This window comes from Tympanuchus pallidicinctus, unplaced genomic scaffold (genome assembly GCF_026119805.1).
Source record: "Tympanuchus pallidicinctus isolate F22 unplaced genomic scaffold, pur_lepc_1.0 scaffold6, whole genome shotgun sequence".
Classification (NCBI taxonomy): Eukaryota; Metazoa; Chordata; class Aves; order Galliformes; family Phasianidae; genus Tympanuchus; species Tympanuchus pallidicinctus.
Window position 1 is genome coordinate 7,648,163 of NW_026294780.1, and position 576,716 is coordinate 8,224,878.

Below are 576,716 nucleotides of genomic sequence, written 5' to 3' on the forward strand. Positions count from 1 at the left end.
AGAGTGCTGAGAAGTGTTTACTGGCAGAAGACCTGTCCTGTGACAAAAACTCCAGCTTGGAGAGTTTGGGGAGACTGGGGAATGATACCATCATATCCTGTGAAAAACAGGATGCAGGTGGGCACCTCTTTGCTCCCTCTTATCTGCTGGCAAGACCCAGAAGATTGGAACAAAGGAATTTCTTCTGAGATCCCAAAGCCAGAAGCTGCCACTCCAAAGAGAGGTGCCTCAACCATTTTGCACTTATTATAAATAAGTTTGTAAGGTTTTCAACAGCACAACAACCCCTGACAGCTCATCACTACTGAAGATCATTGCCTGAATTATGAACCACTCTGGACCCATGGTGGTGACTATCTCCTTGCTTCCCACAGAGACTCCTTGCTTTTATTTCCTATCTCTTTTCTCTCCCCATCTCCTTAAGCAACTAGGATTTGTAATAAAGTGGTTGAGCTAACATTTGACACTTTGTGTCTTAATCTTACTGTTGGGTATACATATATTAAAAGAATGTCCTCTCCTTCCTATGAACTGGAACAAGACACCCCATTAACTTGACTTCTATGCATTAGATATTTATGAACAGTGATGAGGTCACTTCTCAACTTTCTCTTCTCCAGGCTGAACAGTTTCAGGCCTTGAGCCTTTCCTCAAATTGGAGATATTTGAGGCCCCGATTACCTTTGTGGCCTTCTGCTGGACTCTTTCTAGGACATCCCTGTCTTTTTTGAACTAGGGAGTCCAGAACTGAACACAGCTGTGTCCACAGCTGTGTGGACATAGTACTCCAGCTGTGACCTAACGAGAGCAGAGTAGAAGGGAAGGATTACCTTACTTGGCTGTTGGCCTTCTTGGCTACAAGGGCACACTGCTGGCTCATGGCCAACCTGTTGCCCACCAGGACATCCAGGTCCTTCTCCAAAGAGCTCCTCACCAGCAGGTTGACCCCTAACCTCTACTGATCATGTGGTAAATATAATAAAGGAAATCTTATGTAAACAGAAGATAAGAAAACTATCAGGAAATATTTTTTGAAGGCAAGTTAGAAGAATGTTTAAAACAAATAGATGAGTGGACCTACGAAAGTAAGATCAGACCTCCAGATATTCCAGGCCAGTTGGCCAGTTGAAGAAATAGTGCACCTCGCATAGCATCTCCACAAGAACAAGGACCAAGTGCAACCTGAAGGCAAAAGCTGTGGTTTACACAAAAGCAGAGTGGAGAACAATCGGCCAGGCATCAACACTGAATGAAGGTATGCCCTTGCATGTGTAAACAAGGCTGTTATATGCAAGAAACTTGAAGTAACTCTTCCTGTTTGTTCCTGATAATATGTGAGTGGATCTTGGAGGACTGTTTATTACATAGTTTAAAAAAAAGCACACATTTAGAGAAGTGAATTGCAAGTATAATTTAGAAAATATTATGAATGAGGAAAAGGTAAAAAAAGGCTTGGTGTCCTTTATATTAGAACAGAAATATCTTAGAACAAAGATGATGTGGTGTTTCAAAAAGTTAAGTATAAAGACAAAAGGAATATAATTTCACTTTTTAGGTGAAAATGAAAAATGAAATTGAAAGTCTTCAGTAAACATATGCCAAGACTGACGTAATTATGGCTGAGCCTGCCTTGGAAGGGGCAAGGGTTGGGTAATCTTAGCAGTTTCCAGTCCCATCGTTCACAAACTCTATCCCTGCATGTATATTAAGTAATGATGAGATATTAATTTACTATTGATGGTGCAATTTTTAAATTGTTTTGTTTAAAAGCAAGATTTTCCAGCATAAATAATCTGCAGCATGCATACCTTTTTAGAGCTAACTTAGGGAATAACTATATAAATTGAATAAGTCATCATTTCCATGTCTGATCTCAGCAGGACATGACCAGAATCAATGTAAGAACCTGACTCAGATCTTTAGAAAAGCTTCAATTATTTTGGATTGATTTCATTTTAAGGCGTTACAGTCACACTGTGATTAATGGCTCTAATAATGGTACGGTTTTTCAGTAGAACTGTCACAGTCAGTCCATTTTTAAAGAGGCCCTTTGGGCTTTATTTCTGAGAACAAATGGGCAGCACTGACCCACCAAGAAAGAAATTAGTAGTAACTCTTAACATTTCCACATGTATTTCCCTCCCAAAGCTTCCCACTGACACATATCTGTATTATCATCCATTTTGAGTGCTTTTGTCTAGATTCTCACCACTACACAGTGTCCCAGCTTGAGGGTGCAAAATTTCTCTATTTTTTGAGTCAAAGTGGGAACACAAATTCACAGTGCTTCTATGTTTGGGTATTGAATATTTGGAGTGGGGCTTTTTCAGGAGCTGCTATTTTAGGAATGCAACTCTCCGCATCAGGAATGCAACATTTGCTTGGTCATGAAGAGAGAGGTGTACCTGTGCAGGAACACGAAGCCTTTCCACTGAGTCAAAAAAGCAAAGTTTTGAATGGATTGAACTAATTTTGAAGCCTCTCACGACGTAGAGAAGAGATATATTTATTTTATCTATCTGCTAACTTATCAGTTAGGCATTTATTTTTCTTTTCTGCTCTTTGCATGGACAGAGCTGTCTTTCTCACTGTGGGTAGAATATCCCTGACTGAGGCATGCTCTGAGCATTCTCTGCAATACAGGCTGAGGAAGGTTTAATAATATTTCCAAAGAATTTAGGAGCTGTGACTGTGCTTTGTTTCCAAAAACTTTGTGTATTTAAGTCTTGGCCAGTGTTTGCTTTCTGGCAGCTCTGTACATGCCACATGGCAGTAACTGAAGAATTTGCTGTGTAAGATAACTGCCAAACATTGTTCTTAGATGCATAGCAATGGTTTGAGATGATTAGTTATGGCTTGTTCCGCTGGTGAAGCAGGGAATTTGAGTCCTTAGGCATTCCAGGCATTCCTGGTGTCTCTCTGAAATTGTCTGTGCATCACCAAAGCAGGGGACTGGGAGGTTGGCAGCCCTTGGAGGACTTGGGCTTGGGTTGTTCATTTATGATGTTACTGGTAGTGGTTCCAGCTGTGACTGTCCTGGTCCTCCCATTTGGGGTCTATGGGAGAAGAAAAGGGCAACAGAGCAGGTGTATTATTGGTGCATGGTTTCTGAACATTCAAGAAAGCCTTTGCTAGAAATTGGATATGATCTACATCTTTGCTCTTTCCATTTTGAGTTAGTTTGAGTGGGGTTTCATGTGCTGTACTTTTGACTCCTGAAAATGTAACTAGTTGCTGAGACTCACTTAATTGCAGAAAGAGACAAAAAGGGTATCTCAAGAGGGCATCTTTTTCTTACTTATTCTGGACTCCTGTCATGAGGTTGCAATAATTCTCTCCGTAAAGATTAATATAGTGAGACCCCCAGTGACTGCCTTTGTTGGCTAAAGCGCTGCACATACTCCACCTGTTCATTTACACCTTTTTTGTCTTTTTTTAGATAATACCCTTCACCTTCACAGGTCACTACTTTCCACCTTTTTTTTTCTTCTCATGCTTTCACGTATTTCCTATTCTAGGGATCTCCCAAGATCTGCAGTATTCTAAAATATCAGTTGGTTAAGTGCTGTGTGATAGAAGTGGCATCCAAGATGAATCATTTTTGACATACATTAAAATTATACAGGAATGTATAAGTAAATCGTGACTAATACAGGAATGACACACTGTCAGCTGCTCCTCATATGATCTGTGCTCCAGACCCACCCCAGTTTCATTGCTCTTCTCTGGACACATTCCAGGGTCTCAATGCCTTTTTTGCAGTGAGAGGTCCAAAACTGAACACAGTACTTCAGGTGTGGCCTCATCAATGCTGAATACAGGGGGATGATCACCTCCCTGCTCCTGCTGGCCACACTATTTCTAATGCAGGCCAGGATGCCGTTGGCCCTCTTGGCCACCTGGGCACACTGTCGGCTCATGTTCAGCTGAGCATCAGCCAACACCCCCCCTGTCCCTTTCCTCTTCAAAGTCATCCAGCCTCTCATTCCCAAGCCTACAGCACTGCATGGGGTTATTGTGGCCAAAGTGCAGGACCCAGTACTTGGCCTTGTTGAACCTCATCCTGTTCACCTCAGCCCTGTGATCCAGCTTATCTACATCCCTCTGAAGGATCTCCCTACCCTCAGGCAGATCAGCACCACCTCCCAACTTTGTGTCATCTGCAAACTTACTGGGGGTACACTCAGCCCCTCATCTAGGTCATCAATAAAGATACTAAGCAAGATGGGCCCCAGTACCAATCCCTGGGGGACAACACTTGTAATGGGTCGCCAGCTGGACTTAACTGCATTAACAGTGGTACCTATTGGGCACAGCCCTCTAGCCAGTTCCTTACCCAAAGAAGGGTACACCTGTCCAGGCCACGGGCAGCCCAGGAAAATATTGCGGGACCCCGTGTCAAAGTCTTTGCTGAAGTCTAGGTAGACTACATCGACAGCTTTCCCTCATCTACTAGGCTGGTCACCCAATCATAGAAGGAGATGAGGTTGGTCAAGCACGACCTGTCTTTCATGAACCTGTGCTGGCTGGGCCTGATCCCTTGGGTGCCACGCACATGCCATGTGATCTCACCCAAGATGATTTGCTCCATAACTTTCCTTGGTAGCAAGGTCAGGCTGACAGGCCTGTAGTTCCCCGGATCCTCCTTATGGCCCTTCTTGTAGATGGGAGTCACATTGGCAAGCCTCCAATCTCTCCAGATAACCAGGAGCACTGGTAGATGGTGGAGAGCAGCTTGGCAACCACTCCCTCCAACTCCCTCAGCACCCTAGGATGAAGCCTGTCTGGTTCCATGGACTTGTGATAGTCCAGATGGAGGAGGAGTTCTCTAACCATCTCCACCTGAATCACTGGGGGTGTATTCTGTGTAGCATCCCAGACTTCTGGATCAGCGTGTAAAATGCCCTGAGGATTTGCTTATTAAAAGCAGATGTAAAAAATGCATTGAGGACATCAGCCTTCTCCTTATCCTCCTCAGTGGTCACATTCCCCACTGCATCAAGTAAAGGATGGAAATTCTTGGTTCTTCTCTTACTGTTGATATATTTGTAAAAGGATTGTTCAAGTTGGGCTTTTACCTTCCTAGCTTCCTCCCTGCATACCTTAGCAAATTCCTTGTAGACTCCCCAAGTAGCCTGTCCCTTTTTCCAGAGGGCGTAGACTCTCCTTTTCTTCCAGAGTCTCAACAAAAATTCCCAGTTCATCCACACTGGTCTTATTCCCCTTCAGCTCACCTTACAGCACTCAGGAACAGCCTTTTCCTGTACCCCTTTACCCTTCAGAAGCGACTCCCAAGGGACCCCTGCAACAAGTATCCTGAACAGGTCAAAGTCCATCCTCTGGAAGTTCAAGATAGCAGTTTTGCTAGTCACCCTTCTGACATAACCAAGTATAGAGAATTCTACAATTTCATGGTTGCAAGAGGCAAGCTGGATGTAACATACATTGGATGTGTCTGAAGTGGATACAGGAAAGGGTCTCAGTGGCCTCTGCCAAGCAGGGAAAGAACTTCAAGCTTCACTGTGGAGCTCTAGTGTGAGAGTACCATGGGGTTTGAGGCTGAAAAAAACCAAAACTTACAGGCACTGCAATGGCATGGCCATAGCAGTGTCGTGCTGTTCTGATTAGCCTCATGTGAGTTAATTAACAAAACTATAAACTGGATGCTAGACAGGTGGTGCCTCCAGTCCTGGTAGAAACTTATTCAGAGACTGTTTGGGGGTTATCTGCATCAAGCACCATTATATCCTTCAAAAGATAGTAACCTAGTGCCTTTCTCTGACCTTCTTCAGTGCCACCAGATCAATGAGGACTCAGTCAGCATGGTCCTACAGAGCAGCAAGGTCATGGGCAGCGGTGTATGGAAGTCATCAGTGTATGAAGAAAAGTCAGGGAGCACGACCCTGTGCTGAGCTGGTGTTGGTGTAGGGGCAGCACTACTATGGGAGCAGGGACTGGGGAGCTGCTCAGAGGATGGGCTGTCTCCAGCAATAGCTTTTATACAGCAGGCTTCACTGCGGATGGAACTGGTGCCCTCACTAGAGGCAAGTTCTACAGCTCTGCTGTTCTCTCTTATGCCCTGTATTGATCTTGCGTGTCTCCAAAGAACATAGGATTAGCAGCAGCAACTGGAGCCCTGCTCTGTCTCGGATACTTTTTCCCCTGGAAGAATGGAATTGGTCTTTTCAGTATAGTCTAAAATACAGTCATATGGGAGTTTTTCTTATAAAACTTTTTAGTGAAAAAGAAAAAGGTTGAAGACATCATTAAAGTAAAAGCCTTCCTTAATACCTTATATCAACATGGCCTTTATGGTTTTCATTTTCTTCCTTCCCTGCTTATACAACTTCTCAAGAATTTTTAATGGCAGTCGTTACTGTGGAACAAAGACCAAAACCACAGTTCAAAACCCTGAACCATTTTTACCTGCTGCTGCTACGTCTAGTTATCTTGTAAACTTTATTACGATGCTGGTTCCAATAGGTTCTGCTGAAAGTAAAATACTATAACACAAACAATTCCAATTGCTGGAGCTGAGCCTTTGCCTGCAGCTGTCAAAGTGCTCCGCAGTTGCACACAACAAAGCTTGCTGAAGCCAGGGGCAGAGCATCATAAGCACATGGTGGATTTTCCCAGTGTTACTCAACATATCCATCACAGAAACAAGGACAGACTTCCACATTTCCCCAGTGCCAGTTCAGAATCTTAATTCTGGATCATGATGCCTACTTATGAATTGCTTGCAGACATTCACAGAAATTTTTAAACGGATGTAAATGTAATATATGTATTTAGCATATTTATAGTATTATTGTTCCTATTTCTATGTTTTGCAAAGTTTTGACTGTGGTCCAGACGCTGTTGAGATTATTCTATATTGTTTCTGGTCAAAACATAAGAGAGGACAAGTTTGGGTCCAATTTTATGAAATCAGAGAGCGCTTATTTAGACATATGAACAGTTGTCAGCCAGCTTACTTCAGTTATCACCAAACTTTGAAATATGATAGCTGAAGCACCACTGTGGTTCAACAGTGCATGTGACCTCTGAAATTTACCCTTCCTCTTTTTATTTTATTTTATAAAAAAAAAAAAAAAAGCAACAAAAAACCTAGGACAAAATATGAAGTTTCTTTGGCCAGTGATTTTCTTTGTTTTCTGAAAATCAATGTTCATATCACCTCTCAGGGGGCACATTTTCACAGGGCAAGGATAGATTATGTTTTTAATGGGTTCTGTGCAGCAAGTGTGGCAGAGCTTATTATTATTCTCTCATAGGGTGCATTGAAAAGTAACACTTAATAAAAAGGACCACAGGAAGCCAACATCAAGTGGTACCTTTTATTAAATGCAAAGCATCTGTGGCTTACACAATTTGGGAAAAGTGAAACTCAGTCTCATCTTTTGTCTATTCTTTTAAATACATCAGGGAAGGAATTACAAAGCTACATAGAGCCCTAAAAGCATAAAGACATTCAAAACCACCATAGGCACTGGAGCATCATTGTAGAGCCCTTTTCAGATGCCAGTTATCCTAGAACCAGCCACATCCTTCTGGAGTATCCAAGACCGTGCAAGATAGGAGGACCGAGTGTCCCTGGACAAAACAGCCCTATTTTAGATTATAGGAGAAAGAGATATTAGGTTCAGCAGATGTGACTTTAACTTTAGAATAGGTTGGACAGATCTCTACACTCCAGTGAATTCAGATTTACTTCCCAGTTCAAACCGGGTGGTTGGTTCCAGGTGCACAGAGCCATTTGGACTACTCTGAGGCATCTGGCCTGGTATTCAGAAGTCCTTGCAGGGGTCCTGTGTGATACCAGCTCCTTGCCTTGCAAGAGTCTCAAGTCTCCACATTTTTCACTCCAGAGCGCCTCGGGTGGCACCAAATGTGGGCAAATGACTCAAATTCTCCATTGACCATAACAGAAGCTTAAACAATCAGGCTGTAAATCAGTTGTCTAATACTGGAAAGTTCATGGAACTTCTTTTTACAAACAAAGAAATCTCACTGAGCCTCCAATCTGCCACAAAGGTTTGAGCCCTTCGTCACACTTACCACCCGCATACAGATATTTCCAGTGCTCCAAGGCATGCCATATAGCTCTAGGTGCCTATGTTTTAGCAGCTGAACTGTGATCCTTGTTCATATGCTGTAGGCTAATATGACTGAAACTTAAATGTAGTGGTCTGAATTTTAACTTCATTCCATATTTTTATCTAATGATGAGAGCACTGGTGTTGATAATTTCTCAGGGAGGGTGATCCTCCCTGTGTGGGTTATTGGTATGGAAGCCAAGTGCTGTTTTCTCTATTTCTCTGTTCTCTGTCCTCCACAGACACAGAGGGTTAACTGCAGAGTGCAGCAAGAAGCAAGAGGTAGTTTTCATTGCTTTGGATTTGGGTGGGTAGATTGCAACATATACTGAGCCTTCACACAGGAAGTAGTATCTGGAAGTGTGCTTTTTTCCCAAGGTACCAAGACGGCTACAACCAAAGGGTCAAGTTGGTCCTGCTGCTTTTTTTTTTTTTTTTTTTTCTATTCTTGCAGGAAGTTCTCTACTGAAATTATGAGGGGGTACATTGAACACTTGGCTTGGTGAACATCATTCTCTTCCAGTCAACCCTGTTAAAAAGACTAGAAGGGTAACTTCAGTTCCAAAATCTCTAATTCCAGTGTCTTCACAAGCTTGAATGGAGAAAAGTAAAAGATCTTTGAAGGAATTTAGGGAACATTTAAAAACTTTTTCTGAATGAAGGATAGGCTGCAATGCAATCAGGTGATCCCAGGGGTGAGATATGCAACTGAGAATTATTAAAAACGGTGCTGCTTCAGTTCATTGCAAGACAGATCAGGACATTTTAGCAACTCAAAACTGTTTTCAGGAGTTTCAGGAATTTTGTGAAAAAAAAAAAACTTCTGCTTGTAAAATCTACATCAGCGAGCCTGAAACACTTCATTCAATCATTTCAGATTTAGCATAGTTCCTTGGAAGGATTTGTGCCTATCTCAGAGCTATAGATCTTACAAGCCTTGGCATCCCACGATCTGATCAGATGTGGGCAGGAGAATATTGAAACCCCCTGAAACTCCTTTGATAAATCAGTGTAACTGCTATTTTTAGTCAAACTGACAAGAATGTCATATTCACAGAGCCATTACTGGTTCTGGTGAGTCTCTGCTTCATTGGATATTTTTATAAAAGTTGGGCTTAATCTGATTTGAATTAAGATCATGTGTCAAAAACTTCTTTGTTCACTGGAACTTTAGTTTTATTAGCCACTCTGAGATAGAAAATCATGCTGGAAAAAGAAGGTCTGATTGTAATTGAAATTAATAATCTCTCTGCTTTTACTAAGCTGTATCTGCAGTCATCAAGCACTTAGGAGCAGTATGCATTCACTTGTCGGTAAAACCCTCCTGTTCATCTTATTAAATCACCCAAAGCCAGCCTAAGGTATATGAAAATAATTGGTTCAGTCTTAGTATCTCATGTAAAGCCACATATCGAAGGAAGAGTGACTGAATATGCTTCACATTTATTTCATTAGAAGTAGTAAATAAACAGGAATCAACTCAAAAAGGATACAACAATTAACTAATCCTACTACAAAGTCTTCCACATCAGTTAGGATTTAATCCATGCAAATATCAAATTACAGTTGAAATAAAATCATGTAACAATTTATCAGCATCACTAGCAGTAAATCCTCAGATTAGTCAAAACCATCAAATGAATGCTGCAAATAATCACTCCTAAGTCCTAAAGTTCAAGGAGGCAAACACTCATTTAGTTCCAAAGCACAGTCGACAACAGCCATGGCTTAAATCTTTTTCTAGGTAAATATTTCAGTATAAAAAGCAAATGAGCATGACTCTACTACAATTTCAGAAGCTAATTAATATTTTCTTCTTGGAAGTTCACCATCAAGTACAGATGCTGATCAGCCTGTTTTTTCTCCCTTCCCTCTCAGGGAATATTGCAAGGTATTTTGATGAGCAAATATATTAGCAGTTCTCTCACTGATCCACCACTTACAAAAATCTAGGAAAATGACAGTATTTGACTGTAAAGAAACACATTTGCATTTATTGAAGAAATGTTCTCTGGTGACTTCATATATAATTATAATTCTATTTTAGACAATGCTATAATGATTTCAAAGATCATCCTGATTTCCCTCCTTCTCCCTTCCTCCCTTCCCCCCCATTAAAAAAAAAAAAAAAAAAAAAAAAAGTTAAATAGATATTATAGATAGATATTCAAACATTTCAGCTCATCTTTGTTTAGTCTTTGGCACAGGGAACTGCCACTACAGATGAACTTCATTGGTGGTGGATGGGTGGATCATCCTTTCACCATCTTGTAATAACTTCCTTGGTCTTCTTTGCAATAGGGATGTCACGTATATTAGACAGCAGGATCTGATGTCAATATAGTGACTGCATTGCACTCTGTTGCTAGTTGCAAAACTCTCCTTTGAAACCATCCCATCTCTTTCACATCTCCTGACTTTCTTTCACAAACAAAATAAAAATGTCAGGTACATTTTGGAGAAAGGAATCAAGTTTCACTTCAGCAGACTCTTCACGTGGTTGTCCAGCATAGCACTTAAGGAGCCCTCCAGAGAGCAGTCCAATAAACCCATTCACTAACTTCACCTCTGTCAAACATCTGCATACACATCAGAATAAATCTGAATACACCTATTGACAGCTGTCAAAAATATCTTCCTTCATAAGAAAAAATTAGAGCAGACTGACTAGATGTTAAGAAAACGTCTCTTACTTTAAAGGGCACAACCTTTTCTGCCCTCTAGAATCAGAACAATTTTAAAATGATAATTAAACTAAAGTCATTGAAAATTATGTCTACATTTGTCTAAGGACCATTATTTTCATTTATCCTAAACAGTTTGTTACATGCTATCATAGAATCACAGAATCATGAAACGGCCTGAGTTGTATTCCTTTCTCTTTCTTCTTTTGTCTCTCTTATTTTTTTTATACAATATGTTTCATCATGTCCTGAAGGGAGTCTTGGGTATTCAAAATTCATTTGGTTTTTATATTTAAAATCTATATGCTTAGTGCTTGCTTTGTGAAATTCCACAGCTTTGAAGCTGTGCTACTGTGGCCTGCAAAGAAATTGCAGTGCTATAAATAAGTGTTGCTAACAGAATTGAAATGATGTGCCAGAAGCAGGAATTCATGTCCAGATTCATACTTTTCACTGATATTGCATAATTTCTGAAAGCACAGCTGGTCTGGATTGGGTTTAGCTACCCTGACTTTACAGTACATAATTTCTAATTAAGGAATGAATAATACAGGAATACAAGCAAGCTTTGCAGTTAGAGTTCAGCATTTTCTGTTCTCTTTCCATTGCTGTGTGCCCTATCCACAGCTCCTTTGTGTTTACTATCCTCTAAGTTCTATCATTGTTAGGGAATCCCACTATAAGTAGGGAATCTTAATATTTTTAATTGTATGAAGGCCATCTAACATCAAATGAGGTCAGCGTGGTTTCTTCATCAAACCTTCTTTAACTCTTTCCATTTTGATAGTGGAGGTGAGTGGATGTGGGTCCCTTTGCAGGTGAAAGGTGTGGAAATATTAGACTTTAAAGGTGAACTACTACGGACAAGGGGGAAAAAACACCTGCTCATCCTGCCCAATAACATTCAGGAGTGGGTTCTCAGTTCTGGGCTTTGAAAGACACAAAGAGAGTGCCTAGCAAACCCAATTCTCATATCTAAGCTCCAGAGATGAGGTCAGAAATCTTACTCTACTTACTTACTTACTTTTCTTCTTTACCAGAATTTAACACTAGGTATTTTCCTGATTGCCACAAAAATCTTTGGATCACATCTACCCTACTGTACTCTTCAAGCACTTACTAGGAGCTCTAGAGACTTTGTGCAACAGCTCAGACTCAGACATGTGAAAACATAAATGCCATAATGCAAAAGCACCAAAATTTTCTACTGGATCTGGTCCAAGGTATCAACTGGAATAAAATTTTACCAAAGTATCACTACTGAAAAGACCACTCACACAATATAGGAAACTCAGTTGTATTCAGACATTTGCATGAGAATATATTTTACATTTTAAAGGAACTAAGTCAAAATTAAAGTGAAATTTTCTCTCTGTAACATTTCAGTCAAGCTTTCCCTCACCAAGTTTCAGCTGAAACTGCCAAGAGTCTCAGTCCTGGACAGAAATTACTTGAACTGAGAACAGAATGAATGGGTTCAGGTGCAAAATTTATACTGCAGTGCAGTAAAGAAAATAGAGTGCTATAAATTCAATGTCTCCCATCCCTGTGAATAACACAGACAAAGGAAAAAATGTAGCTCTGTCATATCGGCCTGCATGAATGATGGGACAGTTGCACTGATCAGATGTTCAATTAAACATGATTGTTTGTTCCTGACTTTTTAAAAATCACCAGTAGCCGTAAGGTAAAGAAAAACACCTATCATTTACTTTAAAGGTTAAGATTTGTCTTAACCATGAACAGTGAGTACTTACCTAGAAAAGATTACTAGTGGAAACTGACAAGAAAAATAAACGGTTCTGGTAGTGATAGGCAGATCTTTTGGACCATAAAGACTTCTCTGTTTATCTGGATCTTCATTAGAGGCCTGACTTCTTCTACTTATCCAATCACAACTATCGGTCCTCAATGACAGAGTGCTACTCTCAAATAACAGTGATTTGAAACAGAAGAAAAAAAAGACAGATATCTCTGCTGCACTGACAGAAAAAATGGAAATGCTCTGATGCAGATAAGACGCTTCACCATCACATGAGCTTAAGAATGTGCTTGCACAGATGGGCAGAGGCAACTGCATTGCTTTTGGCTTTCCAAGTAAATGCTCTTCAGCTATAGGTGTTGTTTAACAGCTTCTAGTTTTTGGCTCACAGAGCGGTGTGCCAGGAGCTGGCACAACCCCACACCTGTGCTGCTGCAAGTTACCTTTCCTCTGTACACACAAATCCTTGGTCTGCTGTCAAGGTGAAGCCCCAGCCTGGGACATTTATGAGTCACCAGAGGAGCTGCAGTGTTCACTGGCAGACACTTGCCAAGGTACTACTCTTTATTCTTCAGCCAAATTGGGCCACATCAAGGTATTCCTGCTGTTTGGATAGCCCTAAATGACAAAGAAGTGCAATATATCCTTGTGAGTCACATTTGATGCTTATGAGGCAAGTCTCCCAAAGGCTAATGGCCTTTGCATTTACCAGCTGAACCAAGAAGGTGATTCAAAAGTTCTCAAACGATTACCACAATCTTGAAAATAAACATTTATTTTTTGCCAACTATGGCAAAGCAATTTACATTTGTCAGATTTAATAGAGAGACTAGGAAAACTTAGCACAGTGATTACAGGTATGGTCTGAATAGAAGGCATGCATTCTGATCAGTTTTACTTCCATGTTTAATGAACTGATTGTCCTAGGATTTAAAATTTTATTAATTAAAAACTACAATTACTGGTAAGCAATTTTTTTCTTGTTATTATAACCATTGCCCCTAAATGGAGTCATTGCTGAGAGTCATGTTCCGTGCTGTACTCGGTCACAGGATTTGGGTATGCAAATAAAACTAAATAGTGCTATCTTTATCCTAGGTTAGAAAGAAAACACAGTTACTGCATCAATGACAGCAATAAGTAAGGACTACCAGTTCAGTTCATTTTGAAAGTATTACTCCTACAGGACAAGATATTATAATATGGAGGAATGAATAGCTTCTATAAGCTGCCATTGATATTTCAATCAGCATTAAAGAAACACTTGGACATAGTTTTCTGCAGAAAGGTAGAAAATGTTCAGTTAGTATTGCTCAGTCATTTTAAGGCATAGTTCTCTTTCAACAGTATATAGCTCTCAGCTACAGAAGTATAAGGAAGCCTCTAGCCTTTAAATTGTCTTTAAGTGAGTTTCCTGTGGAGATAAAACAGAAAAGTAGCTATAAAATCCAATCTTGATAATGGATTGCTGGATTAGTAGCTCCCCAATGAATTTTGCAGCCACCATGATGGTTGGTTATCATTTTGACAGTTACTATCCAATTGCTATTTAGAGATATAAGTATTATAACATATTGATACAGAAATTAATGACTGAGCTAGATTAGCCCTTAACCTTTGTACTGAAGTGGGAAACCTTTAAAATTTAGGAACATATTCTGAGTTGACATACGTACCTGTATATCTGTCAAAGACAAGAATAGGTTTTGATATAATTGAGGAAGTAGGTTTTAGCTACTGTGGAAACCAAAGTATTTATATTTTATTTGTACTGTATGGAGATTCATATTAAAAAATATCTGTTGGCCAGGAGGCACATGTAGACTACATACATGTCTGGGCTGCAGACCAGGCTTCATGGAGTTCTTGTATGTCATTCTTGTGACAGTTGTTGTGCTCTCCTCATACACTTGAAAACTAATGGCTGTGACAATCAGAAGCAAAAAAAAAAAAAAAAAAAGAATTAATTTTTTATGCTTGCATTGAATTGAATTAATTTGGGAAGGCTCCTAAACCAGAACTATTTGGGAAACAAAGTGAAGGCTCTGCATAAAGCCTCGGTAGAAGAGATAAAGGAACAAGCAAAAAAATTAATTTTTATAAATTTCACAGCTTTTTCTTGCAATACATCCAATTCCTTATTGGATGGCTTTTGGCTTTAGATTACAATTGATTTTATAATACAGTACGAGCCTACTGTGGCACAATGTTTTTTTGAAAGGATTTCAGGTTAGGTTCAATTAAATACTATGCAATAGGCCTATATGAAAAAGCAGAAATACACTGATAAACACTTATTACTGAGGAAGACTCAACACAGATATTGTAAAGGGAAGAGACATCTCATAGAGTTACTACATTACATTGAAGACATCGCTATGGACAACGAGAGAATTAGATGGCCTCTAGCTGTTATTTGCTCATAGGAAAAGCATTCAAAATGGTGAAAAAGATAGAACTCTTCAGTCATTACGTGGCTAAACTAAAGATTACAGAAAAGTATTGTGGATAATAGTTTATAGGTTTTCAAAGACATCTTCAATGAAGCTATGGGAAAAGATTGCACAGTGAGGTTTGAAATGTAAAGGGGACAGCTCTTCTTTGGATCCTTCTTAGGTCAAAGACTGCTGCTGAACAAAAAGATTCATCATGCAAGTCTCTTGACTTGAGATGACTTGTCCTATGCTTGGCCAAAGTGTCCCTATGTCAGCCACTTTTTTTCTTTAGTGTGAAAAATCAAGACTGGGAGAAAAGGGCGAAGTGTCAATAAGGAGGTCTGGAGCTGGGGCTGTGCTATTCCCCCAGTCTGGTAATGACCTCCTTCTGGGCAAGGCAATGGGAAGCACAGAGGTGTAGTACCTCCCAGAGGTCTGTTGCTTAGGACAGTGATGAGCAGGCTGCAGCAAACTTTGCAGTGTCAAGCAGTAATTAATGATTTGAAGCTGTACATAATACTGATAAATCAAGATGCAGATAAGTAATGACAGCGATATATTAATATGTTAAATAATTTCAGAATTGCAAGCTATTATTCTGTTGAGACAACATTTGGCATATTAACATTTTGTTGAGCTCTGAATTTGTCATCAGTAAGTCCAATATATTAAATCTCCTTTTGTTTCTCAGACTGTTTTGCAATTAAAAATATGATGTTTTTTGTGTCTAATTGCTGGCATGAACTGAAATGAAGAGGGATATTTTCATTTGAAATGAATAGAAATCAAGATTTCTAGATAGCAACCACTTTCAGAAAGCCCTTGGTAACGGTATGGCGAAGCTTAAAAGTGTTTACTATGGAATAGTTTAAAAATTGTATTATTGTTCTAGATAATTTTAGTCTTCAAGCACAGACAAGCTGTGTCATGTGTTGGTTGTACCTCTTTTTAAATAAACATCAATCTGGAAAGTATATACTAGAGAACCTTTTTCAATTATTCCAATCTGGAAGAGAGTGGACAAGTTATTTTGATTATCTATTAAAATCTTTGGTCCTTAGTAGTTTATCTTCTACTATTTTTTCTGATTTAGTTTCCAGTTATGGCAAGAATTAAAGAATTACTTTTTCCTTATTTTTTTTATTTTTGTTTGATTGTTCGTGTGTGTGTGTAAAACCAGACTAAATAGTAAGAGATTTTAAGGGTAATACTTTCAGAGTAAGACCGAAACTTCTGACACTGCAGCTTGAAATGAAAGCAATTCTTTTCACAGACACACTTTTATACGTTCTTTCATTAAGCTTGGTAGAACCAACTCAGTAGCTGTTTCAAACATGTCTCCTGCTTCCTTCAGCATACAGTTTTTCTTGGTGTTAGCACCCAGTATTTTTTCATCTGAATTACACTAATCCTTTCTCTTAATCACTGAAGAATAGGTAAATTATGACATCCTAATAGCATAAGCCAGTGTATTGCATGTAAATACAACATTAGGACTTCAATCCTGATGTGAAATGATGCTCAACAAGAAGAAGAGGAAGTGCTAGAATTACAAATAAACATGACAGTATTTAATTAGTTAATGTACTAATCAGTTCCTTAGGATTTTGAAAAATCTAAAACAGTCTGGTACTGACAGATGTTCAATCGCTGCACCCAGGCTTTGAAAATATTACAGCTGCATGAAAAAAAAATAATAATAAAATAAAATAAAAAAAGATGTAAATGCAAATGTGTGCAGTCAGAGGCTATGTGTAAACTTCCACATGCAATATTATTTGCTGCAGTTCCAATCAGAGTGATTCTGTTGGATGAAAATCATGAACACTGGGCCATTAATCTTACAGAAAAAAGGGTCACCAGCAAATCTGACCTCCACAGTGCCAGCAAATGAAATGTGGATGCAGTAATTCTGGATGCCTCAGGACTGCTGATTGCAGAACCTTCATGCCTCATAGTAATCCTGAGATATGCCATTTATTCTATCCTATCTGATATGACCTCTGGGACCTGGTTTTGACTTGTCTCCCTTCCCCCATCTGACTTCCATCTGATCAGATTTGTTAGTGAAGATTCTCATAACAAGTAGTGATTAAATTCTACATCTATCAAAATTTCTGATTTCCCAGATTCCTACTGATTAAGGCAGCTGTTAGCTTTTTCAGCTACATTGCATAGATCTGTGATCTGCGTAATTTTGATCAAATTTGTATCAGGACATGAAATACTTCTCAAGATGTACAGATAAACTCCCATTTGGAAGGTACTTGAATTCAAACAGCACCGATAAAATGAGACTGAATGATTTGCTGTTGACTTCTTTATTGATCATTTCTGCTCTAGTGATTTAGTTATGCAGTGTATTAGAAGCTAATTATTTTCTTGTAGCACTTAAAATGCTAATGAAATATGGACCAGTTGCAAGGCAATTTCTTTCATGCACTGAAATGACAGATCGACAGGCACCAAAAAATCTATCTAAACCTCAGCCCTGCAGAACAGCAAGTGAAATTTAGTAAAAGCCTTTTTTTCTCCCTGTAAGCTGCTTTATGCTAAGAAATATGCTTGAAGTGTGACTGATATGCTGAAGGCTGACATGCTGAGTACTGATGACAGAGAAGTTGACCCTGATTTTGATTCTTGCCATGATATTCCTCTTTTTTAATGTTTCATGTCCTTGTAAAGTAGATTTTTCTGGAAGAGAAATACTCTTTGGAAAAAAAAATCCATTTTCAAATATAACCATATTGTTATTGTAATTTAACTAAAAGTTACATGGCTAAAACAGCGTACGCTCCTCTAGTTTACCTATGTCTGTTTTCTACTGAATGTTTCACTGCTTGGACTTCTCATGTCTTTTAAGGAATCATTGAGGAGATTGCTCATTGAAAATTAAATTTGTAGTAACTAAGTCACCCAAAAAGCCCAACCGAGTAGTGCATGGTCTTTTTCTTTCCTATAGCGCTTGCAGTCAATGCTAACCAGAACTGAGAAAGGAATTGGGTATCACAGCAAGTATACACTGAAGTTTGGTTTTTGCGGATATATCTTTTCAGAAGGCTTGAGGAATATGAAATTGTCTCAGTGTTAACAAGGAAGTCATTTTTTTCTCCCAAGGTATTTCTTAATTTCAGTTTCAAAACACAAGATTTTTTAAAACAACAGTCTGACAATCTTTCTGAGCCTGAAAAAGTGCCAAGCATCACCTTTCAAAAAACAGAATTCCCTGAGATTTCTCAGTCTGGGTTAAGAATTCTGGCAATCAATCCCTGCTAAGAGAAATTTGTTCTGGATGGGAACCAACAGAAAGGATGTCTGCATTGTTTCATTTTCTTCTAGATAAAAGAAATATAATTTGTCCACACTTACTCAACATGCCTGGTCTGTTGTGGCAGGAGGAGTTGATAACAATACAAGCAAGCCTCAAAAACAGAGTCAATGATTTGAGAAAGAAAACATTAACTGCACAATAACCAAAATATTGCTTTGAGCCTTTGGGCCTGAGAGGTGACTGCTCTTAATCATTTAGCCTAGAAACATCAAAAGAGAAGGCATAATATGTATTTGAAGAGAATAAAAATATCAGTGGGCAGTTTAAGATCATCTGGGCCATCGTAAGAGCATCTGTGGCACTTTGTGCAGACTTCCTTTACATGCAAAGGATATTGTACAATATTACGTAATTTTAGAAGGATTTAAATTATCTCTTGCTAAGAGGAAACGAAAAAAAAAATCTAAGATTTCTGCTGTTGGCAAAAAAAGGGATGGCAGGGAGGTCTAAAACAGGAATGGCATCACCCAAATATTCCTAGCAGCTTCAAGCAACAGAGTCAAAACAGCAAAACAATATTATTCTATCCCAAGTCCATTTGACAACAGCACATCCTAAAAATTTTATTATTCTTGGTAATGGTCTGTTCATTCTGCGTTTTTTTGGTTTTTTTTTAAGAGTTTCTTTCTAACTAGTTAACAGGGCCTCACACTTTGAATCTGTTTGCAGGTAACACCAGTGTTGATGAAATGTATGGTCCTGTACATACCACACCTGCACAAAGCAGTGGAAGTAAGTCACTAGTGGGAACTGTATAGCCCTGGCAATTTCATGGGGCAAGAGAATGAGGCAGACCTCCTGTTTTGTCTTTCTTTATGTGTGCTGAGGAAATTACCTCTTTGAACTTGTGGGTTTTTTTTGACAAATAAAGGTGTTTTTTTTGTGTTTTTTTTTTTTTTTCCCAAACATCTCATATACAGGTTCTTTAATCTGTAACATAACTTTTGGTAGAAAAAGTCAAGATTTTAAGATGGAGAGAGATTTGATTTAAGTAGATTATTTTGTTAGAAAGAAAAAATATTACATCTGGGTAGACTCTTTTTTTTCCCTGTTTCCTCATTAGGAAGGTGTTGGATTATTGTGTAACAGAAAATAGCTTTCCTCTCTTATACCTCAGACCCACAAGTTGTTAAAATACTATTTGCAATTGTGTATGATGCATTAAACGGGTTAGGAAAAAAATCTTACAGACTGAGCTATATCAGATCTCCAGCAAATCTATGTTTTTTTCCATTTGTGAAAGACAACATAGGCCTCCCATAAAGTTCATCTCTGGGAACCACAGATTTCATTACCCATGTAAGATTAGATCACTAAAGTTGTAGATATGGGCATTTAAACGAACATTTACATCTTCTATGCCTATTAGAAATTAAAAACCAGACACCTTATTTATAAGCCCTTGTATGACTTATATTAAATGACAGAGGAAAACTTATATGTTGCCTAGAGCACCTATTCTGTTGGCAAAGAGGTAAACATTGAAATCAATATTTCAGACTGCAGGCTTTTCCCAAGAAGACACTCATTTCCATTATTATTGAGTTAGAAAGCTGTACTGCCTCAAGTTTTCTTTGACTAGCAGCTTCAGTGGCTTGATCAAAAACAAAGTGATGTGAGAAATTCCGGAGGGAAAACAAAAGGATTCGTCTTCTTTTTCTTTAAGTGTTCTGATGCTTTGAAGACATTTTGCCTTGTTCTTCTCTTAAGCACAAATGTTATGAGTTGGGGACATCTACAACCTAAAACCACAGAATAAATTACATTTGCATTTTGTTGGGTCAGTGCTGAGTAGTAATGGAACTGAGAAGAACTGCATGAACTGTACTTGATGCTGGTATGTCTTGTTTTGTCCCAGCTTGGTTCCCAGCCCCAGCACACGTAGAGAGCAGCAGGGGCTCTATGCCCTGGACCAGAAAATCCATTCTGGGAATAGCTTTTCACATTTGGCTTTTTCTCTTTTTCTGCCCAACACATGCCTTTGGAAAATCAATTGGAATCAATAACAATAACGGCAACAGCAATAATAATAAGAAATGGGGAAAAAAATGCAACTAGTTTGTTGTTAACTTTGATTTTATCAAGCCCTTGATTTTTTGTTCAGTCATACCCAGTCATAACTTGCATACATTATTTGAATGGATAATTAATTAATTCTTCTATACCTCAGAGAATTTCTGCCATTGTCCTTGCATTTTTAGGAACTCACCGTTCACATCCTTCTTGGAATAAATGAATTGCCCATTGAATTCAAATTGTGCTTTGTAGCATACCTATTATTTAGTCTTAAACAAATATCAATAAATGCTTTCTTGGAAGCTTGATTGTGTTCCTCCAGCCTCTGGCAAAAGATTAGACTGCTGTAAGCTTAGACTCTTATCACTAAAATGGATTATACTATGTAAATTTCACCATCTAACCATCTGCTGGCTATTAACATTTTGCACCACTTCAGTATTAAGCAGTTAAGTGGTGAATTTCAGCAAATAATTCCCATATACACAGCAGGTAAGCATAATTTACACTAAAAACAAACTTGGAATAGAGAATCATGTTACATGCTGTCAGTTATCTATAACAAGAGAATTTCCATCTCTCTATTCTTGATTTTCAGACACTGTTATTAGCACTTACGTTTCTTGCAATAAGGACTTGACCAGAGGTGTACGTATGCACTGCATCATTTAGTGAGAAATCTGGCACAAAAAGTGTTCATTCATTCAAGCAACAAGTATAAACATTTTGTATTCAAGAGCTGCAGTTAATAAACTCTAGTAAGTATTACAGACGCAGCTCCACAAGAGTAAAAAGAAACAAATAACTTCCACTATTGTAATTGCTTTCCTTACTAAATAAAAACTTGGGTTTTTTTTATTTATTATTATTTATTTATTTTGTAGATGTGAAAGCAGCAGGCTGCTAATCATATTGCTGTTGGCAAAAGATAATTTGCATTAGTGAATTTGTTACATAGTTGATGGAATGCCAGGATAGGACAGGTCGTAATTCTCAGAAACAACAGAAGATAAGAATTACAAAGCTCCAGAGGCGTATTAGGAAATATAATGCAAGCATTAACAACTCAGTGTGGACCAGATTTTTATAGGTATATGTGCTGCATATGGAATACATAAAATCAGTATTTGCTTTCATTTCAGTATCTTAAATCAGAAGCAAGAATACTGGTTGGAATTATCAGTATTTGCATAGTATAATTAAGTGTAGAATTTAGAACAAATCTTCGGAAAAAAAAAAAGGAATATATTTTTTTCTCATTTACTACTTCATCATGTCATTACTGCTTTTTCCTTCTGTAGTACTATCATATTATATATACACTGTTAAAATGAAAGTCTCTTTATTATGAAATTCTAGCTGATATAGAATCACTTGTTTTTCCTTTGAATTAAGGGAGTACTTCATTGTGCTCAGGTGTTCATACTCATGATTTCTTTTGCCCAATAAAATACTGTTTATTTTCCCCCCCTCCTCAAAGGTGAGGAGGAAGAAGAGCTAGGGTAGGTAATGCACTTTGTCACTGAGGAGAATTCATAGAATCATAGAATCACAGAATGTCCTGGGTTGAAAAGGACCACAATGATCATCCAGTTTTAACTCCCCTGCTATGTGTGGGGTCGCCAACCAGCAGACCAGGCTGCCCAGAGCCACATCCAGCCTGGCCTTGAATGCCTCCAGGGATGGAGCATCCACAGCCTCCTTGGGCAACCTGTTCCAGTGTGTCACCACCCTTTGAGTGAAAAATTTCTTCCTAATATCTAACCTAAACCTGGATTCTGGGGCACTGACAGTACTTATGGCTCCAAATTGACAAGGGCTCTCAGTGTCAGTTACAGATATTTAAGGATACACAGTATAATTAGATCACCTAGTCTGACTTCTGAAAAACACCAGCATTATGCTTCATCTATTTGCCTCTGTTCTCAAGCTAATAGCTTGCATTTAGCTAACTGGAAATATCACCAGCCTCAATGTGAAGACTTCAAAAGATTGCTATCTCTGTTTTTTCTCCCAGTTGCTAATTCTATGAGCTTTCAAAATTTGTGCTGTATCTTGAAGTTATACGTGTTTACAGATATTTCTTTCTGTTTTAACTTATTTCGGTCCTTACCACCTGGGATTCACCAATGCATCAAACAAAGGCTCTCCCTTTTGCGGTAGGACTAGGGATCCACTAATCCCTTCTGTATGGGCAACTGTGGGACTAGATCATCACCAAGGTTCCCTTCCAAATCATACATCCTATGGTTTTGTGAAATACCTTCACGAGGTAGAGACTAGGCAAGGAGCACAAAGTAAAGTCCCCTCAGCTCAGAAACAGATGCACAGGTACAAAACCAGGTCTGTGAACCTGTAAGACATAAGAAATTGTTCAGGTGAATATTTTAGCAGATTGCGAGCCCATGAATTAAAAACTTAAAACAGCAAAACAGATGTGTGGCTGGATTGAGACTATTTGCCACCTATGTGACGTTCATTCATCATAGCTGCAGGTCTGCTGAGCAATCAGCTACCAGACAGGCAAGGGTCACGCTGCTTCTGGAAATGCAGCTGTGAATGTGAGGTCAAATGCAAAGGGCCCTAAATTTAGTTGCAGATTGTTTGCAAGCTCACAGTATGGGGTGAGGTTCTGGGAACTAAGATGTTCTTAAATCATGATGACACTGACCTGTAATTTCCTTTTTCCTAAACAGAAGAAATACAGAAAGTCAATAATAATATATTTTTAATCAAAATTTACATAGATTCAGGAAAGTGCAGAAAAAAACTAGCATGTCATCTCTTGAGCTGTAAAATTTCTTTCATTCCAAACAAACAAACAAAAAAAAACCAAACCAAACCCCACCAAGATAAAATTAAAGCATATAACAAAAAATATAAAGTGGTCTAAATGAAAATAAATAAAAATTCCATCTTCCTCCATACTGATCTATATGATAAGAGAGTAAGTGTATTTTTTCTTAATATAAATTAATGTTTCTTTTTTAAATTCCCATCAGATTATTGCCAACACACTAAGTCACCAAAATCTAGTGTGCAGAACATATTCAAGTATTAGTTGCTACTTGTTTACATTATTTCTAGTTTATTTCCTGGATTCTTTTGTCAGGAAAAATTAAAAGTTTATTAAAATTGAAGGAAGCTCCTTATAAGCTTAAAGTTGGAGTATGCTTCAAGTATGCAACAGGAAAAATGTGCATGTGAAATTAATTCAGATATACGAACAAGTTCAAAGAATTATTAGGAAAAAAACCATAATTTTCAGAGCATGTACACTCTAATTGGCTTGAAGCTTTTTCGAGAATCTGAAATTATTTCAACCTTATCAGAAACCACCTCCACAATATATTAAAATTGTCTTCCCTTTGTGATTTGCCTGCTTACAATACTTCTTTAATCAAACACTGCAAACCGCTTTAGCGAAGTGAATAGATCTGTACGATGCTTTAAATTTATGCAGGTCATGAGGGCCCATAAATTCTTTATGCATACTACTCTCCCTCTGTGCTGCTCATCCTGCTTGGGAGAGAGTCAAACTACAGATAGCTGAATCATAACTCATGCACTTTGTCTTGCTGATGTGAAAGTTTGGGGAGAAACAAACTAAATCCCAGGACCTAAATACGAAATAGCTGAATACAAGATAGCATTTGGGGCACTGCCAGTGCTTGTTGTGAAAATGTTCAAGAGTAGACCAAGGCCATGCATCACACCAAAAGACAGACAAAAATCACCATGATCCAGCTGAGTTGTTATTTCAAGTGGTTCTTGTAAATGAAATGGGGGAAAGCAAAATAGGAACCATGAGCATATAACCAATGCTTGATTGCTCTTCAGCACACACACTGTTGCCAAAGTGATAAATCTGAGCAGCGAGCAGTTGAGCAGTCAGCAGCTGAGACAAAGACAGTCTGCCCTCTAATAGGAAAGCTCCACTGTGTATGTATATGTCTGTGTGGAACAGAGCAGTGATTTGTAGCCCTCACAGACAACATCTCACCAGATAGCCTGGGGCTCCCACCTACTTGATGTACATAAAGGCTCCAGCAGATTCTGCTTCTCTAAGTTTGAAGTGTGCAAAAGTCCAGTGTGGCCATGGGCATTTTGCTCTTGACCACTCTCAGAAATTTCCCTATTCTTTCTCCGGGTCTGATCATGCATCTTTTAACCTCAGCAGTTGCTTCATCCTCATCCATCTTCAGGTTTTTCTCTTCAGTTCTATGCATTTTCAGTCTTGGGCTGGCAAACATTGCTTTCTGAGTCCACTCATGCTTATGTATGGTAACTGTTCCTTACGCCAACTACTGTTAGACAATTACAAAACCATCCTCAAATGGGAACAGAAATCAATGTTTATTAATAGGGCAACCCGAACTCTCTGCAGTGCACTTGTTGACTGGAGTCAACAGCAAGTGCAATTGCTCTGGGCTCCAGGTAGTGAGAAGGCTCCTAGGAAACACTGTGACTGCAGGGAACACCATAGGCAAATGGGAAAGAGACAGCACACTGATGAGTACAGCACCAACTCTGTTTTTCTTTCTGCTTTTCCTAGTGAAGTAAAGCAAAAAGTTAACAAGGATTACTACTTCGGATTAATGATTGCTGTGGACAGTACTGCTCTTGCAGATGTGGAATAACAAATATTCTAGTTGAGAACAGATTACTGTGAAAAATAGCGTCCAAAAATGTGATTAGAACTATCCTGAACCACTTCATTGTAAATTAATGAAACTCCACATCAGTGGAGTAGCTTAATATATATACATATATTTTTACTACAGAAAATTGGATGCAATGCAAATGGGTGATAATCAGTGACATGGGTCATCTTGGAGTCCTGGAAGCCTGCTCTTGTGTCCACATCTTTCAGAATAGATATGCCCAGTAGTGAATTGAAAAAGAGATATTAGTGGATCAAAAAATATTCCATATGCTTGATTATGCTCTCATTCACCACTCTATCTTGCTTTAAAGTGGCAGTGATCTCCAATGTGGGCTCTAATGCGCTGCTTTCCAGTCATTGGAGACACCTTCAGGAGGTATGCTTCACAGACTGAAACAGATATTTAGGATATCCTGGGGACACTCAGTCCTGAGGGAACCAGTTCTCCCCACTGATCACAAAAAGACTCTGAGAAAATGGTACAAGTGGACAACCAGCCCTTGGATGATTAATATTAGGTGAAATGAATATTCTCTGTGTAGACAAGAGGCAAGATCAGTTTTTCATATCACGTGAAAAGCATAGAAAATGACAGGATCTGCTAGCAAAAGTTTGCAGCTTTAAAGACGTGAATGATTAAAACAAATGTTCCTGGGAAGATACTAGAAAAATTTAGATTACAAAGGTCCTGATCTATTTAAGATCTTTTTAAGATTACATATTATCTTCATTATAAGTAATATGTTGAAGGTATATTTTCTTAACAGATGCATATATTTATTCTATCTGACATTTAAATCAAATGTATTCTAGTCACCAGGTGTCTGGTATCACACACTTATAGAAGCCAACTGTTCCATAACTACAAAGGCTGAAGGTAACCACATTTAATGACATCTCCTGGCTTTGCAATTTCTGCAAAATAATAATAATAATTAAAAAAATAAAAAAGAAAAAAGAAAAAAGAAAAAATAAAAAATAAAAAGAAAAGAAAACATTCAAGCAAAAAAGCCTCAACCAAACCAAAACAACTCACCCCATCAGCACTTTTTCTCATACATCCCTGTCGTATTACTGGAATACCACAGGCAGGTATGTTTTACAAACCAGCTAAAAAGGTTAGCCACTGCACTACAGATGTTCAGAAAGAATTAATGGTGTATCTAGAAAGAAATAATTATTTCTTTATTATTTTGTCATATTTTTCAGCAGATTTTTCTGTGTAGCAAAATGGGACATAGATTGACAATATGAAAATCTGACCAATTTAGATTTAAGCCAGTAACTCCTGAGGAATTCAGCTAACTCCTACATAACCAGCTACAATGGGAAGTCAGTTACCATGTCATTAAAATATTGCTTTCATTATTCTATCTTGCAAAAAGGAAATACCAATGGATACAGCACAGTTTTGTTGGTTTTTGATAAAACAGCCAGAGTTTCTGAAGTATCAAAATCTAAGTGATCAGATTGAAATACCAGTTTGCTGTTTTATGTGTTACTTTCAAAGTGGGACTTTGACTCATCCATAAAAGAAATAACTGGTAGATACTCAAATTAGCAAGAAGAGAATTACACTTTGCAAAAAACAATCTTACAGATGTGAAATGCTTAATGAGGAAACTTTAACCAGTAGTTGAGTATAAGATCAAAAATAAAATTGACGATTTCCCTGTGCAGTTTATAAGGGCTCCTCTGCACTTCTTCCTTTCGAGCATGATCATATTCCTTCAGCGAGAATTCTCTGACATAAAGGAAAGAGGTATGTTTTTCACTCATAAAATTATTTAGTTGATGTATAATGTTTTACCTTCTGGAACTTATAGATACAGGAAAGGATTTGCTCATGGCAGTTCTGCTGTGGTCTGCAAAAATACTGCTATCTGAGAAAATGGGAAAATTTAAAAATCAATCTCTGATCAGATAATATATCCACTACATTCTAAAAGGGAATGAACACTGAATATACTGTTCCAGAGAGGATATAAAATAGAAGAGGAAAGCAGAAGAAATAAAACATACGTTCTAATTTTAGTAGTTGACATACAGCATTGTTAAAGTAGTTCTGCAAGTTCTTTTTAACAAAGAGTGAATTCACACAATCACAAGTCTTGAGTCATTGCAGATTAGCAGCTTATCGTTTTTCATCTGATATGGCTGCCACTGAAAATGACTTCCCCTACACTGAATGGCATAACTCAGTTCTTTGGAGCCATGTGAGTAAACCCTAAGTGCATATTCTCTCAGGGAAAACAAAATATTGTTTTTCATCTGAGCCTCAATTTATAAATCATCAGTCATGCATTTGTATTTGTATCTGTACAAAGTATCCAGCACTGTGCAGTGAAATATGATTCATCTAATATATATGCCTCCAGGGAAGCTAGGCATCTAGGCTCATGGTAAAGGGGACCATGATACCAGAGGAGGTTTAGGTTGGACATTAGGAGAAACTTTTTCTCTCAAAGGGTGGTCAGGCACTGGAATGGCTGCTCAGGGAGGTGGTGGAGTCGCCATCCCTGGCAGTGTTCAAGAGGTGCCTGGATGAGGAGCTACGAGATATGGTTTAGTAGCTTGTGGTACTAATAGGAATAGGAGGGTGGTTGGACTAGATGATCTTGCAGGTCGTTTCCAACCTTGTGATTCTGTGATTCTGTGGGACCATGGTAAAGGGAGAATCAGGTGTTTCTGGACCACCATTCTATTCCTTTCAAAGTAGCCACGTAGAACAAGGTAGGTAAATCATGCACTGACTATAAAGGGACATGAGAGCAACCACCTCAGATGTGGGTATCACTGCAGATTGGGTATCTGTAAGCAGCTCATTCCTGACATTACAACTACAGAAAGCATGAGTACAGATAAGAAAAGAAAGTAGTTTAAAATGATGTTTTGGAAGCAGCACCTCTAAAAGAAAAAAAGTAGCAAAGATACATTGACGATGATGGTTATTTTTCCTGCGGGCCTGCATCTTCATGGGCAATTTAATTGCTTTGGCATTACGCATTACAGTGCCTCAGTGTGGATTTATTGGCACCGAGAATGAAAATTGGAGCCTAAAACAAGATGACAATAGCCTACTCACCAAGGGCGAAGTGTGCAAAAGGCATCTACCTCAAAAAGACTGAAATGCCCTCACAATGAATAACTGAGACACATTTGAACTTTCTGGAGTTCAAATGCACTTGATGGTTGAGACCTTGTACAAAAGTGCTTTGTTATATCTACTTGTAGTCAGACCTCCGTACCTTGCTTAAAACATTGCCTGCACTTCTTCTGATGCCATTGAGCTGAGATCAACCTCTATGGTATCTCCTTATCAAGAGTATTGTGCTTTTGCTTACTTATCTGTATCCTAAAACAAAACAAAACTGCTACAGACGTTTGCAAGGAAGGTGAGAAACAATCTGTGTTCAGATGGATGCAATGTGCAGCAGAGAATAGAAGATGCACAAGAGATGAGAGAATATCTGAACTTGTAGTATGAGAACCCTCACTGGACAAAGAGTTCATGGTACTCCCTTGCTTTTTCCTAATGTCACTGCAATCCGATTGTGTTAAAAAAAATTAATGAGAACAGAGCTCAGACACTGGAAAAAAATAGAAGCTCAAACTTAAGATATCATAGAGGAGTAAATTTGTGATTTCATGTATTAAATAATAGTAGAAAATGATTAACACTGGTTGGAAAATTAAGTGGCCTTGGAGGTGATGGATTTGCGATGGCTATCATAGTTGCATTAACTCTGTATTAATACTTCATCCCTTTATGAAGGTGCGCTATATAATCAAATTACGTTTAGAAAATCAATTATTCTATGTCTGTTTTACTTTATTGAATAGATTATTTTTTTTTTTTGGAGAACTGATACGATATGTTGTACATAAATCATTCAGAAATATGTATATTTCAACAATAATGGGACAAATACTGTTCAATATATTTCATGCCCTGTCTGTTAAGCTTCACGATTCATCTGCTCTACATGTAAAGTGTCTCCACCTCCACATACTGACTGAGTCAACTACAGCTTAGAAATTATGTTTTCAGAGGTAAAATCAGTGGGATGGGGTGAAGGCATGAAGTTATCTAGGGCCACTTATACCATATGCTTCTTTCTTCTTAAAGATGTCTTTCTCCAAAACGCTCAGGTTTTAGAGTGTTTGATATAGTTAATATAGCTTTTGGAAAGCCCTTTGGAGAGGATTCCACTGTCACTGCTTTCAGAGAGTAGAAAGTCTCTCACACAGGTTGTAATAGTCAAAGATGGCATCTGGCCTATTTTGAGAGAAGAAAGTTGGGAGTAGAATGACTTGAATCATTATGTGAGCACTTGAGACTAGAGAATAAAAGCATTCAAAACCTGGTGAATTAAACCTGGCACCTAAACTAAACACCTATGTTTAGTTGGATGTGGTGGATCTAGTTGTCTATGCCAATGCATAGTTTCGTTTTTTTTTTTTAAAATGAATTTGTGTTTTTCTGACATTGTCTTTTGAATGGCCCTCTCCACTAGTGTTTATAAATGTGTGAAACAGTCATGCTGATTCATGTACTGGCAGTACTACCATTCCCATATTTATGATACACAACCTGACAGAGCTCCACTGTGCACTGCATACCTCCCTCTTTCCTCTCTTCTCCCCATTCTCATTTCTTAAATTGGTGCTTCCAACGTGAGATCTTCCCTTAAAAAAGGGAGGAAAAGTAGAGTTTTCACTTTTCTCCTTCCCATGGTGATATTGTTCTTCTCCCTTTCACGTAAAACATCAGTGATGAGCAGCTGTGTGTAAAGAACCCAGGAAAAGGCCAATATTGGGGATGGCAGTACTCTTCTTCAGGGCGAAGAGGGTCTTCCTTGAAAACAAATCCCCCAAGAATAGATCCCAAACACTTCTGAAGATCAGACTGGCTAGGGAGGAAAATACAGAGAGAAGAGAGTATGAGCCCCCATGCACAGAAGTCTGCACTTTCGCTGATCCCCTTCCAAAGTCTAACAGTTTGTGACAGTCGTAGTTTTTTGATATCCATCCGAAAATATTTTTTGGCAGGACTATGCATCATGATTATAAAGAAGATTGTCAGTCCTATCTTACATCCCACACTGAAGGCATGAAATCTCAGCAGCTCACTGTCATTATCTATCTGTTTTCTGTATCATAACTGGGTAGTTGTGAAGAGTAGTATGTTTTTTGAACCACGTCTTTGATTGACTTATTCCATTCAGTTTGTCTGGACACTGAAACAGGACTGTTAGATAAAGCCTAACAATGCTAGTTTCTTGTCTGTGTTACAGGTTTTTGTGTTAAATAAGAATATAGTCTACTGGTTATGGTTGAATGTATGCAGAAAAGAAATATCCCTGTCCCTCAAAATTAGTTTGTTGCACAAAAATGAATGTCACTTTAGACAATATAAATGTCACTTAAGAAGTAGTTGCCATTCAAACAGTGTCTTTATTTTCCTGTCATATTAAGGTTATATACATGTATAAAAATATAAGTATATGACAGTAATCGCTCTTTAAAAAAACATGATAGTATCATTTGTTTATATGCTACACTCCAGGGCTTGATAAATACATAAAGTAAATCTATATTCTAAGTAGTTTTTAGTCAGAGACAGACAGCAGAATTTTGATTAGCTCTTTTGTCTTAGGAGGAATCCTTTTCACTTATTTGCAGCACAGATTGGCATTTATTTACACTGAGATGGAAATTCACTTTGAGTTCCTTTTTAATACATTTATTATAGCTCTTGGGTTTTTTTCTGTATTACTTCTTCTCTAAAAAGCAAATTCCAGTTTTCTATCTCTGCCAATTATTTTTTTTTCTTCTTAAATATACTATTTTACATTTATCTATTTTAAATTTCATTTATTTCTATCTGCCTCTGCTGTCTTGCCAACAACTTTGCAGCACTGCTATGTGTTCTTTAGGACAGACATCAGCAATTCACAGCCAATATGATTAGGCAAACTCCTTATGCCTTTTGTCTTTTTATCTTCTTTTCACCTCTTTATTCCTGTTGCATGATTTACTTGGACTATAAATCCTCATATCCATTTGGTGATTACTGACTACATGGCACTGGCCTGTTTCACTGCCAAGGCTGACAAAGGCCAACATTGTAATGCATCTGAATGCCACTGATAACAGCCCTGAAATAGACATGGATTTGGATCTCAACCTCCTCAAAGTCTAACGCTGATCAGAACTAATGCTTGATTGCAGCATCCACTTCTTTTGACAGTTTAAACGTATGAATCAAAATAAAATAAAAAGCAAGCAAAAAGGTAACCTTCCTTTCATAAAGAATCTTTGAATTGCAAGGGAAAATAGCTTTTTCCTTTATTATTTTTCACTTTCCTACGTCTTGTTATTTTGAGATCTCAAGCAGGAAACTGTTAGACAAACTGTTTTGACCCAAAAGAAAAAAAAGCACATTTAGATTCAGTCAATTTAAATCCTTTCTTGGCTGATTTTCAAGATGTGGTACTGACAGGGAAGAAATGTGCATGCCTCATATCACAGGTTGTGTACAAACTGAAAGATGATTGCACCTTTCATGAAGTATACAACATATTGTCAGTTTGGAACTGTCTTGATCCTACAGTTGTTCTTACTCTTCTCTAGCACGTGAATATCAGATCTGTCAAATCATTAAACAGTCATCACAGAAATGTTCTAGACATTCAGTGCATGATTCATTTCCAGACTTCTGCTCTGCAGTTGCCTTATCATTCCATGTGTAAGGCTTATGCTGGTCTATGCCACTTTTCCCTCCACAAGCAACAGCTCCAGCACATAGCAGAAAGCTGCACAGTAAACAAACAGAAACTGGAACATAATGCCATCTTCAGAAAAAAAGTGTACACGTCAACAGTAAGAAAAATCCCCATGCAGGGAAAACACCAGAAAACACCACATGAACCAGAAGAATTGGTTGATGGGCCCATGTATCTTATGTGCCCTTATGCTTGAGACAATGATGGTCTTCTGGAAATTTTCAAAAATCTCTGTTTGACTAAGGATGGAGAAGACAGAAAGGGTGCCAAAATCTCTTCCCATACCCAACCAGGCTTGAAGGAAGGCAAAATGAGTGCAGTGAGTACAGAAGAGTTAGAGGGAAAAAATACATCTTGTGTTCCTCCTCTCTCCGGTTGTGTCTCCTTCTGCGTCTCATCTCTGCCACTGCTTAGGATCTGAAACAGGTATGCTTTCTCCACCTGTGCAGAAAGCAAGTGTAAAAATTCTGAGAATAATTAACCACAGGATCATTAACCACAGCTGATAGTCATTCTGTTGAACTGCATAATTCATGACATTTCTAAACAAACATCTTGTGTTCATCTACTAGATAGTAATGGTATGCTGGGAATCCATCACTGTAAATGTGAAGCCAAGATTCACTTGTTCCTTTTGCAGTAATGTTAATTTGCATAGATTCAGTTTTATTTGCCTTCCTTCCTCATGCTCCCCACTGTGCATTTGGTCTCCAGGTCTTCCAGCAACTTCTTACCATCAGACTTTGACTTTACTACCCTGTAAGTATTAGTCACCGCAGTAAATTCTGTCACTCAAGTATGGACCTCCCTGGAAATCTCACAAACCAGGTTAGTCATGCATTTTGAGGAATTTAAGTATGTTTTTTTTTTTTTTCCCACAATTAAAAAAACACCACAAACAGTGTGGACATTTTTCTCTCATTTTAAATAAGAGCTTTCCTTCTTGGTGGAAATTAAATACTTGTTTAAGGAGAGAGAAAGGTGTGTTCTACATTTTGTTCTACATTTGGCTTTACAGGGAGGGATTCTGTCAATTACAGACCTCTGTGACCAGTTTCTGCTCTCTTCCCTCATTCCAGTCCCAGTTACACAAAACACTCTCTTGGCAAAAATTTGCATTTAAGTAACTTCAGTGTGTCAGCTTGGGGAGGATATTGTACTGTCATAGGATGCTTCACATCGTTCCTGATAACAAACAAAATTTACAGACACATTTTATTTGAATGACAATATGGTAATACACTTGCTACATGGCTACATGGCTACACCTTCTTACCTTTTTCAGCAGCACTAATTGTCACCAGTTTCTAGAGTTCTCCATGTCTAGAAGCATGCCTTGTACAGAGACAAGCGTTTAAGAAAATTGGATAGGAGAGGAGCTAAGAGCAAGGACTTGAAACAATGCAACATTTACGTAATGTATGCCAGAAACTTATCCTTTATTAAAAAATGCTTTCCAGATAAATAACAGGCACTCAAGACAGCCATTATTTTCCTCTGCAATCATCCTTTCATGTAATCTATACAAGCGTTCTCACAGGAATAATTACAAAGTATTTTGATGACTACTATTAACAATCAACTGAATTGCATTTCAGAATAGTTCCTCTCAGATTGTGACCACTTAAAAAGTATTGTTAACATATGCCCAGAAGTTTGGAGAGAAAATAGACTGAGTCTGCAAGGGAGGCAGAAAAAAAGGAAAGATTGAGCCAGATAATTAAAGACATAGATGCAGAAGCTACATGTATGAAAAGAGGATGAATATAATTATAGAATTTAAACTCATGAGTAAGAATTTAATTTTCCAAGTTTCACAAAAATAATCCTGTGAAATCTTCTTAGAAAGTAAAAGAAAGGGTGCTCTCTTTTGAAACCCTTCAAAATTGTGGGGAAAAAAAAGAATAGGACAATAGTTCAAATGGCCACATCTGAGGTTAACAGTAACACTTCAGTTAACATTACAAAACACAGTACTAGACAGTTTTAGACTCTGAAGAGAGTGGGCACAGGAAACAGCAATGCCAGCAACACGAGTTTTTTCCTCTCAATCTGTAATTTCAGAACTGTTTTGATACTTGGAGAACAGTAGCAAGTAGAAGTAAAACTGTAGGAATGAAGTACACTATTCAAGGAAGTATACATGTTACTTGACATCAGTATTTTATAACATCCTGGAAAACATTGAAAAAAAAAAACAGCACAGATGCAGACATGGTGTCTAATGAGCTGCTGAATAGTGGGGATGCCAAAAGGGTGGCTGTGGCAAGTTGGCACCAATAAGTAGCAACGTGTCCAGGGGGCACAGGCAACACTGTCTGTGAGAATGGAAAACTGGAAAAAAAATGCTAGCTTCAGAAAAAAATTGTGTGTGGGACAGTAAAGAAAGGCCCCAGAGAGTTTCCCAGAGAAGACTACCAGATGGACAGGCTAATGGGTCCATGAATCAGGTGAACTGGATACTGCTGCTTGTTACTAAGTATGCTGAATGGGTCTGGGAAGGACCTCTTAGCTTGATGCAGACATGCCACCACATAGGGCACACTGTTTTCTGATAGTGTGTTTTTATCTCCAAGGTCCCAGGGAAGCAACATACAAGATTTCCCTGTCCTGTACTCTCTGCACTACCTGAGGTTGGCATACTCTCAGCAGAAGGTGATGACAGAATAGTTGAGAAGGCTAGGAAATGCTGAGTCCTTTCACTGTTCTGGACAAGTCAAAGGCTGACTGCTTCCCAGGCAGCATGTGAGATCCTCTTACCACTTCACAGATCTCACCCAAAGGATCTGGATGAGGCATGGCTGTTGTCCCTCCAGGTGAGTTTTGGTGCTCTCATGCCCATCTTGGGACCATTACTGCAGGGGGAAGGCCTGACAAATGCAGGTGTTTCCTGACCTGAGTCAGGAATGCATCATAAGCTCCTCAAAGGCCAAGTACATGGGATTCTGAAGGTTTTACTGTTCATTTAGCACCTGGTTATTGTCCAGTACCCATGAAAGGGAAAAGATGGCATAAATGAGCCTTCCATGTCCTGGTTCTAGAAGGTCACTTAAAGGAGTCACTGCAGCGAAGATAACACAGGTTCCTCATCCTCTTTAACAGTACTGGAAGGAGGAGAACACTGGAAAAAGCACAGCAGCCCCCCACTTTCAGAGATATGATCAACATACCCAAGACTACTCCACATCTTCAGAAAGGAGACAGGTACCAGGGCATTTCTGGCCCAGGTGTTACAGATCCACCTCTGTGGTTGAGGATCCTGCTTATGCCGGAGCATCTTTGGAGCCTCAGAGGAAATGTTGTCTGGAGCCAGTAGAAAAACTTAGAAATTTTTTACCATTTTGGCCCACAAACACCTGTGTTTGAGTCTGGCTGGCTGGGGCAGGGGAGCAAATGTCACGACTACTCAGCATCTCTTTGGGAAAGCATCCCTCCCACGGGCTTGCTATATCTCTGTCTTGCTGGGTGAAAGGCAGGATGAGCAGGGTAGAATATACAAACTTCCATTCCTAAACCGTCCTCTCTTCATTTCTCATTGGCCCCTTAAATAGACTCTTATTATTCATCTAGTGAAACTTGAGTCTCTTTGAAATTGTTGTCCACAGGCAATCTGGACAAACAGCATCTTTTACAGTCAGTTCCACCCTGGCACTCCAAAGAATATTTCAGTTCTTTGGCTAACCACTTTTTTTCTTGCCCTGCAATTTTTATGTTTTCTCTTGAATTGTGAGTAATAGAATTTTGAACAAGCTTTGAAGTGGTCTTAAGTGGAGAGGATACTGCAAGAAAATATCCAGTTAGAGATATCCTGGAAACATCTTCCAACACTACAGAGGAAAAAATGCATATCTATTTTTTAAGAGGGATCATGGCTGGCTTCTGAGATGGATGAGAATGACATGACCGCGTGTATAAATTCAATCATGATCAAGAAGATCACTCTCTCTCTTGAGTTTTATTTCAATAACATCTTTCCTCTGACACATGTAACACTGCTTTATCTTCTCCACCCATTGCTCCCCTACTGAGACATCCCAAGATTTCATTAGCCTTCTGACCACATTTCAGTAGATAAGTAAGTAGTTTTGATCCCTGAGCCACTGAGTAAAAAGGTTGCACAATTATGCAGCAATTATGGGCAATTATGGAAAATTAAAAGAGTATGAAAAATGAAATGCATAAATAGATGAATGTTCATTAGTAAACAGATATTGTACACTAAGGATGACATTTCTAAGAACAACTACTGACACCATTACTCAAATTTACATCACAATAAATGCTCACGGTTCATTTTGTCTAAGAAGCTGGATTGATATTCTTATAGGCATTTCTCTGGTATTAATCTCCATGGTACCCAAACTCTTCAAAGGAATAAGTGCTGAGAGATTGTTTGAAGTGTGTCTCAGGATACTCAGGGTGCATTTATTCATTCCCCATACAGTATAGGACATTTTCTGTTTAAATGAATGACGGTGCAAAACCCACACAACTCCAGTCTGAAATTCATTTATGTTTAAATTGCTGTCTGCCAGTTCCCATATATAAATTGCATTTTGCAAATAACAATTTTGTGTTCACAGATTCTTCAGGTCTGAAGAAACAATGCTACATTTAACTCTTTACTCCCTTCTTTTTGTTTTTTTCCTTTTTTTTTCCTTTGATCATTAAGAGTAGTCATCAAAATACTTTGTAATTATTCTTGTGAGAATGCTTGTATGGTGGCATCGACATCTTTTGGAGCCAGAAGGAACAAAAGACAATTTCATCTGTGCTACTTAAAAGGGCCTTGCTACCATATTTCTTTGCCCCTTTTACTGCAGTTTCTTACAGTGCTCCTGAGTTAAGGGAATGTTACTATTTTCTTTTTGCAAAGAAAGAGCTAAGGCAGTTGGTTAAATAAATAAATTTACAAAGCATAGATGCAGTTGAGCAAACAATTGAATGACAGATTTAAAAGCTTGATTCTGGAAGTATTATTCACACAGTGACTTGGGTGACAGAAGTCCTTATCTAATAAATAGGAAAGGATTTTGCACCTGAACTGTTCTTTGTGATGGTATGGATTGGTCTATAAGAAATGTTAAAGAAAAGTCTTCCCTGTGTCCAAGTGCCCAACTCACTGTTTTCTCTTGCTGGTCTCAGTCAAGTGGCCTAAACAAATCTTTCACAGAATCACAGAATGTCCTGGGTTGGAAGGGATATCAAGGATCATGAATCTCCTACCCCCTGCCTCAGGCAGGGCCACCAACCTCCCCATTTAATACTAGACAAGGCTGCCCAGGTCCCCATCCAATCTGGCCTTGAACACCTCCAGGCACGGGGCATCCACAACCTCTCTGGGCAGCCTGTTCCAGCAGCTCAGCACTCTCATAGTGAAGAACTTCCCCCCCGACATCCAACCTAAATCTTCTCTCCCTCAATTTAAAATCATTTCCCCTTGTCCTGCTGTTATCTACTCTTTCAAAGACTTGATTCCCCTCCTGTTTGTAGGCTCCCTTTAGGTACTGAAAGGCTGCAATGAGGTCACCCCACAGCCTTCTTTTCTCAAAGCTGAACAAGCCCAGCTCCCTAATGCTGTCGTTGTAGGGGAGGTGCTCCAGTCCCCTGATCACCTTTGTGGCTCTCCTCTGGACCTGCTCCAACAGCTCTCTTTCAAGCAGTCTTTCTTGGACTGGAGGCTCCAGACCTGAACACAGTACTCCAGATGGGGCCTCACAAAAGCAGAGTAGAGAGGAATGAGAACAGATCTCACATTGAAGCTTTGTCATATCTACCAGAACCCAGAAGACTCTAGATAACAACTTTTGAAAATGTTTCCTGTGCCAAGAATACCAAAGAGAAAATTTACTTCACAAGTCAAGATCAGTATTTAGTACTAGGAAAAAAGAAATGCTTAAAAAGAACAGAAACCTGTAGAAGTTTGCCAATAAGCTTTACATGCATTGTTGCTGTCATTAGCTGTGATGTACTATTGGAGGTAATACACATCTTTGTTAAACATTCTTTTATTTCTTTGTTTACATATTAAAGTAACATGGTTATGAAGTATATGAATAAATCTGTAATAACGTTTATAGTATCAGAAACCTTCTGTAGTACTTGCTAATATGCAAAATGCATACATAATATAATGTTATAGGGGATTAATGTCAAGGCTAGAATAAATGTTTCTGGTTGCAATGCATCAATTAAAAATAGCCTAGTCTTAGGACAAGGCTGTTACAGTGGGAATAAGAAACAATTTTTAATACAGCAATTCATGCAAAAATTGGTCCCATACTTTACAGAATGATGAAATTACACTATTGTCTGACAAATATGAAATTATCAAAGAGAGTGGAGAAGCAGTTTCAACATATTTACAAAACATCCATGAACATTCTCCTTGAAACATGTGTGTGTTGCTTTGGAAAATGTTTCTAAGCACTTGGAATTTTTGTAAGGTTTGTGTGGAAAGTATCTACTGTGTTTTTGACTATATTCTTTCAAAATCAATTAATTAATTAATTAATCAATTAATCAATCAAGTATTGGACTGCTTACTTAACCATTAATAGGATCTGAGCTGCAGAGCAACAATGCAAATGCTCCATGTGACTCTAAGTATGTGCTTCAAGTATTTCTTGAAGCACTTAAGCTGATGGGTAGGATCCCTGGTTATCTCTGTTGACTCAGTTAAGACACAGTGCTGCTATCTGTCACCTTGCAGAAACAGGTGCTTTCCTGTCACCTTTGTCCATCAGGTAATTTCATGAAAAGAGTGGGAAAAAAACGGGTGAGGAAAAGGGTTTACAGGGAAGTTCTTGTAAGCTGTTTTCCATTTTTCTGGGAGGAATTCTACTTAAACAAACAGTGCCGCTGTTTTCCAAAAGAGAGGGACATACTATGTATATACTATGTAAATTCCCACAGATTCCTATGCTATGAACAGCAGGGGACTCTCAGGCTAACTGCTGTGGTCTCCACACATTACGAAAAGGAGGAGAACAGAAGCAAAGCACAGCCCTGCTGCAGCTGGATGGCAATAGAATAAAGGGAAGCAGTTGCATTGGAGCTGGAGAGCAGGCTCAGCAGGGCCACTCTTTTGTCAGGCAGGCTTTCATGGGATAAATTGAAACAGCCTGTGGTGAGTCAGACTGAAACAGCATTTAGTCAGCAATGCCCATTGCCTGTCTCATACAATATCTGCAGCAATTATGGCCAGTCAGAAGTGCGGCCCTACTCCCTGTTACACCGATAACAATGGCCACATCCCTGTTTGTGAACAGAGACCAATCTCTGTCAAAAGATTGTTGGATGATATATAAGAAAAGTATGAAATATTACTGCAGCCAGGATTCACATTCATGAGGTTCTGCCAGCTCTGAGCTATTCTTCACATTGTGCCAAGTACAGGATGAAATGCAAGTCAAAAAAGAGAGGACTGCTTACCTCTCGCACCAAATCATACGGATGTGAGAATCTGCATGCTCTGTAGTTGTGCATGCTGATCATTTTACTGCCATACTTCACTGGCAAGAATTTTGTTGTATACAGTGGTATACTTAAAGCAGAAAGACATATCCTGCTATCCACTGGGGCAATGTTCCTGCAAAATGTAATGTGAGGGGGAACCTGTGTACATGGATTGGAGAAATTGACAGGGAATACTGAAAACTACAAAATATCTGTGGCACGAGTAAAGAACAAAGTCAAGGGATATGTTTCTGCATAGCTGCATACCAAGTTCTCAGCTCATTTCTGCCAGCGTTCATCAGATAACACAAATAGTAAATATTTTAAATACCCCATTGCAGACTGCTGTATCTGTACTCTCAGCAGTAACTTTAACACAAGCAGGTGTTTTGCAGGTCCAGTTTCATATGACTGGATTGCTCAGGGCAGTTTTGTTGGAAGAAAGAACAGCTACGGCAGTACATAGCACACACATTGTGAAATGATTCATGATGGGCCTCCAAAATGAACACAGAAAAGTGACAGGCACTATGAAGTCATTCACCTGAGGTCTGACACATAACTCGGGAGCTATGCAACAGGCAGTCCCTCACCCCACTTGAGTCTTCCTTATACAGAAGAGTTCATTGTACATCTGATAGCTCTAACATTAAAAACATGGGACTCTGCATTTTCTCCAGAAGAAAATAATTTCCTATTTCATCATGTTTTCCTAGTTCTTACTGTCTTTTCATTCTCACACTGACTAGAAAAGCTCATTCAGAACCTAACCAGAAAGTTAGTTGGGGCACTTGGTTGCTGCGCTGCCGAGAGCTGACCATGACTTGCTGAGATTACTGTCCCATCTACTTCTTAATATAGGCACATTTGCATGAGAAATTGCTGCATATTGTGATGAAATACAGAAATGTCTGAGCTGATTTTGTTCAGATGACTTGACATGGAGATGTCCAGTTCCTTTAGCCCAGAGCTCCTGGTGCAGCAGAGTGACTGATCTCACACAGCTCCAAGTTATAACAGACTCCTCATATCTTTCTAATGAGAGCAGCCTGATACTGCAGGCACACAATGTACACAGGATAATATTGTGGGTATTGTAGGCATATTCATGTTAGTAACTTCCTTTAGTCCTACAAAGAACAGAGAAAATCTTACATCCACCCCTTTTCCTCGTGACTGCATTATTGCTTTTAGATCTTAGAGTGTTATTGTGCTGCATTCCTTAGTATAGCATCTCTGATTCAGCTCGTTATAGATAACGTGAGTGGGAATCATCTTCCATAACTGTAAATGTTTATGGTAGAACTAGACTTCCTTTAAGATTCTTTTATAGTTGCTGAAAAATAAAATAAAATAATTCTTTTAGAGTACATTTGGTTTGACTCCAATTTCAGATGTCTGCTTTAAGATCTGTATTTCAGAAGTGTCTGTGCCTCTCTGTCAGCTGTAAAGGGAATTTGGATGATTATCTCCAGTGAGAACATCTACAAGTGTCTACAAGATTGATATCTATATTTACTCAGATGAACTTTGCTTTGTGTCTATTACTGCTTTTCTTTTTTCTTTGCTTCTTTGAAATTTGATCTGACTGGACTTTTGCAGTATAGAGATTTATGCTTGTAGCCCCCTCAAGCAATAGATTCCTTGGAAGGGCCCTATTTTCATGGATCTCATGGATATGTTACTCTCACACCATGGAAATAGCTGTGGGATGTCAGTTCTGGGAGATGAGGGAAGGCAGAAGTAGTGGCAATACCTGTGATCCTATAGCTTCTGAACATGCAGATTACTTCTAGGATTATTAATGCCACAGGCATTCAACACTCTTAAAACCTGAAGGCTCCATTTTCTGTCTCAGGTGTATTTCTTTCTATCGCCCAGCATCCTGGGTCATGGGAGAATTGCACTCCGTGTTTCTTACACAGACCTGTCATAGGCAGCTCCCTGCTATGCTGCATGCTGACATGAGTAGGCTGGTAGCTTCATAAATTACCTGAGAGCCAAAAGAGTTTAAGGTCTTCCTGGCTTTTGCAATTTTTGGGGTAGTTGTCTCTATGTAAATGCTGTAATCCTCTCTGTGACCGTTCACTACATTTCAGTAGTTTTCAGAGATGCTGTGTAAATGAGCTTAAGCGGTGAACTCAGCTCACCTTAGGATATATCCTACACCAGCTAATTTTGGTAGATGCCACTTGTCACCGCGTCATCTGAGACTTAGTGCCATGTGATGAGGGCATTGACAAAAGCCTTCCACTCTGATACTTCCTGGAATACCAGGTTTTCTTTTCCCTTGAATGAACTCTAAATCACCCACTTCCTAGAAATAGCTGCTTACCAAATGCTACTTGATTTGATTTACACAAAGCTTAAATTCTGTGTTATGGTAACTTTCTCCATTGATGTGTAAAGTTAACTCCAGTACTGGAAAGATCTTAATGTTATAGTCAGTTTTAGCTTAGTTTTGTTTCACACATGCAGAACTAATGAATTCCGTGCTTCCATTAAGCAAATGGATGTTGGGACATAATACAGATACAGTAGCTACCCTTGGGCCAAAACTGCTAGATGCTTAGTTGCTTAGCCTTCCTATCCATACAGTCTCCATTTGTGAACCTGCACTGTACAAGGCCAAAAAGGTACAACTTATAAGAAGAATCTTGAAGGGAACCCATTTTTTTCACTCTTTTGGAGATAACTGTCCACTGCACAGTAGATACAAAACACAAACAGATAGAATTTATTTTATTTGTACGTGTAACAGATAAGAAGAGTAAAAAAAATATAAAAAACTGGTATCCACTCGTTATTGAAATGATTGTGGTTAGGCATTTGGAACATCTAGTACACATTAAGTTACAATAAGAGCTAGAAATGGAAATATGTTAAAAGGTTTTCTTGTGTTTGCTAATTTTTTTTTGCTTACACCGAATTGTCTTCCTATATTTACACACACAGCTGAAAGACAACATAACTGCTCTCTAATAGCAAACCTGTTACTCAATCACACACTTCATTATTCAAAATTAATACTTCTGCTTATTGCAGCCTGCATTTATGTAGAAATGTAGAATACACAGTGTCCACTAAAGCAGCTAGGGATTTTCCTTCATTTACTATAATATGTAGATGTTATAATTTACCAATCTGCAACGGGAAAATAAGATTGGGAAGGTATCAAATGGTTATTTTAAGAAGTTGTATAATAAACAAATTAATTTAAAAGAACTGGGGCAGCAATACACATTAAATAAAAAAAAAAGTTGCTGACATAAATGGCATGTTCGGATTGGGACTTTGTGTAATCTTAAAAAAATACATTTCTCCAGATGGCATTGAGAGGTCTCACCAGGAAAGCATAATGTGATTCTTGACATGGCTTATGTGCTACATAAAAACAGAAATTGCTCAGAGAATGAACAGCAGCTTGTTTGTTGGTTTTAGTTGCATCATTTTTTCACTATATATCTGGTGAAATATTTATGGCTCCAATGTTGTTTTGTTCTTCTGTGGTTTTTTTTTTTTTTTTTTTTTTTTAACTGCCATTCAAGTAGTTTTAGCTTGTGAATGCCACATCCCTTAGCCTGTTTTTTATCAGTCCAAATGAACACATTTCCTCATCTTCTTACCATTCACCCGTCTTGAGTCTCTGACCATTCTAGCAGTTACCTAACAGGTCCCTCTATTTTCTCAGTATCCCTCAGTATGTGATGGAGAAGGACATGTCAGAACTCAGTACATTATTTCATACATGGCCTCAGCACTGCTGCATACAAGGCAATGACAGATTCATTTGATCTGCCGGACACAGTCATAGTATACTCAACCTTCCAATTGAAGTAATCTGCACCAGTTTTTCATACTGCTCAGCTTGCTGGTTACAAACCGGTATTGATGCTTAGACTTTATCATCCCTGGCACAGAATATTACCCCTGCCCTTACTGAACTCCATGAACATCAGATTAAGGCCCAGGAATGGGCCATTGAACGATCCAGTGGTTTTCAAAGATGAAGTTACAGAGATATGTTGTTAATTGAAATGTCAATTTATAATGGGGACAGCATATGTGTTATGCATGCTATGAAGTTTGAGAAAATTCCGAATCAAATGCTGTGAAAAGTCATGCAAGAAGTATTACATCTTTCATTAATATTTCAACTAGCACAAATACTAGGAAGTGGGTGAGCCAATGGGAGTTTTGCTTTTAATTTCTATAGCTGTCATTGTAGAGAATTCTATTGGTCAAAACACTGGACCTGACAAGTGACACCTGTCAAGTGTCATGAAAATGCATGAGCAACTTTAAATCAATAGTATTTCATAGTCAAAAATATACGGAAACAGAGCATCTCAGAGCTTTGAAGAATTCTGAATATGATCTTTGCCAATTTAGTTTCTACTTAAAGTAGAAATGATTCTGTACTGCTCTGATCAATATCAAGATGTACAAGACCTAACCTTTTCTGATAAAATGCAACCTTTTATTAATATATTAATGGTGGCTGGAATTGAAGATGCCTTATGGATGTGATGTAACAGCTTCTATTTTTGTGTAAGATTTATTACTTCCTGAATTTCAGGTAACCATAGCATTGTAGGATCCAGCATTGTTTTCCCCGGCCATTATATCACTCTGACTGTGATGTCTGGGCTGGCACAGGCTGCGTTACCCTCACTGCTGTGGAGACACTCATCAGCAGTGCTTTGTCCTATAAGACTCAGCAGGGATACTGAGCTCTGGAGGGAAATAAAATTGATTGTAGAGGCAGAAAATCGCACAGGATAGCAAGGATTTCAGCATTTTTCTTGGAAGGGAAGTTTGTTTTTTTCTTGATTGGAGTTCTTATTTTTGTAGCATTGGAGGACCTTTGGATGACAATTATAAGACCCAAGACTGCACCTTAGTAAAGGGTACCTTTCCACCTCTACTATGATTTTTAATGCTGTTACACTTAGACTTGATCTATAAAAATAATCCGATTTCACATAATGTAGAAACTAAAGCTGACTTAGAATCTCTCCATGAGTATGTGAAAATGTGTATCTATGATGAGCATTGGTTATACAATGCCAGAGAATGGCCTACTGGCCCATATTTCACCTACATGAACTGCAGTTTGGAGGAACATACAATAAATTTTAGTAAGAATAAGCAAACATCCAAATTAATAAATAAAAGACTTCACTGGCACAAGTTGCTACTATGTGAAACTTTAGCACATGCCTCTTATTTTGCATTGCTAATGCCTTCCATTTATAATCCAACTTTAAAAATCTAAGTTATGTGACTATAACTATTAACTGACAATGGTCTCCTATGTCAGTCAGGAGGAAAATGTCTATTCTGTTTGTTTCTGACTTTCTGGATAGCTCTCTGATATTCAGCTTTGATCATTTTCCATTTAACAGACTGGGTTTACTTTAACTGAAAGTGCCAAGCAGTAATTCAGGTCTTAACTAGATTTGTGGTGGTGAGACAGAGGGTAATATAAAAAGGCAGAACTTATTGGCATGATTCATCATACTAGTTTATTGCACACTCAAGCCTACTGGGCAGGAAATGTTATTAAATTGGAAGATGTATCAGATTCTTCTGAATTTGGCATGATGAGCACCTTAAATCTTCAGAAGGGCTGATGTGTTCAACTTATGTTTTGTCAGCCTTCCTGTCTGACTGCAAGAATGCAGGTTGTGGTTCAGGTAATGCTCTGCTAAGGGTAACAGCTGGTATTATGCTCACACTCCTACCACAGTATGCTTTAAGGGCTAATGTGCAGGAGGCATATAATCGTGATAACAATTATACCTACCTGTTATTCAGGGAGTTTGGCCATAACCATATGTACTTGGTTACTGCATGTCAAACACTGTTAGAATAAGTGCTGGTCTTCATTAGAGAAGCACAGAATCTGTGTTTGTTTCTGAGTAGGTAGATCAGTTCTAGTAACTAGTCATAATGAAACACAAAACGTGATTTGCATAGCAAACTAATATCTGAAAACAGTGGAGTTACTAAAGGGAAAAGAGAGATATCTTACTGAAAGTTCAGTGAAAGATGATGGAAGAATTAAGTACACACTTTCTTTGTGAAATAAAATGTCTTGTGGAATAAACTGTCTTTGTGTTAGGACCATAAATAAAATACAAGAAGCTCTGACAGGGAAATCCCTGGTGCACTTCCACAGAAATCCAGGTAGTTTCTGCTTTATCTGTGGCTCAGCTGTTCAACTTCAGTTTTACCGTGGACTCAAGTCCTGAAAAGTGATAAGGGTTTCACAGTCTGAGTTGGTTAAGAACAGGCACTTCTGTTGCAATGGATTTTCAGAGACAGAAATTAAGCTGCATTCCAAGAGGATAAGCCACAAGCACATACATGTTTAATAAGTGCAATAAGTGACTGGGAAAGAAATTATATTTGTAAAAACACATAGTATAATTTTGTCAGTAAATTTAATTGTGTAAGCAAATCCATAGAACTCGCTTTCCACTTAATGAGAAAGTTGGATGGGAAAGTTTTGAAAACAAGTTTACTCACAACTTTTAAATAATAAAATATTTATATTTAAGCAGTCTGTGTTACAGACACAGCTTATTTCTGATTTTCTCTTTAAATTTTATAGGATATTCTTCCCACTTTACATGAGCCCCCTGAGTAGACCTTGGTTTCAAACCTTTTAGTTTACTGGCTGCTCACACTGATTGTAGAAAATATTTGTAAACAATCTTCTGATATTCATTTCAGTAAAACCCCATAAGAAGAAGTCTACAATTACTGTGTGTGTCTACTCTTACAAAGATTTTCAGATGTCTGTTTCTATTGCTTTGTGTTCTCAACTCTCATAAGAAAATACAGTCACCAATATATGCACACAATACTTGCATTTTCTGACAATGTGTATTTATTTGTATCCAGAAATACAAATATTGGGATCAAAATACGAATATAAATAGTATTCTAGACGCACAGCCCTACTCCTTAACACAAAGAAAAGTGGAATGGATGTGATAGGGCAAAGTCATTGAGAACTTGATATGAAGCACACGGGTGTTTGAGTTTTCTGGTTGAGTCAGTCTGAGGGATCAACTAGGATGGCTGTCTAACTTATAATGACAAACTGGTACTAGTGCTACCTGTATTATTCAAGGCACATTGGGCACAGAATCGTACTTTCATTTCACTATGACATCACAAGCTGCACTGCTAGCAAAGAAATCACACACCCCTAAGAAAAACTTAGGTAGGAAGATTAGAAATCTAAAATTTTATTTTTGTTCTGTAAGAAAGTTCAATTTGGCACATAGTTGGTAGAGTTTATGTGATTCGTAAAATTGAACTCACCTGAAAATGAAAAATATCCATATGTAGTCAAGTTGGAAAAAATGTTTTGAAGAATAATTGAGAGTTCGAAGTTGGACTGAATGAAGTGGTTGGTGATTACCTGTGATAGCAGCAGACTGGACTCATTCCTTCCAGTCTTGTGTTTCTACTTAGACAACCACGTTGGCTGCACATAAGCATGGATAACAATAGTATCACAGGACTCTTCAAAAACTGCAGAAAAGAGTATGGGGGACTGATACTGCAATCCCTCTGCACAAAATTTGCACTCTTGTTCAGAGGAATGTTGCTTTGTGAAAAGTTATTGTTCCCTTTGAAGCACTCTGACAGTGTCCTACTTCCCTAGTCTGCCTATGTAACTCTACTGCATGCAACTATTTTATCAGTTTTCCACGAATTTCACAGGAGCTCACATTCTAAAGATTCCATATGGTCTGTCCATATGGAATGGAAGGATCACTCTAGCATGCTCTTTCACATTCCTTTGTCAGCAATACTTTTCACATATGTTGTCAATATGAGCCTTTTTATCCATTTAAAATTTAGAAATTTTGGCCTCTCATTTTAAGTAGATATGTTAAAAATCTGCTCTCCCTAAGCTTTTATACCAATCAATGGGTTGTCAATCCATCCAAAACATGATTCAAAGCTTTTCTTGTTTGCTTCAAAGAATATTTTAACTTAAAGCCTTCTTCTGGCTTGATTGATGAGGAATTTTTTTACTTAGGCCTAGAAGCATTCTCTTTTATATTATCAATAACAAGTAGTGACCAGACTTACTGTGGGTATTTTATCCTTTTGTATTGTGTCAGTACAGCTTCATCCCTCCCAAGCAGTACCATAAGCTGCAAGGAGGTAAAGCAACATTAATAGAATATTAAGTGCCATTAGGGGAGTACATGAGTTCCCCTATAAGAAGACCTACAGGCTGGCTTAGGCCTCCAAGTAAAGTTAAGTGTTTTGATGACACCAAGGAAGCTGTTGTGGCTCATCTGGCTAGTGCTTTCGTTACTTGGATAAAAGAATATCTGGGAAATAGCTGACTGTGTCACTGCCTGGTTTGCCTGTTGCAGTCTTTGAGAAAAACTGTTCCAGATGTATGGATAAACATAAGCACAGCTCTTCTGCTGTCTTACTTTGTCCTTCAAGCAGCAAATGATTAGAAGATCAGAATACTTGCCTTGACAGAAAGTAGAGTATTCTCATGTGTCCAACTCTGAAGCACAGAGTTGGATGAATGTTACTGTCTAATTTCACATATATTCTGGGAAAACCCTTGAGGACTCCAGATGCATTCAGACACCGACTTAAGGACTCACAACAACAACAAAAAAGAAAAAAACTAAAGAAAGTAAAGTTTGTTGAAAGGAATGTATGATCACAGAACTTGAATATCTATCTTGAGGAGTGTGAACAAACACTAGCCAAGCACTGCAAGTCAGTCACAATCCAAAGCCATTTAAAGGGACAGCTGCTAGGTAAATTGGATTGATTAGAACAATGTTTATCCCTTATTTAGGTCTTAGTCTTAGAATGTATTAAAGAGAAGCATGTTTCTTTCAGTACACCAACACAGGTATAGAGTACAAAAATTCACTATTAAATTTGTCAAAGTCAAGTGGAGACTATTTTTTTCTGCTAAAGCATCATTTTGTTTTAGATAATTAAAAAAAAAAACATAAAAACATTGCTTTGTTTTTAGCATCTAAAACAGTTGCCAATAAGTAGAATCTCTACTTATCTCTAGTTTGCTCTCTAGAAAAACAGACAAACAAACATGAATCCCAAGAGAAAAGGCAAAAGTATTAAGGTCACTGAGTTTTGAAGGAAGGCCTTTATTTTTGTCTTATGTACTAGAACCCCTGAAGAAGACTAATAGGCTAAAAATCTTATAGATATAGAAATATGCCATAAGACTGATGGCACTATGCTTTTTCATTTGAAAGTAAAAGTTTCAACCCCCCCTCTCCCCCCAGAATAAGATAGAAATCAGAATGCTTCTGCAGAGATGATAGATTCTGTTGGTGAATCAGTGTCTCTATTTCCCATTGCTTTCAGCAGACCGTGTATGAAAACAAATGACAAAGGCTCTACTCAGATTGTTTTCTTTTGTGTTCCTTTGTGTTTTCTCTTGTGGTGAGCCACCACAGCAATGTGTTAAGTCATTAATGAAGGAGCATCATAGGGACAACCACTGTGCATGAATCAATGTTTCACTCTGCTGTCTCCTCCTCAAATACCTTCTAGAAATCCACAGTAAATATTTTATAGAAGTTGATAATCAATGCTTTGCGAGAACACTCTGTTCTTTGTGCCCTGCTCTGAGTAATTAGATGAGAATGCTGATAGCGGCACTACTACTAGCAGTGAAGAAAAATAAGAGTTAGATATTAAAAGAAAATAAAAGAGGATGAGAAAGTGTTGGCATTAGTCATATTTTTACAGTGTTGTCCTTGAAATTTACTAAATTTATCAGAATAAAATTCTAAATTAATACAATATCGGTCTTCTGGGAAGTGGTAATTGAATTAGCAATTAGATGTTAATTGGAGAGCTGGAGTAGGATAGTATCACCAAGTACAGTTATATGTTCTGTCCTAATAAAGAAGAGTGACCATCCAACCAGTATCATAGACCATGGCTATAGCTTCTTAAAAACACTTCAGTTTGATGATTGTTTTTCTTCAGCAGCATTAAATCTAGAAATGCATAATAATTATTTCATTAATTGGTAGAAAAGTACTGAAGTTTACAAAGAGAAGGTTAGCACTAGAATCGTGCTGAGTCTCACAGCTATTGACAAATATCACTACATTTGCATAGCAGTAGCTGGAGGAAGGTTTGTGTCTTAGGCAGCTGGTTCTCTCCTCACATCTTCCATGCCCTCCATTATTGGTACACAAGGATACCCAAAAGCAAAGTATGGAGATGCCTGAAACAGTAGCTTGCAGCTTCTGGACTCAATAGCAAAGGAATTTAGCCAATTTTGATCTTGTTGATGGTGAAGAAGGGGAGAGAAGGAGAGGGAGAGAGGAAGGAAGGAAGAATTGAAAATGAACCAATAAAGAAAAGAAACAAAGAAAGAATAAAAGAGAAAAAAAAGAGAGAGAGAAAAAAAAGCCACCAACATCCTCACCTTTAGCCAGGGAATACCTCTCCAGTAGATGCTTTGGTTTTTGCCTGTTTTAGATAGTCATCTAGAAAGTGATCAAGATGAGTTGAACATGAACCCTGAACTTATGCTCAGCACCTCTCAGGTGGATTGAAGCTGTTAAGTGAAGAATGAAGGATTCTGTTAAACTGCTGAATCCCAATGCAGTTTTCTTGCTACTTAGGAATTAAGAAACCTACAGATTGCTTAAGAAATATAAAAAAAAATATCAGCCAAATGCTTAGTGTGTAAGTTGATGGCATCTAGAACAATGGTCATACCACTTCATGAGGGTCAGGTAGAACTTCACTAAGGTCACTGGCTCTCTTTCTGTTTCACAGGCCAGGGATAGTATATACTTCAAAACTGAGAAATGCTAAAGGCACTGATGTGAGAGGCACAAAGATTACACTGTAAGCAAAGAGAACAATATACCTTGAAAAAAGCACTTGAGTAAGCAGCTATGATCATCAGACAAAGATTGCCTTTTCTGTAGGGAGATCCAGAAAGAGCAGCCAGTGGGAAAAGCACTGTGAATTATGGACAGCCTCTATGAATTGCAGTGAGTGCTTTATTTTACAGTTTAGAAGGTAAAAGCAACTGTTTATACCATGAAGCCAAAAAGTTATATTAAAACATTTATAATCTTAATTTCTCCCAGTAAGCAGTACAGCAACTACAGTATTTCCAGTGCCATCTTGCATTTGAAGAATGGGTGGAATTGGGTGTACAAAAAGGCAGTGAACAACCCTCCCTAGATCATGAAGGGATTGGGAAAGGCGAGATGCAATAAATTCTTGCAGCAAGACGAGGCTTTAGGCTTTGAGTCACATTAGAATTAGAGCTGTAGAAGTGTTCGAGATAGTTATCTTAGATGTGTGGTAACGTGCTCCACTACCATAAATATAATCAGCTAAAGGCTCAATGTGTCACTACTGTTCTAATTGATGAATATGCAATCCATCAGGTGGATGATGTGGAGTTAGTTGGTGGCAGATGGTGTAAAGGACTGAATAAGAGGAGAGGGATAGATAACTGCACAGCAATGAAAAACAATCTCTTCCTCCTGTTTTTGCTTTGCTATTTGTCACTGTCTCTGTGGACATTCCTGGACTTTTGGATTCCTGCAGCTGTAGTTTTAATCATTTTTATTGACCCAACATACAAGCGAGTGTTGATGATGGAGGGAAGAAGCATCTGAAAGAGAACAAAAGGTTGATAAAGTGCTTAATGTGTTTAATCTACAGTGTAGTTCTTGATTAGAAAGTTATGCTAAAATTGTATACAGTACTTCAGTTCCAGTAGTACTTGTGTACTGTAGTACTTGTATACTGGACAGAGATAGCATAAACTGGCTGCAAGTTGTTAGATGCTTATTCTTGTCAGAATGTCTGTAAAAGAAAGTGATTTCAGCATGATAGACTTCCTGGCCAGAAGAAATGATAAAACTGAGTTAAGCAGAACACTAATTTTATACACTCTCAATTACCTTGAAAATGCAGCTTTTAATGCAGGAAATGAACGTCCATCAACTTTTGATTGAAGGAAGAGAAATAAGAAGCTTGATTTTACTTCTACTCACCTTCCTAGGAAAAGTGGGTTTTCACCCAGTAGGACAAGATTAATCACAATCTTTTCTGTAACTTGGAAAGAATGTTGGGTAGTTTTACGTACTATCCAAACAAGTTTCCTTCGCCACTGTGGAAGTGTAAAAAGAACTAAATAACAAAAAAGAAGCATCTGAATAAATGCAAGTCTTGAATATGAAATCATCTGATAAGAAAACATTCTAAAAGGCTAAAAGGTATTTTGTATATTTCCCATGGGACAGTGCACAGAAGCATTAATCTTTTTCAATCTGCAAAGGAAGCAAAAGAATATGTGGAGGTTAATGAGGGTATTCCTTGCTATTACACAAGGGCATGACACACAGATGTATGCAGACTACATTATCTAGATGTCTAGAATAATTGTCTTTTGAATGATGCAGAACCTAGAAAACTTATCTTTTCTCAGTGGCTGCCAAAGCACAAAGCAGTGAAGCAGAGAGAGTAAATCAAGCAAGAAGAAGTAAGCAGACATATGTATTCTGGAACCTGTCAGCTTATGTCCACCAATCTTTTTTTTTTTTTTTTTTTTGTACCTAAACACAGAGGAAAATATATTGCAAAGTAGAAGATGTCCTTTGCTGCCAGTGTAGCAGTGGAAATCAAAAGTGGTTGCAGACTCTTTCTTGGGTTGGTTTATGGAAAAGGGTGGAGTGATAAGCTTCCAAGTTCCAAGTTATGAAAGCGGTCAGAGAGTGCAGGCAGTATAAATGGACTAAGTCTTACTCCTTCAAGTAAGACAGGACCGTGTGCTTTCAGCTGGTGTAGGCAGCTATGAGCAGAAGTACAAACAAAAATGAAGTAAAAAAAAAGCACAAGTACAAAAACCATTTCTGTGACTCCTGGGACAGTCACTCAGATACACAACTGCTAAATAAACTTCACTTTACCTATCCAAAACTTAATGGTAGAACCTACCTTCATGCAACTCATTCATCTAAACACTCCCACCAAAATGAAATGACTGTGGAGAGGTTTTGCAGAATCTGGCCCCCAAAGCATAACTGTTTCCAAACTCTTATTTAGGCTTCAGGTACTCCTGGTATTCTTGTAAAATACAGCCAAAGGTGGCTGTCATTGATTACATTGTAATTAAAGACCAGGATATTAAAATTCAATTTAATTTCCTCCTAGCACTACTGAAAATGGAACTCTGCTTCAATGAAAGCCACACTTACAATGCAGGACACAGAGGTTTGCAGGATAATAGGTTCACAGAGTAATTTGCTACTGACAGTTATCAAAAGCTTCAAGATGTATTTTGAAATCAGGTCATCAGAGGTTTTGTAAAGAGTAAGGTTTGGTATTGCCCACAAACATTTCTTCTCTTTGTTTCTTTTACTTTCAGTCTTTGGACAAGTGGTTTCCTTCCCCCATCTAAATGTATCCCTAGTTTCTTATATTTTGGACAAGTGAAAAACAGAAGATAAACTGCATTTATATTTCTTATTAGTGATTTTTCTCCACTAAAATTCACTGGAAACATAGGGAAACAGCATTGACATGCAGTGATGTTCCAAAGAACATGACAGCATTTCTGTTTTCCTTTCAAGTATAAAAGGAACTGCTTTTCTATCGAATCTACTTCCTTTCTTTCTTTTCTTTTGAGGTGAGAAAATAAATAATAAAGTCTTTCAGAAGAGAAAAAAATACAACGTAGTTTTTAGGTATGGTTTATCATTAACAATTTGTAACTATTCGCTATTCAAAGTCCTTTTTACTGATTTTTGAATATTTTCTTTGCTTAAATACAATTATTGAGACAGTCTGTAAAAGAAGCAATTCAGTTTGACAACAAAAATCAAATTGTTTGTAAAAAATGTGTATTTTAAGAATTTAATGGTTAAAAGTTTGAAAAATACAAAATAAGTTTCTAGACTAAAATATAGTTGGTAGTTCAGGAAAAATCCTTTCAACCTTTGCTACATGTGGCAACTACTCCACTTTTAATCCAAGGGTAACAGTTTAATTTTCAAAAATGTATTCAATCTTCAGGTCAGATCTGGGGAACGTAGATAAGGTCTGCAACATTTAACTTTATGGAAGAAATAAAAATGTCCTTTGGCAACATATTTTTTTTTTTTAAATTTGGTAAAATAACATTGAGAGAAAAAAATAAGAATGCATAAAAATGAGGGCACTTTTTAGTACACTTCAATCTGAAGAAAGTCACATGTTACGAGTGCTATTATAGTGATTTTTACTAATGGCCTGTGATCTGCTACAATGACACAAGGATCTTGTTTTGCTTCAAGTAGAAGTACTTTAGAAATCAATGACCATCCTGTGTTTAACCACTCATAAAAAAGACAGTTAAAATCTTGAAAAACTGTAGAAGTTATGCCTACAGCTGCCTGTGTGCAGAGATAGGCAAGTCATTTATTTTTATCAAAATATTAGTGTTATTTCTACCCCAAATTAAAACAAATACATGTAGGTAAGCATCAAATTCCATGATTCCCAGACCTGTGCAGAAAGTAAGTTCTCTATTTTGATCTCACCAGAGACATAGATTATCGTCTTTTGATGGTTTCTCTATAGCAGGGAGATCATCAAGAAAATATTTCCCAGAACCTATGGGACATAGCTCAAGTAAGTTTAAATACAAATGAGTAGTTTCATGGGCTTTAGCTTATTTGCTAATGCAAGTGTGTTGTGTCTTGCTCTGAGCCTCAGGGATATGGCAGCATTTTGAAGAAACTATGGGAACGAAGAACAAAATGACATACTTAACCTTTGACTGAACTGTGTATAGCTTCTATGTCAAGGGAGAATAGTAAGAATTCTAATATACAATAATTATTCATAAACATCGCTTACACTACAAATTCAGCTGAATTTTTAGGAATCTTTCCCTTAAAATGAATAGCAGTAAGGAGATAATTCTTCCATGTTTTTTTTTTTTAGGCAATTGAAATTCTTCATCACACTCAGTGACGGTGAAGGTTAATGTGGCCTTTATAATTTGAGATGAAACTGACCATGTCCTTCACTTTTGCTGCACTTTCACCATCTCTCCTCAGTGTGAAAACACAGCAGTCTTCACCACTTCAGGCAACTTTTAAAGATAGAGGTATCCAACCCAGTAGACCAGGTTAAAGAGCAGGAAGGATGTAGGAAAAAAGACCCTAGAGTAAGAGTCCAATTCTAAGATGTCTATGTGAATCCGTCCTCTCCTCCATGAGCCTGATTTACATTCTTCATAACAACAGAAAAAACTCTGGCAGTCTTTCCCATCCAGACATTCATAGACACATGCCTCTTCAAATTCTTGCCAATACATGGCATTGTTCAATGTGATGACTGTAGTTGGTGGTCTCATATCAAGTACAGAATAATTCTGAGGAGAGAAAAAGAAACAATGTGATGAACTCTTACGGATGATGCACAAGTAATAATCATATGAGAAGTCACATGAGACATGAAATCTGAGCTGGGAGTAAGAGGTCAATACCACAGGAATTCTAGATTCAGGGACCAGCTTTCAAAGGATGCCTTATCAGATGAATTTCCAGAAAGGTGGTGGAGTGCTAAGTTAAATAAGCTCCATTCACTACCTCTTAAACTTACCATACAAACAGATACAATTTTGCACCAAATAGCCATGATTTAAGTACAGGATTTTAAAACACTGTTTGACAGCTGTCTGAACACGAGCCAGCAGTATGCCCAGGTTGCCAAAAAGGCCAACAGCATTCCGGCCTGCAGCACAAATAGTCTGGTCAGCAGGATGTTCCTCTGTACTCAGCCCTGGTGAGACTGGATCCTGATATTGTATTTAGCTTTGAATTCCTCATTACCAGAAAGATATTAAGCTGCTCAAACACATACAGAGAAAAGCAGCAAAGCTGCTAAAGAAACTGAATAAAAAAAAACAAACACATGAGCAGTGGCTGAGGGAACTAAGGTTGTTAAGTCTGGCAAAGAGAAGGCTGAAGGGGAACTGCATCAGTCTCAACATGTACCTCAACGGAGGTTGTAGTGAGGTGGTGTTAGTCTCTTTTCTCAGGTGACAAAACATAAAGAAATGGCCTCAAGTTATACAGATGAGCTTTCAGTTGGATATCAGGAAAAAGAATTTATTCACAGGAAGGGTGGGTCAGACATTGGAATTGGCTGCCAAGGGAAGTGGTGGTACCTCTGTCAATTATGTTCTAAGAGATGTGTGCATGTGGCAGTTAGGGATATGGTTCAGTGTTGGATTTGATGGTGTTAGGTTGATGGTTGGATCTGATGATCTTAAGGATTTTTTCCAACCTAAATGATTCTATGATTCTATGCTCTTCTTGGTGTCCACCAGGACTCCAAGGTCCTTTTCTGCAAAGTTACTTTCTAACTGAGTGGACCCCACAGTGTACTAATGCCTGGAGTTGTTCTTCCCTGGGAGTTTGTGCTTCTCCTTGTTGAATTTCACAAGCCTTTTTCTCCAGCTTGCTGAGATGGGGCTGGGAGGAGAGCAGTACTCATACAACAGGCACCATCTCAGTACCACCTGAGAAATATGCCAAGGAAAGGCACTTCTCAGGTGCCTCGTGCAAAACATTTCAGATGCAGTGATGAAACAAGCTTAATAAAATTATTTCAGATATAGCATATGCATGTTCTCCATGAGGAAAAAAATGAGAGGTGGGATTACCTGAACATAGATTGACTAAGATTACTGAAATTTAACCTTTTAAGTTGCATCACTTCAAGGTTGACAAAAACTCAAGGTATCCTGGGAGTAATTGACTTACGTTGTTCAGCTTCCGCAGCATTTTGCATGCAAATTTGTGATGCTTTTAAAGTAAGCCCCACTTCAATATTAGGAAATGTTCTCATGTCTTAACATTAGGAAGGGTGGGTAAAAAACTTATAAAATCTGCAGGTAAACTTCCAAACAGATGAGACTGACTACCAACCTTAATATTTTAATTGTATTTATTTTTTCTTCTTCAATTGCAAAAAAGGAAATTGCCACTAAAGATTCATTGTGCCTTATTGACCAAAGCTTTCAGAAAATTCTTTCCAAGAAATGACAGCAGTAGTAAATGTATAAATGCAAATCCATTCATAAGGTTATTCATTGTCAATAGGCAGACTTTCAGTGCTATGAGCTCTTTAAATGGAACAGAAAACCTTTTAAAAAACTTATTTTAAATTAAGTTTATGATTTGTGAAAGGTAAACTAGCAACGTGAAGCTAGGAATTGTAAACAATACACTTTAGCACATAAAAATCAAGAAATATGAAAGAGGTAGTTAAGTTCAATCCTTCTTTGCGTTTGCATTGGATATCTGGAAGTGGACCATTCATCTAGCTGCTACACTGACCTTCTGTATTCTTTATATATATCTGTAAATTACAGTATGTATTACAGTTTTAGATTTCAACTGGGTGCTCAACTTAAACTTTATTGCAGCTGAACTCAACCAAACAGTTATCTGGAAATTTGAGGAATATAATTAATTCTATTTTTAGATATGTTTCTAATACACTCCTAATTATGCTAAACTCTTAAACCCAAAATATTTGAAAATCCATCTGAAAGTTTGTGAAAGATTTTACATTTGTACACAAATTATTTTCTACAAAACTCATTAACTAAAACTCCACATATATTTTTGTTGGACTTGTTCTTAATAATTTTTACTAAAATGTAATGTAGAAGTGCAGCATTACGTACAGGAGAAGAACAGAATTCTTGGCTAAGAATAGCACAAAATATTTACACTTGACCCTTCTCTCTCCCAAATCATTTGATAAGTCTTTACAGAAAGAGGCAGGTATGTTCCTCTACCACAGTCAAAAACAAACTGACCTTTCAACAACAAAGCAAAAGCAGTATTTATAGTGAAGTCAGGGTGAAGTATAACACAGCATTATGACTTTCTCATGAATTATTGCAAATAAATGTCAACCATACATTCTAGCTGCCATTGCTGTCACAGAACTAAACAGGATACTTACCATCACATGACCAAAACTGACATCAGGTAGCTTAAATAAAGATAAGAAAAGAACTATTCAGAGGAAAATATAAGTATTGCTTCATATGCTTCATACCTAATACTAAATACCATTTTTTAAAACAAATCTTTAAATGCATTTCTCCCTAAAACTCTTCATACTGAACCTTCAAATTATTTTATGTAATATTCTGCACACTTTGAAACTTCATGGAATCTGGAGAATGTGCACCCTGTTTCCATCCACTTTAAGAATTTATTCAACCTTTTTTATTTTTATTTTTAATTTAGTAAACAATAGCTAAGGATTTCCTCACAAGTTAACTTATATACTATCAATGTTGCATGTCTTCCCTCATCTTCTTTTATGTCTGGAAATACATCTTGCCCACAAGGATACTAAAGACTCTTTCATCCAATTTCTCTATAGGATAGCAATTTTAGTTTGATCATTAGGAAGTTCACTTTGATTGTCCCATAAATTTCTTTTGGTAACACTCTTCTGCCTTTCCCATGTAATGCACTTTTACAAATAGCTATTAGAGGTTTAATGGAGTTTTCATTAACCAAGTTTATTGGTTTTCAAGTTTTCTCTAATTCCGTATTATTTTAATCTTTTCCTCTGTTATTTCTTCATTGAATCACTTTCTATAGCTTGTTTCAACCCACTTCTACTTCCTGACCGATTATTCCCAGTATTTACCTTTCTTTCTTTAGTTTCTCCTTCATAATTTTCCTATTTGACTTTGTATTGCTGTTTTAAATAATTGTATGTAAAGAGCTGGTGTATTGTTATTGCAATGGTCTTTTTGTCTAAAAATGCATCTTTTTTCAAAGACTTTGCAAGTGCCCTCCTTTGTTCTTGTATGTAGGAACATTTGAACACAAGGCTAAAAATATGTGCTGGTGCCCAACATGAAAAACAAAATCACATTTTTAAAATTCATAAATATTCCTAGACCTGTTAAGACACAAGATAGCAGATGCATTTGATTATACACTGATGTACATACGATTTCATAATGAGCTGTGATATCTGTTTCAGTGAAGCCCTTTATGACTACTAGAAGAGTAATGAGGGGAAAAAGGACACATGGGCAGAATTGCTGCTTCATGGTCAGCAGGTTCCTTCTGTTAAGAACAGAACTCTAGGTAATTACTTTCCACCAGCTTTCAGGGTAAATAATACCTTGAAATGGGAAAAGGCTAGAAGGAGTGGAGTGTAATGAGATTACGGGATGTTACTAAATGATTCTCAAACCTCTGAGCAACAGTATTGAAAAGAAAACACTCCTGTCTTACCGACTTTTTCTTCTTAGTACAGTTTGGTTTCCTGCAACTGGAGTAGTAGTTGAGTGTTGCGTACTCCATCAGAGCAGCAAATACAAATAGAAAGCATACAGTCACAAACAAATCCATAGCGGTGACATAGGAGACACGGGGTAATGACTTTCTTGCAATGGTGCTCAAAGTTGTCATGGTCAATACTGTAGTAATCCCTAAAGAGAAAAACTGGATTTACTTTTATGTAATATAGTTTCTGCAGGCTTAAAAGAGTCTTTGGAAAACTCTACACACAACAGAATACCAAAGCATACACAAATTTTCAGAAGAAAGTCATTAGTTTTGTCTGGCAGTATAAAAATAATGAAAAACAACTGTAGAGGGAGAAGCATTTAGTAAACAAAACTTTCCTCAGTTGTTCATATTTGTCTTTGCAACAGAGAAGTTCCCATGCCCCTCAGTATATTTTCCTCATCTCCTTATATTTTTTTAAGAAAAGTAAAAGAAAGCCCAACAGAAACCCAGAACCATTAGTACAAAGAAACAAAGCAAAATCCTTAGAAAACATAAATGAAAACATGCTGTTTTTGTTGGTTTTTTTTTTTTTCACAGCAATACTCCTCTCGTGAAAAATCTTGTGCTCAAAATAAAAAAGTAAAAAAATAAAAGAGAGAGAGAGAAAAAAGAAAATAAAATAACTTTTGCTGCTAATTATGAATTTTGAAAATAGATTTTCACAACCCTGCTTCCTTGGGAGTGCTCCACTGCTGTTTTCTTTCTGGGTAAGGGAAAACAGATTCTCATACAAGCTTCAGATTCAACCTTAATGGAAATAGCTTTTTCAATTTGTACAAAGCATCACAGCTTAGATTGATATAGTAATAATGAATATAATCGGGATTACTTACAGTGAAATATCCTGAAACAATAAAACCAGTATTCAATGAAGTCTATGGGGTGTCAGTTATTTGGCTGTTAGGTAATTCACATCACTTGTGTTAATTCCTCAGCAGAAGATGGCTTCTCATTCCTATTTTGGACTCATGTTTTTAATCATTCATTATTAACCACAAGTCTTCATATAGGAAAAACTAAAACTCCTCTATGATTTGGAAAGAAAAATAAAGCACTCACTCAAGTAATTCCCAAAAGAGAGCCTAATCTAAAAACATAACTGTAAGGTAATCTTTCTTTTTATAGTTAAAGTGGTATTTTGCAATGGTACATAGTGTTTGAAATGGCAGGGGATAATTTAAATTACGCCTTATAGTAAAATTACTTTCCACAAATGGAACGGCAGAGACCAAAAAGTATCAGTGGATTACTTGTGACTACTTTCTCTTTGATAAAGTATGCCCACCTCTGATTTTCAGCACTTGAAACTACAGCAATTCAAAAGAATAACCTGCCTCATTCAAACCATAAAAAAGTCTCTGGAAGAGCCAAAATGACGATTAATGCATGCGCCTGGATTTTCTCTTACAAGAAATAATGAATAGAAACAGAAAAAAAAAAAAAAAAATGCTGAAAAGAAGAAAAAAACAAATAACAACCCAATAATCAAGATCAAAGCAATGCTGGTAGAAAGCGGGAAATGTGGAAAATTTTCCTTCCACGGGAAACAGCCTTATTCTGTGTATGTCATCTCAATATTTGGCACTGTCTTGCACTGGAACCCAGAGCAGCCACTTCAGTTCATTCAAACTTTAAGCTAACTGATTCATCCAATCATATATATTCAACAACACAAATAGTACAAAAGAGTTATCCCAGTATGACTGAATGCTTTGCAGATTTTTTTGTGGTTTTCACTAATTTTCTACTGCTGCTAACGTTAGTCTACACACGAATTGCAATTACATTTTTGAACCTCAGCATAGACATGCTTTTAGACTTTGTACGTATCTTCAACATCTAAAAGGTACTTCAAAAATATTTGTTTCATCTCAATTGTATCACAATGTAGGTGGCTGCCATGGTCCAGTAACACCTACAGACCCCTCAACAACAGCTCCGTAGCTAATGAACCTTTTAACAGCTCCAGACACAAACCCTATGCACTCATCAGAGCGATCAACTGCAAAAATTTCCAGTTGCAAGAAATGTTGCCTTGACTTGGTCCTTGTTAGCTATAAATACATTTTTCTTCCTGGATGACCATGTTTCAGATCTTGGGAGGAAATTTTTTTTTTTTTTTTAAAGAAACTGTTAGCATTCAACCTCAACTGTTTTGACAATGAATCATGTTTTGCTATCAAAATATAAAACCTTAGAGAACAGAAAGTTTGAGAATATCACAAACCATCAAATTTCTAGATTATATGCCACATTTCAAATTATGTCAAGGCCATGACATATGAATGCCATGTGTAGAGCTGGAAACATTCAAAGGTAGAACAATCAGATTGTTACTTCCATTATTTATATACAATATTTTCACAATATGACAACAATTATAGAAGAATCATTCCTCGTTTAAGCTGAGGATTAGACTTGGATTTCAGCTCAGACAAAGAATGAGCTTTTAAAATAACAAAAATTCACTCTCGTGTATCAACTTTACCTGACACATTGACACAAGTTTTGAAATATTAAAATGAGTCCTATGAGGACACATGCAGAGAGCAAAGAGAAAGAAGTGTACAAGATGATATTGTTTTACATTCCTATGCAATTGTAAGTCAGAATACGCCAATATGCACATAAGAATAAAATAAAAAAACCACCACTGCTGAATACAATATCTAGATTCCTTACCCTTAGTTCATTTTATCTATCATGTTAAGAAAACTCAGTTTGGTGAGTGGTTTTAAATGCAATAAACTTTGACAGATTAAATTGTTAAGTCTCTCGCCTAGGAGACATCAATACTGTGAAGTGAGCTTTGAATCTGTTATTGAAATTTGCAGTGCTTTGGAACTATTTCAGCAGAAATCTAACATCAGCCAGGAACAGCTTTGAAGTAAGTTAGCTTCAAAAATTTCTGGTAGGTAGGTGTGAGAAGAAGCACATGCTTGTGCATAAATTCCACTTTTGTGACATTTATATTCTCCGAGATACCAAAGATAGAATGAATATTTGATAAATCAAAAAGAGTTTTCCAGTACATCAGTGTAGGTATACAAAATGCATGAGAACACTTTAACCTTTAGATCATTGGCATAAATAGTTATTTAACATAACAGTTGTCAGAAAGCTGCTTACTGTGCAGTGGCATGTCAAGTGAAGTAACAGGAGTATTAGAAACTATTTGGTCAGGGAGGCTCTACTTTTCTTATTTTCCCATAGGAAAAAGTATATTGGTTTACCCAAGTTTATAAATTTATAAATTTACCCAAGTTTATTGTTTATAAACTTCATTTCTTCACCTTTCTGGTCTGGCATCTATTTTGAGCATTTGCTTTATTTTTCCATGGAAGGAACTCAAGGCAAAATGACAAGGACAGCAATGTTCACTTTTTCTTAAACATCATCTCTAACTTCTTTTATACCAAAGCATTGCTGCCCTTGATACCTACTACGTTTTTTAAGCTTCCACCTGAAGTTGCTGTACAGTAACTGTCTCTTCATATTATACATTATAGCCATTTTTTAAGAAGCAGGGGGGAGCTCAGATGAAAGCTTTGGTTTAACTTAATTCCCTTCATCCTCAAGAAAAACAGCCCTCTATTTTTCAGATCATAACTTTTCTTCAGACGCTTGCTGGCTGTTCTTGACTGTGAACATCGGGAGAAGATCATTTTGATTAGCAGAGACAGGTAAATACAGCAGAAAGCTATTTTTTCCCCTCTGAATGGAGAAGAGAAGAGTATAGCTAGAGATCACAAAACACAGTTCTCATCCAACAGCTGAATTCTATTTCCATTTTCCCACTGACTCTTCAGGTGTCCTGGAGTGAATCACACTAACACTCTTGGCCTCAGCCCCTCAAAGAGCGTGTTAAAAAGGGGCTGTGATGCCAAGTTTTTAGAAACCACTTAGATGCCTTTAGACAGTGCTGCTGAAAGCATTATTATGGTCCCATTTTTTCCCTCAGCAAAATACCCCTGACTGCATTTAGTTTTCCAGAACAAAAATTACTTATTACTTAGAGTTATTCAGAAAGGGGTAAAACCCGTCCTTCATATAACCCTGAGTAGTTGCCAATAGCTTAGAAAATTACTCATTAATTTCAGAGAGTGAAATGTTTCCCTGATGCTAGTCCTTCACATTAATGCAGTTATACTCAGGGCAGTTTTGGTGCACCGAGTATGCAATTCATTTCAACTAATTAGCAGGATAATTTCAGTGGTTTGCCTCTGGCTGTATTACTCAGATTTTACCATGTGCCACTCTCAAAATGTGGAAGTGTGTTGCTCAGATAGATTTATAGCTTCTGTTATACAGGCAGACCTACAGTAAGTTGGGAACATTTGCATCTGGCATCCCAAGAGTCAAGAGGCCATTTGCAAATTGGGAGTAATGGGTCTCTGATCATGTACAAAAAGAGGTGACCCATATACATATTATTTTCTAGTCACTTGACTTTATTTATAAGAAAGTTTTATTTTATTTTAATTTTCTATCACAGTTTTTATGAGTTAGCAATCACAGCCACTGGATACAGCCTTGGAATATCTCACTTTCAAGGTCTTACTTCAAATTCACAACCTTAATATAAAAATACATTTTTTCTCTGAACTTCATGCTGGTAACAGGGGGGAGACAAGGAGAGCCACACTGTTATGATCAGTATCCTACTTTTGATTCTAATTAATTTAAATCTGAGTTGTGTGGTGTGGAGAATTACTCTTAGAGACAGGGTATGAAGTCTGCCTCCAGAAAATTAGTAATGCAAACTGTTAGACACCTTTTATCCCTTTTTACTTTTCTGGTAAAAATAAGCATTAAGGAAGATAAGTCAAATGGATGCTCTGCACATACAGGGGCCTTTGTACTCCTAGTTGAAAACAACAGAGCACGGTCCATCTTTTCTTCTCCACTGAGCCATTCAATTTCAGAAGAAAGTTGTTCCACAGGAAAGTATGCTAAAGGCCTATTCAATTTTCTGGCCACCAGAGGAAACAGAGCCAGGAATAGATAATCACGCAGGTGCTCTGTCCTCACTGTTAGTCTATCTTCACATTCCTTGGAGGAAGAAAGGGGTCACAGATTAGACTCTTCGGGTCTTCCATATTGCCAGAGCACTCTGGCACTCAGAAAATGTTAGTTGGACACACAGGATGCTGCACGGCTACGTTTGTCAGTTTTATAAACTCCTGTAGCAAATCTTGCAGATTTCAATTTTGAGCTCACCTCATGCAAAAAGGGTTTTAATACAGAATTATCTGTAAAATATGAACTAGTGTTGTCTGCTTGTACTTGCCCTATTTAAGGTTCTTTTAGGTTTTCCTTACTATTGATCCTGCTACCATCCACTGAGCTGCTCTTGGCTTGAAAGATGTCCCTTGTCATTCACTAAGATTTAAAGCTGATACAACCTCTACCTAGAAGGATGTCTAAGGATTGAGAGTGGCACGGTTGGCATATAGGTTTTTTTGCTTAAATAGGCTAGTAAGGGACTCATTCTTAGAGTGTATTTTAGATAATATAATTCTTCTGTCATTCAGCAGAAGGTTAATGAACTATGGAAACATAGATGATTTAGAAAAATGGCTTTCCTACCAGGTGTTAGTACACCTTGAACAGATGACAATATGCTTTTCGTGTAAGTTTAGGACTTAGAAAGTGGGATTAGAATTCTGGAAGAGTTCAAGTGACTTTGCAGCTAAAATCTCATTCAAAGTCAGTGGGCTTCAAAATCTCTTTAGCACCTCCTTTTTATTTTTCCCTTCAGATCCATCAGGGGGCGTAGGCTGGAAAATAGAACACTCTTGAAACTGGTGGCTTCTCAGAATTATTAGTTCAGGAGAGGGACAGAGAGAAACAGGATAAGTCATTTTAAAGTAATATATAAAGGCAGCACCGTTGAACAAGTTGTCCTCCTGAGATCAAGTACAGCACCTGTGTTTTGGTGTTTGGAAGAGAGCAGACAGAAATGAATTTGCACAAAAATTAACAATCATTTCTGGTAAACTTATTTGGGTGGAATGGGATGACAAATACTTGATCAGAAGTTTAGGAGAGTGAAAGTTCATGCAAATGGACTTTCCTATCATGTGGTTTGAATAAAGGTCCACTGTCTCACAGAAGGCCTCGAGAATCCCATGCCTGCCATATTCATGCAGTCTCAGGGTAAACAGCCCATCTGTATCCTTTGTCCTAGCATTTCCTTGCAGCAGTGCCTCCACCTCAAACTAGGGGATTCAGTTGCTTTTACAAATGTTTTCGGTCCAAAAAATGTTTTCTGTTAAAAAATCAAGTGAGTTGGTTTTCAATAATCTGTTGTTTTGTGTTGGAATGATTTAGAAGGCACAGTTGGTTAAACAGAGATGTGAGAAGCTCCAGCAGGAGGAAGCAATGAATAGCTGAGAATGGTAACACCTACTTTTGAAAATAGATATGTAAAACAAGACACACCTCCCCTTCTTCCTATACTGGTGTAAATTTTTCCTGACTGAATAAATTAGTGATCTGCAGTGCTGGCAACCTCAGTCTGAACCAAAATGTTTTTCTTTCAGTTCTGATGTACACCTATAAGGCTGTTGTCATACGACCTTATGCCCTTGACACTTGTAAAAAGCTGCAGGTTTTCATATAGACATAAGAAAAAATGGTCAGAGTTTCTTGGTGTATCCTAAAGCACAGTGCCAAATAGCAAACAGTGGTCCTGACATAAATGACCTGCTGAAAAATCTTTTTCAGAACAACATATGAAAAATATCTACACACCTAGAATGGGGCTTAACTTCAAGCTTACAAACATAAAACATTTTGAATGAACTAATATTATTATATCCCACAGTTTTTTAGTATACGTACGACATCATATCCTGTAGGGAAAGAGTTTCAGAAGAAAAAGAAGCCAGCAGTGCAATTAATTTATTCTTTAAAAATGTCACTGAAATATCATAGTGAGAACAAGGGGAGAGCCATTAGTTCTAGAATATTATGCAAAATATGTGGCAGTGTCATTCCAAAGGGTCAGGGTAGTTTACTTTTAATTACCCTTTAAAAGGCAGAAAACAAAAGGCTTCATTGATAAATAGGCTTCATTGATAAAGAGACAGGAGTCTGCAAGACATGGTAGCATTAATATGAAGCATATATCTTGTGGTCTTTTTGAAAGGAAGCTGACATTTTCAAATGACAGTATAGAAACTACGTGAAGAGAGCAGAGAAAGAAATCATTAACATCTTACCTAATGCTGTTCTTGCTGGTGTGGCATCTTTTTTAATCCAAAAGGACACCCAGGAAAGTACAACAGTTAATATACAGGGAATGTATGTTTGAATAGTGAAGTATCCCATTCTTCTACTTAAGTCGAAGTATATAGTCATGACTACATAATCACCTGCAATAATAGCAGAGAAAATAAATTGACATTGTGGTGAGATACAGGTAGTTCTTCATTGTGCCATGTTTTTAAGCTCCATAAAATACAGCATGTAAAATGTTTCTCAATGTTTCGGGAGAATCTGAGCAATAATGTTCACATAAAGACAAGAATTGAAATAAACTTGTCCATTCTAATTTCCTATAGGTTACGTCTCTGAAAATGTTGACCTATTTGAACAGGCAGAGGCTCTTGGGAATCCTTCATGATGAGTAATCTTTTGAAAGGCATCTTGGCTTTCCAGACTTGGTATTTCTGGATGGGTGAGTGGCCACAAACATGAATCTACCTTCATTCACTAGATGTGGAAGCAGCCCCCATAAAATCTCTCCTTCAGCAGACTGTGCTGTCCTTCTTGCAGATTTGAATGACTTCTGTTGCCTTTTCCTAACATGTGAATCAGGTGGTAGGGGTCTGTATGACAAAGTGTAGCATGCACACCAGTATGCCTTTATATAATAAGTTATTTATAGACACTAGAGCCTTGATGCTGGTGAAAGAGGTCAGAATACATACTTTTAAAGGTCACATCACTATAAATCAAGAGTCTGCTTTTATCAGAATTCCTCCATCTAAAAGTAGTAATGGTCACTTGTGGTACTGTAAACTTCCAGAAGATGAGCCTGGACATAATGCTTATTATTCTGCAGGATACTAAAAATCATAAGATCAAGAGCTCAGTAAGAAGCCTGTTTTATCTCACATTATATGATTTTCTTCACACTATCTCTTCTGCTAATCTTCACAACTCCATAGGGGATAACAATCTGTCCCTCTCTCTCTACATAGTAGAGACCTTATCACCTCTATCCTCAGTAGCAGCTCCCTCAGTTTCACAGCTGTTAACTATCCTTTTCTCTCAGACAGCCACAGTGATTAACAATAATGAAATTGAACTGAGACCAATTTCTGTACTTTGCTTGGAGTATGTTGATTCAATTTTAGATGTGAAGACGAGCTTATAAGCCAGAGAACTTTTGTGGGTTTTTTTCTTTTTTTCTTTTTGTCTGACTATGTCACTTGACTAATAAATTATATTGCTTCTTGTTACAAGCCTTGCTTTTCTAGAATCAGATATTTGCAAAAGATGTAATTTACTATAGATAGGTAAATCTGTCCTGTTACAGTAAAATTCCAAAACAAATTGATAGCACAGAGGAATTAGTTCCCAACAGATTGGTAACTGAGAATGTATAAACAAAATCACTGAATATAGTGGATATTTTGACAATAGCAAAATATGACACAGAAAATAAATTAATTCAGTAAAAATAACTTCCACCCAAAGAAACTCTGAAGGCCACTATAAAATGAGTGAACTTTCATAAGTTAAAAAGTCAAAGGTAAATAAAAATCTGAGGGTGGCATTTAGGAAGAGAAACTTAGAACGAGTCAATAAGAAATGTTCTATGTGTTAGGACACTATTTTAAGATAGCTCCAAATTGGAAGAGGTTTAATATGCTCATGGGTACTTCCACCATGCCTAAGTTAGATGAATGGATGGATTTTCATGAGTGCTGTGCAAGTACAAACTTTATGACCCCAAGAACTTGGACATTCATTCCAAAATTCCTCATGCATTTAACATAGAAAAACAAAGCTTTAATACTAGAGCCCAGTGCTATTAAAAGCACAGAGCACTGTAATACATCATAATGTAGTGAGCCTTGTAGGTTTTCATAGACTGGTTACTTTCATTCAGCACTTTTCTCCCTACAGGAAATGGCAGCAGGGAAGTGACGTGGGTAAGTATCCACTGGTCCTTCTGGCTTATTATTAAACTGTATCAGCCTTCTAATCTTCAACTGAGAAGAACAAAACCATCTACCCAATGTGGCTCATCTGAATTTTACAAAGAACTGCAAATTCCCAAGTATCCAACAAAGACCCATAAAAGCACTTAAGGAATATGAAATCCTAGGATAATGATTGGTTCAATTCATTTAACCACCAACTTCTTTTCTTGCCTGAAATTCACACAAAAAATTCTCACATGAAGAAGAGAGACACAGTCATATAAGCAGCAGCTGCGCATATGAATTTATATACTGTACCCTCTGTGATGTTCTCTAACTTACATACTGGTAGGCAATATAAAAAAAACATTGGGAGAATAATTTTGATCAGTAGAATTACCGGCACACAGTGGAGTAAGATAAGAATTATCTGGTTTTCCTACAAGAATTTTGCAGAACGTGGAGAGGACACAGCTTGGAGAATAACAATATTGATGGTAATGCATAGGAAAAGGAGAAGGAAATCACCACTGCTGAAATGGTGACCAAACATAAAAATGTTGGGGGTGTTGTTAAAGAGAAACCCTTTTCTGTACTACATGTACTGAATGCATTTTTTAATAGTTTTTGTAAATTCTGGTTTACAAGTAAGTGACCACTTCAGTTCTATCTTCAGCTAGTGTTGGGACAGTTGAATAGTTTCTGCATACAGGTGAGCAGACCTGTGTGTGCTGTGGCTACTTTCCTTGATGTACTGCTTCAGGATGCATTATTGTTATCAAAGTCTAAATTACTCCTTCCAGAAACGTGCACTATTCTCTCGATATCTAAAAGCTCTTGGCTGCAGCTTAAAGAAAACTGACTGTGCAACATACATTTCAGAATTTCTCCATATGTGCAAAATAACTTGACAGGTACTTAACACTCATGACAAACTTTCAGAACAAAGAAACATTCCCCTCTTCTAAAAGACCTGACCTAAAACCCATTCTGTATGTCCTGCAGGCATGAGCAACCCAAAGGACAGAAAAAGCTTTCAAAGACACTGCATTCTTTCTCCTTGCTTCATTACCAGCCTTCACAACCCCACCAGCCATTACTGTGACTGTTTGGACAGAAGCTGGGGCTTATTATGCGACAAAACCCTGCAGACAAGACTGGAAAACGCTCCAAATTGCATATCATTAAATCAGTGTTCTTGATTTAAAAGCAATCACAGAATGATTGCCTGCCTAGGAACCACTGTGATAGCAAGTATCAGGAAACTTTGAAACTTTGAAATTCAGAGAGGAATTCTACTTTTTAACAGCTTAAGGAATTTCTCAGGAAGGCAAATTAACATTTAACCGAACTATCAGACCAATTCACTGTAATAATGAAAAGTACCTTACAGCAAAATATTCCATGACAGTTTTCTATAACAAGAACAAAAGATGCATCTTGAGGCAGGAGAAACGCAGAAAGGCTTCCCGTGAGACCAAAATGACCACTGTCTGACCCATAGAACTTGTTTAGTTGAACATTTTAGTATGAAAATAGGACACCATTTGGAACAATAATGATTTTATAAGGAATAATCACTGTGGATTTTAAAGAACAGTGCTAAACTGTAGTTTATTTCCATTTTTTTATTGAACATTAAGGACATGCTTGACAGAATTGCCAGAATTTTATCTGCATTGCACGAAGGACAGTTCCCTTTAAGGGTAGAATATTTTTATATGTATTTACTCAAACCACATTGTACTATCTTATCGCATGCTTTCAGTTATCCTCCCATTATACTCTGAAGTTAACGATTATTGCAATCCCAATTATCTCAGAAAAAAAAAATTAAACGATGAATGACTTTACAAAAACTGCAATATGAATCTACAGTGTATACATAGAACAATTTCAGCAGGTAAGTGGAAGCTCACAATCTAATTGTCCATCACTAGAATTGGAGAATAATGAGGAGTGGCAGAGTTTGCCCATGTTGTCACAAGAGTTAATTACAGGGAAAAAAAAGAAGCATAGTCACTAGAAAGACTCACACAGTATGTCACGAGTATTTCTTTAGCAGTGAAAGCACAGTCTACATTGAGGCACCTTCCCTATTATTTTAACAAATCACATTTATCTAATAGCGAGCAACTTAATTTTCTAAGATTTTGTGCTTCATCTTTTCTTCATTTTGTTTTTATTTGAAAGCAAGAGAAGACAATATTTAATCCTGTTATTTAATATGCACATCCTTCCAATTCACTTTTTGATTTTTACTTCCCCAAGCCCCCTAGTTTTGTTTCAGGAGCTAGGTTTATGTGATTTCTTAACCAGCTGGAAATTTTCTAATTGTTTGGCCACTGCCTATCATGCTTACAGTATAGCGTCCTTGAGTTACACATAAAGTTAATTTCTGTGCAATATAGGTGATTTGAAAACTATCAGCTAAAGCTAAGGAACAACTTCTGTTGTAGAACACACTGGTCAGACAGATGACAAGTAAAAGCAGTGGAAAACGAATTTTAATCTAAATCAGCAGTTAGATTTTGTCAAATGTTCACTATAGAGTTTTTGTTTTTGTAAAAGACTCATGCTCTTGTGTTAGTGCAGGTGTCAGCTGAGGCTGTGTAGATTGTAGATATGCATGTTTCAGGTTCAAGGGCTGGTTTTGGGCTGCAGACCTTGCACATTCCGGAAATAATAGTACAGAGTAAGAATGAAACAGAGACTGTCGTAAAAAATGCAGTGCTGCCTAATTCACAATTAGGCAATTCCTAATTCCTAATTCCTCCAAATCAGACAAAACAGTCATGCAAACTAGGCTTTTTAATATCCCAGGCCATCAAGCCAAACATTCAGAAGCAGACCCACTTGAAGTACAAATACCGTTGTGGTTTAACCCAAAAAGCACTGGTTTGCTCACTTCCCACCCTCCCCAGTAAGATAAAGGAGAGAACTGTAAACAAAATAGAAAATACAGTTTCAGAAAAAATCTATTTACTAAGAAGAGGAAAATAGAAAAAAAAAAAAAAAAAAAAAAAGCAATTATAGCAAGATATGAGCGCCATCCAGAAAGTAATGCTTGCTATTTTATTATGTTAAAGCATGGTGTCAGAGACAGATGTTGTATGGCAGAAATATATATCTATATCTATCTATATCTATATCTATCTATATATCCATATCCATATCTATATCTATATCTATCTATATATCTATATCTATCTGTATCAACTATATCTAACTATATCATCTATATCTACACCTACCTCTATCTCCATCCACAATGCACCTACCTCTATCACTATCCACAATGCAACTACTGGGCATCTGACACTCTGCTCACTGACTGATGAACCAAAAGCGATGAACCAAACCAACCAACACCCAGCCAATCCCTGAGCAGCAGTCTTCTTGCTAGCATTGTTCAAATGAAAAGAAATGGATCAGGATTTCTTGAAGTACACTAACACTAACAGTTCAGCAGTTGGTCTGCCTACCAGTAGGCAGAGTCAGTATCTCATTCTAAGCTGATTTTCTCAGATCTCTCAAGCCCAGGTTTGGAGTAGGTTTAAAATTTGAAGTTCCAAAGATCTAGTAAAATTGCAGAAGAAACAGGAAGACTGCCTCACCAAAAAGGATTTATATTCTTACAAGAAAAAAACACAAAAAGTGAAAATTCAATATTGCAGTTCTCTTAGAGTGAAAATGGAAAAAAAAAAAAAAAAAAAAAAAAAAAAAGAGTAATAAGAAAAGTCATGAAACTGTCATTAAAAGTGTCTATCTTTTTGAGCAACTGTGTAAGCAATTGAGAAACATTGAGGACTTCTTGTATGCTTTTTTGTGACTTCTTAAAAATGTGTCAGTCAGTGCACATCAAATGTCTCCACCATCAGGTACAATCTTTGATCCAGAGCACTCTAGAACAAATGCTTCCAAGCCTAAACGAAGAACAAAATGACCTAGGTAATTCTGTTAATTAAGGTCTTGTCTTCCTGGTGATGTAATGCACTTGGATGGGCGCATAATACAGCAAAAAAAACCCACCTTTGCATCCTAAATACTGAATGTTCTTGTAGTGGTAGCAAGCTCGCACTACACACACATTTTCTTTATAAGCTGTATAGTTAAATACACAAGAAAAGTATACAGGTCTTCACATTTGGTATTTGTTGCATTCTCATGGCTGTTATGAGATGCCCTGTCACTGCTAAAAACCTTATATAATAGCCATTGTACCAATAGAGAAAAAAAAAGCTTTATGTCCAAAGATCTTTATGAATTTATAATTGCCTTTGGCCTCATCAGTATGCGCATGTGTGCAATCGTAACTCAGAGGTGGTTTTCATCACTTATAATTGAAATGTAGACTTTCCAGAAATACATGCACGTCACAAGTGCTAATTCATTCCTTCTGTTATCATGGATGAATTACTATACCAGAAAAATAAAAAGAAACCTAACACTAACTATATTGTATCTGCTTGTAGACATCATATGCAGTTATATATAGATATATTTTTATAAGTAGGCATAATAATCAAATGTTGACAAATTATTCTTTGGTGTGAAGAGCAAAGTCCAGATCCCAGATAGTATGAAGACAGCAGGTTTTTCTAACTCAGGAAAGACTATGTCTTAAATTATCAGAACTGAAAGAAATCATGGCCTGATTTAGTTTGGTTTTGTATGTGCCTATAATATAACAATATAATATTGAGGAACATATTTCTACTTGATTCTATGTTTTTTTAATAGATATATATCACTATCAAAAATTGCATTTCTGATATTTGTTCTTCCTTACATGATGACGTTTCAGTTTCTTTGATTCAAGTAGAATTTTCAAAAGAATTTTTGCAAAATGTGCTATTAAATGAACAATTGTCTGCTTTTAAAAGTTATGCCTATATTTCCAGTTCCTTCATCCTCTAATTCTGGCATTTATTATTAAATCCGGAGAACCAATTAAATCATTTAAAGCTCTAATTCCTTCATAGTGTTATTCTTTTCATAGTTATTAGCATGGATAGGTAGTAAAATTGAACTCCTAATGAAGAACTGAACTGAAAAGTAAATGAAAGATCCTTTTATTTCTTGTGCCCTAACCAATTCATTATATGTTGTACCAGCACTTTCAAAAGCAGCCACTTCTGATTGAGCTGTTATATTTCACTGTATTTAGCTGTCGCCCATATCCTCTGTATCCTCTGTGCATGGAATGCTCTGAAGGTAAGTGGGAGATGAATTAACTTCCATTATTATAGCTGACTTCCAAAATGAATTCTGAGATTATGAACTTTGCAACAAAAAGTATGAATGATTATAGTGTTTGATTGCATGATTAATAATGTTTTGCTTATATGTAATATTTACATATTTATGTGCTTTTATACGTGTTATAACACATTCATCTATTCATTCATCTCAGTCCTACTACTGAACATAATACTCTTCAAAGAAGGTTATGTGAAGTTAAAGCAACTTATTTGTCTATGTGATATTACAACAGCATTACAAGCATCAGAATTGTGTCCAGACTGTTCATTCCTATTATCTTCGGATATAATGATATTTTTATTTTAGAACAAAAAAAATCATTTTATATGTTCTTTTAAATAGAGTATTAATAAAAACGATATATCTTTAATTTGACTAAAGTTACAAATAATATCGGAAAGCCCTTAAAAAATGTAATTACATCAAGTCATATAATGAGAATGAAAATGTACCGACACAATCATTTCATCCATGATTACAAGTCCAGTCTGATTCCTTGCTTAACAGTAGTAAAAGCTACACATATAACCTCTATTTTCATTCATGCATAAAGCTGAGAGAAAATCAGGACACAACTATGGTGTAGCATGCATGAACCCTTAATCATTATTCATAAGAAGATATTGCTGTTTACCATATATAGGTTCCCTTTTCTAAGAGACTAAAAGCAGAAAGCAGATGAAATAAAAACAATAATGAATTACCATAGCTATCCATGTCAGTAAATGTAGACATAGAATTGGAGTGAAAATGAGTATCATTTACATAGGAATCATTATTGAAGAGGGTTTACAGACCGGGAATTGTACCATTCTTTCAGATCAAAACATTTTTCATGCTTTGCAGAGTATCAAATACTGTAGGGAGTCTGAGAAAATACAACATCAAGAACTTTTGCATTCATTTGCTGTAAAAAAAAAAAAAAAATCATGACGGGAAACTAGAAGTTTTATGTCATCTATCAATGTTGACTACTTCTTTATTTTTAGGACTGAATTTCTCATGAGAGTTGTTATTTGTGGAAGGAAGCCCCTTTGTATTGAAGGTTCATGTAAAGTCCCACAAGACTGGGTTTTGTGAGCCTGTACTTCCAAGACCAGTTGCAATAGTTTTCATTTTACCAAAAAAACTAATTTCAACTTTTCCAAATAAAATTACCTATTTTTCTTCTACAGAATCTAATTTTATATTCCTTTTTTTTTAATGATGAAAATGCAACACTGCACCTGAATCACTAGAAGACTAACCCAGTTCTGCAAATGGCACTCTGGAAAAGAATACAGAATCATGGAAGCTTTGAATCTTTAAGCTTGGAAAAGATCTTTAAGACCATCCAGTCCAACCATCAACACATCACCAACATTGTATCAGGTTTCTCTGAACTAATCAATGTTGTAAACACAGTAATTATAGATGAAATAGAACAACTTCTAGAAAACCATACTGTGTCCATATAAAAAGTATCTACTAATAGGAGCTGTACTGCAGCCCTTTAAGTCCTTTCAATGCTTAGTTATTTCCACTGCAAAAACCACTTGCTTTTTTCTTTATCTGCAGTTGTTTAGCATCATTTCAGACCTTGGACTTTAATGCATCTTTGCTAGATTGAAGACTCTCTTTCATAAGCCATCTTTTCATCATGCAGGTATTTAGAGATGGTAATCAACTACCATTTATCCTTCAAGATAAATACTTATAGTCTCTTAAGACCAGGAAGGATTTCCAGTCTTTAATAAATCTGCTTGCTCTTTCACACACTCTGCAAATTCTCGAAATAACTCCTGAATTACAGCTGTCAGAGTTAGGCCTGTAATTGGCAGCTACACAATTACATAATATAGGTTATGAATCCAATATCTGTGCTCAGTATTTTCGCCATACCTTTACACAAGGGGTGTATTTTAAATTGATTTTTAATTGATGAGAAAGATCCCAGTGTCTTTAGATCCACAGGACCCAGAATGACAGCTCCAATTTCAGGAAAGCAAAACCCCTAGGCTTCACTCCCAAGTAGATCTACTGAAGTACTGAAAAGCCCATTAGACTTAAATCCAGGCTACAAAGTTATCTGAACTACTTTCCAACCTCACCTATTCTTGTCATTATTGACCGCTCCCCAAGTCTTTTTATCAAGTATAAAGTTAATGGGTTTAAATGCTATGTTCGCTCCCCCATCATTACTAAGAAGTATGAAATAACACAAACCCAGAAGACAGCATCTCAACAAAGGGTCCTGAATAATGACAATTTTTCTAGCTATGGCTTGAATCCTATCAGGTAGTCAAAATGCAATCCTTTCATATATGCCACAATGATTTTCTTATCACTGTAACACCTTAATCAAAATGTCATCTTGCATTGAGTGAGATGTCTTACAAATGTACATTGTATCAGCACAAATGTATAAACTCAGAAAATTATATTGAGTTAGTCTGACATGAGTTAGTTTCTATAAATTGATGTTTATTGTTGTTAATTATATTCTTTCTTATATTGGTGTTAATTACATTATTCTTTATGTTTGTATTAATCCATTCCTGTACCAGCTGTTGCTTTATTTTGCTTGAGATCAATGCTAGGATGAAAGGCATGTAATTAGTTTGGTAAAATTAAGCTTAGCCTGTTTTATTTCTTCTAACTCCACCAAAACTTCCATGAAGACTTACTGCAATGGGCAGCAGTGATCTCTTGTCAAACCTTTAAACAGTTGTTAACAAGTTATCAAAATATATGTTAATCAAGGGAGTTGTGCTGGAGAAGTGGCTGGTAACAAGTATTCTCTGTTTTCCACACACAAAAATAATTAAGGGATTACTTGCACTCCAAAAAAATCAATGCTTGGTTTATCACATACATCCTAGCTGTCTATTTCACACAGAATCCATGCATGCTAGGGGCAGTGATTTTTGAGTTAAGAAAATGTAAAAGATAATGTCAAGAAATTCCAGGGGACACATTTGCAGAAGAGATTTTCTGATTGATGCTGTCATATATAGCTATTTTTCACCTAACATTATAGGTAGATGCGTTATGTTTCTCTACAGAGCTATTTGGTATTCTGTAGCACATGCAAGTTTGCATTCTGTTTGCTATTTTATCAGCTAGAATAAAGAAAAGTATTGATCCATGTGCATTCCCAATTACTTGTTTCCAAGATACCTGACAGCTGGAAAAAGGTAATGCAACTTCTGTTTGAGTGTCATTTTAGCTCTTTCTTCATCAACTCAAGCATTTCTTACTAGATTACTATCAGTCTTTCTTACATTCATAACAGTGACTGTTCTGTCTCTTCAAATTTCAACAATACCACTTTTTAAATTGTATATTCATACCTTTATTAATTTCCCTGGCTTGTATCTCTGGTATTTATGTAGTATTTTCTCCTTCATATCCCCTAATGCCTTCACTGTGACATGTGCTGTTAACAAATTAATTTTGTGCTAATAGCTCTCTTTTTTTCTTGTTGCTAATAAGGTTTTGTTTAGTATACTGCCTTCCCTGATTAGTCAGTCTGTTTGCTACTTCCTAGTTCCACTGTGAAGCAGGGAAAAGCCAGCCTAAATCTATTCTAAACCCAACTACTTCTCATCTGTCTCTATTTATGAGTAATATTTTTCATGTCTGTACTCCAAATTCACAAACTTTCACTGGTTTTCATCAGAATAATTTTCTTTTTTTAATTCAATTGGCAATAAACTCACATTTAACATATCAATCATGTTAGCTTAGAATTGTTAAAGACATAAAACTAGAGATTTAGTCCATCTGTTGATATTAATTTCCTTGCTCTCTCTAGCAGACTTCTTTTACTTATCAATGAATTCTCTTTATGTGATATTCTGCAATGTGAAATATTTAACTTACAGTAGCATAACATGCACTGACTTTTTAAAGCACTCATCTTACACGTTCACACTGTCAGAAAAGCTACCAGTGCCTATCCCTATTGCAAATGAAAAACTTGGGTTGTTTTTCCTGAGTACTTTTCAGCAACACCTTATAATAATTCTCCTTACTCTTGGGCAATAGCCTACAATTCTTTCTGCATCTTCACTGTATGATCTAGAAAAGGAAGCATGACCATAAACAGCCGCAGAGAATAATGTTACTCATAACATTCTGAAGAAAGGGATGAGCAGCATAAGTGGCCCAAGGACATTAGAGTAATGTTTCATTCACAGTTGATTGTAGAGTGAAGAAACTGTACTGGAGGAACATGTCTACATCCATCAATGCCAGAAATTAATTAGTTTTTGGCAAACAAAGGAACCCAGTTCTGTGTAAGGAAGCCAGATTGAACTATGGATTTATATTTTAACTGTGACAAATTTTGAACAGCAAGAGTAACATCTTTGATTGTTGCTTCATAGATTCTGGTTTTCCTCAATCACAAATACTAATGCAATTACCTAATACTGTATGAGTTCCCGGGGAGGGGGGAAGTGGAATGGCCTGCCATGCTTTGATCCATGAATCACCATGAATTGTCCTTTCAAAGGAATCTGTGGAGAGGGTTGTATGTCAGGTATGTGAACTTAAAAACACACAAGATGAATTCTAATAGTAACATTGCAAAGTCATTGAAAATTCAGAAACTTGTCGGACAATTAGAGAATGGCTAAATATGGGATAATCCTCTTTTTCTTTTTCTTTTTTTTTTTTTTTTAACTATTTAAAGACTGTGCTGCTATTGGAGTTGGCACTCCAGTCTGTACCACAGAAATAAATAGTAGAGTATAATTCAAAGCTTTTTCCCAAATGACTGTAAAGCATTAAATTTTCATGTATAGTCAATTGAAAGGACCAAGTCTGTTTCATTCATGAAAAAAAGACTCATATATTTGAAAAGCTAAACTGGTGAAACAGAATACTGGAAAAGCCAGAAGTTGATAGCTAGTACTTGTTGTGTACCTCTGGTCGCATCGCTTGTTTCCTGCATAACAGTCTTTGTTTCTGGTCTTTACATGACTGGGAATTGTCACCATGCCCTACTTTCATTAAAAAAAAACTAGGTGCAAACTTAAGCACAGGCATGTCTTCTGCAGACTACAGACTAAAAATTAGTGGTATTGCTTTCAAAAGCATTTCACTCTATAGAAAACTGATGAGGTAGAGGCTTCTAAGTCACTAATATCAAAGAGAAATAGCTTCAAGCTCAAGGAAGGCAGATTTAGATTAAATATAGGGAAAAAATCTTTTACAGTGAGGGTGGTGAAGCATTGGAACAGGTGCCCCATTCCTGGAGACTTCCAAGACAATGCTGGATAAGGCCCTGGGCAACCTGATCTAGCTGTGGGAAGCAGATACCAAAGAGCAGGAGAGTTGGATTAGATGGCCTTCAGAGGTCCCTTCCAACTCTAAAGATTCTATGATTCTATGACTCTATGAATATCATTTCTTTACAGTGCAACTGGATGAAAATGAGAGAGGCTCTATGCACAGTACCATCTGGACCAGACCAGCTGCTTGAAGGCCTTACTGGTGTGCAACCTCTCTCAGTGGGGTCATTTGAGACCACTGCTGTTGGGCCATCACAACACACAAGGTCTCCTGTGACTACATGCACACCACTGATTGATCAAGAGGCACTTTAGAGAGTTTTCTTCTAAGCACTAGTTTTATATCTGCACATAGAATCTGTTAGAACTGGTGGTCTAATGACAAGTGTAGAGGCCCTATATGTTCCACAGTTCACTCAAATTAATCTTCCAAAGAATAAAAACTAGCACCGTTTCCATATCTGAGAAACTTAGGAACTCAAAGATTAAGTGTTTAATGAGGCACCAGTGGGACAGCCAAAAAATTTCACTGGCAATGTTAATTTAAGCCTCAAGCAATACTGTTTCTTTTTTACAGCCAGCCAGCACTCTCTTTACCCTATGCTTTGCTTCCACAGACAAATCTGCATATGCATATGCAATATGCAAACTGCATGCACAAAACAGTAAGAAGTTAGAAATAACCAGCTAGGGAAATTTGATTTAGCCCTGCAAGCAGGAAGCTTGGGAAATATATACACAGGGTTTCTTTGCAACCTGACCAAATACAGCTACCATATTTGGGTCTGGCTTTGTTTAAGAGCTACTTGAGGAAGAGTCAACTCTGAGATAGAAGCATAAGCAAGTTTTCTGTATTTCTCCCCTGTAATGGAACTATTGTTAGAAACCCTGAGGTAGACATGGAAACGAAGTATCTTATGTACATAGGTTGGTCACAGGTCTTAGAACAATTAATAGTCATGATGCTTAGTGGGCATCGATCTGCCTTGGTCTGCACTGACAGCACCTGTTAGCTGAACACTGAACACCTTGAAAATTCAATGATGAACAATTTATGCAATATTTAAGAGTGGCATTAGATTAGTCCGTAGTACATGTTGGCATTGTTTAAATAGGTATTCCAAGAATTTCTGTCAACAACAAATAAAGATTGCAGTGTACTTTTCTTTCAATAAAAAGCGCGTTAGAAAATAAGCTGGGGAAGGACCAAGGCATTGTGCCTACATTCCTTTTTTTCCCCGTTATTGCTTTTAACAAAGGAAGTAAATTATTGTGTCTGAGAATAGCTTAAAAATGAAAATTGCCTTCTGGAACTGAGTTACTGCAAATCAGTTAGTCTTGCAGTTATAGATGAGTTTGATTATGTCAAGATGCTCCCCATGAGACTCAATAATTCAAGCAAACAGTTTGAGTTCTTTGATACCAAGTTAGTTTTCCCTCATGTTTTTTTCTTTATTAGACTACATAATTAAAGCCTTGACTACCAAACATTTTGTGATTAAACAGTAATTTTATGACAGGAATAATGGGAATAAAGACACTTGTGAACTGCTTAGGTAAAAGGCAACTGTGCTAAGCAATGGTTTAGCCCCTGTCTGGTTTCTATGGCCCTATCAATGAGTTGCTGATTGAAATCATCCAAGAAAACTTTGGATGATTGTACATATATAAAATATTAATGAGATGCTAATATGAGGCGTAGCCTCCTTGCGCTCTCAGAAAATGAATAGGAGAGACTGTTAAAACTAAAATGTATGGAAGGGGCTGAAGAATTACTTGTGATGCAAGTAGGTTGCTTCTCCATTAATATTCAAGTGTATTTTTAGGACAAAGACAACTATACTGATAAATACCAAACTGAAAATGACAGATCACCTATGAGCACCTTTTGTTTTGTTTTTCCTATGCATAGCTACATTTGGTCGGCACTTCCCTGAGTTTTTAAGAATACATGGGTCACCTGTAAAAATGCATTCAGAACTGAAATTTAGTAAGTAATACTGCATTCTTGGAGCTTTTTAGTTTCAGAGCTTACAGAAAGATAACTCTAAAGAAGAATGTTAAATCTTTAGAATTCTTCGTTGAATTAGTACCATTCATAAGCTGTTTTGATTTAAACTGTTATTTTTGGCAAATGTTGTAAGTGATGATAGGATAATTGCTTTGGCTGTTCTGAAAATAGCACATTTGAATAGCCACAATGCTGAAAAAAAATGGTAGTAATAATAATAATAATAATAAAAATAAAAAACAACAATAACAAAACCCCAAACAAAATAAAACCTCTTTTTATTCTGTGAAATTTTTCCAATCAATTTCATTATGAAATTTCTAACCACTTCCTCTCTGCATTTCTTTTTGAATCAACCTTCTATCTAATTTATTTCAGCTGAAGTTACCAATCCTCAGACTGTCTTCATTTCTGTTTCACTGTTTCCTTCGTATGACTCCTTTTCTGCTTTAAGCAAAGAGATATATAACTTAACTGAATTTCAAGAGATTTTTTGTTCCCTCTAGCATAATCCCTTTGACTCTGTGAATTAGTTGGAGATTATCATTATAAGAGTTTCCTATACATTGAATTTCAATGTCAGAAAATGCAATTTTAAATGATCATTAAATAGGTTTTTGGTGAGTAACCGATGAATAATGCTATCTTCTAAATACTAGCCAAAGTGACCTGTACTCTTGCAAGATAACATACATCTCCATCAGAAACAGCAAATGTAATTAGTTCCCATGAGTACTCAGAAGTATTTTTCTATTCTTGCGGTATTTTTAATACTACTATTCATGAATTATTAATTTTAAGTGGTTTTAATCAAGACCTGGAGGACTTAATGTAGTAAACAGCATTATAAAAACTCTTCTGATAGAATTCTGTAGCTATGAAAATATACAAACATGAAAAAAACTCTTAGGACTGAAAAGAATAGGTTTTGGCTAAAGTTGATTTATATGTTGATACTTGCCATTCCACCCCATTAATATTACAATAGCAAACTTCAGCAATAACTGGTATTCCTGTTGATATTCACAGCTACATATCTATTCCATCCTTGAAATTCTACACAGATGCACAATAATTCAAATTGAAAAAGAAAACAAGAGGTGGAGGTCAAGTCAGTCGGGATTATTCCTTGCCGTGGAGAGGTTGTCCAGGATCTGAAGCTTTTAATTTGTCTACAATATTTCTAGTATCTACAATAAGACTTGGATGGATATGAACAAGAAGAATTCTAATTCTAAATCTAAATCTGTAGCTCTAAATCAGGTATGTTCTGTTTTCAGTTGTCAATTGTACATATTTTCCCTTGTCAGACTTTTCTGGAAGAGAACTGCCATTCTTTTTAGCCTGGCCTGCTAAATGAGGCTCTCTCAGTGATTGTCTAGGGTAATTCTTTAAACAAGTTCATATTGAAACCGGTAGAATGCAGTGTTAAGAGCAGAAACTTTCCTTTTTGTTCTCTGTGTTGAGTAAGGAGTCTTTCAGTACAGAGTGGTGCACTGTTAATGCAGATTGCCTTGATTTTCCCTGCAGGAGCCTATCAAGTCTCACAATGCCTGAAGCTCTGCCAACACAGAATAACACACTTTTGGCAGTTCCCTTCAGATAGCAGTGAATGACAAAAGTTGAAATGGTAAAACCTTTGTGGTTGTTGCATTTAGGAGGTTGTTTGTTTGTATGTGATAAAACAAGAATCCTCCTTTCTTGATTTTCATCCAAAGTTTTGCTAGACTCAGTGGCCTTTACTGAAGTTATCCACTTCTTGATTTAGAAAAAAGGTTCCCCAGGGCATTTTTTTTCCCTATATTTTATTTGCAGAGGATAGAATCATAGAATCATTAAGGTTGGAAAACAACACTAAGATCATCTAGTCCAACCATCAACTGCTCACCACTATGACCACTAAATCATGCCATTTAGTGCGACATCTAACCTTTTCTTGACCACCTCCAGGGATGGTAACTCCACACCTCCATGGGCAGTCTGTTCCAATATTTCACCACTTTTTCTGAGGAGAAAGTTTTCCTAATATCCAGCCTGAACCTCCCCGTGAACCACTTAAATCGATTTCCTCTTGTTCTATCTCTAGTTATACTGGAAAAGAAACTCATCCTGACTGTCAAGGTTTTGTGTTTTGTTGTTTTTCAGTATTCCACATCACAACATCATGTAGTGCACTGAGAGTTAAAGTGTTAATGCTCAATTTCCAGGTACCTATTTGTACACATCATGGAAGTCATGGTATTTGGCCCTTCTGGATGGGGAGGTCTCTTACTGCCTTGCAGTGGGTGCTGGACGGCTCTTTCCTAGCCCTACCAAGCTTTTCAGATTTGACTCAGTCTCAGGAACTCTCCCTCTCACCTATTTTATTTGATTTATTAGTCTCAATTTCAATTAGATTGTATTATCTTGTGTTATCTTGCATTCCAGTATCATAGTGGGTAAAATAAGTTTTCCTCCATAGATTGTTGCTGCTGCTGTTTTTTCCTTCCTTGAGTCCAGCTCCCCTCTCCCTATCTCTTTTCCATTTTCCTTCCCATTTTGTTGGGCTGGGGGGGGGGGGGGGGGGACAGGAGCCTACTGCCCCCCTGTCACAGGCATAGATTGATCTAGTTAACTCCGTGACACCTTACCACAATCTCCTTTCATTCCTACCATCCTACAATCCTATTGGTATTTGAGCTCAGTGATCAGTACTCAGTATGATCACTTAGTACCAAATGCTATGAAAAAATAAGAAACTTTGCCGTGGGGCTCACAGGTATTTTCTTGACAGCAGAGAATTATTGATATCCGAGTGTCTTGGACTCCCTTCTAGGCTTTCAACAGAACTGTAGTGTTTCCACCAAGCTTATTATATTTTGCGTCTTTCCAAAGCCTTTTCTCAGAGCTGACTTCCTAGTTGTTCTACACAAAGAGGTCCTACATCAGGTCACCAGCTTCTTAACCCCTCCAAGCCTCCTCATTGCGCTACACCCTAGTCATTCAAATATGGCACTGATGAAATGGCATTAGTGCCCAACTATCCACAGCTTTCTGATCTTTTAAGATTGTTTAATTAATTTATTAATGAACTATGAACAGCAATGAGGCAAAATCACCATATGAGACATTCTTTCTGGCTAATTACTGTTAGAGAAAACTGGAAAATATTCACTTCTTCCTGGACATACAGGGCATTATTATGTTTCTTTTTCTGTGATCTCTTGACACTTAACACACTTGTGGACTGGGCCCACAAATTCCTCAAACATAGAAGAAGGTAAGGGATTTTCCCTGTAAAGCCAAACCTCTGGATTTATTAACTATAAGGTACAAGCTCTTCCCTGCATGCCTCAGTTCACAGGGTGACCTCACACAGGCAGAGTGAAGACATTTAAAACTTTGCTAGCTTTCTTTCTCAAAATGGTTTATTTCAATATACATTTATTTTCACTATTTTGTAATGTTTCAATTCATTCCTTCTTCTTTAATATTTTGGAAGCATGATTTCTTTGGATGCTCATGTGATTAGAATAAGAAACTAAGCATTAAACAGAATTCCCCACCAACCAAAACTTTTAAAATCTTAGATATTTAACAGAGAGGCAGAAGATGAAACCATAGTGTTGGAAACACTGGAGTATGTCTGTTTATGATTGACATCTTTGGATTACTAGTTTCAGGAAAAAGTGAGAAGAGGTCTAAACATTTCCAGGTGCTTAAGTATTCATTGAATAAAATTATATCAGACTTTAATGATGTTTGGGTGGTTGAATATGTTTGATTAATAGCACTGCCATTTTTCATTATTAATGCTAAGGTTGTCAACTTAGCGAAAATCTGAACTGGAAAATCAAAGCTAGAAATCATCAGAGATCCTGTGATACTAATGCTTGAGGCTGCATTTACGTGGAACTGCAGAGGGAGAAAATTTTGCTCTTTCATCAATAAAAACAGTACGTGTTTCCACAGACACTGTTATAAAAAGACATTCCAGTTTTGGTTTAGCTCTGGTTGATTCTTCCATAACTTTAATTTTTTTTAATTTTCCTTAAGTATATTTAACTGCTACTAGATGCAAATCTCAAAATTTCTACATTGCAGCAGAACAAAATATTTTTTCTTTCTTCCATTTTATTCCTTCAGCCTCCGATTCTTTAAACCATTTTATATTTTTTTAGTGGAAAAAAAAGACATAAATACACCTACAGAGGAAAATAAGTACATTTTAACTACATATAGTAAAAATGCTGAGGCTGAAAATATGTTTCCATGTCTTTTTATGAAGTAGATGAACTTAAGTAAAATGTTTTTAGATACTGCATTGTGATTGACTGTTACTTTTACATTTGCCTCAGCCTGGTGCAAGTTACTGCACTGGATTCAAAGTTGAGAGAACCCAGTACCTTACTTCCTTTATTTCTCCATGTTTTCCTGATTTTAGAGGTCTTCTTATAATATATACCTACTTGTAAATCACATTCCTGAAGTGTCCCTAGAAGTAGGATGAAAATAAAAGCAAGTCTACATCTTTAAGCTTACTGAATTGATTTTGTAGCACGAAAATTTGGAGACGCCAAAAGATTAATTATTTTCTAAAGAGAGAAAGGAGTAGAGGCAGGAAAGTATTTAAAAGTTCACTTTCTCATTTAACCATTTAAAAATAAGTTTGGTTTTCTCTTAATGATAGTGATATAATTATCCAATGTTGATAACTGGACACCTGATGACATGAAGCAGTGAGTAATGGGAAAAACAATGAAGAACTGGAAAGGAGAGAAAAAAAGAAAGAAGCCTAAAGGGTAGGTGTGGAAAGCAGATTTGCCTTTGATATGTCAGAGTGGAACCAGCAGAAAACTGATCTATGCAGAGATAGCCTTGCATTTCTGATCACATCCGAACAGGCACAGTGAGGTTATTAGTGATCTCCACTATTTACGATGTGTCTTCGCTGATTTGACCCAATATCAGGAGCCATAAACTACTTTTGATGAAACACATCCCATTCCATGTTTAAAATTTTAAGATCGTAATTAAGAAATAAGATAGGCTAAATATTTCATCCCCTTTGTGGTTAGCATCTCATTCTCAAATTCACCTTGACTGTTGCCAAATGGATGTACTGTTATTTGTTTAGTATTTGCTAAATAGCTTCAATGAATAATTTAACTGCACCATTATTAAGAAGTCCTTTATGATTTGTAGACCAAAACTTCATTATCTGTGCCTTAACCGGATGACAGCTTTCCTAAATGGGAAGTAACAAATGACTTTAAGAACAAAGCAAACATGAAGCAATAACAATGGCAAACCCATGTGATAACGTGCACAAAGATTTATGAACTACATGAATCAAAATGACAAGTTCTATAAAAAATATTTAACATTATTTTTTTCTTTTTTTCTTATTCCATTCTACCCCGGAATGACTTATAGCCTTCTTTACTTAGAGAAACTCAAATTAAACAATTTCTGAAGAGCATAACTCTAAAATTACATCATTTTGTATAGCTGAGGATTACTAAAAGTGATAACAGCATCTTTCAATGATCTTCTGAGATCAGCATTGAGCTTACAATAGCCAGACAATGAATTCAATATTTTTTTGAGTCATTACCAATTATAAAAATACATTAAATACTAATTATAGGGTTTTACAGAAATCTTATTGTCAAAGACATATTGGCTCAAGAAAAGCTGAACTGTAGGTTTCAAAAATATTCTTTTTGTTTTGTTTTGTTTTGTTTTCCAGCACTGGAAAGAAGGGCTTTTGGATGCCAATGAGTTTGCAATGCCAGTATCCTTCAAGAAATTATTACTTCCATAAATTGCAGCACTTGAGAACTGGTTTATTTCTTGTCAGTTAGTTAAATACTTCAGGAAGCAGTAGAGAAAATGCACTTTTACTCATGAATTTGGAGACTCACAAAAGAGGTTCATCTTCAGGAATTCAGTTATGCAGAATTTAACTTACAATGCAATGCTTAATAAGGTATCAGCATGCTTCAAACAGTCTTAGGAAATTTTATTCTTTTAATCTCATATGAATATATAGGAGTAATTTTCTCTTTCCTCAGAAGGACTGAGAACCAGGTTTAGACTAATCACTCACATTTCAGAAATTGTTTGAGTAAAGGGCATAAAAAGGATGTTATAGAAAACAGGAGCAACGGAAAATATATTTTTTGCTATGTTTTCTGAACTTCTTAAAATTTTTCCTGTTTTAAGATGTTTGTTGTGGTTTTGTTGCTGTTTTGCACAGAAGGATTAAACCTATATGAAATGCAGTTTTATTTTAAGTTTGATGACAACAGAAAAACATTTCACAATTTCACATTTCATTATGTTATAAGAAATGCTCCATCCAGAAATGATAGAATATTTATTGGCATCATATAATCTTTTCTCTGCAAATTCCACAATGGATCTGATTTTTGAATGCATGACATTAAAGAATGGGATTAAGCCTGTGCTCTGAAGTGAGTCATGAGAATACATCTGTGCAAAAGGAGCTACTGCTTTCTCTAGTGACATGTCTGAAACCAAAAGCTACACCTATAAAGTGCAGTGTAGAGTGGCAAGACCAAATCAGCTGTCAGCTACTTTAAGTGCTGCTAGAGGAAGCTTAAGGTCAGCTCTACATCCTTGCTAAAGTTCTCTGGGGGAGATGGAGGGAAATGTCATCAACTCAGTATTGACAGCACTCTTCAGGGATACACTTCATGCAGAAAGTGTAGTCTTGCTGTACAACATAGCCTCCCTGCTTCAATGTCTCTGGTGGCTTCAAACAGAAAAATAGCTCAGAATTGCTCCTTGAAGGTTTCTGATGAGGCCTGGCCCAAGAGCAGACACAACTTGGAGGCAACCTGAATAGCAAATAATTAAATAAATTCCAAGTGTGTAAAACATGAAGTCCAGAGCCTGCTGAGGATATGCTTTAAGCACTGTGGAGAACTATTCAAGGACTCAGTTTTTCCAGAAGGGCTCTTAAAGATGTGGCTTTAAGAATTAACCTTTCTATTCACATAAATAAAAAGAAGTTACAAAAAAGTTTTTTTCACATTTGAACATGCTTTTCTTTTCATACCTTTTTGTGTTAACACAGGTAACATTTAGCAAGTTTTCATCTTTTTGAAGGAAGTAGTTAGGAAAATCAATTGACACTTTTTGTCTTAGAAGAAGAACTGAAGAATAAGGATAAAACAAAAGAACATGGGCTGGGAGTTGATAAGGTGAAATTACTTGAAATTACTACAAAAGACATTTGAACTAATGCTTTGTGCTAAGAGATGTGCCATATTAATTGATATAATATTAACAGTGTTTATTTCCTAGGAGTTATCCTCACTTTAAAAAAACATGACAAGATGGTAAGAATTTCAAATCAGAGTGGACCAAGGCAAAGATTAAAACTATGATCAACAAATTTGACTTCAGCTTTGCCTGAAGTTTTTCATAATTCTGAGAAGTGAACAACTACTATATGAAGATGGATAGGAAATTAAGAACATTTTTAACATTCTTATGTGTTTCATAGCTGCATGTAACTAGTGAATGATGCATTTTTTTTTTTCTCTTCAAGCTGCTTTATAATTCTTCTGTGATTCTCCTACTTCATTAATCTTACAAAACTTAGGTTTTGAACCAATAGTACTGAAGGAATAATTTGGCACAATGTTTACAGTATGCAAAAGACATGCCTGAAGCTGTGAACATGAGGAGCAGGAAACTCTTTGGATGCTTTTTCCACTCTAACTGCTCCTACATGTAGGAGCCTGCAATTAAGTGCAATACTGAATTGAATTAGAATGTGGGTGGTGGTTCTGTACTTCTCAGATGAAAATCTTTAACTCAACTAAAAATATGTTGTTTTCCTTTTATACAGAACTATACATGATTTTGTTCAGGGCAGGAGATCGCAAGGTCCAAGAATATACTTGAAAAAATTGAATAAGCAGTTACAGACACTTATACAACTAAAACAAACATAGCTGAGGATTGTTTCTGTTAAAGAAAGATAAGGTAGATGAGATTGCATAACATTTACTCTGCGGATGAACATAGCTGAAACCAGTTTTCCAAATGCCAGTCTTTGGACATCATATCAGAATGATAATTTTAATCTTCCCCTCAACTGGGTATAAGTGCAAGATTATAATTTTATGAAAAACAGGGAAAGATTTTCTAAGCAAGGCTGCCAAAAATCTACCCCATTATCAGGTAGAATTTTTCTAAATAAGGATATTGTCTACTATTATAGTTCCACCAATGGTTAGTATGACAAAATGTAGTGAGACCAAACAGACTTAATTGCAAGGCTCATTCAAGTAGGCAACGTATTCAGGAAGATTCATCTGCTCAGAAGCATAGGGACGCTGGCAGAACTCTGTAGAAGTCACTGGCTTTTCTGAGATCTTTGCCTACTTTCTGATACACTTGAGATCATGTGTTTCCCCCCCCCAGGAAGTAATGAAACTCTAGCCCTCACCTTCAGTTTTTTCTCAAGCTGACTATAATTACTTTCTCTGATGTAATGAGTGATAGTCTATTTTGGTATCTTCTGCCAAGTTTATTTTATAAACACCACAATGAATTATGACTGATGCCAGCCCAGATTTCTGTCACTGCCAAATGTGATGCAGGTGGCAAGGGTTCACCTCTCGTTTGGTGTGATACGCTGTGGTAGCCCTGGTTATGATAGGCTTCCTCACATTTCAGAAGGGCTTCAGGTAATCCTATATCAATATTTTGATTGTATTCGCTAGGAGGAACTTTGGAAACTTCCTAAGCACTTTTTTCCTAGTGTGTACTATTCCCTTAGTTACCTGATAGCATAGCTCTTACCTGCCAACCTGCGGCAGGTAATGTAACAATGCACATTGCCTTCAATAGATGTTAGATAAATCCAGAATTGGGCAATTAATCATTGAGGGGATTTTGGTTCTTGATGGTGTAATTAGGAAGAAAGAGGTGTTGACTGAAATGGAGTTGAAATGAATGAGACTTGAATGTTGTGAATACTACCTGCCGAAAAGGATCCTAAAAGTAAAAAAGGCATCACCATCATCATAGGGTAGGAATCAGGAAATAAGACTCCGATGTGAAAGAATAAATGCTAATTTTAGGGAAAACTTGCCAAAATGTAACCAGTATGTGCTACAGTTCTTCAAGGCATGGCAAACTAAAATCTAAAAAGTCACCTAGCATCTTTCTGCTACGTGTGAATAATCAACCCACTTTGTATCTTAAAATTCTCATTATGACTGTAGATTAAGCAGTGAATAAAACAGACAATATCCTGCGCAATACTATGGGTTCTAAATTAAATGCAATTGCTTCTGAAAGACTTTTAGATAACATTGTAGCAACCTTGGGTAAAGGCCAAACCTTCACAGTTTGTGTTAATATAAAACTTTTGATTGCGTTAATCCTAAATCATCAATACAGCACTCTAATGGCACTGAAGTAGGAATAAAAGCCAGGAGAGCCACAGATAAAACATTTTCAATGGAGGAGTGAATGAGAATATTAATTCAAGAACATTATAAAGTTAGACACATATGAAACTTCCAAAATAAGGAGCTATCAGGTAAAAAAACCCTGCTGAAGAAAAAGCTAATGGGAAAATGAAAACATTACATAATTTTCCACATAAGTGAAAATCTTTAAGAAGGACAACTTGAAATCCATATCAAGAGCAATGGGGAATTTTTTTATTTTTTAGGGAAAAATAACTTCCTACTGAAATTTTCCCTAAAAAAAATAGGTGGGCAAAGACCTGCCTCTGATGTTTCCACTGTCTACCTTTTTTCTTTTGCTTTCACCAAAAAATAAAGATCCTTTATTTCTAATCTCTCTCTCCACTTGCCTATACATGAAACACTGCAATATTGTCCCCACAAGACAAAGAATAAAAATGAAGCCAGTTATGTATGCAGTCCTGCCACTCATAAAATATGAAAAGGAATAAAACCCACTCAACCAGCTTTGATAATCATTTGCATTGTTCCTAAACAGAAGATGGAAAGTGTTTCTAGAGCATGATGTACTTACCCTGATGTCACCTTACTGTTAAGCTGAGTTTTCTTAGTGAGTGACCGAAGAATTACTTAGAGCAGTGCATTAAACACCCAATTTCAGACTTCCGCATAGCAAAGCCTGCTCTAAGGCCAACAACAGTGGAAAGTTTCATTAACTATGAATAGTTAATACATATACAAAACAATACAATAGTTAATAGTCTACAATAGGCTATGGATCAAATTATCAACCACTCTCTTCAAAATCTACCTTACTATGAGCTTTGGGAGATGTTTTTGTAATGAGACAGGCAAGTGCTGGATTTTCAGGGCAATATAAAAGTTTTGATTCTCATAAGCATCAGTTACACTTTATTAAAAGTATTATTAATAATCATCCATTTCATTACTGTATTTCCAACCTGAGAAAGTGATGGCAAACTTACAGAATTGTACACAAACAAAGTGTACAATATCAGAGCAAGATGAAGTGCTGTAAAAAAAATAGAAGTTCAAATTTCACTTAGAAAAACTACAGCTTATCCAAAATATTTGCTCTGATTTACTATCGTTTGATGTGTCAATATATTTTAAAAGTCAATACAGACACAGTTGATTTTCTCTGCTAAACTGGGATTTGATGTACCACAAATATTGTATCAGAGATAAAAAGTCAGTGAACAGATTATTGCTAAATCTTCTTATAAACAGACTAGTTTTCTGTTTTCTCACAAATAGATGTTAACTGTCAGAAAAAAAATCTTATGGCATTCAGTCATTCCAGAGAGTATGACTAAGCTGGGGGTCTACACAGTGAGCCCCTCCCTGACCAGGATAGGTGCAGTTGTGGTCCTGTGTGGCTGAGCTGAAGCACAGCCCTGGCTGCAGCTGAGCATGTGTCTCTTGCCTCCTCAACAAATCATTCAGAGTCTTATCACAAGAAATACCTCAGGAAGCAAGCTTTGAGCCAAAAAAAACTAAAGAAGGATTCTCACAGCATGGAAGGCACAGAGCAGCCTTTGCAGATGAGGCTCAGTGCTTCGTGACCTAAACTCTGCTGACTTTTTGAATGTTTTAGGCAGCCGAGCGCCAAAATTGTTTTTAAAACAGAAATTGAAATCTAAGGAACTTATGGTCTGTCCACATCATAAAATAAATGTGGCAGATTTAAGTGGGGTCTCTGAGTCAAAGCTTTGTACTTGGCTTCCAGGTGAGGTAAAGTCTGAGCTGAACCATCATCTTCACTGATGTTCTCATGCATCTAACATGGCAAATGTCTTCGTGAAAAATAGGACAGTTCAGGCCCAAATCAGTCTGTGTCATATAACTGATTCCCAGGCATGGCTCAGGAGTGAGCATGTGCCAGCGACCATCCCCACCACACATGCGGTTGGTGTGTAGGCAAACTGCTTGGAAAGTAAGATAGCTCCTTTGCGTTCAGCGTACAGTTGACATCAATGCCTAGGATAGTTGCCATGCATGTTCCATTTATAGCTGTAAACACAACATTCGAGCACAGCACATCCATTTTGCTCTCCAGGCAGGGTAGACATATTGCATATTTCTTAAAGCCTTAAAGTTTGCACATTTTTCTCACTTCATCTCTCTCTGCATTCTCAAGAAGCTATGAATCTAGACATAAATTCAGACCCCAGTATTCAAGAGCCTAAGGACAGTTACAGTAACAATCACACCTATCAGATATAAAAGAAGATCCTGCAATTGTGACAGTGGGTTATACTTGAAGCCTAAATAGGCCAAGGGAGGTAGGTATGTCAGGACCAAAGAATGAAGAGCAGAGGAACAGAGAATTCTTCCACCAAAAGCATTTTTGGTTCCATCTCTTCATAGAGTGTGAGACTAACTTGAGATTAATTCTTTCCACACACAGATGGGTGACATACAGAGGCACTGGGTGAAAGCAAGTTCTGAGCTGCTAGAATCCAGCTGTACCTACACTCACGCATTCAGATTTAAAAACAAAACCAAAAACCCCAATCATCTTTCTCTCTCCTTCAGTGCTCACATCAGTCAGGAAGGAAGGAACTCTACCTGGAATAATGCCAACACAGAGTAGATGCCTGATGAGGTCTTGAAAATATAGCCTAACAATTAAAGCATTTGAGTTTATGTGATACCCTAGCAGAAAGAGGCCAGGTCCTTGCAATGCTATGTAGGTAAAGATCTGCATTGTTTTCAAATTACTTGAGGCATCTGTCTGCTTCAGAATGTTATCTGATTAACAGCAGTCTGTGCTGAATGGCCAACTGAGACAAATCCCAATAAATTGGGTGTTTGAGAAAGAAAAAAACCAAACATTTGTCTTGAGAACACACAAATGACTCTGGGAATGTGATAGTCTTCAGAAAAACCTGGAGAGTGTCAGCTAATCTTTGTTTCCACGTAACCCATCCCTTAACCTGATGGGAGCTCCCACAGTGAAATTTGGCTTTGCTTCAGAAATGTATATATTCCTTTTCTCTCCTACCAGAAGCTGTTTATGTAGGTACTTTAATCTTCTTAAAATACAAGCAGTGTTTGCTTTCTTATTTTTATTCCAGGATAGCATTTTACTTGCCATTTAATGTCTCCTTAAACAGACTGTGCACTTTAAATTGTTTTGTTACTAGCATTTTCCCACACAGCTTCACATAAATGTGTGAAAACAGATACTGACCTTGCTTTGTGGCACTGTGACATAGGGTTGAGAAAATCATCTAAAGTGAGATCCACGCTGAAACAACTTCAAAATATTTCAAAATATACAACACAATTTAGAAGTTGTATGACAAGAAGACTCCATTCATCATCATTCATCTGCTATTTGCAAAGGTATACCTGTTTATGGCAGCAATTATGGCTATTTATTGTGCCTGGATTTTGATGGGGATTGTTCAGGAGGTGCAGTAATACTGTCTATCTGGTTCTCTGCATTTATTTTCTAATGATCTGCTACTAGCGATTTTAAATTGAGCACAGTGTTGTTTTCTATTTCTGTTGTATTAGCTTGAACATATTTATGCAAAGGCTCCTTTGGACTGCAAAAATCTCTCAGGCTACAGGCATCTGAAGAACATAAATAGAACTTGTATGGTGCAAAGAAGTTTTCAAGTAAATGAAAGTGAGATTCAGTAGCTGCAAGGTCTTTGTGTTTATCTAGGAGTGTAAAAAATTGAGTGGCTTAAAGAGAATGAATAGGCTTTCCGTGGAGGAGATTATAGCAGAAAAGCACAAGCAACACTACAGCTCACTCCATTACATTTACCTGTAGATTCCTTCACAATTATGAGAATGTTGTGGGTTTGTTTTTTTTTTTTTTTTTTTTTTTTTTTTTTGTTTTGCTTTTTGTTTGGTTTGGTTTGGTTTGCTTTCCTTCGCCCAAATTCTATGATTCTAAGATATACTGCAAATACACAGTGTGCTTTTAAGCACGATGCTCTCTTTCTGACTCCTATTTTTCTGATCACCCTTCCAATAGCTGATCAGCAATTTTAAAATTTCAGGTTTTTTTCTTTATTTACATTTCCTCCCCCTTTTTTTTTTTTTTTTCCTCTCTCTCACAGCTCAGTGCCAGGTAGCTTAATATTCCCCCTACTTTAATTATCTTTGTCAACCTTATTTGACATTGTAGTAAGAGAAGTGCTCTTGTTACTGTATTTGAGTACCTTGCCAGATGGCAACAGTGTGGGAATTCTCCAGTAACTGTGAATTAGTTTGATAGGACCTGACAGTGAGAACTTACTTAGAGTGGAGGACAAAGGTGCTTGGCCACAGCACCAGCAGAGTGAGCTCAGTTGTGTAGATTATGTTTGTACCTTAGCATGAAATGCAGTAATCATCCTCAAAAAAAAAGTTTTGAGTATCTCTTCTAGATGGCAGTGAGGACTTTCCCTGGTTGTCAGATTATTGTAAGAGAGAACAGCTCCCTTGCAAAAGCAAAACACACCACTGTGTTAATGCTTTGCCTTGCTGGCACACAGCAAGAGGTGACAGAGCTTCTTATCTTGCTCAAACATCAGAAACAGTCTTTGCTATGGCTGATTTCCTACTTGCATAATTCCTAATTTGCCCAGGTTTAACATAAAGGTTATACAGATATTTGGAGGGAAAAAAAAAAAGCTTGGAAAGACTGAAAGAACATCAATTAGCAGAACTCTGCTGAGTACAGAATCTAGTCATTTTGTGGCCAAAATGAACTGGCTTACAGAAAAAAGAAAAAAAAAAAACAACCAGAAGAAAATCAGCATGTTGCTGTGTGGTCAATGTGGTCTGTCTTCATTATCACTGTAACTGCTGAAAAGTAGCTAAAAAAGGCATATCTGAACTAGATACAGGCAGGTAACACTGTGGTAGTTCCCATACTGTAGATGAACAAACACTTTAGTGAGAAATAATAGTGTCATAAAACAGCAGAAGGGTGTAAGTTAGATGTGAAAAAAAAAAGATGTTAGGCTTTTGAATCTATCTCCTGCTACTGCAGGACCATTCCCTGCAGTACATTTTCTCATATTTTGTCTAGTCTGCTTGTTAATGTCCTGCATAATAGTAAATTTCATAATTTCCCTTAGGAGGAACAGATGACACTTTAGTACCTCTCCCTGTCAGGAAGCTGCTGTTGGTATCTTGCCTGCTTTCATTTTCCCAGCTCCATCTTGTTACTCCTAACAATTACCTGAATAACACTATAAATAATGCTGCTCTTTTTATCCCAGCTCTGCAGTGAGATGGCAGCTGGTGGAACATCTATAGGTTCCCAGAGGGTAATCCATGGGAACTAGTTATTCTGGGAAGCAGCCCAAAATCAAGGGTGTTCTATACTTGCAGTGTTGCAAGGTCAGCCCCAGTGCAGCCTCCTTTTCATACATTTACTTCTGTGCTCAGAATAGATAGTTGTAGAGTTATTTTAAATTTTGCCTCTGAGACATATTCCATAGGTCCAGGTGGACTTTGTGTCCCACCCTCCATTTTGAGAATCATGCTGTAGCACAAGGCACACTCAAGTTTTTCCAATGTACCATTTAGTTTTCCCTAGCCCTGGTTCTGGGTTGATCCTAATAGTAAATAACGGTAATATTCAGTAAATCTGGCATTGAAAATACCTTGGAAAGCAATGAAAATACCCCTGGAGAGTTTATTATAAAAAATAATTTAAAATAATCAAGTCCATGTGCAAACTCAACATCCTGTTTTTCATATATTTGTTGACTGAGAGCCCCTTTTCAGTCACCTGCTGGCCATACGAGCAAATATTTTTTCTACCTAATAGTACCAGTAGGTTATCTGACCCATGTATTTTACATAGTTTCTCTCAGCGTGCTTTCCACAGCCTCCTGACAAGTTTCATTTAGTTTTGTTTACAGTGTTTGAATAAACGCCAGTTTGCCAAAAAATTTCAGCCACAATTCTCCTGTTCTGCTCTCCTAATAACTTTAGAACAGAAGTGTCATGATGGCTCCAGTAGGTACAATTCAACACTGCACTATAAAAATGAGTGAATATAGGCAGCAATAGCAATAATAGGAGAAACACTCTGTCAGTTCATTCATCTTAAAGGAACTAGATGCATATGAAAAAGAGCGTGGGAAAAACTTTTTTTTTGTTTTTGTTCCAAGTTAACAATTTACTCTCTTGAAAGAAACCTAAAAATGCTTTTGTCCTGTGCAAATCAAGAGGTTGGTAGGTCTATTTACTTACCAAGACACTATCAACATCTTAATATGGCCAGCTGTGTAATTCTTCCTGCAAGTGAATTTAGCAGCTCTTCATTCAAACTGAAGATACATCACTCCAGATGTGAGCAAAGCAGGAATAGTAGACCTTTCCTATTCCTTCTGATGACCAGCAGTGCCTGCATACTTTGGCACCAAGTACATGCTTGACTTTGTATCACTAACGGACATAGGTTTAGTGACTCAGTCAGTCAGGTTGGTGAGTGGATTTGATAATCTTGAAAGATTTCTCCAAACTATATGCTTCTATATACAGATATTTTAATGATTCACCAACTCCCGGTCCAACTTATGGCTCATTCACCTGAATTAGCATTCCTGAGAAAAATGCAGGCTACAGAGATTTATATCAATAATAGAAGAAAATGCTTATGTTTGCTACATTTTGCTCTGCTAAATAACAAACCCCAAATACTCACTAAAGCTTTAGTGATGCTTCATTACAAAAAGTATCCAGTCCTGAGAATAAATTACTAATGTTAGTTGGTAGGACATGACCTACCATCAGTGATTTCAGAGACTAATCATTTTTTTATTGGCCTCAGTGTTTCCCAAACAGTAACAGAGTACTGCCTAAATTAGAATAGCTAATAATAATAACAATAGGATTTTAAAAAATTTGCCATCAGTTAAGCAGATGTTTACTTTCAGCAGGTTCCTCCTATGACTCAAAGAAGACTTCACCAACTGATGACTATGGAGCTTACTGCAGAGTCTGAGTAACCACAAAGCTTAATTCAATCATAGATAAAGTATACACTCTTTGAATTTTATAAGTTTTATAAGTTTTGCTATTCTTACCTGCAGAGGTGTTCACAATTTCTGAAGTATTTCTGAGACCCATAAAGTCAAACTGATAGAGTCTCCAAGATTTCTGGTCAGCAGCTTCCACTGAGTTTTTTCTCCATCTGTAAATCATTTCTTCTTTAGGATAGCCATCTGAAAATAATTAAATAAGTATCATTTCATTAAAAAAAAAAAAAGGTGACGCACAACAGTATCTGTTTGCTGATTCAGAGATATTTGAGAATAACTAAATTTCCGATCTGACACCTAGTGATTTTGTCAGCATAGTTCAACTGAAGAGTAGTAAGGCACACAAAAATAGAGATGTAATTCCAGGAAAACTATGAATTTCCACGATTATTTTTTTTATTTTCCTCAATGGAGAAAAAGTATGATTCTATCAGAAGTAGATCTCTTCAGAGATGTCACTGATTATACTAATTAGCGGTCTGGACACAGTACATTTACTGCTTTACATATACACTGAAAAAGTAGGGCAAATTATATTATTAAAAAAAAAGCTGAGGAAAGCTGAAAGTTTAAAAAGTGAAGATAGACATAATGCAGTGTGTGCTGCTATACTTTCGAAATTAACTCAAAACAGTGCAAAAAAAACCAAACCAAAACACATTTTTAATTAGCTTGAGATTTTTAAAGTGATTATGTTATCTTCTTATTCTAAAGGCCATAATAATTAATGAGGCCTCACCTGACCTACACAGCTGAAATAGCTTATAAATGTCTTTATCAATTTAGTACTCAGAAACCACAGTTAATTCTCATGCCAATATTTAATTTCCTTTTTTGTTAGACTGGCGTTTTTCAGTAGAAGTCCAAAAACAATTTGTCAACTAGTACTAATCATAATAGAAGACAATCTAGAAAACAACAGTATGCCCATGCCAGTTAAGACTAGACTGTTCTCTAATGCATAATCCAATATACTTCTATTCATCTAATAATTAATGTAGTAGATGTAGATTACAAAGCAAATTAAAAGCCTAACAATAACAAAGACAGTTAATATAAATATCATTATTTTGAATACTAATACACTTGGTTTTTGTGTTGCAAAACTGCTTCTCTGGTCATGGTGCTCTTTCTTGACATTTTCTCATATGTGTCTTCTTTGTCTTGTTTAAAATTCCACCCTGCTGGGCACTGTTGTAAGGTGTGCATGACTTCATTTATTCTTCTTTACACAGCAAGAAAAATACCCACAAGTCCCTCAATTCTAACCTGCAGAAAATAACTATGTGTTAATTCAAGTGTAATATCCACATATTTTCCATGAATGTGAATAAAGAAACAACGCATGAGGAACCTAAGTGGACAACAAAAACAAGCTCTGCCATTCTCCACAACAACTCTTGTTGCCAAGCAATTTTCACTGCCAATTTTGTTGTGCCAGGCTGTGAGACTGATTCAAAGGTTAATTTTTTTTTGGCTGGCATAAGATGCAGACGCACAGTGAAAGAACAGAAAACTTTGCAGGATCTCCAAGCTTTAACAGTGAATCCCCTAAATTTGTTTTAATCATAGAATCATAGAATGTCCTGGATTGAAAAGGACCACAACGATCATCTAGTTTCAACCCCCTGCTATGTGCAGAGTTGCCAACCAGCAGACCAGGCTGCCCAGAGCCACATCCAGCCTGGCCTTGAATGCCTCCAGGGATGGGGCATCCACAGCCTCCTTGGGCAACCTGTTCCAGTGCGTCACCACCCTCTGTGTGAAAAACTTCCTCCTGATATCTAACCTAAACCTTCCCTGCCTTAGTTTAAAACCGATCCCCCTTGCCTTATCACTGTCCACCCATATAAACAGTTGTTCCACCTCTTGTTTATACACTCCAAGTACTGGAAGGCCACAATGAGGTCTTCCAAGAGCCTTCTCTTCTTCAAGCTAAACAATCCCAGTTCCCTCAACCTTTCCTCATAGGAAAGGTGCTCCAGATCCGATCATCTTACTGGCCCTCCTTTGGACCCGCTCCAAGAGCTCCATATGCTTCTTTTGCTGGAGGCCCCAGGCCTGGACACAGCACTCCAGATGGGGCCTCACAAGAGCTGAGTAAAGGGGGACAACCACCTCTATCTTCCTGCTGGACAACTTTTTTTAATGCAGCCCATTAAGCCTGGCTGCTATTTGAGAAAGCCTCTGATCACCTGCTAAACAAACAATGTGTAACTGAAAGCCTCAGGAGCCTTCTCAAATTGGCTTTATTTGGAAACTTTTGTTTCTACATTTCAGAAAGAAAGAGGTATCAAATCCCCCCTGGTCATGTTGCGGCAGCTATGCCCTCATGCTAAGAGGCTGAGGCAGAAACCTGTAAAGCTGTTATGGAACCACAAGGGTGTATGCGCTGGGTCCTAATCCTACCTCCTAGCATGGATTTATGTCCTGATACAGAGGAAAGGAAATCACTGCTCTCTTGCAATCAATACACCAGCTTGATGCAGAACTTGTTGCCCAAATTGCGAATGTACAGATTTTGTAGTAGGCAGTTGATGGGGCCCCTTTTCTCAAATGAATTCTAAAATATTCCTTCATTAAAATCACATTGACTACATGAAAATACTAGGGTCTTTAAAACTGAGATTGCATTTGCAATACGTCAGGATAAATTTGACCAGCAATATAGAACATCAGAGAAGATGAGATTTTATTTGGCCACACACTGACTTCAGTAATATTTTGAGAGGAAAGAACAGTATAGGGAGATTTTTGACCTTTCTTTTTCATCTTATGGCCAACCCACCAAAAATCAATTACAGTAATATGGGAAACTCTGTTACATGATCCAACGCATGGCTGTTTGTTCCTGTGAGTAGCATGTAGTCAAGTGAAAGTTCCTTCGGTACTGTAGTTCTTCTAAAACTCTATTCCTACTGTAGTTCTGACTAAACAGAGACAGCTTTAACTTGGGAATGACTACTTTAAGTATTACTTATCGTCACTAAATAGTAAGGAACTGACTCCAGAAGATGAGCATGACTTTAATCCACAGATACTGACATCTGCTCTTACAATGGCTGTATTATGGCTATATTGCATCAAAAGAGAGAGTTATTACTGATGCAATGAGACTTGTTTCAGCCTGTAACTGTTATTGTGTTCTGCTCCTGCGCTCAATGACTTCATTTCTGCACTCATTTCAAGGGTAAAATATTTCCTATGGAATAATGACACATCTGCTTGGACAATATATCACAACTAAGATTCATCTAACATACAGAATGGGCTATGGAGAACAGCTGTTGGTATGGTGATGATGGTACGCAGTATTTCTTGTAGATAGCCTAATTGCTTCTAGCCCTCTAAATGCTTCATTTTACAACATTATAAGACCTGGAGACCTCAGTGCTTCTAGAAGAAAACACAACTTCTTCTATTCAGCCTGCAACACAACTAAGAGCATATTATCTATAGAAATATCTGTTTTCTTGCATTTCACCAGCTTGACAAATGACAGTAAATTACCTTAAATTTTTGACCTTATGGCATCAAGCCATCCATGCTGAACAAATTGCTACCAACTGCATTTAACCTGGGAGATTGCTTTAGGATATGCCACCACCATACTGTGGTGGAGCAATGCTTCAGGAGGGCAAGACGGCTTTTCAGTGGTTGCAGTCAGTCGGCAAGGGAAACAGCTGGGGAAGCAGATGACGCTAACAACAAATTGACACTGTTACAGCTGTTAAGCTTCTGATAATATGCAACTGTGGAACTTCTCAACCCACGACCTTCAATTTCTCAGACATTAATTTATTTGAGTGTCTCTGTTCTCTTTTTTTTTTTTTTTTGTCTGATTGTTGTTCTGTATGTTCTGTTGCAGCTATTCTTCCAAAGCTTTTAGTTTTATATGCCACTATGTAAGAATTTCAGAAAGCACCTTGACCATTTGGATTTTTTTAAGATTGGCATTACATGCATTTTGAGTAAATTGAAATGGAGTGAAGAACATATTTTTCTACAGTTAATTTTTAAGAACACTCTGGGAAGTATCCATATAATTGCTATTCATGAATACCAATGATTGGTACCTTGAAGCTTTATTTAAAGGCTTAAACATACACATTTTCAAAATGTACCACCAATTTTAACCCCAGTAAAACAAACACTGATAAGTAATAAATGCACTTTCTGCTGTTTTGGAGGTGAACCTGCAATAACAGAATGCCAAATTGTTATGACAACCTGCGAGATTCTGTGAATTTCATTTTATTTCCCTTCTGTTGTTGGAATAATTGAACAAATGTTACCATAGCTTCTCACATCACCACATCATTTATAATGGATAGGTTAAAAACAGTGGACAGTTAAAAATAGTCATTCTCCCTGCTCATATAAATTCACTTCCTATGGAGATTAGGTTTTGCAGAACTCTCGACCAAACCACCGGAGAAACGGTCAAGGCCAGAAACACATCCAGGCTGGATGCGAGGCTTATGCAGTCACAAGGTAATGGAGAAAAACGGTGTGAAGTGGCACTTGAAGCACATCTGCTGTAGGAGTCAGCTCTGATGAAAAATCAGCAACTTCCGTAATAGAAGCATTGACATATCCATGCTATTAGTAGTACACATGCCTCTAAACCTTGATTTCCTCAGTGCTGTTTCTGCTCTGGGCATCTCAGATCAGCAGATGATTTCTACATGTCACTTCTCTTTCTGTTTTAATGGTCCTATTTCAGTAAGATTGTAGAGATGGGAGGAAGGTACTGGAAAGGGGGTCGTACCGACAAGAGGCTGGGACAACTAGAAGTTTTACATACCACTTGAAACATACTACTTGACATTGTTTTTACTAAAAATAGTAAAAATGAGAGAGAAGGAGAAGAATGTCTCCCAACTTTTCAGACATAACTTTACTGCTGGTTCCTCAAACTTTGTATTCAAATATTACACAGGCAGAACATGCTTGTAGCAGGAAGAATAATGCAAAAATGAAACTCATCTCTCCTTCCTAGCCCAGAGCATGTAATGATGAGCTAATGAAAGCAGCAGCAAAGCTGAAAATATGGGGAAGCACAAAAGGAAGGATCAGTTCAGTTAAGTATCTGCCAAGAGGCTGATGCTTGTGACTGGAGTATACATCTGAAATACATAGCTGGATTCTAGGAAGGTTCTGCTTTTCCACAAATGTTTGATATATTCAAAATCAGAAAAGAGTGTGAGCTGGCAGATAAGCTGTCACCATCTGCTATTGCTCAGCTTACATCATAGACATGGAGAGAGGATGGCAGATTCAACTGCTGCTGATGAACATGCTTCAGACAGAGAGCATGTCCTGACACAATTAGAGGCAGGCCACTAGAAGCAGCCCTTTATACCTGGCAGCCAGCTGCTTCCAGTCACACTTTGCTTCCTCTGAGCTAACCAGTAAACTCTTCTTCTGGCTAACTGGGAGACCTCAGTCAGTATAGCCTCAACCAAAGAGGATTATGAAGTCCAGGAATGCACTTTTCTCTGATACCAAGGATGACAGATCAGAAGCATTCACAAAAGCTGCCTGAGCTCTCTCTCTTGCTAGCATCTTCATAAATACACCATTGGCAAGCAAAATTGCATTTTCAAATCCAAAATTCTCAGCGTTTTGGGGGAAGAGGCTTCTCAGTAATCTAATCCTGTACCTGTCTGATGTTTGTTCTTAAAAGGTGGGCATGCTTTAAACTAAGAGAATCCTGGAAGTTTCCTTAAAGGTTCTGCTCACTTAGATCTCATGACTGCATACACATAATAGATATAATCAGATGGAAGAAAGAGCAACGGTCTAGTTCAACTTGTTTAAAATAGAACAAAATAAAAAAGAGGTGATACAGAAACTTTGTTGTGCTTTTTCAGGAGGAACCCACTGGGGAAGATTGAAGCAGAAGTAATAGAAAGAGTACTGAGACATTTCACTGTGTATACTGAAGACCTATATTAAAAAAAAAAAAAGCAAAAAAACCAACAAACTCTTAATTTAATGCAGACTGTGTTTTCTCTGCTCACAAATGAAGGTGATTACCTTTTTTTCTTGCTCACTGATTTAGAAAGAAAAAAGAAAAAAGCAGCGATATTTTAAAAGACAGCTATAATAATGAAGATAGATGAGAATGCTGTGAAGATAGCTTTAAAATCTGAAGTGATTTATTTCAGCAGTTGTAGATAATTACACTTAGGTGATAACTATGGCAATCACAGATGTTATTCTTTTGCCCTGTTTGCTTGCATTAGCAACTGACACCTTATTAGCTGTACATTAGCCCATGAAAAATATCAACCCACATATCAACCAACATAACCATAACCGCAGAATAATGGAACTGCCCCAAATGTAAAGGATGCATCTTCTAATGAAGAATTTTTCTACCTAAAAGTGTATTTTAATATGATTGTAATACTACTTTGGCTATGAACAAGAGAATGCAGAACCTGTCACCAACATGGTTAATTATCTTAACTATTAATGCTTAATTATCTTTTTGACTCTGGACTAATCTTGATTTTTGAGAGGAGTGCTAGATGCAGGTACAATTTACTGGTACATTATGCGGCAGCTTAGCTTTTGAGAGGAATGGGTGACATCAATGCATTTTTTGGGCATTCAAAATAGAAGAGGAAAGGAAGAGTGCTGCTATCAGCTAGAGAGGAAGGATTTTCTGATAAGCAGATCTTGCAGGAGATAAACTTTTCCTTTCTTTTTTTTTTTTTTTTGGCTAGTCATAGACCAATTTTAATCTTGCCTCAGAGAAAACAACAAAGCTAATAAAAAGGTGCAAATTAGAAGAGAATGAAGAAAAAAGAACAAACAAGACTGGACTGAGAAGACAGACAAGCTTTTCACTGAAAACATTTAGAGATGTGGCTTTTCTGCTGGCTCACTTTCTGAAATAATCTGTTTTGTTGTATTGTTGAGACTGTTTTTAATCTAACAGCTACTTCTCATGTATGGGTGCTAAGATTTGATCACAAACAGCCCAAGTAGAGCAAAGCCCCTACTCCAAGTATAATTTCCTAAAATATAAGTGGAATGGCTTGAAATCATATTCAGAAACTAAGGCAGTTTTGTTGCACAATCACACCTTTGCACTCTGTCCTTATGCCCATCGATCAATTTTCCTTTTGATTCATTTGCAATTGGTAACAACAGTGACTTGTTTTTAGAAAGTTGTTGTTTTTATTACATACTGATATAATTACAATTTTCTATTGTATTGCAAATGACTTCACCTTTTCTGAAAAAAAAACCAAACCCAAGCCACCAAAACAACAAAAGTTTTGTCATTCATCTTATCTTAATGTTTTGCTATGCACTTTTATTAATGTACTTATTTTTACAGCTTGCTTTTATTTGGGAGACAATATTCAGAAGCCTTGCATGCAGCAATTGCTTTTGCCTATCTCCTTGCATTACTCTGGCTAGCAGACTATCCCACAAATTATTCCACTGGTAATTAGAACACCTGCTAAATGTTCAGATTTCTCTGATTTAGCTATATTGCATCCTCATTCTCAGCATCGTTAATGGCAAATAGGCTCATCTTGCTCCTAGCTTACTGGATATAAATTGTACCTTCTCTAAGGAGCATTCCTGCATAGATCAGTGTTCTAAGGGCACATATTGAAACCTTGCTTAGTCATATGCAGTCTTGTTCATGGATTTTACAGAATAGATGCTTCAACCCAACCTAATGTACTGTTGCTTACAGAACAATGTGAAGATTTTACCTTGGTTTTCTTCAGTGACACTGCCTTGCAGAGAAAAACAATAGTCTTGATTTTTATTTTTATTTTTTTTCCTAGTTCAGTTTTCCTCTGGATCTGGATGTTTCTGGAATATGTGCATTTTCTATGCTCCATGTAATTTAAATATTTCCTGCTTTTAAAAGAAGGTGCCAGCAAGAGACAGAATTTCATTTTCTAATTCCTTGCTCTGCTTTTTCTTGCTAACATGGCTATTTCATAGTCTTTGATTCTTCTACCCTCCCTCACTTAGACTTAACATGGCCTACAGTATTGACTAAGGGATGCTGAGAGCTCAAGAACTGTATGCTAACGCTGAGAGATCAGCCTCATTATCATACTGCTAAATATACACTGAGTTCCCTAACAGAAAACAAACAGTGCAAAATGAATATTTTAATAGCTAAAATTTTGAGTTTGGGTGAATACATGAACTAAAACAAGTAGAAAAGAAATCACTGATCTGTACAGTTTGTGACTATCAAAGAATATTATGCTGTATTCAGGATGTTCATATTTTTCCAGGGTAGGTTCAGACTAACTATTAGTAAATATTTATTTACTGTAACAATGGTCAAAAAATTGACCAGGCTTCCTATGTGGTTAATGTCCCATGCCTGTCAATGTTTTGAGGGGTATGTAGATAAGATGTTCTATTTTTTGGTTTGCCCTGAAGTGTTCAGGCTCTTCTACTTCTACTTCTACTTCTACTTCTACTTCTACTTCTACTTCTACTTCTACTTCCACTTCTACTTCTTACTTCTACTTCTACTCCTACTTCTACTCCTACTCCTACTTCTACTCCTACTATTTCTATCAAGTGCCTAAATTCCTTAAGACTACGATAGACAGAAGTGCCGCAGAAAGATACTTTCCAGTGAGTTCAAGTAAAGTACAATCCTCTAGATAATTTTATAAATATCTTGTTTTCTAAATTTGAGGTGTAGGATCAGAATAACAGTATAAATCAAATGGAGTAAATTCCATCAATGATTTTTAACATAAGAATTTGTGCATTACACATTGACATAAAAAGCTCATTTTCATCTTCAACTGCTTTGGGTATTATAAGGTTAATTTTACCTTCTCTTGTATTCTTTTCAGTACGGTAATACTAAGATTTCCCAAAGAATTTATCCATATGTCTGTTAGAAAAAGTGCTGAGAAAATGTATTTGGGCTCATCTGAAATCATATAATGAATAAGAAAATATTCTGATGAGGTCTCAAAGCTTCAGTAATGTAAACAGCATGGTCATAAATAGCTCATAAAATGAAAGGAAATACACTGTAAAGTTTCTCATTGCACATAAATGGGGAGGGAATAAGAGAATTTACTTACAAGTTTCTTCACTGAGAAGTAAACTACCCCAGCTTTTTAATTCAAACTATGATATAGGGATTTCTTAATGCTATGCACTCATTTCATGCTTCTCACATGGAGTGTTTAAAGATTACACAAACATGCTTTATCTTTACATTCAACTACTACTCAATAATTAGTATGTTTATGTCAAGCATGAGAGTAGCTAGAAGAGGGGTATCCATTAGCAGTACACTAATGCAATATGATTAGAAACATGCTTTATCAATGTGTAAATATAATCATCATACAAATTATACCAGGAAGAACAAGCAATATCTTATGTTTCTAAGGAAAGGCAATAAGACTGCATTGTTGTACAAAATAATAGTAATAGATGGGTACAGTTAAAAAACAGATGACATTCACTGTTTGAAGATTGCTGTTAGAATGAAATAGCAATAGTGTCCACAGTCACCTATATACCATTTAGTTTTTAAGCTAGAAATGCACTGCAACCTATGCACATTTTCCACTGTACATAATTTTTCTATCCAATTTCAATTACAAAAGTCATTGCAGTTACGTTTTAAATTTACATAGTCCATAGGTTTTTTTACTAGCCTGAACAGTATATTTTTACACCCGGGAAAACTTCCTCTGAATTGCTATTAAACAAATTTCAAGCTTCATAAGAGATATACCAGCAAAGTCTATGGGCATCCAGAAGCCTTCAAAAACATGCTCTGCTCAGTCAACATAATATTAATGGAAGAAGATTTCCAGGCAAGATTATTATGAGTTTTTTATAAGTATTCTCAGTATGCATTGTGAATGGTTAATAAAAGGTAAAACACTAGAATACTCAAAACTGAAAACACAGCGTCTTTTTCCAGTACTGTCATTTCAGAGAGCAAAATAACAATTTGCAGTATAAACTGAAAATAAAATAAAAATGCATTTAGCCTAAGATCAAGCGAGGTTATGTCTTAAAAGATTTCTGAAATACTTTTGGTGCTGTTGGAAAAAGAAAACAAAATTACAAATATTTATATAGCGCTCTCTCTCTATATATTACCATTTATATACAAGCCAACATTCATACAAAAACAGCTTTTATTGCAGTCTAAATTAAGGCAACAAAGAGATTTTTATTATTATTGTTATTACTTTGTTAGTTTTCAATTTTAACGTGGTGGGCCTTCTCTTCACCTTACTGGCACAGCACTCAAGTCTAGGCAACTGATTATGAGTGTTAACACACTTGAATCCTGAAATACTTACAAAACCAGAAATTCCTGAGAAGACTACAGTTCAGATGTAGTCTCTCTGTTCTTAATAATAATAGCTCAATAGAAATTATCTCATGAAATGAAGTTTCACACCAACAGGACAGTTTGTTGAGTCTGATATATTTATAGTCACACTCAATTAAATTAGGAAGAGCATTACACCATTATTCTTTAGACAACAGCAACAGTGTTACAATAAACTGATGAATACATGAATTGTAAAAGCACTAAATTTGGTCTATGTCTTCTCCGGAAGTATTTATGAGTGTCTTGGTTTGGAAATTTACTTTCCAAATGGCTCAGGGTTGTTGCTTCTGTATCTAATGCCTCTTCTCCCCCCAGAATTTAATATTTATATCTCATTCACTCTCAGGATAGTACTGACAGAAATTGGAGGATGTATCTACATAGCAAGCTATTCCAAGTATTCTTCATGAGCTTTTCTCACACTTAAGGTACACTTTTGATCACATGGACTTTACAGTGTCATGCCTTGTGTCTCAGTACCTTAATCTCCTGTCAGGTATGTTATTTCAAGCACATTTTTGTGTATTGAGCTTACATGACAAGGTTTTGGTAGAGAGGGCCTGCCGCGGTGTCCTCAGTGAGCAGAGCCCAGTAGAGCCCCATGTCAGAGCAGAGCAGCTCTAGCTGCTCCAAAGGGACCCACCACTACCAGAACTGAGCCTTGAGCAATGCTGAGTGTACAATGGAAGAGCGGATTTAAGGAATCATAGAATCATAGAATCACCAAGGTTAGAAAAGACCTAAAAGATCACCCAGTCCAACCGTTCACCTATTCCCAATAGCTCCTACTAAACCATGTCCCTCAACACAACATCCAGCCTTTCCTTGAACAACCCCAGACTTGGTGACTCCACCACCTCCCTGGGCAGTCCATTCCAGTGCCTGACCACCCTTTCTGAAAAGTAATACCTCCTAAAGGAAGGGACAACTGACTCCCGTAGCTCTGAATCCTTCAGATGGTGAGGTCCTCCAAGTCCTTCCAGAACATCAGACACTGAGCTCAGCTCATAAAACTCAAAATGTTGTGGCTATAAGGATGCCCTGAGAGAGTGGTGAGGTGCTGGCATGGGCTGCTCAGAGAGGACATGGATGCCCCGTTCCTGGAGGTGTTTAAGGCCAGGTTGGATGGGGCCCTGGGCAGCCCAGCCTAGTATTAAATGTGGAAGTTGGCAGCCCTGCCTGTGACAGGGGGTTGGAGCTTGATGATTCTTTAGGTCCTTTCCAACCCAAGCCTCTCTGTGATTTTATGATTCTATGCCAGAGCTCCCCACCTTGCACACTGCAGCACTGAGAACTGCCCTGTTTCAGAAAAAAATGCTTACTGACCCCGGAAAATTCACAGTGAAATTGCTCTTCTTGCAGCAGCTAAAATGGCAATTAATGCTGGTTTCACAGAGCACTGGCCAGGTTCTGTCAATCATTTGTTTTAGGAAAATATGTGCCCATGTTTCTGAAAGGAATTACCTGTACTTCCAGTTTATGGGAAACCTTTTCATGAGAAATGTAGGTTTTGTGTATTTATATTTAGGAAAAAAAGAAACAAAAATCTCATCATAGAATTGTAAATTCTATGTGTACAATTATGTATGTGAAAATTCCTTTCTTTTTGGGAATTTTCGGGATAGGCTGAATCTCAGTTTCTCTGCAAGCTCACCACTGTTCTTCATTCTTGTTAACCCTCGTATCCTGACACCAATCTGAACACCATTCTCTGGAAAAGTGCACAGCTGTCATTTCATGGCTATTTCAGACCCAATATAAATCATACTGACAACTATTAAAAGACAAAAAAAAAAAAAAACAAAAAAAAACAACCCTGTCAGAAAATCAGAACCTCAGCAGTTTTTGCTTCATGTGTCTCTGGGCCAAGTTACAGTAATTAAATCTTTTTTAGCCTGGTTTGCTTAGGAAATGAGACTTATGTAATTATATTCCTCGTATATGTTTATGTGAATGTCATCTGTCCTTGCTTCAATAACTTTGGCGCCCATTGACCAATGTTACTGAAGATGAAGGAGGTAAGCCTCAGAGTTAATATATTCTGTAAGAAGATCACAGAGGAGACATTTCTTAATAATGCCCCCAAAGGAGGAAAAGGATGCAGCCTTATTAAGGATCAAAGATAGGCCACAGGTACTCATCCTCAACCTGGAAGTCCCTGAGATAACCAGCCTTCATTTATCTTCACTGCTCCCTCAGTCTCAGTGCCGATGCTGGAACACTGTGGTACTCCAATGGGTTGAGAGGACTGTCCTGCAAAGGGGAGAGGAACAGAGTGCCTGCTCCTATAGATTCACATGTGAACTCATCCAGCCCTAATGCCACATAGATTGCAGAACTCAAAGTCTCAACACATCTCTACACACCTCTTGACAGTGTCTATAGTATATCAGTTCCTTTGTGTTGCCTCCACCACAAATTCCTCTAGCAGTTCTACATTTTTCAACATCCCCCCCACAAATCTTCCCCTATTTTTAACTCAGTGATTGGGCAAATGCTGTATTATTCAACCTTAGCTTGCTCAAATGGCTTTGCCTGAGGATACTGAATAAGTAGTAGGGGATCACAGCCTTCAGCGTATTAGCAGGACAAAATTAAGGCAGCTTCTTGGACACTGCCTTCTGCTGCTCAGCACTAGTAAGTTTTCTGCTTTAACTGTTGACTTTGCCATAAAGTATTATTGCTCCATGGCACATACAATTATTTGTGTCCTATTTGAAATGTGTCCTATTCAGATCACTGCTGACATAAAGTTTTCTTTTGCATTAACTTCACTCCTTTCACCTTCTGTCTTTATCTCAAATTTTAGTCCTGGATTTTTTTTCCCAGTCTATTGCATTGCCTTTCAAAGAATGATAGAATGGCTTGGGTTGGAAGGGACCTCAAAGATCATCAAATTCCAATCCCCCTGCCACTGGCAGCATTGCCAACCACTAGATCAAACACTGGATCATGCCTTTCCTTGAAAGTGTTCTGGAAGAAGCATATGCTTTAATTATCTCCTTTTTTTTCCCCAGCTGTCTACTATTTTTTCTGGTTATTTAAAATCCAAAGCAAGCAATCTTCATTCTGTTGGTCTGCTCACTGAGGACAGATTGCTGGAGATGCTAGAGGCAGGAATTGTTTGAAATGTTGCCAGGATGGGAAACTCAGTTCTGAATAACACAGCATGTCCTGCGGGGGAAAGGCTTCACAGAAACATGAGGTAAAGCAGTTTGGATGCAATGGGCTCAGGTGGATGGTGTAAGCCTTTAAATCTTGTACAAGCTTTCCAAGGCTCTGTCATGGGCAGAAGTCAGCAGAAATATGCACACTGCTGCCCCAGAGAGCAGACAGCTGCTGACTTTGCCTGTGCTCGTGCTGCTTCTTCTCACTTGCCAGGAACAGGCTTCTAAAGCAAGGAAATCACAATGTCAAGAATTAATGCACGAGTGGAGAGTAGTTAGAGCCCTGCAGCCCCAAATATGCTCCTTGTACTTGTGTGCCAGGAAAAAAAAAAAAAAAGAAAACAAAAGAATTTTTGATGAGACAGGCACTGGAGACAGGATTTGTTTTTTTCTCTGGAGCTGAATCCCACTGAGAAATGAAATGGATAAAGTTTAAAGTGCAGTCTGAATATCTTCAGATAATCTGTTACAAGATTCCCAGATAAAGAAAGGATAAAATTTTGTAAACATAAGAGCTCTATTTCTTGAATGATAGGCCAAAAGCTGTTATTCAGGCTCAACCCTAGTAACAACGAAAACTATATTTCTCAGTTAAAGGAAGGAGAATCACCCACTCATTACAACAGCACTGCTAGCTATACAACCCTCCCTCTCTTAATTGTCAACGATTTCCTATTTCCTTTGAAAGGGGTCACAAAAGCCCAGCGGTGCTCACAGAGTCATGCACTCCTCGCACCTTTCGCAGAAATTAGATCATCTGTAATGAAACCATCTGTCTGTACATGACAAATCCTGCTCTTTTCTGCAAAAAGTCACCCATGTCTGCAAACTTGGCAACCTAAGTAAACTCATGCACAGAATAATAAGTGTCCTGGCTTTTCAGCTGGATTGCCTCAAGAAATTTTCAAAGGGAACAGCAGTAACCATAATGTTATCACACTGCAAGGCAGTGCAGCAGCCCTCCCAGCATTCAAGGAACATAATCGATGAGTAATAACGAAAACTGTCCAGTGGATTTCCACAACCTTGTGTTAGGCAAGGAGTGAAAATGTAGTTGAACGCAGCCCATCATCTGCAGCACAATTCAGCAAATTGACCAGCATATAAAACCAGGGGCTGTACCTCAAGAGGACAGGTTTTTTTTCCTAGAGTAGACTAAGATAAAAGCTTGACCTTTAGTTCTCCACCCACATATCTGGGTGCAAAGAATCAAAGAAATGGCATAGTGACCAGCTAGACGAGAGAGAGAAATCACCTGTTACTTCTGCTTTCCAGTGGCAGAGAGATGAGCTGCTCTCTGTGCTTCATTTACCTTGGTGCTAACAGGAGATTCGCTCCCAATGTTTACTCACAACTCAGTAACACTTCAGTATCTTTCTCTCCTCCTGATGACATACACTGCCTCTTGCTCCCCAGTGCTTCCTATTGTGATACTCAACTATCTTGAGCCTCGAAGCCATTGTATTATTAAAATTATATATTTCTCTTGTTTTCAGAGGTGCTAATTTGCATGTCACATACACTAATTAGCTGAAGTGCTTCTCACTTCAGAGCACCAGAACGACATACATGAGAGGCCAGTGTGCAAACGTCCTCTATACGAAAAGTCAGGCACAGTTTTTTTCTTGGTAGTGCAGAGTCTTATGGTGCATGAAGACCCCTTTGGCCTGCTTCTCTTTAAAAAACATCATCTGGTTTCTAAGCAATTACTCTAAGATTATATTTCTCCTTACTTTTTGATGAGATTAAGATATGGGTGAAAGTTATTTATAGGAGGTTATTATGTCTGCAGATGCTTTGAAGAGATCATTTCATGAGACGTTTTCTCTACAAATGCACAGAATTCAGGAGAATTTGAGACTGAAAAGTCACTTTTTCAGACTCAGCATCTCATAATGAGATGGCATCTGCTGCTCATCTACACTATTATGAAGCCAAGCCAAACCCTTTAAAAATGGCTACATTTTGAAACCAAGTGATGTCCTATGTAGAGGTAGATGTTGATGCTGCCTAGTAGATTCCTTCCAAAAGATGCTACTGTAACACGAAATACATTTTAATGACCAAAGGGACCTCAAAGTCTAACCACTAATGCAGGGTTTGTATAAACCACAATGAGATACGGATGGAAGGGAGAAATTCCTTCTAGTCAGTCACCTACTGCCAGCTGTTGTTTTTTGTTGTTGTTGTTTGTTTTTTAATTAAAAATATACATAGCTTTTACTAAAAATATACAAAACAACAAAAGAAACATAAACAAAAGCAAACAGAAACAAAAGCAAACAAACAGAACAAAAACCTGCTAATTTAAAAGCAATGGCTGACTTTACTGCCTGTTTTTAAATATCCCAGGAAATGCATCCCTTGTGCTTTCTTGCATTCTTTTTAAACCCAAGAGTATAATCAGAACTAATTCAGTACAGTGCATCTGCAGAGCCAAAACAGTCCTGTGGCTGGAGTGCAGGGTAATTAATAGCAGAATCAGGATTCTGGCAGTGATGACTGAGTTCATCCTTCAGAGATTTTTAAGACTGACCTATGGATTTGCCGTGAGATGCAAGGAAGGAAGTACCAGGTTTTGCTATTCCAGAGCAAGAACCAAGAAACCATAATGATACTGTTCCCAGGTTGTTTTAGTTGAGGAGGCACACGTTTCTGATTGAGAGTGCTGTTTCTTCCACATTAGCTCTATTGGTGAATGAGAAGGCAAAGCCCTCACATGCTCTGTGTCCCTGGGATGAAATGCAGAAATGTGGTGGCTGTACTGAGTTTGCTTTCTCCTTTCTTTCCTGCTTGTACTGTCAACTCACCCAAGGGCATGGGGAGCCTGAATTCAATCTCATTTTGAATTACCATGCAAATCAGATGCTCAGCCTCCATTTCCAGAGGCTACAATAGGTCCCACACATACACACAGATGCTTGATGTGCAGAAAATGTGAAATTGGACCATCCTGATCCCTGCAGTTGCTGAAATATGAAATGTGCAGCTGAAGCTGGATGCTATGGTAGCTGCTATTCATAACATCCACAGCATGAGTTCAGACCTACAAGGTTTCTTCCATGGGATTTTAAGACGAACATTAGTAGAGCAGTGGCACTGAAATAAGCATGCAAGCAAATCAGTATATCAACAAGGAAGTGCAAAGACTGCACATGACAGGCTGCTTTCATATTTTTATATGTCCTTATATCCTTCCACTATGCATAATTCTTTAATCTGGATATCACTATGTGTCATTCTAGACTGCTGTGTTTTAAATAATAATAATAATAATAATAATAATAATGAAGCTCTTCTGTAAACCTCCAAAAATTTGTGCTTTTACTCAAACAGATGGGAACTTAAGGATTAATATTATGGATCAAAAAGGTCTTCTTTTCTGTATTTTTTTTTTCAATCTTTACTTTCGAGAAGAAAAAAAAATATATGAGAGGTCAGTGCAGAAGCATGGTACTAAATCCAGAAACTAAATGTGAAAGGATTATCACTGCTTGCATAACAGCTTGTTTCAATTGGATGTCGCTGTTTTAAATGCATAGCCCGGCATTACAGCAAGGTATGACTCCAAGACAAGCACATTTCGATGTAATCTTAGAGAGATTTCTTGTATTTCCCTTGCAGTATACTGCCGAGTTAACCACTTTTTAAGATGAAAGCAGGTTTCTGTAATGGAAAAGCAGATATTTTACATCAGTGTGGCTCAAGGCCTGTTTTCTCACGTTTGACAGGACATTAAGATACATCTGAACCTGGGAGTGTCATAGCAGAATGCCTTTCAAGGCAGGCTGATGACAGTTGTCCTTGGAACAGAACAGCTTTTCTGCAAAGGCACTACCAATCCCAGTCAGCTGCAGTGCATCTCTCCAAATTTTCATAAAGGTTTACATTCTTACATCCATCCCCGGAAAGACAGATCTCTCCAGTGTGAGTGGTGTTGTTTTGCCACAGGGAACTATGCAGATATTGAAGACCTTCTCCCATAGGAGATTCAGTTTGTGCAGCCGAACTACAAGGTGTTGAAATCCCTGTTGCTAGGCATCATTATTCCTTTATCCATCTCACACCTACTCTGCTACTCAAGGGCAACAACCAAAACATTTCAACATGAGTTTATTTGGTATCTGTGATTGCCTGCAACAACTCTAATAAAAGGCTTGCGAATCCCTTTCACTTCTTTGGTGTGGACTAGCACAATATACACTGGGTGGAAAACATTAAGTTGCCTAGACAGCTTCAAGAGGCCTAAAATAAAGCTGTAACAACAAACCGACCCTGGGGGTGTTCAAGGAAAGGCTGGATGTTGTGTTGAGGGACATGGTTTAGTGGGAGCTTTTGGGAATAGGTGAACGGTTGGACTGGATGATCTTTTAGGTCTTTTCCAACCTTGGTGATTCTATGATTCTATGATTCTATGAAACTCTTGGAAAAGACCAGAAAACCTTCCCAGAAAATAAACACAGATGAAATATAAAAACCAAGAAGAATAAGAAAATCAAACTGAAAATATAACAATTCCATTACAAAGTACTGTCACCTGGAACACGGTGCTTATCTCCAGCTGTCCTATTTATAAAAACTGAGAACAGATTGGCTGAGAGAATAATGTGGGAATGGCTAGATTGAGAAGCCACTTCTGTGTGAAAAGAGATTAGAAAGTTTGGGGGAATTAATTAAAATAAATTTAAAAAAAAAAAAAAAAAAGACTTAAGAAGTATTGAGAACAGCTTTCAAAATAATGGATGACATTGAGAAGGTGGCACGAGTGCTTCTAGACATTTCCCCATGGAACACAGAAAGGAGAGAGCATGCTATTAAATTCACAGTGCAGAAAATTAAAAATAAATTTATAATTATTTTCCAATGAAGTACACAATCAACCAATGAAGTTTATTGTCCATTGATGGTTATTATCAAAGCCATCATTAAAAATCTCCAAAGACTCTAAACAAGTATACAGTTAATGAAGAGATCAGGATGTATGTGTTCATATTAAAAAATGAAATGAAAGAGAGAAATCTTTTCAGGGCACATCTCAGACTGTAGAGCAGCAGGAAAACTTCCCTCTTGAGGGAGGTGATGGGTTCCCCCATGGAGAGAGGAAGGGCTAAGATAGCTTCTGCCCAAATACCTACGAGCACTGATAGATGCAATATCTTTCCTTCCTCATCTGATTGACTGCTTTGGCAGTGACTTCCAGCCTGACTTGTGTAAAATAGTATAGTAGTGGACAAAGTCCCCATCTCATCCTTTTGTCACCTGTTGCCTGTGACATGTTTCTGGCTGCTGGCTGACTGATAAATCTGTTGGAGGCACAGATATTCACTGTAGGCCTGACTCATATCTATGCAGAATCTGCCAACTTAACATGGGCAGATTCTCAAATTAACAAAATAGATTGATTTTCTTCTGCAGTTTCTCAAAAATTTCAGGTATTATCTGCAGCTAGAACACAATGTTGGAATATATGTAAATGTTTGTTTTGATGTAGCAGTTTTTCTGTTTTTAACAACAGAGCATTTATGTTAATAAAATGCTCAGATTCTGCTGTCCTTGCACACTCATGAGATGTGAGCCAAGATAATTTTCTTCCTTGCGATACTGAGCAGAGCGAAAAGGATGTCCTTTTCCAAAATAGCTTGGAGACACACTCATTATTTTAGTGTTCTTCACACTTTGCTGATAATGCATTTATTGTTTATGTCTGGGAAGCAAATATATTCCCTTTTGTCATCAGTCTTGGATCCTGATACACTTCTGCTGAGCTCTCCACCCTGGACACCATTCCAGCAGTTATGTCGTAAATCATTTCTTTGCCTCAGGACCTTATATTTGCAAGGTCAATTGCTGTTGAAATGATGATTACTATGAAGATGCAGTGTACAAAGAGGCTGACAGTCACAGTGCCCTTGAACACTGACTGTAGGAGGTGACTACCATCACATTTTCTGCACCAGACAAACAAGTATAATACTCATCCTATGTTTGGTCTCGAAGAGGAAAAACTGAACAATTGTCCTGTGATTTTGTCATTGGTATTAACATTAAACAAAAATGTATCCAGAAAAACCTTCAAAATTAAAGCTTTTACAGACATCCTGGCATACAAATTCACTTGTTCTTATACAATCTAAATAAAAGTTAACTTTCTGCACATTTTCACGTACATAGCTAAAATTCCTTATCTGCTGAAGAAGAATGGAGTCTAATTTTTACTCTGTGAATAACAACTTTTCACAAAGTAGAGGAATAAGACTTCCTCATAATAAAATGTCATAAGGTATAATCTCTTTCTCAACTGACACCTGCTCCCATTCTGGTAATGCCTACCATTATTTTAAGTTCTGGAGAGCAGGGAAGCAGAGCAGATGAGCATCAGTGAAAGTGGCATGGGAAACATGCTTATAACCGCTTCCCCACTTTGACCAGGAACCAGCAGGGAAGCAGTGCAGAGGAGAAGTGTCAGACATGGATAATTCTGGAAGACAAACAATAGACAGGAAAAGACTCTGTTGTCTCTAGCTACAATATACTTTGCACTGCTTGCGCCTGTGTGTCACTGGTTTCCCAATGTCCTGCTGCATGTTAGAGATGATCCTGAAAAATGTTCCAAAGCCCTGTTGTTAGGATGAATGTATTTTAAGATCATACACTGCACTGGTTTCTTGACTTACTAGCTCTTAGCTTTGGATTTGTTAGTTTGATTGCCTATCATCACACTTTCTAACAGTTCACTTGATTATTTAAGAAATTATCAACCAAAACTGGAAGTCCCATTCCACTAGTCCTTGAGGTGAGCATTTCACATTCTCCTCCTAGCTCGTGCTGGGAGCACAACAGGACAACAACACTGGAGCAGATACAAGCACCTCCAGCCTCCATTGAAGGTGCTGTTTCTGGACACCCAGCAAAATGGCTCAATTTACTCTGGAGCAGGTGAATATCTTAGGACACAGCCCTTAGGTTCCACCGCAGACTGCTGGTAGCACTGGTGTTTCTTACCAACTGGGAATTGGTGGTTTACAGTACATTTCCTCCTACAGTAGTTTAAGGGAACAGTCATTACTGCTGATGCCTTATTTGCAGGGTAAACAATAGATCCTTCACCCTCTGTTTTCTGGGAAAGCTAAGCAAATTCTACATTTTAGTTGAGAAGGAAGTACAGGAGTTTTGGTAAGAGCTGCTCAGAAAATTTCATGAGACTTCTGGATGCAATGGACAGTGAAAGCAAAATGGCTTCTCTCTGTGATAATTTCAGATCAAAAGAATTCTGTAATAATGAAAAAGTATTGATGGCCTTTCTTTGGTAATGAATTCAAAGTTTACAGAACACAGCAGGGACTCTGGCATAGCAATGTTGCATTTCTTAAGAAACAGGGTTATTACAAGTCTATTAAGTTATTTTTCAATAAAATATTTCATATGCACAAACACATAAAGCAGCTGGAAAGAAAAAAAATCAAATTCTATTTCTGTTTTTAAACCCTGGTGATAAATGGCTTCCTTCAGATTCCAGGAGACACATAAATTTAAAGACAGGCTTGCACACAGTCATGCTTTCTGCTTGCACACAGTCATGCTTTCTGCTAGCCTCTTGACTGGGGCTCAGAAATGCCATCTTGAAGATAAAATTTAATTTTCATAAGAGGACTGGATGACTCCGAGAGCTGATAGTGGCACGTAGAGCTTTTCGCCCTTGTAAGTTGCTGGTTCAAGTAAAGGTCAAACTGTGACCAATCTTGGCTCCCCTTTGATGGCAGTACATGAGTACTTTGATGGAGGTACATGGTCTACGACGTGAATTACTTCTCCCCATCTACTTTCTGTGTCCTCACATTTGACACAGTTTGAATTATTTTATCTTCCAATTACTGCTGGGCTATGGGGGCAGTGGTAGTGGTGTGGAGGTCAATGACTTCTTTGTCACTGCTGAATTTCTGGCCTTCTTTCTTCTGATCAAGGTGGAAATTTTTTATTTGACAGCATGATAAAGATTAACTGTTCATCTTGGACTATTTTTATTTCTGGCAGAGAATTTAATTCTCATGTGTTTTAATCCCAAGAGCTTTCAGGAAGACTTAAAATTAATTTTAAATCAATTTCCCCTTCCCCCTCACGCAATACAATGTATATTCACATAAGTGACTAAAAGAACCTCCACCTCCCTATATGTGAGCTGGTCTTTGAATGACTGTCAATCATTTCATTGTATTGTAGACTATAGAGTAACAACCACGTGTGGGTGGGGAAAAATAAATCTATTCTTTTAAAATCAAAAGGCACTTATCATTCTGGCATACAATCTGTGTGACAAAAGGAAAGAAAAGGCACTGAAATTGTGCATTTCCCAGAAATTAAATGAAACTTAGTGACAGTTCTTCCACGGAAGCTATTGCTACCTTCCCATGCTGGTATGGAACTCAAATATTATCTGGAATGATATTTATATATGCCCATGGAGAAGACAGGAGAGCAGCTAATGTCTTTCCTAAGAAGAGCAGAGTCTGTTAATGCTTTTATAGTACTTTCTGCCCGAAACCTTCAAAAGGAGGATATGATATTAAGAACACTGTCTTAGCTGTGCTGCTATCAGTATGAAACACCTGACCCTTGTGAAGGCGATAGGTTTATGTTTTTATACAGTGGAACAAAGCCACATTAAAGGCACAAGAACTGCAGAGAGGGTCTGCACATGATCTGGTATTCATGAAGGGAAAATAAAAAGGTATTTAAGTCTTTGAGTTTTTTTCTGTGCATCTCCTAAAGGAGGCAAAATGAGATTCAACTCTACAAGAAAAGGCAAAAGTAGAGGAAAGATGACTTCTCACACCTTTAGCTGAATCTGCCATCCCTCAGAGCCTGCGGCACACATCTGCCAAATCACAGAATGTATGAAAAACGTATCAGTGTGGGAGATTTTTATTATTTCATACATTTTTCTAGTCCTACCTACAAGAAAACCAAACTATAGCCTTCAGTGGTATTACAGCTTTGCATAGATCAACATGAAGTCAAAATCACATTGCTGTGATCTAAATTTACAGTTGCCAGAAACACTGGCTAAATCAATAATTAGCTTTCTGCTGCTTTTGGATCACATCAGCATTTCAGTCTGCTTTCGTTATCTTACTGGCAAGATACATCAGCTACAACAACATTAAAACTAGCTTTGGCAAGTGGAATTGCTTGAAACACAGAAACGTTACAATTTTCTACATCATTTACCATATATGAATATGAAATCTTCACTGTTTGGGCAGAAAAAGTTTCAAAGACCATTTAGTATTTCTCTGGATAAGCTCAGTTTATGTGGGAAATTATGTCACAACATTTAACAAGAATATTTGTCACCAATGTTACAGATATTGTTATACAGTTATAAAGTTCAAGTTATAGAGATCAAGTATCCTATCTAGTTCCAGTAGGAAAAGATTGGTTAATGAGGAATACTTGGAAAACTATTACAGTCTACAGATAATTGCTTATTATTTTATAGGAAATAAAGTAAAAATGAATTTCTCAGGAACTATATATAGCTTTAGGGCATTTGTCTGTCTCAATGCAAAGGGAACAGTAAAAACACCCATTAAAAGATTTCTGGAAATGAACACATTTGTCATGGTCAAAAAGCAAAATTCAAATGGAGGAGATCTGCAAACATACAGCTGTGGAATAAATAAAGCTGGAACTTTTCCTTGGACAGGGAAAGACCAGCAGGATGTTGTCTTTTCCCAACCATGCAGACCACAATGGAATCAGTGATCCCACTCGCACTGCTTCCTCCATAGCACTAACTGCAAATTCACTTATATATGAATAAATAATGATTATGCAAATCAATAGAACTCCTCAAAAATACCTTTAAATGTTTTTATGTGTTACGATTAATAAATTATTCTTGCTTATCAGCACATTTTCATTCCCTAATGACAAGAACCAGTACATTTAACTGGGACTTCAAAATAACACATAAAACAGGTTTGGAGATTTACTTTAAATTTTGCTTCTGTGATTGTTCTAACCAAATCTGTTTTGTTCCCATAGATACCAACACGAGTTACTTCTTTATATTCAAACACTGTTTATATGTAAATAAAAGCTTAATGTGGATCCACATGCAAACTGGAAGGGCTAAGACATTCAATCTCTTGCTTATTTGATTTTCAGGAATTCAGTCAGAAGTAAAAAGTAATGCTGTGACTGCTTTGCACAAATATATATATATATATAATATACGTGTGTGCAGTTAATCCTTCCCAAGCCAAAGTTTGCTTTTATGTATATTAGCACAAAGGATTAATTATATATTGCAAGTAGCATTCTGATGAAAACGAAAAAAATATGCATTAATTATTTCTAAAAGCAAAAGCTATATTTAAATGGCTTTTACATTAGTCATCATTCATGCAGTTCTTTTTTCATGCAGTCAGAAATTTTTAAAAAAATCTCACTTAATAACTTCAAAAGTTCAACAATTTAGAATTTATCTTTACCCTGTGTCTCCTATCAAATACTTTCAGATGACTTTGTTGAGGAACATCCATTTTACTGCTCTGCTGCCCAAACAGCAAACAGCACCACTGATATTTTTCCTACTATCCTATGAAAAAAGAATGAATGCAAATAGATATTCCATTACTGACCCAAGCTCTGTGGCAAATTTGCTGTGTAAATTCAAGGTACATAGACATCAGCAGAAACAGATACCAACTGATATCAGTTGTGTACCATGTGTGCTAATACTGAATTAGTCTGAATAATGTCTTTAGGTTATCACTGAATATTACTGGGTAAATATATGCCTTTCTTCACTAAATGGCTAAATTTGCTCCTGAACTCCAAACAGATTAGAATCAAGACAAATTTGGCTCCTACTACTCCAGGAACACTGACTATTTAAAATGCATTTCCAGTTTCCATAACCTAGAACTGATCCTGGTGAATTCCCCTTGATACTAAAAGTTGTTCCCTTGGTTAGGACCAAGAACACATTGAGAATATATACCCTGTAGTGTCCTGACAGTCTCAACTGAGGTATTCATTTTTCATTTTTCAGTATTGTGGGTTCATTTTTCGGTATTGGAAGGTTTGGCACTACACATTTCCTTCTTTGTGAGTTTCAACCACAGGCATTATGGAGTGACAGCAGCACTCTCCAAGAGGTCTGTTACAGCCCATAAGGGACCAGCAATTCCATCCACTACACGTAACAGATTAAAAATGTTCACTATATTTCTAGTCGGTCCTACAGTTAATTACATTGATGTATTGTTCCATGAATTGCACAAAGATCTCTTGAACTTTTAAATTAAACAACAAATAATTAATTATTCATTGTATAAATTAATGGAATAAATAATTGCATTAATTGAATTAATTAACTGAATGAATAAACTTGTGTTTAACATGTATATTTGTCTTCAGAAGTATATGGTCTCATACAAGTGCTTCTTACTGCAGAAGAGTTTAATAGAAATACATTTTGATTGAAAACACATCTATTCTTTCCTGTTTTTTGTTGGGGATTATATAACAGATTGTTGTTTTTTGACTAAAAAAGAAACCACACAACGCTAAGAAATAATTTTAAAATATAAATAATAGGGCATACTTGCCCTCCTCCCTGTTTTATTTGTTTGTCTGTCTGTTTTCTGTTTTTTTTTTTTTGTTTTTGTTTTTTGTTTTTTTTTTTAATGTGGTCAAACCCCAAAACAACCCACTTCTTCTTTTTCACCATTAGGGAGCAGGTAATAGTGTATACTCCAAATCAGAAAGAATATTTTTTTCTATTAAAAGAGAGCCTCCAAGAATATTTTGTGTTTGGAATTTTCCTAAATCAGACAGGATACAGTTAAATTTTTACCTCCCATTAATTTCTTGGCATTGTTTAGGAAGGTGTTAGCAACACTATTTATTACAGACATCCGTAAGAAAGCATCACTCAGTCCAACAAGACATTAATTATAAACATATCTTCTGCCAGATCTAAGTATTGGATGTTTATGGAATTTATTTGTGCACATAGGGCAAAGACTGTAAAGCATAAAACTAGTTACTAACGTGAAGAGTATGTGCTTTTCACATGTATATTTCCTAACATTTTTCAATTACTTAAAGTTTGATTTTGTCAGATGAATGATCTCTGTTGAAGCTCTTCCTTCAGCAATCATCTTCCTTCCCTCACTCCTCAGGGTTTACATAATTCTTTTGCAAATTAAAATCCATTTTTTTCTTCCAAATATTTATTTGCTTGTATAGACGCACCCATATAGTTATTCCATAAAATTTAAATTATATAACAGTCTGAATGAATATTATGATTTGAAAATGAGGTTTTCTACAGCAGAGCCACCTGGAAGTTTGTGTTTCAGTACAGACAAATAAAAAAAAACTGTGACTGAGATGGAGAACCAAACCAGTTGGCTACAACAAGATTCGCCATAACTACTGCTCAAAAGTTGAAATAAAATTGAACCCTCGGGGAGCAAGTAAATATGGTTATCTCTACTTTCTTCTTTTATACTTTCATGGTTTTTCCACCTTCTGGTCTCCAACCAGGATCACAAACACAAAAAATGGCAATGAAAGAGCCTATTCTAATACCACCTGCTCAGAAGCAGGAACAAACAATGCTCACAGCTGTGCTGTAGGATTTTCAGCACAGGTTCACGTGTTGATAAGCATGACGTTTTGAGGACTCTAGTTTTATTACATCTTAAAAAGTTCCAGTAAAGCTCTCCAGTTGCTCTGTCAGAGAATATAATCTATAGCTGGAGTCAGCCACATGCTGTCAAGGATAATGCATCATGTACCTAAGTTCTCAAATCAGGAATAATATGGGTCTGATTAAATCTGCTCATTAAGTAAGCTGGACATAAGTCCAAGGAACTGCCAAAGGAAGAGAGGTAACAAATATGTCCAAGTTTCAGTGCTCTTATTTATATCTATATATGTATCTCCAGCTAGGAAGAATGATTGCTTCTGTAATTCCTCTGAAGCCTGTGTCTGTCTGAATGAACTAGCATCAAGGTTGAAACTATAGGAAAAGGAAGGAAGGAAGGAAGGAAGGAAGGAAGGAAGGAAGGAAGGAAGGAAGGAAGGAAGGAAGGAAGGAAGGAAGGAAGGAAGGAAGGAAGGAAGGAAGGAAGGAAGGAAGGAAGGAAGGAAGGAAAGAAGGAAGGAAGGAAGGAAGGAAGGAAGGAAAGAACACAACGCTCAGAGATTTAGAAAGTTTTTATGCAGTAGAACTGTTGGGGATGGGAGTGCAGCAGTCACCACAGAGTCTTTCTTCTCTTCAGGAACTGCAGTGAGACAGCCTGTTCCCAGAACCTGTATCTACTGAGATCAAAGAAAATTCTAAAAGTGGCTAAGGGCAATGTGATTTGACTAAAATATAGGTGTTTGGAGGGTGTTCAAGTGGTTATGTTCCTGCAGACTTCTGTGGCATAGGATTAAATCAGGATGAACGTTTTTCACTAATGAAATGTTTCTAATGACAGAGTCACCTCATATTAACTTATCTTCTTTACCTATCCCCCACCCTAAACATATACTGGTTCACAGGTGTCCGTCCCGGCTCCCAGCTGCTCCCATACACAGACGCAAGGTGCTGGAAGTCCTTGAGTGCTACCCCAACTAGTGGCGTTGCAGGACGCTTCCCAGGCAGTGCTGCGAGGAAGTTCAGGGAGCTGTAGTGTTCCAATACAGGTATGTCCTTGCAAAGCTCTGTTTGAAAGACTACAACTCCCAGAATATTCCACTTTTTTTTCACAAACTGCTGCAGAGGCTTTTGTAAGATGACACCTGCTACAGGAGAAAAAATGTGGGGAATCAATAGTTAGCACAAAATAAGTATGAAAGGGCTCTTCCAAATTGACACTCCGGAATCCATATCAAGTAGCTTTCTAGGCGGGTTGAGAAACTCAGGTACAGAGGACATTATACCAAGAGAAAAGCATTGAAAAAAGCAGTGAGAGAAAAACAAAAATGATTACTCAAACTTCATGGAATCTCTTCTTCAAGTTTCAGCTTAGCACTGAAAAGGGGATTCTCTAGATCCCAGGTGAACTCCAAAACAAAATCAGATGGCAATATTTGGAGCAGACATAACAGTTTGAGTAGGAGAGCTGAGCAGTTGCATGTACTTAGGTACACACTTCTCAGCCTGGCAGGCTTTCGGTGATAGGACCATAACCCTATGCCATTAAGAGACATATACCATTTCTTTTTATTTAAATATGTATATAATTTGGTCTCAACAAGTCACAAAAATCAGTTATGTAGCACAATGAACAATGCAATCTAAAGGGAGCTGAGGACTTCTGTAAATTTCCAGTCCAATGTTCTGCAAATCTTCCGAGTCCTGACCCCCAAATATTCCAACAAGATTAATTTTTCAACTATAAACTTTTCTTTTTTTTAATGCAAAAACCATCTATAGAGTTTTAGATTCAAAAGTATGCTAGAAGTTTATGTATCTTTCCATTTTTCACCTAAAACCAAATGTTCCCAGGGACGTATCTAGAATATTTCTTGCTTTGAATTGCTTCAAATCATTTCCTAGGCTAAATATCCTGAAGACTGATAATAACCCATACCACAACAGAAAGAATTACCCAAGGATTTACACTCTAATACTTTTCTGACATGCAATGACATCCCTAAAAGAAGCCTGAAAACAGCAAGAAAAAAACGAGCTGTCACTCATTGTAAGGCTATGCAACCGCTTCCTTCAAACTACGAGCACCTTTAGCTTCATATTTTATTCAGTATTTAACAAAGGACAGAGGTACTTCAACAAATGCATGCCAGGCACACAAAGTTTCCAAGTTTTCTACAGCTTTTAGTTTCACCCATTCTTGGGACTGACCCCAGTTTCTATATGTGCATCTTGGACATTAGCACTCTTGTGCAGATGAAGTTCCTTTTTCATTGTTATTACAGAGCAACGGTTTCTTCCTTCCAGAATGTTGTAAGCTACAAAAACTACATCAGTGGTACTGTGATAACGATAGTGCTCAACTGATGAATTGTTTGTTGTACTGGAGTTCCAGTGACCATGAAAGATACACACACCACTAGACGGCAAGATTATCATGACTATAGACTATTTAATGTTTCATGTACTCTATTTGCATTTGCAACTTAAAAGAACAACTGAAAAGACAGGATTATAGATGAACATATACATTAACTATAGATTAACATGCTTCATATGTAAGCCTGAAGTTTATTGTATTGCAGGCTATGTACTAGGTGAGTCAATTATACCATAGATGCCTGGCCCATATTAAGGGGCCCCTCTAACTGCAGAGAGTGTCTTCCAAGCATCTGTAGATATAAGCTTTCCATATCACTGAAAGATGCAGTCTGCTTCTCTCACTAGTATCAGACAACCTCTTCTTATTCTTCAGAGTTCTGCTCTTCTCTCTTTGAGTTCAGTACTTGCACATTGTGGCATATGGCAGTTAGCCCATTGAGAAGTGAGAGCTTCTTTACCTTGCCCTGACATGGTCTGCTCTAATATAGTAGGCTATTTCACTCGCAGAAGGACTGATAAGATCTAGCCTTCAGGATCTACCGAAGCTTTCTGATCTTTCATTTGGCTATCTACAGGTTTTTTTTTTCTGGAACTCACCTGGAATTGGTCTGGGTGAAAACTGAAAAGAAATCTCAGCTTTTACTCATTAAAAGTGCTAATCTTTTAAAGCTAAGTATCAATCAAAATAAAAAGAAAGGAATATTAAATTTCATATTCAAGGATTATGGATTTCGCCTTCTAATCTCATTGGAGAGCAGGAGAAACGAGCATGTTTTAATCTAAGAAGATATGTGTTTTCATAGTATGCTGCAGAATATAATGAAAATATCATGGATGGTTCAGAGTACATGGATGCATTTCTTTTTGGGAAGCCCTAGGAAGATATTTAGAATCTCTAACTAAAAGCAAGTAACATAGCTATTTTAATGTAGATACTGAACTTTTCTATATCATAGAAAAATATTTTTTAATAACACAATGATTGTACATGTAACCTGGAACCTGCCTATGCTAAAAGTCCTCAATGATACAGAGTTTACCAAAGTGTCAATAGCCAAAGGCATCAACAGCTTCCTCAAGCCCTAAGCAGGGTAAAGTATGAGGGGCAGGTCCTTACACTGCCAGCTTTGGTCATCTCATGTAGCTGGTAGTGTCAGACAATATGGGAGTTAGTTATAACAGTCATTTGTTATAACTAGAATGTTTTTCAATTTTATTAAAATGAGATTTCAAACCAGACTTTAAAAAAATATTTTCAAGCAAAACTTCATTTTTTGCATAGTTTTACTACATTGTAGGAAAAAAAAAAGTCACCAAAAGCATTTTCTATTTTTTTGTGTTTACACAGTTTTACTAAAACTGGAGGCATCTTAGCCTCTTTGCTGGTGCCCATTCATTGCAAGCTCATCTTTTCAGAAAGAAATAGAAATGTATACTACATGTTTAAACATGTTCATGTTTAGACCATACATACATCACAGAGGAGAGAAAATAATTCCGATGTTGGTTGATGAGTCTGCTATCAGAATATGATCTTCAGAAAGAAATTTGCACTAGCTTATACTGAATTAGCTACTCCTGACTTTAAAAAAATGGGTAAGAAAACATGACAGTGCGAATTCTAGGATCACCCAATATGATATTATTTAGATTAATCTTCCCCTGTTTAGGTATTCAAAACATGAGAAATTTTTTAGCTAGTCAGCTGAGACAGTCCTTGTGTGTGTGTGTGCCTTTAGAAGATGATTCAGCACATCCTTAGTTTTCTTACGTGCATCAAGTGAATCACTTCCTCCACTTATGAGACACCATGGGAATGCCTGTGAGTAGGTGTAATGGATTCTCAGAGTCCAAAAATTCAATGATGGTAAAAAAATTGCATGTTTAAATTACATTAGTCATTTTATTTTCATGCTAGATCTAACTGTGCCTTGAACTCCTGTAATGGGACACGGCTCTGAATATGAAGCAATTCAGAACATTTACATACATCAATGCTGGTAAAAAGATCTTGTTTTGGTGTCAGGGAGTGGAGTCTGCTCTACATGTGTGAACTCGCTGATGTTCAGTATTGCTGGCAAGGATAAAAGACTCTAGAACAAATAATCACCTAGGATTTTTGTTGGATTTCTTGCACCTCTATAGCAACTTTGTCTACTCCAGACAGAATCCCAAAGGCAAGACTGATGTTTGCAAATATAGGCTGGCAGAAAAATGAGGGCTATGGAGCTAAACAAGTGAACAGTATGTATACACATACTAGTTCAGTTTTGCATTGCCAGATAGTCCAATAGCAATGGGATGAAAGACCTAAAGTCCGATCAGATGTTAACCATCATATGTATTTATTTTTTGCCTTTTCTAGTCTGAGAATTCCACATACAAGAGTGGAATTCTAATGGTACATTTAATGTTTTTCCTGTTTCTGGTTTTAATTAGCAGGAAAACAGAAGGTGCACGTTCTTTTTCACCTTTGCAGTTGATTTTCTGTTATCTCTTTGTTTTCCTGCTATCCTTATTCCCTCACTGTTTATTTTGTTAACAATCTGCCTGCAACTACTTCTTTTAGTTACCACTATGTCTGATTTTAATAGAAAAGCCAAAGAAGAACGATCTGTATGTAGCACAAATCCTTTCAGCTCTGCAATATATCATTTAATGCTCTATTTCAGTAATCCTGCTTACAATCACTCGTCTTTACATATCATAGCCATTATAAAGAGAGTAGCAGTATTACTGTGCAATGGTTAGGAAGAAATGACATTTGCAGTGTGGAGGGTATTATTTCATTTAGGTCACCCAATGAAGTCCATCCTTCTATTCTGCCATCTATCCTTCCAACCATCCATCCATCTACTACTATATAGATATAGTATTATATACAGTTTCAGTACTGCATTATATTTCTTTCTTTAAGACAATTAGCCTACCTTTTGATCAGAAATATCTGTAATTTCTCTCAAAACTAACTAACTGATGTTTGTATAATATCCAATCTGTTATGGTTAAATACTCTGTTACAGTGTGCAGAACTGGGATGTTAAACTAGAGAAACATTCATCACCTTTACTGCCAGGAAGCAGAATATCATGCTTTAGTCTGCAGAGAATAAAAAAGAGAAAGAGTTAGGAAAAGAAAAATGTGGTTGGAAGTTCACACTGATGAAAGACAATTTGATTTTAAATTAGACTTATATTACAGATAGTACAATAGAGCATTGCTTGGTGGAGTAGAGGATGGTTTCTTGTTCACTGAGTTAATTTTTTCTGCTCTATGGCGGTTCAAGCAGTCAATCTGGCTTTCATTCGTACTACAGATACACTGCATTCAGAGAAGGTAACTGTGGAGAGCCACTGATATACCTGCCTGTGGCGAATGCTACAGAATCTGTAAACCCATCTATAAGCCAGATGTAGTTTTTGACACTTCAAATTATTGAGTACTATCAGGTATCTAGAGCTTAGAAGTATCATGTATCACATTTTATTAGGACATAGCGATGAACAGACATCCAGGGAAGTTAAACTGATCAGAATAATTGCTCTTTGATCAGTATAAACATTCATCCAAATTTAGCACTGGAATCAACTGAGCTTATGCTAAGCTACTAATCAGTCACAGTTCTAAATGTCCCTATTTTGGTAAACATGCTGTCAAAGGAAGATTAAAAGTAGTAATTTCCTGCTTGCATTGCCTTTCTTTGTGAACATGACCTAGGTTGACAAAATATTAAGCAAAGTGCTACCTGATAACGTGCAATCATTTTTGTTATAAGCCCAAATGATAGAGAACAGGAAATCCACATACAAAACATAAATACATGCTAAGTTAAATGTGTTCATGCTAAATCATCTTACATCAACATCCAAGCTAAACCTGAGCTGAAATTTATGAAATCTACCAATAAGTTGCACAAAATGTCTTGTGAGATCTATGACTGCATCTATTACTTCACTAATTTAGACTGTTATACTGAGAGAAATAAAAACCTCAGATGAAGTGTCTTACAGATAACAGTTAACTACAGCCCAAACTTCCTTCACAAAATTTATAAAAGGCTTTGGGTTTTTTTGCTTCTGCGGAATTTTTGGGTCAGTCCACTCAACCAATTTTCAGCAGTTTTCTGATATTGTCTGCCATCTCTCTCTTAGCAAGTGTTTCAGGTGACAAGCCACCTCCATTAAAGACTTACATACTCGCTAAGAGTTTTCTTTAAGAACACTCAGGTATTCATTGAAAAGTGCGTGCTTTGCAAGAGAAGGGAAAGTCATGGTGCAGAAATGTTGTCATGGCAGTGTTTTTCGTAGCAGTCAGATGGAAAACATGCTCTTTCAGCTGTGCTTTGAAAAGGGAATATATGAGTTGAAAGAAAGCTTGCTCTTTCACATGAACTGAGCTTCTTCAGTGAAAATGTGAGTTCAAAATGAAAATGGAAGCTTGAACAGTCACTCCAAAGACTGTGGAGGTTTGGATGTGGGTCAGTACACTGATTTTAAGAAGCAATAGTCTTCAAAGCATCCGGACTCATTATATAACGAGCTGCAGATTCCTTTGCTTGTAAATGAACTTCATCTAAGGCTAAATCTGAATTTCCACCTGCATGGAGTATGCAGTAACCTCTGACAACACTATCATATGTTAAAAAGGGACAAGAAGCACTTTTCACTAGTTTCAGTGTCTGATGCTATTGTGTAAAAAGATCAGATGAGGAAAGCCCTGTATTGCTTTAACAGGTATGGTCCTCATGAGAATTCAAACTCATTTCTATTGGCTTTGCTGAAAAATAACTTTTTAATAATTCATGTTCTGTGCGAGCATAGAAAAGCTCACACAGAAAGAAAAGACAGAGCTGGATTTTCTACCATGAGCAGCAGAATAATGTTGCAGTTTCCAGCTCCATTTCTCAGTCATAGTGAAAAACAGAATTATTGGAGAATAAGCATTTATGAAGAGAATAGGAAAGCAGGAAAGAAATATTTTGGCTCTGATGCCAAAATGAAATTGCAAGCTCTGAAAGAGAAAGAAAATATATCTTAATTTGAAAGTTGTGTGCTATTTCCATTGTAGTACGTCTGACAGCCTCTTGCACTGTATTTATTTGAACATTTCTCAAGCCAAAATCCCGCTATAAGTCCATTACATTAATGGTATGAAGAATCCAGTAAATTGCTAATCTAGCAATCCTGCCAGAGATTGGTCAACAGTTTCAGGGCACTCATACCTGATCGTTAAGAACACTTTTAACATGAACTACAAACAAGAAGCTGGGTTTTTCTTTGAGCTTTCTACCTTAGAGAAGCTATACCATACTCCCAACATTTATTTGACAACAGAGATGTCATTTTTGTTATGGATTCCTGTATTTCTTCACATAATTGAAAGCCAAAGAGAAGGCGCACTGCTTGTAAAGAGACCTTATTTTCTCTCACACTTGTATTCAAAATGGTTGCCAAGAAAAAAAAGTAAAACTTCTTGAGATCGTAGGACTTTATTTCAGATGAAGACACGGAGAAAATGAGTATGCTACTTGCTTTTCACTTCATGAGCTCTACTTGCAACTGCTTTTCTCCTTTGTCATATCATTATAGAATACTGGAAGCCAATTAATAAAAAGCTATCACCACCACCAAATAAAAACCATACCAATGAACAAACAAACACAAAACTTTTACTAAAAGGAGTACCATATTTATATTGAAAAGTCTTCCATATTGTTGGTGCGATTCCTTACCCAGGATATCCTGAGATTTTCCCACAGCTCACATTAACTGCAGTAGGATACTTAAGTGTTAAAGATTACTTCTCTTTTATTTAACTTTAAATATTAATAGAGCAACCTGTCCGCGGGCCATACAATGATGAGAAGAAATGGTGACTTAAAAGAAGTGATATTCATAGAAACATACAAAAAATAATATTAAAGGGACCTCTGGAAGTCTTTCAGTTCAAGCTCCCATTCAAAGCTGGGACAACTTCAAATCCAGATCAGGCTACATCCAGCTGAGTTTTTAAAATCTTCAAGGATGCTGATTCCACAGCCTCTCTGGGCACTTGTTCCCAAATTTAGCTACTCTGATGTATTTTATTTTTTAACTTATGCCTACCCAGGATTTCCTCTGCTGTAACCTGTAGCCATTGCTTTCCGTCCTTCTGCTGCATTCCCCTTTACTCTTCCCTTTTCCCTGATGAATGAACACGGCTCTCACAGTCTCTTTCCAACCACTTGAATGTCCCTCAGCTGGACTGTTCCAGTTTGGTGACATCTGCCTTGTACTGAGGCACTCAGAACTGGCCTCAGCAGTAAGGGAATAATCTGTTGTCTGTGCTTTTCTTAAATAGACCAGTGTGAAGTTAACATAAGAGTGCAATGAGAACTTGTTCAATTTGCTGTCCACAAAGACACCCAGGCCCTTCTCTGCAGAGCTGTAACTGAATCAGTCTGTACCCAACCTATGGATCTAATCCCTTAAGCTTGCAGTGTAGTGTCAGATTCAGAATAGGTTTAAATAATGTGCTTCCTGCATTTGAATGTGTCTTCCCACAGCTATGGGGAAGACCAATGAAGTCTCTGTCAGGGGAAACTGTTGTCTGTGCCTACCAGTGCAAGGCACTGAACTGGAATTAAACTGCAGGCAAGTCCTGTAAGATGTGCTGTTGGGCCTTATCATGGTTTAACTCAGAAGACAGCTCAGCACTACACAGACATTCGCTCACTGCAGGACAGGGGAGAAAACTGGAAAAATGGTAGGGTACATTGGCTGAGATAAAGACAGTATAATAGGAAAGAAAAGGAAGGGATAAATAATAATTATTATTATAATAAAATAATAAAGAAAACAAATGATGCGCAATACAATTGCTGACCGATGCTCAGTCAGACCCTGAGGAGCAACTGCCACCCTCAGTTTTATAGTTCCACACAATGTCATATGCTATGGAATATCCCACTGGATAAAGTCCTTGACTTTGTTGCTGAGCAACAACTGAAACATCAATGTATTACCAAAATTATATTCTCCTAAATCCACACATGGCACCACTCCAGCCACTATCAAGAAAATTAGGTCTGTTTCAGACAAAACGGGAACAGCCCTGAATCTAACAGAGCCAGTGATTAGCAAGACCATAGGAATAGGGATATAGGTTGAGTAACATTCTTCATGAAAATCTTTTGTCAACTTGTAAATCTGATCTCCAAAGATACTAAAAGATATCTAATGGAGAATCACACCGAGGGAGCTGAAGGCATTCCTACACACGTCTGCCCATGTCTCTCTCTCCTGTTTATTACCAGACCTGAAACAGGGAAGCATAAGGAAGTAGGATTTAATAGCTTAATTATGTAGTGTATTCACTTCAACTGCAATTAGAAGGACAGACACTCAGATTGAAAAAACCTCAACAATATTCACAAGAGAATATTTGTCTAAACTGTTGTATTTCTGGATTGTCTGAATGCAGTTATCTTCAGCAGTTAACTGTCTGAGCTGTGTTACCCTTCTAATAGTTCTGTTTCAGGAAGGACCAGGGCTGCATTGCTTTTGCATCATGACTCATTTTTCCCTAAGTGATAGGTAAAGGCTCCTTTACACGTGTTGACAGAATCAAGATGCCCTTTTTCAACAGCATCTTCAAGCACTCAGTCATCAGTGAGATTCAGCAAGGTCTCAAAGTATTTTCTAAGAGCAGCTGGAGTGACTGCTGACTGTTTATCTGATTGCCATCCCACACATGGATCTTACACACATATATAAGGAGCTCTTAAATTGAACTAGTAATCAACAGTTAAAAAAAAAAAAACAAACAACGGAAGGTGGTATTTGTTCCACAAAATATAGTATAATGATGAAATCCATTGGCATGAGATGTTGCAGATTCTAAAAGGTTACATAGAGTTTAAAAAGCAACAAAAAAAAGTATGGAAGAAACATATATTGAAGCTATTAAATACAAAGATATCATTTTTAGCTCAAGATGTCCTAGTGCAGAAGACAGAGAACAGGAGAATGCACAGAGGGAGGAATATTATAAAATTTCCTTTTTTTTGGTGCTCTTTTCTGAGTATTTACACTTGGCTACTGCTAGAAGTGGGCTGCAGAGCTAGAACAGTAGACTATGTACATTCTTATGTTTGTCCACATATGAGTTGCTAAATACAGCACAGAACTGGAAACAGGGAAAACAAATCTGTAATTCTAGAGCACAAACTTTTCAGAAAGATAGTCCAAAGCCTTTGTACATTATATTTTATGGCCAATCCTATATAATATCATCTATATGTCATGAACAGTAAATCTGTGAGACTTAAGATTCTGCATGGAATATTCCGCTCTGATTCTTCTTCCACCTTCAGAGAGTCAATTGCCTACTTCAAACAGCCATTCATACTACTGGACAACAGAGTTACCAAAGAAGAGCACTGTAGTAACTTTTCTGTATTGAGCAGGGTGCAATTACCATTTATTTATTTTAGTATATGCTTATTTCTGTCATGAAGCTTATGAAGAAAAGATTCTTAAGGAAAAATTCTGACAAAAATGTACTATTACAGAGTCAGAAAAGAAATAAATACTCAGCGTTGAAAAATGAATTGATTTGTTTGGTTATAGGAAGTGCGAGCTGGAAGTAGCAAAGATTTCCTGAAAAAAAAACTTAAGTTGATTTATGTTTGCAAATGTTTAGAGGATTACGTGACAGTCCTTTCTAGTATTATACGTGCACTAAGGAATCAAAAATTCCTTAAGTCTTTGTCAATTTTACATTTAAAATTAGCCTTATTTTACAAGAATAACAGAACTTTTGTTCTGCTCCTGGGGATTATATCTTTGAAATTGTGTAACCTTTTCTCAGGTCAGATTTGTTATTTTATCTGCTTCGTTCAAAACTTCGCTTTTAAAAAGCCTCCTACTGACTTCAGAAAACCCTATTTAATACATAACTGCATTATTTATTATGTAAATCCTTATTACATACTAGCCTTAACATCCTATCTTTGTGGGTGTGTATAGATACTTCATTAAGCATTAGCATTCTCTCTGCATTTTGTTTTATTTATAACAAATAAGAGTGCTTTCTAAACAAAAATATCCCATGGTTTACTGATGTGAGCACCCAAATTATGCAGGATCAAGAATCTCAATCCAATGGATTCAACAGTAGCCTGACAAAGTTCTTCTGAACTTTTCACTCACGCTGTGATTTAACTGCTCTTTGCTTCCATTCTGTAAAGGAGGATGACATGGCTAGATGTAATTTAGGAACTTCTTGTATAAGCCAATCCTTTTGTCAGGCAATTCAGGGAAAAAAAAAAAAAAAAATAACCTGCTAGAATGTCCTACTCTATTTTTTCTGCATCTGTCTGTTCTGACAATGCAGTTTGCTGCAGATAGACGTGAAACACAGCATCTCTCTTCTGCCAGCAAATCTTGGGCATTTGTACCAGCTTCATTACTGAGGTTAAGCAAACATCTCTCTGCCTTTCATAAGTACCCAGACCACTGCCTTTTTGTTTTTAATATCTTTTTCTGCTCTTGGGAGGCATTCATTGCTTGAGTACTAAAATGACAAAAATTTTCAATGGGCAAAGCTCAGGAAAGTCACGACTTTTTAAAGAAGTATTTTTTTCTTCTCTATCCCTTGCAGTGAAACCTTTCTATCGTGAAAAAAACATCTTGGGGATAATTCCAGCTTCATAAGAGATGTGATATAATGGCAGCAAAGGCAAGGACTGCTGGTTTATGCCACTCCAGTGGCTAATTCCTGGAGGGATGTTCAGGCTGTGCCACTCAATGGAATGGCCTGGTGTGCCAGCCGCCATGCCACCAGCTGACCAGATTCTGTGTTTGCTGAAGTAACAATTCCTTATACTGCTCTCACAGTTGGGTACTGTTGCCATAGTAACAGAAAAACATGGTGGCAAAACATCAGCTACATAAACAAAAGCTCTAATAATAACTCAGGAACTATTTACCTTGTTATCTTCAGTATTTAGTGGTACAGTGGTCTCATTTGTTAAATATTTCATGTCTTGTAAACATGTTGATATTACTGTCTGTGAGGTGTCTAGCTGAGCTTTAGTGTCATTATTAAGCAGACTTAGGCTGTACAATTTCAGAGAAAAATATGTGTATGTACAGAAATTTTACTCCCAGAAATCTATTTGGGGCCACAATCATACTGCTATTCTAATGCTTCAACTTTAAGGCCAATTTACCCCTGCTAATTTTAATTACCTTTCAGCAACACAAAACTGGAATAAGACAGAGCAGAGAGGCCTCAGTTGGGTATGATCCACTAATCCAGGATTTTGCTGATTCTTATAAATAACAGTTTTAATTTACTTGTCAATTTAAGTTTGCAGGGTGGTAATCGAGATGACAAAATGCACCTTTATGCCTTGTAACTGTTTTGTTAAGTACCAGATTCATTTGTTATCTTGTGTATTTGAATTTGTGGGGTACATTTATTTTGAAACATATCTAGTACATAACATCAGGGAAGTAATTCATGGAAATGCACCCACTACAACTGCATACAATCTTTGAAGAGGAGCTTCCAACTCTGTGGACTAGCCCTACCTATGAATGACAGGTTTTCCTCCTTCCCAAGAAAGATCCTAAGTGAAAGTCTTGTGAAAATCACTGCGGTTGTCTTACAGCATTCTATAAATGCAATTGTATGATGCTGTTATGCTAAGTACTCCCTTTGAAAGTTCTTCACATACTGCACGTTCTGGTTTTATCTTCAAGAACTCTGTAACCCTTTTATTAAAAAGAGACCTCAGAGACACTCTTTAAACAGAACAGAGAATATTACTCCAGTAAATCAGGTCTGAAACTATTTTGCAAAGCAGTTAGTCATTAATGAAATTGTTCCAAAGGTCACTAAGTTTAGCTCAGTTTCCTTATAGGTAAGGATGAGAACTCAGTGAATAATTAATAGCAAATTAGTGAATGAATTTCACCTTCCCACTGTAGTTATAAGATCTTGCAGCAAGTCATCATACTCTCAAGGATGTTCTGAAAGCATTGTCATGGTTGCATTTCATAATTTCTACTCTTGCAGTGTTTGAACTGGTCTGTCTCTCTGCTCCATTCCCTCATCTCTCCAAGCTACACTCCATCAGTTCTCCTTGCAATGGAAATTCAAGACAGCAGGATTATGCATACTTTATCGATGATAAAGTGTCACTGGTGATTGAACGTATTGGAAAGATAAGAATTAACTGTAAAAAAAGGCTAACAATTCACAGGAAAGCTTTTGAAAGTTTTGAAGTCTAGGACCTACATGTGCAGAGTGCACAATGCATGCTTTTGCAAGAAAAGTTTAAAGAGTAACCCAGATATTGGAGGGGAAGTCATCTGCAGTTTGAAAGACAAAAAGAATGTTCTGTCACTGCATGCAGATGAAACTAGTAATCACTGTAATCTTTTTTTTTTTTTTTTTTAAAGCTAACAGAGCAATTAAGCTGAAAGATAAAAGTGCTTACCACAGTGATTAAACACAAAAGATGCAGCATCTTAACAGCAGCAGACCACCAAAATCAACAACTCCAGTCCTCAAAAGGGGTCACAAAAGTCATACAATAAATTGGATAACAATATATACAATAAAAAAGCTTCTTGTGAAAACAACGGGGAGCAGTCTGTCTCTAGCCACTTGCTGCAAGTCAGAAGGAACTTTTACCACAGCGAGTCTGAGAGATGACATTGCAATGCCAAAAGAGCACAGATCTTGTTGATTACACAGTTCATTTACAACTGAAACTTTGTGTACTATTTAACTGGATTTCCTCCTGTAACACTAAACTCAGAAACTGACTTTAGTGTTGAATCACACTTCTGCTGCAGGTTACCAAAAATGAACAGAATTCAGTGAGTGCCAACAGTAATACCAATATTTCTGATAAAGCTTATCATCAGAATGTATTATATGCTGTACTTCCACATTATATTGAACAAATTTATATTTAATGCTTAACAAGATACTGTGTGTTCAGCTCTCTACCCGGCCTTTTCAACTTCACTTCTATAGGCTGCTCTTTGTATTTAAAGTGTAGTCTAGAACAGATGTAGGCATATTTTAGGAAATGCTTTGGTTTCTCTACTGAACTCTAATAAGCCTCTTAACTACATCAATATCTAAATATGCCTATTTTAGTTAAAAGTAAGCCCTCAAGCTCCTCCATCTAAAAAAAAAATGTATTATTGTCTTTCTGTTTTGGATGCAAATAATATTTATAAAGCTAAGACTTTCACTGTACATAAGCAATAAAGTCTGTACGTTGATCTTTCAGACACTATGACTTCACAAGCACATTAGTATGAAGACTTTCAAATAACAATGACCTCGTGAGTTTCAAAAGGCTCCTGGATTTTCTAATAATTCTCTGCCGCAAGTCTCTAATGGCTGCATTTTGTTTTGGTTCACCTAGAGCCATGGGATAAGAGAAAATACTTTTCCTCAATGTCTCAAACTCTTTCCACTGAGAGGAAAAAAAAGGCCCTGAGTTGACAAAGAAATGTTTGTCGATGTTATAAGAATTCCATGAGGAGCTCTTGGGATTTAGCTCTAGCTCCTGTTGCAGAATGACAGAACTATCAAGTAAGAGTGAGTGGAGAATCGCAGAGCTCAAACAGTAAGAGAACCTGCAAAGAAGACAAGCATTTACATTCCAGTCCTTTTGAAACAAGGTGGCTTTCTCCAGTATAAGAAAAACTTTGTTTGAGGGCTGTGGTCTTATCAAAATGAGGAGAAGCAACCCTGTGAGCAAAGATGTTTCTCTAAACTTAGAAAGACTATGATAGTGACCTTTTCCACAAGTTTTAGGTATTTGAGAGATTAAAGAAATGCTTTTGTCCTTCAAACACAAGAATGTTAATAAATTGTACTTCCCAAACATTGACTTTGGGCAGCTTCATTCAGTATGGCAAATTCTGTATTCAGAATAAGCAGTTCACTACATCTAGCAATTTTTCTATGTTTATTTTGATGTTTAATAACTTCTGATGTGTTTTTTTTTTTCTTCTCCTCAGTGTTTAGAAGCCTGGCTAAGTATCTTTTGAACCATTTATATTTTCTGTCTCCTGAGCCCCTGTGAAAGGGACTTTAATTAAATTGCAAGTAAGGAAAAGTAAGGGTATTTGTTTATTGAAAACTTCCAATCACTTTACCTGATGTTCCTCAATTCTCATGTTATAAGAAACACAAAGAAATAATTATTTTTCTCCTCCTCTGGTAACAGATACTTTAATACACACTGCATTATCCACCCAAGACTGTTATGCTATCTTTCCAGAACTCTTCATACTATTTTTTTTTTCTTCAAGCTTAAATAATTTAGTAGCACACACAATTTTTTCACCTCATTTCATCTCCTTTTCTAGGTCATTTATGAATATGTTGAACAGTGGAGCTGCTTGTGAGACCCTGTCTCACTTGTTGTGAGGCCTCACAGAATATTTTTCTTTACTTTCTACTTCCTAGCCTTCAGTAATAGCCACATTTCTGTCTGCATCTAGCTTCTCCTCCATACTTTAACCCTGGAATAATTTCCAGAAAACACTACTGGATTCTTTTATCTAAAAATATCCGTGAAGTTTTCTTCTAACATATACTACAAATAGAAGAGAAAATGGCAATGGGAACTTGAAATAAGAGTACTATTTTATTTTTCATTTACTTAACTCTCTTTTTTTTTTCTCCTCTAATTTTAGATGTGCAAGTGTTGCAATAGGATGGTCCACAAGGACCAACATATTTGAAAGCAGTGAGATGGTTTGGGGTCCAGGTGTACTTGTGCCTTTGTTTGCATTTGGAAAATATTGAAAGGAATCAGAGCAGAAGCTGGGAGGCAGATGATTAATCACAGAGGGAGCTAAGTTTAACTCCCTTGTAGGATCAGCTTTCCCTTAATGCTCAACCTTGTTCATGCTGAGTAGTGTTTTGCTCCGTGAATCATTCCTCTGAGATTAATGTTGCTGTTAGTTTCAAAAAGGAAGACCCAGTGAATACAGCTAGGCTTTCAAGGCATTTAAACCAAAGGCAGTGGAATATACGTTTAGCAGTGAAAGTGCAATCTATCATAGTCTAAGAGTGGCAGTCATCAGTTATAAAATGGAAAATAAAACTCATAGCTCTGAATCATTCTGATGTTCCTGTTGCTGCTCCCGTCTCTGATTTACATTAATCTTAGCATATGTGGCTGAAAAGTTCAGTGGTGCATGAGCCAATTCACAAGTGGATCAGGTCTCCCTAAGTTGAGCATCAAAGGAGCAAGGTGGCTGGTGAGGGGCAAAATCAGAGTGTGGAGAGCCAGTTATAACTTTTAACTGTCATACTTTGACAAAACCCACAGAATTCATCTGAGATCAGGTAAGAAGCTAACATGCAGGTGATTATTCCCTGCCACCTTCACTCCAAAACTCCTCTTTTCATCGCAAGTCAGTCTTTTTTTCCTTTTCTATGTTTTCATTTTCTATAATTTTCAGTTCATCCCTTCTTTCACTTTGGGGAAGTACAAGGTCTTTATCCACATATTCTGAAACTTCCTCAACACGGTCCTTCTCAAAAGGCTCCTAAAGTATCTGCAACTGGAGGTGGCAGGGCTACTCAGTTGTTTAATAAAAACATACACTTAATCACCTTGATGAAGTTTCCAAATTTGTGGATAAACAATCTATATCAGGTCAGAACTTCAACTAAGCTGGAATGAGAATCAACAGAAGAACAGTGTTCATGTCTGTACTGTAACGAAAAACAGATGCACACAAAACATGACAAAATGCATTGGAGAACTCAGTTTTTCTACTTAAAAATTATGGATGAGGAGTATGGCATCACTGAGAAATAAAATATGTAAGACCTTTATGGGGCTTCTTTTAGTTTGAATTCCAAAGAAATCAGCTATTTTAATGCCTGTTTGCGTGTCATTTCCTTCTCTGCTGATAAATGAACCAATGGGCCAGTCTCAATCAAATATAAAAAAATGAGAAGAAATCTCAAAGATAGGAAGTTTTCAGGGGTTTCTTGAAGCAGCAGCAGCTACAGTTATCTGGTTGTCTGAGCCCTGTGCACACAGACAAAATAAGACTGTGTTCCCTGTTGTCTGATAAGCATGACCTAGGATTTGGAGCATCAGCTGGGGAAAAGTGAGTTGGAAATGGGATTTTATTAGCTCTATGTCTCATTGGAACAATTTGTTATCATAGCTGTCAGAACAGGCTGCACTTCAACAGCATGGGCACTTGCTTAAATATAACTAGCAACCCAAGTACATTTGTTAAGGGGAATGATAGATTGCTACTTTTTTTTTTTCTAATTTCCCCTTAACTTCAGGATAGGACTTAATGGAGCACAATACAATTTCTCTAAGAGTAGAAGCACCTTTAGGGATTTAGATACACATTTTCTGTGCCAGCTAAAAGTAACTTGGCATAAAAAAATGGCAGTCAGTCATGTTTGTCAGTGAATTAGTCATACTGAAAGACTGGCTTACAGAAGACATGCTCATTTGATACTGCAAGATCCCATTGTCCGCCTGATTAACTGTAATTCTTTCTGGAGGAAGTCTTTGCAGGACTATTATATGATCTTGTCCATGCAGGTAGTGAATCAGTGGTTTTTAATGCTTTACCTAATCTAGTAATAAATGCTCTCTGCTTCTAGTGCAGTCATCCACAGCTATTTTATATCACAAATATACATACTAAGTCAGCCTTGCTTTTCAAAAGTGCAAAATGGTACAGCTTATAGTTCTAGCTCAGAGGAAAAAGCAAGAAAATAAACAACAAACAAAAACCCTACAACGTAACAATAACATAAAACCTTAGATCAGTTTAACATAGCTGTTTGGTGAATTCTATGGCTCTTGTTACTTTGGTTGCTCAGCAGGAATATATTACTTGGAAATCACCTCTTCTGGTATTACCCTGCGGAACACTAATATCAGACATTAAAAAATATTTGCTCATTATCACACTGCAGATTAACATCCTTGAGGAATTCTATAGGGACAAACAGCAATCAAGCAATTGCCTTTCATTAAATTATACCTAAAAGATTGATGTATTATGAAGGAGACAGAGACTACATGTATTCAAAAGCTCTAGAATCAGCTAGTGGATGCCTTTACAGCTGGGGTGTGTACATAATGATATTATTTTAATTCCCATAAAAAGCCACCTAACAAGTGTATGTCCTGGGCAGATGATACCGCCCAGAACAGACACACATATAGACATATGTTATTGTATCTGTATTTAAAAATGGTCTTAGTGTTAAAAAAAAAATCCAAGATAATTGCTCTAATCTGCAAATTCTACTCCTGCACAATGTCTACATCAGATTGTGTGATTACCAAGTACTTCTAAATGAAGCAAACTCTACAGAGAAAGCTTTATTATTTATACTTTCAGTTCTATGGAATGGAAAAAATGAGGAGTTCCTTTGACAGTCCATTTAAACACTCGATATCTTGTAGGCAGCTCCTCTTGTAACTCTGAATTTGAGACCAGTCAGGCTGTCAGGGCTGTATTGAAAAATCTGTGCTAGCCAGCAGTGGCAGCCTTGCCACTGAAATTCTGGCAGTGAGAAGGCAGAACACACAGCTCCATAAAATGGAATCCAAAAGTCTAATTATGTAAAAGTTATCCATTCATAATTACCTAGCAGCCATTAGAAGAAATATGGAGAAAGTGTCAAAAAAAAGAAAGAAAAAAAAAAAAAAAAGAGGCCCCATTTAAAAGCCAGTGATCTCTTTCCTGGTAGGTTACCTTTTTATTTTTCTTTTTTTGAATAAAACATTAACACATTCAAATGCATACAGAGACGAAAGTGGTAAAAATAGAAGAAGGTGGAACTGAACAAGAAGGGAAGGGTCTCATCCACTGCAACAGCTAGGCACAGCCTGCTCTAAAGCCTTCATGTGAAATGTCATTTAAGAACAATACAAATAAGACTGCAAAATATCCCTATGCACATATATGCCATGGTGATAAATTGACGAATTGATACCTACCCTGGAAAGCAACAGTTCAGTATATAATTACATCAAACTACTGTATAAAGTACGTAAAGTCCAGGAAAATGAAAACAAACAAAAAAACACATTATGTAAATTTGCAAAAATGATGGGAATTACCTTTCTAACTTACTTTTGTCTCAAAGTGACTCAAGTACTCCATGTTTCCTTCACTATACAGATTAACCAATAAACAACAATATATTCACCAGGCTGATGCAGCTATCAAATAATATCTCATTATTTGACTGGTAGTACTTCCAATAATGAAATGTGGATGATAAAATCTTACATAAATTCAGATAACCTTTCTTACACAGCCAGTATGAGAACGAAGATTGGATTTAGTCTGATTTTTTTTAGAGCAAGAATGGGAAACAGGGTGCAGCAGGTTTTTGTGCTTTTGTTTTCTGCATTAACTTTCTATAAGAGTTGTTGCTCCCAATTTCAGGAGAAAACTGATTCCATTTTGATTTCTGCTGAATTCTGAAATAATAATAATAAAAAACCTTCTCTTCCTTACATCTGTTAAAAATAACTCAAAGTCTTCAATACAGCAGGAAGGCCAGTACATTAGTTTTCCATGGCGATCTCTACATCAAGTCAGCAAGAACCATCATCAGCCAATAAATGATCCAAGGATGGTAACCATAATCTTCAGCTGAAGGATAAATACCCAAATAGAGCTTTCCTTTGGAAGGTAACAGAAAATAATTGAAAATAGAACATCTCTACTTAAAATAAATTAAACCATAATTCTTAGCTGATTTCAAGTAACAGCACATAAATTATAACTGTACCCATTTATTCTGTCTAACAAATAAAGAACACATAGCTTTTCATACATAAGACATCACACAAAGGATGCTGATGTTGGTGCAGCAGGAGGGTAGGAGGTGCTCCAGGCCAGAGCAGCTCCCTGCAGCCCAGGAGAAACCTACAGAGGAGCAGGCCATCCCCCTGCAGCCCATGGGGATCAGATCTCCCCATGTGGCCATTGAGGAGCCCACAGGGCAGCGGTGGATGATGCCTGGAGGAGGCACAGCCCGTGTGTACCTCAGCCTGGACCTGCAGTCTTTGGAGAGGGGCTCATGGTAGGGCAGAAGGGCTGGGCGAGCCACCACCGGTGAAACATGTTTAGTTCTTATTTTTCAAATCTGTTATTAATTGGCAATAAATTGTATTAATGTCTCTACATTAAGTCTGTTTTTCTTGTGAAAGTAATTGGTGAGCAATCTCCTTCTCATTATCTCAACCACTGAGCCTTTCCCATCGTATTCTCTCCCATTTCCCTTGAAGAGGAGGAGTGAGAAAGAGTGTGGGGCGGATCAGCTGCCCAGCAGGGTGAAACCATCACAGGAAGACTGCATGCAATTTCCATGTTGCAAAAGAACATAAATAAAAGGAAATTTTAAAGGAATCCGTATCTAATTTCTGCATTGAGATTTCTAGGAAATCTTCCTGAAATCTAATTGATGAGCTCCTTAGGCACATCTCTACATGGCCTTGGTGATGAACAAAGCCTTCAGCTGAAAATTCAGAGTCGATCTAAGAAGAAGCACAAGACAAAAGTCCCAAATACACACCTGAAATTATCTGATCCTTCGTGGTGGCACTGATTGGGTGATTATGCTCTTTGCTGTCTCTGTCTCCCTCACCTCCAACAGCAAGCAAATGAGGGTGCCCCTAGAAGCCATTTCTTATCCTTTCTGTCCATGTGAAAGAGAGAAACCTTACCTATATCTTGTCCTTACATTGCAGCTGGTATCAGTGGCTGTTCACCTCATAGCACAATTGATCTTAAAGGCTGAGAGACAGAAAACATTCCCTCTGACTGTAAACACAAGGGAATAAAAAGTGTTTTCTGTGGTTTAGCTGTTTCTCTGCAAGTAAAGATATTCCTGAATCTGCATTTGTGTTTATTCTCATTGTCCATCAAGTTTGGACATGCACTGTAATGGAAAAGTTTTTGTTCTAATTTGGTTCCTGTCACTACTGTGACTCTTAATGAATGCTTTGTGCACGGGGTTCCTACAAATCCCTTTCAGAAGGAAGTTCAGCATTTGTTTGGGATGCAAATAATCCAAGAAAAGCTGAGCAGTATATCAGTGGCACTGTTCATTTATTTCCCTAAGGATTCAGGATAAGAAATCCTTTTGCTATTTAGAAAAGAAACAAAACACTATAATCAATAGTATTAACTGAAACAGTGGCTTTATGCTTACAGGGTTGTAAATATAAACTTCAAGTCATTATAAATTAAGTGAAAGACCAATTTAATTAATCTAAGTTACTAGACTTTTTCCTTTGTTCAAAAACAAGCTAGGTGTAATGAACAAACAAAGCAGGGTATTTTTAGTATTCACACCTACACTATTCAAAGCATAAAATTCCTCTGGGAGTATTCTCCCCTTGAGAGAAATTCAGGCTTTGAGCATTCAGTTTCTTCACATTATTTATTCAGCTGTATCTTTACAACAAGTAACGGAGTAAGAGAATCTACTGAGAAAACTACAGTTTTCTGAAATAACCCCCAATTCCTTCAGGCAGCTGTTTTTTCCCTCAGAAACTTCTGAAAATATATGGCAGTATTTAAAACTTTGTGAAATTCTAGAAAAAAAGATAATTTCCTCTGGAAGCTAATTATTTCTTTCTACTGGACATAATCTTTGTTTTATAGGAACAAAAGAGAAAAATAATGGCCTTGCCTTCTGAAGCCCATCAGCTGAAGAATTCATAATTGAGTCTTAGAGAAAAATGAGTCAAAGGATAGCTTATCCATTAATTACAAAAAACACAAAGATGTATGCTTTCATCTTTGCCCAAGCTCCATGTACAGATGAGTCTCATAGTGTTTCTGAAGATTCAACAGGGGAGATGAGCATTGTGACAGTACAGGAGTAGCAGTAAAGTGGCATACTTCCACAGATCCTGGAGCATGGAAGTAGCAAATATATTCACATATTTCACCGAGAAGAGGTGTTATACAGGTGGTTCTGTTTATGCACAAAGTAGATGCTGCAGTTAGATAGACTGTTCTAACAAGGCAAACACGTGAAATAGCCACCTCTAAAAATCACACCACACAGTTTTAAGAATACAAATGGTGTCACAAAAAAAGTTATCTGAGAGACAAATTAAAGAAGCAAATCTCAAGAATCAAAGTTCCCTAAGCAGTATATCCAAGCCCTCAAATTCACAATGAGTGAATGTCTTTTGTACTGCCTTCTGTACTGTGCAGCTGGATTATTTGCAAGCTGGCTGCACAGGGAGACACACTTGAGAAACTGAACACATATCCAGTAAGAAGTTGTCTGAAACTTCTGCTAATCACAGCAATTTCTGGGTGCATCTGCTGGCAGTTAACTAAGCTCTCTGGTTAGCCCCCATTCCCTGGACCCACGATTGTCCTTATCATAGAACCATGGAATCACAGAGTATTTACCTCAAAACACTCCTCTGAAGTAAAGCTACTAATATCCTCTGAGGTAAAGATGCAGGAGTCTTCTATATTTTATTCATTTCAGAGACTTCTCCTAACAGACAGTATGGATACATGTAAACCGGATCTGTTCCCTTCCACATTTCAGACTTCTAGCTCCATCCTGGCAATCCTCTGATAGTCCTATGCATAGCCAGGTAAAGGAACATAAATCCTCTACTATAATCTCTACAAATATGACTGTGATGGTCTGCAACACAGACCTATTCAGTGCTGACATGGAAGGAAAGGATCCAGGATCCTTCGGAAAATATTATTTGTACTTAAACGCACGGCAGCACATTATGGAAAAAGGAATGCAAGAGATTGTGCATTACTGAAGTGACTGAAATTTGAAGAGTACCTTTCTTGTGTACAATACCCTGCTTTCGAGTACTTAATTCTCACTCTCTACTTCTGGGAAAGGCATGTAGCTGCTTTGAATTCCAACAGTGAAATCGTCATAGCTGAGTGAAATTATAATTCACAAACAAGAGAGCCAGAGGTATGAAGCATTACAAGTCTTAAATAACAGCAGTTAAAGCCTCAGGTCACCCTCTAAGAACAACTCTGCTTCATATGGGAGGAAGAATATGGCAGTTCCATGTGTAACAGCAGATTGTCTCTGGGAGATTGGTAGGGAGAGATGGCTTTCCATCTAGAGCAATATAGCTTATTCATAACTAATGTTATCTTAATTAGACATAGTAATTAATTAAACAATGATTAGATGCAGTAATTAAACCCATTAATTAAATACTGTAGCTTACCCCCCCTTTTGGCAGTGAGTTTCATCTCTTTATGCATCCTTATAATTGAGATGATTTGTTTCACTTTTGTGATAAATAAAAAAATCCAAAGTGCTAAGAGGAAATGGAACAGCAACCAGTTCCAATTCTAAACCCAACAAAGCCTTCACTTATCCCTCTGTAATACAAGAAGCAACTGAATTCACAACGTACTTCTTGACTTGACTTTCATCTATGTTTGAGGCAGTATGTGACCAAAAGGTGGCTCAGACTGAGAAGACCTAACCCTAATTAGAGCTCAAAACCTCTACAGGGGAACACCTCCATTCTCTGAGCTCATTTCAGTGGACATTTTCAGATTGCACCTAGAAGAGACCAGCTGAAACAGTCAAATTCATACTGCACTTACGTGAGACTGCAAAGAGGTGATATTCACTAAAAATTAGCCTAAAATAAGACATTTAAAAAAATTCCTCCCTCAGTCGCCAGTGATCCAAATCTACACGATCCATTAATTTACAGGAGTGTCTCATGCTGTAGACAGGGATGGATGAAGTAGGATTTCATGCCATCTGGTAAGAGCAGGCCAAATATAATCCAAGATTCACTGGATCAATCAATATCATGACCTATTGTTAGCACAGTCTTGGTCTTCATTCCTGCATCTATTTTTGTATTTTTCCACTGTCAGCATTATATGTATGGTGTGGGGAGATTTAAAGCCCTTGCCAATGACAAAGGCACTGAACAGTTCTCTCAGGTATAGTGCAAAAGCTGTTACACAATAGGGATGAAAACAATCTTCTATACAATTTTCACAAACCCTATATTAAACACCTTAGACCCAAAAGAGACTCAAGAGCAGGTCTCAGTAACAGTTTTCTGAAGGCCTTGCTAAGATGCCTAAAGGCTGAAGAAAGAAACAGTCAATAAACAGCCCTATCCTTACTTTGTCTAGCATCTACCTCTGAACAGCTTCAATCCCTAAGTGCCAACCTTTGGGGATCCCAGCATCCTGTGCTGAACTTCCCCCTCCAAGGGGGACCAGACTCTGCTTGCCTGTGCTTTGAATTCCTCTGCAAAGATAAAGTACCTCATTTTAAACTTGTGAGCACACCACTGAATCTAATGCAGACTTCTTGATTTGAGATGAGATGTCAACTAATGGGTAGATGATCACGTAACAGAGCACAGCATCAATACCAGGACAAGGAATGATCCTTTGTCCTAAACGAAAATGTTCACAAAGCAAAGGAAAATTAATGAAACTGTCCCTGAATCTCACCCACCTTGAACTCCGCAAACATAACATCTTTGTCTTCCTTAAAGACTTCTCTTCACAGGCAGAGATTTCCTAATTACTTCCCAATGGACAAACTATGTTCCTTTTCCTTAAAATATGAAGCTAATATTTCAAAGCCACCAATCAATCTCCATCCATCAAACAAGGGCATTCCTGGCTGAATGAGGGTTACCTCCATGCAGGGAGAAATTGATGGCCAATTTATTTCTTTTTGGCTAATACATTTAAATCCATCAGAAGCAAAGTAGTAACAGAAGCTCTACATTCCATGAAACTCCACAAACTTAGTAAAATAGAGATTCTCCTTATTCTGGAATGGCTCCACGTAATACCATCATCTATGGCAAATAGGATACCAACTGCGAAACAAGAACTAGGGTGTAATTACACTGGTAATGAAGGAAAAAGGAACAACAATCAGAGAAGCAAACAGCCTTATGAAGAATATAGGAACTCCTGAGAAAAATGCAAATATCAAATGAAAGAAATACATATCACTACCTCAAAGCATCTTTTCTCCCATTGCCCACACTTCCTCAAAAAGATCCAGCAGCTATCTGGGACCATGAGATAAAGCCAAAATAAAGATACAGCATTGAGCCATATGTTCATTGCACTTAAGCATATGTATAAACACAATCAAGATCTTATCTGGTATAAGATGTTAAAAAATGTAATTATGTCTAAATAAAGTTAATGGGCTAGAAAAATGGCACAACAGTTTAAAATATCTAATGGCTTTGAGAGTAGCTTAATTGTGAGTACATTAATTCTAGTCTTAGCTCATGCGTGTTTTCATCTATCATAGCAGTCATGAAAAAAATCAAGTCTTAGCTCAGTATTTTTCTTGTTAAAAAAATTTGCACAATAGTATCCTTTGATTTCTTTCTTATCTACTTTCAATGAAAAAAATCCTGTTTCTGAACACTCTAAACAAAGAGGAGTTTGAGCTGTAGTTTAACCTGACAGGCAGCTAAGCACCACATATCTGTTCACTGACTACTCCTTGGTACCCTCCCTGCCCAGTGGAATGGGGAAGAGAATTAGGAAAAAAATGTAAAACTCATTTGTTGAGATAAAAAGAGTTTAATAGAACAAGAAAGAGGAACCAAACAACCACCACCAACAAAACTAAATGAGTGATGAACAATGTAATTACTTATAACCAGTTGACTGGGATGTATTCATGGGGACCACAAACCTCAACAGTCTTTGCTTTGGACCCTGCAGACTCCCTCCACCTCCATTTTCTATGTAACTGCGTGTTGGGATAGGTTTTCACCTTCTTATTTGGTTTCTTATCTAGAAGGAAGCGTGGCCATTGCAGATGTGGAGAAGTGGAGGCTCTTGGGAGATGGCAGTTTCCTGCTCACAGCCATGGTGTCACTTACCAGAAATGGGTTGCTCCTTTATCTGTTCTATAAGTTTAAGCAATTGAAAAAAAAGTCACAACTTTTGAAAGAAACAAAAAGAAAAGCCAAACTTGTTATAATAAAAAGGAGGAGAAGAAACTGATGGATTGTTCTTGTCATTTCTTTGCTGAAAGGCACAAGTTTAAGACAGAAACAGTAACAGAAAATGAATTGGTACTTCACACTCCAGTATACTGTGAAGCCTCCACAATGCTGTTCTTGTGATCCTTCAGATGTTACCAGTGATTCCTCAGACATCAGAGAGAAATTCCCTCCTTTCTGTGGCCTACATGTGGGCTGAGTCCTGGAGAAGGCAATGAAGACGACAACAGGATCTGAGTGTTGGATATGAGGCACACAGGTATCACCCATCTGGGAGTGCCAATCTGCTAAGGCATGACACAGTCCCAAGGCCTTGTTTTCCTTCCATCAAAACTAGGGATAAAAAAAAACTTTTTTTCTTCCCTTCTGCCTCAAAGAATGGGGTACTTCTGGGGACCATACCCAGCTCCTTCACTATTGATGACTTACTTCTAAATTTGGACTCTGCAGGGAGCAACACACAAGCATTTAAAGTATAAATACTAACACCTTATGAGCCTCATCTTCACAGCACACCCAGGAGATTTAAATGCAAAACAACCCATTTAGAGACATCAGAAGCATCCTTGAAGTCAAGACATAATACTCTTCCTACATGGTGAAAACAAGAAGTCATAAGAGCTTATACACCATTCATGATTTAGTGCTAACATCCCTTTCAGATCAATACTTGAGAGACTGAACATTGCTTTTCAAACAAATACCAAAGCTAATGACTTAAAACATAAAAAGCAAAAGTACTGAAAGCTTAAGTTTCCTTCGTTTTAATGTTTGATGATAGTATTTAAGTATAGGATAACCATCCACACTGTTTCTATGGAAATGTGATTTGTAAAGTGCCCTCATGTTCTGTGAATGAAATGCCTTATTGCTGTTTTACTCCAAAAGACTGCAGTTCAAAGATGAAGACTCTCCAGAGATTAGTAAAACCAAAAGTCAAATGAATCTCGTAAGGACAGCTTCTTTGCATCCACACCAAGAGAAGCTGTCCCTGCTGCTTACAACCAGAGGCACTACAGCTTTTACCAAAGCCATTACAGCAGTGTGCCTGGGTGGCTGAAAACAAAGCACTTCAGGCTGGCATTCTTCACCATGTAAGATGTCCAGATCTGGATGGGAGTTTTTTGTTCAGCAGACAAATAATAAAAAAAAAATCCTTCCTTATTCTGTTCTCTGCTCACTGTTTGCAGGAGCCAGTCTGAATTTGACCTAATGACTTCAAGGGTCTGAATACATTGGCAGGGATTCACTTTTGCTGTATGCTATGACTTCACGTACTAAACACAAAGCTCATGCAAACAGTTTACTAGGATCACTTCATATTTTACTTGTTGCTTGTATCAAACTGCATTTAAAGGGAAATTTAGTTCAATTGTAAGTAAACATAATTGGCATTTACAATTGTTTCAATAAAAAACTCAAATAGAAGAAAAATACTTTATCAAAACATATTCTAAATCTGAACATTTCATTGAAGAAATATTATTTGTACTTGGTTAATTGAAAATTTTGTGTCACATTACCTCCGCCAAGATTTTAGGGCAACTAATTGTGATCTGCTTGCATCTCAAAATAAAGTACTGTATTACTGTACGAAAATAAACAGTCCTCTATTTTTAATTCTCCCCCCTCCACAGCTTCTATTCAGTTTGACTAGAAAAAGAGCATGTACTGAATAGAACATGATGGATAACTGAAGAGAAGAGAATCTTCTTTCTGAAGTTACGGGAGTAATTTGACAGAGGTTCAGTTATGCACTTCTGCAAAACTTCAACAAAGTCCAAAGTAACTAGTGAATGAAACCAGTAACAGAACAATTTGGCCTTCTATCAGAGTCCTCTGCTTAACTGCCAATAATATTGCTCAACACAAATATAATTTAAATATCCTCAGAATCAGAAATAAATAGAATACTACTTCAAAACAACAACAGAAACATTTAAATCAAGCATACACTATGTTTTGAAGCTGTTTCCTTAGAATAAACTACAGTGGAATACTAGAGGTACAGACACAGAAAACATCAGTGGGCCTTCTTTGACTTCTACATCACAAAGACTGTTTCTCGCCTCCATTCTAACTTCATCTTTGCCATTTACTGCTGTGGTGCAGGAGAAAGTGACAAGCACCATACAATGAAAGATGGTGGGAATTTTTACCCTGGTTGTTTCTTCAAGGTCTTACAAAGTTTTGCCTAATTCATCAAGAAGATAGGTGTGGGCATGTGGTCTGGGTGGCAATGACATGCATCACACAGGCACCACTGTACTGTGGGAAAACTCAACACCAGAGTTGCTCTTACACACACAGGCACACACATGTACATTTCCAGCATGTGATATCCACTTCAAAGGGCTTACTGTTTGCTCTATATGAGATGAGGAATCTTCTACTGAGTTACAGACCCAGGGGATGTCCCACCCCTGGAGGTGTACAAGGCCAGGCTGCATGGGCCCTTGGGCAACTTGATCTCATGGGTCGCAGCCCTGCCTATGTCAGGAGGTTGGAACAAGGTATTCCTATATATATAGGAGGTCTATTCCAGCCCAAACCATTCTGTGATTCTATGGCTCTCTGTGATAACAGGACTTTTAGTGAGGTCAAGAAGAGCCATGCGTAAGCTGATAGGCAGAATTTGAGCCAACTGATTCTTAATTTTCTTAGGAGGCAATGAGAACAGAAATGTCATCACTGTAGAAAGAGGCTATATTCACAGAACTGTATTTTTTTAGTATCTCAGCTTTTTATTTGGTGCTCCTTCAGTCTTCCTGTAGCTTTTCTTTCAACAATGTTCTCTGAGAGAAGTACCCTAGAAACCAAGATGGAGGACAATGCCCTTTCACAATATTCCTATATAAACGCATGAATAAAGCACAAGTCAGCTAGAAGGTCATGTGCTACTTCATGGTGAAGTCATGTGTGTGCTTTTCATTATTTGCTGTGAATAAAAGCCCTTTGATGAGATGCCATCTTCCACTCTTCCTCAACCAGCAGTTAGTCATTCTGATTGCACTGTGAAAGCTGGATTCAGAAATTCTTCATTTATGTAATCTCCAAAATTCACAGTAAAAAAAATCTTAGGCTAGGATCTACACCTCTCTCATGCACTGCAGTTATTCAGAAATAATAACATTTCTGGTTGTCAAATATTTTTAATATTAATATTTTTTAACAGTTTTATTTCTCAGCCTCTGAATTGTAGTCTTTTCAAATCCATCATTTTGAGCAGATTTTGCAGAGAACATTTTCATGTAGCTTTAGGAATACAATCCCTGTCCATGAGCAAACTAACATTTAGGTAACGAACCAAACTGAAAGAGAAGGGAATTCTTGGTTACTGTTACAAAATAGCATTGTATTAGTATCATTATTGTTACTGGACACCACAAAATAAGTTGTGTAAATGTAATTATAATCATCTGAAGTACCAGGATAAAATACTGTACAGCTCTTTTTTTATACAATGATCAGCTACTTTTTTAGGAGTTCCAAACAGTCTTATATCACAAGATGATACACTAAGCAGAGTACGAACGCCCTGCAACCAATACTTACATTATTGAATTCTCAGCCCACATACAACAGAGGAGACACTTCCACTTTAGAACACATGATAAACTAAGGCAACAGAAATTAATCCAACACTTATTCTTGTTCTACCACCTTGTCACAGTGATGACATACTTTTAGACTACTGGTATTAATTCAACAATCTTACACTGAGTTTTAATTGCTTAAGGCTCAGCTTCATGAAAAGTTGATCTTTTCCATTTAATATTTACTTAAGGCTTATTTAGTTCATCTTTTTGCAAAGGAATTGAAATTAGTTGTCTAATTGTCTTTCTGCTAATTTGTATACTAAGCATGGATTGATTATTAGAATACTCAAAGATCTGATTAAAGTATTATGCAGTAACAATGTGTACTTCAGAAACTTACAGTTTGTCTAGCAATAAGATATAAATTCAAAAGTCTCCTTTTACAAGCACACATTAGAATTGATATTTGACTTTTGTGAAATCTGAGTCAGCTGATAAAATATCAAAGGATGTTTGGATTGCACCGATACTGTACTCTGTGGGAAAATTCACTAAGAAGGATATTAAATACCTATCAGATACTATTTAAAATACATTAAAAAAGACAAATGTAGAGACACATTCCATGCAATTAGGAACAAAAGAGCCTTACCCTTACAACCAGAAATGCATTTATTTAAATAAGTGCTTAACTCAACCAAGAAGTTTTTTTTTTTGCCTGTGTAAATAAAACTTCATGGGAAAATAAAAGTGACGGTCAGATTGATCTATTCTTTTTTTCCCTTCCTATTCCTTTAGTTCACTACTAAATGGAAGTGTTTGAATTGAGCTTAGACTAACATTAGCCAAAGCAACATATGGCTAAATACAAGATTCTACTCTACATGGAAAAATTATAAATAACTTTTTTTTTTTGTCTGAGACTAGATATGCTTAGAATAGTTTCACAACAGGTCTGATCACGAGCTCATTGGTGATATAATTCTGCAGCCTAAGAAATCTACTGACAGCTCTAGTTAATACTTCGTAATTACAGGATCATGTTATTGAATTAAGAACAGAAGTTTTTAAAGGTTACCTAAAAATAATTTGGCTGAAACATATTTTTGAAACTTCTGTTTGAATGAGGAACAAATAATACAGTGTCCCTTTATCAAAACTTCTAAACTGTTGCTGTGGAGAAATTAGCATTTTTTTTAAATCTATTTAAATATTGCAGAAATCCTTACCAATGCATTTCAATTGCATTTCATTGCCAGCTTAAAATAATGCTAGGAGTAACCCTGCTCATTTCTCAAATTTTATAAAATTATGCAGGAATGAAATGTTTTACACAAAACTAATATGGCCAATAGTAATATGGCTAGTGCACATTTCTTATAAGTTTTGTATTTAAGAATAACAAATGTGTTCCAAGTTACATTACCTTTGTCTGCAAAATACTCAGTTACAAATAAAGCCAGATTTATCCTTGTTTATTATATATAGTTATGCTTACAGTGCTTTTTCTAATCTTCAATATATTAGGTTGCGAGTAGGCAAGTTGCAATGAAATTTTACAATTTAGGGACTATACTTATTTGCCTATTTATAAATATGCATGCCTTAATTTCCTCTTAATTAACTTACTAGCTTGTAATATATGCTTGAATTGGTGGGCAACGTTCCAGTTTTTTTTTTTTCTTATGAAATATTTTGCTTTATTCACAAAAGAATATCTTAATCTGATTATGACAAAATTTGCCATCAGCCTTACTGTAAGAAAACATTCTGTTTTGAAGATGCTGAAAGTTTAATGCATCTAACCAGACCACCTCTAACTCCTGGCAAAAAACGTCCACAGCTCTGAAATACAGCAATGAGCATTAAAAATATCTGTACAACATAAGAACTTTCTTTTTTTTTTTTTTTTTTTTGCCATTTTATTTTAGAAAGAGCTAAAAATGATTGTATACTATCGTATACTACAAGTAATTCAGTTTAATTTCCACTGTTAATAAGTGTTGCACATACATTCAGGTAGCAGTTCAGCCAAGATGATCCAAAGTCAGAAATCAAAACTTGAAATGCAATACAGCATCTGTACCTGATTCATTTTAGCTTATCTAGTCATTCTTGTTCAGAACCTCTCAGTATAACAATTGCCTTTCACTGCAATGAAGTTAATCCAAAAGAGTAGGTACTCATAGAATCATCTCCACTGGAAAGACTTTCAAGATCATCAGACCTACCCATCAACTTGACCTATAAAGCGCCACTGCTAAACCATATCCCTTGGCACCACATCCACACACCTCTTAAATACCACTAGTGACAGACACGCTGCTATTTCCCTTGGTAAGCTTTTTCCAGTACCTGACCACTGTCTCCATGAAGAAGTTCTTCCTGAGGTTTAATGGAAACATCCCCCATTTCCTTATATTCTATCACTTGTCATCTGAGTAAAAGAGCAGCTTCTATCACTAGATATAGTTCTGTGGTTGATTTCTCAAAAACAAAAAACAAACAAACAAAAACCTATATAGACAAGTTTTGACTTTCATTTTGCTTTTAAACACTAGAAAATGTTTTCCTTGTGTGTAATCAATGAATATATGGATGTTATAATTAAGAAATATACAGGAAAGTTATGCAGGAAAGTTTGGCTAAACAGACTATTACACACAAACACACACAAAAAAAACCCACAAAAAACTACAAAACAAAACAACAAATACCCAACCTTACCCTTACCCCTACCCTGGCTCACTAAAAAGACTCCAAGAGGAACAATCTTCTCTAGTGATAGTCAGCTCTCAAATGGGGTCTAGGAGAGGTGGAGCCAGGCTCCACTCCTTCATGTAGCACAGGAGAATTGCCTTAACCTGTGCTCCCAGGGCTGACTCATTGCTCACCTCAGGTGGTCAATCAGAGGATCAAGCCATGGTTCAGCAGTTCCCATACACCTTGGTTCCTTTTTATTGACATTTAGCTTGTCAAAATAATATTTTATCACTTTTATTAGACAATTGCTTAGTATATAATGTCATTGCACGTAATTATCTTCTCTAGAACACTCAGTGAAATTTGCATCTAAATTTCCATGCATCTTCTTGCTCTGGCCTTTGTCTTTCTTTTAAACAGTGTCAGGAACACTACTTATTATACCTGAAATTTCCTCAGAAACTTTTAAGGACCCATTCTATCCTCCCTTGGATGTAATGTGTATTAAAAAAAAGCAAAAAACAACAACAAAAAAAACAACAATGTAAAACTGAAGTACAATGTCAGGCTAAAATACTGGCAATATTCCAAGCAAGATTTACTATAGATTGCTCTAAGTTAAGATCATTTAACAACAACTCCAAGATCCTCAGGGCTCTGGGGACTGGAGGATACACAGACTTTGATCCACAGCCCTATATGAGTAAAGGCTGACAAAATGAACAGAATGTTGAATTAATCCTCCATGACTTGCAAGACTACAACATTTGAGGTCTTTATAGCAACAAGGTATGCTGAAGCAATAACAATTATTACCATCTGAATTAATAATAAACTCATCAGAATGTATGAAATGTCCATAGAAGCATTTGTCTTCCAAGACAACCACTTTCTCATGTAGACAAGAACTTCAGGGAAAGATAGAATATTTACCTTTCTCATATATATATATAACAAATTATGTCCCAAATTTGATTATTATAGATTTTTTTTAATAAGCATAGTATGCTGACATTTCTGTTTTTAAAACATTTCTAATTCATTATTCAAGTAGCAAATTTTGTATCTAATTTTGTTTGTAAAACTGTGTACTTTGTTTTCTTATGAAAGTAGTATCTTGAGACTCCAGTAATTCAGAAGATTTCTCATTTTTTTCCTTTTCTTACAAAATATCATAGCAAATGAACAGAAAATAACTTTCAAATATTTAAGACTGTATATACATATTTATCCAACTTAAACTTATCTTTTGGATAAACATAGTGTAATGTATCACACACATTATGAGATGGAAGAGTGTTGCAGAAAAAATCCTTTAAGCCATGTATTTTGATGTTCAAATAAGCAGAAAAATAGAAATTTCAGGCTACCAATATACATTGAAAATTAGCAGCAATTTTGTGACCTCTCACTGCTATTATGTGTTCAAATTAGCCAAGCTAACAAGATCATCTGAACAGTATTTGAATCTCTACAATTATTTTACTCAGTGTGTTCTGTCCTTTGCTAATATTTTCGATATACCTATAGTAGCCTTATATATATTGAATGCAATATTATCTTATCTATTACGCTCCACTGCATTAGTCTAAATGAAATTATTCTGTAACAGAGACAGTCTTTGAATTCATTTAACACGGGCTTTACACTGCAAATTATTTAACAGGCAGCCCAGTACTTTCTGTTTTCTTACTGAATACTTTGAATAGAAAGAATTTCACAGCACAATTGTCTCTACAGCAACATGTACATGCTTAGTCTTCAGTTCTTCAGTTATTTGAGACTACACTGAGCAATATGAAGCTTAAACCAACAAAACCGCTCACTTAGGTTAAAGTTACAAGGTAACAAAAGTCACTTAGTTGGCCCAGAGTATTATAGAGGCACATATACTTTTGTTTGAAAACAAAGTCAAGGTCCTGATGAATGCAGAGGCACTTCTTTCTGCTTTTGCAGTGGGAGACTATTTGCCCCATCACTCTCAAGAACAGTAGAAGAGAAATGAAGTTTCTTCCTTTTCAGCACATTTTTGACTGTTCATAAAGAATTATAATGAAAAGGAGTCAAAAACAACTATCACTAAAAGTATCATGACTGAATTTTATTGAAGATTTTGCACTGAAAACATCATCAGAGTGAGAGATACAAAGCTGGAATACACAGCAGAACAGCCTAGAAATATTTTCTTAAAGAAAAAAAGCATAAAAAATTGGATGAGAAATTTTGTAGGACTAGAAATTGACATTTCTTTTTGATCTTTTCCAAAGATTCCTACAAATTAACCTCTAACTTGAGAGCATCAATTTCTATATTGCTTTTATTGTACCATTTCAGTGTCTATCATTGGAAAAAGGTCTTTTCTTCAGAGCCCTACAAATCAAGAATCTAGTCTTTAAATTAGTGCGGAAGATGACAGCACTTGTGACTGCCAAAGAATCCCTTCTTATAATTCCTCTGTTTAATCAATCTTTGCAAAGAATTCACTTTGTAAGTCTACAGTGACTGAACTTGATTGCTAACTTCCCAAAGAAGTCAAGCCACCAATGCCTTCACATATTCAGTGTCATTGCTTTAAGTACCAATTTCCACAGGCAATTTCAGCACTTCAAACATACCAGTAAATGAGATTGAAAATATCCAGCTATAAAATGTGCGTCAGAGCTCTGTTATACATAAAATAGTTTCAAATTTCAAACGTAATTCATACTTCTTCACATGATGGTTCTACTTCCAGTGAACAACGCGTTCTTTCTTTAAGAAGAAACTGAAAAAAATGGGTGCAACACCTGTCAGATTGCCAAGTTATACTTGGTAGAGGTTAAAATGCAGTAAGATCATTCAAGTACAGGTAAATCTGAAATGTTAACTAGGTAAACTAGGCACTTACACTTTTCCCTTCCCTCATGCTGCTGCACAGCCTAGCCAAGATGACAACACCTCTGTCTGTGCCTATTAGACGGAAGAAGTATGCCTGTATGCACAGAGAATGAAATAATAAGTACCCTCAGACTGGATGCAATTAGAAGTCAAATTACAGAAAGCACCTACCCTGAAATCCAGACACAGCTAAAGTATTGATTTCAGACTAAAATAAGATTTGTCTTGCTCATAAAGACATTCTCTGCGAGTGGTAACACATGAATTCACTAAAAATTTTCTACCCGAACCTTTCTCTGTCAGGAAAGACTGTGTAAGGCAACTGCAGAAACAACAATTTCCAGCTACAAAAACTGAAAATAGGTAATAAATTTCGTTCCAAGGAGAAGTTGGCTCCTGTGCAGTTCTACCAAAGGTTGCAACTGATCTGTAATATATATATATTTGGATTCAGATGGATATCATAAAATTGTATTTTCTTCATTCATTACATGGTATAGTGCATTTAGGCCTTTACAACTTCCTAATTTGAACACAACTAGCATTTTATGTTACCGAAATAATGGACAAAAGATGAAGCTACAATGTTTTTTCTTTCTCCATCATCACTGAATGTCAGAGAACTTCAGGAAAGAGAATCTTCTTTTATCCTGTTGAAGTCAAAGGGCATTTTGCCTTCAGAAAAGCAACTATTTTTCTTCAGATTCTTCATGAGTAAGAAGTCCCTTTGCTTCCTCTACTAGGGCCACGAGTACTCCTTAAAACAGTTAGTTGCTCTCTGCTTCACGGGGTGTATCTTCATATGTACTGATGTGATTCCTACACACCTGTTCTAACCACATGGTTCTCTAATTTGAGAGATGAAAAAAATTATTTTCACAGAATCACAGAATGGCCAGGGTTGGAAGGGATATCAAGGATCATGAATCTCCAACCCCCCTGCCACATGCAGGGCCACCAATCTCCACGTTTAATGCTAAACCAGGCTGCCCAGGGTCCCATCCAAACTGGCATCCACAGCCTCTGTGGGCAGCCTGTTCCAGCACCTCACCACTCTCTCTGCAAAGAACTTCTCCCTGACATCCAACCTAAATCTTCCCTCCCTCAACTTCAAACCATTTCCCCTTGTCCTGCTGTTATCTACCCTTTCAAAGAGTTGATTCCCCTCCTGTCTGTAGGCTCCCTTTAGGTACTGAAAGGCTGCAGTGAGGTCACCCTGCAGCCTTCTTTTCTCCAGGCTGAACAAGCCCAGCTCCCTTAGCCTGTCTCCACAGGGGAGGTGCTCCAGTCCCCTAATCATCTTTATGGCTCTCCTCTGGACTCTCTCCAAGAGCTCTCTGTATTTTAAACGTCTACTCTTATTAACATATACATTAGAGAGAATGGTTAATGAAGGAAGCAAATTATGTGACTGAACGTCTTCATGGATTCTGCTTCTATGTTTTATCAAACTCAGTCCTTGTTCCAAGTAAATATAGATAGGAATGAAGAGCTAAGCATGTGCGATACGTACAAGTGGTAGTCTGAGTCATGTCCATACCATAAAATGATGGACATTACATGATCTGGAAGGAGGCTTTCCTGCAACGTATTTCCTTCCTTCTCCTCAATTTGTTACTGCGTTGTTGAAATACTGAATGGTAATATCCACTTCTAAATTACTTGTGAGGCTACAAAAGCGTATTAGTTCTAAGTTTGAAAAGAGAGCACATTTGTAATAAAGGCATTCTGGAGGTACACTGGACATTCAGAGATGTTCTCCTGTAGCCTTCTGCACCCACAAAATATATCCCATTGCAATGACAGGGATCCAAAATTACAAAGGAGGATTCATTCTACTGTCAGCATCGGCTGGCCAAAGGACAACAAAGAAATCCATCTGTTTCTCTGCGTCAGTCACCGCGACGTCAGTTTATCAGGCCTTCGGATGAGTAGAGTGTACAGCTCTTGTGAAAAGTGGAAATTGCAAATTCTTGTGTCTCTCATACATGATCCTTTTGGAGGAACTACTGTATAGCAGCATAGATGAACTAATTTTGAAATTATCCTTATGACACGGATTCTAATTGGGTGAAAGAAATGACTTTGCATTAGACAAGTGGGATCTGTCATAGTTTTGCCCAGAAAAGGTAAAATCACCAGTTCCGGAAGGGGAAAAGTGAGAAGACAAATTCAGGTTCAGGAATCTCAGACTCAGTGGATGAGTAGTTATCTCTGCAGTGATGCATTTACCTTGAAGGCATTGAGACATACTGTTTCCAACCCAATGATTCAAAGAATCCCAGAATATCTGAGGTGGGCAGGGACCTCAGGGTCCCTCAGGCCCAGCCCCTGCTCCAACATGGCCATCAAGAGCAGGGTGCCCAGGGCCACGTCCAGGCATCTGCTGGAGATCCCCAAGGATGAGACCCCACAGCCTATGGGCAGCCTGTGCCACTGCTCCATCACCTGCACAGCACAGCAGTGCTCATGATGTTCAGAGGGAGCTCTTGTGTGCCAATGCTCAAGGCCCTTGTCCTGGCACTGGGCATCACTAAAAGAGCCTGGTTCCAACTTCTTTGCACCCTCCCTTCATGTATTTAAGGACATTAATTCATTTCTGTCCACACAAGCTACCAACTTTCTAACATTTTTAACTTCTAAGAAGCTGAGAAAGCTTCTGTTAATACTGCAGAAGAGAAGGTTCAGGGGAGCCTTACCATTATATTCTGAAGGGAAGAGTAAATAAAGTGTACTTTAGGCTTCACTTAGTGGTGCCTAGTGAATAGACAAGAAGTGACCAACACATGTTGAAATACAGGAAGTTCAATTTAAATTTAAGAAAGCACCTTTTTCACTGTGGGCATCATTGAGTAAGTTGTCCAGAAAAACTGTGGAGCATCCATCCATGGATATTCATGACCCAACTGGACAGAGAGTGGAGCAATTTGCTGCAGTTAACTCCCTGAGCAGGGAGTGGGACTGTACAGTCCCCAGAGGCACTTTCCAGCCTCAGCCATCCTGTGACCCTCTAGTTCTTCCTGACCATTTTGAGTGAACAGCATAATCAGAGACATAAAATGCCACAGTAGTAATTGATATGTTTGTGGATGTTGGAATGAAAGCAAATAAAACTGAAATGTCATCTTAGAGATTTGAGAACAGGAACAGTTTGGTTTCACTTCTAGTAGATGATCTTCTGTTACTGGTGGCAATACTGGTCACAAGTACTCATGCACTGCTGAATGTACTTTATTTTTCTCAGGTACATATGGTCAACGTTTTCATTGCACCACACACACTGTGGTCTATCATGCAGTGGGAATTTATTAATTCAACCTCATGTTGCCTTCACCCATTTCATTCCTCCTAATAAGTGAAAAATATTCCCTATTCATTTATTTTTTAACTTAGAAATAAACTCAGAGACTCTGAGTTGTCATTTGTACAAATAGTAAAAATGTCACACGTTGAATGAATTAGACCATCTTTAATTCAGGCAGCCAATGAGCATACCACTGTCCCCTTTCACTCTAGGTGTCACCAAATGGCTAGACACAATATTAGACACCAAACACAGCACACTGATACACAGAAAAGAAAGCTGTAATTTAATTAAAGGATTGCTGTGGGATTTTAATAGACATAAAATTGTTCCCTCACGCTTGTGATTTGAATCAGTCTGTTGACCATTGGTCTCTCTATAGCTAAGCTTTAAAAAAAGAAATAGCTAGATGCACTTACATTATTGTAATTGGTTTAATAGTAAGTATGAGAGCCACTGAAAAAAAGGAAATAATCACTGCAAAGAACTGAAACACTTATTTGAAAGTTTAGGCTTAATATAGCTTTTAATGACTTTTTCCATTCTCACTAAATTGTAACAATATTAATCTTTGCTCCTTGTTTCCAGTTGAAATCATCATTTATGCAACTAGTAAAGTAGATAGTGTAGACTCTATTTGTTTAAGACAAGCTCTGTATTGGGAAGAGGAATGAGGAAGGTGATCTATAATCCACCTCAGAGATAATGCAGGGAGGAACAATCAGTGGACCTCTATGCTAACCCATGAGTTAAGAAAGGGGAGTCTTGAACTCTAGATTTTCACGAAAATGAAACTACAGATCACTTTCCTACCTCAAATGTTTTACCTATATGCCAGGCTAGCCAAAGCTGTTCTTTCAGTTTGCGCCCAGGTAAACAATTCCCTACAAGTTTACACTACACTGCAGTCGCACTTCCACAAACTCTTTCAGTCTGAATACCTCTGAGAGTTATAATAAAAATCTTTATAAAGCTAAAAAGCTTTAGTATTGGTAGATTTGGATTAAAATGTTCTGTTGTTCAAAATCTGGAAAATACCTGTTCTTTTTTCCAGTATTCTTTGCCCATAGCCTTCATAGTTGACAACTTTTGTATCCTTCGCCCCCACCTCTCTCTCTCTCTCTTTCAAAATTAAAAAGCTTACAATATAGCAGTCTGGGAATATCCCGATGACCTGTTTTAACTAAACACTTGTTTTTTTTTCTCCTAGGAATTCAAATTGTGACTTGAGTTCAACAAAAAACTCCCTCTATTCAAAAGACAGAGGTAATGTCATCAATAGTGAAGTCATCAAAGCACATGCATGCTCTTGCCTATGGTTAAGGCACAGCATGGTATGACAGGTATCCATGAATAGCAAATGAAGAGTTGGCCTTATTTCTTTCTCATGGTTATGCATATCTTTTTGAGCTATGTGGATCATCTGAAGAATCACTACAACTGTGAACTTGCCATGGATCATTCCTGACCTGAGAACAAAGACAACATCACTACATATGCAGGACATAAACTGAGCAAAATAAAATTAGGAGGGTAGCATCATAATAAAATGCATGCCTTGCAAATAACATCAGTAGCATGCAACAACCTTAAGATACTACTTTAAAAGAAACTAAAAGCAGTAAGCAGCCTTGGAAGAGAAAAGAGAATGTTTTAGAAGATAGAGCATGACTGGAGAAAAGCTTTAAAATATTACCATCTGGCAGAGTTTGAAAATCAGGCAGTGTTCTCCCAAAGGTAGTTCACAAAATGTTGTAGGTTTTTTTATTTTTCTTCAAATTCAAAAATCCAGTCATAAATACTTAAATGACAAGTGGTCTAATCTGAATAACTGGAAGTTAAAGCACCAGCATGGGAAAAAATAATCTTAAGATTCAGATTATAAAAATCTGCTCAAGGCATATCAAATACCATTTTAATTTATCTCCAATACTAAGGTGATACCAAACAGAGCCACAGACAGAAAAACAAAACAAAAACAAAAACAAAAACCAACCCACTACACTGACAAATGGCTAAAGGGGAACAGACTGACAGTGTTTTGATTTGTAGCAGTACCACTTTTCTCCTATCTACTAGGTTTTCAAAATCCACATGCTGATGTATTGAAATTACCTTTTAAAGAAGTAAGTGACTTTGTGCCTGGCAAAGTTTGACTTTACTCAGACAGCTTCAGAAGGTTGATAGTTCACAGACACAGCACTGAGGACACAAAAGAGCTTGAAATCCCTTTCCATTCTTTTTTTTCCATTCTGAAAATTTGCCTGATCTTTGTATCAAACACAGACAGTGCCATTCAGAATACCTACGGACATTAAAAGGTGTGCAGCTCTCAGACAAAAATTGAAGTTCCCTGTCTAAAGCGTGTACATATAGTTTAGATGTGGAAGGGGAAAAATTTCCAGTTCACTCCAGAAAATTCAACAGTCAAACTGAGCAGAAGAAAGTTTTAACAGCCATGCTTGCTCCAAAGCTTTTTTCATCTTGTTTAAGAAGGTCAGGAATTCTCCAGACCTTCTATGAATGCAGAATATAGAAAATCTTACGTCTCACTGATAGAAAGGGAGGACGATGCAGTGAGAGACTAAGGAAAGGTTAAAAATAATTTAAAAGAACCCTGTTATTTAAGTTGCTAAATCTGTAAAATATAGACTTCAGAAAATAAGCAAAGCCACAGGAGAAAAAAACCCTGATGGTATATAATTTTCTGTACGTTAAGTAAAGTAGAAGCATGTTCATTACCTGATAAATTCACTTTATTTTAATTAGAACACAGCAAGACCAAAATTCTTCTGATTTCTCCCCATGCTGAAATCTTAATAGATCAGTGCTGCATAGGGTGACACTGCATAGCTTAAGAACATCCTTTGGCCACCACCATATTTTAAAAATACATTTTTTATATAAATTTCACCTGGTTTTAGGGAGTTATCCTATCCTCCATGTCCAGGATACAAGCATTTTAAGGCTACAATCAGCTAGCTGATATCTAACAAATATGTAACTGGAATCCTTATTTAATTTTAATAGAAAAAAGAAAAAAAAGAATTTTTTGAGATAGTTTTATTAATTAACGGTTGAATACTGGTCAAATACCTCTAATATAATCTACATACATCAGTTTTTGTCATTGTTTTCTTAATAAAAAGTGCTATTTTATAGGGAAAGTTTTTTCTACTACTCACCTAGATGTACAGTTTCCTGATACTCTTATAGCCTTATTAAAGTAAGACTGCCTTATTTTAGTTTATCTGCCCACAAACTGCCATAAAATGAGGTTTATGAGACTTAGACTGACTTGTCCCTCTTTGTCTCAAGTGGTTATCACCAAATCACAGCTAGATGTAGCCAAATAAATATTATCTTTCACTCCTCACAGCTTTCTGAAGAGAAAGACAGCTACTTCATACTTTCAAGTGTGTGTGGGGAAGGTGATCTTCTAAAAGCAACACCTTTACAGCAGGTGAGGACAAAGTAATCTCCAAAGTTAGCTTAGTCTACCACATATGTTTTACACAAAACATGCGCACAAAGTTCTACTGCTCAAGTCTTTCAATTACTGTCTCTCCTTAAACAAAACAAAATGACAGCAATGTGCCTGCTAAAAGCAAATTAAGTAAAACTAGTTCGAAGATTTGCTTACTAAAATAAGATCTTACAAAAAAAAAAAAAAATTAATACCTTTGGAAATTTCCACATTCTAGCATTTTAGGTGAGAATTTCTCTGAAATATTTGCAAAATTTAGTACTATTGTCATAGACGGTGACACATGAATAGAGAAAGCAACAAAACTTAAACCAGAGAAGGCTAGTTTCAGTGTTCAAAGTGGCAGAGGCACAAAAGAAATTCAACATTATTGGTGAAGAACAGATATGCCTTCTTTCCGAGAAGCTCATTTTAACAATTTTAAGGCACATAAAAAGAGCACAAGTCAGTACACGTGTGCATATTTTATGCAAATATGTAATATATAGCAATGTAACATATATTAAACAAATATAAATTGTAAGTGTACACTCAGTGAAAAAAAAATCTACATCCATGAAGAAGAAAAGCAGATTTCTGTTACTGATCTGTCTGATGATTCTGCCAGGAGAAAACAGAGATTTCTTCATCCTGCTTTTTTTTTCTCACCACAGCAAGGGTGATTTCACTCAAGTTAGGGCCATCCCATGTATGCTGCTTATCTGTTAATGGTAAAGTTAACTTTCTCAAAAAACTGCAACTAAGAAGCCAAGAAGCATATTGGTACTCCAAGATTTTCTAAATACAGTGAATGTGAAAATTACAGATTGATACTTCAGACATAGTAAGTTCAGTAAGTCTTTTTGAGCAGGGTGGACCAGAGAAGATGACCTCCAGGGGTTCCTTCCAGCTTCAACCATTCTGTGATTCAGTGACTCTGATCAAAATAGAATTTTCCTCTTCTAAATCCTCAGCCAGTGCAATGAATTGTGATTGCCCTTGGAGTTCAGAAACTACAGATACCCATGGATTGAAACTACTCTAAAATCCTAAAAAGTTTCTATGTTAAGAATGGTGTAGACACATTGAGTCCTCGTAAATATCAGGCCAATTCAGTTAATCAACTGGCTGATTAATCTTAGCAAGTCCCCTTCAGAGCAGCCATCCATTTCACTATGGGCTTGTTGACTCTAAGAATTGAAGGGTAATTGAAACACCGACATTGAACACTAGCTTAATGGCATTTGTCCAGATTGTAGTTCCTTCTAAAAGTCAAAGAAACTAACAGTTTTATTTTTTTTAACACAGTAAGCATTCATTTTGTACATTAAATAATGTATTTCATGGAAAATATTCATGGAAAATGGCAATTCTTTAGAGATAAATATAACAAAGGTGGAATTCCAGGTGTGTGCTTAGTGAAACTTCTGACTTACTTCCTTTAGGTTTGTTTAAGGAAGGAAAAGAAACTTCCTGAGCACACATGAATACACAACTCTTGTTCTGTTTTGTGTCCTCCAGCCTATATATATATATATTTTTAAGAGATTTGCCTCTAATTGCTATTCAGAAGAGCGCTCTACCAATGGGAGCATATACATGCCAAGAACTGTTCCCTATATCATCCTGTTTGAGTGAAGAGAGGCTACATCAAAGACTGTACCTGTCATTAGTTCTAACTTAGGGTTCTTCATTAAGGCAAATAGAGAAAACATAACTAAAAAAAATCAAACTAAAAATATTTTTTCCACCACTCAAGAAAGGAGACGAGTGACAGAAAGTGATACTGAGTAGTGACATATGCCAGAAGTCAAGGATTACATTAGGCAATACAGTGTTTGAGTGACTTGTATTACCTGGCCATCTGTTTTGTGATATGTTGACTTTTGGCTTAGAGAAGATTAAATAACCTTTACTGTTATTTGTCTGAAACACTGACAGAGGCCAGAACAGTACATTAGGAATTTCTGAGATCTCTTTCTAAAATTAACTCAGGCACACAATGTTTTGAAAAATGCTCTGGGAAAAACAAAACAAAACAAAACAAAACAAAACAAAACAGTGACAAGTAACTACAGTCTATGGCAAGAACCTGTGCAAGATACCTAAGAATTTTGTTATAGAAAGACAAATAGCACTGTAAGCCTGTATTTATCACACAAATAGACAGTCCTAAGTCTCCAGTGTGTGCCTTATCACAGAAAAGTTCTGACACTATATTCAGTGTGTGACACCATATTCAGTAGGAAGGCAATAGATGCTTCCCTCCATGGTAACAGGTGGCTATTACTATGGAGACCAATGAGACAATGAATCCAAATTTGCTTCCTATGCTGACTTTGATTTTGTATACAGAGGGTTTCATGGAGGGAAAAAGACCAGAGGTGGCATAGCAAAACAATATCTAGGCAGCAGCCTGAAGGCAATATCTTACAATGTGAAACTGACCATGAGGTAACTCAGAAAGTAAAAAGGAAAAGTAGAAAAGCAACATTAATAATCAAAGAGGGTGAGAAATGCATTACGAAGGAAAAATGCAAAATGAGAAAGAGGAAAAAATAGGTGTTGCTGTGGTCCTAATGAGTAAATAATAAGGCTATGACAGCAAAAGTATGTCCCCACTGACAGAACTGGGGAGAAATTTCCACCTTACTTTTCCAGAGACATCAAATTTTTGTCAAGTTTTTCTTGGGTTTTGTTTCCTAAAATTCTTTTTATCTACTTGATAATTATCTGTGTTGTATGCCATCATGGAATGCTCTTTTTAGAAAAGAGGGTAAAAAATACATTATACAAAATCTATATTAAACTCAAAGCAAAAACTTTTTTATATATTGACAATCTCCATTTGTGAGAAGCTGAAATAATTTTTGTCTCAAGGCTCGTTCAGCAGCACCCATCCAAGATAAAACATGCTCAGCAAGCTTTTGGAATTAATAGGTACCATGATCACAGCAGTAAGAGAAACATATGCTGCTGGGCAACCACAGTAAACCCTTTTGGCTTTTGCCCTTTTTGGGCATTCCAGCTGACTTATGGAGGTTGTCTCAGAGGAGAGGACCACCATGCTTTCAGTGTGCCCACTGTATGACAATCGCTTGATCAACTGACCATTACCCATCAGGAGGGGCATGTGCTATGGACGTGCTGTTGCCTCTGATGAACAAAACGTAAGTACCCCTGACAACTAAAGCAAGATCTGACGAACCAAACTGAAGTGCCCCTGACAACCAACTGCTGCTCTGGTAACCAAAACACTGTGAAGAGGATAAAAACCTGAAGAGTTTCGAGGTAGAACAGGTACCCCCCTCCACCGAACTGCAGCCATGATGGTCAACAAGACTTCACTGACCTACTTGTTGCCCCCTCTATGGACCAAAGAAACATTGCTGGATCCCTGGTGGTAATTATCCCCATTTTATAAAGCTTTTGCTAGGATTTCTCTCATTACTATCTCTAACTTCCCTATCTTCCCCACATTCTTAGCTGCTAAGAATTTATAACAAATCAACTGGACAGCATTTGGCCTCTTCTGCTACCGTAGACTCTCTCCAGGTTTACATTTGTTAAACCATCTCCTCCAATAATTGGAGTGACACACCAGTATATCTGCTAACCATGAGGTATTTTCCTCAATGTTTCTTTAGGTACTATCATCACTGAAATTGCAAAAAAATAATATTTTTTTGCTGTAGAAATCACAAAAGAACTTTTAAAGATATACTTTCCTACTTGCTCCTTTACTCTTGTTTGGTTAATGAAGTGGAAGATAACGCAACTGATGAAAACTGCATAGTTGAATGAATTTGTTGAATAGATATAGGGAATCTAATTTCAATACAGACCACACAAATAATAGTTGATGTAACCTTTTGATGTACTTTATTCAAGCTGGCCAAAGAGAAATCAAGAAGTAATTTATGGAATTAAAATCTTCTTTTGAATATAGAGTGCTTTCATGAAGAGTATTTGATTTGCAAATGAACATAAATCTGGACACTTATTTACACTTACTTTTTCCACTTAAAAAAGAATAAAATATTGCAATCTCCACTCCTTCCTGTTTCACTGGTATCACTTGTCAAACATTTCATTCATATGCTGGCACTTTCAATATCATTGCTTGATTTTAGTTTATTAATAAATTCTTCCTTAGAAGAAGATAAATCTGAGACCTACGTTCTTCCTCTCCCCACTATGTTTTGTAAATTATTTCATCTCACTGAGAAGTGCCATTTTTACAGAGCTGTTCCTCCTCTGCAAATAGCACCCTAGGACACCTAGGTACTTTACTATAAGGCTGCTTTTTAGTTAATTAAACCTGCAGATGGTAATCCCCTTCACAAGGGGTTAGTACATACGAGATAAAAAAATGTGTATTTCTCTGTATTAAACTTCATAAGGTTTCTGTCATTCAATTTCTCTAAATTGTCTAAGGTTCCTCTGTGTACTGCTATTCACTCCTCTTAGTCCCACCAGTTTGGAATGAGGAACACCAGCTTGAGGATGACCTCAGGCTTGCTGAGAGGTCATGCTGTTCTAGCTTCCAGATTATTAATAAAGTATAAATAAAGAAAGCAATACTGATTCTCGAGGATTGTCACTGGTAAATGAAAATCAGTTTTGTACAACTGACCAGTTGAGCTGGCAGTCCAGAAAGTATTCTAACTAATTTACTTCAATTTTTTTTATCCAATCCAAATTCCACTAGTTTGGCTACAAGAATACTATGGGAGACCATGCCAAGGTTTCATACAACATCCAATATTCTCTCCTTACCCATAAAGCCAATCATCTCATTGCAGCAGAAATCTATCAGTTCAGTCAGGTGTGGTTTGCCCTTGATAAATCCATGCTGAATACGGCCAATCATCTTGTCCTTCCTGAGCTTGAAACTTCTTCAAGGAGAATCTGCAACCTTCCAAGAGACTGAGGCTATGCTTAATGGCCTATAGTTACCTGGATTATTCTTCTTGAAAATATGCATGATGTTGCCTTTTAACAATCATCAGTTAATTATCATATCTTTAAAAGGTGACATAAAGTTTCTTTGCAGTTATATTGGCAAGCTCCCTCAGCTCTTTTGATCATAGAATCATAAAATGGATTGGGTTGGAAGGGACCAGGTTCCAATTCCTTTCCATGGGCAGGGTTGCCTCCCACCAGCTCAGGCTGCCCAGGACCCCATCAATCTGGTCTTGAGTGCCTCCAGGGATGGGGCACCACAGCTTTTCTGGGCAGTCTGCTCTAATGTTTCACCACCTTCTGAGTAAAGAACTTCTTCCTAACATCAAACATAAATGTCTTCTCTTTTAGTTTAAAACCATTCCCCCTTGTCCTATCTGATCATGTGAAAAGTTGGCCTCTGTCTCTTGTTTGTAAGCTTCCTTTAAGTACTAGAAGGCTGCAATTAAGTCCTCCTCACTCCACCTTCTCAAAGAATTATATATGTCCAGCAAGTGTAAGTGCTTTCTAGTGCTATCTTTCACAGTTCAGACTCTACCAATAGTCCTGGGGATCTGGAAACAGTCCTTACTAGCAACGAATGTGGAAAAAAATGCACTGAGTACCTCAATTCTTTCAACATCCTTTTATCACTAGGTAACATTGCCCTGTTGAGCAGGAGACTCGCATTTTTCTTAGCCTTTATTTTGCTACCAGTGTACTTGTAGAAACTTCTCCTATCACTGTTGTATCATTTCCTCATTTCATGTTTATTTGCTCTTTGGCTTTCCTTACTCAATTTCTGCATTCTTCAGCAATACCTCTATACTCCTTTCAGGTACCTTTTTTTAAATTTTTTTTGCGTTTTTTCTCAGTTGAGAGTTTCCTGTTCATACATAATGGCTTTCTGCCCCATTTTTTTGACTTCCTGGAGATTGTTCTTTTGCACTTATTAAGAGTCCACTATCTCTGATAAGATTCTTTTTGATACTACATATGATGAAGGTTTAACATTTAATATCAAATTTACTTATTTGTATTTGATTTTATGCAGGCTTTTTATTATTAGGATTACTACAAGAATGTACTGAAATGACAATGCAAGCACAAGATAGCAGATGCAATATACAGTTAAGTCAGTATGCAACTGTGATTCCTGTTATCAGTCTATGCTCATAATGCTCCTGAGCTTCCCCAGCCACCAAGAAAGAATGAATGGGTTAAAATCAGCTCATGCCCTTTCCTTTATTAAATGTACATTTTGTTAGTTGTTCAGTGTTTATGTTGAGCTGAGTCACATACGTACTTCTCCACCCCCTGAGCTGGTCTGGCTAACTCCAAAAAACATTGTTCTCCACTAATTATCTTTAGGAAGGCTGTCTACGAAACTACATCCCGCTGACCCAGCTGTACAGCCATGCATACAAAACAAAGGTCATTCTCTAATCCTCTTTATGTCAATATAACTTCACCTTTCTCTGAGATAATTGGTTCTCATTCCTTACATCCTAACCTGAGCTCATCACTCATCTCCTCTGAGCCTACTTCCATTCTAGGGGTATACTGACTGACGACCTCCGCAGAGGCTATCCTTGGGGGTCACTAAACTTCCTTAAGCCCATTTGACATCCACGACAGCCTCTCATGGGATCATGCCAAGCAGTTCTATGTAAAAGTTGAAATCTGCTTTCCTAAATGCCAGAGTAGTGATTTGTCTTGCCCACTTCTCTTAGGATTCTAACAGCCACTTCAACCTCGCTGTCTTTAACTCTCTCATTCCAAGCAGACTTTAATATGTTTTAATCTTTTCCTTTATATGAAGTACAACCTCTCCTCACCTTCCTAGATTCTTTCCTGAAAGACCTGTATCTATCCATTGCAGAGCTACACTCATGCAAGATGCTTCATCCTGTCCCTGTAATCCCAATAAAATTACAGTGACCAAGATCATTAGTTTTACTCTCAGAAGGTATTTATTCTGGTACTTAAATTATTCTACCTTAGCAATTCACAAATAGTTTGATCTACAGTCAGAACCCCAGATTTATTTCAAGCCACCGCCAGCCTTCAAATGTTTAATAGCAAGTTTATAAATGTTGTTCCCATTGTGGTTTAACTTGAGCAGGGAGCTCAGCATCAGACAGTTGCTCCCCAGGTGAGATGGGAGAGGGAATCAGAATGGCAAAAGTATCTCATGGGTTGAGATAAACACAATTTACCAGGTAAAGCAAAAAAGCTGCTGACACAAGCAAAGCAAATGAAGGCAGAACAAGGAATACATTTGCTACTTCCCACTAGCAGGCAGTTGTTCAGCTACTCCCAGAACAGCAGGGTCCATCACACATAATGGTTTCTTGAGAAGACAAATGTCGTTATTCCAAATGTCCCCGTTCCTCCTTCCTTCTCACCGGTTTTACTGCTGATCATGACACCATATGATATGGGATATCTTTTTGGTCAGTCTAGGTCAGCTGATTTGTGTCCCCTTCAACTGCCTGCACAATCTTATTTCCTACCGGCAGAGCAGTATAAGAAGTGGAAAAGTGCTTGACCCTGTGCAAGCACTGCTTTACGACAACTACAACATTGGTCTGTTATCACCATCACCTTCATCAAAAACCGAAAATATAGTACCATATAAGCCTCACCAAAAAAACGAGCTATATCCCAGCCAAGCCCATGATAGTTCTTTAATGAATAGGCCAGTAATTCATATGAAGTTACACAGTTATAAAAAAGCTGCTCTGAAAGTAATGCCTCCTGCTTGTTTATGTTGGCCCGTGATATCAGAGGCTGATGTTGATGATCAGATGTTGATGATCAGATGTTGATGGTACAAGCAGTAGAGTTTGAACCTTCCTGATGATATTACACTGCATTTTGTTTTTGTGTGACAGATGGCTGCAGAAGGGCAGTCTAACAGAACTGTGTCTGATATGGAAGTGTATATGAAGCAAAGATGTGTCACTGAATTCCTTCATGTGGAAAAATGGCATCCATTGACACTTTCTGAATGCTGATGGAGACCAGTCAGTGGATGTGAGCACAGTGAAGCAGTGGGTAATATGTTTCAGCAGTAGAGACAGTGACACAAAAGACACACATTCTGGGCAGCCATGCTGTCACACAATGAAATGAAGAGCATCTTGATCAGCTCATTTGTGAGAATCTGCATATTAAGACCAGGAGACTGTATAGTACGGAACATCATCTTCAATGTATTAGAAAAGATGGTGATGATGTTTCAATACCACAAAGTTTGCACAAAGTGAGTCCCCACAAATGTTCACACAGGAACAGAAAGAACATCATATGCAAGTTTGTCAGGAGCTATTGAACCGGCACAAGGCTCAAGGATACAATTTCCTGGATTGCATCATTCATTACCTGTAACGAGACGTGGTGTCATCACAATGACCTAGAATCAAAATGGCAGTCCACGGACATATGAATTCCCCATTGAAGAAAAAGTTTAAGATGCAGCCCTCAGAGGATAAAGTGATCGGCAAAGTCTTTTGGGATAGGAAAGGGGTGATCCTTCTGAATTTCCTGGAATCTAGACAAACCATCAACTCTGACTTCTATGTAGAGATGCTGACTAGCCTGAAGGCTCAAACTTCTCGAGTCAGACAAGAGAAGAAGACAACCTTTCCCTTGCAGCATGCTAATGTCAGGCCCACACCAGTTTGAAGACTATAGAGTGCATTGCCAATCTTGTCTGGACTTTCCTACACACTTACCATACAATTTGGATTTGGAGCCTTCTGATTTCCATGTTTGTACTGATGGAAGTTGGACAATCCATCAGTGGACAATATTTTCCTAGCAATAGTGCTGTTGTAGCAGCTGTGTATCAGGCACTTGTTCATCATTGGTGAAAGTACCGAATGGTGGTGACTGTGTTGAAACATAGTGTTTTGTAGTCCAGAATTTTCTCTATCAAGTAGTGTTCTTGTGTTCTTTGTATCTGTTGTAGTTTCCATGGGAATAAATAAGAGGCATTATTTTCGGAGCAACATACATACATGGGAATTACTTGATACTTTAGATATGTGGAAAGAAGAGAAAATGAGGGGAGTCCTAGGCTGGGACAACACAGAAACATTAATTGTGTGAGATGTTTTTCTTCTGACTAAATTGCAGCATTCCTTTCCTAATAAAAGAAAACTCAATATACTAAGGAAATTAAAATACCAAACTCAATGATGTAAGAAGTCCTGTCCTTTATCTTTACTATCCAGTTACATGCTATATATACAGTTGTTTGGTACATCTGCTATTCTAATTAAAGACTCCTGTAAACAACAAAAATGTACACATTTCTAGGCTAGTATTTTAAAATGAAATTTCCAAGTCTCACAGTTGCAGATAACTGAAAATAAGACTTACTGAGAACAGAAATCCTCTGGAATGTCCCCTCTCATCTGATAATTTGAGCACTCTGGTTAACTTAATTGCATTTGGTGTTGGCAATGCACAGCAAAATAATCAATCAGTGTCTACAGCATTGAGCATTATGAGCACTAGGTATTTGGTGACACTCCTGCATATATTAATGAATCAAGCAGCTTGGCATTCAGAGACCTTTAGATTTCCTATGCCATACTACTAAAATGATATCCATAGCTCTAACCTTCCTCAGATCCATCTCTACGTCATCCCAGAAGTTGGGGTTGGTTTGCAATATACTATGATATGTAAGTCTTACCTCCTCCAAGCCAATAGTCTGAAGTGTTGCTGGCATCAGTGTGTTAACAGATACTTATAGATGTTTTACACTATCAGAGCGCAACACAGCTGCCCAAGCTAAAACACTGATGTGTTGTAACACCAGCAAAGACATCAGGTGTTTATTTACTTCAGCACAAACTCTGAGAATATAAAGTCTTCATTAACACTAAATGTACCTGAGGTTAATGCTCATGTAGTTACTTTCAGTAAAAATAAAAATGCAGATAATAACATATATAAAAGCTCAATTCATTCATATGCATTTTGTTAGATTTCTGCTCAGTGTTTTTAAATAGATCTGTGCACTTTTAACACTACATGCCATTCACAGTAGTATAAGAACAGAAAACATCTAAGAAAGTAGAAAAAAAGAAAAGACTCAAAAAGTGATACCAAACTCTGGTCTATGTCAAAACATATCTCACATCACTTGAAAAATTTAATGTCTATGTGTGGAAAGTCACAACTACTGTTCAATTTCTAGTTTTACACACAAAATAAATGTCTCTCTTTACACTAAAATTAAATACAATAATTTGTGAGAAACAACTTGATTGCGACATATCAGCTATACTCATTTCATATGTTACTGCACAAATATGACAGCAGTATATCCTATGGACTCAATGATGCAGCTATGGTATAAATTTGTTCTTGCAACTGTACAAAGTTTGACTGTTGCAAAATTGCTGTAAGTATGATATTGACTGCCTTAAGATCCACCAGGGCTGGAAATGAAAGTCAGACTTTAAGGAGAGAATGCTTCTTGAAAAAAAAACAACAAAAAAACAAACAAAAAAAAAACAACAACAAAAACCCTTGCAAATAATGGTACTTAATGGATTAAACAAATACTTTAAGAGGAAAATGATACAACTGATTTGGAAATATAGTCATTCCTGTATTTTGTCATCTGTATTATGAGTTCTTTCCAGAATTTCAAAAGGTTTTGTCTTGATAATCACTGAGAAGTGTATGTCTATCTGAACAATATTTCTGTCTTACATTCAGTTATCACCATTGTCCAGAAATCGTATAGGTGTAAAAGTGTCACTGATAAATTTCTGATGTCCTCTGTCTTCTTTATCTAAGTAATACCAGGAGAATGCTTTTAGTGTATTTTAGACTTCCTCTCCAAATTCCAATGAAAATGAAGAAAAAAAAGTCAAAAGTATATGATAAGAAAATAACAGGGAAGATCAGTGCTGAGGTTCTTTACTGAACTGCAAAAGCTTGTCAGTTTGTTTCAGTAACTGTTTTGAACTGTTTCTTATGAAATAGAATTTAGAAAAAAGTTTAAACAAAATATGAATTCTGTGATAGATGCTTTTTCTGTTTATGTTTAATCCCTGAACAGTAATGTAATTATACATTTCATTTCTCCTTTTATTTCCTTTGTTTTGGTTTGAATCTTCTTTCTACTTTCTCTCCATACTTCCCAATTCCAGGCTTCTTGTTATTGTGAAATTCTTATCCAGAAATTCATTCATAACTACTTTCTGCTTTTCTCCAGGTTTTCTATTTTCTGGACTTGTTTGTTCAAACACGTGATAGTTTTCCATTTCCCCATCTGTCAATATCTGTGTTATGAAAAGTTTCCAAAGTCCTTAAAACTTTTCTTTCTGATTTCTTTCAGCTCTTTCATTCCCCCTCTCCTATTGTAATTGCCATGTTAAGCGTCACTTGAGATTTGCTGCTCCTATGTAGAGGCCATCCTGATCTTCCAAACAGCAGACTCTCTGAGGTTAACCCATATGATACAGATGGATCTCAGACTCTCAGTGCCTTTCTGTTCCTTGCCGAAGAAGGAAAAAACTGGAAGCAACATTTTTCCTTGCCAGCCCTGACGATGGGAATTCTAGCCAAAGCCAGTCAGTGCAAAAGTGCTCAGAAAGTTTGGGAAAGAGGAGAGAGAGAATAGTAATGGGTAAAAGGTTATGAGATGGAGGTAAAAAAGCAGAGAGGGAGAGGAACAAGGGTAAAAAAAAAAAGAAAGAACGAACTGGGGGGAGGGAATAAGGAAAAATGGGAGAAAAAAAAATGAAAAATAATGTAGAAGGTAGAGACATCTAGAAGACGTACAAAGTGATGAAAGGTGGGAAGTGATTCTGTGGGGACTGGCTAGGCACCAAAAAAGAGCTCAAACATATCTCATACAGCCAACACATGCAAAAAAATCTGAATTAGTGTCTAATTTGAGCAGAGAGGAAACAGCTGCTGGATTTGGTGTCAGTTGTTGGATATTGTTGAGGTGTGAATGCTAATAGACAATGGATGGAAAAATGAACAGTATGAGCAGGATGCTAAAATCAATTCCAAGAATCTGTACAGAATGGATAGAGCCTTTGAAATTTGAAAGAAATTCTATAACCTGCTTGACTTTTAACATTATTTGATTATATTAAGTCTATGGAAGAATCCCTGTCTCTGATCAACAAAAGTTTGCCATTTACAAATAATATACCAGTGATTGCTGGTGGTGATAACCATCACACAGTTAAAATATACAGAAACAACCTTACCAAATCTAAAAGGACACACACTCCATCATCCAGAAAAACTGATTATAGCAAGTTGCAACAATTTGCAATTTGCAATTTTTTTTCCCCTCTTATTTGATTCCCTAAGAAAGCCAACACTGAAAATTGTTCTGTTTAAAATTTGACAGGGAAAGATGGTTTTCACAAATGTAGATTTATAACTTTGAATATGAAAAAAAAAATGCTTTATAAAGAAGATTTAATATTTTAAAATAAATCTAGTTCTGAACATGAAAAAGATGTATCATAAAGGATCACAGGTTGGACACGTTGGGAAGTCTCTTGTTCAATCTCCTGCTCAAGACAGGGTTGACACTGAATTCAGATCCGGTGTTGTTTAGGTGTATGCATTAAGGAAGACACACATTTGTGAGTGTAATGAATCACAGTGAAGAGGATTATAAATAAACGTGCAACTGTCATTTGAATCACAGAAACACCTGAGTTTTCCTTCTGAAACTCCTATAAAGTAATGAATAGTCTTAGCTTGCTTAACTTCTTAAATCTGATAGTGCCACAGACCAGGATTTTGGCTGCCAATTCTGCTGAGCCTTGACATAATAGATACTGCTGTATTTTGCACATAAATCAATGTAAAACTACAGTATAAATCCCTCAAACAACTTGCAGGTTTGCAAGTTGCTGGGAACAGCCTTTTATCTTCCTTTCCACTGTTTTGTATAGGTTGGACAAGCAAAGCTTTAAAGATTTCAAGTCCGGATGCTGGGGGAATGTGCTGAGAACAAAAATAAAGGAAAAAACTATGTTATGAAATTGTTGGGTATCTCCTTTTCCTTTTAGTCATAACACTTTTATCCAAGAGTCTGTGGTTGCCTTCTCCAGCTGCCAGAGGCAAGTAACGTTGTTTTATTGTAATGTTGATTTTTAGACAACTGCTGTGAACAAATACACCGTTCAGATCACAAAGTTATCTAATGTTTAAAATCACTGCTATCAGACTAACTTCTCCATGCTCATGTGGTCCAGCAGCTTCACTTGAAGTCAATCAATACATGCATTTCTTGCTACTTTCTTTTCTTTTTAACTTGAAAAGGTCAAGCTTACTGAATCAAAAAGTGGATGACATTGACTATTTGCCCCTAAATGGTTCCCATTCTTTTTTTCCTAAATGAGGTGGCATTTCTGTTTCATTTCAGACCAATACATAGGAAGTACTGTAAGTGCAAAGTAGCTACTATATTACTCTTAGTTCTTATATTTTGAAACAAGTCACACATATATATTTTACATAAAACATCCTGCAGTGAAAAAAATCAGAATTAGAGATGATTAAAAAAATGTAAAATAGCCAGTATGTGATCAGGTCACTTACAAGCAAAATTTAAAAAGTAAATTGAGAATCTTTCCACTGTTCTTTCCAGAAAAGATCCAAAACTAAGCATCACTCATTCAGGTGTTAGGGTGCCCCAGGATGTCACAGAGTAGATATTTCCTTCTGCTGAGGACTGAGAGTTCCTAAAATAATTCAAAAAGGTAAAACATAGTGTCCTTAAAAAGAGAAGTTTGTATTTCACAATAACAACTTTTTCCCAAAGGAAAAAAAAACATACTCTTCTACGAAAATTCCTCCTAAGCTCTGACATTCAGTCTTCATCAATTCAAATGGCAGTAAGAATTCAGATTATACCATGGCAACCCATCAAAACTGCATTCCCAGATTTTTTTTTTAAGGTTTCGTTATATGAAATGTGCTTTCAAATGTTACATCAGTTAATATAAAGGAAGGAACATCTAAGTGTCTCAAGTCCACAAGTGAATATTTACTTTATATTACCTTAAGAAAAGCTAAAGTGCTGTCAGTTTCTGTGCCAAAAGATTTGCAATAGGATTTTTTCCTTATTTTGCTACATTCCATTTTATTCTAAGCAGAGTAGCTGAGTACCTGCCAGTAATGAAAAGATTGAAAGCTATCATATATCTGTTTTCTCATCCTCTCTCATTCATACCTGTGAGAGAAATTAAGAGATTCTTTCTGTAAGTTCTTGTTCTTATGTTGCTTACTTTTTAGTGAAGACTAAGCTGAAGCAGACAGTGAGATCAGGATGAATGTTCTTTTATAAGATGTTCATCCACAAATCAAGGACTACTTTCACACATATATGATTTTCTTCTGTTTCAGTGAAGTCATACCCTTAATTGGGAACTTAGAAGACTTCAATGTATCATGAGACATGGTGTAAAATGCCTCAACTAATGGAGTCAGGCAGAAACTTTGCTCAACTTTTCTTTGTATGAAAGGTGTATAAGGTGAAGAACAGCTCTGATGTAGTTTTGTAGTAATCTGTATTGCTAACAGTGGAAAAAGAAAGATATTAATGAGGGCACCTAAATACTGTGAATTTCAATTCATTCCACTTTTTGATAATCACATTTATTTTAATGAGGCTCTTGGTTTTTTCCTGACAGTGTATTTCCATAGAAAAGAATCAGAAATGTCCCATCAGGCTGCCAGAGTGAAAAGAACAGACATTAACTGGAATGTTCCCAAACTGATGCTCTCTGAAATGAGTAGGAAGAGCTGCAGCTAACCCAGATCACCTGTGCTCATCAAAAGACAATGATGCAAGTGCAACAAAAGCAAAAGTTTGCTTGCAGTTACATAGCAGCTGGTAGAGCTGGGAGAATTTCTGAGCTCCTAGATGTAAATGCACACCCTAGACACCTCTTAACTCCCATCAGACCTTAAAAAATGTCTGCAAACAAACCAGCCTTCTCCACAAATACTTGGTTTCCCTAGGAAAGAAAATAATGTTGAAGACAATGGAATGGAGCTTCAGTGCTTTCTGCAAACTCTCTGATCTGGCCAGTTGGCTCAGGAACTTTTAGTTCCACCAATATGCCTCCATATGCATTCTTTCTTATGACTAGAGCAAATGTTTTGTAGAGAAAGTTAACAGTTCCTGAGCTATAACAGACTACTGGTAAAACTGCCAAATCTCAGTATGAAAAAATAATAATTTTATACTATTCATGGCAAATTCACAAATTAAATCATAACAATTCCCATTACACAGAAGTAATCTCTGCACTTAGACATACAAAAGTACAGTATTTCATGAAAAATTAGAAGAATCAATCAAAAATCTAAATCATATGGGAGAACATAAAAATATTTTAAAATGAAGTTAACATTAAATGTGATGTCTCAAGTGGTGTTACTTCCTCCTCCCATCTAAATCTTATTTATTGTTTTCCCATCTGCAGAGTTCTTTCTTGGTAAGAAACATAATCCCAGTGTATTACCCAACTTATGAAAAAAGACTGAAGTTTTATTATCTGGTCTGTAGCATGCCCATTACATAAAGTTAATTACTTTCTAAGGAGACAGACCTGCCCCCCATAGCATCCAGACAGATAGACCTCAGCATCCTTCTGATGGGAGCAGATACAAATGACATTTCCCATTTTGTCCTCTAGCACTAATAACAAAACCACTTTCAAAGCTGCACTATTGCATTAATTCCTCCTCTTTCTTAGCTCTGTGAATCCCGGTGATAGATTTTTCTTTTTCTGTTAATTTTGAAGAAGTCGAAGCAGTAAACTAGAAAAGGGGGGGGGGGGGGGGGTGTTAATACTTTGATGTTTCCAGGCTGCTTTGTTTGGCCAGGCTGTGTTAAAGGTAAACAACCGACAAGAACTACTGCAATGAGGACTTGATGTTTTCATTCTGTTTACTGAATCCACTATAGACTCTATAACCCCATTATCATTAGTTCATCAAACTTAGCAAAAGTAAAACCACTGACTGGATTCTGGCTAAGCGAATCTAATCAGAGAGTCAATAGTCCCCACTTTTTTTTAAACCACAGTGATGTAGGTGAAAGTTATCTGGCTGAGCCCATTCTGTTCTCTCCTTGTTCTTTCTCACCTCCTCAATGATTTTGCTAGGTATCTGTCCTTCTTCTGACACTTGTGCAGTACTTCTTGCCTCTCAAAGTGCCAAATGGCTTCCGCTGGAAATAATTCTGTGATAGTTCTTTATTTCCCTTAAGATACCAGTGAACTCAAGCAGACAGTTCTCACCGTTTGGGGATGCATCACTAAGACCTTCAGTATGGACCCTGAAGCGCCCCCAGAAGATAACAATGCAACTAATTAACAAAAAATCCATTCATTACAATAATTAAATAGAAAATTTATGCTATATGTTCTTTCACTTCTTCAAAAATACACTGTGCATTCTAGTGGAGACCCCAGATAACTTCAGCTTTCTGGGTGTGCTTCTAAGCCCATCTCTTGCCTTCGGAAATGCGCAAGAGAGGGGAGAAGGGAAATGTTGCAGACAGGTATGATTTGGGTTTTTATTAAGTTGCCTTTTGGCGGGTTACCTTCATCTGTATTTTCATGTTTTATTTTTTAAAATATTTTTCACCACATGTGGCTGTATCAGCATTTGTAAAAGTCTAACACTACAGAATGAAAGAATTTCAAATAAGCATATAAGGTAATACCTGTGCATACAGAAAGGTGCATGCGTCTTGGAAGGTGCCTTGGGAAGTTTCTTCAAGGAACAAGTTAAACACTAATGATCAAAATTTGTCCGTAACCCAAACAAGAAGGAACTAGGCACAGCATTGTTGGGAGTTTGGGCTCTTTTCACTGTTGATCCAATTCCGAATATTGCCTATACAAGCAAATCCACACTAGCCATTCAGTCTGCATCCTCATGTTGAAACAAAACCCCCCACAAAGGGGGAATTCTATCTTGCTTGCAGAATTTTTTTTTTATTTACAGAATGCATTGTTATGACTTTGTAACTGAGACAGATCAGACCGCTGTTCCAGAATGTTCCCACATTGTTCTCACTGTCCTGTGATGCAACTGTTTCTTACAAACTGCCCAAAACAGTCATTCTTTCTTATGTAAAAAATGTGATGCAAGAAAGTGTGACTGTTTCCTGATGCTGTATATATTACAGAGGTGATCTCTCTGTGACTAAAGTTACAAATGTAGGATTGCTAAGAGTTTACAAATGGTGGATCAGCCTCTCCCTACAGATCAGATTCATTCAGACTACATACCACAATCCTAAACAAGTAAATAACAATAATATAAACATGTAGAATGTAATAGGTGCTGTATTACATTTCCAGATGAAACATATTTTCTTCATTCTTGTGAAACTTTTTCTGCATTTGTATCACACTATTTGTATCACTTGTTTTGTGCATTTGTATCACACTATCAAATTTTTCCTGAAACAGAAAGGAAGAAAGATCACACTGGCACATAAAAAGATGCCTAAAAGGATTTTGGCTTCAAGTAAATAATGAATATAATAACAAAAATCATTGGAATTAATAATGTCTCTCACATGACAGAGACTCCAGTGCCTCAGTTGATGCATTCAGCTGTCAGACATGCAAACAGCCACCTGGCCTTGCTTCAGATTTTTTATCTTATTTTCTCCTGACACTGTAAACATGACATAAATCAGCTATCTCTATTTTGCAAAAATTGCTCATTGGCAGTTGTTTTTTTTTGTTTTTTTTTTCTTTTATAAAATTGCTTCAGTACTGATTTAAAATAAAAACAAACAAAACACACACACACACACACACAAAAGACCAATAATGAAAACAAGCAAAACAAAACAAAAAAATCCACTATTTCTTATTCATAAAAAAAATTAGAGAAAGAAGATTGGATGCTTTGGAAAGATACACTGCAACTGGGATTTTTGGGACTTGCAGTTTCCTTTTTTAAAGGTGACTCAGAGCTGGGCATCCCAGAAGAGCAAGGGACAAAATATATGAATTACCACTTGCCACCAACTCTCCCTCATCTATGAGGCATTGTCATCCCTCAAGTTCAGAGAAGTTGCACTGCCTTTCCAGTTAAGTAGAAGTTGTGTGTATTGGTGACTAAATACAGAGTTAATATCAGATTGTTTTAAGTCCGATACATTTGTGCTAAAATGTTTTGTATAAATTTGGAGTCAGAAGCATGCAGATGTAAATGTGAAACAGAAAGCTAAAAGAAAGATTAGCGTCACTGATATTTATGATACACACTACACACTAGACATGAATATACCATAAATTAGATTTAGAAAGTGTAACTTTACAGTGGATATACTTATAACAAGAATAATTTTGCCAATTTCATTGACATAGAGTACAACCAATTGGAGTAATCAGATGCAAATTAGCAGAACCTCCAATTCAAATATCATGCAAACTTTTATGAGTCTTGGCTTGACTAGGAAATAGGCTCATAAAAAGCAAGAAGATTCTAGTTTAGTGTCTATTATGCCTTAAGAAATGTACTGAGTTGTCCTAGAAGATAAAAAACTGCAACAGCTAAAATGTGCTTGTCACAGAACCTGAATCAAGAATTCCATTGATTCCCCACGACCTGGTTTAGCCCATTTTAGAGAGCACAGATGGGAAGTTTACATTTGGATTAAAGCTCCTTCTGCACATCGCAAGTCCTTCCCAGCATCTTTAATGCTACTACCCCTGAGACGTGAACATTAAGCAGTGTTCCTTCTGGCCTGTTCTTCATCAGGAAGAAAATTCTGCCTTCAGACTGTATTAATTATTCTATTGATGATACACGAGATGAAACAAAGCACAGCTTATACCACAAAAACAGCATTTGATTTTCTAGGCTAGGAGGAATAATAAAGAAACATATTAAAAGCAGTGATGACAGCCAGTTCTTCTGGCAGATTAATAACATGAGGTTCAAAGTACTTCCTGATCATCTAAATTGCATATCCATAAGAGGTTTCATGTTCAAAGGGGTAACATTTGATTGAACCATGTTTATATTTAGAAAATAAGGACCATTTTTTTCGTGTTAGATTTTTTTTGTAATACTTTTCATATTTTCCTACCTTTTTGCTGCAATATTTTACATGCTTTTGTAAGTCACTTAAAAAAATTCTTGAACTTTCAGGACACTGAAGGTACTGAAGGCTTTAAGGCATGACTGAGCACGCAACCCATCTGCAGCTGGCAAATTTGCTTCCCTGTATTTTCAACTGAACTGAAAACATTTGGATTGTTCACGAACAATTGTGTGCATGTTCAAGTGTTCATAGTAGAAATGGCCTTCCAGGGATGCCCACATTTTTCTGCCTGGCCCCAATCCTTCAATAATGTCAACTTAGGAGCTGTGGATCTTCTCACTTAGGAAAAGATAAAATTTGCTACAATGGTTCCAATTCTACTGCCTAAATAAGAGGTGCTTTTTAGAACAAATAGTGGTATCAGAACAGCAGCAAGAAAAAGAAAGCAACAAAACCCAATTAACTAACTCAGTATGATTATTTCTATTCTTGCATCTTGCAATGCAGCTCAGTATAGCTGCATCTGGTATGGCTCTCATATTCTGTATTCTTGAAGGGTTGTCAAGAATCTAGGATAATCTTGAGCACATGGATGGGGATAAGAGGCAAAGGTTTGTTGCTGGGCTGAAAAATTACCAGCTCAAACAATTGTTGAGCACGTGTAGGTGTAAATATGCTCATGATATTCTGCAATGGGCCTAGTAAAAGGAAGAAGTTCAAGAAAATCCAACAGTCCCAGAAATTGCTGATAAATCAAAACCATAGATGCCAACTATGCACCAGCTGCATTGCAACCCTAATGGAAAAGATGTCGTTTGAATAGCTTGACCATACAGTCAGGGAGGCATTTGTGAACTTGGAGTTGGTAATGAACATACAGTGGGCAGCTTTGCAATCAACTCCTCAGCTTTTCTTCTGCCTGGTATTTAATCTCAGATTCTCTAATTCCCTCAGAACAACAATAACAACAAAATAGAAGCCACTAATAACGCTAATACTCTTTATGCTCAATAGCTACCAGTGTTCCCAATGATTTGCCCAAACAGTTTTGAATCTTTATAAAATTTTAGTATCTCTGCTATCCTATGGCAGGAGTTCCACAATGAATTACAATTCTCATTTCAGCCTGCATTTTGCTTCTTGAGTCTTATTCGTTTATTCTTGCGCTTTGTCCTTCAGACAGAACACCTCTTCTCCCTTATCAACATTCATATGAATCCTACTTACCTTAATTAACTACCTTTTCTGGCAGAATACTAAAATTAGGTTATTTACACAATGCCCAATCAGTGCTGAATATAGACAACCAACACAGTTTAACAAGGTAGTTGAGTATCCAAAGTAGCACAGCAGTCTCCCTCAGCTGAAAAAGATAAATTAACCAGAATGGAGAACCACTCTTATGGAACATTTTTAAGCAGTAGTAGCTGGAGCACCTAGAGCCAATGGTACCATGTTTGCTACATTGGTATGAAGTCATATAATTGATTTTTAATTCCTATTCGCAAGGACGCACGTTAATACCACACATTGACATTTATGTCAATGTCACAGCATCTCTGTACTAAGAAAACCTGCCTGTCACATGGCTGTTCAGATCAGTCCAGCACACAGATTGTGAAAGAGCTGTCACACTGCACAGTAGCTCTGCATAACACTGCTGCACACATTTACATAAGGATTGCAATAATACATTCTCACCTAACATATATCTGAATAGGCCAGATTATTCATCTCATAGTCTGACCTGAAATGTACAAAACTGTAATGACAGAAAGTCTTCAGACTATTTCAATACTTTCTAATTCCTGTGAGCAAAGAGATTGGGGTGCTCCAGGAATGGCTCTTGAGCAAGACTGGCTGATCAGGTCAGCTGTTACTGCAGAGATGCTCTCCAAATTATTATTGCTTGTCCCTGAGGTGTTCCTTCTAAGGTGGTGTTTCTTAGTTGTAGCCAAAAACACACACCCAAAAATCACTTCAGAGTAGGATAGCAAGTATGTTCCAAACCACCCTCTTTCACAAGATTTTCAATAGGAAGGGGGTAGATAGGTTTTGGTAAGCCCTCTCAGCACACTGAGATGGTCTCTTGTTGATAAACTGCTGTTTTCTTCTTATTCATCCTGGTAAATGGACCACGTAGAGCTCTGTATTCCCACCCAAGGAATACCAGCTGTTCCCAGAGCAAAGTAAGGGTTAAGAAGTGAATTATTTGGCATTAGAAGAAAATTCTCTAGAAACAACCTGGGTTTAGCTTTTCACATTTCTGAACCATCAAGGGAAATTCACATAAAAGGTAAAAAAAAATCAGATGTTAACTTTTGCTTTTATTTGTGTAGACACACAGGAAACATTTTCCAAAACGTTTTTTGCGCTTACCTACTGTGGAAGCTGCAAATCTTTTCCTGTGTGAAGGAGAAAGAACAAAAGGGATGTAGGGGAAAGGAGTGCTATGCACCATTTCTATCTCATCCAAGGACATATGTCTTGGAATCCATAATAAACTTCTCTGCTCAGAAACTTGTCAGAGCAGGCAGTAATAAATCATTCAGGCACTCACTCAGTCATACGCTTCATAAGCCCCACTGCATACCATGTATCTTGAGACTGCTATGAATGTACATAACTCTGAAAATACAACAGATTTAGGGAAGGAAAAAAAAAGCTCAGACTGGAGATGTCCTACAACCATAGTAGTGCTAAACTTATTCAAGGAAAGGAACAAAACTTAGTATAAACTTAAAAAAATAAACTCTTGCTATTAACATGACCAAAAGATTGAGAAAACTATAAGTTACTATTTTTATATACTTCCATATGTTATTCCATCTGACAAGAAACTAAGGAATGCACATGGAACTGGGACACATTCAGATTCCGCTTGATCCCATGTCATCTTCATCTACTAGATGGCAACACGTATTCAGGGGTAGAAGGGCTCTGATCTGTAGGAGGAATCTCTTCAAATCAGGAAATAATTTGAAACTGCTAAGGAGTTGAGCATTCTGAAGTTGGCACTGACACTCCATCTCTTTAAATGAAAAGCATGAAGCAGAGCTTACTAGCATTCAGCACTGCCTAGCGATTAATGGAGGTCTGAAGTGGCTTCCTTCACCATTAGTGTCCACCCTCCTTGGATATTGCTAACACAGGACCTATCAATTTTATGTGGTAGATTTAATTAGTATCTCTGGAATGGGACTCCTCTGCCAGTACTGCAACAAATCAGCAGTAGTTTGCCACAAGGCAAGAGCAACTTCATGCAGTAACTAGGCATAGTTGGGGCATGCAAGATCAGTGACAAATATTTATTAGCAGGAAGGCTCATTCAGGAGGTATTTGCCTCCTGCCCAGTTGAGTATGCATTCCACACATCCAAACTAAGCACACAACTGTGTATTTTTACCCAGGCTTACTTATCAGTGTAGAACACAAACCAGCAAAACAGTGATAATGGGTATGGGGAAGGATGATGTTTACACTGGCAGATTTTATGTAAGTGCTTTCCTGAGGAAAAACAAGAACAAGAATACATCCTGGATCAGTGAAATCCAGATCCAGCTGCTAACTAAGGGGCACTGTTTGCATATTATTCATAAAAGGAAATTGATGCACTTCTATCAAAGCAGTGTATTTATCATAAAGACACTAGGCAGTGCTAGCCTTCTATTGCTGTTTAAGAGATGGCAAAGAAAATTCCTTTTTTTCTAAATAGAAAGACAATACATTTCCATTTATTTCCAGAGAACACAGATCCTGAAACCTGGAGTTTATCTAAGGAAAAAACTTTACTGGAGACCCTTTAAAAAGTGTTTGTAAAACATTTCTATTGTATAACTTTGGATTGCAAAACTGTGCGGGTGTATCTTTGAGCTCTTGAACTTTTTCAAATGAATTGGCATGGAAAGAACTTTCTCTGGCAGAAATATGAGATCTCAGGATAAACTCACTTGACTTCTGTATCTCCATCCATTTCAATAATGTATTTGTTTTGTTCATTGCTTGAGTTTAACATATACCAATGCTATATACAGTACAATAGTGGGACTGAAGGACATACTAAGCAACAGAAGTGAAATGGGATTTACAGTATCTACACCTCTTAATTTAGATTATGGAAAAGATGCATTACCATGCTACTTGCTATAAACTCAGATGTTCATGACTAACTGAGCTGGTCCCCAGGCTTCCTCAAGAAAACTGCCATTTGTCTTCTCATTTACATGTCACATGATTTTGTAGCTTAACATAGCAATGACTGGAATGAATATCTGCTCTTGTTAAAATGTGACTGATTAATCAACTGATTAAGGCTGTTTCTGGCAAAGAATAATAGAGTAAATCCATAGATATCTTCATGGCATAAATCTTTCTACCAGGAATGCTAGGGAGGAAAAGAAATCCCCTGAGTGTTTAAGCAAACCTAAGCTTCCTGGACCTGTTGCAGAATGGTAGAAAAAGCTGTTGGAAATAAAAAATAATCTCATACCTCTACATGCTGCTCACAAACTACAATGAAATGAAGTGTAAAAACAGTACTTACAGCTTGAGAATATCAGTGGACACGAGTGTTCATCCATTGGGAAATTGTGTAGCTGCAGCTGGCACTCAGCATTGATGGTAAGCCTGTAGAGAAACCAGGTGTCTGTCACTGCACCTCAGCAGCATGAACAGAGGAGGAGGCTGAGCAGCTTTAGGTGGTCATGCAAGAGCTTTGATACCTATAAGGCCTGAAAAGCTAAAATGCAGATCATCCAAAGGCTCCTTATGCTGAATCCAAAACAACAGCAACTATCGGGAAACATAAATAATTTCAAAAATGTGATTAAGAGTTTTCTGATCTAAAGTAATCTGTGCATATGTTTTTCTTGAGACAATCATTAAGCAAAATGGGATGGAATTAGCTGGCAGCAAAACAGATGATGTGTGTGTATGTAATTCCACAAAATTAAAATTTAATAAATAATCTTACAGGGAATCCTCTCTTCATTTGCTTACAGTGTGAAGTTAAAATCTGTTCCGTTGTTTTGGAATACTTCTCAAAAACCTACAAGATATCTCTACAGTCCCACTTGAAAGCTTCTTTTATGAGATATCCTAGCACAAAGGACACTGATTTAAAACTTGATTTAAAACTGACTGTTGGATGATCTTCAATCTTAAACACTGCAAAGTGAATCTATTTACACAAGCATTTCGCTTTAAGAGCTAGTTTATTGTTGAGTGTTTTTCAGGAAAAAGACATTACATGCATGCCAGAAATTATGTGTGTGTGAGAGACAGGTCTTTTCAGTTCTTGGCGCTTTGTTTTTATTTTCTATTTTTATTTAATATTCAAAAGCTAACAAACTGGATTGGGAAAAATTGCATATGAGATTTAGTGTGGCTCAGAGAAAACTTCTGTGCTGCAAAAGGTCACTTAAATGGAACTTCTGTTTTTAAACTGATTGTAGAATAAAATTCAGAGTGTTACATAACGATTAACACCTGAAAGTAGGCAGGCAAGAGAAGGAAAAGGAAATAAGCCTGTCTGAGCCTTATACACAGAATGGCACCTTCTCCTAATATGCAGAATATTTATCAAAACTACATAGAACCTAGACATGCAGTTACTGGTTCCATGCCATGCTGATTCTGTGTGGTCACCAAAGTCAGACAAATTACTTGTTTCTTAATTACAGAGTGATCAATGATCTTTCTAGCAGTTTCTCACTTAAAAAAATACCCAATCTGACAACCCATTTGGTCAAACATTATTCATTTATTTTACCTGATTTAGGGAAATTTTGCAGCTCGTATGACAAACAGTTTTTTACGTAAGTATGTAAGTCTAACAAATATTAAGGAGACACAACTTGCTCTGAAGAACTGAAATAAAACTACAGAAAAGAAAAAAGAAAAAAAAGAGAAGAGGTGATTAAAGTTGTCAACATAAATAAGCAAGAGCTCTGTCACCATGGAGCAAGCCTATGAAGGGAAAGGCAATAAAAACTTCAGTAGCATTTCCAATTGTTCAACTTACTCACTACTGTTTCTGAAGGACTTGCTACTGGAGCCCAACGGCAATCAGAAGAGCAACCACAATGCTGAGAACAATCAGTTCAGAAAATGTAGCGTCAAAGCCATGTTTCTGAAAAACTGCCCTGTGGAGTTTGGCTTATGGTAGAACTCCCTTCTGAGTAATTCATCTCTTCAATAAATAAACATATTTTGATTTCCACAGGCTCTTTTTATGCAGATTTATACATTATTTCTAATACCATGTAGTTGATGGTATTATGAAGATAAGAAAAATTCTAAAAGCTTTTCCTCCAGCGATTCACACTTCGATGAGATGTGACAGACTATCTTTCAGTGTGACTTATTTGAAGAATCAAGTACTGACACTATCATGAATCTGGAAATATTTTATCTGGTTCTGCAGCTAACTCTGATCAGAAAGGTTTCTGGCAGGTTTTATGGAACTACATGGCTCCAGTTTTATTAAAAATCCTAATATAAGAACCCGAGTTCCACAATTTAGATAGACTTGTTTCCTAGATTCACAGTTTCTTTTTCAGAAAGATGAGACTTTGCTTAAACTCTGCAGTGTTTATACTGGAATATTTCACTCTTTATCAAGCAATGTCAGGTAAACATCAGGAATCAAGCAGCAGAGAAGAACAAGGAAATTACTCCAGATCCAAAAATGCAAGAAGCATGCTGAATGCTCACCTGAGGGTGTACAGGATCTTGCCATCATTCCATATCCGGAGGAGCTGGTTTGGGGTGGTGATCCAGTGTGCTTCTGCTGTCTTGGAGTTCCGAAATATTGTGTCTGGGATCCAGATCAAACCAACCATATTGCTGTTTAGAGTCAGAATTTTCATGGTGCTGTTGAAGCGAAGACGGCTGTCTGTCCACGTCTGAGCAAAAAATATATCAATTTGATATTCCTGCAATGAAAGCATGATATGCAAATTGAAATCAGTTCTATACATCTCACTACATTTGGTCTTCGATAAAGTCTATCCAGATGTGGAACAGGATACATTCAGGCCAATGGAGCTATGTTTTCTTTCTTTTTCTTTTTTTTTTTTCCCCTAATACAATTGATTTATTCTTACTATTTATTTATTTATTTTTCCAGTTACTTCTGAAGACAGGCTAAACACCTCCCTTACTTTGAACCTGTGCAGTAATAATTTTGGCACTAGCACATTCTTTTCCATTGTATCTGAAAAGACAACTACAAGATACAATTTGTAGAGACATCTCTGTCATAGATCAGAACAATGAAAGGTGTGAAAAATGAACAACACAAGTAAGTTGAGGAATGGCAAATTCCCCTGATTTTTGCAGCACATTTTTTTGTTGGTTTTTTTTTGTGGGCAAATTCAATAAACTAATAATTTTCTTTCTTCCCAACTATTCAACCACACTTTTACAGCAGAATTCAAAATTGTTTTTTTCATTAAAGGCACCTCATGTATTTCAAGTGCTAAGAGCTGTGCAATCACTAACTTTCTGCCCTGAGTATACTAATTGCATTACATTAATCTCATCCTTTCTTTCACTTCATGTTTCCTGTTTTGTTACTAAGTAAGCACACCAGGTATAATAATGCAGAAATTGAAATACAGACAGATGTACATACAAAGCTGGTGGTAAGTGAACATAGAAACACACTGGTATATGCATTTAATAACCCATAGAATAAGCTGTGTTAAAAACAGATTTCGGACCATGATCTCTGGTGATCTGAAGCCAGGAAAGCTCACATTTGCATTTGCCTGTCTTATGTTTCCTGTCCTGCTTCCAGATTGCTCTACCTGTGAATCCTGTGCAAACGCCTGGTCATGCCTCAAAAGACCTTCTCAGTGTTGCAGGGGGCCTGCATCCACCACAGGGATGGCATTTGCTCATAGGACACAAAATGTGTGCTCTGCCATGCAGGTGAATGCAGGGCTGAGTAGATCGGGGGAAGTAAACTCCTTAGGTCACCTGGTAAGTGCACTCTTGGTAGATCTAAACAGTGCGGAATTTAGGCTCTCTAGAACATCTTTACTTTTGATCACTCTGAACTTGTTTTTATTGCTTTTTCATTTTTCACTTCCCAGGTTTCTCATTTAATAGATTCCCTATTGTAAAAATAAATGTTACTAAACCAACGGCATTCTACATTATTTATAGAGAGAAGAACCTATAGTCTGAACTGAGGAGAGCATTTTTGCTAAAACCATCTGGTTCCCCTGCTCTACTAAATTTTTGGCAGGCCATTCTTCCAGAGCTGATGCTGTAACACCAGGAAACCTAATTCACAGACACTGTAATCCTGGTTCTAAACATGCTCGGGGCCTCTCATCTCTAAATGGCAAATGATCAATAGGTGAAGAAGTGGTGCTAGCATTTATCCATCGATCACCTTAGGAATTAAAGCCAAGGCATCAAAGGAATTAAGGACCAGTTTTCTTCATAGCCTATCTCACTGCTATTTTTCATTGTATTAGCTTTATTTTCTCCATGAAGCTGACAGATTTAAATCTGAAGAGACTCTTCTTTCATCTCAATGAGATGAGATATCGTCACACACCTAAAGGATGCAATATACTACACAGAGCACATCTTTATTGGTACCCAGAATTCTGATCTTGTTTTATTACACTGAACTCTCTATCATTTTATCCTTGAAAGACCAATGACAGGAGTTACTTTGACACGCTCAGCTTGTACAGTAAGGCATACGCCAGATATGTCTGTGGGTTTCTCCAAATGCTGAGTGAATAGAACAGCTTTTCTTAGCTCACATGTGGGAATCAACATTTATAGAATCAAAGATCATTTGTATACAGCTGGCTAATGATGGTACTGTCTTTTCACAGGACAAGCTTTTGCATAATATTCATATTTGAGGTTATTTTATATGAATGCTTTATTTTGACTGTCAAATGTTTACTAAATATAGAAGAAGTCATAATTCCCTTCTGGTAAATTGTACATATTTAATGGAATTTTGAATTTTAGGATTTAGGATATTCAGGATTTCACTCTCTCTGAAGGAAAGAAAGCCTTTGAGAAGTGTCCTGAGAAGGTACTGCAGCTAGATCTGATCTGAGCACACTGGGCACCAGAAGCAGTGCAAGTACCACTCTGTGGATTCCTTCGAAGTACAGTACTCAGTCTGAGAAACAGATTACATTAGCCTAGAAGCAGGGCTGCTCTAACATCACTGTTTAGCTTCCACTTTGCTTTTCCATCATTTATTATCACAGTTAGAACACCTCAGAAATGACTGTTAGTCCAAATATCTCCTCAAAGAGCTACTGTAGGTTTGTTCACTGTAATAAAAATGTTACAGCTCAAATTAAAAGATTCACAGATCTTCTGAGTGATTTAGTCTGTTAAAAATATGCTTTTCTTTTTAAAAACATAGGTCGTGAAAAGCAAAGTGATACTTTAAATAGGAAAGCCAATGAAAGTTTGAAAGTAAAGCATTTACTTTTTCAACACTTTACCTCTATTTTTTTAAGTACTTACAACATTGAATGAGAATGAACAAAAATTTTGCCCCTACAAAACAATTTTTTTCAGTAAAAATAAGCACGTTTCCATCTAATATCTCAATTTCAATTTCATCGTTTATATTCTCTCCATTAATTCTTTTTAGATCTTGGATCAGTACATCCTTTATACCAGTCTTTCCAGTTGCTTCAGTTTTCAACTGAGCAAACAGTGGGGTACAATATTATATATTCACTCTACAAGGAAGAGACTGAGGTTAGTTTCTAAGTTGAAACTCAGTTCTTCACTTCTAGTGGAGCTAGCTCTATGCACACTACAGCAAAATTACCTTTATCTTCACTGAAAACAGACACTCAATTCTCAGTGAAGTCAAAAGTTTCTATATGCTGCTTTGCACAAAGCTAGCACAGTGATCTCAAACACAGTGCCCAGCAGAAACTGACAGAATAAAGATTCCTTTGTTGGTCTCACACACAACTTAAAAATAAAACAGGATAGGATAGGATAGAATGTACAAAATAATGCTTTTCCTTTGCTATATAATACCTACCATTTAGATTAATGCCTATGTTCAATGAAAGTTCTTCGTGAAAGTCAGTGGTTGCGCTGGAGTACCCAGGCAAGACACCAAGGTTTCAATGAAAAGGGGCCTCAGTTGAAGCTACATCCTAAAGCTCTAATGATGTTCCTTATGTTCTACCAAGACACCAGGACTAGTGCTAATATCCGATTCTTTCTTTACCTGTTTTTTTTTGTTTTGTTTTGTTTTTGTTTTTGTTTTTTTAGCCATCTCCGATTATTACAACGTACACAAGAAGAATTTAAAATAAACATTTTCAGCCTCTCAGTTGCAGAAAGGTGTAAATGCATTCTTCAAAAAATGATGCCAGGTTCAAATACAGGAAAGTGTTCTGCCACCATGTTTTCTTGTCTTGCAGGCACTTTGTCACGCCACCAGAACAGACTCAAGATTTTTCCTGTTGTATTCACATTTATCTGGATATACTGATTGTAGCTATGCTCCTTAGCAGCCACACTTCTGAACAGACATCCTCCTTGAAAAGAAGTAAGAGGCAACTCTATAGTGAAAAATGGACCTACATGTTCACATGAAGGAAAATTTTATGGAAATCTTATTTCTTATTTATTTCTGAAATAAAATTTCTCTGATGCAAAATTCAGTTATAAACTTAAAAGCATTGACAGAAAAAGACATTATCAGCTTTAATAGATTTCATTATGTTTGGCTTATCAAAAGTAGATTTGTAGAGCACATTACATGTGTAATTTAAATTTCTTACATTTACAAACTTCATAAAAATGGAATATGTTTGAAGCAGAGTTTCTCAAACTGTCCAACTGTATAAAAAACATTTTCTTTTCAGTGCTGTGTTCACAATGGTACATTAAAGAAATTGGAAGAGCAAGAAGGTGAGACTAGAATATAGCAATATTTCCCAATAGAAAGCTAGTGATACACAGAAATACTCAGCCAAATAGCTACGTACACAACTTCACACCCTTTAAGAATATTTAAATTTTCAAGAAATTTTTAAGAAATTTCAAATTTTCCTCTTTGTACATTCGGCACAATCTAAAAGCAATGTATGTTGGCATGAAAATCTCTATCACCCAACAAGATTATCTTTGAAAATGGGATTTGAACATAGGTGTTTGACAACACTCACTTAATTTCCATAAGTAACTTCTAAAACCAAGAAAACACGATCCTTTCACCTTTGTTGCATACAAGCAATCATTTCATGGAGAACATTTCTGTCCTTTCAAGTGCTCCTTCTGTGCTCCTTCTGTCCTTTACAAGCTCTCTTCTCAGTCTGAAACTTTTGTTGAGAAAGACGACTTAATGAGATAATTAGAAAGAGACTCTGAGTTTTTTTCCAAATGACATGATGATTTAATTAAAGTATGTTTTTCTGGCCTTGTGGTGAACGGAGCAATAAGCTAGAAACAACTTTTATTTCTTTCTTTCTACTGATTTGTCTACAGAGTGTGACATAACCCAAAAGCAACAGCAGTATTACCAGCCACAAATAGTGACACATAGTCGGGGTTCAATCTATTTGTTTTTATCATTTTTTTTCACATTTTCAAATATTTTTAGCCTGGTTTAATTAGTCCCTTAAAAATCAAGCCAGTAGTAAATGATTTGCCCTCCAACTGTGCCGGAATGATTAATGATTGGAAACATCTTGAAAGTGTTATGGTTTGAGGTACCTGTAGTCACAGAGAAAAATACTTTGTTTTCAACCAAGTTGTCAATTTTTTCTCAGTCAAAAGAGGAGATAACATATGTTGGCATTAAATGAAGCTTTTCTCCTACCAAAACGTGGGTTAATCCTGGAAAATACCATTTAATTGGCTGTCACAATAAGATGATCTCTTTGGATGGCTATAGATAATAGTATGGTATGCCTTTGTTGCTTCTGCTGCAGCCTTCTCATTTTCTGTATTTTCACAATTCTATCAGTAACACGAACAGTGTCAAGAGCCTTGTTCTTGGAAGACGTAGCCTAAATTTGCTTATTATTTCATTTGCTTCTGACTTCATAGCTATTGCTGTTTTTTTCCGGATCCATTCTAATACTTTCTCTAATTCCTCCCAAAATTTTTTGTTGCTTTGTTTGTTTTTTATTGTTGAGGCTATATTTTGTTTGTTGAAGGATTACCTCTGATTAAAACTATTACTGAGATTTCTACAAGGCTGGTATGCAATCAGCTAAAAAAAACCTAAATAATTATAGTCTAATTTAGATTATGATCATTTTGTACCCTCCATCCCCCTTGTAAAATGTATAAAAACACTGCACACACTATTCCATTGGCTTGAAATTAGCCCAATAAACTGTATAAAAGATAAAATCACCTTTAGTTACCAAAAAGGTTGACTTGTGGCTGATCCTATTTGTTAGCCTTAAATTGTTCTGTAAATTACTGAGCTTTTTTTTTTTTTTTACATTTAATTTCAAACTATTCTGTATGAAGTGTGCTTAAAAAAAAACACCTCAAGTGGTAGAGCACTATGTTCAAGCAACAATACAGAAAATTACAGATAGGTTTATTCAGGGAAGCAGGAGAGAAATGAAACTTCATAGTTCAAACAAACAGAGCACTTTAAAAATACTCTACAGGAACAGCAGACAGAACAAACCAAATTCAGTCTTCTGTGACAGGGAGTGCTTGTAACTTTTGTCAGTCATTTCCACTTCTTTAGATCAGCCTGGTTGGATCATTCACAGCTGTAGCCTCAGTGTATAATTTGAGGTCATTTTTGCCTCAGTTCTCTGAACTCCTCACTGAGTCCTTGTCCTTTACAGAAATTTGTTTCTTTTTCATTCAACAACATGGCTCTGCTGTCCTCCCAGCAGACCACACCAGCCTCAGAGCAGAGCAAAACCTTTGAAAGGTGGGAACTTCCCTCTCTCTTTACTCAGACACAGCACACAACAAAACACTTTCAGAATTTTTTTTTATATGCTCTTGCCAAAATTGACGCACTGGAACAGGTTGCCCAAGGAGGCTGTGGATGCCCCATCCCTGGAGGCATTCAAGGCCAGGCTGGACGTGGCTCTGGGCAGCCTGATCTGGTGGCGGGTGACCCTGCACATAGCAGGGGGTTGAAACTCAATGATCATTGTGGTCCTTTTCAACCCAAGACATTCTGTGATTCTATGACTGAATTAAAAGTACAAAAACAAGGCTTTGAGGTACTTTATTTTATAGGAAAAGTACTAGACATTCAAGTGACACCCATCTGTCTGTTTATTTAGTCTGCCATTTGTCTTCAAGTCCACATGAAGAATGTTAGAAGAAGGCAGTCTTCCTATGGTTTGAAGTCCATTTTAAATTAAAGAATATTTTGATTGCTGATAGAGAAGTTTAAACTAAACTGGCAAATATTATCCTGCAAAGGTTCATGTGACTAATTCAGCCTTCTTTTTAGTTGTGTGGCAAATGAGTGAAAGAAGAAATATTCCCTGAAATAAAGAAAATGTTTAAGATAAAATTAATAGCATATTTTGTTGGTAGCTTGTATTCAAAATTCTTTTTTATCTCTTCAATAAAACACAAGCCTCTGTGAAGACAACAATCCTCACATGTGCCCTTAAAGTTAACTTAGCTTTGTGTGCCACTTGGGATAGGTGAAGTATTAGTTTCACCAGCAATTTGTCCCAGAGTAGCTCTATGAGTGCAGGGCTGTCAAGTTTTTGGAGATTGCTCAGGAGCTGAATATGTACACAACCTGCTACAGTGGGTTTCAGGGGCTCAGAGACAGAACATCATGTTTCACCTTCCTACTCTTCACCATCCTATATTACATTTCTTTATTTTTACTCCACCCCTAACTCTTTGTCTTACTATTAACAGGCTCTGAGAGGTGGAAGAGCTCAGGAAATGCTTCTCTACTTCTAAGCTTTTCTCTTAACCTAACTTCAGATCTAAGTACTAGATGCACCTTCTAAAGATGCCCAAAATAAACATATAAACAACAGAAACAAAAAATCCAAAATGATTAGTTTTACAGTGGCAGCAAAACATATGTACTTCTGAGAACTTTCCAAACTTTTTCTTTTTTTGTTTTGTTAGAAATACTTTGAATAAATTGCTTCTGTGGGAGAACTTGCTTTGACACTTCCATAAAGCAATGAGCATGACTGTTACATGGAGAATTTGCAATGATAGGAGCAAAATCAACATTCAGATTGTCACCAGGGATATAAGGACTATTCAGGTTAACATTGGAAAAATATTTCATAGCTGAATGCTTTGAGTACAAAAAAATAATAATAAAACCACAGCCTTAGCTGGCATCTTGGAGCAAAGAGGATGGAAGCTCACCTTTCTCACTCTAGTGTTGCCCTCTGGTTTAGAGCATTACTTCATTGATTTCTTGCTATTCTACAGGATGAAAGACAGCTAACCTCACACTAAAAACAAAAAAATACAATAAAGAAAAATCATGTAGCATTTTCTCTCCCTGAGGAAACACTTATCTGTGTCACTGCACCTATTCTGGCTCATTGTAGCCTAGCTCCAATCCTCTGTATTATAGGTAACTTCTGACACCCAATAGAAGGAAGACCCAGAGATGCTTGTCATGGCCCATTTCCATAAATTCCCCCATGCCTCCTCCTCCTCACTCACTGATGGATTACCACTTCTGGTTCAACCAACCATGCACAATCACAAACACAGCATGACATTAGAACAAATACTACTTGTTTTAGAAAAACAGTTATAAGTCTATTCTTTTCACCTCACTTTTAGTGGAAGAGTCAACACTCTTGCTGAATATTCTTGCTGATCATTTCATTCTGGGACTCTTCTGCTCATCTCTTTTTCTCATAGAGCATTTCCAAAGTATCCTGATTGCTATGATCTCGACAGTTGCACTTACACAGAGGGTGTGAAGAGGGCTGGGGTTCATTACCTGTTGCAAGCAGGATCTGATGATAAGCCCTGTCTTTGATGACTCTGAACCATCTGTACTTAAACCTGGTTAATTTAGAATAAGAGCTATCCGAAAGATACAAGGAAGACAGAGAGGAAATAAAGGTGGGGTAATAGATGCAGAGAGAAGACTTTTGGTCACTGTATGTGTGGTAAGTATAATTCAAATTGGTAATCAGCCACTCCTAAGGAAATTGCTGTAGGAAGAAACGGTATTATTGAATTTTACAAAATACTCTGCCCTCTCTGACTTGTAATTTAAGGCTTTACAAAGAGAGCAGACAGAGAGACAGAGATTCTAAAAGCTTAATTCTATGTGGAAAGAAACCAAGGTTTCTTTTGAACTAATGAGAATTTAGTAATGCAAATGCACATGGACTAACTTGACTTCTGCACAAACAGTAAAGAAATTAAAAAAAAAATCACTGAATAGAATAAACAAAGAAAAAAAAGATTAGTCTGTGAATAAAGATTAATGACTGCACTTAAAATAATGAAGTACAATATTAAAGTCTCCTGAGTATATTTGATACCCAAAAAATCATAAAGCAAATTATAAAGATACTCAATATTTTTCAAATATTACAACAACAGATGTATCAACATTACAGTCTTATAATTTGAAGTATTAGTTTATTCAAAACAGAAGCTAAACATCCCTGTTCATGAAAATAAGTGTACAGTCTCTCGGAGACTGTGAACAACGATACGTTAGGCAAGTAGCCTCAGTTAAAATGTTTGTTTTAGTGATGGAGGGTGGGCCTTTTGACCAAGAAAGTGGGAGAGCATTCTGAAGTATCTTTTATTGCCATTGGCAACTAAGAAAAGCAGCATAATGTTTTTATGTGTACTGTCCCTCAGTACAAGAGCTGCTGTAAAGGAATGGGAGACAGGGCAGTGATGTAAAGACATCTATCTTGGTGAAGCAGGTACAGAGAAGATCTCTTGCAGAATCACAAGCGAGAGAAGAACTTACAGGGAGCACTTTGTGAAGAGAGAGGTGTCAAAATCAGTTGTCATGTTCCAACCATCTCCTTCCAGAGTCATTTTTAGGGTATGTCCTGAGGCTGTGTCATATCTAAAGAACATATGTACTATTCTACTACAGTATCCAAGTGTCCATCTTACAGCTCAGCTATTCAGAAAGAAATAAAGAAGCCAAATGGCTTCAGGGTTTGTCTAGGCTTCAAACACAAGCACAGAGAAAGTATTTTAAGGCCTATCCGCCCACCTTAGTGTCTTTGTTTCTTGGGCAGTTTTTGTTGTTTTTGTTTGTTTGTTTGTTTGTTTGCTTGGTTTTGTGGGGTGTTCCAATGTAAACCTTGGGCTCCACTCAGCAACGTCATGCTTCCTTTCAAGCCCTCTTGTGTTGTGGTTTGATACTCAGAATATCTCTATTTCCATTTAAGCTCCTAATTTCAAGCAAAATTTGATTAAATTCCAACTCCTCCTACATTTCAGTACACTCTTTTCTGATACAAGACTCATATTAAACCAATTATTGATATTGGTAATTCTTCACTGTTGCTAGTCTGGGGGAGAAAAGTGACACCAGATGAAATAGCAGATTGCTGATTGCCATTCACTGGGCCATTCAATGACAACAATTTCAGGAGTCCAGACTGTTCCTATCAGTTTTACACAAGCACATTTCCCTTATACTCACCAAATCTAACAATCCCCACTTGGAGAAATTCAAAAGAGGTTTACTAGCAATTTTCAATATCTGATATTATCAGAAAAAAAATGTGAAAAAATCTAAAAAAAAAAAGGTAAGATCCATCTCGCAAATCTTATTAGGGAAAAATGACACATAGTAATGTAATGATGTGTAAAATAAACTCACTGCCTTCCACAGTTCAAATCTGCTTCCCACCTGAGCATCTGTTCTTGCACTGCGGGATTAATAACTGGCACTAGAGTAAAATTTTACAACATATTTGAAAGAACAATCAGTAATTCTGCTACTACTTGTGAAGTAGTTATACTCTCACCAATAAAAGGAGATTAATAGCGGTGCATCTCTTATAGGAAAAAAAACAACTTCATCTCAGTGTGATCGAACTAGAAATGAAGTTAGCAGCACACACAGGTGATAACAGAGGCATGCCTGATGCTCCGCCCAGCACTAGGTGGGTAACTAGAATTAAGGACAGCAGCATGCCACCAAAGTGGGGAACATGCTCCATCTGTTGCCATGGAAACCCTCCCACCTCTGCCCCCCCCCTTCCCCTAGGGCTGGTCCCCTCCCTGTTGCTACAGCAACTGCTTGTCACTGCCCTCCTTCTTCCAGGCCAGAATCTCCCCACACCCACCCAGGCTTCTGCACACCAGCACTGTGCACTGGAAGGTTAGAAGGTTAGAGCAGGCAGGCAGGCAGAAGAAGGGCACCCTCTCAGACAGAAGAGGCTGCAGAGGTGCTGCTTGCTCCATTTGGGTGTGATTATACTGAGATACCTTACAGGAGAAAGGCATGGAGTTGACAGCATGCTTCTGTGTCCCTTTCTGTGGTGGACAGACTCAGGATAATCTTTTGCCCGTCAGCGAATGTGATCAGCAATTAATTCTAGCACAAACTCTTTGCCTGTATTATTTTGTCTGTTTTACTTTAATGATGGAAGAGAAATAATAATACTGACACAGCTACATTTCTCTAAGTCTGTGTATTTTGGCTGTGATCTGCTAAAGTCAAAAGTACTTCATAGCTAAGTATTCTTTTTAAACTAATAAGGATTTTACTTTCATTTGTAGTCTGGTTCTCTTTTTCCCAATTCTAACAAACAGAACATGAAAATAAAGCTCAGTGCCTTACCGCATTTGTAGCTGAATATTGCAAAAGGTTCTCCTGCCTCAAACATATTCCATTGCAACCATTCAGGCATAATGTTTTCTGAATTTTTCTAAGCAACTTTAAGTTTCCAGGTTATTAAATCTCCCTTCACTAGAGGAATACACTAAATCTTCGGTGACCTATCCTACAGCTGAGCCATAAGAAGCACAGAACTTAAGTACTGAAAGAAGGCAACTGGAAATTTAAGGTAATCACTGGTCACACTGAATGAAGAGGAATTATCTAGGGTCTCGTATATGAAGGCTGCTCCAAAAGTAATGCTTCCTAATTATTTCCATGGAAAACTTATACAAAGAGCATAATAACACTTTTTGATAGAGCAACTTCTCAGCTACAAAACACTATTTTTCAACATAGTCACCACCATTTGATACTCATTTTTCCCAACAGTGAACAAGAGCCTGTATGCTGCGCTCATTGACATCTGCACCAGCAGCAGTGACCCACTGTTGCTGCTGCCACTGCTGAAGTGTACCAGCCACTGTCTTGTTGTGCTCATATCCACTGTTTGGTCCCTATCAACACTGAGCAAGTATCGACGAATGTCAACGGGTGCCATTTTTTTCTGCAAGGATTCAATGATGCACCTTTGCTTCATACACACTTCCACGTCAGATACCAGTGTATCAGACTGCCCCTCTGCTGTCATCTGTCACATGACAACAGAATTTAATGGAATATTGGTGGGAAGGTTCAACATCTAATGCCATATCAACATCTGCCTCTGATGTCATAAGCCAAGATCATAGAACAAAAGGCATGACTTTCAGAGCAGCTCTCATAAAATACATGTTTAGTGTATATAAGTGACAAAACTTATTTTAATTTTTAATGTTTTTCAATTAAAACATAAAAAAATAGAGCAACTAAACCATAACATTAGTGGGATATGTGACCTTGTTTTTGTGAAACTAACCCATTGGTCTTGTTTGATGGCAGTGGTGGCAATCCATAGTGAGCTCTCAAAACTTAAGAGATTTTTGATAAAGTTTTACTCTTTCTGTGCTTCATCCTTGAATATATTTCTTCACAAATGTATGTACTGCCAAAGAGCAATGACAAGAGTGAGGGGTGACTGAGAAGAACAAGATATTTCTCTCTGGTAAGATAGGGCTTATGAAAAGTCTGCTAGAGAGAGATGATCAGATTTTGGATTGCAACTCTACAGATTCAATTTGAAAATTTTCAGGTAGTGTATTTGTGTCAACTGAGAATAAAGTTGCAAATAAGCAAAAAAATTAAAAATTCTTCAGCAATCTTGGAATCTATTCTCACATTCCTTTATCAAAATGGAAAGCATGGCTGTGTATCTTCTGCTGTTCACAGGATTGTGTTTAGATAACATATCAAAATACATAAACTTATTTGCCATAACTTAACACCACACAGCACTCCCTCCATGCCCATGTTTCAGCCCAGATAGAGTTAAATAGTTCGCTGATGTTCAGTCGGTGCTGAGTGATGTTTGTGCACCCAGGGCCAGCCCTGCCCTGCATGATGGTACAGAGCAGGAGTCAGACAAATTGCAAGCTGTCCTGGGCTGCATGTGGCCCCCGGGCTGCAGGCTGGGCATGTCTGGACTAAGGGCTAACAAAGATTTCTACTTTTACCTCATATATAAATATAAATACATACCTCATATTAAAAACTCAGCACTAATTCAACAACTTATCCCAGTACAGAAAAGTACATCAGTTATATATGGCAATTTTCTATTTCACTGTTATTCTCTAAAACATATTTTATAATGCCCAGCTGTGAAGTATTTGCTTTAAAAGACGTTTCTCATGGAACAATTCATAATATACATTTCAATTGCCTATGAAAGGGATAAGTTATTCAGTACCAAGAACTAGTATATTGTGAACAACATGAAAGAAGTGGACATTCTTTTTGCTAATGGAACCCTGCATGAACCTTTACTTTTTAATTTACTTAGATAACAAGAAGAATAAAAACAAAGGGCCCAAAGCACAAAATGTTCTAAGTAGATACTTCTCATACTTAAGATGTAGAATGAAAGGCGTGAGAAAGATGGTTGAATTGTTCTGGGGGCAATAACTGTGTGAAAAATGAACTAACAAATGTAAAAATTCTTGAAAGGAGTTATTGAACTACTGAATATTTAACTATGTATTTCTTAAAAGGCAACCTTCTGGTCTAGATGATTAATACTTACATATAAGCCAGCTGTCATTAGAATGAACAAAGCTTAATGCAGTTTATCTCTTTCTGGAAATCTGTATGAACACTCATCAGGGTTGCAGAACAGCAACCTGCTGCAACTTTACTCATTTCAATTTAGTGACCTGCATAATAAAAGTGGCATTACCAGCTTGGGATAAACGAGTGATCAAACATTAAATCAAAGAAATTTCTCTTCTGGACTCTTATTTCAGGTTCGTTTCATCTTATTCTTACTACAACATAAAGGTTTAGGAGTGCTTCAGAGATGAATGAGATTGAGCAATCACAACTGGAAGGTTGGGAATAGTCACACCTGATTTTACAGTCCTTTGAAAGTAAGCCAACACTAATTGATCAAGTCAGTGAGGAAAAAAAAGCTTAAAGTTCTACTAAACTAAAAGAGAAGTTATTACAAACTTGGAAAAATTTTCATTGCAATAGTATGCAATGCATATAAAATTGAAGGCAATAGATGGGAAGGCTAATGATGGCATGGCAGCCATAGCAACAGGTAAAAAGATAGGCTTCCTCTAAAGCATGACAATCTTTATCTAGGTGAGAGTCTACAAAAACAGGTGGACATTTACATAAACATTTAAGTACGTAAATCATGCTTCTAGCAGCTCTAGATGCAGAAGTTTAAGTTAAGGAGAACAACTCAGGGCAGTTCTTATCAGATTTGCTCAGAAACTTCATGTATCTTAAATACCTAAAGATATGCTATGGGGCAAACTCAGCAGAGTTCTTGCTAGCTGGGATGGTAGCGAAGTAGGCCATAGCCAAAGAGTTTGAATACCAAGCCTCCAATCCCAGAGCAGAATATTTTGAGGGACAGGCTGAGGGAATTTTCTAGGTGGTAACACATTTCACTCTTGCCACTGAAGAATTCACTAGAAAGATAAGTTTCTAGATTTAAGTTAATTTAGTTTAAGATAAGGCAGGAAAACAAGAACAACAGCAGGTATGACCACAGGCTACTGCTTCACACAATGTCAACTGAAATGCAGGAAGTGAGCACTTCATATTAGACCATTGAAGAAAAATAACATGCTAAAACTTTGTCTTCCTGTCTATCTGAGCTCTCCAACCCAGTTCAAAAAACTTCTTTCTGGCCCTTTCTTCAGTTTCGTGGAAGTGTTAAAGGTCAAACAAAAGTGAGTGAATCAAAGCATCCATTCCCCATTAAAGGTACATTTTTTTTCTGTAGGTATATCAAAACTCAGATTACTGCTCATTGTAAATGTTGAAATGAGAATGAATCTCAGAAATTACCCAGTGTCTGGGTGCACAGAGATGCAGTCAAGCACATGGACTACAGACCAAGGGACGGTGATGAATGCTTTAGACTGGGATGAATGCCACAGCCTTAAAGACCTCTCATTTTAATTTGACAGGCATTACAATAGACCAAGAAATGTAGCAAAAAAGGGTACATTTCCACCACTCATTCAAAGTTGCCATAATGTTTTAGAAATCAATTATTTTTCATAACAAAGATTGAAATACAAAAGCCATTCATGCCAGCTGAATAAAACTTGGCATTAGATACAGTTCAATCGCATTTCATACATAGAAAGTAAAGATATTAGAAATAAAGACACAAAGCTAATGTGACATTAGAATCCATCTATACGTGGGTGAGAAAATTCTTAAGTAGATCAAAAGATAATCAAATGGCAAAGAGCCTAAACTGATCAAGATGAATAGCTAGTAGATGGAAATAGATGATCAAGCGTAACACCTGCTGCCACAAACAGTGTCTATGTTGGAAGTATATTAATACCCTGAAGCGCCATCTCCATACCTGTTAGTGATTCAAATATTAAATCTATTAATCACAAACAAGCCCTCACTTCTGTCAAAAATATTTTCACTAAACTGATTTGAATCCACACATTGGTGGATAAGGCTTATAACGAACAGTAGGAATTTCATGGGCAACAGAGCACCGTGTTGGTCTAAATTATAATAACAGAATTACGATGCAAAAAGCTCAAAATGTGGGAATTAAACAAGATTCAGTTGAGAAATGCATTAGGAAATAAATTGCTACTGTCTGACTAAGAGTTCGTACATCAAAATTGTTCTAGTATTTGCATGTGAGGTTCATAATGTCACCAGTTATAAGGAGTATCTGACTTGTCACATTAAAGAAGTTTATTTTCAGTTTATATACCAAAAGCAGTCTCGATGTCAAGAAAATTGTCTCTGAATAATGGTCAAGAGCAAGTTGAAAACCTATGGATGAAGAGTGGTGTATCTCATGGGTCAGTACTGGGATGGGTGCTCTTTAGCATCTTCATCAATGACACTGACAGCAGGGTCAGGTGCTCTCTCAGCAAGTATGCAGATGATGCCAAGCTGTGTGGTGCAGTCAATATGTCTGAAGGACAGGATGCCATCCAGACAGACCTAAACAGGCTGAGCAGTGGGCCCAGGTGAACCTCATGAGGTTCAATAAATCCAATTGCAAGGTCTTGCACCTGGGTCGTGACAACTACTGCTATCAGTACAAGCTGGGGGATGTGAGGATGGAGCACAGCCCTGCTGAGAAGTTCTCGGGGATATTGGCGGATGGCAAGCTGAACATAAGCCAGCAGTGTGCCTTCGCTGCCCAGAAAGCCAACTGTATCCTGGGCTGCATCAAAATGAGTGTAGCCACCACAGTGAGGGAGGTGATCTTGCCCTTCTACTCTGTGCTAGGGAGACATCATCTGGACTACAGATGTAGAGTTCCAGTGCAGGACAGACATAGACCTGTTAAGAGCAAATCCAGAGGAGGGCTGCGACAATGATCCAAGGGATGAAACACTACAATGACAGGCAGACTGAGCTGGGGCAGTTCAGCTGGAAGAGGAGAAGGCTCTGGGGAGACCAGAGAGTGGCCTTTAAGTATCTAAAAGGGGGCAATAAGAAGGAAGGGGATGGACTCTTTAGCAGTGTCTGCTGTGACAGGACAAGAGGAAATGGTTTCAAACTAGAAGAAGGGACATTTATATTGGATATAAGGAAGAAGTATTTTACAATAAAGGTAGTGAAGCACTGGATCAGATTGCCCAGATTTTTGGTGAATACCCTGTCCTTGGAGATACCCAAGGTCAGGCTGAACAGAGCTCTGAGCAAAGTGTTCTAGCTGCCTCTGTTCATTGCAGGGGATTTGGACTAGATGTCGTTAAATGGTTTGTTCCAACTCAAACAATTCTCAAGTAATTCTATGATTTGATGTTAAATTACTCAGAATGGCTTCATGATTATTGTTATTATTTCAATCAAAAAAGTATAGCCATTTCTGAGTATGAGGTTGTAACAGCAGCATCTTATTTAAAGTCACAAAAAAATCTTGAAAACCATGAAGACAAGTCCTTCTGACTTGGATTAAGAACACAGAATTAGCAAGAAGAGTAGCTTTGTGCTAGAAAATATCTTTTTTCTACTCTAAAAACATGACTAAAATGTGACCTAAATGAAATTAAATTTAAAAAAAAAAAAAAAAAAAAAAAAAGAAAAGAAAAAAGAATAAAAGAAAAGAAATAGCAAAAACCAAACAAACAGAAAGTATATAATAATTTTTTACATTCTTGGTAAATGTTTGCCAGCTAAATTTCTTTATAATCATTGCTCTGAAGTGGTAATGCTTAAGCTACAGAGTGAAAAGCAGATCTTTTTAATGTATCAGTTGAAGACCAAGAAGTTGGTATGTTGTAGTAAGTTGTATATTTGATGGCTGTACCTCTTGTGCAAAGATCAAGCTTTGGCTCAGTGATAACTAAGTGTTCTTCTATGGGTCTGTCCATGAAAAGGGTTTGTGCAACTTTCAGCCTCACCAAATTCTAAGGGAGCACAGTACCCTCTGGTGCACTCAAAGTCTGTGAAAACTGAGACCTACAATCTGTTATGAAGCCATGCAGACTGGTTTTCAATACTTGCTGTGGAGAGGTGTAGAAGAGCAGAGATTGCCAGAGCAAGTATAACACAGAAAATAAGGATAGAGAGCCCTAATGGATAGAAAAGGATGCTGACAGAGATATGAGAAGAAAGACTCAAAGACTGTATTCTGAATCACAACGGTGATTAATGATTAACAGCACACTTTCATTAATATTAGTATTGCAAAAGTAAAAGAAAAAACAGATGATCAAATCACAGGAAGTCACGTAAAACCTCAGCAGTGGGGACTTCACATGAGAAGTCACCTGAACCAAGCAGTGAGTCAGGGAGTTTCTTTACTATCTGTTAAGTAGATATTTGTAGTAGGGCTGTGCAAAAACAAACAAACAAACAAACGACAAGCTTAATCACATTACATTTCTGATTTAAAGACATCCTGTGCATTCTCAGCATGACCCTTTACATCAAGATATGACCATATCAACTTAGTGAAACATTTGACATGATAGAATGCTGTAATTTACCCTAACAAACAAAAGTTGATAAGAGGGACTTAAAATGTCTGTTCTTCTTACATAGTATTTCAGTACAAGATAAGAGCAAAACACAATTTTTTTGACTTTTCTTTATATCGTATGTATTTTTGCTGCAGCGAGTAAAAAGATTTTGAAGAATTACTTCATAATGACTTCTGGCATTAAAATCTTCATCTCACTTAGTACATTTGGAAAAAAAAAATGAATTGCTTTGGTAGGCATTAAATAACATCTTAAAGTATAAAATAAATATCTCAGAATTGAACTGGACTGTCCTTTATTCACCTACAACTCAATTCTGAATTGATTCACCTTGTGAAAAATTCAACATGTTCTTGAAGCGGTGCCTACCACTGCATTTGCAAAAGCTCTTTTAGCTCTAAAGCAGTTCATGTTGGACACACTTTCTTGATGCCACTTGTCCAAGCATTCACTTCAGTGCCACAAATTGGAACTGCTCTGTTGCAGAAGTGCCAGCTCAGACAAAAAGACTGCTATCAGACCGATCAATTAATTACATAAAAGGCCTGCTTATCCTCTAGCCTCCAGAATGTCCTTCCAAAGTAGCAACTATGGGTCCTCTGTGGATTTAAAGAAGAGCATATTTTTTATTACAGACCTCTCCAGAATGATTTGGGAAAACATCGTAAGCACTCCCTTCACACCATAATTAACACAATGGATAAGACTGACAGTAGAAATTAGTTTTCCAGTTTTGAGTCCTTGAAATATCAGCTGGTATATGACTAACTTTTTCAACAGCACCACAAAGCTTGCAAAGTTTGCAGCTGAATTGCACCTCACAGGATTGAGTACCTACCAGATGTTCAGGACAGATGCTGCTGAGGCCCAGGCTGACCATTATGAGATGCTCAACAAAAGCATATTATTTTTTCAATTGAATTATTTTTAAAAATATTTTTGTGATCCAAACCCCAATGTCTGTCTGTTGTTTTCTTTTTCCCCACAATGCATGCAGCAATATCCATGCTTTTAGGATCACAGATTCTCATATGTTCAAAAACAAAGGCCTCCTTGTTTTGTTTCCCCTATTTTAATGACAATATATGAATTACACATGTTAAGATATTATGCAAATTAATATTAAAGTATCACCACTGAAAATTTCCATGTGCACCATCAACTGAACTGCATATACAGGTGGCAATTAAATTATTACAAAATCACAGAATCACAGAATTGTAGGGGTTGGAAGGGACCTCCAGAGATCATTGAGTCCAACCCCCCTGCCAAAGCAGGTTCCCTACAGCAGGTCGCACAGGTAGGCATCCAGGCAGGTCTTGAACATCTCCAGAGAAGGAGACTCCACCACCTCCCTGGGCAGCCTGTTCCAGTGCTCTGTCACCTCACTGTAAAGAAGTTCTTGCGCACATTTGTGCGGAACTTCCAGAAGATTTGTTTCATACATGTCAGTTTTCCCTAAAAGGATGTACTGTTTTGGAGAAATTTTTTAATACACATCTCCAGAGTGTTAAAATTCCCACACAAGATTTATATGTATACATATCTCCAATCATAAAGATTTAAAAATTCTGCTGATGTGGTAGGAATAGAAGAGTTACTAAAACTACTCATACTACAGAGCTATCTGATGTTTTATATTGGCAGGAAATAGATTGAAACCTGCAGTAGATGATTATACTACACTGTTGAAATATAAGGTAGAATTATTACTGAAACTGCAATTCTAATATTTTCATTTCCTTACACAATTGCTTAACTGAATGTATGCATACATTCTCCCGTTATGTTTATAGAATAATACATTCGTTTGATGTAAGCAAACTGTTTGCCATAACCTTCCAGGAAAATGTTCAAGTATAAGTTTGTGCTCACTGTTACAGGATTTGTTGCCTGTCTGTATATCCTGTAGCAATTTCTATGCTCTGTGTAAGAAGGTGGATTGTCAGATTTGCAAAGCTGATATCTGGTGGGACAGGCAGTCGCTGGTAACTGATAAGCAGGTGATGGAGACTTTTCAAGACCAGACCATGCATTTGCTTGCAAAAATATCGTAAGATCATAACATCATCGAATTGTTTGAGTTGCAAGGCCTACATCCACATCCCCTACAATGAACAGGGACACATACAGGTCAATCAGATTGCTCAGAGCCCCATCCAACACTGCCAGACTCTGGGTGCCCAAGTTCACACCTTTTTTACTCTGTTTAACAATGAACTAATGTACTGACGTTTCAATTTTTATATGGAGTATGTATTTCAGGGTGTTTTTACTCCATTTGGATTATTGGCAGGTAAAGAAGTCTAGAAAACATCCAGCCATTTTATTACCTATATAACAGGTCTCAGCTGGACCAACAAATAGCAAAGAACTCTATACACTTTACAATTAGCAATATATTACATGAAAAAATGTCAGATAACAGAACACTAAACTTTTCCACAAGAGAACTCCACAAAGGAAAATAAAACTGAACCAGAAAGTAGCTCCCCTGCTCTCTGAGGAACCACAGGCTGTGGGGAAAGGCAGCAGCAAGCAGAAGAATCCCTAGACAGCTGCCACTGGCCTATGGCAGGAGAAATCCTGCTCACAGTCATGAATGCTATGACTCTTACCTAGGTTCAATGTGGGAGCATTTACTGTAGAATGAAGACCATGGAAGCCTCTCTGTTGAAGGACAACAGGAGGGAGAGAAAAGATCATTCTTGTGTTGTCTATGTCATCTGCTATAGAAGGATAGCATGGCTTGTGTAAAAAACATGTATTTAAACACGTGACAAGTCCCCAGTGTGTGTCCTTGAAACAAAAAAACATCAGCCAGAGACATCAGTCATGTATTGTTGCTTAGTCTGACATTTTTCCAAGCTCACAGTGGTCCTCAAGGGAAAGGAATGGAGATCCGGCATGAAACCCTTCCATAGAGCATAACACAGTATTTCACTCTGCTTGTTGGGACTGCAGCAATATGCAGCAATACAGGTCTGAAGTGCTGAGCTTTTATGCTACACTTTAAAAGTCACCAGCACCTTTCCAGAGCAATATCCTGGCAGTACATTTGCTTGGTCTAATATTCCTTCCTCATATTTCTTCCTCCTAGCCTACTTTTATATATATATAAGCAATTTCTGTTGATCTCTGATTAGCCTGAGGTAAGGATTTACCAGACTCTGAGTTATTATTGAATATATTTTTAAGTACAGATCATCACTTCATGGAGCTAGTAAACTGAAGGGGATTTGTCCCCATAGGATAGTTTTATGGAAACTTCCATATTGGAACAGTTTCGTTCCATGAAGGAAACATATTAAATTAGGAAATGAGGCTCGGAGTAGCCTCAGCTCTTTCATTCAGATTTATATTTGGTATGTGCTTATGTCAGTGGCTCTGCTATCAAATATCATTGCTTAATTGACTGGGCTAGGTCAAAATTGCTGTTCCTGTTTTTTAAAGCTCTAAGGTATTAAACTCTATATTCACCGTGAATCAGTAAGAAAAATGAAAATATCAGAATTCTTCAAAAAGTGAAATTCAAAACTACTTTTTCAGAAATAGTTTATCTGTTAACTCTGATACATTAAAAATCTAAAGAAAATATTGAAAATCTCAATGGTGTTCTGCTGAAATCTCTTTAAAAAGTTATATTCCCTCCTGAGGTCTTGATTTAGTTGAATCAACATTTCCCAGTATATTTGTATCAGATTTATTTTTCCCTGACTGTGGAAGGCAATGTCATTAAATTATTTGTTCAATAAATGAAAACTAACAAGGTTACTCAAGGTGAAACTGGGAACAGAATAACACTGACATCTTCCATATATTAGAGCAAAATATCACCTCTCTACATATGGTCTAGTAAAATCACTATGTCAAATCTGACAGCCTTGATACTGATACAAGGTGATGCTAGTACTGGATAGCAGATAACATCTCTACTCATACTTGGTGGCTTAGGATTGAACAATCAGTTTTTTAATCCTATAGCAAAACATTAGTTATTACTTTCTACTATCCAGGGAAACTATTTTGCTTTATACTTATCCCTCTGAAAGTAGAGGAGCATGTTAAGGCACTTGCTGAACAAGTTTCTTAGACTGCACAAGACAATTCCTTACAGTGTGAGACACTGCATAAGCACTACATACTGCTTTTCCAGTTCTCCCTAATAATTTTAAATTTAAAAAATACGTAGAACAAATACCTAACTTTTTCTTGTTAGGTTATAAAAACATTATAACATTTCAGAAATGCAATGTCAGCAATTACTAACCAGCAGGTAGCACTGGTTACTAAAGTAAACATTGTTAATTTATTTAATGCCTAAAAGATCTGGGCTTGGTCTCTTTCAGCAAACTCTCCCCATACATCCTCAATATGCTGTTTTTCTTTCCAGCTGAGATATCTGTGTAACTACAGAGCAAGTCAGATCAACTTTTTAAGGAGAGAATATTATTTTCTGCTATCCTTCCAACTGAGTAACGGGGATCCATTGAGTTCAACTGTCTATCAGAGGAGTAGTTGCTTCTTCTGCAATGTAATGTGGAACAACACAGACCTTTTTCACTCTAAGCCAGCACACACTCATTGAGTCTCAGATACCATGCATGAATCTCACCTGGAACAGGGCAAGAGCAGGCCCTGGAAATGTTTGCCTAGTGAAGCTGTGCTGCCCCATCTCTGGAGGTGCTCAGGGCCACGTTGGATGGGGACCTGAGCAGCCTGAGCTAGTGAGGGGCAGCCCTGCCCATGGCAGGGGTGGGGGTTGTGGATGGGCTGTGAGGTCTCTTCCAAACCTTTTTATGATTCAGTTGAATCTTGTAAGGCCTGAACGTGGCAGAAAATGGAAGGAACAGCAGCAGTGTCAGATCCCTCTCAGGTAGCTGAAATTCTTTTATCTCTATCTCCATTGCTTCCTCTTCTTTTCCCCAGATAGGATTCTCTACAGTCATCTTGGGCACTTCTGAACAAAATAGTGAATCTCTCTCTATACAAATATAAATACACTATCCTTTCTCCATCATTACAGCTTTATACACAATTTACTCATCCTGTGGTCATGCACAGGATGCCTCTCACAGCAGGCTTCTGGAGTTCAAAGACAAATTGACAGCGAGTCCATTTTACATGACTAGCTAATTTTAACATTCATTTACTTATAGAGGCTTTTGTAAGATTCTCAGTTATTAAAAATTCAAACCAAATTGTATCATTTGTGCTTTAAAGAATATCATGCTGACAAAATAGGTACACAAAGCAGTAATACGTAGCTGCACTTAATAGCCTATAACCAGAGATGGTCATCAAGAATAAAGAAAACCACGACTATATTTAATGAAAGCTACATGTTTGCCTGTGTTCTCTGAAAAAAAACTTGAATGGCCTATGGCTTATGACCAATTAAGAATAATTTACCATCCAGATAGTCTGCACTGGAAAAATAAAAATCCCATTTGTTTAGATTTATTTTAACAGCAAGATAATCATAGACATATGCATCTTTTTCTCTATTGCATAATATATGTTTTCATTTAGGCAAAATTATAGAATTTTATATTCACTGACCTTAGAAAAATAGAAAGGTAAAACCAATTATTTTAATGAATAAAAAAGCCTTTGGGTCATAGGTAATTCAGACCTCTAGAAGAGAAAAGGGAATCATTTTATATAAAAGAATACAATATCCAAAGCAAGAAAACAGTTTGGTTTATTTTTATCCCACTGACTTATCTCTGATTTTAAGATACACCCGTATCATGCTAGGCACTAGTTTAGGCTTTAAAGTTCAATGTTTCTGAAAAGATAAAATAATCTGGCAAAGTTCAAAAGATACAAGCAGCCAGGCTTAAACTGTCCTACCTATTTTCAGACTAATACTAATACTATTTTAGACAAAGACTGTTTTAGATTTTAACAAATATTAACCCAAGATTTAGGTCTGGATGTTGGTGATTACATTTCATGCTAATTTGTGGAATTAACAGAGTTTATTAAATTGCTTTCCATAACTCGCAATGACTCCCTCAGCAAACACCACGTGTTCAATAACACTGAAGGGCAAGAGAGTGGCAGCAGTCGTGAATGGCACACACTGCTGCTTCAGGTGGAAAGAGAAGCCCAGGAGACTAGCACTTCACCAGCAGGTGAAGAGTTGCAGTAAAATGCAATGTTAACTTCCATGAAAACACATGGAAGCCTCCTGCAGCTGCTCCACCAGAAGTAAAGCAGTGCTTTTAGGACAAGCAAGGTATTTCATCACCAAGTTTGTTTTTTTTTTTTAAAGCTTTAAGATGGGTGTTACATTCCTCAATGCAGATTACATACACAACTGCAATGCTGTTATAAGGGTGGGAAGCATAGACACAGCAAGGCCCTTGCTCTCCCCAGATGCAACCATCAACACTGTCCCATCAACAGCAACACTGACATCCAGGACCCAAACATGAAGCACTGCAGCTACAAAGACCAAGGGATGAAGCGTCACTTGCCAGCTCTGAACTGATTCCAGCCACAAAGGACAGTACACCTTGATGACAAACCTCCCAGAGCTGCTCATGCATCAAAGGTCTTTGCAACAAATAACCCTTGAACATCAGGTGGCACGTTACAAATTTTGAGAAGTGGGGATATGTCATCTTGCAGGCTTTCAGCACTCCAGCACTGCTCACTGATTTTCTAGGAACAGAACCACACTCTGATCGTTTCTTCATCTCAGATCTTGAGGGTGATCTGTATTATTCCTAATTATTTCTTGACTTGCATGTTTGTAAAACAAATAACAGTAATTATGAAGAGTAATGAAACCTGAAATGCAGGACACCAGAACAGGCACACATAAAATATAATGCTGTCATTCTTTTTAATTAAACTTTGTGGGAAATGGGTGAACTATTCATCCAACAGTATCTTGCTCTCTGAGGATAAAATCAGTTAAGCAGCTAAATAAGCATGCTGTTGGAATGGTGACATCATGACAGACAGATTTGTCCATAAAAACAGTCCCGGCAAGAAGCTGATTTTTTTTTTTTTTTTTTTTTTAGTGCTCCTTTTCATTTGTAACTGAAGCACATATATCAGCTGTGACTGTCTGAGGAACCTGCTTGCATGTAATTTAGGAATTCTGGTTAATTATGTAAAATTGCTCAATATTTAATGTCTCAGTGTATAATGAATCAGCCATGAACTAAGTCCTTTGCAAATTACTGCCCACTCTCTCTGGAAGATGAATCAGACAGAAGTTAACTGAAATATTTAGGGTTTGGATGAAGTGAAGTCAAACAAAAATAAGTAAATAGATAGATAGATAGATAGATAGATAGACAGATAGACAGATAGACAGACAGATAGATAGACAGATAGATAAACAAACAAACCCACTTTGGTCCTAGTCTGGAAATGGGATTGGGAAGCTTAAAATTCCCAAACAGTAAATTACAGAGTGGGAGTGGGAGCTGACAAAAAGAAACAGAAGGTATTTGGGGGCAAGATAGTGAGAAAAGAGGCATGCTTTCATTGCTGATTTGATTTTGAGAGCAGTTGAGCATACAGAAACCAAATGCAGCAAGGAGAAAGAAAGAAAGGGGTGCTGACTGGCAGGAGATGGTAGTGCCGAAGAGGCTTCAGGGTGTCCTGGAGTGTGTGATACAATCACAAAGAATGAGGGAATTCAGACACAAAAGAGCAACCAGACTAGTCAGTGTTTTGCTGAGATTTGGCTGTTTCTTAGGTTGTCAAGGACAGAGGAAAATTGTCAAATTTTGTGCTTCAGCTAGTGCCTGTCATTGAAGAAATCTTTCATCTAAACATTGACACAATTAACTTCTGGAACGAGGCTTCATCAGTTATTGCTGTTTCTCTATGGTCCATGCCAATCCTGAGGGCGTCTTCTGGAAATGGGGCTGAAATGTTCAGGAACAGGGAAGCTAAGTAGCTCCACTGACCTCAAGGAAAGAATTCAGCAGGGACAGGAGAAGAGATACTAGGACTGGACCTCCAGACACGTGCCATCCTGAGTGGGAGCATGAAGGTTGGTTTGAGCAGAAACGAGCAGAAGTGAGCTGTGCTGCTCCTAGTCCATCCCAGAATCAGGTTCACTTCCCTAATGTCTATACTGAGAAGGAATGCCATAGACCTCATGGACAACAAAAGTCAGTTACACCTGAAAAAATTAGTAAGTAGTAAATGTAGCCCTGTGGACTCAAACTCAAAAGCACCGGGGACTCAACAGGTTATAAGGCTGGTTAGCACAGTGTTTTAAACTCTCACTTCATTAGCAGGAGCAAACAAATGCTCAGTCACTTAACTAGAAGAATGTAATGTTCTATGCAATTTAAATTGTCATTTTAAATATCATTAACTGTTTTCTGCAGGATAGAAGACTCTGATTAAGCCCCATTTCTACCTTCTACCATCAAATTATTTTCGATCGCATAGAGATGATTTTGAGGATACTGTCACTATAGAAACTGCTGTGAAAGGAAATTCTTTTGCTCTATTTTCCCATTAGATAAAGCAAGCAAAATACTCTCTTTATTAGATGGTAGAAATGGATATACTTGCATTTAAATATTTTTCTCTTACTCCTTTTTAACTACTTCTGTATTTGAAACTATTGCCTTTGTAAAAGCTTTCAGTGCCTTCATTTAAGACTAGGGTTTCCTTTTTTTCCCTGCATGTTCTGTTTGTATGCATGCACACCTCTACTTACATGTGTCACAAGCAGCTGTGTAACAGACACCATAAACAAAAAGCAACACAAAACCCTTTTAGATTGAAGCTGGTATTGACTTAACACGTTATTAAAACAACATACACTTTTGGACACGAGAAATCCAAGCTAACACTCTTTACATAAAATTTAAGTCTGTATTATTACTTAAGCCCATGCATAATACACAGGGCAGTCAAGATGAGTAATGGCTTAGGAGCAGAATAAAATTGAAGAAATTGTATTTTAAATTTTGATATTGCTATGCATAGTATAGTAACATCTAGATGCCCTGAGTCACCCTCCTAACTTTGTAACCCCTTACTTTGTAACTGTGCAACAGCCTATAACACATCATAAGAGGTAGGATTATGGACCAGTTGCTACCAAAGAGGTTGCTATTTGCAAATACCTCTGCACTGAGTGAAAGACACTGACTGAACTTGAATGAACAAAAGGAAGAGAAGGTTGTGGATTTAGAACATTCAGTGCAATACAGAAAACTGCACTGCACCAGCTGAAACAAAGAGTTATTTAAGTGTCTGCAGTGCTTTACAGGAGATCTGCACCCACCTATACAAGAAGTTAAATAGCCTGCCAAAATTTGATAGAAGTCCTTCCTTTATTCACTAATAACATTCTGCCAATTATGTATTTACAGTAAGAAAATGCTAGCCTGAGAGTTACTAGTGATGAAATATACTGAATAGTTCCTAATTGATTATATTTTTAATAATGTTTTGGAATAGTTTCTTTTTTATTAAATAAACTTTATAAGCTGAAAATATTGATTACTTCACTAAAATGCTTGTCAAAGAAAATTTAACCTACATCATCACAGACAATTCACCAAGCTTCCTGTGAACTTTGTCTATACTACTCCCTGAAGCTAACTTACTGAAGGTAAATGAATGTCTCATACTTTGTATAAAATTTGCACAGGTCCAAAAGGAAGGCAAAGGGAAGCGAAGTCAATAAAATAATGCATAACTATTTGCACTGGTATAAGTGACTTCAGAAGGCAGAAGACACTGAGATAAGTAGATGTGCATTCCATACAGTTAGCCAGAGTTGAAAAATTTATGGTTGTTAACACTAGGATAAATATATTTCATGATTATAGGATGTTGACTATTGAGCATTTTACCAGTCAGAGACAAAGCTGCACTATTATAACCTGAATATACACGGAATGAATAAAGGAGTTATGATGAAAAATAATAAGGAACGTTCATAAATTATCGGGAACTACACTCCTGAGGTTAATGGGCGACTACCTGGGATTTTCTTCTAGTGTGTAACACAACTCCTGTAGATCATTTGTTCTCACACAAATGGGAATGTTAACAACCATTATATGGCTACCCAAGCCAATGACATTTTATCATGATTAACATTTGTACTAGAAAAAAAAAAAAAAAAAAAAAAAGTAACATAATAGTAATGCTGAGCTTTTAAACAAAACCTAAGGAAATCTGCTAGAAAAATGTTTGTTCTTGAGCAGTGCTATTTTTGATTACCTGTTTGTGCATGCTGACATTTTCTTTTTGCAAACTGTTTTAATAGAAACCAAAGTAGCAATTTAAAACTGCAATGCCTAAATCTAAATAGAAATGCAAATATCCCAAAGTGTTCACCAAGATGGAGGCTTTTCAAAATCAGATTATAAGCCTTCAGCAAACTGAACATCTACAGGTTGAACTCAGTGAGAAAGGACAATAGCAAATGATGGGCAGGGGATGGCAGAGCTCCTTCCAAGTGAAATCAAATTTGACTGAGAAGTGATGGAGTGATATAGCTGAAAACATACTTCCATCATAATCAGAGAGCGTAACAGGCAATCACATCAAACTGTAGCGCTGCACTTGGGAAGCACAATTACAGGTGTACCTGAAAATGAAAGCAATGTGTTGTTCTGTGTGAAAGAATACAGAGTGAAAATACTGATACCAAGTTTGTAGCTGAAAAGCAGAGCTATTTTGTTGAACAGCAAGAATGTTAACACCGATCCTTCTGTGGTCAAGTACTCAAAACATTTACTGGCTCTCAGATTTTGCCTTGTAAAACAGCTCGACATCAAAAGTATGGGGAGTGATGAATCATCACTGCATTCATTCTTCTGCATTAAAATAAATACAAAGTCAAGACGAAAAAATGCATAAGGAACAACTTCCTACTACAATACTTTTACACCTCCAAGACTCATAATTTTTAGAAATATTCTGAAATAGCAAATATTCATAGAAAAAGTGAGCAGGAATATTTTCTCCTCCCTCCTCTCTCCCCCTCTTCCCTCCCCCCCCCCCCCCCCCCCCCCCCCCACCTCACCCTTTCTTTTTCCTCTTTTTTTAAAAATTAAAATATGTTTTAATGTGTTCAATGAATGGGATGGTATAGATAAAATGGAGCCACATTCTCAGTGGAGTAAAGTAGTAGGACAAAAAGAAACAGAAGTTGTAGCAAGGGAGTTTCTGATCATATGTTATGAAAAAAAACACCATGATAGTATTAAAAACTGGAATAGTTGATGGAGATCTTCAGTTTGCAAATGGACAGCTTGAGCAACCTGAATGGAGCCATCTGTGCTCTGAGTGGACCAAATGATGTCCTGACACCCCTTCCAATACATGTAATTTTGTGATTCTACAATATGGGGTTCTCAGATGTAATCTAGAAGCAACTGCAACTGAAGCTGACTTCAGACCAAATGAATTAAACATGTTTCCTTTAAAGCAAGCAATAGGAGAATAAAAGACATTACTTTATAGTGTAGAACTTGTTTCTTAGTTTCCATTTATACCAAATTCCAAGTAAATGTACCATTTTTTACTACAACGAAAACATGTAACTCCATGGCATACTGTTTCTTTAAAACTCATTTAACTTGCTCTGCTGCTTTGACTGCTATTCATTTGAGGCAATAATTATTTTCATTTAAAAGCTACCGTTTTTCAGAGTAGTGATTTGTAGCACTTCCAGACTGCAGTTCTTATGATAATGCAGACTTTGATTTTCTGAAAAGATGAAAAATTAGCCCAGTTTTTTAAATAATAATCCTGGCCAAGCAGATTATGAAACATGGTTATCCTTCCACCTGCCTTGCAGTATTCCTTGACTCTGCTATTGTGTTATATGGAGTTCTAGTTGGAGAAACATTGACTGTGGTAATGAGTAATTTGTATAAATTAATCATTGCTTGTTTCCCTAGAAGTCACGAAATCCAAACAATGTAATCAGATTTGACTGGCCCTCTTCAGGCTTTAGGTAAGAATTTATTCAAGCGTATCTGAACATCGAAGATAATGCAATGGGAATGAACAATCATGATTCTGGGATTCACTCGCAATTTGAACTGAAAACATAGGCTGATTTTTTTTTCTCCAAATAAAAAATGTATGTAAAAATAGATAAAATACTGATTCTGATGTAATTCTGATTGTAATTCTGTGCTATAACAGAAAAAGGGATATTTATGAATGTACTATATCAATTGTCCAGATTACTTAAACCTGAACTATAAATGGAATAAACCATACATCTTTGGCAAAGAACTTTTTTTCCTAGGAAGTTTGCCAGTGCTATAGAAGGCATTAGAAGAACTGAAACTAAAATTATCATTACATACTGTACAGATTACCTAAGAGCATGAAATCACAGAACAGCTGGAATGAGAAGAGGCACCTAGAGATGCCATTGATTTTAATGCGTTTTTCCTCCAATTACATAATTCTTCTTACTCCATTCAACAAACTCTGAAATACTTTGCTCATTTCTGAGGAAAGAAAGTTTCATGCAAGGGGATTTAGTGATCCCCTAGTGATTTAGGGTAATAAAATCTTGGATGCTTGTGTTTTGGCTAAACTACAACAGTATCCAGACTGTGGTAAGATCAGATATAACCATGTTAACATACAAACCTACATTAAGAAAGTCCCACAGTTTGAAAGACTAGGTCTTAACATAAATGCAGAACTCAAATGCATACACAGTCAGAACCTTGTGTGGTTGTGCAGACCACAGAGCTTAATTACAGGTAAAACAAACATGCTCTCCTTAATTTTTTGAGAAAGTCTAATGATCACTTAGAAAGTCAGATATCCAATGCAGAAATAAATGAAGTATTTTGAATTTCAACAAATCACGCAGTATTGGAGGTTGGCGGGGAACTCCTGGGATCACTGGTTTAACCCTCTGCTCAATGAAGCTGCAGATAGATTAGGTAGATAAGGATATGGAGCTTTGAATATCTCTAAGGACGATTTCATAGCCTCCCTGGGAAGCCTGATCCAATGGTTGATAATGCACATAGTATTGTGCATTCAGGCATAGCAGAGCTCGAAGGAAGAGATCTCCTTGAAGAACAAACTCTCCCACAAAAATTTCAGCAGAGAGACTAAATTTGTTGCAGATAGCTATTTGTAGGAAAAAGATAGGAGTGTATGCAAACCAATAGCACCAAAGTACAAACTAACTATAAAATTGAGTTTATAGAAAAGTTCTTGTGAACCTAATAAACTCCAGGCCTGAGAAGTTGAAAAAGATCTAGCAAGAAATGAGTTACTTGCAGCTAAAGGACAAGTGGATAGTGTATCTCCAAGTAAAATGAAAGTTGTGCTGTGAGACTGTTGTAGGTGAAACAAAACAAACAATAGAATAAAAGCATCATAAATTGTGAATGCTTATTAGTGGCAGATAATTGGATGTATGAGGGAAAGTAATAATCCAAAATTGAACTTTTGAACTCTCATGTACAAGTGTTCAACTTTCTACTTGAAACTTATATGGGCTGTTAGTAAATTTTGATAACACTGGGTCTGAATTGTTATTAAACCTGAATGTTCCACTTAATAAAAAGAAATTAAACACTACCACTAGTTAGGTGGCTGATCATGTCTTGTGATCCTGGGAAAACTGGGGGCTGGCAGTTTGACGAAAGAGGACTCAAAAGGTGAAAATACTTAATGAAAGAAAGATCCCTGAAGTGTGGGAAGAGTCTAGAGATAAAAGAGGTGCATAGGAGCAAGTAACAGGGACACCTGGAGTCCTTGCCCACTAACAGCTGAGACAGATAAATGAAAGCAGCTGCACAGCATAAACTCACACAACCTTCTATCCCACCTATCTAGACTAGCAGCAATCTCCCTGCTGTGGAGGCTAAGCTGAGAATTATTGAATGCAGTGTTGAGAGGGGAACAAGTGATTGTCTGAGACAATCAGATATAATCCTCTCTGGTCAACCTGTTCCACTGTCTCACCACCTTCACTGTGAAGAATTCCTTCTTTATATCTGGTCTAAATCTACCCTCTTCCAGTTTAAAACCATTATTCCTCATCCTGTCAGTACATGCCCGTATAAAAAGTCCCTCTCCAGCTTTCTTGTAGGTCATCTTCAGATGCTGGAGGGCCGCTATAAGATCCTCCTGGAGCTTTCTCTTCTTCAAGCTGAACAACCCCACCACTCTCAGCTTGTCTAGGGGAGGTGCTACAGCCCCTGGTCATCTTCTTCCACACACCCCTGCCATGGCAGGCCTGCCAGCCGCTAGATCAGGCTGCCCAGGATCCCATCCAACATGGCTTTGAATGCCTCCAGAGATGGCACATTCACAACTTCTCTGAATAGTACCAGACCCGCTATGGTTGTTCACTCTATCTCATCCATGGCAGAAACCAAATAGAAGAATAGGTATAGTCAGCTAGAAACACTATCTACCAAATGGAATGTCTCTTATTCTCATCCTGCTTGTCCTTCACATCATTATAAACTCAGGCCATCTAGGTATGGATCAGTTGCGAGACACAATGCTGCGTAAATGCACATGACACAGACCACACTGTCTTGTGTGCAATATAATGTGCAAAGCAATTCCCCCTTTTTTTTCCAGTTTATCTGCACTCAACAGCAAGGATATTTCTAGGTTTCCAAGGACAGCTGCATACTTTACTTGAGATACATAGCTGACATCAATTTCAGGTAACAGTTCTCTTACAAAAGGAAAGCAATTGACATGCTCAGCAGTGGCACTGCTTTAAAACATGCAGAAAAACAGCAACACAAAGAAAAAGTGGATAGAAAAAATTACAAAGAAAAGGAGAAAAGAAAAATGTAAGTCGCCAGGGGACTAATGGAAGATGGCATGTACTAAGTCTGTCCTACCATTTTCCTAAATGCAAGTTATTCAAATACACTTGTCCAACTATTACCTTATCCAGAAAGAAAGTAAGCAACTTTTGTTATAAAGAGCAAAAAGGGCAGGTGAAGGCTAGCAATGCAGAACAATGAGACTAGTACATAGTAAAGAAAGAACTTGAAAAGATCTAGAATTAATTAAATCTGATTTCTCTATGAAGGCTTTGTGATTTTTCAAATACTAAGACCAAATAATTTTTATCACAATATATAGAGGAGAGAAGGGCATTTACTCATGCAAACATCATCACTTACCATTTACATTAATTAATGTGACTGTGACTTAGAATTGGGGTTGTATTGGGGTTTTTTTGTTTGTTTGTTTGTTTTCCGTCATTTGTCACAAAGTTTAGACAGTACATGAATAAATCCACAGGAAAATCAAACTGAATGGCTACTGCTAACCTTTCTGAATAATTGCAGAGAACGAACCAATTAGATATGTTACAATTTCACCTGTAAACTTACCTCAGCAAACACAGGCTACACTCCTGCAGCTATAGTTCTGGCAGTTGCCACTAAGTGGCACTGTTCTCATAGCCTCAAAACCCGTATTAGCGTGCAAATAAAAGCTGGACTTGGGGAGGGCGCTGCATGGTTGTATGGGTTTAGCTTCTTGGGTGACATCCTCATGTCACCATACTCAGTTACTAGCTGACTGCTAGGCTACTTCACCTCCCAGGTCATAGACTGGGATCTGCTGGGAGGCAACAGCGAGAAGGGATCATAATTACTGGGAGCAAGCACAGACACAAGCCAGAAAGTAGCGAGCTAGAACAGTAAATTGCGAAGAAAGAAACTTCAGGTTCAGTGGGAACTGCTCCTCACACCATCCCTCTGTTGTAGCCTTGCTATCCTAGAGCAAAATCAAACACGTTAACTGAAAACATCAGTCTCCACCATTCTGCTAAATAGCAGAGCCTAACTGCACTAACATGTATACAAAAACCAGTAGCTTGTTGAAGCAAATGTGGAACACAGGCTGAGCTTTTCTTATGAATAGAGTTAATAAGCATCAGCAGATTCTGTTCCAGGAGTTGAATTACTTCCTAGAAACCAGACATAAACCTTAAAAAATTACATTAATGGTATTTGACCATCTATTTTCAGAACCCATATGTACGTGAATACAGATCACATTTACGGTATACCAGAACCACATACCACCACCATCTCTACTATGGAGTCATTCAGTACATCTTTCCTCATTTTGAAAAAGCACTAATACCTAGGTTACCAAAAGAGTAACAATAATAATAGTATAGTAGATAATACTATCTCTAGCATAGTCAAAGGTACAGATGCCATTTGTAGACCATTTTCCAATACATCTTGGACTAACAACATATATAAAAATACACAATCTACCTATCTTACTTATAAGGCATTTCCACTGAACTTTCTTTATGTCAGTACCTTTTGATTTGCTTTCAGACTCTTCAGATCTGACCTTTCTTTCCACTTGTTTACACCAGGACAACATCTGTCACTGACAAGCGATATGCAAAAATGACAAGTCATACTGGGGTAACAACACTAAATTTGTTGAGCTTGAGATATCTAAATGTCTTTTCTTCTTTATATATTAGTAAAGTAATAAAACAGTAAAAACTAAACAAACAAACAAAAAAAAACCTATAAATGAACAAACAAAAAATGCAATTTTAGCTGCCAGAAGCTAGGATACAGTGATAGTCTCTATGATCAATACAGAAATATCTATGAAAGAGCACAAACACTCCCACTCTTTCAGCTTCCTCATTTCTCACATTTCAATCATTATATCAATGTTTATGGAAGCCTTACATTTGGTAGATAATGAAGTCCCACTTTATGGTATGAAACCAAGTAATTCTGAGTTGTTTTATGCACATATTGCCAATGAAATACAACAGTAGGCACTTTATAACACTTCCCAAATCTTAGCTCAGCTTTTAGATAGCATGTTCCTAGTCTGAAATATTTTTTAATCCTGTATCTCTATTATTTAGATCATGTGTGCCATGTCCTGTTAAGAATTCCCAATATCATCTGCCCTACTCAGATGCTCTTCTGCTCCAGACTTACTCTGAGGTTTCAGAGAACATTACCCACATTCATGTGAAAAATCACAGAATCACAGAATGGTCCAGCTTGGAAGGAACCTCAAGGATCATGAATCTTCAACCCCCTCATCACAGGCAGGGCCACCAATCTCCACATTTAATACTAGACCAGCCTGCCTGGGGCCCCATCCAACCTGGCCTTGGACACCTCCAGGGACGGGGCATCCACAGCCTCTCTGGGCAGCCTGTTCCAGCACCTCACCACTCTCTCTGTACAGAACTTCCCCCTGACATCCAATCTAAATCTTCCCTCCCTCAACTTCAAACCATTTCCCCTTATTCTGCTGTTATCTACCCTTTCACAGACTTGACTCCCCTCCTGTTTATATAGTTTTAGGTACTAAAGGGAGAATGAAGAAAATGATAAAATATGATAGGGTATGAAGAAGCTCCTATGGAGGAAGAACATGACATTACATCACAGACTTCCATCTAGAAAGCCTAGGTATCACCTGGTTGACACAAAGAGAGATGCTCTCTTTGGGTATATTTACCTTGGTCATTAATTTCCTCAACCCCATTTAATAGAAGTCTTTCTGCAGTGTATTTCCTCATCATGTCTTAGGTACTCTATTCCTCGTGTTTCATTGCAGTCCATTAGCTTTCAATAAAATAATCAGATATATTCATTGCCTGGATGAACTACAGGAACACAAGTCTCTTCACCTAGCAGTCACATCTGAAAGCAGCTTTGCATGGCACTTTCAATTAACCTCTCTTGTTCATCAGCTCCTCCCATTTCCCTCTTTCCAGTCTCTTGATAGCATCATTAACAAGCCGTATTTACATAAAATCTATTATTTGTTTATCTGTCTTGTCTTAAACCACTTACAGAACTCATCACAAAATAATGAAGGTGGCTGAAGATAATTCTGGTTCACTTGCTTAGTTAATAAAAACGAGGAAAAAAGATGATGGAGGCGGATTTTTAAAATGCTTTTTTTTTTCAACTGTTGTGGTAAGCCTACTGAAGATGACTGTGGACATCTTTCTAGTCAAGTGCTCTTTTGATGTTTCTCTCACCTTTAAATGAGAAGAGAAAATATGATTTTTGATTTGTTGTGTTCTCCTGCTACTTTGCTTCTAGTGAGTAATTCTTTGATTGCTCATCTCTTTTTCTATAAGATGGCAAATTTCTGCTTTGTTGTTGTTGTTCTTAATGTGTTATTCTCTTACAAGGCTCTCTGGGCAAAGAAATAATCAGACCCTTGCAATTCTGTCCTGTAACTTTTGAACTTTCCCATCAGCAGGAATTTGACAGACAGACATTTGAGAAATAAAACCTACAGCCTGGGAAAGGAACACTGCAAAGTAGTTTGTTCTGTTGAACGTATACACCTATTTCTTTACCACTGCCTTCATAATTATTATGGATCATAGAACACCAGAGGAATTTCTGAAGGCCTCTGGACAACACAGTAAGAGGATAACTGAGCTATGAGATTCAAGGTTAAACAGATAAGAATTCAGCCTCCTCCAATAATGAACAGCAAAAAGGGGAACAGTATATTTATTTAATTTAATGAATCCTATTCTATGTTCTTCTATGCCTCCTAAGAAACATCAGGTGCTTCTCAAATGCCTGCAAGGCAAAGGCTCAAATTGGAGCAAGTCTCTTTGCCTGTGAGAGAGAGTGGGCTGCCAACAGATTCAATTCAGGTATGAGAAGAAGTGCATAAGCCAAGATAGAGTCAAGGCTTAATCCAAACATAGAAGTTAGGTGAAGAGTCAGCCTGAACCCCAAATTAACACACAGTCTTTGAAGGAAGACAAAGAACTTCTGTTATTTCTACCCATTCTAACTTTGAAAGCTAACAACAGTTTGTGCTTTGTTAGAATTGCCCTCACATACATATGTGTGGAGGATAACTTGGGAATCATAGAACTTGGGACCACGCTACTCGGAATACTTCCCAACTTGGATCCTAAAGGCAATGCTTTGATATCCACACCTGTCTCTCACTCAAACAATGCATGACATCTCAGAAAATGGCAACTCTTGGTCCTTCTAATTCCTTTTCTTTGTACATCTTCCCTGAGCAATTTAGGAAGCTCCACATCAGCGTGAGACATCTCTTCCTGTGCATAGGCATATAACCATATAACCTATAATATATAACATATAACCTATGATATATATAACATAGGAGCATAACCACCCAACTTGGAGACTAGGATTCCAGCGGTGGCAAGGTGTTAAAGGCTTCACTGCTGAACAGGACAACAGCTTTGCTGTTGGGGGCACTGCCAGGGACACATGGTAATTTAGTGATTTCATTTTTACATTAAAAAGGCATATGCTCCTGCTAAATGAACAAAAGAAACAAACAAAAAACCACAGTCCCTCTGTTGAAATTGTTTTTTTCAGAGGGTCTGAATGATGCTATGTTTTGGCTCTAGGAGAAAAACAATGTTGATAACACACCAATGTTTATAGTTTCTGCTAAGCAGAAACTATACAGAGCCAAGACCATTTTCAGACCAAGACCATTTTCAGAGAAGAGCCCAATGAGCTGGGAGGGGACAGAATTAGGACAGCAGACATAAACTAACCAAAGGGGTATTCCATATCATACGACATCATGTGAAAGAAGTTTGGAAGAAGGTGGGAATTCACCTCTCTCTCTTCTCCCGCTGGAGGGGCCATCTAGGCATTGGTCGGGGCGTGTTGAGCAAATGGTTGTGCATCACTTGTTATATACATTCATATGTATATAATCATATATAAGAAAATATAATGATAATATGACTATATCATTATTTTCCTTTTCTCTATCTTCATAAATAGTTTTATCTCAACCCATGAGTTCAATGATTTGTCTGACTCTCTTCCCTATCCCATTGGGAATGGGAGAAGTGAGCAAACAACTGTGTGATGTTCAGCCTCCTGCCAGGTTAAACCACAACAGTATGGTGAGAAAAAAAATCCAATTAAATGTAAAAGCACACATTTGCCATTTGCTTAGCAAATAGATTTATTTTCATTACATATACTGGAGAATAAGATAAGCAAAACATCTAATGACCTTCCAGACTCCTGTCTTACCTGAGCAAGAATTTCAAAAATAGTCTATAACTATCTTTGTGTTAAGGGAATATATAGAATGTTCTCCAGCTTACACAATTGGAGATACAGGCAAAAATGTTATTCTGCAGTCAGACAGATCCCTCAAAAGAAGATTTGAATGTCTCTCAAGTCATTTCCTTCTGCTCTGTGAACAAGACAACTTTGATTTATAGACTTGTCAGATCTGCACTAGCTATCACTATCACTATTGAAAGTAGTAATGAAGGTACATCAGACTTTGTGCACAGAGGTAACCTTATTGTGGAATATGCAAGAATGTTGTGTTCAGAAACAAACATGGTCCCAGAAAAGCATTCATCCCTACAGCTATTATTATTATCTCCCAAAAGGGTGAGATCTCATCTCTGCACATTCAGACATCCCTTCAGAGCAACAATCACTTCAGAACAATCTTTCTAACTCTAAATGCAAGTAAGCATCAGAATTTCAGAAGAATTTTAGATCCAAATTACTCACTTATTTTGGTGGTTGGCTGCCTTGGCAGCTTCATGGCAGTGCTGAACCACTAGACAGGTACAGTGTCACGTTTACACCAACAGGCTCATCATTCTGATGAAAGGGGTAATTATTCTTGTCTTTGGGTCCACTGCTTGTTGAGTTTTTAAGTTGTATGCTCTTTGTAGGTTTTTTTTTCCTCCTGACCTTGTCTTTTTTTTCTCTCTCTTCTTTGTCTCTGAGGTGTTTCCATTCACTTATTTAAAGCCTTACTTCTCCTATTCTGTCACAGTGTTAGAGGAGTTCTTTGTCTTTATTTTGTTAGATTTTCTTTCCTGGACTTTTCAGATTTTACAGCTCAAGGTTTCTCTCTAGAAATTAATGTCTTGTCTTTAATAGATCATCTCTTTATCTGCATCATTAAAGTTGGTCACTAGCAGCTTTAAAGTTTTCTTTGTAGTTCGAATTAAGCATAGGTATGTGGATAAGAAACTCACCCCTTCAGAATCCTGCACCTTGAGTCCACAACTATCTTGTTATCCTATCTCAGTTTAACAGATTTCAGAGTCCTAGGAAAGATTCCACTAGCTAAGGAAACAAGATGAAATATTAGATAATGATTATGAGCTAAAATGCATCTGGTAGTAGAACTATCGTTACTTCATAAATTAAGTGAAATAATATCTGTTAAGCCTACATGGACAATCAAATACACAGACTCAGAAAATACTTAAAATACTATGTGAATGATTTGTCTCATCACAATATAGATAATGTTATCCCTGCCATTACAAAATCAGTTGGGTTTACAGGCATATTAGCTAGACTCACTAAATCTATTTTGTTTCACTCAAAATAGTGATTCACAGTCATGCTTTTCATTCTTTAAATATTTTTAGTAGTGTCAGTGATAATATTCAGAACAGCTTGCTGGAGCCACTAAATTCTACAGGCTCTCTAGAACTGTGATCACAGAATCACTAAATAGCTTGGGTTGAAAAGAACATTAAGGATTAGCTACTTTTGACCCCCTGCCATGGGCAGGGCTGCCCCCTACCAGCTCAGGCTGCCCTAAGCCCCATTCAACCTGGCCCTAAGAGCTTCCAGGGATGGGGCGCCACAGCTTCTCTGGGCAGCTGTGCCAGCACTTCACCACCTTCTAAGTAAAGAATTTCTTCCTGTCTAAACTGTGTCTTTTTTAGTTTAAAACCACCACCTGTTGTCCTATCACTATCAGACCATGTAAGAAAGTTGTTTTTCCTCCTGTTTATAAGCTCTCTATAAGTACTAACAGGCCACAATGAGGTCTCCCCAGAGCCCTCTCTTCTTCAAGCTGAATTAGCCAAGCTCCCTGAACTTTTTTCCTTCATAGGAGAGTTGCTGTAGCCCTCTGATCATCTTCAAGATCTCCTCTGAATCCACTCCAACTTCTGGTTAGTTATGGTCTCTGTAAATCTGCTGAAGTTTTTAATTTCTCTAAGACTCCTTGGTTTTATTCTTACACGCATAGCTATATTTGTAGTGCTCTTGTGTGTTTTTTTGTGTGTCACCATGTGTTTTTGTTTAGTATTAAAAATGGATAGCAATGAGATGCTAAGAGCAGTGCTTCTCTTACCACAGAGAATATAACAAAGGGAAATAAAAAAAAAAAAAAAAGGAATAGATTTTATCATACAAAAAAAAAAACTGTGGAAATTGGTGGAGATTTCTAAGACATGCTTCCTAGGCAGCTGAATTTCAGTTATTTCACAGTGAATATGGAAAGCAAAAGAACCTTTTGAGAACGGGGTGATTTTGTGGACTAAAGAATACAGCGTAATGTGCAACTCAGAGAAGTTTGAAAGTGGAGCTGTATCAGATACACAATGCACAGTATTCCTGGTCAACAGGAGTGTGGGTAGAGCTAAGCTTTGCTCTTTGGTGACAGTGACGGTACTTAAGGGAATGGGACAGAGTTGCATCTGGAAAGGGTCAGGCTGGGTGTTAGAAAAAGGTTCTTCACCAGATGATGGTGGGCATGGAACAGGTTCCCCAGGGAGTGGGCACAGCCCCAAGTTCCCGAGTTCAAGGAGTGTTTGGACATCGCTCTGAGACATAGGGTCTGAATGTTGCAAGGTCCTAAGTGGAATCAGGAATTGGACTCGATGATCCTTGTGGGTCTCTTCCAACTCAAGATATTCTATGATTTTATACCTCCACTCCATAGGCGTCTTCCAAATGTTATGACGTGTTCTCTGATTACCTTTGTGGTCTCCTATGGACCTGCTCCAACTGTTCCACATCCTTCTTGTGTTAGGGACCCCAAGCCTGGACACAGTACTTCAGATAGGGCCTTGTGAGGTCAGAGTAGAGAGGGACAATCACCTCCCTCTGCCTGCTGGCCACTGCTCTGTTGATGCAGCCTCGAAAATAGTTGGCCTCCCAGGCTGCAAGCATACGCTGTTGGCTCATGTTCAGCTTTTCATCCACTAGAACCCCCAAGCCCTTTTCTGCAAGGCTGCTTGCAAGGAGCTCTTCTCCCAGTCTGCACTTCTATCTGGGATTGCCTTGATTCAAGTGGAACACGTTGCACTTGGCCTTGTTGAACCTCATTAGGTTCCTGTGGTCCCACATCTGAAGCCTGTCCAGATCCCTCTATATGGCATTACTTCCTCCTGGTTTATCAACTACAGCACTTAAGTTGGCGGTGTCAGCAAATTTGCTGAGGCTGCACTCAATCCTGTTGTCTATGTCATTGATAAAGATATTGAAGAGCACTAGCCTCTGGGGGACTCCACTCATCTCCAGCTTCCACCTAGACATAGAGCATTGACCACAATCCTCTGGCTATGACTATCCAACCAATTCTTTATCCATCAAATAATTCAACCATCAAATCCATATCTCTCCAATTTAGAGATAAGAATGTGGTCAGGGACCACATCAAAGATCCAATGCGAGCAGATGACATCAGTTGACTTTCCTTTCTCATCTGATGCCATCACTCCAACAGAGAAAACTACCAGACTGGTCAGACACATTCTGCCCTTGGTTAGGCCATGTTGATTCACCTCAAACATGCCTTAACATAGCTTCCAGGAGGATCTGCTCAATAATTTTCAAATATGACGGAGAGTGGCTTGGCAACCACAACAACCAGTTCCTTCAGGATCCTGGGATGCATATCATCTGGTCCCATAGACCTGTACACATTCTACCTCATAAAGTGGTTTCTGACATGCCCTTCTCTTACACGGGGAGGAATTTTTCTCCCCTGACCCATGCTTAGAAGTACAGGGATGTTAAAGGCACAAGAGACCTGCCTGTTAATGAGGCAAAGAACTTGTTGAGTACCATCTATATTGAAGCCAGTTCTTCCTTCTCATTTATCAAATAGAGATGTATCTTCCTTGGTTCCTCTTCTCTGACAAATGTACCTATACAATCCCTTCTTGTTATTTTTTATATCCCTTGCCAAGTTCAGTTCCATCTGCACTTTGATTTTCCTCATTTTATCTGTACACATCCAGAGCTAAAGAGGAGCTAAGAGAGCGGCTGAGCAAAGAAAGTACACAAATTATTTACTCTGCATCCTATGTTGCCTTTTTTTTTTTTTTTTTTTTTTTTTTAGAAAATGCGAAAGCAGAGATAGAAATGAGATGGCTGAAAGGAAAAAAAAAAGTTAAAATCTTTACATGCATTTAATGACTGCCTTTCCTTTGGATGATGTGTCACTGATCTCTGTGACCAAGAAACAGATGAAGGACCCATTTAGGAAACCAAAGGAAAGCTCAACAGGAGGTGAATTAATGTTTTTCGCCAGAATGGTCCCCACCATGAGCAACAGAAAGATTAAAGGACAAATTTAAACAAAACAACAAAGCAGCTCTGTCTAGTCCCTTTCATCCAAAAGACAACACTCACTATACCTTAAAAATCTATTTTGTGTTTCCTGCAGAAAGTCTGCTGTGAAAGAAATTGAGTTTTTAATGATTATTTGGAGCCTCAGGGGTTAAGAGGATCTTCTGGTTCACATTACTGTTGCCTTCCTACCCCAATGCATTTTCATATATATCCTAACCAGTATTTACTGTTTGAATGCTGTTTTTGATACCAGAAAGAACGCTGTAATGCTATAAAATCTCTTTTCATAGTGAATGATAAAAATGCTTCAAAATATACTTCAAACTCCTTTATAAATTGTATCTGATAATGTGAAAGCTCTGTCTTCAAGGAGTGCATTGGACAAATTAGTTTTAAGCTCTAACTTCTCAACATGGATTTAATATGTGGTTTTGTTGTTTAAATCTGACAAGTCAAAAGAGACATAACAAGTAATGCAAGGCTGCCCCTCAGAAATGAGGCACAAGGAGAGTTATCCATAGCAGGCAACTGAAAGAAACAACATCAGAAAGTGAAAAGGAGGGAAGGAAGAAATAGGTAAAAAGTCTCAAGAATGTATCATGGTTAGAAGCATCTGAAGCAAGAATGGGAATTGAGGTAGATGTCAGATGTGAAAAAGGGAATATTCTTCTTACCAAGCCATTTGATCATGAGTGCAGTCAGTGTAAGAGCAACTGGGTAATGTTCAGACACTATGGTGACATTTTGTAGTCTATCATGAAAAACATTTGGTATCAGTTCTATGTGATAAAGTTTAATTTAGGGTATGTAAAAGTTTTGGACTGAGTACAGGTAGTTTTCTTTTGGAGGTCTCAGTTTCTTTTGCTGAAGGTGTACTGGCAACTAGCAGTGTCCTCAGAGTCTCTGTTCTTCTGGTGCTAAGCTCAAAAAAATGCAAATTGATTTTATTTCTAAGCAAGGTCATATACTGTTCTCTGTAATAGCAGAAACTGATGTATCATCTCATATTTTTCTTATAAGCCAATACATACTTCTTCACCTTCATTTGGAACCACATCTTTTAATGCTGACTCAGGACACCCTTATGATGACTACGCTTAAAGGCTTCCTGAATCTTTGCTTCAAAGCTTCAGACCCAAGAAATACGAAGGGCACTCTACAAACCTCATGAGAGCAGTAATGCAAATCATAACATGATGCTATTAAACCAAGAACTCAAAAGACTCAATTATAGCAAGCCATCCGTCTTCAAAATGGTGACACCCCGTCTAAATGAACCCGAAGAACAACTGTGGACATTTTTCATAGAAGGTGTAAAAAATAGTCTACCACAGCAGCTGGATAAACTTCTATCTAGGTAGCACACTGTTAACCTATAATTATTTTGAAAAGGTATCTATTACATCTGCTAATTTCTATGTTCAATATAACTTTAGATTCATTCATGTATGCAAAGGGCATTTCCATATGTCAATCTATGGTAAATCTAATGTGGGATAACTTCCCTTACAACTTCATACAAAAGTCATACCAAAATTTCACACTAAACTTGAATGGGGCTAAAGTACCTGAGAAAATGAACATATTTCAGGTTTGTGAACTATGAATGCAAAAAACAGAATGGTTCTAGTATTAAAGTATTCATTTTGGCAGTGTGCGCGTGCAGCCCAGAAACCCAACAGTATCCTAGGTTCCAGCAGAAGAGGGGTGACCTGCAGGGACAGGGAGGTAATTATCCCCATCTATTTTGCTCTCGTGAGGCCCCATCTGGAGTACTGCATCCAAGTCTGTGGCCCCCAACACAGGAAAGAAGGGAAGCTTTTGGAGAAGATCCAGAGGAGGGCCACAAAGATTATCCAAGGGCTGGAACAAATCTCCTATGAAAATACACTGAAGGAACTGGGCTTGTTCAGCCTGGAAAAGAGAAGGCTAAGGGGCGACCTCATTGCAGCCCTCCAAAATTTAAAGAGGTTTTACAAACTTGAGGGAAATCAACATTTTACAAGGGTAGATAGGATAGGTAGTGATAGGACAAGGGGCAATGGTTTTAAACTAAAGGAAGAGATGGTTTTAAACTAGAAGAAAGGAAGATTTTTACAGAGGGAGTCATGAGGTGCTGGAACAGGTTGCCCAAAGAGGTTGTGGGTGCCCCTTTACCACCTCGAGGTCTTCAAGGCGAGGCTGGATGGGGTTCTGAGCCATCTTATCTACCACTTCAACCAGCAGCTGGCAACTCTGCCTGTGGCATGGAGGTTGGATCTTAATGATCCTTGAGGTCCCTTCCAGCCAAGACAATTCCATGATTCTGTGATTTTTCAAGTCTCTGCTAGAAATGCATCACCTAGTCATGCTTCCATCTCTATTTTTCGAGAACAAAGATACTGCCAGAAGATAACTATCTGATAATTTACTGTGTTATTCAAGCTATTTTTAAACACCTTGCACTTTATTTTCTAAGCAAACACAAACCTGTCAAGGACTGGTTAATACTTCCCTGATGTAAAATTGCCTCCTAGAAAATACTGATGCCTTTTTTTCAGGAAAAAAAAGAGGGAAGGGGGGATTTAATGTAGTATGAACATATTCGACATGCAATTTCATGTCATTTCATTGACAAATGAAACATAAATTTAGACCTTTTAATGTTTCATATATGGAATTGTTAAGAGGGCCAGCTGGTATTGACTGTTACCTTTCCAAAGAAAAACAAGCACTGAGTAAAACACTCAACCCCTGAAAAGGATCACTTTTTGTCTATTCTCTTTGCCCATTCCCACAAAACAAACAAATTTTTAGGTGGTAATGCTTGCAGAAAGAAAATATTAATGGACGTAAAGTCTAAATTTCTAAGTCTAAATTTCAGTTCTCCTCCATGTCCTCCTCTGGGAACCTACGATATTCATTTGAATTTTTCATATTAAATGTAGGGGGAACATGCTGGGAGGGACATGTAATGCTCACCTCCTGTTTTTCACACATATTGAAAAAGGAAAGTAACATAAATGTAGACACAGCAATGGACAAATGGATAAGTGGATATCAGTTGGTAGATCGTTCATCTTTACTTCTGGAAGAGGAAGTAAAATACCAATCCATAATACACTGATTGTGTCAGCAGACTGAAGTACAATACAGTTTGAATGAAAAACTGTGTGCCTAGCCTAAGCTAAGCACAAAGGCAACCTCTACAGCCACTGGACCTCATCATACCAATTAGCCAGGAACTATGTATGTAAGCCAATTCAAACTAATATAAGTGAAAGGATGTTACTTCAAGCTTCAAGACCTTGAAAAGCGTAGACCCCGATAAACTTAAGGAATTTGATGCAGAGGCAGCCATAAGCCAAAGAGCTAATTACTGGTTCTTGACTGATATTAGCATTTGGCAATAATCAAGAATCTTAGGCTCATAACGTTTCTTGACAGGCCAATCTGCAAAATTTTCTTTGAGGAATATCATGGCACCAGAGTAGGTAAAAATAAGTCTAAAAATTCAAAGTTGTTCCTACTGCAAGAAGTCTGGAAAAACAGCTTTTCATCTACAGTCTGCAGATTTCCTAAGCTGCAGCTCCTTTGAAGAAGAGAAAGGAGGCTTCGGCTTTTCTGCCTCATCTCATGGTAGAAGGAATGCTGATATAAATAAAAGACATGTAGTTGTCCTGAATGTTCAATCAAAACAGAATCGAAGCAGCATTTTTTTCTTAGGCAGGGACAAGACCACAAAAAATGATCAGAACAAAAGGAAAGACTTCAATAAATTTTAGTAATGGAAAGGCAAATAATCAAAATAATAAAAGTTGTTTTGAAGAACAGAAATTCTAATACCTACTCCAATTGTTGAGCACGTGGACTAAGCCCTAAGTGTATCAGCTCAGTTTAATAGTAAGAGCTGAATCCGGTATTCAGAGTATTACAATACCACTTTGAAGGATAGTATTTATACAAAGTTTATCCATATATTTTGCAGATGTTCCAGCAATTACAAGACTGGTTGAATAACAAAGTGCATAGCTACAGCCCTAGTTAGTTGTATGATTTATCTATCATTCATAATAATCGGGCTTGCAGTGCACACTTAATAAATTGACTTATTGTTCATATGATTTTGAAAATGCTTCTGTCTCCACAGACTTTACTGCCAGTAAGAGTTCTGAGCCAAATACAAGTAGGACTTCCTGGAGAAAAACATTTAACTAATTTCAAGATTGAGCTATATATGAAATGTATTAAGCCACATGAAAAGATATCAGGACCTGCTTTTATTCCTTTCTCAATCATGACACAAGCCACAGGCATGTCAATAACATGAAAGAAAAAAGAAGACCTAACCTTTAAATAAGCAGATTTAATCAACACAATTGTTAATGTTTACTTTGTACCATCTTCTTATTTATCAAAGTTTGGATAAAATGAATCTTCAGCCAGGTTCAGCTAGGATTCTAAAAGATGCCAAAATTCAACTTACTTAAATAAATTTTGAGAAAAACATCTTGGAAAGAAACTTGCCAGGTAGCTTAAATGCGTTACCTTTTGAAGTAATCAGACATTGTAACTTAGCATAAAAATTTCATCTCTTCCGGACTCAAACTCTAAAGCTGTGAAGAATGTTTTTTTTGTTGGTTTTTTCCATTTACACAGTGCACCCACTCATATTGTAAATTGGTACAAATTAATTTGTATAGTTTGAAAGCAAATGCATTCATTTTTGAAATACAGACATTTCAATGTCATTTTTGGTCCTTTTTTTTCCACAGCAATTGCTTAAAAAACATCTAAAATGACAGCCAAGTGCCCATCATAGCAGATATATATTATTTTATATGATGTATAATTTGCAAGGTAGTTTTGAAAGTAGATTGTGCAAATATACAAGAGAAATTCACATGATGCTTGTGAATTAGCAACTACATTTCTCACAGATGGAATTCTCCAGTTTTTAAATTAAAAAAAGACATCTTTTTAAAAAATTACTTAATTTCTTTGAAGCTACATTGGAAAACGAATAGGATTATGAAGAGAACAATATTGTCATCAGGTACACTGTATCTCAAACTACACTATATCAAAACTGACATGAGCTTTAGGAATCTGAAGGCTGAATGGAAAGAAGGATTCTCCCTTAAAAGTAGTGTAATAATGCAGTAGGAGAAGGAGTATCCTTAGTGTTCAGTGGGATGACTCAGAACAGATTTAACAAGATGATACAGCATTCTTCTCTACATCCACATTGCCTGGTATGCTACATCTTTCAGGAGAGATGACAAGCCATCCTCTGTTCCACCATACAGCTATCACTCAAGTCACATTTTGGCTGCATCCAGACTTTGATAAATCTCAAATATGCTCCCATACCATCTGCAGGCAGGGAGAGGTTTTATAAATATAGATCCTTTCAGTATCTGAATGGGTGCTATAAGAAAGAGGGGAACAGATTCTAGTGGGGTCTGTTGTATCAGGACACAGAAAAATGGTTTCAAACAGAAAGAGGGGTGGTGGTTGCCCCAACCCTACAGACTCTAAAGGCCAGGCTGGACAGGGCTCTGAGTGACCTGATGTAGCTATAAGTACCCTCGTTCATTGCTGGGGGGTTAGATCAGGTGGCCTTTAAGGGTCCCTTAAAACTCAAACAATTCTGTGATTCAGGGAAAGTGCTAAATGGCTGTGAAGATTTAATACAATATTTAATATTCAGACAAAATTGTTTATATTGCTAAGTTAGAATCTCTCCACTGGTTTAGGAATCACACAGCTAGGAAACTGAACAACTTAGCTGAGCTATCCCAGCAAGGATAACAAAAGCAGACGCAGAAGTTTGAGAGTAAGCTGTAAGGTGAAAAGGCTCTATACTAAAGGATTCAAAACAATCAACAATTCAATGGAAAAAATGAGTGGCTGACAGTAGACTATTCATACATAGAAAATAAAGCTAGCTTCATCATTCAATACTATTTGCTGTAAGTAGATTGGTGTTTTGCTGCTCTGCTGTGTGAGGAAGAAATGCAGCATCGCCAAATCTGCTACAGAAACTCCCAGGGGACAAAACTAGCCTTATCAGTATATCTGAGCTGTTGCTTAATCTTAAAAGCTCCTTCATTTTTTAGAAAGCACTTTCTGATATCCACAATTTAAAGTATTTTTGTTGAAGGAGCCCACCAAAACAAACTTTTTGTTCAGTGCATAAAAGGAATACATTCTTATATTGGTCTCATGACCTTTAGCTCTCCCTTCCAACCTAAATTATTTTATGACTATGATTTTGAATCTACAGATACACAGATAAATAGTTAAATATTAGAATACAGAAGCTACTCAAAATTAGGTATCATATGTTCTGTCTGGGAGCAGAGAAAAAGAAAAAGAAAGAGAGCAAGCTGGATGTTATTAAAGATACACATTGTGCCAAGCATACAGCCAAGCCACCATAAGAGTTTTCAGAGACACTAAAAATCATGAACACAAGCAAGAATTAAAAATAATTTTCAAAGAAGAGGAGAAACTCTAAGTGTAAAAGGCATTTTATAGTCATACTGCTCTTGGACAGTAAACAAACTTCCACAAAGACTATCAAAAGGATAGATAATGAGATTTGACAGATCTGCACTCTAAACATTTTGTTCATCTAACCCTGTTGCACGTGACGGATCTAAAAGGAAGAAATCAAAGTCACTTTAAATCACACTAGCAAGTTTGAGGATAGAAAACATTGTGGCTTGCCAGAAATTTCAGTGGCTAGCAATGGAATCTTTATTCATCATAGGAAAAAACAATACAAAACTCTCAAGTTCACAATGTGTAAATGATTTCAGTCACTTTACTCTTAAAATTACATGGATAGAGTAGGGTTGTAGACTTCATATACAATATGAGACAGCTAAAACTACCAAATGGAGAACTAAGTTTAATACTGACTGTCTTAGCAAGTAGAATAAATCATGTGTTCCCATTTCCCCATCCAGTAAAATAGTATCTATCTACATCCTCTGTAATGTGAAGGAAATGAAAATACTCAAATAACATTGTAAGGAAAGGAAATGACTAAATTATAGTTTTGTTATTAGTAACAATAAAACCACCACCTGCTGTTCAGAAAAGTCAAAAATTAAGTTTAGTAAAGATTATTTCAAATGTCATAGTATTTAAATATAATTAAAATTATAGAAAAATATCAGATAAACAGCATTATCTTGCATTTCTTTTATTTTGCCTGCTAAAAACAAAATAAATTCCTCAAGCAGCTGCTGTTGGACAGGAAATATTTTGGCAATTTTTACAACCCATGGATTAATATTTATAAGAAAATATTTTGTATTTTGAGGGAGAAGTCTCTTGGGCTGTCACTGTGCTTTTAGCACTGCAGATGTCTCTGAATGTTTCTTTACAGCTAGTTGCTGTGAAAATAAGTAAATACAGACAGAAGTATGGCAAGGTGCTGCAGAGTTATAGTACCCCAGGCACTTATATTTTATGCACTTTTTAATGTTACATTAAAAAATTTATGAACATCTACTCCACTAAGTCAGTCCATCTCTATTCCTGGGCGATTAAACTGTAGCTTTCTATATGACCAGTATTCCAGGTGAATTGGTTTGAGAATCTAGCAATGAAAGGAAGAAAGCTGTTTTCAGAATCCCAGTAGTGTGTCTATCATAGCTTTTAATTAGTATGCTCCGTATGAATTCCTTAAATTAAGTACTGGGAGAAGAAGAACTGATTCTGTGGTCACTGACACACCTGAGATCCTCTGAATAATCAAGAAATCTTGCAGAATCACAGAATGGCTTGGGTTGGGTGGGACTTTAAAGATCATCTAGTTCTAAACTCCCTGCCCCTTGTAATCTATCAATGCAGACGTGACTATTTGATTGAGAATATCCGACCAGGGCAACAAATAAACTATGCAAAACAAACAAAACAAAAGAAGCTCACTAATAAAAAAGCAGCTTTCAGATGTCAATGAAAAAAAATCTAAACAGACTAAAGACAGACTAATAGCATAACATAAAATACCCTGTAAGTATTCTCTCTTGTAAGTCCCATATTTGCCACTAGCCCTTTCCTTATTTACTTCTGAAATTGTGATTACCGAGCCACTTATACAGAATTTGCAAAGTGTGAAACTTATTACACTGGTTTACTGGTATCTTGAAGATGGGAAAACTGAGTGCCATGCAGAAGAGTGTTGTGAAACTGTGCTATCATTGAAATATATTCTAATTCTCTATTTGTACCTAACCCATTCCTTCATCTTCATAAGAAGATTTCATAAACTGTTATGAGGTGTAATTATAAAATACCAAGGTTATGGCACGGGCAGAACAATTTCTGAACATGATTCTCAAATCTTAATTCAACTTCCATAAGCAATTGTGAAGTGGTTGATAGCTGCAATCCAATAAAATTTCTGATAGAAAAGAGTTTAAAAACATTAACAGTGGGTGATTTGCATTTGACATTTACTGTACAACTGAATCGCTACTATTACAGTTGAAGTTGTGGTGATACATCACAACACAGTTAGCTGAAAAGCATGGCAATATAAATTAGTCTTACTTCAAGGCAGTAAGAAAACTCAAACTCCTACTGAGATTCTTTATCTATTTATTTTAAAAAAATCTTGTAAAAGAAAAAAGAAATCACACAACATCTGCTGACTCTGTCTTTTTTAGGAAGGTAGCATAAATAAGAAAAAAATGAGAAGCCCAATCCAACATCCATCTCTTACAAAATCTGACATCCAAGCATGCATGGGTCACCACTCAATCTAAATGAGATAAGTCATTTCAATACTCATTTCAATACAATGTTTAGTACTTCTATGAAGAGGCAAATAATCTGTAGTATTTTTAATTACACTGTATCACATTTTATGGTGAATAAAATGTTTGGGACCTGTAAGGAAGGCTTGTGTACTTGATATTCCAAGGAATATCAAAAGCATGGTCAAGTACTTCCAAAGACTAAATTACTAGTTAAGTAAGTGTCTTCATGAGACACTGAAATAAAAGTTTTGGTTGCTGAAACTGGAAAGGAAAATGGGAAATATATAATGAATTGCAAATATATACATATTTGCAAAGTTCTTTGTTTGTAGTGCATCATTTGATGCTGAAGAAGATGGTCTTGCTCTACACAAAAAACGATAGTCATATGCAAAAAAACTTCACTGGTCTTAGCATCTAACAGAAGCAAATGCCATTTTGAACTTCTCTAACTTGAGTGGGGATACCATACAAAAGCAAACTGAAGAGTTGATCCAGAGATGGCAGTGTTTCCTAGAACCTTAAAAAAAGAAACAAAAAAGTCTATCCAGAACAACATTATTTGCTTAAAATTCACTGCAAAAATAACGGGAAGTTGATGATATTCAACCCATTTTATTAATTTACAAGAAGTCCTACAGACATAATTAGGCCCCATTACAAGACATGAGTATAAAAAGGAAAATGAAGATTCTATGGTTTTATAGTATTAAAGCTGAAATCTAGGTATTCTGATTTGATAACAGTAACATAGAGAAATCATAAAATAAATCAGGGAAACTGCCAGCTGACACTGATGTTATTGTTATGCCAAAGACTTGCTCATAAAAAAGGAAGAGAACTTCCTAATTAAACTATGGAATTGTAAGTTTTACAGTGTTTTCATATTTGTCTACCAATCATCTTGAATTGCCAAAACCAACCAGATCACATTCAGATAATTTTTAAAAAAGATCTCTGAAGATATCATCATCCACTTCAAAAGAATGACCAAAAATCTCTGGATTCCTCCTCTTCCCTCTCAAAACTATTTGTGAAAGTAGGATGCAGTCTATGACAGACAATCTTTCAGATTGTCTGCAGAACAAAGTCATGTCATTGCTTCCATGTAACACTGACAAAATATATAATTCTTAAGTATAAAGTTAAGCAAAACAAAAGAAAAGGCCCTGATTAAAATCGTTTTGCTGGAATATTATGAGACAGAACTATGAAGGTCTTGTCAATTGCTGACAAAAGTACTTGGCTGATTTATACACAAAGCAATAAAACTTGTACACTCAAAAAATCTCTTTAGAAGAGATATGCCTGTAAAAGACAATCTAGAAATTCTCAGAAGAGAATTTTATGCTGGGAAAGTATATATGATGTCACTCCAATGGCTGATAAACTATTAACTGCCCACTTCAAAGTTTACCGAGCACCACACTCCTTTCACTTCTTAGCCATGAAAGCAGATATCTCTGATTGCAGTTTAGTGCACAGTTCTCAGCCAAAGCAGCACTTAATCACAGATGACAGCTAAGGCCACAATCAGTACGTAACCACAGAGAGGTTTAAAAGTGCCTCAGAACGAAACCTCTGGCACAAGTCGGACAGAATCTTACTCCAAACAAATATGTCTCATCAACGCATAGCACATTACTAAGTACTGCCAACCTTTTGAAAGAAGTTCCATGTATCAAAGCTCTGCTCTGAGATAGTGCTCCTTGAAAATACTTCCCCAGGGTGTCTGATTTGGCCTCTGATTTATCAATATACGTCCCTATGCAAAATTGATAAACATCAAAACAGCACAAAGTTTGTTGCTTTACAGGAGAATCCAAAGGGTGTGCAGAGGTATGTGTTGGGCAGGTTACTTCTCAGTTTACACTGCCAGGCCTATGATGCTGTTTGCCTTTACAAACAGGTCTGTTGCTCTTCCTTTGCTGTGGTTGACAGCAGTGCAGATGGCCACAGAAACAGAAGTTTAGATCAGAGAGTTCCTTGCAATGAAGGGAGAAGAACATGAACAGCCACTCTGCCACTAGAGAACAAATAAAACAGAAGTAATACAGAAGGAGGAAATGAGAGGGAAAGCACAAAGAAAACAAGGTTGATGAAAATCATAAAAGAAAAAAAGCACAGAGTGGCGATGCAAAGTAGAATGGCAGATCTAAAGCTGAAGGACAGTAAGAAGAACGATCCCTTGTTAAGGCAAAGATCTTAGATGCAATTTATCTTCCTCAATATTCCATGTTCACAGAATATCTGTTCACATGCCAACAATTCACCCTAGGATTCCTCAGAGAAAAACAGGTTATTACATGATATTCTGGGATAGGCATGCTGCATAACTTAGGGATGTCAAAATACCTACTTTAGTAGTTCCAGATACTGAAGCTACAGAGGCATTTGTATTAGTTCATTGATAATCACTTATAATAACCTTTAAACTTTGTTGCATCTGGCTTACAGACTCTTACAATTGGTTTGGGCATTTCCACATTCCAAACAAACCATTTTCTTAAACATGCTTTGAGCTTTCTCAGGTATTTTACTATTTTAGCTTTCAGAGAATAAGGTGAAATTTCAGGGCAACTTCTGCTACATTCAAGGTAACCTATACACTCTAGCTACATTAGCCAGCTGATCATGAAACACTTGATTTACAGACATTTTATTTTTTTTTGAGGTCATTCTAAACTTGCAGAAATTTGATCTTCCATCAGTATAACTAGAGAAACAAGGAACAACTTGTGTCTAATGAGATGGTCTACCCTTGCAACATTTAACAACGATAAATAAGGCCCTTAAAAAAAAAAAAAATAAATCATAGAATGGCCTGAGTTGAAACGGACCACAATGATCATCTTGTTTCAACCCCCTGCTATGTGCAGAGCTGCAACCACCAGACCAGGCTGTCCAGAGCCACATCCAGCCTGGCCTTGAATGCCTCCATGGATGGGGCATCCACAGATTCCTTGGGCAACCTGTTCCAGTGCATCACCACTCTTTGTATAAAAAACTTCCTCCTAATATCTAACCTAAACCTTCCCTGGTTCAGTTTAAGACCATTTCTCTTTGTCCTTTCAAAGTCATATTTCACCCAATATGCTAAGGTCCAAATTTAATTTAAGTTTTCACTGAAAAAAGGTTTTGTCCTCATGTCGAATTGGAAAAGTAGGCCATTCCCCAGATAGCTGGTTGGTGAATGGGACAAGTAGCAGCAGGAATACCTCAAGAGACTACGGATATCACATGAATCTGACAGGGAAATGAACAAAGAATCAGAAATTAATTTCTATCAGTAAGGAAGAGGGAAAAATATGCATAATATGCATATAGCTAATTTGTTAAAATTACTGTTTCTGCATGGAAAAAAAAAAAAAAAAGGAATTTTTTGCAATATGAAGGATCCAGAACTCCAGCTGATAGTGAAAATGAGTCATCCCTATGGTACGAACAATGTCTGCATCAGTTTGTCATTTTTCTGCGATGCAACCTTTGTATGTTAGTGCCTTGGTAATAAGCACTGTAATACATTTACCTGTTTTTCTCATCTCACAATAGTAACTATCAATTCTTAATGTTATAGATCTTATACAGTATGCATGTGCTCTGTTTTTCCAAATAATTTTCGTTCTATTGCTCTCACTACGATATGTTTCATAAATTCAGCTCTTTAAGTTGTACAGCATGTGCCCATAACAGGTGAATTTCTCCAGACAGTTTTAGTTCATAGAGCAGGCTCACTTTATTTCCTCTGAAAAGAAGTGCTAGGTGGCTTTGATTCCTCAATATTTTTTAATTAACAACATACTGTTTCACAACCCTTGCAGCATTTCTGGAAAAAGTTAAATTTCACATTGAGTGCAACTATGCAATCTCTTACAATTGCTTCAGGTATGTTCAAGTAAAAACAAACAAACAAACAAAACACAAATGTATCACTCCCTCAAAGCACTGTTAAGTTTTCCAGCACTCAGACTTCATTTGTTTGTTTTCCTTAAAAAAAAAAAAAAAAAGATCTCAAAGAGCACTACATGCTAATAACCTCAGTCAGATTAAAACATTGTGCTGACAAGTTCCATTTGCAACCCTTGAAGAATATAAAAACTAAAACTGGACAGAGAAAAGGGCTTCTTCTAGTCTTTCATATTTATTTGTACACTTCATAGTTATGCCCCCTATTTTCCACCTAGATTTGGCTAAGAGCACAGTCAGTAGGATCTTCTTTCATATTCTAAACAACCGCTCTGGCAGTATCAGAGAATAATAGCGTTACATTTGCATTTATAAAAGTACCCAATAGTTTATAAAAGGTATACTAAAGGACTGAAGAAGAGAATGTTGTTTTATCCCCATTCAGAGGAGAAAATAGAGACTTATAATTCACCTATTTTTGATGTGAAATTTGTGTAGAAGCTAACTTAACTTTGCTGTCAGAATAACAACTAAGACAGAAACACACTTTGATATTGTTGTTTTATTTCAAATGGTTTGAACAAATTGACCCTAAATATGTCTGCAGCTGGCATTTGTTAAACGACATGACTAGTACAGCAAATAAAATAAAAGCATATTAAATGAAAATCAGAGTACCATTTTATATTAAGTGTTCGGGACAAATTCCCCTTTCTGGTTTATGTAATAAAACAAAAAACACTATTACAAACTGTTTGAGATTCTTTTTTTGTTTTGTCTTTGATCAGAAGCTAAAACAACAGGAAAAAAAGAACATTTTACTACACAAGAAAGTTGCTCTGGTATGAAAGAAAAGAAATTACTCTAGGACTAGGCAGGATAGATTTATAAAGTCATCTACAATGCTGAGAAAAGCAGCATGCAACTGTCATGGATCATTATAGCAAAGTGGTTTTGTGCTTTCAACAAGTCTTTGAAGGCATTCTCTAAAGAAGGCTATGTGTGTGTGGAAAGAGGGAAAGGAGAAAAAAAAAAAATACACCTGCATTAGCTTCCCAGGACTCCCATTTAACTGCTGAAGATATTCATTCACACAATAAGAAAAAATTCTACAGGAAAATAAAAGAATCCTAAACATAGACAGATACTTCACTGAAAGACTTATGGACATCAATCTAGTCATACCAAGCTACAAGGAAGTGTACAGCTCTAACACGATCCCAGTCCCAAAGCAGCTTGGCAATATTTTCTTTAAGCTTGTAAAAAGTGAAAAGCTGTCTTCTCCCAGTAAAATTATGTGAGGGAAGACAGACAGCAAGACGTACAGGCTCTCCTTCTACACCTTCACATTTACCTTTTTCCAGGCTTTAGAGCACATTAGATGCTGGAAATTTGATAAGAGCATCTCATACTCTGAAATTGTACAGTATCGAAAAACAAAACCAAAATCCAATCATTGGGCAATGCCTTATGATGTGCCAAGGTGGACAGAGTGGCTGATAAAGAAAGGAGAAGAACAACAAAAAGTTCAGAAACATGCACATATCCATTCTTCAGGCTACAGACAAAATTGACAGAGGGGAAGAAAAGGAGACTCTCAGACCCTTCTTGCAAGGAGTAAGGAGCAAGGAGTTTTTAAGAATGAATTGACAGTATCCTTAGGAACTTCAGTCTGAACAGGATTGTCTGTCACAACCATCTATATGCTAGCTCCATAGATCTGATTTATTCATGATGCTTGTGTCTTAGAAAAGTAGGTTGAACAGAGCTCCTTGAGAGTCTTACGCCACATACATTTTTCTTCATTGTCAAAAAACATTAAACAACTCTGTGGGTCACATGTAGAGGTATGGAAAAATTAAACAGGAAAAAAAGACCCTCCAGTATCTAAAATATTGCTGCACTTCAATAAAAATTTTGTATTTTTCATAAACACGAAGCCAGCAGAACTCTGCTGCATCAGAAGCAGGTCTGATTTTTGCAACTACTTTGTGAACAAATCATATTAGAACTGCTGAATATACCTAATGTGAAGAACTTTGAAAGCTAAGTACACATTTTAAAAGTATTGTCAAGAAAAGTAACCTTTAAAAAAACCTGCCACCAGCCTTGCTTTGTAATTATCCAAATCTAATACAGTTCATGTGTTTAATGTAGAATACTGAAGGCAGAAATATTATTTAAGACTATTTTGATTCTTTAAAATCCCAGCATAACTCTATCAGCAGTTGTAGGGAACAATGTGGCTAATTTCTATCATAGGAATGACAGTAATTGCCATTACTATTTCTGAAAACTTTTGCAGATCTCTAAAACAGAATCATAGACTCACAGACTCGTTTGAATTGGAAGGGACCATTGAAGGTTGTTTAGTTAACACCCCTGCAGTGAACAGGAGCACCTACAGCTCTATCAGGTTGCCCAGAGCCCTATCCAGTCTGACCTTGAATGTCTCGAGGGATGAGGTATCCACCATATCTCTGGGCAACCTGTTCCAATGCTTCACTTCCTGGATTACATTTAAGGAATAAGTTATTTTTACAATACAAATCTTCCCACTTCCAGTTTGAAATAATTTCCCTTTGTCCTGTCACAGTAGATCCTGTGAAAGAGTCCATTCCCTTCCTTCTTATTGCCCCCCTTTTGATACTGAAAGGCCACTCTCAGGTTTCCCCAGAGCCTTCTCCTCTTCAGGCTGAACAGCCCCAGCTCAGTCTGCCTGTCATTGTACAGGAGGTGTTTCATCCCTTGGATCATTGTTGTAGCCTTCTTCTGAATTTGCTCTTAACAGGTCCATGTCTCTCCTGCACTGGGAACTCCACATCCGTAGTCCAGATGATGTCTCCCCAGCACAGAGTAGAGGGGAACAATCACCTCCCTCACTCTGCTGGCCACACTTCTTTTGATGCAGCCCAGGTTACAGTTGGCTTACTGGGCTGTGAGAGCACACTGCTGACTCATGTTCAGCTTGCCATCTGCCAGCACTCAAGTCATTCTCAGCAGGTCTGTGTTCTATCCTTATAATCCACAGCTTGTACTGACAGAAGTAGTTGTCATGACCCAGATGAAAGACCTTGAATGGATTTATTGAACCTCATGAGGTTCACCTAGGCACACTTCACAGCATGTCTAGGTCTCTCTGGATGGCATCCTGTCCCTCAGGCATGTCAACTGCACCACACAGCTTGGTGTCACGTGCAAACTTCCTGGGAGTGCACTTGATCCCACTGTTGATGTCATTGATGAAGATGCTAAAGAGCATCAGTCCCAGTACTGACCACTGACACCACTCTGCATCAGCCCCCATCTGGACATTGCGATACTCATCACCATTCTCTGGATACAATCTCATAACCAGTTGCTCATCCAGTGAACAGTGAACCCGTCAAATCCATATCTTTTTAATTAGAGAGGATGTTGTGGATGACCATGTCAAAGGCCTTACTGAAGTATAGACAGATGACGATTGGCTCTTCTCTCATTCACTGATGCAGTTAGGCCATCATAAAAAGCAACAAGTTTGGTCAGGCAGGACCTATCCTTTGTGAAGCCATGCTGGTTATCTTATATCACCCCCCTATCTTCCATGTGCCTTAACTTAGCTTTCAGGAGTATCTGCTCTATTGTATTCCCCAGCACAGAGTTGAGGCTGACAGGTTGATAGTTCTCTGGGTCACACTTTCTATTCTTCTTCAAAATAAGTGCAACACTGTTTTATCATTGGGAGTGGTTTGGTAACTACATCAGCCAATTCCCTCAGGATTCTGGGATGCATCTCCTCAAAACCCATAGACTTACAGATGTTCAGGTTCCTCAGGCATTGCAAACCTGATCTTCTCTGATATTCACACAGGAGTGGCATCACTCTCTAACTTCCCACTTTCCAATCCCCCTGCTTGAGGGCTCTGTGTAGAGCAGTCACCAGTGAAGACTGAGGCAAAAAAGTTGGAGAGTCCCTCAGACTTCTCGGTTTCCGTTGTTACCAGTCTGTCTGTATTGCTCACTACGGAGGGTACGCCTCACAATTTCTATTTCTTCCAACTACCATATAAGTGGTGCTTAATATATTAGAAAGATCATATTGCTTTGTTTGCATTCTTGACATTACTGTAAAACTTGTCATCAACATTCAGACATCTTTTCAGTCTAATCAGAAATGTGCTCAAGTCATCTTTCCTATCGCAGCACTGCCTTTGAAGTTTGTTAATTATTTCATAGTGTGAAATTTCCTGCAATTTGCCAAGAATCATTCATGATAAGGAGAAGTAAATATTCAATTTATTGATTCACTGGAAGAAAAATATTACATTAGGAGACGTTAATTCAAACTAAATTGCTTCCTGTACTATAAAATTCATCATAACTTAAATATTTTGGTGTTACAGTCATATAATTAGATGTACACCAACTAAAATATACATAATTGAACCACGTATTCATTACTTTCAAAGACTACATGATTATTCTACCCATACAAATTTAATTATTTCAATAGGACCCCACGTAGCTACTACCTATAACAAACTGTATATATATCCACGCAGATAGATATAAATCTACTTCTACCTTAAACATTTAATCAATCACATCCTATCTTCCTTATTAGGAAAGATTCATAAAAATCTAATAAATGATATTCATTAAACAATAATTTTGTAATTCAATAAAAATGAGTTTAGAAAGTATAAATTAGAGCTTGCATTTTAAAATCTATGCCTATTTTCCTCTAATTTTTTTGCTGGCTGTGACCTATTAGAGATGAAAGCCTAGATGTACAAAGGGACTTCAATAAAATACTAAATATTGAGGCTAAATTGACAGTACCTTAATAGTTATATATTTGATACCTACATTCCCTAAAACACAAGAAGAGGCTTGTTAGCTGTCTGACTATTGCCTGTGGAAAAGGTTAGAAGAATGGCTAGCTTTTAAAACCTCACTCTTTACAAAACAACAACAACAAAAATATTTCATACAGTTGTAATGGCACATTCAATTATTCAGGACTTGAATTTCTCCCGAAAGCCCTTCATTTAAAAACAAACTAACAAAAGAGTTAGTGAGGAGGTTATGAGGGTCACAATTTCTTTTCAAACATGGTAGAAAGGGAAGCAGAAATCACTCATAAAATGTATTCTATACATTTGCAATCAAAGCTTTGCTTTATCCAAGAGACTTGAGATAATTGCCTTATCTCCCTTGGACAGCTTCAATGCAGTCTCAGGAGAAAAAGCAATGATCTAGACAAGAGATATCAGTATTTTATGCTACTTAAACCTATTAGATTTTATATACAATATAAAATTAAAATAAGGAAGGGAATTGTAGGGAAGGTAGACCTGCTAGCTTGAGAGTTAAGGCAGTCACCTGGATAAGAGAACTGGTCTCAAACCATGGAAAGCCATATGTATTTTCAATGAAAGAATTAACTTTTAGGGGAAAAAAAAAAAAAAAAAAACACCACACACTCTCATTTTACCATAGTGACACACCAAATTTGCAACTGAATATCAGCTTGGCGGTTCTAAGTTTACAGCTTAGATATCTAATACTCAGATGCCTTATATATTAATCACTTATTTAATCACAGAATCACAGAATTGTAGGGGTTGGAAGGGACCTCCAGGGATCATCGAGTCCAACCCCCCTGCCAAAGCAGGTTCCCTACAGCAGGTCGCACAGGTCGGCATCCAGGCAGGTTTTGAACATCTCCAGAGAAGGAGACTCCACCACCTCCCTGGGCAGCCTGTTCCAGTGCTCCGTCACCTCACTGTAAAGAAGTTCTTGCGCACATTTGTGCAGAACTTCCTATGCTGCAGTTTCCAGCCGTTTCCCCTTGTCCTGTCTCCACTCACCACTGAAAACAGTCTGGCCTCGCCATTCTGCCCCTCACACTCTAGATATTTATAGATCTGGATCAGGTCCCCTCTCAGTCTTCACTTCTCAAGACTGAACAGACCCAGTTCACTCAGCCTTTCTTCATAGGGGAGATGCTCCAGGCCCCTCACCATCTTTGTGGCCCTCCGCTGGACTCTTTCCAAGAGATCCCTGTCTTTTTTTTGTACTGGGGAGCCCAGAACTGGACACAGTGCTCCAGATGAGGCCTTACCAGGGCAGAGTAGAGGGGGAGGATCACCTCCCTCGACCTGCTGGCCATGCTCTTTTTAATGCATCCCAGGATGCCATTGGCCCTCTTGGCCACAAGGGTACACTGCTGGGTCATGGCCTAATAATAATAATACTGAAGGTAATCTCATCTTCATCTTATGTTTTAATAGAATGGCTTGGGTTGAAAGGGATATCAAAGATCATCCAAGTTCTAATACCTCGACAATGTGCAGTGCAACCAACCACTAGATCAGGCTGGCCAAGGCTCCATCCAACCTGGCCATGAACACTCTCAGTGATGAGGCTTCACAACTTATCTGGACAACCTACTTTCCTGTATGCAAGAGAGGAACATCTCTAGGAGAATTACTAGAACTGCAGAAGTGTAGAATTTAACTCAGAAGAAAATGCAGTTTCAGTTTAAAAAGACAGTGTTTAAAAAAGGCAATTAAGAATGCAAGTCACAGGACTTAATGTGAGTGAAGAATAGCAGTCCTCAGGCCGGGAGTATCAATATCACGTCCAATTTTGCTGGTCAGTACAATTAGTAGCATTCAACCATCTGCCTTCAGATCTCTTTTAAGAAGATTCTGTTAGTCTTTGACAAGTTAAGGCAGATGGAACACGAAGGCAACAAATCTCTGAGTCTATGATTTCAACCTGTACAACTTGGTGCGGAAACAGTGGTTCAAACCTTGTCAATGTTCTCAAATTCAAAGGGCTCCTATATCTACTCTGAAACCACATGTTGAACCATTTAGCAGCAATGTCCCAGAACTTAACTAGTTCATCAGGCTGTCTGCCAAAAGAGACCAGGTAATATTAATCCCCAACTAAAGAGCAATTCGGAAATGTCATTTTTACCTGGAAGTAACCAAGAGCACCTTCTTAAGTGCACCAAGAGTCACAGAACAATTTACTTAGAGTAACAGAGTTATAGAATATCCAGAGTTGGAAGGGACTCACATGGATCATCAAGTTCAACTCCTGGCTCCACACAGCACCACCCCAAATCCGGACCCTGTGTTTCAGAGTGTTGTCCAAACGCTCCTCGAATTCCAGCACTCGTGGCCGTGCCCACAGCCCTGTGCATCCCGTTCCCCGCCCACCACACTGTGGTGCAGCCCCTTTCCCTGACCCCCAGCTGCCCTCCCCAACAGCTCCATGCCGTTCCCTCAGGCCCTGTCACTGTCACACAGAGCAGAGCTCAGCGCTGCCCCTCCGCTCCCTGCAGCGGCCATCAGGCCTCCCCTCAGCTCCTCTTCTCTGAGCACAACGAGGAGTCCGAGCCCTTCTCATATCTCTTGTTCTCTAGACCTTTCACCATCCTTGTACCCCTTCTTTGGGTGCTAATAGTTTTATGTAGATAAGCAACATTAGCTGACACAGCCAACTTCACAGATAAGTCTTGAAAAGTAGCCACACATAAGATGCATGTCAATTGCATACGGAGCAGGGAAAAAAAGGGTGCACACAGAAAAATACCTTTCTGATCTCTCTCCCTGGAATGCAGCACAGTGTTCCGGATTTCATGATGAGAGGCACACCGCTACTGTGTTATTCTATATGAAAACAGCCACAAAATCTCAGCAGGGGCAAGATTCCAAACTCTACTGAGGTTGTAATCAGAGCATCTGAAGATTATTCATCTTCTAAATCATATATTCCTAGGAAAATGATTGAAGTGATAGACTGGAGATGGCAGAATTAGTTACTGACAAAAGCCTTCCACAAACAACTCAGAACTTTTAAACAGTTAAAACACACTGCGTGTATTTCCAGGAGAGCTGGAAAAGAACAATACAATTCTATGGACTTGAGCTACTTCATGGCTTGCAGATCCACTGGCTTTTGAAGACTGTTTGCTAATGACAGTTTGCAACACTGTGGCAAACCAAAGCCTGTAATTTGCACATTTTATTTTTAGAAATAGTTATTGGAGCACTGCGGTTATTGATGGCTGCAAAAGAAGAAATAAAAGAAAGCAGGAAAAAAGAGCCCATGCAGAATTAAAAGCCTTTCAAGTTTCCTGAAGAGAGTTTTTCAGAACAAAAGGTGGGTTGCAGGATTTTTGTTGTTTTTTGTTTTCTGTTTTTATTATTCCTTAGGGGAAGGATAGGATCTTAAGTTCAAGTGCATAGCATATGCAGAGTATATTTAGTGTGAGATGCCTGACAGGGTATCACATTCATAAAATGCTACCACTAACAAAATATGTAGTTGAATAGTACACATCCATTTCTATTTAAAAAAGGGAAAGAAAATGTTGGCTAGAAAAAAAAAATATGCCAAGATGAAAAGTAGGCTTTATTTCAGTTCCTACTCAGTGCTGTAGTCAGAATCAGAGCACAAAACCAGACATCCTAGTCACAATTAACTTAGAATGGGGTCATTAAACACAGAAAATACTCCTTCATGGTTTAATTTAATTATCACTTCAAGCAACTGGAAAGTCTTTTGACTTTGTTAGAACACAGACTAGTTTTGAATAGTTTAGTTCAAATGCCCAAGTAGTTATTTCTGAATCAGTTTCTTTCCAGAGCTAAGTTCTGCCACAGCTGCTTTTGTTAAGAGGCTCTGAAATCTGATTATAGAATTTAAATATTTTGTATTTCTGAACTAGATTGCTTGCGTTCACCATTTTACTTTGAATTTCCAGACTCTGCAAATCAGCACTCTGCCACCAGCCCTACTTGCCAGCTATCTTCAGCCTGCTTCCTCACACTTTTTTTGACCTTAAGACTGCAGAACAGGCAACTCGTTCATCTCTTGTTGAGTTGGGATCTGAGATGGCATAATGTGTGACTTCAAAGGCAAGGCAAGTCAGTCATTTGCAGTACTCTCACTGTGGTTGAAAGTTCAAGAACATGCACTAATCTTCATAGAATCAGGTTTTAAGTCACTCACTCATCTTCAGTCTTATTTGTTCAGGCTTCATGTGATGTGAACTATGGATTCCTGTGCAGTTCATAGGTAGACAACAACATTATTTTCAAAAGAGCATGGAGAAACAAGTTATTCAGACAGCTGCCTAGAGACTTCAGGGGACTCTGTAACCGATAGCATCCAGCAGCTAAAGGATCAGAATTTTTGGCTGCTTTATTCTTTTCAAATTACAACCTCCTTCTAAAAACAATTTCAAAAGATACAGCACAGCAGAGCTCATTATAACTCTCATGAGTGATTGGAATAAAATATAAAAATGGAAAGTTCTTTCAGGATTGAGTCTTTTTATTTCTCACTACAACTACTGCCTTTAAACAGTCTTTTTAATACTAGTGTCCTAACAGTCACACAAAAATTTCCCTTTCTATGTCAGGGAACATTCAGCAACGTTGGGTTTTCCTCTTATTCTGTATACAGAGGTTAGTGATAAAAGCAGTTCTGCAACCCCTCTTCTCAGCCAAATTCTACCTATACCTGTCATACAGTTTCTGGCATTATGCAGCAAGGCAACATTTAATTGAGAAAAACAAGGAAACAAAACACACTTTGAAAAATTGCGTTGCACAGTGTGTAGTGTAAGTTGGATGTGTATCCTCTTCCTAATTCTTAAGTAATATGTGCATAGCTATAAACATAATATGGGTGTATTATTTTCTTCCACAAGGTCCTAAGAAATTGATTGTTTCCCTCTTACTCTTCTAAATGGAATTGAAATTGGGTAACTTTGAAATTCCTTCCTTACATAAAATGGCAATAAGACTCCAAACCAACAGTGAGCTTTGTGCAAAAAAACCTCCTTAGTTTTCCTGAAATCCTTCCACTTGGAGGCTTTGTACAGAGGTCAAAGCACAGAGACACTAAAGCTCTGGAGAGCAAGATGAGTTATAAATCTGTACCTGGAGTTAAGCCTGGTTTATTTGCCACAAACCTTGATCATGGCATAGTTTATTAGGTTTTCATTGTTTCATTCTGCCCAGTCTGCATTTGCTGCATCATTCAACACTAATGGAATGCCTTCTTTGAGAGCTAAAATATCTTTTTAAAAAAAAAAAAAAGTAAATTTGCCAGATCTGTGCTTGCCAAGCTAAACAGCAAACTATATTGCCTATGCTATCAAGCTATTATTTCCTTTCTTTCCTACCTGTATCTCAGGTCTATTTACAAAATACCTTTGTGTGCAAATAGTATTCATATAGCATCAATTTTATATTCTATTACAGTTGTTTTGAAAGATAACTAGTTCACTTCTCTTTAATATCCATTAGACTTTGTAGAACTCATTTTTAAATCAAGTTTCTGTGACTTTGTAAACTGTCTCACTCAGTTCTACTACTTGACAACTCTGTTATTTGATATAAATATAAGAAAAAAATAGAATCGCAGACTGGATTTTCATCTGCTGTAAAGAGATAATGTAATAGTTACTAATCATTTAAATTAGTCTGAATTCTAACATGATGTAAACACACAGTGTTTTCCATTGGGGGTCTTTCTCCCCTCTTTTTCTTTACTTATCTTTTTCTTTTACTTTTTCTTTCCTTTTTTTTTTTTTTTTTTTAAATTGTTATGACTTACATATATCTATAATGTAAATTATTTTCAGAGAATAAGGAAGCTATGCAGTGCTTCTGGCTGAATAGTGTCTTCAAGTTGAATTTGTACAGTTCAAAAGAGTAGAGCAACCAGAAAGCATATATGGAAGCTGTGTTAGTAATACTGTCCATACATCAGCTAGCAATACCATCTTCTAAAGTAATTCTTCAGTTTTGGATGCAAGAGACTTTTGAACGGGAGAATAACAGGATCTAAATTAGCACACCTGGCATTCAAGCCAACAACTTGCTTCTGGCTTCCCAGTTGATCCTAAACTGATAGAGAGCAGCCCAGATGGGCAGTGCTTCATGCCTTCTTAGTGGCACATAATCCTTGCTAGTACATTTTTAATCTTAACATTGACCAATATTAACACCTCATGTTCTTCCCAGCCTGCAGCTAATACAGAACACTTCACTGTATTTCTCCAGCAATGGCTATGGGAAGTACATCTGTTTTTTTTTTTACAGTGACCTAGCAAGAAAATCAGTAGCAATGCACACAGTGCTCTGGCCATATTATCCAGCAATGCTTTTCAGTATTTGCTGGATGATGCCTTACCAAGTAGCTCACTGTATTTTAAAAAGGCAACCCCTGAATTTCTCTCACTTTTCTTTAACTTCACATTAGGCTGAAGCATCACATAGCAGCTGCACTTAACAGGGAAGAATTATTAAGTGAGCCTAGTCCCCTCCACAAACAAGACGCCTTAGATAATAAGTAGATTTTTTCAACATTGAAAGCAGAATATCACATCCAAATACCACAGAACTAATCAGGCTCTAGGCTGAAGAGAAGGGCTATTCTAGGGCAAGCTGTCTCACTAAACCACTTGCCAAGAATATTTGCTCTTTCTCAGGCAGTGATATCCTGCCTCTACAGTGACTTAAGACAAAAGGTAAGCTAGGCTGTAGGAAATCAAGACAGCACTAAGAGCATTCCTTCCTCATCCACCCGTCCTCAAGGATGCAGGGACCTTCCACACTGGTCCCATAGCCTTCCACAAGAGCTTTGGAGCTGAAGGAGCATCTCTCAGCAGGGGAGAGTGGAGAAGCTTGGCCTTGTTTCTACTTCCTCCTGCAGGACAGAGAAGCTCAGGCAGTCTGGAAGCACGGCAGAGAGCAGTGCACAAAGTTAGTGCAGGAGACACAGAAACAGTCATTGGATCCAGAAAGATAGGTATTATTTAGTTTCTATGGCTGTATCACAAGTGATATTATCACTGCACTTCCTATGAAATCATTCAGTTACAAGGTCCAGCAGATGGGAAGTAGAAAGAAGAGCTCTTTGGACAGTAAAGCCAGTAGGGACCTGTGCTCCCCTTGATGGCCTATAGAGAGACAGAGTGAGAAGATCAAAAACAAATTCAGATAACACAGATCCCAGTTTCAAGGGAAGACATTTGTTTTAAGGCCAAAAAAGGCCAGAAAAAAAAAAAATCTCCTTTCCTCTCTCAAATTGAGTTCATTCTTGTTAACAACTCTTTCAATGATGTAGGAAGTTGAAGGAAAGAACTACTGTGTTGAAAATCTAGCCCTACTTGCTTTTGTCTATCCTGGACTTGAACATTCCATTACAGTAAAACAGTTTATTCAGTCCAAACAATCATCACAGTAAAGAAGTTGTTGTTGTTTTCTTCTGTTTCTTCCCCATTGTAAATAAGGAAGATGAAGCAATATTGCAATGCATTTATTAAGCAAGTTTACTGCTGAAAAAGTTTGGGGAGGGATAGATAGAAATAAAGTTTTTCACTATTTATCAACTTTTCTCATTGCTTTGACTGTTGTTGCTTTGAAATGCTGTCTTATTTCAATGATACACAAAAAAACAAAAAAACAAACAAAAAAAACCCACATTGATACAGGCCTACCTGCAGGAAAATTTCACATTCAGACTTCTCACTGATTAGAACGCTATAGGAATTGTTTGTATAGTCAGTGAACATACAGATGTTATAACTAAGAAATACACAGGAAAGTTAGGCTAAGTAAGATTATCACAACAGAAGATAATAAATGGAAACACTTACCAATGTTGTAGGTTCGCAATACTCTCCACAAGGTGTGATCTCCAGGAAGAGATCCTTCCTCAGTGGCAGTCAGCACTTAAAGGGGATCTAGGAGAGGTGCAGCCAGGCTCCACCCCTTCCAGCAGAACAGGTGAATTGCCTTCACCTGTGCTCCTGTGGCTGACTCATTGCTTGCCTCAGGTGGTCAATCAGAGGTTCAGGTTGTGATTCAGTAGTTCCCATACAACGTTATAATTCATTATTACATATCTCTAATGATTATAATTGAAAAACGAGATCTTTAAAGAGAACTCTGGTGAAAACTTTCAGACAAAAATAATCCTTAGGCCTTTCCAAAGATAAACTAGTTAAGTTTTGAAGGATAAATGCAGCAATTCTCCTGTGACACACAGCTTTCTAGGTATTATGCTATGGAACAATCGGATGAGAAACAGACAGATTTAGCAGCAGAGGTTAACAACTTGAGACAACATCACATTCAAGACAGCCTTATTTCTACATGCTGCAACAATAGATAGCTTGAATGGTGCAAAGATAAAAGTTAGATATTCTATAACTGTGTTTTTAAGTGCAAAGTATACAACTTAAAAGCACACCCATCATACAGATTCAAAACAATCCTTTGAAAGCAAAGAAAGAGCTTTTATGAATTGCTTCTTAATGTATTCAGCAAAACAGAAGAAGGAAATTAAGCAGATTGGGGACTGGCAGGAAAGGGAGTAATTAATATAACCAGACAGGAGGCAAACTTCAAATATGACTGTTACAGCACACTGACACTAGCAATAAGGGATGAACTCGTGTACTTAAACATAAGACTGTGACTGAATCTCTGGTTTGATAGAAAAATTGAAAACTGCAGAGTGCTTTATGTTCCTAGAAGTGCCTTTGTTTCTCCATTAGCTACAAAGGGATTGCCTCACATGCAAATGTTCTGCACCATTATCTGCATCCAGTTCAAGTTGGAGTTTCTGGTAAAGCCAGACCAAGCTCATCCCATTCACTTGCAATTCATCCCCAATGTCAGTAATAATATTATGGTGATGTTAATACACAGAACCCAAAAAAAGGATGAAGCAACCAGTAATCTTATGGAAATAATCCCAAATCTTTGTCAAATCACAAAGCTCACCTTGTCCTCTGCCCCATTTCTGTCCATATCCTGCTTGCTCTCTAAGTGCCAGCGTGGCTATTAGCAATCTCAGGAAGAACTGTGTAAGCAAGCATTCAGATCCCAGCAGCATAGGAACAGACATTAAATGTAGTCTGATGCTCCAAAGGCATCATCGTGTTTATTGCCTGATGATGCCTGAAAGCTTGAGGTCACAAAGTAAAATCATAGACTGTCCGTCCACGTTTTGTACTTAAAAATCATCCTCACAACTGCATGATTTTGATGCTTACATATAATAATGGCTTTGTACAGCATTAAGAACAGATTACATCTGTTTCCAGCTGACAAAAAGAAGGTACAAGAAGTGTAACAGCACAGCCCCTGTGATTCTTATGCTCCATTCAAAGAGCACTAGAACAAGTATTACCTGGTTTGGGTTAAGTATTTCTTACAGCAAGAGGCATGTTTGAATGAAGGAATTACTGAGGTTTAGAAATCTGTCTTATCTTGTCTGCCATTTTTTCCACCATCACAAAAGCAATGAAGATATTTTTTGTGAATATCGAAAGGAAATGGTTGGAAGGGACTTTATTGCTTCTTGAATCCTTGCTTTCCTCCCCCCAGGTACACTTCTTTTATTAAAAAGTTATTGAAAGTTGGAGTATGTATATTAAATATTTTCCAGAGACTATCAAACGACACTGAGGTTTTCACAAGACTAGAGTCTGGGTACAAAACTCCTTGGGTTCAATCCCTTTTTAATATCTGGCTGATTGAAAGTGAGCTTTCAGTGAGAACTGACAGCACAATTACCTTAGTTTGCCAGTAATCTTTATTCTTTTTCAAGCAAGAAATCCTACTTCATACTCATTTAAATGGAATCTCCTTCTTTTCTTCAAGACTACCAATCCACTATTATTGCTGTGCATACCTTGAGTTGTCATGAAAAGAAAACTTCCTTTTAGTTTCATAACTTGTATTTTCTTAAGGGTTTATGAAGATGTGACTTCAGTAATTTGAATTTGATGAACAGTAACCATTTTTCACAGCTGCCAGACTAAGATGGTTTTAATACTTGTTTGATAAAGCCTGTAGAAACATAAATGATACTCTCTTTCAGTCTGCTTAGCTGCTTTGTTAGAGGTTTTGTTATCTCTTTCAGAATTTTACACATTTACCAATAGTATTTCCCTATTTCACAGAAATTACAGTGCATGCTAATCTTTTAAGGAAATCCTCCTCTTCATTCTAGCACGCATTATAAACAGCCTTCCTGGGCATTAAGACTTTTAATCTCATTACAGTGATTTATTTTTATCTACTTTGTCATGCATTGAAATTAGGTATTTAGAAGTGGTGTTTACAGATTTACATAGGTATTCATGTATTGAAAATTTTACAGTTAGATATACAAATATTTCTTTTAAACATCAAATGCTGTTCAAAAAAACTTCATAAAAACCTTGAATTTATGAAGTATTGAAAGAAATACTATACTGAAATATGTTTGGAGGACTGTCTTTCAATCATTAGCATTTTTTTCCCCTGCCTTCCCCCACTTTTCTTTAGACTAGAATGGAATCTAGTTATATTGTATTTGTATTAACCAGGAGTTGCATTTATACAAACCAGTTATTGTGTGATATTTCCTTTTTAATTCTCTTGGTTACAACATTTGTGTTATTGGTCATTACACTGAATATTACAGTATTTTATACAAACAGATATTTTGATTTAAACATTCAGTTGAGCTGTCTGAGGGTAAAGTTTTGTCCTTCATAAAAATGGGCTTTCTCCAGGGTTGGTTTAAGTCCAAGCAGACATCTTTCAAAGGGCAAAAGAAACAATATTTTGAGCTCTCAAATTTAAAGAAAATTTCTTTGGCCTTGCTTCATATAACATATTTACAGTACATATGTACAGCATAGATTAAAAAAAAAATAAAGCAAAATATTTCACTGTACACATTTCTTCCCATGGAGCATAGAGGAAGAATGAATATGGGACAGATATTAGTCATTGCTAAGGCAGTTGGATAGCATGGTGAGGAGAACAGCCTGAGAACCAAAACACACTGCAATTTCTATATGGTAGTTATTCGGTGTACGTTTTTACTGACATTTGTGGCTCATTTTAAAAACAATTTGGGGTTGGGCTTGATTTTTGTTTGAGTATGTTTCTTCATTTAGCTTGCATCTCCTCTCTTGGGGGTGGAGAGTGGGGAAAGTGGGGGAAATATTCTTTTAAAGCAATACTAATAGGGCATCTTCCCTAGGAGCTTCAAAAAACAGCAACAGCCCATCCTCCCACTGTCCTCTCTCAGTTCCTATGAAAGTTTTAGTGTAAACCCTCATGATGCAAAGAGCAAACCTTTCTGTCAAGAATGATCCTACAGTACTTAATGGATTCGAGAGGCTCTGAAGGCAGGCTGGGTTTTTTTTATAGTTATTATTTTAGAGCCAGAGGTTTAGTTGCGAAAATCTCCTGTGTTTGATCTATATTGCATTCATATGCTAGCTTGGAATCTCATGAAATAAATTTTCATAGGAAGAATAAATAATACAAGATTATACCTTCACAGCTGAGAAAGCAAAGGATTCTTACAAACCATTGTTGTGAAAAAAAAAACTTTTTCTCCTCTTGAACACACACCCTTTCTTTCTGTTACTTCTGTTAAAAGTCCCCATCAGAGGAACAACGTCCTCTGAGACAAGGTAAAAAAAAACCCCGTGTTCAAAGTGTGAACCAAATCTGTAACATCAAACCTTTGCAGAGCTATTAAAATTCATGTTCTAGAAGATGTAGCTTGATCTTCCTTATTACATCATTTGGAAAAGGAACCAGTTTTTAAATGTTACTGAAAATTGCATTAGAAAAGTTTGCTTTGAAAGTCAGGAGGCGTGTTTATTACATAATAATTCTAAAGGAATCTTACTTAACAATAAAAGTAAGACCTTCACTCTTTGCAGTCTTTGTATGCAGAAGTATTATATTTCAGATTGTATATACTTGTACTCCTTGACGAGGAAAAAACACTCACATAAAATATGATAATGAAAAAACAGCATAATGCTTAATCTTCTTAACTTCAGTTGTTCTAAACCAGGAGCCTTCCAGTTGAGAATGTGTTATGGAAGGGTTAATATTTTATAGATAATTTTTAACAATAAGAACTACTAAAATATCTAAATAATGTCTACTGATTTCTCTAGAGAGATCATTTTCTCCTTGGAAAAGTTTTGAGAGGCTTTATACCCAGCAAAAAGTAAAACACTTTTCTAGAAGAGTGAAATTGACGAATTCCTTCTCCATCCAGATGGTGTGGGGGTTCGGTGTTCTCTTTAAGTAAGTCTACCTTTTATTCCATAGTTTGAAAACCTCGGTCAACACTAAATAAATTAGTAAATAAGCTGTTATGAGGCCCCATGCAAAGGCCTTGTACAAGGAGTTGTAGTAACAGTTTACAGGACTGATTAGGAAGAATAATAAGTAAAAAAAACATTCAAGGATAATAATCATAATGTTCAAAGCCTTCAGTCACACTGTTTATTTTCTGTAACAGTCAAAATAGACACAACTGCTGGTATTTGCGTTTTAAAGAGTGCTAAGAACACAGAAAAGTAATGTGATCATTCTGACATTCAGATTTCATTCACATATAGGATTTTCAGATGTAATCTTTCCCTTGACACTGATATTAAGTAGATTTATCATTAAATTATATCTCACCCTCTCCTAACCATCACTGATTAGCTGCTGGTTTTGAAACACCTTGTTAATACTTGTAGTGTAACTATTTCTTGAAATGCATGCAAACATAACAAATACTGAGATCTCACGCTTAAAGTACATGCTATGTAACCACAGTACCAATGTCTTCACTATTATCTAGTGTCCTATCTTTATCTTTAAACTATTTTACAATGTCAAAACATCAATAATATCACATATAATCAATAATATCATATATTCTACAGGAGATCACATTTCTCTCTGTACACAAGTCTAAGGTATAGTTTTAATACGAGCCTGATTTAAAAACTGATCAAGAAAAAAATTGCAGTGTAGAGTTCTTTCCTTTTTCTAATCTACTCTGTTCTTTCTCAAAACCAGCAGTCCATAAAGAAATTATAAACTTTTCATTATTGTGAAATAATTGTGGTTTTCTTGTTTTCACTGTTTTCCACTGAGATGACTCTCACAGTCTGATGGACAGAAGTCTGAATTCCAACTCTTCTTAAGAATAAGATTGAAAAGTTAAGCGTTTGTTACATTTGTCTTCAACAGAAATTGCATATGTCTCACCTTTCAATCTTGAATTATCAAACTAAATATTTGCAAGTTATTTGTGTAGTAATCTACATAGCAATGCAGTGTAAGACTTCCTCCATGAGAAAATACCATGTTTCCTATTAGTCTGTTTCTCTGTCAGAAAGCAGAGCTCCTAACATGGCTGCCTACTCCAAAATGCAGATCTCCCTATATGCAGAAATTTATCTTTTCTAACTTTGTCTTCCCTCTCTACAAACCCCCTTAAAGGTCTCCCTTTCCTTTTACAAATCAAAAGATTTGTAGATTGCAAGCTTAGCTGTAGCTAATTTCTCATTCATTGGGACCAGAGCATACGCCTTGGGCTCAGCTATGAACCACTTTCATTTCTTGTCTCTTTGGCAAATAGATTTTGACCTGCAGCACACAGTTGCTACTTTTCCTCCAAAGTAACATTTTTGTAGTGAATGAAGCCATTTCTGACTAATCGGTGAATTAGGTGATAGAGCACACTGGGATGCTTCTGGATGACAGGTGTTACATGAACAGAAATCATTACCACTAAATCATTTGTGACAAAATGGTCAGTGTGGCGGGCTGATATTCAAAGTAAAATGAATGCTATTCACTTCAGTAACTTCTTTTAATTTGTCACTGCTTAATCCACTAGGTGAGAAAGGTAGCTCTAGCCACAGCTATAGTTTGGAAGCTCCCCATAACTTGGAGCAGATATGCAGATCCTCTGCAACACAGCATCAGTCAAAGGATGTCTAGAGCAGCACAAGCAAAGCAGCCATCCTGCACTTGGCAGTCATGAGATGAGTCCTGCATGATGCAAGGGGAAAGAGGACAAGCTGCAGTGAGCAACAGAAATTCAAAACTACACTGGCATACACACAAAAAAGTGTGTCTCATTTGGTCAGTGCTGTACTTTGATTGTGTTGTCACACACTCATTCTCCAGTTAAAGTGCTATTGAAAGATAAACTAATAAAAATTTTTTTGAAGATGACATATCACTGCATCTGCAAGTGTGGAATCTGCAGACAGAACCTGTGCTTCTCGCAGATACAATTAAGCTAGGAATCTAATAAATCTTACCACTAATATCTCTGTTATATGAAATCAGTTATTATAGTAAAGAGGCAAATTAAATTTAAATTAAAAAAGCACACTGTTTTAAAGACCCAGCAACTAATTTAACAGCTGTCACTTTAAACATAAAGGATGAAAATAAAATATTCGTGATTGCTGTGTTATTTACTTCTAACAACCCTTACCATTAGAAATCACAAATACATCTTTCAGGAGGCTCCATCTGACATATTTAATTGTTGCTATCCCATCTGAGCATCTGGAGAGTATTGGGTATGAAAGTCACTGTGGCAGAAAATGCATAATATAGCCAGTTAACAGTACACAATTTGCCATCTCAGATTTATTACTTCAATTAAATAAAAACAATCACTTGATTTAGCTGATTAAAAATTGCAGAAGCAACCTTTTATAGTCTCCCATCACGCCATGTGAATCAGAGCAGTTTTGCTTTCATGTATACAGTAACCTATCCTTCAGATTTCAAGATTACAGTTAAAACCGATAACTAATGATTGCAAGAATCATTACTAAGCAGTATGATCATTCAAACACATTTCCACACAACCAAATGCAAAGTCATACATTCACACATTATAGGAGATCTATGATGAGGTTGTACATTATCCCAGGAAATAGTGTCTCTGACAAGAATGTTGGGTCATGGTGGGCAAGCAATAGACAAGCATCCAGGATGCCTGAAGGGACTGACATAACCATTTTTTAATTGCAAAACAAAAAAATGGAATATTACTCTACCTATGCCTTTGCAGAGATTCTGGACCCCACGTTTTAAATATGATATTGAAAGAGCAAAGATATGAACAAGATCTGTTGAAATTAGGACATGTGCCAACATATCTATTTTCTTTCTCATTGGTACAAGAAAGGCTAATTTGTAAAAGCAGTGATTGCTGACAAAGTCAGTGACAGTCATTTGATTTTGGAAGAAAATCTTCACGTGCACACAAATACAAATAATTTAATTTGAACAAAAATGATCTTAAAGGTCCAGGTCTGAATGTTATGACATTCAGACTAACAGGTATAGCTCTATTTCATCTATGCAAGGACTCTTCTCCAATTCGCCTATTCAAAGTATTTAAGATTAAAATCAAACAAACAACAACAACAAAACAAAACAAAAAGGGTGTGAGCCAATTAAACATAAAGACAGGAAAAAAAGAACAGAAAGACAGAAAGGATATGATTAGGGTGTAAAAAGAGCAAGTATCCTGTGCTAAGTGTTCTACATCAAAGTTGTGAAGGAACTACAAATATATTTTTAATTCCCCAAGTCTTCCTGAAATAGAAAGTGTTAGACCAGAAACAATGTGGAATGTGTATTCCTCAGACTACAAAAATCTTCTACCTGGCATGCTTTCTGTGTCGTAGATATATTTATGGTAGTCTATTATCCAAACAGGCTGTTTGAACTTCGCTCTGTTACAATGTATGACACATTCAATTTTCTCCCTTTGCTGCTTTCCACATCAATGGATTTTATGTTGTCGACACAAAGCTGAGGCACTTTTCTACTGCTCTTTTAGAAGATACAGACAAAAACACGTCCTCACTTCAAACTAATTTTCAAACACTTCTCTCATAATGCAGACTATTTTCATGACTTTTATTTGTGTTTCCAGTCTACTGTAAGATTTAAACAATCTTTCTCAGTTTTACTGGACTACATAAGAAGTACTGGTAAGCACGCAGTTCAGAGATCAAAAGTGTCTTAAAAGTCCCTAGACCATGTTTATAAGTTGTAAAGGAGAACTCCAAAATTAATTTGATTTTCTAGCTCAGGTAAGACAAAGAATTATCATACTGGAGATGGAAATTTCAGCTTTTACCAAAGTTGAAATCTGCATGAGAAATGTGTACTACATAACTACATAACTACATAAGTAATGTATTTGGGGGGCATTTTGGACACTTTAATTTTGCTTATTACAACAAAAGTCAGCCTCTTCCTCTTGCTTTCATGATTCTTTGCCTCGCAAATGTTTCCCCAAGGTTGTCACTGTGTTTTGATTTTGTAGTTCAGATAATTATATGCAAATAGTTTCTTTCTGCTTCACTAGCAAAATACGACAGAACATGTTTGTATTTCACTGGAAATAAAGTGAAAAAATACATAATATATCATCAACACATGAATAACCAGTTGTCATATATCTAACTTTGAAAACAACTTTTTTATATAACTAGTTCCAGAGTTTATACTTTTTAATAACCCCAGATACTTTATAACTAAGAGCCCTTCTAAAAAGATTTTGAGAATACTCATTATATCTGATAGATGAATTCCTGAGATATTAGGGTCAAAAGGAATGGCTGCAGCCAGTATTTCAGATTGGTCTGCAGAAAAAAATAAGAAAGACATAATTAAATATCTTGAATATAACCTACATTTTGGAAACTGTGAAAGTTACTTTATTTTTTAAAATTTGTCTTTATCAGAGCACTGGATATACTCACATTTTTTAATATTAGCCGCAGGAATATAAACTAGTGTTTTCCATAAAACTTATTTGTTTACAGTGCCATGCTCTAGATATTCTTTCATGGTGTGTCTTTATTATTGCAGCTCAGCCCTTGTTCTTTTATTGGAGCTAACTGTTTTCAACAAAAACCTAAGCGATGACAGTGAGCAAAGAGGTATTTGCAGAATATAGACCTAGATTAATGTACGATCCCAGTAAGCTCAGTCATTATGTCATTCACTATCCTCTCTCAATTTTAGATCATTCTATTAGCCTTGTTTTAACTGTGAGATCTGTAGACAAGACTAAGCCCTAAAGAACTTTGCATTGTCATTTATCTGTTGAAGAGAATTCTCCATTAAAACAAAAGTAAACTAACAGAACTAATAAAACATAAGTTAGACAGAAAGAACAGAAGGAGTTATAGAGTTCACTCCTACTCCAGCAACTCCAACAATATGGGATGTAAAAAATTTTACCTTGCTCAATAATTTTTTCTTTCTTTAATTTCCAGAAGAAAAAAATAAATCATTTCCAGACTTCTTTTTAGCTTTTCCTGTTGACGTTTCATTCCCAAGAAACATTATTTTTGTTGATGTCCCATGCCAGAAGCTTTCAAGACAAGGCTGCACAACTTGATCTGTGTCTCCGCCCATTGCAGAGGGCTGGACCCAGATGATCTTTGAGGTCCCTTCCAACCCAAACCATCCTATGTTTCTGTTATAACTTCCTAGAATCACATCTGCATTGACAATATTTCTACTATTAGTATAGAGGGAAGGCTAGCTGTTGGTAGGTGACTGTCTAGAAATGAAAGAAAGTCTTGGCTGTCATACGTGGTTTACTCCCATCAACATCTCTCTCATTCCAAGCAGAAAATCGATGTAAAGTAGAACAGAAATAATACCATGTAATACATCATGTTAATCGTTGATTCTTACAGATTTCCCAACTTACTGAATGGTCCTAAAATCAGCCCAGAATTTTTTCAAAACAGTATTTGCAGACATTTCTCACTCTGGGTCCTTCTTTGTTTTACCAGAGAATGGAATATTCTACTCCAGAACAGCAGACCTGACTGGCTGAAGACAAAACCCTTTTTCTTCTTTCATTTTCTCTGACTCTGTGTCAATCTTCTGAAGAAAGAAGCTGGGAAGCTTCCAATTACCCACCCCAGCTTGGATCTCTGGAACAGCAGTAGTGGAGACTTCGTACTGATGAGAGTCTGTTACTACTTCAGAAAACATAGAGTACTAGCAATTCACAGGATAAACACTGCTGTGATTGGTTGTTACAAACACATGTATGGAAGAAGTGAGGAATGGGAAATGAATAATGTTATAGAAAGGACTTCAAGATGCCTCTTCCAGCACAGATGTTTTGATCAAGCACACCCACTTTATTGCATTCAATTTCTGGTCTAGTATTCAAAATTACTGCTCATAATTACCCCACTACCTCCCCAGAGAGTTTCTTTCAGAATTTCACTGTGCTTTGAATTACAAAGTTCTCTCTAATATTCAAGCCTCCCTTTCAGGAAAGGGAACTAAAGTTTCTAGGCCAGTTTGAAAGCCAATTACAAAATTATAAAGCCTTTTCATCTTCTGGCTCAAGTGAAAACTATGATTTTTCAAATGCCTTTCATGATGTCAAGTGTCACAATGACTTCATGAACCTTCTAAAACTGAAATGAGCTAAGTTGAGACAATAAAATACATTTTATAACACTCCTCTATAATCTTAATCATCAGTCTTTGATGTTGAATAGAGAAAAATGTTGTTTTTCAAGATTCTTATTTCCTAGGACAATTCTTAAACTAATCAGATCATATGGAATTCAGATGATCTTTGTATATTTTACCAAGACTGTATCTGTGAGCTCAAATAACTGCTAACACCTAGACTTATGAATTATCCCTGGAGACCTGCTTTCAGAATTATTAATGAAGAAAACAGTTGCATAACAACTTTCTCCTACCATTTTTCATGTGCTACTGTAATCTTATTTATTCAATTAGTTTAGCTTTTTCCCCCTCTAAGAAGAACAGCTTTATTTCAATTATTTTTCTTATTTGAAGATGTTTGCCAAACACTAAGATTTCTACATCAGGTCTTCCTAAAATATTGACTTCAAGTCTGCCTCTGCACCAAAGAGAAGACACTGGAAGCTTTAATCAAGAGAATAATGCTTCCTGGCTATCTGTGGGGTGTAATCATCTGCATCACATTAGTTTTTCTCTCTAATTAGTTATATTAACTTCTGCGACTAAGAGGAAGTGGGAAAAATTAAATGCTTTTCAGAAAAGATATTATTGTCATTCTCTCAGCAAATACACTGAAAGAAATTGGAGATCTTTGCTTTTCTGAAGCCTCCTTGGGGGCAAATTATTCCTGAGAATGTTTGTATACAACTAATTTAAAGGGTGATGACTGGTACTGAAAGACTATAAGGGCTTTTACTAAAGAAAATACTCACCCCATGAAGAGTATTTCCAACAAAGGGCTCCATATATAGTTATAATTAATGAAGGCTGGTTTTCTGTACAACTATGTGTGCTATGGATGGATTCTTATGATAGACCATCATGTTATGAAGTTTTTGATGATTTGCATTATGGACTCCTTTGTGTCTAATAATGTAGCTAAGTGCTTGTCTTACAGTTACCCTGTTAACAGTGACTCTCTCATCTCCATACCTCATTATATTGTATTTATAAGAGTTTATAAATATATAGAGGAATTTATAAGAGCTTACGACTCCTTAAAGCTTTTACATCATTGCAATTATCTGGTATTGGTATATGCATTGATTCGAAAGTCATTCTGTTATAGAATGAATACATCAGAGACATTGCTTCTTCAAGAGAACCACCTAAGTACTATAACACCTCTTCCCAGCACTGCAGAAGAATGCATTTTATAAAATACAGGTTTACTAGGAAGTATTCTTAAACTGAAGTTTAACACTGTTCTTAAGGAAGAAAAAAATATGGTTGGTCAAAGTGTGATCTACATTTATGCTTACTCCCCACTCAGCCTTAACAAGGCATACATGTAACAGGTCAGCCATAAAAAGACTTAAGTCCTAGCATTTGCTTGTGGGACCCAGGAGTCTCTAATGAAGTATTATGCCAGACACGTTTTATTTGCTTAAACAAGTTTCTAATTTCTTCAGTCCCATACTTCTCTTCCTGCTGTATTTCAACCAAGCACGCTTTGTTTGCACAATCAAAGGAAGAATTTGTTTCCAGCAGAGGCCTACATCAAAACAGAGCGCTAGAAAGCGCGGTCTTGATTTAAGAAAAAGCTACAAATGGTTTTGACGGAGAAAAAAAAAAAAAAAAAAGAGAAAGAACAGAATTTCTGGGCTCTCTCCTCAGAATGCTACTGAACAAAATATTAGATGCTTGTTGTTCTGGCAAACTTCCATATTAGTATCAGTTCTCCAAACACACAAAAGGCCTGGATGGAGAATTGTGGACAAGTTGCAGGAAACAGAATGATTGATTCTTTCATTTGTTTGACAATCCCAGATTACAACATCAACTTATTAGAAATACAGGGGCAGACATGAAAATTTGGAAAAGGCAAATATTGTTATTCATTTTCAAAAAAGGCCGCTTCAGAAAATTATGGTCACATCATGTTTACTTTGGTTCTTGGAAAAATGATGGAGCAAGTACTCTTGGAGTACATTTCCCTTCTGGGTACAAGAAAGAGAAGGTGACTGGAAACAGTGAGCATGGATTTATCGTGGATAGACCATGCCTAACAAAACTGCTTTCCTTTTATTATTAAATGATGATGGGACATCTGGGTGAGGAATGAACAGTGGAATATTATTCACCTTGACTTTAGCAAGGACTTTTCCATCGTCTTCCACAATATTCTTGTATCTAAGTTAAATGTTATGAACTGATTCAGTGAGCAATTATATTAATAAAAAGTTGGCTGGATGATTAGGCTCAGAATGTGACTGTCAATGAGACATACTCTACCTGGAGATGAGCAACAAGAATACCACATCCTAAACCTCTTTAACATCTTTATCAAGGATCTTGGTCATGTGACAAGCTTAATTCTCACCAGATTTCCAGATGTTTTCAAACTAAGAGGAATGTTTGATATTTCCAAGAGAAGGATTGTTATCCAGAGGGAGCTGGATGAGTGGGCAAACAGGAACCACACAAAATTCAGCAAAAATAAATGCCGAACATGGCAAGGAAAAGCCCTTGGCAGTGGTGCAGGCTGGGGGCTGACTGACTGAGGGACAAATCTGGGAAAGGACTTGGAAGTCTTGGTAGACAAGGTGAACATTAGTCAACAGGACACTAGCAGTATAGAAAGCCAACAATAACCTAGACTGTACTAAGAGAAGCACAGACAATACATACACTGAGGAAAGTAATTACCTTCCTTCAGTTTGCATTTATTAAACTGCATCTAAAATACTGTGTTCAGTTTGGGATCTCCAAACACAAAAATCATAGTTTGACAACAGACCACCAAGACTCTTGGGAGTCTGAAGCACTTAACTTCTGAGAAAAGGCTGAAAAGAACAGGGCTTATTCAGAAATTACGTCTTCAGGGGAACCTAACAGCAGCCTAGCACAGGATCTATGTGAAATTATCTGCATTACAGATCCATCCATATTTCTTTCAGCAGTGGGTAGTAGGAGGATGAGAGACAATAGGCGTAATCTGAAAGAGAAGAGGTTCCAACCAGATATAAAGAGCAATGAGGACAGTTAATCCATGAAGTAAACTGCCTACACAAGTTGTTTCATCTCCATCCTTGGATGTTTCAGGAGGTGACTGGAAAGCCCTGAGCAATACAGTCAGCTCCCATAGCTGACACTAGGTTGGACTAGAGAACTCCTGCTTAAATGCTTCCAGAAAACAAAGAAAGCAAAACACAGCTTCATTAAATAACACAACTTCTCTCCTTTCAAAAGATCCTTGGAAAGGTTTGAGTTAGTTTCAAAAAGAATTTAGCACTGTAAACTAGCAAATTTAAGAGCATGCATATTTGATAGTGGTAGATAGTGAGAAAGTCCATCAAACTTGAATACAACAGATTACTATAGCTTTGCAATTGAAAATGACAGTGGACCCAGAAGGTACACATAAATGTTTAAACTAAAAAGTATAATAATAATGAAGAAGATCTTGTATTTGTCCACATTGGTACAAATAATCAGGACTGAAATAAGATAATTATGTATGTACATTTACTTGTCATTCTTATACTGAAGCTGTGCTAAGTCCATGGCAAAGTTTGGGGAAATACTGGAGTCAGACATTCATTTCTCCTTAAATTTATGCAGCAGAAAAGACTTTGCTCCCAAAGGCATATTTTACAAAGGTACAGGAGAAGATGACAGGATACTACCATTATACTGAGGTGAATGGGTGAATGTGACTTAGCAATCATCACACAAGCAGTTCAAAAGAACCAGGCAGAACAAACATGATGCTATGGAAACATGAGGTCCCTACAGAAATAAAAAGACTACCTCTACACAAAAAAAAAAAAAACTTTCCAAATGTTTGTTGGAAGAGATCTCTAGATACAACAAATATACATTCATGCATTTATTTAAGATCCTAAAAATTAGATTAAACATTAACTTTACGTCAGTGGAATACTGGGAGAAGAGCAGAAGAAGCTCCCCAGACACTGAAAGTATTTCAGAGGACACAAAAATCAGAACTAAACAGGAATTTGAATGACAAAAGAAATAGCAAATTTTATAATCAGAACCACTGCTGCTGTTTCACAGGATACGTATAGGAACTTAGAAGTAATCCTGCCAAAATTCTTCCCATGTATGAAAGAACATACAGTTTTGAACTTTAATATCACCATCTGAATTCTGCATCTTAGCTCCCTGTCTTTTGTGAACAAATGACATTACCAAAACTATCTGACTACTACTTAAAAGCCTCAGGATAGATTTGGTTCAGTGAAATTTACAGATTATATTAAAATAGAGTCCAAAAGCAGTATTACAGATTTCTAATCAGCACATATTCTCTAGAAATGATCACATTATGAAAATCTCTTGCTAGATAAAGTAATTCTAAAAATGAACTGCCAAGATAAAGGTGAAGATACTCCTACTGAGATGACTGAATGCATTTGAAAAGAAAGAGGCAGTATTTCATGGGATGCATTTACTTGTAGAGAACATTAGCATTAAGTTTCAATTCTGTACATGTGTAAGTATAGATCTAATTTTAGTTCAATGTGGCTATTCTTCCTGAAGTCATAGAGTTGAGGAAAATAGTTCCAAAGAGGACTAGATATTTCATTGTGGCACCCTGAAGTAAAAACATACTGACTGAATCCTGAGTTTCTCTGCACTGGTCTCTGCTCTGTAGGAATACCCCAAGTTTTCACAGTTCAGGTCTAGTGTAAACTAAGAAAAAAAATATCTCTGGACTAAAAAAAAAACAAAAACAAAAAACAAAACAAAACAAAAACAAAAAACCTAACAGAAGTATTTTTGGCAACACTAAAAGCTATACAGATGATTTGTTGATCTACCAATCTGTAGAAAAAGGCTTTTACCAGCTCCCTGCAAACTAATACTATTACAGGAAAAGCTTGCTTTTTGTCAGCATTGCTACATCTACATCAAGGCCAGGCTGGATGTGGCTCTGGGCAGCCTGGTCTGGTGGTTGGAGACCCTGCACATAGCAGGGGGGTTGAAACCAGATGATCATTGTGGTCCTTTTCAACCCAGGCCATGGGTTGTGTCTTTGTTTCAGCTGGGATGGAATTGCTTTCTTCAGAGTGCCTGGTATGGTGCAATGTCTTGGTTCTAAGAGAAAAATAATGTTGATAACACACTGACATTTATAGTTGCTGCTAAGCATTGTAGTACAGAGCCAAGGCCACACTCAGCAAAGGGCCCAAGGAGCTGGGAGGGGACAGAATTAGGACAGTTGACTTGGGGATATCCAAGGGGATATTCCATATCATATGACCTCATGTGGAAGGAGTTCTGAAGGAGGTGGGAGTTCATCTCTCTATTTTGCTGCTTGGGGGTGGGGGCTGCAGCTAGGGATCAGTCAGGGAGTGGTGAGCAATTGCTTGTGCATCACTTGTTATACGCATTCTTACATACGTATATTCATAACTATTCTCTTTTTTCCTTTCTCTATCTTAGTAAATATTTTTATCTCGATCCACAAGTTCTACTTTTTTCCCCAATTCTGCCATCCATCCCGCTGGGAAGAAGGGGAGTGAGCCAACTCTGTGTGGTGCTCAGCCATCTGCAGAGTTAAAGCACAACAGGCAGGCACTACATGACAGTATCATCAAAACCAATTTGCCTGGCTTTTAACGCTTGTGTTTTTTTAATATAGAAATCTGGCCAGTGTCATATTGTAACAATGTGCATCAGGAACAATAAATAACTTCACTTTTCTGTTTTGCTACATGTCTTTCTAGAAGGTTATGCATGAACATTTCTACTGGGAGTGAAACAAAACTGATGTTTCCAATGAACACTGTTGTTACATGTGACATTTTTTACAGTAAGACTCATCTAGAAATGATCCTTGAGGAGTATGTACAAATTCATTTCTACTTAACCTGTCACACTTATGATGCCAGTCACACCTTTGATGAGGCACTGCATCTCCGAGGTGCCTATGCTTCTCTTCTCACTAGGAAGAAATTTCAGAATCTTTTCTCATTCTATTAACAGTTATCTTCTGAGTTAGTAGTTGGTTAGAAAAACTGACAGGGACTGGACTTGAAAGAAAAAGAAAGAAAAAAAAAAGAAAAAATTGCATTTTAACTTGTGCCAAAATTGCAAGATTAGGAGAAGACACAGAAAATATACCAGGTAAATAGAGGAGATACAGCTCATGTTAGCAGCGCTTAGAACCAAACTACAACAGAAGCAAATTTTGACAGTACCCTCATCTCCCTTGCATGCAAACAGCTGATGTTCATTCATAAAGCAACTGGCAATGTTTGAAACTAGATCTTCCACAGCCTGAACCACAAATCACTGGAGCTTGCCAAACCAAGAAGTAGAGGGGAGTATTAAGATGCTGATTTTTGGATGGTCTACTAGATTCACTTTACAATAACTTTTTCCACCTCTTATTAATTTCACTGCTGAAAACCTCTTTTGTCTGGAAAAGCAGAAGTATGCAAAAGGAAAGAACTCATGCTGGGGCAATGCCAGGCTTACAAGCTGGATTTGGAACTGTCTTTGTAGCTTCACTTATGTACAGATCTCTGACGAGTATCTGAGTCAAGACACACTGTCTTCTGGCTTATATCTTCATCTATTCAAAGCACTGTGAATACTATTTATGATACAACTAATAAGGAAATCGTAGTCTGGTGCTCTTTTGCAGCACCATCATCATATTCATAGCTTTTTCTAAAGTTTTGAGATATGTTGTTATATGAACATAGGGTAGTTTTGGTAACACACACACTGAACTAAATGTGATCACAAAAGTAATCCCGATCTAGTGTCTCTCTATTGCTGTTGGTCTGATCTTGAAAAATGAAAGTAGATTCCTACCAAGATTTTCAGAAGCTATGTCTTTCCTAACTGTCAATGAAACACTAGGAACTGGAAATCTGTTGGCATTTTCAATCATTTACTTTGGTGCTTCTCTACATTTCTGAACTCATAGACCTTTAAAATTTGGCCCTAAATCAGTGTCTATTTTCCACCAAACAATGTGCATAAAAAATAAAACCATTTGCACGTCCCAATTGATTTCCATTTAGTCTGGAAGCACAGCTCATTTGAACCTGCAAGCCTCAGTAAAATTTGTTGCTTCAGTTCAGCTTTACTTTTGCTTTTATTTCCATAGATACAGTCAACCACTGTTCATCTCCTGCCTGACCATTCAGTAACAAAATTTGTCAGCTTTATACTTATGTCATTACTTCCAATTTATTTGACCAGTTAATTCTAATTGCCCTCCCAGTAGAAGCCGTTTATAATTCACTTCTCTGAAAAATTCATCCAAAGTGAAAACAAAAACAGGGCATTTGAACTTCCTACTCAGCCTCAGAGACTGGAACTGTTTCAGCTGCCATTTCAGTACTTCTAAACTCTTAAGTGTAATTGCTTTTATTACATCAGTATGGACCTTACTGGCTGCCACTTTTTAACCTATTTCTTTCAACAATCACATTTAACCTCTGTCAGTAAGTATAGATTATTACTTGGAAGCAAGAGTAAAGGCATCACATTATGATGATAAATATAATGGGGAGAACAAGAATAATCAGTTGCAGTGGGCGTTTTGAAAGTATTTTTCATCCTTTGACTTGGAATGCAGCAGACACATATGGCAGTGCTTGATTCCCTTCAGGCAAACAGCAACTCCTGGATTTTAAGAAAGGAGCTTTAGTTCTCATTCCATTCTAAATCAAGCTGCTAAGAACTGACTCTTAAATCATCCTCATCACCTGTGTGAGGAGGATCTACCCAAAGTGTCAAGACTCTGACCTTACCAAGAAAGTACAGAGGGAGATAGATGCCTGCTACCACAGATGGCTCAAGGTCTGTTTACAGGCAAGAATGCAACAAGTGTGAACAACAGCAACAAGAAACAGGAACCTGCTATATGCACATTTTGCTGGTTCAGACTCACTGTGGAGGCTTTACTTCATAAATGTAGTGTAAGTTATTCTCCAGACCAACCTTGGCTTTTCAGCAGATACAAAACTCTTAGCCATCTATAGATTCTGACACCACTCATTAAAAATGACTGTTCATACCAATAGCAAGCCTCCTACAGGCAAAATACCCTTGGTAATGAAGTAGCACAAGAACAGCCTGCCTTGTCTTGTCTTCTCACTGTCACAAAGATGTGGAAAAATCTCCAGCACTCCAGAACATAGCAACCCCATAGACAGTTCAAGTGAGCTGCTTGGAAATGATGGATAAGTGGTAAAAAAGAACAGGCCTACTTCAGTTTAAGAACAGTTTATATTGATAACATATAGAAACAACTTTAAGCCAATTTTCACACGCTCATACTAGTCTATATCAGTCCTGAACTAAAACGTACTCAGTACAAGCAGCAATCCTGCTTTAACTAGAACAGCTTGAAATAAACACATCCTATTTTGAGTTGCATGATGCAGTAACTTCAAGCAGGTTTCAGTGGTGGGGATGAAATCTTTATCAAGACTGTAGCAGTAGAACAATAGGTCATGGTTTTAAACTGAAAGAGGATAGATATAGATTAGATTTTAAGAATAAATTCCTGACTGTAGGAGTGGCTGCCCAGAAAAGCAATGCATGCCCCTGAAAGTGTTCAAGACCATGCAGGATGGGGTTTGGGGCAACTTAGTCTAGTGAAGATGCCTTCTCATGGCAGGGGAGGTTGGAACTAGATGATCTTTGAGGTTCCTTACAACTCAAACTATTCTGCAATTCTATGATTTTGAGGCAGATATTAAGCCATGCCAGCAGAAGACTGCTATTGACATCTACTTGAACATATTTCCCCAAAACCAGAAAGAAAAACTGTAAAAATCTACTCCTATGTTAAGAAACAGCCTACAAGCTGAGAGGACATTGAGAACTTTCTCTCTGGCATCAGTGGTGCTGAAAGAGATTGATAAATTGCTGAATATTTCTTTCTAACAGATCTAAGGTCAGCAGAGATACCATGATTTTATTTCCATTTTAAAGACAAGGTTATAATTTGGTAGTGTGTTCAGAGTCTGAGGGCAGATTGCATGTCTTTTTTTAATTTAAATCTCACTGTCCCATAAATCTGAGCAGAACCATTATTACAACACTCAGCCTAAAGACACTAAACAAAGGCTTCAAAAATAGATTATGGTGAGCTTGCAACTCACATTGTTTCCTAGCAAATGAGTGGGAGAAGAATGAGTCTTGGTTAAAATCTTTCTACAGAAGCTTTAGGAAAAACTATTTGTTACATCTGTGTTTTTGAGGTTTAGCTTAACTGGTTTATCATACTGTGCTATTAGAAGACTGATTGTCTCAGGTACACTGTTAATGGAAAGCATATTCAATACATTACTTCCCTCTATCAACAGAGAGCAGCTAGAATTGGAAACTTCAGATAGAAATAACTAGCTAAGACTAACTGAAGAAGCATGTTGAAAGATGAACTGAACAGATTTTATGGCTGCAAGAGATAAATGAATTACAAGTAGATTTTTACAATAATCTGAGTGTTGGAAGTGCCAAGGGGCTAGCTTGGCAACAAAATTTCTTTCTGAGATTCTTCTCCAAGACTGATTTTGGTTATGGCACCTGAGAAGCATGTATGAAATTAACATTAAGTAAAAAGGAATTTTTTACAGTTAAATTTGAAGGTTCCATGTCAAACTCTGTTCATTTCAAACACCGTACTTTTGATAAACTAATACTGAACACCGACCTAACACAATAACGTACAGACTTATACCCAGATGTGCTAGGTAGTAACTGCATTAGATTCCATTAGCATTCCCTGTTGAGGACACAAAGCTCTTTCACTTAGCACACCATACATTTTCTTTTTTCCTTAGAAGTATCTCACATGCAAGCTTCTCTGTGTGAATTAAAGAAAGAGAACAAAAAAGTCATCATATGGTAGATCATATTGCTGTCACTTTCCTGGAAGGAGCTCAGACTTTCTGGCAATAAGCATGCTATAGTGACACGAATAGAAATTATTCAAGCACAGTTCAGAGGATTATACAGGCAGCATGTTTGCTGATAGGGAGAACTCTTACAGTCATGTTCATTAGCAACAGTTAATGAGTTGAGTTAGGCATTCAAATCTCTTTGCCCAAACTGGATTGACTTTTCCACTTAAGTGGAAGTGTTAGCCAACTGAAAATCCTTTTCAAAGAAAAGAAATTGCACTGAAATGTTTTAGCTGCACAACTTCTTTTCAGTAAATCTCAAAACAAATTTACACATTTATTTTTTAAATTCTATAAAATTCATTCATAAGAAAAAAAATTCCCAGACAGATTTAACATGTTGAAAAGAGCAAAAAATATTTTCCTTAGTTTACTTCTCTAGTCTTTTAAAAGACTGTGCAAATGTGCTGTGCTTTGCTGTTAAACATCTTCCATTAGATACAGGAGACTGGAAAAAAGGGCAATAATGAAGGTTTTAATTAAGAAGAAAATAGACTGCCTATCAAGTGTACCCATTCCTCCTTCCCTCAAACACCTACAGTTCCTCTGCTAAGATGGATTATGAGGTATACAAATATGGAAAAAAAAAAATACTGTAATGAAAAACTTCTTCATTGCAGATTGTGAATAAAATAAACTGGAATGTTTATTTTATCAAGTAAGGCTTATTTAATCAAGTAAGGTTGCAGTAAAGACTAATGGTGGTCCAGAATTAACTAACAGTTTTATTAACCATACAAAAAAGAGACACTACCAAAATAAATAAATAAATAAATAAATAAATACATAAATACATAAATACATAAATACTAAGGTCACATGGAAGTGGCTTTAAGCAGCTATAGGACAGAATGAGAATTCAAAATAAAAATAAAAACTGAAGAATGTAAAGAAGGAAAATCTAATGAAATTTGATAGAACATACATAAATTTCCATGTGTAGATAATAGATACCACAGCTACACAGAAGAAAAAAATCCTGCTCTGTATGACAGGTCACAAATATAAAACGAGTCTGAGATCTACTTTCAAGCAGGAAACCAAGACTGGCACAGGCTGGCATAAAGTTCAAAATTCTTCACTGATGACCTGGGTGAGAGTATTGAGCGCATCCTCACTAAGTTTGCAGACGACACCAATCTGGAAAGAAGTGTCAATCCGCTTTGAGGTAGGAAGTCCTTACAGAGAGATCTGGATTGGCTGGAGAGCTGGGCTGAAGCCAATAGGATGAAGTTCAACAAGGCCAATTGTTGGGTCCTACACTTTGGCCACAACAACCCCTGGGCAATGCTACAGGCTTGGAGCAAAGTGACAGGAAGAATGTGAAGGAGAAATGGGCATGGGGGCGTTAGGTGATGCTCAGCGAACCGTGAGCCAGCAGCGTGCCAAGGTAGCCAAGAAGGCCAATGGCACCCTTGCTTGTACCAGAAATAGTGCTGCCAGCAGGAGCAGGGAAGTGAACGTCCCTCTGTATTCAGTTCTGGCAGCTCCTTGACTACTGTGTACAGTTTTGGACTCCTCACTACAAAAAAGACTTTGAGGCCCTGGAGCATGCCCAGAGGGAGGCAAAAATGCCGTCCAGGGCACAAGTCTTACGAGGAGCAGCTGAGGGAACTGGCAATGTTTAGTCTAGAGAAGAGGAGGCTCAGGGGAGACTTTACCCCTCTCTACAAATACCTGAAAAGAGGTTGTAGCAAGGTGGAGGTTTGGCTCTTCCAGAAATTAATTAGTAATAGGACTGGAAGGAATAGCCACAAGTTGTGCCAGGAGAGATTCAGATTGGACATTAGGAAAAATTCATTCCCCAAGAGTGTTCAGGCACCGGAATGGGTTGCCCATGGAGGAGGGGAATAGTTATCTCTGAAGGTGTACAAGAAACATTTATATGTTGTACTGAGGGACACGGTTTAGTGGGAAAATATTGGTGGTAGGTGGATGGTTGTACAGGATGATCTTTGAGATTTTTTCTAACCTTGGGTGATTTTATGATTCTAAGAAAGGCAACAAAGACTACAACCACTGAAACCAAAGATCTATAATTTCTAATAATGATTGAATTGTGAAATGGGAAAAGTTAATTTGAAAGATAAGAGACACAACAAAAATTCCTAATTTTTAAATACATAAAAGGTTAATATAGTCATTTTTTCCATATTTACAGCACCCAAAGCAGCAAGAGATATTTGGGTTCCTAATAGCATGAAGTATGAAGCAGTGGAATGTGAAGTCTGGGAGGATCTCCATTCTTACAGATTTAAAACTAAGAGAACAAGTACTGATGTCGTTAGCAGGAATATGGACTTGATCTCTGATGTCCATTCTTACAATTCTCTAATTTGCTGCTGCATGGATGAGTGCTGAAGGGGAGGTTTACCAGCCTCCTGAACACAGAATATAAGAGTAAAGACAAAGTAAATCTGTAGAGAACTGAACGATTTTCACCATGGGCTTCCTCTGTCACACCACTGTCTTCACAGGCTCGAGTAGTACTGACACTTTCTTCTTGCATGCCGTTCACAATCCCAGGCATCAAAAGACAACTCTCAAAACCTTTCTGGTCACCATTCGCTCTTTAGGCTATGCAGATATGCATTACATTTTCAGGATTCATTTGATTTGTTGAAGTGAAAGACAAGATCTATTACCAAAGTATCTTTAAGGCAAAATTTCCTCCCCCATGGAAACAACTGTTCCCATCTTCATTTTCTGAACCCCTACAGCTGCTTCACTATTCATTTTCCAGTCCAAAAACTGCTTTTTAAATTGAGACAGCAAGAGAGTGGAACAAACACAATCTAGGAAAGTCATGGTAGTATTTTATTTCTTAATCCACTCTTGCTATAAAGCTTGTACACAGCGTAAATAGATCTTTGAAGCCATGTGAGTAGGATGAGGAAGCACTATCAGACTGGAGGAACTTCAGTGGAAAATAGCTTGTCCTCAGATATGGAGACAGTATCAGGGATGGGATTAACATGAAGAAAACAACTCCAGCTGTGATTCAAGATCACTAACCATTACCACACATTAAAGACAGTTTCTGTACTGAAATTTCCCATTTCTGCCTGCTCACTACTTAGTTTTTCCAGTATGCTAAAGGATTCAAAGCATGCAAATTTAAATAATTTAATTATAATTACCTGTCAAACCAGATCTGCTATCCCACTTGGTCTGATGTAGCTGCACTGTTCCAACATCGCATAAAGAAGTGGGAATGTAAAGGACAGAAATAATAACTACATTAATCAGCCAGTGGTTGTTTCCTGGTTTTGCTACTTATTATTATTATTATTGTTATTAATAATAAAATTTCCCAGCACATTTATTAAAAAGTGTTAAGACCTACATTTTTCTCTAGAAGTGATTTGGACTATTTCGTTTTTAGAGGATTTCAAAAAAAGCTGCTGATACTGCTCAGGACTACATTTATCTACTGCTTGTAGAAAATACTAAAATACTGTTTTTTTGTTTTTTTGTTTTTTTAATGTTTTGACTTCATAACAATTTACTCACTTCAGTAATTGAACTAAAGGATAGCATCTTAAAAAAATAATGACAGCAATAGAATTGAAGAGCCAATGAGCACGAATGGCAGCAGCACTTTAGAAAAGTAGAAAGGTGCTAAAATGTACATAAAAGTGAAGCATTCAAGAACCGGCTTGCAAGACAGAGGCGATTTTCACTCAGCAGATCATTAAGACTCTTCAACCAGGAGAGAAAACATTTTCCTGGGGCCTCTTGCTGTTTGTTTTTTCTTGACCAAGTAATTCCACAGCAGTAGAACTTTTACACTTCCAAGCTCAGAAAATTTGGGACTGGTCAAAGAACAATGAAGTCTCTTATCCTTGTTTTGTTCAAGTAACACAATCATGGGTGCTTGGGCAAAAAATTTTAAACCTTCTTATAGTGCTCTTACAAGCATCTATATGGGATGAACTATCTTTTTTTTTTTTTTTTTTCTCCTTTCTTTCCCCCCCCCCCATGGATTTAAATGTTACTAAATACTGGGAGATTTTTCTCAACAACATATGCTTCGTATGCCCATCAAAAACATTATGCACATTCATTACTGGCAAAACCTTCAGACTCTTTTCCCCTCTGTTTTCCCATTCTGCTACAGAAAAAAAAAAAAAAAAAAAACAAGCAGAAAACCCACAAGCTAGCTGCCATTTGTAAATATTTAATAAATACTGTAGGAGAAGGTTCCAAGAATAATTACTTGAGATTATATTTTGCTACACCACAGCTATTTTCATTTGCAGAGATAAATGACAAACCATTATAAAAGCAAGCCTACAGCAGTGAATATTTATTCTTACATGTAATTTGCATGAAGAACAAAGACAACTTATAAGTGATGCAAAGAAACTTCTCTGCAGCAAGATGAGCTACCAACAGAAGAATCTGAGGATCAGCTAGCAGCACGAATGACTTTGGGTTACAACTTCTTGGCTCCTGCTAAACATTATACTGAAAATAATTATTGCTCTTAAAACATCTTTCTAAATTGTAAAAGCCTCTTTCTATTGATTTCAATTAGAATAAATTCAGTATTGCAAAAGCAAAGCAACAATTTTGAAAGTATATATCTCTTGGAAAAATCTATTGGGACCTAAAAATGTGAACTTAAAACATTTTTCACTTAAGAATCCTATCACACTAAAAAAGTTCTGGGACCCTATTATCCCCACAAGATCCTGTTCTTAAACTATGAGCTCCCTCCTAGTAGGTAAACTCCATGCAATCCCTAAGGAAAGCAATTTTTGTAGATTCAAGAACTTCAAACAAGTTGAGAAGATTTGAAGGAAGAACAAAAAAGTTCTCAAGAAACCAATAATTATACCTTAGCTGATGTAAAGAATTCCAGTCTGGGATCTGCTAGAATTACATACACTGCTAATAAATAACTAAATAAATAAGTAATCACTGTTTTCTGGTAATAGAACTATACATATCCATTCATCCATATTTATCCATAGTTAGAAGGAACAAGCACAAACGTAAATCTTTTTTTTTTTTTCCACTGAAAAGATGGAACACAACTTTGTTTTTGTCTGTTGGAAACCACTATTCTAAATCCTCTGAGAGAGGTTCAGAGACCAGAGTTTTCTTTATCTCATCAGTTGGTTGATCTTTCCACTTACCCCTGCAAAAAAAAAAGTCAAATCTTGGAAGGGTTTTGCCAAAAGCCTTGCTTCCATCCTCTTTGTTATTAGACAAATGTAACAACAAAGCAGTAAACTTAGACCCTTGCTTCCCATTAGTTTAGTTTTAAGTGAATAGCAGAAATTAAAGGATGGGACTAAATAGAGGGGTTTTTTTTTGTTTTTTTGTTTTGTTTTGTTTTTTTTTCAGGATAGCAAGATACTCTGAGGGGTCTCATTTTCTTAAAAAGAAAAATTATAGAATTTTGTTAAACTGAACTGATTCTTCCACTTCCCCCCAATTCAACTGATTGGGAAGCTAAACTTAGTCAATTAGTCACAATCTCAAAGGGCAAATGCAGCCAAGTTATCAATGTTTTTTAAAAAGCTGACAGACTACCTCTACTAATTAATTAGCACACAGTTCCCATTAAAATGGGTGGACTTGTCATTAAGTCATTAAATTTCTTGGCTACTCACAGTGATTAAAAACCATATCCCCAAAGCCTTGCAGGATATTGCCTGAGTAAATCAAGGTGCTACTGCATGAAAGATGAGCAATAAAAATAATTTACAGAAATCTGAATTTAATCACTATGCTGCCAGCTTCTTTTTCAAGGGATCGGAGGGACGTTACCAATTCAAATTACAATCCCCTGTAACACTACCGGAACAACAGAAATTGATGCAACATCTCTTGATTATAATCCAGGGAGGATTAGAAACTCTTCAAGTTTCATAATTAAAGAATAGCACGTCTACACATTTGTCAGTCTACCACAATAGCAGAACTCCTACTAGGAATCTACAAAGGATTTTTCTTAACAGGATCATATGGCTAAATCCAGAAGGAAAATGTTTTGATTAAAAAAAAAAAAAAAAAAAAAAAAAAAAAAAAAAAACTAAGGAAATTTTAATGCTATTTTTAAAACAAAACCAAATTAAACAATTTTTTAAGCACAAGAAAGAATATTAACATTTTTTCTATGACCAGTTTTTAACAAGTCGTGTTAGAAGATACACTTTTATTTTCATAACATAATTGAAGTCCATTTTTAATAACATCAATACTTTTTTCAATACCATGTTTTATTATTTTTTTTTGCATGCCCTGACTGAACAAATCCCTTTGTCCTATGCAAAGGATTGTGATAAAAGTTAATGAATAAACACCCACTGAGCAGAGCTGATTACTAGCATTGCCAGCTCACAGTAAGAGACCTTTGAGAAAGGAAAAAGACTTTATTTGTCTCTCCTTGCTAAAAAGCAGTAGTATCACACTGCAAGTCATCATATGCCTCTGCAAGCAGGTTGGTGGAACAAAATTTGAAAAAGCTTAACTCTCCTCCAACATGAATAAAGCGAAGCTCAGGCATCTTGACGATCACAGCAATTGATAGAGGTATTCATTTGCATTAGGCATTTTGAACCCACTTCACACTTCCCTGGGAAGAAAGCAAAAACCATCCCTAAGATTTCTATGCATCAGAAACAGGATCTACACCTGATATGTGAAAAAGCCCCATGGGTCAGTAACATACTGGATTTCACAGATTTTCCCCTCATGTAGGAAGGGGCCTACTGCTGGGTCATGTTTGACACCCAGAACAGTTTTCAACAGCATTAACAAGCATAGTTCATAACCTGAAGACCATAGCCATGCTTCAGTGACAGACTCACTCTTTCCAACCAAATATCAGATAAACGATCTGTGACTTAAAAGGTAATGATATCTTATAGAAGTAGTGTGCTATAGTATAGCGTAGACACCATCTTTTTTCAAGATACTATTGGCCTTCTTGGTCACACAGGCACACTGTTGATTCATTGTCAACTGTTGTCCACCAGGACACTGAGGCCCTTCTCCATAAAGCTCCTTTCAAGCATGTCAGTCCCTAACCTGTACTGATGGGTGTGGTAATTCCTTAGCATGTGTAGAACTCCACATTTGCCCTAGCTGAACCACATATGGATCCTCTCCAACCAACTCTACAGGTAAGGACCTCACCTGACAGCTAAGACTTTTCCAAATATGATGGAGAGTGGCTTAATAACTACATAAGCCATTTCATTCAGGATACTGGGATGCATATTGTCCAGCCCCATAAACATGTACATATTAACTCTCTCCAAGTAGTCTCAAATTTGCCCTTTGCTTGGGATAGTGGGATAGAGGTTCAGGGAAGCCAGACTCTGAAGACTTGCTTTCCCAGCAGACATTGTAGGTGGTTGAAATCCCTCATCAGAATCAGAGCCTGTAAATATGATGCTCCTTGTAGCTGAAACAGGAAGGCTTTGTCAACAGGCTCCCTTTGATCAAAGCCTGTAGTGGATCACAACCACCAGACGTAGCCCCCAACCACCATTACTAGCCCAGTTTCTTTTACCCACAAGCACTCAACCTGTTTGGTTGTCTTTTAGAGACAGGTCTTTGCAATTTATTCACTTCTTAACATAGTAAGCAAGTTTCCTACCCCTGCTGATTCGCTTAGGTCTTCTAAAAAGCTTGTAGCCTTCAACCCATAGTATTCCATTCGTGTGATTCATCCCACCCTGTTTCCATGACAGCAATTATGTCATAGTTTTGTTATTGTGCTGTGGCTTCTAACTCATTCTGCTTATTTCCCATGCTGCATGCATTAGTGCAGAGGTGCTACAGATGGGCTGTCAGTCACATTATCTTCTTGGAAGAGCCCTCCAAAATTCCTTAGGGAAAAACCTGAGGTTTTCCCTAGATTCCTCCCATAGTGACAGTGTTCCCCAGCTCTTCTCCATTAATGGAGAATTCCCCTCCCCCCATCAAATTTAGTTTAAAGCTCTGCTAATCAGTACAGACAATTTGCTGTCCAGAACATTCTTGCCCCACCTGGTTGGTTGCATCCCATCTAACATCAACATACCTGGTTGTCTTGGTTTCAACTGGAACATTTTGGCTTTTGGAAAAAAGCAGCATTGGTAGCACACCAATGTTTCCAGTTTTTGCTGAGCAGTGCCATACAGAGCCAAGGATATTTTAGTTCCTCAGCTTCTCATGCTGTTCTGCCAGTGTGGGAGGCTAACAGGGCACAAGGAGTTGTGTAGGGACAGAACTAGGACAGCTGGCCTAAACTGACCAAAGGGATATTCCATACCATATGACATCATGTGAGATGACATCATGTGGGAGAAAAGCTTAGAAACAGCAGGAGTTGGCCAGGCAGCCTGCTACTGCTTGGGGACTACCTAGGCATCAGTCAGTGTGTGGTGAGAAAATTGCCTGTGCATCACTTGTGTATATACACACACACACACACACTTATCATAACCATTTATTCTTTCTTCCTGTCCTCCCTTCCTCTCTCATAGTAAGTAGTTTTTATCTCAAACCATGAGTTCCACTTTGTTTTTGTGTTTCCCTCTCTTCCCCCTTGGTTTTTTTTTTTTCTTTTTTCTCTCTTTCTCCCCATCCTCCTGAGAAGGGAGGAAGCAAGCAAATAACTGTGTGGTGCTTAGCTACCTGCAACAACACTAATCTCTGAGAGGTACATCCAAGATTACAGAACCCAAAACCCAAGTGTGACCCATCCACACAGCCAATTAGACTTATCAACCCATTCTTTTCCTCCTACCCAGGTCCTAGTCAGATAGAGCTATCATTCTGTTGGCGTCACTATACTATATCATGCATTAACCTCTCTCCTGTTCTTGACAACTATGCTGCCTGGTAATTTCCTCAAGCAATCTGGCCACTTGCTTTAAAAGTTCTTCAAGCCAGGCACACTCAATCCATGACAACTTTCTCTGTCCTCAGGTCCGTGGAACAGTTTCTGATTCTGGAAGATTTAGATTCCTTTGAAATGATCAGAAAAAGGTGGAGGTGAAACAAAAATGATAGCACAAAATCCTTTCCAAGAGTGCTACTTAAATACTAAATTGGAAATGGGCAGGTGTGGTAAGAGTTTTCATTTTGCTGTTTTAAATATTGTTTTGTTTGTTGCAGTGTTTTTTTTTGTTTGTTTGTTTGTTTTCCTTTTCTTTAACACATTGGCAGGTAGACTCCGAAAGAAACAGGTTCTTTAAGTCAGATGTTTAATAAACCATTTGTAGAGCCTAATGGATGCTTTTATAAACACTTTTCAAACCACTCTTTGAGCTTCTTTTCAGCCATTTAGGTTCTGTATGAGAAGTATTTAAAATTTGTATTCTGAGAACAGAAAGACGTAATTGCTACAAATACCATCAATTACCTCTGATTTTTTATTGCAGCAATATTTCATATTGCTGTCAGCTAGAAAATCAAAAGTAATTAATATTCAGTGAAAATTATCTGCTAGCTGAACATTGTATTTCAGATATTGTTTGGGTTTGTTTAGTTACTATATCCTGTCCACCTTAATTTCTGTACCTACAAAAAGAAACATATCAATTTTTTACACATGAAGAGACATAGTCTAACTTTTATGCTAAGAAAATAAATGCAAAGATGTTTCTTTGCATATTTCTGTCTGTTGCCTCTTGTCCTCTCTTTGGATGTCAGTGAGGAGAACCTGGCTTTATCTTCTTTAAACCCTCCATTCTGACATTTAGAAATGCTGATAAATTTTCTCCAGACTGAAAATCCCAGCTCCGTCAGACTCTTCTGTGATGCTACAGGAAAAGTTATCTCTGTACTGGAATTGTTAATATTCATTTCTTTAAATTATGCTACAAGAAAATATGAGCCTTCTGGAGGACTAAAAACAGTGATGAAGAAATAAGAAATAACACATTAATTTAATCAATTTCCTCACTCATGGTTATTCAGGAAGATTCCTTAACATCTGCTTCATACAAGAAAATTTTGCTTACATATTCATAGCCTATATAAAGTCTCCACTGAGTATGGCAATCCTGCAGCAACTAGCCTTAAAATAAATAAATACAAGTTTAAAAGCATATTTTCTGGAAAAGCCAATAGAACATTCAAAAAACTCCAATATTTCCACATACCTAAACTGAAGAAACTGTGTGGAACCCACCCCCTAGTCATCACAGGGTTGGATAATCTCTCCTTTTAACCAGACTCTCCAGTTTCTACATAGAAGATTTGCTGCTGGCTGCGGAATTTTCTTCCCCCAAGCATGTAATCACAGCTGGATACTATCTAGAAATCACTACCAGACCATGAAAAGTTGTCAACTAACCCTCCCTATAATGCAATTTATATTAGGAAAAGCATTAACAATTGTTGAAGTAGAGATTCTCCAGTGGTTTCACTGTGACATTCTATATTCAAACATTGCTAGGATTCCTAGGTTTTTAGGTGTTTTTCTTTTTTGAACATAATTTTGTTTTAAGTTTCTCTTCCTCCCATCTTCATACTCGTTCTACTTTGAATGTCTATTTTTACTTGCTGATGAGAACTAGGCTGATCAGAACCATTCTCCTCTTCTTCATTAGACTTTCCCAGTATGCATCACTGCTGTCCTAGAAAGCTATGAGTCGTTGATTGCTACAAGCATTATTCAAGAAAGACACCTGTGTAGGGAAGGGGGTTGGGGAGCAGGGGGACAGACTTGGGGGGAACAAAATACAATTAATTTCACAAAAATATGACTAAATGTGGCCTATAAATCATGCTAAATGGTCAGATCTTTGGCTAGGAACTGTTCCTACTTTTAACTATTCTATCTCATTATTTAAACAAAGTTTTAAAAAGTTATCCTGAAATTTGTGGTTAAAGGTGAAACACGTTCAGGAGATGCCTGGAGGCAGTCACTAGAAGTCTCTTTTGAAGAGTTAGTCTGAAACAGAAGTATAATTCTATCAACCATGAAAACTGAGTTTCATTCAGTGAAGGAAGCAATATAAGAAAAACAATAATCTTTAAGTTTGATGTTTTCCCTTCTATAAATTGCTCAAATAGTTTTCGCAGTGCCATTAATTCTTATATCACATTCCTATCAGATATATTTTATTTTCCACTAGAAAAAAAATACAGCAAACATTTGCTAAAATTTTAAGTCTTTATATGGGAATTATCCCTAACATTGCTTCATTTATCTATAGCCTGTCAGCTGAGAATTTAACCACTCTGAGTTCACAGTCTGAAACTGATCAATAAGTGATATCCCTTGTGCATCAGCAAGAAATACAATCCTACACTATTTTAACTTATGTGGATTTTTATTGCTCATTCTTTCCTTCTTATATCCCCTCACTACTAATATTAAATCTGAAAAGTGCTATTAAGCCGTGTGGTATTGGAATCAGAAAAGTGAAAGCCCTGAATCCTCACAGACTTTGAAGAATACATAACTAGATTCTTCTCTGCACATTCGTATGCATCTTGTTAGTCCAATCAAGAAGTCAGACCCACCTAACATGTAGGCTACTCCAAAAGTAATTTAGGAGTAGTAGTAAAATAGTAGGAGTAAAACAGGAGGCCTATTCATTTCCATGGAAAATACAACAGACACAGAGAGCACAAAAACCCTGCTTGGTAGAGAAACCCACTGCTGATATGCACCACTCACTACCTCACTGTGCTCATGTCCTCCATAAAAATTCAGCAGAGTGACACATCTTTGCTTCATATGCACTTCCTTGTCAGAGACCATTTCACCAGACTGCCCCACTGCTGCCATCTGTCACGTAACAACAAATGCAAGGGAATGTTGTCAGGAAGGTTCAACCTCTACCACCACACCACCAATATCCACCTCTGACATTGTGGGCCAACATAACAAAACAGGAAGCATTAGTTTCAGAATATCCCTTATTTGATGTAAAAGAATAATAATTTAAATGATTAAAAACAACATCAGCTCTATTCTAACCTGATAATGATTTTCTGAGAACTATTATGAGCTAAAGAAAAACAACAGTGCTTGAGAAAACAATAATTTGAAAACAGCTCTGTGTATTATATTCTACATCTGCGTTTCTGACATAGTTGAATGATCCGACAGAAATTTATTTTGATCATGCAATCCTTTTCAATGTTTTGATTTTGAAATCAAAAATAAAACAGCTTACGTAGTACATCAATATTTAATTAAAATCCAGTGTGCTTGCACATTTTGTTTTTAAAGGGAAAGAAAGCAGAGCTATTTGTTTCAGTCTTTCAAGGCACCTCTAGCTTTTATCAATGAAGTTGTGGGCTTTTTGATCTCACAACTGCAAGCTACACATTTCAGAGCCAAATTAGGGCTATTGGTCATTTTTGCAAGAGAATATTTTGGTCACAATGTGTCAATAATGACCAGTACTCAACCCTCCATACCAAATATGAGGTAACTAATCCATTGGCAGACTAATAGTCTATGGCATAGACTTTCATTTCAGTGAAGATCACTTACATTTATATACTTTCAACATCAAGAAAAGCCAAAACAAGAAGATCAACGTCTTTCTCCAGTCTTCTCAGAGTTTCAGACTCACAGAACTCCTTTGATTTTCCTGAGCACTGAGGATGCTGGCTAGGAATGCTACAAATAAAATGGTTACAGACCCTGAAAATAACACTATCAACTGCCACTATTTAGTACTGGCAATATTCCAAAATGAGTTGTCAATCATTTTCCTACTACTAGATTCTCTGAGGCTTTAAGATTACCCAAAGGGACTTTGTAAACTGTTACATGAGATGATAAATAATTGACAACTAACTGCATGTATGGGCATATTCCAAGGGATCTATACTTCATAATTAACTCCCAGTGAATTCTTGGAAGATGGAAACAAACAAGAGAATGCCTGATTAGTCAAAGATCTGCCCACAACTTCAAGAACTAGGGAAATTCAAATTGGAGAAACCTGAACAAAAAGCTGAAGACAAAAAATATTGAAAAACTTGACTGACAAAATAAGAGCGAGATAATCTGGTTTTACCCTTGCAATCAATACAGAAGTTTACAGGCTATATTTTTAGACAGTTTTTCATAGGTGTCACTTCAAATAAAGTGAAGAATGTACAGTGACTCAAGGTATAACAAATCCAGGCTTGGTAAGTTTTAGAATCTGAAAAGAAAAAATACAAGACACTTAGTAACAGTGTCATGCAAAACTAGAATCCTGGGTAGTCAAAGACCCTAACAGAAAGTAGGCCCTTACATGGAAGCTACAAACTGAAACTAGATTTAACTAATACAAACAGTAATTACTATTTCCCACTACACTGCTTTGAGAAAGAAACATAACACCACTTTCACACATTAAAGTGCAGTATGGATACATAAACATGGTCAGATTGAAAGCTTGCTGGTGTCAATGGAAAATAGCTTTGATTCACTTGATTCCACCATTAGAGACTCCGACAGAGTGAAGATTTCCAGAAAAAGCAAAGGCAGTATGAAATATGAAGAGTAAAGAGAATATAGTCTTAGATCATAATTACTCAGTACCAATTATAAGGTTTAAAAGTTTCATCTAATGCTTTTTTTTTTCTTCTTTTATTAGCAATAAACCTTTTCTCTCTTACACAGTCATGGTAAAGTGACCCGCACTGCTTAATTAAAATGTAAAGACGTGACCAAAGGAGTACTGCTCCTGGCAAGCACAGAACAAAACTACCTCCAAACAAAACAAATGCCTTACCCTCAGCAACAGAGTACTATATCTCTGCAAAGCTCTTATTTACCACGATTTCCTCTCCTCAACTGTGATTCTGCATCTTTTCAGAGGAAAAGAAAATGGGGAAAGGAATAATTTTAGCCCTATGGATAACTTACAATGCAAGCAGTAATAGACATCTCTGTAAAGAACCTGAGTCCTCACTCTAATTGTAATCTACAGCACTTTCCCAGCAGGTCCAAAAGGCAGCGTAGCCTTGAGTTTTCATGATGTTTCCTAAAGCAGCTCAATAATGCCTAGAAATAAGACTGTGAATTTGCATCAAACTTCAGCAAGAGAAAACTTCTCTGACAATCTAGTTATCATGGTGCAAGTAGTAATTAGGATCTCTTAGTGAGGATTTTCCAGGCATTTTATTGACATCACAAGAAAACATACCGTGCATATTGCCAGAGTCCAGATCTTAGTAGTGATGTCATATGCACAGGAGATAAGGAGATGAAGATTACATTTCTAATTTTGTAACCTTAGAATGACTGCGATAGCAAACAGGAAGTGAAATGAATCAAGCCACACCATTTGTATTCTTCAAGCAATCTTCAGCGCTGACGCTCTCTCTCATCTCACTATTGACTGCTAAAACTACAAAATAAACAAAATCCTCTATTTATTCTACTTAATCAAGTCCCCAGTGGCAAAATACTTACGTTCTCTAAATATTTGAACTGCAAGTCAGCAGTAAAACATAATATCTTGAATGGTGCCATTACCAATCCATGCCCTAAACGAATAACAGTACAGTGACCATGAATACAGTTGAAAACCTCAGAAGGTACAAAGGCAAAAAAAAAAAAAAAAAAAAAAACCCATGCCTGGAACACTGGTTTATGATAGTGCTGAGAAAAAAATAAGTGAGCAGCAAGAGAATTGTTGTAAAAGTGAAATACTACAGATGAGCAAATATCCTCATTATAGATAGTAATGGGGAAAATGTAGGAACAGCATACATCACTTAAAACTCAGGAGTTTTAAGATTTAACATGGTAAAATGCTTCTCTAGTTGGCAGCAGTGTAACAGAAAGAGGTCAGTAACTTCTGAGTAGAATGTAATATTTTCAAGGTTCTTTAAGGAGAGGCCAATGAAAAAGGAAAAAAGTGAAAAGCATATTTCTGTTTGTGGAGGAAATCATCCATCATGAGCAGAGCAGATTTCTTCGGTAACTTTTTTAGAAAGACCTACGCACACCTCTGTTTTTGCTTTCAGATGTATACTTACATTCACCTGTATGTAACAGCAATTTACAAGTAAATTAATTGTGTTTTATAGGAGTTTCCTGTCTCATTACATATTTTTATATCCTTGGTACTAGGAAAACAGTACAAATATTAGTATAGAGCCTTGCTTATTATTAATACTTTCATACAGAATATACTTTCTTTGGATTCATAGATAACAAGAGCAAAAATGCATCAGAAGCATCCTAGTGAAAAGAATTCCTAATGCATCCTCAGTCTAAACATTACCATCATTTTGAGATGTATCTTCAAGTATCAGACAGAAAATTACATTTGATGTCAAGCCAAAGCATCCCAGTGTGGAAGTATAACTTTAAGCTATTAATAGAACAGACTATTTTAAGGAAGAAATGCTACTCTGATTCTGCACATTCTTCCTTGGAGTTTCAGAAATTCAACTCGACTCTCATATTGACACTTTCAATCTAGCTCATTTAGATTTACCGTTTTCCAATGACCATAGAGCTCACTGTTGATATCAGTTAGACTAACTGTACCATTTACTGATTTTCCATTCATGGTCTAAATGCTTAAGATAAAGCAAATTTCTCTCTCTTATCTTATAATTAAACATCCATTCAAGTGTAAAGATCTAATTGTTGATCTCAAACCGCAGCATCATTGCTTCTGGCTAACTCGAACCGGTATGTACAAGTTAAAACACCTACTGGCCAAGCTTTTAGAGACAGATGAGCATGACACTAAATATATTGCTATGCATCTTTTAACTTCAAAAAACATCCAGAACTTTTCATGGCATACACCTTAAAATGTTTAGGCAATCTCTTTTTTTGTTTCCCTCACTTAAACGATCAGTCACTAGAGCAATGCAAGACCTGTATATTTTCATGCAGCCTCAATCACAACCCCAGCCATCCCTAGCCTGGGCTCATTTTTCCCAAGTTCTTTATGTTGCAGTAATGGAGGCTGAGATGTTTTTGTAACTTACGCATCTTTACATCAACTGCTTAAAGAAACTATTTAAGTGATTTGCTAACAGATTTTTCAAAGAGTTGTTTAATAACCTGCTTTATTATGACCTTCTTGCTTTAGGAATATGTCAAGGAATTCTTTGTTATTTATTTGACCCATTATGACTTAAAATAATTATGCATACATCTCCTCTGAAAGCCACTCAGATTTGTATTGCTGAATTTATTTTTCAAGGACTCTCTCTTTAAGGACATGCAAGATTTTGCTCTAAAGGAGCTTAATGCTGATAATCTTTCTAATAGCAGTAAATTCAAAATTTTACATGACCTTGGAAATTCCTATTTGTTGTGTTTGAGTATCACTCCATATGATCAATAGAAAAATACCGTGAATGTTCAGAAAGTAGATAAGCTTTTTTTCCAAAGATTTTTCTTCCAAAAAAACTAGAATAAACACACATATTTACTTCCCTAGCTTCTTTGTTCCCTGTTCATAGGTTCTATTTCTTTGGCAGAATTATTGCAGCCAGCAGTTTTCCCCTTGATAAGAGGATGAAAGAAATTCTCTCCCAAGAAAATCTTAGCTTCATTAGTCCCAAAAGTATCTTACAGACTGCAAAAATAAAATTATCAATCAAGCTATCTGGGAGAAATTAAGATGTTGGTTCATCTGTAGCTGAAACCTTGGAGCACATCTGTGTACAAAATCTCTTTTTCTATGACTAAATATTACCATGTTTTATCCTATCTCTGTGATGCAATAAGAGTTAGCTAAATATAGTACATGTGTAATGAATGCTTAATGCTGTGCTACTCTGCTCTCTGGAAATCAGCTGACCACGCACATGTTGTAAATCTTTAACAAGATTTCTCTGCTAGACAAAGTAGTGCAGACCACGGCATTCTCCATAGCCCTAGTCATTTGTTGTACAGACCTCAGACCTGACTGGAGCATGCTATTACTCATCATAATTTATCCTCCCATTGAAAGGAAAGGGAAAGGAAAGCGTGCATGAGTAGGGCACCATGCATTAGGCTTTTACCTCACTATGGTATAAGAATATGGCTAGTACCCAGAGCTGGCAAGCTCAGAAGTGTTTCCAGGTCCAACAGTTTAACACACTCATGAATGTCACCTGATAAACTCAATGGTTTAGTAACTCAAGCAGTTATATTTCACTACATGAGAGAGATGCCCAAGAACAGACCCAGCAGAACAAGCAGTGCCTGCTGCGTCTCTTTACATGGCTCCTGCCATGTTTCCTTAAATTCAATTAACCATATACAATGAAAGTCAAAGTTGATGTTTCAAGTTTCATCAGATCTCTATTTACCCCAAGCTTCCTCCCGCAGGAAGAACGTCCAGAGCCATTGGTATTTGAATGGTCTTCTACAGGTAATAAGAGAATCCAAAATAGTACAAGGTTTTTGAGTGCCTATTAGAATATAGTCAAGACAAAATGTTCTATAAAGCTGCTGGCCAATACCTATGACAGGATTGCGCCAAATGGAGAAAGACAGATCTGCAGGAGAAGATCAAGTGCGATCTACAGAATCATAAGGTTGGAAAGGATCTACGAGATCATCTAGTCCAACCATCCTACCATCACCTACTACAATCCACTGAACTGTATCTCGTAGCTCCTCATCCAAATGTCTCTTGAACACTACCAAGGACAGCAACTCCACCACCTCCCTGGGCACACCATTCCAGTGCCTGATTAAATCTGATCTAAATCTCCCCTGGTGCAACTAGGCACCATTTCCTCAGGTCCCTTTTTGCCACCTTGGAGAAGAGGCCAAATCCCTCCTCATCACAACCTCCCTTCAGGAAGTTGTAGAGTGCAATGAAGTCTCCCCTGAGCCTCCTCTTCTCCAGAGGAAACAATCCCAGTTCCCTCAGCCGCTCCTCATAAGACTTGTGCTCCAGACCCCTCACCAGTTTCATTGCCCTTCTCAGGGCATGCTCCAGGGTGCCAGTGCAGCCCAGGATGGCATTGGCCATGTTGGCCATCTGAGCACACAGTTGGCTCATGCTCAGCCAAGCATCAACCAACACTCCCAGGTCCCTTTCCTCTTCACAGTCACCCAGCCACTCATCCCCCAAGCCTATAACGCTGCATGGGGTTATTGTGGCCAAAGTGCAGGACCCGGCATGTGGCCTTGTTGAACCTCATCCCATTCACCTCAGCCCAGCAATCCAGCTTATCCAGATCCCTCTGAAGAGTCTCCCAACCCTCAGGCAGATCAACAATACCTCCCAACTTGGTGCTGCCTGCAAACTTATTGAGAGTACACTTAATCCCCTCATCTAGATCATCAATAAAGATATTAAACAAGATGGGCCCCAGTATCAACCCCTGGGGGACACCACTTGAAACAGGTTGCCAGCTGAACTTAACTCCATTCACCACTACCCACTGGGCACAGCCCTCTAGCCAGTTCCTTACCCAAAGAAGGGTACACCGGTCCAGGCCACAGGCAGCCAGTTCTCCAGTAAAATACTCTGGGAGACTGTGTCAAAGGCTTTGCTGAAGTCTAAGTAGACTGCATCAACAGCCTTTCCTTTTCTTTTTTTCTTTGGGAAGCTTCAATGAAAATATGTTAGTGCTAATTGAAGTACAAGAGTGACGTCTACTCTTCAGGGACTGATGAGCTGGGCCTCAGGTTACTTCAGAAGTGACAAGAATAGGCTTGAAGGTAAATCTGGGAAATAAAAGAGTCAAGAGCAGAAAGCAAGAGGGAATAAAAGAAAGAAAAATTACTAGGAATACTGTGTTTAAAGAGAAGGAGCTGAACTTCTAGGAGGAAGGATTCAGTTGTGTCTGTGTTACTTCATCCTCACTTTTAACAGAGAAACAGTTATACAGCATCATTTATATTTAAAACAAGTGCAGATATAATGAACCCAGAAGCAATTGCTGCTGATTTGGACCTAGTTGAAACCCTTCCTCCTGTGTCATCTCAGGCTCCTGTTTGTCTGTGGGCTATCAGCTGTAGTTGCAAGATTGCTGAACTTTACTGCTTGGTGACCACTCAGTTACTATGAATAATTCAAGAGATCAATATATTGTCATGCTCCGCAAACCATATGAGAGTCCTATGATCACTTTGAGACCTCCAAAATGTTATACAGTGTTCTACAAAGGAAAAGCAGTTCTGTCACTGATTGTTATGAATTAAGTTACCTGACCATAATCTCAGGATTAGTACACTGAGAATAAGCCAAATATGCCATCCTTATTGGCATTATCTCCTGACCTCAGCCACATCCACAAGTTCATTAGCCTTGAGGTTTTGTTGTTGTTGTGCTTTTTGTTTTTTAAAAAAGCTTTTTTGAATATCTTTTCACTCTCTGAAAGATTCAGTTGCCCTGGAACAGAGGACACTTGAGTACTACTTAAACAGAAGAAACCTCTTGCACTTATTTATCATTTATTATAAAAGCTTATTACAGATACTTCTGAGCTTCGGCTGCCTGTTTATGCCATGGCTATACCTGCAGAGCACTGTTACAGTGATAAGTGTTTCAATCATAAGGGTCTTATAGTTTTTTCTTTTCAACATTCCTCTGCTGTATTTACATTCTTGTTCTCAGCTAAGGAGTCTGACTTTCTCCTATTCAACTAGATTTTAAATCAGCAATTCAGTTTTTCCTTCGATGAGACTCTCATTTGGCTCAGTAGGATCTGTTAAATAATGGTCCTGGCCTCAGTGTAGTCATTATGGAATGTCAAATTTGCTTGCAAAGAACCTACAAATAATCATTTTGGGAAACCATTTATACCACCTTGTGTTCTAAAAGCCTGTAACACTTGAAATACATACTAGAAAGTTAAGAAAGAACAATAGAATGAACAATGTTTATCCAACAAGTTATAGTAAATAAAGTTTTGCTAAAATATTACAGAGGGTTTCTATTCTGGCTTGAGGAAAAAAATAAATAAAGGACATTTGCAATTTATCTCTTTTAAGATCATTGTGTTCACTGACTCACCCAGTTAACCATTCAAATCACTGTGACTAAGAGCATCTCTGAACCCCTCATCCTGGTGCACTTCCTGATTTGATATTTGGGCAGGATTCAAATGCAAACCAATTCTCAACCCCTTGGTTTTCTGCAAGAAGAGACCAACATGACTGAACTAGAAAAGAGCCACAAATTGATCTGAAAAAAATCCTTGGCTTGGACAGTCAGGTATGCAGGGCATGAGACCTTTAGAAGAGGGCATAAAAGTTTGTAATATGCCTGGCAGATTTCTCCTCTTCTAGAAACATGTGCACGTGGGTACACACACATGAATTTAAAAATGTGAACCTGAGAACAGAAATGCATCTGCTCTCATATTTTCCTTGGTTCCATCAAGCCAAGCTAAAGTTGATATACTTTCAGGGCACAGTCAGGTTCTATTGTCAACTAATGAAAATGACTTTGTGGAACCATGAGGTCTTTAAATCAGCAGGACAACTGCTAGTTTCTTTAATTTCTCAGTACCTCCTCTCCCTTTACACTGGTCAGTAGTTTTTCCCCTACTATCCTTACTCTGGATTTACAGTTCACTCTTCACAGATGGACATACAATTGCTAAAAAGTGACAGACTCACAGAACTGAAAGTATGTCCTTCTTGAAAGCCAGACAAGAAAAATATTTTTTGTAGGGTGCAACTCATCTCATTCTCAAATAAACAGTAATGTCTGGTCAAATGACATAATTCTAGAAAGACTGTTCAAAACTGCTATTAAATCTGAGGTAGATGTAATAAGTAAGGTGAAATTTAACTGGAGTTTTCCACACAAATTACTGTTCATTTTTATTGCTGTAGCTTAAAGAACTCTAGACAAAGTGAAAACAATACATACATTTCCCAAATAATTCTTGACCATAGAATCATCCAAAAACTTTGTTGTTACTATTTTTCCCTCTCCAAAGAGGCATTTAACTATTATTGCTGAGAATTCGGCCATTTATTGTTCAGTCAGTTTCCTTTCTCCTTACACAGTCACCATGTGACACTGGATTTTTCTTCAACATAAGTTCCTCTCTTCTATCCAGCTCCCGTGATCATTACCTCTATCATTTCATGACTTCTGCATTTTTATAAAACTGTCTTTTATCTTCTTGTTCTAGGAAATGCCCCCTCAGTCTCCCTTATTCTCCATTCCCACATCTCTAATCTATCCTCATAAAAACAGAAACTCCCTTTGTTAAAAGGCTTCCATTAGCAAGGTCATTTCAATTTAATTAAGTGGTAGGTATGCTTACTTCTTTTGTTTCTCACAGTTGCTGATTGACACTATTTAATATGTCACACTGAAGATCTTTCACATAATTTATGACCACTGCTGAACACACTACACATTTTTACACCCAAATCATACAAATTACTTGGGTTGGAAGGGACCTCGAAGATTATCTAATTCTAATCCCTCTGCTGCAGACAGGGTTGCCAACCACTAGGTAAAGCACTAGACCAAGCTGACCAATGTCCACATCCAACCTAGCCTTGAACACTTCTAGGGATGGGGCATCCACAACCTCTCTGGGAAACCTGTTCCGGCACCTTACCATCTACTCAGTGAAAAACTTCCCCCTGAACAAATGTTAACAGATGGTTCACATAGGAATTGCCATTGCAGGATTCAAGTCTTAAAAGAGTCAAAAACAATGAAATGTTTTTGATACCTCATTCCTTAGCATTAAACTCAGATGTAATTATTTTATTAATTGGAAGTGATTTGCAGATGTATATGCATTTCTGCAAATAGCATTTTGAGTGAAAGAGCTGAAAATGGTTTCTTCCCTAGAAAGAGAAAATTTGATCACTATCATTTCAGAAGAACAGACAGCAGCACATTTGTAGTCGACTGAAATTATTCACCTGAGAATGACCTGGAGAAGACTTCTAAACAAAAGAACCAAGTTCCCAACTAGAAAGCAGAGTGTTGTTCTGTGCAGAAAAAAGAAAAAAAAACACCAAGAGTTGAAATAAGACATTCTATTCACAACTCTATCGCACAATTTCCAACTCCGAACACACTCTGGGAAAAAATGACTGTGGGCCAAACTGCTATTCCAATTTTTATTTCAAGTTTTGTTTAACACTGAATGCTACAGCAAAGTTGTAATAAATCATTTGAAAGAAATGAAGTCCCCGGAGACATCATGATGAAGCTATAAAGTTTGATATGCACTATTGATCAGCTTATTCTGTCATTATATTCTTAGTTCTGGTTTCTTGGAAGCAAACTGTGGGCGAGAATAGAAGTTTCTTTTTATATAATCTTGAAACAACATGCAGTGTATTTGCTATAGAAAAATATCCTTAAGTACTGGGGATTTCTCCAACTGAACTCCAACTGCAAATCCAGAAATAAATTGGAACTTCAGATTCACTTCACTGCTGGAGGTAAACCCTAACACCATGATGGTTCTCTAGCTAGCTAGACTCCTTCAGTTCCCGCTTTGAAGTTTAGGCACAACAATAGGGAAATACATATATTTGTTACTTCTTTTAACCCAAGACACCACACCACTGGTGCCCTCAGGAAAAATGTCTTAGGCAGAGCTGCATACTGGGCAGCAGGCATATGTCATGCTATAACACAAAGTGGTTTATACTTAACACAGTACCAGATCACACAACATAGATTGTATTAGAAACAACACAGATTATTGAAATAAAACCAGTTGCTCACTAAGAAAAAATACACTAAAAAAAAAATCAATTCACAGTAAAACCATATTTTTATAAGTATGTAAAGAACCTATCCAGTCATCAACGTGCTATCAGTCTCTCAGCTAAATATCAGTCAGTGTGTATCACTGTATTGTTGACATTGATCAATGTATTATTGTCAAACTCTAGATATATTTTAAATTTCATCTGGTTCTCTTTGTCACTGTTGAGCTAAATAGATGGAGGGTACATAAAAAGCATAAGTAAGCATCACATAAGGATAAAGAGCAACTAAATAGCTCCTCCATGAAAACATATAACTCATTATCTACAAGTACTGTTGCTCGTTTCTCCATTACTTACAAATGACAATAATCTGCACCTTAAATAGACTTGAGTAGCCTCATCATAAATATACCTACCCTTCAACTGCTGTGTCAAAAGTCTTCTTACTCTTCTTACTAGAAAGCATATGATATGTTCTAAATAATGTCAGAAGAAACTAAATCAGATAACTGTTCTAAGCTAAACATATAACATACAAGATGCTGTATTTTAAGATTAAAATCTTGGTGTAAGTCAAACATCATAAAAACCCTTGCAATAATAGAAGGTCATAAATCAGTCAAACACAAATGGAAAATAAACTCAATATATTATTGAAAAAAAGAATAATAGCAACTGCTTGAAGTTCTTTCTAGGAACGATATTACCCTATGTTTAACAGAACAAGAGTAAATAAAGGTTTAACACTGTGCTACCAACACCTTCTTGCTTCAGCTACAAGAACCATTGCACTTATAGGTTCAAATCCTGATGAGGGATTTCAACCACCTACAATCACTGCTGGGAAAGCAACACAGCAGGCTCCAAACAATCCCATGGATTCCTGGAGCGCACTGAAGATAAATTGCTGGTCTAGGCAACCAGAGCTGAAGCACTACTTGATCTAGTACTCACCTGTGAAGATGAGCTCATTACAGAGGTTGAGACTGGAAGCAGTCTGGGCTGCAGCAATCAAGCCCTGGTAGAATTTGTGATCTTGAGGAAGATGGGCCTCTCAAAGAGCAAAGTCAGGACCCTGAACTTCAAAAGAGCAGACCTTCAGCTACTTAAAGAATCATTGGATGGGACCTCCTGGTAAACCGTCTTTAGAGACATAGAAAGAGAAGAGAGCTGGCAGTACTTTAAGGACATCTTTTCAGGAGCATAAGACTTTCAAATTTATTAGCAGTATATAGTTTTCAATAGCCAGAGTAAATTTTATGTTAGCATTTGGTTTAAGATTGTGTATTCGGGAATACATTTTAAAAGAAGTATTAACTGTTCAGGCATTTTCTATTTATAACAGAATTAATGCTTTCAAATAGCTTTTGTCATGAAGAAAAAAGAAATGAAGTGATATTTTGTAAGCCCACAAGCTGCAGGCAGTTAGTTCTTAACATATGCTGTTCCTTTGGGAATCTGAGGGCTGAGAAAGAGAGGTGGAAAATCTAACAGTTTTAGGTCTTTTGTCTGAAGAGAGCCTGAGCAAGGAGGTCACTACTTGCCATTGAGTGTTTAAGATCCATTAGCATCCTATTCTGTTGTTGGAATTATTATAAAATATGGGATTTCCCCTTTCAGCTCACATTATTACCATTTATATGGTCATACTACACCACTTAACTGAATAATATGTATGCATGCTTTGACAGAATATGTTTGGAATTACTGCAGTTCATGCATAGCCTGCAATATCTGGCAATACAGAAAAGAACACATTCTGGTAAAAGAGTGCTCTCTTCCAGCTACATTTTTATTAGCAAAGATCATAAAACATCCTGCTCATTAAAACCTAAATAACTTCCACTGGGAGTGCACTTTTCTGAAAATGTTTTCCTACAGCTGGCTTCAAGCTAGATCTGCTGGCTAACCAGAGCTCTAATAGGACATTATGCAATCTACAATGCATCATGAAGGCAGTTGCATAATCAGAATAACTATTAACAGCTCCACTGAAAATGGTAAGTGCTTAAGCACAACTGAGTAACATGGAACAAACAGAAGCAGCTAAGATTGTCAGTCTGAAGTCCTGAATTCAACTTTCACAGGTTATTTTATTGCTTCCATTGGAGCAACAGTGATTTATATATACACAGCACTGAAACGCTTCTGTATATTCACTGATCTGCTACATTGTACTCTACTTCTAGATAATTCACACAAATTGTATGAAAGTGGAATTCAAGTAAGGTTTCTGTCCTGTTACCAAGGTGTATAACACAGAAGCACACACGACCCACCTCTGTTCACCACCACCACACACACTCCTGATTGCAGCAAGACATTAGATTACCTCTTGCTCCTGAGCATCTTAACCCACGCAAAATAAATACATTTCAGTGATTGCATAACATTGTGTGACAAGTCTCCATAATTTCAACCTAAAAATAGCAGTGGGAAATTCAAAGTTCTGTTTATACAAAGAGAGTCAATGGTAAGATATAACATACATTCTTGAATTACTTATTTGCAGTCAAAGGAGCACTACTGGCTTCAGATGTAAAGGAAACGTTATTTTGATACTATTTTGAAATATTTTACACTACAAATTCATATAGATCAACATGAAACTGAAAGCCTTTTTCCATTTTTATCGTATCAATTTAGACTTATCTATACTCCCAAAAGAATATAACTGAATCCCAAAGTGCTAAAGAACACTGTGTTATCTAAAGCCTTAGTGAAGGCCTCTGAATGTTCTAAAGAATCTGTAAAGCATCTAACAAAATTCAGGTTTTCCTGAATGCAGATCAAAGATCCTGTTCAAAACACTTCTACAACCAGATGACTGTAGTCCCTACTTTAATAAAACATATAGGTTGAGGGATTTAGGAAAAGTGCTGTATCTTTTGACTGGAAACAGCCAAAAGTTAAAAGACGCCTTCTGCATTATATTGAACATATTACCACATTGTAGATCTAGAAATAAACACCGAAACTGTACAGGCAAGCAAATTAAAAAATGAACACCAAATGGATTAAATGCATTATTACTTATTTTGTCAATTCTATGTTTGTGTTTTGTCACCTGGCATAGTGATGTAATGTGATAGAAGGAGCAGCAATGACAGCACAGTAACAAAGTCCTAAGTTGCAGCAAATAAGAATACCCTCAAATACAGTAGTCATCAACACAGAAACAAAGGAAAACACCTGCTTAGCTTCAGAAGGCCTCAAATAGGCAGGGATCTCCAGGAAAACACCCTTACTTCCACTGCCAACCCTTAAATGAGATCTGGGAAGGGGTGAATCCTGGCTCCATCTCCTTCCAGTCACTCAGGCACTGCATGCACCTGAGCTTCCTGGGGTTGACCCTGCCTTTCCACTAGGTGCTCAATAATTGGTTCAAGCCCTGACATTTCTGCTGCAACTGGAATGATGGAATTGGATAATCAAATGCAGTCCTATCCTGTCACTAGTGATAATATAAATTTTATAAAATAAAATATTTTAACACACTCTAAAAACTTCATCCCTCATGTCCAGCCTTATGAATAACCAGCAAACAAACATCATTTTACTAAACAAGTCAAACTATTGATTGATCTGTATTATTCTGTTGGAGCTGAGCTAAGTTAAACCATCAGAATATAAACTTTCAGATCATCTTCCTCAGATCTACCTCTTCAATTGAAGTAGCATAACCATATATCAGTTCTCAGTTCTGTCAAAGTTATTTTAAAGCAGTTTTCCACGGCAGGGTTTTTGACAGAAACAGATTAGATAAAACAAACACCATACAAACCCCACTCAACTGCACCTAAAATGGCTTGTCTAAGACAAGATTTGGGATTTTTTTTTTTCCCCTAGAAAGTAAAATTTGAGTAGCTCTTTGCCATACCTCTTCCATCTGGAAATCATCTTAGAGTTTCAGCTGAAGTGTCCTCCTAACTCCTATCACTAGTCCTGTGCTGTTGGGAGCAGCTAGTTCCCTGATCTGATTGCACCCACTATCTTTACTTCTTCATTCCTTTCTGCTATTCTTCCTTTGCACAACATCTTAATTAAATTTAACAAGTATTCATTTAATTTGGGGATCACAGCACATCCTCAGTGTGTAATAGGAGTTTTCCATATTCTGTTTGTACCTGGCAGCTAAAATACCGGGTGTTTTAACGTTCTTTACAGTGGGTTTTATCTTTTGAATTCCATACTTTATGTGTAGATTTTTTTTATAAAGATGCTGGATTTCACTGATCAATCTACTTTCCATTCTTAATAGGCTCTCTGCTGACTCCCAGTTCCATTTTACATATTTCTGGAGCCCTCTCCTTCATTATCCCTTCCACCTCCATCTTACTCCTCCTTTTGCTTGAGATAAAAGTCAATTTTAGAACTTCGAACAAACTGCAAGCCTCTTTAACATTAAATTTCTGGAGTTGTGCAATCAATCCAATTTCATTAGAAAATTCACCTTAAGTTCTCAAAATATTATATTTAAAATAAATCAGCTGTAAGAAAAATCTGCTGTGTGACTCCATAATCCAACAGTTTTATTTAAAAAAAAATAAGAAATTGATACTTAAAAAACCCAGCATCACTGGGTTTTGTCCCAGGAGTTTCATAGCAAAGAAGTCAGACTGCTATCATATCTAAGAGTAAGTGAACTTTGTTTTGACCCTCACACATTAGCTGAGAAAATTACAAGACCTGAATTGACCAGGCTTTCTCAGTAAAAACGTAAAATTCTTTTAAACTAACATTTTAATTACACAGTAAGTCAGCAAGGATGTGACATGCCGCACTGATAAGAAAGTGGTGCAAAAGATGGTCAACTGCAGATAGAACAAGTCAGAAAATAAACACTTAAAACCAAGAGTAACTCTTATTTCTAACAACATCAGCGGTAATATTTCTTCTACAGACAAAAATTCTTAGTTTATATTGAGATTGGCAACTAGCTTCAAGAAAGAAATCACATGATTGTAATTTCTTCTCTTTATATAAATGAAAAATATTATTGAACATCAATTAAATGGTCAAATTGTTTCTTCAACTTATTGTTTATGTTACATTACACTATATATAAACCTACTGAGATTTCTTGTTAAGTTTCTCCCCAAACCAATTATTTGAGAAAAATACCATGGAATTCAAAACAAGCCTGTTCCATCCCTAAGACAGTTTTGTTATGGAGATGACCCATAGCCAGTCAACAACAGTACTGCAACTTGACCTACCTTTCCTTAGTAGGTGTACTACCAGTGAGCGCACAGATGTCATAATTATGAAATATACCAGAGAGTTTGGCTAAACAGTTGTTATACCAAAAGATAATAGATAGAACGCTTACCCATATCCTGGGCTCACTATGAAACTCCAGAGAAAGGGATCTCCAGAAGAAACCCTTTCCCACTGGTAGTCAGCTCTTAAATGGGGCTAGGAGAGGTGCAGCCAGGCTCCACCCCTTCCAGCAGAACAGGTGAATTGCCTTCACCTGTACTCCTGTGGCTGACTCATTGCTTGCCTCAGGTGATCAATCAGAGGTTCAGGCCATGATTCAGCAGTTCCCATAGAGTAGGACATAACAATCAGGTAATTATTATCTCTTCATCTGTAAAACATCTGTTTCCAGAAGCTCTGGATAATATGGGTGCTGTTGCAGAAAGACATAGATGCCAGTCAGCATGCTTCTCACATGAAAGGTAGTAAGGTTTTGGCGTAAAAGGCTTGGAACAAGAATGTTCCAGGAATGTTTCAGTCATGCAATCCATTGCCAACTTTAGGACTCACAGATTCCGTGTATGCCTCAAGTCTCTATTTTAACAATCAGAACAGTTTACTGTGAAAACTATATAACAGTTATGTTTGTCGCAGAAGGAAAAGTCCTTCACACATCTTCTTTTACCTTTATTTCTCGCCTCAGCTTTTGTTTTGACAGCTTATCCTCCTGTTTCCAATATATTCATATCTTCCTCCACTCTGTATATACTTCAACATTGTCCTTGTGGTCGTGTATTTCCCCACATTACACTCTCAGTCCAAAATTCTGTCTTTCATGTTGTTTTTTTTGTTTGTTTGTTTGTTTGTTTTGTTTTGCTTTGGAGGGAGGGAGAGAGACAACTGCATATATTTGTGTTGTATCCAAAACTTTTTCAGTTGCATTTCAGATCTTGATTCTCTCTTCGTTCAAGAATTAAAAAAGGACAAGAAAAATGTTTTCATCACGTACAAATGCAATGTCCTACAGCTTGGGCATCCAAATACTTAAGACAACACTTCTTCAAAAAAAACCATCCAAAACAAATTCCTTTATCTGCCGATTTCTTCCCTTTTTTCTTCTCAGTTTAAGTCATTTTTTCCCCACTAACAAAAGTAGCTAGCACTATAATATTCCAAAGAATATACACACGTTCCTGCTGGCATGTGGAACATCAAAATGGACAATTTATTTAAGATTAGGGTTACTATACTATTTGTTATTATTATACATTGGAAATACTGTTGATCAGATCAAGTTAGGGAGAAGAAAGGTTTTTCCACCAGTGGATGAATCTTTTTAACTGCCATAGCAGACGTATCCTAACATTTTGTCATGCAGTGTATTAAAATACATGTAAATGTTCTATTTTTCTGCAAAATATCCTCTGGATTTTCCAGACAGTAATATGGCAAGATGCATTAGCATGTGGATTACAATGTGTTGTTGACTGCATGGCAGGATTTCATGACTATTTAATAACGTGATAGACTTGGCATTTGGGTAAATGTACAGGAAACTAGTTTGCCAGCTGCACACTGCTGTCTCCACTTATCTGTAGGAAAGATAAATACATATATATATAACAGCAGAGAGATGACAGTTAATTTGCCAGAATTTGGTAACAAGCCTGGAAAAGAGTCAAGATGGTCCAGATCCCTTCCCAGCATTCTATGCCCTTCTCCACATCACAATTTGGTGTGATAAAATTTGAACTAAATTTAACATTCTCTAGTTTCCCTATATCATTTCAAGATTACAATCAAAAGCTTTCAGAAATCAATACTCTGGTTTTCAAATGGTTTTCAAAGGAAAAGTATAAATACTATAGCACTAGCAAATCTATTTTGTCTGTTTCTTGCTTTACAAAGTACTTTTTTTTTTTTTTTTAAATTCTTGTGAAGATGAGCCAACATTACTACATTAAAGAATGCTTAATTAACTTCCTAAAACATTACAGTTATGCTTGCAAGCTAATCTGCAAACTTTAGACTCTGTTTAAATTAGAGCCGGCTCAAAAATCCACTTTCAAAAATAAAAATAGTTTCATTTTTAGTATCTTGTGGCTTGTTAGCTGATCAATTTATTTCTGTTCTGGTAACTTAAAGAAATTTCTCTTGTAGACATCACAGCAATATTTACTACACTTGCAGATTTTTCTAAAGCTGCAAGACCAATTTTTCCACAAAGATGGATAAAGCAACTGTAGAATAAGTTGCTTTAAGAAAAGCAAGATAATATTAAGCAAGAACAGACTCAAGCATTGGAAACTACAAAAATGGAATGCAGCCCAGAAAATTCTACATAAATTAGCTGAACAAATCTTTAAAATAACAACAGTAGATATTCTGCAACTTTAAAAAGCCTTTCTTTCAGCTACTCTCAAGAATTTTAGACAAAATCCAGAAGCCCTTGTCAGCCTTTCATGCCACTCTTGTATATTCAAAACTTCCTTTGTTATGCCTTACTCTGAAATTAATCTTTCAAAAAATTATTTCTATCACTGCATGGTAATGACAGTCAGATCTTCATGAACTATCAGAAGTTACTAAATTCAAGACGTGTTTGCCAAATTCAAGCATTTTTATTTGATTAATACTTTATTCAATATTTCTCATTAACAAGTAGTAGTTTGGTATGGCATTGGCTTGAACATCACTGCTGACATTATAAAAATACATTTGTTGTTCTAGGTTTGACCCCAAGATCTTTAGAAAGTTGTTGGTATTTGGCAGTTAAACTTCAAGGACTATCTAAATTCAGTCCTTCTTGCCACTGCCTTTCTGAGACTGAAGTACTGTTAAATATATATATATTTAATTAATATATTTATATTATATATATTATATATATTATATATATAAATAATATATTTAATATATATCACAAAAAACGTCTTACATGATCCAACAGGTAACAGGATGCAGTGGCATAACTCCAGACAAAAGCCAACAAACGAACAATAAACAAATAAATGCATATAGATAAATAAAAATGATAGTTGGTACAAAAGATAACAGGATGATTATTAAACATTATTTTTATTACTGATTCATGAAATTAAATCCGTAATACTTGTGAATAAACTACCTCAAGAATCCAGAGGAGGCATCAGAACACTACACACCACTGTTTTTCCTATGGATTCAGCACAAGAGAAACGTAATTAATGGGATTTGTTTCATATTTTCTTCACTAAACTATCATTAATGATTAAAAAAAAGGAAATGCCAGATGGACGCTTTCTTTCTGCAGAAGTGCAAAAAAAAAAAGATTTGATTACCTGAAAGAGAAAGCAAAATAAGAATCAACTTCAACAACTTGTTAGGTGAATAAAAAAAAATGCAGAACAGGCTGATCACATCAGAGGTGATCACATCACCTCTTGACCTTTTATTTCCTCTGTTTACAGAATTAATTTGCCCAATCTTTCCACGTTAACAACTCACTTTCTTCCAAAGAGGTTTCCAACACTTCCAGAATAGCTCTGAATCCACAGAAAGAGGTAAAGCTCCATCACCGTTTTGGAAACCACTACGAATATCTGAAAAGTAGTTTAGCAATGCAAAAAGTAACAGAGGGAATAGTTTTGTTGTTGTTGTTTTTTTCTTTTTCATCCTGACATGTGGTAACTTTGCACTGTTCTTCTGAATACAAGAGAAAAATTGCATGACTATTTCTGCAATTACATCTCTCATCATTTATCTCCTGATATATTAATTACAACATACAGTCACAGCTTTAACCTAAAGCAAGTCTTTACAAATAAGAATACATGTAACAGTAAGAATTAGCTGTTTGCTTTAAGTAAGGTACAGTTTGATCTTTTTCTTCATCTCCTTAGCATTTTCGAGCAACTGGTAAGAGAAAGAAAATGAGAAATGGGAGATTACCTACTACCTGCAAAGATTAGTGGAAAGAAATGTTAGTCTATATCCTAGGTGTTTCTGTTTTGATTTGGGAAGGACAGTGTTGTACCCTGCTGTCATGGAGTTTTTTTCTGTGACCTTGCATTCACATCTCTAAAACATGAAGAATAATCTTATAATCTCATGAAAAACTGCTGCCCACCTATTTACCTATTTAACATATATATAGCTGCACTTTTCTAAACAAAAACAAAAACAAAAGTAGGAAAAGCAGGAATAAGTAGCTACACTGTGTTGCCTGAAAATCACTTGCCATACTCACAGCATACGCTTCACAGTACTCTTAATGAGTTTGTCAAATAGTTCATGGAGTGCATCTTGCCCTAATTTTCTGGTATCAAAATGCCTTCAGGATACTTTACTGACATCTTATCATGATCACAAAAACGTGATTATCAGAAATGAAGAACTGATTTACCTAATTAGACCAAACACATGCATAAGCATTTACAGTTTGCTCAATAATGCTTTGTGAAAGCTTGGAATAGCTCTGTGATTAATATGGCTAATCTATTAATAAAAACTAAACCCCAGGAAACAAAAAACAATTCCTTTTTTAAGGAAGTGAAAAATGATTGCAAAAGGAAAGAGCAGCTCTCTGTGTTTAAACATCTGCAGTTATTAAACTCCTCATAACTGTTGTGAGCTTTAGTCCCATGGAGACAAACCAATGATATCTGCATTGCCATATATTTGTGTTGACAAACTGTCAGCCTGCAAGAGACAGCCTACTGTTGCAGGACTCATGCATACGTGGAGAGAAGGTTCTGTAGATACCAGGATTTCCCGAGCTTCAAACGGTTGCCTTGGACACAAAGTGACCCAGACTTTTAAAAATAGAGCAACTTCTACATGTGGATTAGATAGTCAACATTCTTTGAGTCAGCCAAATGAAGATAAATCAAAGCTCAGAAGGGCTGGGTAGAAGGTTCCTTGCTGTTCTGTCTGATTGCTAAATTAAATCAACTGGGGTTGAGAGAATATTGCAATTACGGGTAGCTACACCATTATTTCCCCAATGGGAAAGGGTTCTTTCATCTATGTATTAGTTCAACCAATAAAGGCTTTGCACAGTTAACATTTCACTTTTGCTACAGTCAATTTATCAAGCAGAATCAGTTACTGCATTAGGAACCCACTGAAAAGAAAACTGAATAATCTCTAGTAAGAGAGATTTTGACAGCCTGATGTGCAGCCCTTTCCCAGTCCTCTTTCCCACCCTTATATTAACTTTTCCAAGACATTGATTATAACATGTATCTTTCTATGACAGCAACCAGCCACTGTCCTAAATATCAAGAAAGAAAGAGATACCCATCAATTTGTTTGCCTCCGTATATGCAGCCTGAGAATAATCAATCATGAAGCTCCCTATCTCTTCTTTATCATTTTATGGTCAGTCTGGCCCTGTAATAAGTAACACATTGCTACATTAAAACTGTACCATCTAATTCATCTCCTGTTTGCCTGACCAATGCATAGTCAACTATCATATTAAAAATGCATCCTTCCTAAACAACGTCAGTCTTGCTTAGATCAGAAGGAATAGTTAAACTCTGATTAAGAGTAATTTGAAAAACCTAGAATGGAAAAACAAAACTCAGACATGCATCATGAGATACAAATGGTATGTGAATGGGCTTTCCAAACTATGCCTGTAGATGAGTTGGCGAGAGGAGAATTAAATAAACAGAGTATCAATTGGACAGAAAATTGCTGGATCATTGTGATCATGTGCATGTCATCAGTCTACAAAGGGATCAACACATTTTAATCCAGTATTCTTTCATGTCATTAAGAATGACTTGAGTGATGGGACATGCTGTGCTCTCAAAAAGTGTGGATCAAACTGGGGGAAGCGAGCAACATGCAGGAGGACTGTGTTGCTACTCAGAAATACTTCAATAGGCTGGAGAAGTGGGCTGACAGAAACTTCATGAAATTCAACACAGACAAATGCAAACTTTTGCATCTGGGATGAAATAACTCCATGAAAAAGGACAGGCTGGCTGCTGACAGGCTAGGAAATAGCTCTGCTTGAAAGGACTCAAGGAAACAGGTGGACAAGTTAGCCACATATCATCAGGATGTTGTTGCAGAGATAAAAGCCAACCACACAGGGAGCTGCACTGATAACAGAACAGATAGTGGGACTTGAAGGACAGAAACATTTTGCCCTGTCCAGCATTCATGAAACTGCAGGGGGAACATTGTGCCAGCTTGGATCTCCGTAGTACAAGACACTGACATACTAGAGCAAATCCTGCAGAGGACCATCAAGAGCACTGGGAGACTGGAAAACACAACATATGAAAAAAAGATTAAGAGAACGAAATATGTCCAGTTTAAGGAAAAGGCTAAGGAGAATTCATTGCTTGTCTAGTGAGGAGATAAAGAACACAGAGACAGGACAAGAGGCAGTGAACACAGAATACAGGAATTTCCAGTTATATCTAAGTTCACTTTTTTTAATCCGCTGAAGTGGTTAACCACACTGAAACAGACTGTACAGAGAAGCTGGGGAATACAGACCACAGAGACACAAAACTGCACTAGCTGAGTCCCTAAGCAACCTGATCTAATGGCACCTGTTCTGAGTATGGATTAGACTAGATGATCAGATGACAAGCCTTCCAGAATTCTTCTAACATAAATTATTCCATCATTCTGAGTGTGAACACGATGACTCTTTCCTACTTTTTTTTTTCTTTTCAGATTGATGGCTCTGTATGAATTTAAAAAAGCAAAACACCAATAATGTATGCATTTTATTTTTCTTATATTTTGTTTATCACTTGAGAAGCCCAACATTAAAAACTGAAAATCACTGCCTGTGGAAAGGATCACTCCCTGCTCTTGCAATCACCATTTAAAGGTTTCCATTTAAGAAGAAAGAAGCTGAGCAGGTTAATAGGAGAAACTTGAATTTCTTCAGTTTTTTTTTCAGCTGGCCCACTGATTACTGACCTCCTTCCCATGCTATTTTTGCAATTGCATGTTTAATGAATGAGAGGCCTCTGCTGCTAATATTTCTTTCCAAGATCAGGAGTATCTAAAATGAGGAGAATTTTCAACCATACACCTTCAGCAATGCTTTACCACTCAAATTCGTTGTGGCTTGCATTTTCATTTTGAATGCTTCCATATCTTCATAGTTATCTTGATCCACTTTGATTTGTAATTGAAAAATAGCAGTAGTTTTTAAAAGCATCTAAATTTTGCGTTGAAAAAGTTGTGTGAACTTTAAGACATTTTAAGATTCATCCATCGGTGATTATAATGTACTTCACAAACAGGCAAATACCATTACATAGCATACATTGACATTTGCAATCTTAAAATGTTACAACTGCAAGAGCTGACATTTATTCAAGTATCCCTCATATTTTTCATTTCAATGCAGACTGCATATTAGGCAAGAAGTACGCACTTAAGGTTATTCATATTTATTAGATGACAATTATATGAAGGGTAAAATCTACTACAATCCTGCTATCCACTGTTGTTGTGTTTAACGTGGAAGGCAGCTCAGCATGACACAGCTGTTCTTCTCCCTTCCCTCACTGTGGGACACTTGAGAGAATTAGAAAAAAGGTAGAACTCATGGGCTGAGGTAAAAAAGGACAGAAAAGGAAGCAATAATGGTAAAAGAATAAAAAAATAAAACAAGTTATGCTTACACAATCACTGGTTATGTTCAGCAATTGCTACTGCCAGCCAACGCTCAGCCAGTCCAAAGAAGTATTAACAATATTATTCCCATCCCAAATCCAAAATACAGTGCCATGACAGCTACCAGGAAGAAAATTAACTCTATCGCAGACAAAATCAGGACATGCCATTGTATGTTTCATATCCTGAAGAACTGTTAGGCAGGACAGGACAAGGACAGAAAGAAGAAACAAAATCTTGCATAGTTACAGAAGCATAGCCACACTGGGCAACACTTGTGCTGGAAGAGGTAAGTTAAATAAGGACCAGAAAAACTATATAAAAATGGAAGAAAAGACAGAAAGAGGAGTTTTCAAAAGAAATTGAGTAAAATTAAGAAATAAATGGAACAAAGGTGAATTATATTGCCTAGAAATCAGAGAAACAGAGAGCAGACTCCGTCCTTTCTAACGTGCTACAATTAACAGATTTCAGTAGCTCTTCCATTCACTTACCACAGGATATTCTCATTATATGTTTCTCTTATGTTAAGTATAATTGTATTTCCATTTAGCCACACAGTGTCAACACCTTGCAGTAGTAACCCTCAACAGAAAATACAACTAGCCAGACAGTGGCTTTTTTTCCACCTCTACCAGTGGCAGACTGTGTAAGTGGAAGTTCAGTAAAGTGATCAATTCTCTCTCCAGCTTCTCTTCACCTCTTGTTTTGTGCCAAAATAATCTCTTTCTCTGTTCATTTATTGTATCCAGCACAAAGTATTTGGCAGCCTAGACTTCACGCTCTCCTATAATGTAAGAAATGTAAGAAATATGGAAAAGCAGTTGTACATTCAATACTGCGTATGATGTGATTCTCCCCTAGACCTGCAAAAGAACAAGCCATTCACTTCATCTTACTGATCTAAACTGAAAAATCTAGTCAACTAATCCACAAAACTGGAAAACGAGTTTATGTGAAAAAAGAATAAATGAACAGCACTAGCTTACATGGCTTGCTGCACTACCATGGAATCAGTTCAGTGACATAGAGGATAACTTTTGCTTTTATTACTCTAGATAAAGAAAGTGTATTTAAGCACGGCTTTAAGGTTTGTATAAAACCCATTCATTTGTGTGGTCTACAATTTAGCTCTCTAAGAAAATTTTCAAGATTAGTAATTATTGAGGTAACATTTTTCCCCCTTTGCTAACTTTGCTTCGGCTGCTGCCATTACATACTCACCATTCCCTCTTAGGCACTAAATTATTCTTTCCCCTTAACAGAGTATTTTTATTCTTTTTGTACAAAGAACCCTCAGCCAGGGACTGTATTCCCTGTGTAGCTAGCACTGCAAAAAAACACAGACATTTTCAACTCAGTGTTCACTAACAAAGACCAAGCCAATCAATATACAGCCATAACAAACAACTATGGAATTTTTGCAGCCTGAAAAACAACTGCCAGGACAGCTTCTGTGAGCTATAAATTAAAGTAAATATAACTTTAAAGTGTTTGTAAGAACATGGTGTAAAAACATTCTTCTGTCACAAAGCCAGCTGAGAGTATCAGAGTAACCAAGGCAAGCAAACACCTCCTTAACGTGAAAGCATATCTAGCAAAACCACAAAAATGGAAACACTTCCCTTTGCAGTACATCTTTCATTCTCTCCATTATGAAGCACTACCTGTATAACACGTAGGATAACAGCAGATATCCCTCCTCGTTTGAATGACTTAAAAAGATTGCACTGTGTCTTGCATACCTGACAAAAGAACGGTCTAAATGTGCCCACTGATTCTTTGCTGAAGAAAAGGTCTGACAGAATTTTATGGTCACAGCCCATAAAGGGAATAACTGGCAACACTAAATTGCTTATTACAACACAAGAGATGGAAGATTGCAGGTGCAAAGTGATTCTGTCATTTCCTTCCAGAATCTGCAGGCAAATCTACAAATCTTTTCAGCAGGGCTCTCTTGGAGTCTGTGTTCTTTATGGAATTACAGCATAAAAAGGGTAGAAAGGGCCGTGCTGCCATGCATTTAATGCATTAATATATGGAGCTAAGCCACTCACCTGCATAGCACAGTTGAAACATATCAGAAAAAAAATCAAACACATTCAAGATGCAAAAGAACCTGTGGACTTCAGAAAATATTTCAACTTCAGCAAATATTTCCAATTCTACATTAAGAGCAAAGGAGGAGCTATTCCTCTGAGTGATCAGATCCCTCTTCCTGCTTTCAGCAGTTAACCTGTTTAGCAAGCTTAGCATGGCATGCAAATTATAATAGCCTGATCAAATAGCATTGTTTTTGTTAAGGAGTGAATGGTCTCACCTTAGAAATTTGTTCTTTCACTACCCTCCCCAGCCAAGGATCAAATCTAAAAACATTTATTCTCATTTTGAATTTGGGTTCCTCACTAAAGAAGTAGGTTGATTTATCACATGAAGTTGTAACCTGGAAACTGATCGGTGTTTTTGCTGTTAACAAATTTTGTCTGTGGGCAAGTTTTATTAAGAGAAATCCCTGGCTTGAAAACTTAGGACAGTTTTCATATCTAAAAACTTTTCTTTAACAATAATTTATTTGCATCAAGCTTTTCTGTGTATTTAGAGCCAAATATGCCTTCAAAGCCATTAGCAGAGACTAGTAAGAAAACACAACAAAACCTGTCATCAGTGCACAGGAGGAAATAAACAATTGGTTACATGTAATAGCTCAAAAAATGTAATGACTAACACTAGACTGAAACAAGACATGCTAAAAAAAGAAATATAAAAAAAAAAAAAGAAGAAAAAAAAAGGGAACCATGAGTGAAGAAGACTGCAAATTTACCACACAGATGTCCTCTAAAGAAAACAAAACCCAAGACCCCAAAATATCAACATTGTCATATTTACTTCAGAGGCTTTCTAAAAATACACAAAATTTTTTGAGAGGAAAAAAAAAATAGGTTGGGTAAAACTGAGATGCGGGGAAAAAAAACACTGATCTGCTGAGAATCTTTATAGAGTATAATCAGAAAAGCAGCAGACTGTGTTCCAGGTCCTGCTTTTTAGCTACAGGTTGAGTAAGCAACCTATTTTGGATAGAAATCTGTTTGTTCCACTCAAAGTGGAACAAGAAATAATGGCTAGTATTAGAAACAATAATTGTTACAATCTTTTTTACAGGATTTCTCATACTGAAAATAGTTGAAGACTGCATCCGTAGGCTGTGTTTGACCATTTACAAGGGTAACATTAAAGAGCACAAGCTGATGCCATAATGCACTAGTTTTAAGTAAATATGTGAGCAGGAAATAAATTTACCCAGAAAAATCCGTGAAGCTTTTACATTTGTATTCTCCTAACAAGAATTTACCATATGACTTCAAGCAAAATTCACTGAATCTAAACTGGTACCCTTTCTATTAAATCAGTGTTCCTTGGCTAACTATAGCAGAATATTTACAGAGAAAGAAAGTAGAAAGATTTCTGTTACTCTTTGCCTCTCCACAACCACAGCATATCACATGTTACCTGGAAATATATCATGAAGTATTATATGTTGTCTGTAAGCTTCTTCCTTCAGAACACAGACTGTATTACTTTCCTCATCCAATTTACTATCACTGTGATTTGCTTATACCATGCCTATTCAGTAGATGTATTTTCCATTATCTATGAGAATATGCAACAAACACCGTAAAAAGGGTACCAAGAACTTATGGAAATGACTGTGGAATAGAAAGCAATAATAATTTAAAACTTGCTAATTACTCAGCTTCAATAGCATTCCAGCCAGGAGGTGTAAACTCCTGCATTCAAATCCTGTCTCTATCAGGAAGAACAAGAATCCTCTTAGACACCTGAAGGCTCTTCTGATGGATTTTCCTATCCATTCTCACTACTGTATCCCTCTTCACACCCCCAGCCCTGCCCCGCTCTTTTTATCCTCAGTCTTGATTTCTCCATACTCTTCGGTCCACTCCTACTCATTATGCTCAGCCAGTCTCTCATTCTAGCTTCTACCTCGTTCAAAATAGCCACATCTCAGCAGTTCTAGTCACATTCACTTTGTGCATTTCAGCACCTGACTCTATCTCCAATCCCACGTCCACTGCCATCAGGGAATTCCCTCCTCCATGTTGCCTTGGTGCAGCAGGATCACTAGCAGCACAGAATGCCATTCTTTCCAAACAGATGTAGTAGCTCAAATGTAAGTTCTTCAGGCCCACTTTCAGAATGAAACATATGCAACACAGGTGGAATCAAGGGATTTAAGATACTAAAATAGTTTTTCTCTGCGGTGCATGTGCAAACAGACTTGCAGGCAGATTTTCACAGTGACAGCAGAAGGCATCCCTGACATACAGGAAACACATCTTTCTCTCCCTCCTCCTCTCCAAAGCCTTGACATTTTATGTCCTTTCTAAGGAGTGTGAGATAGTACAGCTCAGGGAGAGGGTTGCTCATTTTTGAATGTGAAAAAACAAATGTTTCTTCCTGGTTTCCTTTCAGATGTGGCCAAACTACTTTGTCTCAACCACTCTTGACAACTGCAAGCTTTGTGATAATTATCTACTATCAAGGGACGTACACCGAATCTTCAAAATATTCACCTGAAAACTGCCATTTAGAGAGAAAAACACCACCTAGATGTTCAATGAAGTTCTAGCGTAATCCTCATCTGTTTTACCAATATAATTATAAATTTTCTTGTAATTTTATAATTCAGGATAGATCAACTGAAACAAATTACTAGCAACTGTAATATTGCCTATGGTTTTTTAAATAAAAATGTCTGTTTTGGTCACATCCTGAAAAATACAAAACAAAAGCAATTGGTGAATTAACCCATGGAAGGTTTGCAGAGTGTGAATGAAAATGGAAATCAGTATGCAAAGTTCAATTAGACACAAAAATAACAAAGGAGCACTTTGTTAACTCTATACCTATGGAGTGCTTGAAATTTCAGAGATGCTTATCTATGCTGTCAGAACCTCCATATATATACAGAGCAAGGCATATTAGCAGAAAAGGCATTTCCAGGTTTGGATTGGAAACTAAGAAAATAAGGAGATTTTTTGTCTGAAAAGTAAATCAAAGGTGTTTTTTTGTTTGTTTGTTTGTTTTTTCCTACTTGATAACTTGACAAGGTTCACAGAATAGTAGAATATCCTGAGTTGCAAGAATCAAGTCTGACTCCTGACTTCACATGGGGCAAACCAAGCATCTAAGAGCAGTAAGTCCAAACACATCTTGAACTGACAGGACTGGGGCTCAGATCACTTCCTTGAGGACCCTGTTCCAATGCCTCACCACCCTCTCAGATACCCTCTCAAGTTTTTTATACAATTTATTAAAGATGATACAGAGCAATGATAGCAAATGTGACTGCCAATAACGGTACTTCTACCCAACAGTTGGACCCCCATTGCTGACTCTCCAAGCACAGTGGGCTTTATTAACAGATCACACTGATTCCATATTTTAGCTGCTGACTTTCCTGGTGATGTATTTTGAAAGAAGTCACAGTCCCAAGCATGTCAGCAAAAGTTCTGAGCATAAATTTGGGCTAAACTGAAACATATTCCCAAGCTGACCAGTCAATGCATCACCTTCTTTGTCCTCACTAGCTAGAATATTCTAATACTACCAGTTCAGGTGGACATTTTTGAAATCCAGAGGAACTCCTAAGTAATTCCTTAATCACCTTCCCTTTGCAATTTATTAATCTAGCTGTGCCACAATCCAGTTAGGTGAGTTCCAAAATACAGGTCTACCTTTATGTTTGTAATAAGTTCTCCTGGGTTTCCTACATTTCTTCTCACTTTCACTTTCTTTATATCACTTTCACAGTATCATCCAGACCACAAAGAAATACTCAGACATATTTGCATAGATATAATTTCAGATACTAGAGAATTAGAGAACGCATTGTGGGGAAAATAATGAAGGCAAACTTAGTAGCTTTCAGGTGACTGCAACGGGATAATTTCCTCATTATTATTTTTGTTTTGCTTTTTATTAAATGAGCTCTACAAAAGAATTTTATTAAAGACTCCAGTGTTACGCATGAAAAACTAAGTCAGTGCCTAATGGATTAATTGGAATTAAAAGTAATTAGATAAATAAAAACTCTAGAAGCTTCAGCCTGTGGACTAGCATATATGGACCCATTTCCATTTATTTGTGTTGATGCAGTCTGCCATTTACATCAGGTGAGAATCTGTGTCCCTGTGGAATTAAGCATACAGCTTCAGGCACCAGGCAGATCCTTCTCTGCAGTGTATGTCATGTTTACTCAGCCCATCCAACAGAGTAGAAATTCCCTGTAGAAATATATTGGTGTTTGTCTTTGCCTTTTCCAATAGTGCAAATTAAGTGAAAATACAGAAGTCAATGAGGATCCAACGTGTTCTACCACCAAAATAAACTTGGGTTTACTTTGGACCTCATTATTATGAGCCTTTCCATGTGGAATATTTTAGAATTTGGATTAAATTTATGTTTGGCATAGTTCCATTCACTTCCTGAGAGACTAATTTAGCTCTTTTATTGTTAATGCCATTTCAAACATTATGTATAGGTATCAGCATAAGTCAAGAACAGAGACAAAATCATTAACTGTGTTTACCTAGATCTTTACATATACCTTAATTGAATCACAAGCAAAAATGATTGCATGAACTGAATTTATCCAAAATTGTTTGTCTGATTTCAAGCCAACATCAAGATGAGAAGCCTATATTATTTTGACCAAACAATGTAGCTTGATAGCTCATCTCAATGTCTAATGAAGTAATGCTTGCATAATGCATGAAGCATAATTTAGGAAAATTGGAACTGCTTTGCCTTAAAGATCGCCAGATGTTTAGTGAGCATGTGATCAAGTGACAATTTCACCCAGAGAAATGAAGATCACGACTGAAGCAGAAAAGTAATGCAGGAGGAAAATTTTTATTTCCATTTACAGTGGGAAAGACCAAACAATGCCTGGGTGATCTCAATTTGTCAACCACCAGAATTAAGTAACTGACATCATTAGAGAAAAAGTTGCCTTATTACTGTACAATAACCTCTGTAAATCATAATGATGAGGTCATACCTTTCTACAGTTCACACTCTTGATTGCCTCGCGATTCAACCTCAGACTACAGGCCTTTCAGGTAACAAAGAAGTCATAAGGAGCCTCTGCTCATTCTTCACCTTGATGAAATATGCACCCAGAATTTGCAAGCACTGAACTATCAAGTCTGATGTATGGAGTCTATGTAAGCAGATGGCCATTATTTCTTTGTCTCAGTTACCTGAAGCACCTTACCAAACATGAACTATCCCCTGAGTCTACTAGCTGCTATTTTCAAGAATAATTTTGAGAGGTGGAGTCTGAAGACAGATTTAATTTATTCTTATTGGGTAACGAACACTGCTAAAATAAAAAAAAAAAAAAAAGAAAAAAAAAAAAGGAAAGAAAAAAAGAAAAGAGCACAAAATCCTGGGCACTCATGCCCTTTTCCTACTCTGAGAGGGACACTGAAAACTTCAAGCCTGTTGAAAGAACTTATATCTAATATACTGTCTTTGCCAATTTGTATTTACAACTGAAGCAGAAAAAGGTGCAATAGACAAGAGCAATGACAGGTAGTCACCACTTGCAGAAATTAGCAGGAACATAAGCAACACTGAGACATAACACCAATGCCAACATTGAGCCTATGCCTTTCCATATTCAACAGAATTAATGAAATTTCGTTTCCAAACTTCTTCTTCTGAAGATATTTAGAAATCTCTCTCAAGGATAAGGATCAGGAAGTCTGAAATTACATGACTGTCTTCTCAAAATACTTTCCAAACATTTTTTTCTTTCCTTACGTTACAGTTCACTGTGATGCATCACATTTGTTCTGATTCTCCCAAACAGTCTTCACAAGAAGCTTTGGCTTCATAGAGGGAGATTAATTCAGAAGTGGATTAGATGGCATCTTGATATTCACTGCACTTATGTCAAACATTATAAAGCACCTGCATGACCAAGAGCTTTTCCATTTTACTAAATATATTTTCTCTGTAACAGCTGACCTAATTTCCTTCCTTTAAATCATGTTTTACTAAACCTCAAATCGCAACAGGTGCAAAACCCCTATTATTACAATATCATTTTTATGACTAGCATTTCCATGGAAGAATTCTTACATGAAATATGAAGTATTCTCCAGATTTCATCCATATTTATATTCCTACCTATATTGAGTATGCATTATCTATGTATGGAAAGTATCAGTGGAACTCAGGCTCATATACGTATTTAAGAACCATCAAAATTTTTGGTATTTGGCCACTGGAGGGAAGAGTTTGATACCTTCCTACCTTTGTGATCATAGTCCTTCACAAGTCACATGTATGAGAATTACAATGGATTATTGTAGCTATGTGTTTAATGCCTCCCAGGTAAAGATACATAACTAAGTTCCTAAAGCATTTTTGAAAATCCTACTATCCTTGCAAAACATGCCAAATGCAACTCAGAAGTAGCAAGGATCTGTTTCCAAGTCTTCCAAGGAACACAGTTTCCTAGGAAAGTTCAAAACACACAGCTTCGCAGTAAGCACAAGAAATAGTCAGAAAGGGAGGCAGCAGTTTCTTCAGTTTAAAAATCTCACAATTCCTTGAGGAAAAAACTATGAAAACAGGTAAAGAACCTTGTAACTGTCACCAGTTTTGGCCACATTAAAGTCTCTTCCCCAGGTCAAGAAAGTAATGACGATTACAGTGATTTATAAGGAGAAAAATGTCTGGTGTTAGCAAAAGTGTTTGTATTCCAAGATCTCCCCCCTGTAGGCTTCTGATTGCAGAAACCTTTTTTTTTTTTTTTTTTTAATTTTTATGTTCTGTCTAATCAGTCACTCAGCAGAAATACCTTGTTTGTACTAGAAAAGGCATGTCTTTGAGTACTCAAGAGTCAATGGACTTGGAAGGAAATGATATACAATTCTCTAAGCCTTATTCCTCAGCAATGAGGCAAAAAAGGAAATTATGTTTAATTAGATAACAAACTCATATACAGGAGGAAAAAATGTAGGCTCTTCTGAGTTTTATTCACTGTAACAAGTATGTGGAAAGAATCCTAGAATAGCTTAAATTGGCAAGGCCCTCTGGGTCCATCTGGTCCAACCCATGCTCCAGTAGGGCCACTCCCCTATGAGGAAACGGTAGGCCACCATGAAGTCTCCCCTCAGCCTTCTCTTCTCCAGCATGACTATTGGGAATATAAACAGTGCCACATGGCACTCTAAATCTCCAAGTCTCCAAGCTAGTTTTCTCCATCACGAGAAGGCAAATGCAGTGTATTACCAAGTATCCGTGTACACTGGTTTTCTTTGTGCTGGACAATGATGAGAGACTTCCTAGGTTTTGAGACTTTACTCTGCAGGATCTTCCAAGCATTGATATTTTATTACTGAGGGAGAGCAGTGTGTCTGAGCCTAAACTTAAGCACAATTTCTTCATGAAACTGGGACAGCTAAGCTAACAGGTGAGAGGAGCTTGTGGCATTGTCTCAGGACATAGAATCATAGAATGCCTTAAGTTGGAGGGAACTTTAAAGATCATCTGGTGTTCTGATATCACAGGTTATATTGCCCCAGGTGCAGGACTTTGCACTTCTTGTTGAACTGGTATTTTACTGAAAACTGCTGTTAGCTGTTACTGAAAGAACTAAGAAAGACCAGATTCTCAAAACTATGGTTCAAACTATGTCAATAGCAGGCAAAAGTTCAATAAACAGGATGTCAGAACAGTACCCTTTCATAGGTGTCTTCCTGGAAGACTCAAGTTCTTAGACAGAATTATATGCTCGACCACTTAAAAACTAAACCCATCTAAACAAAGAGATTCTCAAAATAGCCTCAAATAATCCAATATCCTTCTCAACAATTTTGCCATTGTGTTTCTAAATTAGCTATTTCCAAAAAACTGGAAGTAAAGGAAGGGAAGCTATGAAATATGGAATAGACAAGAATGGTAACCTCTACTTTTTAAAGGAATGGTTACCATGTGTACACATATATAAAGCCTAGGACAAACAGGCCCAAGAAACAGACTACATAAGTGAGAGAAATCAAGTGTAAGAACCTGCAGGAGTCTGGAAAGTAGGTTCTTTAAATCCATTTTACCAAGTCTAGTTCATACACTCAGATGAGGCTCTTTTTAGATATTGCAGCATTTATCAGCTACGAAAAAGATATTCAGTCCAGCTGTTCTTCAGTTCCTTTAGTAAAATGCATTATGAGCAGATGAGGCACTTCAGTCTCTTGTATTACAAGAAGTTGATCAATTTGTTATACAGCCTTTAAGATAACACTTAGATAACACTAAGGCCAATCCATCTGTATTTTGTGTTTCTGCTTCAAATCTGCTAAGACAGACCAGCAAAGAGAAGATCAGGTCATTACCAAAGACTCAGGACATCATTCCTCCAGTATGCAAATTGGACTTCAGGCTAACATAGTAAAGAATAACAAGAAGTATTTCACTGCTACACATCACAGCACACAGGCTTCATTACAAGAATATGAACATTGTACTAGTCCTTGCCATTGTACTTCAAACAAAGGCAGCCGGAGACCTTTATCCAAGTGTTCATTTTTTATTGCATGTATTTTTTAAATACACAAATTAGGGCATTAGAGAAGACCAAAAGTAGAAGCTAACAAGGTGATAGATAAAAATACAGAACACACACACACATGTACGTGTGTGTGTGTGCTTCCTCCTAAGTATTATTTTTGAGACTGGATTAGCCTCACACAAACTCCATGATGGAAGGTAAGGAATAAGCAGATTTGTTTCAGTTTACTGTACCTATCTCCCAGATCTGTTTCCATATCCATGCATTGACTGAGCTTAAATCAACAAAAATCAGTCTGTGATTTTGATTTATCAGCAAAAATTCATGCAGCTTTATAGTCTTCTGTAATTCATATCCTTTTATCTTGAGTGCCCCAAGCTTGATGATAGTATATGAATATGCTCAAGAAATAAGAATAGTAATCTGATTATAATCTAGCAAAATGCTTAAGTTTACCATTAGTACTATAGTTCTCCTAAGTGAACAAAACCATTAAAACTAAACTTTAAACTAGAACTTTGGTTCTACTTTAAAAACCAGGCTTGTTAAATCTGCAGGGAGAGATACAAACATCTTGAGGCATTCCATTACTCTAGAGATTATGTGAACTCACTAGCTAGGAAACTTACCTTTTAAAGTAACAGAAATTTTCTCCATACACAAGTGCTGTACAAACAGATTAGCCAAGACAGAGGGATACAGTTAGAAAATGACACCCTAGGTTAATAATGAACACTAGGATATCATGCCTGCACTCAAATACCATTTAGCATGATCTTTGAGAGGCAAGAAGAATAACATTATGTAGAAGGAGATACGAAGGAGATACACAAGGAGGTGAAGAACTGATTAAATTTTGGTTTAAATTAGCTTTGCTTTAGTATGGAAAGATTCACCAGGTTAAGTTTCTATAGTTGTAGATGCTCCAATAATTAGTTTTAATTCTCTTATAAATAGAGTCTAAAAATATGCAAGAAATTCAGACTTCATTATAAGCTCTGGAAATTGTTTTAGACTAGTCTCCATTTCAATAACGTTCTTTTAAATACCCGTCATGCCTAGTGGAGAAATAAAATGAGCATGCGAGAACTCTGATGTTCAAAGAATTCTATCAACACATTAGGGGGCAAAAGAGAGTAAGGACTGCCTTTATAATACAGCACTTAACAAAACTACCTTTTTTTTTTGTTTTGTTTTGTTTTTGTTTTTTTTTTTTTTTACAGCACTGAACAGAAGGAAGCATCCATAAAGATATCTGACATAGTAAGAGGGCAGAGACAAAAGAATGAAATGATGAAACAGAGGAAAGAAAAACTCCAAGAAGTACATTTTCAGATTACCTGAGACCAAAGAGATGGGCATATATCCAGCAGATAAGCAATTAACAGTTTTACCAACAGCTAAGTACAGTTGCTAAGTTTGTTTCTCATGCTGTTTCTTCAACATACTTTCTCTACAGCAGCATTAAAATGAGGTTCCAGTTGCTAAAACTCAAGTTTCTTCCCTCACCACCAGTTTGCACTTCAGTTTCAGATTCCCAGAGCTACTCAGTTAGAAACATAAAACAAAATACAGGTATGTACACACACATTTTCATCCTATTGAGATTGAATAGTCTGTGTAATCTGAGCATGTTTACATTTCTATTCAGCAAAACTGCTCATGAGGGACTACTTTTCCCCATCATTTGCATTCGATTCCCACTTTGTATACTGACATGGTCTCTCTCCTTTTTCTTTTACACACAGTTTCAACTTCTGTAGGAAAAAAAAAAAAAAAAAAGAGGTTGCAGGGAGCAATGCTAATATCTCAGTTTTATGAAACAACTTCCAAAACACTTCCTGTTGTTGACAAAAATTGGATTGTTGACAAGAACTGGAGCATGAATTTTAATCTAACAGCATATGCTTCCTGGACATAATTTTGAATTGTGTCAAATAATTCTGTGTTAAGTAAAATGATATTAAGTTTAAAAATAAAGTGACATTGAATTCATACACTTATTTCAAAATATAAAGCATAGAGAAAAAAAGAAAACCAAGATTTCAGATGAATTTTCAAATTTAAAAACATGATGTAGGAAATCCATACTAGCAGTGGAAGTATGTTCATTATATTTATAGATTTATTTTTAAATACCAAAAAGTGTAAATGATTGCAATAGATATGAATATTGTATCCTACAAATCTGTGTCTCTAGCAACATTATAACACAAAATGACAACTAGCAGACTTCTGTAACTCACTTTAAAAAGAGATGAAAACCAGAGTAAAGGGATAAAATATGAACATGGGAAGGACTGTTTAAGGCTTTAAACATTCATATGTCATTCACAACAATCTTTTTGCTTCAATGCTTCTTTTAAATCAGTCTAAACTTTTTTTTTTTTTAATATATATATTAATATATATATAATATAATATATATATATATTTATAGGGACAGGTATTGGGATATTTAAACAGTGGATGGCTTTTATCTGTTAGAAACCCACCTTGAAAATTATAATGGACATTCAAATATCTCAGAGAAATCTTTCATGCCACAGGCAAAATAAGAGTGTCCACTATCTGTTCAGAAAAACAGTTTCTTTTGTCATCATAAAGATGCTATAAACTATGAATTTCTAGTAGAAGACCACTTGTATTAACTTGCTACAATCAGCAATCAGTTGTTTTTTTTTGTTGTTTTGTGTGTGTGTGTGTGTGTGTGTGTGTGTGTGTGTGTGTGTGTTTTTGTTTTTTGTTTTGTTTTGTTTCTTTTTCCCCTGGTGAACTTGAGATTCTAAAAAGCTATTTTTTAAAGCAACTGGAGAATTGCTCACTGTTGAGGACTTTGTGAAACAGCATTAACCCTCAGCAAATACTCTTCTGAATCCCAGAAAGCAGTCAGCTGTATATTCCTGTGGACCATGTCATCATTGGCACAGAGAACATTACCTTGATTGCAAGCCTTTTTAAAGTGATCCCCAACATTTATTCCCCTTGTGGCACTTCTGATCTCACTCTAAGATTTCTTTTATGTCAGGGGCACAAGTATTCAGATACAATTTATCTGTGACATTGCTGTAGTTGAGTGTCTGGGATCAACTATCCTTTTCCTGGCAGTTAAAGTAACAGTGATATATTAATAATCGATACCCAAGTCTAATTGTTATCACAGCAAAATAACTGGCAACCTTAAAGGTCTACTCTACAAAACTCACTTGAACATTCAATCGAACACACAGTGAATGAACACACTTAAGGAAAATGATTTTACTTTCTAGGTTTCACCCACAGGATTAAAAGTACTGATGAAAATTGATAAGAAAATACACCTGCAGAGTTGAACCCCTGGAGAAGCGCCCTATGATTCCTTCAGAAGTACTGCAGATTAAGAAAAAAGTGATAGAGCCAAGGGCTAAGTTTGGAAGTACATACACAGCATGGAAGTCCTCCTTGTACATGTTGATGGTCTCACTCTCGAAATAGAGGAGATGGAAACCAATGTAATCATCTTTTTTTTTTTTTTTTTTTTTTTCTCAATCAGCCACAACATGCTGAGTTACTCTTACAGAATAGCTCAACTTTTAATAACAATTTAGGGGAGAAAAGCAAAAAGTTCCTGTCCTGCTGAGAAATATAAAGGGAAGTCAATACATAGTTTCTCTCTTTTTTTTGTTTGTTTTTTTTCCCCCCATTCCTGGAATACTGTTCTAAATTCTGTATAGAATTCCTCTCCCTTTGAGAGTTCAGTTACGTGATAAGAATCAGACTGAAGATGGTCACTGCCTTCCTCTTCTGCTGATACAGGTCATTATCAGCTACTGTTTCTGTTCAACTGTTTGCGCATCCATGATCCACTGTTTCACAGGTTATATGAAACACAGCTTTAGATAAAAATAAATGAAAACTTGAATTTTTAGTTCCAAATACCATGTGGATTATTTTTTGTCTTTTTTTTCTCCTCCAGTATAGATTACAGAGCATACTGTAGCTAAGCAGTTAAAATTGGTAAGTAAAGAGGAGAGCAGCTCCTCAGAGCAGTTCTCAGAACAAGTCCTCAGAGCAGTTCTGTCACTGAAGAGACAAGTCATCATTCAGCACCATAACTTTACATTTGGAAACACAATTTCCCATATTCGTGATAAGTTTGAGACTCAGAGCTCATTCCTCTCATGTAAGTTTCAATAAACTCTGAGGAAAAAGAGTACAAATTAAGCCTTTGGACAAAAGTTTGCTATATTTATGTGCCTAACATTAAGCTCCTTCATCAATAATCAGATTTGACAACAGATTTGAAGTGAAGTTGAAGTGCTTAGCTAGTTCATGTTCATTTCCAGTGACATATACTGTCCACAAACTAGGACCACTTCTACAGTTCAACACATTTCCATGCAATTTAAATACAAGCTTTAAGCAGATTTGAATTCTTAAAACTATGAAATTTTTTTTTTTTTTTTTTTTAAATTTTCATTCATCATTATTCTATTTACTGTCTTTCCCTTACAGCTATTCTAACATTTTTCAGCTTTAACCAATAAATATTCCAACATTAAAGTGTTATTGACTATCCCATTAAGAACACTGACTACCAAAAAGATAAAATCTGCATTCCTTTCATTGACATTTCATTGCATTTTTTCATCTTGGTGCCAATCAATAAAATCTACTCATGTTTTGACTGCACCATCATAATCACCTTCCAAGAACAACTGTTTGTTTCTATTACTTTTTCCATCTTCCTACCTGAAGCAATTCCTATCAAATGCCATTTTAATTAGTATTTCACATTCATTTCTTGAATGAATTCACAAAATACTAGGTAAAAGGTAATTCAAATAAGCAAAAGAGGAACTGTAAGCATCTTTGCCATTGTCCCTTTGAACGGAGTACCCACGCAAATGGAAGCCATAAACACAATAGTTCTTCATGTAAGTCTTTCTTTGGTACACAGCTGGAGAAAAGCAAGATAGTTACCTATTTATCAATTCAAGAATGAAGCAGGTCCTGCCACTGCTTGGCATTTAATGCTTCACATAAAGAAATATGGCTAATATATTTCTTACTCTTTGCATACGTGCCCAGGTTGTTCCCTGCACATGGTTTGTTCTGTCTTTACTTGCCAGATTTCCCATTTCCAGAGGCAAGAGGAGTCTTTCCTCAGCCAATGTTTGATCCGCTGCAAAAATTTGCATTCTCCTATATACATAGGCAATAACAATCAGCCTGAGTGGTCAAACTTCAAATTCAGAAGCATTTTTTCCAAAAATACAAGATGCACATGCAGCACAAGTATTGGATCCATCTATCACCATTTTACCCACTGGTCTTTGGCTATCAGCACAGACATCACTAAGCCACTGCTTTGACGAGTTGGTATAAGAGCTTTACTAATAAGGAAAGACATTAACAAGCATATTTTCAGATTCTCCATTTCCAAATTCTATCAAAATAAAGACCAAACTAGTTTACAAAGCATACTGCGCTGAATTCTGAGCAGAAATTGCATTGAGGACTCACAGTAATTCACATCCCTACAGCTAGATAAATATTCAGTTTTCTTTCTAAATATGAATGCGTTGCTGCAGAACTAGGAATGTCTTGGAGTTAATAAGACCACAATAATTGATCAACCATCATCACAGTATTACGCAAACTTTTCAGTTTTTCCAGTCTCTACACATGCAGTACAGCTATGGATAATTCCTTCAAAATTATAGTGTAAGGTTAAATATTGTTGATAATTTCGTGAACAGAAAGTGACAACTGAAGAAGTGATGGATTTAAAATCAATACACTGATAACACATGGTGACTCTTCTAATGCTGTACTGTGATGCTCTGTATATTTGACTGACTCTTGAAAAAGCAACTCAAGAATTTTCTTGACAGTAGCTTTCTTTTACACTTATTTTTCCCTGTGACTACTACTTCACCAATCAAGATCTACCAGCATTTTATGGTGGACAACACAGAACAATATTACCTGAGGATTTGTCCCTTGAAGAAATACAAAAGAGTCATCTGAAAACACAGTGCTAAAAGCTGAAAACAGAACTAAATCAGCAATAAATGTAACTTATCCCAGTAGTGTTTATTATCTTTTTCAAAAGCCAGCATTGATGCCAAGACAAACAGTCCAGATAAAAACCTTTGTTAGCAAGGCACTTACCATATTTATTGATGATACAGGACCAATGCTGTTGACATAAATGTCAACATCAATAACTGTTGGTTTTACTGTGGAGAAAAAAAAAAAAATCATTTAGTATTATTTTTATTTATCAGAAAACATAAGTAATCACTTTAAACATTTTCTCCCACAATTATCATAAGGTTTATTCTACAGCTAAAATCAGGAACTACTGAGAAGCAAGGTTATGTATTTTTAATGAAGACAACATTCTTTCTTTCCTCCCCAATAAAAACTGCCACAAGTTACAGCTCACAGCACATTATCATCATGATCACAATTTACCTCAGTGGCAAAGAAAATTAAAGAAAATTTTAATTGCCAAACACAGAGGCTCAAACTCAAAATTTGAGATACTGCGCTATTTCTAGTTTCACATCAGTCATACATCTTCTTCCATTTCCTCAATATTCACGTATGGCATGCTTGCTCCGTAACAGAAAAACCTTTCTAGATTATCTCATCTTACTAGCTCTGAATAAAATCCATTTCACTAAACCTTAGCAACTTCCCTCCTTTCAGTTTAGACTCTTTCCCTCCAGCTCACATTGCCTTTGCACTCATTCATCTAATGCTCTTTGAATTTCATTTGGTTAAATCAACTCATGTTTTTCACAAGGCATTCCACGTTTTCAGACTTCCAGAGTTTAATTCAAAGACATCGAGTAGGTCAGGACAAGATCTCTTTACTTCAGGCCTTGAGAATTTAGATTCCTTTTCGCATCTTTAGTGTCAAAATACCTACAGAACAGTTGCTTTGTCTAAAGCTTATGAAACCATTGGACACAAAACTGAAGATAGATGGGAATCTCCACATATAAAGATGAATAATTTTTGCCTCTATTCTCAAATTTCAGACTAACAATGAGATGCTGAGGAGTTTTAAGTATCCAGAAAGCTCCACGATTCTAAAAAAAACTATATATGGGCAAATTGACTTGTCATTTAAGACTTGGGGATATATTCCCTTCCTCACAAAGACTACATCTAATGTTTTAAAAATAAATAAATTTTAAAAAAACTAAAATGGGCACAAATAGTCATCACAGATAATAACCATTCTCTGTAATTCATGAAGCACCACACAAGTTGTGGACTGCATATTGACAGGATATTAGGGACCTGTTTTAAGGTCATGGCTTAAAATTGTCTGCAGGACTGGCTAATAAACTCAGATCTTCCCTTCAGCAAAAGAAAATCTGAACTCAGCTACTCAGCTGAACAAGCACAACTGATTAATGCAATTCTAATTGTACCCAGTTAATAACTAAATAGGAGTCTAGCAGCCTCTGGTAATGAGACGCCTCAAAATGCAGCAATAAATGTTGCTACATAGTAACTGCTAATGGTAGGGAACTGCAGCTCGCTCTTTTACCAAGATAACATACACTGAATAATACACTCTGATCTTGTTAGGACTTTGGAATGCGTCCAGATAGAAGTTCAACACCAAGAAGTTCTGGTAAACACTAATGAGACTAGATGCAGTGATGCACACAGGCATGCAACTGGATCTTGGTAGGATCAGGGACCAAGGTCAGGACCAGAACACAATGTTTAAAACCCATCTTTGTTCAATCACTAGGGTTAAATATATAAATAGATTATGAAATGATTATTCCTCCTGAATATGCTGGGCCAAGTTGACCTTGTGGTGAGAAACAATAAAAAAAATTCCACTGATGCTAAAGAGAATTTGGTCTTACATATAGTAAAAGTCTAACCTCTGAGCAAAAGAAAACTGAACTGCAGCCACTTCCCATCCCAAACAAAATCAGCATCTAATCTCAAAAATTCCCAGAAAAAAAAAAAAAAAAAAAATCAAAATTCATGTAAGCTATTATATTCCCAAAACAAGAAAAAAACGCAAGTTTCTTTGAATGATATTTTGTTTTCCTGGTCAGTCAGAAAAATAAAATTGTAGTACAACTGCATGTCAAGTACATCTCCAGATTCTGGAACAGAAAGAAAAGTACAGTTCTTGTTGCACACAGACTCTCACGGATATAAACAGATAGCTGAAGAACCATCAGGTGCAAGCATTACACTTAGACGGGATTTTAATTCAAAATACAAACAGTAATGAGGCAAAGATTTTAAGGATTACTTCACTCAAAACATACTAAGAAAATAACTGAGTCTAAAAGTAATCATACTTATGCTTAGAAGTTACTCTTCCTGTACTAGCCTTCAAAAATAAATGGAATTGTATGAGAATAAAGAAATAATTACATGATCAGTTATTTTGAGGTCTATTTTTCTATATTCTACATATAGTTATGAATGCTCAGTTCAGGGGCTGATTAAGCCCTGCACTGTGCAGTGTAGCAAGAGCTGCAGATGGAGTTTTTTTTCTTGCACTGAACCAGCCCTCTAGGTCTTGGTTGATAAACCATAGTGTTAATACCTCACTAAAAGCAACAGCAAGATTGCAGATGGATCCCATGCTCTAGGACCATTTTGATATTGGCTTCAGTCCAGAATAGTTCTGGAGAACTGTCTCAGGAGCTCAGAAAAATTACTAATAGAACCATATGTATATCACATGCTGGAGAGAAATTAAAGGTTGTCAACAAATATATTGACATTCTCAAAGTTCTTTGAATTGGTTTTTGATATATGGTAGTTAACTTTCCCTGAAAGACAATGAAAGTACATACAAATGATTGCACTGTGAGGCTGCTAAACAGTGCTATTTAAGGTTAGCTAACTGCTCATCACAATCATTCCATTTTCAAACACGCTGATTTTAACTGAGAAGGGGATTTTTCTAGCCAATCAAAATATCTGCAAACAAAACTAAGGTCTTGCCAATATTTAGCTAGTAGTCCCCATCCGATCCAAATGCCATGTCTTTGAGGCAGATGTGTTTATATTCCAGTCAACCTTGTGACGATCACATTGCAATGACATCCAAGTGAAATTTGTCTTCAAATGTCAAACAGTTCAAGAGATGCCAAGCCGCAGGAGTGGTGAGCTCAGTGCTGTCTGCAAAGCTCACTTAAGCAGCAGCCAGGTGAACACTTAACCAGTTAGCCTAAAGCTGGGTCAGGCATGTCTGCGCAACTATGAAGTACAGCAACTAACAGGCTCTGTGCAGTCCTGACTTGGATTTACACATCTGAAGTCTGTCCAAATAGCACTCATGCTTCTGCACAAGTCATAAATATTTTGAATTATTTTTAAAAGTTTAATGCCTGTAAGTATTTTCATAGTAAGTTCACTTAAGTATGAATTGGACTAGCTTAGCTCTCATAAATTCTAAAATAAAGTTAAAATTAGTGTTTGTTGAGAGCTAACCTTTCTTACATTGTTCAAGCAACTCTTAACTCTGAATTGTTCTGCTCTTGCCAAAACACTGGTAGAAAAAAGGTTATGGATAGATATACACTTATTTCTTGAAGCAAAGCAATTTAAGGAATATGACCACCTAACAAATACAAGGCTTCTCAATGCAAAAAAAAAAAAAAAACCAAAAAAAAAAACAACCAAGATTGGCTCTACAGTAATGAGATATTTCTTGAAAATATAGTGATATTTTATATTATCTCATTTGTACATAAACTGCTATTTTTATAATGGGATAAGCAGCAATAAATAATTACACAGTTATTAGTAACAGTGGTTAGTAGTGATTACAGTGTTAATGCTTGCTTTGCATTAGTGATGATAAGAATTTTCCTACATGATATAACAGGTGACATCTAATTACTTGTTTGTTCCTGTAAGAGAAGTTATTTCTCATCGATAGTTGCGGTCAGCTAAAATCTTTGTGTGTTAGGAAAATCTACCACACTTCAAGAACAATATAGTAATGGGAAAGTACCAATGAGGGGGAGAACAAAATAAAACAAAGAAAAACCAAAAACATTCTCTCTGCATGTAAAAAACGGAATTGAACAACAAATACAACTCGAAGACCTTCACATGTTACAGTCAGTGAAATTCTGATACAACTGTAATCCCTATGATTTAAGATCTAACTACCTGAAGAGGAACGCAAATAAAAACCAAAAGGAATATTAAAAATTAGACTTCAAAGAAAGCACACATGAGTGCAGTATCAGGATGGGAACAGTCTTATGAGAAGTACTATATTCACATGTAAGGTGCCTTTCTGACCAGAAGTGTGAATGACAGCATGCATTAGAAAGAATCTCTCCATCAGTAAGAAATAACTTTTATTCTTCATATCTTAGCATTACCATCTATCAATCACTACCTCTTTCATCTTCTACCCATCCTTCCCTAATACACAGCTGTGATTCCTCTGGTATTGTGGTGTTTAGGAATCAAAACTGTACATCTTAGATAATTAGCTTGGTTTTGCAGTCAGTCCCTGAATCTTCCATTATGGTTTTATTTATATCCATAGGAAATAGTTCCTATGTGAAACCAGAAGACCACGCAAGAATGGAATTTGTTCCTGCAAAATCTAGAAAGCAAGGTTTGGATAAACAGCAGCAGTCACTGGAACACTACACAGTTGCAAAAGAGCAACAGTGTTTTATGTGAAATAACATAAGCAGAAATTTTTTCTTGTTTAAAGATGACAGAATAATTTATTGCTTGGCGCTACAACACTGAAGCAGGAACTACAGCCCTGTACATCTGCCAAATTTACAAATGCTCCCTTAGAAAGCCTCTTTGATAAGCAAAAATAAACAAACAGAAATCCACTTCAAACTGCACTTCTGCACCTAGAAGAGCTAGGAGATTACCTGCCAAGGTAATCACAGAAGTAAGGAGAGATTGAAAACGGACTTTCTCATCTAACAATTCCCAGGTTTTTCCTGACCCTTACTTTTCAACTGATGCTTTCCTGAGACTGTATACCGCTCTCCCAATCTCATCTCAGATTTCTTAGATGAATTTAAGTTAAGAAAATTAGAACAAGCAGCTGCTATAAATAGTTTTTGGTCTGACAGTTAGCTGAAGAATTTGGCAAACACTAACTGTCAACCAAACTTTCCTACTCACAGTGCCTCTTAAGAAAAATACTCAGTATGAGTTTGTTAGTTTGCTTCAAACCATTTCAGTAAGTAATCTGCCAGAAAACCAAAACAACACTTTCCAATAACAAATTAAGTAAATAAATAAGGACACATTCCTTTTTCTTTTTAAGTAGAAACACTACATTTGAGGGCCTCAGGGTCACCACAATAAATAAAACTTCTCTAGATATCTTTTTAGTATGTTTCACAAGAGTTTTACCCAAGAGGAGATGTGAAATGCACAGTTTTTCCCCCAACAGCAGAGAAGCTATAAGCCACATAAGGTGAGCAACTAATCTCTGAAATTCTCTTCTACTCATCTCAATAACTGAGAAATTAGAAAAGCAGAACATCAAGAAAAAAGTTCATTGTCGACAGCATATCCTAATCAGAAATGTTCCTGTGCAAGATTTTGTAAGAACCTATGTTTGATGACTATACTGGCACCAGATGAGGACTATGTGTTTTAAGATGCATCTAACCTATTTTTTATGTCATCTTTTAAAACTCATACACAGATTTTAGTCTTCAAAGTCCAAAACTTGGTCTTTGGAGTTACAGTAAAGCAGTTTACGCATCATTTATAAGCCTTGCTATTAATATTCAAAGAAATATCAATGATAAAATTTGCAGAAGAAAGTATCAATTACTAGAGATGCTACAGAACTAAAACTGCTGCAGGCAAGTGAGAAATCCCTTCTACCCTCCCACACAGAATACAGATTGCTCTTGTCTGCATTGAATAGCAACACTTTTCTCAGGAACATTCCTCTCCTCAGATAGGTGTGTTTTTACATAATGCATGGGCACTAAAATAGTTTTCCTATTTACTCCATACCCATGGAAATGGGCAGCTAATGGATTTCCAGACTGGTGACTGAACCAAGTTTCCTGAATAAAGATAACTCACTTTCCTTTCCCAAGAGAAAAGAAAGCATCAATAGGAATTAAGACATTCCAGATTTCTGTTTATGCTCTTTTTCACTTCATGAGCTCTCACTAGATACAGCAGTCTTACTACTACCTAAGTCCTGATCAAAGCATTCCCAACTAACTGTTTATTCAAGATTTCTTTCTTCAACATAAGCTTAAATTAGGCTAGCCTCCACGATCCCCTGCAGTGATCAAAAGTAGAGAACTTGAAGCCAGGACTATAGCTTTTCCTTTCTGAGAGGTAACATAGTACAAGCATAAGTTACTTCCTCTCACCTTCATTCTGTAGTACCTTTACACACTGTTTAGCCCTGCAGGCATAACTGTCTGAAACAACTATCTCACTCACTACTTCCTAAAAACTCTTATAGGCTAACATAAAGAAGAATTGCACCAGAAAGTGGCAATTTTACCTTGCATGACAATTCACAGCTTTCTCTGCACTATGATCTAGAAAATATTTTGATCCAGGAGGCAATAAGCAACCCTCTGTCACCACATATGGGGAAACCCTGCTGGAGCTAATTTTAAAAGTATCAGGTGCAGCAATCAGCAGCTAGCAAAAACAGCTTGACAGCCACAGTGGTAATAGCCTGTGGTGCTCTTTAGGGTGCATTTCTGCAAGACCTACTAGGAAGACAGGTCAGAAAGAAAAAAAAAAAAGAGTTCTCAGAGCTTCAGAACTTAAAGTTGTCACTTAAGGTGCACTTGAAAATGCACCTTTATATAGCAACAGAATAAAAGATGTGTTCACTTGCTCAACAGATCTGCTCCTTGCATGCTTTTAACTGCTTGAGATCTGCTATTAACGTCTGCCCAGCTACCACAGTAAAACTTCTGTGTTTGCCAACATAAATGAACCTACATATTTCTGCTAGCTGCACTTGTACAAAACTATTCAAGGTATTGAGTTGCACAGCTGTTTGTGAGAGAACACTCTTGTCTTGAAGATCTTTGGTAAGAGTTATAGAGGCAGTTCGGGAGCAAATAAAACCATTCTGGCCCCCAATACGGCTAGAGCCTGTGAAGTTAGAAGACACAGGTATTAAATTAGGAGGGGTCTGTCAGTGTGCAAAATATATACTTATACATTGGAAAGTGAATTTATTTGGAATTGTGAATAGACAATAAATACAGTAGAGATTGTAGGGTTGAAACAGGTCACTCCAAAAGTAATGCCTCCTATTTATTTCCATAGAAACTACAACAAAGAGTATAATAACACTGTTTGATAGAGGAAATTCTCAGCTACAAAACACTATTTTTCAACTGTTTTTCAACAGTCACCACCATTAGTTACACACTTTTTGCCAGCTATGAACAAAAGCCTGCATGCTGCACTCATAAAAATCTGCACCAGAGGAGGTGCCCCACTTTTGCCATCACCTCTGCTGATACACACCACCCACTGCACCTCACTGAGATCACATCTACTGCTTGGTCTCCATAAACGTTCAGCAAGCATTAATGCATGTCAGTGAGTGTCATTTTTTCCACACGGAGGAAGTCAGTGATATGCTTTTGCTTCATGTGCACTGCCCTATCAGACACCACTTTGACAGAATGCCTCTCTGCTGCCATCTGTCATGGAATGGAATAATGGCAGGAAGGTTCAAAATCTACTGTCATGCCACAAACATCCACTTCTAATATTGTGGGCCAATATAATAGAACAGGAGGCATTACTTTCGGAGCAGCCTTTGTACATGAAGAATTCCAGAGGAATCTTAGTTACTGCAGCATAACCAAAAAAAAAAAAAAAAAAAAAAAAAGGAAGGAAAAGCAAGCTTCTCTTTTCTGCCCTTTGAGTGAATACCAGTAAAATCAGTATCATTCATTACTGTTTTGTCTCTCATTTGTTTTTCTGCCTCATGTCTGACTAGATGTCATCTAAGTGACTCAGAGGGACGGGAAGTTCTGTCTTTCAACTTTATATTCCTTGATTTGGGGTTTTTGTCTTATTTCAGCTTTATTACCAATACTTGTGATAACATTCTACTTTCAGTTGCCCTGAACAGTTTGGGTACGCTTGATAGTATTCCCCTCTGGTTGGCTTTTTTCTCAGCAGCATTATTTTACCTCAGTCTCTGATACAGAAGCTAATTAAAAGTATTTAACTTTCCTTGGCAGAGCATAAGTAAAAGCAAAGACCATTGGGGCAGCCTAAAACTCAGTGGAAATAACATCTGTACTGATTTTTTAGGCTTTTTAAGCGCTAGAAGAGAAATTACCGATTTCCCAACAATGCTTCTCTCAATAGGAACACCATGGGGAAAGGCAATGGGCAGCAGTTCTAACTGTTTGTACCTGGCAACTGTGTAACTCGTTCTAGTCTTGTTGTGCTCTGGGAAAGTGCTATGGCTTAAATATTACCTATTGTGAGCATGTGGCTTTTGCCATGGCAAGTCTGTGGGACTGTGGTATAATCCACATGCCAGGCCTCCTCATATTTATATTTCAGCCATCCTCTATACCAAAGAGGTTTTATCAGGTTGGCTTGCAGAATGTGCAACAGCAAGTTTCACATTCACGAATAACCTGTGCAATAGCATCCATAGCAAAGCCCACCCCCTCGATCCCAAGCCCATCCATAGGTTACATCTCTTCCTTGGTGACTTGAAGTGTCACAGGCCCATTAAGCTACAAATAGTTCATCCTTTTGTTGCCAGTACAGATCTACCTGAGTCACTTCAATTCCAGTGACCTGATCTACCTGCTGGTTGTTCTGATGTTCTTCAGTGGTACTACTCTTGGGTACATGAAAATCTACGTGATGATCCTTTACAACCATGTCCTCTATCCAGGCAACAATATCTTTCTACAATGCAGTGGCCCACATGGGTTTGCCTCTATGCTGCCATTTGATCTGCTTCCATTGCTGTAACTACCACAGGACATTTGCCATCATCCAGGAGTCAGTGTAGAAATAGAGCACTGGCCACTTCTCTCAGCAGCAATGCCTGAAGCCAGCTAGATGTCTTTCACTTCTGCAAATTGGCTCAATTTACATTTTTCTTCAATAGCCTCTGCAACTCGTCACCTCGACTCCACACCGCAACCTTACACCTCCATAGCTTTCCCACAGCTCATCACTGAACAAGGCATATTTCTTCTCATTTACTGTCATTTTATTATGTAGTGGAGTCTCTTCAGCATGTGTCACCTTCTCTTCTGGAGATTTTTCAAAATCTTTGCCTTTGGGCCAGTCCATATCACAGGAGTTGGAGGGTCCATTGCACTGTCATCCGATCCAAAAGTATTCTCTTCCCCTTGAGGATGCTGAATAGTTTTGAACAGATCTGGGTAGGCAGAGGCCAGGTCCCAGCACACTGCAGTGATTTGTGCCTCTCTAGAAAGTCTATAAGGTTTGCTACCTCAGACCTTTTCCACCTATTTCACTAGTTTTTCAGCATTCTGCAGTTACTCAGAGGTAAAATTTCAAATCAGTAGGAGAGCACATTGCTGTAGGCACCTGCCTGTACCATCCCATACCCCCTGCCATTCGTTACTCTCCTGCCTTGAGACAGATCTCTGGGTGATATTCTTGAATAATTGTTTAATCTTAAACGTAACCTGGAATACATTCATGATACATAACAATAGAAGCACACTGGCTTGAATATCCCAAGGATATTCAAAATTCTCAAGACCTACTGTAACTAGTCTAGAGAAAGACATAAATGTAAAAGAAAAAGGGTGGCTGAGGATCTGCTGGACTATGTCCTTCTCTGTCTCAAAAAGCTTCATTAATAGTGAAAAAAATTAGCATAATGACCAGCAATTATCAAACCACCATAACACTCCATGTTAACACACTCCAGTCAGATCTGCTGTTATCTCAACCCTTTGTGACCCACATAGTGCACCAAAATGACTGTTGTGGTTTAACCCTTTCCCAGCAGGATGGGGGAGAGAATTAAAAAAAGAACAAAACTTTTGGGTTGAGACATAACTATTTACTAAGACAGAGAAAAGGAAAAGGATAATAATTATCTCTCTCTATATAAGTGAAAGTATATAGCAAGTGATGCACAAGCAATTGATCACTACCGACCAATGCCCAACTAGTCCCCAGCGAGCAGAAGAGAGTGAGGTGAACTCCCACCCACTTCAAAATTCTCCTTCCACATGATGTCAAATGGTATGGAATATCCTCTTGGCCAGTCTAAGTCAGCCATCCTAATTCTGTCCCTTCCCAGTCCTTTGTTAGTATGAGTCAAGACTCTGAAATGGCCTTGTCTCTATACAACACTGCTTAGCAGCAACTATAAATATCAGTGTGTTATCAACCTTGTTTTTCTCCTAGAACCAAAACATAGCATCATATCAGACACTTTAAAGAAAAAAAATCCATCTCAGCTGAAACTAAGACAGAAAGGTATTTCAGAAGCTGGGGAAAAGCACAGGTAATTGCCAGAAGGCTGAAGAGCACTTGATCAGACTGCAGGGTTAGTTTAAGAATATCCTTTTCACTGAAATCAAATGTGCTGAAGTAAGTGACTCCTTGCTAAAGATGCTTATGGAAAGGTTGTGTTCTTTGGAAATTAGCAGGTTGAGGTTAAGATGGGAACTCAAAGTTTAGTTCAGGTTATGAATGACTGTTAATATTACTATTGACTTGTCACAACATAAATTTTGTACAACATTAGTTATTGCTTCTGAGCGAACAAAATGAAATAAGATCATTCTCCTGAGCTAAGCAAACTAGCCACTGAAAGGCAACTCTTGAGACATAATGTTCTTCATGCTTCAATTGAACAGTGCATCTTAAGTCTCGTTTGGAGAGAGGGTTTTTTTCCTACTAGTATCACTAGCAGAATCTCTTATCTGCCAACTCTTTTGATAGGTTGTTTGCATAGTTTCACAATAAGTGAAGGAAAAAGAAAAAAAAGGTTGCATATTATCTTCCACATAAGGAAGTGATGGTAATGCCTTCACAGTTCAGAATGGATTACCTGCTATCCTGGTCTGGCTCCTTTTATACCATGCAACAAAGCCACAACTGTCAGCCCTGTAATTCTAACTGGTAAAAAGTGGGTGAGAATCATGCTAAGATACTTTGTCTCCATAAAACATTCTTCCTTTTAATCAGTATACCAGTGTAATCTCTTCAGTGTGAGGTATTTTCCCTTTCCTTCCCCTCAGTTCCAAAAGGCACATACATTCTGTGTTTTATTGGTATTCCACCAGATGCTATTCTTATAATGAAAACTTTCCTATGTTCTGATAGTTATGAAGATGAGAACTCTGACAAGTGTGTTCCCAAGGTGGATGCAGTTAGACATTCCTCTGCTGGTGGAAAACTAATTTCATGTCTGAAGACTGAAGGCTCCTTTTACCTAGATATGTTTAATGTGTCAGATAGCTGATATCCTTCACAGTGAAACTACTTCGCCTAATACTTGGGCTGTTCAATCTCTCCTTCAAAATCCAGTCCTGAAAGTTTGAAGATGATGTTTGTACTGCCCAGTTCTACCAGCTGAACATAAATCTCTGCATATATTCTGACCAACACTCATTGATATGAAAACCATGTCCAAGCGTATTGGAAGATGTTCCTTTTCTGAAGAGAGCAAGCTCTATTCTGGCTTCTCAGCATTGACCTACACACTCTTTACAGTGGTTTAAACGGGCTGGGTTGGGCAGGAGGAAGAAGAATGGCTGAGGGTCTGTTCACAGGACTCCATTCACTAATGACCTGAAGATAATATAACACTGATATACTCTGTGCTCATGGTAGGCCAAGTGGGCACTCATAATAGTCCTGTACAGTGATAGATAGTGCCTGGACTTAACCGAGCTAGCCAGAGCATTTGTTTCCCTGGGAAGGATGGAAGACTGCAGAGAAGTCACTGCCAGGGCCAGCATGCATTTTCATTTGTCAAAGTTTTTCTCTAACCATGGCCTTTGGCTTACAAAAGCACGTTCCCAAGTCACTTAAAAATTGCAATCCTAAACTGTGAAAGTCCAGAGAAGTACATAATATTTTTAGGTTTTTCTGACTACATTCAGAAAGAAGGCCTGCTAAAGTTAACCGATATCAGAAACAGTGCACTCAGGTAACTGAGGGAAGAGTAATGTGGCATGAAATGGTGAGTTCTCTATCCTGTGGGACAGCAGATTTGTTTATGGATTTAAATTGCAATGCAAGTGCTGCCTGTAATGAGTAACTGATTGCATGTTAGACCAAGATTTAGCCCCCACTGTCCTTTACAGGCTGCATTTCTGTTTGATTCTGAAAGTTACTTCTCTCTTCCTGGTCCATTCCATGCTTTTTATAAATTCAAAAAAACATGCATTTTCTTACTACATGTTCTGTGCCTATTGCTTCTGTTAATATCCCTTTAACTGATAACATATTGATACTGGGATCTTTGTGGCATGGACACTGTTCTATTGCCAAGACAAGACCATCATCTAACCTGGAGGATAACTTCTCTCAAACAGAAAGGAAGATGTGATGGTGTGTGAGCAACCAGCTGGCAATTCAGGGAATAAAGCCTGATTCTCTAACATTCCCATGGTGTTCTCCTTGACAAATGAGGCAGCTCCTTAGCTTCAAAAGGGCAATGTTGCTTATCTACATCAAAGGTAGGAGGAGGGAAAAGGGACCAGGGAAGGAAGACAAGAGGTGAAGTAACTTCTCTAGCATCTGAACAATGCTCAGCACAAGTTCAGAAATAACCAGATTCCTGTCAAAGAGAAAAATGGCATAGGACTGATATCTTAATCGAAACAGATAGGAAGTAGTCAAGAACTGTAAAGTCTGTTTGGTACTATATATGAAGAACTATGTAATTTAACTCTCTTCACTACAACGGAATTTATGAAATTTTGTGGAGAGACAAAAGGAATTATTTCAGTGACAACAATTTTCCAGTGCTGCAGGATATGTCTGACCTCTATAATTTTATGGCAACTGACATGGGGACTTTGAATGATTACTTTGTCCCACATAGGCATAACATAATTTACTCTGCCTGAAGACAGTGATATGAGGACACAGTGTACAAAATAAAATAAAATAAAATAAAATAAAATAAAATAAAATAATTATCTGAGAACGTCTTCCAGATGTTGATAGGGGTGGGGGAACTTCATTAAAGCACTTCTCCACCAGATATTCAAGATCCAGTATGAAAAACATACATGTCAGTCTGCATTGGAAATAAAGACACCAGTCAAATATGATCTTTTTAAAGACTACAGGAAAATAAAGTAATAGCTATGAAATAAAATTTAAGCTCCTTACTTTCACAGCGTGGTATAGTTTTGGGTTTGTTTGTGTTGGTTTTTTTTTTTCTTTGTCTGGAATTCTTGTGCAAAAATAATTCAAATGGGGAATATCTACAGAAGGCTCTTACTTCCATCTACACTCACCCAAAGGGATGACTTACAAAGTATATCAATATGCGTACAATCACCAAATAGTGGTTTCAATTTTAATCAGTGGCAGAAATTCTCTCTAATCTCTTTGTAAAAAATTAGCAATGGCAAGTTATCTGAGGTGGCTGTTCTCAGCATTCTCTGATCCCTGTTTATTCCGAAATGTATGCAAGAAGGTGCAATTAGCGTAAATTATAAATTACCTCTGGTTTCTGTCATACAAACAGTATGTGATCAAACGGAAGGCAGTTGTGCTAAAGCCATTCTGATCTACGCAGATATCTACTACCTCATATCTAAATATATCCCTGTATGTATTAGTGTTGCACATGAGGCGCTTCATTCTGTCAGGTTTATTTGGAGATAGAGTGTTTTCTGGATTGGGAGAGTAAAAAAAAAAATTTAGAGTTGCCTTATTTACAAAAACAAGTCTAAGTGCCTTCCTATAAGCACTGAGGAATGTAACTTTTGTGATCAAACTTTACAGGGAGTAGATGCACATTCTTCTCTTGCCATGTCTTACTTTTTGGTTTTTAATACACTTAGTTTTTTCTGTCACTCCTCAGAACCTGTGGCTTGAGTTTTCCATACTCCTGTATTGGATGACAGAAGAGCAAAGTATGTTTGCAGTCCTGCCAAAGACCTCGAACTAGTCTTTCCATATCGCTGCACAAACTATGCATGCAAAATAGAGCTTAGCATGCCAAATTACCTCCACATCTTCCCATGAGAACTAGCATTTAGAAAATGCTGACCTGGAAATGAACTTGAGCCAAAGACAATTAATCTCCACTTTCCCAAATATATAACCAAACTGTAATACAGTGTCTTCTCTATAGATACTTTTCCTCCGTGTGCAGAAGGGAGTACTTACATCCAATATCTGGCCGTAGTTTTTTGTCATACTCTCTCAACAGCTTGTTTAGTATCAAGGTCACATCTGTGTCTTGTGTTTTTGGAGCTAAAACCCATTTTTGGTTGGTTGTTCCATCTTCATATTCATCCTCTTCAACCTTTCTGGAACTGCAATAATAAATCAAATAAATGGATGTTATTTTACATAACTAAAAATCTAAATTTACATTCTGAGTAAATCTGCACAGTCTTCTTAAGTTTTTGGTCTTTCCCTCAACTGTGTCTATATACTCAGCCTTAAGCTGTTTTTACAACAGGACATTCCAATCAACATCTGCTAGATATCTGAGAATGGGTCAGAACTGAGAATTATTTGGATGTGGTCTTCTGCCAGACTCCAAAGAAGTTGTTACCTGTGAGTTACTGCAGCTGTCAGAATAGTTTTTTACTCTCTAGTATTTTGTACCTTAGCATTTTACACCAACCTATCCTTAGCATTTTACACCAACCTATCCTGACTGCATATTTACCCAGTACATTTACAATATATTCTTTCAAAGAGCAAACATTCACAGTATTACTTCATGAATCCATCAAGAAAACGGATCCATCTCTTGCACATAGGCTAATAAGAGTATTAAAAATTCAGATCTTTTAATACGTCCTGATCATTTTATCCTATTAATAAATTATTATATTCTCAGTGCTCGACTCTCAGTTTAATGTATTACAAGGCTTAGAATTAAGAGCTTTCTCCTTGCATATAAGATGGATTATCACAAGTGCACAAATACATTTTGTAAATTAATTGGAATTCCAGAGTCTCCTTGTGATTTCAACGACATTTAAGAAAAACAAAAACAAAAAACAAAACAGCACTACACCAAACACTGAGACTCTCCTTCACAGGTGGTATTATTTTTATTTTCAAAGTACAGCAGTGCAAACGTGGTAAAAGTACAGTTGCCCAGAAATCACAGCTGAAGCTATTTTCACATGACACTAATTTCATTGAGCAGCTCTTTGTGCATGAACAGTAAAATGTTGATTTGGAGATGTATCTTTTGGTATCTTAGAAACCAAATCTGTTTGATCTGTCTCTTGCTGGAGGAAATCCATGACAGTTAAACTGAGATGAAGTTATCAGGAGAAAAGATAACCTCTGTGGTGGAACCCACAGCAGTAATCATCCACTGCTTGGACCTGCAATTGCCCTGGCAATGTGATATCATTTTGCAGCATTTTCACACCAATGTCAGTAATTATGCAAGGTGCAAAGCAGCACAGAATCAGAGGTATCAGCACTGTCTATTAATGGGATGTGCTATGTCCATCAAAGCAACCTTTTTTATCTCTCTCTCTCTCAGTCTCTCCCCTTAATAACACCACTGTCTCTTACAATACCTCAGGTGTCAAGAAGATTTGATAGACATCCTATAGCAATAGAAAAAAGGCCAACAAATGCACCACAGAGCATCATCAACCTGCAACATTGCCACTATAGACCCACTATATTTGAGCCCTTAACAAAACTTTTAATTGAAACTGCTTTACAGCCAACATGCCTTGCAGGATTAGCCATGAATCACCTAATATGACTTCATAAATTGCAGGTGGTCTAAGTATAATTTCTATATGAAAATAATTTTTGAAATCTAGATTCTACTGACTTTCCATAGAGAGAGCTCGTATAATCAAGTGCCAGAAGTACAGAAAACTTGAGGATATTTTTAAGTAGATGAGCACTCCTTTATTTGTTCACCCAATGGACATTAAAGACCCTAAAGGACCCTTTGTTTTGTTTTGTTTTTTCCTTTCTCCCCCAGGTTCAAGACAAACCATATGTTTTAATATTGCAAATACAGAACCGTTCTCAGAGGAGGCATCATCTCCTAGCACACATGGTTGATATTCTTCAGCTGAAACACCGCAACGGTGCTGAATTACTGATAGAAAAGGAGCTCAGGATCATCTCTTTTTGCCTCACAACTTTGCTGGAGGCATTTAGGCTGTATGTGAAAATGAGAACCGAGTTCACATCCGATCACAATTCCCATTTGCGGGAGCAGCTCCATTAAAACCTGTCACCAGTACAGCCGAGTTCTAACAGGGCTTTTAAACCCCTAGTGCTGGCACTTCCTAGAGAGCACATCCAAATGATGCAAACTCCTACCTGCCTCCTCTATAGATCTATAGATCAAGGCTGCAGGTGGGAGAGGTATCACAGTGAATCAGACTAAGACCTCAAACAGGCTTTTTTCACGGTGTTTGGTGCTCCTGCTTAAGAGTTCTACTTCCCTTGCTTTTGCCTCCACACCACGAGTCTCCTTGGAAGGCATCTGGGGCTGACAAGTCCCCTGTAGCCATACGGGCACCGCGAAACTCCCCGCACATTCCCATTGCCCACAGCAAGAAGCGCGGGATGATGGGGGACAGATTCCCAGCTGGGAAGGGAGAAGAGCTGCACTCTCCTCTTCAGGGACCACTAATTCTGATGCTGCGAGGAGACACCAGCGGCAAAGTGCAAGCCGCAGAGATGTACAGCTGGAAAATCCCGAGAGCGGCGGGTAACGGCCACCTAGTAGCGGGGCTCGCTGAGGAGCCCGGCCCCGGGGTTGAGAAGCGGGGGAGCGGCGGCTCGAGGAGGGAAAACTTTGTGCCTGGCCGGATCGGGACGGAGCGCTGGCGAGCGGCCCGCGGTGGAGGGGAGAGCGGAGCGGGGAGAGCCCGGAGAACTCCGGACAGCCGCGGGCGAGGAGAGGAAAGGAGCCGGAGGGGTGCGGGAGGAAAAGGGTGCGGACTTACCGGGCGTGGAACACTGAGAGGAGGAAGAAAACCAGCAGGAGCTTAGCGGACATGATCTGGGCAGAGGCGGCCAGGTGAGAGGAGCAGGAGGAAGGAGATGTTGCAGGAGGTTCGCATGCGAAAGGGGATGAGGAAACGAGGTGAAGCTCTGAGACTCTCCTCCCGTCTATTCTCAGCTTTATACCCCGAAGAAAATACCCCCGTTCGCAATGCTCCGGGAAAGGGAGGGGGGAAGTAGGGAGAGGAAAAAAAAAAAAAAAAAAAAAAAAAAAAGGCAAAAAAAAAAAAAAAAAAAAGGCAAAGAAACGGGCTGAGGGGAAACCCCGGCGGGGACCCTCCGGGCCAGGTGCAGCTCTGCGCTCCGCCAAGAGCCGCTTCCCGCAGCCGGCAGCGGGGCGGCCCCTCGCTATGCCCGGCTGCCGCTGGCCGTACCCCCCGGGCTGCCGAGCCCGGGCCCCGCCGGGCCGCGGGGCTGGGGCGGGGAAGGGGCGCAGCCACCCCGTCACCGAGCGGCGGCCGCAGCCCGCCCCGCCCTGCCCAACAGGTACCTGCCTCCTCGGCAGAGGGGCCGCCTCCCGCCCCGGCCCCGGCAATGCGCGGTGCCCCCGCTCTCCCTCGGTCCCCAGGGTGCCGGGGAAGCCGTGGGGAGATGGGCCGGCCCCACGGGCATCCCGCTGCGCCGGGCGGGGCGGGGACGAGCGGGTGGTGCTGTTCCAGCACAGCCTTCCCCAGGCAGAGCCGCAGCGCAGCGCGTTGGTGTAAGGCTCCGTGTGGACGTTTGTATGGAGAAGTTTGCGCGCACCATGAGATGCAGAGATACAGATGCACGCAGACGTGTATTTTTAAGATAGAACGTACACTCGGACTTGCGGGCGATCGGACTGCGCGGATTTATACTGGGATCGTTGGGATAAATTAGGATTTTCTGCTGTGATTGCAGCGAAGTGTGTTCAGGGCAAAAAATAGTTTGGTTCTGGACATGTTGTGTCTTTCCGCTCTGCTTCGAACAAAGAGGATGTGATTTTTGGCGGCTTGAGCTCTCTTGGTGCGGGGTAATACGAGATATTCCCCTTCACTGTCAGACTGGGAGATGACAAAGTGCCACCGGGGATCACAGAATCATAGAATCATAGAATGCCCTGGGTTGAAAAGGACTACAGTGATTATCTAGTTTCAAACCCCCTGCTATGTGCAGGGTCGCCAACCACCAGGTCACATCCAGCCTGGTTACAGCGATCTGGGAACAGCCCTGCTACGGCGCTGTGGGCGGGCAGCTCACTGGGACTCGAAATCTCAGGGGCATCAGCCTTTGCTTCCTATCCCGTTAGGCATCATTTCCAAGTTCCGGGGGATTTGCTTTTAATTATGATATTACATTAAACAAAAAGTTCTGCTGGATGGAGGCGATTTGCTTTTAGCACAGCTTCCGCACGATGCCTAGAAATGCTCGCTGGGGAGCGATCTCTGTTCCCGCAGTTATTTATTGAAGGAACGAGATAGCTTAGGGAAAATCCGCTGCGAGCCAGGCAATTCCCAGACCTACACCCCAGGGCGTTTTTCAGCTAAAACTTCTTTTCATCAGATGATACAGCAGCTATTCCCTCTGCCCGGGGTTAACCGGGGGTACCCGCAGCCCCGTTACACGCACCCCGGGGCTTGCCGATGCGAGCGGCCCGCAGGAACAGCGGTGTTGCGGGAGGAAGAGGTGAGGAAGAAGCACCGCACCCCGGCTTCAACAGAACCTCCCGGGCCGGGCCGGGCCGAACCCCCGCAGCGCTCTGCCGGGGCGGCTTCCCCGGTGCTGCTCCGCCTCTGCCCACGCCCCCGCCGCGTCCCCAGGCGGCAGCGGGGTCCTCTGGTGGCGGCGCTGGGAAGAGCGGCGGCGGGAAGCGGCTGCCTGCTGGGCTTCCCCGGCCTCCACCCGCTGTGGAGCTGCGGCGATGCTTAAGATTTCCTTTCTCTTGTCCTCGGTGCACCGTATTGCTGACCATGGTTTCCTTCCTACTCACATTCTTTTATCTTTAAACCTTGCTCTTGCCTTTTCAACTTACGTATTCAAGGATTATAATTACCCAGCACACATTTTAATAAAAGAACACTTTATTACACACTGTAATGAGACTAAAATGTTTATATTCTCCGGCACAATAAAGTAGATCCGCTCTTTAATTTACTTTTCGTTGTGTGACTGCATTTTCACCCCGAGGGATGCTGGGGTGAAAAAACCTCTAAACCCTTTGTGGTACTTCTTGTCGCAACAGCAACCATGCAGGGAGCTGGTTCCCATAATCAAGGGGGAAATGCAAAGAGAGGGAATAGGGCTCACAGACTGAGTACTCCCTGGCCAGAGCTGGGCTTTAGCAGCCTGTGCTGAGTGAGAAGCTAAGTGAGGGTCCTGTGAGACCAAAGCTGTTGTGAGCAGCTGGAGTTCTGCTTTGTTACAGACTGGGAGAACACCTTGAGAGCAGCCCTGTGCAGAAGGACTTGGGGATCCTGGGGGACGAGAAGCTAGACATGAGCAAGCAGTGCATGCTTGCCGCCCAGAAGGCCACCTGTGTTCTGGGCTGCATTAAAGAAGGGGTGGCCAGCAGGGAGAGGGAGATGATTGTCCCCCTCTACTCAGCTCCTGTGAGGCCCCATCTGGAGTGCTGCGTCCAGGTCTGGGGCCCCCAGTACAGGAAGGATGTGGAGATCTTGGAGCGGGTCCAGAGGAGGGCTGGAGCACCTCTCCTATGAGGAAAGGTTGAGGAAACTGAGATGGCTTAGCTTGGAGAAGGGAAGGCTCCAGGAAAACCTCATTGCTGCTTTCCAGTACCTGAAGGGAGCACGTGGACAGGAGTGAGAATGGCTGTTTACAAAGGTAGATAGTGATAGGACAAGGGGGAATGTTTTTAAATGGAGACAGGGGAGATTTAGGTTAGGAGGTTTTTCACACAGAGGATGGTGACGCACTGGAACAGGTTGCCCAAGGAGGCTGTGGATGCCCCATCCCTGGAGGCATTCAAGGCCAGGCTGGATGTGGCTCTGGGCAGCCTGGTCTGGTGGTTGGTGACCCTGCACATAGCAGGGGGGTTGAAACTAGATGACCATTATGGTCCTTTTCAACCCAGGCCATTCTATGATTCTAAGTTGTTTGGACTTTGTAACATCTAACCTCTTTTCGTTCTTTTTCACTTAGAATTGAAGAAACGTCCATATAGAGAAGAATGTCCAAATAGCAGAAGATGCAAAAATAGTGAGGTGAGGATGCAGTCTGAGACACCATTACACCTCAGTGGCCATATTTCAGTGATGTAGTGAAACAAAATTTCACAAAAAGCCAGAAAGAATCCAAGCAATTTGATCAAGCGCTGCTTTCAAGCCATATAAGTTCCTCTGAACTGCCAGTTCCAATCTGTGGAGCAAGGGTGTTAGGGGAAACATATCCTTATTGCAAAAGCCATTATCTCCAAATTTAAAAAACAAATAGCTGTTCAAATGCTGCCTTCATCTTGCCTGAGTAACAAAGCACTTTCATTCAGTTTCCTTGAAGGTTTAATTTATATGTTAAGCAAGAATTTTTGAGAGGGAGGATTATTTCATAAAATCATTTCTTTCTTAGCTTTGTACAAATTCATTTAGTTATCCCACAGAGGGCATATTCCGTTTAGAAAAACCAGAAAGCAATTCAAGGTAACTGAGGAGGGTTACGATTTGAAAACACATTGTTGCCTGAATTCATCCTCAGAATCAGCTGGCACAGCTCAAATATTTGAAATAGAAACCTTTTCCGTTGTATTTGACTTGTTCTTTCACTCTTCATAGGTACAAGTGAGGAAATTTGGCAATAGGATTGCATGCACTTACACTCCAGTGCTGGATTGTTGTGACAAATCACTTTTCAACTCTTTCTCATGAACTCATTACAGGAAAATCCCTTCGACAAAGCAATCCCTGCTCATTAATCCCTTTGGCTGTGACTGAGCTGGGAGGGAGCCGTGCCCAAAGCACTGGGCTCCATGCAGGGGCAGCCCAGCAGGCCAGTGCAATTCCTGACAGTGCTCAGCCCACCCTGGTGTTCCATCGCAGTTGTGGGGTGTTAGGCAACATGAGGCCGTGGGTTTTCAGCATTCCGGCCTGGAATTGATGGGCTCAGTGGACCTCCCAAGCTGTGGGATATCTCCTACTGCTCAGGCAGCAGCACTCGCTGGGAGACCATTGCTGCTGCTTCTGTCACTTCAGTTCTCAGCAAGGACTAGAATGCGTGTGATTATCTGGGAAATGAAAGGCAGACAGCTTCTTCAGGAATTTTCAACATGGTTTGGCATATCCACAGTAACAGAACAAGCCCTGACCGCTATTCTCTGCTTTTACCTTCAAATGCAGAAAGCAATAGTTAACATAAATGGAAGTGATATTTATCCCTGGAAGTGACAAAATGTTGTGTGGTGTCATAACTTTGGCAGGCAACTGTCGGTCCTGTTACACATCAGGAAAACTTCAGTACATTGCTTACTAAAGTAAAGGGCCTGATCCTGCAACCATGCAGCTTCACTGTCCACAGGTCATTCCATTGTCAGTGGAGGCAAGGAGACTCCACATGAGCATGAAAGTGGCTGGATTCAGAGCTTCAGCAAAGGAAACCGGAAAGTGATGCTAAGACGGGTCAGAGTCAGAGTTGGGTGTGAACAAAAACAACAAGCATCAAGAAACCTCCAGGGCAGACAAAATGGCTCTGGAAAAAGCATCCTCTATAGATTCACAGGTTGCATATAGCTTTCAACCACACAGTAAGTACAGCCCCTGTATTGTCCCAGAAGCACTTGGGTGCCACTGCCACAAGTATCGTGTGACCTAAAGGGCTGCTTGGGTGTCCCTGCACAGCAGCCTACTTTTGCAGAAAGACACATGCAGAGTAGCTGCCCAGAGCTGGGACAAGAGTCTGGCCAGGGCAGTTACTTTCTGTGAAAGCAGCCAAGAGGAGGTTGACATGATAAGTAAGAGGCACAGGGCATCTATATGACACTGCTCGCAAGTATAGAAACTCAGAAACCCAACCCTTAAGAAGAGACCTTGTGTGAGTCTGAGGAGAGCTGTGACATGCAAAGGGAATGTTGCAGAGCACCAAGTTCTACTCTCTGTCCCAAACAGAACACAAGGCTGATGCTCCATGGCAAAATAGCATCTAGTTCTGAAACATCCTGTTTCACTGTCCTCACTCAGCATGTACCTTTCCAAGTAACAGTGAGGATGTACTGTGCACACACATTGCTTCACTACATATACATGTGCTTTCCTTCTTCTAGCTTCAGTGGTGATTTTTTTTTTGGTCTCTAAAATGATAATCGGTAAAAGAATGACATTTTGCAATTAAGTGTTGAACGCCTTTTTTATTTAAACATTAAGATTAAATTACAAAAGCTTCTGGAACAAAGAAAGATGCCAAGGAGGAAAGAGCTGAAAATTCAGGTTGCATTTTCTCATTCATTGTGAAAGCAGAACACATTGGCAGCAGCAAGGCATTTTATAGAAAATTTTCAGATGGACAGTACAAACACCTTCCTGTCAGAATTGTCACTGAAATACCTTGCTGTCATGAAGCACATCCTTTCTTTCCTTTTTTATTTTATTTTTTTTTTTTTTTCACACACCTTAGTATCGTCTGATTGGTTTTCACTGTGGGAACCAATTAATTATTTCAGAATTACTGTAATTCTTTACTGTTTGTCTCTGCTAATATAACACAATCTTTCTGGGAAAACCTCCACACATGAGTTACTTTACCTTAATAAAACTGTCTACTGCCATTGTCAAAAGTTTTATTTGCACAGATATGTTCCTAATCTATGTTAATTTCATGCAATATATCTCTATTTTTTGGAATAAATACTGAAAAACACTTGAGAGGATTCCCTTGGAATGCAAAAACCAAACGTTATTTTATTTTAAGGGCAAGATTCCACCACCTTTATTTACAAGAGTAGCATCTTGCTCCCTCACTGCAAGCTAGAGGCTCAAAAGCAGTGAAAATCAGCATAGCCCCATTAGGATTTAATGCATCATATCAACTTTTATTAATGAAAACAGGGCTGAGTGGGTTTTTTGTTTTGTTTTGTTTTGTTTTGTTTTGTTTTTCCTGTGGAGTAATGCACTACCTATCACCAGTAAAGGTGCTCAAACATAGCCCTACATTTAATAATTTGGCACATTCACAACTGGCATTATTCATAGTAACCTATCAGATGACAACAGTGGAGCTCTTCTGTAAAATAGAGGTTAAGCCTACAACTGTATGACTGTACATCTGAAGTATAAAAACCACGATATGTAGTACACTTGAACAGTTAAAAAATATAACTTATTTTATTTGTAAACTATCAATGCAAGATACTTAGCAGCAAAGAAGCCATGTTGAATGTCTTCTGATCTTTTATAAAGATCCATTGCTGTAAGTAATATAATCGTCTCCAAAACATCTGAGGTTACATGTAGAAACAATCAAGGCAATATTATTTGTACATATTATTAAACATGCAAAAAACTTCCTGAAGAATATTGCCCAAATGTAGAAAGTGGTCTGGATCTCAAATTTTCCTTGGTAGCATCTGCTTTGTAAGTATGGCTCACGTGTGGCTTTACAGTCCTTCAGTTTACTTTGGAGAGTTGGCACCTTTAATAACAGGCTCCCTATTCAAATATGTGGCCCAGTAGACTAAGTTAAAAGTTCCAAACAGCACTGGAAAAATTATCCGGGACATTTTATCAATCTTACTGATGCTGTTGTAAGTCTTTTTGCTTTCGGCAGGCTTTTCTTCCACAGACTTCACTGGAGCCGGAGCAGCGTTTGAGATGACGGAAGGGGCCGAGTCCTTTGGCATGTTTGGGGCAGGGGTCATCTTCCCAGCGCTGTACGTATTTGTTGATTTATTTCCCAGCAACTGGCGCTCTTTTTTCTTCTGTGAAAAGACCAAAATGTTAGATCGCAGGAACAGAGAGTGGAAACGTTCTCAAGATGCAAAGTTCCACACCTAAGCACTGTCATCCATCATGCTAAAACAAATTTCTGTGGGCTGCTCTGCCTTTGAGTCCCAAACAGCTGATTCTGTCTCAATGTCATAGCCCTTACTCAAGCTAAACTTTCCTGACATCGGAGGTAATGAAGGGAGGCCAGCTGGACCTGAACCCATGGGGCACATTAGCAGCTGCTTTTGTCAGGGCCACTGGCCCTGCTGCTGGGGAGGTTGTGGCCTAGTGCCAGCCAAAATGCCTTTGTCACAGAGAAGGTGACAACCATGCTAGAGGTTATGTGAACAACACTGTGCAACTGCTTTTTCTTTTAGGTACTTAAGACACGTGAGATAAGCACCTTGATTTTAGCAGCTTCCAGGGCTTTTTTGCCATCCCATGCCCAACTCCTCTTGGTGAAATAGTTGACCGTTGCAAACTCAATCAATGCAGAAAATACAAAGGCATAGCAGACAGCTATAAACCAGTCCATGGCAGTAGCATAGGCCACTTTTGGCAAAGAGTTGCGGGCACTGATACTTAAGGTGGTCATGGTGAGGACTGTTGTCACTCCTGTAAAGAAAAAAATAAGGAGGCAGAGATCAGCTTGGTAGAATCACAGAATCATAGAATGGCCTGGGTTGAAAAGAACCACAATGATCGTCTAGTTTCAACCCCCCTGCTATGTGCAGAGTTGCCAACCACCAGACCAAGTGCCCAGAGCCACATCCAGCCTGGCCTTGAATGCCTCCAGAGATGGGGCATCCACAGCCTCCTTGGGCAACCTGTTCCAGTGCATCACCATTCTCTGTGTGAGAAACTTTATCCTAATATCTAACCTAAACCTCCCCTGTCTCAGTTTAAAACCATTCCCCCTTGTTTTGTCACTATCCACCCTTGTAAACAGTCTTTCCCCCTCCTGTTTATACGCTTACAGCCCTTACAAGATTCCTAAAAGTTATGAGGGCTGCAATTCAGCAGGAGAATTAGGAAGGCCATGTGAAGGAAATCAGTGCTTGCATACTTTGGTCAGAAAGAATGATATACTTTGCTGGTGAAATAAAAATAAAAGCATTGGTCCTCAGCTGTTTACTTATGTGATGTTCTGGTTAGCTCTAGTTACAGTGTACTTAAAAGTATAATTTTAAGGATAACACAAATACAAATGTTATACAACCCAAAATCTCACTGGTATTTTGCCAATGCATGGTATGTATGTTTAGCATTACTTGTTAACTGGTACATCATAAAATCAGCGATTGACCCATTCAGCTGCCACCACAAAGTAGGATTATGGCTTTTGTTTTCCCACGTGGAGATTGTATGGATGTAATTGTCAGTTGTTATTTATTCCCTTGACTGCGGCTCCCTCTTCCACAGAAGTCAGCAGACAACAGAGCTGCCACTGCTTCCACATGGGGAGGGGTGTCTCAGCAGGATGAGAATGAGCACTCGGTTACACCTTTGTGAAGGTAAATCAGCACTGCTAGCCTGCAGTGAGCTGCTGGCACCAGTATTCCCCTCATACAGGTTGCTGAACCGATTTCTGATCAAAGGTGCTGACTGATTTCAGTAGGCTCCTACAGATGAATGGCTCTTTTAGGAACACTGGATCAAAGTTCCACATACATTGTAGCTCCCACTCCCCTCGTTTCTCATCTAGTGGGAATCCTGTATGTCACAAACCTTCAGCTAGGATTCTGTTCATTTTTTGCAACCTTCTAGTGGTAAGAGACCCCAAAGGATTTTTCCATGATACTGTCTGTAGTAAATATACATTTTCTAAAGGCAAAATCATTAATTTGTTTGATGGTAATATAGATAATTGTCACTAATTAACCTCTACATGCTTTTCCCGGATAAACATCTTGAAACACAGATAAACACAATGTTTTGAAGTGAAATCTGTTTAGACTAGAGTATGCACTATCATAATGTGTATGGCTTTTTGTTCTAAACCATCACATATTTTATCTGAGTAGGAAAGAAGAACCCACAAATCACAACAATCTGTTCCTTCAGTCTTCCATCCTCAACCTTCACAGAACTGATTACAGTGTGATTTCTGTCACAATTTTACCAAAAAGCCCACACTTTTTTGAAATTGATTTTGGGTTTAAACTGGAAGAGAACACAGGGACACCTACAACACTGCAAGCAAAAATAAGCACTGTGGGTTTGTTACAGAAGATCACTTCCACAAACAAGCCCCTTCCTTACCCATGCTGCAAGAGGGTGAGGTACTCACCAAAGACGGTCCGAGCAGGGACAGATTCTCTGTTCAGCCAAAACGACACTTGTGATAAGATCACAGTCATAATGCAGGGAAGGTATGTCTGGATGACAAAATAACCGATTTTCCTTTTCAGATGAAAATGTGCTGTCATTATGGTGTATTCGCCTAGGGGAAAAAAAATGCATATATGCTAAAGTAAAGCAGGTTTACTGATTTGAGGTTTTCAGCAGCTCCCCCTTTCTCCCATTGTGAGGCTACCATTCGGCCAGTCTTAACTGCATGAAAAATGCCTGATTTCAGTCCTGTTCCATACCAAGAGACAGAGGTGCTGCTACATACTGCTGCTCTTCACATTCAGTCCCCAAAAGCAGAAGACAGCAACTAATGACTACTGCACCAAAAACCTGCCATACTTTCATGTACCTGGCATGCCCTGGTGTTGATAGGCATGACAAATCTGGATTGCTGACAGTGCCTCACTCTTGCCTTGCTCTGACTTGGTCCCACAAACTGTCCTGTCAGAACGATTAAGGCCTCCTACACTTAGAAACCTGATTTAGCAGCAGGACTTAACCTCATTAGGGAACTGTTAATGCCGACCCATCGCTTGGGTCCTGACACTGCCCATGCCCCATGCTTTAGTGACTGTGTGTGACTGTCCTAATGTCGGTGCTGCAAGAATTTATGCTTTGCCCACTGATACTGATATTGTCGCTTGGAATTTTCAAAGCCATTAAACCGTTCCTCTAGAAAGACAAACAAAAACAAAACCAACCTTCTGGTGCATGGAGTTTTCCTGGAATTTGCTATGCTTTAGCTCTTGGAAAGATAATCTCTTTCTGGACAGATGTTGTGCCATGTCTTGTTCTCTTGTGCAATTAATATTATACTGACTGCAGGGGGGAATTCGCTAAAAGCTGCTACAGCAGTGCTAAATTCCATGTCTTTTTTATATGCCAAATTCACAGCATTGCCTTAATCAGGCTTTTGTCAGGCCCTTTGAATTTCAATACAATCCTCAAAAAATGCACTCTGAAGCAGATAGACCAGCTGTCACCTTCCCTTACGGTTCAGAAAAAAAAAAAACAACTCAAGCAGTTCTTTCAGACTGTTCCTGTGAAACCATATATTTGTTACTGAAGGCTTTTCATTGATGGTAACAGCTCCCCAAAGCCAAAATCTTGCTATCTGAGAGCAGCATACTGTTTTGTTTTGTTTTGTTTTGTTTTCTGGGAAAAATGGGAGTTAAAATCAAATATAAGAATAAAAGCCAATCAAAAAAGCCAATCAAACTCCTCCAGGCCGTAGCAGATCTCCACTCGTACTGACATCAAATTAATCTAAAAGCATGCATTTTTCAGCTGGATACTGACAAATCAGAGGAATGTCCACACCAAAATGTATATTGCACTGTGAGAGTAAAACAAAACAAAACAAAACAACCTTTTGACTTACCAATTTTTCAGATCCTGGAAATTCTGGGGTGTGTATTTCATATTTTCTAAAGAATGAGCTGAATGCAGACCTTAACTACTTAAGCTAAATGATTGGCTATAACCTCTTGTTGCAAGAATGGGCAGTTATCCTCCATAGATCAGCCCCTACAGGAAAATACATAACAGACTGATTCTACAGAGTGAATTGCAGTGAGTTGCAGCCAGCACTGCTAAGTGGTTAGATTTGGCAGATTACTGCTAAGTGACAATATGGCTAATTAATGGACAATAGGTCTACAGTGAGAGGTTTTCTGCAGGTATAGCTGCCTGAGGTGCTCAGATTTGTTCTGCATGAAGTTTACAGACTCATTCATGCTGAGGATTTTAGGCTGAAAGACCGGGATAGCACAGGCTGCCTTACCTGCCAGCCTATCTCTGTTTTATGGCTTTCTTCTGAAGTCTGATTTTCTGGTGAAATGTTTCCCTGATGAGGGATGTGGAGATGGACAGGGGATGCTGTGAAACTGAGGAGAAAATCCTCATGAAGTGATGTCTAATTCCCTTTCATTTAGTGTAATTTTGAACCGGGGATGCTGAACATACCTCAGACTCAGGAAAAACCCCACTTGTTCTTTATTTAGGAGCATTCAGTTTATGGATTACCAAAAAAATATACCAGGAGCAGCAGGATCTACGTGCCGGTAATCTGCTTCTGAGCTGCTGCTGCGCTGTGATGTGTATGAGTCTCATTCTCCCTGCTCACTAAGGAGTGACGATGTGCATTATTGATTTTGACAGCATGCTTTCCGAGCTGGAATAAAGTAAATCTACACAGCTTCAGCAGAGCAACAGGATTCATATTTTCCTTTTTAAAAAGGCAGAAAATAAGCACTTGCATTTTGACCATCTTCTGTGGCTGATTCTCACCTTATCATTTTCTTTAACCTACCAGAGCTCTTGTCTCCACTGAAATAATGATATCAGCTGATTTTGTGTTTCCTCTTCTCCCAACTGCCGTCTTCTATTTTCCATGCTGTCTCTAAAATGCCTGCATGAAGGATGAAGGATGTCTCCCCCAGCAGACCTGGGGCTGGCAAAAACCCCACAGCTGTTTTTTTAAGTCCTGGGACCACTGCTTAAAGCAATTCTAGAAGTTGCCTGAGTTCGCCTTTTGTTTATGGAGAATAAAATCCTGGCTCTGTTGGAGTGGCAAAGCTCCCTCCTACTTCTGTAAGGCCGCAGTTTATTCTTAGACCATAAGCTTTCTTGAGCAAGAGCTAATTTTTTATTATAGGTTTGTGCAGCACATTTAGATGAAAATACTGCACCTGATAGAGTCCATTCACCACTGCCAAAACAACTCTAATAACAAATCTAGCACTGATGAAAAGCTCAAGAATGAAGCATTTCTTTACAGAGCTCTGCTACTGTGCTGCCTTTAAAAGCTGCTGCAAAGGTTTTTCAGTATCCAGGAGATGGAGTTCTGGAGATGGTGCTTACAAACGTTCAGGATCTTTCCTGCATTCTTCCAACATCACTGTGCTGCAATTCAATGGTTTTTTTTAAACAAAAATAGGCCAGCCCCTCGGTTTGATTGTTTACCTTATCTGCCTGGGCTCAGGTGTACCAACAACTGTTCTGGCATGACCCCAACACCAGGTCTGTGACATAGCAGTCCCTGTCCACACTGACATCCAGAACATTTTGGTCCTCAAAAGATGCCTGTGCTGTTTTGATAGTGCTGCACATGAAACCTTCATCTCAAGGAAAAATCAAACTGTTCAGCGCAGAATGAAGGGCTGAATGCTTCTTTTATTGTTTAGGCTTTGGATATTTCATAGCCTGGGCTCCAGCTGGCAGAAAAGAAAGGAGTGGGTTTTTGTTTTGTTTTATGGCACTGCAGAACCTAAGTGAGTGATGAGAAATTCTGGATCTGGGGAACAGAACTGGGCAATCATTTGCAGACACCAGCAAGATCCACATGGACCCAAAGTGTTTTCAGCACTGCAACAGCAGGACACAGCAGATGTTGGGACTGCTGGAAGCAGTGTGAGATGACAAATATCGTCTCAGGGGGAATAATATTTGGGGATAATAATATTTGTGGCTCAACAAACCACCACACAGGTGGAATATATCAGAGCCATTTTCTGTGGCATGGCTAACGTGGTCATGATTTCCAAACTGGTTGGTGAACTGGGAGTGCAAAGATATTTTTCTGAGGAGACAGCTAAACTTAACAGCTTGGGTACAAAATCAGCACAATCCCAACAGACTTGTGTAGGGCCAGCATTTCCATTTTAAAAAGAAATCTTTTAGACAGAGAAGCATAAACATCTTGTGACATATGCAAATATTTCACCTATGCAACTGCTAAGGCCATGCAGTTTGACTTGGGTGTCAAAAAACAAACAAACAAACAAACAAACAAGACCATAAAAGATCCCAGCAGTGAGATTTATGCAGCAACTATTTTGTTTTTTAAGTTCAACAATGCCATAGAAGGAAGAAATGTCTCAGATAGCCCTTCACAAGTAACCCTGATTACTGGCCTACCACGAGCTTGATGAAGTACAGAAAATCCACTGCTGACTGATGCTTTCCCTGTGCAAAATCGGATTTTTGTATTTTGCTAATCCCCGGTTACAATCTGTGTCCTGCTCTTTGTGATCCACCCTGCAATCAGAATCCAGTCAGCCCAGATGCAACCCAGGACATTAATATAAAATCTTGACGTCGGAAAACAAGCATTTATTAGCCTAAATCTTAGGATACAGGAGGCAAGAGGCTACCAGGCAGAAACTTCGGGCTTTGTCTGAAGAGTGCCCCATACCCGAGGGCTGTGGAGTACTGGGAGCTCCCACAGGCAAAGCTGCGCGCTGGCGGGGTCCTGGAGCTGACACACTGGAGCAGGCACTGCCAGGGCTGGGTTGTTTTCTTGCTCTGAGGAGCAGGACAAGCTTGTAGGAGATGCCTCGCTACGTCCTCTGGATCTTTTTCTTGGCCATGATGAAGGCAAGAGGGGAGCTGCCATTCATTCCAGAGAACAACGCGGCCATGATGGTAAACTGGTAAGGAAAAATGTGTCTTTCTTTGCTTTTTAACTGGAGAGAGCATTATTTATTTGTCCTTTTTCTACACGGTGCCTGCTCTGACTCTTTCTACACGTGTCTGTTGTCTTTAGGAATCTGTTTTAGCAATAGCTCCGTGACTTCTGAATAGGGAAAAAGGAAGGAATAAGCTCTGAAAGATCGAGGTGATGGTTCTGTTTCATGGTAGTTCTGTTTCAAGCTGCCTGAGAGAAGCTTTCCTCAGCTTTGTTTTATGCTCAAAAAGCAAGCTGCAAATTTGGCTGCTCTCTCTTTATTGGGCACATTGGGACAGTTTGAGCAGAAAGTGTTATGCACCTTGATGCTTCAATTCCACTAACTTTGTGTGTGAGTGTAGTCCTGCCTGTTTTCACAACTAAATTTCCCATGGACAGTAACGGGTTCTTAATCTAATTTACACTTCATCCTCTACAGTCCTGCCCTCATTCAGAGCTCACCATTTTCAGCCAGAGATGAGATGCATCTCCAGAAGACACCAGGCAATTTGACTGGCTTTCCCAGTGCTAACTGCACTTCTCTTGGCTGCAGGGTGCCCCCCGCTCCACCCAGATCTTGCAGTAGACTAATGCATTGTGTAACTTGTTTAAGCCTCCATCTTATGAGGTCCACGTGATGCCTGTTCCAGCCTCAACTCCCCCAGGCCCAGGGCTGCCCTTGCGTGGGAGCCTTACGAAGCAGGGGGGCAGCTCACGTGGGTGCCCAGGCCAGGATTAAACCTTCTTTGCCTCTCTAATGCTGCCACATCTGGCGCCTCCACATCCAGCTGGGCAGGGAACGGGAATCCTCAGGGTTGGCTCTCCCCTCCTGCTGCTGCGGGGTCCCCAGACACGCAGCATGGCCACGCCACCGCCACCACCTGCCCTCCATTCCCTCCCCCCCCCCCCCGCATTGGCCTCATCAGGCAAATCTCTCTAAAGCGATGATTGAAACGGATCAAGTGCGTAGGTGGTGTTTGCCTGTGGGTGGTTCCTCCCCCAGGGAAGCACTCCAGCGATAGTGCTGGCAAGACTGGGCAAAGGCAGCTGCCAACTGGCTGCTTACAGCATTCCCAGTGTTCCTCATAAACAGCGGGGGCTGCAGGGCTCTCCAACCTGGTGAAGGGCCTCACAGTCAGCATGCAGCCCTCTCCATTGTAACGCCACTGCCAGGAAGCCAGGAACCCATCCTACTCTCCCCAGGATCCTATGTTCTACAAACACATCCCCATTGTCCTCGGAAATATCTTGCCCACCTGTACTGGTACTGATGTTCTCAGTTCCCACAGTTTGTCCCATCAGGTGGTATTGGTTAAGTCGGGAACCGTCTTCAGCCACAACCACAGAGGTTGTGGTGCTGTTGGTCCACACATAGATCACTTCAGAATTGGGATAAGCGTCTGTTGACACAGGGGAAAAATAGACAGTGATGAGTAAAGCCCATCATGTAATGTTTTAGTGGATCTTTAAATGATAGATGGTGGGGAGAGGGAAGAATGGAGGAGTGAGACTGAATGGATAAAAACAAATAAAGATGACATAATCATGTTTCCATATGCCAAGCTCAAAAAATATTAGATTGAAGCCTTCTAATATAACAGATGCATAGGATGGTTTGTCAAAGGCTGAACCAGTAGAAGTATAAATATAATCCATCACAAACACTCCAGCAGCTCAGAGCAGCTCAGACATTCTCAGCTAGCTATCTGCTCCTAAACCCCAGCAAAAGGCATCTGCTGAAGCTCCCCCTCAAAAGCGCTCATGCACCTACAGGGTCTGGACAAGGGGGAATTTCAGAGCCTCATCTTCAGGACAAGATGCGCTTTGTGACAGGACAAGCACAGGGTCTGCTGCGTGTGCTGGCTTGGGATAAGGACATACAGAGGAGGAGCTACGTCCTGTGCTTAGGGTCTGCCTGTGAATGAAAAATGCTAGGATGTGTGCTTGTGCCGTTGTGCGTTTGCGTGCATGTCTGCAGTCCAGAGAAAGTACGTAGGAGTGGGACAGCATGGAGGAGAGAAGTAGATTGGTGATGGGGGGGGAGTACACCTGCATCCCTGGAGATGCAAACATGACAAGATTTCACTCACTTGGAAGTCCTTGGAAATAAAGGCAGCCTTAGGACTGCCAACTCATTCCTTCCTCAGTAGTAGTGCTGTTATTTTTAAAGCCCTAACACCTGGAGTAATTATGCTGTTATGAAAGAATTTCAGCTTTCTTTCAGAAAGATTGTCAACAATGTTTTTTGTTTTATTTTCCTTTTCAAGATGATGATGTTTAAAAAAAAAAAAAAATCCAGGAGCTGACTGCATACTTATATTTAATCAAGTAGATCTGGCACTTTTCAGAGCACCGTGATCACTGAAAGCTCTCGGGTAACTTTGCTGCAGACATATTATACAAGGCTGGAGCCCACTGCATGGACCTCTTGGAAAGCAAGGATTACTATCCCAGCGGGAGTTGAAATGCAGACAGGGTTGGAAGGAGTCCAACACAAATATCTCACCTTCTGCAACTCTAACTAGCAAGTTGGGAGTGCAGAATGTGTTTTCTAGAAAAACTCATGTTCAACACAACCTGTGTGAGAGATAACACACAGTGGTTTGCCAGATAAGAACCTGAAAGGCATGGGCAAGTGGCTAGTTTGAAGGGTCTTGTGTACTAAGCACTATCTCCAGCACTGTTGGTTTTGGTTGCCGGAGACAGTAAGCTGTCATAGAAAGCTGTGATTCCCTTAAGGACTTAAAAATTTTCCCAGAGAGCAGTTTAATGTAAGTTACTGATGCACTGCAATGGGAAAAAAAAAAAAACATGCTAAGGCAGTCCCTGGATTCATACAATCTTCCAGTACTTAAAGAGAGCTTATAAACAGGAGGGAAATCAACTTTATACATGGTCTGATCGTGATAGGACAAGGGGGAACAGTTTTAAACTAAAAGTGCAAAGATTTAGATTAGATGTTGGGGAAATTTTCCACTGAGAGGGCAGTGAGGCCCCAGCACAGGCTGCCCAGAGAGCCTGTAGATGTACTACCCATGGAAACATTCAAGTCCAGGTTGGATGGGGCCCTGTGCAGCCTGATCTGGTGGTGGCAGCCCTGACCATGGCAGGGAGTTTATCTCCCTAGATGATCTCTGAGGTCCCTTCCAATCCAAGTCACTCTATGATGCTATGAACATGAAATAGAAAATAGGAAGTGATCCTGAATCAAGCTAAGAGCATTCGCAGCACAATGAGCTGCAGATCACTTGGATACTCGAGTAGGTATCAGGGAGGAAAGCATTTTTTCCATTTGGTAATTTTTTTCCATTCGGTAATCTTCCCTAGCAATCTTTAGGAAGTGCTAGCAGAGGAAGGACTCTAGTCTGGATACATCTTTGGTCTGACCTTTTACACCTAATCTCACGTTCTCATTCACACCTCCAAAAGATATGGAAATAATAAGGACAGCAAGAAAAACAGTTCAAAAGAGGGTTACAAGTACCTCCAGGGCCTGGGAACAGGTCTTAAGATTTGAAGCTTAAGGAGCTCAATTTATTTAGCTCACTGACAAGAGGCTGAGATGTGACTCAATCACCAAGTATAAATACTTGTACACATAAAAGAAACCAAGAACAGGGAAAACTCATACTACTGACAAAAGGAAAAGAAAAATTCAGACATTGAAAGAATAGGACACAATTTCCTGGTGGGGGAGGGGTGGGGGAATTAAACAGAGGATAACCTTCCAAGATTATAGATTACTGTCACTAGAAATATAAAGATGGGATGAGATCTTTTTCATCATATCTCTGACAGTAGCTTTGTTGCTGCTGTGTTCGTGACTGGAGTCGATCCAACCTTTGGTAGCTGAGCATCTATGAATCCTCCATCCTTATTAGCCATGCAGCCATGCAGGACTGCCCACACGCCTTTCATGTGCTTGTATTTGTAGCTGTGCAGTAAAATTACTGTAATTATATCTCATGATCTGTTTTGAAAGGCTACAAAGGAATTTCTTCCCTACTGCAAAATATTTGCATAACAAAAAGTGATGGAATTTCACCTTTCCCTTAAGACATGAGATACCCTCCCCATCTCAGAGATGATTACAAGTTCATAGCATTCTGTAAATAATTCCAAAGATTGCTTTGGAGATGTACAAGTGGATGGGTCACTTCAAGAAACTGCTGCAGAATACTCTATTTTTAAGTGCTTGTCTAGTATATGTTGGTCATATGTTGAAAGCCCTGTGAATGTTGGATTTGTGTAGACAGACAGGGATTCCCAGAGAATTTTATTTTTATCACTTCCCATGCTAAAAAGGATGCTGGACTTTTTGCTGGTATCATCCATGTGTATCTCACATCAGGAGTTCACTGCTACTGTGAGCGTCTCAGGGAACATTTGTCCAGTTTTCTGCCAATGACACACAGGCTCAATGAGACACTTCCTGGTGAAAGCCCTGTAACCAAATTCCATCGAAAGTAAGACCACGTTGGGACATGTGCTTGTGAGGCTTAAAAAGTGTTCAGATGCTTTATTTTTTAGCTCTGCCTATCTTTGACTGTCCTAAAACAGTGTCTGCTTCAAACTGCAGCCTTTACTGGGTGCTTCACACGTCTGAGGGCAAGCCTGGAGGCTCCTGCCCTGGAGTAGCTTAGCACCTCCTCCTTTAAAAAAAAAATAAATATATATATATATATCTGTAATTCAGAGGCCAGAAAGCACCCAAATGCATGCAGACAGGCCTGACCCCACACACAATGCTTTGTGAGGCTGGCTTCTTCTGAAATCACAGCAGGAAAGGGAAGCTGTCTATAGATAATCTGTTAGACAGGATCATGCACATAACCTCTCCATCTATCTTCTTTGCAACTGTAAAGAAAACAAAGTCTGTGTTTTAAAAGGCTGTAGTATAGGATTTTTGGCTTAACGCCTCCTTTCCTCACTCTGGGCCACGCTATGAGAATCTGAGCTTCCTTGTGAGAAAGAGAAGAATTGAGAAAATGCCAAAAGAAGGATGTGAATGTAAAAGATGCAACCACCCCCTCAGTCCATAAGTACTCTTGTGAGAAAGTTATAGCTCTGACAGGAATAGGCTACCCTAAATCCCTTGGTGTGGCAGCTGAACCTTGATCATATCTTTTCTGGTCATGTATATAAATCTTTGGTAGCTGTGTCCTTGTACTAGGTATGTGTCTTCCTACCTCAAACCTTCTGCTACACTTTCCCATCAAACTCTATTTATCCTAAACTTGCCTACCAGAAGCTCCAACCCTGCTTCTGGTTACCCATGCAGTAAAATTAGGCACAGTCATATTGAAAGCTGAATGTGTGGGAGTAGTCTCGAATAATGTCATGTGGCTTTTGGGATAGAGCTGTTGCTAATGGAGAGATGGCATTATTCACTGTCATACCAAACTGTGTAAAAACCTCCCTCTGTTTAAGTAAAGCTCTGGTAGGTTTTCAATCTCTAAATGACAAATCTCAGCTCCTGATTTCTAGGGTTACAGGAAAGGTTTACTGCTGAGCAGGGAATAAGGTCCTCACCACCTTTACATGGTGCACACAGGGGAGCAAAGAGACACCCAGAGAGTGACAGGAAAGTGTAGTAAATGTTTTGGGTTAGAAAACTGGAAGAACACTGCTGGTATTGTCGTAAAAGCAAAACCAAATTCAAAGCCACTGAACATACAAGTGAGGCTGTTTGACTTTCATTCTAATTTAAGAAAGTGAGCTTCTTCTGTTATTATAAATCCAATAATTAATTTAGTGTTCTTTACCATTATTTTGCTGGCTTGCCAAAGAAAGTCAGATGCCTCATTCAATTTTTTTTTCTTGCCTAAGCTCACTCTTTCAAAAGACAAAAAGGAACCAGTTTAGATGAACAACTGAAAATATACAGATGTGTGATATAATTAGAAGCAAGAAAATGGCAGGAGACATTTATTTCTAGTGGGCATTTGATAAATGGCTGCAGACTTATCACCTAACAGAATGATGAAATGAAGTCATTTCTTCTCATATCTGTTTACTCAGGAGTGGATCTATTTTTCTCCACTCTAACGCCCAATAGAAATATAAAACCCATAAAGCCCTACTTTCCTGTTCTCTCACACACACTGCTATCTTCCTACTCTCATATGCCTGGCAAGGCAAACAGCAATTGGTCCTTCTTACACCTGTGAACAGAGGGCAGGTGAGCAACCACAACCACAGGGAGGAACCAGCCTAACAAAGCAAAGGAGCCAGTTGATAAGAACTAGAAGAATCCTGCCGTTCATCTTGGCAATGCAGGCTGCCTTGTTTTCACTTGGATTAATTATATATGAACTGGAACAGCCACTTTGAGACAACTGCTCATGTTGATTCATTGTTTCCTTTCAAGGTCTTTCTGCTACAGTTTTGGTAAAACATTACAGAAAGGATTCTAAGAGGATAAAAAGGAAATATTCAGATGCTCATTCTTACGAATGAAGCAGCGTGAGGTGCACAGAACGCCCCCATACATTAAATGAGCAAACCATGAACAGGGAGAGGAGACTTCTCCTGCAACAGCTTTCCACATAGGACACCATTTCTTAGGTCCTTAAGGTTCCAGGGAGACCTCGCTGTGGCCTTCCAATACTTCAAGGGAGCATACAATCAGGAGGGGGAAGAGCTGTTTACAAGGATGGATAGTGATAGGACAAGGGGCAATGGTTTTAAACTGAGACAGGGGAGGTTTAGGTTAGTCATTAGGAGGAAGTTTTTCACACAGAGGGTGGTGACACACTGGAACAGGTTGCCCAAGCAGGCTGTGGATGCCCCATCCCTGGAGGCATTCAAGGCCAGGCTGGATGTGGCTCTGGGCAGCCTGGTCTGCTGGTTGGTGACCCTGCACATAGCAGGGGGTTGAAACCAGATGATCATTGTGGTCCTTTTCAACCCAGGCCATTCTGTGATTCTATGATCTGTCTATGTGCTTGACTCCTTTAGAGACTCTTAGATAACTTGGTAGAGATTCAGATTCACAGTCTGACAATGACTTCTGCAGGGAGTAAAACAGTGCTGCTGATAAGCCATAATGTATCAGCTTGAATTCTAAGATTCAGGCTGGGTTTCTTCTGGATTGGACATGAACACTTTTTACTTTATTGTACAGTATCTGTCAGTGCTTGTGTCTATACAACTGAGGCTAGATTTGAACTCTGTAATTGGAATTTCCATTTACATTAAGTTGATAAGAATGAATTGATGTACAAATGAGGACTCTATGCACTCTATAGGAAGAAACCTAGTAAAAACGTAATTTTAAATATAAAAACAGCAAGACAGTGCTAAATACGCATGGTCTGGATCTGGGGGAAATAGGTTTTTTTTAAAAAAGTAAAATATTGAGATAAATTTAATACTAAAATACTAAGATATGTGTATTCACATATTCAATGATTAAGAGCCTAAAATCAAGAATTTTTCATAGTGTAGTGATAAATTCCACTATTCCCAAAGGAATTTGAGGGTCACAGAAATTAAGTTAGAGACCTGAAAGAATTCAGAATGAAATATTTTTTGGAATGACACAGTATCACCTAGATGAAACAAAAGAGGACCTCCAAGGAGAAAATTACTATCATGGACTTAAAGCAATTCTTGTGTGAAGCCAGTGAGAAAAGATAATAGGACACTATCTGCTGTAAAACAGTGAGTAAGAAGTTCAGCCTTACTAAAATGATCACTGTTTCTGTCATTCCTGAATTTACAATAAAGACATAATTTGATAATATGGGCAGTATTTTATATGTTTTCCCAATGCAAAGTTTTATTCAGTTTTCTTTTCACATTCCACAGGGAATAGAATAGGATGTCTTCAGAAATGTGCTAGACAGGTCTCAAGGGACTTCATTACTGAGAAACAGTAACATACCTTTACTGATCATTACTAAAAAAAATAAGGCCCTAAGACAGATCGAAATGACTTTGTTTCAGAATGCAATTTATTAGTCACCTCTGGAAAAGGTGGGAATAGGAATGTGACAGAAGTATCTGAGGCTTGGAAATTAAATGGAAACACTGACTGTACCCACAAGGTGGTGAGAAATACACAACTGAAGACGACTGTGAAATTCATTTTGAGACAGCGGGTTTTATGATGTTCCTCCAGCTTTTCAAAGCAAGTACTGTTTAATTCTAGAACTTCCAGTTCAGAGGGGAAAACTCTAAATGTGACCCTATTTAGAGCTCCAAATCATAACGAAAAGGAAAAAAAAATTCCTCATGACTTTGACTGAAAGAAACTTTGTAATTTTGAAGGTGTGATTCATGATTAGCAGAGGCAAGGCTAGTGACTGCTTTAATACAATGAATTAGCTATTTGCAAGCTGGTACACTAAATCACAGGCATACCAATTATGAATGTAATATGAATACTAACAAACAGTTGCAGTGATAATTCACTCAGGCACAGTACCCTCACAGGATGCTATTACACAGCTTAAGAATAGCTCTGAGCTAGCAGCTGTGCAGAGCAGCACACAATTTCCCTCCCGGATCATTGTGGAGGCACAGTTTGGCCATTGGAGCACTGCCCCTCTGAGAGGTGTGCACATTTGCCACCTCCGCTGGCAACTCTGATGATTCACTGCCCATCCTGCGTGCCCACACAGCAACGGGGCAGCAGTCCGAGCAATGCATATGTTCCCTAAGCAGAGATTGCAACAGCGAATTGATGCCTTGTAGTGAAATTTGACAATGCATGTACCTGGGCTAAAAACCATGCACAGCATAACAAGCAGAGCTGTGTGCCCTGGGAGAACTGGCCCTCCGGCTCCAATCAGAGAAAGAAAGGAGCAAACAGAGAAAACATCCTGCTGGGATGCCCTGGAGCATCTCAAAAGGCAGCAGACAGGCAGGTCAGGACAATGGAATTGTGCCACACTTTGCTGTGGGATGCTGCCATAGGTGGGCTGAAAGGGGTGACTACACAGGAGCTGCTGTGGGGATGCTGTATGCCCAGTTGCTCTGAGGCACCAGGTTATCTTCCCAAAGTGGCTGCTCTCATCTGGAGCAGGTGATGTCTTCCTTCTTTTGCCTACTGCCTTCTGACCCGTTTCTTCCTCTCACTGCCCTCAGTACTTCCAATATCTTCCTTTATTTTTGAATTTATTGGCAGCTGTCTCAGTCTAGAAGTAGCACCACAAGTAATGGTGACTACACAACTGTCTTTCATATAGAAGGGGTCAAAAGAAGGCCCTGATGCCTTCTTTTATTTTTCTCCTGGCTGGTATAAAAACCTATTGCAAGAGGACTACAGCAACAGAGCAGCAACATGCGCTAGGATGACAATTAAACATTTAAAATATCCTGGGACCTCCCTGACCCTACGCAGGTATTTGTATGCCAGGCATATGGTAATTCCAAATTGGCCAACCACTCTGAGTGCTGTAGTAACATTTAATGAACTCTGAATTTGCAGTCGTGGTATTAGGCACGTGTATTAACTGCTTCATTAGATAAAACAGCACAGTCATGAGGACGATGCTAGAGATTTAATTTATTTTTTGCTAAGCAAATAAAAGTATTCTCCAAAGTGTAACTGACACCATTACTCACACTGCACAGTATCTTACTCTGTAAGCAATCTCTATCGCAGTGGTCTGCTCATTTTGCAAGCTGACACTTAATATCAGCAAACATAATGCAATCAGCTCTCCAGGAACATCACCAAGGTTTCCTTTGAGAAAAACGGAGTGAATTTTAGAGAAGATTCAGTTTGATCTTGTTTTGAAGGGTGCTTTCAAAAACGTGGTGGTTTTGGCCAAATCTAACTTCATCGAGTGAAACCATGACTTCATCACAATGAATGACAGTTCTTCCCACTGCCATCAGTGCTACCAAGGACCCCTCCCATCATAAGTAGCACATCTACTGATCTACTATAGAGAACATCACCATTTATGAACCAGTACGATGTGAGATCAACCATGAAAAATTGGAACTACCTGCAGAACTAAATATACACCCTTTTTTTCTGAAGCCAATCCATTAATGAAGACATTTACATCTCTCAGAAGTACTGCTACACGAATAACACTGTGTGCATGTATAATCAGTAGGCAGGCGGAGGCAGTAGGTTGAAATATTATTATTCAGTCACTTTAACACTGCTCAGAGATCAGAGTCACCAGAACTTATTCCCTATGCCGATGCTGCAGTCATGTAAATTTCAGAAGTGGGAAAACTCCCAAGTCCCTGACGTCAGAAAAAAGATCCTCCCATTTCCATCCTCTGCTGATAGCCTGAAGACTCAAACTTAGCTGGGTTTTCCTGAGTTCTGAGAGTCGACCCTTTAGAAAGTGTATTGCTATTCTATATACCATCCCATGCTGCAGTATGATTGAAAACATCAGGCATGTGAGGCTACTCGTAACTCTGAAAAGCAGTGTTTGCTCCAGGGCTCTTCAGGTCAGTAGTGCAGAATACATGATATCTGCAGTCCCAAAAATGAATGCTGGTGTGCAGAGAGAGCAGTACACCTTCCATTTTTGTGCCCAACACTAAGATGGAGGTTGACCTTCAGTAAGAGACTTTAGCCTTTTCAGCCTGTGAATATAGGCTGCTATGGGGGGTGTCACAGAGTAGCCTAGAAGGGGGTTGCTGCAAGCTCTCTCTTCTTTCCCCGTCCCTGCACCTCTCACTTGTGTATCACCAAGGCTTTTTCATTTCCCTTCTTACGGAGTACAAAAGGAGCATTTTGTTAATGAGCACAGAACTGCTCGAGGCCACCGGTTCAAGCTGCCTCAGTGGTAAAAAGGGTAAAAAAGCCCTCTCCATCAGGAGCCTGTCCTTATCAGAGGAACTGCCATTTTGTGTTTTGTTTGTCACTGCACTAAAATGTCCCTTCTTTGGGAACCTTTTCCTCCTGCCCACAGAGACCTGGGCCCAAAGGCACTTAGCTATTTGTCTTCCCTGTACACAAGTGCACATTTCTTTATCTACAGCCATCAGCTGACCTATTTTAGTCATCTGCTTTAGGAGGAGATTAACCTGAGCTTAAAAATATCTGCTCCTCTCCCCTGACCATAAGAGGGTGAGAGTGGTTAGCTCAGCTGTAAATACAAATTTAGAAGAGAAGAATCCCATCTCTGCTGACAGATTTAATACTGGATGCCTTCAGCAAAGCAGCTAGCTGGTAGCATAGACCAGACGTGAGCGGACTTTCAGTGGACATGGTGTGGGAATGGGCAAAAAGAGCCAACCCTTCAGGCATTCCCTTTTTAATTTCTTCACCAAGTGCAGCACAAACAACTTCTTTTGAAGAAACTTGCTGAGCTTAAACTGCAGCTTGCACTACACTGCAGTCTGGGCTAACCTAGCTTTCAGTACAGGGGATGAGGCTGAAATGGACTCGGCAATTTGGAGGGAGGACTGATGGTTGATGAGAGACCAAGATGTCAGAAAAGAGCTGCCAGAAACCAAATTTTCAGCAGTGTCTTGCAGCTTTTTCTCTTTCTTTCCCCAAAACCGTATGCAAGTCATTTTGTCGTCAGTGTAGTGCACTAGCACTGGGAGACTCTAATTGAACTCAGGGACCCATAACGACAGAGGCAATAAAAGCAGGTAATGAACCACTCTATCTTTGCTCAGAAGAGACTGTAATTGCTCTTTGCCTACTCCATCCCCACCTGCAAAACGCAGGCAGTGGAGACCAACCTGCCTCACATCAGTACCGTGAGAATGACTTCGGAAGCATTTATGAAATATTTACAAGCCATGGAAATGGCCACCTTGGAAAGTAACAGCCATTAAAAACCTGCCTTGTAAAGCAGTAGTGTAGTATTTATCCATTTGCTCCATTTACAGATAATATCCCACTTGCCAGTGGCATAAACCCGTGATCCATAGTCAGCAACTGTAAGCCCTCAGTGTGTTTTCTGGGGCATTAAGGGCCACGTAATATCTTAGCAGGTTTGCACCCAAGGATCATTTGTGAGCTACAGATGCCTTAAGCCAATGAAGCAGAGAGTATCTGCATGTTATTTTCCACTGCTGACAGCTCAATTTGAATCACAGCTTTCCCGTAATCAGGCAGTTGCACAGCCTTTAAATATAGCCTGAAATCTCCAGAGTGGGAAGTACATGCTGATGTTCGTACCAACAGCAAAGCACCTGAATCTCCATGCTGCTCCACCACAACAGTGTCTAGACCTCTTTCAGGCAAGATAAAAACGCTGCTGTGTATCTCCACACCAGCTGCTTCCCTGCCTGAACTTTTTATTCCTTGAGCTCAAAGCCAATGCCGGTAAAGCTTTTTCCTTCTAAAAAGGAGCCCCAGGGAAGCACACCTTACCAATACAAAAACCAGTTTTATTAACCATGATCCTAGTGGCCCTCTGGGCTGGAAGGGAGCCGAGTCCACGGATGCTGCAGCTCAGTATATGTGGGAAGACCGCAGGTTTTTCAGAATATTGTTCTTTCTGACCTCTCTTTTCAACTCTGTTATGAACCTAAGGGGAAAAGCTACCGGCTTCTGAACAGATGATCACAAAGAATAGAAAGTCACTGATCCAAAACCAGGCAGTATTTCACAGGAAAGCAATCGCACCCAGAGGATGGGATGGTAGCAAATGCTGAATTTTTAATGTATTTTTAAAATTCTCGCAGTTGCAGGCCTTAGTATATAAGACAAAGGCTCTGAAAAACAAATTAATGACGATGACTGCAATTGCTGAGGAGGAAACTAGCATAGTCTCTCCAGCATTTTCTGCCAAGTCCCAATCCTACAGGTGGAGGAAAGCTGACTGACTTGATAATTTTAGGGAGCTTTTAGAAAGGGCCTTTTTCACTTTTGTCACTCTAAAAGGTATGACTTTGATGACTTAGAACCGCTAAGATGATCAGAGGGCTGGAGCACCTCTCCTATGAAGAAAGGTTGAGGAAACTGGGCTTGTTTAGCTTGGAGAAGAGAAGGCTCCAGGGAGATCTCATTGTAGCCTTCCAATACTTCAAGGGAGTATATAATCCGGAGGGGGAACGGCTATTTATGAGGGCGGATAGTGACAGGACAAGGGGGAATGGTTTTAAACTGAGACAGGGGAGGTTTAGGTTAGATACCAGGAGGAAGTTTTTCACACAGAGAGTGGTGATGCACTGGAACAGGTTGCCCAAGGAGGCTGTGGATGCCCCATCCCTGGAGGCATTTAAGGCCAGGCTGGATGTGGCTCTGGGCAGCTGGTCTGGTGGTTGGTGACACTGCACATAGCAGGGGGGTTGAAACTAGATGATCATTGTGGTACTTTTCAACCCAGGACTATTTCTTTTTATTTCTTTTATCCTATTTCATAGGATTCTATGATTCTATGATGGGAAACCTACCAAAAAAGTAAGAAGTTAGAGACATCTTTATTGTTTAAGTTGTGCTTCATGATGGTGTCCCATAATAATAATATCTGCCACAGAAACATGAATCTCACAGCCCAGGCCCAGCTTTTTAAATTCTCCACAGATTTCTCTTGAGAAAAGCTTCTTAGATTTCTGAAATACACAAATATTACAGTGTTTCCTTTTAAGCACCATGCTCCCTCAGTCTCCTGCCCTTTGGGAGCTTCAGGCTGCACTGCTTCACACAGTTTGGGACAGAACACAAGGGTGAAGCTGCTGGCAGCACGGACTGCTCAAAATGCCAACTGAGGATGTGACTGTGTTGCTACAGATGCACATTTAAATTGGGTACAGGCTGTGCTGCGGCACCTGTGAGGATACAGAAGTAATTGCTGGTATAACCTACCCCCTAAATGTAGGAGAAATATAAAGCTCAAATAAGATACTTGCAGAAATAATAAAGTTATCTTCATACAGAATAGCTTTTAGTTTCGAATTTTGATTTTTAACTCCCTTGAAAGAATGGGCCTTCCAGCATAAAATGCTATCCCATACCTAGAGAGAACAGCTCACCACGAACATATGCAACACCTAACTAATCTCCAGGAACTAGTTCTTCAGAACACTGTGCAACAGATGTATCTAATTCTGAGCTAGCTATGCAGAGAAAAATGGATTTCTAAGTCTCTTATCTATATCTGAGATAGTATTGCAGAGAAATAGGAAATTCTAAAATCTGATTCAACTCACCCTTAGGGAGTCATCAAAAATAGTTCTAATGAGCTGCGCTACCAAAGTACTTACTTCCTTTCAGTGGCCATAAAAGGAGTCTAGACAACTAACTGCCATGTCACTGTCTAACTAAAATTGTCTCAGACCCATCCCACCTATTTTACAAGGCTCTGCTATCAATGCACAGCTTTCAATACAAGACCAACTACTCTGCTCATTCTGGAGCAGTGCATTTCTATGTCCTGCAACAGATAAGAGCCACAGCAGATTTGGGGAAGCCTGGCAGCTCTTGTGGTACCCTATGATTTTGTGAGTATGTTTCAGCCATGAGTTTACGTATCAAAACCTTCTGATTTTTTGAAACAGCCCCTACAAGAGTCACATGTCCACAGTTTCAAGGAATCTAGAAGCAAATAATAGCAATTTCTATTAGGTGGTCTCCAAGTTCTCCATCAATTCTACGGGATGTATGAAAAATCAGTTTAGGCTTGATTATTGTGATTTATTAGCTTAAAAAGCAAAATTAATTCTCTTTACCTGAGATTTTACTGAGCAAGCTGCATTTAATTATTCACATATTTTGTGAAGCTGAAAACATTGCTATCACGTTTTACTAAAATGGAATCTGAGTCTGTTTCCTGCAATCTGTTTTGGAGTTGTCCCTCCACATATGCAGTTCTCCTGCCATCTCACAGTTTCAATCTGGGGAAGCATAAAATCAAGAAACACCCTGCAGGTGCTTACACCTCAGAGCTATTATGAGCATCATGGAGAAACTTCAACACTGGTGGAAGTTCCTTAAAAAACTTTTTTGGAGAAATTTCTCCGTGTCTGTAGGTACATGGACTGTCTGTGAACAGAAAGAATCTTAGTAGCGCTAGTTCACTGCTACAATAAAATCCTGGGGTAATGGTGAAGCTTCTGTCTGTTCATTACTCCAAGTTCAGCCACCTCAGAGAAAAACAGTCTGAGTGTTTTCTGCCACAGAAATAGCCGGTGCCCCTTCTCCTACCAAAAGCTGCAGAAGTCAACATGACTCAGTTTGAGCTGTTAGAAGAGAAGATGTACATAAACCGCGTTAATATCTTTCTTCAGAAGCCATAAATTTTACTTAGCACTGTTTTCTCACAGTATACAAACTCTTAGTGCAATCTACAGTGATCAATCTTCTCCATCTGCATAGCCAAATGAAATTCATCAGGAATAAAAGCCAGGTCTGTTTTTCCACAGCACTACTTGCGAGCCAGGGGGAATCTCATTATTTTCAGAATATTCATTAGAATTTCCACTTACTCTAAAAAGAGTATGATTTTTATTTTTTTTCCCCACTAAGTGACTAGTGGACAGTAGATTCATGCAAATATCCATTCCTCAGTACAAGATCTATGTATTCCGACAGGGTGCCTTCAATATACCGTTGCCATAAATAGATTATCCTTTCCAATATCTGACATTGTCAAATCACCAGTTCACTAATAGCAAATAACTAATTCATCTTCAGGGGAACCCTGAAAGCTAGGTAAAACTGATATAATTAACACATGAGTAAAATGAGATTTAGGAGTTAAGTCAGTTGCCTGGGCAGAGGCCTTCATGGTCTAGTGGATTAGACATCTGTCCCTCCAACCAAAGAAGTTGAGTCTAATCCTTTTTCTGACATTGATTTGCTGTGTGGCCTTACGAAAAGTCAATTAACTTCTCTGCCTCAGCTGCCCTGGAGATAATGATGCTTACCTCCCCAGTGACACATGGGCATTCAGAGACCACACTCAAACACACTTTTAATGTACTCTTAAGGCCTCTCAGTGGAAGAGGTGAAACATTAAAGCTTCCTAGCTTTAATGCCCTTTCTGTCTTATCTAATTCCTCCTTCCCACACCAAAAATAGCTTGGGGGTAAGGAGGAACTTCTCCAGTCTAAGATGCAGCTTGTGAAAACATGGCTGGTGCCAGGAAGTACCACTAGATCCTGTTTGGCCTGCAAACTTACTCAGAGTGCAGGTCAGTGCTAAAATTACCATGGGAAGTTTATTTTGAAGAAACTAACACCCATGCCAAGCTGCTGTGATGCAGAGAACAGACTGCCACGGCCGTCCCATCAGCACCCTGACTGAGGGACAGAGGGGCTTCCTGGAAAAGCTCTGGCCCTCACACACCATGCCCAGCTCCCCAGCTCTAAATGAGATCCCTACAGGGTGGCTTTACGGGTAGCCTTAGCTCCAGCAGGGGCACAAGCCTGGAGGAACAGCAATCATGTACCACACTGCAGGCTTGGGTCGGCCACCTTCAAGCACTGGGGAACTCTACAGAAAGCAGAAGACATCTACAATTTTCTCCATTCAGTTCATTAGTAGTTGTCCTTAACTTCTGTCCTCTGGCAAGGATATCATTTCACGACATTCCACAGGGAATAGAATCATAGAATGATCTAGGCTGGAAAGACCTTCAAGATCATCAAGTTGAAACAGCACGTAGAGGTATTACTTCTGTAGTTGTTATGTGAACTGCCCAGCAGCCATCTAGGTTGGGAGTATGTGCACATACATACCATTATATCTCCTTTTCTGTATTTGACCTTACTTTAAGTTATTTCTGCAAAATATTCTCATCACATATAATGCTGCTTCAGACCATAAAATCTCCTATATTTTAATACAGCAAACCCCAGTGAAATGGGATATAAGAAATCAACATTTACCTTTATTTCTGTGAGGAAGATTAACACTCCTATTCTTTAATATTGAAGGAAATGTCGGGACTTTTTTCTTCTTGCTTGAAGAATTATAGCAACCTGTTCCCACCTGCGCTGATGCACTGACACTCCCCTAAACCCCTTTCCCTGTGTAGCCATCCTATGTTGTCCACTATTTTGCTGCCCTGAACTCCCACCCACTGACCAGCGAGCACTCCTCTCCACTTCACCCTACTGGCTAGCCATTTGATGCTAGCCATTGAAGCTTTTCAAAATCCTTCTTGGAAAGAAAACCATTGAAAATCAATCCTTTGGGGAAAAATAAGGAGAAAAGCTGAAGAAGGGCCTGGGCTTGTGTATAATACATCCCTGCATTTTTATCTTGTAGATGACTTAATGCAAACCTGCAATGATGGAAATAGGAAATTAGTACTGTACTCTCCTCAAATACAGCTGGGCTAATTCAATAAACCCTGACTTCTTGGCTGATACTTGTGCAAACATCTGCATATTACATTACAATAAAGTCTTGAGCTGTCAGATCAATAACAGATATTCCCAAGGCTGAAAGACTATGGATAGCCTGTTCCTATGTATTTACTTACTGCAGAGACCGTCAGTGTGCACCAGCAAAGGCTCCATGTCCAGACATTGCAAAAGACCTTAAAGATAACTTCCAGTAGCTTATAAAATAAACTTGGATTGAATACTGAGTGCAGAACATAGCACAAAGTGAAATCAGTCAACCTTCATGTGTCTAATAAAAAAAATTTTAATCTTTCCAATGAGATAATATTGCTAGTACAATACATAACATGTAACAGCAGGAAGGAGATCTTCTTCTTCTCTTTTTTTTTTTTTTCTTTTTTTTTTTTCCCCAGTAGCTTTTGTTTAACCCTATATACAAATAATCACACTTTTCTGTGAGAATCTTTCCCATTTTCAAGTTTGGAATGCAATGTATGGTTTGCGTGTAATTTTTTTTTTTTTAAGTTGAATGCAAAGGAGTATTATACCTCCAGATCTGTATTGGCCTTTCAATAAATTAACATTGCCAAGGTAAAAGACACACTGAACTGACAGTAACCTTGCAAAATACTGGTGGCTGTTTAGACAGCACTGAGTTTATCTGGATTGCAAGAAGGAGGGGAAAGCAGTTCATCCTAAGTTAGGTAATTTGGTAATCATTACTGTAAGCAGTGTTTTTACTTCTTAGTATGATCAAAAGAAGACAATGCATAGCCAGTATTAAACCAGTGCAGATACAGAAGATAAAGGCAAAGCTTAATCTTGGTAGGATTAGTGACTCTAAATTGGTATGACTGAAAAAACATTGAAAAATGCTGAAGCTAGGTGGCTTCAGGGACAAGCAAAACGCCTTGATGGGTAATTTTCAAAAGTCTTTAGAGACACTGATTGCACCTGGAACCTCTCATTTGATTACTGAAATAAAAAATGCCTATTCTAGTAGCTTCATCCGTACTTTAATTAAGAGCTTTGTATTTAAATATAACCATCTGATCCTCTGAGGTTATTTTTAAAGTAAGCTTCTGGCAAGGAACCAGCATGGTGGATTAGAGGCTTGGAACTGAAGAAAAATCATTGTTCCGCATACAATTTAGAATAATGTGTACATATACACAACTATAAGTGTACACTAAATCATGAAACAAGATACAGGATTGGATTTATTAAAACCAAATGGAGAGATATTTCCTCTTTCAGTGTTCTAGCTCTCTGTTAATATACACAATGCACATACTGCACTGCAGTCTGATTCATGTGAGTACCGTAACAGCACAATCTGATCTTTTCCAATGAAAGCTCCATTTTTCTACAAAAGCAAAACTGCAGTCATCAACTTATCTGTCCACATCCAATACTGGATGTGTAGGCTGGCTTCTGCCCTTGGTATGGGTGCACACCACCCATCTGCTCTCAGCTGACCAGGAAGGACATAGAATACATGTGGTATTAAAAGGAGAGGAGTAAGAGAAGTGCAAAGGACTTGTACAAAGTACCACTGAACACAAAAAGCCAGAAGGGGAATTTTCTGGATCTCACTTGAGAAGATAACTTACAGCTTCCAAATTTTAATGGGCAGGCGTGTGCGTCCATGGGGAAATCTTCAAGTTGCATGGGACACTCAGCAGAGATGGTCAGTCTGTGGGGGAGTAAAAAGAAAACTCATCAGTTTCTGTCAACGCCTTCCTATTTAGGCCTGTCGCAGTAATACATGAGCACCGACACAAGCGAGCTTTTCCTGGCAGCTCCTGGCTCTTGCTGAAGCATAGCAGCCCCTGCCCGAGTGGGAGATAAAGCAGCTGGAGTGCTGTGCTTGTGTCTGGGGCCTTATCTACTGCTCAGCCACACCAATGGCTTTTACAACGGCAAGCAGTTTCAGCAACATCATTCTTTCTTGTTTGTATGTGCAGGAAGGCCTGTGCTGGGGCTCCTGCTGCAATCCTTATTCTTATCTGCTTTCTGTGAATACTGCAACCAAACCTGGGATCTGACTTCTGATTAAAGGAGTGTCACAGATGCAAAGAAGCACTGATTTCTCCTATCTTAGCTACTGAGAAGGGTCTAACAGGCACATTCAACCTTTTTTCCCCAAACTCCCTGCATACGAAAGGGGGAACAATGCTTGCCTTCTGCAAATAACTTTTGAACAAATGAAAAGTATGTGAATTAAGTAATGCTACATTTGCAGGACAGACTATCACAGCATCTCCAAATAGGTATTTTTTTAAATGAAAAAAAAAAACAGCCTGCCTCCATGCTTACTGCCTTGTATTGCCACAACAGAATGAATATTCTGGGAACTCCACCCAGCTAAGCATATAGTACTACAGTTAGTTTCTGAACAAATGAGGCAGACCAGTTTGGTCCTACGTATTGTGAATTACTATCAGGAAAAGAGGGCTGGGACACTGTGCCTGGCATATCGTTTAGAGAAACAGTGCTGCCCTACTGCTGGGGAATTCCTGAGCCAGAAAAAGCCTTTAAAAAGGCAGACATCCTATGGAGGTTCTGTATGATTGGCAGATCAAGATGAATGCAAATAAAAGCCTGAGGCACATTTCTGAGCACCGTGATAGATTAGTTTTTATTGATATAAAATACATCAACAGAGCCAAAGCTGACTTTACTAGCTGCATGCAGTACATAGCACGATGAAAATCTATTTTTAATTGGGCCATTTTGCTACCTGCATGTCTCAAATGGTTTGCTTGGGATGGTGAGGACGCAATTCTCATTTTATATGAAGAATACACATATGCCTTTCCCACTTTACTGTCTCAGAGGCAACTGAACAGAGACACACAAAGCACCAAAGGCTGCCCTGTGCTGGGGTAGTACAGGACACTGCAGGAGAGGAGGTCTGGTTCCTCTCTACTTCCCTTGAGGGACAAAATTCTGCAAGTAAAGCCTCAACACACTGCCACCAGGATGCCAAAGCATCCTCTCTTACTGCAGCAGCCTTGTGTACCCAGACTGCCCACTTTTGATACTCCATGCTTCGTACTACCACATCAAAGTCAGTATTCTTGCTATGAGAACTCCTATCCAAAAGGATCATAAAGTGTAACAATCTGTCCGGGTACAGATGGCACAGCATTCAGCAATTCAATACAACACAATGATGCCTTACTGGGGCATTGAAGCTACATGGACAATAAACTGGGGGAAAGAGCTCCACTTGCTGCCAACATGCAGAAATTCTGGAGCTCTATCAATATGTGGAAATGGCAAAATAAGGGCACAGAAATGCAATAACAATGCTGGCTAGAAATGGCATTATGAGGATGATCTGGGAAGCAGGAAGGGAGGAAGGGAAAAAGGCAAACAGTAATCAGCAATATAAGATATAATGATAAGAAACCATAAAAAGAAAAAAAAGAAGTCCAATTCAGAACAGAGATAATGTATCATTTTGTGAGAATAGACAGAAAATCTACAATACGGAAAATAAATGACTAAAGACTGAGATATCTGCCCTTAGGCAAAACTGCTCTTGGACTTTATTTTTGTAAAAGAAATTTCAAAATCACTAAAATATGGAGTTGTCTACAGAGGAGACTGCCCTTGGGCACCAGAGCCAGCGAAGCCACAGTCACAGAGAGTGCTACATGGATGAATTTAACAATCTGGTGCTAGCAGCATCCTGTCCAGAACCTGCATCCTTTTCATAAAAATCACTCTAATGGGCACTTGAAAGCCAGCCTGCCATCCTTATAGTGCATTGTTATATCTCCTGTGCTAAGTACTGCAAATTTAATTTTCTTGAGTTAAGAAACTTTGCTCGAAGTGCCATCATAAAGCTGACGTTATACTGAAGTCCATTTCCTGTTTGTATACCAGTGGTTCAAATATTTTGTTTGAAAGGCTGCAGCTCTACAACACTTTAATACTCTACATGGGTCATCTGTAAATCTCAAGGAAGGGATCCTCATGTTCCTTCTCATATCCTAAAACAGCTGGGAAGCTAAGTGAAGGAAGATTCAATGCAGAATCACGAGTAAGACCTGGTTCACTGGAATGCCTTATGAATTGTAACATGCCTCTGGAAGAATTTCTTACGTATAATGAGGGACGCTGTTGACATTCCTGAGCTGATACTGGGGAGAAATGAAGACAAGATACACAGAGAATGTGACCTAATGGAATTAAGTCCACCCCCAGAACTATTTTGGCCTGCAATAAATGGAAGGGTAACATACACAGCTGCAGGGTACTGTGCAGCCAAGACCTGCCTCAGAAGCTGCAGTTTGTCTCAGGTACCAAGGCAACTCCTGTGCCCTCCCTCAATTCGCCAGCCTGCAATAGGCAGCGTGTCCCTTAGCATGCTGCAGGTGCTATCTCCTGTGCAAAGAGAACAGAGTTTAGCAGCTTTTGCAAGGAACTTCTTTCTTTACCTCTTCATACTGGTATGTTTATTTTCTTCTCACCTTTCCAATCCTAAGGCCACTTCTAACCTGGCCATCTTGAGCAAGTGAGCTGGCTATGCCTTTTTGTTATACTTTAATTTAAGAAGCACACAGTTGAAGCCCTTGTGTATTTTTAAAATGCTCAGTGAACATTCTCCTGGCTACCTCTTACCAGGTGTGCATTTCCTGATATGGGTACAACATCTAGTGCACAACACAGCCATGAATCTTGATAGACTGCATAGAGGTTATCACCCTGAATTTCTGCAGAGAGCTCTGCACCCCACAGCAGTTGTTTTTCATTAATATGTACAAACCTGAAAAACAGCACCACAAAACTGACTCTTGGTTCATAGAGACTGGATTTCCTACAACATACGGGAGAAAAAGCAGACAGCAGCCACCCGTTATGATTGCGAGGCTGGAAGTATGGGTTGTTGCATACAGATTTCTCTTTGGTGCATTGCTCAAGGTACTTAATCAGATCATAGCTCCAGGAGTCACAGAGAACCTGATATCTGGGTCTGTTCATGCAAACATCAGCTGGGGTGGTATTTGCACACATTGGTTTCAAGCACCATGTCAGAGCTTGCATACTCCATTTTTTACAGCTGATTACAACACAGCTTCTCCCGGATTGCTGTTAATGCAGAATGAGAAAGGAAGCCTGGGCATGTAAATATAAACCAGCCTTTTAATACGGTCGTTCCAGAATAATCTGACTGTGCTCACTGTAGCAGCCACCTGAGCTACAGACCATCTCCACATCAAGGTTATACTGTCAGAACACCAGCACCATTCACATTACAGCGCTTTCAAGTAGAAATATTTAAAAGCTTCCCTCCTCCACTATCATTCTGTCTCAATAAAAGCCCTATGGGATCAGTTTCACTCAAACAGAGTTTTTGACAAGATTATAAGTAGTTGTTAAAGGTCTATTACAATGAGAGGATGAAACTCTGATTTTACTGAAGTTAAAGGTAAAATTCTCCCTGACTTCAACGGGTCAAGTTTCATCCATAGTATGTAAGAAATCTTGGTTCCAGCCACTGATTTCTTAATAACTACAAAATTCCACTTTCATAAAGCTCTGAACGCTTACGCCATCCAAAAGTTGTTCAACCAGCTAAAACCTACAGCACACCTTAACTACTTGAGAAAAAAGTTGTCTGCAAATTATTTCACATATCACCCATAATTGCACATCAAAGTTTCATCAAACTTATGTCTAGCCTTTTCTTTAAGAACATAAAGTGATTATCAATGTTCTGTTTCAACGAGGTGCACTTTAGGTGCATGAAATGAATATCCATATAAGAAATAAAGCAAGACTTCATGGCAAGGCTTCCTCAGTTTGTAAAAGTCACCTTCAAACATTTCTACTGGAGAATTGAGCGTGCCAATTCTTCCACTAGGCCATTCCTTTTAACACAGTTGTTACAGTCTAGGATGTAGCAAGGGAATAAAATTGAGACATTTGAGACCCAGTCATACATAATGGAAGTACTGCAAGGAGAGACAGGAGCTCATTGGCAGTCCCCCAAGACCCTTTTGCAGGGCTGTGCAAGGAGCTTCTCACTGTTCCCCTGGTTGCCCAAGAGGGGCTGAAAGCACAGATATTTAAGGAATGAGGAGGAGAAAGACAGGGAATGTTCAGGGATGCCACCACGTACTTCTCTCAATGCAAGGAGTATCATCTACTACTGCTCTTGGGAAAAGTGCTGAGAGACTGAACAAAGTTATCACCTCTCTGGTGCATTGGAAGTGCAAAAAACACTTTCTGGAGTATTATCTACAGCTGCCAGATGGAAGGTGAGGGCAGTCACCTGCCTGGAGAGCGAGCAGACAGCCACAGCAACCTGCTTTTTCTTATCAGATATTAGTTCCACTATGCAAACAAAGGAAAGAAAAAGGAGAAAGCTTTAGAAGGAGAAAGCAAAAAGGAAAAGTCACCAGAGGCTTTTAGGAGAGGTTAACTCAAGTGCTGAGTAACTGAGGAGGTACTGATGAAGCTGATGCATGGGAGGTTTTGTTGGCTCTAAGGTACTGGGATTAGTACCTCAGTTATGAAGCTCTCCCGCCTGCCCTAGACCACAGAACAGCTGAGCCTTTTGAGTTCCTGTTTCTGTGCCATTGGCCTGATTAAAGAAGCATTTTAACAGTGTGCTCTGGCCCTGTCTGTGCTGGCAGCTTATAACTACTGTGGGGCTCGGGCCAGAATGGGTGTGAAGATTCAAAGTCCCCATTCCAGTATAAGGCCAGCTACCACCATTTTCCTTTGAAAAGGCAAAACGTTAACTTGAAACTCATCTCCAACCTATCTCAACATATCCCAGTCACAACAAAAAGAGCTAGGTTTATTGAGCCTCAACCAAGCCATACCCAAACTGAGAAACTTCACTGCTGCATCAGACCAGGTATTTGCTCCAAGAGAACCTCAGCAGAACAATTCATACTGCACCAGCACTTCCAGTATAAGCCCTCGTGCACTCACATGGATAGCAGAATAATGGAGTCCTTTGTACTTTTTCAAACTGCAAATGCTAGGTTTGTGAAATTACTCATTTAGCCTTGACTCAGGATGCAGCTACTCACTCCATTCACCTATTGTGATGGGAACACTTTCATAACCAAACCATAACCAGTCATTATTCCTATAACCAAACCATAACTCCTAAAGGGTTTTAAGGAACGATTTGTTTCAAATCCCTGCAGAAAAAGTGTGTGTAACTAGTGCCTCGTTATTTTCCTTAAGTGTATACATATGGCAATATGAATATCTATATGCATATATATAAAGGCCTGCCATGATTCTGAAGGACTTTCCACACAGTCCTATGGAATACTGTGGATGTGGATGTGCTGGGTTACCTAATGCAGTAAAGAAGCATTAGGACATGGATACACATTCAGTTCTGGCACTGATGACTGTAGAAGTCATCCTGAGTTTCACCCCTCACTAGATGATCTATCTGCAACATAGCTCAGAGGGAGAAAATTGGTGATTCACAGGAATTCAAAACCTTGGAGCTGGAGTGAGACAAAATTTCAGTCCTTACCTGTTTCTCCTTCTTAGCCAAGATACTACGCTTTTTCAATTTTTCTGTGATGCTTGAATGTATTATCTTTACATCACATTGAAATGTACTTTGAAAATGCCACAGAGAAGGGTTTGTGGAATAATAAGTACTCCAGTCACTGAAGTTTTTGTGAACTGTCTGTAAGTAATTCAGAGGTATGATGGTGAGACTGGCAGAATTCTCATTTCAACTGTACCAAATTCTTAGCATAGCTTATGTGGAAGTGAGGGAACAAGTCTTTAATTGTCTAGATTAAATATGTGGAAGACTAGGTCATCCTGAGATGATCAGAGGTGGATGGAATTGATCTCAAAAGCTCTACCACTCCCTGCACGTGGATTACCTTTGTATGCCCAGAGCACGCTTTCTAGACAGCTGCAGAGTTAGACGTTCACCCTCTAAGTGTAAGAGATACTTAGAAAGTCAATGAAACAACCAACAGAGTGCTTAGGGGCACCTACAGCTAGATCAGGTTGCTCAGTGCGTGGTCCTGCCAAGCTTTCTTTCCCTTCTGGTTCCTTATATATGATGAATACTCCTTTAAAAACCATGAAGAAGAACTTCAAATCTCTCCACTACTGCAGTAGTTTCTATTTCCACTTAATTCTTGAATTAAAATCAAAAATTCTAGCTAGTACTAGCAATGTTAATAAAGCTGACGCAATTGTTGATGTGGGTAGAGTGGGAAACAACACCTCAATGAACTCATACTTCATTTTGATGTGCCACTCATTGCCCCATGTCCACATTACACATTTCAGTCACGATCATCTAAGCAGCACGGCCATTTAGGCATGTTTGGCCAAGTGCTAACTGAGAGAAATACAACTGTTTTTGTAGTGTTGTGTACTGGCTTCTCACTACCTCTCAAGGAAAAATCATCCCATTTGGTGACAGAACAAGCAAAGGACAGCAGTGCTTGGTTTGCACATGGGATTGTCTGGCCCCTCCTTCAGTAGAAGATCCAAGTACATGAGCAGGAAGGGAGCACAGAAAACTCTGGCACATGCCAGAGGAGATGGAAGCTAAGGACTAAGACGGACATGGCACAGTGCACCCACCCTCCGATTTTGATACTGGCAATTAAACAATTTGATCAGTGTAGATTTTCTAACTGGCCAAAGGGGCTTTATTTCTTCTATTTCTGTCTGTAAGTATGGCACATATTCCTCCATTGGATCAGGGTCATCTGGATGCACAACCATTATGTTCTTTCCTCCCAGATCACACAGCACTTGTATTTATACAGACAGGTACTAAAATACAGGCACTGTTTTCTATATAGACAAATGAGCCAGATTTAGAAAGTAATAAGGGATGAGGTAGACCAGATGGGCAGTACCAGCGTGTTTGGACTCTCTTACATCTAGACTGATATGCACATGGTAAGATAGGTAGGAGGGATTATGATTTGGCAGCCCTGAACACAAAGCTGAAATCTTTGACTACCTTCCATGGTTCAGACAAACCATCTAGAGCTCTGAAACATTACACAAGGAAACCAGCCTACTGCATTACTTTATTCTGATATACGTGTTAGTAATTTGATGAAGTCTTCAGAGAAGGGCAAATTACTATCAATTTCCTACATGGTAATTGTGTTGCTTCGGGAATCATCTTTTCCTCTACCCTAATATGTTCATCTGCTAAAATATTCTGAAGCATGTTAGGCCTAAGAAGCTTCCATCTCAACTTGCAATACTTCCCATTTATTTCTGAGTGACTATCAATACCAAACACCCTCATTTTCAAAATCCTTCAACACTTATTTTCTCCAAAACCATACAATATGCAAACTCTTAAATGCATCTTCCTGATCACCAGCTCTTAGCTAAGCCAAGACCTCTGGCATCCCTTGCTAGATAGCCTTCTCCTCACCAGCTCTCCTTTTATCATACACACAGAGTCTTTTCCCTTCATCTAAACTACCAAAGGCAGGATTGCAATTTATGGGGATTTCTTTTATTCTTCTTAAGGTATAATATATTCCCTCCTACACCCACCTAGACAAAAGTGGAGGAGTGAACCCAATTTAAGTGTGCTCACATGTTCTGTACTTGCACAGCCTTCGGCTTTAAGTTGCGTGAAGAGGAAACTGCAAGTTCTTCACAACACAGCTAGAGGATCAGCTGCTGCCCAGAACATTCCACAGCTTTTCTCAGCTTACACAGTGCCATCCTCCAGACTACATGAGCATGACGGTAGAAAACACCAGTGGAAATAAGCAGATAAGATGGGATTCAAGTGACTAATCATAGATACCAACAGTAGCATTCCCAGGATCTTTTTTTTTTCGAAGCTATGAAAAAAATAGAAACCCCCTCAAAGAGTGGAGAGAAATAAACATCTTTCACACTGAAGGAAATATATACATCAGTGGAGACAACCAACTTCTTTCAAATTTCCCTTCTTTGTGCTGGGAGCAATTCTGAGCCAAGAGACTCAGCTGCAGCCATCAACATTACAGACGAATGAAATTAGCTGAGGAGGATCCCAACCGTGCACTGCCACTCTGTGTTACAGATCGCTCACTGGCAGCTTCAGTGCAAACATAACTGTACTTCAGGGGATGGTATTTCCACTTTGGCAGATGAAGATTTTAATTTCAGCTTAAGTGAAATGATGAGAGAGTTCACTGCAATGTTTCGCTCTCTTGGTGATAAAAAAGACAAGAGTAACCAAAGCAATTCCTCCACACCTATCAGGTAGTCCCAAAGCTCTGCTCACACAACCTGTGACCTGTCCAACGATTTGGGCAAAGACAGGGTCACCAATGAAGCTGTGAATACTTGGAGGATAGCCATCAGGGCATGACTCCAATCCTTCCTCTGTTACGTCATCCCCTCCCTTCCACACACAGACATAGTTTCAGGTCATCCTGTCTGCAGAAACAACTGATACTTGTCCTGATTCCTTGTTAAAAATTAGAAATTGGACAGAAATTGTACCTGCTGCCCCCAGCAGAAAGATAGAATGGCTCCTGTGCTCAATACAGAGCTAAAACTGAAGCTAGATCTTTTGTAACCCCTCAAAGTCCAGCCACACATCTCCCTTATCCAAAGATGGACTGGGTCTAGTTTGGGTTTTGTCTTTTAATCAATGTTACCCTTGCTGTGAGAGTTTGTGTCTCTGTGATGAAGGCCTCAGAAGGGCTCTGCCCACCTCTGTTACCAGCAGAATAGGCTACTGTCCTACACTCTTCACAGGGACTATATTTGAGCAGATAATAATTTCTCATTTTTAACATGTTACATCACAGCCTCCTCCTGTGCCCTTCCCTCCCTGCGGGTAATTTCACCTCTGGATTTTCGAAGCAACAAAAAATCTCAGTTCCTTGAAGAACAACTTTTGAGAAATGGGGCAATGTGCATTAAAAACAGAAAAACTAGAATTGATATACGTGGTGCTAAAACAAGAATCCTGCTGATACACTGTCCTCAGGGGAGGGCCTTTCACTTTGTATATCCCGATTTTCTCTTCCTCTGTCAAAATCTGAATTGATGATAAGCAGCTGAGAGTCCGTGGCATCATAGTTGTTTTTCACCACTCTGCAAGCTTCAGCACAAAGTGAAGAAATTATTTTTTTTTCTTTGAGCTTCAGACTTTTTGAAGTTTGAATAGGAAAGCAGAGGCAGCAGGTCTTTAATACACTGAAAGGAAATGTACATTTGTAATAGCTCTCAATTAGTTTAGTAATATTTATACAATGCCCAAAGCATTGCCAGAATCCTTTTCTGTAAATATAAATGGATGCAAAAATGAGACTTTCCTTCTGAAGTAAGACCAACACGCACAATTTGAGAAATGTTCTCATCTAGAAGGCTGACTGAAGATTAACATCTCTTTTTAAAGTATAGATTTTTTGGTCACTGCTCACTCAGGGCCATGCAAGCAAATCTCCATCTGGGAAAGGGCACTTTCTGGCACCACCAGTGCTTGCAAACCCACATATTTCTCACATAATTATTTTTCCCTAAAAATAAAAAGTCAAAACAAGCAAACAAAACCTGATTTTCCCAATGGAAGCCTTGAAAACAGCACTGCATCTTCCCGTTAGTTGATGTTATAGTCAAGAGATCTACAGTAGGAAATTACCAGCTTGCTATGGAAATGTTTCATAGAAGAGCAGACTGTGTGCTAACACGCATCCAGAACACGTGTAAACTTGCACATGCAATTTTAATGCTGAGTGTTAACACAGGAACTAGCAATTCCAGCTAGGCAAACTATGCATCCACTCAGAATGCCCAGCAGCATGCTGATGCTGCCATCAAGCGGATGGCCCATCTACACAACACTGAATTTTAAATGACTTCCACAAACAGTAAAGATAAATGAATTTTGGAGCCATACAAAAGATTTTGGTAGTTTCTTAACCATACAGACAAATGTCTGCAGTCTCAAGCCAGTAAATTATGCAGATGCAGCTTAATGCAACATATTCCTGGAAGCACTCAAGGCCAGGCTGACCTGGGCAGCCTGAGTTGGGTGGGACCAACCCCAGCCCAGGGCAGGGGTTGGAGCCAAGTGGATTTTAAAGTCTCCCTCAATCCAAGCTATTCTGTGATTCCATAATTCCATGATATAAATGTAACCACAGCTAGAATCTCTGGCAGCCTTCAATTGTTGTAATAATAAAGAGGAAATCTATTTGCACATACATCACACACACGACCATGTGACAGTTAAAATTCCAAATTATGGCAGATGTTTAGATACCTAGAGGTAGCAAAGGTGGCCTGGTTCCATTCAAACTGAAGGTAAGAATTGGACTCCAAGGAGCTTAGCCCTTATCATGAGATTAAAAGAGTGTTCAGCATCTAAAAGCTGAAAAAAAATCAAGTTCAGTTGTCTATCAACTGCTGGCCAAAAGCTCAGTTATGTTCCAAAGGCAAACATCATCTGCTCCACACAATTTCTGGCCAAAAAAAAAAAAAAAAAAAAGGCATTCTTCCAGTGTTCTACAGCAAAGTTTATCAAAGCTGAAATTTTTACAGTCATCCCCCATTGAGTACAGAAAAGCTGCTCACTGAGACAGTTGAATTCTCTTACCTTGAAAGGTCTGCTTAAACCATTGTCCTTGAAACAGAGTAGTTTTAAGGGACAAATGAGCTTTATGCTTTTAATAGCATTTATTTCCCGACTCAGATAATCTAAATATTTTTCAAGCATTTGAAGGGACAGAAGAATAAAATTTTTGCCTGCCTTCACAAAGCCATTTTCTATACAGATGAGTGAAATACGGACCCTTTACCACAGCGCTCTTACGGAATAAATAATTGAAAATGGAGCTGCAGACAACACTCCCCTCTAGGGGCAGAGAAAGAATTTGCAACACTCAATTAAGGGTCATATCATTTGTAAACCAACAAAATAGAAGAGATAAGGCCTACCAAAATCAAAGACAATCAGAACTATTAAGCTATTCCCCGCAGATAATATTGCTGTTTATGAAATCTATCTAAAGAGCACATTGTGTTCTTATGTTCAGGCAGAAAAGTTTTAAAACTGTACGTTACAGAAGCATACTTATTGCGGTTCTACAGCAAAATATATCCTACCAATTCCTGATCTAGACTACAAATCATGGAATGCAACATGCAAAAAATTCAGTTCTCTTTATAAGTAAACACATCTGTCATGAAAATATATGTGCTGCCAAGTGCTAGAGCTGGAAGTTTGCTCAGCTGATCAAACTCGTATATTTGGAAGTCAAATAAGAGGAGGGTCAACGTTGGCTCAGCTGCTCTCCTCCTCTTCATTCAGGCAGCCAGATGCGAGGTTGCAAAAGCAATTCAGGCATCTTTGTCAATGACAGAGGGTCCAATCCTCCCGTCACAGATTACTCCTACGTACAGTCTGGGAAGCTCACAATTCCTCCTTGGAAATGAGGGGGATGAAGAGCTAAGGGAGGGCTGTCTCCACATCTCCAGATCCTGTGAGCCAAGTGAGTGGGGTGGGACCTGCAGAACACAAGGCTCATGCCCCAGCTGAGGTCCAGCATCCTCCACCAGCGCACTGCTGCTAAGACAAAAAGCCCTGAGCCCCGCATTCTAATTTCTCAAGAAATGCCATTCTGGCAGCACTGAGCAGCCATATCTCTGTCAAGATCTGCTTGAGGGGCTAAGCACAGGTCACAGCCATGCTGCACAGTCAGGTCAGGCTCTTCCACTGCCTCCTGGCACAGCACCACTACTGCTGATGAACTGCCCACCAAGACAGACCGTGATCCTGAAGGCAGCACAGCTCCCCACATCTCATCACAGCAGCCTCCCAGCGTGAGTTTGAACAGAATAGGATGTACACTCTTTTATTTTTAAAAAGTTATTACTTGCAATAGTGGAAGGGAAGCTATTTAAAAAGCTTTGCGCTCCATTTCTTATCACATACAGCATGGTTAGTTGGAATTTATTTCCATACACATGCACACCCACATTGAATACTCTACACAAAAAGAAAAAAAATAAAATTGTCTCATGTTTTTTAGGCTACAGAAGTATTCTGCATCTTCCTGTAGCCTACAAAAAACACAAATCCCAAGAAGCCCTAACCTAACATTTTGAGAGTGTCAGCGACACAAATCGCCAGGCTCTTCATAGAAGGGGGGGTAAGGCTGCCTGAGCCCTCCTCATCTCTGCTGCTGCTTCTTGGGTTATGAGCCAATAAAACGAGGTTGCCTGGTAAAGACATGTAGCAGGACAACAAAAACATCTGAACCAAGTCCAAATGTTGCTGGAGCAGGGCAGCCTTCTCTCTGGTACACACACAGCCTATGGCCCTGGTTTTACCACTCCCTGACAGAGCTACTTCCACAGAGCAGCTGAGAGGCAACGGCAGCTTGCTCGGGTCTTGTTCTGTTTCTTTAGGTGTCTCTGTTACTTGCTTAAAAATCATCAGGAAACGCATCAGTGGCAGTCTTTGGGGGTGCACAAAGGCAGCCCTGGCTGCAGTGGGGCTGCTTTTAAGGCAAGAGTTACCAACTTTTTTTTTGAAACAGGTTTCTCTTATAGTTATTTTGACTTTCATTAATCTAAACATATATGCATATCCTCATGTAGATTCAGGAGTTTATTGATCTCAACAGTGACCTGAAAGGAAGTTGTGGCAAGGTGGGGATTGGTTCTTCTCCCAGGTAACAGCGATAGGAAAAGAGTAATGGCCTCAACTTGTGCCAGGGGAGGTTCAGGTTGGATATTAGGGAGAATTTCTTCTCAGAAAGAGCAGTGAGGCAGTGGCACAGGCTGCACAGGGAGGTGGTGCAGTCACCATCCCTGGAGGTGTTCCAGAACCGTGTGGATGTGGCACTGAGGGACGTGGTCAGTGGGCATGGTGGGGGTGGGCTGATGGTTGGACTAGATGATCTGAGAGGTCTTTTCCAACCTTAGTGGTCCTACGATTCTATTGCAGCGATCACTAATTCAGCAAAAACCATGAGAAAAAACAGCAATATGTATAGCAGAAGAGAAAGTGAGCTCTTTTTTCCTTCTTAACGTGACCTGTATCACCTCTTAGCTTTTTCAGCAGTTGAGCAGTTTTACAAATGTGATTATCTAAAGCTGTAAGGATGTACTTAAGGATACCTTACATCTCCTGCATCTCTTTTCCTCTGTTCCATTCAAGGGAAGGGATTTAACAATAGGGTCAAATAACAAATGAGTAAATAATCAGGACCAAAACATCTGAAATAAATCTTAAGAACATTTAGGTGCCTCCATACAGAAATGTAATTCCTGAACCAAACAAACATTAACCACTTAAAGCCCCCCAAAACTCTACTAGCCCTAAACAGCCAGCCCCACAGCCAGGATAGGAGTGCTTACCTTCACTGGGGGGCAAGTTCTCAAAATCCTCATTTCTAGGCAACCCAGGACCTAATGCCAGCTCCCCAGACACTCTGACAGGACTCGTGCTCCTATCAGACTACAGGCTCCTATCAGACAAGCTTAGAGTAGTAGGTTTTTTCTTTCATCTCTTTTCAAGTGTTCTCTATATGACTACACTCTCAGAGAAGACTTTGCTGAAGATACATGGAAGTCTTAATTACTACAGCCTAATTACTTTTAATGAGCAAATCGCCATATACTGACATGGGATTTGGCCTGAGAAGAACTTCAGACAATCCTCTAATGTCACTGATATTATATATAATATCTAGGTTATGCAATGATGAAGCCTGACAGTATCCTCTAGTCAACCTGAAGAACCCTGAAGAACTCAGATGCAAATTTGTCCTCTGACAGTGTACTGCCAGCTTTGTTTTCAGGAAAATACTTGCTAAAACAGCTCCTCAGCGCTTCTAGCATACTTCATTTATCTCTGTGATGATTTGCCTTTTAGAACAATTAGTGAAATAGAGAAAGTAATAACAAATGCTTCAAGGGTTCAAACTGTAGTGCCCCAGAACAAGATGCCAGTCTGTGTGGCCTTTGGGACAGTTCTGCAATTAACACTGCATCTACAAACACAAACAGTAAGAGGGAACAGATCTGCACTAAAAAAGATGAACAGAATCATCGAATCTGTTGAGAGTATGTTTTTCACTTAATCAAAGGAAATATCTAAGCACCAGCAGTATTCAGAAGCTACAAATTAATTGGTACTTGTAGGCAGTGATTACGTTTTCCTCTTTTCTTGATATTCATATTAATATCTGCGAATGACTGGTTGCATGGCTCTGCTGTGGGTGGGGTAAGTGCCACGCTTCCCTCCTGAATTTGCAGATCTACCTGGGAAACTGCTTAAGAATCAGTGAACCCAGGGTGTTACCTCATTGTGTACAGCAGAGTGCCATCATCCTCAAGGCGCAGAAGTTTGTTTGGTGTCGTCATGTTGTGAGCAATAGACTTCTTGCCGTTGTGGAAAAAAGTGTCTGGCGTCCAGATTTTGCTGGCAAGCAGGTTGTTGAGAGGGAGACGCTGCATAGGTCCTTTGAATCGAAGCCTTTCGTCCTTCCAGCTTTGTCGGAAAAACACATCTATGGTGTATTCCTTGCACAAAGAAACAAGCAGGTTACCATAGGGTCAGTAAACACAAGTGAGTCGGAAGCCATGTGCTAGAACTTACCATCTCTGTGTCTGACACCGGGCCAAAACTGGTAACATAGATGTCTGTTTTCACCTGAGTTATTCTCTCTGCAACAAATATAGACTCTGAGTCAGTAATTGCTTTAAGATGCAGTTCGTGCTTCTGATGCATTTCTCTTTTAACAACTTCTGAATCACTCCAAAATCCCCAAATGCTTGAAATTAAGAAAATGTTTAAAGAGACATTTCATCCCTGATCAAATGCAAATATCAACCGTTGAGAGCCCAGGCTCTTTCCCTATGATCACTGGAATGAAACGGGCCCTTCAAGGTTGCAGTTCCCCTGACCTCACTTTCAACATTGGCCATAGGGTAAGTATGCCTTGGAAAGGCCTGTTTCCCTCCAGTTACCGGGCTGATTTGCTTGATGGCAGACATCTGTACTACAGTTGTTCAAAGTTAGGTGGAATTAGTTCTACTGCCCAGATTTTCAAGACTCAAGCCTGAAGCCCAGAGGAGCGCCTTGAGGCTTCGAGGCCAAGACACTTAGAGGCTGGTATAGAGCCTTAGAGATCTAGAGGGAGGCCTGAACTAAAGGCCAAAAGGCATATTGGTCACAAAGCTGACAAAGAAATCTTTAGACTCCGAGGCCAAGCATGCTGCTAGAGGAATGCCAAGAGACAGCCTAAGAGTCTGCAGGGCAGAGGCCCAAAGGGAGACCTAGAGAACTATAGGCATAGCTTCCTAGAAATTTCAGAAGTTCATTACATAAGATGGGAGCACTGAGCCCTATTTTCAAGCATCTCCGTGTAAAGTGAGAGGAAAAGGAGAGAAAGGAATGAAAGCAATGTGTTGGTCTCATAAGAGGAAGGGGTGGGGGTAGTTGGATTAAAAAAGGGCGAGGAAGAAACATAACAGATGGTTTACACATGAGTAGAAGATGAGAGAAATCTGGAGGAAAGAGAGCTGAGAGAGGGCTCAACAGGGTTAGGATGGCAAGTAACTACTCACATGTTACAGCTTTAAAATAGCTGCTGTAGAGGTTATTGAAATGATGTATCAATAGAGCTTTGCTGTAGCTGTCTAAATACAGGAGGTCTGGGGTTCTGTTTTTAACAGAGGTTCTTGTCACTGGCATAATTTTATACATGCTGACCAGCTAGGGAACCCTGCAGCAACCTGATAGCACCCTGTCTCGCTCACCTTAAAAGAGAGAGAAAAGAAATCCAAACTGTATTCAGTCGCAGAAAGCAGGCATCATACATGCTCTCCTCACTCAACTTAAATGATTCACACGACCAACAGAAAAAGCCTTCAGTTATTCTTGCACAGAGCTCTGCCTGTCCAAAGACAAGTCTACTTTCTGGGCCCTGTTTGGTTAATGAAACCCATCCCTCTTACCAAGGCTCTGCTGATAGCAGATGCCCTGCTTAGAGACATAGTTTTGTGGGCAATACGGTTGGCACAGGGATAGTTGACTAGATGATTTAAGAGGTCTTTTCCAACCTCAATGATTCCATGATTCTGTGATTCTGTGGGAGGGTGGCAAGGGGTCAGTGACCACCGCTTGCACGTTCACTGCCACAGCCACCCAGCTCTGCTACCTCCTAGTCCTGGGCGCAGCCGGTTGTCGTAGCCATCCAACAGGCCATCCAAGATCCTGGTGAAGATGGTAATGTTATCATTGGTGTCCTCTTTTCCTGGTGCTGTCGGCGTTTGAGATAAGCTGTTTCATGAGAAAGAAAAGAGACTCATCAAAAGCTGTTAGCATCATGGGGCGTCAGACTTGTGGAAACTTCATGATAAGAGCCTGCCTCCCCTCTCATTTCACCTGCTCCTTGTTTTTTCCTGAAAGGAATACTGCAGAATGAAACCCACAGTTCTTCATTCCTCATCTCTCCTCTGCATTATTTAGTTTCCCTCCTTGTAGTACGCAAATAATAACAGCATGCAGTGGGCCTCATTCCATAAGGTTTCGGCCAGGTTTGTTTTCTTCTGCTCTTGATCTGAATTCTTTATTTCAGTGAGTTACAGAAAGAAGTGTTTCAGATATTGACCTTCAAGCCAGAAAAATATTACCATGTTTAATTCATAACTTGTCTGCTCAGGTGTCCATGGCTCAGATCTGAAGCTGGCTTACAGAAAAGCACCTACAAGGATTCCCACAGCACAACTGGAACTTGCACTTCTAGCACCATTTTATTTTCATTCAAGAGAATCCTGTGGTTACTAATGGTTTTGCTTACCTCAAGTTTATCAATAAAAATACTTCACTTGCAACAAGCAATGAGTGCTTCAGACGGAAAGCTTGCTCAGACTCAGTGTTTGATTCAAGTTTAAGTCTCTACTGAAATTGCCAACAAATGTTTCATCTGCTACAAAGGGCACATCACTCTGCTAATAACCACACACCATCTTAAGCACCCTGTCAAGGGACAGAGATCACTTACACTCAACCTGAACTCACTGTGACCAAGTGACCCAGAGTTTACAAAATAAAAAAAATCTGTGTTTATTTACTAATAGTCAGCAGGGAAATAAATCCATAATTAAGTAGAGAGTCTCAAAGCACTCCTCTGAATACACTGCCTTGCAGAACATTTGTAAAATATGCATTATACTTACCTAGCAAAACTGGATTTATAAGAAGAAAAATAAAGGACTTCAACCTGGTTTTCCCTTCACAAGGCTTACACTAACAGGACCTTGCTGACACCCATGTACGTCACTCTTGGTGCAGACTGTTTGGGGACACAAGGTCTGCCTCATGCTGGTGGTCACACAGCCCCTCCCAGTCAGACCCAGTCGTGTATCTGTCCCCCAATACATCTTGTGTGCTTCTGCTGAAAAAAGAAAGGATTGCAAAGCCTCTCAGGAAAGGGGAGCAAGGAGCTAGTATGATTTCTAAAAACACCAAATCATGAGGAAACACTTGACCTGAAGTGATCCTCATAGCACAGGGGATGTTGGCACTGAGGAAATGGCTTTAAGTTGCAGCAGGGGAAGTTCAGGCTGGCTATTAAGGAAAAATTTATTCTCAGAAAGAGCGGTGAGGCAGTGGCACAGGGAGGTGATGGTCACTGTTCCTGGAGGTGTTCAAGAACCGTGTGGATGTGGCACTGAAGGACTTGGTCAGTGGGAATGGTAGGGATGTTGATGGTTGGAGTAGATGATCTTAATGGTCTTTCTCAACCTTAATGATTCTATGATTAAAGAGACATTAGACATCCTGCCTGATATGCCAAGCCATTCAAGACAAATACTATACTGTTTGTCAATCATAATCGAATGAGCTCACTACTGAGTGTTACAAGTGACAGTCTAACAAAAAAGGACAGGAGATGAAATTATCACAGATTCTTCAGCTATCATAATGCTTTGGTAAAAGCACTATTTAAAACTTTTCTCATTTCTTTTTAGCCTTTTTCTCAAGAGAAAGAGACATGCATCATGCTGTCTGCCTGTTCCACCGCATCAACGTAGGAATCCATTCCCACTTTCCAATGCACGTGACAGAGAGGCAGAGAGATCAAACTTCATTTCATTTCCACAAGTTTCATGAGAAGCAGTGACTAGACAAGGGGAGAGCGATCTAAATTAATGCCTCATTAAGTAAAAACGGGAGGTCAGCAGCCATCTATTCCCTCTGGCTTGCTGACTGGGCCAGTCAGCACGTATGTAGCTCAAAAACAGCCTCAGCAAAATCAGCCCACCTCCTCTCTGCTAATTAAGAGATACAGAGGAGATTTGCAGGCAATTAGGAAAGATACAGGGAGAAACGGACTGTAGAGGTAAAAGACAGGTGGTGCAATGGGCGATGGGAACAAGGGATGGCAAATATGGAGCAGGGATTATTGTAAAGGTACAGTGCCAGGCACGTAGCATACAAAGCTTCACTAGTTTCTCTGCTCTTGAAAAAGCTTGTTATTTTTAGTGCTCACATCTGAATTCAACACCAATTCAGCTCAGAGAGAAGATTTCCATTGAACTATTTTTTTAGGGATGGGACAAAATACAACTAGCTCTCATAACCTCTCCAATAATACAAGTAATTGATGGTGCTTTGTTCTGTCTTGGCTATAGACATTTCACCACAACACTATACACACCCTAAGTACTGAAATATGTGTATAGTTTTGTATAGTTCACAGAAAAATCTAATTAATAGATAAAAAAAGCTGGGGAAGTGACTAGGATGAAGACTCATAAAAAGTCAGCACTTCATCTGCAAAACAGCAATCCAATTTAGATTTGGCAGATCACTTTACCCGAAAAAGACGGCATCTGATGCTGACTTTCAGAGAAATGTCAGCATTGTGTGAAGTTCTGTCTGTAGATGGATTACTGTTTGCCATTAATGCAAATGTTGCTTTTTATTTCACAGAAAAGTTAGCATTTTGTGTGTATTCCTGAGATTGCTTATAAAATAGCAATTCTCATTTCGGTGTAAATGCTGAAGTTGCCTTTTACAACGTAAGAGCTTTAAGACTGTACTGGCAAAATTACATACGTTGTTTTATATTAGATACTGTAGCTCTACGAGTAGTGAGAACACAGGTGATATCTTAAACCAATTATTTCCACATGCATGAAGACTAGGTTTTATCAAAAAAATTGGTAGCTAAGCACATTATCTTCTTGTTGCAACCAAAAATGTTTTTAAGGGAATGTTTTCAGTTACGGAGTAAAAATAAACCTAGGAAAGAACCTTAGAAGATGCTAAGAAAATTCAAATACTTCTCATTACATTTATTTAATATTGCAGTTTCAGGGTGACTGAAAAAATCATACTCTACAGAAAGAGCCATCAGAGCTACAGAAAGAGCCATCAGAGTAAAATCCACTAACTCTCTAAAAATGCTCAGCTACCTCTTCTGATGAGTTCATCGCTTACCATTTTAATCATTGCCTTTTTTGCCATCTAGTCAAAATTGTGTCATGTTCTATTCATAGTTCTGTTGTAATAAGAGGAAAACAGACTACAGACACTTCACAATTTTCCCAAAACATTTTTTTTTAAGTGAGAGACACTAAAGAAATAACTGAGGAGTACTTTGCAATTGAAAGCTGCATTTTTTCTCTCTAAGAATAAAGTTTACAAGAACTTGCTTCAATAGGATTAGGAATTATACCAGGCCTCAAGACAAATCAGCAGTTTATGTAGAAGATGGTGGAGAATCCATTGGCACGCTTCTGGATACTGTCAGCTGGCCAGATATCAAAGGAAATAGATTCATTTCTCTAAGTGAGCATCTCACCATCCCTTTGTCACCGATTCTTGAGATCTGAAAATGCCAACATTGTTTTGTGAATTTGTGCACCAAAACCTCAGTTCTTCCACAAAAGATCAGAATATGGGAGAGGACTGACTGAAAATAATGAAACTTCAATTGTCCCTAGAGATTCTTTAAGAATAATGACGTTTTTTTATTCACCAAGAGCTGTACTTCACAGCCTTCTAAGTACAAGCCTTCTGTGAGCATTGTGATGAAAGCCTGTTTCCCATGGGTAACATTTTATCACCTTCACCCCCTTGCACCTTAACATCCATTTCAGCACCTCCCAACACCCCCTGTGCTTCCAGGCTGCCAAAATGCAGGCTCACGGGCAGCTTTCTGCTGGGCAGAAGGGTGGACCTCCACCTGCCTTCTCTCAGCATTTCTAGCAAACCCGTTTTTCCATTTGTTGAATTGGGCTGATGGGTTCATAAAGTTATCTGGAACCACTGAAGAAAGAAAAAACAGGATACAAAACATAAATGGATGAGCACAACCATGTAAGCATATGATAATTTACAGAAAATTAGTCTTAAAAATATGAGGAAGAGCTCCCTAGCATCTGTGACTACTCAGCAAGCGTAAACCAGCAGAACTAGCTGCTCAGTGCTGCAGAGACCAATGTGAAGTAAATGCCATGAGCTGAAGGGGAGGTATGCTTAGCCTAAATAGTAGGATTATGTTCTCAGTGATAAGGGCAGTGAGCTAATGGGAAAGTATGTGAAACCACCAAGCTGACTCTTGCACACAGCAAGAGTCTCACCACGAGCAGAGACGTGTTGCGTTGGCTACAGCTACGTTTAATTGCAATCTTCTGCTTCCCATGTTTCTACAATTGCAAATATTATTAGCAGATGGTAGCTGATCTGTGGTTACACCAACAACATCCGTCCCTGCTGGTTCAGCTCTCGGACAGATTCCTGAAACTGCATGACAAAATGCAAGCATGCGCAGGGAGCGCGTGCTGCCAGCACGTCAAGAGGGATGTCCATGGGCAGCCTGAGGCTGGCAACGAAGAGCCAGTGTGCAGCAGGGAGGGCCGGCACAGGGCCAGGCATGTGGGACATCTTCCTGCTCATCCACAGCAGTCACCCATCCTGACAGCCCACACAGGGCAGGGTGCTCAGCAGTGCCACTGCACCCCTCTGCCAGGACAGGATCCTACCCATGGGGTGCTCAACCCAAGGTGCTCTGCCTCACCACGAATCATCACGAATCACCACGGTAATCTTGCAGAAACTCAAATCCAAATATTCTGTTTTTCCTCGGACCTGATGGCAGGAGAGCACCCACCTCCTGCTTGCTATTGGCAGTATGATCCTATCTTGCAGACATGAAACACAACTGAATTCAATGCAACCCTTCATGTCAAACAGATGGAAGAAATCAGAGTCTCATCTCATCTGAAAACATTCTTCACAATTATGATTTATTTCTAATGATTCAAATTACTGCCTAAGTGCTATATGCTTTAACTTTTGGTTAGCCCTGTTCAGGCAGTGGGACTTGATTATCTTTGTAGGTCCTTTCCATCTGAGCTATTCTATTGTATTCTAGTTTAGTCTGTTCTACTCTATTCCAAATATTCACCTTCAAGACAACTATCATGAAATACTTCAGTAGCATATCTTAGCTCCTCACAACATTATGCAACTCCAGGCTGAAATCACAGAAGCCTGAAAAAGCCTGAAAAAGCCTCAACCTGTGCTGGACTCGTTACGCAGAGTGGGGTCATAAAATAGGCAACAAGAATAGGGGGGGGTCGCATACTCTTCTCCTTTAACCTATGTCTTGAAAGTTTGATTCAGTTACTTTTCTTTAAATAACTTTTACAACAATGCCTACAGTCTTTCTTTCTCTACAGCCTACTGATGGGGATAGCACTCAGTAGTCATTCCACATTTATGTTAACCGTTAATCACAGACTTTTGCTGAGATTTCTGAAGTAGCCTAGGAGACTGAGATACATAATTCCTATTTATTTTACCAGGCATCGTGCATCAGAATCCCCAAAGGTGGCTTTGGCTATGTCAGCAAACACTGTATTTATGATTTAATATAATCATGGAATGACTACAGAGAACTGTAAACAAATCTCTGCCCTCATCTCTAATGCCCTACTGTATTTTGTGTCTAATTTGTGGCCATTTGACCAATCACTTTTGTTTAGCACACTGCTGAAAGCACTGAAATGTAGCAGGGCAATTCAAACGTGGATGAAGCTAATAAAAAATAATCTGATAGCAACAGCAAGTATTATCAGTATTAGATTCTGGATCGTAGCAGTTAATAAAGCAGCCTACATGCAAATTGTACCGCTCTGTCCTGAAGAGTCAGTCCCAAAGCACTTAGCAAATTACACTCTGAAACTGCTTCTGCCTCCGAAACAGAAGCGCTGGAGCATCCTCTGTCTTTTGAGCAGGGTCAAAATTCAGCCCTAAGGCAGCGTGTGAGTGGTGCAGTGAATTGGAGCTGCTTATCTCTGCAGGCCCTGACTAAAATTACGAGATCAGAAATTGGGGGGTGGGAGGGCAGTTACGTGATGATCTCATTTTAGTGCACAGCAGCTTTTGGATAACTCACAAAAACAAATGTCCTAGATTCCTCTAGCTGTCCTCTGGCATGTTATGGGCCGTGAGGATACCTACTTAGGACTGGGATTCAGTGTTTACCTGAAGTTGAAAGGGAAAGTTAGGCCCTCTGTTCTGCAGTACTGCATATCTGTTCTTCTCTTAGAGGAGTAATGCAGTTACAAGGTAGACAAACCCCGCACCAAAAATGTCTTGCCAAACTACTGCAATTGAAACCTTCTGCTGGGATGAAGGAAGGTCAGGAAGGGTTACAACCCATAGTTTTCTCAATGTGAGAATACTTTGTTAAATCCCTGCCATGCCAAGACAAGGGACAACCAGTCCCACACCATCTTAGTCCTCTCCATTTCTACTAGAAAGCCCAGTGGGAGTTTTGCCCTTGGCTGCAGTGAAAGCAGACTCCAGCTATTCCAAGATGCCCACAGTGGACTGCAGCTCTTTGCCCTCCCTGCGGTGTGCTGGTCTGCAGCTGCTCAGACACGGCACCGTGCTCACTGTAGGACTACACAAGGCATACACTGAAGAGAGGGCTCAGTCCTGTTTACAGTACAGACAGACATCTTTCAAATTCTGGTCTTTCTTCCAGTTCCAATCTGGAAAAAAAAACATTTTAATTGAAACCAGAAGCTGATTTGCATCTCCATTTTGTACCTTCTTCTAGCAAGGCACTGATGGGCATGCTTGTGAATCAGCACACGGGGAGGATTCATTTCTTTCTTCTAGTGAAATCATAAATAATTGTTCTCCTCCACAAAAAAAAAAAAAAAAAGAACCAACCTACGTTTCCAGGGCACTTGCTAAATGCTTCTCAGTGGCACATTCTTATTTTGAGAAGTCCATAGGATCTCTAGGTTTAGGGGAAATGGATAGCTAGGGGGTTTCTGCTTTTCTGTTTAGTGAAGAACAATCACAGCAGTATTTCACAATAGTATTTCTAAATGTCACCGTCAAGACAGCATCTACAGCAAAATCAGGAAACGGAATTCCTTGTTACATGCTTCTGAGAAGTGCAATTTCTGGTTATCTCAGCAAGTTTCTAACTCAGCTGTCCCTCCGAGCTGTCCCAGTGCTGGAGTCTGACCCAGCCGAGAGCACACCCTGTGTCCTGCTGTGCAGCACTGCCTGTGCTGTGCCCTGCTCAGATCACTCAGGCCCCGTTCAAGCTCTCCACATCCCCCTCTACAGAAGCCCTCCTACAGAAGCAGTATGAGATGCTGAGGTGGAGCAGGAAAGCAACCCACCCCTCCTCTCGCAACACCGCAACGTTCAGATCAAACGCAAAGCTTGCTTGTTTTGTTCTGCTGCTCCACACCGCATGGAGCCAAAGCTTTTCATTTCCTTCCAAAAGCCACAGCAAAAATCCAAACGTAATTGGCAACTTACCCGAAGCGGCCGGCTAAACTCATAGAGACGCAGAAGAGGAAGAAGTTTTTGATCATGATAAAGCCAGAGACCGTTCCATTGTCCATTCCAGAGGAGATGCGTAACGCAGGTGGTTGCTTGGGGGAAGGTGCAGCTGCTCACTTTGGTCTCACTCTGCAACAATGCAAAAAGGAGAAATTATCACAGGTCGGAGCAGCAGGACGGCCGGGCTCAGCCAACACCATGTCTTCTGCTCCCTGTGTTTCTCACAAACTTATGGAGGCTTATGTAAACATCAGCTGTTTATGTAAAATTCTATACTGGCAAGGACATGCTTTACCTTCTGCTGACAGCAAACTGCAAAACAGGGAAAATTCTTGGTGGCCCACTTTTGCTTTCCATTCGTTCGTCACAGAAGGCATAGTCACCATTTTCCATGTGCCGCTTCCGACCCTTTCCCCATCTCGACAACTTCCCCACGTCTGCAAACCCAGGGCTTTATGCAGCCTCCGCATCCCCGTGCTCCGTCGCAATCTTTTCCCATTAACTACCCGGCTTCCCTTTCCAAAATCCCAGTGAAAATGCCAAGAAACACCTACTGCTTCTTGGAATCCACACTGATGATACACGGCTTCGCAAAAAAATGGGGGGGGGGGGGGGGTTAGAGGGGTAGGGGGTGTCAAAAGTGACCTTCCTCGCAAAGGCACGGGAACCTCTTGCTATCACCGAAGCTGCTCCAGTGCCTGCTGCTCCTCGGGTACCTGCCTCAGCCACCACACCACCGATCTCAGCATCGTGCGCTACCGTTTTCCTCTGTGCTTATTTAAAAAAAAAAAAAAAAAAAAAAAAAAAAAAAAAGGCAAAAATAAAAACCAAACCCAAAGACCCCCCCACTCCCCACTAAATCCCGGAAGGAACCGCATGCCATTGCCACCCGCTCCCCATACCACACCATACCCCCGCTCCACAACTTGCTCCCCCGGCCCGAACGCACAGCCACCCCCGCGCCGCTGCCCCGCGCCGCGTCCTGCTGCCTCCGCACCGCACCGCACCGCACCGCACCGGGGTCCTGGATAGCCGCTCCCCGCAGTCGCTTCAGCCCCGGCCCGCCCGCACCTGCCCGCACGCCGCGCCCCTTCCCCGCGTTCCCAAAGTTTGCTGCCGCCCTGTGAGGGTCCTTCCGCTTCTCCCGCGCCGGACTCGGGTCCCGCCGCTTACCCGCGAGGGTCGAGGGCGAGGGGTGGCGTCGGCCCGAAAGTTGCGGCGCGGAGCGGGAGCGGCGCCGCTGCCTCTCCCGCCGCTGCCAGGCGCGGCCCCGCCGCAGCGCCGCGCCCGCGCCGCCCCCGCGCGCAGCCCGGCAGCGGGAGCGCGGTGGGTGCACGGGGCGCGCCCGACCCCGGGGGTCTCGGCACGGCACGGCACGGCACGGGGCTGCGGACAGTGAAGGCGTGGGCGGGGCGGGACTCCTCGTCCGCCCGCACACACCTGGATGCGGGTTTATGGGCGTGTGGATGAGCATAGACACCGTGAGCTTAGTCGTCTTCTGTAGGCAGTGCACCTGGGCTACGCCGTTCTAGGCCTGTTGACAGCACCAGTGTTAAGGCACCGTTGGGTTGGGTTTCAGGATGCATGCAGGGACGTGGTGGTGGCTGAACGGGGCAAGGAGGGGTTCAGTGCTCCACTGCTTTATGCAGGGGGCTCTGCAGGAAGTGCGACACCAGGCACACGTGTGGTGTGGGTAGGAGGTGTGATTTGGGTTATCTGAATGTTGAGCTGTCCAAGCAATATAAGCACAGAGGGTGGTGATGCACTGAACAGGTTGTCCAAGGAGGCTGTGGATGCCCCATCCCTGGAGGCATTCAAGGCCAGGCTGGATGTGACTCTGCGCAGCCTGGTCTGGTGGTTGGCGACCCTGCACATAGCAGGGGGTTGAAACCAGATGATCATTGTGGTCCTTTTCAACCCAGGCCACTCTATGGTTATATGATTTTATGATGATGGGCTGGGTACCATGGCTACAGCACAGTCCTGACTCCTCTAGGTTACCTGAGGTGCACTCAGCATTTTGCATTACCTGTGATAAATATCACAGAATCATTGAATCATTAAGATTGGAAAAGATCACCCAGTCCAACCGTCAGCCCATCCCCACCATGCCCACTGACTACGACCCTCAGTGCTATATCCACACGGTTCTGGAACACCTCCAGGGATGGTGACTGCACCACCCCCCTGGGCAGCCTGTGCCACTTCATCACCACCGTGGCTGTACTTGGAAATAACACTTCAGTGAGGCGATGTCCCTCCTTCAGGTAGCCCTGCAGCTCACTGTACCATCTGTCTTCTTAGATCTATCAAAAACCTCCAAGGAATGGATCCCACCGCTGAAGGCAGGAGGGGATGAGCAGCTCCCTGCCCTGCAGGATGCCCCCTGGGGTTCAAATCCTCCATCTGTGGCTTGATGCTGTTCTTAGGCAATGATGTGTGGATGTTCTGGGGTGCAGAGCCACACTTTGGTCCCCTCCTCTTTCCTTGGTGACCACAGCATCACAGAACTGTCAGGGATTGGAGGGGACCTCTGGAGATCATTGAGTCCAACCCCTGTGCTAAAACAGGATCCTTACAGCAAGCTTCACGGGTGGATACAGAGTTGTGAATGATCCCTATCAGAGCCCAAAAACAGCTGGAAGAGGCAGCACGAAGCGACAGGAGCTTTTCCCCTATATTACTGCCTGGGAGTGTTTAAATATCAGATTTCTTCCAGTGAGTCGCTTTCTGTCACCAAGTATTCACATCTCCATATAGGTAACGTTGTGAGAACAGTGTTCTCTCTCCATAACCTGACGAACGAGCCTTAGAACTCCTGCTCTGGGTCTCCCTGCCGCTATGGGAGCCGTGCCCCGTCCCGAGCTCTCGCAACTCCTCGGAGCCTCACGCATAACAAAAACAGAAAAAGTGCCTGACAGGATTTGCCCGACAGGCAGCAGGTTTGCTACACGCGTGTTTAACGCGCGGCAGTGCTCCAGCCCCGCCCGGCCCGGGTCGCCCCAGCGCCGTTCTTTCCCCGCGCCGCCGGGGGGCAGCGCGGCTCCACCCAGCTACGTGTGCGCCGCTGGAAGATGACCGCGAGGGGGCGCCCGCGCGTTGCTGCCCGGACCCGTCTTCGCACGGGTTGCTCTGCTGTGTACTCTGGGGGCTCTGCTGGGAACGGCAAAGCTCTCTCGTGCATCTGTGAGGACGCAGTTTGATTTTTATACGGTAAGATTTCTTGAGTAAGAGCTACTTTGGGTTAGAGGTTTGTGCAACACTTTTAGATGAGAGTAGTGCTCACAGACGGTTTTCCGTGGATGTGAAACGTGAACAAGGCTCAGGTGAAGGATGGGTGGGGCTGTGCTGCGAGCGGAGGCAATGTGGGAAAAAGGTTACCCTGAGCACTGCTTAGCTCTGATGCTCAGACCTGGGCAGATTGACAGATCATAGAATCACAGAATTGTGCAGGTTGGAAAAGACCTTCAAGATCATCGAGTCCAACCACAACTTCACCATACTACCCTGACTCCAACAACCCTCCACTAAATCACGTCCCTGAGCGCCACATCCAAACAGATTTTAAACACATCCAGGGATGGTGACTCACCCACCTCCCTGGGGAGCCAATTCCAGCGCTTCACAACCCTTTCTGTAAAGAAGTGTTTCCTGATATCCAACCTAAACTTACCCTGGTGCAACTTGAGGCCATTTCCCCTCGTCCTGTCACCAGTGAGAAGAGACCAGCCCCGCTCTTGCTGTAAGCACCTTTCAGGTATTGGAAGAGAGCAATAAGGTTTCCCCTCAGCCTCCTTTTCCCCAGGCTAAATAGTCCCAGTTCCTTCAGTGGCTCTTTGGATAGATCCTATCCAAAAGAGATAGATGAAGGTCACATTTTGCTCACCCCTGAGCTGGAACCCCTGCTTTGTAACCATAGGTGTCATGCAAACAGCATGGGCATGGCTGTACTTAAGAAGTACTTAAGCTTCTGTGCAGGCATTGTGAGAGTCAGGTGTATTCGAAAGCCAAAAGTAAGTGCATAGAGAGCAGACACAAATGAATTTTGTATTCTCTTGGTGTGGCTGCTTACTGAGCAGTGGCAGTTCATGTATCCCGAAGTTCCCAGGCAATTTTCTGCGGATCTCCCACTGCTCTAAAATCTAACTTTTAGCCATGAAATATGTGAACCATTTTGCATTACAGAGCAACAATAATGCAAAAGTGTTCTTCTAAACAGGTAAAATGCTTCTAACTAACGTGTTCAACTTAAAGGTGCTCAGCTGCCCTTAGGCAGCCTGATCTGGTGAGCGGCAGCTCTGTCTGCAGCAGTGGGTTGGAACTAGGTGATCTGTAAGGACCCTTCCAACCCAAGCCATTCTGTTATTCGATAATTATGCTAAACACTGGTAACATATGCTTACATCTGAAATGTTATAGCTTTCTGTGTACACTTAGCATATTTTTTATTGCACACAAGTGGGCATCAAATAAGAAAACTTCTGAGCTGAGGCTTTATGATGCAATAATATATAAAATATGTTTAGTTAATTTCTTCAGAATGGCTAAATTTGCTACTAAGTGTTTCAGCTGGCTGGAGCGGCAGTTATACCTGTTCTTGAGAAATAATGTGGCATTAGGGCAGCACTACATATGACCATTAAAGCCTCTTATCTGGTGGTTCAAAGCCAGCTTTTCAGCATCACACTGCCTCTTGCATTTCTTGAAAGGACAGAGTACACCTTTAATTGTATTGAGCAAAAAACAACTCACTCTTTATTCTTAAGCATCTAAGAAAGCGATTGATGGAGAATAACCACAACGATTTGCTCTCATACATATGATTCATAAAGAAAGATTAATGAAGCTTAAACCAGAGGATACAAGTTGTACATCAGTATTCCTGGGTTTATGCATATGATACTATACATGTAATTCCTTCACAGCAGGAAGGAGAGAACAAATCTTAGAAGTAACAACATAAAAATCATTGAACTAAGATGGACAGAATGATGTTGATAAATTTTTCATTAAGCATATATATTCAAATGTCTGTAATAGACAGGAGTGTTCTCATGGACAACATAGGACTGATGTAGCCTAGTGTACTTAGGGATGTTAAGGACTGAGTATGTGAAGTTTAGAAATTGGTTACATACGGAAAATGTTATTATACATACATATGTATGTACATCTCTCCTATTTAGGTTATAAGCTATAAATATTTATGCCTATTGATACCTATTTGTACATAACAAGTCTACCTGTCATCTGGGTTTTGGCTATGTAAATGCTCAGATAAGATTGGATTAGCATGTTTTAAGTTGTTTTGATGAACTCACATCTCTTTTGGCTGCTATAGTTACCATATTTACTGTATTTCTCTGGGTTGCTTAAAAGTGCGCTGGGCAAATTGACAGAACTCATTATCTCTGTTTGTGATCAACACAGGTATCTGTCAATGGTGCCAGCAAGCATTAGTTTGCACACTTGTAAAATTGTACAAATGCTTTCAAGTTACCCTTTAATGACTCACAGTAATAATTAGCTGCCGTTACAGAAAAAATACATTAATGCATACCATTTGGAAAGACGTAGACACAACTTACATTTATTTTAGGATTTGCAGTGTACTGCTTTCCAGGCTGAAATTGCTGGCAGGGGTTTGGTGGGAATAAATGTTCTCAGCAGTTCCAAATCCCATTAAAGCTGACTTCTGTTATATAGATTCAAGTGCTCTAATTAATAAAATTTCAAGAAAAAAATAGCTTTTAAATGGTTCGATCTAGAATTAACATTTACAGAAAATGGAAAGAGCTAGCTGCTAAAAAAAAAAAAAAAAAAGACAAATTAACCTCCAAATGCCTTGTTTTGGAAAAGTTTTGGTGGGGATTTTACAGTGATATACATATAAGGAATCAAGAAGATAAATATTAATGATTGAACTACATCAAGCATATAACATACCATGTCAGTTGTAGAACTTCATATGAAAACCCTTCCTCAGTTCCAGTGCACTAGAATTCAGAAAGATACAATTAATAGCACATATTATATATATCAGTCAATAAGCTGGACCTTCATGTACTATAAATTGGCATAAGTGAAGGGCAGTGGAACTATGCCCATGCATCAGCAAAGGTTATGCCTCGAGTGTGACCCCGTTATTATGAGTCAGTCAGTGAGTGTTTGTTGGAGTCTAAAGAATGAGATTTGCATGAATATTAAGTAGGGACATTTTTTTTCTCTTGGCAAACAGTGTATTCAATTAAAAATGTAGGTGGCTTGCTCACAAAACAACAGAAACAACTGCAGAGCTGGCTAGAATTTGGCAATGGAGTTAGCCAAAAGAAAAGTAGAGTAAAACACTGGAACTATTTGCATTTGGGGTCTGATATTTCTAAAAAAGTCAATAGATGTTTGGGATGGAAAAGGGGGATGTTGTCACAAAGGCAGTTATGAATAGCTGTGAGGAACTGTCATACACCCCATGCTTAAATACATATTAACCCTTTGATGTGGGGAACCATCATCTCGTTGGACATAGGAAACATTGCATGGATTTCCTTGGTCTTTCCTGGCAAACTGTTCCACTTTTATAGAAGTAGTGAAGTGTTCAGGGTTCATCTGTCTAGTGAAAATGCAGACCTGCCATACCAGCCCTTGCCAAGGACAGTTTGACCTGGAGGAAAAGGAAGCACCTGACCTCTAAATTGCATAGAGAGGGCATAGAAGATCCACGCACAGTCCCAGATGCAAAGTGTTTGCCTTGACCACCTCTGCTGTAGTTTTTGAAAGAAGCAAAGAGGCATGGGGACTGGAGGGACGGCATGACACAGGGACAGGGCTGCACAAATAGGCATCAGGATCATAAAGAAGTACATCCCACCAGCCCTGCATTGAGATATATACGTAAGTCTGGTCCTGCTTTGAAGCCCACACCAACTCCACTGACTGCAAATTTCAAAGGAACAGGACTACTTGCATAAGCAAGATAAGCTGGATTTATCATCATGCTTTTCACACCTTCACCAACTGAAAATTAGGGGATTAGTTTCAAATTTCCCACTACCTATTTGAATGGCTGGCAGACTGTGGGTCAGTTGTTCACAAGGAACTCAACCTACATATCTAAACAGCGTCACTTGTTGGTTCAGAGAGCTAACGTCCACATTAATTTTAACAGCTATATGTACATACAACAGCAGCCAAAACGTGGGAACGATCAATGAGCAAATCATCTCAAGTGCATAGGAGAGGATCAAAAAAATAGCTTCAAAGGTAAAAAAAAAAAAAAAAAAAAAAAGTGAACTAAATAAAATAATAAAATACAACTGCTGGAATGATTGCAGTTTGATCTATTGGTGCTTTCCCAGTTAGCTAAAAATACACAAAACAAGAACTATCAAAAATGAATCAATGATTTTGATGTAGAGAATACTGGGGCAGAATTCTGGGCATGCTCAAGACAGGAGGAGGGAATGAATTTCAGGTGAATGATCCAAGAAAAGAGATCTCAAGCCTGTCAGTGTGTTTTCCACTCTAAATGTATTTAACCATAAAGTGCCATTTTGTTAAAATCAAATTATGGTGTTTTTATCACAGCTTTTTGAGGTCCAACATCTATGCTAAGAGAAGGTGAATCATCAACTTTGCCGCTGTCCGAACCCCAGTAGCTAATGCCTTCACTCAGACATGGCTGACATAGTTTCCAAGAGTCTTCCATTAACACTGCAGTAAAGCACTTGCTTACTAATGTGATGATTGACACAGTCCCCCACAACATCCTTCTCTCCAAATCGGAAAGATGTGGATTTGATGTATAGACTGCTTGATGGTTGATGATCTGGTTGTGAGATTGTATCCAGAGGGTGGTGGTTGATGGCTCAGTGTCCAGGTGAACATCAGTAATGAGTGGTGTCCCAAAGGGGTCACTAGTGGAACCAATGCTTTTTAGTATCTTCATCAGCAACACTGACAGCGGGATCAAGTGTACCCTCAGCAAGTTTTGGATGACACCAAGCTGTGTAAAGAAGTTGACACACCCACAGGATGGAATGCTATCCAGACAGACCTAGACAGGCTGCCCAGAGGGTCAACATGAACTTCGGGAGGTTCAACAAAGCCAAGTGCAGGGTCTTGCACTTGGGTCACGACAACCCCTGCTATCAGTACAAGGTGGGGGATGTAAGGATGGAATACAGCCCTACTGAAAAGCGCTTGGAGGTACTGGTGGATGGCAAGCTGGACATGAGCCAGCAATGTGTCCTCATAGCCCTGAACTGCATCAAAAGAAGCATGGCCAGCCAGTAGGGTGAGGAATGTGATTCTGCCCCTCTGCTCTGCATTGGTGTCATGGTTTTATGATTTTTGTTATAAGTATTCTACATCATAACATCTTGTATGCGCTGGGAGTCTCAGAAGAGAAGAAATGTACTACGGCTCCCAGAAGGCTTTGCTGTTGCATTTCCATTTTCCATTCAGAGGGAAAGATAAAACTGTTTGGGAATCATGAGGCTGCTATCCCTTTCTTTTTCTGCTCATCTCTGAGTTGTGTGCTCTCTAACCATCCTGCCTTCAGCATCAGAGTAAGGCCTTTTGGCTTGGACTCCCTCTCGCTCATTTTATTTGATTTATTAGCTTCAATTCCAATTATATTGTATTATAATGTGTTATCTAGCATCCTGTTATCATATTTAGTAAATTAGTTTTCTCCCTTAGCTTGTTGCTGCTGTTGTTTTCCTCCTCTGGGCCCATCTCCCTATACATTTTCCCTATCCCCTTCCCCTTTCCAGGGAGTGAGTCTGTGAGTCCCCCCACCCCAGCAGTCATGGAACCAGGCTGAACTGGGCCAGAACCATGACAACTGATCAAAGCTCACCTAGAGAGAGTACTGTTTCCAGATGTGGGAGTCCTCAGTATAGGAGAGACATACAGCTGTTGGAGCATGTCCAGAGGAGGACCACAAAAATGATCCACGGAATGGAACACTTCTGCTATGAGGACAAACTGAGAGAGCTGGGGGTGTTCAGGCTCGAGAAGGAAAGGCTGCAAGGTCACCTGAGAACAGCCTTTCAGCATCTAAAGGAGGGCTATGAAAATGAAGGGGACAGACTTCGTAGCAGTGTTGTGCTAGGACAAGAGGAAATGGTTTTAAACTAAACGAGGGGAGATGTAACTTGGACATAACAAATTTTTTTACAATGATGATGTTGAGGCTCTGGAACAGGTTACCCAGAGATGTGGTGAAAGCACTGTCCTTGAAGATATTCAAGGCCTGGCTGGACGGGGGCTCTGAGTAACTTGATCTTTCTGTGGGTGTCTCTGTTCACTGCAAGGGAGTTGGACTAGACTGACCCTTAAGGGTTCCTTGCAACTCAAACAATTCTATGATTGTATGATAAGCCAGTTGTACTGACAGCTGACTATTAACTGTGTGTCCTATTTCATGGATGACCAGCTTGGGCTGCCCAAGGCTTATAGAGCAAAGCTAAGCACTTGCTGTGGTAGACGAAGGCAGTGAGAGCTGCAGTTTCTCAGCACCTCCTGCAAAAAGGCAGTGCAGTTTCTATCAATGTGCACAGGGTTGCAAGCCATGGATTTTAATCCTTGCTCTGCCGCTCATTCACCACGTAGCTTCAGGCAAGTCCCTATCTCTTCAGCTGTAAAATGGGAATAATAGTGGTCTCCTATCTTTCAATAAACTCATCTGTGTTCTTGAGGCATGCAAATACTACAGTGATGAGTGGCCCAGAAAAGAACAGGAAATTATGAATAATTCTGTATTTATTGCAGGCTTTGGGTATGCAGCAAATAAGGCACTACTAACTGGCTGGTGAAGATTACTTTTCTAAGTAGCTGCTTATTCAGTAGGTGCTGTGTAATCGGTGTTTACTTATCCTGTGTAATGAATGATAAAGCCTTCTCTGGAAAAAAGAAAAAGAAAAAAGAAAAAAAAAAACTAAACAGGAGACAAAACATTTGGGAAAAAAATCTGAATACTGATGTACAGGCAAGTGCAATTAGGATTTCGTCGTCCATTCAGATTCCAGTGCTCTCTGACATTAAAACACTTGATTTTGGCAGCCATCACAACATACTTCTAAGGCAAATGTCTGCTCTACAGGCATGTGATTTAGGTCTGTAACTTGCACCTTGCCATAAGAGCTTTGCTCAGAAGTAGCTTTGCAGCTATGTACATGTATCCATTCTTCATGTGCCATTATTTTTGTCTAAAAAACAGGAAAAACAAATTTGCCTTTTTTTTCCCCTTCTTCTTAATGTCTGTTCTGATAACACAATCACACTTCTGTTCTGATATTGCATTTTCCTGGATTCTCAGATCTCTTGCAGGATGGGCGACCTATTAAATTTCACAGTGGCTCTGTCTTTGAATACAAAAGGCTCCTCTTCTGACAAACGGATTTTTTTTCCTATTAAAAATGGCAAGGAAAGCAGTGAAATCTACTGTACCCAACGCTTTGCTTACACTTCGAGTCAAACTTTATTAGAGTAGTCTCAGCATGTTTATCCTTCAATTTAACTGCTTATTAGACCATTGCTATCGCATCTGTGAAAAGCATGTGCAATACACAAAACAAGCTGCCAAATGTCCCTTCACAATCACATCGTTCAGAGATCTGAATTGTCATTCTCTGTTTTGTGTTTGTGTATTCGATGTGTCACTGCAGCATTCCCCTGACAGGGCTCATTTGAGCATAGTCAGAGTTGTGCTTACGTTTCTGTACATGAGGCGATCTGAGCTATGCCAAGACAGAACTCACACAGATTTGTTGGGCTTATCTCTGCCCCATTTGGTGATGCTAGATTTAAAATTTAGTCTTATCAAATTAGAACTGTGCTATCTGAAATAGTCTTGACATAAAGGGGAATCATCTGCTGCATAATACCTACAGCCTTTCAATGCGTCTAATAAAGGAGCATGTTTTATTGAATTCTAACTCCATATATTTCTAGACATTCACTTGATATTCTTATCTGCAATATCTGAGAGCTATTTGAGATAACAGCAATATACTACATAAAATAAAACAATATATGACCTCAAAGAACGCTTTAAAAGGATATCTTTAAAGCATTTCTTCTTTCTTACTTACACTGAGAGTCTTCATGAGCAAATATTCTGGAGCAAATATTTTCCATAAATGTCTCTTTTCGTGCCCTGATCTTATGGACTGTGCACACGATTCTTTCTGGGCATGTCAATTTGTTGCATCTGATCCCATATGCAAAGTTAGTGCTATGATTAACTTGCTAGAAAGATGTTTGCAACACTGCCCTTCAGGTTCCTACTTTCCGCTTTACAAATGGTGCTACCAGTGATTTGCAGGATACAAACAACAGGCACAAAATTATTGTCAAGGATGGCTGTTACCTCTTGTCACTTATGAATTAAACATCTGCTGTCTCAAACTGAAAACGTTTTAAGAATAGTTTGCATATGAAAAGATTGACTGTAGAAGAGACTTCAATGAAGAAATCTCTAGCTTGCTCTGAACCAGCAGCCTTGACATTCATTGAAAGACTGCCAGAGGTACACATGCCTTTGCTTTGCTGTCTGACAGAACCTGATGGCCTACATTTCTTTTAATATCTTTCGTTTAGTGTTTTCTGTTGGCTAAGATTGCATCTTCAGCAATGCTTAGATATTAGAAAACGGAGGAACGTAAGTAGAGAAGGAATCATCCACATTTTAATTTTCATGTGGGTTCTGACATGACAGAGAAGTCAGCAGAAAATGTCCATTCCCTTTAGCCACTGATGATCCTATGGAAAAAGTCTTACCATGATCTTCCAGGAAAAACAGAGCTACTGGAATACTGCTGCTGTTGTTAAGTAAGGGACAAAGATGATTGCAATAAGCAAAATTTCAGCAAGAGCCATACTAAGCAAAAGGAATTCAGAGCTAGGATGTATCAGAATGATTGCAACCTGGCTGTAGTTGGAATTAAATGTAAAACTCATGTCTTCCTGGAACACCACCCTGATACTTGCAATCAAAAACAATTTGAAACACTGATGTCTGTTTCTTGGTGTCAGGGAAAGAGATTAAGCAGAAAGAGGGATCACTGCCATCTTTCGTATTGCAGAATGTACTTTGGAAAGGTCACAGTGAGTCCAGAGAAACACCTGAATGGGGCGATGATGGACCATAAGTCACCACTCCAGATCTGGTTGCAGTGTCAAGCTGTGAGCAAGTACCACAAGCATGCTCATAATAAAAACGGTGTCTAAACCCAGCTTAATCTGCAGTGGCAAGCACTGACTATGCAATAGTGGCATTTTCATTTAACCCAGCTGTAACTGCACACCTTACAATTAAGGTTAGGATGTTATGGTGGCAAGTAGCTGAAGCTGTATATCTTGTGTTTTGGCTGAGATGCATGAGAGAGTTGAGGTTGACTGGACGCACTCAGGTGCCAGTGTAGAAAGCTGAGCAAAGTGCCTACTGTAGAAGGTTGAACCGCTCAGATTTCCTGTACAGGTATAGGTGCTGTAGCAGGGCTTCTAGGCCTTGAGATGCATGCATTAATAATAGAAGTCTTCCCTGCCATTCTCTGTATGTAGACACTCTCTGATGTTGGTCACTTTGGCTTGGACACTTGCCAACGTGGGTCATTTCAGTTCAATCTTTTATTTTATTTTCCATTTTCCTCTCAGTCTTTCCTTACATGTATTTCCCCGGTGGCTGAAAGATTAATGATTAACCTCCAATTAGAGAGGAACAAGAAGATGGCTGCAGCATTTTTTATTTATTATTATTTTTCTTAGCTGAAAATTGAATTATCGAACCCCTATTTAAGACCCTTCTAATAAAAATGTCAGTTATCATGAACAAAATGTTCTTTAATATGACCAGTACAAAGATAACAGATACAGCAGAATAGCAAAAGAGGGAAAAAAGCAAACTCAAGTACAGAATTGTGCATATCTGCACATGGAAATACTTAAGTACATTACAAAAATGAATCGATTAATCCTCAGTGCACTCAATGATGCAATAAATTCTTCTTACGTGATAGAAGATAAATATTAGCAAAGTGCTTTGATGGGGTCAAAATTTTAAGTTGCCCTAGGTGTTAAATAAGTGCTTCTCTTTCTAAAATCTTTTGACTTCTGCTAATAAAGATATGAAATAGAAACCCTAAAATATCTCTTGCTGACCACGTTACAAAGTTTTCTTGTTCTTTAATTCTAAGGAAAATGACTCAGTCCCCTAGTTGATGGTGCATCAAGGTCTCAAAGGTCATTGGGGTTCCCCACAGTTCATACTAACCAACTCCAGATTGTGAATGCTGTTATCCAGTACCACACTATGGTGGGGTCCTTTCCAGAGGAGAAACACGGTAAATCTGTCCACATTGAATTTGTTAGCAGAATAGCCCTTGTCAAGCCACAGTATCCACCTTAAGCCAGCTCTGCACTCTCCTCCCATGATAACCCTCATGAAGTCTGGGGCCGTGCAGATTTTTTTGTCCCATTCTGTTCCTTTGAGCTGCACAGATGAGACCCAGATTCTCTTCTCTTGGGATATCACTAATTCCCAGTCCTGTCTCACTGCAGTTCCCAATACAAGAATGGCCAGAGTGCTCAATCACTCTACCCTTCTGATCACTGAAATATCAGGCAGCAATTCAGGGCTCAGTGCCAGATCTGAGTCATGATTCATCAGGAAAGCCATGCCATAGTTCCAACAGGAACATGTGTGTCCTCTCACTTTCTTCCAAGGCTGAGTCGTGTGTTTTGCTGAGGGCTGTGTCTGTATCACCTTTGCACTCCTGATCTACTCTCCAGGATGGGAAACAAGGCAAGGACAGTGCAGCATCTGGCACATGTCTGCTGGGAGAGACAGAGCTCCAGAGCTCCCATGGGCTGCACAGCCTACCACAACGTTCAGAGCAGGCATGTTCACTCAAGGCCACACAATATGGCCTATAGTTCCACATAACCATCTTAGCAGAAAAATAGAGAGAAGGTTGTCACTCATAACAATGTTTTGTTTTTCTTAGAGTTATTGCTTTGTAATTATTGGTCTAAGTGAATTGTATGCGAAAGCAGATTAGGAAGAAAATATGACTAAAAAATATTGATTTATATTGCTAGCTAAATTAATCTTTCCAGAAAGGAAACTGGAAAAGACACCATGGCACAATGGAATGTAGAAACTGTCAGCTCTGCAGGCTCCTCTTTCAGTCTAGCATCAATTGCAGTGGACCTGCAGCAATTTCACTTAATATTGAAGGAATCATATTAAGGAAGGAATAAACGTTGACGTTTTGTTCAATTTGCTACCATTTTGAAGAATGAGATTTTAAACTTTCTGAAAGTTATTAGATTGTATGCACTGAATGAAAATCAAGAAAATTTATAAAGCGTAATATGACACTGATTTCTACAGCAAAAAAGAAATTGGATCTAAAGTTCAGTGAACTATGTCTTATTTTCATTATGGACATTCCTACCGAGAGGTTTGGCTAAGATTTAAAGCTGCTGCTAAATGTACAGACACCCAGTGAAATGGCAAATCTCTGAACAGATATAATCAAGTAAGAGAGGAACACTCTGTATCCTATCCAGTGACTTCCCTGCAGTGCCAGGGATTCACATGCCAAAAGGGCTCAGGGTGTGGTGGAAGGGAGAAAGGAGGTGGGCAGTTTGGGAGTAATAAGAGCCTCTCTGGGGGCAGAGAAATTAGTGTCTTATTTGCCTGATGACCACTTCATGGTCACCCAACTATCAGTAGAGAGTCAGTTCCTTCATAGCTCCTAAATCTCAGCTCAAAGTTCATCTATATTTAATCGTGTATAATGCATCTATAAAAAAGAGTTATGTGTGCCAAAAGGAAGAGCATCAGAATGTCTGAAGTACTCTGAAATGGATGTCTGATTGATTTATTTTGGTGAAAGCATTCTTGAACACGGAGTTGCTTTCATGGGGGGTATATATACCACCAATGTCTACTGCATGATAGAATGAAGTAGTGGGTTTGAGGAGACTCCTGTTCTCCACCTTATCTGCCAGGGAAACCTTACAACCTGGACTCATGGCATGGCATCAACAAATGGTTTAATTCCAATGTGTTTGCCTCTTATTCCTTAAGTGAGGTTTTTGAATGGAGACAAATACCTACTTCCTTCTTTGAGGTTTCACACACCTCAGTATTATGCTAACATATGTCTATCAACATTTGAGAACTTTGAAAGAAAAATTAACTGCTAAATGTAGTTTAAAACTGCATTAAATCCTTTTAGCCATTTTGGGCACAGAGTACAATTTCTAAAGATGATGGACAAAGCAAGGCAATTGGAGACTCCTGTGAATTAACACTGAATGAATATGACTAAGTAAAGGAGTATTAATGGATTTTTATTTTTATTATTAAAAATTATTTTATTATTGTCATTTCTTTACTGGCTATAAATGTATTTCAGACTTAAACTGTTTATAAAATTCTTGATTAGCTGAGGTATTGAAAAAAAATGTGTTTTGGATATCAGCAGACGTTTTTTCATACTAAGGCACCACTTCACTATGTTCTAAAATACAGATAGAAGGAATTTTGAAACATCACTCGCATAAAAATATCTCAACCTTTTAATTCTTAAAAAGTTAATGTTTTCCTATCAAAGACAAGAGGACATTGAGAGTATTCCATTATCACTGGAGGCTCATTTGGCATTTTCAACAAAAGTTTTAGCTGCTGAAGTTTTACTGAGCCCTATTAAAAATGCTAAATTAGCACTCCTGCAACAGATGGTGGGATGACCCTGTATAATCAGAACAGTTTAAGTGTATTTAGGTACACCTGAAAAATCTGTAAAATAAAAATGGTGTTAGTTCTTTTCATTAATTTTAAAGCAAAGCCCATTTCCATGTTTTTCAGTTCATGGAACACTTGCAGTTTTTTGTAGACTGCCACGGTTATTTAACTAAGCTTCACAGTTATCTCACCCTCACTCTTTACGTGAAGCAGGGAAGAGATGCATACACTCTGTTACCAACTTGTTTCTCTTTTAAATCAAAACTTCTGATGTTTAAAGAAGATTTGTGGATAAAAGAAAGTATAGCTTGAGGCTATGATACAATGCACTTAAAGGTCCCAAAGGAAATATTCTTAACAGCTACAACCAGCTCTGAAAGATAACCTAGGAATGTAAATGTTAAGGCTGGGTTCTTAAATTCAAGTTTCCTGACACGCTGTGGGCTGAAAGCCTTTGAATTTATAAAGACTTCTTACTTAAATAACCAAAAGAACTAACGATCACTTGGAGTCCTTATTTTGATCTGTACTTATCAAACAGCAGCAATTTGTTAGGGAGTATCCTCACTCATATATCCAACTGATTATGTCATCTGATTCAATCTCTTTTATTCTATTTTATTTTATTTTTTTTCCCATGCACAATTTGGAGCTTAGTTTTGTTTGCAAATGTTTGTGTGTCAGGGTGCTCTTAACTCTGTTACAGGTATTTCTGTAAAACAGTATGTACATTCACAATGCAGTTTAGAATGGATTGAGAAATTATTCTTCCTCATGATAGTTTTTCAAATAAATAAAATCCTTTGGTACTTCATGGAAATTCATTTTTTAAAAGAAAAGAAAAAAAAAAAAAAGAAAGAATGTTTTGTTTCCCATAGCTAAGCAAAAATCCAATGAATGATCAATGAAGGCCCTATCTTCTAAGGAGACTAAGGACACCTTACATTTTGTTACTAAAAGTACTTGAGGGGTACCTGATGGGCCCAGTGAAGAAAATGTACTCACTGGCATGGCTGTTATGCAGCAGCACTGAGTTCAGCACAGAGCATGTTAGCAACACCTACTTTCATACAAAAATGTCACAGTGTTGGATCAGGATGACCTCTGCATTGAGTAAGACAGGTCAGTGAATAACGAATGTAAACTACAGTGGGATGAAAGGATGAGACTTGGAACTCCCTTCCATCTCCCATATCAACAGGCATGGAAAACCTGAGGTGCCTTTGTGGGCAGCTGACCTTTACAGGCATGAGTAGCTCTGAAGTAGCATCAACCATTCTTCATGAATTAATTTTTGTTTACTCAGATTACAAACGTGCATTCTGAAGGCACGAAAAAAATGCTGAAAAGAATAAGAAGAAATTGAAGAGGCTGAAAGAGTGGATTTCTAAGTCAGAATTCCTCCTGTCTCTGAAGTTAAAATGCACTTCAATGCACATCAAAGGTGCACAATCCTTGTACCAAGAAGTAGATCTCATGTCTCTTGTAATAAGAATACACTTGCCAGATACATATTCTGGCTTGTGAATGTGTAGAGAGATTTATTTATTTACTTACTTACTTACTTACTTACTTACTTACTTACTACTGAATTTTATGAGCACTAACTGCATCCAAAATCTTCTTCTTTATTAAAATAATGTATCTTACAACAGCACTTTAGTAACTCAGGAGGGTTAGAAAGGACACCATCAAACTTCTGATCATCCTGACATGTATGCAAGTGCTTCAGGAGATGGGAGAAGAAAGATCTGAAATATATATCTGAATGAATTTCTGAGGTGAACGACCACTAACAGAAAGAAACAAAAACAAGTGGTTGATTTGTGGAGATTGTAGCAACGCCAACAGCAGAACAGTCAAAGATCTGAAAATTATTTTAGGGCTAAGTCACAGTAAACCAAGAACATGTATTTCTAATCACGCTGGACATAAAAAAATTCCTATACTGAATCAAGCAGAGCTGCCTCTAGTTGAGACTCCTGCATGTGAAAAATAGGCTGTAGCTTTGGAAAAACTAGTAAGAAGTTGGACAGATAGAAGGTAATTCTTTCTTATGTGTAACCTTCCAGTTTCAAGCAGTCCAAGGTTTACGGACTTCCTCAGCCAGAGGGTGCACTCAGAATGTTGATTTTAATAGCCATTGATGGAGCTCCCTTTCATGCATTTGTCTAATGGATTTTTGAGCCCATTTATAACTTTGGCCTCTACAGCTTCCTCTGGCAACAAGCTCCACAATTTAATTATGCATTGTGTGAAAAGGACTTTGTACTGCTTGCTTTAAACCCATTCTTGGTCATTGGAGTGCTTCTTTGGTTTTTTTTTTATAGTATGAGCAATAATAAATAATCATTTATGCAGTCTATGACTTCAAATACATCTATCATGTCTCCCCTCCCTCATTTGCTTTCAGATCCCAGACTCAGCCTAAGTCTCCTAATTTCCTCTAATGCCATTTCACACAACTAATCATTCCTGTTGCTCATTCCTGTACTCTTATGTATCTCTCAATCTCTTTGAAGAGTGCTGCACAAAGCTTACAGGATGTGGGTAGACCACAGATGTATAAAATACTGAACCAGTCCTGTTTTGTTCTATTAATTCTCTGATTTCTCTTAGCACTTGTTTACATTTTTTACATCTGCTGAACATTGAGCTGGGACTTTGAGGCATCTGCAGTGACTCTGGGATCTTTACTGTAAGCATAAGGGCAAATTTGTGCACTGCTGTTGCCTGAAGTTTGATAGTTGTCCCTGTATTTGTCATTTCTATAATTGAAAGTAGAATACATTAAAAAGAAAGAAAAAAAAAAAAAGAAAGAGATGATGGACTAAATAGTACAGAACTACTGGAATAGAACTAGAAATATACACCTTCACGAACATTAGTGATTTAAAATGTGAGTAAATAGGAGTATACACCTTGGTGTGTTCTCACTTCACCTCTCCTACCTTACTCTTAAATACCAATGAACAGGTTTGTAGGCTTGCTAATTCATTGGCATGTTTCCAAGCAATGCCAAGCTTCCCAGCTCTGGCTGATGTCAAAGGGAAAAAGAGTTCCCTCACAGAACTGGACCTGAAAAGCATTGTTCTGGTAACTGTTTATATTATGTGACATTGTCACTTCCATAGTATTTGGGAAGCTTGATGCTGGGAAAAATGAATTTCTAGAGAGGTTATGAAAGATCAGGGATGCTGTAGTGTCACCATAATTACATGTAACTTGGGCATCAGCATTACATAAAAGCATATTGAATGCTTACTTAACATAACATTTGAATAAATCATGTTTTAAATCATCATGTTCACTGAAACATTTATTTCAGCTAGAGCCACATAGTTTAAGCTTCTCATACATAAACATTTTTGGCATTATTTATGAAAACTTGGCTTGCATCCACTTAATTTATACTTAAAAAAAATAAGAGATAGCTATGTGAATCTTATATTTATAGCAGAAACTTCCATATTCTGAGGCTTCAGCAGATCTGCAATGGTAATTTAATAAATATGTCTATAATATCCTGGGATTCTTAAACATGGTTTCCCATTTTGCATTTGGCATTTCAGTCTGTACTTACTTTTCTTGATGTGCTCCTAGACAGTGAAAATAATTTACTAGTGCCTATCACATTTGGTGGCAGTGATGCCTTGAAATACTCAGCCCAGTTAGCATGGGCTGAAAAGAGAAATTGAATTTTGATGACTCATTGGAGTGAGTGCCTCACTGCTTCTGGACATCTGGAGAGAGGGCTGGCATGGTGAGCTGGGCAGTCTTGGGGGAGAAGTCCAGAAGTAGCTGTTCTCAGGAGGATTCACCTTGAAGCTTTGCACCTGGCTGTTACAATTGGTAGTTATTGCACCACAGCCATGTAGTACAGGCTTAATTTGGACTCTATTGTGTACGCTGGGCCAATTAACAAAAGTAAAGTGTTTTATTCATTTCAGAATGACGAAAACTCAAATATAATGAAGTGTGCATTCTACGAGTCTGTGGAGAGGGAGTTCAGCATCCCTTTTGTTTTCCTTTCTTGAGACTTGTGGAAGGTGTGCAGGGTTTTTTAGGAGTAGAAAAATATTGTTCTTAATAGTGGTGTCCATGTTCAGATGCTTTCAGAATCTGAAGCTGAAATAGCTCTTTCTTATTGTTAATGTTACCTATTATTAGCCTTTGTACCTATATTTTTATGCTGACTCATTTTGTTAGATACGTAACATTAAGACTACTTGTTAAGCATTCTGTGATTCACCAGCATTGCTTTGTGTCCTGGCCTCAATCCAGAAGGGGCTATTACATTTCACTTTCCTAAAGATTATTTTCAAATGAATATGATATTTAACTTAATTTCTGCTTTCACAGGACCTCGTAGGATTTAAAGGTGTGACACGAAGTGACTATTTATGTGTAAAACTTAACTTACGTTTAGTTAAAGCGTGCTAGCAATTCCAGAAATAGGATACTAACGTAACAGCTTTTCTGTTGGCTGTCTTCCTTCCATTAGCAGAGATCTTCCTCCTGGAGCTCCAACATAAACATGTAAAACTTGTTCTGATAAGCTATTGGGGGGCAGTGTGCTCAATGTAATGGAACAGATCTGTCGTTCCTTCCCATCACGTATGGAATTTGTCTCATGCAATTTCACATACCCAGAAGTTATACATCTAGCTATGCATAGGCTCCGATCAAAGTTACTGTGTTCTTATGGTACACTTACTTATACTTATCTACCCTTTAGTTTTTTTTTTCAGCCTTATTTTGCCCCATTGATTATTATTACTATAACCTATCAAACTGGCTTAAAGACATTCAATTTTTGATGTTTACATCTGTAAGCAGGGATCCCAATAAGAGACATTCTGAATTGAGGTATCATCCAGAAGTTGTGCAGGCTTTAAGAAAAGAGCACTAAGTTGTTAATTTGTAGTTTAGGAGACTCTGAACTTTCCTTTATGGTTGCTCATGGTATCTTTCTCTGTAATATAATGGGTGAAACTTCAAGGGAGCTGGAGGAAAAAGGAGAGAAAGATGAGTTACTATTTTTGTTAGTTTAATAATCCTAAATGCAAAGCATTAGTTCTTTCCAGCAACAAATACTCCACCAGCAGCAACACTAAAACCGTATGTCCTCCATTTGATTTACCATCAACAACTGCCTGGCTGCACACAGAACCTCTCTGCTAATAGTGGCTCTAGGCAAGAGCATGTATAATATTCAAAGCAGTTTTTTCTTTTGTTAAAGTTGTGATAAGGATGCAAAGCATTTTAATGGGAATAATCAATTATGTAACAATATTCATATACAACAAAGTGCTTTTAATATAAGTACTTTTAATGTGGTGCTTTTGTGATGGGGGAATTACTTCTGTAATACTTTCAGAAGCACATCTTCTACTGGTACCAGGCAGGCAGCAGTAGGAAACTTCTGTAAGAGATGAACTCAATTTACACATCATTCACAACAAGGCATTTTTCGATGCAGAGACCAAAGGATTTTACCACTCTGCTGAATAAGAGAATTTCAGCATCAAGATGTGCCTACATTTTTGTACAAGGAGAAAAAAAATGAAGTGCATTATCAGTCTGAATAAAAGCCCATTGTGAAACTTCAACATTTAAAATATGACATTTGATTCTTTTCTGTTACATTTGCCTAATCGTTTTCCTGATCTCCTTTGCTGTTATCATTTTTCTTCCAAAAAAAGGAACTAAGTTAATTCTATCCTGTATTTTTGCTGATGGATGCCAGAAGTCATAAATGCAAGGTGGCCACAGAAAATACTTCACATGCGTAGGGGAACTGTAATTTGGTTATGTTGGGGAGTATAGTCCTAAAAGAACACTAAGGCTGACCATGCTCCATGACTCTTTCATGCTCCAGCCTGTTCAAATGTAAGAGTATTTATTCCAATACCTCACAGCAAGGTGGACAGGCTGGCTGATTGAGCTGAGGCCAGCAGGACACAGTTCAGCAAGACCAAGTGCTGGGTCCTGCACTTTGGCTACAACAAACTCCTAGGCAACTCTACAGGCTTGGTCTAGAGTGGCTGGGAGACTGTGTGGAAGAAATTGACCTGAGGCTATTGGTTGAAGCTTGGCTGAACATGAGCCAGCAGTGTGCCCAGGTAGTCGAGAAGGACAGTGGCATCCTGGCTTGTATCAGAAATTGTGCAGCCAGCAGAAGCAGGGAAGTGATTGTCCCCCTGTAGTCAGCACTGGTGAGGCCGCAGCTTGAGTACTGCGTTCAGTTTGGGCCCCCCACTACAAGAAAGATACTGATGCTCTGGACTATGTCCAGAGAAGGGCAAAAAAGCTGGTGGGGGATCTGGAGCACAAAGTCTTGTGGGGAACGGCTGAGGGAACTGGCACTGTTCAGTCTGGAGAAGAGGAGGCTCAAGGGAGACCTCTCTGCCCTCTACAACTACCTGAAAGGAGGTTGTGATGAAGTGGGGTTTGGCTTCTACTGCCACGTAACTAGCAATAGAAGTAGATGGAATGGCCTCAAGTTGCACCAGGGGAGGTTTGCGTTGGATGTTAGGAAACATTTATTCTCTTAAAGGTTGGCTGAAACGGGCTGCCCAGGGAGGTGGTGGAGTCACCATCTCTGGAGGCGTTCAAGAAATGTTCAGATATTGTACTAAGGGACGTGATTTAGTGGAGAAATACTAGTGGTAGGTGGATGGTTGGACTGAGTGATTCGTGGAGGTTTCTTTCAGCCTTAATAATTCTAGGTGCACACATCAGGAAAGAGCTTAGACCTTGTCTCAGCTTTGACCATATGACTGCTGATATGAGATACCTACTGACAACTGTCATGTATATTTGGGTCAGTGTTAGAGCTTGAGATGCTCCTTCTCTGTTCTCCCTCTCCAGCTCTGTCCTTTGCTGTACTCAAGAAATTACTCCAAGCATATACTGAGTCATGGTGAACCAAAGAAGTGTGGACTCCAGACAAAACTGTCCTTGAGAATGGCAGTCAAACCTCAAAGCAGGTGTAGGTTCAGGCACACAACACTGATCTATTGAGCTATTGAGAGATATTGAAAGAACTATCAAAGAGTAGGACTCATTTGCAGATTAGATGTAGGTGTCTACGTGAAAACTGGATATTCCCATTGTGTCAACAGAGATCCAGTCAACACAGCTAATGGCGCCTACACAGAGAAAGCTGGAGATCCGTGTTTTGTCTAGAATCAGACATGAGAGGCTCAGCTCAGTTCCCTTACACAAGAATCATGTACCACTGGGATGTTCCTAGGTATTGCCTTTGGACTTCAATTATCTCTTCAGCAGAGTGTAGGTCTCATATAGGCCCTGTGTTTTGTTTTGACTGCCACTATGCAGTGTCTCAAGTAACACAGGGCATCCTGAATGGACTAGATGGTGGCATCTAACCAGAGACCTACCTGGTTTCACCAGTTCAGTTTTAGATGGCTGGCTACTACAGTGGGACCCATGACTTGAGACAGGCCTCATGTCTCTGCACAGTGTACAAGGGAATTGTGTGCCCACAGCATTCCCTCGTTAACATTCCTTATCCAGTGCACATTTAATGTGAAATGCCTAATCACTCCAGGAACAGGGACCAAACCCAAGAGTTACCCTTAATGCATTCAGCTTCAGGATCATTTACGCCATGCTTTTAGTTTCTTCTCTTTAACATCTAAGTAGACAGGTAAAGTAATGCACAGAGACATAAATCAGATTGTAAGATACAAATCAATACTTATTATGGAGTGCTCCTTACATTCATCACGCCTTCTCAGAAACTACTTAGCTAAAACTTATATTTTATTGCTGATTCCAGCAAAGCCAATGCATTCTATATAACATCTCCTTGTGTTCCCTCTTAAACCAGTGGTGCTATTTGTTTGACCATTTCCGAATAAGTGGTAACAAAAACTGAGAGAAAAGAAAATCTTTGCTGTAGTCAAAAAATACCAAATTTGTTCTGCATAGTCAAATGTACTTTAGTTGAAAAAAGCTCAGAAGTATAGAAGTAAGCTTCAAGTCTTCAGTTTTCCCTTTTTCTAGCTTAACCACGTGTGTTTAAACGTATATTCAAATATCCAAAAACTCAGAGGTAAACCTTTTCACATTACATTGCAATTGACTTCCATGTGCTTTTTTAGTTCAGCTAAGAAAAAAAAAATAAAATAATGGAATTGGATAATGTTCATTTGAATCAAGTACAAATTTTTTTCCTGAAAATTATTCATATATCTCCATCAGAATCATATTGTTGTATTGTGTTTTGCACAAAAAAAACAGTGACTATTTCTGTTTTTATATCTCTGCAAAAAAATCACGGATCTATATTCTCTTTTTTTAGGAATGCGGTTGAAGAAAACAAAAAACTGTATGCAATTTACGATACAAGGTGAGTAACAAAAAGTGCTTTTAAAATGTTATTACTTGAAAATGGAATATTAACCCTTTAAAGCATTACCAAATATTATTAACATATATTTTAAAATGTCTTTTTTTTTTTTAGCCACAACAAAATCTTTATATTTATAACAAATACCTTTAAAATAGTAAATATTTTATATTCTTGTGCACAAAATTCTATTTCTACTTCATTTCTACCTGCATTCAGGTCTGGGGCCCCGAGTACAAGAAAGACAGAGAGCTGTTAGAGAGGATCCAGAGGAGGGCCACTAAGATGAGAGGCCTGGAGCACCTCCCCTACAAAGACATACTGAGAGAGCTGGGCTTGTTCAGCCTGGAGGATAGAAGGCTGCGGGGTGACCTCACTGCAGCCTTCTAGTACCTAAGGGGAGCCTATAAACTGGTGGAGAGCCAACTCTTTACAAGGGTAGATAATGGCAGGACAAGGGGAAATGATTTTAAGTTGAAGGAGGGAAGATTTAGGTTGGATATCGGGGGAAATATTTTACCAAGAGAGTGATGAGGTGCTGGCACAGGCTGCCCACAGAGGTTGTGGCTGTCCCGTCCGTATAGGTGTTCAAGGCCAGGTTGGATGGGGCCCTGGGCAGCCTGGTCTAGTATTGAATGGGGAGGTCGGCAGCCCTGCCTGTGCGTGGAGTGGTGGAAGCTTGATGATCCTTGAAGTTCCTTCCAACCCAGGCCATTCTATGATTCTGTGATTCTATGATTCTATGATTCTATGATTCTAATAATGCTTCCCTTCTGTATAGAGAGGTTAACCTTGGTAATCAGAGAATATGATGGAGAAATGTACTTACACAACCAGCTTAATTTCCATGTTATTCCACAGATGGAATGTGGCCTATGATCCTGCTCTGTGCACTATGAGCTTAACTGAGGCTGCTTCTGATCCCAGTGCTTTGGGACTGAGAGAGGGCTCACTGGCTCATATTTCTTACTCTTTTAGCCAGTCCTAAGTCTTTTAACAAGACCTTATACAGATGCATCAGTTTGAATCTTGGCTTGATCTTCCTTTTAAATATACATAATACTAGATATAAGCAATATATAATAAGCAGCTCACACTGATCTCCCTTACTCTGCACAAGAAGGCTTGGGTTTTGACTTGGAAATTTGGCCACTGTCGTGTAAAAATAAATAAAGAAATGCATGAGCAATACTTACAGCAAATCAAACATGTAAACACAAAGAACTGGGCTATAACGTTCTCTTCAATCCAGCATTAAAGAAAAAAAGATAACTATATATATTTGTTTTAAGAGTAATGTGCATCTGACAAAGGGATTTAGTTGAAAATATGCAAGTAGAAACACTTAAGGAAGTCCTATATAAAATAAAATAACTCAGAAAAAAAAACCTCAACCTCAGTTACTGCTGTTTTCCTAAACTGTGTTTTCATCAGGGCAGAGACTTAAAGAATAGTACTTCTAAAACATCAAGGCTTCTCTAATGTATGTGTGTTATTTTGGTGCAAAATCATTAATCTTTATGATGAAACAATCTGAGTTTTAAAGAGCCTTGATTATTTCTTCCTCTGCCAAAGTGTCAATGGATTTTTATTTTGATGTGTCTGATTCATAATGTGCATAATCCAGAGAATTTGCCTCAAAAGGAATAGAACAGATTAGTATTCCTTCAGATCACTTTTTCAGATAATGCAAATTTTCATTCTATTTTCTTGAATATGCAGAAAAATAACCATTTGAAAATTAAACGGTGTCTCAAAACAGTGTGGGTCAAGCCTCTTATTAAGGGCAGATTTTGGTCCCCATTACTCATATTGATTAATATCTCACTCTTCTGTGGCCCACTGAAACACTAAGATCTCTACTACCTCAGAAATGTTGAGATAACAACATAAATATTTGAGTATAATTAAATGAAACCAGCAAATTATGCAGCCAAAGGAAATGCATTCATGCAACACTGCAGTCTGCCTGACAGGAAAGGGTACAATGAGTATAATCTCGGTGTAAAATCAACGTCACCAAGTATTATATACACTTTCTGATAAATACAGAGATAAATATAATACTGTTTTCTTCATGCAGTGTACCCAATGATCATGCATCATTGCTCCAACAGGCAGAGTACAGCATATGAAACTGTCCAAGCGCAGAGCATTCCCTTAGTCCTGATGCTGAGCATCCACTGCCCAGCATCCTGCTGTCACTCCAGTCTTCTGCTTCTGCTGAGATACTGTTGAGAGGAAAATAAGAAAGTTGAGCTTTTTGCAAAGAAAAAAACAAACAAACAAGCAAAAAAAAACCCCACTATGTTTCTGTTGAAGATTGTTTTGGCAAAAATAGCCATCAACTTTTGATTAAATAAAGAAGTCAGGCCTGGGGAAAAAATAAAAAAATAAAAATAAAAAAAATAAAAAAAGACTTGAAAATTTTCATGTGGATTTTTTTTTTTTTCCAGCCTGTTTTATTAATTACACCTTCTCAGCAGGTTAAACCAGCAGGCTATTAAAATTGCTACAAGGCAGAATAGGTGAGCAGCAGCATGAGTCTCAGTCTAGTAAGATTAATGTCCTGTTTTCCTCAAAAGACACCGCTTCAGCTGTAGCGACAATTCTTCCTACGTTTTTTTAGTTTCTGCCCATCTCTGTTTTGTGTCTCTGAACCCTCAGTGATTGCAGTTTGCTTCAGGATAAGACTGGATCTTTGTCAACATCAGTTAAATGACAGAGGAGCCAGGGAGGAAAATGAAAAAGAAAATGTTCTGATAAGTGATTCTGACCTCAGTGTGTACGTTGGGTTATGTTCATTTTGTCAGGTAAAGCCTCAGTACCACTTTCCAGTGTAAGAACTCGGTGATGTATTGTGTGCTGTGATCAAATCCTTCTTCCCTGATTCTCAGGCCAGACTCTCTCCTACTGGAGAAAGCCTCTTTCTGGTGACTTATAGCAGTAGTACTGCAAATGCATCAGCTGAATGCAGACCTCTCTCCTCTGAGCCTTCCTGTCATTGCCCCCTCTTCTCTACCTCCACTGGTACTGACAGGAATGGAGAAAGCTAGAAGTTATTCCAGAATGTTGAGTGGCTCCACATTCTGCTCTCACTGCCTTTGCCAATTTCTACTAAGGCTGAGTGCCCCTTGTTCTACCTTCTTCTGAAAGGAGATGATGGGTGCATCTACATTGCATTTCAGAGCAAATCAGGCCTGTGCTTGAGAAGTGAATCATTTGATCATTCCCATCACTGTGCTTTGGTTCATTTCACAGAGTAGTCCCAGGGTACATAAGCTGGGTTTCTTTTCTATGAAACTGTGGTGGAAGATGCACTCCAGTAGCACAATGAATGTGATCTAACTGCTAATGAGCATTTAGAATTTTTGTCTAAGAAAGCACACCCAAAATGTGTATGGTGGAAATGTCAGGTCCTCAACAACACCTGTTCTGCTCTGCAAAACAGCCTCAGTTGAAGACTAGATATCCATTCTTGAAGGGCCTTTACCAATACTGGCAGTAAGGCAAGGAAGAAAACAGTATTATTCTCCTTCCGTATTGATCAAATTTGGACTAGTAACATAGATCTTAATCATTCACTGGCCCAGGAGTGTACTAGAAATCATTCTGAATTTCAGTTCTTGAGCCACAACATTCAGTCTCATCTTTTGCAGGAGTAGTTTTGTTGGGACAGAAAGACTGTGTGTTGGAAAAAGAGAGAGAGAGAGTAAGGATTGGGAAGCAAACAGGTTCTCTCTGTTCCTTGTGCGACTGAAAGTTGATTGATTTATCAAGTAATTAGTTTATTAATTCCTTGATTATTTATGAAGCAACAATACTCTGTAGATAAGAAACAAACCAGTGGGCCATAAGGTCAACTCCTTCCTTCTCTCATCTATTAAACTACTTCCTGAAAACTGAAACATCTCAAACAGCAATGAAAACCCTCCCTTGGTGTCCTGCAGCCTGGGCTGACCTCAGGAGACACAGTCTCAGAACCTGTGTGCTCTGACTGAGTGCTTTGTTTTACTTAATAAACTGCCCAGACTGCTTCGTGCTGAGTTTAGAAATAACCTGCTTGCTTTTTAAAAAGTCAAGTTTAGGAGTAAGTATCCAGAGTTAGGGTGGTGAATTTAGGGGCAGGACAAGGAATCTATCTGTGTCCCTTTTTTTCCTGTTGACCACATTAAGCAGTCTTTGCTTCCAGTGCTTCCTTACTCAGAGCTTTTCTGAGCCTGACTTCCACACTGGTGCTGCACAAACTGTGTTCTGAATCTTTTCTGTGCACAAAACACAAAGTGCCATTTTCACAGTAAATGTCACATATACTGAGAAAGTCGAGATGATTTTTACCTTTCATGAAATCCATTGTATAGTTCTCATTTCCAATGTATTTCAGTTTTTGCTTGGCCTAAGTGAATCCAGTGTCCAAAAAGCAAATGCTGCACAACCCCCCAGCTATTTTCTTGTCCCATTGGCTCAAACCTGGGGAGGTTCTTTACATTACAGGCAACTGGGGAAATGGTTGCTCTGAAAACTCACAAAGATAAATACTTAAATGAAGTGATAAAATATGTAGGACTCTACTGTGCTGTTGATTCATTCTTAGCTCAGATGTGTTTTCGAAATACCAGAATAGTGCATTAATCAAAGTAGCATTCTCTAAAACATTATATTTCTGTTACAATATTGACAACTTAGTTAAGAAAAGTTATTACTGTTTAAATACAGTTCTTAATCATGTTAAATTCTTCATAAGAAGTAGTATTTCTTAATAGAAGAGAGTTAATACTTTGAATTTGTTGGGAAGACACAAAAAGCTTTCTTACCTGTATACAAAAACAGCATTTTTCAAATGTCTATCTTTTTGTGAGGTGTGGTGCTGGCACAGCTGTCCAGAGAAGCTGCAGTGCCCCATCTCTGGAGGTGTTCGAGGCCAGGTTGGATGGGGTCCTGGGCTGCCTGAGCTGGGTGGGCATTGAGGTCCCTTCCAACCCAAGCCATTCTATCATTTTCCTATAGTTTTGCTAAGATACATAGAAAGGTGGTAAGAAAAGTGCAAAACCAGGCATTGCTTTCCAACCCTTTGACTTGTGAAATGTGCATTGGCAGAGACTGGTGGCCACCAGTTGCAGTGTGACCAGCACAAGAAGATAGGTATGTGCTTACACTGTTGGCAGGGCACGATAAAGAGTGCTCTGAATTGGCATTGACGAAGAGCTGTCTCTAGAGCCAAAGGCAATATAGCCAAGTCAGCATGCTTCTGTTTCCATGCCAATTAGTCCTGCTGAAAGGACTCATTAACCTGGAAGGAGGTTAACAATAATAACAACTGTGCTGTCTGCAACCCAATCAATATTTTATACAAAGCAAAGAGCACCCAGAAGCTCACAGGCAACGCAGCAGAGAGCCCACAGACACTAAAGCAGTTTTCCTTCATCATAGAATCGTAGGATATGCCAAGTTGGATGGGACTCACGAGGATCATCAATTCCAACCCCTGGTTCCACACAGTACCACCCAAGACCCAAACCCTGTTTCTGAGAGCAGTGTCCAAACACACCTTGAACTCCAGCAGCCTGGGGCTGTGACCGCTTCCCTGGGAAGCCTATTCTATGCCAACAGCCTTCTAGTGAAGAACCTTTTCCTGATATCCAACCTGAAATCATCAGCTCAGGCTGCATACTCTTTGAGGCCAGCAGAGATTTTGTCATCAGTAGATAGCACAGCTAGAATACAACGATGGAAGTCCCTCATGGCAAGATCTGGGTACCCACACATGCACACCCAAGCATAGCTGGGGACCCTCTTCTCCCAGTACCCACCTCCCGGCCTAGCTCCATGCCCTGGGACAAACTGAGGGACACGTGGGTGCAGTCACCCCGATGCAGCTGCCTGCGAGGCAACGCAGTGAGGGGAGCGGAACCAGCGGCCGCGGACACCCGCTGCCTCAGGGACCAGGCGAGCCCCGAGAAAGCACGCGGAGAGCCGCCGCCCCCGCTACTACCGGTCCTCGGCCCCGCGGAGCCCCGCTCCCCCCTCCCGGCCGGCGGGGAGGCGGGCAGGCGGCCGGGCACCGGCGGAGGGCGGCTTCCTCCGGGGCTCGGTGACGGCCGGCCGCGGGGTGGGCGCAGCCGGGTGCGCGGGCGGTAGCCGCGGCTGCGGCGTTGGGGCGGGGGTGGGGGCTTTTTTTTGGGGGGGGGGTAGGGCGGGGTGGGGGGGGGAGAACGGGGACTGTCGCCTCCGCCTCTTCCTCAGCGGCAGCCAGGGCAGCCGGATCGCGGCGGCAGCAGCTGCTGCTGCTGCTGCTGCTGCTGCGCGGAGGGAGCCCCGGGGCGGAGGGATGTGGGGCTTTGGGGGAGGCAGGATCTTCGGGATCTTCTCCGCTCCCGTCCTGGTGGCCGTGGTGTGTTGCGCCCAGAGGTAGGAGCCGGCGTGCCGAGCCGGGAACCGCGCTGATGGCTCTGCCCCCCTTCCCACTCCCCAACCTCCCTCTGCCTCCCCCGTCTCTTTCGCCCCCACAGTGTGAACGATCCCGGCAATATGTCCTTCGTGAAGGAAACGGTGGATAAATTGCTGAAAGGCTACGACATCCGCCTCCGCCCGGATTTCGGAGGTGAGTGCCCGCTCCCCCTGCCCCGGGGCTGCCGTCAGCCGGCCCCGCCGCCCTGACACCGCGCTGTGCCCGCAGGTCCGCCCGTCTGCGTGGGGATGAACATCGACATCGCCAGCATCGACATGGTCTCCGAAGTCAACATGGTGAGTAGCGGAGGTCCCTCGCTCCGTGCTGCAAACTTTGCTCCCCCGTTCGGCGTCGCTTCTCGCCCCCGGCTCCCCGGGAGGAGGCGGAGAGCAACACGGTAGCTCTGCGCGGGCGGAGGGCGCGCGGTTCTGGGGTCTGGAGCGAGCGCTGCCGCGGGGTTTCTCCAGACGAATAAGGGAACCCTCGGCTTCTCCGTGCGGCCGTGGAAGGGCTGCCGGGCTCTGCGGGGACAGGAGCGGGTCTGGTGCGTGCTGCAGTTCGGCCCCAGTCGGTGCAGTTTGGTAGTTTGGCGATAGGAGATGGAATTGCTGTTTTGGTTTTCTTTTTGTCCTGCTCCTGAATGGGAGGTGGGTTTTTCTTTGTGTTCTGAGCGAATTCCTCGTTCTCCTCAATTTGGTTCTTTTTTCTAGCTTTGCTTTTGCGGTCCTGATGCACAGATAGTTGCCTTTATGGCATTGAAATCATTTGCATTTAAAACCTGAGCTCTGTCTCAGTAAACAGGACGCTAAACATCAGCTCTACCTCAGTGCTCTGTTGCAGCGTTGAGAACCAACAGAGCCCGACATCATGCACGAGCTGCACATTTTCTTTCATTCTGCCCCTTCCTTCACCTGCTGTCTCCAAAATTCGGAGATAAAAACTTTTTGCTGTGTTCCTGATCTTTTACAAATGGCTCTCGCTGGCGCTCAGTACCTGCTTACAGTGCCACCAGCAGCTGCCCTTCTCCTCATCCAGAAGGGGCGAATGGGGCAGTTCGCATCCATAAGAGTTCGCTTTGTGTTTCTTGCAAATTCAGGCAGTAGAGACCTCATTTATTCCATGGAATGTTCTGTAGCTGTCGCATTGCTCCTCAAAGTGGTGAAAGTGGAATCTTTGAAGAGTAATTCTGAGTCCTGGATTCACTCTCCCTACCACCACCTTCCCATCTTTGACTGTGCTCTGTACTTAGCAAAGCAGCGCATTGGGGATTGAATTTGTATGTAACACTGTCTATGTGTGAAGTGCTACATCAGCAGTAAATATCAGAAAGAGACCAAGGTTGGAAAGAAAACTATGGGATAGATGGAGCCTTTTTGTTGTTGTTGTCTTCGTCCAGTTTTGAGAAAGCCTCTTAGATTTAAATAATTACTCTTCCAACCCACTATATCAGGGCTATGAGGAGGAGTAAATAAATACACTGCTTGAAGCGTTGCTAGCCTGGGTAATTAGATCTTACAGGAGGCCAGTGCCTCAAGAGGATGGATACCCTCTGGTTTTCCTGGGCAGGTGAGCCAGCCCTTTGATACCTTTAGCTCTTGCTGGGCCACAAGTCCACGCACACTGCTTGCCAGAGTCAGAGCTCTGTGGAAGTGAAGAATGTTTTTTGAGTCGTTTTTTTTTTTGTTGGTGGTGGGTTGTTTTTTTTTTTTTTTTTTTTTTTTTTTTTTTTTTTTTTTGTGCTCTCTCATGGAGCAACATAAGGTCTGAAAAATGGTGACACGTAGCAACAGAAACAAGTATCAGTTTCTATAAAGGAAGTGCTGAAGTGGTGGTCCTTGCAAAAGCCATGTCAATTTACCTGAGAAAGAAATGAACTTCAGAAAGGGCTTCTAATTGGTGAGCACTGTACTGCAGTGGGATTTGCAGTTGGTCCTGTCTCTTCTGCCTGGGAAAGGAGACTTCTCTGAGTAAGCCCAGCTGCATTCCAGCACTACCCGACTTGCTTTGTTTTGGTTACTCAGGTAACTTTATACTCGTCTGCAAATATACTCATCTGGTGTAAATATTGAGAAACAGTGAATGAGGAAGTAAAGAAAGAGTTTTCAGAATTACAAAGTGTACCATCTAAGGTAGCATTTCAGAAGAAATAAAAAGGCAAAGTTAGTTTGGAGACATGAAGCATCTCTGCTGAACTTCACACTTCTTACTAACCAAACTTTTAATTTTTGATGTATTCTTCCATTTAATGCCAAGCAGATATTGTTAACATTGACCTTTTGCCTCACTAACTACTGACATCTCTGACACAAATTTCTATCTCTGAACCGTGTTAGTATGGACATTAATTCATTTGATTTAACTCTAGACATTGGTGTAACCTTTTATAAATTAGCCTGTTAAAATTCATCTCTATGTTAAAAATAAAGTAACCAGGGAATTAATATTCTTCAATTTTACGAATATAAATAAAAAGTTATTACAGCAAGTTTTATTATACTGCCTTCTAGGCAGCCTGTAATGTAGCTTTTGATGATACGTTGACAATCCTTTGTAACAAGAATTATAGTTTGTGTCATACGCTTTTCTATTCTTACTCAAATTGCAGCCTTCTTCCTCAGTGCATCCTCAGTTACGAGGTATTCATCTGACATTCCAGCATTCTAAAGTGTGTGCGCTTTTGATTCTTCTTTTGAAAATCATTAAAAGTCCTTCACCTTCTGTAAGTCGAGATTAGCTGTAGCTGTTTTTGGAAGAGACTTACTGAATAGCGATGCGCATCTGCCTTAGGTTACACAGGAAAGTTAACATTTTTCTTTACTTTTGATGTTATAATGCTAAGCCGGATCAAGAGAACTGATGCGAATGTCAGGACTGTGCAGCATCAGATTTTTTTATCTGGAAAGTTTTAAATCAGCAGTTTCCATTTCATCTCATAGCATCTTGAAGGCATTGGGTAGCATTACTGAAATTGTCACTCTGCTGTACTGCTTACATCGTACCGAGAACTCAAAATATTTATGAAGTAAAAGTAATACGCCTTCAAGTTTATACTTTGAGTCAATATATGGTAACAACAGTGGATTAATGAAGTTGAATGGCAAAGTGTATTTTTCAAGAAAGAGCTGCAGTCTGCTAATGAGCTGTGCATACATGAATGCACATGAGTGCATTACTTCCCCGCTGTACTTGTGAATGCCTTCACATGGTCATTTGACTGTTCCACAAACTTTCCTTTTAATTGGGTATTTAACCACCGTTATTTTGTGCACCTCTACAATAACTGCATTTAAAAATTCTGCAAGAGCGTGTAAAATGTACATTAATACACATCTCCAAATATAATACTAATTGATAATATTAGAGATAATACTTAGAAAACACTGCAAAACCTTTTCAAAAGAGTACTGAAGACTGCAGTTGCCAGATAACAGTAGATTAGCTTTATAATAAATGGTTTTGCATGATTTTTGTTGCTCATGTTCTGTACATTCTGTATTTCGGAAGTATGCTTTGCTTAGATGGTGCAAGCTGAAATAGAGAGTTCTGCTTTTTACTGATCTGTCAGCCTCTTTCCTATCAGACATAATATATAATTGCTGAATTTTCACAGTCTGATTTTTTTGTTTATCATTTGGCCTATGAATTAAGTGCTTTAATTCCAGACATAATTTCCAAGCATCCAAAGACTCCTGTAGCATTTTGTCCTTAAGAAGTTAAATAATCAATACATTGATTCTCCAGACAGCTCCCTCTTTAAACTCATCATTGCAGCTGGGACAATAAGGTGCAGTGCTTTCATTTTCCACCATTTGAGGATGTGGTTTATAGTTTGTGGGAGATAAAGCCGTAGAGTGGATAGAGAAAACAAGGGGATCCATGCAAAAAAAAAAAAAAAACAACACTTTTTTCTCTTTGGAGATCACGTTTTACAGAGCATAGTCTGATCACTTGCAAGCAAGGAATCTTATGGCACTGCTTTCTAAACTGCTCTCTGCATTCTCTTTGTGCTTACAGGGACTTATGAGTTGTTGGTCCATGGTTTTTGAAAGGCTCTGATTTCAATAAAATTAAACCAGGAAAACCCAGGAGGCGTCACTGGCTATATAGTCATCCTGCTGTTCTTGAGAATACTGTACTAAGAAAATTAGTTTGACATAAAGTCAGACCGTAAAGCTTATGAGCTGTTGTTTCTGAAAAAGATATAATCTGTTCTATGCTAACACTGTAATTTTTTATTTATTTTTGCATATGTTCCAATATAAAACTTCAGGTATGCATATGGATTCCATTGGGTGCCTGCTGATTTTTTCAGTGTGATTTTGACATCTTACTGACAAACTGTGTTTTAGTTGCTGCTGTAAGGTCAACCAAAGTTCTTACTCATATAGGACAAGCTTTGTCTGCTTTTCTTGGGTGGCATCAGGAATTATTGTGAGGTAAATCGATTAATACCTCACCTGAAGTACTGGAGGCACAGGGCCTTCATGCTTCCTTTGACGAGATTTTACAAGATCAAGATTTACTTGACGAGATCTTGTCTTACTTTAGATGCCTGAAAAATGGGATATGATTCAGTTCATGTACATTGAGATGCATGCAATTAGATATCTAAGTGCCAGCTGGATTTCTAAGCTCTATGACCGTAGTTAATGGAGATGCAGGACAGAATTTGTCTGCTAAGGCAAATGTGTCTGTTGTCATTTTGGTTCTTGTGTTACACTTGGCCTCCAATTTCCAGTCCTTAAGCTCTGCGTCATGGCTGCATGCTCTGTGCAAGTGTGTTGGATATCATATCAGCTGCTACAGTTTGAACAATTAAGTCTTATCAGTGCAGCTTAGACAGTCCAGAAGGCTATTTATTTTAAGTAAGGATAACATTTAAATAGCACTTATTAGGTGCCCCAAAGTGTCCCTTTTGTCTCTGACTGTCTCTTCCGAAGGGTACTTTTACAGACATTATGTTGTGCTTGCCAGCCCTGTGCAGGTGTTTTACATAATCCAGGGCATCCAAAACAGCAACAGGCAATCGTATTTACATAACGTAATTCTTTCTTACTCGAGAATTCCAGCCCTTAGGCTGGACACCTCAAGCTTATCATCCAGGTTTGCTCAAGACTCAGGAGACAGAGACAGGCACTGAATCTTTGGACAACTGCAGTGCTAGGTGCTGTGAAACATAACCTCTGTTTTCTGTCACAGACATAGCCTATGTTTCCTGACATAAACATCTACTTTCCAAGTACTTTGCCAATGGAATGTGAAGGTTACCTTCTGTGAGAGATGATGATTGTGACATATTTTGTTTTGACGATTTGGATGGAGAAATTCAATGGGTTGCAATGATAGAGTGATTACATAATCATTGTTATTATAACCCCATTTTCTAGCTACATGAGAAGTCATGTATGTAATACTTATAACAAACCACAAAAGTATAAAATAGAATATATAATTGTGTATACTTTTGAAAATTTGTATTTTGATGTACATAGGCAGACTGCTGGATCATACTGAGTAGATATGGTAGATCATATATAGGTATTGTTTTGGCATGTATATATCTAAGTATGACTTTGATAGATAACACATGAAAAAAAGGAAAAAGAAGGAAAAAAATCTGTCCAAAGAGGGAAGCGTCATCTGAGGCCAACGTAGCCCTGCAAAAAGCAGTGTCATTCTGCTGGTGATGACCCAGCAACCAACGAGGCAGCTAGGAGACAGCAGCAAATGGTGCGGCTGGTAGAGGACCATCTATCTCAGCAGGTTACCTGCCCTTTGGTTGCCAGCTGGCAACAAGAGCATTCTTCTTTCTAATCCTCTGTCTTGGCTGGATCCATTTGCTTTCTCAGGAGTGTCCGTGGACTTGCCCAGCTGGCCTCTGCATCTCTCCACTCCTGTGATGTTTCCCAGCCCCTGCTGAGAGGGAGAGGGAAGTGCTTGTAGAGCAATAGAAGTGTAACTCCTGTCTGGACAGGGGAATTGACTGCAAGCTTATTCACAGAGGAAAGTGGCTGCTGTGGTATACAGAGATCTGGCTGTGAAGGCAAGAAATCACTGCTTTTGGAAAGACAAGGACGTAGTTCATGTTAATGGACGCCAGCAAGGGCTTCTTGGAATCTAAATCCAGCTGCCAATGTTGAATCATCTTGACCTGGATGATGATGAAATAGATGCAATCTGTAACAACATCAACCTGGAATACCTGTAGACATTTCAGGGGACAGAAAGAGAATTCAAAATGATCTTTACAAAGAAGACGAATGTCTCTAAATAAAGGTGTTAGTTGAGGCAAGCAAGTGCTAGATTTTGTAAGAAAAGAAGAATCCAGTACTTAAAGTGAGAAAGAATTGGCCAGGCTGCAAGACAGAAAAAGGTGGAGACTGTGCTGGACCAAAATCTAAAGTGAATGGAGAAAGTGAATTCAAGTTGCTAGTGAAATAGCACTGAAAAAAAGATTCCTCTTACTCTCATGCATATGAATAGGAGTATCGTTCAGAAGACATCATTGACTTTTAGTGGAGTCTGAGCAAGAATGCTCTGTCCAGAATTGTTGCACTGGCTTTCAGAGAGATATAACAGGAGGCATAAGAGAGGAAAAACAAATGTTTTCTATTAAAATAATTAGAAAACAATATATTCCTGGCAATGGTAAAAAGTGAGTTTGTTTAGAACTGAAAAAAGGATGGAGAGAGGACATACACTTCCTAGTATGCAGAAAGCTGGTGGTGAAAGAATGATGACCAACTGCTCTTTGGAACTAATAGGTGTAAAGCCTAAAAAAAATAATTATTTCATTTCAGATTAATTCTCATCTAGCTGCACTTGTTGTACCATCTTCTTTGTTGTAGGTCTTTAAGAAGAGAGTAGAAAAATTCCTCTTCAGTGCTCTTGTCTCTGGAAAGGCTGGCATAGCTGATAGTTTGAGATCTTTTCCAGTGCTGTGTTTCTGTCTCTGTGCTCTGGTTTAATTACTTCTGTCACTGTGGGCAACACTGAGATGCACACACAAGCTTGTCTTTATGTAGTTTCAGATACCCTTACTTATCTTATGCTGATACTCCAGAAGATCAGGAGTCTCCCACAGGTCCCTTGTAATATATGTCACTGGGTGTGGCATATATTACATAAGGTGTAATATTTTGTATTTGTATTTGTATTTTTGTATATTACATAAGGTGTAACATTATAAGGGTGTGTCTGGCCACTGAGGTGCCATTAGTTATCAGTGTGTGCATAGCTTCATCATGATCTCAGTATTCTTACACTGATAGCAGCAGGTGTTGAATGTGTGTTCTCTAAAATATACAGTGCTATCTAGATGTATACCCACTATATCTAACATTTTTTCCATTGCTGTGAAGACAGAAGATGGGAAAGAAGGGAAAGAGCAACATTTATATGAAGATTTCTATTCATGCATTGAGTGCTTATCCAGATGATTTATTGACAATAGTTGTACCGAAAGCTCAGCAGTGGCACAAAGGCACTGCAGACCATCTCATGCTCAGCAGAAGGTGCAAACATAAGACCATCCCTGACACATCTGACTACAGGTCCATCTGGCCAAGTATTCCAACTATAATACTGACTGATAAGGGACACATAGGAAGAAGAAAAGAAGCATGTGTTATTCTTCTCTGTAACGTGATTTGTAACATGAGACTTCCTGAGTCAAAGAAAGTACTGCTTGTTTAAGTGTAACCAGAGAATTATGGTCATTTAATAACAATGCACTTTTCCCCACAGTTTTTATTTAAATAGAGACTTGATTATATAATGAACTCTACCTATCAAGTGCAATTTATTAATATTGAAGGATAATAAAAACTTTTTGTGAAAGAGGTTGAGTAATGTGCAGTTACCATTAGAGGTTTTAACTTGTCCAGGACAAACTTTCTTGTTTCTCTCCTGTGACACACACTCATAAAAAAATAGCTGGAAGAGGAATCGTTTCAATAGGAGAGTTCATTTAAAATTTGTAATTGAATTTCACAGTTTCTTATAACTACAGAAATTGCAATGAAAGAAATCCCTAAGCCTAGGCATGTCTAATTCATTATTCACTATTATGGATTTGAACCAATAATTTTGGCAAAATAATTTGTTCTCTCAGCAGTTAGGAGCCAGTTACAGGTTGCTGTGATAATGTAGCCTGCAATGTGAATGTAATATTGCATACAGCAGAGAGGGGAGGTAAAACAGCTGTGCTGGGAGGTCTGCGGTTACACTGGGTAATTGGCAGTTCAATAGCAGTTAATGACTTTTTTCTTTATACTAATAAGAATGTTGAATTTTCATTAGTTCATGGATATGTCTCCATGGCACAACACAGTGTTCTGCAGGGATGCAGAGGTGTGTCTGGTGCAGCTCATACAATTTCTGGAAGCTGTGAGGTTACATCAGCACAAAGCAGAAGTATCAGGGGGAGTGAGGTCCTTGAATAGGGCTTTTTTTTACACGTCTGGGTAGGGATTATCCAGCAGCCATCAGAACTCCCATAGCAGAGGGGACATAAGGCAGTGCTTTATGTTCTGAGGTGAAGGTGGAAGACAACTGGGGTGACCAGCCCTACAGAGATGCCTGTCTGGAAGTACTGGCAAGGAGATGGGGTGGGATATGATAGCAGGTTGTCCCAGGATGGGTGCTCATGCTCACTGTTTAGTTAATGTTGAGATGAGTTCCACCTCTTGTTCCTCTTTCATGGACCTTTTCAAAGATGAGTGAGAAAATGTACCAAACTGGTTCACAGCTGATCTTCAGCAACACCAGGGGTGCTGCCAGCAAGTTAGGACACAGGTAAAATTCTGTGTCTGATTCAAAGTATCAGGGGTAGTTCAGGTAAACTCTGTGCAAGTCCTGAACTGAAATACATGTAAGACACAGGGAATAACCTTTAAAAGCAAGCTCAAATCCAAGTGATTAAAAACAGCTCATCCCTTGATCTCTTAATTGAGATGTAGGATAGCCCGGCTGCCAGACTCTCTCAGTACTTAAAGGAAGGGCTTTATTCTGGAGTCATATGTGGCTATGTGCTGATTGCATCAGGAATGTTTTAACATCCCCCATTTAGCTTCTTACTTATCCATCATGGGCTGAGCGTGTGAGCTCATTGCTGTGGTTACATCTGATGATGTAGGTGTAGTGCAGTTCATGTGCTGTGTGAGCCCTGTTGTGCTGGGCCCTTTGCTCTGTAGGACTGGGCTGGTGTAAAGCCTTTTCAGGAGCTGTGTCCCTCTTGTATTTTTTAGTGGAGAAATGAATCTGGAAGAGTAGGAACCAAAATCTAATTAGGATACTAAAATGTAAACTAGAGGAAACTGTTTTTTAGTTTAATTACAAGTTATTTTCTATTAAGTACTTTGCATGAAGATCACTGTCTTTTCATGGTTTCTTTGCCACTGTAGTTTTTAAAATGCACTTAAATTTTAAAATTGAAAATATGAGACAAAATGCACATAAATTCTGAATTTTAAAAAGCACCAACTCAATATGAGAAAGCTGAGTAATAAAGTAAGCCTTGTTCTTCATTAGAGATGCAAAATATGAGCTTAAGCCATTTCCTGTACCATAACACAGTGACACAGCTATGTTTCTCTGTACCATCAGTGTCTTGCTTTAGCTTCTGACCTCGTTGGCTATTCAGGTAATGACACACAGCCTTTCTAAGCATTTTCTGAATGTGTAAAATATGCTTTTCTCTTGGATAACAGAAACATATCCCAAACCAATTGGCATTTTGCATAGCAAAATGTTTGCTGGATTTGAAGAATAGCTATGACCTCAATTTCCATTCTGGAAGCATCCTATAAGCTATATATCTGGTTGATTTAAGAGTCTCCGCTCTCCTGATAATTTCAAGAATGTCAAGATTTCAGTGCTTGAGGTCAGGCATGTATTCATGATACGTTAAAACACTAACATATTATTGGTATTCAGGTGTTCTCCCACCTGGTACTTGGGTGTTCTCCAAAGGTCAGTGCAGGCTGGGTCCTTTCCCAGCTGGCAGTGTAGATGCAGCTACTTGTTCTATAAATCAGTCAGCCCATTTAGACAAAAGATGTGCAGTACTGTGCCGATTCTCCTTTGGACCCTGGCTGACTTTGCTTCGTACGATACACTCATCCAAAAAGTGCAATTAATTTTGTATGGATGCAACAATCCAGTCATCCCATGAAGTCAAAGAGAAGCAACTCTCTGGAGGGAATCATAACCTGAAGGTTAAGAAGGTAACTTAGTGTAGAGAACTTGTATCTTCCCATTCTTTGTACAGGCAGCGTGGCTTAGGCCCAGATGTCTGCGTTACGTTTCTGGAAGCCACCTGCATGTCCTCTTACTTCCATGCTGTCTGAGCTTTTTGTTTGTCCTGTAGAGTGTGTTCATAAACATATGTGCACATGCACTCTGCATGTTAAGGAACCATGGTCACAAACTTGTCTCTCAGGGATGATCTGTCTCTGGGTTTTGCTTCTTCATAGCATTTTTTTCAGAGAAGACAATGTGTTCAGCTGCATCATGTGGCCAAAATGAGCAACATAACAAGGACTTTGAGACTGGATTGGAGCCAGCTATGCTGGGCAACTACCACACAATTAAAGCCAAGGGGTGACCAACAGGGTAAGGGCAGTGATTGTCCCCCTATACTCTGCCATTGTGAGGCCCCATCTGGAGTACTGTGTCTGGGCCTGAGGCCCAGAGCAGGAGAAGGATGAGAGTTTTTGGTGCTGGTCCAGAAGAGGGCTGTGAAGGTGATCAGAGTGCTTTCTCTTATGAAGAAAGGCTGAGGGAGTTGAGCTTGTTCAGTCTAGCAGAAAGAAGGCTCTGGGGAGACCGCATTGCAGCCTTCAAGTACTTGAAGGGAGTTTGTAAGCAGGAGAGACTCTGACTTTTTACATGGGCACATAGTGATAGGGCAAGGGGGAATGGCCTTACACTAAAAAAGGGGAGATTTAGATTAGATGTTAGGAGGGAATTTTTTCCTTAGAGGGTGGTGAGGCGCTGGCACAGCTGCCCAGAGAAGCTGTGGTGCTCCATCCCTGGAGGCACTCAAAGCCAGGTTGGATGGGGTCTTGGGCAGCCTGAGCTGGTGGGGAGCAGCCCTGCCCATTGGCACTGGGTTGGAACTGGGTCATCTCTAAGATCCCTTCCAGCCTAAGCCATTCTGTGTTCACATCAGCTCAGGTAGATACAGGATTTCTGTGGAGGGCTTCCAGAGCCATAACCTCATTCATACAGACTAAGGGAAAAGCACAGGCTGCATCAGGGATGTAGGTGCAAGTTAGTAGCCTGGAAGAGGTGGATTGGGTCTTACCTGGGCTTTTTGTGGCAGAGAAAGCATCTTGACCTTGGGCAATAAAGACTTACGAGATGTGGTTTTTCAGTACCTGAGTGTTCATATGGTGAACAAGGGTGATTAAGAGAAATCAATTTTGAAGAGGGAACATTTCATTTCCTTTTAATCAAGAAATGGTGTCTCCCTTGGCATTTCTTTCATCTCTTTTTTTTTTTCCCCCATAAAAATGGTTGAGCTACTTTGGGAATAGATTAGCTATTTTGAAAAGTTGATTAGTTACCTACTATTCTTTTTATAAAGCCTCCTCCTTAAATGAAAAAAAAAAAAAAAAAAAAAAGATGAAGAAAAAAATGGGCAGTGAATTAGAAAATGCATTTAAGAAAGTTGATCAGCTTATCTTTCCAGTAGACCCACTTTAGTCGTATGCTCATATATTATTAACCTGACTGTAAAGTACTGCATCAAGGTTGAAACTGTACATCTTTCCCAGCATATCCACTCATGTGCTGTGACATGCCTTTGGAATTGCATACAGATGGGAAACCAGAGGTGTGCCTAACGTAACCTTGTTGTCCATTAGTGATGTGTTTCTTTTTTTTTTACATTAAAAAGTTATCTTCAGTCCCTACCTTTTACTTACTCTTCCTAATGAAGTCTGGCCCTAACACTTGTGATGCTGTCCCTGCTGTTCCTTTCCTTCATTAGTCACATTTAAAAGGATCTCATAGATGATCTTGCCTTATATTTCTCTAATTACCCACAGACAAAAAATGTATCATGTCAAGTCACTTTCTGGCACAGAGGTTTTTATATATGTGCAAAGTGACCGGAAAAAAATATATGTATATTCTACTCAGATTCCTTTGACTGCTGATACTAACTGAACAGCTATCTTGAAGACAGAAGTCATAGTCATTTATTACTACTTTTCTCTAAAATGCCCTGAATGATTTTTTTGAGTAGGTCAAGAATGTGATCAAATCTCAGGTGACTCCTGTGCAAATCTTTTGCAGTTTTTCTATTTCTTCCCTCCCAACTCTTCTCTGCAGCTACTGTGATTTAAAGCAGGAGGCTGCATTTTTCTGGTTGTTACTTTTCTAGTTCTTTTCCTAAAGTGTGCAATCTAAAAACAAAAACAAAAACTGCTGTGGTAAAAAACAAGTCTCCCCCACTCCCTGGAAACACTGCTGAATTAAGCTAACTACACATATAGTGTGTTATTTTCTGGCACACAATTAGGAAGTCATTCTGAGCTTGACAATAGCTGATGCTTGCTATTGCATAGCATAGTAATAAATGTTTTGTACAATTTTTTTTTTTTGCAACACTATTAACTGTATGACTGTAATATCTACAGAGCAATGTTGAACATCTTCTGCACACTGCTGTGTAGTATTGCTGAATTCCATGCATCTCTTTACATATCAATACATTATTGTAACCTCCTTCATGATAATGAAATCAAAGCAAACCTGAAACTAAACGTTAGAAAGAATTTATACATAACAGCAGATCACTTCTGTTAAATTCTATTAAAACACAGCAGTAATGCAGTAACAATGCTGAAGATTTAGAAGATGGATTTAGTTAATTGCTTCCAGGGGATACAAAATAAAATACTGTCTTTCAAAGATGAGTGATAAATCTTCAGATGTATAGAAGTAATGGGTTTGAAGAATTGACTAGACGTAGTGTTGATGAAGGCATTCAAAGGATGAAAGTATCAGGGTTACTTTTCAATCTGTCATTGAATTGGAGTCATATATCATAGCAAACATATTTTGTTTTAGCTTCTCCTGAGACTACTTCTGTATTTCCATCTTCCTCTCTTGCTTCTGCTGAGATTACTACTGTGTTTATATCCTTTTCAACCTGCTGTCCCTTGCTGAATCTTCATATCTGTTACTGCCTAGTTATCTTTCTGTCAGAATGGTGGTATTTTTTCATCAGCTCTTGCAGCAATGCCAGCCTATTGACACTTAGGTTTTTCCATATTCTTCAGGATGCCCATCCCTACAGAGAGGCTTCCCTTTCCCATCGCTCAGCTCTCAGCTGCTGATCATTTCCCGTGTTTCCCTGTGTCTCCTTATCTACCAGTGTGCCATTACTATCACTGCAGGCTTGTTCAGTTCTTTGAAAAAAATTGAAAAGTGTTCATTTTTAATGCTACTGTTTTTCTCTGTCTTCCTTGTTTAGTTAGTTGTGTGGCAGTTGGTTTTTGTTGTTGGTGGTGGTGGTGATGTTGTTGTTGACTCGATGAACTGTTGTGTGTCATGTCAGAAAGTACTAAAAGGGACAAATATCTTTAAAAGCCCACGATGACCAGACTCTTGTGAAACAAATCCAACAAATCCTGTTTTACTTATGCCTGCAATTCCTGAATTATGCCATGCTGTCAGCTGTGACTATTTCTAATACAGAGTTAGAGAACATAGGGAGCGAAGGCAGAATTGTTAAATTTTTTGATTGCTGTAAGATTATAGTTGAGTGGAAGTTCGATTTTATTTGGTTATCATTGCTCAGCAGGGACAGGGTATGTTTAGTGTTTTCCACAAAAAACAGTAGTAAAGAGGCAGTTATTTAGAAGGAGCTACAGTCTCCGTGATGAGAAACGTTTATTAAGTATGCCTTCAAAACACTTATTTTACTGATTGAAAAAAACTCCAGAGGATACTATTTTTGCATCTTCTATCATATCATACTTCTGAAGAACACATTTTACTTTTCAGAGAAAATACAGTGTCAAGTTTGGCTATTCCACAGTGTTGCAATGTCAGTGGTACCCCACATCTACCAACCGTCACAAAAAAAGGCAGAAGTAAATCAATGCAGCACTAATGCTGCAAGTTATTCCACTGCATCTTCATATGATGGCACAAAAGTGGCATATACACTGATCTCTACACCAAGATTGCAATTTTTAATCAGTTAGGTATCATAGGCTGAATTTTTTTAGGTATTCTGAAGTTACCATGCAATCTCTCCTATGCAAGTTCCCTACAAAACAAGGATTTTGCATTCACAGCAGTATGAATACCGGTGAACATGTTAGAAGTGGAAGAATGATATGTAATTGTAAGCTTAAATCCTGAATATGCTTTGAATTTTTATTTATTTTAATAGAACTATTTTCAGTTGTTTCCATCATCACTGGAAATTTTCAAGAAACCTGTAGTTGTGTCACTGAGGTACTTTGTTACTGGGCATGGTGGTGATGGGTTGATGGTTGGACTAGGTGATCTTAGCGTTCTTTTCCAACCTTCGTTATTCTGTGGCTGTTTCATGACCTGAGTGAATTTTAGGTCTAGTTCTGCTCTCTCCTTCTTTCTAAAAGCAGAGAAACACTTATCTGAATAATGCTGATTATTGCATTCAGCATCTTCATACAGATTAAGGATTGTGTTGTTTCACTCTTTGCAAGAATATTGGCTGAAGTCCTGAAGTGCAGACAGGTTTTTAAAATTTGGCCCGCTATATGAGTCAGAATCTGGCTTATTTTTGTTTCCCTCTAGTAGGGTATGGAGAGGCAGTTATGAGGACCAGCAGTCATACCTCATGGTGCACTTGTGACATGGAGGTGGCTAGGAAGGATTGTATGTCTGTGGTATTTACTCTGGTGGAGTTAACACCAAGAGCTGTTCAGCTGGTCATTTCGGGATGAAGAAGAAACTGATTTAAGACAACTTTTCTTGTTTTTCCCTTGAGCTGTTTTGACTGGAAGCTCTAACTGGTGAAGATCCAATCAGTACATTTTCAAAATGTTTTTTTCTTATGCTTTTAAAGCAAAGCTTTCAGAGAAAAATACTGAAACTAAATTAGAAAAATTCAGTAGCTCAGTTTCTCTTATCTACCAGCAGGTCCAACATTGTTTTGTTTTTTTTTCCCCTTTGTTTTTCCTCCATGGGAACAAACAAATCATAGCCTTAGACACTGATAAAAGGGGTGAAAACTATTTTATTAATTATTCACTAATTGTAGAGGCTTGACATTACTTACAGTTAGCGTACATCCCAAAGAATTTATTGAAGGCTTTACAGCTGAATTATTATTGCCAGACTGCAGAAATTATCCTCTGTAACCAAATTTCCTGGATTGTGGACTGAAGATTCTTCTCCTTTTCCCTCAGCTTCCTTCAGCATAGCATGGGACAGCCCAGTGCAGATAAGCAAACGAACAGACTGCTCCGTGCAGGTACACTGAGTGGCTTTGGAAATGGTTCCTAAATACTGAGACTGAAATAATCTCTGCCATTAAGCCACTGGAGGGCTTTTGAACTTGACTTTGGTCTCCTGAGCATGTCCCAAGCAGTGCCCAGGAGCTAATGCTGGCCAGAGACTGCTGCTGGCATGCAGGTAGCATGCAACATCACTTTTGTGGAGGGGGAGAGAGTTGCAGGCTCAAGGTGTTCTTGTTGGATGGCCTTGGTGCCAGGGAACATGGTTGGTATTCTGGTCATGTTTAATTCACTAGTAGAGACCTGGCTGTAGAGTCTCTTTGAGAATGTATATCAGGATCTGCAGGCCAAATAAATTCCACTTTTTTTTTTTTTTTTTTTTAACTTTGTACCAGCTGCATCGGCTGTACTGCGTGGAGCCTTATTGAACACCCTCACTAAGTCATGCCAGTTGAACTTCTGAAGTAAGGTGAATTCTCAGCTGGAATTAAATCAAGAGCTAGTAAAAATCCCCCACAGTTTTCTGTGCAAAAAACTGCAATGATGTTTGCAGGTCAGCTTTTCCTGGAGATTTTCTTTCTGAAGCAAATGCAGGACCATGAGCCCATAGCTGCTGCTGTGTGGCCTGTTGTTCTTGCGTGATTGCAGTGGCTAGCTGGCTCTGTGGGTCTGTCACCTGCATGCTGCTTGTCCTTGGCACTGCAACAGCCTCACTGGAGAATGAAAAAGTAAACATAGGAAAAAGTTTACTTATTGAATACTAATGAGGCTAAGGTGTTTTTTGTTTGTTTTTTTTTAAATCCTTGTAGAATTATTTTGAAGAATCTATGTTAACAAAATCACAGGATCATTGACTCACAGAATGGTTTGGATTGGCATCCACAGCTTTTCTGGGCAGCCTCTGCCAGAGCCTCACCACCTTCTGAGTAAAATATTTCCTCCTAACACCTAACCTAAATCTCCCCTCTTCTAGTTAAAATCCATTCCCTTCTGTCCTATTAGTATCTGCCCATGTAAAAAATTACTTCCCCCACCATTTATAAGCTCCCTGGACTGTACTGGAAGGCCTCAGTGAGGTCTCCCTGGAGCAAAAGTCATAAGCCGTCTGTTTCAGTAACATGACAGTGAAAAACAAAGCCACCTGAGACATCTGTTTATAGAAGCAATCTGTAGGATCTCCACTGCAAAATGCATTCTCCACACAAAGTTAGCAGAGCCTTCCAGCATACTCTGTAAGCTGTCCTTAGGGCTGCTAACAGGGATTGGTGCAGCTTGAGATGTACCCAAATGCTTTTCTTTGCAGAGAGAGGCCTAGCAGGGGATATGTGTGCTTGGGAAAAAATAGTTAGCAAAAGCCAGGTGCAAGGCTGTGAATCTGTAAATGAATGGATTACCAGAATGTAATATTATGCATTTGTTCAAGGCCAGGTTGGATGGGGCCCTGGGCAGCTTGCTGTAGGGAGTGGGAACCCTGCCCTTGGCAGGAGGTTATAACTGAGTTGGCTTTGAGGTGCCTTCCAAGCCATTCTGTGATTCTATGAATTGAAATAAACGTTGAAATCGCTTTTCATTTGTAGGTCTCAAAGCTTTATATGCAGGAACTGAATGCTCTCATGGTGTGGGGGCACCAACAAAAGAAGAAAGTCTTGCGTCACTCAGCAGATGAGTGACAGCCCCTGTTCTCCTGAGGACTGGCCAGTGTTTGGTCAAAGGCTACTGCAGTGCATTCCAGAAGGTGCAGGTCTGCAGAGTGAAGCTGGTTGCCCTATGACCACATTAAATGCCTTTGGTGGCAGTTTACCTGGTTATAGAAGTTCTGATTTGGTTCAGTGCCCTGCACAGCAAGTTACAATGGGAACTTAATGTGTGCTTATGGAAAGCATCTCTTGTTTGGGGCCATCCAAAAGGAGCGGAGCTGTCAAAGAGTTTTGCAGCATGAGCCAAGGAAGGTAAGACAGAGTGGCTAGAAGATTCACTTCAGAAGGATAATTCTGATTAGGACTTTAGCACTAATGTAGGTAACTCAAAGCCCAGTTGACTCCTGTTTTTGAAATGAACTGTGAGGTTTAGTCATCACTTACTTAGGAACTTGCTTCAAAGCATTACCTTCATCTTTATTCTCATTTCTCTGCTGTTTATGAGAAGCCGGAGTAAACAGATGTATGAATTGCTTTTTTGACTCACACCAAATATCTCATAGCCCAATATCTCTGCCCAATATCATGTCTCTGACTGAGGCTAGTGTCAGATGTTTAAAAAATAGCATGAAAATTGATACTTCCCTAGCAAAATCTCCCAGCCTCTACGATTGAGTTCAAGAATACATAACAGTTATTTTCTTAATATTTAAGATAAGGAATATTACCTAGGTGAAGGTATCTATATATCTGTATAGGTTCTGGTCACATTTGTCCTTGTAGGTGGTACTTTTTACAATATAATGTTTTAAGCACATTGCCATAGTTGCTGGTAGCAGTCATTAAATTTCTAAAACTGTCCAGTGCCAATCACTGACATTGCAATAAAATCCTCCTCCTATCAGTCACATTTCTGGAAGTTCCTTGCTCTCATTGACAGTTTCCTGTGAATGCTAGAAGACTTTATTGTAAAGACAGTGTAAAATTGTGTGTGTGTCTGTGACTTTAAAGGCAAAGTAATGTAAGCTCTCCTTTAAATCACAGTTCAGAAGTCTTGTGCAGTTTAAAGCAAATGAACTGCTGCTTCTAGTGCTCAAAATTCTTTCTGAAGCAGTGTTTGAATTACATTATTGTGAATTCAGGAAGAGAAAATCCAAATGTGTTTGGATATTCAGTCATGGATTAATTTATGTCTGAGACTGCTTTTGTTCAAGCTCCTTTTGCCTACAATACTGGATTCTGCAATATATGGTATAGGCTTGTGTAAGCCCTGAGATGAGAGTTTCTGATGACTTCAATAAACTTTAAAAAAATAAACTGTAATATATTTTGAAAGCTGTTGGAATCTGTATTTTTTATACTGAATAGGAACTAAGAGAAGATGTTACATTCTTTCAAGAACTTGTGACTGCTTCCTTGTCAAAAGACAAAGGTTCAGAACTAAGTCATCATGAAATCTAGGGCAGGAAATCAATTAGAGATCAGGATTAAATATCACATCTCCTGAGATGGACGATATAATTTTTATTTGCAACATAAAAAGGTGGAAGACAGGATATAATTCCTGTGTCTGAGACATTCTTGAGGTAGGGCACTCGAGCACGCGTGCCCTTATCCAAGGGCTGGCCATGAGTTCCCAGGTATCACAGGTGTCATAGACACTATCTACGATGTGCACTACTCATGCAGGCTGTTCACTGACTCACAGTCTTAACTTCTCAGCTTGTGCTTTCTCACATTCTTTACCTCATCACCTTCTTCACTGGAAACAGTATAGATTTCTTCAGACAAGTCAATCACTGCAGCCTAAGATGAAGAGCAAGAGGAGAATGGAGAGCAGGCAGGCAAAGGGAGAAGCTAATCCTCACAGCAATTTTCTCATTCTGTGGTGATGCTGTGAGCTGCTCCGTTTATTCTCTGGTGGTAATATTCAAGGTATTCCAAGACTAGTTTGCCAAAAGTCGCTGATGGAGCTGTGCAGGAGATGTTCCCCATGTTGCCAGACTGCAGTGCAGACTCCTGCTGGTATCGGAGATGCAGACAAGGTTTCTGTCAAGGAATTAGAGTCCCTACTCTTGCATGGTGTGAAGAACCACTATAGAAATCTTTCGAAAGATGGCTGGAGTGTAGGAAAGGACAACAGGCATACAAAGTCTTTTCTTGAGGCCACTTCCAGACATGAACTGAACTGAGTTATGAGGAAACCAGACTGCCACTTAAAGGCATTTTTATTTGTTTTCGCCTAGAATCAGAAAGAAAAAAAAAAAAAAAATTAAAATATTTTCAACAGAATATTTTAAAAATCTTTCTTGGGATCAGTCAGAAGGGATTTTATCTTTTTTTTTTTTGTTTGTTTGAGATAGGATTAATTTTATATGAAAGCATACTGAAATATTCACACTAATGCTTAAATAAAACAGCGCTTTTCTTCAAATAGATATATTTTTTTTCTGAATGACATTTTGCCAAAATCAATACATTGTGTCAAAAAAAGTGTAATTTTGATTCCATAGTACTTCCATCAATGCAGAGGAAGCTACAGTATTTTTGCAGTCTACTTATTAAGGTGCTAAGTGCTTCAAGCGAATTAAAGTTGCTCATGTAACAAAAAACTGGCATAGGTGTTCCTACTGAATCTGTTTAGAACAAATTGAGAAACAGAGACTCAGAATAGCCTTTATTTACTCAATAGGGTGTAGTAGCAATGGCAGAGCTAGCTCCATGTCTGCAGAAGCATGTTGAAGCTTGAGCTTGCTTGTTAATGTTTTTATTGTTACAGCAAAGGTAACATCAGCAGTTTAGCATATGATGATCACAGCTGTGCTTTGTGATATTTGGTGATATTTCATGTCATGCTCTTGCAAATTTCTGCTTGAAATCAACTTATTGCATAAATACATTTACATATTTGTTTGTTTATTGGCTACCTTTTATCCTCAAGAGACTTCTGTGGAATAGTTCATTCTCTCACAGTGTGATCCAGTTGCAGATTTACTTTCAGAGAACTAAACCTTACATACTTATCAAAATTTTTTCTGAGGACATATACTTACAGTCCATTCCCATTATCCTATTACGGAGACCTTTATGATTTTTTCTAAGTTACATCCACTCAACAAAAGCCTACTAATTTGTGAGTGCTATCTGTTCTTTTAATTTAGCTGAATTAGTGTAGTAAGAATGTGTGGGACAATGTTTGGTCCTTTTCACATTGAACGGGGGCAGATGTGGAGGGTTGTTAGCATCTTTTGTCTGGTGAAGCCTAGGATGAGACTGGTTATACCAGCCAGCAGTGTGGATGCAGTTATACCAGTAAGCTCTTAAACACACAACAAAGGGATTGAACCAAAACAGACTGTGTTTTCCTACACTGGGATTTTGAAAGTTGTTGTGCTGTTAATTCCTATGTAAGACCACGGATATCACAATGATCAAAGAATGCCCTAGACTCTCAGGATAGACCACACTGGGACAATTTTGTACTCTTTGAGATTCCACTGTTATGCTTACAGTTCAAGCTCAGGAAAGTAACTCCACTTGCATACTGTAATGTGGCATTTGTAAAGACCATGTCATTGCATTAGAATAATGGCTGCTGCAGCAACAGAATTAGAAATTACTCATAAAATATGGACTTAATCTTCTGTTTGATATGTAATTTGTCAATTTCTTTTTCCCGGAGATTTATTTAATAAGATTTTTTTTATGCTTTAACCACCACATACAATATATATTCTATATCTTCAGTACCATAAGTAGCCATATGTAATAGTCAATTACTGTGAGGTGGAAAATAAATATTCTAACTGAAATTGAAAGCCTTTCTTGAACTTGCTGTATATTCAGTGGAGATTTCCAATTTGACTACTTCTTTTAGCAGCAGAGAGGAACACAACAATGAGATGACTTCTCGCAAGACCCTCATGAATTGCTGCAAAACTTTTCATCTTTGTGGTGCCAACACTTTACGTGCATCCCATGCTTTGTTCTGCTTCCTCTGTCATGTACCTGATGTAGTTTCTTAGGTGAAATAATCCCATGACCCAACATGTGGGCCTCTGTCCAGAATATCTTAGTTCTGAAGTTGATGATGCCACACTTCATGTTATTTGGGAATTATTATTTTGAAGATGCCATATATAATTTATTTTGCATTAAAAGATTATATTCTGCTATGCTACATTTCACTAGCTCAGTTTAGATTCAGTGCCATAGAACAAAGTTACAGATTAACCACTCCTTCCTCTGACACCCAGGTTTTGTTCAGGTTATTCTTTTCAGCAAGCTTTGTGTTTTCTTCATTTCTATATGAAATAACTGGGTGTCTAAATGGCATCACTTAATCTATGTTAGTTACATATACTGGAAAATTCCTCAGTTTAAATTGACCGGAGTCAACCCATGCTATAAGGGAAGAAGGGCTAGAAAATCACTTGACGGAAAAGAATCTGGAGGTGTTAGTTGAGAGCTGGCGGAGCACAAGCTAGCAGTGTGAACAGGTGGTCAAGAGGGCCAACAACATCTGGGCCCTCATCAGAAATAGAGTGGGCAGCAGGACCAGGATGTGACTGTCCTTCCATACCTAAGTTACTCGTAGAGCATTGTGTTCAGTTTTGAGCCTCTCACTATAAGAAGGAAATGGAATTGCTGGAATATGTTCAGAGAAGAGCAGTGAAGCTCATGAAGGGATTGGGAAACAAAACAGATGCGGTGTGGCTGAGGATGTGGGATTGTCTAGTGTGGAGGAAGAGAGGCTGAATGGAGACCTCATCACACTCTACAACTGTCTGACAAAAGGCTGCAGCAAAGAGAGTGTCCATCTCTTTTCCCAGGTAACAAGTAATAGGATGTGAGGAAATGGCCTCAGGTTGCACCAGGGAAAGTCAGGCTGGATATCAGGAAGAATTTCTTCACGGAGAGGGCGGTCAAGCATTGAAAGTGGCTGCCCATGGAGTCCCCATGCCTGGAAATATTTAAGAAATTGGTGGTTGTGTTGCTAAGGAATGTGGTTTTTAAGTGGACTTGGTGGTGTTTGCTGACGGTTGGACTTGATGATCTTCAGAATCCTTTTCCACCTAAATTACTCCATGGTTCTGTGACAACTGCAAAACAGTCTTAGGATCAATATTTTAGAAGACTGTAGGTTTTGGAATTGTTTCACAAAATACCAGAAGATAGGCAAACAAAAATTTCAACTTCAAAAATGTCTCTGTCATGACTACTAAAAATATATCAACAGCAAAAATTATTTCTTGTGATCTTAACTAATGCTCTAGATACCGGTAGTCTGTGCATGTAAATGTAAAATAAATGTAAAAATTGTTCAGGTAACAGTGCTCAAACAAGCTCATCATTATTTATAACTTGTTGATTGCTTAATAGAACATGAGTCATCTGAGCTTTCATTGATTCTCCTTTAAGATATCTCATAATTTTGGGAATAAACAAAGGCTTTGAACATTTTACATGAGTGCGTCCTGGCCTACTGTCATTGAATTTTTAAAAATGACATTCGCTTTTTGTTCAGATCCTGTTTCTGCTTGAACAGCTCATATGCATTTTTGTAGAGTCTGAACTCTTATCTCCTTGTAAGGTAGACATTTGCCTCCAAGGTCCAGTTCTGTATTGCACTCAGTGTTCTTCATATCCAATTAGAATTTTAGAAGGGAAACTCATGGATAATTCTGTGTTTTCAGAGAGGAGTAAGATGAGCCTTCACTAAATATTATTAAGGAGTATCCTTCTTTTAGACCTGTGGTTTTAGACCTTCATTCCCACCATGAGCATTTTTCTAAAATTTGTATATGATTATAAGATTTTTTAAAAGTATTTTCAGTGTTTATTTTGATCTGTATTTCCTGCATTAGTGTTTCTGGATATTTTTAGTAGCAATTTAGGTGAATGCAAGCACATTTCAGAGGAGAAAATTTTGTCTTCTCTTTCCTGCAATTTCACTACTATATCGAAATTTTTCAAAACCTGCTGTAGATTTCTACTTGCTAGCATGTTGTGGTTAAACTTCTAATGTATGCGTTTTCATTATTTTTACTGTACCCTGACAAGAGTTACAGCAATTCTAACCTTGTTCCTTCTCTCAGTTATTTGAAATGTTCTTTTATACTTTGAGAGCTCAACGAAAATATCTGATGCTAGTGTCAGTGGGGTTTGTTACAAGTTTTGGTACTGTGGTAATACACAGTGCATACGATAATGCCTTAGGGCAGCTACTAAAGGAAAAACATCTAAATATGCTGTGACTGACTTCCAAAGTCCCACAGCAACCCAAAGATTCTGGAGGCTCTATGTAGATTTTCTGCTCTGTTAATTAAAATGATTTCTTTAATGTAGAGTACGTGCCTTGATTGTAGTCATAAATTCCTAATCCCTTCGTTGTCATCTTTTAGAAGTAAGGATGATTTCTGACTAGAATTCTTCATTTTGGCTAAGTGTCTTTATCGTGTTCTTAAATGGAAATACGAGCAAATGTAGTATCACTGTTTGGGAAAAGAAGCTATTTTAAAAGATAAATTTATCTTGCAATCTTTAGTATTTTCTATAACAGAGAGAAGCAGAGAAATGGAGAGTCAGGAAGAAAAATTGTATTCTTCCTTCTATCCTAATTTCACTGCTTTTAGATAGAGTTTGAAATCCCTTCTGCCCCTCACTAGATTAAATCAAACTGAGGGTGACCCACTCAGAGCGTGGTGACACACTGGAACAGGTTGCCCAAGGAGGCTGTGGATGCCCCATCCCTGGAGGCATTCAAGGCCAGGTTGGATGTGGCTCTGGGCAGCCTGGTCTGGTGGTTGGCGACCCTGCACATAGCAGGGGGGTTGAAACTAGATGATCTTTGATGTCCTTTTCAACCCAGGCCTTTCTATGATTCTGTTCTATGAAACTGAGGTTATCTGAGGCTCTCAGTTAATGCTTTTGGGAACTGGCTTGGGAGATGATGGCACTGGTGGATGTGGGCATAAGGGTGAGGTGCCAAGGTGCCTTGTCATGCACCAAGATGTCCCTGAGCTGTGGGATGCTGCAGCACTTGTGGTCCTTGAGTGCCTTTCTACCAGCTCTGCATTTCCTACCTTCTTCAAAAAGAATTGCAGGCGTTTTCTTCAAATTTGTCTGTGGAAAAACACCTAGATAATGGCAGCATTCTGCCCAATTCTAGTCATAGTTTTCTGGGAGATACTTCTACTTTATCTGTGGTGATATTATGGTACAGCAGTACAGAGCTCAATGGAAAATAAGGGGAGAGCTTTGCCAGAACTGTTAAAACTGGTAGTGATATTTTAAGGTGTAATTGGGGAAAAGGTTCTTTTTAAAGCTTTTATTTGTGGAAAAGCTTACTGGATACATTTTCAAGATTCACAGTCCATTCAAAAATACAATTTAATACATGAATTTATATTTCAGGATAAGGGGATATATGCTTTAAGAGTAAAGCCTTATTTTTCCCTTACATTGTTTCCTGATTTGCTCATTTGAGAGCAACATTACTCTTGTGTACGGTGCTAGCTGGCACTTTGTTTTATGTCACACAGTGTTTTTCCATTTACAGTTCTAAAACCAGAAGTGAATGTGCTCTGGGAAGATGAGAAAATACAGTTGAAATAATTGCTAATAATTATTTAGAAATTGCTTACTGCTCAATGAGTGACACCAGATTGACCTAAGGTTCAGCTGACATCAGATCAAGCACAAGAATAGTTTCTCTGACCACCTGATACACTGTAAATTAACACCCTAATCCTGAGATGATCTCTTCTTGTAGTGTACAGATATTGAAAAGATAAAGAGCAATCCAGTGTCATTCAAGGAGACATAACAGATAAATATGTCATACAAGTAATCTGTATGTTGATAGTTTAGAACAAATGTGAGGGAGAGCTGTCAATGGAAGGCTTTGGAACAGATTTACAGTTAAGCAGTGTAAATCTCCATTTGTAAATTGTGTACCAACATGCATGCTTATGCTTAATTTTAAAATGTTAAATGATCAGATTAGTGGGATTACTCAAGATACTTTGCCTTCTCTGCAATATGTATGCAAACAACAAAATTCTCACTTAGTTCTGCAGGATTTTTTATGTGCTTTTTTTGTTCTTTCAGCCTGTATAATACCATCTACCTCATGCCCTTTTTTTTTTCCTGTGCACCTTCCTTTGATTTTGTTCTTTCCTCTTTGACTGATTTGTGCATGCAGGCTGCTGTGGAGGCACCATGTTCTGCACCACTGACAGGCTCTGGCTCCAAGGTTGAGACATCAGTAAATTTACTTGCTTATTCAGATTTAGAATTATATCAAATGAACAGCAGTGGACAACTTAAAAGAAACTTCTGGAGGGATATGAAGCTCTAAGATGGTCAGTCCTGAGCTGTGTCAGAGTGTCAGGGCCAGATAACTCAGGTGAATGGGAGCTCAGGGTAAAATGGTTTGTACAGCATTTTTTGGGTGCTTGTCTGTGCTAACGTATGGGAATACTTCGGGATATTCATTTTTTTGTCTCTTCCAACTCACTTTTTAAAGTTTGTTTAGGTAATTTTAAATTTGTTTAAGTTTACTAAGTAATTCAGGATATATATATCTCATTTGACTCATTTGAATAAAACATATTTCTACAATACTATCATTATCCATATGGAAAAGTTTGACTTCCAGTATTTCTCCTTCAGTGCCTGTTTGTTGTCCTCAATAAATTTTTTACTTAAGATCTGAATCACATTGGTAATATGATCTTAACCTCCAGGAATACAGCTTGGAATTGGGGCAATGCAAAATCTATAGTCACAGATAAATTGTGAAGCCAGTACTGAAACCGTGAGCTGGGCTGGACAGGAGTCATCTGGCAGAAAGCGCAGTGCAGTGAGGTGTGGTTGTGCTTTGCTTTAAGGCCATGGGCCAAATAAGTCTAATGATGGCTGCTGCAAGTTGAAACCGATTACAAAACTGAATTGTATTAGTGCTTGCCAGATATAAAAATAATTAGCAGGGTGTTTTACTGTTTTATTAAGTTTGAGCAGCAAAAGTTCACATTTTCAAGTATTTTCTCCAATTGCAAGGACCAGAAAATTCTAAAAAACTTTATGAGACTCCATTGTACCTGTCCTTTTTATTTTGTTTCTGTCAAAAGTTATGTGTCTTTGAACAGAACTTGTGTAGTTAAGAACACTAGGTATCCATATGAGTGTAATTGGGGTAGGAAAGTATTGAGGTAGTCAGTATTGGGGTAGTCAGTATTGAGTCAGTATTGAGAAATGGTATTGCAGGAGAGAAGTTGGAAGTTTCATGACATATGAAGGAAAAAAAAAGAAAAAAGTGTGTTGTAAAGTCACAGGAGTTTGATAGGATCTATTTTCCTTTGAATTTCCATGAAACTGGCATTATCTTTGAGTTGACTCATTAGGTTGTTCCTTTAGAACATCTTTATGTAGGCCCCTCTGAAGTCCTTCTTGACATGAATTTGGAATAATGTGGATAGTTCATAAATGATAGTTCTGTAAAGTAAATATTTGCTAAATTTCTTTAGTCTGATGTCAGGCCTTTGTGTGTAATAGAAAGCTCATTTTCTGTTCCTCTGGAAGAGAAGAAAGTGGGAGGATTTGGTTATAAAAGGGAATAGTCCTTAATTTTATAGTAGATTTACTTACCATCTGTGTGTCTGAACCTCTTGTAGGTATTTCAAGCTGTATGTTAACAGTAAGTATCTCTGAAAGTTTTGGAGAAAGAAGAGGTCCAAATTATCTGAAAGATGTAATAATTCATTATTCCTCCTTTCAGTTGAAAGTCAGTTGATCCACTGACTTCATTGGCCATACAGCACTAAAGCTCAAACATTTATTTGAATTTTCAGACATTTTGCAGATAATGGCATCAGAGCAGATTGCATTGAAATCCACTGACCCTAATATTACTGAGAAAATAAAACAAATAATTCTCCTATTTTTTTAATATTTCAATAGAGAGTTGTAATGTCTGCATGTTCTTTATTGAAAATATAGTCAGTATAGCATCACGTCACTATTACCTGAAATCTGGCTACAAAGTGGAATATTTGCTTTGAAGATATCTTTTGTTATAACTCAGTATTTTATTTTTATGCGGCATTTGTCTCCCTCATTTTCAGACATTGAAACCAGAATAAGAACTGATAAATGTCTGTGTCATGTATCTACATATGTTACATACTTAGATTCAGTGTTTACATTTCAATGTTTGAACCACTCAGTGAACTGCTGGTCATTTAACCAGTTAAATATGCACTTACCGAATGGATGTGAAATGATACAATATGCAATAAAACTGCATACTGTTGAAAGCTGCAATCTTACCATATTTCTTGGTCATAAAAATAATTCATTTTAACTTACTTTGCAAACAGATGAAGAATTATTAAATTGAATCAGGGTTGCAAGATACGTTTAGCTTCCCTGTGTAATTAATTGCTTAAGAGAAATTACCTAGGTTATAAGCTATGAAGTCTGCTCTGAAGGTAATGACTCCTATTTTATACATCAAAGGCGGATGTTGGTGGCATGGCAGTACAGGTTGAACCTTACCACCAGTATTCCTGTACATTTTGTTGCCATGGAAAAGATGGCAGCAGAGGGGCGATCTGACATAATGACGTCTGATGTGGAAGTGTGAATGAAGCAAAGATGTGTCACTGAATTCCTCCATTTGGAAAAAAATGACACCCACTGACATTCATCAACACTTGCCGAACATTTATGGAGACAAAACAGTGGTTGTGAGCGCCATGAGATGATGGATGGCGCATTAGTTTCTGCAGTGGCAACCATGACAGTGGGTCACCTCTGCTGGTGCAAGTTTGGATGAATGCAGCATGCAGGCATTTGTTCATTACAGGCAAAAACACCTAGCTAATGGTGGTGAATATGTTGAAAAAGAGGGTTTTGTAGCTGAGAATTTGCTCTATGAAATAGAGTCATTGTGCACTTTGTATCTGTTGTAGTTTCCGTGGAAATAAGGAAGAGGCATTAATTTCAGAGTGATCTATGTACTTTAAGCTTGCATACAGTTTAGCAAGACTGCTTCATACCATTTTCTTCACATCCATCTCCATTTGTTTGTAGATGGAATGATAGCTGTTGGAAAGTTTGAAAAGACTGTGCTTGGTGTTTCCTGAGGTTTCAGCTACCTTCATAGTCTGATATATTCTGGCATATTTAATCAGGATAATTGGTTGTACTTGAGACACAGTTTTTGATTCGAAGAATAAGAAAAAGCTATTTTATACTTAGTGAGATTCTGCTGAAAGTTGATGTTAATGATCAGAGTATGGGATGAAAGCTGCTTCTGGAGGTAGGAAAGAGAACTGGGAACATAGGACTCAATTATGGATGCTCTAGTTTTAAAATACAGTACATCTCTTCTTTCACAAGTCCTATCAGTGTTACTACACACTTCCAAGTGTGAGATCACAAATCCCACTTCATATTTTCACGTTGCAGGGTGAGTAAACCTACTTTAGTGATCATCAGCTTGAATTACTGGTGCTCACAATTGCAAAGCATGGAAGTTCTGCAAAGCAAACATCCTGAGTGGAAGTTCCTAGTAAACAGAAACATGTAGGTTAGCATTTAGTATGCCATTGTACATGGCAGGAGGAATACATATGGTATAGGTGGATAATGTAAATGCAAATTAAAATTGTTTACTTTGGAAATAGTGAATATTTTAGAAGGTAAAGGAAAAAAAATCTCATTGCTTACAGAGTTCTCGAATAGTTAATGCTGATAAAAGTGTTATTTTTCTCTTTAAGGTTTGTCTAATGATAGCATCTGTCACATTTTACAATTTTAATAGTGATGTTTGATTAAATGAGGCTGAGATTTCACCTGAGTCTTATGTACAGAACTCCTTCTGTCTTTCCTCATCCCACTGTAACATATAGAAGATTTTTATTGAATGACTGCACAAAAGGAATGCTTTCAATTATCCTGATTATGCCAGACTGATATTTGGATTGGATAAAATGAAAATGTCTTCTCCACCTATTTTCCCATAGAAAAGTGTTTAAAATAAGGATTGTGTGTTTTGAATCATACAGATGATGTCTGTACTCCTTTCAGTAATATTGGGGTATGGTGCCATCATTTGCATTCTCATAAAATATGATTAGCTTTTGAATATTACCTTCATAAATGCTCAGTCTAGGCTGCTTTTTTTTGAGAATGCTGACAGTGGACTGTAGAATGGTGCAGATACATTCCTTTTTTCTGCTGTATCACATTCCAGAATGTTTTCTTCTTGAAATCTTTAGGAAAGTTTTGATGTTTAGTTAACAGTTCTTACTTACCTCAATGTATACTGCAGATGATAGGCATCATCAATTTATATATATTCTTAAACATATATATAAAATAGAATTCTTAAAAATAAAAAGTGCCCAGCCCTAAATATCCCGTTTAAGAAGACGTTGGCTAAAGCAATATGCCTGCTGAAATTGAATGAATCATCAAAAATTTGTAGTAAAACTTGGAAGTTCTTGGCTCAGTGCCATCTGAAAGCCACTAACTTAAAACATCAGACATATCAAAGCTTTCTGAACTTTACACAATCATAAAATGTCCAGTAATTTCCTCCACAACTGAAATATGGCTGCTTAGTTCTGTAGTTTCTTGTATTGGACTTACAATGTCTTTTAGCTTAGAGAACATTACAAATGGACCACACAGTAATAGTATAGATATGGGAAGGTAAGTTTTAGAACAATATATCCTCTATTTTGCAGAGAACAAGAACTGGATTACAAACACAAAATTGATGTGTGGATGATTTGTGCTACATTTACAGCCATCCAATTTCATGCAGAAACTTTCTCAGGTTGTGGAAGTCAAAACTGGTTGGAAAAAGTTTCTGCTCTTCCATGAAGTATGTAATCTCAGCAGGATCTGCACCTCCAAGGGCATACCAAAACATGCAATGGCTGAGCTTACTGGCTCAGTGATTATGTCACTACTCTGATACAGCTGTTGTTTTTTCAGGACTCAGGACTTAGCTGATATTGCTGTGGGATGATGTAGCCCAAACTTGCAGCTTTCAAGCACCATAGGCACAAGAGCTACCTGTGGGACTTTTTACTTATCCATTCTTATTGGCCAGGTCTGTTTGTTGAATGTACTGAGTTCTTGTGTGTGAGAAAGACCTGCAATGTCTGAAGAATTTCTCTCTTTCAGTCCAGCTGTTTACTTTCAGAGGCAGACCTTGTCAAGTACCACCTGTAATTTGAGTATGCAAGAATGCACAACATGGCATACAAACACTAAAATAACCTTATCAAGTAGATTTTGATTTGCCAAATTTAATCTGTCAGCTTTCACTGATAATGCACATGGATATTAAAGATACAGTTTCCTTGTGCGTGATCAGGAGTTATTTTAACACTGAAGATGATAAAGATGTCTCCATCCAATATATGCCAAACATTTCAAATTGTATGTAAGGCCTTAGGTTCTGGAAATGACAGTGGCTAATTTGTCCATTTTTATTGCTATACCATTTAAATTGATATCTTAAATAACTCTCCATAGGATGATGGTATGCTGGGATAAGAAAATTAGAGAGAGATTTTATATAGATTTGATACAGATTTATATATTAGAGAGATTCCTGAAATTTTGGAGAGGGCACTGTTTGCTGCACTGCACTGAGCAGGCACTGCTTATATTTATACTTCATTGTGTGTGCCTTTTAAGAGCAGTGAAACAATTTATGTTTTGCCCATAGATATGTGTGGTGATGTTAAGAACATTGAGCTTGCAAACTGGAAGCCATGCCTTTTACATAGCGATTAGTAGTGGAGTAGGAAAACAAAGTCTCTACCTTAGGCTGAACCTTAGTTTAAGATCCTGCTTCCACCCTTCTAATCCCTTTGGTTAGTAATTTGCTCTTAGTTCTCTCAGTGGAGACAGTCATGACTACATCTAATCCTGTCACTGCAGGGGATAGGATTCAGTAACTTTGATGGCACTTCTGTTAGTGCTTTCCAACTGACCTATTCTATTCTATTCTATTCTATTCTATTCTATTCTAACTTTTTAGTGGATTTACTTAAATGCAACTAGTATTTTACTCAATTAGAAAGTAAAAAACTCCAGCATGCACTTTTTGCAACACAAATAGTTGACAGGATGTGGTCACTAAAGAGGTAAATAAATCTAACCTTCAGGGATAGTGCTGTGAATGCCAGCACATAGGCTTAAATTCTCTGAATGTTTGCTAATCTTACTTAATTGCTTTGTGTCATGAAAGGTGTTCCCTTCCCCAGTGAAACTCAGAACTCCAAAATGCTTAAAATATCTGCATGGAAAAAATGCCAGTAGGGTAAACTAACCTAGACAGAAAATCCTGCAGCTGCAGCTGTGGTCTACCAGACTTCAAATAACTAAGCCCGGGTTTCTTCAAAGATTATGTGTTGTTTATTCTAACACACAGAGTCACAAAGAGAAACTGCAGTTTTTGTTTTTTTAAAGCATTGCTCTCGTACAAATTATGGTTTTCCATTCCAGAAGCAATTCTGCTAAAATTGTTTCACTTATCAGTCTGATCTGTAACACTTGGGTAACAAATTTTCAGTAGCAAAAGCTTTTATTAGATGTTTGCAGCCAATCCACAGATGGAAATATACTAGGTGAACTGTAAACAAAGATGTTTGTTTAATGACTGCTTGCTGTTGACAGTACCCAGGTGGCAGTAAATGAGTGAGGCTGATGAGATGTGCAGACACCTGTACAGGTTTATGTGTAATAAACAGTTTTTATAGAACATTTCATGATGCCAGTCTATGCACAAGCTGATGTATGTTGCCGTGTCCTTCATCTTGCACACAGCTCCTGCTCAAGAACATGCTTGCCACTGGGGATCCTTTCTGGTTACCCAGAAAAGAGGTGGAATTTTTAGTTCATTCTCTTTGGCAATGCAATGATCTCATTCCAACTAGGATGATAAGGTTGATGCCAGTTCAGTAGCTCCATGATTTAAGACAGATTTTCAAGTAGAAACGAAAATTTTGACAGTGCTTCATTCCTAAGCAAATGTTGGAATTTGTGTTGGGTATTTTGCTGATCAGTACACCTGATGTTGATGAACCACTCTATCTCTTTGTTCTTTTTGTTACTTCTGTGTATTGCTTCTTTGTGATTTTGTTATTTTTGTTGGCTCATCTTATATAATGGCCTTTCTAATCTGTACATCAGCTAGCAAAACTGATCACAGATTTTCCTCCTCTTAAGCTTCATTATAGTGTGAAAATTCCTGTTCTCTGTGCCATCATTTACATGTTTATGTAGTCAAAAGTGTGATCTGACATGGCCATTGCCATCAAGGCCTCTCTGTGTTGACTGAAGTCTTTATTACAACTTGTCTCTCTGTTCTTATTTCCCTTTCCCTGACTGCTTATTGTGGCTGAAATGGTCTGATTTCTATTATGTTATCAACTGTCTCCTGTCTACTACTCACAACCTAACAGAACTTCTTAGGGGCCAAGAAGCCAGCCTAGTAGTCAGTGAACTACACAGTACAGTGCTTTTGTTTCTAGTACTTTACTAGAGCATCTCATGCAAATTTAAAAAAAAAAAAAAAAGCAACAAATCAAAGAAAACTCTGAAGAGGATTGTTGCTTAACATCTAAATAATTGCAAATAGCTTTGGCATGTTTTTCAAAAAACATTTTTTCTGTGATTTTCATACATTTTCTTCCTTTTTTTTTTTCAAGACACATCTACATTGTGAGATTTCTTAGTGGAAAGAGAGAGTCTAAAGTCAGGTTCTGATAATCCTATCCTTACTGATCAGGAATTACATATGTAGCAATCAGAATCGTTTTGTATTTGGAGTTTTTATATGTTAGTGATCAGCTTACAGTAATAGTGTGAAGACACAAGTATCCAGTCTTCCATATAGCTGTCTTATGTAACTTTAGCAAGTTTGTGTAATATAATATGAATATTCTGTGGCATAGTTTGCCAACACAAATGGCAAAGTCTTTGTGTTTGGCGACACCAAGATTCCCATCATCCCTTCCTACTCTCACATATACCTTTGGACACAAAGAAGGTTCTGACTGTACTCCTCTGTGAAGACTGCTTTCAAAACCCATTAGAAAGCTTCTGTTTTGTAGAAAAATAAAATAAAATTCTTTGCCCAGAGAGTTTCTTTTTACTTCTTACTGTAATGCAGTTTTTCACAGTAAACACTTTTAAGTACTGCTTTTTCTGTATTCATCCTCTAATGATTCAGAAAGTATCAATCACTGAAATAGTTATTAAAATTCTTAGTGAGTAGATGTAATTTAAGAGACCCAGACTGTCCAGAGGGCAGTAGACTTAGATCACTGCTAAAAATCCAAGACATGTAAACTAATTTTTGCCAGCAGTTAATCAATAGCATGAAAAGCAAAAAACTTCTGACACTTTAATAAGTTTAATTATTGTTATCTTCTCTCTGGTAGATAGAATTTCTTCTTAATTTCTGTTGAAAGCAATAGAGCGCTGGAGTTTCATATATATTACTACAAAATTTTGTGGGTATTACATACCATGGATGATCAGATTTTGCTCTTTTCATTTGGGGTTTTTCTCTTCTTTTGGAAATGATATGTCCACCGTGTATTTGATGCTGCTTAATACATGTTGTTTAACACATAGAATAGTAATTAAACACTTTAAGTGTTCCAGTGGTGTTTTAGGAATTTGTGTTCACTGCTCACAACATCCATTCCCTATTTTTCTGTTATATACATATGCGAGTATTTGACTAATCCTTTTCTTCTTTTTTTATTTATGAAAGGTAGATTGGGCTGGGCTATATGTGAACCCAAGGATTAAATGGATTGTAAGAACAACCTTTTAGCCTTGGCTGTGCTACCTGCTTATTTTGTTACTGATTCCTAGGTTGCCAGGGAAGCCAATAGGCTTCCAATGAAATTTTGCCAGAATGCTGCTTACTCTCACTCTTTGAAATGAGAGGCAAGGAGGTAACTTTGACCCTTCTTATTGGAATGCATGAGTATGCATACCTGCCCTTAATCCTGTCTCAGTATTGCAGTCCAGGAAGGTGATAACATGAAAATGTATTTATTCTAAGACTGAAATAGGAAGTCCAAATGACAGCAAAACAACAAGCAAGGCTTCTATAGCACTGCAGAATTATATTAGTTTAGAACATATGATTCTTCAGAACCAAAAAAAAAGTGCCCTTGATTAACAAAGAGCAAAATATCTGAAAATCCTCTGTGATAATCACTCTACAGCAGCTAAAGAAGATTGACTTGGTAGGAACTCCAAGAAGTACCTCAGCTAATTGCGATTTCTACTGTATTGAGATTTTTTGCTTATTTCATGCTGCTTCAGCACTCTTTACCATAAAGTCATTGTCGCTTAAGTGAACATACATAATATAACAGATTTATTTGATGAATTACATTGGTCCAAAGTCTTCCTCCTGTACACTCACTGGAATTTTGCCACAGATGAAACTTGAGCTTTTTTTTCTTTTCTCTTGCACTCAATTATTTTGCATCAAGACTCAAATGCTAATAATAGAAATAAGCTTGCGTAGTCCAACATCATGTTAGTGGCATAATGATTTCTGCTATTGTGCTTTATCAGCAACATGCTTGAAGATTTTGCCAGTTGAAGAGTATATGGTAAAAAGTAGCAGTGCTGACATACTAGCCATAAATTTTATTATTTGTCCTTAAATGTGCAACATTTTAAAAACTACTAAACATAATACTGTTGTCATTCTGTCCCTGTACTGTTTTATTAACTTGCTTAAAGAAATTGCCAATAAAAAGATTTGCTTTCTCATTCTGCATTAATTTGAGATTCTACATGCATCTTAAATTATACATGATGAAAAGGGGAGAAGAGAGGACAAATTTAATTAAATTAAATGACCAAGTCGAATCAGTCCAAACACATTTGGTCAAAAACTATGCCAGCAATTGCTGAAGGAGTGTTGAGGCTGACTCCAATGGAAATACAGCTAAACAATACTCTTTGAACTCAACAGCAACAACCAAACCAGAAATAAACAGAAGAGGAACCCCTAAAATAAAGACCTGGTGGATAATATTGACCAATTCAGTGGTTTGCTATGTATTCTAAAAATGACTTCCAGGGTAAGGTTCCCAAAAGATAATGCCTTTTTGTTACCAGATTTTAATGGAGATCAGTCCACTAATTCCCATTCAGGAACAGAAGGGCACTGAAAGATTTCTCCTAAATGCGCCATGACTCACAAAAACAGATTTCCCTATACATGCACAAAGAGCTTATTCAGAGTTTTGTGGCTCTTGCTCTTCTTGCTGATAGTTAAGCTATTCTTTGTTGACAGAGCTATATATCTTTTTTGAGCTTGTCTTTCATCCCAGAGTGATGAATAAAACTAATACCATGGAGACAGTATTTTTCAGGTGAAATAATGTGTGTATTCTGCATACTTAATCTACATTTTATATATTCTTCTAAATAATGTCTTGTAAAATTTATTTTCTAAAAAGTGACCTTATCCTTTTCTTCTCTACTGGTTCATGAGTAGGATTGTATTTTTGTTAGCTTTGATTCTTCCTTTTCCTTCAAAGTTTGTCTATCTTGGATTTTTTTCTATACTGCCATTGAAAGTGTTGTGGTGGTTTGTTACATGAGTGATACTTTCTGTGGTAGGATTTTTTGTAACATACATAGGAACATACATAGTCCCTGGAGACTTTCAGGATCAAGCTGGACCAGGCTCTTGGTAACCTGATCTAGATGTGGATCTCCCTGTTCATTGCAGGGGGCTGGACAAGACAACCTTTAGAGGTCCCTTCCAACTCTAAGGATTCTATGAACATAAGGGAGGGAAAATATCCTCATTTGTGTATTTGATATCAAAAGGGTTGAAAATAGTAATTTATCTTAGAAATTCACTCAACAGAGACCAAAGTCTGGCCATCTAACGTATATTGCTCTGCTGGATATAGTATTTCTTAGTGAAGAAATGTCAGGATTCCTGGGAATGTTTAAAAACTGAGGATGATGCCTTCAGATTTTGTTTCAGTAACAAGTGGACTCACTTCTGTGGGGAGCTGGTGAGGTAGTATCAGCCCTATTTTCTCCAAACATAGTTGGCTTTGCAGTTTTCTCCCTCATGTGCCCCCAAGCACTTCTCACAAACTTTCCCTTTAGAAGTATTTCCACTTTTGAATCCCATTGGAATTGTAGTGTTGTTAGGGCAATTGATTTTGTTTGTTTATTGACCCCATTTTTGTCTATTCTTGAAGGGGCTTTACTTTTGGCATATGTTAGCATTTTTAATTGTTTTGGGCAGCAAGAAAAATGTTTACACTAATAACTGTTACTTTTCCTGACAGAAGTTGTGTAGTAGTGTTGGATTCTAGTATTATCTCTGAAGATGTATGAATTAAGTCAAAGAATCACAGAATTGTAGGGGTTGGAAGGGACCTCCAGAGATCATCGAGTCCAACCCCCCTGCCAAAGCAGGTTCCCTACACCAGGTTGCAGATCAAGATTCCTTGATCTTCCTAAGGTATACACACAAACTGATCATCACTGAGAAGCATAAATCTGAACGATCACTGTGCAATCCCTAGCTCTTGCTCAAGTCTAGGCACCAGGGAACACAAAAGAGCTTGGGGTAATGTAGGCTTAGCACACACAACCAGCAGTGTACTGTGCTTTCTGAGGACGCTGAGCTGTAACAGCACCTTACTGTGAAATGGCTGCAGTAAAGTCCTACCTGTGTGTCTGTAAAGTAACCTTTGTTGTAAAGCCATTTGGTTTGATGTTCTATGCTACTTCGCTTCTACTTTGCTTGGACTGAGAGCAGTTGTTGTTGAGTTACTGGGTAACATCTGAAATCATTGGAATTTCACCTCTTGTGATCAGCTTTCATACATCAGTGGTACCCATAAGCCAACTACTGTGGATGTAGTGTTGTTCTCTTCCAGTCTCTCTTATTTGTGCTCCTCTTCCATTTGCTGTCTTCCTCTGTTTTGTTGTTTGTGTTTTGTTTTTATTTTCTGTTGTTTTTTTTTTTTTTTTTTTTTTTTTTGCCATACTTCTGTGTGTGTTAGATGTAGATGCTGTCTCTGTGACACTAATAAGAGTTCTGTGGCTGTTGTGCTATTCACTGATAGGACAAAGTGGGGATTGGAAAGGACCTCAAGAGAGCATTGAGTCCAACCTCCTTGCCAAAGCAGTTATCCTACAATAGGTTGCACAAGTAGGCATCCGGATGGGTCTTGAATGTTTCCACTGAAGGAGACTCCACAACCACTCTGGGCAACCTTTTCCAGTGCTCTGTCATCCTTACTGTAAAGAAATTCTCCCACATTAGTACAGAAATGTCTATGTTCAAGTTTTCCTGTGTTCAAGTTTTAGGCCATTACTCCTTATCCGATTGCTACACACCACCAAGAAGAACATGGCCTTCTTCATTTACCTCCTGTGTCCCTTTAGATATTTATTAACATTTATTAAATCTTCTTTTCTCCAAGCAGAACAGATCCAGGCTACCCGACCTTTCCTCACATGGGAGATACCCTAGACCCTAAATCACCTTTGTGACTCTCCGCTGGACTCCTTCTAGGAGATCCCTGCTTTTTTTGAACTTGGGAGCCCAGAATGCTGGACACAGTAATCCAAATGTGGCCTCACCAGGTCAGAGTGGAGGGTGAGGATCATAGAATTAGAGAATTGCTCAGGTTGAAAAAGACTTTCAAGATCATCAAGTCAAGGATGGATAACTTCCCTTGACCTGCTGGCCACGCTCTTTTTAATGCACCCTGGGATATCACTGGCCTTCTTGATCACAAGGGCTTACGACCTACTGGCTCATGACCAGCATGTTGTCCTCCAAGAACCCCAGGTCCTTCTCTACAGGTCATCCCCTAGCCTGTACTGGTGCATGCAGTTATTCTTCCCCAGGTGCAAGACTCTACACTTGCACTGGTTAAACCTTATCAGGTTCCTCTCTGACCAACTCTCCAGTCTGTCCAGGTCTTCTTTAATGGTAGCATAGCCTTCCGGTGTGTCAGCCAATCCTCCCAACTTTGTATCGACAGCAAACTTGCTGAGGGTAGAATCTATCCCTCCATCCAGGTCATTGATGAAGATGTTGAAGGTGACTGGACCCAACTGAACCAAGCCCTAGGTAACACCTCTAGTTACAGGCCTTCAGCCAGACTCTGCACCACTGATAACCACCCTGTGAGCAGTGCCAGTCAGCCAGTTCTCAAACCATCACTGTCCACTCATCTTTCCCACATTTTCTAAGTTTCATAACAAGGATATTGTGGGAGACAGTGTCAAACACCTTGCTGTAATCGAGGAATGGTTTTAAACTAAGAACAAGGAGATTTGGATTAGATATTAGCAAGAAATTCTTCACCTATAGGGCGGTGAGGCGCTGGCACAGTTGCTCAGAGAAGCTGTGGTGCCCCATCTCTGGAGGCACTCAAGGCCAGGTTGGATGGGGCCCTGGGCAACCTGAGCTGGTGGGGGGCAGCCCTGTCCATGGCAGGGGTTGGGGCTGAGTGGGCTTTGATGTCCCTTCCAACCCAAACCATTATTTGATTCACTCTCATTGTTTTTTCTTTAAATCTTGTTGTAAGAATTATTTGGACTCAGAAACTGACTCAGAGACTTCTGGTGGGGGTTCCTGTTTTCAATTAATCCTACAGTGCTGTCCTAATACAAATCAGTGAAAATAACAGCATCTTGTGAATTCTCTTGTGATGAGAAATGCATTTAAGTACCATGCATTTAAGTGCAATGTAGTTTTTAAAGGGATGAAGTGAAGACCTTAAAGGATAAACTGGAAAAAAAATAAAAAAAAAATCTTAATTGTGCTATTGTACAGCATTGTGAGAAGTCGATTTACAAGATGATTACACAAATGCCTTTAAATTATATTTAATATCACAGAAAAATCACTGTTTTTTATTCACAGTGCATAACAACACAATCGTCTTCCAGGAAAATCTGTTTATTCATGTTAATAGGATCTAAATATAAATATTCTACTTTGAAGATCAAATTATATGTATTCTGATAAAATCTAATTTTGAAGAAATAGATGAAGCATCAGTCCTACATGAAATGTGTAAATAGGTGGTGTACATTATATTTACGACTGTTCGATGAGAAGTAATTTTTGAGTATAGCAAAAGTGATACTTTCGTTTGAAAGAAATCGTTTTTCTTGAAAACTAAAAATAGCATCTTATTCAGATATACTATCTAGCTATGTTGCATGGAAACCATTTTTCTCTATTATTGCACTTATGTAAGCACACTTTCCCTCAGATACTGGCTTCAGGCTGAAGAGCACCATTGTATTTTTGTTAAATTAACAGTTTAAGGTCAGGTTCTTTCTACTCTTGCTACTTCATAGAAACATGAAGTCTTCTTTCACGTAACTTCTGTGCCTTTATAGTATATGCTGAACTCTGTAACATAATGGAAGAGTTTAATTGAAAAAGATTTGGAACAAAAGATTTGGAACTCTTGCTTCCATCTTCTATCCTTAGTCTGGTTGATATAGGTTACAAGTTTTGTTGGAACTTTTTCTGGATCCCAGAAGATGTTAATGGTATAAAAATTTAGAAGTTGAATGTAAGTAATTTTATTTTTACCTTGTCACTGATGTAAACGATCCCATTCTATTCTAATGAGAAAGGATAATCTCATGAGTTACTGACTGAGGTCTTCTTTTGTTATTATTGCTTGTGTTGCTGTTCCACATGGCTAGCTTCTGGACAGACCTAAAGATGTGTGGATAATGCACTTTTCAGTGCTTTTGCATCTGTGAACTCCAGTTGTGTTTAACACTCAATTTCCTCTTCTTTTAATGATTATTTGACTGTGGGGAAATATTTTGTACTACCTTTAGTTACTGAAATACGATCTTTTGCACTATCTTTAGTCATTGAAATCAGATTTGAACGTGACTGGTTCTGAACATATTTTAGCTTAATGAAGTCTTTTCCTCTTGGAATTTATTTTATGCTTCTTCTGTGCCAGACACTGAGACAAAACACCTAGAAGTTGGGTTCTCATGGGTCTGTGGGTTCTCTGTACTAACCTCGCAGTGTTCCATTTTTGCTGCCTCACCCTGAGCCTTTGGACAGTTGCACCTGTCCACAGCTGCAGTTTCTTAGAGTCCCCGTGGTCTGCATGCATTGATGTCTTCTTTCTCATCTTGCAGACCTTCAGAAATACAAATCTGTTGGAGACAAGACTGTGGTCCTCACTGTTCATTAATGCAGCATCTGTACCTGTCACTGTTGTGATATGCCTTTATTATAGATGAAGAGATACTTTAGTTTCAAGGTATGATTGGGTAGCAGTGCATGCACTCTGGAGAAACAAAAATTGAAATCTTTTTGATACTGATCTTGAAGCAAACTATTTGGTTAAGACAGAATGTCATATGAAATGGTGTTTTGTTTCATAAGGCTTGCCATTGCTGAAGCATAGGAATGGGATGATTGCATACAGAAGAGACTGTACAGAGTCTCAAAGCCCTAAATGAGAGTCTAGGCTTGTTCAGAGATTGTAAATTGGTTCTTTATTTTAAGAGGGAATAGTAATATGTGAATCTTGATCTATATCCATGTGTATGCATTATATATTTATGTTAGCTGTTGTTTGAAATCTTTTTGCCACTCTTTGCAAGTCTCTGGTTTCAGCATGTTTATAAGCATACGCAAGGATGGTTGTGGCAGAAGGCTTCTGTTTTTCCTTTGCCCCAAAGGAAAAGCATACACAGAGGTCCCAATTTCAGACGGATTTGCCATTAATCAGCCATTTTTTTTCTATACACATATGATCATTATCACAACTCGTGAGCAGAAGTAATATTCTCAGAGGAAAGACTCCAAGACAGGACATGAATGTTGGTCCCTGTAAAGGGGTGTCATGGTTCTATGGTTGGTGACACTGTGATTATGTTCTCGCCTTCAGAGCAACACCTGGAAGAGCTCTTGGGTCTGTCTTTTCAGATGTAAGACAGAAAGAGGCAGATGTGATACATCCCAGTACTGCATGGGTTGTGTGACTTAACATGCACAGTTCAGTTCTCATGTCAGTTCTCTTCCAGTTCAGTGGACTTCCATTTTTTTCACTGCAAACTTGAAGAAAGCTGATCCAGTCACTAGTGTCCTCCTCAAGTTGTCATCTTGTGGCTCTGCTGGCTGGAAAACTTTTCTCATACTGCTTTGAGAATGTTTTGTCTCTCAACTGTATGGGAAAGAGCTAATTTCTACCATTTTAGGAATCTTGTTACTCTCAGGTGCTATCTGAAGCTGCATTAGCCGGTAGTTAAGCATAACGATTAGGATTCCAAGCCTTATTTAGTCATCTCACATCCTTCATACTTTCCTAATTACCAACACTGTCCCAGAATGCCTTTCTGCTTCTTCTGATGGCCATTTTCAACTACATCTCACTTCAGATGAGGTTTATTTGAAGTTTCTGGAACAGACAATTTTTGGAGTTTCAACACAGCAAAAAGTGCTAAGAGACTCTTCAAAACTTAATTAACACCTATTTATCATAAGCTTCATATCTTATAAGTGGCTTTACCAACAGCTCTCAATTTTGAGCCCAAGGTCTGCTAATGAGAAATATCTGCAATATCTGAAAAAGAAACAAGAGCATTTTGTGTTAGGTTTTTTTTGCTTGTTTTGTTGTAGTTCTTTTTTTGTTTGTTTGTTTGTTTTTCTCATCTGCGTGGGTTCTTTTGGAGAATCTAAAGACTAGAGGCGGAGTTGAGAACATTAGAAGGAAAGCAAAGAGCCAAAGGGGGAATGACTGCATCTTTTTGTTTCTTTGCTTTGTAGCAGGACATGCTCTAAGAAATTGAAACTCTCTGTATTTCCAGTTCCTCAAACGAATATGGTATAGTACTGAAGGAACAAAATTCCACTGAGATATTTTCCATTAGAAGAAAATCACAAATGTAGAACTTCTTCTCCTAAAAAGCAGTATAAGCACCCCAGCTGTGTGCTTCCTTCCAGCTACAGAGCTTTTAGTCCCTCCACATTTTCCATTCACCTGTGGAGAGGCAGCCTGACAGAGCTGCTGTGCACAGCTATTAAGCTTAATTGCCACTGCTCTACTTTGCTCTTCTTTAACCAGAGCATGTTTGTGGCTAAAAATAGAGCTATTCTTTACTGATGTAGATATAACATCTGTAGGGGCTTAACAGGTTACATACTGTTTGCCAGCAGAATTGTGATTTACAAAATACTTGCAAGGGAGCAACTCTGTAGGGAACCTAAGCATTCTCAGGTGGGCATTCTTTTAGATGGTCAAATAATATTTTTTGGTTCGTTTGTTTTTTCCTTTAAACTTTTACTTTGTAGTCCTTCACCTCTTAAGCCCTTACTTCCTGTTTCCTTTTTCAGTTAAGTGTTTTCCTTTTCTTTTCTTTTCTTTTCTTTTCTTTTCTTTTCTTTTCTTTTCTTTTCTTTTCTTTTCTTTTCTTTTCTTTTCTTCTCTTCTCTTCTCTTCTCTTCTCTTCTCTTCTCTTCTCTTCTCTTCTCTTCTCTTCTCTTCTCTTCTCTTCTCTTCTCTTCTCTTCTCTTCTCTTCTCTTCTCTTCTCTTCTCTTCTCTTCTCTTTTCTTTTGTCGAATGGCACATCTCTGTGTACAGGAAGGAACAACACAGACCTCATTAAACATAAATGCTCAGATAAAATTAGATTATTACTGCTTAGCATTTTATGTGCCCTGTGGAAAGAATCGAGGACAACCCACAGACTAGAGGCATATCAACCGTGGTGCCTGGTTGGGTTCCCCTGAATGGGAAGCAGCTTTGCCAGCTCACCACTTTGAAGTGAGCACTTCAGGCCAACCAGCAATAGCCAGCTCCATCTATTGCAGTTGGCAGACTATTTCTCAACTGTTTTTTTGGCAAAGTGAACTCAAGATTACTAGGCAGTGAACATACTCTTACTGAGGGTAAACTAAAATTTGCTAACAGCATAGCTCAGTCCATCGCCACCTGTCAAATCTTTTTTCTTCCTGTTTGTTATGGTAAATTAATTATAATATCAAACAGACAGACTTCTTTTTTTTTTTCTCTGGATTCTTGTTCACACAATGGCCTTGATCTCTTGTGAGCTGGAGTGTGCCAGAAAAGGAATGACTTTTGTTTTCTAGTAGAATATAATCCCAGTAACATGATGTGCAGAAAATTATTTAGAACTCCTCAGGATAACTCTGTACTCTGATTCTCAGAGACAAAAGAAATATTGTCATCTTAGATATCAAAGATGCGGGCTGACCTATGAGCTACTGATCAGTAATATAAAGTCATTTTCTTTTTGAATGTATATGTATATGTATTTTCGAATGTATATGTATAAGTTTTTGTTGCTTGTGAAGGATGCAGACTCCAAGTCCCAAGGGAAGGCATTCTCTGCTTGTGCCCAGGATAAGTGCCAGCAGTCCATCCTGTGCCACTGGTTAGGATGAGTAGGATGGGACATGGCTTCTGTTTCACTCCAATTATTGGAGGAGATGGTTCAACATATATGTACCTGAAGTGAAGCTAAGGTGGCAAACAAGGCCAAATGCTGTCCAGTTGATGTATTACAAATTCTAAGCAGCTAAGGAAGATGGGGAAGTTAGAGATAGTAAAGAGAGAAGTCCTAGCAAACAGTTTATATAGTGGGGATAGTCACCACCCTGGATCCAGAAGCATCTTACTGGTCCATAGGAGGCAGCAAGTTTGGCAGCAATGTCTCGTTGACCAGCATGGCTGCAGTTTGGTGGAGGGGGGTACACAATCTACTTCAGAACTCTTCAGGCTTTTATCCTGATTGCCGGGACAGCAGTTGGTTGTCGGAGCACTTCTGTTTGATTCATCAGGGCTTGCTTTAGTTGTCAGGGCTACTTATGTTTTGTTCATCAGGGGCAACAGCACATCCATAGCACATGCCCCTCCCTTTGGGTAATTGGCACTTAATCATGAGATTGTTGTATGATAGGCTGATAGGTATGCACATTGGCTGCATGGTGGTCCTCTCCTCCAAGACGACCTCTATAAGTCACCTGGAATGCCCAAAAGGAGCAACAGCAGAAAACGGTTGCCCAGTAGTATATGTTTCTCTTGCCACTGCGACCATGGTAACCATTAACCCCAAAAGCTTGCTGAGCATGTTATGTCTCAGATAGGTGCTGCTGAACAAGCTTTGAGCCAAAAATTGTTCCAGCTTCTCACATGCTCACAGCCTGATTCAAAGGGAAAGCAAAAGCCCAGGCTGCTAATGAGCCACACATTCCTTTGAACGGCCATCTTGCAGTTGAGCTTCAAGCTGGAGCAGGATGCATATCTCCATTCCCTGCCAAAACTGACAGGGAGGTGTTGAGGAAGATCTGGAAACAGACACACAAGGCAGTGCTTGGGGTGGATGGAGCTTCCCCAACCTTGTTAACCACTGACAAAATGTGAAAAAGAAGGGTTTGTAACGAGCTAAGGGAATTCAGATGGAAGCAAGCATGGAGAGGGAGGAAGCTGTCGGGATGTTGGAGATGGGTGAAGCTGGCATGCAAGGAGGAAGTGCGGATGATGAAGACACCGGAGTGCTGCGGGAATTGGGAATTCCCCATGCCTTTGATATTAGAAAGCACACTGTTAGGAAACTTGTGTATGTGTGATCAATAAAGTCTGCTGGAATATTTCTTTGTTTCTTTTAGTGTGCCTCTGAGGAACTAATATGGTTTATTTATGTATTTATATTTTTTGCAGCTGCTGATGTGATTGAATATCGTTAGTTGAAAAGACTCTGTGGCCAAAATTGTTTATTTATAAATGATCTCCATTCATTTGCTGATCACCGTATCATTGATTCAGTACTTCATAACAAAACAGGTAGATTCAAAAACTCATGCTATTGCACCTTAGAGCTAAGGACCCCACTCTCAAGCGAAAGTGATTGAATTGTACCTTGAGACAGAAGTCCTGTATGCTGGCTGTTTTCAAAGGGCTTAGTAGCAGAGGTTATCCCTCTTGACTAAGAGAGCTTCTATCTCCCTCAATTGCTCCAATTTCAGGAAACAACCCTTCAAATCCTGAATAAAACAAATAATCAGCATTTTGTCTATAGATTTTCAAGTTTTAATTTGTTCGAAGACCATGCCGTCAGCATCCTGAAAAGCAGTATAATTACACAGAGCATGAAGAATCAGGCTGAGACCTGCTCAGGAACTAATTTCAGCAGCCTAGGACCCCTGGGGTGCCAAAGGATGTATTAGAGGGGCTTGCTGTATTATCACTCTCTGTAGATGGCGTAGAAAATCGCACCTATCCTCTCACCGATGCAAAATCTGCCACAGCCCCTGCTGATATAATTCTGTTTGTGTCAGAAGGAAGCCATGTCCCAGGGTGAAGTGGTAATTTATTCTCCTTGGTTTTGGCCTCCCAGCTGAGCTTCCTCACAAGGGTGTAATTTAGGCATGCTTCCACAAAGCACTTAGGTTTGTGTTTGGCTTGGAGCGTGCACGTTGTCCCCTTTACTGCAGTGTGACCTCTGTCCAGGAGTAACATTAAGAATGTACTGAAATATTTTGGACAATGGGAATTTATTTATCCAGGTTTGTAAAGAAAAATAAAAGTGCTCTGAAAGCATCTTTTGGCACTGGTGCCTTAACTCTGTTTGTCATGTTCCCTTCTAAGGAGAACAAAATACTTTGTATGTGCTATATCAAGCCACACTGTATATGTTACTTGCATGAGTGTCCAAACCCCTTTGGCTTTCCTTGGTCATACTGATTGAGGAGGAATTGTTTTGGGCCATATATCAAATATGTAATATAGATAATGTATGTAAGCAACAAAGCTTTTATTTACTTATTTTTTAATTAAATAATAAAAGAAGGCAACAAAAACATACAGATATCAGGTGGGACACGTGTTTGTTGAGTATCTCTCTCTTATAGCCTGCACTGGACATAAAGAAAAGATGCACAATGTGAACGATCTGAGATGCTCATTTTTCAGGCTCTTTCTAACACTAAACACAGTAAAAAGTTACTAATAGGAAGCTCTTGAGCCAGTTAACACACTGCATCTATAGGAACGGTGATTGTTATCAGTTGCGCCATGTTTATTCAAGAGTGTTTCTACAGGTTTTCAATTTGCAGCTATTACAATTATACTAATTATACACATAAATATAACCTGCACTTGTAGACAAATTTCCTTTTGTTTGAGAAATATACATAGTAATGAGATAATTTCAATACAAATTAAGCCGGCATGAACTACTTAATTTATAAAACAGACTTCAGCTATGAAACTTAGCATTTTGGTCTTGGTTATAAACAATGATATTTGGGAATGCAGTCCCTACTCCTGTGAAGCTCCCTGCTGTGAAGATACATGTGATATATAAGTGAAGTTTTGTTTGCTTAGATTTTTTTTTTTTTTTTAAGTTTACATTTAGATCTAAGCTTGCAAAAAATGTCTGTAGGCATATTTTGGTAGAAATGCTATTCAGATTTCCCCCCCCCCCCCCTTTTTTTTTTTTTTTTTTTTTTTTTTTTTCCTCTAAGACATTAGACCTGTGAACTGCAGATGTTTCCTAAGTTCGCTGTGCTGGTACAAATAGCCTTGTCTATAAACAGACAAGGAGAATAGGCACAAGGTACCAGCAAAAAAGGCTACCTTCCCTCTGCTCCCAGAAATAAAAGAGTACATCCTAAGCTGCATGTAGGTAAGTCATAGTAGGGGCCATAAAACTGTCCACCTAGGTTAGCATGGGAAAAACAAGGTCTGGAAAGATTTTTTTTCATTTCCTTTCATTCTTGGCCTTCAAAATATCCACCCTCTTCTCTGCCAAGAACAGGATGGAATTAGCACAACGAACTTGCAGAGATCATGGAAAGGATCAAGGTTGCACTGAAGTAGGGTGAAGAAAAGATTAGCAGTGTCCTGTAGTTCCAGCAGCTCATCATCTGAAACAGACTTGAGTTCTCCGCAACAGAGACGTTCACTAAATAAATGATAATTATGTCAGAGAACCAAAAGTTATAAAAAATAACAAATACCAAAAATCCCTAAGATCCAATTACACAGAATGTTGGCCAGACAGATTTATTCAGCAGTGGCTACTACTGAGACAAGCTACTATGGCTGAATTTCTGTCTTTCTGTAATAATTATAACCAAATATTTCCCTTCGTGTGTGTGTGGTAGTTAAACCCTCTCAGGATTTTCTTGTCTAGGTCTGAACAAGCACTAACTATAGTGAGTACATTTTTATTGTATTCTTGCTGTCATTTGGATCCTGAGGTTTTGGTTGCATTGATCAGCACTGAACAATGCTTAGATAAATATATTGCCCCAGGCTTGCCTTTGCATTTAAATTCTGTGTTCATTTAAGGTTACAGCTCATTTTACTTCTCTTTCTGCTTGTAATTGGTAATACATCTCCAGAATATGTTTCCAAAATGTGTCCTTATGTGATCCAAGCTTACTTTGGTGTCCTTCAGTGACATTGCCTTTCCTTTTCTGGTTGTTTTTTTTTTTTTTTTTTTTTTTTTTTCCACATTATCTTTTTTTTTCCCCTTTCTTTTTCTTCTTTTTTTTTCTTTTTTTTTTTTCTTTTTCTTTTCTTTTTTTTTTTCTTCTTTTCTTTTTAAGTGGAGATGCTCTGCATTTTTTTTACCACTGACTTTGAATTCAAACTCTCACACTGGGAATCCCTCCACAGTCCCTTCTGTCTATTTCATGACATAAACTTTCATCCTCTGGAAACAGCTCTATCTTTCCTGGCTGGTTTGCTTTTGTATTATATATCAGTTCGCTTTCTACCCTTCCAGAAAGGAAGCCATCCTTGTCTTCCTTACCCTTCTGCTACGTAAACAAAACACCCACACCTTTTTTAATGTAGTTCTGTTACCAGTAAGACTATCAAGATAAGTCCATGCATGAGTCACTTTTTCTGGGATGCCAGTGAAACAGCTTCACGTTCTCATGCTTTTAAGGAAGATGGATGATGAGGTTGATGGACTGAGAAGATGATGGCCAAAGAACAGTTGGCCATTATTTCCATACAGAAAGATTTTAGTGTATCAGTAGAATCAGCTCAATATGTGTTTCTTTCCAGACATCCTTTTGCATATCAGTGCTTTAGAACATAAGCTCTACATGGTGCAGACTTTATTCATGTCCGTTCTGGACAGTAGCTACCAAATAACAGTCTAAACTAAAGCAGTACTTTCAACTACTACCTTAACTTTAATAATAACAAAAGAAGACTGTTTCTAACTGGTAGCACTAAAAGCCCTTTCAATTCACTGTTATTGCTTGCTGCTATTTGGTCTCCCTGGCTTTTTTCTCCACACATTGTCATTTAAAACAAGCAATGCTCAGATTGTAGGGATGGATGTTAACATGCAAATTCAAAGTTGCTCTGTTTAACATTATGAACTGATGCTTTAAAAATTATCTGCTTCAGTGATAATTTTACCTTTCGATAGAAGCAGTTGGGCTTTAAATATGTAATCAGCTGCTATCAGTAGCCTGGAGAAGTTGTCTTGTTTGCTTCAGAATAATTGCATGACCTGCCTCTCAAAGCCAGCACCATTCAATTACTAAGCTACCTAGAAACAGAAAAAAGCAGCCAGTGTTTTAGCTGAGGAGGAGCTGCTATGACATCTTGCAGGAGGCTTAGAAGGAGCTGTAGGAAGGGTAGTGCCCTTTTAATTCTCAGGAAAAACAGTTTTTTAAGGCTGTAGAACCTAAGATCCTGGGAACTACTTTTCCAAGACTGTTGAAAGAAGATGAGCAAGTCCAGAAGGCTCATAATCCAAAATTGCTGTCCTATGAATAATGCATAGCACAATAGGGAACAGTTTATGGAGGGCTTTACAGGGCATGTCCTAGCAGTAATAACATCTTTCATGCTGTCCAACATGTATCAATCAATAAATGTTTCATATTGATTAACAAGAGAAAGGCAACTCCTAAATTCTGCAGAGGAAGAGCAGCAGGATATTGACTTGAAGAAAAACAAACAACTTTTCCTGCATCCCTCCAGTAATATTTATGCATAATGGATTTCTTTAAACAGTTCAAATTTCATGGTTCATAGAATTAAGCCTCCATGGACTATGTTACTACTACAGCTTAGATCTAAGAGATATTTCAGTATCTTTTCAGATAAACCTCTGGACTTGAGCAAAAAGGTCCCTCATTTAAGTTAAAAATAGCAATTGTGGCCCATGCTAATTACATTATGCACACTCCAACAGCTGATAGCCATTGACCTGTATGGAACATTTCCAGTTACAAACTGATTAAAACTGCTCCAGGCGGTCATTCTGTTTCACAGGGAAGCACTGATGCCTGATGTAATGATCTGACCAATGCTAAACAAATGCAAAGCCTTCTAAGCAGAGTGGTACAAATATAGGCAGCCAAAAGGCCATGCACTATATGCTTATCAGCTATGAATGCTGAGAGCAGGTGTCACAGCCATAAATAATACTCAGCTGGCTTAGTCATCTTCATAGCTGAATGTACAGTGGCTAATTTATATCTAGGCTGAACTGGATGCATTTTCAACCACATCTTGAATTCCTGGTCATGCAAGAAGTTACATGTATACCCTATTTGAACTTGTGAGTGAAAAGTATCAGTGGAAGTTCCTTTCTCTGCTCATGGTAACTCAATCATTACATCTCTTCCTCCAGCTCATCCTGGGTTAGAAAGGCCTGAAAGAGTGGTACCCATTCTATGGTTTTGCATATACAAAAGGTGTTTCCCCTTTCCCCAGTAGTTCTTGAGGAGCTTTATGTAAAATGTAGGTATTTACATAATTAGCATACACATTTGAGGGCCACTAAACAGGAGAATGTAACTATGTTTGACATACTGTAGAGCCCTGAAGGCTTTAGAAACTTAGATTTGCTGTATCTGAGTAATGTAGTTGTCATAAAATGAAGCTGCCCTTTCTGTATCTAGATGTACAGGTTTGATACTGTAAACCAAAGATTGCCATATGCTGCATGCCACATGCCAAGACATGGATGTTTATACAGGTTGCTTTGATTCTTTATAGGTCAGTCTTCTACTGCATACCCTATAATAATACATCAAGGCGATGTGTGTCTTTCCCCAGACCAGTGTTGCTTCGAATGGTTACAATGCATGTATTTATAAGCTATATTCTTAAATCTCTCTATATGATTTTCAAGGTACAAAAATTATTACAATTACTGTTTTGCTTTGTTTTGTTTTCCTGTGGTGTATTATCAAATTTTCCCCCATTTTCTTACTGAATTATAAAAAATGATTGCAAATGTAGATTGTGTAAATATTAAAAACTCATCTATAATGAGGATATTTCCCATATGAGCCTTTTTTATATAAAGTGTTAAAAAAAGAAAACACTTTCCTTAAAATTTCCAGATAGTAATTAGTCTTGTCAGGAAAGAGAAAATGGTTACAAATGATCCACTTTGGTGAGTTCTTCACAATCAAGTAAATGAGGAAGAAACAGACAAGCATAGCAATAAACAACAACGAAGATTCTGATGTTCTTCTTTGTAGTTCAGCATGTTCCTTGCTTCCAAGCCCAATACAAGTCACATCAACTCCCTCACCTCCCTAGCCCTATTAAATAACTTACATTACATTTTGCTACTATTTTTGGTCAAAAAAGCAGGAAGACAAGGTGAAGGTATGCGTAACAGGTTGATAGGAAATGGTAAGCAATTTCAGAGCTGTTTGAAGAATCAGGAAAAGGTTACCTCCATTTCCCTTTATTTAACTGGACCAGCTAGGGGTTCACGGTGCTAGAGAGAAGGGCAGTGTTTGGCATGTAATTTAAAACAAATTACACAGCCTACATTCATACTGTAAAATTCAGTTACATTATTGTGTAAATAGGGTGATTTTTTTTCTCTTATATCTTAAATCATCGAGGGAGAATGCACTTCAGGATTCTGCAAGACTCATACTTGGTATTTACTATGATTTTGTGTCATTGGAAAAAAAAAAAAAAAAAGCAATATTTCTTTGTTGAAATGGAATTTGACTGATTTACCTTCTCAAAGTCCTATCTGTGAGTTTACTCATGTGGGTTCCTGTTGATCTCTCCTACTTGATGATGATGTACTTTGTGGGTAACACTTGAGCATTCCTTGGAGCAGGATGAAAAGCTGGTTTTGGAGGGGAATGTCCTGATCATCTAGTGACAGAATTAACTTCACATTTACTTCCTGATGGCTGCACGAGTATTTGAATATTTTAAATCTAGTAAAAGAACAAGAAGCTTTAAATATAGAAGTAACTTAAAGGTATTTCAAAATACCCTTCAGATTACCACTGTCAGGGACACTTGTCCAAGAGATCTTAATTGAGACCTCTACAACTAAAGCCAGCTATCATCCCTGCTGGATATCCTAATGGATAAAAAATGAACATCTCTCCCATTGTTTTCTTTCTTTCCCGTACTGGTAATATTTCAAGGTCTTGCTTTCTACTGCTGTCACTTAGATTGGATTTAAAATGTTTGAAGTAGCAGGTGACATTAGCTGTTGTCTCATCAGCATCCTCTCTAATGGTGAGTTTATAGTTTGAGTAATCCAGGTTGGAATTTCAGGAGAAGCAACTCGTTGGTTTATATGTTGTTTTACTGTTAGCGTGGGCAGACTCCAATACATATTGGTACTGAAACAGAGGCAGAGAAAGATCCGAGTGGTTCTTTCTTCTGTGCAAGTTTGGGTGGGGAAAAAGAAGTGGTTGGAAGTTTAATTCCAACATTTCCATGAGACTAAGAAAAGCAGCAAGAAGAAGCTATCTGCAGAAGAGCATGTGCTGCTGAAAATCACTGTTCTTCTCATTTGGGGGTGATACACAGCAAAGAACCTATCTGATCCCATAATATCTAATAATAAACTGTTGCTGTGTGGTCTGGATGAGTGGATAGTGGATACTGAATGCTATTTGAATGACTGGACCCAGAGGGTAGTGGTCAGTGATGCAAAGCATACTTGTAGGCCAGTTTACTAGCAGTTCACTCCAGGGGTCAACACTGGGTCCAGTGTTGTTTAACATTTTCATAAGTGATCTAGATGATGGGGCAGAATGAACCCTCAGCAACTTTGCTGATGACATGAACCTAGGAGGAATGGCTCCAGAGGGTTGTGCTACCATTCAGAGGGGCCTTGACAGGCTGAGGAAACGAGATGAGAGAAACATCATGAAGTTCATCCAGGACAAATTTAAAGTCTTGTGTCTCGGGAGGAACTGCCCCAGGCACCAGGACATGCTGCGGTCCCAACAGCTGGAAAGCAACTCTGCAGAAATGGACCTGGGCCTGGGCTGCTGATGGATGTGAAGGTGAACACAAGCCAGCAATGTGCCCTTGCTGCAATGCAGGTAAATGGTATCCTAGGCCACATTAGGCAAAGTATTGTCAGCAGGTCAAGGGAGGTGATCCTTCCCTTCTATTCAGCATTGTGTGGCCACACTTGCAGAACTATGTCCAGTTCTGGGTCCCCCAGTACAAGAGATCTGAATGTAGTGGAAAGAGTCCAGCATAGGGACACCAAAATGATCAGAGGATTGGAGCAGGAGAGCTCCAATTGGGAGAGCCTGAGAGAGTTGGGACTGTAAAGCCTGGATAAGAGGAGGTTAGAAATATCTACAAATACCTGAAGGGCGGATGTAGAGAAGTCAGAGCCAGGCTTTTGTCAGTGGTGCCCAGTGCAAGGACAGGAGGCCATGGACACAAACTGGCACACAGTGCTCCCTCTGAACTCCACAAACAATCCTGTGCTGTGTGGGAGACTGAGCAATGGCAGGCTGTCCAGAGGCTGTGGATCCTTTCCTTGGAGACCTTCAGCAGACAATACGTGGACTTGGCTGTGGGCACCCTGCTCTGGGTGGCTCTGCTGGAGCTGGGGCTGGAGCAGGTGGGCCAAAGGTTCCTTCCAGCCTCAGCCATTCTGGCATTCTGTGAACGTTTCTTAAGTCTGGGCTAACCCTATACATAAATAGTGGAAAAAGGCAAAGTGGAGCTCTGAAGTATCATCTTGACATTTCCAAAGCGTTGGTGTTTCTTGGTTTTCTTGCTGAATTGATAAAAATAACAGTCAATACCACTGCTGTCTTTTTATATCCCCCAGCAGAAGTGAGATACTTTTTCTCACACATTTTTTTTCTGAATTAAGAGATATTGTGTATTGTGAAAGAGGAAGTAAGGAGAAAGGGCAGAAGTGTTTTACATTTAGCATGGCTAATCTTAACACAAAAATGTTCATTTAGAATTCTACAAAGTTCTTTAGTTGTGTCTATAAAGCATGTTTGTGTAAGTAAATTTATATTTTTACTTACTGTTTACATACTGTTTGTGATTGTAGGCTTTGCACAGTTGTATCTATGTTTTGCTTAGCTGTATTAGTTCTACCTTCTGTCCCTGCTGGGATATCTGACCTCAAAGAAATTGTAGCAATCGCAGTTAATGCATAAAACATAGCAAATCCTGCCTCCAGGTTTGTTTGCTTTTGTTTGTTTGGTTGGTTAGGTTTTCCCTGGGACTAGGTACCAGTCAGTGATGAACAGTGCCATGCATTTGTCTCTTTGGTTTGCCCGAAGCCTTTAGTTTAACTACTAAATTTTCAAAATTTAGATTTTTCAAAAGATTTTTCAAAAACCCACTTGGCATCAGTGCAGCAAGCCTTCCCGTGTTAACCTGTTTTCAGAGAGAGGTGAAATTGTATCTTAGCTCCTATCTTCATCTCCTCATATTTAGGCTGGTCCTGGTTTTCCTTGTGAGGTTGGAAACAAAGGTACAATTCAGATTCTGGTGTTCTAGCTGGCCTTCTTGCCTGTAGGTGCTCTGCTGCACACCATGTCTTATACCAATGCTGTGGGTTATGCAGTTCTCTTCCAGCATGCTCTGCACACTGCAGACAACATGGGAACCTTGTACCAGGGGCTAGAAGCACAGGGTGGTCAGGGGCATGTAAGACTTCTCTTTGGGTATTCCTCAAGAACTACCCTGTACTTGGATGTATGTTCTGTGTGCACACATTCATAATTTGTTTTCAGCTGAAGCCACTGGCTTTTAAGCATTTCTTCTCTTCAGAGCACTGGTTGAAGCTCCCCTAACTTGTGTTAAGCATGTGTAGTGTTGCGCAGGAGCAACTATGTTGTGGCTGTTGTATGACTATAATTCTACTGATACTGCAGTATCAGACAGGCAGCATTATTTTCAGTTTGTTACCTGAATTAGTCTGCATCCCCACTAGTTGAATTACTAGCAGCCTTCTAAGGTCTTGCACTGGAATATTCTATGTGGGTTTTCTGATTTCCTTGGCTACAATGTCCTGAATCTTACGGATGTTCCTGCCTTCCTTCTGTCCTTCCCTCCCTCTCCTGGCAGCCGCTAGCAGAAAGAAGTTAGCTCAGAGCTGAATCTGTTGCAAGCCAGATTCTCATGAAAAGACTGTACTGCGGCTTCACCTATAGGTGGCTGCTCTCACACTGGCCTTGTATAGCAGAGGCAAGAAGTGTGTTTATCCTGAGTAAATGCCCCCAAGCTAACATACTTGGGAACAGCTGGCTAGAGTGGCTTTTCCTCTTTTCTAAAGGTCACTCCCAATAGGATTGCTTCTTTTAATCTTTCCTCACTAAACTTCCTCATGAGGATGCATAGAGTTTATAGAATATTAACCATACTTTGCCCCAGAATTAAATCATATTGCCTATATAAATTCCAAAAGTTCATTCAATGGCTCTTCAATAATTATTGTAAGAAAAAAAAAAAAATCATACTTAAAATTGCTTTAGATGAACAATAATTTTCACAGAGTATAATTTTGCCCTTCTTTTTAAAAGCTTTTCTGCTACCCATCCAATTTCTCACATCAGGTTTTAATGACTATGTAAAACCAGTGATCTGACAGATAGATTTCTGATATTAACTTGCTTAATTAATTCTGATACAGTTAACTAGAATGACTGAAACTTTTCCTGCTGTACTTTTTGTCTCCGTGTTTGAACTTTTCAAAGATTACCTCTGTATGCAAGAGGTGAATGGCCCTGTATTTTCCAGATGTACATATACCTGAATACTTAAACTCATACCTTTGATCAGTTTTAAGTCACAATGTAAGTACCAGACAGTAATGTAAGTAAGTACATCAATGTAAGTATAATGACAGTATGGTAATGTTTATGTTGTGATTCCTCTTCACGCTTGGAAAAAGTTGTAATGCTTGAACAGAAAGTCCACATTTACACAAGCACAGAGGCCAGACATGTAATTCTAAAAGAAAAATTCTGTGCCAGCAGGATGAAGATATTATTTATAGCTGGTGATTTGCTGTACATCATAGAGATATTAGAAACTGATAGGTCTACCTAATCAAGGTAAAATCCTGCACTCTCTGAAGATTTTGGCAATGAGCTATTTGGGAGAGTGAGCGATATCCATCAGTGCATGTATTGTCAAGAGTAGTTTATCTGAAATTTAAAGCTTTGGGAGCTGAATTTCCCATTCCGATAACTAGTTTGGGGGGTGTCTAGGTGAAAAAATTGCAAGTGAACATCAGAGAAAGAATGAAAAGGAGTCAAATCACTTAAGTATTTTTTGTATCTTTCATCTCATTTCTCTTTTGACTCATTTTTAAAGAAAAAAAAAAAAGAAACTTTGATAGAGAAACAGCAAGGTCTTTTTCTATGACTAAGTAGGCAAAATGTAGCAGAAAGTGGGAGAAGTTACATATAAAATTTGTTTGACATCAAAATTTGTGTCCGCTGTTTTTGCCTGCTACCTATGACTCAGATATTTCAGCCTAATATATCTGCAACTTTTGCTCATCTATTTTTTTTTTTTTTTTTTCCTTCCAGTCTGTGTTAATTTTGTAATAGATGGACAGGATTAGAGAGCCCTGTGCTCAATTACAGACATCTAGCATTCCTTTAGATCCTGCCTGTATCCCGTCTGGCCTCCAGGTACAGTACCAGGAAGAGAGTGGGTCATTTGATGGTCCACTCCCTTATCTGGCAGTCTTAGATTTGCAACAGTAGTAGGTTTCTATATCTTAATAACTGAATCTTGCCCACAGGCACCAAAGGAACATAGCCAGACAGCCAAAAGCATTATGGCAAGGTGTGGTGAAGTGTAAGATTAGATCCATCAAGTTTGGCCACAGACACCAGAGTGCAGAAACATGCTAGCTCCAAGAAAATGAATTTTAGTGTTAGAAATCAATTCACGTGAACATTTTAATGCCTATTGTAATGAATAGCTTATCAGGAAGGATTTTTGTTGGTTTGTTTTCAAAATTATCCCTCTAGTATGGACATGCTTGCTTGTCTTTTCAATTAGTAAGCCCTCCAGATAGAGATTTAATTTATCTCTGGAAATAGAAAGAAACCTGGATTGGGCATAGGATCTGCTTGTGAATCTCAATTTGTTCTGTAAGTGAATTGTTTCTTCACTGACCTGTTTGTTCATTTATCCTTTTTTCCCTGCAGTAGATTAAAAAAGAAAGTTTCTAATAAATACAAAAGTACAGCTTTAGATGGTCTAACAAAATGAAGCTAACGATAGTACAAAAAATTTATTTACCACCTTGGGATGAAAATGTTGAGTGTAAGATGACAGAAGCACACAAATGCTTGTCCTGCAGTCTGCAAGTATGTCTGGCAGCCATAACTGTTGGAAACAGTTCCAGCTGAAGAAAGTACATTATTTCCTACTTTATTTCTACAGATAGATGTGTTGAGTGAAGATGTACAGGCATGTAGTCTGCCAGAAGAGGCTTGTAATCTTTTTGTTACTTTCTTGAGTGGTAAGTAAATCACAGGTGATCCTATTTGCAGATCATTTGGAGTCAGCAAGAAGGTAAACACAGCACTTTTTCTAAACCTATTATAAACAAATATCAGCTTTTTAGCTGTATAAATATATGGAAGGGCTGAAATGTTTGTCAAGTGTTGCTTACAATTACTCGGTGAACATTGGAATAGCAGCACTACATTTGCAATAGACATCTAGCATTCTGAGGTTTTTATCTCAGGGGTGACTTTATTTCAGCCCTAATTAATCCAAGTTGAGTAGCTTGCCTGTAGAAACTGAATCAGGAGGTTCAAGTGAAGTGCCTGAATTATGAGTGCATCTGTCTTACACTGCATGCACAGTCAATGGAAAGAGAAGTGCACCTCCAGGGGATTCAGCTTGTCTAAGGTCTAAATGGTCCTATAGAGCATCGTGTGTTTCCCCACTGGCCTAGGGCAATTATGTGTCTCACTCATATACGTGTCTGATATTCAGCAGGATGTGCCTGGGACTAGGGACTTCTGCTCTCTAAACAAGTAATAGATGTTTTCTTTTTTTGTGTCATTCATGTAAAATAAAGTGTGGTAGTCCTACAACACATACTTAGAGTTATTATCCATGCAACAAAATGCAAGGCTGGCTATGGTTCAGATGTTTATTTTAGTGTGTGGTATTTATTTCCATGGAAGACTCTTCAAAATCCAACAGTATTTTTTATTATTGGCTATGAAGGAGTTTTTCTGTTATCTCACAATGTTCAGAATTTGGAAGCTGTAACTGGAATGTGCAATCACATCTTCCTGCATTAGAAGTCATCACCGATGTGTGCTCAGGAGGAGTCCAGGGCTTGAATACCCCATTATGAAAGCAATACACTAGGACTACAATCCAGCAGAGTGCCTTGGACAACCTGTTATGGGGTCCCATTCCTGGGAAGTCAGATGTTGTCCAATATACATTTAAGTGTCTTTACACTGCTCGTACAGTCTAATGGCTAAAATTTTGGACCCTCTCTTCTTTGAAAAAGGAAGAAAAAGAGCAAGTGTAAAGAGTAAAGGAAAAGGAAACAGCGGTTCAGAGTGGGAAAATCTGAATTCATACTACATAGTCAACAACCTTCTAGAAGGTTCAGAGAAGAGTTTGCTTCTGTTTTTTTTTCTTTTTTTTTTTTTTTAATCTGGTTGCCTACGGTTACTAAGCGTACAATTCATGAGTCATCTTGTGTCAGGACTCCAGTAGAGTGAAAATGTTCTTTTTTTTGAAAGATGGGAGATTGGTTACTGCATTGCAAGGTCACAAGCTGGTGTTTGAGTGCCAGATTTTGAGAGCTCTGAAAAAAACAAAACCTTGAGCACTAAATGAGCTATAAGTAACATGTTGAAAGATACTATATTATGGACTAGAATTATTTTATAAAAATCCAGTGAAAAAAAACTCAGAAATCTTTGTACAGTAAGTACTATTTATTTTGTTAACTCTAGAAAAAAATTACTTATCCACTGTCTATGTTAATTTATCTCATTATCACTGATACTTATATTACTAGATTTGAAAAGGCTTTCTCGTATTTGTAATATTTATACTTCAGAACAAATAGGCTTGCATGATTCCTTCAGAGATTTCAAAAAATCTTTTATTTTTATGAATGTATTCTTTCAAATGATGTGTACTCACAGGCATCAAAGCAACAATGCAAAGAATATAGGCTTAGCTAAAATTATGTTTAATTGCACAGACTGTAAGTAAACAGTATCTTTGGGATAGAATTTTTATTTCCATTTGCATTTTTTCCTTCATTAGAAGCCAGAAAGGAAATAAAATCACTGTTACTAATTTTCTGCTCTGTTTATATCAGTTGTCATTTATTTCATGAAAGACAAAGGGAGAGCTTGTATTGGCATCAGTTTAAAAGGATTTGCATAATTTATTGTGGTCTCAGTGTTCATATCTGCTGTCAGATCACCGTTGTGTATCAGTGAAATGTATTCTGATTTCACTGTGCTGTTCATTGGTGGCCCCATTTTACAAAATCTATTTTACTTCCAAGGGCACTTTTTATCCCCATCTGCTTTTTGTGAGATCCTGGGATTATATATACTTCCAATAAGAGTAGTATCAAGCAAACTGACAGCCAAGGATGTTGTGAATATTAGAATATTTTCTGAGACAACAAAAATGTTCTTAAATATTTTTTCTGGAGCTAAAATAGTTCATTTTCTGCAAACTTTCTGAGTATTTTATAGGAACCAACAGCCCACAGGCTATCAAAGATGGACACAAATATGTGTGGGAGTACAGAAGGGAAAATGTGATGCTTTTTTGTCATAAGGAAAACTATTTGGCAGGAATGCACTCTTTGAATTAGTTCCAGCCAGATTATATTAGTAGACAGAGATCACATAATAGTCCAAAACTACCAAAAAGGCCAGATGCGTGAAAGAAATGTGCTTATCCCATGTTTATGAGGATGCAAATAATGTGCACTCGTGTGCGTCAGATGTCCTCAAAAGCATCAGAGTGCCTGTCTTTGTAGTTTTGGGTTGCTTCTTCATTAAAACTGACACGATGGAAATTTGCTAAACACTTCATTTTGATTAATGTAATTATTTTACATCTAAATAAAGTTGTTTTGTTTTGTTTTTAATCAAGTTTACTTCAATACTTTCATTGAACTGCTTTAATTAAACAAATAGGCAAGCAGACACCAGTTAACAAAGTCATTGTGTCCTGTTGCATTCTGCGGCTTCTAATACTGCCAGTGTTTGTCAGTGGCAAAGTGAAAGTGCTGATAGGAAGGTGAGCATTAAAAATGCAAAAATATTGCATCAATAGTGCATAATATAAACGATGTTACTATTTTTTTATGAGAAATACAATAAAATCTGTATAGTAGTCTGACAGCTCTACTGCCCTCAGCTATCTCATACATCTCCCTGGCTTTAGCCAAGTTGTATCATTGCCTTTATACAGATATTCATTGTGTCAGCTGACATTTTACTGCTTTCTATTTTCTGCAGTCTGAAATGGCAGTCAGTGATTCTGAAAGAAAGAGGTGTTTTCACCTGCTACCCCCAGCAAACGCATTAAGCTGAAGAGGTTTCTGAGCAGACAATTTTCTAGATTCATTTTGTTTCCAAAAATAATAGTAATAAAATCTTTAAACATTCATGTTTTTAGTGTACGCTGGCACTTGTATGAACAAGAAATGAGCAAAGCTGGGATTTTAACCACAGACTCTAGTCAGTTATGCACTAATGTTTTCCTGAATTGGAAACTGAAATGGGACTGCAGCTCTAGGAATGAGCTGATTCAGCCCCTGAGTTCAATACAGAGGCAATTAGGAATTTGTTTGTTTACTCTTTTTCATATTGTAAGTATAAATAACATTATCTTTCCTTGTTCTACATCCACAGAGTGTCAATTACTTTTACATCAACACTGGCTCAAATCTCAAAAGTTAAACACAGAGTTTTTACTAAAGCATATTTTCCGTGCATAATAAAAATACATCAATATTAAAGCTGCCTTTGAGCATGTCTCTTTTCAGCTTTTCCACTCATCTGGTACTTAATGTTTATTTCATGCAGAATCAAATTTGTAAATACTAACTAGGTTGATTTTATGAATATTAATTAATTAATCATTACAGCAGTAACAGCACATGTTGCTGTGTATGGTATCATGCCACAGTTCCTGCAGTTTGATAACATATAGCATCTTGTTACCTTTATTACAGACAAGGGAAAGTTAATGAGTTTGTTAATGAGTTAATGAGTTGTTGTTATGTCCAGTTTTGTTTGTTTACAAAAGAAATGCACACTGTCAAGGCTTTCACCAGAAGTCTAGGTTCTCTAGTGAAAATGTACCTATGCGAGTACTTCATCTCCTTTAGATCAGAGTACTTGTCAAGCTTCTTAGGATAGTGCATTAGGATTAGGGTTTTTTGTTTTTTTTCTCCCCTCTACTTTTAGTGAAGGGAAATGACAGATTAATATTTTCAGTGTCAATCTCTATTGCATATGGGTCTCATTCTGTGTTCCCTTTATTTATGTTGGTTTCAGATATGTCAGCTAGTGACTCTGTACCATGTAATGGTAGTAGATAATCCCTTTATACTGTTTGCTTCTTCTATTGCCCAATGAGGGAGTACACATTTAGCCCAGCTAAATGCTGCACTTGGGCTGTTATAACTGTATGCAGAGGTATGGGCTTGGGGCAGAGTGGCTGGAAACTTTCCTGGCAGAGACAGACCTCGGGGTGCTGGTCAGCAGCTGGCTGAATGTGAGCCAGAAGTGTACCCAGGTAGCCAAGAAGGCCAGTGGCATTCTGGCTCATATCAGAAATAGTGCTACCAGCAGAAGCAGAGAGGTAATCATCCCTTTGTATTCAGCACTGGTGAGGCTGCATCTCAACTGCTGAGTTCAGTTTTGGGCTCCTCACTACAAGAAATTTATGGAATTGCTGGAGCACATGCAAAGAACAGTAAAGCTGGTGAAGTTACTAAAAACAAGACATACAAGGAATGGCTGAAGGAGCTGGTGCTCTTCGATCTGGAGAAGAGAAGGCTCGGGGGAGACCTCATCGCTCTCTACAGCCAGTTGACAGGAGGCTTCAGTGAGGAGGGTGTATGTCTTTTTTCTTAGGTGATGTGAAAAGATATGAAGAAATGGCCTCAGGTTGTACCAAGTGATGTTTAGACTGTATATCAGAGAGAATTTCTTCATGGACAAGATGGTCAGGCATTGGATGTGGCTGCCCATGGAGGTGGTGAAGTAACTATCCCTGGAGTTATTTAAGAGATTTGAGTGTGGCGCTAAGGGATGTGGTTTGGTACTGGGCATCAGTAGATCAGGTAGATGGTTGGGCTTGGTGATCTTGAAGATCTTTTCTAACCTAAACAATTCTACAATTCCAAAACCACTGTTAGACTTCATCACAGCGGAACATTTGTATTTCAGATCATCTTCATCTCCATTGTATGGATTGTTCCAACACTTAAACTAAATCGTACCCATGGAAGTGATTAAAAACTCACTTGCAGTGTTTCTGTGTGGAGTGCTTTCTTCTTGTGTAGTGATAGCTGCCTCAAATGAACATGGTTTCATCATTACGGTGGGAGGCCTTGCTAACAACTTCATTCTCATTTGTAAATGTTTAAACCTGTTAGTATTATAATAGCATTATCCATGTTTGCTTCTGAGACAGAAAACAGTGGAAAACTTTGTAAATAACTCAGTCAAGTGTAAAAACGTTAAGAATAAAAATAATATTGCTGGACTAAGATTGCTAAGGATTTTCTCCTTAAAATTTTCTTCTAACTTCACAGTTTTAGTGATCAGTGAGAAGAAGTGAGCATGCGCCAAAATGTTAATAAATATTTTGAATATGATAAGTGTTTTGAGTTAAGAGTATCAGGGTTGTTTTTTTTTTTTTTTTCTGCCTATAAAGAATGAAAGAATAAAAAATATTCAGAACAGGAAAATGATGTTTAAAAGTAAATTTTGGAAATTTCTTAGAAAGAATTTGATTAAAATAACTGAAGGAAGTTTGAGCAGCCTGGAAGAAACATAATGTGTGCCACGTATGAGAGAAGCAAGTAAAGAAATAGCATGACCGCATCAGGATACTTTGGTTGAAATGTACTGTGACTCATTCTTTGCTAATAAATAACTTTAATTACTGCCAACAGTTATTTTTAGATGCTTTTGAGGAACTGATTCGAAACCTATGTAATTCAAAGAAATTCCAAATGGCCAAATGGCGTTTCCTTAATTTTTAAGTAGCCATGAGGTTAGACATGAATGAACTGCTTCTCTTTTCTATGAATATCTTTTGTTCTGTAACACAATACTAGCAAGATCAGTCCATGGAAAGTACCAGCAAGAGAGGGACCCATGGTCTCCTGTTTTTTCATATGTGTAAATCAGGATAATCAGAATGTTTCTAGCTGAACTTTGGAAAGTTTTCTCTTTCTTCTGTTTCTGCTCACTGAATTTGTGAGCTGGTAGATTTGAGCCTAGATGAAACAGCACATGAAAATATGTTCTTATTGATAAAATCATTAGATGTTAGATGGTTTCAATGATCTGTATTTTTTTCCAAGGCAGGGAGTTAAATTTACTAATTAGGTGGTTTGGAGAGATTTAGGTTAGTGAGATGTAAACTGGTTGCACCTAACAGTAAATGAAGTTGATGCACATCAGTATGACAAGAGGCAACATACAGCAATCAGCAAATTTCTGAAGACCAGCCCTGCAGAACTGCAGGTTTGTTATTCCCAGCACTTTTGTAAGGAGAAGAAATACTTATTGAAACATAGTCATGTAAACATAAATGCTAGCTTGCAGAAAAAAAAGTCTGATTCTAGCACCTTGAAATGTTATTTTTCAGTTTCTGCACTGTCACATCTGTGTGAACACTTAAGTTCTCGTTAGAAAAATAAGGAGAAATCTATTGATCTGATTTGATGATATTGTAGCAACAAGCATAATCTAAATGGTGCATATGGGCAGAAGCAATAAGGAAGAATACATTTAGAGGAGGAAGTATGATTTCTGTAGAAGATGGGAAGCACTTAAGAGCATAGACCAAATCAGATATACTCAATAACAAAAATACGGCAAAGAGGATGAAGCTCCAGTGGCATAAACTATATAATATCTGACTGTAGGTGGAATACTAAAAGAGCAATAAATTAAGATTTTGCCTGAGAAGTAACTCAGTTTCTAGCAGGCAGAAACCAGGAGAAAAGACTCACTCTGAAAGGAGGGAAGTGTACATTCTGGGTTGTATTCAGTCATGCATCAGAGCATTTTACACAAATCATTATTGTTTACTAGGAGAAAACGACATCTCCTTTACATGAGTGCAACCTCATCAAAATATGTAGTAGAATAATGTTCGCTGACCTTGGCCCATTATTTATAAATTGTCTGAATTCAGTCCAGAAATCTGAAATGCTCAACAGAAATTGTGCAGCTTTTCTCCTATGATTCTATTCTAGAGAACACCTATCCAGGCACGGATGTGTCACAGATCTGGTGCATTAAACCCCTGAAAATGCTCACAACTAACTGCAGATACGTGTAAACTGCACACTGTCACCATTTATGAAGGTCTTCTCAGTATTTCTTCTCCTAATCATTTATTTGTCAAAAGTGCAGAATACTTGAATACACTAAGAAGTATATTTTAAGTAAAATTGTGATAGCATTAACATGATGATGTAGAAATAGTCTGAAAGCAGCAACTGCTTATGCCTGGGCTGCAGCCTATGTTCTCTTTTTCTGAGTCTCAGGATAGCCAAAACAGAGCTACACCTCTGCTTTGTGTCTTCTTCCTTCACTGGCCTTTTTCATGCACCACATTTGCATCCTGACACTGAGACATCAGTCTGCTTTTGGAAAACTGCAAGCTCCAGATCCATAAAATCATAGAAGTCTCTAACTCCTTTTTACAGCCATTCAGTCCAGTCTCAACGTGGACTCTTGTGTCCGTCTCCCATACTTCTGGGCTTTTATGCTTCTTTTTGGTGAGGCAGCCCATCAGCAGATGGCATCACATATCTCCACACACTGTACAGTTGTAGCTTGGCACTACCACCTCTCCAGTGCCACTGGACTCAGTGCACATTGTTTCACACACTCTTGAGGTGCATCTTTCAATTTCCAGGCTCACACTGGTGTATGCTGCATTGCAAAGTATGCATTTGAATAGGACTGAGATATGTAAACTGCTTGGTGGTGTTAGCCCTAAGTGTACTTGGTTCCACAATTTCAGATTTAGTTCAGTTTCTACTTCTAGCACTATAAATTATCTAAAATAAACTCCTTGAATCTTTCATTAGTGACAATCAATGACAGCGACCAATGAATCAGATCAGCATTAAGTACGAAACTGATACTTCCAAATGCAATCGACACATTTTTCTTCCCATAAATTAGAAAAAATCTGATTAATTTATTGTGATTAAGCCCCATTAAAATTTGAACCATTTATTTGATGAGATTTTTTGTAAAGTATTTAAGATCATAGGTAATGTAGGAGCCCACATCGTAACTGCACATTGACACCTTTGAAAAAAAAACACCCATTGCCAATTTTTATATGAATTTTGTAGCTCATTTTAAGTCTGCATGGGAAAGGTTGGTGCAGAATGATGAGGCAGCATGGCTGAGTGGTTCCCCAGGCAATCACTTGTAAACTGCCCTGGAATACATCCAAACATGGGGACTTAGTATTTCCTTCCCTGAAAGCAAGGTAAACAGTCTAGACACATCCTGACTGCTTGTTGAGCTAAGACATAAGTGCACACATCCCTGCTTCCTCATACTCCCCAGTTTGAAAGAAATCAGCGAATGTGCAGCAAGAAAGTCATGGTTTATTGCATTTTTCATTTCACTGAGCTTAACAGGCCAGTGTTTTATCCATCCAACAGGCTCTCTTCCCCTGGACTTTCACTGGTCTTTCTCTTTCTCTTTCCCTATTGAAGTTTTTGAGCTGGTAGGTATCCATTGCTTATTTTAGGTGAAATTTTAACTGATATCTTATGCAGTGGCACTGCTACTTCCACACTGCTCTGTTCCAGACTGCTTCATCCTCTTCAGGAAGTTCATATCTGACAAAAAGAGAATTTAAGTAACTGGAATATGTTATGAATGTATGACAGTCAACTGCAATTCTAACCTAACAAAAAGCAGTGGTTAAGTTTTTACAGTTCTCGATATAATTTGTATCTGTCATTACTATAAACACCACACAACCTCACATTTCAGTCTTTTGGTTTTTGTTTTGTTTTTTTTTAGTCAAAGGTAGGTCAGTCGATTCTGAAAATACAAAGTATCTAAAATAAATTCTTGCGATCCAAAAAAGCAATATTACCTACTGATATTTTTCAAATCAATTTTAAGTAAGTTTTCTAGAATTCATGGCTTCGGGTAAAGATCTTGAAAAAGTTGCTCCAACTAATGAGTCTTCATGTATTTCAGGTGGCTCATAAATGAGCAACAAATTACTTTTCTGAAATGGTAACATTAACTGTAAAACAGTGATTTTTCAACGCTTAGGTGGGATTACTGGAAACATGAATTAGTGTGACAGGAAGGCACTGAATGTTTCTCTCATGTGCATTAGCACAGAGCCAGGATTTAAAGCCTGCATGCCTGCACGTACAAATGCAGGTATCATCGACGTATCTGGTAAGAAAAATAAATCACTTATATTTATGTGTGTGTATTTATGTTATCAGGCACCCACTTTATGTATCCTCTTGTAATTTTTCTGCCAAGTCATGTTATTCTAATCACAACACATACATCAATATTTCTTACTAATGGCCTTTTCTAAGCATAAAATAAATCACTCTACTGGAGAACAGGGTCTGAATTCAAAGAAAGTCAATTCTTTTATTAGTGCAAATGTGTTTGTTACAGCTAGTTGTAAAAGACAACCAATCAGCCATATTTTTCAAATAGATCCATTTATTTCTGTAGAGTCAGAGTAAAAAATTTATTTCCCAATGTAGCATCAGATGCTTTAATGTACTCAACATCCTGCAGCAGCTCCTACACTGAAGGTGAGCTGCTGGGTTGGGGATAATGTATAAAAGCTGGCCATATATGAAGAAATATGAAAATATGAAGAAGTGTGAAATGAAGCTAGACATGATCTGGTGTGTTATCTCATAAAAGAGATGGTATAAAACTAGCTCAGAACTCAACCAACTTTGCACTTGGTGTAAATAATGCAACTTCTTCATCTGCTTCAGATGATGTTGCTCCTGCAACAGTTGTTGGCATTCATTTTGTCCTGATTGCATCTCCCTAGAAGCCCATCACGCCCTCTTTCTGCAATACATTTTATAACCCCATAGAACCCAGCAGTGTCACCAGGATCAGAGCAGGCAAGGATCTGTCAGAAATAGGGACATGCAGCCAGAAGCATGAACAGAAACCCTTGAACAGAAACAAGACCCTACGTGTCAGGCAAACAGTTTGGTTTGCCTGGAGACTTGTAGGGCAGTTGCATGGTAGCAGCAGCCAGTTGGGTGCTGCGCTGTCCTGTGTCAAGGCAGCCAAGTCCAAGAGCTGTGCTGCTAAAAGCCAACCTTAAATCAGGGGCTGCACATATGGGTGAGGATGGCAGAGGGGCTGTATGAGGGGCTGTAAAGTTGGAGGAGATTAAGGACACAGATGTGGAGAAGGAAGCCGCAGCGGATTTGTAGCTAAACTGCAATCTCCTGAAGGAGAGCAGAAATCTGTCTGTTTTGTTGTGTTGAAAAGGGAAAATGCAGTTTAGTTGGGATTTTAGCCAATTAAAAAAAATCACTCAAATAAAATGTGAATGGTGTTGCAGTAGGAAAATAAGGTCAAGAATATTAGCCTTATCAATCAACAGAAATTGGAAAGAACATAGTTCTGGCTTCAAGCTCCCAACTAATTTAAATTTCACATAGACTAAATATATCTTCATCTTCAAACAGTATTTTCACTTTGAATAATGTATCTCTTGTGTTTATTTGCTAACTTCCCAACTGTAAAATAGATATTTTAGCTATCTGATTCATTACCGTGTCGTTTGCTTCAAAGGCATTTTACCTCTACTTCACAAAATCCAATTTTTTCATGATGGTATTTATGCTATGCATATGCGAGTATCGAAAGGTAATAATTAGATGCATCTGCTTACACTTGCCAGGAGCAGATGTTAGACAAATTAAGATGAACATAACTATCACTCAACATCATTAAAGAAGCAACTCTAATAATTTCCGAATTTTGACAGGCAGTTAAATATTCTACATTGGCATATTTATGCTATTTGCAAAAATCTCATGTACAAAACTATCTTCATATGCAGCTGAATGAAAAATGAATTTTGTAAGTGTTCCAGGTCACAGTTTCTACTTCCATTCACCCTGGAATAGCAAGTTGTCAGCCCTGACAGCAGTGCTTATTAACACCGTGGGACAATCACACCAGCTCACAAACAGTGCAGCAGAATTCTAACTGATTCAATACAGTACTTCAGGAAGATAAGGACATAAAGCCATGTTGTTGATTTGGACCAAAATTTCATCCTGGTGTGTTATTTCCAACTCTTGCCAACGGTGAAGGCTTAAGAAGAGTAGAAGAATAGGACTAGAATAAATTGTGGTATGTGTTTGATATTCACTTGGCATCAAACTATACAACAGCTCAAGGGTTTCTGAGACCTCTGCATATTTCTGATGTCAAGTAGTGGGTAAGAGCTGCCCAGTTTAAACACACGCAACTTCATGCATATGTATGAAAAGAAGGATTCTTTCACGTGTTTTGAACTCAACATCTGGTAATTCCTTCTGCTTCTCTTTGTTTTTTTCACAAATGTGGAAGTTTTGGGGGAGTTGTACTCAGTTGGATCTCTTGAGATCCTTTCCAACCGCTGAAATTCTGTGATTCTGTGATTCTGCAATTCTGCAGTTCTCTTCCACAACATTGATCTTTGTACAGATATCTACAATATACTTCTTAGCTGCTTCATTTCCATGCAGAAAAGTCCTTCTGTGTTTTGTTCTGTCTTTATGTAGGACATGTTCTGAACCTTTCATCATCCTTTCTGGCAGTTCTTGAGACACTGTTATGCTCTGCCCTGCTAGGGATGAGAATCATATCTGCATTCAGTATTTAGTATGTAAATTCACAAAAAAGTTGTGGTACAATGATTTTTTTAAAATTTCTTTTCCAAACAGCCTTGATATCCTTTTTGCTTATTCTGAATTCACAGAATGTAGAACTGATCTCTTCATAAAACTGCTGATTGGTAGCACAACTTTTTTTTTTCTGGAGTGGTCTTAACTCAGAAGCTACTACTCCTTCTGTAATTAGGATTACTTTTTTCACTATTTCCTTCACTTTCCATCAGTATTGATTTTTATCTTTATAATTACCAAGCATTCAGAATGCTGCTATCCTTCTGCATCTTTCATTTTTACTGTTCTGTGAAATACTGTAGCAAATATGAATAGTTTAATGTGCATCCCTTGTCTGTGCTTTTTATGAGGATAATGACTGAAATGGAGCCCTGCACAGAACCTCATTCAGATCTGCTTGTGACCTCTGCTGTTGTGAAAACTGATATTACGTTCTGATGTTTGTTTCTTGTATTTTGTCTGGTCATTAATCCATGCCTTTGTTGTTCTACAAGGACCATTTGATGATTTTTTTATAAGCCCTTAGCAGATCATTACTGTGGTTTGGCTTGTTTTTGGATTTTGTTTGGTTTTTGTTTATCTTTTTATTTGTTTCTTCTCGTTTAGATGTGACTTCATATTTTTAAATGCATTTCTCCCTTATAATAAAATTATAGAGGTAGAATCAAAGATAGGCTGCTTGGGTGAATATAGGAACAGACAAGTGATGAGGAAGGACAACGCCTGTTTGGAATTAAATCTAGGTAGGGATGCCAAGGATAACAAGAAGGGTTTCTTCAAATACATCAATATAAAGAGGAAAACTAGGGAAAATGGGGGCCCACTAGTGGAGCAGGGATCCTAGCGGCAGCAGATGCACAGAAGGTGGAGATATGGAGATATGGAATGTTGTATTTGCTTCAGTCTTCACCTACCAAGACAGCCCTCAGGAAAACCAGAGACCGGGGAGAAAGTCTGGAGAGCGAAAGACTTTCCTTGGTTGAGGAGGATTGCATTAGAGATTGTTCAGGCAAACTTGACATCCACAAGACCATGGCTCTTGTGGGATGTATCCATGAGTGTTGAGAGAGCTGCTGGACATCATTGCTAGGCTATTTTCATCTTTGAAAGGTCATGGCAATCAGGATAAGTGCCTAAGGACTAGAAGAAAGCAAATGTCAGCACAGTCTTCAAAAAGGACCTCAATCTCTGGAAAGGTGATGGAACAATCCTGGAGGCCGTCCCTAAGCATGTGGAAATCAAGAAGGTGGTCAGGAGTACTCAGCATAGATTCTCAAAAGAGAAATCATGTTTAAACAACCTACTTACCTTGTGTAATGGGACAACTGGCTGTACGGATGAGAAGAGAGCAGTAGATGTTGTCTACCTGGACTTCAGAAATATGTGACCTAGAGGGCCCTCGTGGAGACTGGAGGCTGGACTAGATGATCTGCAGAGGTTCTTTTGAATCTCAACTATGCCGTGAAATTTCAATCTTTCTTTGTTTTTTACTTAAAATTAATTTTTTATATACAGAGGCCCATGTTATGATGACTGTAAACAGCTTTTTCTTCAATTTGGAAACAAGTTTCTTAATTCTTGTATGATTTACTTTTTGAAATTAAATATTATTTTTACAAAACTTTAGACTTCTCTTGGTTTTAAAAGATCATTTCCCAATTCCATCAGGGTTATGGTATAAGTAATCTCTAGCAGCTTTTTGACACATTATTTATGCTTTGCTCACAACCAAGTCTTGTTTTGTTTCAAGTTTCACCAAAAACACTTCAACGAATCAATCACCAGTGGTATCATTTAGCCTTGTATCACACTCCAACCTGACATTTATCCAGTCTGTGTGAGGGTGACTGAAGTTTTAAATTACTAATTTGTGTTTTCACTGCCTCTTAGATCTTTCTTTGCACCTCACTGACACCGTTGTCATCTTGATTAGGCAGCGGCAATTTATTTCTATTACTTTTGTAGGCCTGGAGTTTTAATCCATACAAATCATATATGCAAAGTTTTCTTTATCAATGTATCTTTCTTTTTCTTGCCTATACAGTTTGCTTTGTGTTGTGTTCTCATGAATTGCTTGCTTCTATTAAATCTCTGATGTTCATATTACATCAATATTCTCACTTCCAACCAGTTATCCTAGTTCCTTCATTTTACTGTAGCATTTCAGTAGCTGCTGGTTGCTTATTTTTCTATGCTATAATTAAATAGTATTTCTGAGTTTAAGATGAGCTCAACTTTTGTCCTATATGAGTTTTACCATCTTTCTATCTCAAGGACATAAATATTTTATCATTTCAGCCCTTTATGATTCATCACTCAAAGCTAGATTTTTTTCTGCATTTTAATTCAGCCCCCTTCTCTTGACTTCCAATTTCATAGTCCCAGCAGCTTTATCTGAACTTTGTTTAGCTATGCAGACTTAGTCTGTTCTAAAAGTTGTGTCTAAACCTTTCATCCTCACACTGATGTCTGAGAGACTGATTCTACTGTCAGCATGAAAAAGCACTGCTGAAACAAGAGCAGAGATAGATGATCAAGAATATAATTCGTATTTGAGGAGGCTGATTATTCTAACAGAAGGGCTCTGCAGAACAATAATCTCAGGCTGAAAGCAGCATCATATAATGTACCTTACTAATACTTCTTTTGGTCACTGAAAGGCCGATGGGGAACATGATTTCTTGACTCCTAAATGTGTTTTGCCGTGTCCAAGGTATCTGACAATGGCGTATGAATTAGGTAGGTAACTGAACAGTGTTTATAGGCTGTACCTGTGGTAGGAAGAATCCAGCTGTTTGATAACTTGACTTATTTTGCATTTGAGGAGTGTCACTGAAATCAGCACATCCACTTAGCTCAAGTGTATGCAAGTAATTTTTCTGTAGGGAAAGTGTTAACAAACAGCAGATTAACTGTCTAGTGAGAGAAAAATGTGTAAGTGAAATATATAGACCAAGTACAAAGTTCTCAATATTTTCACAAAGATTCCAGGAAAATAGGAATATCTACTTCTGCTCTTTCAGTTGGTACTACATTAAGAGAAAAGTTGCAGTACACATCTAGTGGCTTTCTGTGTTTAATCACTTGAAGTGAACACTGCAGAATGCATTCACAAATGTTCCTTTGTGCAGATATCCTGTATTGCACATATGTGCTGCTGTCAGAAAATAGCCTTGTGGAAAATATGTTTACTGTAGATAGATGAAGAGGAAAGTAACCAACATACAATCCACAGCAGGATCAGTTTTGCTCTAAGTGTTCAAAGTAGATAGAAACCCCTGGGAGTGTCAGCTGTCATCAGAGAATTCTGCTTTAAAAAGCCATGGTATTAAAACTGGAAATTTGGAAGATCAGTCGTTAAATATGCGTTTCATGCTGATCGCTTAGACTGTTCTGTTTGTGGCTTCAGAATTTGGGCAACAGCATAGCTTGAAACCCTCCTTACTTATTTCTGCAATGATACATCTTGCTTCCCTAATTACAAAAACTATTAGCAGCTCTTTGCAGAGTGTTCAGATCACATGCAGGAGGGGAAACATCTCCTCAGCAAGCCATTTTCCTTTAAAATCTCTCAGCCTAATTTTTTAAAGGGCACTGGCAGGGTATGCTTTCTTTTCCAGTTCTTTCACAAGCATCTGTACAGCAAGAAGTTTGTGTGGGGGTTGAATATCACGTATGCTTGCAGTATTTCTTTTTGGATACAGCATTTGTCTTTTTTAAACTAATTTATTTTGCTTTTTTTTTTTTAACAAGTTTTAAGAGTACAGCTGTCACATGATCTGTTTACCCTACCTTCAGTAATGAGATTCTAGAAAAAGCATCGTTTTCCTTTTGACTTCCCGTGCATCCCAATTTTATCACTGCAGAATGTGAAATTGGACTTAACATTACTGATAGAGTGAAATAATGAAGTCAGGGAAGCTGGAATGTAAGTAATTGGTCCGACAGAATGGACCAATGGAGACTGAGCACCCCTTGTCTGCCCTGGCAGCCAGGACCTGTCCCACAGCCCCCATGAGCCGGAGCAGATAGTTGAATGCAGCACGGCGGCTTCAGCACTGAGCAGCCCCCAGAGAGAGAGTCAGGCCAAGGTCAGGATGGGACAGGAACAGGTAGAACAGGCCTTCAAGAGTTGCAGCCCAGCCCTGTTGTGGCCATCCTGGGGCAGCGGCTGGTGGCCCTGGTTTAATATTGGGGGTCTGGGCAGGCTGGGGACAGCGAAGTCTGTGTGTCCCCTCTGAGCCCAGCACAGCCACACAGCATGTACTGCAGTACTGCTATGTACATGGAGAATGTTTCAAGTTACGCATTGTAAAATCATTTGATGGCCAGTAGATTCTCACTTGCTTTCTCAAATGGCATTTTGTTCACACTGCCTTTCTTGAACAGGATTTCCTTTAAGAATATTTGATGGCTCAGATAATCACAGACAGCAAGTAGAAACTTGGGCATCAGCCTTGATGCTTTAGCACCAGTGAGACTGGCTGGTTCCCAAGTCAGAAAATAAATAGATTTGGAGGTGAGAAAATTTAAGATGTTTTGGAGTAAATATTCCTTTTTTTAAGCAAAAAGTGTGGATGAGAACAGACATGTATTTCAGTTTTCATTCAAGTGCATGTTTTCCTTAGCCCTCGATTTCTAAATATAGTGTTGTTTTATTTCTTAACTCTTGGGTGATTAAAAAAATAGTACACAAGTTCTGAAGTTTCTATAAAAAGGTCTTTTGATAATTCTGTAGTGGAAAAAAGACTGCAGAATTTTCAGTCTGAAATATGGCTTTCACTGAAGATGATTTTAGATGGTTTTCATGTTTTGTGATAGCAAATAAGAATGGCACAGAGTTATGTGTTTTGAATACTGTGACCATAAATGCAATTGTGTACGTACAACTATGGAGGTAGCTGGTAAACTGCTGTCCTGGGACACCTTACTGACACTAACGGAATTAGATGTAAACAGAAAGCAGTGAAGAAATATGACAAGTAGCGTCAATGTGTAGAGCTTTCTTTATTTCACTTTTCCTTCAGATTTTTACTGATATTTCAGGTAATCTCAAAGAGGGCTATAATGCGACGTATTTCTGGAAAGAATAACATAGAAGCATGACATTCTCTGAAATGAGTACCAAACAGATCCCAAATTTCTAATCTCTGCTCCTATCTCATAGCTGGCAAGAAATCCCATAGCTCTAAGATTTTAGGGCTCTAGCTCAGTTCTGTAACTCAGTGGTGGCACATCCCGTGACTGTGTAGGAGGAACACTCCATTACCTGTCAGTTCCCATCTTTGTAAGGTCAGCTGCTTCAATCGTGGGAACCAGCTGACAGCTGATAGAGGTTGATTTTTTTCCTCCCTGTAGGTTGTTAGCAGGATTTCAATTAGTGCAATTAAATGTACCTGTTTTCTTGAGGTCCTGTCAGCTCTAAAATAAATAAATTGGTTCTGCATGAAACAGATTCAGTATTCCACTAAGCCTAGTTTTATTTTTTTCTTTCTGATGAGTGATTGGGTTTTTTTAGAGTGTATATATTATTAATTAATCTCATTTTTTGTTATCTTTTGAGTGTATAACATAAACAATTTATTTATTTATTTATTTATTTTGAGAACTCCATCAGGTGGTGATTTTTATGTTTCATCTGTCCATTATCAAGTGGGTTTTGACTGCAGTTTTCCACACAGTCTTGGGCAGCTCTGGAAGGGTATAGTATGCTTCTTTTAGCTAGCTTTCTGCCAGCATATTGGAAGGCATTATATCCCCAATGTGTAAATTTTTTGTGTACGTTATCTTTCCTTTGATCAGCCCTTTGGGAATAGAAGCTCCTGGTTACTTAAAAGTCTCTGGTGTCAAGACCTACAATACTCTGAATCAGAGAAAGAATATTCTAAGTACTCTTCCCCCTACCTGTGAAGAATTAGATAGCTTTCTTGTCATCTTGTCCTGTCTTATGTCCTTGGTCTGAAATATTTGCATTATTTCTGTCTCCGTATTTGCCTGCCAAAGTTCTAGCCAAGTCCTTGCTCACAGAGCAGCTAGTGTGCTCTGATGTCTGGATAAAAAGAGCATCCCAAGATTAGGATGGCATCCCCAAAAACTTACTGTGTTCAGAGGCACACATAAAGGAAGAAGCCAATGTCCAGCTTTTGAAGGGTAAGCTCCCATGGCTGCAGCAGGAACACGCTATGAGGCAGCCATAGGTGAACGTTGCCTGATTACTCCCTTTCTTCCTGCCCAGAAGCTTCTCCTCTCTGATAGTGACCACCACTTCACACCAGAAAGCAGGGGAGAATGCTGCTGGGGCTGGTTGCTATGTCAACCATGTGTGCAGAAAGCCCAGTGCTGGTTGGTATGGCAACCTTCTCAGAGCGCCAAGAGATGCTCGGTGGGGGAACCGGTTCTTTGGAGATGGGAACTCTTGTGCCAAAGGCTGGGAAAGGACAAGAGTGATGCGGATTGTCATTTATTTCTTTGGACAACTACATTTTGAAGCATCAAATAGGCTCTTCAAGGCTAAATATTTCCTATACCTATCTATAACTCCCTGTGCTTCAGTAGAAATGTGAAAAAATAATGGTCACTTCGTATAAAGGATATGAATATAACATGGGTATACAGAGGATCAAAGTGAAATTAGTGTAACAGATTCCTTAACACTGTACTTTCTGAACAGAAGAATATTTTATCCACATTGTAGAGAAAATGTGCCATGTTTGTAACCTGTCGTTATTGTAGAGTTTCCAAGTGGTGTTGGACAGAATTCTGAATCAGGATCTCATAGGTGAGATGAATCTTAAACATAACAGGGAGACTACAAAATGTTAGAAGATGTTTTGGCAACAGAGGGTATGTGTGCATGTGTCTGTGTGCATGTGTCCATCTCCTTCACTCGAGTTCTCATAAGCTACTAACACCAGTCTCGTACAAGGTTCTGACCAGAAAGTTCTTTTGTAAAAGGCTTTGCAAAGCAATAGGCATTCAGTGACAACTGACAAAGTTATATACAGTATTTTTGTATTGGGAAAATCACAGAATCACAGAATGATCGGGGTTGGAAGGGACCTCAAGGATCATGAATCTCCAACCCTCCTGCCACATGCAGGGCCACCAACCTCCATTTAATACTAACTAGGCTGCCCAGGGCCCCATCCAACCTGGTCTTGAACACCTCCAGGGACGGGGCATCCACAGCCTCTCTGGGCAGCCTGTTCCAGCACCCCACCACTCTCTCTGTAAAGAACTTAATCAAATTGTCAATGGGTAAAATATAATGGATAGTGTTTTTCTATAGTGTGAATATTGTTGAACCTTTTAGAACATTTTGAATTCTCAGAAAAAACATGTAAGTGATGAGCTCAGACACTTGAATAGTATTGCTGGTAAGTTCTGACTTCTTAAGGCTAGCCATTCTGAATGTCTTTATTATTCGTGTTTAACTGAATAATGTGTAACTGAATTAACGTGTGCATGAACTATTTCTCAGGTCTTTTCTGTGTGTAGTGGAGGAACAGATTTACAGCTGTGTTGTCATGCATAGGATTCATGAGTTTGGGTTTGCAATTCACTTCGGACTTATTGGAAAGAAAGCAACTCAATCATCAGTGCTTCTAAAATAGCTCCTTATATTGCAGTGGCCATATCTAATTTTTGGAACATAAAGGAAGGTAATTTTTACTTACATGGAAGCTAAGGCATGGATTTTCTTACATCTTTTTATCCACTGAATGAGTATTTATTTAGCTCAGCCAAAAAATAATCGTGTATTAGCTGATGTTAATAATTACAGTGTCTATTGGTCAAGAGAACAATGTGAATTTATATCCAAATGCAAATCTAAGACAGAAATTTGCATTATCAAGTGTATGTAGGACTGTATTCTCAAGAAATTGAATACACTTTGGATAACTCCTTTTTATGTTTCTAGTAATTTTCAATACATTTATTCTGAATGAATAATTTATTTTGATTAACTGACATATTTATAGTATTCCATCATAATTATTAATTATAGTGTTCTATTGAGCAGTCATTTTGAAAAAACATTTTTACAGCTAATGGATAACTTTTACATTCTGAATGCATAGCAAACTGTAAACAGTGATCATCAATTTTGGATACCTATTTCTGTTAAAATGCTTTTAATTTTATTTTGATGAACAAACTACGCTTAAATTTTTTTCTTTCCTTTTTTATTGAGTGGAGGACAGAGAAGCTAAAGGTAGGCAACACTGTGATGGTACACAAACAGGTTTGTTTTTAATATTGCATTGTATTAGTATTAGTGGTCAATTAGTGGCAAGTGCAGTAAGGTGCTGTTCTGGAGTACAGTACAATGTTTCTGCCTGTCTGAAGTGAGTCAAGTCATAGTCGTACTTCATACAAGTTATGTTCAATCTGACAACTGTAATGCAGGAAAGACTTAAACATTTGTTTGAACGTAGTTAACTTTTATAACATTTGTATGTAATTCTTGCTCATTTGGAAATAATAGATAATGCTTATGAAAAATAGCTATATTATGATCTATTTAAATTGTGCTGGATGCCTCTTTACCATTCTGTCTGAATTTTTTTCCAAGAATTATCTGCTATTTGAGTTTTTTCTTTTGTTTTTCCCAAGGGAAACTGTGTTGAAAGAACAACAATGTATCTGTATTTCCTTACATTACTGACATGACTGCAGTAGATGGTCCATGGTCTTTGAATATGTAAAATAAGTCTCTTGTTGCCTGTGCAGTCAAGCTTTACCCATTTTGAAGACATTTCATAGAGACACAGAATGGTTTGAGCTGGATGAGACTTTAAAGTCCACCCAGCCCCAACCCCTGCCATAGGCAGGGCTGCCCCCCATCAGCTCAGGTTGCCCAGTGCCCCATCAAGCCTGGTCTCGAGCGCCTTTGGCTTCTCTGGGCAGCTGTGCCAGGGTCTCACTGCCCTATTGGTAAAGAATTTCTTGCTAATATGTAAACCAAAATCTTTCATGTGCTTCAGAAGCATTGTGTTCATTCTTCTGTCAGGGCTTTTGAACGTTATTTTTTTGTTGTTGTTTGTTATTATCATTCTTGACCTGACTTATCTATTAGTATGAAGAACTGGAGAGGGGGAAAGGTGGACCTTGAATGTGTTATGGTATCGTAGGGAAAAAAATATGATTTATGAAGGCCTTTGCAGTTGAGGAAATTGACTGCTGCTCTATGCAGTAGTTAGAATTTCGTAAAGGTGGAATGTCTGTATCATCTTTGACAGAAGCTGTGGTGGGATTAATCTCTTCTGACTTCAGACATCTACCTTCTTGACCACTATATCAGGGGTAGTCATCCTAAGCATCCCTGAAGGAAGGTGATCCTAAATAAACTTTTTGGGCTACTTACCTAGGAGTAAAAATCCATTTTCTCATTTTACCTGAAAAATGTTACCTGCATTTTTTTTCCAGTCCATGTTCAAACCATTTCATCATTTTCATCTGGAGTGCAGAAAAAAGAGAAAATTTCTTTTGTGGGTACAGAACCTCATAAATTGGCTAGTCAAAGAATGACATCCTTGTAGGTTTTAATACACTTAGATTCCAGTAGTACCTTTGGTAGAGCTGCCCTGAGGATCTTTATAGTTGTTTGTGCAACCAGAAAGTTTCAACGCTGTTCTAATATGTTTGCTGCTGCTGCTTTTGTAGCTATAAGCTATCAGAACAAGAGTAATGGTGAACAAGCATGGCTCTTATTCAATTTGTAAACTCCTTTCTCTGTTGTTCCCTGACACAGTAAACTTCGGTTAAATAAATAAAATGAGGGAATGTCATTGCTTATATTATTGCACATATTTTACTTAGTTAATTGATCCATTCATTAGCTGTTAGCATGTATTGTTTTTTTCAAAGGAAAAAGGAACTTAGCCCAAAACTCTCCTGTGTACAAATGTACTGCTTCTGTCACATTTTAGTGCCATCTAGGTTCACTCCTTTCAATAACATATGGGGACAGCTTATTTCTTTATTTCTGTCATGCATTTTGCACATTTATACGTAGTGAGCTTTATGTCTACAGCTTTCTTGATATCAGACTGCAAACGTTACAAAACTCAAACACACAGCAAATTCAGAATGTTAATAGAAACAAGCTTTAATTAAGCCCAAATGAAACTGGTGGAGGATGCTCATTCCAGTACATCAGCATCAACAAGCTGGTTGCATGGAACTGAGCTCCTCCTAATGGAGCAGGGCAGGCACAAGGAGTGCTGCTTGGTTGATGTGCGCTGACAGTGAGTCCCATTGCAGAGAGCCTCCAACAAGAACTGCCACACATACTCCTGGGCAGTCATCTCAGATCTGGGTTTTAAAGGATGAGCTCCCATTCACACAATTGCATGTGGGCTGCTTTCTCCCATTGCTGGTCCTTTCTTTTCAAAGGTTTGTTAAAATAGGAACAGCTTGCCCTTGATAACTATAATGATTTATTTGCTAAGCAATTAAAATTGATTTCTTAAAGCTATAGCAGCTACCCCATTAGAGAGAATGAATCACTGAATAAACAGTGCAAAGTCTCTGAGAGCGAAAGGTGTGCTGGAGTTTCATTTGCTTTCAAGAAGAAGCTTTAGGGGCTGAGGGAAACAGAGTTGAATCACTGCCTAAAGTTGGGTTGTCTCCACATGAGACCCATTACAGGAATGGTCTGTTCCCAACAGTTGTACTTAAAAACTCCAAGCAGCCTTTTCCCAAACAAGCAGCAAGCCTGAGGGCTTTTGTATCAGCAGCTTGTAGAACCAGATGCAAATGCAGGTATCCTGTGGTTTGCACACCTGCTGCTAAATATTTAAATGTGTTTGGAGATGGCATAAATTTCTCAGTGTTTTGGGAAGAGTTTTTTCATTTAAAGCACTTCTCTAATTTGAAAATCAGAGTTTTAATGACCTGTACTTACTGTCCCGTTTCTATCATTGTTAAATACAGCAATATTATTAGACTTAAGAGCAGTGTTTTCTTTGATTTCAAACATTAATTTCCATATGCAGTGTATTATGTTTAGTTGTACATTTCTTTTATTTCTTGCTTAAACAAGGCTATGTAAAAATGAAAATGTTCTTCCACACCTTGAAAACCATGTGGGAAAGAAAACAAAGCTTTTTCGTTTCAAACAGGAAATCTGGCTGTTTCATGTGATTTTCATCTTTGCTGACATTGAACTTGGAAGCACTCCCATGCACCTTTATACGTTTTGATAGTAGCCTGAGTGAGGCATATTGTCTAAAGCGTTATCATGACATGACCTAAGCAAGTTAGCATATTCTGAAAAAAAACCTGATATTTTCAGGCTGAATCGTTTAGGTTCCTATATCCATGTTTTGGATATTAAGTTGGCTTAGCGATCACAGCTTACAGCTGACCCCATAGACCTCTAGGGGGCAAAGTTATGAAAACCAAACACTGACATTGGTATGTATTATGGTATGTATGTCGGCTGTTGGTGAGCAAAGCTCTATGTGCCTGCCAGATGCAGTCTCTCACAAAAGCACATACACAAGCAACAACTTGACAACCAGTTTTTAGAATATGATTTTGAATGTTGTTTTCAAATACTTCTAGGGTTTTTCAGTTCATCTATCAGTTTTGAAAATAGGGAAAACTATAGTATTTTTACGTTACATTGCTTATCATTTCACAGAATAATCACTTTTAGGTAATTTTTAGGACTGCATGAAAAAAAAGGAGGAAAAAGACAAAAGATAACAGTAAGAGCTGCATTTCTTAAGGTTTTGAAAATCTTTCTTGGACCACAGTGACACTTGAATTATTAGAATCATTTAATAGCTGATAGGAATATTTAACATTTTGATTAAGCTTTTTTATATATACATATATAAAAAATAAAGCAGCAGTGAAGTAAACAAGTGACAGAAAAATACTTTTTCTTCTAGTTGTGCCACGAATTATTGACTATTTATTGGTACTTCTGTTTCTTCTTACCAGGATTACACTTTGACTATGTATTTTCAACAGTACTGGAGAGATAAGAGACTGGCATATGCTGGCATACCTCTCAACCTGACGCTTGATAATCGAGTGGCAGATCAACTCTGGGTGCCTGACACCTACTTCTTAAATGACAAGAAATCATTTGTGCACGGTGTTACTGTGAAGAACCGAATGATTCGCCTTCATCCAGATGGAACGGTGCTTTATGGCCTCAGGTCTGTACTTTCGTGATGAAGATTTCACAGCCATTGTTATGTATTGTTGATATTTGTTTCCTGGTACAAGGTTATTACAGTGTGCAGCATATTATGTAACCTTCCCTGCAACTCTGAAAGATGCCCATAGAAAATAAATGACACAGTCAATGTTTCTTAATTTTGCCAGAAGCATTCTCAGTCAGGTTTTATCTGTTTATGTAGAGCTGCCATATCTGGAAAGCCCAGTGGCTGCATGAAGCAGAAAGGCAAATATTAATTGTAAACCTGAACATTTTGCTCAAAATAGAGGCAGTAGGTTTGAATGTGTGTGCATATGCTCTCTATAGAGAAAAAGAAAGCTACAAACAGTTCTGGTTAAATGGATTCAGTACTATTAAGACCATGCCTCTATGTACCTTCAGCAATTTTTTCAAACAGAGATCAGCACTACAGCGTTTTATATTTCAAACGAGAGCAACAAAGCATCCTTACATGATCCTGTGTTTTAGGATTGGTCTGTGTTTTCTTTGTTTTCTATCATAACTTTTATGAATAAGAGTGCCAGAAAACCCCTGCCTTAATAAATGTACATAATTAAACAAGCCAAAAAACTTGATGGAATACTCAGTGGTATAAAAAAAATTCCTTTCTTTGGACAGGTAAATTCTGTATGCTCTGGTGATTTGCACAATATCAGCAAAACAAGTCTTTGGTAATGTAAACTTTGTTTCCATCATAGGAAGTTTTCTTACATTTTTAACTGTGGGACAAAGTATAGAAATGAATGAGATTTGAAATGTGCTGCACATGGATTAGATTTACAGTATCAGAATATTACCTGCTTTGGTTTTTTTTGTTTTGTTTTGTTTTTTAATGAGTGGGTGAACTCTTTTCCTGACTTGGGTCTTGGTCAATCACCTTTAACTCCTTTTATATTACAGCCCACACATCTGTAGACAAAATTAAAACAAGACAAAATAAAAATAGTCTCAACCTAGTAAGAAGTTTCAAATAAGCTTAGTATTTTCAGAAAATGTATTTAAAATTAACTTAAGCAAAATGAGCTTTTAATTTTGTGTACTTTATATGCAATATTGAGCACTGCAAGCATAGGATTCTTTCACAGGTAGTTAAATATAAAAAAGATGCAAGATACTATTGTTTTTATTACTGCATCTCAAGAATCATTCCCAAAAGCAAAGTAATGAAAAATAATGGAGTTTAGAATCCTTGTGGTCATAATAATGTATAAAAGTATATCTGGCACGTTCTAAAAATATTTGGAGTCATCCAGATAAGGATTTTCTGTTAAACTATATTTGAATAGGATAGTGTCCAGTTCTGCAAAATGGGAATATCCAAACACTTGACTTCATTGTACTCACTTGACAGGGATTTCAACAGTGTCTCATGTGTGGCAACATTCTTTACAAGCTCTCAAACAACATGCAGCATTTGTGGTCAGATTTTGCTAAATGTGAAGCAGTTGATTTACTTAATGAAGAATTACTGTCTGAAATTAAATCTTGGCAAAACAAAGAATACTTTGATCAGATGGAAGAAAATATCTAACCCTTAGCTCTCCTAATCCAAAGAGCTCAGTTTTATGTTGCTTTATCACTAGCTTTTCTTCTTGCATTGTGTCTTGAGAGCATCCTGGTGGCCTTGGTCTCAAGGTGCAGGCTGGAGACAGTGATTCATCCTGTGGGCTGAGACCAGAACCTGGAGTTTTATGTGCCACAAAATACGGGGTCACTGAAAATAACAGAAGAAATTTTGGAGGGTTGCAACCGATTATAGAATATCCACAGAGCAAAGCAGTTCCTCAAAAGAAATGTAGCAGAAGTGATCCTTAGGCCACAAGGGCTCTGTGTTCTCTTCTGAATAATGCGGAATTTATCGCATTTTTGAAATGCTTGACCTTCAGTTATCCAAGTTTTATGTCTACTTCAGAAAAAAACAGTTTGCTATTGCAGCAAAAGTCTATGAAGATGAGGGAATGGGACTGTAGCCTTTTGGAGTATAAGTTGTTTATGGGGAATTTCTTTGAGCATCATACTATTTTTTTTCCACCTTGTTCAGAACAGTAGACAAATTTAGGACTGTACAATGGCTTTTTCCATAATAGATCAAAACAGAAACAAAGGCATTATAGATTGACAATTAAAAGCAGTCTTTTCCACTGCTTGTACACTTGTCATATGTAGACTTCTTGTTCTCAAGCAGTACAGTGTTAATAAATAAATGGAGTGGAGGAATGTATTTATTTTGTATGGAAGGCATCACGTGGTTATCACCCATACATAAAACATGATAGATGTTCACAAGATGGAAAAGTTAGTTGTGATGGTCAGATGTTGCAGCTCAGCCGGACTTTTTTTTTTTTTTTTTTTTTTTTTTTTTTTTTTTTATGAATATATTTCTGAATTAAGATAAAGAGAGGATCAAATTATCTGTCAGGACCATGACCCAGTCAAATAAAATGTATTTGTATCACTTAGACTGATTTATATTGTAAACTTTTGGGGTATAGAGAGCATTTTTCTGTTAGTTGTTTATGCAGCACCTCCTAGAACATCAACGATGGTGTCCCCGTACAATCTACCAATATATGAAAGGTGATCAGTCCAGGGCCACTAAGATGATCAGAGGGCTGGAGTACCTCTGCGATGAAGAAAGGTTGAGGGAACTGGGCTTGTTTAGCTTAGAGAACAGAAGACTGGGGAGACCTCATTGTGGCCTTCCCATACCTGAAGGGAGTGTATAAACAGGAGGGGGGAACAGCTGTTTAAGAGGGTGGATAGTAATAGGACAAGGGGAATGGTTTTAAACTGAGACAGGGGAGGTTTAGGTTGGATATTAGAAGGAAATTTTTCACTCAGAGGGTGGAACCGGTTGCCCAAGGAGACTGTGGATGCCCCATCCCTGGAGGCATTCAAGGCCAGGCTGGATGTGGCTCTGGGCAGCCTGGCATAGTGGTTGCGACCCTGCACATAGCAGGGGAGTTAAACTAGATGATCCTTGTGGTTCTTTTCAATCCAATTCTATGATTCTATGATGATTCTATAATAAAGTAACACAGAAGATAAGAGAAGCTATATCCAGAGGACAGATAATCAGAATGGAGAATTTTAACAATTAAAAATATATTGTGTTTCTTGCTTCCAAACAAAATATATGTGCATCTGTGTTCAGCTTTATCTTTATCTGGCTTGTAATTGTTTCCCTGTCACTGCTGTAATGATGACTTCTTGAAATCTTGTCCTGCTGTGTAAGGAAGCATCCCATCCCATAAATAATAAACCTTTTCTTTTTGGTAGCATACACAAGTTAGAGAAATTAGCATTTGCTTTTGTTGAGCATTCGTGCAAGTTAAATTTGTTTGCTTGAAAGTTCATTCAGCGGGGACCTCTAAGCACTCAAGTTACTTTGAGTAAATCTGCTAAACCTATTCCTTTCTACATCTAACTGTATCTTTTTGTTTGTATGTTTCTTGCTGGTTATTTACGAAATTAAAATCTTACATACTGCATACATAGTATAAAAAGATGCTTGAGCAGGAATTGTACAGATTCTTGTATAGAACCAGGGCATCTCCCAGCAGACAGCTGGAGGTGGGTTGACCTGAAGTCATCCTGTAATCAATACATGATACCTGAAAGCTTATGGGACTTAATATAAGGGCAGTCTGAGGGCACATAGAATGGACAGCAGTGGCAGAGGCATAATTCTGCCCTAGTCTGAGAGGGACAATGATCCAATGTGTGCCTTTCCACTGTCTGCTGGTAGAACACAAATGAAAATATATCCTTGAGCTTTTTTTTGTTGCTTGACCTACCCGTTGCCTTTCTGCCCATACAACTGTCTCTCTCCATACAAAGAAATTAGAATGCTTTCTTACAAAATCATTTTCCACAGTCATAGAGGTGTGACTTCTACTATACTGTGAGATGGTTGGAGGGGATATTGCAACTCCCTTCCCTGGAATATTATGTGAAGTTATCTACCTGAAATAAGCTATTTGCTCAGGAAAAGCATTTTTTTCTTCTGTTTCTCAGTGAACTGGATGAGACATTTATAGTAAAACCAGATGTGGGGCATGAGAGTTGAATAAAAACTTCTAACTACGTCTCTCATCTGTAAATGCTGCCCATGAATTTTAAACCAGTTTACCAAACTAGATGGCTGTCATTTCAAAAGCCTGAGGGATGAAACAGAAAGTTCTGAACAGAAAAAGCACATGGACAAAACTTAAAATTGAGAGTCCCATCTTTTCAAGGAGCATTTAATGCATTTTCCCTTCTATGTCATTAGCATAAATTATCACCAGAATATTATTTGTTCAGGAATTAACTCTGTACAAGGTCCATGCCATGTTTAAATTAGAAAAGGATCAGTAAAGACTGGACCTAATGAGGCCCAGAAAATAATGTGAAATTCATATAAAGGCACTAAAAAGAGATTGATAAGAGATAATCCATGATGATGAGATCCATCCATTACGACGACAACTATGACTCAGCAGTATTCTGAAATAACACTGGAGGTTAATCACAAGTTAGTGCACACAGTTGTATCTTTCTAAAAGTTGAATTAAAAAAAAAAATTTTACTAATTATGTCAGTCCATTAATTCGAAAAGAAAGGCCAAATGCTTTGTGAATCTCTTAATAAGTTGTTTCGGTCATGCATGTGTGTGTTGCTGATATTCTTGGTATTGAAGAGTTGGATTAAAAATGCAGATTCATCAGTAGTGAAATGGTTTAAAAATTCATCATTAGTGTGCTATATTGCCAGCACTGGAAATTAAAAAGCAAAAATGTATTCTGAGTTGGGGGAAAACTGAAAATTCAATATAACATTTCATTGCAAAGTCTCTTTTAATTTACTTTTGAAAACTGGAGAAATAAACTGAACTTTAAACCAAAGCGTTTTGCTGGACTTGCAGTGTTTCTTCAACATTTCAGGCTTTTTTTCTCCAGCTGCCACAGGAACAATAAATGGGTTATTCACACAGCTCTTACAATTTTGACATTTGTAGCAGACTTTTATTGCCTTGTGTTTTCTGCTATAAAGTCATATTGTTTAATCTCAGCAAAGGTTTTTGAAATATTTGCATATGCAGATAGGTTTGAGCTCCAAAGGGACTGGTCACATGAGTGTAAGTCTTGGTGAGTATTTCCATTGAGGTCAGTGTATCTGCTGTTGTTGTAAGCTGCTGCTCATTGTAAAAGTATGGACCAGATTTTTAATTATGTAAAGCTATTCTTCAAAGAGAGTCCTCACTGTGAGAGAAAAAAAAAAAAAAGAGCAATTAAAAGAAAAAAAAAAAGGATTACAAGCTGTATAGCAATTCTATTTGGTGTTTGTATTTCAGAATCACAACCACTGCAGCTTGTATGATGGACTTGAGAAGATACCCGCTAGATGAACAGAACTGTACTCTCGAAATAGAAAGCTGTACGTACATAAGAAGATGCATGTAAAACTTGGCACAGATGTGGGGTAGTTTTCCATTTATACAAATACAGAACATTTTCACTGGTGTCTATAACCATGGTGTGAATCAAGTAATTATCATCTGCTTCTGTTTATTTATTTGACCTTTTAAACATACAGATTCATACATTTCTACGGAAGGATCCATCCTAGGAGAACAGGTCTAGGACAGAATGCAGCAGTTTGTTGTTCCAGCCTGAGCTAGCAGAGCCACTGACTGGATGCTTATTGTAAACACAAGAGAATGAACATTCATATTTTAATCAGATTCGTTTTAAAGAAGAAGATCACTGTGATATTGTTTTCTTTCTTTTTTTATGCATGGATGCTCTTGTTGCAGGACCCCCTGGGCTCTCAAATCAGCCCCATTTATGGTTTGTAGGTCTGTTCCACATAGAACCAGACTCACGTTTCCACCTAGTCGTGTCCTAGAACTGCAATATTCAGATGTATGTTTCTGCTTCAAGGGTTCCTACTCCATTTCTGCAACTGGCTGGAGTCTGCGCTAGTACATGCTCTATATTCAGCTGGGGTCGTCCACTGCAGAAGCTTAATGGAAACAGTGTGACTCACACCCTTCGGTGTGATTGGAAAATATCTGGCCCAGCTATGTTTATCTCTATTTATATAATAATCCACATTTTTTCTGGTGATTACCAATGTAAATATGCACTTGTTATCAGTCTAGATGTGTATGATATCTTAAATCAGACTGATCTGTGATTTTGTAGATTGCAGCCTGCAATCCCTGAAAGTGCTAATGGGTGGTATTTCCTGTCTTATTGGGGCCATTAATCCTAGAGTGAATGCTATAAGAATGATAGAAATAAAGAAAGAAAGAAAAAAAAAAAACACAGTATTTTGCCTCAAACTCCTGTGCGGACTGTAATGCAAGCACCTTTTCAGGAGAGATTTAGAACAAAAATTCATACACTGGTCCAACTGTTCTGATCCTTTTCATTGCCTCAAAGGACAGACCGTGTGTACTGTATTTGAAGCTCTGCTCCTGTCTGCTGTTGTTTCTCACTTGCTCTCCTGCCTGGCCTGCAGATGGCTACACGACTGACGACATAGAGTTCTACTGGAGAGGTGGAGATAATGCAGTCACTGGTGTGGAAAGGATTGAGCTTCCTCAGTTCTCCATCGTGGAATATAGACTGGTGTCCAAGAATGTTGTCTTTGCCACAGGCAAGTATTATCATTTGCCTACTCAGTATTTAATTATCTTCTATATGACAATTATTGTTTTATTTATCATTGTTATATATAGTCTTAGAACTGTGTTGTGTGAGTGGCTGAAGAAATGACTCAATAAGGCCTGGAGGCAGGAGCCTGTGAAATAGCATTTCTTGTTTCATTTTCCTTTTTCTTTTGTGTGCATGTGTGTCATACTTAACCATACGCCTAAACGTGTATGATCTAAATAAATATGAAGTCATTCACCTCTGAATCATCAGTTCAAAAGATGTAGCCTACAAGTTTACTGATTGTACCAAAGTATGTTATGGCATATTAGATTTAAAAAACACAGTTTTTATGAGTACCTTCCTACAGCTTTTCTGTGCATGTTTGTTTTGCTGTTGTATAGAGAATTTTACATTCACGGTTCTTTTTAATCATTGTTTGCACTGATTTAGACATTTAACGTTAGGTACCAGCATAGAAAATGTTCCTGTGTGTGTGTGACAAGATTAAAGCAACACAGAAAGCCTTCAGTGAGTTGGGGAGCACTACTGGGACCTCCAGATTTTCTGTCCTCTTCAGACCACAGAAATGTGCTCTTCTGTGTGTCCCAGTACAGTAGAACAAGTGAAGCATACTTCTATGATGTTTGTAAGCATCACTTCACCCACTCTATGGACACAGCATCTGTTTCAAAGTACACAGAATCATGAGTTGTATTTCAGTACAAAATGTACACATGGCTGGGATCGAAATTATTATGATGGTTTTCCTTACTGCTGCTGGTTTTGTTTCTTATTGTGTATGGGAGGTATTGGAGGCTGTTTTTTGATGGCTTTTTTTTTTTAATTTTTTTTTTTTTTTTTTTTAAGGTAAACAGATACTCTGATCATAAATTGCTCCTTTTTGCAACCAGTATCACCTTTGGTAGTTAGGATTTATCTGGCCCTCCCCAGGACTGGATACGCTTTTCTAGAATGTCTCTTTCAGACAACAATGAGTATAAAGAGAAATATATATCTGGGAAGTTTTTATGACAGTCCAAAGCCACCTTTCAGTTCAGTATGATATGTTTCAGTAATGACATGATTAAATGATTCAGAGATTAAAGAGATTTGTTAAATTCTGGAAAAAGACAATTCCAAAGAGCTGTGAGACAAATATGAGAGAGAATGAAAACTGTGGGCAGACTTTTGCATAACTGACCAGGTATTCAGAGTTGCAACAGTTCTTTTCAACAAGTCTGTGGAGGAGATAAAAAAAAAAACTCATGTCTCAGAATTTAAGACAGCTTGACATTGAGGAGTAAAAAGAGACAATCAAGAAGAACAGATTATTCCGTGTTTCTTGTACCATCTTCTGAAGCATATAATTTTTGTCATTGATGAAGATAGAATACTACATTTACTGTTATTTTGGTTTTGGACATTATGAAAAAACTTCATTGATTATGAACTTTCATGTCAAATATTTCCATTGAAAGGAATCAGCACATTTGTTTCTCAGAACTTCGTGCCTAATTCCGATACTAAATCTAAAACATTCCAGTGAATCTGACAGATAAAGTCAGCACACTTTTAAATTTCTTCTCAAGACCAAAATTCCTATGTTCTGATTTTTGTGGAATATGTATATTTTTGTGGAAAATGTTAGGCTTGGGATGTTTTGGCTTTGAGATACAACACCTATGCAACTAATTATTCCTATCCAAATTCAGGCTAGGAAATATCTGGTGAGACTGAAGTTATTTACTTGGAAGTCTAGGGCCTACTGCTGATCTCAGACTGAATGTGAACAAATAAGATTTTTTTGGTGGGGAAAAAAAACCAAAAACATCCTTATGTGGAGTCTGACATGCATTGCTTGAGCTGACTATTTTTGGTAGAATTCTTCAAGAAAGCTGTGGTACAACAGAAGCCTGGGGGAGATTGATAAGAATGACTGGAAGTATAGAAAATGTAATACGTGAGATTACAGGAGATCCAGATATGGTCAGGTATTTTAAAAAAGAAAGAGAATACATAATAGAAATTGAACTTTTTATGTGTCTAGAAAACACCTACAAAGACAGAAGGAAAAACCTGTTCTCTTTATCTGTGATGAAATTAAGAAGTAGTATTTAAAATGCTGTGAAGAAGAAAAGGATGGCTTGACCATTCCCAATATCTGCTGAATACCAAAGAGACTCATGTCATAGACCTGAATGTCATAGGAGACATCTCAGATGGCATTAGACACCTCTACACAAGCAGATGAACCATCCCCTTAGAATCTGACGGCTATTACATCTACTTCTGTGTGGTTTACACCAGGAGTTTATGCACCATCTGTATGTAAATATCCACATGAAAGCACCTGAAATATCTAATCTGTGGACTGAACCCATCTCCTAAATATATGTTATCAATGAATGCTAAGAAACTAAACAGGAATGGAGATATATAACATGCCTCCTGAAAGCTTCAAAATGCATAGCAGTCTGAGCCAGATGAGCAACCTGTTGGTAGAAGGAAGGTAGTCTTAAAAGGTTTGAAAATTAATTATTTGGCATATTCTGAAGGATCAATCTGTAGAGTACATTTCCAGTGAACTGAAGAACCTTCTCAGAAGAGCAGATTAATTTAAGAATTCTGTTACTGACCAGCTCTCTTATCTTGTTTCATACCTGCATAAAACAGCAGGGGGCTAATCTAGTCTTGGAGCTAGATATTTCAGCTTACTAGTGTTTAATGAATTTGAAACAGGAACAAGTGATCACTTTTTAACCGAGTGCTCAAATATATGAAGGAGAAACACTTTGACTTCAGTTATGAAGTATTTGTTTTCACATCTTCATTTCCAGTACTGTTTTTAGATTTAAATACTTTAGGCCAAATTCTGTTATCTCTCTAATATTTAAATTAGCACGTGGACAGCAACAAGTTACACGAGATGGAAAGAAAGGTAAAAATCTTGCCCCTGAACAGCAGCAAAATATTTTTGAGGAAAAAAAAAAAAAAAAGTATGCAGAGTTGGCAGCTAGAATTTCCTGTTAATTAATCTGCACACGTACTGGGCCTTAACTGACAAATCATTATCCAAGCATAATCAGGCAAATATCAGTGTGTAATTGTTGAGCTTACAACCAAGAAATCCATTTTTATTAAATAGACTATACAAGGGCTGCTCTGAAAATAATGCTTCTTGTTTTATTGTGTTCGTCCACAATATCAGAGGCAGATGTTGGTGGTATAGCAGTAGGGGTTGAACCATCCCACCAATATTCCATTACATGTAGTTGCCATGCAACAGATAGCAGCAGAGAGGCAGTCTGGCACAATGACATCTGACATGGAAGTCATTGACACTTGCTGAACGTTTATGGAGACCAAACAGTGGATATGAGCACAGTGAATCAGTGGGTAGCGCATTTCAGCAGTGGCAGCAGCAATGTGAAAGGTAAGTGACATTCCAGATGGCCACGCAGAGCTGTCACCTCTGCTGGTGGAGATTTTTACAAGCATGGCATTCAGGCTTTTGTTCATTGCTGATGAAGATTCATAGCTAATGGTGGTGACTGTGATGAATAATGACGTTTTGTAGCTGAGAATTTGCTCTGTCTAATAGTGTTATTGTGCTCTTTGTATGCATTGCAGCTTCTATAGAAATAAATAGGAGACATTACTCCAGGTGTGACCTATGTACCAGATGATTCTTTTTAGATAGGTGAAGATCTGGGCTTGGGATTTTTGTTTCATGTAGGTTATGACCCATCCTGTTCAGTGAGCTTTAGCCTTCTTGTAAAGAGGAATAAATAAACAGCATCACAGCAGTGTTCCTTCTTTTAGGGTTTTGTTTGTTTGTTGATTTGCTTCTCCACAGACTCCTTTCCTGTGAATTGTTTGCTGGAAGTGAGATAGGATACTAGAAATGGCAGTCTGGAGATAGGGCCAGTAGATCATCTGTGAAGGCATAAAGGTAATTAAAGGGGAAGTAATACAAACTTCCATAGTCTCTGGGAGAGCTACATAAAGGAGAACCTTGCCTGCATGGTATCTAAAAATGAAGCTACTAGCTCATATTTTAGTTTCAACTTGAACTACACAAAGATCAAATAATTCTGAAATTTCCTGAGATCCAGATAAATTCCCAATAAATTTTGAGCCTGGAAAATCATCACCAAACAGCATGACGCTCTATTTACCTCTGGAAATAGAGGAAAGTGTCAACTCCAATAAGTGGCTGTGATGCTAGCGAGACTGTTGATTAGACTACCCAGGAGCCACAAACTGCCTTGAACCTACTCTGAAACTTGCAAGGTAGGGATTCTTTTTGATCTCTTTTAAGGTGAATATAATTAATTTCAGTGTCTGCATTTGAATTAGATGTCTAAACTTCTATTACAGTTGATAGGAATCTAATCAATGGGAATACAGTCTGTAGACTCTGGAGACAAAATCAGTCCCCCACTAGGAGCTTATTTCAGGAGTCAGTGAAATAATTCTTTAGGTTTCATTTACTAGATTGACTAGATGAACTGGCTCTCCTGTAAATGTAACAGAACCTTAGCTCACATATATGCAGCTCAAATCAGTTGCTTAATCAACTGCTTTTTGAAATAGAATCAAGCACCCTTCTTAATTCCTACCTGCTGATCAAGAAGATGGAGCTATGTTGTATCCACCAAATGCAAAGTTTGACTCTCTTTGAATGCTTCTGCTGCCTGGAAACTCCATAGTATTCTTTCTGTTGCATGACCCAAAGCTCACCCACCAATAATGTGGTGAAGAGAAATCTGAAGTTTTCTATTCCTTCTTTTGCTTTCTTTCTCACGAAATCCATAGTTCTTATATTCACAGTAAGATTTGGATTGGAAGGGACCTTGAAGACCTTGCCATGGGCAGGGACATGTCCCTCTAGAAAAAGTTGCTCTAAGTCCCATCCAAGCTGGCCTTGAATGCCTCCAGGGGTGGGGCAGCACAACTTCTCTGGGCAACTGAGTGCCTCAGTATCCTCAGAATCCTAAGAATTTCCTCTTAACATCCAAATTAAATCTCTGTTCTTTTACTTTAAAACCATTCCCCCTTGTCCTATCTCTGTCAGTCACTCTCCATCTTGTTTATAAGCTGTATTTAAATACTGAAACTCCACAGTGAGGTCTCCCCAGTCTTCTCCAGCCTGAACAAGCACAACTCCTTCAACCGTTCTTTACAGAAGAGGTGCTCCAGCCCTCTGATCAGCTTCGTGGCTCTCCTCTGAACTCTCTCCAACAGTTCCACATCCTCCTTGCACTGGGGCTGACAGACCTGGTCACAGTACTCCAAATGGGGCCTCCCAAGGGCTGACTGGAGGGGAACAATTATCTCTCTTGTCCTGCTGGCCATTCATGTATACATGGGCAGATGTTGTTTCTCAGATGCAAAAATATGAACATAATTTTAAGCTAATATTTATTTTAAGACACTTGTAAATTCTGATTTATTTGTCACATTGTGTCACATCTTGCATACGTTTGCAGCAGGATGGGTGGAATTTGTTCTAAGGATAAGAACAGGGTATGTTCAGAAACTCTTTTCTGCATTGTTGGTTTTAACTAGAGCTTTTAGGTGAACTATTAGAAGTATCATATCTAAGACTAGTAATGGAAACACTGAAGATGTGGAACTGGTATTGTGTGCATTCGTATATCTTTTTCTTGTACAACTGCCCTCAGTTTTTATCCTGTTTGCATTTGGTACAAGAAATCACTGCTTTTTTAATGTCTGGGCATTGTAAGTATATTAACTATATTCAGTTAGATTGCAACTAATTTTAAAGTACACAAATTTTAAGTTAAAATAATATAATGTTTGTTTTTTAAAAACTGACGTTGAGATTATTCATTATTTCATCATTTGTTCTCATTGAAACAATATATAATGATTCTATAATCTGTGAATCTTGTGTATACTATGTACATACACCTATGCATTCTTCAATTTTTTTACTAAAATATTTTTTGAAGAAAAATTCTGCTCAGCCTTAGTTGATTTGAGAGACCTTTGGAGGTGATCTGAAGGTTTTCATTCATTTGGATTCATTATATTTTTGACACTGCAGGTATCATGTTTCTCATAATTCAGATGTAATTAAGGAATATGACATCAAGAACAACTCTTCCACGTAAATACCAAACTATGCACATTTAAGACTTGAAATTGTATAGTTAGATAAGTATTTTACATGGCGACCTAAGCATCTGTCTTTGAAAACTCACCAGTGCTTATCCATCTGTTCAGTAATTTAGAATAACTTACTCTCTTTTCTTCCCAAATACAAATTGCTTGGATATTCTCTGCAAGTTTTCTTTTAATACCAACCAGTAATACAGTGAAGGCATTTTCCCTACTGTTCTGCAGATGTCATAGTACCCCATAAAATGTGCATGCTTTAGTTTCTACAGAAACTGAAGTATCTGCAAGTGTCTTTACTTCAGCATAAATAACACTGTTTTTCCTTCCTTTCTCTTAGGTGCCTATCCAAGACTCTCATTGAGCTTCAGGTTGAAGAGAAATATTGGATACTTTATTCTTCAAACTTACATGCCCTCCATACTGATTACCATTTTATCATGGGTGTCATTCTGGATCAATTATGATGCATCAGCAGCAAGAGTTGCCCTTGGTATGTGCTGAGATTGAGTGGGATATTAAAATGTCAGACTGAATGTAGCCTTTGGAAGTTGTTAAGAGACTGCAACATGTTGTCAGTGTTTTGATATTCCAAAATCATTTACGTCAAAATCATGTCATTCAGTATTGCCTCAAAAGTGATAAGTTTTCCCCTGCATGCAAGAATATATCTACCATTAAATCTCTGACATGAGCTGCTCATATGGATCCCAGACTTGTTTTCATCAGATTTAGTGTTGTTGTCACTAACTTTAGCAAGGGGACCAGCTCCAGAATCATATGCTAAGGGCTTCAGCGTGGGCTTTTACACAAGGCCAGTGTGGGAAGACAAGTGTAGCTCCAAGCCTCCACCTGAGGTCCTGACTGCTTTAACTGACAGTGGCAGGAAGGGACCTCAAGAACCATGTGCTACTTCAGAGCACAGGGACGCATCAGCTATGGACCATGATGTTCTGTCTCACCCTCAGAATTGCATTGTTATGACAGCTTATAGTGCCATTTACCTCATGGCAGAAAAACACGGATTTAGCACAGGGTGATGACCCTAGTCCAAGATCTTCTCTGATCAAAGTCTCCTGTACATAAGGGTGGCTATTTTCAAAATATTTCATATGAAGTATTTCATCTATTACAGAAACATACTCACAGATAACTATAGACAAGAAAGATAAAATGGATCCATAAATAATCTTTAAATAATCCTTATGATAACTCCTGCATCTTATCTCACTCCAAATTCTATCTTCAACTCTCTTTTCCACTGGCATTTGCATTCTTACTCAAAACTTTACTCTAAGCCCATGCTATATAACTTCTCCTGTACTGTCTTCGCTTCTTAAAATTGGAGTATATTCCCTAGCCCCATTATTTTCTTATATACCACAGCAAACCAATACTCCAAGACATATCCGTAGGATACCTTGTCTCTGTATACTTCACCACCCAATATGTAATATACAGAAGGAGTGCAGCTGCAATTATACCTGTGTATATGTACCTCATATAACTTCTTAGCATTTGAATTTTTAAGACTGAAAATATGTTATACTAGCTGCAGTTACTCTATAGGTACAATAATTCTACATATTAAGTGGATTAGTTGGTGAATATATGTGTAGTATACATGACAGAGTCTGGCATTACCACTGAAGAGCTAGTGTATGGTCAGCATATTGCAGCTAAGTAGTAACTTCATGGGAGATTTAGTGTAGGGTCCAAACAGCTCTGTTGTATTCATAAATGAACTATTGATACCAAAGATCCACCCTGGAGACATCATGACAGAATTAGGAAAACACTTGAATACATCAGTCAGCATCTGGATTTTAAATGCTGGCCAGAACTGCAATGAACAAACGGTTAGACAGAAGTTGGCAAACCCAATGACATTCCATTTTTTCCTATAACAGATTTACACATTTTTTTTCCTCATATAAGGGAAAAGACAGTCTCATGTGGTCTATTTGTCTGTAGCACAAGAGGCCCTGGTTCATCAAGTAATATACTGTGATGACAGAAATATTTCAACAAAAGTCAGAGAATACATTCAAAACAAGCTCAAGAGCTCAGGTGTTCTACTTCCTAATGATAGAAAGTAATTTTGAGAGAATGACAATGCATCTAATAGGTTTTTCTCAGAACACAATTAGTGCCTTGATGATTGTATCTTGTATCATCTGGTATTTGTATAATAAAGTTCAGTACCATGGGCCTAATCCTTTGTTCTTTTGTGTAGCCGCTTCTATGAGCTTGAAGCTGAGAAGAAATTATATTGAAGTTTGAAGGCAGTGTTTGCACCTTTGGACATACGTAACTTGGTTCTGTGCTGAACCAAAAAGTTTCTTCAACAAAGAAACCCAGGCACAGAAGAAAGAGTAGTTCATTCCACAGACTGTGGGCAATAGACACTGCAAATAGAGGCTTATCCCAGGCTAATCTCAAAAGCTATATTCAAAAGCATCAAATCTGGGGCACTGCTGCTCAAAACTCTGAGTTGTTGCTACTTAACCTTAGAAGTTCCTGAATTAATTCCTCTGAATGAAGTCAAAGTAATCTTAGAGTTCTCTCTTGACAAAGGCTGTAATCACACAATTGTCTTGTTTGAGTAGGTGAGTTTCAGCTGCTCCTCCTCCAGCTGTGTTTTAAAGTAAATTATTAATCTTCAGAAGGGGGATTTTGATCCTTCATGATCATTGGTATTGCCTGCAGGGTGCCAGGATGTTATCCCAGGAGATGTATTTCCTTTAAATTAGTGGTGACCACCCTTCCATTCAGTGTGCTTAATCTTCTGGCTCTCTCAAAGAGCTTCTACAACTCTCCATGTGGAGGTTAAGGAATTATTTCTGCAATCTAAACAACAGCTGGGAAGAGACACTAAAAATGAGGTTATTAATTACGCATCTATGTGTGCTTCTGAGTTGCTTGTTGATCAAGGCTTTGGTAAACATTTGAGAGAGGAAAGTGCAAGGTCAAGAGTATACTAAAAGAGGAATTTGTGGGATTTCTGATGTAAGATCCAGTTTTATCTTAGGTAATTTTCAGAATCCTTATGGGAAGCAATTGCATGTAATCCTACAAGGGAAGAAGGTAATTCAGCCTAGAACAATCCCTTTGGGCTGCAAATATGTGATAGTATTTGCACTATCTCTCACCCATTCCATGTGCTGGCAGTGAGGTTTTCCACAGACCTTGGTAAAATTTCTTTTAAAATAATCCCAGTGTATTAGATGCTGTCTTCATTTTACTGTGAGTTAGGTGTGTTACACAAAATACAATTTTTAAATAAGCCTGGGCTGCATATCACAGAATCAATTATAGAATCATAGAGTGGTTTGGGTTGGAAGGGACCTCAATGCCTATCCAGTTCCAATCACCTGCTGTGGGCAGGGACACATACCACTAGACCAGGATGCTCAAAGCCCCATCCAGCCTGGTCTTAAACACTTTCAGGTATGAAGCATCCACAACCTCACTGGGCAGCCTTTGTCAGTGCCTCACCACCCTCTGAGTGAAAAATGTTGTCATAATATCTGAACTAAATCTCTTCCCTTTTAACCTAAAACTTGACCCCTTTGTTCTGTCATTACTGGACCACATAATAAGTCAGTCTTCCTCCTGCTTGTTAGCTCCCTTTATCTGCTGCATTTCAAGCAACAAAACATCTGACATCAAAACAAACTTTTTTCACAGTTTAGAGGAAAATGTGCATGATGCTAACCTACTAAATATAAAAAATATCTGTTATAGAACCTCATAGTTTACTGCAATTCCTTGGGGTAACACTGCTAACACCAACAGCTTGATTTTAAATTATATTTGTCTTGTTTATATTTGTCTTTATTTCTGTCTCTTCTGGTGAAAGAAACTGTGGTTTGTAATATGCCAGTATCTTTGTTGTTGTTTATTTTTGTTCTGCCAGCATTTTATTAACTACTTACAAACTAAAGGAACAAATATAAAATCAGAAAAAAAATAGTAAAGGAGGGGGACCTATTAAAATGGTTTGCCTCTTTTACCAATGTAGACTTATTCCAAAAATCAATGTTTTCAGCCTTCTGTGATTTTTGATTCCCATAAAATTTCCAGATACAGAACCTGCAATTTCTTGTGAATTTGAGCAGACGAACAATAAATTTGCTGTTCTTACCAGGCTTTCAAAACTGTGCTCTGGTAATATATTTTGGGTGTTACGTCCATCCTCAAATAAATGAGGATTTGACATCCCTAATAGATCTTCTGGGTACTTCATTTATGTTCAGTAGATCACTATAAAAATGCTTCTCTCCCTTCTTGGCTTTTTTTTCCTGAAATCTATGTACCTGTCTCTCATTCTCATCTCACTTCTGTCTAGCCATGTAGAAATTAGACTACTGATCTAAACTAGGGCTCTCAAATTCCTCTTCATGAGCCGACTACATTGTCTGATACTGAAATAGGTGTCTAAAGTAAATGGGATGAACTGCTCTAGGGCGGTCCCTTTCTCTCTCTGTCTACTCCAGAGGGACCCTACAGGGCTAACTTCAACCAACTGATAACTCTTAGAAATTCAATTCTGGATGATAAATGTCTTTACAGTCCCTCTGCCTTAATTTGTTCACATGGTTATGTCTATCCAGATCCCTAAATAGTTCCGTTATTGCTTTAAAAAATTGTCTCTGTGGTGTTTGTGGCTAATGCAGATCTGGAAGAGCACACATTTTAGTGTTTTGCAGAATGTTTCCCTCCTGTTGCAGGTCAATTTTTTCATCCCAGAGATATTCTCAGTACAGCTACTGTGCCTTTTCTGAAGCTATATTAATTCACTGTGGTGGCGACAGGGACCCTTGTTGATTATTTCCCCTAGCTCTAAAAGGAAATGTTGTAACAGAAGAGTAATGCATCAAGCTTTAATTTTGCTTTTATTTGTAGTGTTGTCACCTGAGAGACTGCTTTCACAAATTTTTAAGCTACTTTGCACTGACAAGGGAAATTTGCCAAAAAGGAAAACAAAATTTAAGCATTATCCACTTAGGATATGTAAAACGTGTGCTCTTTTATTTCTTTGTCTAGGAATTACAACTGTGCTGACTATGACAACAATCAACACACATCTGCGAGAGACTTTGCCTAAAATTCCCTATGTTAAAGCCATTGACATGTATCTTATGGGCTGCTTTGTATTCGTCTTCTTGGCCTTACTTGAATATGCCTTTGTCAACTACATTTTCTTTGGAAAAGGCCCTCAAAGGCAGAAGAAACTTGCGGAAAAAACAGCAAAGGCAAACAACGATCGCTCAAGGTTCGAAGGCAGCCGGGTAGGATTCTTTATACACAGTCTCTTCTTTCTTTTATTACAAATGCTAACTCTATGGAATAATCAAAAAAAATCTGTGCAAAAACATCACCAACCACATCCCCTTTTTGTGGTCAAACTTCAGCAATTCAATTACCTATAAAAAGGAAAATATTTAAGCATGCAGACATCTAAGTGAGTATGATCTGTATGACAAGAAACTAAGAAGAAAACAATACCACTGCAGCTAGCTTGAAACTAAAGGCCAAGACCTACAAAAGTCCTTATATGCTTAAATCAAATACAGTTTAATTTGTTTTCATGCAAGGGAATCTGGCATCTGAGCATACTTTTTCTCACTTCCTTTCAAGCAGATGCATTTAGAATGGGAGTAACTAGATACATGATTAGTTCTGCTCATGCTAACTAATTGATCAGCAGAGCTGAAATGCTGTGTGTGTGGCATGATCATCTACTGCTAGCAAAGGCCAGCAGAAAATTATGCTTCCCAGAGAAACTTTCAGATGGCTTTCTGAATCATAGTATTGGTATGGTCAGTGCTGATTACACTCCATCTTATTTCCTTCCCTTAGGCATTACTTTGTGCAAAAAATATACCTTTTGCTCATTTGAAATAAAAAGTCAAGATATCCAACGCTATATGATATTAGCAAACTATGTCAGTTTCAACAGAACATATTATTTTGGCTAAAATGCTCCCAATGATGCTTTTTTGTTCAGTTCAGTTGAGTAAGGCTGCAGTTTATTTTTTCTATTAGCTATAGATTAGAAGAGCTCGCTGTGACAAAAATACTACCTATTTATTAAACATTGGTATCATAAAGTCATTTCAAGCTGTATTTTATTATTCTGGTGATCCTGTCTGCCATAATAACTGTAATGCAGAACTCCACATAATTATTGGCATTCATATATGTGAAATAGTTCTTGAAGCAATAAATTCATTTTTGTCCATTCTATTATGGAACCAAGATCTCATCACAGTTGGCAGCATTGCCTAGGACTAAGCTAGCAGGAAGACTGAATTCCCTTTTCTGGAAAAATAAGTAGTGATAATAATAAGAAAGCAAATAGAAGAAAAAGAGAATATCACAACTGAAAGCAATAGAGATGATTTTATCTACAAGCAGGTAATGCAGATGTACGCCCTAAGGTTCTGTTTTTGCCAATGAAAACCATCTTGTGAATCTCATCCGTTTAAATGATTTATAGAATTCATTAGTTACTCAATGCCATCTAATGCCTGACTGTTCTTCAATAAAGAGTTCAATTAGTCTGTATTGTCAGAAGTAGTCCAAGGTCCTTAATGAGTGAAAAGGGTTTTTTTTGATACCCACATTGCATCATTTTTGTATACCAGACCTGGTTATACCTTATGCATCAACCTTTCTATCTCACTTTTAACTTAGGACCATTTCTTTTCTTTCTGGACCATCCTAAGAAAATACTGTGCACTGTTCTGACTTTTCTGCTGGTTTAATATTGGCCAAGCATGAACTGAGCATAAGACATGAGCAGCATGACAGAACTGAAAGAGCAGTATGCTACTTTGTCACTTGGAATACCAGATGTGAAAGGGAAATCCGTATACTTCTACTTCATACTGTCTGAATATTTGCTATATGATGAATAATGAAGTGTGGTCAGATTCAGCTGGTGAAGTCAACAGAGCTTTACTGCAGTTGCTGGATTCAGTGTCTTAAGAGAAGTAGTGCCAGTGTATGACCGGAAGTTACATTAAATAGATCTGATCAGAAGTCATCCTTTTGAACATGAAATAGATGGAAAATGCATATTCAGCAAATGTAGAACGTCTTCTCTTAATTTCTCATTTGATAGAACCCTAGCAAATCCGAGGCAGAAAAGATTGCTCAGAGCAGACCAGAAATCCCATTGCTTTCGGGATGTGCAGCTCAGGGAAAATATATATCGAACAAAGATTACCAGGATTGTCAGAGATCACAACCTTGAAGCAGGAACACACCTTCCATAGTTCAGGATTATGCCCACTGTATACTATGCTGTATAGGCATCCAACAATGAAGGCAAGACAGGTGGTCATGCTGGAGTTTGCCAAGGAAGACTACCTGAAAGCTTTGCAGACTCTTCAAGGGGCACTGAAGAGGCATTGAGTTCAAACTTCAAATTCAGTGAGTCTTGAGAATTGGTGAATGTGATGGAAATAATGGCTACTTGGCGCTTGCTTCTTGCTTTATGGCTGGGCTGGGTGTCCTGGGAAGGGCTCAACTGTCAGCACCTTTTGTCACAATTCTTACTGTTTGTTGACTGTAAAAATGTGTGAACAGAGGTTGAAAAGGTTTTAGATATAAAACTGGAAAAATACATTACTTTCAGTTTGTCTCTAAGACTACCACTGTGGGTTGATCTCTCTGTTTTGGTTTAGTCATTCAATTTGCTTGTAATGAACCATGTGCATGAGCTCTCTGCCATTGAGTTAGAGTCCTAGCTCAGGGCACCTGGGAAAAAAACAAACAAACACAGAAATAAAAAATTGGAAGTAGTAGTAGACTTCTGAAAACTCTTTTTTTGAAACCTCAATCAATTGGTTCATATATAAGAACAAGCTCTAGGAAGAACAGGGTCTTGATTTTTCATAAAAGTTCCCATGGTATCAGTGCCTAAATTAAAGTCTTCTATTTGTGGAAAAATTGACAGCAAAGAATAGGTGGCCTATAAAAACAGGCAGCCTGTTTTCCTTTGAAAATTGATCACTAATGTTATGGATCAATTCTGTTTCTTTTGTTTCTGTTGGCAGGTTCTGGCTTCATTTGTAGCTGTCTGTGCGTTTTCAGTTTTACTACATAAATTGTTTATTTTAAATAAGGCTCAGATTCAGCCTAATTTACAACCAAATCAGCATGAGATAGCTCTAAGGCAATCCAGTTCTCACTTTTTGTTCTCTCTTGTGATAGAGGCCACTGGCATAATCAGCTGGTGAGCATGTGTTTTGGACATTGCTCCTTCTGGGCCAATCCATAGAGGTTATGATTTGTTACAGTCCCCTGCTAAAAATACTTCTTCTTAGCTCATGCTGTGGCAATTTATGTTTTCAGTTTGGTGGGACCAAAAGTTCAGCCTCGGGGTATCAATCAGGAGGGTAGCTATCACACAAGCTCATTCAAGCTTCAACCCCCTGTGGCTCTCAGACATATGGGAATAGCTTCCTTTGAACAAAATAATACAAAGCCCTTTGTAAAAAGGTTCTTCTAGCCAGCAGTTGCTGCATGGCTTTTTAGCTCCAGAGGTTTCCAGTTCAGACTCTAATTGTTGGCCAAGGCAACATTGCCCACTAGCCACTACTGAGGATGGAGGCCACTTTACATCTACTTATTGCTTTTAAAGCATCATGAATGGTAGCAACTGTTCTCACAAGTGGGATTTTCTTCTTAGAATGAGTGTCTTGGCTCCTGTGGTAGAATTATCACTCAGTCTAAATTGGGAAATATGAGAATAGCAAAACTGGCAGTATTCTCCAGTGCATCTTCATCTTTTCTGGATGTTTTTTCTTTTTCTTTTTCTTTTTTTTTTTTTTTGTACTGTTTTGAAGAGTGGGATATTTCTGAAGCGTGAGTGTGATGAGTAGGTGCCAAGTTTTGAAAAATATCTCTCAAGGGTGGGAAACACAGTTCCTGTGAGAAGAGCCCTAGTTCTGTAGTGCTTATGACATTCATTGTGCACTGAGGGATCATGTGCGTACAAACTTAGTTCAAATACAACAAGGATGACTGTCAAACTCCATCTTTACTTGATTATCAGTGATATTGGGGTGCAAGTTTCTAACTTTCCTTATTCTTCACACTTTCTTTTATTTTCAAGATCTTACCATCTTCCCATTTCTGCTGGCTATCCTAGTTTCATCTGCTACGTCAACAGAAACTTAACAGTCTCTTTCATTTATTTTGATCCACTTAATCAATATAAGCAATTTTGTTAAAGTAGTAAGTTATCAACTTTTAGACTCAGTGAGAATACTCAACAATATCATTTTTATTGTGCTTGCAGTTTAAATTATTTTTAAAATGTCTCAGGCATAGTGTAGTCAATCAGTGTTGTTTGAAGCACAGATAGTACTCAAGGTCTCTGGTTTCTGACATGTTAGAAAGTCATTCAGACATAACTAAAGAAGTTGAAAGCTGTAGTGTACCCTTTGTGCTTTCACCAGGCAGACCAGATGACAGTCAGATAGCTAGATTACAATTACTACCAAAAGTAATTTTTATTTTATAGTTTTAAGAGGAGATCTATTTTGTGGGATAATATTATTGAATAGTAATTTTGATGTAAAATAACTCAAGACTAATAAAGAGACAGCTTTTCCTCCTGTTATTTAAACCTGCTATTTGCATTTATATTACTTCATATAATGAAAAATATTTACACGGTATTTAAAAATTTGGGATTGATGAACTCCTAAATGTACCTTATGGGGTTTAAGCAAAATGCTTCCACTGTTTATTTTTGTGTAGCAGAGTGAAAGACTTATGAGGAAGAACAGAAGGAGTAAAGTACTCCTTAAAATTTATGGAATATTAAACAGAGAACTAAATGAACCCAAAGTAATTCAGACACTGTCTCACAGTAAATCAAGCTGTTTTGTACTTTCCTGACCCTAGTCAAGTGTTTTCAAACTGACATTAAAAATGAAGTTTTCCAAGAATCTTAATTAGAGGAAGGTATTTAATAGCAGCTCTTTTCATACATCTATTTAAAAACATTATCTAAACAAGCCAGTATGTTGTTGACTAGAGGGAAGAAGTAAGTGGTGAAGTTTCCAGGTATGAAAGAAGTTTCAAATCTACAATGTACTGTCCTAGTTGATCCTATTAGCGAAGCAGAGTTCATGCAAGAGTAAGAGTAAGACCGTGGTTTCTTTGTGAGCTGTCTGCTAATTTTCCTCTTTTAACTTCAGTTACTTCATTCTTGTGTGATGATATATGGCTGTTAGAATTTTTGGATTTTCTTAATTTGCCGTGTAATATGTATAGTTTAATCTTAGAACCGTAGAATCATTAAGATTGGAAAAGACCTCTCAGATCACCCAGTCCAACCATCAGTCTATCCCCACCATGCCCACTGACCACATCCCTCAGTGCCACATCCACACGGTTTTTGAATACCTCCAGGGACAGTGACTGCACCACCTCCCTGGGCAGCCTGTGCCACTGCATCACTGCTCTTTATGAGAAGAAATTTTTCTTAATATCCATCCTGAACCTTTCCTGATGCAGCTTGAGGCCATTAACTCTCATCCTGTCACTGGTTACATGGGTGAAGAGACCTACTGCCACACTGTTAACAAATGGTGAACCTACAAAAATGAATCTGTTTTTCAGTGTGTGGTATGTCTCACTGCATTTCATGTTTCTCAGCTTCCAAATGGATTTATGTGAGTGCCATTCACCTTCTGGTGCAGGAGCTGTAATTGTTCAAAGGTGGGAGGAATGGTGTTTAATTTAGTAAGAGCATCAGTTTTGCGTATTTAGATCCATGCTTATTCAGTAGGGAATTGATTAATGATTTGGCACTCAGCTGTTTTTGTCTACTTTTGTAGGCTCACTGGGAGACACTTAATGGGAACAACCAGCTCTGGGTTTTGTCAGGAAAGAGGTGGGAATGCAAGAGTGCAGATGGGAAAATGGGGAATGAGTGGGTTCAGGCAGAAAAGAGATCACAGGAGACCCAGGGACTCCAGAGGAGACAAGAAGGAGAAATCTTTAGGTTAAAATAGGATCATAAGGAGCAAGAGAAATTGGCCAAGTGCTGTCATCTCCACTTTGAAACAATATTTAAGAACAAAGCTTGGCTTTTTCAGAAAACACTTTGAGAAAAATTTCCAGTGCACATGCTATGACAGGCCATAAAAACTTATAAGGCTCATAAGGAGTAAAACAGAGGTTTCATTGAAGATGTCGGTCTTGTTTGTCTTGTGTAGTCTTGTCTGTAATCAGTTCAGCTGCTTTACATAATCTATATCTGTATCTAAAGTAATAGTTTTCTTTGAGTCACTGCACCATACTCTTGTGCACTCATGTGGGAATTTTCCTTACATGTATATTCAAACAAACCTGAGTCAACCTGCAGAGGATAAGCCTGTCACTGTGCTTCTTCATTCCTTGAGAGTGCTTCTGTACATTTGTCAAAGTCGTTTAAATCATTACTCAAATCACTCAGAAGTCATGTTTGTGTGCAAATGCTTTTTAATGTGTTGCATATATTACGTGTTCCTGCTTTGCAAGATCACTTTAAGATTGTCACAAAATATTGGGATATAGTGCTGTAACGTTATTGAGAGTTTGAAGGTTTATCCAAAACCTCAGAGGAAATCAATACAGTTTGCAGGAATAGGTCTCAAGCATATCAAATTTCAGTTTCTGCAAACCTCTCCATTTGCTCCTTCCTTGAAATTGGCTTGCTAATCTCAGTCTGTTAACAAAGAGATGCACTTCACAACTGTTTCCAAATATGTTTTTGGACATTTTCAGAAAATATATGTTGTCCTGCAACTTGGTAGGGTGTAACTGTGTGCTTTCAAACAAAGCTTTTACATCAACGTTGCTACTTTCCTGACCACCTCTCTGGTTTGATTTATAGATGCAGTGACTAACAGTGAAAAGTGTCAGTATCACTGGGAGATCAGAGACAGAAATTCCATTAGGGGTGCATGCAGGCTTGGCAGATAAGGTGAAACAGGCTATGCAGTGTGATGAAATAAGTGGAATCAAATTAATGCTTTCCTTGTGTAGGAGAAGCGTGGAGATATACCCTCCAGAGTACAAGCTGACACCTCACTTAAAACAGTCCAGGTCTCAATGGAAAGACTAAGTACCTGTGGACTGGATAATGTCTTCATATATGGAGGTGGCAGACAGAAAAGGAAACAGAGACTGCAAAGAGAAGGCTGTACGTCCAGAGTAGGGCCCAGTAAAATGCTCCTTGCTGGGGCATTTTGAGGAAGTTGAAGGAACTTTATGTAACATTTCTCAAAATCTGGGAAGAGATAGGAAAGGGTGTGATATGTGCTTAGTAGAGGCTTGGATGAGAGATGTAATTTTAAGCTTTATAAAGAAGTTACAAATTATAGGGATATTTTGCACAATGCTATTACAAATCCTGATCATAATTTGAACTGGGGAAAAAAAAAGCAAACAATGCAATGCAAACTGAATCAGTGACTTTCAGAAACCACTCTAAGCAATGATGGTGTCCATGGTTGTATTGTACAGCTGTGTATATTCCCCAGCTGCAGATCCTGCTCAATAGCATGTACTCATTTCTACAAACCTCAAGCTCATACTTTTCTACCCAGCAGGTTTCTGCCAGGGGAAAAATAAATTCTTAATCACCACTGAGGCTTCTGCACCTCATGGTTCTGTTTCACGTTGTTTATTTTTATTTATAGGCACTCATCAGCATTATGCACTGTTGCCTACAACAGCAGGATGTATTGTGGATACCTTAGGATTTTTTTCTTCTTCTTACCTATGTGTTGTTCCTTGTATTATGCGTTCTTTTTCCATCTGCAAGAAGTTTGTCAAAGTATTGTTAGTATGTAAATATGACTATAAATATATTTCCCAAAGAAAACATAAGCTGTATATCTGTAATTGATTAAAGAAATATCAATTTTCCAAAAATTGAACAGGATTCTAAGAAGCTAAATGCACAGGGACAGACACATAGCAAATGCATACTTTTACTGCATCACACAAAGCTTTCAGCAGACCTGGTATCAGATGGCTGTATGAACTTCAATAGGTCATGACCATACTATGTTTTCTCAGCTGCTTTTATTCTTATGCTTCCAGGATGAGATGTTCAGCTGTGCCACACAGTTCACGTAGCTAGATCAGGTGGCAATTTAGAAAAAGGTAGTAATTAACAAAATCACAGGCTGAATTGTAGTTGAATAAATTGTGAAAATAGATCTGGAAATTATCCTGTGTATGCTATGTGTAACAATTTCTTCTTAGCTTGGGAGGGAAACTGCATTCATTTGAACAGTCATGCAGATGTTAACTAGTTCAAAATACCCAGGACAGAGCATTTATCTTATAGTGAGCAGTTTATTTCCTCTCCCAAAAGCTGGTGGGAAATTGGAGCTGACTCCTGCATCAGCTTTGTTCTCTGCCTATCCTACAGCATGCAGGGCATGGGGCACGAAGGATTGCAGTGCCCACCACTGAAGCAACCAAATACTGCCTGAGATGGCATCACCGAGGACTTTCTGTCAGTTCTACTCCTGGGAAATTGAAGTTTTCTGGACAGAGGGAGCTACACCCAACTCTGTTGTTACTCAGAGGGGGCTGCAAAATTAAGCCCAGAGTTTACTAAGGCCAAAAAAGGATCAGAACCTTCTTCTCATTTCCTATATTGGCATCATGTTCCTCAGCTGTGCTCAGCATTGTGCTCACCTCCTGCTGCAAACGGAGGCTAGAGGGAGGAGTGCTACTTGTTTCCTCAGTTTAGCAGTGTTATTCCTATTTAAGATCACTTACTTATCCAAGTAGAAATTATGCGTTGCCATCATTTCAAAATCAGGAAAATGTATATGGAAAGAAAAGTTTAAGAGAAAAGCTGTAAAAAATTGTGTGAATCCAATATACAAGGAGTTCAGCAGGATAGGGCTTACTGTGTTTTCACCCGCACTTTTTTCTTTTTTTCTAAATCCTGAATTGAATCATAGAATCATAGAATGGGTTGAAAAGGACCACAGTGATCATCTGTTTTCAACCCCCCTGCTATGTGCAGGGTCACCAACCACCAGACCAGGCTGCCCAGAGCCACATCCAGCCTGGCCTTGAATGCCTCCAGGGATGGGGCATCCAGAGCCTCCTTGGGCAACCTGTTCCAGTGCGTCACCACCCTGTGTGAAAACCTTCCTTCTAAAATCTGATCTAAACCTCCCACGTCTCAGTTTAAGACCATTGCCCCTTGTCCTATCACTATCCACCCTCATAAAGAGCCGTTCCCCCTCCTGTTCATATTCTCCCTTCAAGCACTGGGAGGCCCCAATGAGGTCTCCCCGGAGCCCTCACTTCTCCAAGCTAAACAAGCCACTTCCTTCAACCTTTCTACACTGGAGAGGTGCTCCTATGAAAAAATAGCTTTTTTAGTGTTAATTAATTTCCTGCTCTTGCAGAGAGAGATTCCCTCCTTTACCTTCTCTTCCTACTGCCAGCCATGCAGAGATTTCACTGAAATACTCCATCCTTTAAAGCGCAGCTAATTTAAATGGAGAGGAAAATGGTTGCTTTTGCCAAAAAATGCTTATTAAAAGTTGGTAATATGATATCCCTGTTTGTAACAGTGTCTAAGTACCTGTCTCTATTTAAGCAGCTGAATATTCCAATCTTTTTTTCTGATATTACCATATGCTTAAAATGAATATTGCTTTCTTAAAACACATATGATTTTGGAGATGTAAATGCACACACACTTTGCTGTTAATACGTCAAAATCTTTTGAAACAATGCAAATTTCCACTTTTGTCCTGTAGGTGGACACCCATGGAAACATTCTGCTAACATCTCTTGAAATTCACAATGAGGTGGCAAGCAACGAGGTCACAACCAGCGTTACGGATGCCAGAAATTCAGCGATATCCTTTGACAACTCAGGAATCCAGTACAGAAAACAAAGCTCACATCGCGAAAGCCTTGGAAGGCGTTCATCAGACAGAACAGGCTCCCACAGCAAGAGGGGCCATTTACGAAGAAGGTCTTCACAACTGAAGATAAAAATTCCTGATCTAACAGATGTGAATGCCATTGACAGATGGTCAAGAATGGTGTTTCCATTCACATTTTCTCTTTTCAACTTAATTTACTGGCTATACTATGTTAACTGAGTGACTGAACTTTTTTAAAGGACTTCAATTATAACAAGCGAAGTACTACTTGCCTGCAGAGTTTATATATATTTATATGTAAAAACATATATATATATGAACTTTTACAATGTAGAGAATACTCATGTATGTGTGAATACGTACAACGAAGAATCGTGTGTATATATGAGCACACACTGGAGAGCAAAAGTATATGTATGCACACATACGTGTACGCATTCATTCTGAGGTTATGGACAATGTAACATAGAATGCACTTCCGAGGAACTTTTTAATTTGAAAGACAGGTGTCGTCCAAAGCAAGCCTTGGGAACGTAAGTGTTGTGTATTATCACTTCAAAAGTTTGATGGTCATAGAAATTTTCAAACAGCTGTAATGGTGTATAAAGTCAGTATTTAGTAACATTGTTTGTAAATGCCGCCATACACACTAATCATAAAGTGATAGAGTTACACTGGTAAGTTTAAAGTAAGTCATTTGTATTGCAGAACCATGAACAACAATCTCATCAAGCCAAACTTGTTTCTCTTTGCTAAAATTTCTTGGTTTTGTATGACCTAACACACTTTTCCCACTCATTAATGGGCATTGTTTTTAATGGTCTCTTGCTTTCTCTTCTGCAGTAAGCAAGCTGATCATAGGAGTATTGCTGTAGGTCTTTGGAGATGCATACGTGTTCATAATATTTCAAACAAGCATTTTAAATGTCCTTCAACAGTGAAAAGAATCTTTTGTAAGTACTGTAAATGTGCAGCACATTTTCCTCCCCTTGGACTGGTTCCAGCTGCCGTGTCATTTTGAAAGAGAACAGCACATTTTTAGTGTAAAGTAGCTGAGATTTCAACTACTGTCAACGTGTTCTACATCTGCTGTAGATGTAAAGATTGTTATTCCAGTGAAAACATAGAAGATGTCTCAGGTTATTTGCTACTTCAACATGAAACCACCTAGCTGTAGCATTTTTTTAAATATGCATTCACATTATTTAACATTCTTATAACATTGTATGTTAATGTAAAATATATTTGCATAATATGCATATAAGTATATTTTCTCAATGTTTTTCTTTCCTGTGCTTGCTATTGTGACTGCATGCTATGTCATATTTTTGTTTTCTGTGATGTTACAACTTTTTATTCTTTAGAACTGAGCAAATAGAGCACTTCTGATACTTTGATTCAGTAATGGAGTATTTTCATATTTTATTTATATACTTAAAGTATATATATGTACGTTTATGAAGCTCATGTCCTGCAGTCAGAGATCACAAAAGACAGCAAGAAGTATGTCCAGACTGTGTTCAAACTCACCTTTCATGCAAATGTAAGCACTTTGGTTTTCATTCATATTCATTCCCTAAGCAGTTTTCCAACTTTTTTCAGTCTAGTAGATTGTAGTCATCCAAGGTATGCCTATTTCAGATCTGTAAACTTAATTTGTTACTTATCAGAGCAACCTTTCTAAAGAAAAGAAGATATATTTTTTGTAAGCAGTGTTTCTACCATGTGCATTCACAGCTACCAACAGGTGCAGTAGCATAAGTAGATTTAAAACAAAAATTTAGGCATGGCCATGCCTGTACTCTGTATGCAGGATTCCTGGGGAAATCAATAGGAAATTATGTCAAAGAGAGAGCTTTGAATGTTAGCAAGGGACATATCTATGGGAGAAAAACGTGGATATGCATGTTGATAAAAAACGTGGATAAAAGCACCAAGATGGAATGATTATGAGAAGGCCTTGGCTTTGTAAACGAGCCAAGTGTTCTCACTGGTATTTGGATTACCTATGAGTAGAGCACTCGTGCTGCTGCCATTGTACCCTCTGTTGCTATTTCCACCCTTGACTCTGCAACTGAGCTGAGAAACTTTGCTCTGGGCTGAACTGCAGCATAGGCAGGTTGCAAAGCCTTAGCTGTAGTCTCATCATGGGGGCTCCTGCTCACTGAACAGCAACGTGTTCCTTCAGCTGCCTTGAGGTAGAGCCGCAGTGTGATCCCCATTGCCCTGCCCTCGCCTGCAGGACTGCACTGCAGCCCTGCTGCATCCTTGGCACTAGCACAAACTGGCTGTACCTGCAGCTCTTAAGCACTGCGACTGCAAATAACTGTATGGCATGAGAAGCCTTGAAGGAAACCATGAAGCTGGAGTACAAAAACTTGTTTTTGAGCAGCTCCTCAGTATGAGCTTCCATTGGTAGGCTGCAACATATTATGAGCTGTCTGATATTTCTTCCAACTGTGAAGGGATTGTAGAGCATGTTGTCATCCTTACTGTCAAAGTAATAAAACAATTAGCACCTTCCCAAATACACATTTTGTAGATTCATTGATATTATCTCCCAAGCTCTTACCTTAATAGCAAAATATAATTAAACAAAAAATACGATATTAATAAAACATAAAAACTCTAGGCTCTGCTTTGGAAAAGTTGCCCTAATGAAATATCTCTGAGCAAGTCCTTTGGTTAGTGCCCTAAGCAACTGTTCTGAAAAATGGAATTCAAGAAGAGAGCGGTCCCACCCTCTCACTGTTTTTAGTCACTGTTCTCCCCTTTCTTCGAGCTCCAGCTCCTAGAAATGCTCTGGTCAGGTAGGGCTCATTCACAACCATAAAAGAGCTTTTATTTGTGATGTGAATATGTACTCCATATTCTGTAGAGGCTTCAGAGGTTTCAGTCGGGATTTTTATGTAGATGGATAAATTACTGACTGGTCTCAGAAAAGAGGAAATGTGCATTTTCAGCACCTCACATGGGCAAGATAACTGAGTGTCTGAGTCTCCTCCTTGTACATCTGGATAGCAGTTTATTACTGTTACCCCCTTCAGGAAACTATTTCCCACCTTCCATCTCATTGCAAAAAGTGAGCAGTTGCACGTTTCAGGTTTTCATGAGATTCCAAATCTGTCAGCCCAGGCAAACTCCATGGGGCACAAGCAGCTTGGACTGTGAACAGACTGAAGTCTTGGTTGGACTTGAAAAAAGCCAGGAAATTCTCACTTAAGGTTAACACTTCATCCTTAACACGCATTTTTGTGCCTTTTTTGCCAATTCCCTTCTTCCAGTCCCAGCACCACTTCTTACACACAGACACACATACAACCATGTGTTAAGAACAGTGTTTGCCTTGACCTCACATTTTCTGGCTATTGTCACTTTATGCTAGCTGCAGTGTATGACTTTAAACATAGGTGGCTTTAAGACTAAAAGATGATCATTCCAATCAAATTGCACCAGAGAAATGCATTGCATAGCTAATTAACTCATTTCTAACTCACACTAGCTATAAATAACATTTACACATCATTTGTAAAAGGCAACGGAAAAAAAAAAAAAAAAACAACTGGAACTATTTGTGTTGTAGCCCAAAGGGTCAATAAGCAGTAGAAATATTATGATGATTTAACTCTAAGTTGATTTCATCTCATTGTAAATATAAACTAAAATTCAGTCTTTTTTGCTTAAGGCACATCTATGTATTTTTGGTATTCTTCAGCAATGGAAAAAAAAAGAATAGTAAAATGGAATGATGAAGAGATGCTTTATGAAAATATTGATAAATGAATATTCATTTATTAAAAAGGATTTAAAGATTAATCGCTTACTTTTTTTTTCTGGGGATAAAGGGAGTATGATGACTGTGCTTCGCTAAATTTTAATGTTTAATTAGATTTTAAATGTCATGCAACTGTTAATCTTACACAAATTTAAAGAAAAAATTAGATGAAATTTTTTTAAAGTTCACATACAATTAGAAAAAAAGAATTGCTGTGCTTTTAACTATGATATCACCTAGTGTTTTCTATGGTAGATTAAGGAAGAGGGGAAAACTATATCCACTGTAGTACCATCCACTGTAGTACCAGTATCCATTGAACTGGCAAGATCTATAATGGCAACCCAGCCTCTCTTCCACCCTCAGGTTTACTTGGTATGAGCAGAAAATTTGTCCTGTGCTTTACATGCAACATCTACCTGCCCAGGAGAAAAAAGAAGACACTGGAGTCCTGTTAATTTGCTTCATTAATCAAATCATTAATATTTCAAAAAGGAACCAAAAAATCTCCAGCTATAGGAACTGTATCAGGAACATTAATTGTGTTCCTCACACTTGTTATTGCTAGCTGTTAGTAAGCTATTTTAGAGGTGTCAGGAAAGAGGCAGATTCCAAGAGGGGTTTTTTTGAGTCGTGTTGTTAGCAGTTCACCAACCCTTTCCCTGAAAACAAAAATTCTGTGAAGAACCCTCTGAGGATGAATGGAGATTTGGAAAGCACGTTTTTCTCAAACCTGATTGCCATGCTTCATGTTGGAGCAGAAGCTTGCTTAAATTTCGTAGTAGCTAATGGTACATGTCCCAACTTTTAAGCAGTAGGAAAAATATTCAGCACTACCAATTTGATTGCAAGGCCATCGAAGTCAACTCCCTCTGACTTCAGCAACTTTCTGCTCAGTTCTAGCAACTCTTCCCAGATCACAAGTAACATCTACTTCACTATGCTCCATACTATAAAAGTGGAAAAAATTACTGATGTCCCAAAATTAGCTTTGTGATTGGGCTATCTGGGAAGTGATACATTTCATTCTCCATTTGAGAGCTGATGTACTGATAAATGTTACCAATTAATATCAGTACTGATTGATGAGGTACCACTTATTTTACTAAAGGACTTATTAGGTACGTTAGTCTGTTTTCTCCAAACAAATGTGGTAATTAATAACACTATTTCCAAAGATATTGGTTTCATAGGCAGAACTGTCACAATAGCAAGGACTACTTACTGATGGAAGAAGTGAGGCGGACTGCTGAAAATTAAACTAAAAGTGGAGAGAATCTCAAGGCTTCACTGATTCACTTGTTTGGTTTTTTTCTTAATAACAAAGGCAGAAACTCTCACAAGTAGTGTCAAACACCCCTGCAAATACAGGGTCTGAGCTTTTCCAAAAAGATTTCAGATTCTGGGTGTTTCATTTCTGTGGTTCTCCTAATTGTGAGGCCATGTACACCCTAATCTGTGTAATTAGACATATGTCTTCCTCTGGCTTGTCAACTCCTTCAGCAGCTTACCCTGCACACATCACTTGCTATGCTTGAAAACTCAAATCCACACAGGTAGAATATGCAGCAGTACAAGAAAAACAACTGCTGTCTCTAAATCAGCCATACAGTAACTGAAACTCAAGTAATGCTTAAGCAAGCATAATATTTCTGAAGGATAATATGTTTGGACAGCTTACCTAACCTTTGCAAGGTACTACTGCTAAATACTTTTGTCCCACCAGTGCAGCCTAATTTAAATCAGTATAGTGTTTTCCTTTATTTTTTATTTTTTATTTTTTATTTTTTTTCTCCTCTTGAAAGCAGGAAAATACAGAAAGCAACTACTCAGGGCAAGTTTACACCTGGTCTCCCCTGACAGACTTCCTCAAAGCTGCTCAAGTCTCTGCTCTGAGTCCCCCTTTGGAGGCACTGATCTTTCTCCTTTGACTACAGAGGGAGCCTTAGGCTAAATGCTGTGAGTTATCCCCCAGCTTACCACCAGCACTTGTCTTCTTTCAGATGTTATTGCTCTCACAGCAAATATCTGGAGATAAAATAGCTATTATCCTAGCTGGCAGGAGGCACAGATGCAAACAGCATGTGTACTCAGTCTGTGATATATCACAGCAATCTTCAGGTTATCTGTTCTAATATGGTTTTTAAAGGCATTTCGGTTTATACCCTAACCTTGGAGTTCGCATTATTTTCTCCAGATGCTGATGCTTTCTATATGCATATACCTGGAACTCTGTGACAGAGCATAGGGATTTTTCTAAAGATTTTAAGTCAGTTGAACTCAAAACATCTGGGTATCTTCTCTGTCCTTTACCAGTATCAGAGATCACGGTTTGCTCTGCCTTTGCACTGGGCTGACTGCACGTGCTGGAGTACCAGGAGCTCCAACCTGCAGCTGTGTGCTGCCAAGCCATGACTTGCTCAGCTGTACCCACGGACAAACCTGAAACACATTCTGCCTGTTATAAATTGTTTCCCTGATAAGATGCTGTGTTAGTCTCAGAACTAACTGCTGCTTCACACTCCCTCCGTCTAAGATGCCAGCACTGCCACTAGAGACCCCATTTTCCCATCTTTTGAAAAATAAGATAAAAAAAGGGAATTCACAGGCTGTTAGGCAATTAAGTATCTCCCTCCACACAACTGGGATCAAATTTTGCTGCAGGTTATACATTTGATCCACAGGGACAGAACTAATTTGGTGCAGAATTCTTCCTGCCTAGGGCTACTCTTAAAAGTTTGCAGTCCAAAACACCAGTGTGTTTTAGTAGCATAATGTAGGTACATGCAAAAGTATTTAAAGTTGTCAGTGAAATGTTTCTGGATTTGTTCTTCTGGGGATGTATGATGCAAAATACATGAACAATTGAGGGAGCAGGGAGCAGCACACAGGAAAGATAGGTTGACAGTTGAACTAGGTGATCTTAGTGGTCTCTTCCAACTTTAATGATTTTGTGATTCTACGAATCTCCACTGCAGGCAGCTCTAGGGCTCTTGTGCTCCTCATGGCTCCTCATAGCTGAGCAGCAGGATGGTTTGTATGGAAATCCCTAGGACATTACCCAGAGGCACCATCCTATGGCATAAAGAGCCAACGAAGGCACTGCATATAACTACATCTGAGATGGAGGGGAATTTTCTGTCATGGAAAGACCTCAGGTCCCACGTAGATACCTCAATGCCTCCAAGGTGCTGGATTCCCCAGAAGCATTGTATTTCCTAGGCAATCACACATTGGATGTGCTGTTCTGCCCTTCAAAGTTGTCTGCCTCATTCCCCCGCTACTGCAGAGGACATCTCAGTGCTGAATTTGTCCCATCTCATATGGCATATTCATCTGAGTCTTCCTCAGTTGTAGAACATGGCTAAAACCAACAGAAAGAAAAACTGTCAACCTGAGGGCTATTTAAAGCCCACACACAGAGTTCCAAGCGCACATTCGTAATATTAATTCTTTAATTAGCTCCAAGACCAACCTCCAGAGAAAATTGTAAGCAGCAACAGAAGGAGCTGGGTGCATGGCAGCACTGCTGCACAGTGCTCTGCAGCTGGAGTTGCTGTGGTTGATGCTTCCATCTGTCAGGGGCACAAGAGAGATGTAAGCAAGGCAAAGAGATGGAAGTAATTCTTTCACTTGCCTGTATTAATAATATTTCGGACTAAACTCTTTCAGTTGAAGCTGAAAGGTTGCTCATGAAGAAAGCCTGCAATTTGAGTGATTCCATATCATGATCAACACTTTGTCCCATTCACCTTCCCCCAAATCTTACAGCTTTGCTTGGAAGCTTAGGACTGTATTGGCTGTTGTGAAGTAACTTCTGATTGCTTACTGAATTTGGAAAACTGGCATGACTTTATTTGCAAAAGGAAACAATTCCAAGGCACGTTTTCATGTGAACTTCACATTCCTGATGTTGCCTTATTCTAAGTTGGAATCTACTGCATCATTAATTAATTATTTAATGTGAAGCAATGAAGTTTTTTGTTTATTTTTTTCACTAAAGATGAAAAAGATCCATTTGCAGCAGGAAAGCAATTAATGTGTAATAAGTGCTTATAGAAGTGGACATAATGGTATTAACAATGAAACAATCTAAATGAGAACAATAACTTGCTGTTGTTTGAACATTATCTAGAACTGTTAGCAATTACATTTACAGAGTAATCTTAGTTTATAGTGACACTGATTAGGTATTCTATATAAGCAGTTAATATAGCATACATCCATGTATCTCATTTGCTTTGACAAGGCAGTTTTTGGTGAAGCCAGTGCTAGAACAATTTCCTAATGACCTCACTGATGTTAAATTTCTTTTGATCATCATTTCTTGCAGACCTGTAACATTCTGAATGCAGATGACAGTTTTGACATTCACAAAGATGTAGGTTTAATTATCATCTTGATTACTTGAGCTGGAAAGCCAGATGCCCAAATATCATGAAAGGTCGAGTAGAACAAATCCTGATAGTCGGTATCTTTCAGTGCTAGAAATGCTGTTTGGATTGGAAGGTGACTTAAAGAATAACAACAAGTAATTGGGAAATCAAGAGCTTTTTTATTGACACAGCTCTCTTCTTGCATGGAGAGACTTTGTTTAAACAAGAATATCGTCCTAACAGATGCATGAATCTGAGCTGGAGTACTGAAGACATGTAAATTATCTTAAATTGTCTCAAATAAAAGAGAACAGAAAAGAGAGATAGATACCCAAGACACCAAGCTATATAAAGATCTGCTAGTTTTTCCCAATGTCCCAAGGCAGGTAACACTTTATTGTTGAGAGACTCACATAAAGCACAGCAAGTCTCCTCTTTTATAGCAAGAAATTTGTCAATATCCTTTACTTATATGTGCATGATTTATAAATCTATTTTCTAAAGCAATTTGAGGGTTATAAAATCATACTATTATTTAGTACACAGCTCCTCACGGACTCTGGTTTATCAACTGTTGGATAAAGAGTGGAAAAAACATCTGCTAATCACTCATTAAACTAGAATAGACTCAAACAAATGACTGCTATTAAGAGTCTCGATCCAAAACCCATTATAGTCAACAAAAAGCTCTCAGAGGTTTCATCAGGCTTTGCATACCACCTGAAGTTAATGTTAGCTAGACTGATGGAAAAAATTATGTCTTAATTGATTACAGAATATTAAAGACAAAAAAAAAAAAAAAAAGGACAGATCTTCATTAAATTAATGAATTTGTGGGAAAGTTCAAGATACTGTAGGGGACTGAAACCAGAAATTGATGGGCAGAAAGGACAGGCATTTTTTAAATTTTACTTTAATCAAGCACACTGAAGTTGTTATGGTGGCAATTAGCCAGGCTGCATTGTTTTTTTGTCTACAGCTGTCCACAGAAGAGGGCCTCACACAAAAGATAAGCCCTCAAACAAACAAACAAACAACAACAACAAAAAAAAAAACACAAAAAAACCCCTCAGCTTTCTCCCTGTCTGAAGGTGGAACAGTCAGGAGCAAAGCACTGACATGCACCTGCTTTCAGGGAATATATGGCTATGCTTCTGGATGGGAACTGTGCTGGCTTTGTAGAAGGTTTGTAGCTGAAATCACAGCTGTTCCACTGATAATGTAATTTTACCCTGTAACAGATCATTATTCATTAATAATACAATTGTTGATACTATGATGTTGATTGTATTAAAATATTATCCCTGCCTACAGCAGGGCGGTTGGAACTAGATGATCTTAAGGGTCTCTTCCAACCTAAATGATGCTATAATTCTATGATTATCTAACAATTATGTAAATTGTTATGTTACTTAATAATTATGTAAAAATGCATGGGCCATACCAAAGCGTTGACCAGGTAACTGTAGCATAGGGCATGAGATAGTTCTGATTTAGAAAGTAGAGCTTTTGGCTAGAAACTGCTTTCAGGTATACAGAAGTAAAAACACAGCCTGAGTCGTGAGCTATTCCTGCCCATTAACTCAGCCCAATAGGCCAAGGATGTAACCACAAAAATAGAAAATTTTCACTGCAGTTAACCTTATTCATAGCTGCTAGCTAATTAATGGCTGCCACCATATCCTGCACACATTTTCATTTTGTTGGCTTTGTCCAGAACAAGACCATAGCATTAGGAACAGAGCCATTGTGCTGCCCAAGCCAGGCAGATCACCCAGACTGACCAACTCTGAGTGCTCACTGCTCTAGTGGCTAGAAAGTCCTCCAGGCAGAGTGTATTTACAGCTGATTTTCCCCCATTTGCTTTCATGCCAAAATTGCCCTTTAGCTCAAATAGCAGTTCTCCATCTAGTATTTACTCTTTCTAGGTAAAAAGTACATCCTTCTTAACCTTCAGTTTGCTGGGCTAAAAGTTCAGCTATTTTCAGACATATCATAGAATCATAGAATAGCAAGGTTGGAAACGACCTGCAAGATCATCTAGTCCAACCAGCCTCCCATTCTCAGTACCACAAGCTACTAAACCATATCTCGTAGCTCCTCGTCCAGGCGCCTCTTTAACACAACCAGGGACGACTCCACCACCTCCCTGGGCAGCCATTCCAGTGCCTGACAACTCTGAGAAAAAGTTTCTCCTAATGTTCAACCTAAACCTCCTCTGGTACAACTTCTGGCCATTTCCTCGGGTCCTACTATTTGCCTGGGAGAAGAGGCCAGACCCTTTTTCATCACAACCTCCCTTCAGGAAGTTGTAAAGTGCAATGAGGTCTCCCCTGAGCTTCCTCTTCTCCAGACTGAACAATCCCAGCTCCCTCAGCCGCTCCTCATAAGACTTGTGCTCCAGACCTCTCACCAGTTTCGTTGCCCTTCTCTGGACATGTTCAGTTCATGCTCTTCTCTCCTCTGATCCCTATCTTAGTCTCTCATCTACTAAAGAAAAAAAAGTAATTCTGGATCATGAATGACCAAATTATTATGCACTGTTTCTACTGTCTTTATTCTTTCTGGTTGTTTTTTCTTGGGCATTATTCATGGTGAATAACAGAGGCCAAGACTTCCATATCTTTCATTGAGCTCCATTGATAGATAAGAGAACAGGATTTGAAGTGCAGGGAAATCCAGATGTCTACAGGTGGTAAGTATTGTCCAAGGGGCCAATTATAAGGGGCCAAATAAGACGTGTCCAACACATCTTATGGTGTGAGCACTAACATTGTGTCCCACCCCATTCCCTGGTGATTATGATGCACTTCACTGTCACAGGTCAAATGCACCAAAACATTATATTAAATGTATTCTGAGCAAGTTGTTGCACTTACGATCTATAAATGACATGTATTCTAAGCAAACAATGTATTAGCTTATGACTAATCTGTATTCTGGGGGCCAGAAGGAGAAGGTAAATTAGAGTAGATAAGGGTAAATTTGATTGGGTAAAGTTATACAAATTCCTAGGAAAGGCAAATTAGGATAGGAGAGGTGATATGATCTGTCTTGATACATCCATTGTGGGATGGGGTCTAAAGAAAGGGAGGTTTGCAAGTTGGGGGGTCTCAGGCTGGCTGAGGGGAGCTCTGAAAGCTGTCCTCCAGCATCCTGATTTTATACCCTTTTTACATGTGGTTTGCCCTGATAAACAAGGAGGGAAAGGAGGGGAGCTAACTGTTACCAAGTATACAAACTAAGATACTAGCTAGGGTACATAGAAAACAGGACTTTGCAAAAAAGCAAAGAAACTTTCATTGGTTCCTTAAGACTTCGTTTTCAGTTCTCAAAAGCATGAGGGATTGTTTATACGTTAACCAACACATAATTTTATGGCCTCTGTGTTTTTGCCAAAGGCAGCATTTTCTCTTTTCCCTGACATCTTCCAGTCAGAGCTCAGGCTCTTGACATGAGTACTAGGCCACATACCGTTTGACATAGGTAGGTGAGGGAGGTGTCAGAGGCATAGCTATGGCCTTATCCAGCCTGCACGGCTACAGGCAGATCTTGTTACTGACCAGAGGATGGTTACTGGACCTGTGCCCTGTCCTGTCCTCCAGTCATGCAAGACCTCTCCCCTTCTTCAGCAGGCTGTGCTAGGGCTATACTCCACACACTGGCAGTACCTCCTCTGCCAGGGAGACTCAGCACACTGAATTACCTTGGAACCAATTCCTGAAACGAAGACCACCACCCATGCATGAAGCATAGTGCTTGTGGAAATGGTGTCCAGGATGCTTAGAATCAAAACATCTATTCTCACCGGCTCAGCTAAGCAAAAAACTGCTCACAGATGTTGTTCTTGACATCCACCAAGGGCAGAATGGTGATGATGACAGCAACCCAACACTGCATGGATCTGTGCCTTACACATCCAGTAAGTTGCCTGTGCAAGTCATGCCCTGTGGGTGCAGCTGGTAGCACACTGCAGCAGGCATGCTTCTGAGTGCCAGAGAAGATTTCCCACTGATGCAGAGACATGTTTTAAAACCCATCAAATACTAGCTGACATTTTCTAAAATGACTAAAACTGACTGCCCTTTTCTTCTTTTTGGTACTCCACTTGCAATGTTGCACAAACATCCCTGTCAAAAGTCAGATGCAATTAAAGCCCCAGAACAAGCTGCCACCCCACAGCCAATCACGACCTGATGGTTCCAACGTGAACCAGGAAGACGCTTTGTTTGATGGGACAGAGGGAAACTGAAGAGATGAAGAGAAAGGTCTCAGTATAGAGACCTAATCCTTGAACATCTATAAAAATTAGATTGTTGACGTCATGTAATCACGTGTTCTCTCTACACCAAATTTCCAGTGGTTCTTAAAAGATTCTGCTCTGACTGCAAAGACTTGGGCCATTCCCGTTGCTTCATGATTGCAGGAAAAAGGAAGCACCTCTGGCTCCAAGCCATGGTGTAAATCAGACTCTGCACTGGAGTCACTTTGTTGTTGGGTCTTTCTGGCCCAGCGGTTTGCATTTTGACAGGGATGATCCTTGCTGGGCAGCAGCTCTGCAGTCAGTCCATGAGTGCTACACATGGGTTTGAGGGACAACAACGCTTTGTCAGGAGTAGGAAGCAAGGCAGTAAAGAAAGCGTCAGTTTTGGCACAGAGCAAGCTGGGAAAAAGAATTATATTTATTTGAAATTTTGTTTCGTTTCTGTTTGCCACACAAAGTCTTGAAGTCTCCCTTTCCATCAACATGGCAGGTGAGGACGATGGGAAAGAAAGTGTCTGCTGTTGGTCATCCTTCCTGCTGGGGAGTTCCTAGTTCTGGGATGGTGATGGGTCTATGTGCCCAGGGACTTTCATCCATCTTTTGTCTCCCTCCAAGGAGAATTCTGGATACATGTGCTGGGAAAGTGCCTGCTGTGCCTCTAAGGCTACTCTACAGCTGATCCCAACAACATCCTGTAAAGACACTCAGTAGGGGACCAAGAAGTTTGTTTTATTAAATACATGTCTCTCCAAGATTCCAATCCTTTTAGGGTTTCCAGTTGTACAGTATTGAGGATGAAAACAACCTTGAAGAGACAAAACTTGAATGCTATACTAAAATTCATTCACATCAGAGCTGTTATCAGGGGACAAGAGGATTGTTTATGTTTTTTCACGTAATAGTACTTGTCACAGCTGCAGTTGCTTGCTTTTTTAATCTAATTGCTGACTTGAAATGCAAATGACTGTAAAATTTCACAGACATATTTTAAAAATGCAAATTGCATGTGACGAGAAACTCACAAACTATTTTTCATGGCCTGTGAATAGGACTTCTGTTTGTCTGGGGGTGTTCTTTTGAAAACTTCTCCGTTTGGAAATCAGGCAGTTAAGATACCTAACTTAAACTCTGGACATACATCCTCATATCGACAATTAGAAATGTTTGTAAGATTAGGGAACATACTTTGGACATACTGAAGAACAAACACCACAGAGAAGCATGCTCTCTACAATGTTCACACCCACTGCTGCATATGAATTCACACAGCAAATTGCAGGCACGCATCTGTATATTTTCTTCAGCATTTACATACTACTGTGGGTCAAACTTTTAAAAATTATTTAGCTTAAAAGTCCTAAATAAATGTACATTTCCCCCTGGGATCTGGGAATGACTCTATGACTGTGGGGTCACGGAATCATAGAATGGTTTTTGTTGGAAGGGACCTCAAAGACCACCCAGTTCCAACCCCCTGCCATGGGCAGTGCTGCCACTCACTGGATTAGTAAGGGTTGCGTGAGGAATTGCAGTTCGGGATAAGCAGCTACTCTGTGGTTGCCTGCAGCCATTGGATTGGATGCAGTAATGCTGGTGTTCCCTCCCTTTCTATTTTTAAAGGTCTTAATCTTTAATATTTGTGCTCAAGTGTAGCTGCATGCTCGCTTAGCAAGTAGGATGAATCCCAGTTGTTGGAACAAATTGCTCTTGCGGAGAACAAAACCAATCAGTTATTAGCATAACATGCCAGTAGGAGACTTGCCAACGTTGACTTGGGCCTCCAGGCGATAATGCTGTGTAAATAGCATTAGATTGCAACTAAAAGCTTGAAATTGAGGAAAAGGAGAATTGCAGAGCAGATGTGTAGCAAACAGCAAACTGAAGAGTAGCACATTGGAAAGGTCTGTATGAACACCAGCAGTCTGCAGTTTTCCTGCAAAAAAAACCCTGAAAAACGAGCGGCCACATCACTGCCACAATTTTTGTATGCACATCTATTTTTCCCAAAGCGGGAATAAGTTACTCCCAGAGATAGCTGCTCGGCAGTTTCTCAAAAAATTAGATTACTGATGTCTGTCTTAGCTTGTGATATTCAATAGCAAGCCCCCCAGTTTCTTGGCGTCTTAGCTGAGATCATTAAAAAAAATGATAAATTATATGCACACAAATACAAACTGAAGGTGGTCACTTGCAACTTAAGGTGGAGTTTGGCACCCTTAGTGTTTTTGTTCCTTCAAATTCTTAGTCTGGCAAAGAGGAGGCTCAGAGGAGACCTTATTGCACTCTACAACTTCCTGACGGGAGGTTGTGATGAGGAGGGGTTTGGCCTCTTTTCCCAGGCAATAAACAGGACCTGAGGAAATGGCCGCAAGTTGAACCAGAGGAGGTTTTGGTTAGATATCAGGAAAAACTTTTTCTCTCAGAGAGTCAGGCACTGGAATGGCTACCCAGGGAGGTGGTGGAGTCACCATCCCTGGCAGTGTCAAATCCAAACTCCTTTTGGATAGGGGTTGATATTCAGAGCGATTTTTTTATAATTTGTTCAATGGATTTTTCAATATGCAGCTGAGAGGATCTAGGAAATTGTAAAGATATATTTAGGAAGCTTAAAGGTAGGATTTAGCTTCTGGGTCCTGAAATCTGATATCTTGTATATATATATACACAGAGATTCAGGCAGGAACACTCACAGGGAGCCTCTGAGAAATCCCTGCCTTGAGCTGCCTGCGAATGCTCACCAACTGGAGACAGCTCTGGAACTGAGCTGAAAAGCAGTGTCTCCACGGCTAGTCACAAAGCCAAACAAATCCTTCTGCAAGGCAGAACTTATGCACTTGGCATCACTTCCCCTTGGCTCTGAGGTTGAGCCCCAGAGTGGTATCTCCAGCACGGTGAGGCTCGGTGCCATGCCTGCACACAGCCTGGGTCACCTCTAGTTCAGGCAGATCCACATCATGCTCCATTGCATCATGTAAACATGCCCCTCACGTCCCTTCCGTTACTCTCTGAATGGTGCAAATGTACAGTATAATCAGTTGCATAAAGGCAGAGGTATAAATAACAACAACTGATTAGGAAAGCGCTGCAATTAATCACAAGAATGCAAGCTTGGTGAACTCTGTTGTCATTTTTAATGAACCATACATTATAATTAGAGACACCCAAGGGGAATTGTAAACGTTTGCCAGTGTGGAGTTGTCGAGAACAAGAGCACTGTATCAAGAGCTTGTTCTCAAGCTGTTTGTCTGAGCTTTCCTGTGAGCTGCAACCCAGCAGTGGCCAGAAAACTAAGAGTGGAAGCAAAGAAAGTGAAAAAAAGGAAGGAAGAAACAGTCACAGATCAATATTTCATATTTCTGTAGGGCTGTGTGTGGCTTCATAGGATCTGCAAAAACTGCAAAAAGAATGCAGAGGCAATCACCTCTCTCTGGCCAGCAGGGAGAGAGGTGATTGTCACCCTCTGCTATGGCCTTGTGAGGCCCCATCTGGAGTACTGTCTCCAAGTCTCCAACATAGGAAGGATGTGGAGGTGTTGGAGCCACCCAGAGGAGGGCCACGAAGATGATCAGAGGGCTGGAGCAACTCCTCAATTAAAAGTGGCTGAGGAAGTTGGGCTTATTCAACCTGGGGAGCAGAAGGCTCTGGGAAGACCTCACTGCGGTCTTCCAGTACTTGAAGGGTGCTTATAAACAAGAGGGAAACTGACTTTTTACACTGTCTGATAGTGATAGGACAAAGGGGAGCAGCCTTAAACTAAAGGAGGGGAGATTTAGGTTAGATGTTAAGAGGCAACTCTTCACTCAGAGGGCAGTGAGGTGCTGGCACAGCTGCCCAGAGAAGCTGTGGTGCCTCATCCCTGGAGGCACTCAAGGCCAGGTTGGATGGGGCCCTGGGCAGCCTGAGCTGGTGTGGGGCAGCCCTGCCCACGGCAGGGAGTTGGAGCTCCTTTCCAACAAAAGCCATTCTGTGATTCTATGAAATCCTGCTATTGCATCCAAATTGCTGACACATTTCAAAGGTGGTGCACAAGACCAAACACCAGCAATAGAAATCTGTTTCTTTTAATATTATTAAACAAAATCTGGTGTAACAGTGTTATCATATGGGATATAAGAGTGAGGAATTCTGCAAATCTGTAGACATTCTGCATAACTGTAGAAAAGCAACAGCTACACAGCTCAGTGGTGTCTCAGTGGAGTCTTGTATGCACAACGTAAGGTATTAGTTATGGTCTACTTTGATGTGATTAATTTATGTGGTCTGCATACAGGGTTAATTGCTCTTCTCAGAGTAGATTCCTGTTTTCTTTAACATTCATATTGTGGACCATCCACCAGTGTATCATCAGTTTTTCAGGATGGATAGGGGGATGATTACCTCCCTGCTCCTGCTGGCCAAACTATTTCTAATGCAGTCCAGGATGCTGTTGGCCCTCTTGGCCACCTGGGCATACTACCGGTTCATGTTCAGCCAAGCATCAACCAACACCCCCAGATCCTTTTCCACTTCACAGTCATCCAGCCACTCATCCTCAAACCTTTAGTGCTGCATGGGGTTATTGTGGCCAAAGTGGAGGAGATATTGCATCTTACTGCTGTTTTTCCAAATATGATTCTGGCTAGCTTTATTATGTACTTGGGCATATTTGCCTTCCTTTAGAGATCCCAGATTTCTTAGGGTTCCTAAAACCTATATGCATGTTATTATATAATATTACTATGCTGTTTACATAAATATACAATATTACACAAGATATGTCTACATAAGTTATTTCATAAACGTATATAGAGACTTTTCCCACTTATTGTTTCTAAAATCTCTCTAATCAGGGCAAAATAATTAAATTTGTTTACCTACATTAATTTGATTATTTGCAAACTGCAACACGTTGGTTGGCATTTCTAACAAGCTTTCAATCATATTAAAGGATGTGCTGACATTCTGAAGAGCAGGGGAGTAAAGCCACTCAGAAGTTCCCATGAGACAGCTGGTGGTTTGATTTGTTTTGTCAAACAATATCTATAAGTCTTATGCATATATACTAGCGCTCAGAGAAAGCAGAAGATTTTTGAGAGCCTGAAGTAAGAGCCTGACAGCATGGTTAAGTGCTTTTCTCCCCTTGGAGATTATAGCTTGCATGAAATGTGACACAAACTAGTCTGAGCTGGGAGGGAAATTCAAGGAGACTGGGCTACAGGAAAACAACATTTTCAAGAGCCTATCTGAATATTTATCTTGTTTGAGATCTATCTGAGATCATCCTTAGGGTCAAAGACTTCTGTGTTTTTTTAATTCAGAAAGTTCAATATGGTTAAGCACTTTTTTTTTTTTTTTTTTCTTTCCCCCAGAAGTTCCATTTCTTCAGTTGTATATCTGAGAAAAGCCATCAGACATCACCCTGAGATACATTTTATAAGTAGGTGTGATGAATAGGAACAGCATAGTGAACTTCTGTTTGTGATTGAAAGGCAAATAAAGATAATAAAGATTGTAGATGCACACAGCAGTACTTGAAAACATGATCCAGAATGCCACCTACCATTGCCTACCATCAATCTTCCTCCCTGAATTTTAAGATCTTTTGGTACCTTCATTTTCAATTTGACGGGTAGTCCAAACTGTTTGGATTTAAGTAGCAGAGTCACAGATCTCCTGCCTTAACCTGCTGAAATCCAGAAGTACTCTAAATTAAATAAAAGTCAAATCTAAAAAAGAGGAATGTCTTTAATTAAAGAAGAGTCAAATGTAAACCAGGAATGAATGAAGAAAGATGGGATGAGCCAAAAAATAAAGGTGGATGTAGGTAGTCCGCTTGATCAATGGCAGCCATCATACCTAAACTTCTATCTGGCTGTACAGAAATACACAGATGCAGCTTAAAATGGTGGTGACAAAACAGTTTATACTAGTTGAGGTGAAAGAGCATTTTTCACAGTTTCCAGCCAATGCATATTTTACAAAGGCATTGCACAGAATTCTCCCTCTGCGTGTATCTCTTTCCCTTTCGCACACATGTTCTTCTTCTTACATAACTCGAAAATTAGAAACCTCCCAGTGAGCGGAAGATCCCAGCAATCCCGTGAGATTGGAGCAAATCTGCTCCCACCCAGTTGAAGTGAATGTTGCTGTTGCTATTGTTGTTTTCTGTCCCCAAAGTGCCCTTCATCTGTGGTGACCTTGGAGAGAAAACATGCAAAGCTATATAGACCCTTAGGACTAAGAGACAAACAACCATATGGCTATATTTTGTAAGTAAATATTAGAATTGCTGGTTCAGAAAATCACTATCTTCTGCATCTCTGCACAGTTACAGAAGACTGTGTGACAGCATAGGGAAGCAATGCCCAAAGACTTCTCCGCTGAGGAAATGACATCTCCACGCCAGCAAAACACCACTGACTTCATTGAGCTCACTACTGGGGCAAGAATATAGTAGTAGAACATGAAACTGACAAACAAAACACAGATGACAAATCACAGAGGAGAATAAAATGTTCATCACTGATGTAAGACAAACAGCTGTTGTTCAGGTTATCCTGAACGTACAGATGGCCTGAGCTGCCTCTTCATCTGAATTTGAAAAATGACAGCAAAAATAGCAGCTTGAATTTCTCGTGCTCTTTTCCAACATTTTAAAACTATCTTATGCCTTTGTTACACCACTGCAAAAGAAAGAAGTGATCCTGGTTTTCAATCACAGGATTTTTGCCTCTAGAAGAAGTTATAGAATCGTATCACAGAATCATAAAAGGCCTAGGTTGGAAAGGACCTCTAAGATCATTTAGCTTCAATTTATTTTTATTTTAAATTCATTTAGCTGCTGTGTGCAGGGTTGCCAACCACTAGACCAGGCTGCCCAGAGACACATCAAGCCTTGATCCAGTCATTTGATGTCCTTGTTCCCAGTGACCAAGAATACCCAAACACCAATTAGGGCTAAAGTTGGACTATTAATGATGAAAATATCAATGTAAAATACTTCGTCTTTTAGGCATTTTTCCCTCTAGAGTAAATGACTTTGTCCCACAGTAAAACCAAAGCCCAAGTGAGGGGCTGCACAACAGTTCCCTAAGGGTGCTCTTCTGCTCTTGGTGTAGCAGAATTTTCTAACAGTGATTTACTTCAACTACTCCTTGCTCACAATGCCAGTAAGTTCCACCTTTTACATTCTTGCTAGTGTTTTTATTGATGGGAGGGAAGGTAATACTTTGTTCTATCCTATCTTCAGCACTCTAGAGAATGTCTACTTGATCTCAAAATGTCACCCATCAGTTGAAAAAACACATGTGCCTCTTTCAATTTCCGTACAGCTATGCTGTTCTTACCACAGAATGGCAGATTTTTTATGAAATACTTTTGTGAAGAAAGGAGACACTGTCCTATGTGATATCTGCCACGGGTTGCAGGCCCAAATGGAAATTCAAAGAGACGTCTGTGGAGCCAGTCACCTAGAATTTTATTCTAGCACTCTATTTTACAGCAGAGTTTTTGCCCTCCTCTCCATCAAGACTATTTATTTATTTGTTTGTTTGTTTGCTTATCTACTTATTATTACAGGCTACACAAAAACACTCAAGGAGTGCTTGAGAGATCCTGAACTTCTGAGCTGGAGGAGAAACGCAGGATCCCCTGTGTATCTTTTATAACCAAAGCGCATGCCAAGATAGTCTCTCCTCTGATACTTTCCTGTTTTTAGGAGAAGATACATGTTAAAACATGTATTTATGAGGACTCCATTTAGATGTGAATACCTAGGCAACATACCAAATCTGCAGAGGTAAGCTTCCCCTCAAAAAACAGCTTAGATTGCCTTAATGATTTTCATTCTTATTTGCCCTCTGGATGTGCCCCTTCCTACCTCTGTTATCTTCACAGGAAGCTTCAGACTCAGACATCTGGCAGTTTATAGTTTATACCTCTGAAGATCACTCCAGGAAACCACTGATTAAACATGATCTATCAGTTTCATAAACACACTCCAGTCCCATCTGTATTTATAGCATATCTGTGCTTTTTGTGATAGATAGCAATTCAGTAATTATTTATCTAATAAGTTGTGAGGCCATAAAGACTGGAATACATCCTAGTGCAGAGGAGAGAAAAGATTTTATTGAATAGAAGAATGTGCAAGATTTAATGCAGTCCAATATTAAAAACATGAAGAAGCCATCTGTCTTTCTTTGTGCAGAACGATTTTATGTGCTATGTAGTCATTAATGATGTATACTGGAAGAGTTTGTTCGAAGTGAAACCAGCACAGTGCTTGATGGCACACCAATTAGGGTTACTAGAAGTCAAAATGCTGTGGAAATTAGGTGAGTTAGCTGGTTATAAAGAACATTAGCACATTCATGCATTCCTGGTGCACAGAAATACAATCAGCAGAATACGAAACCAATATCTTTTGAGAAATTTCTCTCTCAATACATTCTCTCTGCATATGCATGTTTTAGCATAGGTATATATATGTCATTCTCAGATATCCTATACAAAATAGTAAATGTTCCATTTTAGTTCATCTGAGTAAGCTGGTGGAACAATGTCTCAATATATCTATGCACATACACTTGAATTCATATGCACACCACATACGTAGGCTTTGTAGAGCTTAAACTCAAACATATGCAAGACTGAGTAATAAACAACACCAGTGTAAGCAAAATCTATAAACTCTTTAAAGGGCATTAATGCTCCAAACTCTTACAGTTAAAAAGATGTCATTATACAGCTCAGTGTTTACTGCCTCTCATTAACTTAGGCATTGGCTTATATGGAACACATGGAGCTAAAATAACATCACTATTTTTGCCAAAAATGGCAAAATGGCAAGAGCTGGGATAACTAAAAATTTGCCTACATAATTTGAATTTAAATGCCCTCCTCTACTGTGAATGTCTTATGAGAAAATCCTTTTCCAGATGACACTGGCAACACTGAGTATATATGCCATGTAAGTATGATTTGCACCTACTTCTGACATGGCTTTCTTTTGATGTCATTAAGTCTGCAAGCAGTGTTCTCTGCATTTGGTGTGTTTCTCTTTATGACAGCAGTTCTACTTAGCAGAAAAATTCAAGGCTTTTTTAGGTACTGTCCTACGAACGTGGATGTGGGCAACTCACAGGGCTGGAATTGTTATTTGTTTTGCCTGGGGCTGGCAGAGAACCCCACAACAGTGTGTTGCCATGTCCCCCTCTGCCGGGATCATCCACCAGATCTGGTAAGGCAGCACATTGTGTGTAGCATTTCACAGTTCTGTCTTGACAGGTGGAGAATGCTCAGACTTTGGGGGAATCCTTCCATATGCCAGCCCCAAATCAGAAAATAGCAACATCTTATTAGCTTCCTGTGGCATTTGCAAAGTCTTGGAGGAGCTTGTTGTGTCCCTGACAGTTGTTTGTCCCACTGAAGAGCTGAGTAACAATGGCTTTTGTTCCTTTGAAAGACATGAAGTCTTAAAGAAATTGAACTAATAACTCGTCCCTCTGTTGCTTCGTTTCTCCATTAATTTCTGAGGAAGAAGTGAGTTTTACAACAAGGGGTAAGCAAAGACAAAAATAAGAGGAGAACAATGGCAAATTACATCATGTCATTACAGAATGAGATGATCAAATGGAACAAAGTTTCTGAAATTCCCATTTCCTTCTTTAAAAAAAAAAAATCTGTTCCGATGTTCCTTCTTGAAGTACTGCCCTAACATTGTTGGTGGTTGGGAGAGAGTCACTGGAGTACAGGGTTTTGGGGTAGGAGAGGACAAAGAAGTGAATCAAGATGAATAAGGTTGACACTACAGAGGTTCCTTACGTCTTTCAGATATAAGCGGATTTTGAATTTTAGGTCAGGACTAACCTAGTTACCGGCCATCTCTATAAAAGAGACAAGAATCATGAGGCTCAAAAGAGAAAGGAAGCAAAGTATTTCCTTTGGAGATTATATCTATCCTTGGGTTTTTAACCTCTTCTTTAATCTGTGGCAGTTGGAGTTCTTTTTTCTATGTATCCTTCAAATTTTTCCAGGAAGATGTAATCTCCACCTCAAACTGTAGAAATAAACCTTGAGTGACAAATATACATTTCTAATGATTTTTCTTCAGGGATGGTACTTGGGAATGGTAAAACACCTGCTTCTCAGCTCATCGATGCGTCTGTGTTTGACTCTCTGGTACTATCACTAATTGGAGAGTATCCAACTACAATACACTTCCCATTATCAGCAATAAACAAGAGTGGCTCAGAGGTCACATTTAATGTGAGCAAATGTACTGGCTGTTTCCAGCTGATAGCACTGTCTGGCCTAAGGAGAAGCAATGCCATGGCAGCAGGATGAAGGCAGAAGAGTATGGAGAACCTGAGGAGGAATACAGAGAAGCAACCTGGGTTCCAGAACGAGTCAGTGTGTCTGTGGTATACAGTGTTTTAGGACTTGTTTTTGTCTTTTTCTCGATACTTGCCTTCTCAAATATGATGTATTTTTTTCTTTTCCCTTCCCTTCCCTTCCCTTCCCTTCCCTTCCCTTCCCTTCCCTTCCCTTCCCTTCCCTTCCCTTCCCTTCCCTTCCCTTCCCTTCCCTTCCCTTCCCTTCCCTTCCCTTCCCTTCCCTTCCCTTCCCTTCCCTTCCCTTCCCTTCCCTTCCCTTCCCTTCCCTTCCCTTCCCTTTTTTTTTTTTTTTTTTTTTTTGTCTTTTTTTGCTTCTTTTCTGCTCTTCTCTCATGTCACTGCGGTACTGATTTCAGCCTTGAGTCACAACAAATGTATTCTTCAACTTCTGTCATTCTGATGTCTGATTTTTTAGGGAGATTCAATAGAAGATTTTTTCTAATCAGAAGTTTTCTTAGGACTTACTTAAGAGGAATTAATGCCTTGCAGAAACTTAGCACAGATTCATACTACAACCTTCCTACCGATCACTTGAGGGCATTGGAAAGGTTTGTTTCAAAACATTCTTCTTCCTCAGTGCACCAATCAAATGCACTTGATTTTCAGCCAAAAATGCTTTCTGATAATATGAAATCCAGCTTGTAATGCACCTCATTTGGTGACATCTCATCAAAATCACTGTAGATGACAGGTTTTCACTGAATTCTCAAAAATGGATGATCAAACTAAAGTATCAGAGCTAGTGTTCAGCAGAAACCACCTGGTGTGCCTTGGACCCAGAGCCATATAATGTGATCTCATGTGAACTCTGCTTAATAAAATTGATGATCCTGTGAACTGGAGGCTTGCACTTAACAATGACGGGGAGAGGCAGCGAAAAGTGAAGTGAAGCAAAGCGTGGTCTGACCCTGAAGGGCACTATTAAGTATTTTGGTTTGCTTCCGTGAACATCAGAATGACAGGATGAAATATTTTAATTAACCTAGCTTTTGGCTTTGCAAGCTTGGTCCAAACTTTCTCTCTTAAATGAAAGCTTTGCTGTTTATCTATACTCATCCACCAGATGTCTCTTCCCTGGCCTGTCCCAGTCCTCGTAATTGTAACAAAGGTAGAAAAATCTACCTTGGCAATTTACTCTGCTAGAAATTATCTCCCCTTCACACCAAGCAGGTGGAGCACAAGCTACTCAGAACGTGTATGCATTGATCATTCACGTGCCAGGAGTAATTGTTCCCTCTGAGCATGTTTATAGATCTATACTAACTCCTGATTTCCTCATAGCATGTCAGGATTGAACAAAATCTTTCAGAAATCTATGTGGTTTCTGGAGTACACAGAGATGCACAGAAATTTTCTGTAGCTGGTCTGAAGCTGACCTGCAAGGTTTCACAGGCAACCTGAACTGCAGCAGAGCTCTGGACATGTCTCATAGCCTCACCAACTTACTGAATGCAGCAGAGCTCTTTTCAAACAACCTTGTGCTCTGTTCATAAGAGGTCTATGATCCTAACCTCTTCTTCCTTAATTATGTTCCAGGTTAGACCACAATTACCTGTCAGGTTTAAAAGAGTTGTTTTTTTCATTTTATGGTTTTTAAATTTTGTTTGCTTATTTGCCTATTGTATTTTTTTTCCCACAAATCTGTGAGTAAGAAACTTTATTCTCCTCCTTTCTGACTTCCAGGAATCACAAGTTCACACTTTCCCAACATTTCTTATTGTGAGTGACAAAACCAGCCAGTGATGTGTTCCAATTCACTAGCACTGCAGCATGCAGAGACCCAGACACTCTTGTAAATGCAATGCAAAGTGCTGTTCTCTGTGCTTTTATCTCTGTAGCAGCCTCCCTTCCTTCTCTTTCCTCTCCACCAGTCTCTGTGAGCTCCCTGCACTTGTTACTGGCAGTAGTGCTGAGCAAGTAGCATCAAAGCCTGGCTTGCTGTGGCTGCATCCGTAGATCTTTCAAAGCTCTGGACAGAGACTGGCTGCTAGTGCCATCACTGAGTGGGAAGTTTATATTCCTCTTATAGAAAATGTATTTGGAAGACAGCCAATCTAAGCAGGTCGAAACAAGGCTAGGGAATGAGCTAATAGTTAAGCAAAGGCTTCAGAATATATTAATTTAAATTGACTGCCTTCTCCCTGAATGCTGGTTTGCACATTCATGCACTGACGACCAGAAGAGTCCTGTGTTGTTTTGACATTAAGAAAACAAGGTTCCCTACCCTAGATCTCTTTTTCTAGCAAAATACCTGATTCTCTGGGGGTAGTATAACACTTTGCCCCTTCCCTCAAAACACCCAAAGCCAGAGTAACAGAGCCCCTTGTGAACCAGCAAAAAAACAAGTCCCCTGGCATGTTTGTTCTGACTGACTGAATCAGCCTTTCTCAACAGGGAGCACGGGGCATAGTACCTGACATGTTGATGTGACATGAGGCAATTAGACAACGCTAGGACAACAGCCAAAAGCACTGCCTGCAACTGTGTGAGCACTGGGGATACACATTGTTTAATCTGAAATCATGAAGCAGAAACACCTTGAACATTTGATATCTTCATAGGCATCTTCTTCTTGCCAGAAATACTTATATGCCATTATCCAATTTCAAGTCTCAACTGAGCTCCTGGGAAGGCTTAGCTGCAGCTTCGAAGGTAGGGTTGAGAATAAAGAATTAACTTGCCAATTGCTCATAATTGTTTTTGAAACATGAAACATTAATTGTTGAACTCATAGCTTCCATGGCTGTCTGGGAACACTGATAAGTAGAAATGGAGATGACAGGTGACACTTTGGTTCAGTTGCAGCAGGTGCACTTTCTGTCATTGCTTCTAACACATTCAGATTTTGTCTAGAGGAAGCCAGAGAGCCAGCAAGGTACAAAATAAAAGTCAAGAGGAAGAAGGAGAGACATGTTTAGAGGCAGGTAACTGTAGCAATTGCCCAGGACCAGGTCTGCTGGGGGACTGATTAACCTTAAGCAATTCTAGCAATTGAGTGTGGGAGGGGGGAAGTCTTTGTGCTTCAGTTTATGCCTGAGGCCTCATAAGTATACCATGGTTGTAAGGTCAAAGCACTGACTGAGAATTATGTTGGAGAGCGGCAAGGAGATTTACAATGGTTTCCACCATCACTGTTTCCATGAGATCTTGTACTTGCCCAGACAGAAAGACCTGTGGACCCCAGTCCCAGTAAGCTTCCCTTGGCTAAGAAGAGCAGTGATAAAGAATGCTTCTCCCAATAAATGCAGCCTTGGTGTGATGCATTAGTACCAAAATGTGACAAGGATGTGAGGTTCATGGTCAGGAAACAAACTGGTGAGAGTGTGCATGCCAAATACAACACAAAGCTATGCTTTGAATATACTTAGTAAGCATGTAAGGCAATGGGGCAGAATATGTATTTATTCAAATCATGCAGAACTGGGGAACTTGGGATCCTAGCATCTGCCCAGCTAGCTTGTAATGGTATCTGCCTGGCCAGCCATCTGCTGAATGTTGTGCTGTCTTGCTGCTCACTGCATCATCCAAACAAAACAGACATGAGTGGCACTTCTGGTATTGTGCTCGTGATGGCAAAACTTAGGCAGACACCAGAGGACAGGACTAAATTTGGCCTAGAAAACTGAAGTGCAGAAGGAATGGTGATATACACCAGCGCTTGCTGTCTGGAGGGGGAGACAGCATAGGGATGAAAGTGTTTTGCTCACAAACATCAGCAGATATTTGTCATCATAGACATAAACTGAAGGAAAAGCAGACATCCTGATTCAACCCAAACACCAGTAAGCCCAAGATGTTTGCTCCATGAGTAGTCAATAGCAGAAAAGTAAGGTGTACAGATGGTGCATCTCCCCAGAGGACCCCACCAGCTCTGAAAAAGCCCTGAGTGAAGGGGTATCCTGAGCAAGAAGTGGTGCCTGTGTGTCTAACAAACCCAAGGATTTTCACTAGTAAAGTTTTCCATGTCCTCTGGGGAGCAAAATAATCTTTAAATATTTAGGAATTAGTTCAGTCCTCCCTAAATTTACTTTTCCAGGATTCCTGTGCTTAAGCTGTTCAGAGTGCAGAGACAGAACTAACTAAAATACCATGGTGTATCCTGCAGTCTCCGGGAGTATTTCAGTATTTGTTAGAAGCATTTCCACATTTGCAGGGCTTGAGCTTAATGGATTAGAACATTCTAAAGCACTGCACATTTGGATTTATTTATAACTTGTACAAATTGGTGCTATGATAAATGTGTGACTGCAGGAGAGAGCTGAGGTATGTAGAAATATTGTTTATATCTGTCTCCTAAAGAAAGTCTTGTATATAGAATCATAGAATGATTAAGGTTGGAAAAGACCTTTGAGATCATGTAGTCCAATCATCAACCCATTCCTACTATGCCCTCTATTTACATTCGCCAGTGCCACATTTACATATTTCTTGAACACCTCTAGGGACTCCACCACCCCCCTGGGCAGCCTGTGCACTGTCTCATCACTCTTTCTGAGAATAGAGATTTTCCTAATATCCTAATTGAACCTCATCTAGGGCAACTTCAGGCCAGTACCTCTTGTCCTATCATCTCTATTATCTGGGAGAAGGAGCTGACCCCCATCTCACCACAACCTCCCTTCAGGTAGTTGTAGAGAGCAATAAGGTTTCCCTTGACTCTCTTCTTATCCAGACTGCACAATCCCAGCTCCCTCAGCCGCTCCCCATAAGACTTGTGCTCCAGGCACATCACAGCTTCACAGCCCCTCTCTGGACTTGCTCCAGGGCCCTAATGCCTTTTTTTTAGTGAGGCACTCAGAACTGAACACAGTATTTGAGGTACATCCTCACCAGTGCTGAGTACAGAGGGACGATCACCTCCCTTGTAATGCTGACTGCACTATTTCTGATACAAGCCATTTAATTGTTGCCTAAGCAACAATTGAATATCTACAGCGAGAGAACCGTAAGGTTATTATGTATCCATTTGGTCACACCTCAAAATCCTTCACTTTTGTAGAAAGTACTGCATAATGTAGCTGAAGGTCCACAAGCCCAGTCTTCTTGTGGCTCCCTTTACTCTCTGGTGAGCAAAAAATTTGAAACTTTAACAAAAAGAAGTGTGAGTGGTTTGGGAGAGCAGAAAGACAGGAGTAAATAAAGCATGGTATGTATGGTTACAGAGCAGAGAATCAGTCACTTTATTTTATAGTGTAAACAGGAATTTGTTCTGCCTTCTCTGTGTTGAGGACCAGAAGGCTAATCTGTGAGTCAAATGTGCCTTTGTTACACTGGCGCATGCTATCATATCTTCCCAGGCCAACATGATGCGTCACATCATAGTGCTATTTGTCTATAATAACTGCATGCCGTTTTCACGAGCCTTGTGGCCAAAATATAATGTGCTGTGTTTATACTCACAAAGTAAGCCTGATGTTCTGATGCCTGTTCCCCTATGCTCTCGCTAATCAGAATAGCTCTGCCTGCATGTCTGAGGGACATATCATAGTTGATGCCAGATATTTTTCCCTTTTTCTTGTTTTCAGTCTCTTTCTGAGAGCTGAAAATTCAGATTTCCTGATTTTGCATTTCTCTGCTCCAAGGTTTCCCAGACAGCCAGTTACAGAGAGGCTATGGAAGTGGGCTCTGCAGAAACACAGCCAAGCCAAAACTGAGCACCTGCCTTTGCTGATATCTTGCATTATTGTGCTTCCAGTCAAGACTAGAAAATCCTTCCAAAACACAGTATAAAGAATACCTCTCTGTCCCCAAGAAAAGGGGTTTAGAGTTATAAAATACCATGTAGCTGGTTTTGGCCCATGGTTTTCCTCTTGTGACACACTTCAATCAGCTACAAGAAGTCATGAATTTACTCAGCAGTTTACTTTAGGACTTGACTTTCTAGGTTTAGGATGAAGAACTCTAGATGCCTGTTGTAGCACAATTCAAACTGAAAGACCTGGTGGGGTTCAGCGTCTGTCCTAGGAGAGCTATTTCAAGTAATTTGTGGAGGTCTTTATGTAAGGTTGTCCTTAGGCTTGCAGCAGTGGCATTTTCCTTTAGGAATGAAAGATTGAAAGTTTTAATTATTTTGAAAATGGCTCAAAGTTGTGTGAAATACTGAAGTTTCAGTGAAGGTGCAGCATTCTGTGGCATTGAAAGTAAATTCCCATGCAACCATTAATTTTGCTGTTCATAATGAGTAATCCAGCTAAATTTAGTGATCAGTTTCTCCTAAGGCATTTTGTTTAGATGTGGTAGTTTTGTAAGCTACACCCAAGAAAATTTTCAAAATTTGTTTATTCACCAGTTTTGCTGCATCCCTTCTTAAAGATATGCAGGCTATACAATAAACTGACTAAATTGTAACAGCAAATGCAATCACACTTTTTTTATTTTTTTTTATTTATTTATTTATTTATTTTTGTAAAGTAAAAATATATATTTTGTTTACTTTTATGATATTTCAGGCAGAACTCATCCACATTGCATGATAATGTATCCCTTACTCCATTTTGGCAAAATGGCATGATTTCTTTAGGAATAATGTTCTTTTGGATGAGTACCTAATTTGTTCAGAAGCTGTGTGGTATTGGTATTGTATAGGTCCTGAGGGTCAGACTGTATCATATATGTCCTAAATAGGTTGAATCTCCCATGGAAATATCATGATTAGGAGACTACTCTGAATTAAGCATGCAGATACTGCTAGATTCTAAATTTAGATAAAGAAAAGTTACTACAGAGATATAAAGCACACTTTTCAGAATGACAGCTACTTGTGAAACCATTTTTTTATATCTATCTCTAGTAGAGCAAGGTAAAAGTCTGAGATAAACAGAAAATATTTCTTACAAATTCCAGATGGTCTTTATTATCTCTACATCAGTAACAAAAATTGCCATGGCCCATTCCCTAAACACTGTGGGTCCTCATTTTCTGATCAGTGAAGTTGGGTGCATCCAGTGAGATGCCATCATGCTCACACCTGGAATAAATTCTGCTTGGGTAACAAATAAAGTGTAATAGGCTGCTACTGTACTGTTCCCCCAGAGAATGCTCACGCCAAAGACAGCATCTAATTCACTACTCTAAGCTTGCAACATCTTGTAGCTTTTATGAGTTTGAAGAAAAGCCACAATAGTTAGTTTCAAATTTTATTTTTGATTGTTGTGGAGGTCAGATGCTACCCCCCCCAGATTATTCATGCAAGAGATAATTCAAGCAAGGATGGTACTACCAATGGGAATAAACTTATGACTTAATTTAAACAGATGGTGATATCACACCATACTGCATGAATTTTGATGATATTATTATCAGTTTGTCTTCAGGTAGTATATGCAATAAAACAATAGACTATTTACGAAGAGCTTCCATTATAAATATAACAAAAATAATAGAAACCATAATCTTGGTCTTCAAATGGAATGTTAGAAAAGAGATATTAAATAAGTCTCTAAAAATTGCCTGGGAAGTCTGTAGCATGGATGTAGTCCTAGTGAAGACTGGAGTAAGCAGACAAATAATATTGACGTGCATAGAGATGCAATTTTCTGAAGGTATGTCTTGCGTTCCTTGAAGGCAGGATGCAATGTAAAACTTCCCTCTTGATTAGTCTCAGAAGATGTTTGTTGGTATGAAAGAAGATATAGGTTCCCATCCTTCAGAAAGCCATGTTGTGCAAGGATGTTGCTGATGGTGAAATAGTCTGTTCATTAGATATGTTCTACCATTCTGATGACTGTACCAGTGCCAATGATGTCTTGTGCCTATCCTACCACAAGGAAGACAGGCTATTTAATGCAATACCACCAGCATCACTGTGCTCCTGTGACACAGTGGAACATCCTATAGGATGAATCAGCCATCTGCCTATAGACACCAATCCAGTGAGGGGTGGTAGAATGGATTTCATGTCATGTGCATTTTAATTTATCTTGTTAAAGCTGATGACATAATCTTTATCTGCCCCCAAATTCCATCCACCAGCCAGTTTATCTGGAGAACTAAAAAATTGCAGGGACAAATTTAGTAATGTTTTATATAACTGAGAGGATTCTGCAAGTTTGACTGGATGTTGTGTGATTGACATGGCCTCTGAAAGTCTGCTTAACCCACATGGGTAGCAAATTCCTAACACTGAAGAAATCTCAAGTGATTAACCAGTTTTCGTGAGTATCTTATAAGCTAAAATTATCTATACATGTTTCTCTCAGATTTCTTATATAGACTATAATTGTGCTACTGAAAGCCGGGAAAGACTTGATCTGCATTTTATTTCATTCAATTCTCACTCCTTTCATTTAGTTGCATGTAGGGCCTAATCCTTCCTGTGTGTTGGGCTCATCGATTAGGCCAGCAGCCAGACTCAGACTAGCTATTGGCATCTGAAAAGGCAGTATTGGAGTCATCTTGCTGGCACCCAAACATTCCCATCATATTCAGCAGAACATCTGGCTCCCAGAACAGGGTTCAGAAATTTCTGGGAGCTCCAGTCGCTCTGGAAGATCTGTGGGCAGTGTGGAGGAGATGAGTGGGGGCTGTGGCCTTGAATAGAGATTAATTCTGGTGACAAAATAATTCTGGTGTCCTTTGGGTGGTGCAAATGGCAACCATTTTTAACACAGTCAGCTCCCTGTGTTTTGTCAGAAATGTTGGTGCATTGAAAATGCAATATTTCACAGCCTTATAAATATTGTTGCTGATGGACAAAGGCAGCTCGTGAATCCCAAATCTTTATTTGCAAGCTGATCATGGTGTTCATGTAAATGGCATTCTCTTAGCATTTGTCAGTTTGGTTGAGGCTGAGAGAAAACCATCCTGCCAAGCTTTCTCAGCACATTGCCTCTCCACTTACCTCACTTGTCTGCCTTCTGTTTCCCTTTATCACAGTGCCTGATTCACTGTGCAAAATGGATGGAAAATGACAGAGCCACAGCCATTAGCTTGCTTGTCTGAAGTTGACATTTCTTATGAATGGCCACAATGCAAGTGGCATTTATGCGACAGTATTTTGAAAAGGCAACAAACGATTTAATATTGTAAAAAAAAAAAAATAAAAAATTACCACATTAAAGAAGGGTGGGCAGTTGTAATTCATTATTTGACTATCATAATATTTCTGTCTGGAGTACAAACACCTGTTACCTTTATACTGTATTCCACTTAGCCCTCTTTGATTAAGTGCCTATGGGAAGCTAATGTTAAGGTTGATGTGTTGGTATCATTCCATCATCCCTCCCTCTGAGATTCAGAGGCATACGTTTCCTACTTTCTAGTAGGAAGAGTGAATGATGTTGGTCTGAGGTGGGGTCAAGTTGGTTCAATTCTATGCAGTTGTGCATTTTAGCAGTGTTCTTGTCCTGGATTCACTGCAGGTGTGACTTGGCGTGCATCAAGCCTTCTGCCCAATTGCTTGTCACTTTTCCAAGGAAAGCAAATCCAGATACTTTACTCAAGCTGAAAAAAACATGATGCATGGTGCAAACAGATGCTAATCTGGCTTGGGATCCAGAGCCAGTATGCCTCAGCCAATACCCATATGGAGAAAAAGTGGTACTCTGGCAAGTATGTAACTAAGATTTGGATTCACCTCTGTAAGCTTAATTCCTTCTCCAGTGATTTGTCCAAGTCTTCTAGCAAACATGT

At 38.5% G+C, this 576,716-nt stretch overlaps 3 protein-coding genes across 8 annotated transcripts; 1 reads left to right on the plus strand and 2 right to left on the minus strand.

Moving 5' to 3' along the window:
- Positions 1 to 46,114: 46,114 nt before the first annotated feature.
- Positions 46,115 to 348,586, minus strand: GABRG3 (gamma-aminobutyric acid type A receptor subunit gamma3). Of its 2 annotated transcripts, XM_052664510.1 has the most exons (11): positions 348,336 to 348,586; positions 345,550 to 345,698; positions 331,342 to 331,409; positions 191,130 to 191,350; positions 188,959 to 189,041; positions 96,884 to 97,021; positions 65,869 to 66,021; positions 58,586 to 58,782; positions 57,285 to 57,314; positions 51,878 to 54,675; positions 46,115 to 51,824 (listed from the first exon to the last, which is right to left on the minus strand). In XM_052664510.1, the coding sequence occupies exons 1-10, from the start codon at positions 348,386 to 348,388 to the stop codon at positions 54,397 to 54,399; spliced, it is 1,371 nt and encodes a 456-aa protein (XP_052520470.1). In that variant the 5' UTR covers positions 348,389 to 348,586; the 3' UTR covers positions 46,115 to 51,824; positions 51,878 to 54,396. The 2 variants fall into 2 exon arrangements, with proteins under 2 accessions (XP_052520470.1, XP_052520471.1); XM_052664511.1 differs by lacking the exon at positions 57,285 to 57,314.
- A 5,103-nt stretch (positions 348,587 to 353,689) lies between these two features.
- Positions 353,690 to 405,916, minus strand: GABRA5 (gamma-aminobutyric acid type A receptor subunit alpha5). 2 transcript variants are annotated; one of them, XM_052664512.1, is made up of 10 exons: positions 405,794 to 405,916; positions 405,125 to 405,277; positions 397,479 to 397,600; positions 395,915 to 395,982; positions 395,618 to 395,838; positions 380,922 to 381,004; positions 363,333 to 363,476; positions 357,568 to 357,720; positions 355,681 to 355,892; positions 353,690 to 355,270 (listed from the first exon to the last, which is right to left on the minus strand). In XM_052664512.1, the coding sequence occupies exons 2-10, from the start codon at positions 405,208 to 405,210 to the stop codon at positions 354,965 to 354,967; spliced, it is 1,395 nt and encodes a 464-aa protein (XP_052520472.1). In that variant the 5' UTR covers positions 405,211 to 405,277; positions 405,794 to 405,916; the 3' UTR covers positions 353,690 to 354,964. The 2 variants fall into 2 exon arrangements, with proteins under 2 accessions (XP_052520472.1, XP_052520473.1); XM_052664513.1 differs by lacking the exons at positions 405,125 to 405,277; positions 405,794 to 405,916 and adding an exon at positions 396,886 to 397,077 and having other exon boundaries at positions 397,479 to 397,586.
- A 29,445-nt stretch (positions 405,917 to 435,361) lies between these two features.
- On the plus strand, positions 435,362 to 548,111 carry GABRB3 (gamma-aminobutyric acid type A receptor subunit beta3). 4 transcript variants are annotated; one of them, XM_052664657.1, is made up of 9 exons: positions 435,362 to 435,397; positions 435,798 to 435,889; positions 435,965 to 436,032; positions 516,322 to 516,542; positions 521,901 to 521,983; positions 523,073 to 523,210; positions 529,694 to 529,846; positions 534,403 to 534,647; positions 544,164 to 548,111. In XM_052664657.1, the coding sequence occupies exons 2-9, from the start codon at positions 435,817 to 435,819 to the stop codon at positions 544,512 to 544,514; spliced, it is 1,332 nt and encodes a 443-aa protein (XP_052520617.1). In that variant the 5' UTR covers positions 435,362 to 435,397; positions 435,798 to 435,816; the 3' UTR covers positions 544,515 to 548,111. The 4 variants fall into 4 exon arrangements, with proteins under 4 accessions (XP_052520617.1, XP_052520619.1, XP_052520616.1 ...); XM_052664659.1 differs by lacking the exon at positions 435,362 to 435,397 and adding an exon at positions 435,508 to 435,696 and having other exon boundaries at positions 534,403 to 534,631; positions 544,164 to 544,306; XM_052664656.1 differs by lacking the exon at positions 435,362 to 435,397 and adding an exon at positions 435,509 to 435,696.
- Positions 548,112 to 576,716: the final 28,605 nt, after the last annotated feature.

Coding starts and splice junctions, on each gene's coding strand:
- GABRB3 (XM_052664656.1), top strand. CDS start 435,617: ATGTGGGGCTTTGGGGGAGGCAGGATCTTCGGGATCTTCTCCGCTCCC. Junction 435,697..435,797: donor GTGGTGTGTTGCGCCCAGAG/GTAGGAGCCGGC, acceptor TCGCCCCCACAG/TGTGAACGATCCCGGCAATA. Junction 529,847..534,402: donor AGCAGCAAGAGTTGCCCTTG/GTATGTGCTGAG, acceptor TTCTTTGTCTAG/GAATTACAACTGTGCTGACT.
- GABRG3 (XM_052664510.1), bottom strand. CDS start 348,388: ATGTCCGCTAAGCTCCTGCTGGTTTTCTTCCTCCTCTCAGTGTTCCAC. Junction 331,410..345,549: donor ACTACGGCCAGATATTGGAT/GTAAGTACTCCC, acceptor TTTTCTCCACAG/TAAAACCAACAGTTATTGAT. Junction 54,676..57,284: donor TCAGTTTTGGTCATGTGATG/GTAAGTATCCTG, acceptor TTCTCTCCTCAG/AATTATTCTGTACTTGATAT.
- GABRA5 (XM_052664512.1), bottom strand. CDS start 405,210: ATGGACAATGGAACGGTCTCTGGCTTTATCATGATCAAAAACTTCTTC. Junction 397,601..405,124: donor AGTTTAGCCGGCCGCTTCGG/GTAAGTTGCCAA, acceptor CTCATGAAACAG/CTTATCTCAAACGCCGACAG. Junction 381,005..395,617: donor ACTCTGCTGTACACAATGAG/GTAACACCCTGG, acceptor ACTCCCCCACAG/ACTGACCATCTCTGCTGAGT.